This window comes from Mastacembelus armatus, chromosome 5, assembly GCF_900324485.2.
Source record: "Mastacembelus armatus chromosome 5, fMasArm1.2, whole genome shotgun sequence".
Lineage (NCBI taxonomy): Eukaryota > Metazoa > Chordata > Actinopteri > Synbranchiformes > Mastacembelidae > Mastacembelus > Mastacembelus armatus.
In genome coordinates this window covers 11,138,876-11,708,019 of record NC_046637.1, presented here as the reverse complement: position 1 = coordinate 11,708,019, position 569,144 = coordinate 11,138,876, and the positions used below count along the sequence as shown (strand labels likewise).

General features: G+C 39.2%; 42 protein-coding genes across 82 annotated transcripts; 14 read left to right on the top strand and 28 right to left on the bottom strand.

The window, feature by feature from the left end:
• Positions 1-35,180: 35,180 nt before the first annotated feature.
• sema3fa (sema domain, immunoglobulin domain (Ig), short basic domain, secreted, (semaphorin) 3Fa) lies at positions 35,181-79,516 on the top strand. Of its 3 annotated transcripts, none has more exons than XM_026305977.1 (19): positions 35,181-35,269; positions 37,204-37,357; positions 60,363-60,523; positions 60,615-60,677; positions 63,049-63,168; positions 64,351-64,440; positions 65,617-65,710; positions 67,057-67,176; positions 68,816-68,955; positions 70,140-70,254; positions 74,359-74,428; positions 75,225-75,369; positions 75,554-75,776; positions 76,009-76,097; positions 76,234-76,275; positions 76,457-76,614; positions 76,748-76,815; positions 76,981-77,114; positions 77,215-79,516. In XM_026305977.1, exons 2-19 carry the CDS (start codon positions 37,246-37,248, stop codon positions 77,638-77,640), a joined length of 2,370 nt encoding a protein of 789 aa, XP_026161762.1. In that variant the 5' UTR covers positions 35,181-35,269; positions 37,204-37,245; the 3' UTR covers positions 77,641-79,516. The 3 variants fall into 3 exon arrangements, with proteins under 3 accessions (XP_026161762.1, XP_026161761.1, XP_026161764.1); XM_026305976.1 differs by lacking the exon at positions 35,181-35,269 and adding an exon at positions 35,364-35,671; XM_026305979.1 differs by lacking the exons at positions 35,181-35,269; positions 64,351-64,440 and adding an exon at positions 35,364-35,671.
• A 1,845-nt stretch (positions 79,517-81,361) lies between these two features.
• On the top strand, positions 81,362-83,862 carry gnat1 (guanine nucleotide binding protein (G protein), alpha transducing activity polypeptide 1). Its single transcript, XM_026305980.1, has 8 exons — positions 81,362-81,467; positions 82,297-82,339; positions 82,430-82,571; positions 82,709-82,866; positions 82,951-83,079; positions 83,197-83,326; positions 83,427-83,580; positions 83,672-83,862. Exons 1-8 carry the CDS (start codon positions 81,362-81,364, stop codon positions 83,860-83,862), a joined length of 1,053 nt encoding a protein of 350 aa, XP_026161765.1.
• A 1,294-nt stretch (positions 83,863-85,156) lies between these two features.
• edem1 (ER degradation enhancer, mannosidase alpha-like 1) lies at positions 85,157-95,160 on the bottom strand. The gene is made up of 12 exons (XM_026307592.1): positions 94,552-95,160; positions 92,808-92,880; positions 92,074-92,177; positions 91,616-91,787; positions 91,154-91,337; positions 90,801-90,975; positions 88,808-88,928; positions 88,554-88,724; positions 88,392-88,465; positions 88,199-88,295; positions 87,892-88,077; positions 85,157-87,777 (listed from the first exon to the last, which is right to left on the bottom strand). Exons 1-12 carry the CDS (start codon positions 95,019-95,021, stop codon positions 87,688-87,690), a joined length of 1,917 nt encoding a protein of 638 aa, XP_026163377.1. The 5' UTR covers positions 95,022-95,160; the 3' UTR covers positions 85,157-87,687.
• A 548-nt stretch (positions 95,161-95,708) lies between these two features.
• arl8ba (ADP-ribosylation factor-like 8Ba) lies at positions 95,709-101,756 on the bottom strand. The gene is made up of 7 exons (XM_026307864.2): positions 101,539-101,756; positions 98,449-98,529; positions 98,246-98,319; positions 98,031-98,124; positions 97,846-97,913; positions 97,307-97,377; positions 95,709-96,627 (listed from the first exon to the last, which is right to left on the bottom strand). Exons 1-7 carry the CDS (start codon positions 101,659-101,661, stop codon positions 96,578-96,580), a joined length of 561 nt encoding a protein of 186 aa, XP_026163649.1. The 5' UTR covers positions 101,662-101,756; the 3' UTR covers positions 95,709-96,577.
• A 959-nt stretch (positions 101,757-102,715) lies between these two features.
• On the bottom strand, positions 102,716-105,802 carry tnfrsf18 (tumor necrosis factor receptor superfamily, member 18). 2 transcript variants are annotated; one of them, XM_026307189.2, is made up of 7 exons: positions 105,673-105,802; positions 105,401-105,526; positions 105,099-105,230; positions 104,429-104,537; positions 104,275-104,345; positions 103,991-104,113; positions 102,716-103,108 (listed from the first exon to the last, which is right to left on the bottom strand). In XM_026307189.2, the coding sequence occupies exons 1-7, from the start codon at positions 105,797-105,799 to the stop codon at positions 102,960-102,962; spliced, it is 837 nt and encodes a 278-aa protein (XP_026162974.1). In that variant the 5' UTR covers positions 105,800-105,802; the 3' UTR covers positions 102,716-102,959. The 2 variants fall into 2 exon arrangements, with proteins under 2 accessions (XP_026162974.1, XP_026162975.1); XM_026307190.2 differs by having other exon boundaries at positions 103,991-104,110.
• A 2,334-nt stretch (positions 105,803-108,136) lies between these two features.
• On the bottom strand, positions 108,137-113,103 carry LOC113131058 (tumor necrosis factor receptor superfamily member 4). Its single transcript, XM_026308110.1, has 7 exons — positions 112,854-113,103; positions 112,572-112,688; positions 112,166-112,300; positions 112,021-112,087; positions 111,666-111,898; positions 111,474-111,578; positions 108,137-110,119 (listed from the first exon to the last, which is right to left on the bottom strand). The coding sequence occupies exons 1-7, from the start codon at positions 112,939-112,941 to the stop codon at positions 110,034-110,036; spliced, it is 831 nt and encodes a 276-aa protein (XP_026163895.1). The 5' UTR covers positions 112,942-113,103; the 3' UTR covers positions 108,137-110,033.
• Positions 113,104-119,771: 6,668 nt separating this feature from the next.
• Positions 119,772-128,733, top strand: ddi2 (DNA-damage inducible protein 2). Of its 3 annotated transcripts, none has more exons than XM_026307206.1 (10): positions 119,772-120,167; positions 121,336-121,465; positions 121,834-122,232; positions 122,326-122,452; positions 122,549-122,676; positions 123,356-123,484; positions 123,833-123,936; positions 124,072-124,264; positions 125,805-125,853; positions 126,151-126,250. In XM_026307206.1, exons 1-9 carry the CDS (start codon positions 120,030-120,032, stop codon positions 125,813-125,815), a joined length of 1,359 nt encoding a protein of 452 aa, XP_026162991.1. In that variant the 5' UTR covers positions 119,772-120,029; the 3' UTR covers positions 125,816-125,853; positions 126,151-126,250. The 3 variants fall into 3 exon arrangements, with proteins under 3 accessions (XP_026162991.1, XP_026162989.1, XP_026162990.1); XM_026307205.2 differs by lacking the exon at positions 125,805-125,853 and having other exon boundaries at positions 119,773-119,856; positions 119,995-120,167; positions 126,151-128,733; XM_026307204.2 differs by lacking the exon at positions 125,805-125,853 and having other exon boundaries at positions 126,151-128,733.
• A 2,109-nt stretch (positions 128,734-130,842) lies between these two features.
• On the top strand, positions 130,843-132,110 carry LOC113130540 (rho guanine nucleotide exchange factor 16-like). Its single transcript, XM_033325230.1, has 6 exons — positions 130,843-130,959; positions 131,051-131,125; positions 131,205-131,297; positions 131,388-131,536; positions 131,758-131,922; positions 132,015-132,110. The coding sequence occupies exons 3-6, from the start codon at positions 131,238-131,240 to the stop codon at positions 132,058-132,060; spliced, it is 420 nt and encodes a 139-aa protein (XP_033181121.1). The 5' UTR covers positions 130,843-130,959; positions 131,051-131,125; positions 131,205-131,237; the 3' UTR covers positions 132,061-132,110.
• Positions 131,641-134,804, bottom strand: cplane2 (ciliogenesis and planar polarity effector 2). Of its 2 annotated transcripts, none has more exons than XM_026307259.2 (5): positions 134,462-134,804; positions 133,832-133,984; positions 133,579-133,703; positions 133,279-133,427; positions 131,641-133,090 (listed from the first exon to the last, which is right to left on the bottom strand). In XM_026307259.2, the coding sequence occupies exons 1-5, from the start codon at positions 134,571-134,573 to the stop codon at positions 132,877-132,879; spliced, it is 753 nt and encodes a 250-aa protein (XP_026163044.1). In that variant the 5' UTR covers positions 134,574-134,804; the 3' UTR covers positions 131,641-132,876. The 2 variants fall into 2 exon arrangements, with proteins under 2 accessions (XP_026163044.1, XP_026163045.1); XM_026307260.2 differs by having other exon boundaries at positions 133,288-133,427.
• A 1,858-nt stretch (positions 134,805-136,662) lies between these two features.
• Positions 136,663-137,721, bottom strand: LOC113130021 (heat shock protein beta-7-like). The gene is made up of 3 exons (XM_026306307.1): positions 137,566-137,721; positions 137,336-137,469; positions 136,663-136,797 (listed from the first exon to the last, which is right to left on the bottom strand). Exons 1-3 carry the CDS (start codon positions 137,642-137,644, stop codon positions 136,663-136,665), a joined length of 348 nt encoding a protein of 115 aa, XP_026162092.1. The 5' UTR covers positions 137,645-137,721.
• Positions 137,722-138,631: 910 nt separating this feature from the next.
• On the bottom strand, positions 138,632-151,909 carry epha2a (eph receptor A2 a). The gene is made up of 17 exons (XM_026306856.2): positions 151,741-151,909; positions 150,815-150,882; positions 148,723-149,359; positions 144,659-144,814; positions 144,219-144,551; positions 143,719-143,846; positions 143,418-143,595; positions 143,201-143,303; positions 142,878-142,930; positions 142,646-142,771; positions 142,370-142,555; positions 142,214-142,275; positions 141,556-141,765; positions 141,231-141,380; positions 140,735-140,928; positions 140,019-140,174; positions 138,632-139,482 (listed from the first exon to the last, which is right to left on the bottom strand). The coding sequence occupies exons 1-17, from the start codon at positions 151,814-151,816 to the stop codon at positions 139,374-139,376; spliced, it is 2,925 nt and encodes a 974-aa protein (XP_026162641.1). The 5' UTR covers positions 151,817-151,909; the 3' UTR covers positions 138,632-139,373.
• A 6,191-nt stretch (positions 151,910-158,100) lies between these two features.
• On the top strand, positions 158,101-166,157 carry h6pd (hexose-6-phosphate dehydrogenase (glucose 1-dehydrogenase)). 2 transcript variants are annotated; one of them, XM_026307816.1, is made up of 5 exons: positions 158,101-158,154; positions 162,312-162,976; positions 163,057-163,174; positions 163,281-163,550; positions 163,670-166,157. In XM_026307816.1, the coding sequence occupies exons 2-5, from the start codon at positions 162,320-162,322 to the stop codon at positions 165,013-165,015; spliced, it is 2,391 nt and encodes a 796-aa protein (XP_026163601.1). In that variant the 5' UTR covers positions 158,101-158,154; positions 162,312-162,319; the 3' UTR covers positions 165,016-166,157. The 2 variants fall into 2 exon arrangements, with proteins under 2 accessions (XP_026163601.1, XP_026163600.1); XM_026307815.1 differs by lacking the exon at positions 158,101-158,154 and adding an exon at positions 161,508-161,609.
• A 50-nt stretch (positions 166,158-166,207) lies between these two features.
• On the bottom strand, positions 166,208-167,699 carry LOC117152660 (probable intracellular septation protein A). The gene is made up of 6 exons (XM_033325234.1): positions 167,284-167,699; positions 167,085-167,147; positions 166,903-166,982; positions 166,652-166,782; positions 166,505-166,571; positions 166,208-166,394 (listed from the first exon to the last, which is right to left on the bottom strand). The coding sequence occupies exons 1-6, from the start codon at positions 167,355-167,357 to the stop codon at positions 166,315-166,317; spliced, it is 495 nt and encodes a 164-aa protein (XP_033181125.1). The 5' UTR covers positions 167,358-167,699; the 3' UTR covers positions 166,208-166,314.
• A 36-nt stretch (positions 167,700-167,735) lies between these two features.
• On the top strand, positions 167,736-169,048 carry rbp7b (retinol binding protein 7b, cellular). Its single transcript, XM_026307819.2, has 4 exons — positions 167,736-167,877; positions 168,127-168,305; positions 168,525-168,626; positions 168,881-169,048. Exons 1-4 carry the CDS (start codon positions 167,805-167,807, stop codon positions 168,932-168,934), a joined length of 408 nt encoding a protein of 135 aa, XP_026163604.1. The 5' UTR covers positions 167,736-167,804; the 3' UTR covers positions 168,935-169,048.
• A 1,147-nt stretch (positions 169,049-170,195) lies between these two features.
• On the top strand, positions 170,196-172,732 carry cenps (centromere protein S). Its single transcript, XM_026307820.2, has 5 exons — positions 170,196-170,450; positions 171,110-171,233; positions 172,052-172,085; positions 172,250-172,316; positions 172,546-172,732. Exons 1-5 carry the CDS (start codon positions 170,421-170,423, stop codon positions 172,657-172,659), a joined length of 369 nt encoding a protein of 122 aa, XP_026163605.1. The 5' UTR covers positions 170,196-170,420; the 3' UTR covers positions 172,660-172,732.
• Positions 172,514-177,642, bottom strand: tardbpb (TAR DNA binding protein b). 3 transcript variants are annotated; one of them, XR_003295737.2, is made up of 6 exons: positions 176,845-177,642; positions 175,755-175,918; positions 175,509-175,658; positions 175,219-175,389; positions 174,073-175,134; positions 172,514-173,407 (listed from the first exon to the last, which is right to left on the bottom strand). XR_003295737.2 is itself a non-coding variant. In XM_026307818.2 (5 exons), the coding sequence occupies exons 1-5, from the start codon at positions 177,083-177,085 to the stop codon at positions 174,643-174,645; spliced, it is 1,218 nt and encodes a 405-aa protein (XP_026163603.1). In that variant the 5' UTR covers positions 177,086-177,642; the 3' UTR covers positions 173,472-174,642. The 3 variants fall into 3 exon arrangements, 1 of the variants encoding a protein (XP_026163603.1); XR_003295738.2 differs by having other exon boundaries at positions 175,518-175,658; XM_026307818.2 differs by lacking the exon at positions 172,514-173,407 and having other exon boundaries at positions 173,472-175,134.
• Positions 177,643-178,403: 761 nt separating this feature from the next.
• gnb1b (guanine nucleotide binding protein (G protein), beta polypeptide 1b) lies at positions 178,404-189,128 on the bottom strand. Of its 3 annotated transcripts, none has more exons than XM_026306223.1 (11): positions 188,979-189,128; positions 184,278-184,386; positions 184,124-184,162; positions 183,915-184,021; positions 183,535-183,598; positions 182,398-182,560; positions 181,993-182,059; positions 181,676-181,877; positions 180,994-181,210; positions 180,715-180,830; positions 178,404-180,106 (listed from the first exon to the last, which is right to left on the bottom strand). In XM_026306223.1, the coding sequence occupies exons 2-10, from the start codon at positions 184,332-184,334 to the stop codon at positions 180,724-180,726; spliced, it is 1,023 nt and encodes a 340-aa protein (XP_026162008.1). In that variant the 5' UTR covers positions 184,335-184,386; positions 188,979-189,128; the 3' UTR covers positions 178,404-180,106; positions 180,715-180,723. The 3 variants fall into 3 exon arrangements, with proteins under 3 accessions (XP_026162008.1, XP_026162006.1, XP_026162009.1); XM_026306221.2 differs by lacking the exon at positions 188,979-189,128 and adding an exon at positions 188,717-188,931; XM_026306224.1 differs by lacking the exon at positions 188,979-189,128 and adding an exon at positions 185,451-186,003.
• A 1,973-nt stretch (positions 189,129-191,101) lies between these two features.
• Positions 191,102-193,529, top strand: LOC113130829 (calmodulin-like protein 6). Its single transcript, XM_026307754.1, has 5 exons — positions 191,102-191,209; positions 191,351-191,525; positions 192,684-192,828; positions 192,981-193,081; positions 193,486-193,529. Exons 1-5 carry the CDS (start codon positions 191,207-191,209, stop codon positions 193,527-193,529), a joined length of 468 nt encoding a protein of 155 aa, XP_026163539.1. The 5' UTR covers positions 191,102-191,206.
• A 458-nt stretch (positions 193,530-193,987) lies between these two features.
• On the top strand, positions 193,988-200,216 carry c5h3orf18 (chromosome 5 C3orf18 homolog). 3 transcript variants are annotated; one of them, XM_026306800.1, is made up of 6 exons: positions 193,988-194,353; positions 195,300-195,736; positions 195,884-195,909; positions 198,408-198,537; positions 198,983-199,017; positions 199,935-200,216. In XM_026306800.1, the coding sequence occupies exons 2-5, from the start codon at positions 195,476-195,478 to the stop codon at positions 198,986-198,988; spliced, it is 423 nt and encodes a 140-aa protein (XP_026162585.1). In that variant the 5' UTR covers positions 193,988-194,353; positions 195,300-195,475; the 3' UTR covers positions 198,989-199,017; positions 199,935-200,216. The 3 variants fall into 3 exon arrangements, with proteins under 3 accessions (XP_026162585.1, XP_026162583.1, XP_026162584.1); XM_026306798.1 differs by lacking the exon at positions 198,983-199,017; XM_026306799.1 differs by having other exon boundaries at positions 198,983-200,216.
• Positions 200,217-202,028: 1,812 nt separating this feature from the next.
• si:ch211-161c3.6 (high mobility group protein HMGI-C) lies at positions 202,029-211,273 on the bottom strand. Of its 4 annotated transcripts, none has more exons than XM_026306803.1 (7): positions 211,018-211,273; positions 208,947-209,092; positions 208,604-208,804; positions 208,330-208,413; positions 206,837-206,887; positions 206,643-206,681; positions 202,029-204,301 (listed from the first exon to the last, which is right to left on the bottom strand). In XM_026306803.1, the coding sequence occupies exons 3-7, from the start codon at positions 208,706-208,708 to the stop codon at positions 204,218-204,220; spliced, it is 363 nt and encodes a 120-aa protein (XP_026162588.1). In that variant the 5' UTR covers positions 208,709-208,804; positions 208,947-209,092; positions 211,018-211,273; the 3' UTR covers positions 202,029-204,217. The 4 variants fall into 4 exon arrangements, 3 of the variants coding, with proteins under 3 accessions (XP_026162588.1, XP_026162587.1, XP_026162586.1); XM_026306802.1 differs by having other exon boundaries at positions 208,992-209,092; XR_003295688.1 differs by lacking the exon at positions 208,947-209,092 and having other exon boundaries at positions 206,837-207,518.
• Positions 211,274-213,251: 1,978 nt separating this feature from the next.
• On the bottom strand, positions 213,252-225,737 carry mst1 (macrophage stimulating 1). Of its 2 annotated transcripts, XM_026307477.1 has the most exons (18): positions 225,499-225,737; positions 224,798-224,942; positions 223,645-223,760; positions 223,434-223,548; positions 222,265-222,401; positions 221,530-221,650; positions 220,885-221,003; positions 218,699-218,873; positions 218,050-218,180; positions 217,142-217,244; positions 216,697-216,833; positions 216,532-216,564; positions 216,304-216,424; positions 216,139-216,216; positions 215,686-215,832; positions 215,484-215,590; positions 215,039-215,178; positions 213,252-213,802 (listed from the first exon to the last, which is right to left on the bottom strand). In XM_026307477.1, the coding sequence occupies exons 1-18, from the start codon at positions 225,545-225,547 to the stop codon at positions 213,641-213,643; spliced, it is 2,136 nt and encodes a 711-aa protein (XP_026163262.1). In that variant the 5' UTR covers positions 225,548-225,737; the 3' UTR covers positions 213,252-213,640. The 2 variants fall into 2 exon arrangements, with proteins under 2 accessions (XP_026163262.1, XP_026163263.1); XM_026307478.1 differs by lacking the exon at positions 216,532-216,564.
• Positions 225,151-229,695, top strand: abhd14b (abhydrolase domain containing 14B). 3 transcript variants are annotated; one of them, XM_026307481.1, is made up of 4 exons: positions 225,151-225,232; positions 226,841-227,055; positions 227,881-228,122; positions 228,797-229,695. In XM_026307481.1, exons 2-4 carry the CDS (start codon positions 226,842-226,844, stop codon positions 228,974-228,976), a joined length of 636 nt encoding a protein of 211 aa, XP_026163266.1. In that variant the 5' UTR covers positions 225,151-225,232; position 226,841; the 3' UTR covers positions 228,977-229,695. The 3 variants fall into 3 exon arrangements, with proteins under 3 accessions (XP_026163266.1, XP_026163265.1, XP_026163264.1); XM_026307480.1 differs by lacking the exon at positions 225,151-225,232 and adding an exon at positions 226,087-226,182; XM_026307479.1 differs by lacking the exon at positions 225,151-225,232 and adding an exon at positions 226,098-226,159.
• Positions 229,634-376,645, bottom strand: cacna2d2a (calcium channel, voltage-dependent, alpha 2/delta subunit 2a). Of its 2 annotated transcripts, XM_026307475.2 has the most exons (38): positions 376,202-376,645; positions 371,689-371,770; positions 329,712-329,828; positions 301,164-301,223; positions 282,812-282,856; positions 278,361-278,499; positions 267,084-267,215; positions 266,808-266,865; positions 256,934-256,984; positions 256,456-256,555; positions 254,886-255,047; positions 252,775-252,885; positions 251,895-251,973; positions 248,354-248,403; positions 245,862-245,951; positions 245,389-245,457; positions 244,767-244,841; positions 244,602-244,676; positions 244,392-244,463; positions 244,146-244,217; positions 243,904-243,965; positions 242,742-242,818; positions 239,673-239,733; positions 238,761-238,858; positions 238,551-238,641; positions 238,394-238,456; positions 238,095-238,198; positions 237,888-237,986; positions 237,577-237,668; positions 237,447-237,494; positions 237,275-237,346; positions 237,021-237,173; positions 236,810-236,862; positions 236,019-236,074; positions 235,545-235,668; positions 235,140-235,249; positions 234,782-234,864; positions 229,634-233,617 (listed from the first exon to the last, which is right to left on the bottom strand). In XM_026307475.2, the coding sequence occupies exons 1-38, from the start codon at positions 376,315-376,317 to the stop codon at positions 233,495-233,497; spliced, it is 3,324 nt and encodes a 1,107-aa protein (XP_026163260.1). In that variant the 5' UTR covers positions 376,318-376,645; the 3' UTR covers positions 229,634-233,494. The 2 variants fall into 2 exon arrangements, with proteins under 2 accessions (XP_026163260.1, XP_026163261.1); XM_026307476.2 differs by lacking the exon at positions 282,812-282,856.
• Positions 376,646-418,720: 42,075 nt separating this feature from the next.
• hyal1 (hyaluronidase 1) lies at positions 418,721-422,253 on the bottom strand. Its single transcript, XM_026308047.2, has 4 exons — positions 422,063-422,253; positions 420,883-421,793; positions 420,706-420,795; positions 418,721-419,578 (listed from the first exon to the last, which is right to left on the bottom strand). The coding sequence occupies exons 1-4, from the start codon at positions 422,139-422,141 to the stop codon at positions 419,252-419,254; spliced, it is 1,407 nt and encodes a 468-aa protein (XP_026163832.1). The 5' UTR covers positions 422,142-422,253; the 3' UTR covers positions 418,721-419,251.
• Positions 422,254-422,966: 713 nt separating this feature from the next.
• LOC113130224 (hyaluronidase-4-like) lies at positions 422,967-429,400 on the bottom strand. Its single transcript, XM_026306665.2, has 4 exons — positions 428,438-429,400; positions 425,589-426,499; positions 425,421-425,510; positions 422,967-423,899 (listed from the first exon to the last, which is right to left on the bottom strand). Exons 2-4 carry the CDS (start codon positions 426,495-426,497, stop codon positions 423,519-423,521), a joined length of 1,380 nt encoding a protein of 459 aa, XP_026162450.1. The 5' UTR covers positions 426,498-426,499; positions 428,438-429,400; the 3' UTR covers positions 422,967-423,518.
• Positions 429,401-429,549: 149 nt separating this feature from the next.
• hyal2a (hyaluronidase 2a) lies at positions 429,550-435,142 on the bottom strand. 7 transcript variants are annotated; one of them, XM_026306661.2, is made up of 5 exons: positions 434,832-435,142; positions 434,589-434,656; positions 432,601-433,573; positions 431,913-432,002; positions 429,550-430,708 (listed from the first exon to the last, which is right to left on the bottom strand). In XM_026306661.2, exons 3-5 carry the CDS (start codon positions 433,528-433,530, stop codon positions 430,307-430,309), a joined length of 1,422 nt encoding a protein of 473 aa, XP_026162446.1. In that variant the 5' UTR covers positions 433,531-433,573; positions 434,589-434,656; positions 434,832-435,142; the 3' UTR covers positions 429,550-430,306. The 7 variants fall into 7 exon arrangements, with proteins under 7 accessions (XP_026162446.1, XP_026162449.1, XP_026162447.1 ...); XM_026306664.2 differs by having other exon boundaries at positions 434,589-434,659; positions 434,861-435,142; XM_026306662.2 differs by having other exon boundaries at positions 434,861-435,142.
• A 3,348-nt stretch (positions 435,143-438,490) lies between these two features.
• tusc2a (tumor suppressor 2, mitochondrial calcium regulator a) lies at positions 438,491-440,875 on the bottom strand. The gene is made up of 4 exons (XM_026306220.1): positions 440,698-440,875; positions 439,827-440,064; positions 439,264-439,384; positions 438,491-439,172 (listed from the first exon to the last, which is right to left on the bottom strand). The coding sequence occupies exons 2-4, from the start codon at positions 439,973-439,975 to the stop codon at positions 439,107-439,109; spliced, it is 336 nt and encodes a 111-aa protein (XP_026162005.1). The 5' UTR covers positions 439,976-440,064; positions 440,698-440,875; the 3' UTR covers positions 438,491-439,106.
• Positions 440,876-441,095: 220 nt separating this feature from the next.
• Positions 441,096-451,809, bottom strand: LOC113129956 (ras association domain-containing protein 1). Of its 3 annotated transcripts, XM_026306216.2 has the most exons (7): positions 451,550-451,809; positions 450,039-450,391; positions 449,071-449,195; positions 443,041-443,145; positions 442,648-442,933; positions 442,419-442,534; positions 441,096-442,301 (listed from the first exon to the last, which is right to left on the bottom strand). In XM_026306216.2, exons 2-7 carry the CDS (start codon positions 450,355-450,357, stop codon positions 442,155-442,157), a joined length of 1,098 nt encoding a protein of 365 aa, XP_026162001.1. In that variant the 5' UTR covers positions 450,358-450,391; positions 451,550-451,809; the 3' UTR covers positions 441,096-442,154. The 3 variants fall into 3 exon arrangements, with proteins under 3 accessions (XP_026162001.1, XP_026162004.1, XP_026162003.1); XM_026306219.1 differs by lacking the exon at positions 451,550-451,809 and having other exon boundaries at positions 450,047-450,185; XM_026306218.2 differs by lacking the exons at positions 449,071-449,195; positions 450,039-450,391; positions 451,550-451,809 and adding an exon at positions 445,364-445,851.
• Positions 451,810-451,815: 6 nt separating this feature from the next.
• zmynd10 (zinc finger, MYND-type containing 10) lies at positions 451,816-457,430 on the bottom strand. 2 transcript variants are annotated; one of them, XM_026306215.1, is made up of 13 exons: positions 457,117-457,430; positions 455,354-455,462; positions 455,123-455,239; positions 454,984-455,037; positions 454,695-454,847; positions 454,504-454,592; positions 454,244-454,338; positions 453,974-454,146; positions 453,456-453,581; positions 453,245-453,366; positions 453,008-453,133; positions 452,597-452,719; positions 451,816-451,949 (listed from the first exon to the last, which is right to left on the bottom strand). In XM_026306215.1, exons 1-12 carry the CDS (start codon positions 457,203-457,205, stop codon positions 452,620-452,622), a joined length of 1,353 nt encoding a protein of 450 aa, XP_026162000.1. In that variant the 5' UTR covers positions 457,206-457,430; the 3' UTR covers positions 451,816-451,949; positions 452,597-452,619. The 2 variants fall into 2 exon arrangements, with proteins under 2 accessions (XP_026162000.1, XP_026161999.1); XM_026306214.1 differs by lacking the exon at positions 451,816-451,949 and having other exon boundaries at positions 452,081-452,719; positions 457,117-457,353.
• Positions 457,431-459,584: 2,154 nt separating this feature from the next.
• On the bottom strand, positions 459,585-463,735 carry nprl2 (NPR2 like, GATOR1 complex subunit). Of its 2 annotated transcripts, none has more exons than XM_026306430.2 (11): positions 463,127-463,735; positions 462,503-462,594; positions 462,181-462,349; positions 462,050-462,080; positions 461,321-461,457; positions 460,954-461,051; positions 460,793-460,829; positions 460,475-460,568; positions 460,243-460,360; positions 460,019-460,161; positions 459,585-459,936 (listed from the first exon to the last, which is right to left on the bottom strand). In XM_026306430.2, the coding sequence occupies exons 1-11, from the start codon at positions 463,214-463,216 to the stop codon at positions 459,869-459,871; spliced, it is 1,077 nt and encodes a 358-aa protein (XP_026162215.1). In that variant the 5' UTR covers positions 463,217-463,735; the 3' UTR covers positions 459,585-459,868. The 2 variants fall into 2 exon arrangements, with proteins under 2 accessions (XP_026162215.1, XP_026162214.1); XM_026306429.2 differs by having other exon boundaries at positions 461,972-462,080; positions 463,127-463,732.
• An 88-nt stretch (positions 463,736-463,823) lies between these two features.
• hemk1 (HemK methyltransferase family member 1) lies at positions 463,824-468,738 on the top strand. 2 transcript variants are annotated; one of them, XM_026306434.2, is made up of 11 exons: positions 463,824-464,124; positions 465,161-465,334; positions 465,437-465,528; positions 465,619-465,712; positions 465,826-465,963; positions 467,097-467,161; positions 467,294-467,343; positions 467,426-467,531; positions 467,743-467,838; positions 468,132-468,242; positions 468,487-468,738. In XM_026306434.2, the coding sequence occupies exons 1-11, from the start codon at positions 464,077-464,079 to the stop codon at positions 468,557-468,559; spliced, it is 1,047 nt and encodes a 348-aa protein (XP_026162219.1). In that variant the 5' UTR covers positions 463,824-464,076; the 3' UTR covers positions 468,560-468,738. The 2 variants fall into 2 exon arrangements, with proteins under 2 accessions (XP_026162219.1, XP_026162220.1); XM_026306435.2 differs by lacking the exon at positions 465,826-465,963.
• Positions 468,739-469,184: 446 nt separating this feature from the next.
• Positions 469,185-475,760, bottom strand: cisha (cytokine inducible SH2-containing protein a). 2 transcript variants are annotated; one of them, XM_026306438.1, is made up of 4 exons: positions 474,370-475,760; positions 471,118-471,182; positions 470,371-470,534; positions 469,185-470,152 (listed from the first exon to the last, which is right to left on the bottom strand). In XM_026306438.1, the coding sequence occupies exons 2-4, from the start codon at positions 471,135-471,137 to the stop codon at positions 469,647-469,649; spliced, it is 690 nt and encodes a 229-aa protein (XP_026162223.1). In that variant the 5' UTR covers positions 471,138-471,182; positions 474,370-475,760; the 3' UTR covers positions 469,185-469,646. The 2 variants fall into 2 exon arrangements, with proteins under 2 accessions (XP_026162223.1, XP_026162222.1); XM_026306437.2 differs by lacking the exon at positions 474,370-475,760 and adding an exon at positions 471,499-474,302.
• A 157-nt stretch (positions 475,761-475,917) lies between these two features.
• twf2 (twinfilin actin binding protein 2) lies at positions 475,918-483,706 on the bottom strand. 3 transcript variants are annotated; one of them, XM_026306432.1, is made up of 10 exons: positions 483,667-483,706; positions 482,497-482,577; positions 479,995-480,173; positions 479,353-479,448; positions 479,164-479,268; positions 478,950-478,964; positions 478,636-478,761; positions 478,029-478,179; positions 477,423-477,544; positions 475,918-476,640 (listed from the first exon to the last, which is right to left on the bottom strand). In XM_026306432.1, coding segments are annotated over exons 1-10 (1,044 nt in total). In that variant the 5' UTR covers positions 483,668-483,706; the 3' UTR covers positions 475,918-476,472. The 3 variants fall into 3 exon arrangements, with proteins under 3 accessions (XP_026162217.1, XP_026162216.1, XP_026162218.1); XM_026306431.2 differs by lacking the exon at positions 483,667-483,706 and having other exon boundaries at positions 482,497-483,203; XM_026306433.2 differs by lacking the exon at positions 483,667-483,706 and having other exon boundaries at positions 479,995-480,168; positions 482,497-483,203.
• Positions 483,707-483,830: 124 nt separating this feature from the next.
• Positions 483,831-487,986, bottom strand: wdr82 (WD repeat domain 82). Its single transcript, XM_026306436.2, has 9 exons — positions 487,628-487,986; positions 486,939-487,036; positions 485,948-486,014; positions 485,735-485,834; positions 485,513-485,629; positions 485,245-485,400; positions 484,897-484,966; positions 484,530-484,672; positions 483,831-484,053 (listed from the first exon to the last, which is right to left on the bottom strand). Exons 1-9 carry the CDS (start codon positions 487,786-487,788, stop codon positions 484,024-484,026), a joined length of 942 nt encoding a protein of 313 aa, XP_026162221.1. The 5' UTR covers positions 487,789-487,986; the 3' UTR covers positions 483,831-484,023.
• Positions 487,987-488,067: 81 nt separating this feature from the next.
• On the top strand, positions 488,068-491,764 carry glyctk (glycerate kinase). Of its 5 annotated transcripts, none has more exons than XM_026306423.2 (5): positions 488,068-488,238; positions 489,422-489,744; positions 489,833-489,984; positions 490,068-490,243; positions 490,352-491,764. In XM_026306423.2, the coding sequence occupies exons 1-5, from the start codon at positions 488,197-488,199 to the stop codon at positions 491,240-491,242; spliced, it is 1,584 nt and encodes a 527-aa protein (XP_026162208.1). In that variant the 5' UTR covers positions 488,068-488,196; the 3' UTR covers positions 491,243-491,764. The 5 variants fall into 5 exon arrangements, with proteins under 5 accessions (XP_026162208.1, XP_026162209.1, XP_026162213.1 ...); XM_026306424.2 differs by having other exon boundaries at positions 488,090-488,238; positions 489,358-489,744; XM_026306428.1 differs by lacking the exon at positions 488,068-488,238 and adding an exon at positions 488,245-488,836.
• Positions 491,765-493,507: 1,743 nt separating this feature from the next.
• tcta (T cell leukemia translocation altered) lies at positions 493,508-495,275 on the bottom strand. The gene is made up of 3 exons (XM_026306439.2): positions 495,033-495,275; positions 494,704-494,755; positions 493,508-493,811 (listed from the first exon to the last, which is right to left on the bottom strand). The coding sequence occupies exons 1-3, from the start codon at positions 495,241-495,243 to the stop codon at positions 493,769-493,771; spliced, it is 306 nt and encodes a 101-aa protein (XP_026162224.1). The 5' UTR covers positions 495,244-495,275; the 3' UTR covers positions 493,508-493,768.
• A 467-nt stretch (positions 495,276-495,742) lies between these two features.
• mon1bb (MON1 secretory trafficking family member Bb) lies at positions 495,743-500,795 on the top strand. 2 transcript variants are annotated; one of them, XM_026306422.1, is made up of 6 exons: positions 495,743-495,864; positions 496,504-496,598; positions 496,695-497,288; positions 497,634-498,426; positions 498,603-498,750; positions 499,491-500,795. In XM_026306422.1, the coding sequence occupies exons 2-6, from the start codon at positions 496,520-496,522 to the stop codon at positions 499,716-499,718; spliced, it is 1,842 nt and encodes a 613-aa protein (XP_026162207.1). In that variant the 5' UTR covers positions 495,743-495,864; positions 496,504-496,519; the 3' UTR covers positions 499,719-500,795. The 2 variants fall into 2 exon arrangements, with proteins under 2 accessions (XP_026162207.1, XP_026162206.1); XM_026306421.1 differs by having other exon boundaries at positions 495,852-495,983.
• Positions 500,796-501,798: 1,003 nt separating this feature from the next.
• Positions 501,799-512,918, bottom strand: brpf3a (bromodomain and PHD finger containing, 3a). Of its 2 annotated transcripts, none has more exons than XM_026307098.1 (13): positions 512,564-512,918; positions 509,765-511,290; positions 509,358-509,514; positions 508,570-508,701; positions 508,005-508,133; positions 507,579-507,891; positions 507,176-507,496; positions 506,327-506,878; positions 504,829-504,883; positions 504,252-504,340; positions 503,951-504,048; positions 503,655-503,809; positions 501,799-503,565 (listed from the first exon to the last, which is right to left on the bottom strand). In XM_026307098.1, the coding sequence occupies exons 2-13, from the start codon at positions 511,270-511,272 to the stop codon at positions 503,382-503,384; spliced, it is 3,693 nt and encodes a 1,230-aa protein (XP_026162883.1). In that variant the 5' UTR covers positions 511,273-511,290; positions 512,564-512,918; the 3' UTR covers positions 501,799-503,381. The 2 variants fall into 2 exon arrangements, with proteins under 2 accessions (XP_026162883.1, XP_026162884.1); XM_026307099.1 differs by having other exon boundaries at positions 503,951-504,024; positions 512,564-512,917.
• Positions 512,919-515,183: 2,265 nt separating this feature from the next.
• grik6 (glutamate receptor, ionotropic, kainate 6) lies at positions 515,184-519,107 on the top strand. Its single transcript, XM_026306306.1, has 9 exons — positions 515,184-515,268; positions 516,770-516,807; positions 516,888-517,067; positions 517,257-517,480; positions 517,591-517,688; positions 517,825-518,042; positions 518,149-518,368; positions 518,479-518,723; positions 519,003-519,107. Exons 1-9 carry the CDS (start codon positions 515,184-515,186, stop codon positions 519,105-519,107), a joined length of 1,413 nt encoding a protein of 470 aa, XP_026162091.1.
• A 741-nt stretch (positions 519,108-519,848) lies between these two features.
• Positions 519,849-528,978, bottom strand: plch2b (phospholipase C, eta 2b). The gene is made up of 21 exons (XM_026306305.1): positions 528,960-528,978; positions 527,379-527,720; positions 526,220-526,366; positions 525,756-525,999; positions 525,510-525,639; positions 524,564-524,734; positions 524,156-524,249; positions 523,826-524,029; positions 523,588-523,708; positions 523,301-523,472; positions 523,066-523,173; positions 522,895-522,978; positions 522,665-522,762; positions 522,485-522,573; positions 522,171-522,356; positions 521,979-522,086; positions 521,769-521,893; positions 521,590-521,674; positions 521,352-521,498; positions 521,066-521,145; positions 519,849-520,982 (listed from the first exon to the last, which is right to left on the bottom strand). Exons 1-21 carry the CDS (start codon positions 528,976-528,978, stop codon positions 519,849-519,851), a joined length of 3,888 nt encoding a protein of 1,295 aa, XP_026162090.1.
• A 159-nt stretch (positions 528,979-529,137) lies between these two features.
• On the bottom strand, positions 529,138-557,865 carry skib (v-ski avian sarcoma viral oncogene homolog b). The gene is made up of 7 exons (XM_026308071.2): positions 556,972-557,865; positions 533,241-533,354; positions 532,888-532,991; positions 532,553-532,797; positions 531,628-531,899; positions 531,293-531,523; positions 529,138-531,192 (listed from the first exon to the last, which is right to left on the bottom strand). Exons 1-7 carry the CDS (start codon positions 557,863-557,865, stop codon positions 530,971-530,973), a joined length of 2,082 nt encoding a protein of 693 aa, XP_026163856.1. The 3' UTR covers positions 529,138-530,970.
• A 1,684-nt stretch (positions 557,866-559,549) lies between these two features.
• On the bottom strand, positions 559,550-566,990 carry tmem51b (transmembrane protein 51b). Its single transcript, XM_026307221.1, has 3 exons — positions 566,759-566,990; positions 561,882-562,317; positions 559,550-561,086 (listed from the first exon to the last, which is right to left on the bottom strand). The coding sequence occupies exons 2-3, from the start codon at positions 562,301-562,303 to the stop codon at positions 560,636-560,638; spliced, it is 873 nt and encodes a 290-aa protein (XP_026163006.1). The 5' UTR covers positions 562,304-562,317; positions 566,759-566,990; the 3' UTR covers positions 559,550-560,635.
• Between the last annotated feature and the right edge of the window lie 2,154 nt (positions 566,991-569,144).

Here is a 569,144-nt window from a genome sequence, read left to right as displayed (position 1 = left end):
TCGGGATGTTCAATCACAATGCAAGCTTTGATTTTGGAGACAGTGCTGATAAAGTGAACTACATTGTACTGTAGGTACTGATATGATTTCAGAGGCTCTTATTGAGAAGAGAAAAAGGCAGTTACCTGATCTTGGGTATTAAGCTATGTGGTTGATATAGTGTAGCTGTAGCTGTATGGTTAAACTAACTGAGCCATTGCAAGCTGTTAATACAATAGTTTCATTTTTGCCCTGAAGGAAACAGGCTTTTTCTTTTTTCTTAGGTCAAGTTAAAAAGCAATACTAAACTTTTGTGTGTGTGTGTGTGTGTGTGTGTGTCTCTGTGTCCCGGTTGCCTACACTGTAAGACTAAAGCAACTACATGTACATGCATGCAGCTCCAACATAGACTGTATGTCATGGAAGCAGGAAAAATATATCCATGCCATTAACCAAAGCCTCACCACATTATAATATGTTAACATATTCTACTACTCTGCTTAAATGTAATGACTATAAATTGCATCAAAGTTGGTTTTGGCGAAACAACCCCTCTCATTTAATGTTTGAATTTGAAGAATCTGACATTTATGCAAAATCTAAATGAGGGTGCCAGTTTTCGTTGTGTGGTAGGCCAGCAAGAACGCTCCTACCATCACTCACTGGCCACAATCCCTCTTCAACAAACAACTGACTAAAAGGGATACTAAAAGCACTGTGTTCAGTGCAAGCTTATGATATTTTGTTTATATATTTGTTTGCACATCAGCATTTGACCAGCTCTAAAGTATACATGAAATCAATATTACATTAAGAGGCTAATGCAAAACTAGACAAACTAGACAGAATAAAAAAGGAACCACAGCAGTGCAAATAAGTTTCACTGTAGAAAGTAGTTCCAACAAAAACTGTTCATAGTGTGGTTTGTGGTCTGTGCTGTATAACTAGTGTATTGTCTCTGGAGAGACACATTGATGTTAAGTCTTTAAAATGTAATTTTTCAGTGCTTTAAGAACCTTAAATGAAATTCATTTTATAGTAATTGTGTAGAAATGTCACATTATATATATACCACCCCTAAGACAGCTCTTTACAATATGGCAAAGGTTCTTGCATCTAAACCTTTCTCAGCCATGTCTAAATGCATATCATTCACAACTCAAGTTTACAAGTTAGGAGACTTTTGCTTATCAACCAAAATCTCTGCAGCCCAAGGAACTTCGTCTCATCAAAATGTCTATTGCATGGAACGTAAAAACCCATTCCTAGAAACTACTGAGTGATCCCAAGAGGGATTCTTGTCCTAAACAATGTATCCATCTGCTCCACATATAATAATTAGTTCACAGGAATTATGAGCAATTTGACATATCTCTAATCTTGTTTAATAGGCTATCTATGGACTTTCCCAAGGATGCTAAGTCCTAAGTCTGCAAGGATTCACTGGCCTGTAAATGAACTTGGTGCATGTCTGACACATATCAACCTCTGACCTGTGCCGAACCAAAAGAAAGAAAAAACATACATAACTGCTTCCTGTAAAGTTTTACAGACTGATTACAAGCATAACATACATTTCAGTATCTTAATTGGGCAAACCCAACCATTGAATTCCAGATAAATAAGTCATGTATTATCTCAAAATCTCAATGGGAATTCTATTTATGTGTTTTCACTAAACCTGTGCTTTTTCTTGTTTTTTAATTAGTTTATCCTACCTCACTTACCACTCCTGGCTCTGCCATAGACTACAGGCTTGAACCCCTGCATATTTCAAATCACCACATCTGTACAGTCTCTGCTCAACATCTGACATCATGCAGCTGTTGGCATAGGGAGTGCTAGGAATGAGCTTTGTCTGTGCTGTACCAAAGTCACAGTTTACACATACTTACATTGTTACAGGTTTTTCTCCATGTATGTATATGTGCACAGACACCCACACACAACACAAGCATGCAAGTGTCAGTGGACAACTATAAGACACCAAGTAAAAATATACTTGTACTTGATCTATTGCATTAATTTAAACATTTAACTTGATTTATTGAGGATATAAACAAACTGTGGTCTGTATTTTAGTGACTTTAAATTAGCATTGCTAGCATATAAACATACAACCAAGCTGGATTCAATTTTTACCTTTTAAGGAAATTATTGTAGTTGATATCCAAAATAATTATACTAATTAATTGCAAAGAAAAAACCTAGAGATTTGCTGAATCAGAGAGAACCTCTGAGAAGAACCTCCACTTAGAGACTCTCAAATAAGTACAATCACATTTGTCATTTGCAGTCATAATTGTTTATTTTGGTAATGAGGCAACAAACAAATGAGGTTTGAGCACAAACCTTTGCATGATAAATATTTAATAGATTAAAAAATAAATATCTAGTTCTAAAACAATCATAAATTGTTACATCCAATTACAAAATATCTTCCAAAAAGAATCAAATCATCTAATCAAAAAACTCATGCTTAGTAAACATACATCTCATCCAAGCACTCTTATTATTACAATTAAAGCACTGAGTCCATCATAGAGCACGCACCTTGGTGTCAGAAAACAATTTGAGCAAAACCTATTGCAATTTGACGGAGCCCCTGGAGTCTCCTGGCTCCTCTCATGTCCCTCTGTCAGAAATGAGGCTCATCTGGACCACATCTGGACCTCATCAAGCCTATGGCCAGCAGAGGGGGAAGCATGAAACAACCTCACACAGAGCATAAAGGTCTTCTGCAGAGGAAATTAAGGAAACAAAGGTGTGACACCTGGGTGAGCCAACTTCACTCTAGGTCTCATTTTATTTTCTGTCCAGATGAGTGCAGACCCATGTAAATATTATCAGGATTTGAAATATACGAGTTTAAACTAGACGCTGTGTGAATCAATAATTAGAAGAATCAGCGTGTAAGTTACAGTACTGGAAGGTAGGATTGTGTTTTCTTTGGTGCTGGTCTTCCTTATATTTAATGAACTGAGACTCCAAAAGACTGATTCAGACCAGCCCCTATCATTTGGCATCTATTTCTAACGATGTTGACAAATTCCACAGCTTCTTTGAGTTAGTTTCAGGTCATATAATACTTCCCGTGTTTCAGAGTGAGAGTCAGGTCTTCAGGGAAAGTTAAACCAGTGCAAGATGGAGAGGAGGCATCATGAATACCAAGTGTATTTATTACATATAGGACAGCTATTTTTTTCTTTCATGTAGTGATATCATCCATGCCACATTGCAAATGGCTTCTGGATCCAGTGACCACTAATCCAAAAATTGCATCATGAAACCGTGATCAAAGAATCTTGAAGAAGAATCTTAAACATTACTTTACAGAGAAGTCCTGTAAACACTACCATTCACACAGTAGTGGATGTGTTACTTTCACAGCTAGGTTCTTATACTGGTGTTATTTGGTCCTCATTTAGTTAGCTTCCTGAAGACATGTTATGAAGTACAAGTTTTAGCTTCATTTCTGAGATATTTTCTGACAGAAAGGCACATAACTTCCTGTAGTACTTTCTCTGCCCAGCGGGACTCATGTCCTTTACTTGGCTGTGTACAAGCTGTTCCTGTTTAGCGCATTGACAGTATATTTGACACATGTCTTGCTCCAACTTCCTCTCAGCCATAACAGACCTGAGGGCAGAGCGAAAGGCAACAGTACATTTTGAAGGTTAACTCTGCTAATGAAGCCAGGCTGGCCAGAAGGACCCCTTGGGTTTTTGTGGCGATGTCAGCCACATGCCACACTGCAGGAGAGCTGGACTAAGAGGGTCCTCATGCTTGTTACCCATGTCCCTGCAGGCTGCAACATGGACAAGCCCAGAGCAAAACCACTGTTAATGAGAAATGAGCCCCCTCAGTTATGACTTCCCTGAGACTGATGGTGATTAAAATAGAACAGAGTTAGTTTCTACTTTCATGCTAAAAGACAATAGTTTTTCCTTTTGCTTCATTTTAAGTAACTTAAACCTAAGAATCCATTTTTTTTTCTTTATATATATTTCCCCAAAATTCAGCCTTGCACATTTGATATCTTTGGAACCTATTAATATATACTGGAATTTAAACTGTAGTGGATTTGAATAATGTTTAGCTGTATGTGGCCAATATAACAAAGATCATTTATTTCAATATCGTTATAAAGGATAGAAACAATTACATTTGATGTGAGAAACACATGTTCAAGCTATCTTGAGTTTAACTGGTTTAAATCTCTTACTGCTTCATTAGGACACACTGCAAAAAGTGATAGAATTTGAAGGATGCATGAGAGTCAAAGGGTCAGAGCAGAAGTGGTTTTACTCCCAAAACTGGCCTCATTCAGGTATGGCTAATGTAGTGTGACTGGAAGTTTATTGTTATGAGGTGTTACAGGACAAGTTTCAATACTGATTCAACAATAGTAAAAAGCACTAATTGATAACAGAATATGATTGTGAGAAGCTGATGTAAGATTTGTAACCAGTACTCGCATGTATTTCAGCAGTTTTCAATACACAGCTTAATCTTGGGCGAGTATTCCTATCGAAGCCAAGAAATATCATTAGCACTGACGTGGTCAGAAGATTGGTCGAGAGCAATGAATCTCTGTCATTTACATATGCTAGGAAGACAGATGTTAATGAGGTGTCTGTCCAGAGTCTGAGATGTGTGCTGGAATGTTCCTTTGGCTGGGATAATGCACCCATTTCTTATTTTCAGTATCCCCAAACACCCTTTTTTTTTTCTAGTGCGTGCAGCTCTGAGTGGCTGATTCGTGTTCACATCTGGAAGTACATTAGTTGATGAGGCGCTCATGGCTTATACACGTGTGTTGTCTATTTAAAAAACTCCTCTTATGAGAAACATTCTGTATACTATAAGATTGTCTTCAAAATTAAGCAGGTGTGTGCTGGTGTGTGTATGTTCTCCAACATGTATATGCTTATTTACATCTCTATATAGCCCACAGTGTGAGTGAAAAAAAGTGTATTGATGAGAGGAATGTACTGCAATGTATGATGGTGGGCTTATGAGCATTGTTACCAGTTTACATGCGGCTATGAAGGTTTAGCTGGGAATTGCATCATCTGCTGGTTTATTCAACAGTTTAAGCATAATACGCAGTGATTTACAATCCCATTTTCAGAATCATTACAAACAATAGGATTAGAGACCACTTTTGGCCTATCCCAACATAATTTATTCACCAAAAGCAAACTTCTGTCACTTTGCTCTTAGACCCATGACAAAAGATGAAAAAGACTTTCTGAGGCTTTAACCTTAGTTCATGTCTCCAATATAGAAGTTGGGGGTTGGGTTGGGGCTTCAAATGGAAACTAATCCAGTGTGAAATGGGCCTTGAGGCCAGTCCATCGGACCTGTCCAAAAGGAAAACATATCACACACAGAGCAGGATCTGATGTCATCAGGATCTGGGGTAGAGAAACCTGACATGTTGTTCACTCAAGTAGCTGTTGACAGCACTTAAATTTATTGTCCCCTCATTATTTTTGTTCTATGATGAGGTATCAACAATCTCAACAATGGAGTCAGAATAACAGCCGCAGCACTCATAAATAATGCAACTGCTTGACTCAATACAGGCTGAATGGAGACTCAACAGGCTACAAACACAAAGTGAGCTCCCAAAGAGACCCCACAGAATGAGCTTAGGGGGGTTAAAAGGCCTGTCAGCAACATAAACAACACCCTGAGTAGAAAAATAGGGGCCCTCTGGTGTTTCAATCTCCTCGTTTTATCCTCTTTCTCTGCTTCTTTGCAGCTTTTGCAGAAATATTTGGTCATTTTCCATTTCCTTGCTCACTGACACAAAAGACCTGTCTCCTGTTGCTGAATTCTTCTTCTACACTCAGTCCTAATCCTCATCTGAAGTGACTCTCCAAAGAGCTTAAGGCATCTTAAAGGTCACAGGCAGGATTATTCAAGTTGACACTGACACAACAACCAGGGGCCGATGCAGCCCCTGGAGTGGTTAAGAACTAAAGTTGCAAATGCACAATTGGAAGAGAACCACTAGATATATAATATTTTGCATCAGACCAGTTCATCAAAACTTTAAAACCTTGGTTTTTGCACACCTGGTGTGTTTCGCATCTGAATTTAGTCCAGGATGAACTCATTTATTACTCCTCTGTTTCCACTTCAGGCAATCCCTTGTGCCTAGCCCATCTCTTGGTACTACAGTAACAATGCTCAGTAAACCATGTGCATTAGCTTGGTCTTCAGAGAAGTGTGTGTTAGTGATTTCTTTGTTATGATAAATTCGTGGCAGGTTGTGGATCTCTCTCAAAGATCAGGTTTCTGATTTAAGAGGAGTAGAAAACTCATATCCTGCTCAATAAAGTTTAATAATTGATGTTAGTAGCACTCATTATTCCATTCAGGGCTTATCGAACCGTCAACTCAACTTTTAGTTGTTATTTTCTATAATAGCGGTGAAAATGTTTAATGGCTTTGGTTAATTTTGCTGTTTCTTTTCACTAGACTAATTTTTAATATATATTTGAAAGGTAATAAAGATTTCCTTCATTGTTCTTCCTTTTAATGAATTCTACTGAGAAATGTGTATCTTTTCAAGCAGTTGCAAGGAGAATCTTAATATTCATTTTAGTTATTGTAAATCTATCTGTTTAGTTTTATTGTATGAGATAAATCAATAATATCAGTATATCCAACAAAGAGGTAATCCTTTGTTTGTTGTTAGGGGCTTAATTCAAAGTATTTCTCATTCAGTTTAGATTTGGTCTGTTTTGGCAGTGCAGATGGACATCTGTCACACATCATCACACATTACACTCGATGAGGGTGGTTTCCTCTTCACAGTAGCTAAAGGTCCCACTGTGTCCCTTTAGCTGTGTCCCATGAGACCCTCATTAGCAGGGCAGTGATGACTGAGACTGAGTGAGAGCTCTGTGGTGAAGGTCTGCAGGGGGCCTTGTGGAGGGTGACCATGCCACTGAGTTGGTTTGGCAAGAAGACGGGGCAGTGGACTTGAAAGAGCAGAGGACATGGTGGGTGAGGAGAATATTTCCAGCGGCACTTTTAGTCCAGATCAGATGTCAACACCGCATGCCAGAGTTTATATAGCATCGGGCAACAAGTTGTGAAGAAATTTGATCCTCTTAGAGGCGGCGGGTTGGCTTTCCTCACACTCAGTCTGCCCTGTGGCTAGCCACCAAGCCACGGTTTCCCCACTACTTTGGATATGCATTACCTCTTCAACACTGCTAAACCATCCTTCCCTCACCTCTTGTCCTCCAGTGTGAAACCTGTCCAGCAGATCTCAGGTTTCACAGACACCGCTGGTAAAGCCTTCTGACGACAGCCCTGTCGGCAGTGTAAGAAGCAGAAAGAGGATCGCCTGATGTGGGCCGATCCCTGGCTATGATGTGTGTGGAATGCTCTGCAGAAAGAGAAGAGGACATCAGCATTTCTAAGAGGAGGACACTGCTGCTTCTGACACTCCCCTTGTCTCTGCATGTAACGCAATCTGTCCTTGTGTATTAGGCTCCTTTCCTCAGAATGAACCTAACTCCTCTCTTTACCACCCATCTGGCTCCCTCATATCAGTGTCTCCCAGGTCAGAGCAGGCTTAGTTTACATCTTCAGATGAATTGGGATGATAAAACTTATCTGCATGTGTGGTTGGATGAAAATGGCTGACGAATATAATAGTCAACACTTGACTTCTGATGGTAATGACAATTATCTATCTTTTCCTTGAACGATACTCTTACTCCCACTTATTATCAACCTCTAACCCGCACTGTGGGAGAGACAAGAGGCGCCATCTGGCACTGGCACAAGAGGTGTCCTGAAGAGTCATATCTCCATGGGCAACTTGGTAAAAACAAACAGAAACACTAACTGTGTTTACAGATAAATGCAAGTTAAAACAGAAGGAGCGTTCATGTCATGGCACTGAGCTAGAGAATATAGGCAGTATGATTTAAATTCTGAAGAAGCGATTTATGGAAACAATCCTAATGGAGATAAATCAGATTTATTGATGGTGCTGTGTTGAGTGTGATGACTTCTCCATGTAGCTCACTTATGACCCAAAGAGGGAAAATCTCTGGCAAGACACTGCCTGATCCACACTCTCAGGATCTCGTTTTGTTATGAAGTATTCCCATGATACTTTGCTGTATATGAGCTCATTGTGGATTGCTATTAGCTGTTACGCTTTTGCTCCTCAGTGAGGCATGTCCTGATAGTGGGAGATGGATGAGCTCTTTTTTTTTTTTTTTGTTAATTCTTCTTATTGGGATATATCATGTTATCTGTTGTACCAATCAGCCAAAGGAAGGACTTACTTAATAAACAAGATGATATAGAAGATTTGTTAATAAGGGCTGATAACAACCTCCCCAAAAAAGATGACCAAAACATTTGTTTCTGCTTCCTTTAAATCTCTCTGTTCGTGTTGCTTATTTTAGACTGTGACACCTCAATGACAATACAATGAAAATAACTCATTATTATATTTAAAAACCTGCCTGCAGTTTATCAAAGCTTTCCCAAACGTGTGTTAGTTCAACGGTCTCCTTTAACTGAAAAACACAAGAAAGTCAAATTGTTTTTCTTTTTTTTGTTTTTAATTTTCAATTGTCAATCAATGTCTTTCATGAATGATTAAAGAAATAGTTTGCTGTTTGGGAAAATGTAATTAACTGGCTGCTGGCTATAGTGTAATATTTATTGTACAAACATGAAAGTGACATGGATTTTCTAATTAATTCTCAGCAACAAAGTGACAAGTTTCAACTGTTCATTTAAATGATCAGCTGAAACTTGTGTGTTTCAAAGGAATTAAGAGAAAATGGAAACTTAGAATTCAAACGATCAAAGTAAACAAAGTAAAATAGTGGATGCGAACAGTTTAAACAGGTATCTATAGGACAGCTGTAAGAGTTGGTGCCAGGGTGGGTTACGCGTGACTGAGCAGCATGTTGTCTCCTTTCTGGATATTACGTCTGAGGCTGGATTCCACCCAACTCACTCACAGATTAGAAGTCTGAGGAAATCAAAACAAAACCCAAATCAGATCCCCCCCTTCAGTCTGTCAGCTTTGCCAGAATGGCCATAGATAAGACCAGTCCATCAAATCATAAAAACCAACAAACCCACCGAACTGTCTTCTGGAGTCTGCTTTCTGATTTCCCAATTTCTCAGCCTCAGCCAAAAGATCAGAAGAGAAAAAAACAACTATGTTTTCTTTTTGTTATCATATTTAAAATATTTCTTATCCTTAACAGCAAAACACTGAAGTTTGTGACTTTGACGTTTTCCGCTTAAACTTTCTCAAAAATAATAACCTTACCAGCATCACAGTATGACTGTATGACTCCGTCAGCATGAAAGAGCATTGCGTGAAATGAAATCTGGGTGCTCCGAATGTTATCCGGAAGATCTAACTCAAATACCCTCATCCCCTCCATGCAACAACAAAGGGATGCTCTGCTGATAATCTGTATTCCGTGCATTGACAGTGAAAGGGAGGGGGTGAAGCTACAAGTGAGTCGAAAGCAGCAGGAGCATCTTTAACAGCTGTTGGACAATGTTTTGGGGGTAGAGTGACTTTTGTTTGAAGTGGGAGATAAGAAAGGCAGATCAGAAACAAAAAGGATGAGAGTCCCACAAAGCCCATGAGGCAAATAGCGTGCAAGGCAATGGCAAAACAGCAAATGGCATAGTCATACATTGAAGTTGAAGCCATTATCATAATCTCAGTACTTAAGAACATCTAGAATATGGCATCAAAGGCATATAGACAACCACGTTTACTACTCTTTTAGTTGAACAAAGTTCATCGAAGATGATGCAGTTTTGGAAAGTTAAATACAATGACCCTGCAGTACATTATTGGTGTAGTCAGTTATAAAATTTTGGCATTTGGGGACAAGCTGGAAGGTTACAGCTTCCAATTCTAAATGTCACTTCTAAATAAAATATGATTCAGTTATTGGTGGCATGTTTGAATTAGAAAATTGATTCCAATTTGATTTAATAATCTATGCATGATTGGTGTGCTCATGACTTTTTCTGCAGTCAAGAAATGTAAGCAAATCACAAGTCCAACACTTGTGCTTCTTGCTACCAGCAGCTAAGTGGTATGATGTTGTTTATGCCTCCAATACTAAAGTCATGGTTGTCAGTATTGATTTCTCAATTCAGAGAGATGTAGGAGGTGAGGCTATAAAGTCTGTGCAGTTTTCTTATCATGTTTTTACTTTTTATATGCAATGTCTCAAGCCAAGTGGATGTGCTCCAAGTGACATTATAGGTTTCCACAATGTTATCCAGCTCTTGAGATTCCCATTATAGCCAAACAACTGTTGCCAGAGACAAGAGAGAGCTCAGTGCCAAGATTAAAAAAAGTCCTCTTTTTTAATGCTCTAAAATGAAGGAAAGATCTAGAAGAGTGGAAAAGGAAGAGAATACTTGAAAAATGGATACAGGGTCGTGGGAAATATCTGTCATCGCTGAGTAGATACTTAAGAACTTGACAGTTGTCATGAGATGTAGCTGTGACACTGTGCAGATGCAGACACATAAATGTTCAGAGAATCTTCTCAGACTTTCCCTATTTCTCTATTTTGACAAGAAGTACTCTGGCTTCAGTTGAAAGAACAGTGTCCCAGCATTTTGGAATCCATATTTTTCTCATTATGGTAGAAGCACATTCTGTCATTTTTGGCATGTTTCTTTCTTCTTTCTTAAGATATTTGGAAGGTTATTTATTTGACTCCGTCATAGCATGCTTTGTCAAAACAATAAAATCCACCCATTATCCTTGAAATTACAGTATGTCCATATTGGACTAGTCCGCGCCTCCAAATTTCCATCCAATACCAACGTCCATTGCCAATGCAGGAAGTTGTATATCTTTTGTTTAGTGAGGCGTAAAGTAAGGCTATGTTCAGACTGACTTTAGTTCTGCAGGGAGAAAAGCAGTGAGGGTTGTAACACAAGGGGCAACGCAGGGATGACCTTTGCCAGATCGCAACACAACATCATCTGGCAGGCACTTTCAAATAATATATATTCAAGCATCCATTCTTGGCAGATTACTTTGAAATGCATTCCTGCTGTTTACCATGTGACTGTTAAAAAAATAAAATAAAATTATTGTTGTTAACTTTTTCTCTAGAAAAAAAGTGTTGCAAAATCCTGTCATGGCATAATGAACTGATATGCAGTGTTGTAAATTTACATAGTCAATCAAGACTTTCTGCACTGCATTTTATTGTATAACCAAGGGGAAGATATAATAATGTAGAGGTGATGGTCATTGATGGTTGTCTGACTTTCATGCAGGAGTTTCACAAATCTGCAATTATTTTGTGTATCTTCCCTAATCTTAACAAACTTTCCTAACCTTAAAAGCATATTAACAAAATTTTTATATAACCTATCTACCCTCAGCTTTGCCATACCACAGTTGTCATTCACAGATATTGTAGATGATGACAACCTGTAAGTGTTGGCAGTGGATATAAGAAAAATTCTGTCATTAAATGTAATTTGTGGTTTAGCAGAATACAGCATTTAAACTCTTGCCACGTTTCATACAGGTTCCAATTGGAATCTCTGTTTTTGCTGTTCACCACATTGTTCCAATTTCAGCAGAACATCTGAAATTTTACTACTGTGCAAGCAAGTCTCAAAGAGACCACTGAAACAGCAAACAGACAAGCATATTCTCATATGACTTTATAGTTGCATATTTTAAAAATAACTACATTTTATTCAGTGGTTGTGAAGTATTGAAATTGTATTTTAATTTTCCTTTTTCACTTTTACATGCAGAAGATAGGGAAAGTGAAGACTGATAGTAGTACTCCTTACACAGTGGTATAAGTGGACTGTGAAAGTCGATGCTGGATATGGTTCATTAACTTTAAGCCACCCAAATCCAGATCTAAAGTAATAAAAGTGGGTGTCCATTGCTACTATTGTGACTCCACAGTTTTTAGAGCCTGAAAAACACAAACTTCATTTTTAAAAGCAATGTTAAATGCCACTGAATGCAAACTTCAATTAGTGCCAGATCTTTTACCTCTAAATAATTATTACATGCACTTTTTGTTTGGAAACCTCAATTTACTTAATGCTGGACTGCCTGACACTGAACTAGGAACAACTCAACACACATATAGTAACTCAACATTGTGGCTGTCTTTAAAAATAGATTTCAAAATGAAATGTGGGTAATTTGAATATATAGTAATTTTATGCATTTTAAATAAATAACAGTGCCCAATGGAAATTTTTAGTTAGCCATAATGTTTTCTCTGCAGTCACTGTGCTGTTGTTGTTTTGGGTTGTGGCTGTCCATTCAGTTGGACAAATGGAGACTCAGACAATTGTGGCACATGTTCAATCTTAGCCTAGTTTTGTGGCTGGACAGACTATATATAATACCGCATGATATGATGTTAAAACACCCTGCCATAAAATGGTTCGACCAGCAGTTTTGTCAGTATTTGTTATATATAAACACCAGCCTTCATATAAAAGCTTGGTGAAATATGTAAAAAAAACAGACCAAGGCTGACAAGATGTTGGAGCCAAAATCACAGCCAAATTTTAATTAAATTGTTAAATTAGAGTTGTTTGCTTTCACAAGAAAATTGTCATCTTTCATTGTGAACCGGCATTTGTTCATAGTGACACAAAAAGAACCATGCATGTGTGTACTTGTGTGTGTGCATGTGTGTGTTCTGTGGATCATTCTCTCACTCTGTCTTTGCCTTGCATGCCTGGCACTCCAACTATCTGTCTGCTTTGGCTTTGGCCCGACTGTTGTTTCTCTCCAGGCTCACGCTCTAGAGATAAGGACAGGAGAGGAATCGAGATAACACAGAAGCCCAGACATAGCCCCCCCCTAATCCCCAGAGAGCCAACACTGTGATAGCCTCATTCCAACCCTGATTTAGTGACTCTGACACTACATAATTACCCCTAAGCACAGATAATCACAATCTGTATCAATGAGCAATTAGTGTAGACATGGGCTGAAGGCTCCCTTGGGGATGCCAAGTCAGAAGCTTTGAGGATGGCAAAGGAGGACTGGTGCTGTTACTCAAGCTCTGAAAAACCTTACTACTGATCAACTCTGTTGGCCATAAAACATTGATTTTAGTCATTGATGGGCAATGCTCAGTTTCATCTTTCCTTACAGGCATCAGGTCTTGGATAACAATAAATGTTACATTATTTAGCCCTCACATTAGCAGCTACATCACCTTGCTCTTCTTCTGTCTTCTGTCTTTGGATATCTGGAAGCACGGTGTGATGCAATCCTTTCTTTTGAGGATCAGATTAGGCCAGGTGTATACTCCAAACAAAAGTGAAATGGGGTGGTTCAACAAATAGCGCTGTGGCATGGGGGTCTGTTTGCTTTAGTGCAATCATATCATCTGGAAGAGTCAGTGAATTCAATGGGAATACACCCCACTTTCAAGCTTCCCAAAAAGTCCATACTCACATTTATGCAATATGTCAACAATCAATCGCATGAAATTCTTGAGTTTATTCACAGTGAACAAAGTAATATGAACATTTTGGCAAATCTGACTGGCATGAGGATACTGCAATGGTGAAAGTACTCATTTTTTGTTGGAAATGTGTTTTTTAGAAGGTGTAAAATGTCACATTACAGAAAACTGTCCTCATCTCCACAACAGTATCATTTAGTAATTTGCGATCTTCAGAGAGACCTTTGGTTTTCTCACCTCAGACGGATGCATTTTTCTTAAATCCCATGTCAGTCAAAAACCCTCTTCTGCTGTTAGTTCCTCCCACTGTTTTGTGCCCTAATTCCTGACCTATTACCTTTTTTGTGAAATCCTAATGATCTAAGACCACCTTACTTGTTGGAGGAACAGATCTAAGCCAATAAATCTGTTTACTGCAGTGGTCAAAGGTCAGGCATTCTAAAAGACAAGTACACAGACATGATTGGCTTCTGCTAGTGGAGATGAGACTGGGCAGGTCAGTGATAGTAGGTAGTTAGTAGATAGGTAGAGTATCCTGTGCTATTGTCTTGTAAGAGTTAAAAAAAATAGTTTCTTATGATCAGGACAACCCTGAAACTATATTTTAAAGTCACAGGTTGCTAAAGATTTTGAAGTTTAAAAAGCCATCACACCTATTTTTGTAAACCAATGTTTTCTCCCTGAATATTTTTTATTTTAATAAGATGGGGGTGTCATGCTCATCAATTGTCAATGTAAAATTCTTCGTTTTACTGCGCTCAGTTTCTATTTAATGCATGGAGTTCCAAAAACAATAAAGAATGTTTTTTTATGGTGAAAAGATTTTAAAAATAATAAAGTCCTTCATGATCTCAAATACCTGGTATATGCTCTCCTGACCTCAACTTCTGTCTTAACTTGCTAAAAATGTTTGAACATGTATTTAATTGAGGCAACACCCAGACATTTCTATTAAGCTGACATATCATGTGGATTGCCCCAAGGCAGGATTTGATCCTTGCAGCCTCTTAAGACAGCATAATTGAATAGCGAAAAGGCTGTGCCATGATAAACATTGGCTTTATTGTTCTAGTCTAATTGCTTTAATTTTGTGTCAGTATTCCACAGGCATTTTCCTTTTACTTCAGCATTTAGGATAAAATGCCATCTGATTACAAAAACTGAGGCAGCAGATACAGTGTGTTATTATGAACACAGTGTTTTGGTGTCATGTCTTTACTGACCTAAATTCGATAGTTAGAAAGAAGCTGCAAAAGTGAGTTTTTTTTTAACTTGCTTCATCTCCTCTTTCCCAGTGGTGTGTGAAAATAAAATACAGACCTGTTAAAATCAAAAGCCTTATGCAATCATACTCCAACCTGGGCAAAACAATCAAAACTCAATGCAGAAGAGTCAAAATTCAAGAGAGACATGTTGTTTATTTTGAGAATATACTTCAGGGTCTTCAGAGCAGTTTTGTTGATTATGAATACTCTTTCTGTCAAAAAAAAAAAAACAGGAATGCATGACCCAACATTGCTGATCCTCTGGTGTGTTGGAGTGGTCATATTTTTCCTCCTGACTTCCCCAGGGAGAGGTTATCTCTCTACCCAACCAATCACTTGGACTGTGAGTGACAACAAAGTGATTCAGTGTATTTTTCTTTACATTCCAAATGCAACATAAAAATTCACAACCCCCCCTACAGTCAATGTTTTTTTTTAAATTCTTCTTATTTTGAAGATATTGGGGTTATACACTACATGACCAAATGTTTGTGGACACAGAAACAAAGCATGTTGATGCCTGATTATACACATATGTGAATGTTGAATGCTTATCCCAAAGTCATAGGCATTAACGTGCTACTGGAAACTTTTTCAGAACCTGGCTGCATAGAATTTGCTCCCATTGATGGCAGGAGGATTAATGCGGTCGGGTACTGATTTTAGCTGATATGGTTTTGCTCACAATTGGCTTTTCAGTTCATCCTAGAGATACTGGATAGAGCTGAAGTTGAGGCTCTGTGTTGGAATAGTCACCAGAAGTGCTTCTTTAAGGACTTTAACTAGTGCACAGCGATGTGGAGATGTTAAAACAAAAATGGCCTTCTGCAAACTGTTGCCACGAAGATGGAAGCAAACCTTCTAAAATATGGTTGAATGCTGCATGTTGCATAAAAATCTATTTTTATTTGAACTAAAATCCTAACTAGGATAAACTGACAACAGTGCCAAACAAAATAGCTACCAACCAGATAAAGTGTGTGCTAAAGTGATAGTGGTCTTTCAAAATCCTCTTCAGTTCAATGAGGAACTGTGTCCAAACTCTTGAATGGCAGTGTAGTTTGATACTGAAGGATGATATCTAGCATGTTCAGGTAAATATGAACTTAGCTGCATTTAAACTTTGACCTCATGCTGCTGGATGAGCCTCTGATGACACTGCAACAGCTGTGGCTGGTATTCTTTCAGCTCACGGACACTGTGTGAATTGAGCATCATGTTTGAAGCGTGAGGAGTAAGCACGGACAGTATGCGAAGGACTCTGTAATTGGATACACTCAGTGCACAGGGGGAGTGAAGTCAGTGAAGCAGTAAACATTTCTGAAGAATATTCTTCTCCTTTAAACTCCTGCCAGTGCTTTAAAGGTGCGACAGTAAACACAACTACTCCTCTGGTAGAGATGTATTTCTTTTCTTTTCTGTTTTAAAGATGCTTCCAACAAACTTTTACATTTCAGTACATACAAGCTGTGTGTTTCTGTCTAGGCAGTTCTCTCGTTTAGAATTCCAGTTTCGTACATTACACAATAATAGGTACGCAAAGTTCTCATCAGCTCTGAGTGAAAAGGTATTTGTTTGAATTTCATGCATGTGCAGATTTATGTGCGTGGGTGCCCGGGCCTGTGTCACTAAGGTTGATTAATTCTGACACAGGTTGACAGTTCTCTTGGAGCAATGATATATTTTGCCACACATGTATAGGAGACTGGAGAGCATTTAAACTGGTCACCTTTCCCCTGTGAAAGTATCATTTTAGCTTTATGCCTGTGAAGCTGGTCTGTCTCTCCTAATATGTCAGTACAGCACTGAAATGGCTTGTGTGATTCTAAACCAGTCAAAATCTTGGTTAATAAACTCATAACAGCCGAGGTGGTTTTTCTATATCATAACATTATAACTCACTGTGACTTTGGTGCAATAGTGAAGAGCTTAATCGGAAGTCAGTGTAAAAACTAATTCATGTAATAAGCAATAATTTATCTAAAATAATGTCGATTTTAAATCTGTCTCATTTAAATATGGTAAAAAAACATAACTTGTCATTTTTGAATGTACAATATGAAAATAATAGGAGGTGTTCCCTTTACAACAGGTGGGGAACAAGCCAGGAAGTAAAAATCTAAACCTGTGGCAGTGTGATCATTTTTAGTGTTTTTCTTTTTTTATTGAAAAACAGTTTCTAGTACCACCCTTATCATAAACTAAAATCAAAGCTAGCCTCCTCTGTGGTCATTTACAGTAACTCAACACCTCAGTTAGGGCCTTGCTAAAATATCTAATGTTATATTTTGAAACCCCCCCACCTCTCTGCATCAGGCAATTTTTGAAACCTTTCAAAACAATCTGCCAGTCATGCCCAGTTTACATAGCAATTGGTCAGGCATGCAGAGGTGAGAAGGTATACAGGATTTCAGTGTTTCTCTCCAGCTCTTTTTATATCTCTTCTCAAAAGCACTTCTGTCACTTTTTGTGTATACGCGTAAGCACAACAGTATGAGTAGATCACCTTTAATGAAAAACTGTCCAAAGCTGTGCACCATTCCACAGTTTTATGATCATCCAGTTAAGACTGGACAAGCTTGTTATCAATCCACATATGATGCTGTGAAATTATAGGGCAGAAGCACAATGTAGAGGTCAAAACTATACAGTGAGATCACTAAAATAATATGGGAAGAGGATCAAGACACACCAGTATTATTTTAAACTACTCTACTGGTTCATACATTACCTGTAAGCAATAGTGAAACAGGCTTCAACAGCATGTTACCCACCCTCTCCCACCTGATTACAAAGTTCAGACCTCCAGTTAATGTGAACAGGCCATTTTACTCTGCAAGACATACTGGGATACAGACCCTAGGTAATCCCATTTATCTTTTGTTCTGTAACATCCAGGCCAAAGACAGTAGATAGTGAAACAATGCCATTGGTGATCTCCTTAAATGCATGAGGCAGCTCATCAGGCATTGATTTATGGTGTTGCTCTCTTTGCGACAGAGGAAGAAAAGAGTAACAGATCTACAGTGACAGCAGTTTAAATTAGTCACTATACTGGTACAATGGCTTGAATCACAAGACCCTAAATGTGCTAGAGAAAAAACCCTAGCTACTAAAGTTTAATTTTACAGTATGGTTATAAGGAAGGTAAAAATGTATTTTGTACTACATATATTTTGTTGAATTATAACATTTATGCTCATTTAAAGTGATACAGTCTGATAATAATAATGTTGTACTGTCCCTTGCTAATAATTATGGTGGAAATGTCCCATTTATATGTATTCAGTGTCTTAAACAGCAAAATTTAGTATTATATTCAATACGGTGGTTAACATTATGTCTGTTGTGTCTCTTAGATGAGGATTCTGTGGTCATTTAAAGTATAATATTGAAGCACAAATGTAATTTAAGTACATCAAGAGCTAGTCAATCTAACACAGGCATGGAAAGGCAAAGTACTTTTATTTGGGCAATGGTTTTCATGTTAATCCACAAATGCTTTGCATTTATTTACAAAATATTTAACATTTTTGCCCACTGGCTAATGTGATTTTATTTAAAAGACATCAATAGACACCATGAACAGAACACTTTTCATTTATAAAAGGGCTTCATCAAAGAGACATGTCAAACCTCCAAATTGAATTTGTGATACAATTTGCTCAAAGCTAATGGTTCTGAAGTAAGTGAAACAGGACCAATTTTTAGTAACAAATGAAAAACACTGACAAGCTACACGATGACAACACCATCTCCCCTGATACTCGTCCACTTACCAGACTGTGTGTTGAAGAATCCAAGGGGGATTATGGGGTGCTGGGAACACCAATAATATGCCATCATGTTGACAGACATGTTAAGCTGTGTACAGCTCCTGTGTAGCTGTAGCTGGGCATAAGTATCACGTGTGAAGCTGTAATTGCTCACACTTGTTTCCTGCAGGCTGGTGTGCAGTAAACAACAGGTTTATCTACAAGTATAAGCTGGTATGAAAGAAAATCAGAAACTGTAATGGCCCATACAGTAAGATAGTTAAGGCTGCTGTTAAACATGACAGAAACTGTGAACTGGAGTAAAGAAAACATTTAGAATATATGAACATTTCAAACAATATAAGAATTATGTGATTTTTTAGTATTATTTTTAAAGAGAAATTGATCTAAAGTAGTCTAACAGATGTGGATGAGGTCAGTTCTTTTCCTCATCTGTTACTTATTCCCTCATGAGGTGTTACGACCTTTACCTGAAGCTTTGTGTAGCACCACCTCAGACATTAATTACAGGCAATGCTAAACATGTCACAGAGCGTGAGTAGTTATGGAAGGAAAGAACGTGCCGCTTAGGAAGTGGAAAGCTCTGCACAGTTGTCAGTGGTGAACCATACAGTGTGCACGCATCTCACAGGCTGCCTGGAGGCTGCTCAACACTCTCCAGAGCAGATGGACTTCCTTTAAGGTTCAAAGGGCAGGGAGTTTATTGAGCACAAATCCTATGGGTGTCTGACTGACTGAAAAAGGGGAAGCTCATTCTCCACACACACACAGAGATCCACACATACACATTATATTGAACTGAAAAGACAGAGGTTTTCTTTCAAACGGAAGAGATATGGTTTTCAGTGGTGTGGCCATTGCACCTGGGGTCTGTCATCTAGGTCTGGAAGAGGGCCTCCGTTTCACAGATGGCAGAGCTGATGTGGGCCATAGGCTTTCTGCACAGGGTTTTTTGATTACAAGACTTGGTTTCAGTGCTTGAGAAAAAGAGTGGAATGTGGAAAACCATCTCACTGACAGTGTCCAGCTGGTTTGAAAAACAAAGAAATCAATTTTTTCTCCACAGCTTGTTAAAAAACCATGCTCAGCAATGATAAGGGTTTTTTTTCCCATCATTTAAAAGAATTTGGAAGTCGTGACTCGGTGACGATAAAACTGGTCTTTGTAAGCATTTCATATTTGAGTTTACAGCAGCATTATCTAAGTGGAAACCATCTTAATTGTTTTTTTAAATAAAATAAGATGCCTTAGTACTCCCTCAAGCAACACTCAGAAAGGGCACCAACAATTCTTTTGTATGAACAATGTTAATGAGATAATCAGACTAAATGAAAGACGCTTCCTCATAGTCACTGTTCTCTTCATGCTCTCCAGGGTCTATTAGATGTGTGTAACATGTGTAGCTTTATGCCATTGATCCTAATCCATTCCCACACGTCACTGTCAACAGCATAAGTGACAAAGCATGACCCTATCAAAGCAGGGGTATACACAACACTGTGAGATTTGAATTATCAAGTGACTAATTTGTTGTCTGTTACTGAACCATTACTGTTTATTACTATTTTTACATACTTTTATATGGCTAATAAACAAAACTTCTGGCTGCTTCCAGCATCATTTTATGACACATTTTGCACTGTTATTTATAGATGTCTCTTGTAACCAGTCAAAAGTTTGATGTATTTTGCTCAATGATAATGCAGCATGTCCTCAAGGTTATGGGAGTCAGTGAAAATCCTATTTTAGCAGCCAAACGAGCCATCTGCCTTATCTCCACTGTTAATTGGCTGCAGGTTCACATGTTTGCACAGATTTTGCTTCCTTTTTCCCACCTCTCTGGACATGCAGCTTTATGATTCATCGGGTCTGTTGAAGCAAATGTTTATGAAGAAATATCTTAAAGTCAACCTTTTAGCAAACTAATACCAAATAAATATTTCAGTGTCGTATGTATTTTTTTAAATTAAATGTAAAGGGTTTAAGCTTTCATCCTTTCTGCTGCAGATGAAGCCACTGTTCCAGTGAGCCCAGATTCATTTGGAAGCTGCATCCCATCATCTGCCCCTACCTAATGACACCTGCCCCACTACCCATGTAAACACAGACACACACAGACACACACATACACAAAGATACACAACCTACCTCGTTAGTGAGCTTGGTCTCCATGGAAACATTAAACAGGTGACAGTATTCCAAAGGGGGAAGGTTTGGGGAACTGACAGGCTACCATCCTGCATGTGTATCTTGGAACATGCATGTGTGTGTGCGTGTGTGTGCGTGTGTGTGTGTGTGCGCTTGTGCGTGGTTAGCTGAGATGTGCTGGCTGTGAAGCGTAGGACTTTGGCTGTGACTGCACCCAGGCTTAGCTGTGTCTGCAAAGAGAAAAGGGTGCCAGGTCACAGTGACAGGACATGTCAGCTGCCTCTGTCCAGTGACGTCCTCATGCTTCAGACTCATGCTGTCGGTAGCGTAGTCTTTCACAGTGTTATATCAACACACACAAAAGGACACATAAGAGCGAGGCTGCATTATCTATCGTGTTGCACAGCTGTTCCCTAGGGAATTATATCTCCGGAGATGCCAGAGGAGAAAGAGATTATCTGTGTTTGAGCTGGTACACAAATAATGAGTTTCTAATAAAGTATGACTTCTGTCATTGTATGATTATTATTGTAAAATAGTCACTTTATTAGTTGTCTAAAAACAATAAATGTTAAGCCAAGTGGTTTACAGACAATACAGTTATAATCAAATAAAGCCAAGCATACAAACAATGATAAAAATAGCAAATAAATTTATAAAAATTGTGCTTCTGTCCTATTTTAATCAATTTGGAAACAGTTGGAAAGGCAAAACAAGCATATAGCACAGATAACTAACCATGATGCCTATCAAAGGCTGAGGAGTGAATCCTGTATGTGGGTCAAGCTACGACAGGATTATCAGAATATCATCATAAGTATACATACATGTACATATGAGGTAAGCTGGTTACTAGCTAATGCCAGCTAAATTAAAGGAAGTGGTTGACAACAGTTAGTTTCAGTATAAAAGGTACTCAGATAAATAATAAGTATAGATAGATAATAGATAAATAAATGCTTGGTTGTGATGGTATCACCAGAAAGTCAAATGTGTCCTCAGGTATTTCCTTTTATGCCATCACAGCAGGAATGAATCCACAGTGGATAAGCGAGTCTCTTTGTAAATAGCCTTGTTACCACAACAGATAGAATTGTTTGTGCACAAAGGGAGAAATAACCAGTTGCCTGGTGGAGTGGGTGCAGGGATAACCCCATTTCAGAGCATGACCACTTTAATATGTAGGGCAGCCTTAATGTCATGTCCATGGACTGGAGGTAAAAAGACACGGTAAGCTGACAGATTTCTTCTGCGGGTGCAGGTTCAGAGTTTGTCATGGTTATTAGTTTAGGAAAAACCTGCATTTGTTGCAGAACTGCGACAAAGGTTAGAACAGTCCTCCCAGGAAAAACAACAGGTTCAGTTGTTTCAGCAAACACCCCAAAACATGTTTATATTCAGTGAGAAAACCTTATAACAGCCATAGGAGATATTATTGTAGTCTGTCAGGAGTAAAGAAGGAAGTCAGGTGGCACTATTATAGTGAGTAAGGGGATTAGGAGACTAGTGTTTGTTTCACTTTTTTTTTTATCATGACTGCCGTCCATTCCTAACCTTAACTACATGTTTATAACCCTGGTGATGGCGGTCCTTCAGTCTTAACAGAGGAGTCATTTTAGCTCAAATCACCACTTGAACTAGGTATATATTTTAAATTAAATAATGATCTTTCCCTAAAGCTAACCAAAGCCTAACCTAAATTTAACCATAGCATTGTCAAATCAAATAAAGGACACATTTTGAAAACCATAGGCAAATTATGCCACTTTATAGTGCAGTTACCATGTATTCTGTAGTTTAATATAAAAGGCTTGTTATCTACCTTATAGGCCTCATTCACAGTGAACATTTTCACAGGCCAAAGCAGGGGTGTTATTAATAAAATAAATGATGGTTGCATTCTATTCACGCATCCCATTGCTCAATGAGGAAGTGCACCAGCATGTACTATCAGCTGAGGCAACAAATTGGAATTAGGCATCATTCATTTTATTTTTTACACCTGTGTTTCCTACCATTACATGTCAAAAAGCTGTGTGCAGTAGAAAGCAGTTTCTGCAGCAAACAGTAATGACAATTTGAATTTATTTTGGATGGATGCTCCCTCAGTGTGCCCCTAATGCCCATGCATCTGTGTGATCCTGCTGTGCCTACAGAGTCGTTGCAAGAGAGGCATCCCAGAGAATGATGTACTGTTTACGTTGCCATGGTAACCAAACTCACTTGGGACTGGAGAAAGTGATCAGGCATGTACAGTAGATTCAAATGTTAAGTGAACACACATCACTCCACATGGGCTCCGGTGCTCTGGCATGCAGGGTTCTCAGCTGACGTACATGTGGGGATGATGAGGTGACAGAGGCTGAAAACATCAGTGTGTCAGCAGCCCTCTCTCCCTGGTGGGCTGTCACCATGAACGAGGTCTCCTTCCCTTCCTCTCATTTGTACAGTATGCTGCACTGTAGGTGAGTGTCAGGCTTGAATTTGCCTCATTAAAATTAAAAATTGAACCAGCTTGCAGGCATTGAGCACAGCTGCGCTTGAGCGACCATTGTGGTTGAGGCAGAAAGCTCGCCCAGCTGTGTGAATGTCAAGAAAAATCTGCAAAAGACTGTGAGAGCTGTAAAGACAGAAAATGATCGGTGAGGGTGTGGGAACTATATTTGTGTGGCATTATGAAGTGACAAGAAAATCATCCAATTACAGAACAGCCAAAGGCACTGTCACATTCAGGACATCCCTTAAGGCTGTTTAAATATGCCATACCACTGGAAGTACCCATAGATTTTAACTGCAATTTTTTTTAAAGAAATTCACTCAGAGGTTTACCCAGGTCCCTGTGGATGTACAGTAAATTAGTCTCCTCTCTTACCTGACTTTCTATGTTAATGAGAAGTGACACTAAAGATGTGGCTGATTGCCCACATGACCCCGGCAGTTGCTTTGCATTAGCAGGGATGACAGATGATTAAAGGGGGAGGTAGAAAGTGGTATCTTGCTGAGTGACAGTCAAATGAGGGAAACGCGAGTAAGGCAACAACCTGTGAGAGGCAGGAGCTTGATTACTTGATCGCTCTCTCTCTGCAGAGGCTGTTAATACATGCAGCCTCCCCAGCAAATTTTAATGAGAAAAAGATGCAGATGTAGATAGTGTAGCTCAGTATCTATTAGCAGCAGAAAAAAATTTACACATTGAATGAATTTGGCATTATTATGCCTAAAATGTGTTATTATCTATGCAGTGAAAAAAATAAGACTTGACACCTAAGAGGTTTCAAAAGACTGTACCATTTATAGACTTGTAGCTTTTGTGCTGCTGGCATTTCAGTTTCTGACATTTATTACCATATATCCAAAGACTGCACAATGCCATGGTGTGTCATTGTCTACATTGTAGGTCCCTGATGGCTTTTCTTACTTGTATCATGATTATGGTTCTGGACACACAATTTTTGCCAGTCTTCTCCTCTTGGATTGCTTTAAAAGATGTATTAAACAGTTGCCTTTCACAAGGCCTACATTCCTAAATACACTCTAAGCAAACCTACAGACAAGATTAACTTAATACACAGTCCAAAAATTAATGCAGAGTGAGGTCAGAGAATTTGTTGATTTTCTGAAAAGCATCCCACCTTTCCTTCAGTGTTTCTGGCAAATATTCTTTTCTTGAGAGTGAAGACTTAATTGGTATTGTTCAGATGAAAAGTGTTTTCCTCTAACCCGCCCAAACCTCACTGATAGCAAAGCAAGTCAGTTCAAAAGGCTCTAAAGAAATGTGTCTGACAAGAGACTCTGTGCCTCAGGGAGAGCAGCATGTGGGCTTTCCCCTACTGTTCAGGAAGGGATTAGTAAATTTAGTGTGATTACTCCTGCATTGTGTTCATCCCCCACACTCAGTTTTTTCATCATCTCTTGCACAGAAAACACTGTAGTCTACTGCTCATCAGGCATCTCCACCCTTGAAGCCTTGCATTTGACTTTAATCCATATCATTCTAATGACCTTAACTAATTAATCATCATGTTTTACAAAAATTAACATGGTTCACCCAGCCTTCAAAACATTTCAAAGAAAAACAACAAAGCATACATGCCACTTAACATTTCCCATACATATCAGTTTACATAACACTGGTTAGCCAAGTAAGCACTGGAGAGGTGAGGGGTCATGTCAGACCCCAGTGACCCAGGTCCTTATTGTCTCAAGAGAGAGGTTTCAACATGGCATTGCAGGGTAGCTCATATTGCAAACATGTCTAAAAGTCATAATCCTTCAGGAAAAGAAGGTGAATATCACATCTACTGATATCCACATCCACAGACCCCCTGACCACTCAGCCAATATGACAAAGACTTCAAGGCCTTTATGTTCCCCCAGTGACCTCTTAATGCATTGCAACAGATTTTCAGTTTGTCCTATCCAAAACACATTCTCATTTAACAAAACAACGTCAATAACTAACATCACAGATTCATTGACATGTATTAGCTACTACCACAAAGTGTGTTATGTTGCTTCAGTATTCGGTCTGGGACCTCTGGGTGTTTGAGTTTGATTAGGCATTATACACCTTTCAGGCAACAAGAGTACTGGGCAAAAAGTAAGCAATTTATGACTTATTGTCCTGTAAGGGTTGAACTAAGTCTAGTACAGCTGTAAGACTTTGCCACACATTTAATAACTATTTAATATTGCGGAGCTTCCATTCTGATCACTGGCAATCAGCTTGGCAATATATAAAAGAGGAAGAGAAGGTGATTTTGTCAGTGTAAGACTGAGAGTTAGAAGATGTGGTTGTTTCCTGAAAGCATTCCATAGAGACGCAGACTCATTCTGAATCTGAAAAAGACTCAGTAGAAAATGTTAGTCTGCATTAGTTCATGCTTAAGAGTGGTGAGCTCTCTACAGAAGCTACTCAGTGGAGACAACATCACCGCATATCAGTCTTAACTACCTTTGGCCTTTATCACCACAGATGCATGAAGCATGACACACTGGATGCTGGTCAGACTCCAGCATGGATTAAATGTGGGCTGCATCATATATCTGCAACGGCTGTCACAAATCCAAATGCTGACAAAGTTTCTCACTCATCCTTAACTATGGAAATAACTTAAATTATTTCCGCCTTTTGCCAAAACACCTAATTTTACCAGATTAATATTTTGATGTAATTCAAATGGACTTTGCATTACGTCAGCCAAGATGACAGAGATGGCTGGGAATCCTGATCTGCTTTGAGGGAAGCTAGCACAGCCTTGACTAGCATGCTTGTCAAAGTGAGCCATCCATGGCTCCTGTCCTGGGCACCATGCCACAGGTCTATTGCTGGGCATATGAACTCCTGGAAATCTTGGGATAAACAGTAGATCACTGTATGAATACAGTGCATATAATTTTTTTCTGTAAGATAACAAAACCAAATAGAGGAAAAAATCTAATTTACAAAAGAAAAATATTTAATGTTAAAAGCATACAAATCATATGTATGTATCTATGTATGTATTGCAATCAATTAATGTTTTCCTGAAATCAATTATTTTTTCACAAACTCAAAATAAAACAAAATATAGTGGTATATAGAGAAAATATGGCAACTAGGCTGTTTTCCCAAGTTTCCATTAATTTCAGCAGTGATTTTTCACAGCTATGTTACTACACATCCAATTATGTACTGATGTCACAGGTACACATGAAAAATTCCAGACCTGTTTAAAGGGATTATTGGACATTGTGAGAAACAGTCCTGTTCCCTTTTTGCTGAGTTGGATGAGAAACTCAACATCATGTCTGGTGAATATGAAGCAAGTCAGTTGCCTTTGCATAAAGACTGAATATAGATGGAAACAGCTTGGATTGGACGTAACAAAATCAAAAGTCTAAAACCCACCAAGTGTCATATTATATTGGCTTTTTTAAGGCATAAAGTCTAAAAATATAAAAACAATATGTGGTTTTGGGGGTAGGAGTGGAAGTTATGTTATGTTTCTTGGCTGGTCACAGTGACTCTATGGAGTCTTATTGTCCATCAGAGATGCCAGGAAGTCATTGCTCCCAACCATAAAACGGTCCTGCAAACAACTGCAATAAAACAACTGTGTGCAGAGGAAACAGGAAGAACTTCACTAAACTTTAATAAACTACACTTATGGGTTATATTGTACTTCAATGTTAGAGGATATCAACATGAAAAACTTTTCTACACACACAAAAACATGTTGTATTAAGTTCTTTTTTCCGGTGGGAAGGTGAACTTTGCAATTCAGTAGTACATTATGCCGCTTATGATAAGAGGTTGCCTCAGCATGTTCAGCTCTCAGCAAGGTGTTTGCATTATACAGGTTCTTTTAAATACAAATGTGCAGGACAAGGCATAGGGCACTTGACCTTTTAGGCTCATTCACCAGGGAAAAGGTGGAAAAGAAGAGGTCTGCTACCACCTGCCTTTTGGCACATCAGGTGGGATTTTTTTGTTTGGATTTAAAGTTGATGTGCTCGTTTGTTTCTGTGATTGGCAAGCCAGAGGTGAGAGGTTTTGACAGAGACTGTGGGGCACACATAAGCATACCACTTGGTATGCTGTGGTCTCTCAAGGGGCAGAGAGAAAGGACGGGGGCTTCAGTCTCTGCTAATCTAGTTGGCAGATGACTGACGTTTCCCTGTCCATCAAAGTGTGACCTGGGGCATACTTTTAATGAGATCCATTCCACATGACAGGCGCCACCTCTCCCTGGGCTGTCTGTCTGATCGCCTGCTCCGTTCCAATGAGATTGCTGAGTACATGTGTTGCTACTTTACATAAGGTGTGTGAGTCTGTGTGTCTGTGTGAGTACATGCATGTGTTTTTAAGGGTATGCAGCTCAGTGTGTGCCTTTAAATGTCTCTGAAAAGGAAATGATGTTGAGACCTCCAACAAAAACTGAATGAACATGTCAAACTCAACACCAGCCTGTTTCTGTCAGGCACCGGCTTTCCAGTGCAATTTTGTTTTCAGTAACAGCTCATTTGAGCTGGAAAATGAGCTTGTCAGCTTTGTGTAACAGCACAAAAGTATCAGAGATGCTGAACAGTTTACATTGTCTAACAGCAGAAAATGTGCACTATGTTTGTAAAGGCAGGAGTATTTACTGAACAGTTGAATCTGTCAACTTCACTTTAAAGTTGGTGCGCTAATGTGGAATTTATGTGTGCAGGCCAACATCCATCAGAGGCCCAGAGGTAAGCTGCTGGAGCATCTAAGCCTTCGCTGAACTGACATGGCCTGTTGGCTTGTGTCAGAAACACATCCCATCCTGCTGGAAGGTTGTGCAACCTCCGCCACACATCTTTTAAAAATCCTGAGATTTAAAGAGACTGAGAAGGTAACAATGAGGTAATACATATCTGTATAAGCCAACAGTGGAGAACCACATGGGGCCTGGGATTCTGGCTCCTCTGGTTCTGGAATTGTTTTTTTTTTTTAGTAATTATTATGCAACAACAAAGTTGTAATCCATCTCTTCTAGGACAATGAACTGTTTGGCATGTGTGAGTTGGAAGCAGCAAAGTACCGCCAATCCGCACATGACTAATAGTTTTAGTCTGCTGCATTACAATGAACAACAGCAGCAGATCTGAGCATACAAAGGGAAATGATCTGTCTGACAACTTTACACGGCGAGGACAATGAGATTACCTTCATTTGACTGCCAACCGCTAGCACAACAGGTTTAACTGAGGGCTGTGCATCTTACTACAAAATTAGGAGCCAAATGTGTCAGTTTTTGGCAGTGGTTAAGGCTGAACACTGTCCCCAGTGACACAACTCACCACTGTATCAATTATTTGTGGCAAATTTTGGGCCACAGAGTGCTTTGACAACATTTTTCCTGCCAAATTGAAATGAACCACAGCTGACAGGAAAACAAAGCCATAATTTGAACATGAATGACTAACAGTGCTGTGAAAAGAGCTTTCTGTGAAATGTGTGAGACCGAATGTTAACTCGAGTGATGGGAAAAGGGAACATTGATGGGAAAGCAGACGGTGATAAGACTGGAAGACTTTCTTCTTGGGATTGACTGGGGAGCCACCAACAGTTGTGACATCCTTCCAACAACATTTCCACAGCTAATTAAATTGCAAACTAAGCCACAGAGAAACACAGAATATGTGCTTGATGTGCAGTACTGTCTCCAGACAACTTACTACAGGATCTTTTACAACACAACTGCTGTTAGAAAATTGTTGGGAACAGATGTCCAGGCAGATTTGCTCTATTTCTGCAGAGCTGAATGTTGGTCATTGTTAGATGTGTTTATATAGTTTCTTCATGTTACACAGAAATATGTTACTTCTTATCATTGCAAGTCAGTATATTTGTTTCAACTGTATGAGGCAAAGCCACAGTTGTGAATGCTTTTGTTTTGTATAAACCATTCAATCTGTCACTGCTTCCAGCTCTTCATCTGCGATACTTTAAAGCCCAGAGTTTGTATCAAGATGGGTTTCATTGAGTTTAACTTCATTTAGGTGTATTCTGGCAAGAAGATGATAGTCTAGGCAGAAAGAGGAATCTTATGAAATAACTGAAACAGAACCAGCACATAAAAGAATGTAGTACTGGGTTCTGTAGAAAGCAAAAACACCAATTAAGCAAGTTAGTATTTTGTTTATTATTGTTGTTTTTGGCTGGCCTTTCACTTTCTTCCTCTGTGTTTAAAGAACACATACTAAATAGTTCTCTGTTCTTCCCTCACACACACACAACTGTTTGGTCTTCATCTCTCTTGTCATTTTGAATTGTTGAACCACCTGTTTCACGGTCTCATCAAAGGGAGTGATGACAAGGGGATGAGATGGGGAGAGAGGAGGGGAAGAGGAGCAAGGGGAAGGGTGAAGGACAAGGCACTGTAAATATATTTTTTGAACACTGTATACTGAAACTTTCAATCCCACATGAGCACAGACAATCCTGCCCTTGTTGGCTGCAAATTGAAAACAAGAGTCCACAGCCACCCTTGGGGCTCCGTGAGGCTATAATTAGGCACAGGGGTTCCTTGAGCTAAATGCTAAAGTCAACATGCTAACATGTGCACAGTGACGACGTTAACATGCTGATTCTTGGGTTAGTGTGTGCTTATTTTTGCTTATTAGCAATAAACACAAAATTGAGCTGAATTTTGACCGAGTAGTAGTTTAGCTATATGAAAAGTCAGAGCTCACCAAGGTCTTTACAGTTCATCCTGTGCCAAACATGAATGTGTTTACTTTCTTCTATGGCATTTCATCTAATAGTGTATAAATAGATGTTTCCCTCAAACCACCCACAACAGTTAGGAGTCACCCAACATATTGGGATTTGTCCTATGAGAACATGACTGTCTGTATAAAACAGTTCACTGAAGTGGTGGCTTGACCAACACCACTAGAGTCACTCTGTTATCAAGGTTAATAATGAGTAACCTAGAAGAGGCGGTTACAGAATGTAAATCTGAACTAGACTACAGCGAACACAGAAATCCATCTACAAGACAACAGAGTACATTAGAGTTACGCTGATCGCTTTTTAGTGTAGTGTCGAACAAAAATCATAGACATTTCCTCTCACTGAGACCTGTAATTGAATGCTGATGAAGAATGGCAGAGACAGACCGAGCCCTCAGTAACCCTACACCAACAATGCAATGTGGGAAAACTACCAGACAACATCCCCTTCCAACCACAGGTAGCATGTCTGGAGCACCTTTAGCCACAAAGGTATTTTAAATCTAAAATCATTGTCATTGTTTTCAGTGCATTTGCTGTGAAGAAACAAAAGACAAGGGGGAAAAAGAGCTGATGTAATGTAATACATGCTCTCCATGGGCAGATACTGATGGAGAAAATCCACCAGAGAAGCAGGGGACAGGATCAGACCTTATGGAGCCTGCTAGGCAACAGCTTTAATTTATACCACATCATCCCACCACAGCTGCCCTCCTCCCTCTGTTCCCAGGCAGGAGACATGTGAGCCAGCTACAATGAGACAAACTTGTGTCATTTAAAAAAGACAGCTGTCCCATTTTTAGATCTGCAAAGCTCCAGCTGAGTCAGAGTCAGCTTCTGTGACAAAAGAATGAGGAACAAATACAAGCAGTAAAAATGACAATCAGCCAAACACAGTGTGAACTGGGTGGGAAAAATATTCTTGAATAAAAAAGTACCATTAATCTTTAAGTACAGCTCAAAGGGCATGTCATGTGTGAGTAATTAAAGAAAGAAAAATTCACACTAAACACAACTTACATCACAGCGTAAGTGTTTGGGAAATTAGGCTGCTGTTTTACCTTTACAGCGTCTTGACTCTTAAATTGTTAAATTCAGTATTGCTAGAATCATGCGAGGCCAATAAAAATAGCAAAAGTATTTGTCCAGTTCGGGTTCACTCATAAACTAACAGTATGTGGTCTGAATGGGAATCTCCAAAACAGAGTGAATGTCTCTCCTGCAGGCATGAATGCACTTGAAGAATAATAGACAAATATTGGTGTATTTGTTAAGAGAAAACACAGAAATGTGGTTCTTATATTACAGTTACATGGAAGAATACCTGGAACTGCTCCAAAAACAAGAGACTGACCTCAGAGTCAGCATTTTCATTTGAATCTTTACATTCAGTTAAGTTTTTTATTGTTTTGCTACCAAGCATGAACAGGAAAATATTCTCTATTTCCCCATAAATTACTGTTGCCCACTGTCATGGGAAATAGGACTTTCATAACTTCCTCCCAGTGATGATGTTTATGTTACTGGGATTCCCTTTAAAAATACAAATGTACATGATTGAGTTTTTTCACCATCACATATTGCAGAATCTCATATTGTAAGATATTAAATGTCTAACAGTTATGAAGAATAAAGTTTTAAAGCAGAATAAAACAGTCAATGATACAACATAATATGATGTATCTATTTCTGCTTTCAGGTGTCTAAAAACAACCAAAGTTTTCAGGGCCTGATTCAAGTTTTCCTGTCTGTCTGCCAGCCTTGTGATGGAGCTATGACTCTGCGAAGTGCGGTGTTATCTTTTTCCCATTTAAATGCTAATGAGTATGCTGCCATACTAGTCAAAGCACTGCAGAAACAGTGTGAATTTTTAATATCTTATCACACCAAAAGGTATCAGCTCTCCCGGTGAGGCAGTGGGCTGAGTACATGTTCTCTCATTAAATTCTACACAAACGATGTGTCCCTCAGGGAGGACCGAGGGCCATTCTCTGTCGCGGCATCCTCAGGCTATGTGTGTGTGTGTGTGTGTGTGTGTGTGTGTGTGTGCGCACGCGCGTGTGTGTGTGTGTGTGTGTGTGTATGTACTGCTTGGGTAGTGAGCATGGTCAATTGTGTGAGGATGTGTGTGCACTCACATCTGCCTGTGTCGTTTAAATGTGTCTACATGCAGATGTGCACAGCAATGCACAGGTGCACTTGTTTCTTCACCTCATCAGAAACGAGCAGCTGCTAATTGCCTTCCATCATGTGGTGAAGCCAGCAGACACAGGTTAAGGTTGTCGCAGCCTGTTAATAATTACTTTCCATAGCTGGTGGAGTCATTGATAGCAGGAGGTTAGAAGAAATTCATTGAATGTAATGAAACTCATATGAGAGAATGACCCTTGCTCTCATGCCGCCTGGATTTGTATTCCCCACTGGCACCTGTTTCCATGAAAACCACACTGTGTCTCTTCAGTAAATGTTAATGTAGTTGTGAATGAGTTCCTTGTTGTACTGTTCCTTTGAATAAATAAATGTGAACTAGCTCTTATGAACAATCCTCCGAGAACTCAGTAAGAGTGAGAGAAATAATCTATGCAGCATTTCCTTCATGTCATCCAGAAAAATCAGTAATTCATGTTCATCTTGCAGTCAAAATCAAAATTTTGAAAACTGGCAAGTTTGTTCTGTGTGACAGAAGAGAAACATTTAAAGTGAAGTGATATAACATCTGTAACAAAGCATCTCAGGAGAAAAAAGAAAGAAGTCTCCTCCCAGCAATAATCAAAACTCAGATTCATAAACCTGACATCTCTGCAATACAAAAGTCAGTTTTTCAGTATTCCTCTTAATGTTTTGCTTCTGTGGTCTGGCACCTCAATGACTATCTCTGGTTTCAAAATTATCATTCACATCTTAGTCCTGAGATAGTTGGTAGAGAAAGAAATGCTAGGAGAAAGTGGAAAACATGAGGGACTTTTATGAAGGCAGGCACTCCTCAAAGCCGGAATTCAATAATTGCTTTCCTCTTGTCTCACGCAAGTGACAGATGGTGAGGCCACCAGAGGCCTGAAGATGGGAATAATATTGTTGATTAAAAAGAAATATAGGAAACAACATGCAGATGTTGGCTACAAGACAGGAAGGGGGAAGAAAGAAAGAAAGAGGAAAGGGAGAGAATAAAAATATAGAGTTTGGAAATACAAAGAATATCAGTAATGACACAATTAAACTTGGCTGGTCCACACACACACTTTGATTGGAGGTTGATGTATGAAGTTTGTGGAAAGAGTTTGTATTGTTTCATGGTGTTATTCATGGTGAGTCCTGCGGGGATTGGAGTTGTGCTCCAGATATTTATGAAAGTTGCTATTTATTTGGATCTGTACAGTCTGGTACACAGACCACCCTTCAAACATAACCGCCTACCTGCATATGTTGTGCTGTGCTCCTCTTTGTGTGTGAGAAAGAGAGTCTCAGGATTTTTCAAGATTACTCAATATTGAGATGGACTGAAACATATCAATATCTTCCACCTTGTTTGCATCAGCTTGTAAGTGTGGGGGTAATTGTGTCCCAGAGCTCTTTGCTGGTATCAAGGGAAATATAACACTTTTAATGGCAAATGCTGATGCTGAGCTCTCCTCCTTTCTCTGCTCTAAATATCAGCGCCTGGAGTCAAACTGTGGAGCCTCTTTTGCATGAACTAATGTAATAATGTCTTTCCAAGACATCATTCAAAGGACAGAAAACTCAAAGTCACAGCTAGATATCCACTGTCTTTATGTTCACTGCAAACAGCATGAAGTTGCTTCACATGTTCTTGTAATGAATACAACTTGTTACCCCCAATAAAGTTCTCAAAAAGACACACAGTGTGGAAAAAAATAACAATGACACATAAATATTGCGTGACATATGTCAGCTACTTTGGCATTTTATATGTAAATTTCAATAAAATTATCACCCTGTCGGTTTTTTTTGTACTATAGGATTTATGGTTTGTCACTATAACAGCATCTTACCAGTTAGTTAACAAACTCAATCAACTCAGTCACCCATGATTAGGTGAAATAAAGTCTTTGTATCCTTGAAATTCTGATCTGATTTTATAGATTCTTACAATTGTAATGTCCCTAAGACTGCATGAAACCTAAGCTGCTGTATTTATAATTTACAGAATAATGAGCATGCACATTGGGCATCAGCTGTGTTGTGCACTGACTGGATAAGAAGCGAAATAAGCCAGTGTGATCAGGCAAGGGATCGAGTGAGATTAAAAGATTTAAGGCTCCATTTGCCCATGAATATCTGATGCCTATCTGAGGCGAGAGCCAGTGATCCTCTGTCAGGTCGTTGAGGTGTTGGAGGAAATCTACCTTATCTGCATCTGGCCACTTTTCAACTGTTTCTTATGTGTCTCTGCAGATGAAATCCTGTTGTGCTGAGGAATTATGCAGCAGCTGTTTGCATCAAATAAATAAAAAAAATCTTTCTTCTCATCTGAAACCATTGTGGACTTGTTTTTCTTTCTTCTTTGCCTGAGTCAAAATATAGTAAGTGATTCATTCTTCATTCAGAAAGCAAACACTGCTCCAAAGTGTGAGACTGCCAATACCAGCAGATACTGAACAATTGCTTGGCTCATACCGGGCATTTGAAAGTTTCTCGGCAAAACTCGGTGCTGGCTCAAGTCAGCAAATAAAATTCAGTAGCTGGCAGTCGCAGGCTAATTGAGTTGTGAAATGAACTTAGTCCTACTTTTTAGCTGAAGCAGCCCCAAGAAAGGCTTCTTCTGGACAGCCTAAAGAACAGTTCTCCCTTTTACATCACCTATAGATCTGTAACGTCAATGTTTAATACGCTTACTGCAGCTTCAGAGCAGGTTTTGAATTTGTCTTAGTAAAATATTGTTTCCCTCAGACACACTAAACACTAACACCCTGCCATGTGTCCTGTGTTACAGCGTACTTTGCTGTTTGTTTCTTCTGCCACGATGTCATCGTGGTGGTATTTGAGAGTGGAACCTTACAGTGTTTGATAGCTCCAATTAACGTCTGGGCGACAATAATAGACACAGAGATCGCATGCACAAATATCTGCTGCAACTTTTAAATCTTGTAAAAACAATATTTTTATAATATTCATTCTGGTTTGCTTTGATTGTGGCAGGACATTTTGGACAACTCTTTCTCCTTACTGGTCCTCTCTCCATCTCATGTTGCTGACATTTACACGACCTGTACAGTTTGTTCTCCCCCTTTTTAAACGAGTTTACCTGCCCTGGAGTGAGAGTGGGTGCAACGCAGACTCGTTTCATGTTGGATTTTGAGGCGGGACGGAGCGCAGAGATGCTAAGGTGGGTTCCCTCCCCCATGGGTGTGTCCACTGCCGGAAGACCGCGGTCTATCCACCTGCAGAAGCCGCTTCCCTGCACTACACACTTAAGCGCCGCCGCGCACGGTTGAATCTCCTCTCCGCCACTCATCTCCAGGATAAAAAAGAAAAACACTTTGTTTTTAACCTCCTTCAGGGGAAAATACGGAATTTGTTGATGCGATTTAGAGATCATTTGAAGTTAAAGCGGCTGCGTCAAGTTAATTTAAATCCAAGCTTTTGTTTGGCTCTGGGATAATCGCGCAGAATCTGCGGCGGATACACTGATACTTGTGCATGCGGACTGGGGAGCTTAAAGGATCCGGGTGGATGGTTTTAAACGTTGACCAGCTTTATCACAGTACTCACTGGACCTAACTAGAAGGTAGGGCATAATACAAGTGCTGTTCTTCTTTATGCATGACAAGTCAAATGAATTATTTCTATTGTGTAAATCAGTAGCAAGGCACGTTTGGTGGAGTCGACAAAAATCAATCCGGTCAAATTATTTGGTTCTGAATATTTGGAAGAGTTTAATTCAACCAGGAGACTCCGGTTCGTTTGCGTTATCGGGCGCGCGTGGGAGGTATAAATGAATTAGTATATATATCAAATACTGTTTTCAAATAGTGTGTGTATGCGTGCGTGTGTGTTTAGTGGGTTTAGTTTAGAGGCACTGAAAGTTTTTATTGCATGTGATGCTGTATCTTCTAATTCTGCCCTTCACAGTGATTGAATGTTTTATCCGTAGTGCCCAGTCAGTGCTTCTTTAGACCGTTTAAAATACTAAATACCCTTATAAAGCACACGTGGTTTATGTTCATGTCCTCATAACTCAAAGTCCATCCACGCTTTATTTTGGTTAACGGGACCGCTTTGGACTCCTGCCTCAGGGCTCAATGTGGAACTTGATCTTAAACCCCGACTGCCAGTTTGACCTCGGACTCAGATCCACGTTTACAAGGAGATCAGTGGCGTGCATGGATAATTACAGCAAAACACCGCGGTGAAGTTGTTTTCTACTGGTTTCTGTAGTCCTTCTACAATTTCTTTTTCTTTTTTTTGTGCTGGTATTTCGTACAGTTGTGTCCCTTCGTCCGCATGCTGATAACTTGGAGAGTCCTCAGGTCGTTGTGTGGGGATATTAATATCTTTCTTTTGTGCGCTCTGTCGTTTAATCTTTGCACTGCCAGTGCGCCCAGACTGAACAAGCTAAGTCCATATAATAGGCCTGTTGATAAAATTCAACTCTTGCAGTAAACTAATAATAAAATGTGCTCAACTCTTGGAGAGGTTAATTGCCTTTTTCACAAATATGTTTTGCTTCATTATTGTGAAAAGTTAAGGTCAGCAGAAATGCTGGCAGCATCAGTGGTGGATCTCCCAGCTGGAGGGAGACTCAGCACATTCACGGTTACCCTCATAATACACAGAGGCAAACCCCCTGCAAGTATAACTATGGGTAGTTAGGAAGGGCATGTTAGAGATTCATCAAATTCAGTGGCGTTGATGAAAACTGATTTCTGAACCGTTTCTTTCCACACCATCAGGTTATGGTTCAGATTAAGTTACTTGGCCAAACTAGGGCCTATTTTGTACAGTCAACTAAAACTGACTGGCCAAGAATTTTAAACAGTATGATTTCCCACACAGATATGCACAAAAGACTGCATAAACAACAGACTTTTAGCTTTGTGTCTCAGTCACTGCTTGATTTTTTTTTTTTTTTTTTGTATTATCAGTGTAGGCTATTTATGACTACAGCACCAAAAAGCTATTATAAGACTGCGCTATGGAGCACTGTCTATAAAGAAGCAAAACTGATCTGTTACTGCAGCTCAGAGATGGAGCGTTGGTTGCTTTGTAAGGTGGAAGTGCTTGCTTATTGTTTGACGTTCATCCCTCTTTGTCCTTCAGCTCCTGGACTCTCCATCTCCCCTGTTAACAAACAGAGGGACAATGTTGTGGGACAAAGTGTGCTGGCTGCTCGCCCTGCTGGCCTTATCGTCCGGGGGGCTACCCCCCTCCAACGAGGCCCTCTCCGCTCCACGGATCTTTCTGTCCTTCAAAGGTAAGAAACTCAAAACACTGCTGTATCTGCAATCTATCGTTCTCTGACTCTGTAGACCTTTAGATATGATTACTGGTTTAACACCTCCATCCTCTATATTTGGTTTCTTGGTCTCTTGCGATAACTGAAATGGGTCAACTATTGACACCAGCTGAATTTAGGGATTGACAAGCCTGACATTTGTTCCATCTTTGCCTAACAGAGAATTTTATTGTGTGATAGCGTGAGAGAGGCGTGATGAAAGGGAGATGCGCTGCCAATTGTCCTGACTATTTGCGACCAGAGAAAATATCATCATTTAATCGCATGGCTGACATTAGTTCCCCAAACAGGCCTTTGTGTGACCTCAGCTCCCTTTTGAAATCAAGTCAGTTTTAACACTTGGCTGGGCACAAACTCAGGGCGCAGATCCAGCATGTTATGAATGTTTGCCAGTGCCACATGAGACCCTGTGTGTATTGAACTGTTCTGTTAAAATAGGTCCTAGTGGTTTAGTCTCCAGCGCTCTGTCATTCCAGTGCCGGTGTAGTCATCGTGTCAATGTAAGACTCTCGAGGTTTATGGTATCACCCTCTTAAAAAGATTTTAATACGCTTCTGATGTGTTCAGGTCCCTGTCTTCTATGAGATCACCACACTTTCAATCTTAGGTCTGTGTGAAAAGTTTTGGTGTGGATTTTCAGAAACGGCAATAGGAACAAGGAGTTTCTCTGCAAATAATGTTGAAATTAATACTTATTTAATACTTATTTTTATATGTGATCTGTCAAGTAATTTACTGCAGTTTTGTCAAAAACAGGCATAGCCTTTTTTTTCTTTTGCCAAGCTGATGGACATAGATATTAAAACTGAAAGGCTATGTCAGTGAAGTTTTACCCTCTTCAGATATTTTTGCTTAGCCTACTTGTTTTCTCTCTTTGTTTTTCAATCCCATCTCTTTCTCTCTGTCTCTAATCGAGTTGGATTTCACACTTGACTGGTCTCATATTTACTTGGTAGAAAAGAGTTTGTTTATTTTCTGTTTCTTCTAATTGAGTTTCTTTTTGTTTTTAATTAGTTTTGGAGGTTACTTTGTGCCTCACAAAGCAACTTCAGATAGACTAGAAATGCACCTACATTGTCTAACTGTATTGGTTTTACACCATCCTCCTGGGAGCTCTGCAATGTGCTTTTATTAATTTTTTATGTGCCAGTGTACTTAACCAAATAGCAGGCTTTAGGTTTCATAATATCTGTTGAGTGCTGACATAAAAATTGTAAAAACCACCTCCTGATAATATAATCCAGATAATAAGCTTTTCAATTTTAATGTGAAACAAAGGAGACAAGCTATATATATAAACTGCCAAGAGTACCAGTATTTTCTTTTATTGCAGTGTTGAATGTGCTTCTGTCTATGACCCCTCCTATGTTTATCCATAAAGGTTACACAGTATCACTTTCTGCTGATTATTTGCATTTTATGAAGCTGGTAGAGAATATTTTGCTGCTTTTGGCTGAAATTCAAAATGCCGACAAAAGAGAACCCACACTTCGTTTTTGTTTTTTGAATCTTTGCCCTGTATCAATGCAACACACACACACACACACACACACTTTTTTTTTAAAGAATACATTTGTTATAAATACTGTTCTTGCAGTATCATTCTACATACAGTGCCACAGGTTACCTTTTAGCAGTTTATAATTTTGTGATGAGATATGTATAATTTATGCCATACTTTTCTGAAACTCTGCATAACTAAACAAACTGTTTTCATGCTAAAAGCCAAATAAGATCCCTTGCATAAAATGGCAGTGACACAGTGTCAGATTAAGTTTAATTTCTGGCACAACTAGCCGAACTCTGATATTTGTTCAAAACTAAGCAGTTTTTGAGTGATTTTATATACATTATCTATATCTATTTCTATGTCTATCTACACTATATATTATATATACTATATACACATGGATCTTTATTTTTAACGTTTAAGTTCCATGTCTGAAGAAACCTTGTCTCTGGGGGAAAAAATAACAATCCTGTAATAAATAAAATTAAGATTTATGGTATAGACAGACATAAAGTCTAAGATAATAATTTTGCCTTCTGAGCTTTCTAAAGTTGCTACTGAATGTGTCAGTGCAGGCTGAGTTATTAACTGTTATTAAGACCAAGAGAGCAAATGAATGCTAAGACCAAAGGAATGTCTTTCCAAAGCTTGTAGGTAGATATATACATAGATCATCAACCCAAGCTTCAAAAGAGTTGGAAAATAGTGCACAGTACTTACCTCTAAGTTACAGTGCATTGCTCAAACTAAATACGGTGTTTTCTGAAAGAAAAATTGAATTAAACACGCCCTCAGCAGGCCATATTCTGAAATATAACCCATATTTCATTAGCACAATAAATCAGAAGTGTAGTTGAGGTTATGAAAATAAAATTTCAAATAAGACTGTCAGTTATTAGCTGCAGTAAAGGTAGAAGAAAATAAAAGGTCATGTTTGTGCAGTTAGGTAGTTGTATTATTTCTCATAAAAACTGAACAAGGCTGGCTTCGATCAACTGCTAAGAACTCCTATGTTTACTTTTAAACAAAGTCTATAATCACATGCTATTTTAGTGCACAGGGCTCTGCAAGGTTGTGACCCCTCAAACAGGAGCCAGTCACACCCGAGGTTATCTGCCCTCAAACTGTGAGAGAGTGCCACCATATTAACAAGTAATAGCTTGTTAGTCTAATCCTCAGGCACATTTGAAAGTGTTTAACTTTGTTTTTCTTCAGCGTCTTTAGTGCTTGGTGGAAACACCTGGGTACAAGGTTAGCTCTGGGAAGAAAGCCCGGAGATAAAAGTCATGCAGGCACTCCTGTAATTGGACTAATTCTCAGGGACAATCTTAAAGTAACTTCAGCCTTTGCAGTCTAATTGTCTTTTTGTCCCAAACAATGGGTAAGTGATTGTCACGCATGAACAAAGACTTTGCTATCAGTTCACCTCTCCTGAGAGTTTTCACCATTAAAATTAGAAATGGCTAGTTTATTCTTTATAATAAGTAGTATCTCCTCAGTTTGAACTTTTAGCACTGCTTATTTTATTGCTCATTCCACAACAATAGACCTCACCTTCCACAGATTATGTTCTATAGGTGGATTTACTCTATGTACTTATAGTATATGAAAGGAGTCCTATGTTTTGTTTTTTGTTTGTTTGTTTGTTTGTTTGTTTTTTTATATCACTGTGATATCCCTCTAAGCAGGTGGTCCCACAGGCCTACTGTTAGTGTCCTTTTGACTTCTCTGGTGAAGTATTGTAGTCATAATCATCTATCTCTTGCCATGAGAAATTATAGCTTTCCCAAGATTGTCCTGATACCAAAATTTAGCGATACCAAGCAAAATTTACATCCTTTCTCTTCACTCAGTCTGCTCACTTCTCATATTATAGCTTATACAATTGTGACACTGGAGACGGACCTCTCTGCCTCAGTCATATTGAGCTGCAGTCAAGCCTTAGCAATCAATTAGCTGCTGAGAGATTTTCCACAGCTAACCTGTCTGCGAGCGGATGACCTCTGCCTACTCAGGATTAAGCTTTACTCCGGCTAGTGAAAACCAGGTACTTTTCTTATGTAAAAAACAGAAAAAAACATACATAATCAGTTCCCCACAACTAGTCTTTTAAAGGCACATCTGCTAACTGCTTCGGTCATTTTGATCTGCCTTTTTAAAATAAAGGTGAAAACAGCTATTCTGGCTAATCATCAGGGAGATAGGAAATGCCTTCAGTCTGCAAGTACACTGAAACCCTCCTCCTGTTCACCTACAGAACTGTCATTAATGTCATTAATTAACCATATTACAATCCATTACCTTGTTAAACATAATGGCATTTTTTTTTTTTTTTTCACAAAAGCAAATAAGATTTTTGCTCTGGCTAAAATCTACCTGTTGTAAAAAACAATAAAATAGTTCCAAACTGCTCCTCTTCACTATTATATCCATTGAAAAATGCCAGGGCACTGAAAAGTGATTCCAGACTGTAATGTGAGGTGGCTGTGACACGCAAGCCCGCAGCAATTATTACAATACTTAGCTACTTTTCCTCTAGAGATGCTGCTGATGGAGGAGGGGTGGGGGTAGTGCATCCCAGCAACCTCTGCTCTGCAGGATACATGCTGTCAAACTATGAGTATTCAGAAGAGAAAAACAGAAGGCGACAGCCCCTGTGCTAAATATAGTGTCCTTCCTGTCTGTTTCTTTCTCTTTTCATCTTCCTCTCCTCCTCTGCCTCACTGTCCTCCTCTGCCTCCTCTTTACTCTACATTCACACACTCCTTTATTGGTGTGTTCATACGAGGTTGGCACTGAGAGCTGAGGGAGGGAAGCACCATGCGTGCCACCCACAGCAGGGACCCACTGCTTTAGCACATACAGAGGCAAAAGGGGAGAGAGGGGTGTCCGAAGGTACCCAGCGTTTCCTTGAGAAAATGGCACAATGGGTAGGGAGCAGGGGAATGTGTAAAGGAAGAGTGGGTGGACATATGCGTCTTATGTCAGATAAAGGTTTTACATACCAGCTCAGTTAACATGTAACAAGTGCAGTAGTAAGTTAGATCTCATATGTGAAAGGCAATAATTTGTCTCCACTGTGTAGCCCATTTTAGTCATTTTTACCCCATAAATTGCTGGCTCCCCACTATTTAATGATTTCATTTAGAACATATAAATCATTGCTCCAAATGAAAGGCATTAGATTTAAAACAGTTCTCCCTGATTTGAATATTTATTTTGAGCTGGCATGCAGAGCCATGCTAAAGCACTTATTGATGCAGGAATCTCCCCCTGTGATTTTAAAAATGCACATCATCCAAATGAAACTACAGTAGCTCTATTTACTATTCCAGTCTTTAGCTATTAGACATTTTAACCATAGATTTTTTTTTTTTTTTTTTTTTTTTTTTTTGTACCAGGGTGGAACAGATCTACTACTCTGTTCTTCTTCATAATACGCTTGATGGTAAGGTGCAGAAAAGCTCCAGATTTGTGCAGTAGAAGCCGACCTGTTTACTATAGAGTTGAGTAATGAATAAATGCTGTAGTTTGACAACAGTGTAAAGGTTTCGTTCAGGACCAGAAGTTGAACTTCGAGTCACAAGAATGTGCTACTACCATACAGTAAAGTAATTCAATCTGTCTCATCTTATGGAGTTTGTACACTTTTCCTCCACAATAACATGAAATACAGTGATGTGCTTTGCTAAATTTATTTGTTCTTGTCTGGCTGTTTCCTGGGAGGTTTAAGTTCCTCACTTCTCAGATAACCAGCAGAATGCATGTTACTATGAGGTGGTAGAACCGTCTTTGCTTTGACCTTTTTAGACTTGTTAGCCTTCTCTACAATCCAAAATCTAAAACTAAACTGCTGCATGTTTCTACAAAGCATAATGAGTAGCTTCTGCTTGCTGCTAGCCTTGCAGAAAACCAAATTCTAAACATGGTGATTGTATCTTTCTAACTATAAATGTTCCTTGGAAATCATATTTACCTTACACACTTTTCTCCTTACCTCTAATATACACAAGGGTTGTATTTTAGAAGTTACCAAAGAACTTGGACTTTTCCAGATAACTTGTTCATTGGAGCCTTGGGAGTGTTTCTTATGTCAATATTGTCTATGTAAAAATGAGGAGGAGTTGACATAGCTCATCCTATTTCTAAGTCTCCAACATTTTTAGGTTTCTAGTAGTGGAGTTTCATAAACAATTTTTTCAGTGATCTTCAGTATGTAAATGACAGTTTAATCCACATAGGGGATGCTTTGGCAGGCTCAATAAATAGCCCCTCCAGTTCCCTGTCTGCTCTGTAAAACGGGCCAACACTCAGCAGGGAGTGAAAAACAGTCACACTATGATGGATGTGTGTGTGTAGGTGAGTGTTAGTGTGTGCATGTGTACATCCTGGTGTGCATTTGTTTCCTGGTCCCTACTGCATCCAATTTTTTAGATCAAAATGTGGCAGACAGGATAAAAATAGGAACAAGCCACAATGGTACATCAGACTGATATAATGTTTTGTTTTTGTTTTTTTTTATTTATCTTTTTTAATTTTTGAGGAACTTGATTGGATTGGCTTGTATAGTTAAAGTGGTTATTGTAGCGTTTGTAATTGTTTTCTGTCAGGCCACTGAGCTCTTGATAGAGCCCATAATTCTCAAGGTGTGATTTTAATCATTATTAGAGGCAGATTATTATGCAGGCTATGATCAACCTCACCACCTGCAGAAGAGAAACAGGGAGGGGGAATTGAAGAGGATGACAGTTATCATGGTTAGTGAGAGTTAGAGAAGGACATAATAGCTTTTACAAGAAGTGGTTTTCTTAAGATCAAAAGTGACAGAGGAATGGGAGAGTCTTTTAATATTCGTGTCAAGTTCATGTGGTTATGTCTGTGTTGTTAACGTGTGTATGCTCACATGTTTGCTGAGCTTCTGTAAAGAAGCTATATATGACACTACTCTGGTTTGGTTGCCATAGCAGCGTCACCTGTCACTCCTCACAAACCGAATCAGGTTCAAATGATTTTCTCCACAGAGGAGAGGTGGGATGTAATCACAGCATTGTGCTTATTTCCCTTGATGTCTGCTGTCTCTTCTGCTCACTGGAAATCCTGAAGTAAAGCAGCTTTGAGGCTTCAAGTTTTAGTTATGACAAATACAAAATACATTTGCTAAAACAATGCACTTTGATGAGGCTGTGGTCTGATCTTGTGAGGTAGTTGCAGACAGATGGGGACTTTAGTGAGCAAGAAAGTGAAGGAGGATTGTTTTTTTTGTTTTTTTTTTGTAGAGGCTCCACCCACCTGGACGTGCTCTCCAGATGTGGTCGAGGTGTGGGAGTCCTCAGGGGGTGTTTGCAGTCTGTGCTGAAATTAAGGAGACAGCGGGTCAAGGGCACCTCTCCACTTGTTTACTTAGACAGATATCATTCATTATCATTTGTCTGTCAGTGTTGGGATTCTGTTACCGCAGTGCCATTGACCTATTTCATATGGTGGCCATTTTGAAGAATTAGGGTGGGAAACTACTTTGGATACACATACTCTGTCACATATCGGTGCATATACTGGATTTATGTGTTTCTGTGTTACTTTGAAATATATGAGAATCTCAGAACAACCTGCATTGAGAATAGCAACTTTGTGTCTAGCAATGCTATTTACCTCTGTTTTATATTATGGTAAAATTAAAACTTGTGTTGTATTGGTTTTGAACTGTTGGTCAGATGGTTCAAGCTGTTGAAGATTGCACTCTGAAAGTGCGATGGAAATTATTCACCTTTTATTTGACATTTTAGAGGCCAAAAAATAATTAAATTCCTTGAAATATTTGGGCCATCCTATCTGTAATAACAGGTGTGTCTATAATGGGAGCATTAGGGAATACAGCCTGCAGCAGGTATCTATGGAACTATTGTTGGTATTATGTATGGTATTAAGGAGATTTTCTGCAGCCTTAGCAATAATATTATCTGAACTTCACGAGTGACTACAGACTTGTACTGCAGTCGGCCCTACGGACTGACATGTTGAACTGGAGAAACTTGTCTTGTTCTAGCTCAGACATCGTCCAAGAGCAGAGGAGGAAGGAGGGAGACAGAAAGACAGAAAGGGTCTGATAAGGGGTGATAGAGTAGACGTGAGGACTGTCAGGCACATATGCTGAGTGGAGGAAAATGTGAAGAGAGCAACAGAGCAGACTCAGATGGGGTTCTGAGAGTGCTAATGGACTACAGGGCATCAGTGTCAGGTTTGCTATCTCAGCCAGAGCGTAGATAGATGGAGGTATTTGAGAATGAGATGAAGGAGAGGAGTGTGGGTGCATAAAGGCATACACAGGACAAATTGTGTGTCTGTTTCCCATTACTTGTGTATGAGTGTCGGTTGAGATGGTTTACCTCAGCTGGTGACTGCTTGGCTGCCTCCACAGTTCAGCTCTGTGCCAATGCCCCAGCAGTAACCTCGCACTGCAAGGTTCGATGTTAGTCAATGAAAACTGCTGACTTTATTCACACTTACATATTGTCATACAAATTACCATAGAAGGAGTGTTTGGTACAAGGGAACATTTGACTAAAGTCCAAAGTGCGTTCTGAACCATACATCCATTCACCGACAAAACAAAGTGATGTGAAGCCAACGAACAAACTTGTACAAATATTTCTTTTGGCTGAGTGTTTATGCGATCAAAGTCTCTTGGAGTTTGCCAGTTTGGCAAAGCTTTATGGGAAGTGCTTAATTAAAGGTCAGAGTTGTTTTAGGCAGAAGTTGAGCAATCTCAAACACTCGCTATCCTATAAAATTTTTTCAGGTGTGAGATATTCAGACTAGTACTGTGTCAATCCTCTCTGTGTGTATGCACTGGATGAGGCCCAAGTAGCTGTCTGTATGATTATGGGAGAAATGAGGCCTGTGGTTGAGCCTGACCATGATCCTGTGGGACACTGCAATAGTGGTGTCTCACTATTGGATTAAAAAAGCCAAAACATTTTTCCTTGTCCTGCTGTTCTTGTCAGAGCTGTATTTCATCCTTAAGCTACAACCCTTTTCTAAATGTATGTGCTACATACATTCTTTCTGCAGGATATATAATTGGTGAAAACTGAGCACCAGTTAGATGCTAACATCATTATAAAACCCACCTTCACGGTTTGAGATGCAAATGCTTGGTAAATAGCAAAGTCTTCCTTGTTAGATTGATCTCGCTTCAATCAGATTTGTATGCCCCATGTTCCATTAGCTGCTGCACCTTCAGGCAAGTCATGTCTGTGTTTAAAGGTCAGACCTCTGAGTGAGCTCACCCATGGGTGGGCAAGAAACCCCTGAACCCATATTGTCCTGGAACAATAGAGAAACACCAAGTGGAGGAGGAAATGTAGAATATGGTGGAACATGAGTTCCAGGCCTTGTTTTCTGAGCCCATGTGCTGATGAGTTTCCTGATAATGTGCCGATTGTGAAAGGGAGGAGATGGCCTCTCATCCCTGAATATTGTGGTGGTTGCATTGACATGATGCCAAGTTTTTCTCCATGCCTGCTTCATTCACGCTCCTTTGCCTCTGAGCTTTGTTAGTCAGCCCTGTTCTCAGGAACCCTCTAGGTGTCTCTTATGGTATGTTGGCAGTGCTGTCCATGGTATGTGTGCCATATTTGTGTGTCTTTGTGACTGCATACATATGTATGAATGAGAAATAGGAGTAAGGGCCTCCTATGTTGCTGTTGTTGTTGTTGGTGTCGACGCCTCACTCATCCCCATGAATGGACTGCTTGGTCTCAATAGGAGAGGGGCGTTTGTGTGGGCTGGGTCCATCATTCATTTACTTCATTCATGTCCCCGGGAAGCAGAGGGGAAGTGCAATACAACATTGGCACAGCATTAACGCTCAGAGCATCTGTGTCTGTCCTTTACCTCCCTCTACTTGCTCTCTCTCTCTCTCTCTCTCATCATTCTCATCTCTCACTTTTCCTCCTCTTGGCACAAATACTGAAACAGTCATCACTCAAAGCTTGGCTATGATTCTTGGCTTTCATGTTGTAAAAGATTTCATGTTAGCTGAATTGATGTGCTCCTCTGAACCATGTGCTGTGCCGTACCACAGTGATGGAAGTCCACAGACAGCGCCTCAGAGAGCTTATAGGAAGCAGCAGCTCCTGGCACATACACAGAGGCACAAAGTTTTGTTTCATGGCTGACAAATCTAGTTTTAATGTGGTCGACTCAGCTGAGAATAAAGCAGAGGAAACAAAAAATGGGCATTGACATTGGGAAGACCTCCAACCTATGATGCTTTGTTAAAGTGTAATTGCATTTGGAAATTGTAAAAAGCTTAGAATTCATTACTCCATGGCTTTTGATTATGCTAGTGTCATTCACATATGGGATTGGTGCACAGCATAAAATTTATTTTTCACTACCGTGGCTGGATTACACTGTCCTATTAAACCATCTATGCATGATTAATTAATCACAAAGCACCCAATGCATTATGAGCAAATTAGACCATAAAACAGGAAGTTCAGATTCCTTTTAGCGCCCACACTGCTACGCATGCCATAGTGTTTAACTGGATTGTTTTATTAGTTGAAAAGGTATTGTCAAATGCAACAAGTGAACAGCGAGGCATGTTCAGGATCCACAGATTGTCTTCACAATTATTCACAGTGTGCCAGTTAAATCTTGGTAAACTACCAAAATATTTATGGACCCAGCATCACTGCATAGCATTTCCACTGTGGAGGTTTTGATGAAGTTAACGTTAAAATTTGTAGTTGTTATACACTACAATAAATGTAGTTAATACAGTGTGGAGTTGTTGGATTTTTTTTTTCCTTTTTATGTATATGGTAGCTACTTTATCCATCCAATCTTACAATGGGGTAACAAGGCTCACACTGGCCCAATTCCAAGCCTCGGCAAGACAGAAAATAATTTTCTCCAGAGTGGATAATTCATTTAAAACAATTAAACTATTGGCTTGTGAAGGTTATCTCAATGGTAAATATAATAAATTTGCAATAAACACAAAAATTATTTTCAATAATGAAAAAAAAAGAAAAATTATTAAGATAAGCAGTTGCAGAGGTAACTCCTGGATTATCATCATTCAACCACTTCTGTATCATGAGATGGAAAGAGTACAGTGGCATCTGCTTTGCAAATTCAGTTCCAGTACAAGCTTTGTTTTTTATTGCATGACCTGATTGCATGGCAATCAAAAGATTTCTTCTCAGCACTCTGAATTTGTTCTTGCGTGAATGTTACGGATGATTCTTTAGATGATCATAACCAGACTACAGCTATAAAAGAAAATATACATGCTACAAAACAAACAAGCCCCGAGCAGAAAACAAATAACTTGTCTACTGTTCAGATCTGATGAATGAAAAACAGATAAAGATAGGAGAAGGGAGTGTGTAAGAGAGGCCACTCATAAAAGAAAGTCTCTTTCCGTTTGTGGTGTGGGTCAGTCTGTGTTTGGTTGCCTTATCAGTGCAGTGCCGATGGTTAAGCACTGATTTATGACAAGGTATGACAGTGTAAGATAAGAGTTTTTAGCCTCCATGTGTCTGTGCAATCAGTGGCCTCCCTTAACACCCCATGTGAGGATAGATGAAGGGACTGAGACCAAAATTTCCTACTGTCACGCATGTTGCCTTCCTCCCAACTGATAAGACTCTTGCCTTCCTCTTCGTTTTTTTCTCTTTTCTTTATATCTTGCTATCTCTCTATCATTCCCCAATCAAAACAGGTACTTCTAACTAATGCTTTCTTTTGTCAAACCTGTCTGAGCATCTCTCAAGTGGATTCTTAAAGACATATTGCTTTCAGTATAAGTATGAGCCTAAGTCAAATTGATATGAACTGGTGAATCCTGGTGGACAAAATACTTGCCAGGTTAACTGTAGCAGAACTGGCAACAGTTACATGCCTGAAAAATCACAGCCATTCCTCACTATGTATTTAGGTGAACAAAGTTTTGTTCCACTTGATACATGTAATTGCTAAAGCCAAAAATTTGAACACAGGGCAATCTTAATAGGTCCTATCATGTCTGGAGGCCAGAATTCATGTAAGATTAACCATGGAGGATTTATGTGAAGCAGAGGTCTTGTCTCTTGTTTTTTTTTATAATTTTATTCATCTGTGTCTGAACAAGCTTAGACTTGCTAATAGTGACTCCTTTTTTGCAATGATTCAGCCTCCGAGTTCCATTTTGGAAACTTGTCCTTAATGATATGAATTTATCACTAACTCGAGCCATTCAGTATCCTCACAACACTTCTTGCACACAGACATACTCTGCATATTGACCCTTATGGTCACGGGTGCGAAAAGGGCCACGGGGTCACGGGGTAGGATGTCCCATCTGTCCGTCAAACATAAAAGCAGCCAAATCAACAGGCGCTGGTGTTTTAAATAGGAGGGGGTGAGTGTGTCAGTCAGTGAACGGAGTAAAAAGGCCATGGATTACACAGACAGACAGTAATCTATAGGTCTGTCAGCCTGACCTTGGGTAGCTTTGCTTTAATTGCAGGCTGGGATGAGAGAGTGGGGCCTGCTTTAAGCAGACAATTCACATTATCCATTAAAGATGTAATGGCTGCCAACATGTTTCGTCTTGAATGACATTTTTTGTGCTTTCAAAGCACATATTTAACCTTTTGGAATGTAAATCTTTTTTTTAAAGCCTGTAATTATTTTCTGTGAAGCCCCATTTTTAAGTAATGCAGGCCATTCATATTAGAAATGATCATCACATTCCTCTGGTCACATTTTGGAGTTAGTGCTGTCTTTTTGGAAGAAACCTAAACAATCATAAGTCCAAAGCTGACTACCAATATTGTGATCGACACTTTAATAGACCACTTGCTTGGAACTATGTGATATACATCTGTCTTCACAGCTCTGATAAACTCAGCTAACACCTTGTCAAATTATCTTCTTCAGAGGCCATTTTGCACAGAAATGTGACAGATGGTGATGACAGAGTGGCAAAAACAAAATAAAAAAATGCAGAACCTATGATATATTTGGGCATCTTCTGAAAGTTAAAAGATTAGTGCATCATTGTAACAAGAATGTCACTTCATATTCTCTTTTTGTTGCAGACACTATAGGTTAAATATGTTCCCAAACCACGCAATTAACATAACAATTGTCTATATCATTCTCATTTTCTTCATTCTTCCTGCTCCCTCTTCCCCCTCTGCAGCCCCTTCACTTCAATACTCTCCATTCCCACTGCCATCATATCTATCATACAGGCACTCCTTCACTAAAAAAGGATGAATGCCCCTGACTAATGGTCATCACCCCCCACTTTGTTTTCTCCACTCATCTTCTCCCATTTATGCCAGTCAGACAGGCAAAGAGCAAATGGGCAAGTTAACATGGATGCTCTGTCACTCACAACCACTGGTTAGCTTATTCTCACCAGTTGGTCTCCTCAGTTTCCTTTCTTCTCACAGCTCACGGCAAACTTTTCTGCTGTGCTTGGGTCAACTTTTTCTCTCTGCGTGCATGTCGTTTTTTTTTGTTTTTTTTTTGTGTGAATATTTATGAGGCTGTATTTAAAACCATTTCATTCATGCAAACTTACCAAAATATAAAGCTGATGGGGAAAGCGAGACAAACAGAAAGAAAATAGGTAGTGTGATGCTCAAGTTGCACACTTGAAAATAAAACTCATGTCATCAAGGTGCCAAAGAAGACCAGATATATTGGATTGCAGATAAGCAGAAAAACACATTCAAAGACCCAAAGATAAAACCATTCCTTTATTTTGACATGTACTGGAGAGGATCAGTGATAAAAACCAATGCTGGGCTTGAAAGTCCAATAAATTAAACCCTAGCAAATAACATCTCACATTCTGGGAGCTCAAGATGCTCTCACTCAGGCCATAAAAAGAAAACATAATATTGTTCCTGTGCTGCTCCCAAGTCATACTAGATCTGTTGCTTTCTTGAGGTTGCAGAGATTAAAACACTGGTAAGGGAGCAAGTATGGTCCTTTTGTGATTACCGTCCGAATCATCTAGTGAGGTCAAGGCCATATTGATTGATTGGTTTACTAACACAGTTGATGGAATAGATTACCAGAGGAATGTTATGTCTGATGTTAATGTCAGTTTTGCAGGATTTGCAGGAAACCAAAGTAAAGAACATTTTGACCTGATGGTTAAGGGATCATCAAAGTAAGTAGGGCTCATTCTCTGGGATCATAAATATCAGTACCACTCTTAACATGATGTGATGTGACATCGTCTTCTGAGCATGCTGCGTGCATGTACCAGACAAGTAAACTGGACGCTCACATTGTGCACCATATGTATATACTGTTTATTTCCCATTTAGCTTACACCATTGCCTTCCATAGTTCCAAAAAAGAAAAAAAATGTATCAAATGTCCGTTATCTCAAGAACAAAGAATGTAAGAGTACAGCGGACACTGTAAGACAAAAGTTAGAGGATATTCTGTGGAGATAGTTTCAGATGGTTTGCATGGGACTTGCTGTATTAAACTTATGCATGCCTGTCTCAGTCATTGTGCCAAAGCTTCCACTCACTGTTAACTAAGCACAAAGGCTGTCAGACAAATTAGTAGGTCGTGGGCCCTTACTCCACCACCCCTTCTGAGGTCCACACCAAGCTGCTGAGCAACCAGCCGGCTGATTGTTATGCATTATCTGGTTGTCCCCTGCCTGTCATATGGCATTAGTGCACGAGGCTCGACCCGGGATCTTTGCTGACACGTACCTGGTCAGGGGTGACCCCTCTTTTTGTCTGGCAGCGACGTGGGGTCAAGTGGGTGTATACAACAGTGAAGCATCTTGTTTTATGTAGACTATAGGGTTTCTGATTTAGCTGTTTGTAGTATGATAACTCCACAGACACTGGTGACCCGGCACCTTAAATAGCTGCCCTGACTGGGCATTTGGGAGTGAGTTCAGGGTTATATTCACTTCTTAAACCTCTAATTGACTCTCTCATTTCACACCTAATGCAGAATAAAGCACATAAAATTCATGTTCTGAGCAATGCAGTGCATTTAACAAAGGCTACCAGTTTTATCTCGAAGCATCTAGTTTAGTTTTTTTTTTATTCAAGTGCATTTCTACCTACCTGTTAAAAATTAGTGGGAAGGCTTTAAATCTACCCTTTTAAAAAGCCATAAAAGTTTTGTTTCTTGGGTAAGGGATAAAAATTTGGCCCATCTCTCCAGGTGGCCTGGTATTTGAAGACCCAGACTTCAAAACGTTACCAGTTCAGCTCCAGCCAGTGACCTTTTATTGCTTGTCATCCTGTCTCTGTATCTAGGGGAGACGTCCATCTCCTTTATGCACTCATGGTGTGTGTGTGTGTGTACATAGAGGAGACAGACGTTCATTAAAAGAGAATAAATGTGAAGCAACAATGAAATGCCATGATATGCCGGAGTTAATGGTCCATGTTTGAATCTGTCATCATAGCACATCCTCTTAAGTAGTTTTGCACAACACTCACTGGAGCAACGCAAAAACTTTGTCAGCTTTTGAGAAATTTGCTTAACAGTTTGCACAGCATTTTAAGGGAAGCATAGTGGCTGAGTCTCGTTACACGACTCTTAACTCTTTCTTCATGCAAGAGTTAAATACCTTTAATGTGTGAAGTATGAGCCTGACACTTATGGCAAAATACATCATCACTGTACACATCATGCACACATTTCCCCCATCACGCGGTTTCTTCTACCTGTGGCATGCTGGGTGCTAAAGAAAGGACTGAAGGAACCAACAGAAAAAGGCATGTGTTATCTCAACAGACTGGTATGCAGACAGGGTCTAGTGAATACTGGCAGGATCAGACAAGCCAAGGAAAAGGAAAGGTGTCAGAGGAAACTGTGTGATAAATCAAAATGGCATTATCCAGGCATAGAGAAGAAGATTAAAGATAAATGGGCTATGTGATGCTATAAGTCTTTGGTAGAGCTGCCATGACATCTTTAAAGAATACGTAAAATGATCTGGATGGAGTGCAAAGCTGGTGGAAATGCTCAAACAATCTGAGGAGGTTGATACAGGTCTGGAAAAATGATAAATGATTCTGAAATATTTGTTTCCTCATCATTCATCGCTGAGAGATAATTCAGATTTATTTTAGAAAACAGAGGAAGCAGTTATCAGACTTTGGCCATCACCTACTGAAGATCTAGGAATGGTCCAAAATAATGGTTGATTGAAATAACAAAAAGGGAAATAAATGTTCAGCCCTGAATACTATAACAGAGCTAACACCTTAACTGCAGCCACCTCTCAGTATCAGATGATGATGAAACTGCTTTCTTCTTTGACACTTCCATAGTTAAGGTTTCATTATTTTTAGGCACAAAAAATAACTGGATTAAAATAACTACTTGGTTATGGTTAAAAGAAACTGACCAGGATGATCTGAACTGCATCTACCAGCACTTTCTGGCACATGCCATCTATTAGATAAATTATTTGCTCAAAATCTTCAAATACACTTCATTCTAATATGGTAGTTTATGCAGCAAAGGAAGTACATATATAGTAAGCCAACAGAAACTATCTCCATTTTACATTTCAGAATGTGCTTATTTGTTCATTAAGCCTATGCATGTAATGAAAGCATTATAGATGGCTTGTTAGGTTAAGCTATGTGTTGTATGTTTAACTTGTTAATATGGTGTCTGTATATATGTAAGCCCTTGACTGCCAAACTGTGCTTGGTCATTAATTACTTCTTCCTCTCTTTTCCTGCTGAGATAAACATGACTTTTCAGAAATTCTCCCTCCTCTCTTTCTACTCCCACTCATTACCTAAGCTGACAGCTGAGATCTCAATCAGTGTTTTTGTGTATTTGGGCACACAATCAGGGTGTTTTGTCCTCCATCCAGCTCATGATTAGAATACACATTGGAGAGCCTCAGTGTGCCATTGTGAGTTGTGCTTCTCCAGCAGCAGCAGCGGCAGAAGGGATCTCAGCCTCTCTGTGTCGGCTGTAGAGGTGCCCCCTCAGAGCTCGAGTCAGTTTCCATGGCTCTCTCCTGCCGGTTTTGATAAATTAAAGTTCTTAGATTTGCTGTCAGGCCCCTTTACCCTCAGGACTCCTCCCTCCTTTTTCACTCCACCACACTATTTGCTGTTCTGGGTGAAAAATGACCACAGGGAATATAGTGAGTTCTTAGTGCTAAACCAGAGAATGGAACACCCAAAGAGGGTAGAGGTGGCTTTTGTCCCCAGTGGACCCTGAGTCAACACTTGCTGCTAATGGTCTCTCTAAATTTACCTCCTAATTACCCCCTCTTATTGCCCCCAGCTAGCAGCACACTGGCCGTGACCTTGATATATGAAGAAACATGAGGGCACTCTTAAAATTACGCTTTGTTCGGTTCTGCTTAAAATCAAGGACAAGAGAACTGAATTATTGACAACTTCGGTCAGGAATGATGAAATTATATAGCCCCAATCATGCAGACAATTAGTAGAAATCTAAAACTGACAATGAAGAGATTCCTCTGAGAAAATATTGTGCATCTGTGTGTTTGTTTGCGCAGCTGACAGAGAGGGAGAGTATTTGTTCCTAGAGCCAGGTCAGAGGTCAGCAAGAGAGAGGGGGATTTTTCACTCATTCACACAAACTATGTCTCATTATTCAGTCCTTTCAGTAATCCTTCTAACCTTTGTTGTCAGCACTGACCACCGCCACCACCTTGACCAGAGTACTGCATGCAACAGCACAGCTACAACAACAAACACAGCTTCATCATCATTACAGCGGCTTGCAGCATCTACACAAGCCAATCCCACACATACACACAACACGTGTGCATACAATGACCAGCTATGAGCCCAGACAGTGCCTTGGAGGTTTTTGTAAACAAAGTAGAGAACCAAGTAGTGTTTTTCATGTCTTTCAAAATCCAGAGATTAGTATAGTAGAAGAGTGGCAGGGTTTTTTTTTCTTCTGTCAAATGTTTTAGATCTCTTGAATGTATCCCATTGTACGTATTTACATATGTAGCTGAGTAGAAAACCTGATTTATAAGAAGTAGGTGAAAAGGGTTTTTTGCCACTTTCTGAAGAAACAGCAATAATGATAACATTTTATCTCAGTTGCACTTAAAACAACTGTGCAGCTGCATCAGTGTCCTCTCTCCTTAAAGACACTTTTGTAGAATGTGTCCTTTCCCAACTATCCTTTCCCTGCACTCTCTTTAAACATCTCAACCCAATGTCATCATGACCACCCTGCTCTCTCCTGATCCAGTTTGGTGCAACCACTCTGCCTGAACCCCCCCCCCCACCACCACTACCACCACAAAGATAATCCAGATTATGCTGAAGTGTGTAAGGGGGTTTAGGATGAGCTTTTCACCTTAGACCCTTTGTGCCCTTTAACCTTTCACCTACGGCCCTGCAGGGTTATTGAGGGCAGCTATCCATAGCAGTGTGTGTTTAGGGAAAAGCACTGGTAGTATTCATATGAGACACATCATAATAGTCACACTTTGTATTTTTGAACATATATTGAAATAATAACCATGCTCCAAATATACTTTTTTTTTTCTTTGATTCTTGACAAATAAAAAATTGTGAATACTTTATATATCGATCATCATTTCTGTAAAAGGTGGAAGAGTCAAAATTACTTTGAAAAGTCCAGCATGTTTTGTACTTCTGCCTATATGTAATCCTAGAGTATCTTCCCCTGATTCCTATATGTGCAGTATATCATAAAATTAATAAACGTTGGGTTTGCAAACCAGATAAACTAAATGACCTTTCCTGACAATTGGACCAGAGATCCTTTTTTACTCCCTCATGCTTTAATTAACCTTTCCTGTCATCCAAGACGGCAGAAATAGATTTGTTACAATCTTTCCTTTCCACTCAGGATGTGAACTCACTGCTGAAATCAATCTATTCTGCTCTTGATTTGTGCAGTAGGAGATAGGTGTCTCTGATTTGATGTGAGGATCGGAGAGCTCTACTTCTGTTTCTATGTGCGTGCACATCTATACACACACACACACACACACACACATACACATAGTGTATCGGTGGCAGAAGAGCGTGAAGAGCATCTGAGTGACAGCATCCGGAAGCTCAGAGATAAGACCTAATCTGGTGCCAATTATTTCTTCATGACAGGCACAGGTAAGCAGTAGTCAGATTCAATTGATGTGTTCTGAGTCAATATTCCGGGCCCCAGTGAGTGGTGAAATGCTGATTATTAGGTGCTGGACGGAGGCAAACACAAAGCCGCGACAGGTTGGGCTGAGAGGCTTCCCACTGTTGGTTCTGCACCCATTCTGATATCTATAATGACCTGTGCAATCCTGTGCAATAGCCTTTACAAAGATGAACTGGTCACAGGTTTTCAGTGTGCACTTGGGATATTTTTAGTCTTTGATTTTATGGGTTTACGAAAGACTGATGAAACGAAAAGTTGCCATGCCTAAAAAGTTCAATACTGTTTTTCATTGACTTCCAAAACAATCTGTATGATTGATCAAAAGATAAATTGGTGTTGTGTGATCTGCAACCAATATTGCTGTTTGCTTAGATTGCGGTTATAGTTAAAATATACTTTGACTCTGGGAAACATTCATGATCTTACTGAGAGCAAATAGTAAACAGGTACCCTGGCTGAGTCTAAAGTTTCAAAATGTGCCTCTCAGGAGATCTGAGTTAACAAGTTGTTTCTCATTTGTAAAATCTTGACATAAACAGAAATGTTTTACATGGAGTTGCATGCTGTAACTTGAAGAAATGGTGAAGTTGTGACTTTCTCCCTATTAAACCACAATTTATCAGAGTTTAATGAGTTGGTCAAACTTGGCAGTGTTGGTAGCTATTTCACATTGTTTCCTGCTATACTAAGCTTAGATAATACTATACCTTCTAGACTCTAGCTATATATTTAAAGAGGCCATGACAGTGGTAACAACCTTCTCATCTGACTCACTGTAAAACAGTGAATATATATTTCCCTGAAGTGCCAAATGAAAGCATTTCTTCAAGGTTTGTAAAACATCCTTATCATTGATAAAATAATCAAAGTGAAAGTCTGTTTCAGACCAATCAGACATTTCAAAATCAATGGCCTTCTGTCATAATACTGTATCAGTAACTGCAACATAGCACTTCATTTACTACTGAGAAATTACACTGTCAGTGTATATTTTAGTAAATTACTGATGATGTCCATTTCTGGTGAAGACAATATATATGATATATACAAAAACAAAAATCTAAAAACAAAAATCTATTGCGGAGCACATTCATGCATGCATGAGTGCAGACAAGCTGCAGCAAGGTGGGACCACGCCTCTATTTTACGAGAAAGTGAACACAAAAATTCCGACAACATGCCAGGGATGCCTCGACAGGTATGTGAGATTTTATGCCTGCTTCCTCAACCTCCCACAACCATCACCACCACCACCACCACCACCACTACACACACACACACAATGATTGGATGAAAGGTTAGATTTTCACTGATAGTGGCATGAAAATAAGCCATAGTGGTGTCTTGGAGTTATGTTTTCATTATCTCCTTACAGATACTAAACTAGGGTCAATGAGGGTGGTCCCTCAAAGGGAACTGTACTCTGATAGAAAGCCTGGCAAAAGGTCTGCAGACTTTGGCTACAGAACAGAACAGCAGAGAGTGACCACTGTGCAGATGGATTGCATCAACAGGTGGACGGACTACAGGCTCAGTTTACCAACAGATGTCATTCGCATATAATGGGAGAGTAGTGGGAACAAATTGGGATGTAGCCACTAAAAATTATCTTCAACAAACTGGAGAGAATTCCACAACCTCACACAAGAAAAACACAATTTGGCTTTGTTTGCATGCATGTCTGATAGTGATTACAAAGACCTTGCTGGGAAATTCACTGATAGACACCAGATCCTGCAGTCTTTAAAAGACACCCTGTCATTGCTAAATTTGCCACTTGGTTGTAAATTCACCCATTTAACACAGTGTCAAGGCTGTTTCTACTTGTGAAACATTTTTGTTGGCTTCAGAGGCATGGGCAATTTAGTCCAAGCTGCAACACACAGACATGCGTCTGAATAGATGAATTTCCAACGTTAGAACGTATGAGTTCTTTGAGGTGGACTGTTATCATACTTTACACTTGTTCTTGCCACTACAGGCATTATTTCAAAGAATGTGTGTTTTTGCATGTGTCGTCTCGCAAAAATATGTTATATTTGTCCTCAGTGCTTGCCATTTCATTTTAACAGATTAAAATGGTTAGATGAACAGCTTTGATAAAATTGTATAGGATTTACAAGTGCTGTGGAATGAGTTCCATGCACCGTTGTTGTTAGGGACAATTCCCCCCATTATGCCCCGTATATAATGATCTCCTACATAGCAGTTTTATGTGACATAAGTACAAAAGAATGAGAGATTTTACAGTTTGCCCAGGTCTCTCTACTTATATGACCTGTACAAAAGATTATTTACACAGTTATCAGAACTGTGCAGACCTCCATGAAATTTTCTTTTTTGCTTATCTTATAGGTTTAATTTTAATTTTTTTTTCATTATCCCTCAGGGGGGTTGCAATGACAGTTAGCTCAGAAAAATTACGTACAGTGTGCATTTAAAGATGCTTCCATAATTGTAGTTCGCATTCCTTTGATCCTCATGTCTTGCTGGTTTTCAATTTTATAATCCACATGACCTCAGTGAAATTAGGTCTGCTACATAACTAGTAGATATCAATCCAATGTTAATGAATGGAAGAGTGAGGCTAGAAGAGAGAGAAAGATGATAGGCTGTCAGACATCTGAAGTCAGTTGCTGTTAAGTGCGAGCTGTGGGATGTAGTAGGTTATCTAGTTGCTTGCATTGACCTAATGTGGGATGTTTTGTACCTTTTGTACAGAAAATGGTTGTATCATCACTTAATGTTTATAAACATCTAGGACTGCTATAAATTTATTTCTATTAGAGTGGGAAGAAATATTAAAACATATGTGTTTGGAGGCAGCTTATATGTATTACACAGGTGACAGCTATATCTATTCCTCTTTACTACCTTATCAGCCCCACTGCCTGCATGCTGTAAAAGGCGCACGGTAACAGCAGCATTTCACAGTTCCTGAAGGAGCTCAGCACACAAGCAGCTCAGAGGCTTTCTGGCAGAGGATTCGTGTCAGTATTTCAAAATTTCCTGTACATGTGGAGAATATACTGTCTTTTATTCCAAATAAAATAACACATTCTACTTCCTTCTGCTCAAGGAATGCTGCCTTTTTTTTTTTTTTTTTTTTTTTTTTTAAATCATTTTAGACTTGGTTCTAGCAAACAGTAGTGTTTGTCACCATAAAGTGAAACATGAACAGGACCTCTATCTGGTCCTCTACTCTGCAAATACAATAGCACAAGTGTCGGCTCAACTTCCTCAAGCTCGACTTTCCCAAGTGTAGCTTAAAGAGAGCAGGTGAAAGACAGAGAGCTCCTATCAGATTCTCTAACAGCCAGGGAGGTAATGGGAGGACCGAGAGAAAAAGCTGCTTTCCGTTCACCAGATCTCCACTCATCTTCCCTCACACCCTGAGTGTAACTTAAACTCACACTCACACACCACTGATGTGCCCTGAGCGGCATGTGAGCCATTTGAGAGCAGTTTTATTTCAAAATAGTTTCAACTGATACACAGGAGAAGATGTGCAACATTATGTATGATATGGTGTGAGACTAAGCCTGGAAGCTGTCAGCATCATCTCTGTTGCTGTTGAAATGGAGATTATAGCGAAGGCCATCATCTTCTTTACAGCTCAACAGAAGTGGGGGAAAAGGTGAATTAGATCTGTTGGGTCTTGAACTGCTAGCTAATCATTTGTAATTGAAGCCATGTAATGTGACTGCAGCTCATGATATTAGTAGCAGTTCAATGTAGATGGCTCCACAGGGAAACCTTATTTTCCTGTGTTTTATTTAATTTATGGTAATTTTGTTAGCTTGAATTCTTGCCATTGCCATACAATAGTGACATGACTAATCTGTTGCTTGTCTGTTGCTATTTGGTTCAGACCTTTGTGAGATTTACTGTTCTCCTTCTTGCTTTTGTCAAGCTTGACATAACCAGATTTAGGCTGTCCATGACCCCATGATGGCAGGATGTAATTGTAACACTGATGTGGGGGGGGAAAGTAAAATCTGTAAAATCAGCTTAGGAACATGATCTAGGTTTGGCACGTCCTAACATTAGAATTTTAAAGTACTGTAAATGGAGAAAATGTCACCTCTAGCACAGAAAGAATGAAAGAAGAAAACAAAACAAAGGGCACCTCTGTGCCAAAAACGAGCAGCCTACACACATCTACTGTGACCATATCTCTGTTTCTTAAATGTTTTTGTACTTTTCTCTACTAGTCTTTAGTTAAATCTTTTTTTTTTTTTTTGCACCCTTTTTTCCTTATTTTTTTAGAGTTAAGGTCTACTGGTACTGCTCACCACTTCTCCTTTTTGCTGAACTCGACTGACTATCGGATCCTTCGCATGGACGAAGACCATGACCGCATGTATGTGGGCAGCAAAGATTATATCCTCTCTCTGGATCTCCACGACATCAACAAGGAGCCACTCATTGTAAGAAAGGTTACACACAATTATTATTAAACTAGATGTGCTAAATGGGAAACTTACAGCTGACAAGCTTGTTCTTTTTTTTCCCTGTCAGATCCACTGGCCTGTTGCCCCCCAGAGGAAGACCGAATGTGTCTTGTCAGGGAAGGATACTAATGTAAGTATCCATGCAGGAGAAGAAATATTCAATCAATTAAATTATTTAAGGTATTGAATCAGTCACTTTTTTTAAATTAAGAAAAGGGCTGAAATAATCAGTCTGTTAATGTTCTCTTTTAATATAGATTGATTATATATGGGTTTTGGACTCTTTATCAGATAAAAGCATTTGAATTTTATAGAAATGCCTAGTGTTCTAACATTTTATGGACTTCACAATTAATTGATTAACAATTTAAAAAAATAAATTAACCATTAGCTAAATAATAATGGACACATTAATGGCAATAAATGTAATTATCTTTGAATCTTCATGAGCTCGTGACCTCCTAAACAATTTGTAAATTTATATACAAGCCTGCTTCATATCATTTAAATATAAATATATGTGGTGATGTCCTTGTGTAAAATCAAAAGTGTGTTTTTAGTGTGTGTTTTTTGGTGACACTTAAGATTTGAATGCAGCACTGGGGTCAATGGAGGTCATTTTAAAGCGCCTTCCAGTGTGTGACAAGCTGTGAAGCTCTTATCTACTGTCTGTGCATCCCTGATTGCTGATTGCATACAGCTGCCACCAATTAAGCTCTAGTGGGAACTTGGAGTGTGTGACATTCAGTCTTCTTCATTGAGAGCTGAAAACATATTCCATCCACTAACCCACATATCTCATACATATTTCAGATATTTCTATTTATTTTTTCTCTTTGGACAATCATTATTTTACTCTTTGTTGTCCAGACAAGCAGACAAAATGAATCGGCCCGTGGAAGCTCCAGGCATGTCTGAAGTGTTAATACAGCCGAGACCTTCAAACACAGCCACCACCAGTGCAGGCCCCGCAAGCATGAGATCAAAACTCGTCATTGAAATTCATATAAAGACCTGATCCTTCTCTTTTGATTTTGTTCACACAATCTGACCATTTACAATCCCCCTCAATCCCACCCTCCTCTTCCACACACACACTCCTGCAACCCATGTTAGGGGTGAGCGCCTGCAGAAGTGGGGAGCAGCAGTAGTAGTAATGACGAAGCTCTGACTAATAACCCTGTTCTCCCCTCACTGCTAGAGAGCACAGGCAGCTGTTTATCCAACTGGAATGTTCATTTATGCGTGATTGGTGACCCGTACCTCATACAGCCTCTGGCTACATTGTATTGGCCTCAGTCTGTTCGTGTGTGCATGCATAAGCCCCTGTGTGTGTATGTGTTGGTGTGCTGGAGGTGGGTTTGAAATTTCATCACTAAAGTAAGAAATAAAATTGGCTACTGTGAGAGATCTTGGCAATCCTGGCCGCTCTGTAGGGAATGAGAGATGATGACAATTCAGAAGCAATTCAGAGGGGATGTCAGTTCAGGCAGGAGGTCAAAGGCAATCATCCCCACTGTGCTCTCTGTGGGGGAGCACAACTGTGCACTGAATTATACACGCAGGCCCACATGCGTAAACACACACACACACACACACACACCCTCACACACACACACACACACCCACACACACACACACCCCAAACACATCCTCTGAAACCTCTGACTTGTGCATCTGTCGTGTTGCTAAGAGCTGCCAAAATAGCTCATCCCCCATCCTGAATACAATCATTTTTTATGCTTGTTACATCCTTTCTTTTTCACCAGCTGTCTGCATGACAGACAAATCTGAACAGATATCATCAGCTTGTACATTTCTGTAGTTTAAGTTTTGATTTGGGTGGATTGAGAGCAGGAAGGTAGACAGCTGGTCAGGCAAAAAGAGATTAGAGAGATGCAGACCTCGAAAGCACAGAGCTGCTTTTAGCAGCAGCAGCTCCTCCTTGTCTGCACTTCAAAACAAAAGCGTTCTCATCTAAATTCTTACCACTTATATAATTCAATTTTACATATACATAATTGAAATCTTAAAGAATCCACACTGTGATTGTATTCAAATCTCCTGTTTTCCAAAAAAACAACATTTTCATCCAGCAGTTAGGGTCTAATGAAATGCTTTTCAGTTGTGAAGTCTGACAAAACATCGAACTGAGTTTATCTTCAATCCATTAGAAAAACGCTTCTCGACTCAAATGCACTGCTTTTCTTGATTTCTGTCACACAGTTATATGGTGTTTGGAAACATTTTTCTTCTGACAGTGTGGTCTGATCTGAAGCTTGGGCCAAGCAGACACAGAGCCAGCAACAGAGCTGCCAAAGACAAGCCAGCCAACAGTGGAAATGATAGATGCGATGATTTTAATCCGGGCAGCGAGTTTATTAACCATCAGTCAGGCATTATGTCTTATGTAACCATTTTTTTCCATTGCATTTTCATGATAATAAAAGATTTTGTAACCTAAGCTCCTAATCCATTTGGGTTGTGTTGCTCTTCCTTAGGGGGAATGCGGAAACTTCATCCGTCTGATTGAACCTTGGAACCGGACCCACCTGTATGTGTGTGGAACAGGCGCGTACAACCCCATCTGCACCTATGTAGACCGAGGACGCAGGTCACAGGTAACCAAAGACACAACCAGGCAGCCATGGAGGCTTTTTGACCTTTACTCTCCGTTTCTTAAAGAACCATGTCTATCAATCAATCTCGGGTCAGAGACTGTTCTTGCTCCTCAGCTTCAGGGCTTTGCTTGTCTTCCATCATTTTCTGTCTCTTAGTTTTTATCGATTTGCACGGTTTCACGGTCTGTGGCTTTCAAAGAAAAAAGCTTGGCCAGTCCTGTCATGATCTCAATTATTATTGCAAAATTGCTGTTGGTGAGGTACCTAACTGCGACCGCTTAGAGATTGTTACAGCACCAATCTTCTCTTTCTGCTGGGAATAGCAAATGGACACAATATCTATAAGCCTGTGTTCTCTCCTCATCGTCCTCCCTCCCCTGCTCACCTGTTTATACACAGCAAAGTCTGTGGCCTGTCTTTCTGTCTGGCTCAGAGCCTCTGAAAGGCCATCATTACTGATGGAGCCTCTCATCCATCATCAGCCTTGTAGCTCAACCCTCCCACCTTCCCTTCCTCCATCCCTCCCTTGCTCCAGCACGACGGCTATGTGGAGCTGCAGCAGCTGCGGGCCCAGCTCTAGTCCACACACTTGCATTCACTACTCTGCCTGTTTAGTCTCACTGTTCAAATGGAGGGTTCAGATTTCAGTGTAAAGGTCAGTTTGCTTCTTCTCATTCAACTTCTCCCATAAGGCCCCAAAACTGTTACTTTCACACTGTAAAGATTTTCCTCGGTAAGACTACACGTAAACAGAGGCCAATTGTTCATAAATTCTTCAACTTGGAAGACAGAGGGGTTTCACATGTTTTTAGAAACTTCACAAATATACACATTCTGGAAAAAAATGAAAACATTATCCTGACACTGCATGGTTTATGCATGGACTTTGCAGCAGTGTTTGCATGACGCTGGATCTAATCTAGTAGGGTCACTAATTGATGGATGTCACCCACCAGGCTCTCCTCACCCTACTTTGACCTCCACTTTCTTAGTTTTCTCATCTTTCTTTTTTCTTAGAATTTTTCATCTTCTTTGAATCTACTTTTTGTTTACAATCCTTCATTGGGATTTTCCAGTTTTCCCTTTTCTGCTCATGTCATGGTCATCAGGTTAATTTCACTTTGATCTGGGCTGTCAGATGCCGGTAATGAAATGGCCCACTGTGCAATGTCTCTGTTTTAGGGTTCCCCCTACCTACAAGCAGCCCAATCTGGAGGGAGAACAAGTCGGGCAGCAGACTACAGCGCTACATCAGAGCCTTTGGAGGCGAAGGTGGGCTGAAGGGAGTTTTGTAAAGGATCTGAAGTTTAATGCCCACCCGGATTATTTTTCCAGACACAGAATAGTAGTCATACTGTGGAAAAAAGAAACTAATGTTGGGATTTTTCTATACCTTGAGTTATTAAGGTGACTTGCTGCACTGTTAAATAATTCTACCGTCAAAATATTCACTATGGATTTATTTTTTGTGTGGAAAACGTCCCTCCAGTAGCACTAACAATTAAAGGGTGTTTTTCTCCTGCCAGCCAAGTCTTCAGTGGCTGCTAAGCATGATATAATATACAGAGACACAAACTGTGAAAGAACTCAAAAAACCATGTGCACTCAGTGTTCATCACTTGTACTCACTTTATTATTGACATCAGGTAAGTCATCATGTAAAATTCAGCACTAAGAAGTGTTATGAAGACAAAAATTTGCAGCAAACTGAATTTCAATACTATATAAAAAAAATTCAATCAAATGTGTGCAGGGTTGATAAAAGTACTGTAGCCCTTTTTAAGGTTGGTATTTAGGCTGCTTCAAATAGAAATACACCTCTTTTTTTATTTTTACTCTCTCTTGTCTAAAAAAAATATTAAACAAAGTGTTGCAAACATAACTTTGATATTATTATGTTTTCCCTTACATATTTCCTACCTGTCAGGTTTCATCAGCAGCTGTGCCCAACAAATCTCCATGTAGACACATACCCAGTGTTGACACAGATGTTCATGATGTGCTCTTGAACTGTGGAATAATGAATTCTTGTTTGAGCCACTAACATCAGAAGCATGGTGGATGAGTTTGGATTGCTCTCAGCATTTTTCTCCATCTCTCCATCTCACTGAAAACTGGCCTTGTATGCTTTTTGTTCCCCTCAGTAGATCCAACAGTGCTGTGAGAGTGTGGTGTTCAGTGCTTGTAGGGTTACAACTCACACCTCCTCACTGCTTTGTCCCAAATAATCACATTGTTAGCTTGAAGGTACTGTTGCCATTTAATACTGGCAATCTAAGGAAACTCAAAATGCCTTGTATGTAGCATTAAAAAAAATAACAGCACACAAACACACACGCACACACACACGCACACACACACACACAAAATATTCCCTAAAACAATAAATCTGTTACCAAGTGAGAGAGAGAAAATAAGGAAATTAATGATGTTTCTTTGCAATTACAGGAATACATTTTCCGACTTGAACCTGGAAAAGTGGATTCTGGGAAAGGAAAATGCCCTTATGACCCCAAACTAAACAGCGTCTCCGCTTTGATCAGTAAGTACCTGCTTTTTTTCCATTTATGTGTATGGGCAGATTTAAATAGCTGTATCTGGTAAACTAATACATTCTGCCATGTATCTTTAGTTTTAGTCCCTTTCGTTCCCATGCATGCCTCATTTAATGTTTGTAACTGCATTAACTCTGTCAAACTCTACATGATTCAATCAATTAAATGTTTTATTTCAGTTTATGTTCAGTTACAGAAACAAAATCTAATTCACTGGTAACAGTACCTTCCCCAAAGTACAGTATTAAATTCCTCTGACTGATTGATGATTTTAAAAGTCATGCACTACATTGCACCAGTGTAGGGCAGCAAATAATATTTATTTTCATTACAAATGATTCACCCTTTATTTTCTTGATTAATAAAAATAATTGTCTTACCTCTACGGTTTTAGTACAGTTAAAGTTTTATAAATGTATGCATGTCTGGTCAGACAGATGTACATGCTGTCGTGTCAGTGGGTGGTCTTTTGTTTCTCATCAGCTTACAGGTGGACAGACATGGCCGGTGATCAGTGACCCCCTGCCCTGAATGTGTGTATGTGTGTGTCTGTGTGTGTGACAGAGAGTGCTTCTCTTTTGCTAAACCATGTCAGCTCAATTCCAGCTAACCCAAGCAAAATTCTAACACCAAGAAAATCAGCTACAGGTCATTTTACAGAACTGGCAGGGCAGAGACATATAACACTGGCACAACAGAGGAAGCTGGAATTTCCTGGTTCAGGCATTAAGTGTTTTTTTTTTGTTGTTTTTTTTAACATACTAGCCCGCTTGCCATCAGTCATCATGCATGGAAAACAGGGATCAGGAAGCATCTGTCTATGCAGATGTCCGATATATTGGGGTGTAATTGTATTGAAATTTGTAATTAAGATGCCCTAAAAACTTTGCACTAGCACCATGATGAAGGGCTAAAATATCAAGCTTTCACTTATGCCTGTCCTACATGCCATGAGACCAGCTGACTTCAAATTGTCTGTGTAAGCTGTCCTTTCAAATTACACTGACTGCTCTAATGACCATGATATGTTGTTAGTATGATTACAATATAATTATGAGGTCACCATTTTTAACCTGACATGACATTTCTGACACCAGTGAACCAGGTTTGATGAGATCGTGAAGTATGACATAGTTTTTCCCTGTCCTGTCATGTAGTTAACATTTTTGTCATTGCATGCCAGTGGTCACTGTATGTGCTATCAGACTGATTTTGATGAAACCTTAGAGGAATGATGCAATATTCAGCCAAGACCTGATGGGCAACATGTTCTCTATTTTAAACAGAAAATGTCATGACTTCACACCATTCGCTCTTTCTCTGTGATTGACAGATGGAGAGTTGTATGCAGGAGTCTACATTGATTTCATGGGAACAGACTCGGCTATCTTCCGTACACTGGGGAAGCAGACAGCCATGAGGACTGATCAGTACAACTCCAGATGGTTAAACGGTAATGTTTAATTTACAGCTTGTCCTGTGGCTAGCATTATTGCCTTCACTCATTCCTCTCCAGACCAATTTTAAATTATTACTCAGCTCCTTGCTTTAGTGTATCACACAACGTCCACATGTAGCCTCAACATTATCCAGAAAATTGTCCATTACTAGTCTTCAAGGACTAAGATTGATGATCTTTCCGGCCTGCTCCACATAACTCCCTGATCATTTGACTTGCAGCATAAAAGGCACTATACTAATTGTTTACTGTATGCCTGGAGAGCTTGACAGCAAGGTCATAAGTGTAGTAGCAAGGGGAAATTACTGATCATCAATACTGGCTCAGTGTAACCTCCTTTCTCTAATAAACTATGTTTATCACAGGACGGTAAATGCTCACTGGGTGCTTTCGGTTAATGTTGCCAAATCGATCATGGCCTCCCCCAGTGTTGCTGGCTCCTAGATTTTCTTCTGACCTCGTTGCCCTGACAACAGTCCCCTGATAGTGGTAAACTGAATCGGGACACCTGAGTCCTGCTAATCAGCCTTGTGAAATCTCTCAGATATTCCCCTTCCCCCATTACATGGTTCCTGTCTACGTCCCCATCCCCCTAGTTTTGGTTTGTCCCCATTTGGGACCCTGGCCTGTCACAGCAGGACGTTGCAGCCTGTTTTGTGTGTTCAGTGGTGTCCAGTGGTGTCCCAGTAAGCCAAGGCAATGGTAGTGCACCGTGAAGCCATATTGAGCACTGTCACTGGGAAGAAATAAATGGGTGGATTTACAGTAGGACAGTTAAAGTACTGTTCTGGGCTACAGGATGTTATTTACGTTACAGTAGTAATTATTCTCTATTTCAGACCTTCATTCAGTTTCTCTGTTAGAGTTTAAACATGTCTTTGGCGGAATTTAAATGCCTGCCCTTCAGGGTGTAGACTGAGCACTCAGACCCAAACTTCAGTCATACATACTGTGATATGTTTACTGTCATCATGTCAAGTTTGTGATTGTGGCCTGAGAGACAAAGATATCCTATAAAATAGAACTTAAGAAGTTTCTTGTTTATGCTAATATCCCTTCACTGCAGCACCGCAAAGCAATACTGTCTAGGAAAACACAATTTTAAAATTAAAAGATTCATTTTGGAAGATGTCAACTTGTTTTGTCTAACTTCGACTACTGAAACCATATATTATCTTAAGTTAAACAGCATGAACTTATGTAAATATGGACAAGGGAATATTGAAAAATTGTGTGAACCTATCCTTTGAATTTTGAATAAAATAAGATAAAAGTTGCTACAGTGAAACCAGACTTATTTAATATTTACACCTCTTATATTATATTCACATCAAAGAATCATATCAGAGCTGATCTGATTTTTAATTAGATGGATATGAATATTACTTTTTTTAGTGAAGCTGTATTGCTGTAATTTATGGTTTAATATTTTGGTCAAAGTCTGGTAAAGTTAGCATCCCAAAGAGACTCTTTGGAAATCTGCTGAACCTCAGCAGCAGGATCCTTCATCTTGATGAATTGTGGATTTGAACAGACTTCAGCATTCATAGGCTTCCCTGTGGATGAGTCTGTGTACAACAATGTGCTGCAAGACTAGTAATGCTCTCTGTCTTTCTTTCTTTCCTTTCTACAGATCCAACATTTGTCCATGCACACCTCATCCCAGACAGTGCTGAGAAAAATGATGACAAGCTCTACTTTTTCTTCCGCGAGAAAGCATCTGAAATGGGCCAGAGTCCCATGACCCAGTCCAGGATAGGACGGATTTGCCTGGTGAGTTATCACACCATTCAGAAAACCTCATGTTGGTCAATACCAGAAAAAAAAGTGGATGTCTCCATAATGGTTAATTATAGTCTGTTGTGTCTGTTGACTGTTTCATAGTCTCTTAAAAGCCTAGAAAGGAGTCTCCTCAGTAATTGCTGAGCATGAAAGAGTAATGCACATCAATTAACCAGTCAAAAAACTAAATCTTTGCTGTTTGCCTTAACAGCTAAGTTTGAGAAGAACATTCTGTTCTTTTGATTCCTCTGGACGAAATGTTTGAGTGACAGAGTTTACTTTAGTCTACATCTGTATACATGCAACAACATGCATACAAAGCCAGAGTGCTGTATTCCAGTGCATTGTTTTTTTTACCATAAATGGACAAATAAGTGTCTAAAATGATTCATCTCTACAGAAAAATGTCTCTTAAGACACTCTTGTGTTTGCAAGATGCATCCTTTAAGATATGTAATTTACCAGAAATATACTAAACAAGACTAAGAGCCATCCCAGTGGTTCTGTGAGGCTGTATTTAGGCACTAAATAGAAAGTAGGCTAAGGCTAATCATTAATCATTAACAGTCCATCAGATGCCAAGATTTTAAACTCTAAACCATAAATGTCAACATGCAGGTGCAGCAAGACAAAAATTTTGAGGATCATTAACATCAGATGACTTTATCCCCGAGAGACCATAAATGTCTGCACACATGTCAATCTGTCCAAAAAATATTAAGATATTTCAGTTTGGACCAAAGTGGTGGACCAACCAATTGACATTGCCATTTTTAGAGCTTGTCACTAGCATAATCAAAGCAAAATATAACATTTCTAACTGTATCTGAATCGATAAACGTGACAACAAATTTTAAAAACAAAATTCATCCCTGCTTGATATTACACTAAATAGAGATAGAACCAACATGTTTCTTCCACCAATGCTGATCCTTTGGACTGTGTTAAGATTCAGTCCATAAATCATTTTCCCAAGATTTGAATCTCTACCTCAGTAGTAAATGTTGGCTGACCTCTCATACAGATGGCCCAAGCTGAAACACAGAGCTGGACTTTATTCATACAGGCCAAATAACATACCCATTGGCGTTAGTTTGGATAGTTGCTAGTCAGACATTGGACGGGATCTTCCTGCTGAGGTCAGTGATTGACTACTGTGTGTCTCGGCCTTACAGAATGATGACGGTGGACACTGCTGTCTGGTAAACAAGTGGAGCACGTTTCTGAAGGCTCGACTCATCTGTTCAGTCCCTGGAGCTGACGGCATTGAGACACACTTTGATGAACTAAGTGAGTTTGAATTATTATTTCCTTCTATAAGATTCTCCCTCTCTCCCTGATCCTTTAAAGATCATCTCTGGTGATTGCTTTCATCTCCATTTATCATTTATCACCTAAAAGGTGGAACAGTTTAAAACTGTGAGAAAAAGAAGTGCAATTTTCCCCATCTATCTAAAATACTTAATGTTATGACCACAACTAGGGCAAAGTATATGCATCTGCTTAGAGTTAGTACATAATGAATACATCTGTGACCCGACAGAAAATCTGGCACAAAGAAAGTGCGAATTCTTACATGACCGTGTAACCACGACAATGCAAAACAAGGGTCTCCAGATGGACGTCTTGTTGACAGATTCAGTATCAACAACTTTCTCATTTGTAGGTTCATTCTTCACATTTGCTTTGCATTCTTTCACCATGATGTTAATCCACATCTATTCAGATTTTGCTGCAATGTGTGGCCAAAAAGCTTACCATACTGTAGAGACACACACACCAGCATTTAGCATGTCTCTGCTTAGAGCAAGTACAGGAATACTTGGAAAAATCCCAGAGGAGCTGCAGCTTTAGATTAAGGTATCATTGACTCATACATGTTAATCTTGACATGTATATTCCTTTGAACATTAACATGGATCTTTCACAGTAGGTGTCATCCTGAAAAAGTTACTGCACCTAAATGTAAGACAGTGATTTTTCTACTTTCAAGCACCATCAACACATGGATCATCTCAGCCAGTCTATCATTCACATGACCGACAGGATTAAGGAGAGATTTGTAGCATCCTTAAAATTGTAATATCTGGTGGTGTGAGCAGCAACTCTTTGACTACTTTACACTTCTTTTTTAGTAAAATTTCAGTAGTAAAATAAGGAATAAAACTCAAATTTCACACTTTTCATTTTGAGCTGCAAGCTAATATTTACTTTAAGCTTTGTCACCTTTCCTGAATCCAGCTGACAAGACTCAAAACTGAATTTTCAGGTTGTCTGGAAAGTATTTTACAAAGAATTATGCATACAATAAATTCACATAATTAAGTACTGTGTGAGGTGGTGTAAAGATGAAAGAAGCTGCACTGAATGACCCAATGACAGACATCAGTACACTAAAAACTTTTCAATAAATGGACCCAAAACAGACAGTTTACAAATGCACCTTTAGTGCCACAGAATAAATTTCACGCCACAGAGTGAAAAAGCTTTTTTAACCAATGTGTATGTACAATTCATAGCTGTGGTGTAATGCACATTTCTGACAGCTGTTGAACATTTTGTGCCGTTAAAGATATTCTTTGTGCAAAACATAATTTTGTAATTTGTGACGGTATTAAATGATTCACTCTATTGTGCATCAAAACAGATGTTTGAGATAAATGTATAGTACAAACCCATTTCTACTGTGCCAGGGCTATGCGAACTGAATGTTATGCATTAAGAGCACTCAGTGTCAGTGACAGAGGAGCACTCTTCTGTCAGTGTTGCTGTCTTTGTGCAGCACAGCAGGTCAGCTGTTGTCTCAATGCAGATGAGCACTTGCGGTGAGGTCATTGTGAGTCCTGCGGTGCAGTGTAACATCCCACAGCTCTGCGGTCGGCCATACAACCACAGACAGTCTGGTGGAAATGTATTCTGTCTCCAGTCCTGCTGGTCCTAATGGAGCCCAGCAGAGGCATCAGAGTGGTTGTATGAGGACTCAGGGGAGAGAGTGGAGTAGATTCAGATGCTGAACTGAGGCTAACAGAGGAAAAAGCATTTCACCCAGGGAGAGGAGGAATTTAAAGACAGAGGGAAACATGCAAGAGAGATGAAAATGTCTGCCAGACAAAAATGAGAATAAATGTGTGGGTGATAAAGTTATATTGCCTCTTCTGAAATTTAATTATGAAGTGAAATGTTTTTTCTCATCGAGTTATTTTTTATGTCACTGTATTTCACAAATCCCTACATTCTTTATTTTTTCTTATTGCTTTTTGTTTATATTTTCCTTTCTCTGTAATTATTCTAAGTGGACATTTGAACAACATATCTTTTGACAGTCATTCCTCTATCCAGTAATTATCCCATCATTTGCTTTTTTCTTTTGTTTGACTTTTCACAGCACCTAATTTTGCCCATTCTTTGTGTTCTTACAGCAATCAGGGATGTTTCTTTTAATGTGGTGCTAAGAGCAGCACAAAGACTGTCTCATCTGACACATCAGAAACAAAAGTTGCAACTTGCTCCAGTTCTCTGCAGATTTATTTCTTTTCTCTTTTACTGCATTGCTCTGTAGCCAGGAGGTCTGTCAAACTGGCGTCAGATGGGTTATGAATTTCTACTTTGTTTGCCAGAAGTTAATTTTTGCTTTAGTGTGCAGCCATTACCTGTCATTTTCATACCTTGGCGTGTGAGAACATTTTTTTTCTGAAAAAAAAAAAAAAAAAAATCCTGACAAAAACAGTTTTGTTGATTTTTCAATCTTGCAGAGTCAGAAATGATGTTTTTTATACAAACCATGGCAATTTAAGCTTCCTCATGTTTAAATGCTACATAAAACTAAAGATACAAGGATCAGATCAATGCATATGCATATGCATATTTGTGGGTTAGCAATCTGTTGTTTTACATGCTACTTCTTAACTTCTTTCAGGTGATACAGATGATAAATCTCTGGTGAGGGCGGCTTTACATTCTTACTGTGGTGTGTCAGATTAATGTCTGGCTTCAGAAATAACCATGAAAATGGCCTCAGCTTACAAGGGAGTGAATAGGACTCCCTCTCATAGTCAAAACTGACTATAAATAACTGTTGTCATAACTGTTCAAGGCCATTTGAAACATGTTCTCTAACCTTTTTTCATTAGTTTCCCATTGAAACAAAGCAACAAATGGACTTATCAAACTGAGCATGAAGTGTTATTCTACCCAAACTACCTGCTTTGAATTTATTTCATTTTCTTCCTTATTGTTTTTCCTGCACTTTTCTTTCATTAAGCCATCAGAGGATGTGCAGGGTTTACAATTGCCTCAACCCCTACAGTCATCAGATGCATATGGCTCCTATTATAGCTGTGTTTCACCAGAGATCTCTGTTTCACTTTTATTCCCTGGAGAGACTAAGAAACTGTATTTTCAGCTTTGGGAAACTTTGGATCCAGGATCTTACTGAGAATCTGGTAACCACAATTCATAAGGAATTCTCCTTATCCCCCGTTGTTGGAAGCAAAAAGTCTCCTCATGTCACAATTACAATTACTATGGGTTGGAACCAGGTGGGATCTGGGAACTAATTAAGTCCAGGGATGATATGAAACACAGATACACTTAATATACAGTGTTTTCTTTGTCTGACCCTTGATCATGCGAGAAGTATTGTGCTTCTGTGGAAAGGTTGTCTTGTTAGTATATATTTACTCAGGTACTTTACAGTATAAATTTAAGATATTTACATTTTCATCTCCTATGCTTCAATTCCACTGCATTTCTGAGGCAAATATTGTACTTTGTACTATATTGTACTTTTTACTCCACTACACTTATCAGAAAAATATAATTAGTTTGAAGATTAAGATTTTACATACAAAAATACAAGCGTTGTTGAGAATTGAACTAGTGGACCCCTAGATGGGGCCTCTTGCATATTTCAGGAAGGGATTTTGCCTCTTAACCTCAGTAAAATCAACGATTAGAGAAGAGTCCCAAAAATAAACGCATTTTTATAGGAGAGCATTTATTATTTCCTTCCCATGAATGATCTCATGAACCCTCAGCTTTATCTTGTGACCCTTTGGAGGGGTCTAACAGCACTAAACTACCTAACTGCTAATACAGCAGTTTAACATGTGCATTGCTGTATCAGTAATCTAGCAATGATATATAACTATATACTATATAACTATTACTATGATGTATAAGTCATATGGGCCCTTTTTCTGTTAAATTCATATTTTCATTTTAGATACTTAGTGTATACATTTTCTTCATTAATATGCTCTATTTGTGTTTTTGCAGATCTTTCAGTGGAATATGTTTAACTGTGTACCAGTGTAACTTCACTTAAGTAGCTATTTCCACCACCACTGCTTTTCATAGATTTTAACTATTATAAATTCTCTTTTCATCTATTAGGGGATGTGTATATCCAGCCAACTCAAGACACTAAGAATCCTGTCATCTATGGAGTCTTCTCAGTTTCAGGGTAAGTGACAGCTTTCTCAAACTTTCAAGCAGGCTGGAGGGGAGGTGTATTTTGGGCTCCTCCTGTAGTTTTTATTCATTTTCACTCAGCTTGAAAGTGTTCACTCTCTGATATTCAAATTCTGTGTTGCATATGGCCATGGATTCAGGCTACAAAGACATCATACATGGTGAATCTGGAGCCTAGAGGGAGTCTCAATTTTCTGAGAGACTGACTGAGTCTGTAGTTCTTCATAGGTCAGGTTTGATAGCAAGTTGTCATTCAACACAAGCATTAAAATTCAAGCCAAGCAAACAGACCTGTAAACTGAGATTCTGGCTGCGCACAGGCCGGGACGGATAAGCACCAAGTTATAACAAACATGTTTTGATTAATGTGTTTGAGAAACAAATACGGGCATTGTTTCCATTCTAACCCTAGGCATCAAGTGCATTTTAAACCCAGCTGATAAAAACACATGCGGCCCTAATGATAGAGACCCATGACAGGACTTACAAACATAGTACACCCACCACACAGCAGCCGATGCCGGAGCTCTGGCGATTCTCTGCAGTGCGTGGGTGTTTGTATGTCAGTGTGTCAGACAACTTGACTCTAGTTAATTCCGTTAGAGAGTGTGTTTGTGCGTCATAATGTTTCAGTGCATTACTGTAGAGCCTGCTTGAGTACGTGGGAAGGAAGTAGATTCTGCCAGCCGCAGAGACGGCCTACAGTAATTATTTCAGGGAGTGAGTTAATCTATATCCACTTGCTGCTGTCTCTGTGTGTTTACTCTTTTTCTCCTGTACTCCTCCAGCTCTGTCTTTAAAGGCTCGGCAGTGTGTGTCTACTCCATGGCTGACATCCGTATGGTCTTCAATGGGCCTTTTGCCCACAAGGAAGGGCCTAACTACCAATGGGTGGCGTACACTGGGAAGATCCCCTATCCACGACCTGGCACTGTGAGTTATAAACAATAAAAAAAATTATGAATATATCCCTCCTCCCAACATAAACAAAATGATCTGTCAACCTTTTTACAAGAACAATATGTATGTATGTATGTTTTTTTTTTTTTTTTTTTTTCCTGCAGAAGGAATTCACTAAATTCCAGGTTTGACAGTTAGATCTCTTTTTTGTAAATAGTGTCCTGGAGGAACATTCACCCCCAACATGAAATCCACAAAGGATTACCCAGATGAGGTTATCAACTTCATGAGAAACCACCCCACCATGTACAATGCTGTATACCCAGTGCACAAGCGCCCTCTGGTGGTCAGAACTAATGTAGACTATGAGTTCACCACAATTGCCGTGGACCAAGTGGCAGCTGCTGATGGGAGTTACGAGGTGCTCTTCCTGGGCACAGGTTGGTGATCTATGGCCTTAACTAATGTTATGTGATGATTCTCCAGTAATAATAGTAAAATTACTGTGTAGCTTGATGTTCATACAAATTTTTTTGGGCTTTGGCTCTGTCTGAGATGTTCACACACAAATAAAGGATCAGCCTTAAACATTAGATATAAGATATTAAAAAATGATGATGAATTCAGTCGACAGGGCTGAAGATAAACTTGCTTCTCTCTTGTGTTTGACAGATCGGGGAACAGTCCAAAAAGTGATTGTCCTGCCCAGAGATGACTTACAGACAGAGGAGCTGGTCTTAGAGGAAGTGGAGGTCTTCAAGGTCAGTCTCTCCATCTTATTCTATACCCGTGTCTCTTCCATTTTGCATGTATGTGTATTATATCTGAGTTAATAAAATGGTAATGTAAATATAAGTTGCCTGTTTATTTAAAGTTGTTTTAATTATATTGCTGCAGGTTCCCACACCAATTACCACTATGAAGATTTCATCCAAACGGGTAAGTTACCCTGAAACTACTTAGATTAATAGGTCCACTAAATAGTTCAAATAATATATTAAAAAAACAGTCACTTCTTAGATGAAATTATGGATTATAAAACATCTTGTTAAATTAGCTGTAGCTCAAGACTCCTGATATCTGTTTTTATATTCTGATCTCTGCCTGTGTTGCGTTATAGCAACAACTGTATGTAGGGTCAGTCTTGGGTGTGACCCACCTGGCTCTCCATCGTTGTGATGTGTACGGGGAGGCGTGCGCTGACTGTTGTCTGGCCAGAGACCCATACTGTGCCTGGGATGGCAAATCCTGCTCCAGATACTCTGCCTCACAGAAGAGGTGAGGATCAGGTTATTGTAGACAGGCATGCATGGGTACATTATTTGTTTTAGAACTATCTTTTCCATGTGCTGTTTTTACAGTATGCTGAAGTTAAGCTTTTAAATGTTGTATGTTGATCTGACCCTTCTAGACGTAGTCGCCGGCAGGATGTAAAATATGGTAATCCAATCCGGCAGTGCAGAGGTTATAACTCCAATGGTGAGTGCCAACTTAGTATTAAGACCATACTTCATCTACACAATTCAGGAACCACATATTCAGCCATTAAAATGGAAATAAGAATATTGTGTCTGTCTCTCGAACTCACATATTGTATATATTTTCTTAACAATTAAATATATATTTTTACATAATGTTTTATAGCCAACAAGAACACCCTGGAGACAGTTCAGTATGGCGTGGAGGGAAGCACTACATTTCTGGAGTGCCAGGCCAGGTCTCCTCATATGTCTCTCAAGTGGCACCTGCAAAAGGAAAACAGTGACAGGAGGAAAGAGGTGAGAAAAGCCTTTACTGTATAGTTACGTCTTTGAAACTGAAACATGTTCAATGTTTCAGTTTTTTAAATTGTCCTCTTCACTTTTCTGTTCATTTCAGATTCGCTCAGAAGGCCGCATCCTGAAAACAGACCAGGGTCTTCTGATCCGCTCATTGCAGTCCTCTGATGGCGGGATTTACCAGTGCACATCTACGGAGAAGAACTTCAAACACACACTTGTTAAACTGCAGCTTGTGGTCCTCTCTAGCCGCACAGTCAACAACGTGTTGGTGGAGACAGGCAGTCCAGCCCTCCCTCCACTCCAGACCAGTGCCTGGACTCCTAGTGCTGGCCAGTATAAGGACCTGTTGAACATCCTGAGCCAGCCGGAGATGGGTCTGATCAACCAGTACTGCCAGGATTACTGGCAGCTTGGAGAGGGCAGCCTTGGGGACAAAACTAAAAGCCTGAAGGAACTGAAAGAACAGAAGAAACCTCGCAATCGTCGGCATCATGATGAGCAAACGACTCCAGCTGAGACATGAGGAGCTGGATGCATGTACACCCCATTAAACCACCCCTCTCTCCTGTTTCACACAACCTCCTAAACCCTGCAACCCTTCGTTTAGGGAAATGACTCCAGTCAAACTATTAAAAAAAAGTCTAATCACCATAATGGACAACACAGACACTGCAACCAAAAGCAACAGCATCAAACTGTTTTTATGTAACTGTTGGAAAAAAAAAAACATACACAATATTTATTGTAGGTTGTAAAAAGTAATTCTTTGTACCTATGTAGAAGACATGTTTTTTTGTGAATAGGTAAATCTGTGCAAATGTTGTTGTTATAATATTATTGTTAGTGTTATTTGTTTATTATAATGTTATTATGTTGATAATATCTTCGTTTGATGTTGTTGAGAAACAGCAACAGTAACCCAAGACATTGGGAGTATCCACACATGGACAAGGACTGATGAACATGTATTCAAAAACTGTCAACCATGTTGGATCATTTGACTGCTGGCAGTATTTAGTTTCTAAGCTGGAAGTCAGGAAGTCACTGACCTTCTTGAACCTCCCTAAACGTCTTCACCAGAACTCTCTATGTATATTAAAACCCTTTTTTTTACTGCAAGATACAAGCTGATAACATAGAGATGATAGCATTTAAGGGGACATTCAAGGGTAACAGAAATGCCCAAAGACTGCAGCTGTGACAGCATGTCACAGTCATACAGTCATGTGTGTACGATGTGGTCCAGCCTGGCCTCTAATAATGACATTACATCACTCACCGAAATTCTTCCAAAAAATGTGTGCTTTGTTTATATGTGAATATCACATCTCAATGTTGTATCTTTAACAAACGTGATCTTTGTGATAAGCTGTTTTTGGGGTAAAGGGTCTTTTGATGACACAAAAGCTGAAAATATAACATTGCCTTCTCTTTTCTCTCTTTGGAGATAAGAAATTCCAGCAGGCAGCTATATGTTAGTTTGTGACAGTTGGTGATTAAAAAAAATATTTGAAAGGACCTTCTGTTGCCAAATTGGTGATATTGATAAACAGTAAATACTTCACATGTACCTGTGGCATATTATGCAGTAAATCCAAAATTTGCATTCCTGCCAGTTTCATGGGAAATTATTGGTTGAAAATTGTGTTTGGCCAGTCTAACCAGTCTACACAGCAATTACATTACAGTGACAGTTCATTAGTGCCATGTTAACTGTATCAGCTGGTGAACAACAGAGCTTTCACAGCTACTTTTTTGTCAGTCTAGTGCAGTGCCATCCTGCTATCAACTGTGCCACAGACTTCATATAAAACTGTTTGTACTGAAAAAAGTTTAACCACTAACATGCTGATTACCACTAATCCTGAAGAGAAACATGCACCAAGATCTTCAGAAGGTGGCTTTTTTATTGTGCATGGCATGTACAGTATATGTATATGGTATTTGTCTAAAATGCTATGTTGCTGTGGATGTCAGTGAATGTCTTTCTCGTTGTGGGAATTTGGAAGTATGTCAGGGCAAGAAAGATGTGGGTGGGAAATACTGAAAGTACAGAAAGGTCAGATTGAGATTTTAAACACCACCCAAATACCACCCCCAGTTTCCCCCTCTCTCTCTCTCTCTCTCTCTCTCTCTCTCTCTCTCTCTCTCTCTCTCTCTCTCTGTGCAGGTGTATGTCTGTCTCTTTCCCTCTTGTTCTCACAAATTTCTGTATATTTCAAACATGTGCATCTATTTTGTTTTCTTTTATTTGGCAGACTGCTCTGGGTCATTGAGATAAAGTAATGTATGAAATAATGCACAGATAATGTTATTGTAATGACTTGTAAAAAAATCGATCAATCTTTTCTTCCTCATCAATGTTGCTGACTAATAAATTAAAGCTCTATATTTTATAATAACACATTTGCTCTTCTGTTTGACATTGCTGGGCATAATCATCAGCTCCCTGTGGCTCCCACACCTGTCCCTTCACACCTTAAAGATCTGAAAATACCATATTATCCCAATAGAGCACTTTTCTCTCAGAGAGCAGGTCTACTTGTGGTTCCCAGAGTTTCGAAAAGAAGATTGGGAGGCAGAGCCTTTAGCTATCAAGCTCCTCTCCTGTGGAACCAGCTCCCAGACTGGGGTCAGGAGGGAGACACTCTCTGTACTTTTGAAGGCTAGACTTAAAACCTTCCTCTTTGACAAAGTTTATAGTTAGGGCTGGCTCAGGTGATTGTGAGTCATCCCTTAGTTATGCTGCTAAGGGACTCCCCATCATGCACTGAGCTCATTTCTCTCTTCTCTACCTCCCTCTCTGCTCCCCTTTCTATCCTTCTCTCCTCTGCTCCCCTCTTCTCCTTTTCTCTCATCTTCTTTCTTCCCTTCTTCTCCCTTCTCCTCTAACTTCCCCTCTCCTCTCCTTTTCTCTCCTCCCTTCTCCTTTCCTCTCCTCTCCTCCTCCCTATATGCCACCACTGAATGACACTAACTTTGTGCCTTCTCTTTCCCGTATTTTCTGCTCTCTCTCTCTCTCTCTCTGTACCTTCTGCAAGTATCCCTGTTCCTGGGGCTCTATCTTACTAATATGCTGTTTTTTGTTGTTTTCTCTCTCCTCTATCCACTCACCTCAAACAGTGGAGGCAGATGGTCACCCAAACTGAAAATAAATGCACTGGAATGAAATGGGCAGTACAGGTTGGTTATGTTCCTCTTCTGCTGATCTGCAGCAGATTTCATTCACAGTAGTGCCTGGCTGTCCAGTCCTTAAAAGAGAGTTTTAAAGTAATAAACTTTATGTTGTAAAGCACTTTTGTTTAGAAAGGTTCTCTGTACAGTAGGACAGATATATTCAATAAGTATATTGTATGGCAAATGTCCTGCAATTCTCTCTCTCTCTCTCTCTTTCTCTCACACACACACACACTTTCTCTCACACACAAGACTACCAGCCACACACACACACACATTGTGTATACGTGTACACACATAATTGAAAGTGAGGAGATTAGGATCCTTAACCAGCTTCAGATTGAGGTCACTGAGATCTGTCAGGTGAAACTGCAAAGCTCTTTAAGCACTCTCACCCTTTAGTCGGCAGACTCCTATAAGAAATGTCTTCATGTTTGGACTGGGAGGTGAGGGTCTGGCTGTGTATTTCATTTATTCCATTAGATGTGTTTGCTGTATCATGTGCAGGAGGGGGGAAAGATATTGACCCTCCCCTTGCAAACACCAAAGGACACGAAACACCAAAAACAAGGCTACATTCATTCTTTCCACGTAGTGTTCATTTGGGATGAATCTGTGCCCAATTAAGCAAAAAAAAATGGGGCACAAACACCAAACTGCACTTGACATGCTTCTTATTTAAAGGCACCTAGGACAGCATAGAGGGATAAGCACTTGAGCCGATGTTCATCTTCCGCTGACCACAGCAAAGTCCCCCTGAGGGTTAGTTCACTTCTTCAGTGATGTATGTCTGCTCCTCCTCACACCTTTCACTCTGCCCTAAAACACTCCTGTCCTTGTCCTCCATTGGCCATCCTCAGTCAGGTGGGCAGAAGATGCCCAAAATCCTTTCCTAAGAACAGAAAATACCCAAACATTCTCTCAATGTTTGCTGCAGGCAGTTGATGCTTCAGCTGCACAGCTGACAGCACCAGTCACATAGTAGGTGATCACTTCTGGTAGGACCTGCTTCCATTTCTCCTGACACTTGGTTTTTAAGCAGAGAGGTCCAAGGCAGCAAAAGTAAGATGGGGGCTGGAGCAAGCGCTGAGGAGAAACGCTCCAGAGAGCTGGAGAAGAAGTTGAAGGAGGATGCCGACAAGGATGCAAGAACTGTCAAGCTGCTGCTTTTAGGTAAAGACAGTCGAGACTGCTCAGTGGAGACTCAAATGCATTAACAGCAAACTTCATCATGTGGTTAAATGTATTTAAGGGCCACATGAGGCCATGTAGACTATAGAGAGTAACTGTTGTTTCAACATATAGAACATAGTTAACCTAGTTGTCCTGCTGTAAGTGCTGCTTTCTCTTGTTAAACGCTTGGGTATAAAAGTGCATACAATACTTATTACTTGTAGTGATATAATCAGTTTGATTAACCATCCTTCTAAACCCAAACCAATTTTAGTTGCAGACTAAAATATGAGTGATATGAAATTGTTATGGTTATACCTTATCAGGTGCTGGTGCATTTACATAAAAAGTGATCTAGGCTTAATAATCTGTGTCACTGAATTGCTAAGACACTTTCAATCCCTTGGTTAATCCTTAAACAACACAAAGGGCTTAAACACTGAAGGACACACATACTCTACTAACAATGACCTGTAGAAAGCAGAGGTTGCTGTTTCAGATTAGTTTTAGGGACACATAAATTGTCTTCACTAAAATGCTTTTGCAGTACATATTGTATCACTCTGCTTTACCTGACAACTCTGAACAAGATTAAACCTGAACTAAGAATTATTATGACCTGTTAGGATCCTCTGTACAAAATGCCTTTAGGTTACCTGCAGTTAATATCATTCTCATGCCATACTTACTAAAATCTAAAACATAAATAACAACCCTAAAGCAGGTTATGAGGAAGAACTTATCCAAAATAACAGAAAATTAACACATAGTTTAATTATTTTATATGAATAACTACATTTGATATGTTTTTTTCTTTCTTTTTATGCAGGTGCTGGAGAATCAGGCAAAAGCACAATTGTCAAACAGATGAAGTAAGATGTTTGACCTTCCACCTAAGCAATTGCTCATTTCTTCTCCGACTGAATGTAAATCACAATACTAATACAATATTTTCTCAACAGAATTATCCACAAAGATGGTTACTCACTTGAAGAGTGCCTGGAGTTCATTACCATCATCTACAGCAACACATTGCAGTCCATCATGGCCATTGTGAAGGCCATGACCACACTCAGTATTAACTATGGTCACTCTGATCAGCAGGTAACTACAGCTAAGATAACACTTCCATATGTTTTTTGTAAATTGATTCCAGGTTCCTCGCACACTACTGTGCTATACATACAGTAACGTCTTTTTTTTTTTTTTTTTTACCTGGTCCTTCTACATTTACTCCACAGGATGATGCCAGGAAACTCATGCATCTTGCAGACACAATTGAGGAAGGCACAATGCCTAAAGAGCTGTCAGACATAATTTTGCGTCTGTGGAAAGACTCTGGTATTCAGGCGTGCTTTGATAGGGCCTCAGAGTACCAGCTCAACGACTCTGCTGGATAGTAAGAAGTTATCCAAGCTAAGATAAAAAATGTTTACAGTGTCATATTAGTGTTAGCTCTCAAATTAATTGTGTTTTCCCTCAGCTACCTGAATGACTTGGAGAGACTGATCCAACCAGGCTACGTGCCCACTGAGCAGGATGTGCTGCGATCGAGAGTGAAGACCACTGGTATCATTGAGACCCAGTTTTCCTTCAAAGATCTCAATTTCAGGTCAATCAGTGCTGTTTCTCAGATGAAAAGGACCAAAAATTCATTAGCAGGGCTACAGCTTAGTTCATTTATCATAAAGACAAATCAGGAAGATAGTATGCTACTGTTTTTTTGCAGAATGTTTGATGTGGGTGGTCAGAGGTCAGAGAGGAAGAAATGGATTCATTGTTTCGAAGGTGTGACCTGTATCATCTTCATTGCTGCTTTGAGCGCCTACGACATGGTGCTTGTGGAGGATGATGAAGTGGTATGCTAAAAGTTACGAACACAATTGATATGCTATACTATGTGTATAAAAGCTCTTCATTGGGACTTAAGGGAATAAATAAATAAAGTTTTTCTTTTAGAATCGCATGCACGAAAGTCTGCACTTGTTCAACAGTATCTGCAACCACCGTTACTTCGCCACCACCTCCATTGTACTCTTCCTCAACAAGAAAGATGTGTTCGTCGAGAAGATCAAGAAAGCTCATCTCAGCATGTGCTTCCCTGAATACGATGGTAAGCTCGCCACCTACATAAACTGTATAGTGTCTTAAGGCCATGACAATCAATCAAATATGTAATTTTGTTTTGGTGTCTTTTCATTAAGGACCCAATACTTATGAGGATGCTGGTAACTACATCAAATTACAGTTCCTGGACCTGAACTTGCGCAGAGATGTCAAGGAAATCTACTCTCACATGACCTGCGCCACAGACACAGAAAATGTCAAGTTTGTGTTTGATGCCGTAACTGATATCATCATCAAAGAAAACCTGAAAGATTGTGGTCTCTTCTAAGAGTCATGCTGAGGTAAGCAATGAAGGTAAGTAAAGTTTACACAGTATTGAAATGATAATTCAGACTAACTCCTGGACCCATTAACCAGTGTAAATATATTTTATTTTGCAGGGTGCTGTTGTTGCTCTGTCTCTTCAATTCAAACTGAGGACCCAAGATGAGAAACTGTCCCCTAAAATTGCCACTGTGAAATAGGTGAATGTAAATTTTGTTGTGTTGTAACTTTGATCAAAAACTTTGGGTCCAATGAGGCCAGAAGTCAACTCTTAAAGGTTCAATGTGTAATATTTAGAGGGGTCTATTAGCATAAATGGAAAGCATTCATAAATATGTTGTCATTATTGTGTAATCACCAGAGACTACTATTTCATCTTAGAATGAGCCTTTTAAATCTTCTTAGGGAGCGGGTCCCCTTCATGGAGGTAGCCATGTTTTACACAGTAGCCCTGAAGGAACAAACCAAACACTGGCTCTAGATTTCACATTTAGTTTCAAATTGATGGTTACTGCATCCTCTCTCGTACCTGGAAGTGTGTGTGTGTGTGTGTGGGGCAGGTGGGGAAGGGATGTTTGTGGGGATTATAAGGTGTGCTGAGAATACCACTAGATGTCACTAAATCCTTCACATTTTGCACATTGCACCTTTAAGTCAGGTATCCCTGTGCAGATTTCAGAAGAGATTATTTTTAATCAAGCTAACGTTTCTCTTGATTCTGTTGAACTTGTCTTTGGAGGGCTATGCAATCTGTAGTTAAGACATCAAAAGCTTCTGACAGCATCAAGTGATTTTTCTTCACCTGTCCTAAAGTGATTAAATGTCAGGCTAATACTTTGTCTGTATGCTCCAGTGACTGGTCTGTATGCAGCCAAAAAACAAACACACTAGCCTCACCACTTGCAAATGCACTGAGATTTCAAAAGAACTAGAAAGGGCTTTTATGTACAGAAACTCTACAGAGCAATTTGAGACAAAATTCAAGCAACAAACTGAATTTTTGAGGGAAATGTTAGAAATGTAATTTTTTTTGCAATAGTTAAAAAGGGCATTGTATATAGTAGATTTGTACTGGACAATTCATGAAATGTGGTGATGTTGATCTATAACACTATTGAGAAGTAGATGTGTTATACTTGAACTAAAAAAATCCTCCTAAAATATTATCTGAAGCTAGGGAATAGAGCCAACTCTGCTGTACAGCAATTGTACACTAAATTGTAAACCTTGACAAAACCTGTTGAAGCTTCTGTAGAATACTTTTTCATTTTTCACAAATAAAAAGCAACACAGCAATGTCTTGTTCATCATCTGTTCTTTATTAATTTCTTTAGTTTATACAGATTAAAAGAAAAGTTTGACATTTTGGGAAATACTGAGAGATGCATGGAAAGACTGATACTACTTCCATGTCTCTACATTACATACAAAGCCACTCTATTGCCAGCAGTTTTCTTATCTAGGCTTAGAACAAAGACTGGAAATGAGTGACAGCACTTCTTAAGCTCACAAATTAACATGATGTATGTCATTTAATTGTTGCCTGAACAAGAAATAGTCCAGTATACAGAATCCCCCTGTAAAACTACCATTCATTTTTATATTTATTGTTTTTGTACAGAATAAACAACCAAGTTAGGTTAATAAGTGAGATTACTGTAAGGTGTGCTGCAGTTTTTGTTGCTTTAGAATTAAGCCAGATTAGCCATTTCTCCCATTTTTAGTCATGCTAAGATAACTGATTACTGCTGGCAGTAGCTTGCAGGGACCCAATTCATCAATTCAACATCTAATCTGTGATCTGCAATACGAAATAATATCTTCTTCAATAAATTTTGATATTTTACAAATCGAAACTATCACCACAGTTCAGACTGTAAGTATGTGAATAAGTATGTGAGAACCCTGCAGGACTTTGAAACTCATCAATTTTTCAGCAACACACATTTGTGAAGCATGACGTTGCTGCCATGTGCAATCTATGAGCAAGAAGTGCTCATCAAACCGCTTTTCTGGAACAGCTTCCAGATTGATATCAAGTGATATCGGTCTTGGAAAAAGCATCTTCTCAAAATGTTTGCAAAATGTTCCCACAAAGTGGTTGGGGTGATATCAGTCTATCTGAAAATGTGTATCTGTTTAAACAGCTGTCTCCCACTGCTAAAGAAAATACCAATGTAGTGATGCAATTGAGCCATAGAGCGTGAAGTTCATTAAAATATGCCTCAGCTCAGCTGTAAATGAATCAAACATCATAGTTAAGGAGACAACATTTACTTTTCTGGGTTTCTAGACCATGAATGAATTTTCACAGTACAACTGTACTTTAGTTCAGTGCAGTTATTTTTCAACATCAGACAAACAAATTGTAACATTTGAAATATAAATACTTAAGGCTATCCTAAGACATTGTAGGCAACAATAATTCAAAAAAGTTTTATTTATTTTTTTATAAAAGCATTCATTGATTTTTGTTTGTACTTTAAACCCTGAGTTCTCACCATATGACAATTGATAGGTACGATGTGCAATTACGTGAAAGAGACACAGAAAAAGAAACATACCATCTTCTCTTAACCAGTTAAATGAGAAACTGTTCAGGAGAGTCTGTGTACTCAATATGTTTGACAGAAAAATTATGAAAAATAAACATTTCCACAAAAAAATACAATTTATGGCTTGTTTTGTCACGTCTGTGTCCTGGTCAGTGTAAAACTGTACACACATGGAATGACACCTGTTGTGCAATATCAACAGTGGCCTCAAAAAAATACTTGACAGTGTTATCCACAACTAATATGCACTGTACAGCATCCAGAAACACCAAGAAGAATTGAAGGCACTTTAAAACAGCAAGAGTCATCGTGAGTCTCTCTCACATACTCTCACGGCATATCTGTTCACCCTCTGTAAAACACTGAGTAACTAAAAGCCTGAGAGATGAACGCTTCAGTTTTCTTCAGCATTATCACAAATGTGTTGACAGTTAACTGGCATTAAGCAGTCTGGGTTTATTTTGTCTGTTATTCCCTGGATTAAAAAAAAATTAGATTTGGCTTGGTATTACTTGACAAATGTGCAAAACAAAACAGAAGCCTTTCTAAAATTGTTGCAATATGGCTAACCCTGTTAATGGAGAAAAGGCAAATTGTGTAGTGAGAGAGATGTGATAACTCCTTCAACATTCCTTCTCAGACCTACCAAAGAAGATAAAACAAAGTTCCTACAAGCACAATCTAAAAGATGTTACAACCTTACAAGAAGCAGAAGCAAAGGTTTTACAGAATGTGCATAAGTAATCACCTGCCATTATCTATAAATGTTCAGCCCTTAGGTGAAAGCACTGATTAAGTCAAGTGAATCAACTGCAAAGAGGCACTAATCGTCCTGTTTTAGAGGTGAGTTTTTATAGGCTATACATTTTATATGTGTGGCTAGATGGCACTGTTCCCTTAAACACAATGTTATGATTCACAGCTCAGCTGTAATTTTAAGATGCACATACACATACACACACACAAACACCTAGACATTTTTATGCTCACAAAAGCACCCATGTTATTCTAAAACCACTTACAAAAAGTCAATTCTTTACCAGCCAAAATGTAATCATGCATTGCTCCTCATTTTTCCAGGGAAAAAAAAAGTTTGTTGTTCACTGCATGCTCACTCACCAGAGAGCAAAAACACACTGTAGTTAATACAGCAAGTAATCAAACTGCTTTCTCAGGTCTCCTTTACTTTATCTCTTCTAACCTCACTGCATCCTCACCTGAGCAGGTGTACTGAAGTTCTGCTAATGTCAATGTCACCACATTCATCCTCTTATTCAGAAAAGTCCCACCATGTGATCAATCTGCCTCATGTAGACACTCTTTAATGGCAGAGTGTACCGTCGCTCCTCTGGTATCTTGTTACACTGTAGAAGGTGAGGTAAGGAAGAAAACAGACATTTTTATCCAATTATGATTAGTTACATCTGACAGAAAATTGTGAGCAGTGAGATGGTGTTGGGCAAGGATGATGGCCTTACATTGCTGATATTTCTAGGTGGTGGCTGGTTGTTCATCTGTCTTTCTACCAGTGCTCCATTCTCACATGGAAACAAGTCATTCCATTGTTTTTCCCTGAAGCGTTTGTCTATAGGCACAACATGGCCCTCTGTAGTGAAGATGTACTTGTTATCAGATTTGTGAAGTGGGTTATCCTCATCAAACAGCTGCAATGCAAGAACATTTTTTTTCATTTTCATAGCTGTATGGAGAGAAATTATTCAATAGTGAGTCAGAATTTTATTGTGACAACACATTAGAGACGTAAAGAAAATTGAAATAACAAACCAGGTAAAGGTATTTGCAGGTCTCACTGAGGAAGAAACTTTCCATGCGATCCTCTTTGGACTTGTCCACGACATGGTGGAGAGTGGCATAACCACATCTGCAAATAACACAGTTCAGCTCAGCTCAAAGTAGACACGTCAAAGCACTGTGAATCTCCAAAAAGTTATATACGGTATTATAATCAGATCCACACCGGACTTTGGCATGTTTCTCAAGGCTCTGAAGGATATCCATTCCAACATGCAAGTAGAAAGGATTTTTGGTCGCCTGTGGAAAGTGAAGAAAGCATTTACCTCTTGAGTAAATGGTGTACACAACAACCACCAACCACCAGCAATGCTGTCAGTATTGTTACCTGGTACAGTAGATAGGTTGATTCCACAAGCTCTGGTCTTAAGGGATAGAACAGCACATCAGGAGCCTGCAGCTGCCAGTTGTATCTCTCTGGCAAAGCCCCAAACCGCTTCCAGATGGCATAGTAGAAGGCATGCAGGCAAATTGCATTATCTACATCACCATTCAGCACCTAGAACACACAGTGGTAACATCTACTTTTAGTTGAGCACCACACACATACGAGCTCTAACAGCTGAAAGTGCATAATCTAACCTGCAGCCCAGGAAAGAAGGCCTGAAGGGAGTCAATCCAGGTGTTCATTATCTCACCACTGAACATGTTCACATTAACATAGAGAGGTGGGTCACCCTCTCCTTCATTACAAGACTCTCGCCTGAAAAAGAGAAACAGAGAAAGTTGAGGATGCTTGCCTTTTAACATCTTTCATCTTTCAAAAGTATTGGAACAGTGAGGCCAATTCCATTATTTTACTGTAGACTGAAAACATTTGGGTTTGACATCAAAAGATTAATATCAGCCAAGAGATCGACATTTTAGCTTTTATTTCCAGGTATTTACATCTGGATCTGATACACAATTTAGAAGATTGCCTTATTTGTAACATAACACCAAATTTTTAGGTGAGAAAAGGTATTGGAACAGATAGTCTTAAAACAGATTAAAGTGAATAAGACATATATTATATGTATATATATTCATATAATATGATATTTAGTTGCAAATCCTTTGCTTGCAATAACTTCATGAAGCCTGTGACCCACTGACATCAACAAACTTTTGCATTCTTCTTTTGTGATGTTTTCCAAGCTTTCTCTTTCAGTTGTTTGTTTTGGGTGGTTATTACCTAAGTCTCCTCTTTGTCAGGGAAAATTCATGCTCTATAAGGTTTAAATCTGGAGATTAACTTGGCCAATCTAAAACCTTCCACTTCTTGCCCCCGATGAACTCCTTTGTTGTTTTGACACTGTGTTTTGGATCATTACCTTGCTGCATGACGAAGGATCTCCCAATCACCCATTCGAAGTCTGTTACTTTTACAGTAGTTTCTTTTGTCTGCAGGACATTCTAAATGGTTGTACTGGCTATGGCCAATGTTTGTGCAATGACTCTGATTGATTTTCCATCTTCTTTCAGCTTCACAATTGCTTGTTTTTCCACCCATAGACAGCTCTGTGGTTTTCATGTCGTTCACACCTCTAACTATAAATGCAGTGTGCACAGGCACAATCCAAATCTAAAACTGAGTGCAGACATTCAGATCTATTTATTATTTGCATAGTCAATGTAATAGGACACATCTGTCAGTCACATGTTCCAGTACTTTTGGTCACATGAAAAATTAGTGGGTTCATAAAAAAGGTGAAATCTTCTAAGTTGTGTGTCAGATCAAAATGTAAATACCTGGAAATAAAAGATGAATTGTTGATCTCTTAAGTCTTATGTCTTCTTTTGATGTCAAACCCAAATGTTTTCAAACAACAGCAAAAATAAAAAAAAATTAGCCTCACCTGTTCCAGTACTTTTGGATGGAAATGTATTCACATACAGAAGAACCACATTTTTCTGCTGTTGATCAGCCACAGCTAAACCTGAATAAATGGTATGATATGTGGTTGTCTAAAGATGTTAGAATTCTGTGGCACTGCAGGCATGGGAACATACGCGTCTCTCATTTGGGGAAGGTTGCATAGCTATTGGATTTATGTTGGTGTGAATGTCAACGTTATGGCTAGAAGGTGCTCAAACAACAAACTACAGAAAACACAGAAGAAGGCTGGAAATGGAAATTGGCAAAGAAGACAATTTCCCTGCCAAGCAGTGAAACAAGAAGAATACTGGGCGAGTAATAAATGCTTATATTTCTTCACTTCATCCACATGTCTCTCCTCTAGCTATTCCATTTTGTAATGTGAATGCTTCGTCTGCCTTCTCCAAGCTCTCAACAGGAATCTGCACCCATCAGCAACCCAAGCTTATCCATAAAGCCCCTTGCAGCCTAGGTGTGCATCAACTACGCGTAGTCTAAATTGGCCTTAGAGGAAAAACACAACAGGTATGGCACATTTAGCTTTCCATATCCTTCAAAAAACAATAATATTAGAAAACTGTTAGCAGTTTTTATTCCTCTTTCTTTGGCCAGTCTTAAACCGAGAGTCATTTACACACAGTAAACCACAACTTCATGTAAAGCTCCCTAATGCTGCCAACACACATCCAGTTACTCTTGCTCAAATGTGGGACTCACCCTCTCCTCAGGTGGTTCTGTATGCTCTCATAAGCAGCTTGGAACATCCTGTAGTCCTCTTTTTCACCAAAAAGGATGTATGATTTGAGCAAATACTCATAGAAGGAGTCCATACCAGCTCCAAGACCACTCTGCTTGCCAACCCACTGCCCTGTTTGGATATTAATTACATTCCCTAAGGAGAGAAATCACAGAAAGTTGGCAGATAATATGTATTTACATTTTAGTATTTTGCACAATGAAAGAAAATCATCTCAAATAAAGAAAAGGAGAACAGAGAAAACAAGAAAGTTAAAAAAAGAATTCCAGGAAGAAAGTTGTTTCTAAGAACCATGGTACACAATGGCACATACCTAACAAACCAGTTTCGTTGCTCCTCAGGTTCCACAGAGCTCTGACTGCTCGTCTGGCAACCCACTCAAATGTGGAATCACCAATCAAGCGACTTAAAATCCCAAACTCCACCAGTAGTGACCCAGCTCCTGCAGTACAAGTCTCATTGATGCTATCAGGAGGAACCCCACTCTTCAGGTTCACCTAAATTTAAGATACAAATCAGTAGCGCTGCTGGTTATTATATATATTCAGAATTTATATAAGTAAAAATCTAAATAGAATAGCAGCTCTATAAATATACTATAAATATTTCTGACATCTGCATAATCTAGATTTCAGTTATCAGTCTGTAAGAGGACATCTGGTTTCACTCACACTAAAACTACAGAAGGTAGCACTATAACTGAACAGCTTGTATGTATATTAACAGGTACTTTATAAAATGTCCCTCTAATTGTCTCCACAACAGTGTCACTCACCCTGGGATAAGGAATCCCTGTACTGGTGTTCTCAAAGGCCGGCAGTAAGCGGACAGCCAAGTCATGAGCCAAGTGAAGCAGCTCATCATCGTAACCTTCAAAGACCACGTTGCCAAATGGATGTTTGGGGTCAGTCAGCAGTATGTGAGCTGAGATAAGGCTTCCCAAGATCCTTCAAAGAAAGACGACATGTTACACTGAGGTAATAGATCGGATTTTTTCTGATCTATTAATATCATGTATATAATATCGTCTCAATATCGTGATATATTGAAAATCACATGTCAAATTAATTGACTCCTTTTTGAGTTTTACAAAAGTGTGGGATATTAAATATTCCACTCATCTGAACTATTGTTGATACGCTTCAGAATTTAGTCTGAAGAGTTTCTGTATCAACAGCCAGCTGGTTAGTTTCCACTCATGCATTATAATGTAAACAGCAGCCACATTTGTACCTGATGTTTGCCTCAAAAACTTGCACAGTTGAGTCCTTGTCAAAAGATACAGTATCTATAACCAGCTTGACGGCCCTCTGGAACTCTGTTACATTGCCGATCACCTGTAGAGAAAAAACACATTTTACAACCACAGTACATCAACAAGCTTCTTTGGTTGCAAAATTATAGCTTCAAGTTATTTTAGTTAAATTACATTTGATTATTATGCATGGCAACTCTTTTAAAGAAGATCCTTCTAGTAATATGACCCATCCAGTTACATTTTCATACAAGATGTTTCATGTGTAGAAAAACAAATGTCATTTGCTTATGTTGTTGAAGAATATTGTCAATGCTGGAGACAAGCATGAGGAAATGAGACATTGGACTATCCTTTTTAGACTCATACCTACAAGCAGTTTAGAAACACTGCTCCACCTGACTCCATTTCAGTTAAATGTTAACCATTGTGGCTTCTGTGCTACTGAATTTAGTGCAAACCACTGCTTTTTGTAGAACAGGTGATGTCAAGATCATAGAAAAACCTTTTCCTGCTATACAAAAATTAAGCTCATTCCTATTCTCATGTTTGAAGTTATAACAATATGTGTAAGGTGCCAGTACCTATCAGTAAGTAAGCTACTATAATCAATCATGCACAGAACCAATATCCATGCCATCCAACTTTGTCTCTTTAACAGCCACAAGAAAGGAAAACTGACATTGTAACTGTAACTGACTGTGTAACTTACCAATAACGTGTCTAAGGTGTCAATCAATGTAAGGGAGTAGTTCCCCAAGACGTCATTTATGTTGATGTTCGACCTGTAATGAAAATAGTAAAACAGACCAAACAAATTGGTGTATTTAGATGTGAATGTAAAATCTTATCTTAGCAATTGGAATTGACAGAATGACATAAATGCCAGATTAAAAAGCATGTGAAATTTATTTTTTATTCATTTTTTTCTTCCTAACTGGATGATTCCTTCTTGAATCATCTTGTAATTAAAAAAAAAAAAAAAAAAAAAAAAAAAAAAAACAGCATTCATCAACTTCTGGTGTCACTGTCAGGCATAGAAAATATTTCCAGTATTATTTTTTAATGATCTCAGCACCACAAACAAAATATAGTCACATCCCATTGTATTTTGGTGACAGCAGAGATCACAAAGACAGACATCCTAAAACTTCAGTACGGGCTAGATATAACTTAGGCTGAGTAGAAAACATGTTTATCTGTAATTAGTGTAAAAAGATTTGTTAAAATAAAAAGATTCTCTTTTCTATGATAGGTAAAATTCTGTTTTTTGTTTTGTGTCTTTTCTACACCCAATGGCTGCCTTTAATACTAGTATTACTTTGTGAACAAAGGTGAGAACACTAGACAAGAACCTGAAAGAGTGACATTAGTAAGAAGAGTAAAACTTATTAAATGGCCTATTGTAGAGGAGGTTTTCACACATAAATCAGTGATAATGTTGAAGCATACCTGACACACTTTTGCAGCACAAAGAAAACATGACCAAATGTCTGTGTATTTTACTTCCATATGGTAAACACAGAAACTGAAAGACTGGTTTCAGTAGAGCATTCAAATTGAATTGGGTGAAGTGACACTTGTACTTGCTGTACTTTGACAGTAATTATGGACAACCTTTTCTCTCTTTTGAGACATTTTTAAGAAACTGATTACTAATTGGGACAGCACCATTGCCTCATAGCACAAAGGTTCCTGGTTAGAAACCCAGCAGGGGCCTTTCTGTGTGGACTTTGCATGTTCTCCCCGTGCTTGTGTGGGTTTTCTCTGGGTCAATCCAAAAACATGTATGTCAGCTTGATTGGTGATTCTAAATAGCCCATAGGAGTGAGTGTGAGTGTTTGTGGTTGTCTGTCTCTATATGTGGCCCTGTGATGGACTGGTGACCTGTCCAGGGGTGTACCCCTGCCTTTCACCCAAAGAGAGCTGGGATAGGCTCCAGCAGATCCCTGTGACCCTAAATAGGAATAGGGGGGTGTATATAATGGATGGATGGATGGATGATTACTAATTAGTTGATTAGCCAGGAAATCAGTTTACACCTGCAGCTAATGAATATTTTCATTATGTATCACTCTTTTTTCTTTTGAACTGACATGTAGTTGTAGCCCTAATGTTTCCTTCTACTGTCATTAGGTTACATATCCTCACTATCCTGATTTCAAAGACATAAAGGAATGCTGAAATTAAACAGTTGATTAATGTGACAGAAATCCTCTGAAACCCCATCACGCCCCTGTTATTGGCACCTGGATCCTGGGATTGGATGTGCTGCACAATGCAAACCATGCCTGAGTTCTAAACCTGCTCAGTAATGAGCAGCAGGGTTACATGACATGCTAATTTGATTACAAACTACATGCAAATAGCACAGTCTGCAGGAGACAGTTAGGCTGTGCCTGATGACTGTCCAGCAGTGTAACAGCTGTCTATCATAGCAGCTTTAAATGACTCACGGGTTTAGCACGTCTGGTCCCCTCCCTTCACAGTCAATGGGGTTCAGCTCGTCCTCCGGAAAGGCATATTTCATATAATTGTCGTATCCGAAATAAAACATTTCTTTGGCCATGTCCTTCATTTTCGCTTTCAGCGTGTCTGGGAAGGAGCTGTATCTCCGGACGTACTCGTCCTTGTTGCCATCGAAGAAGCTCAGGTAGGACCTCTTGGGTGACTCCTCTCCCACTCTTGAACAGGTGCTCGCTGTCTTCTCGTGGCTGTGACCGGGTATTCTCTGAGACCATGAGTTACTCTTCTGTTCGGTCACCTTTTCCTCTCTGAACAACAAGTCCAGTTTGTGCAAATTGAAACCGAGAGGGAAATTGAACCCCCAGCTAACGTTAGGTCCCAGTCCGAAGGCTAGCCACAGCACACAGCTGAGGGACAGTCTCAATACGACCAGACCAACTACTATCGACCTCCATTGCATCTTTGCCCCGGAACGATCGTAAAACGCATAATTTAAGTCCACACACCTACGAAGGGGTGAACGAAGGTGAATTCTTCTGTTTGTAAGAAACTACAAACACCGAGAGGTTGTAGTGATCCAGTCTCACACACTTCCTGTCAACAAACCAGCCCCTCCCAGGTCCCGAGGTGTGATTGGCTCTTCTCTTTACTCGTCATTTAAAAATAGGCGGAATCGTCCAGTGATTGGCTGGAGAGCTGTCAATCTCCTGGTTGCGTTTCGTGGCATTCTTGATACGTCTTCATTTAACTGCTGTGCCAATAGAAAACAGCCACAAAACCGAAACACTCACAGGTCCTCATTTGGTTAAATATCAAGGGGAAGCGAGTATGGAGATATTTTATTATATTACTTATTTATGCTTAATAAATAATTTACCTAAGATAGAATAATCAGGTGTAATCCATTAATGACAATTGTGTTTGGGGTGACAGCTTCACAGTGCACTTTAATAGTCTGCACTTTTTTTCCTTAAAGGCAGAGCATAAGAAATTATACATTGCCACATTTTTTTTGCAGTTTGATCACGTGGCATTTGTGCCACCTGCATGAAAATGGTGCTTGTTGTAGCAAGATGCATTTCAAAAGGTACTTCACAAATAACAGGACAATGTTTAAATTAAAAAGCATGCCTTTTTTATTTCTTGGATATATCGAAGTGTTGGTTTTTTTTTTGTATTACTCTTCGTATGTAGGCACACCTTGCACACTGCTTTGCTTCCGAGGTGAGAGACATTGCACAAGGCACTTTGAATGCTGCCACTCTCTCAGCATCAAGGCAGCACAAAGGATATCATTCCACTGAGGCCGCAAACGGAGACCAGCATGAACCACGCAACCCCTTACAGCTTTACTTTTAGTACATTCAGTCTTTAAATAGAATCATATATTCATACACGCACATCTCACATCAGTAAAAATCAAACTATCTTGATATTTGTACAGACCTGCTCAAATTGACTTGCCTGAATGCACAATTTTCTAAAATAATAGACGTGTCTTTGAAAGAAGAAAAGCAAAGGGTGACATCAAAGACAATCACAGCGTAAAGCTAGACAGAAATAGGAAAACCTGCATGTTCACATCAGCTGTCTCCTGCTGTCAAATCTGAGTGAAAAACATTTCTCATAATGCGAGGCTCTTTGACGGAATAAACCCCCGTTCATATGGGTGTTACTGTATACCCAAGATTAGTGTTATAAACCACTGGGTATGATCAACCAGATAATGCCTTAAGGGTAAAAGGTAGATCAAATTTAGGTTCTTACTCCAAGTACAGCTTCACAGGATCTATAATGCCAATAATTTTCCTTCAATTTGGTACCGAGTAACATTTTTAGTAGTGCATTGCCAGGATTTGTTAAAGAACCACAAGACAAAAAGAGGGTAAAAAATTGTGTGACACAAGCAGAATAGAGCAGCATGTGCGTTGAAGATACGAATGTACATCATTGCAGAGTGATGAGGGTGTGGCATGACAGTAACATGGCAAACACAGCTGGAGAACAACTGCATGTTCAGCTCCTCCGGGATTTTGAGTGCTGGATGAGCCACTGAAGTGTGATATCTGGAATCAAAAAACATACTGGATCAGGCTAAGAACTGGTTCATGAATCTGTTATTGTGCTTTGTGTAACAAATAATAATTATGATAAATGTATTAAAAAATAATTATTATTTTTTAAACTGCTGAATTATTAATGCAGTACCCAACTTGCTATCAAAAGCATTTCAAGTTTCCTGTGGAGTTTCAGATCTCTGGTTGTACTATTGGGATTTTTATCTATCTGATGCACAAAGGAAATGCAGATGTGTGCATGTAGGTGACACCATGTATACAGTCCTACCAATGGTGTCACTGTTCCACCAATTAAGTTAGTGGCGTGACTCCAAGATATGCTGTGATACACCAACAAAGTCAGGAAAGAATTAGTATTTATGTAAACATTTATAGATTAAAAATGGCCTACTGTTTGAAAAACAGTTTACAAGAAAACTCCTCAGGATTGCGTAATAGGGAACTGGTAGTTTTGCATTTGCAGCTATCTAACAATACAACAGTACTGCCCTGATCTTTGACTGATGTTTAATTCTAGACTTTTCCTAGGAGTATAAAAATTTTGATTAAGCCCATTGCTCACTTCTGCTTGTTAATCTTACTGTTTTGAGGACATGGTAATAAATCAAGGCAATGCAGATGAAGGTAAAACATTTTTTGTCATCTCTTCTCTTGCTGGGCAACTAACCAATGTTGTCTTTCTCTTTGCAGGAAATAGAGTAGCAGCAAATCTCTCTGTCCTGAATAGCTGCCAGATTCCTAAGAAGAGAAACAAGTAAAAATGGTAAGTTTGTATCCAGAGTGATCATCATCCTGATTCATCTGCAACTTGCTGGGTAGATTTTAAGGTTAGGTGATATAAAAATGCACTTAATTTCAACTTGACAGCAGGGGGAGCAAGTTCCTTACATAAACTTCACATTCAACACAGCTCCAGTTTTACAAAAAAACTAAAGTGATGGTCCTGATTTCATTTACCTGTCTTTAGCATAAAGGTTGTTTAATTGATATGGAATTAAAAAAACAAAACAACAAAATATAAGTAGCAAGTTTTATTATGTATAGACCAGATAGATTTTAAAATTATTTTCTAATATTTAATAAAGAGGGCAGTTTCCCATCCAATTTTTAGGGCAATTTTCAGAACAGAAAAAAAAATCAAGTGTATTGTTGTGCATAAAACATTCTGTTGTATATTTTGGACTTTGCACCATTAATGATACTTACATTTTCTCAATGAGCTGCTTTTCATCTAAAGCAGTGGGGAGATCCCTTTTGTTCCCAAGTACCAGCACCTAAAAACAGATTATAAATGAAATCAGCAACTACAGCAAGTTATTACAGACAGAACCCACACATAGTTTTGCATGACTGGTGCAAAAATCACAGAGTGGTTTCAGGAGAACACTTACAGGAATTCCTTGCAACTGAGGTTTGTCTAATAAGTTATGAAGCTCATTTCTAGATGCCTCCACTTTTTCTCGATCTGCCGCATCAACCATATACCTAAAAATGAGCAACACTTTAAGAATTAGTAAAATTTGCTTTGTATAACAGCAAAGTATGTACAATTCAACATCAACTGAATGTTTCAACAAATCTGAAAAGCCAGACCTTTGATACTCACACGATGGCATTCACTCCCCGACAGTATCGCTCCCACATGCTCCTGAACCTTGGCTGCCCTCCTATATCCCAGATCTACAGAATAAAAGGCACATCATCACAATATTCCGTTTTTAAAATGTCACTGACAATGCAATTACCAGCATTTCGTAAAACCTGTCTGCAGGTGTCTTATAAATAACTGTACTGAAACTACAACTGAACCTTGATGGTGACGTTTCCTTTGGTGACCTTTCTCATGTTGAATCCAACCGTAGGGATCATGTCTTCACTGAAATGCCCCGACTGAAAGGAAAGACATAAGCATAAGTTCATTCATATAAAACTTTATCTTTTATTTACTGAAAATATCACAATTTGAATGGGACAGCTTGAACTATGTGAATGTGATGGTAAAATGTGCGCAATTAATCTACTAGGCATAAGTAGCAAACAGCAATTTCAAACACAGGCTGGCAAGTTTTAATTTTTTGGTTATTCTCCACAAATCCCATAAAGAGGTTAAAGCCAACAATTCATTTTTGTTCACTCACCATAATGTCTATGAATTCAGGACTTGGTTTAGCTTATGTTTCTTCCTCAGAAAATTCATTATTGGTTTTAGTCTCTGTATAGGAATTTTGGAAAAAAGCCACAAAAAAAAAACAAAAAATCACCAGACTGTACATTAATTACGTATGTTCCAGTTCTGTACCACAGAGAACCAAATGTAACTGGTCATTCAACTTTACATACTCATACATGTTACAGACATTACATGATGTTTCTGAAAATGATGGGGGTCATATAAACAGCTGTAACTACTAGAAAAATAATAATTCTGCCTCTCTTACAGGTTTTACAGTTTTTTATGTAGTTTTAATAACAAATGGCATGAATGTACACTGTATGTTTCACTGCATGGTTAATTCCAAGTATGTACTTGGAATTAAATCGAGAAATACATAATTTAATATTAAAATGTTCACCAAAGTAAGTTAATAAAGAAAAAATAGTAATAATATTAAAACAGTGGTCATTTCTTAAAAAAAAATTAATTGAAAACAATGACTGTCCAAACAGGGACCGTTTGTGAAAAACAGCAAATACAAAATAAAATCATTTTACACCACTGTGACAAAGTCAAATGATAAAAAGTTCCATGTGCTCTGGCTTTTGTGAATTCTCATTATTGCAAACTGAAGTGGGGAGAAAAGAAAACACTTCAGCATGCATAATCAGTGGCATTCCCCTTTACCGTCAAGACTCACAAGTTGTTTGTTTCCTATCTCCCTGCATGGCTTTTCGTAAACCCAGGAACACGCATGCACTGTCTGCTGTACACATATTTCACAGCACATGACTTGCTAGAGTCACCTGATGAAGCTAAGTGGAAATGAGTGCAGTAGTCTTATGACTAAAGGAGGAGGAACCACCCCGACTAAAACCATTCAAACACTCCACTCAACAGCATTTCTCTCATTTCTTCACTATAGCGGAAGAAGTGGATTTAGGTTTCAACCCCAAACACTTCCTCCTTAGACACCCTCTCTTGTCTGACGCCCTCTGCAAACCTGTGAAACTTATACAATACAAATAATTACTTCCAATATCAACATCCAGCACTCATGTTTCTTTTGTCACTAATTGATTATTTTATATTAAAGATATCTAGTTTCCAATTCTATGAAAACTGCTAAACTCTCACATATTAGAAATTAGAAACACTAACATTTTTGACAAAAGACGTTTTGCACAATTAGCTGATTAGCAAAAAAAAAATAGTAATACTAATTATATTTCTTTTAATTGATTAGTCAATCAATTCATTGTATTAGCTCTAGCAGAGATTTTTTGCCAATTATATAAAACCTAAAAGTAAAGTCCTAAAATGTTTTTTTAAATATCCATGAAGGAGAAAAAACACAAAAGGTATAAAGATCATAAATAGCACTGATTAAGGCAACAGGTCACCATAGTGCTGAGAGTTCAGCAAAGGAAAAGCCTAAAAATGTTCTAGCACTCATCAGCTTTGATACGTATCTCATGTGTAAAGAATTTCTTGGCATCCTTCCTCATTGTTCTCTCCAAACTGGTAATACTGAGCTCAAATGTCAATTACCTATGAATTATTATTCATCAAACACAGTTGTACAGTGAAATTTAAGTTCCCACCCACTGGTCTTAAACATCTTAACCAAATATTTTAAAGAACATTTTTACAACATTCTGCATAAACAAAACAGTTGTACGCAGCCTAGAACCAGCAAAACATGTCACCAGAGAGAGCTGACAGGGGGAAAAAAAAAAAATCTTGTGACACCCGTCACCACCACTAACTGATAACCAAGAAAAGCTTTTCACAATATGCTGCTTGAACTCCCAGCTGCTGTGCATCTGTTAGCCAATAAAAATTGCTCCACCTCAAACACCGGTTTTGAGAAATCGCTGCAGAGTTGCATAAGGAAAATGGCTTGCCCAAAAAAAATACAGTGCTCTCAAGTCTCAGTCACATCACAGCAACAGATACTATCTGCCCTTGTGCATTTATCTGAGTGTGCATCTGAAGCAGCTGCAGTAAGACATGTTTCGATTGGTGACAGTAAAAAGTATCATCTGCTGCTCCTGTTACACACTGTAACAATGGTTAGAAGCTGGTCACTTTTAGCTGGTGTGTTTTTGGAATCTGTCCCAGTTTAAGCAACCAGCAATCAGATATCAACACTAACAACAGCTGGCAGATACTTTTCCCCCCCTAATATGTCTAAAATAAATGTTTAAAAGTAACTCCTCCATTTATTGTCGCTGAGTCAGCTCTGGAACAGGCTTCCTACTGCTTGAATCATAAGAGCAAACTGAAATCTTTGTTTTGGAGTTGAAGTCTATTTCAAGACCAGCAGCAAAGTGGGTAGAAATGTTAATCTGATTGTGTGTGATCAGTCCTGTGTGGCTCTACCTCAGACAGTTGTTGTAATGTTGAGCTCCATGGTGGCTGGAAAACGCTAATAGCCTTGAACTTGAGCCCTCAGGTTGGAGGTTAAAGTGCCAACAAAACAAACAGATGCACGCTGCCGAGTGTGGGGTTGTCATGCTAAACAATAGCCAGCAGCAGCTCAGGTAGCACAGACTCTGCTTCAGGTGTGTTTTTGGTTTTGTGGTCCCAACAGACGAAGGTTAAACTGGTACAATGACCCAAAAACCAGACCGTGCAATTCAGACATAATAGCTAATTAACTTATTAGCTGTTATCCTATTATTAGTGCTAATGGCATTAGCTCCACACTAGCAAGGTGGCTAGCTGCAAATCAGACTTACAGCGATCACGTTTACAAATGTAGTTTTTCCCGAGTACTGGAGGCCGACCAGCGTCAGCTCCATCTCCTCCTTCCAAAACAGGGACTTGATCCAGTCCAAAAGCCGGTTTAATAATGCCAGCATCTCGAGGTCGTTTATTCACACTCCCCTGTGGTCGTGCCTGCGTTTCCCTCCCTGTCAGATGTGGCGTTGTCCAGCGGGTAAGGGAAGTGAGTCGCAGGCAGCTGTCATATGACCAGTAAGCCACAACATGTCCCCACAGCGCCCCTACAGTCATCTGGAGGAATTGCAACCGGGTGTTTTTTCACGTGGCACCTGAAGGCTGGATTCGTTGTTGTTACTGAGGAAAGTGGTTGAGCAAATCAAAGCTGGTGCGATTGAAGTCACATGAATTCACACATTTTGTGGCATAGATTGGAGTGGGCTAATGTGCTGTGAAGTTAAGTCAAATCCGTAGGGTATAAATTATAAATTAATCCGTAGGGTATAAATTATAAATTAAGCAGCGATGTTGTGTGTTGACAGAAGTATTTAATAATATGTTAAAACATGTTTTGAGTCCGTTTTCTTTGTCCTATTTTTAAAACTCATGGTTTATGACATTTTCTGAATAAAATTATTAATCTATAAAAGGCACATGACACACTGGCAGCAGATTGGTGCATTGTAGAAAATAATAATAGTATAAGCCTTCAAGCTTATATAGTGAAAGTAATAAATCAAAATATTTATAAATATTAGTATGAGTACATTGATGCATATAACACATAAAAACAGCAAAACAGTTCATTCTACAGCCTCCTTGGACAAGAAGCCCAAGGAGGTATGTTTTACATGATTTTATTTATTTATTGTTAGTAAAGTTACTCTGAAAAAATATACAATACAATTATACCATTACACCATTATACGCCAAAACTGAGTATATTTCAGTATGTATCATGATGTACATTTAAAAACAGCAGTTTACACAAAGTTCTGTTATAGGGGCATCTTACCCTAGCTTTTTTTTTTCATTTTGTTAGCTTCTTTGCTTGTTTGATATTTAAAACATACACAAAGTTGTTTTTTGGTTGCAGCAGAATGAACCAACCAAACAAACCCATGCCTGTTGTAAAGTCCCAGTGGCCCACTCTGCCACCCATGATCAGATGATCAAAAAAAGTTATGTTCCTGAGAAAAGTAAAATCATCTCATTGTTCAGATTCTTTTGCAAGATTCATAAACATTCACACATTGACATCTGGGTGCAGCAACAATCATAGTGCCTTGGCCACAGGAACCTAAGCAGCAGTAGTCATGTTCCACCTTCAGGGACCATCACAAGCCTGCACCCCTGACCTTCACAGATTTCTCTGCATATTTAAATATGTGCTGATACTGCTTTTGCACTCTTCATGTGATCTTAGTTTTTTTTTTTTTTAGTGTGTGGTCTCTTTTCCCAGATACAGTTCACCAGAAGTATTGCAGTCCTTGGATTCATCCTGAATGACAAGCTGGATTCCACTCTCCTCTTTTGACAGGTGAAAGTCACTAATGTTGGTAGAGACTGGTAAGATAGGATTTTTGTCTGAAGCAGGAATAACAAATACAAAAAAATGTTTAGAATTTAGCAGCAGAATATCACTATTTAAGTGTCAATTGTAGCCATATCTTATTCTTACACCTACACACTATCTACTCTGTTTTGGTCAGTGAATGTCCATTTTCATCTATAGACTGTTTATCTAAGCAAACATTTATCTTTATTGTTAGAAAGCAAAACAAATTTGACCACCATAGGTAAAATTGCAGTGCCTGGATGTGCATGTAATGTTTTATGTGTGTGTGTGTTTTTAGCACAGAAAAGTAAGTAGTACTTTGTATTTGCAGTTAATTTAGATTATTTTGATCACAAAAAAGTTTTACTTTGACATTCATTCTTCTTGTAGATCAAAAGTTGCATTACATATTTCACATTTTGCTGCATTTCTCAGATTAGAATTGCTGTGTGCCCAGCAGTAAATGCATTTGTCAAAACAAGATGCATAAGCCACAAAACAACATGAATGACCTGCAGAAATGCATCACTTCAAAAAATCAAGTTTTTATGATCAAGTCAGTGCCCCTGGAAGGTAAAGTCTTTGTCTCATCAACTACGAAAACAACAAGCAAACGATTAGTAATGTCGAACAGCCCATTCAAAGTATTTTCAGAAGAAAACTTTGAGGGTGAGGTTTTGTAATGACACTGTTTGAAAATGCCCAAGCCTGCACTTTTTCTGTGCAGCACAGATCATGTCCACCAACATAAAGCTTCAAATTACTGTTTGTGTGAGATTCATAACAAAAGATTGGATATGATTCACATTTACACTTTCACTGTTTGTGTGGTTAACAAATGTGTTTTACATTAGGCTAATAATTGTCATCATATGTTTTGATGTCATGCTTTTCCTTTAAGGTTTACTTACTTGCTTTGTGCTTCCTTAGGTTCTTTGTACAGGCATGAAATACAAACACAAGGAGAGAGAAACAGAGTAAAACAAAGCCGATGCCAAAAATCACTTGAAGGGAGTCACTGTCCTGCATACCTGCTGAAACATCAAACCATTTTCAAGGTTAGTTCAATTAAATTCTACTCACTGTTGTTCAGCTTAACAAAAATGTTTAAGTTTGGTAACAGTTTCATACATTTACTACTGCCTACAGACAATTATAGTTTCGTACAATAAAACACATGCTTTTATATACATACCATATACACTGCAAACTGAGTTGTGGGTTTTGTTTCCTGGAAATCTTTCCTGAAGTCTAAATGCACTGCACCTGTTGACCAGATGTTGGTTATGTTTCTGTAATTTGGCACTTTATGGGGAATATGTTGCTGAATGTTATTAAATGAGTCTTACTGTGTAAATGCTTTGCACTTATCTTCTTTCACGTCAAAATATGTATTATCAGCACAGGCAGGCTCACACTGATATGAATACTTGACCAATCCCCCACCTGTGGGAATGGCTGCACAGACAGACAGACAGGACAGAGGTCTGATTTGTTTCCTTTGGTGATTTTTGCCAGTGCCACCATGAGTTTAACATTTGTTCAAGTCTGTATTCTCACTTATATCACAACACAATCACAACAGTCTCACAAACTTCAATTCATTATGACAAGCTCATATTCTTTAAAAAATACATGAATTTGAATACATGGCATTAATCACGGCAAACCTGATTGTGTGTGAGACACACACAAAGTTGATTCAAATTTAAGCATGCACTGTCAAACTTCAAAAAACGGTTGTAAATGTGTTAGTTATAAATGATGCGCTCTTGAACTATCAAATGATAAGTGGGGTTGGCAGCATTAATCCAGCCTACGCATCTGACCTACATTATTATTCAATTTGTTCATCTTGGCATCTCATAACAGGACACCCACAGTCATACGCAAATATAACAGTAATTAATAAATTCAAATAATAAACTAGATTGGTACCAGAAGCATGTGAATTTGAAACTACCAACTAATTTCTTATTTATTTATTTAGTGTTCAAAATACAGCATGGACACTCTTACCTGTCTTATTCACTTTCTCCCCTGTGACACATTTATTTTCCTCACAAGTTGAACAGATGTTGTCGGAACACAGGAAACCAGAGCGACATGAACACTTTGCATTCATCGTAGGCGTACATTTCTCAGCATATTCTGTAGAAAGACAAAAATACAAACCGCAAGGTTTTTTTCTTTGATGCTTTGTGTCAAAAGCGTTTTTAGTGCCACTGGCAAGTGTTTGACTAGAAACACTCAGAGCAGGCATCTTTGTTTGCTTTTTTTTTTTTTTTGATCAAACATTGTTTTTTTTTTTTCAGACTTACCCTGTTGACATATCTGGCATTCCTGACATCTGTCAAAGATGATGAATTTGTCTGAGAAGTATCCCTCATTACAGGGACTACACACAGTTGGGTTGTTGACTGTGCAGAAATCCTTCATGTACGTACCTTCAAAACAAGAAACAAATACAATCAGTCGCACATGAACATGAAAAAATAGTTAGAGATGATCCCTTGACTCCGAATATAATAAACATACATGATTCATTAAATGAAACAATTCAGCAGATTAAACACATTTTTTTGTGTTTTACCTGGTGGGCATAAGTCACAACAAAGTCCATTGATATCAGTCTGATTAGCCCCACAGCTTGTAGCATATCCACTAGTCCAAATATTCAGTAAGAATATAACCGCCAAGGAAAACGTAAGAGGAATCATTATGACCACCGTCTGTTTATGCCTCCAGCGTTTTATATTGGCTGATTGCTGACGTCAGTGAAGTGTGGTTAACTGAGAGACGTGGTTGAGAGACAACAGTTCAGGAAGTGAAAGACCACCACAATAGTGACAGGTCTTTTTTTTTTCACTGTGATTACTAGATCAGTTGTGATTCATTTTCTTTTTAAAATATATATGTAAAGCAGAGCTTGTCTTTAGGAAAGGATCCTGGTGTTTGTTCAAAAAAGAGGGTAAAAACAGGGGGTATCAACTGGTCTTAACTATTTGGTCTGTCTGTCTGGGGTTTTCCAGTAAAAAGTGCTGGTGAAATGTGTTTTTTCAAGTTACTTTTAATTACAGACTGGAAATAAAGCAGCAAATGTTTATCGAGAGTTTTCACAGTAACTTTACCATACACTGATCACTGACAGGTTAAATAATCATACATATAATTTATCTACAGCCCTTGTGTATATGTATGTGAATGCATGTGTGTTCATCCAGCCATCCTGTTAGTCCACTGAGCTCCACTGAATTGAGTTTTTACCAGATGTTCAGCAGGTAAAGGTTAACTATATATTCTCCAATAAAAAAAAGAGTCGTATGCCCTGAGTATTTTAACCACAGATTTCAGTGTGACTTTTTAAACCAGGCTCATTGGAAGTCCTGGTTTATAATGTCATTTTACAAAGTGAGTAGTGCTTTTGATGTTGGAGTATATTGTGCAGTTAGAAATGCACGATGATGTATAGAAAAGTACTGTTGTCAACTTATTACAGGTGTCTGTGACTGGATTTGTTGACATTCGGTGTGAGGTGGGAGGTGGGGGTTTCCTGGTAAATGCAACACACTTATGTTCAGTGCTGAAAGAATTATTAAAATTATCAGTTCAGTGAAATTACTGTACAAAAAATGAACCACCAGAATTCTGGTAATACATAAAACATTTACTAAGCAACAACTTTATTTTAATTTGTACAGTTCATTACACAAAAAAGGAAAAAGCAATTTGAAGATTTTACTTTGTGGTCATAAAACTTGTCATGGAATCTAATATTTAATGGAAAACACAATTTATTTGTTAATCATAAGGTATTAATTAAAACTAAAATAAAAACTCTTGTTTCTTATCAAGGTGTCATTGGCTCCAGGGAAATAGAGATGAATCATCTGTATTCCTTGAGCTAGCCAGAGGTTAAATAGGCTGTTGAATGAGTACTACTAGACAACTAAAGCTGAACCAGGCACTTCAACAGAATAGTCATCAAAAGTGTGATTCCATTCTGGCATCTTTATTTGTATGGACTTGGTGTACTATTTAATTTGGTAGAAGCATGTGACTGTCAATCTCAGATTATAACACAATACATAATTACATCATGTGGTTTAGTAGCATCCCAGAGACATTTAGACTTTGCTTTCTGCCAGTCACACGATATCACAACCGCATGGTCGTCTGATTGAAACCTCCATCAGGTTGTGACATAAGGGCAAAAGTACTTCTACGTAGCTCGTTGAGATAGTCAGGGGGTTGTCAGTGTGAGTTGTCACTGTATTGCCACAAAAGGCAACATAGACACTTGGATTTCCCTTTAAAGCTGTACTGCAGAGAAGCGCCACCCACTCAGTGGTGGTTGATCATAAATGAAAAACGCATGTGCTGTAGCTGAGTCTTCATTGTGGTAATGTAAAAGTTTGTTGAAGGTTGTGACATTTAATGACATTAAATATAAAACATCTATAGCACTCGAGACATTCTTCTTCTCTAAAATCTAACAATCAGAACTAGCATGGAGAACACAATGCCAATAAAAGAGTATTCACCTCTTTCAAAGTTTTTGTGTTTTATCATTGTGTTAAAGGTGCACACGGAGCTGTGTGAACTGAGCTGGGTGCCCCTAATTATTGTCACTTGAGACAGCAATGATTGGGCTCTGAAAATGAAAACATTCTGGATGTGTGGAATTAGAAAGAAGTGAGCTTAGCAGATTTTTTATTTTTCAAAATAAATTACAAAAACAAATTGTCATTTTCATGATAGCAATATAACCCTCTGAAAAAAATGTTAAGTGCTGTAAGAAACAAAGCATAATAATCACAATAACATATCAATGTGACATTTTCACTTCGCTGTGAAAGGTTGATTGGTAATAATGTCTGGAGCACAACTGGGCAAAAGGTTGCCTGAATTTCTACAACAAAGAATGTAATCAAGACATAAGATATTATCACCTTCACAGAATCACATTATATCATTAACAGATAGAGTAATATGTAAAAAAATATATAAAACAATGGTTAAAATATGTATATGTGTTTTATTTTTTGTTGGTGACATTTATTTTTGTTACTCAATCAGTAAAGCTGCTTTTCTTTACAAGCTGTTTCTGCGTAACCCATGGGTTTGGTTCATGTACTGTGTATTTCTTTGAAACCACACACCAACTTCCTGAATCACTGACATTTACTGAAAGCATTTGCAAAACCTGTTTCCAATGTATAGTATGTACATACACTCTGCAACAACTGCATACTCAGTTAGTTTAGTTGTACAGACATCCAAGTTTAATTAGGTGATGTGTATTCAAATAGTAACAAACATAGAACATCTGCTCTGTAGAGTTACAGTTCTGAGTTACTTGTGCTTTATTTAGGTGCTTGTATTTTATGATATTTTACTCCACAGCAAGTATTGTACTTTATTGTACTTTACACACTTTTTGCATTTTTAATTGCTCTCACACATTAAGTCTTTGCATAAATACATTAGTACATGGATGATAGTAGAAAAAATAAAAATAAAAAAACAACAATACAACAAAATACAACAGATGATAGTTAAACTGGTGACATCACTGATTACGGGTGGTGGTAACCCCTAGGTTGCTAACCACAGGAGTAAACTATCTGATGGTATATAACTGCAATACTACTACTACTTCTGATACTATTACTAATAATGATAATAATAATGTTTTTTCGTCTGCAGAATGTGTAATTTTACTTTTGATATCCACCTATATTTTACTGCAAATACCTCTGTTTTTTGTTGTTTGTTTGTTTGTTTTCTTTTTACTTTTACTAAAGTGGGAATTTTAATGCAAGACTTTTAATTGTAAGGTCTTTTTTAACATTGTTTCTTTTATATTTTCACTTAAGTAAAGATTCTTTATATTGCATTATGTCTACCACTTTTAAATACAATAAGAAATGTTAGCTCATTTCTTTTCCAAGTAGGTCCTACTGCTACTATTATAGTTTGAGTCAGTGAGGAACATGTCAAGCTACCTCCTTGTTTATGTAATTTGTTAGTGAAACATAAATGAATGAAAATAACAAGGGCATGCTTTCATAACTCCTCTCTCTGCACTAGGGAAAGTCTCCAGTGAGGTATATACAACATGAAAGTGTTCACATTTACTACCTAAATCTTTCCAATGGCTGAAATGACAAGATGAAAGGAAGTGTCTTTCAGTGGGAGAAGGAAGCACATTTAAGTCCACAAGGGGAACTCCCCTAGCCCCAACTGCAAAAAGCATGTTACCACCATTGTTTTCAGCTTAAGAAACCTGTTACTGTTGGAACAAAGCCGAAACATAAATCATGACAAAAATAGATACAGGAAGACTGAGTTTCAGTATTTTCAGTATTTCATTTTAAGATGAATGTGTGGTATCGATTGTTACTAGTTTTACTATAATACCATTCATACTACATAGTTCTCAGAGGTTTGTCGTCATATCATAAGGACTAAAAAAGCAGCAAAAACATTTATATGGCAGTTGTATGTGCATGTTAGCAAAAATAAGGATCTTTTGTAAATAGTTGGCTATGAAACATTTAGTTGCATGATCTCTGAGGTCATTATACAAAAATCTTCATATTTTCACACATAGACAATTGAGTACAATTCTTCTACTAAACAAGGCATAACCACTTAAGTAAAAAACATTATATTTAATTACTTAAGTTTAAAATGGTTTACACTTGAATGAAAATGTGAGGTATGATACATACAAATGTTTAAAATACTTCACCCAATAATATATATTGTATATTCTACCAGAACAAACAAAAGTCAAATATTGACCACACTGCAGTTTGCGAATACATGTATTTGTAATGTAAAATCAAAGATAAAAGTACAATATGTATGCCTGAAATTATATATATAATGACTATCTGATCTATTCACAGTATTATTTGACAGATTCATGTCATGGAAAGTTTCACCTTAGGGCTCCAGTGCATTTAGTTTAAGAGAGGACAGACTGCCATCACCACTTTCCTCGACTGGCCTTCGACAGAGTGAGTCCCTTGCTGTAAGCAAACATCAAAGTATAATTCATTAAAAAGTTTGTATTAAAACACACTGTATATTCACAAATAATATCCAATGATCTATGTCTTTTTGTCATTTTAAAAGAGTTGGGCACATTTAGTAAAAAGCAAAGTGCAAAGAGGAAGGTGGGCAAACATATAAGCTGAGAAGTAATGCCTTTCACCTTTCAGCCTGCTTAACATTTAAAAAAGCATATTGATGGGAATTTGCTTGTTCGCTTTCTTACCAGGAGGTAGATGAGATGACCTTCTAAGTCTGTACAGTATTAATGAAATTAGAGCCAGCAGCTGGTTACCTTAACTTACCATTTACGCTTAGATGTGCTTTCAAAAAAGTTATATTAATAAACCTTCGACACAAAAATGTGCATAAGTGCATCGAAGGGTTAAGACTGAAAACATGAAGAAACAACTCGCCTGTCTTTTTCTAAAGGTAACAAACCTAAGTCTAAAGTTCCCTATTTAACATGTTTTATTGTTTGTTCAATCTACAAGAACTGTGGCAATATAAAAAGTGTGGGGTGGCGTCACACCCAGACGCTGGGCAGTTATTGTACTTTTAAAAAAAATAGTCTGACATCTAACCTCTCACAACAATATAACGTCGTTATTTCCCCTTTGGCTTTTAATTATCCATTTATTCATCCATCCATTCAGCTGATACTGGGTGACAGGATAGGTGCACCCTGAACAGATCGCCAGTGTATCGCAGGGTTGACACATAGAGCCAGACAAACTCACATCAATACCTATTTAGGCAATTTAGACTCACCAATCAATCTAACCTACATGTGTCTGGAATAGGGTATTCTCATATATTGATTCTTTGTCGGGTATCTTTTGCATTAGATATACAAATAAACAGGTGACTGGCCAAACCTTAACCCTAACCTGGAGGGCTTTCTGGAGAAAACACTGTTCATCTGTGTCTAAATTAACCCTAACCCTAACCTAATCACATTTTTTGTCTTTAAACCTAACCAGGTAGTTTGTATTCTTAAACATAAGCACAAAGCTGTTGTTTATGAGTTACATATAGATTTAGCAACTAAACTAAGCCCATAACTCTGAAACTTAGTCACTTTGTTTCCGCACAGTGCCCTTTTGCATCTCATGGCTTTTTCTGATGCTGTGTCTGTTTTTTTCACTATGTAACGCAGTGAGATGAGAACAAGTTGGTTTAGACTGTGGGAGGAAGCTGGATTATTGTGAGAAAATCCACCCAGACATGGGGAGCATGGTATCGATCTTCTTATCTAACTCTACGCAAGAAACCATATACTGAGCTATACGTTCCAAAATGTCAGATTTGGTTTATAATCCTACTGCATACTTTGTATTGTTGGTTTTCTCTTCACACAAGGTGTAATGTGCAGCTTGCAGGTCACCACAGTCAGTATAAGTAGTCCAATAATACCAAATAGAAGGAGGGCCACATCTGAACAACAAAAGCAAGCTACAAGTTACTTATCATTACTTTTTAATTTGAGGTTGTGTCTTAAAAAGATAGCAGGAAATGTTTTACCAGTGTGGTTGCCATCAGAGGGGATAGTATCCGCATCCTTTTTTGTGATGATATTCACTCTTGTAGAAACAGTGGTGGTTGTTGTGCGAGTAGTCTGAGTTGGGGTCTTCCTTTGTGGGCGGAAGGATGTTGATCGTGTAATGTAGGGTGTAGTAATATCAAGGTTACTTTTTACCTCATTACAAATGACATCTGAGGTGCTAGTTCCAGAAATATTCACTCCTGATTTACATCTGTAGGAAAATAGATAAAAGATTTTAAAAAGCTACAAACAGATATCTATGGACACTGTTGAGCTCATATTTGTTGTATATAGGTAGAGTGTTTCAAAAACAATCAAATACAGTGAACATACTCTCTCCATTTTTGACAAGGGATGTTGATTTGATTGGTAAAATATCCATCCTCACATTTTGCACATACTGGAGAGGAAATAAAATGAATCATTAAAATGGCGATTTCTTTGACATCTTGCATCTGGTAGTGTATGTTCTATCCACCTCCATCTTTTAGTCCAAATCCAATGTCACATTTGCAAGTGGAAGAAATGCCGAGCCAGGGAACAAATTGTCCACGGCACTCACACTGGGTGTCTGTCTCTTTTGTGCACTGCTTCCTAACAACACTTCCACGGTCTGTAAAAAAAATAAATTAAATTGTTTACTAAATAAAGGTTGAAACTTGAAAACCAGTCACTTCATCTGCAAACTACCCAAGGGGGAACACAGGGTAGACAAAAAATAGCAAGCAAAGTTCTGGTTCAATGAACAGAGTCATTGGAAATTCTGTAAAATAACATATTGTAGATTATTGAGCTGCTATTTATAGTAATGTTTGTTATTTTGTGTGTTTGTTTGTTTGACTCGTTTCTTGTAAAATATATCATACCAAAGTTTCAACACTTACTTTCTTCACACCGTGTACATGGTTTGCACATCTGGGAGTAATTTTCTTCAGGCTGGTAAAATTCATCAGGACACATTTGACAAACTTGTCTGCCTTGTGTTATATATAATCTTTGACCTTGACAACGTTAAAAGAAACAACATACTTCAGTCAGAGTGACAAACTACACTTAAGCACATGACAAAAAAAACCCCAAAACTGACAAAGACAAAAAAATATATTCTTTGGGATTTTACATAATGAGGATTATATATGGCATTCTATAAGAAAGTCATACTTTACCTTTTGGGCATTTCTTAGCATCTGAATCAACAAAGAGTTCAACAAAAAAAAAAGCAAATATAAGCAATTTGGGCAGAACCATATTCATTACTTCAGAGCTGTCAGGAGCGTGTTTCCTCTGTGAGATGCCACAAAGAGTGAGAGCGACAGAAACAAACCGGAAAAGGAATCACCACGGCTGACATGCATAACACCTGTAAATCAGGCTACACCTCAGCCTGCAATGACAATGGAAAAGCATGAGATAAATAATAAGGCTAATAACAATTTACAAGTTATATACATTATGTTTCATTCTGTCCATGTGTTATCTATTTTTAAATCAGCAGAAAATTTCAGTTTAACAGATCTTTGAATATTGTAGTGAAATAATTGACAGGTTTTTTCCAATGCATATTCTGAAACCCACAGAATATGATACAGCAGGGACAGTTTACAGAAAGGTGACTGATTTCTTTTATGTCAACAAAAAGGTGGTTTAATTGTTGATTAATAAAATACAATGTTAATGCAAGGTTCACTTACTATAGCTACTATATTTTAAAAAAAAAAACTCTTCCTGGGTGGAGATAATGATGTATATGCGTTTGAAACTCTTGAAAAATCTAACATCTGGATACCGAGTTACTACTCTTTCTAGGGTCAAGAGCAAACTTAACTTTCAACAATTTGTATCTATTTACCATGTTATTATTTTCTTAAAATTGAGCTTTATTACAAAAAATGTTAGACAATATGTGTTAGTGTAATAGAATTTTTTATTCTTTTACCCCTGACTTCGGGTCATGAAACACAAAAATAATAATTAATGACATTCACTGTAATTTAAACAACAGAGGCACCTACTATATGGATCTCTGCATAGATGTGATGTGTGTAAACAAAGATGCAGCTATGATGGACTCTCTCAGATGAATGTATATGGATGAATGTGGATAAATGTATGATTGTAAATGCAGAATTTTGGCTCAGGTAAGCTCTCTTTGTGGATCTTTTATTAAATTAAAAAAAGAATAGGCTTCCTGTCAAAATTTTGGACACATCCTCTTAACTGTGAATTCATTGTTTATTTTTTACGTTGTAGATTAATACAGGTCATCAAAAATATTAAATAACATATATAGAATCATGTAGCAACCAAAGCTTTGCACACTATTTTGCACTTTATTTTTCCATTGTGCAATATCATACTCCACTGTAAATGTTTTTAGGAAAAATAAAATGTTATCAGTCATTAAAGATAGCTTTTAGATGTATTTTGGTGTGCTTGATAACCTTTATCTGTGCTTTTTTTTGTCTTAATAGGCAAGACCTTTGTGGTTTAAGTATTGGAAAACATGCAGTACTTTTGCACTTTGCCAGTAATAGCATGACATAGTAGTTTTGCATATCAACTCAAAGAACAGGTGGAAATAACCACATAATCTTGATTAAACTGCAAGCTGCAACCACACATACGCCTACATGGTTAAGTAAAACTACAAAAAAAAAAACACTATACATTATAATTAATTTGCATATTTATTTTGTTCATGTTTAAGTAACTGCTTGTAGTATTGATGCAATATTATCACTCCATGTATCAAGGTGAAAAAAAACTACATATATATTCCAAGAATGGTGTGATGTGTCAGACTTATTGTCCAAATAACTTTCTACATGTGCGAAGATGTTTACCAGTACAGAATACCATTGTTTCCCTTTCCTGACATCACAGAAAGTTTTAATCACGCTATCATTTCTCTGGTTTTAGTTTGTTTTAATGAAAACAGTGGAGTCCTTCTTTCTAAAGGGAATTTGCTATAGAGACAAAGTTTGAAATGCAAATTAATTCCCAGACAAGTTTCATAGCATGTCAGGGACGTAGAACTGCAGTGTCACACATAGCACATTTCCTTTCTTTGCTCCACATAAAGTTTGGCAAATTTCTATTACAGCAGTAGTTCATATAACATATATCTCACATCAGTTTTGCCTTGGATAATCCATCCAATAGTACAAAAATTAAGATGTGAAATGAATCTTGATGCTTTCTTTGAGAAAGGTGGCACCATTTTGGTTATTTTTTCTTTAAGAGTAGATGTATAACAAGAAATTGAATGCTACAGAAATTCACCTTATCCATTATACATATAAGCTACTTTATACTTTCATATTGGGATAATTTATTTTGCCAGGTTTTCTTTACTCAATGAGACTGAGAAAATTCCATATATAAGACAGACTTCTACATTTTTCACACCCTCACCTTTGTTGCAAAGCACAGAAAGCCATGTGCTGTAGAAAATGGACCCAGGTTCAGGAAACCCAGAAACGAAAACTAATTTTTCTGTTTCAGCACTGTGAGTAAAATCTAGATATACACCAAAAAGGAAACACCTCACTTATATTAACTGGTATCAAGTTTATTGTTCAGGTGTGTTTAAAAATGTTCAGATAAATTACTGTATGTGGAAGAAAGGCATCTAATTCTGAATTTAAAAAACAGTTTACGTTCAGCAACAGCAATTGAGATGACAGAAGTCCTTATTGTTACTGTTTTTTACATCTCAGATTGTTCAGATGCTTTGGACGTATTATGTTCATCATAGAAATTCAGATTTTTATAACAAACCATTTACCCCTGTGATGGACTGGTGTACCCCTTCATTTCACTCAAAGAGAGCTGGGATAGGCTCCAGGTCTCAGCAAGCAGGTATAGATAATGGATGGATGGATGGATGAATGAATAACAACCATTTATACATTTGTTGAATAAACACAGTAACCTCAATATTTAAACTGCTGTTTAGTGAAACATATTTGTTGTTGATGTGACTTATAGACCTGACTGATATATGTTGGCGATGGAGTTTTTCATTGCTTTTTAGACTTTAAATGCATTAGTCTTTGAAAGATTAGTGTTGAAAGTTGGGTGTATGGAGCAAAAACTTCATGCTTATTAGAAGAGGAAGTATTTCCACCTTCTGCTGTGAAGTCGCAATAGGATTTTTAATAGATCTTTTTGAATTGCTTGTTATTGAAATCCACATGAAGGCTACTATTACCAGAAAAAAACGTTGGCATGTAACATCACATTTAAGCCAAAACACTCCCGAGCACTTACATTAATGTGCCAGTGGATACAAACATTAACAGAATGGATAAAGTGATTCTCCTCTATCCAGGTTATAAAGGTTTTTGCATTTTCAACATTTTTACACTAGATCTCAAGTAGATCAAGCGTCTACACTGAGGCTGCACTGATTTATGCTTGCAGCAGCAGCAGTAAACCTCCTCAGAATAAACTATATTATTAGCATGATGCTTTATAGTTATTGTGGCAATCCAAAACTCAAAAACGAAATCTAATAAAACAGGCGCTATAAAGGCAACAGAGTGTGACTAAAGGATAATTACACAAGTACAGATTATTTAATTAGATGTTACTCTCTATACTGTTCTCTCTGCGTGTTTATACAGCTATTGTGGTAACGCAGTTAAACAGCAAGCCAAACTCGGGTTTCCCCAGCCAGGAAGCGAGCTCCTTGATCCTTTATTGACAACTGAGGTTGACAGGTGAATCCGCGAGTGAAAACTGAAACACTAACAGTAAAGAATTCTTCAGTTAATATAAAGGGTTACTACATGACGTTCACACATAAATAATAATAAACATGCTACAGCTAACATGCTGATCATCCTCCATGAGTATGCTAACAAGCCAGCATCGCTGGTTAGCATAAACGGTCTTTAACTTTAAATAAAACAGTAAATATCACTAGAACATTTATGTAAGCGTTTCTAATTGTAACACATTAACAACTTGCAGTCATTGCTTTCGAAAGCGTGGAGAAAGCTTTAGACACACTAAGAGACATACAACTCGGCGCTTTACTGTGGTTCTTCCTCTGTCAAGCTACCGTCAGTAACACAAGAACTTCCTGTCGTTGCAGATTTTCACAATAAAGCTTAAGAACTGTTTCCTATGTATAAATAACGAGTAAAGGTATTTCACTATAAGATAAAATGAATTCCCTTCCACTTGTAAAACACAATTGAACTGAGGGCAGAACACTCTCTTAACTGAAGTATGATACAAATTAGTAGCAGAATGAAGAAAATAATGAAATGAAATATATATCACATTTTTATATTTATCTCTTAAAAGCTTAACAGTCATATTCCATGTGATCTCTCCCTCTCTCTCTGTCCTCTCTCTCTGTACCTTCTGCAGGTGTCCCTGGTCCTGGAGCTGTATATTGCTGATGTGCAGTTACTGGCCCCAGCAACCGGTAGTGTATTTGTTTGTTGCTTTTCTTTTCTCTCTCCTCTATCCATTCACCTCAACCGGTCGAGGCAAATGGCCGCCCAAATTGAGCTCGGTTCTGCTGGAGGTTTTTTCTTCCGTTAAAGGGAGTTTTTCCTCTCCACTGTCACCAAGTGCTTGCTCATAAGGGATTTGTTGGGGGGGTTTGTTTTTTTTTTTGTTTTTTTGTAAAGTGCCTTGAGATGATTTGTATTGTGATTTGCCACTATACAATCAAATTGAATTGAACTGAATTGAATGTGCCACTCCTAGCCTGTTTTGTATTAAAGTACATTACAGCACCTACATAATTGGTTTTGCCATTAAAGCAAAAGAAGAAAAACTTCTGCAGTCTCTTTATAAACCTTGATTTTACCTACAGGCAAAAACTGTTTATGTTCACTACTGCCTCTGATGGAGCATATCAGTGCTTATTATATATCATGACCTAGCTTGTATTTATGCCTTGTTTTTTTTATATTTTTAAATTGTTTCGTGTAGATTTACATTATATTTTAAGATTAATGCTGTTCTGTGCTGTATTACTTAATTTTCTAAATCAAATGTGCTGTACAAACAAACCTGCCTTAGATACTCGTCTGAACTGTATTGGTTTCATTGTTCATTTTGCATACAGTGGGGCAAAAAAAGTATTTAGTCAGCCACCAATTGTACAATTCTCCAACTTAAAAAGATGAGAGGCCTGTAATTTTCATCATAGATATACCTCAACTATGAGAGACAAAATGAGAAAAAAAAAACCACGTCTGATTTTTAAAGAATTTATTTGCAAATTATGGTGGAAAATAAGTATTTGGTCAATAACAAAAGTTCATCTCAATACTTTGTTATATACCCTTTGTTGGCAATGACAGAGATCAAACGTTTTCTGTAAGTCTTCACAAGGTTTTCACACAGTGTTGCTGGTATTTTGGCCCATTCCTCCATGCAGATCTCCTCTAGAGCAGTGATGTTTTGGGGCTGTCGCTGGGCAACACGGACTTTCAACTCCCTCCAAAGATTTTCTATGGGGTTGAGATCTGGAGACTGCTTGGGCCACTCCAGGACCTTGAAATGCTTCTTACGAAGCCACTCCTTCGTTACCTGGGCGGTGTGTTTGGGATCATTGTCATACTGAAAGACCCAGCCATGTTTCATCTTCAACGCCCTTACTGATGGAAGGAGGTTTTCACTCAAAATCTGACGATACATGGCCCCATTCATTCTTTCCTTTACATGGATCAGTCGTCCTGGTCCCTTTGCAGAAAAACAGCCCCAAAGCATGATGGTTCCACCCCCATGCTTCACAGTAGGTATAGTGTTCTTTGGATGCAACTCAGCATTCTTTCTCCTCCAAACACGACAAGTAGAGTTTTTTTCCAAAAAGTTCTATTTTGGTTTCATCAGACCATATGACATTCTCCCAATCCTCTTCTGGATCATCAAAATGCTCTCTAGCAAACTTCAGACAGGCCTGGACATGTACTGGCTTAAGCAGGGGAACACATCTGGCACTGCAGGATTTGAATCCCTGGCAGCATAGTGTGTTACTGATGGTAGCCTTTGTTACTTTGGTCCCAGCTCTCTGCAGGTCATTCACTAGGTCCCCCCGTGTGGTTCTGGGATTTTTGCTCACCATTCTTGTGATCATTTTGACCCCACATGGTGAGATCTTGCGTGGAGCCCCAGATTGAGGGAGATTCCTCTCCACCGTCGCCAAGTGCTTGCTCATAAGGGAATTGTTGGGTTTTTAGTTTTAGTTTTTGTAAAGCGCCTTGAGATGATTTGTATTGTGATTTGGTGCTATACAAATAAAATTGAATTGATTATCAGTGGTCTTGTATGTCTTCCATTTTCTAATAATTGCTCCCACAGTTGATTTCTTCACACTGAGCTACTTACCTATTGCAGATTCAGTCTTCCCAGCCTGGTGCATGTCTACAAGTTTGTTTCTGGTGTCCTTTGACAGCTCTCTGGTTTTGGCCATAGTGAAGTTTAGCATGTGACTGTTTGAGGTTGTGGACAGGTATATTTTATACTGATAACGAGTTCAAACAGGTGCCATTAATACAGGTAATGAGTGGAAGACAGAGGAGCCTCTTACAGAAGAAGTTACAGGTCTGTGAGAGCCAGAAATCTTGCTTGTTTGTAGGTGACCAAATACTTATTTTCCACCATAATTTGCAAATAAATTCTTAAAAAAATAAAACAATGTGATTTTCTGGATTTTTTTTTTTTCTCATTTTGTCTCTCATAGTTGAGGTATGTCTATGATGAAAATTACAGGCCTCTCTCATCTTTTTTGGGAGAACTTGCACAATTGGTGGCTGACTAAATACTTTTTTGCCCCACTGTATGCATATTTTAATTCAGTAGCCTCTACCAAACAATACTTATAATGTAACTACAACTAGTTTCATTTACAGTGTGTCACCTACATACTGTGGATGATCAAGTGAAGACCGTGGCCTAAACCATAATAATTTCTGTAAGTTTTGTTATGCTCTGTCCAGCAATGTGTGTAAGTTCTAAAGGGTCCAGTAGATGGTGGTAGGAAGACACTGCTTTGATATGATTGTCAAGTTAGAAGAAAAAACTTCTCACGACAGCACATTCTGTAATGCGGCATGTCGAAAAACAAGCTGAAATGCGGCACTACTGAGCAATACTTGTTTAGTTGTTAAAAGAGAAACTGTTACATCAGGCGTCCACCCAGTAAGTGCAAAGCAGGAATTGTCTTTCGGTATTTTACTGCTTTTCCATCTGACTCTATTTCCTACTGAAATACGTCCTTAAATTGGGACAAACCCCAGGAATAATTGCATTTCTGAGACACGGAGCACTGTGTTACAGCGGGTTTGTCCAGGGATCCTCACCCAACAAAAGCGATGCTGGTCACCGTTTTCTGCGCGCCGAGGGATCGTCCAGAAACCACCTTCGCCCTCGATGTGTCCCCGGAGCTGGAGCTGAGGGACTTCGTAGCACTTTGTGAAATGGAGTCAGGGATCCCGGCAGGTGAAATCCAGGTAGGAGCCACGCTAGTCTTAGCCAAAGAGCTAACATAGCTAATACACAGCTAGCTGAGCTGCTAGCGTGAATCGGGACTTTTTGACTGATAGGATGTTGAGAAAGTTGAGGTATCAACAAGACATGAAATCACCGACCAAAGCTTATTTACTGATAAAGTGTTGACGTTATCTGTGAGTGGACTTAAAATAACTGACGGTCAGCCGAGTGCTAAACCCGCTAGGTTAGCTGCTGTGTAGCTAGTTACCAGGTAGAGAACAGTAGTTTTGGTTAATTCGTTAAAATAAAACTTTATTCTAACCCAGCACATTGTTGGGTTATGGGTCCTTTAAGTCGGGATAATAAAACGTTTTTAAATATTCTGGAGAAAGAGCCACATCCAAAATCCAGTGATCTTGCATAATAACATATTTCCATGCATTTCCATTGATTTGCTAGTAATGTACACCAACCATAAGAGGCTCATGTAGGTTCATCATCTGCCTACTACAAACTACATCTCCCACAATCATTCAGCTAATTCAGAACATATATAGCACAGTCCCAACAAACAGGCATTATCGCACAAATAAAGGTGAGATTTACTGCAATGATATTTTAGTTTTAGCTAAATGAACTGTACCTAATAAACTCACAGCGGATTGGCCAAAAGTGGCCCAGGAACAGATATTTGCGCCATGCCCACTGAGGAGGTAGATCTGGCGGTGGCTATGCAACAATCCTGTCTGTGAACAGACTTGGGATCAGATCAGTGTACATGCAATTGGCCAGTGACTTGGACAGTGGTTTATGTAGGAGCTGTTGTTAGTCAAATAAGTAGAAATTGGGATGTGTGGTTATATGTTTTATTGATTGTTTACTGTTTTTATTAGTAATTGATTAATACTTGGTCACTTTTCATGCAAAAATGCTGATCAGTTTAATTTCATATTCTAAGTTATTAGGATTTTTATGTTTCCTTTTATGTGATAGTAAATTGAAAAAATCTTAGGGTTTGGTAAAATAAAAACAAGTAATGTGATGGTGACATATATTTTTTTGTTTTTTAGAAGTTATTAAAAGAGATAGTACACTATTTTCAGATATTTTACAGTTAATTGAGGACAACTTGGAAATATTCTGCATATTTATCATTTAGTTAAATATTCTGTATTTTTCTCTATCCAGATTACGTATGTAGAACAGCCACTAAAAGACCCCACTCGTGCCTTGGGGACCTATGGTGTTAAGGACGGAGATGTGGTGGTTCTAAGGCAAGCTGACACAAGGCCACCACCAACTCAGCCAGCCTTCCCTGGTAACTCATTAATTTTTTTTAAATTACCTGTTGAGGTCGCCGAAGTGGGAGGTAGAAAGACCTGCTGCTTGTATTCATTAAGTTGTTTCACACTCAAATATAAACATCTAGCTTGTTTTACTGTTGCTAGTTGTAGTAGCAGATCTGCAAGTTTTTTTTTTTATCATGGCAGGGGATGGTTTCAAATATGTCATCGAAAGTATGAGGAAAGTGAAGTTTACAAGAAGAAAAACCTGCATAAATATCAGTCATCTATCTAGAGCGACAAAGCAATGAAAGACAAAAGAGTAATGCATTATCTATCTAGTAAGCAGAGATTTTGTTTTCAGTATGCTAACCTCTCACTCTTTATCCTCTCTACCCTGCAGGTCTGCCCCATATTGACTTTCGTTCCATCACGGTCCCAGGCACCTCTTCTTCAACCAGTCAACATGGTACCATAAGGCCACAACAACAGGCTTCACAGCAGATGCAGCAGCAGCAACAGCAACAGCAGCCGCAGCAGCAAAAGCAGCAGCCACAGCAGCAACAACAGCAACAGCAACAGCAGCAACAGCAACAGCAACAGAAGCAGCAGCAGCAGCAGCAGCAGCCGCCGCCACCACGTGCTGCACAACCTTCCACGCCAATGGGCTCTCGTGGTTCTCCTCAGGGGCTTGATGACCCTGCTTTACTTCAGCAGATGCTATTATCCAATCCACATGAGCTTTCACTCCTGAAGGAGCGAAATCCACCACTGGCTGAGGCCCTCCTAAGCGGAGACTTAGGTAAACAAAAAAATATCCACTATATGTCGTGATTTGGAGTGTGCGGCCTTTTATCTAGAAAGGAATTATTAGTGTAACTGTCTGTTTTCCCAGAACGTTTCACCAAAGTGCTAGTAGAGCAACAGCAGGATCGAGCAAGGAGGGAGCAAGAGAGGATCAGACTTCTAACTGCTGATCCTTTCGATTTGGAAGCCCAGGCAAAAATCGAGGAGGATATCAGGTATGGTCTGAGTGTGTCAGCCATTTCTGTTAATTAGTGTGATACTGTTTGTGATTGTGAATTGAAAATCATATGTTGGATGTTTGCATATTCCAGGCAGCACAATGTGGAAGAAAACATGACCATTGCAATGGAGGAGGCCCCAGAAAGCTTTGGACAGGTGGTTATGCTCTACATTAACTGCAAAGTCAATGGCCACCCTGTGAAAGCTTTTGTTGACTCAGGTAATGATAATTAAATCCTGATCCCCTATGTAGCTGCAGTTTTTCTCCAGTGATGAACCAGAATATTATTAAAATGTCTGTGTGCGCCACTGTGGTTTAGCTTCAGTGGCTGAACAGATATTAGTTTTGTGTCTGTGTCATTAGTCATGCAGCCCTCTATGTAGTCTCCTGCGTCAGCTGCCGTGGCAGTTGGAAAATAATGAAATCACTTACCTGTTTTAAACATAATGGAGTGGTTTCCCTAATTTCTTCTTCTTTATGCAAACTTAAGTCATGTACAAATTGTCATAGAAAAAAAAATGAACTCCTCCTTAATTAGAAGGTAGCCATCCTAAAACGATGCTGGATCCACCTCAACCAGCTCCTTAAAAAACAGACCAGTGGTTATATTCCCCGCTTTTTCTTTAAATCCATCCAAAGTCCTCACCCCACCAGTAAGGACATAGACAAACTCCCAGAGAAATCGATTTCAGCTGCATGCATTTGTGATTTCTTTCCCCTTGTGAGCTTTACAACACCAGTAAATCAACTAAGATCTGGAAAAGTTTTGATATACTTCCTGCAGCATTTACACCACACACATGGTTTTCCTGTCTTCATTGCAAGTCCTTTTCCATTTTTGGTCAAGATCAAACATATCATAGAGCATGATGTTTTGTTTTTTTTTTTTTTTTGTTAGGAGCGCAAATGACTATCATGAGCCAAGCCTGTGCCGAGCGCTGCAACATCATGCGGCTGGTGGACCGACGCTGGGCTGGGATCGCCAAGGGAGTGGGCACCCAGAAGATAATTGGCAGAGTTCATTTGGGTTAGTGTCAGGTTCTTTAAGCAACCTTGTACTTGAACTACAACACAAATTAGTTAGGACATGACCAGTTTTTATATAACTTTGCCTGTACTTTGCTTTGTGAGAAACACTATCAATGCTAGTTTAACAAAGCATTAACAGATATCCACAAACAAGTAAAGTGGGGCTAAGCTTGCCATTCAAAATAATTTTAAAACTACGTGAAGTATAAAATGTTGTCAGAGATGGTCTGACTCTGGGTAGATAGAATAATTTGCCACTTTTAATCTGTCCTCTCACTTGCATCTATATTCATGTCTCTACGTGGTGTTCTAGTGTAGATGAACTTGTCTTGTTGCACTCATCTAGCTCAGGTCCAGATAGAGGGGGACTTCCTTCCTTGTTCTTTCTCCATTTTGGAGGACCAGCCAATGGACATGCTGCTTGGCCTGGATATGCTGAAGAGACACCAGGTGTGAGCCCCTTTTATCTGATCAGTGTGTAGTCCAATATTGGGATGAGTTACATAGGGTTCCATTTTATGTTAACCCTATACTACAGCAAAGAAAATGATTCAGGTTCATTTTTTTTATCCATTTCTCTTGTAGTGTTCGATTGACCTGAAGAAGAGCGTGCTTCTCATTGGCACCACAGGCACTGAAACTCGTTTCCTGTCTGAGGCGGAACTGCCAGAGTGTGCCCGGCTTGCATACGGAGCAGAGGGGCGTGAAGATGTACGTCCAGATGAGATAGCTGACAGAGAACTCGCAGAGGCACTTCAGAGGTCCATACAAGAAAGTGGTAAGAAACCGCCTCCCACCTCGGCACTTCAGCCTGCTATTGAGCTTTTTCCAGTTAGAACTTCATTTGCATGTGCCACTTGAAGCTTCTTACTCTCAATGCCATTTATGCAGTCATCTGACTTTTGAGTCACATGATCATCTCATGTCATCACCTCAGCAAATGAAATGTGTTTTTAGAATGAGAAACTGAAAGCTGTGAGACAAATACAAGCAAAGTAGAGATTAATTGAGATCCGGTTTTCAGGCTTGAAGGGAAACATCATGATTTAAAACTGTATTTCTACATCATATTTATTGAGAAAACACTACATTAGCATTTTCTGTGTCTACACAACCATAAATTGTGCCAATACATTATTAGCGGGCATACTACAGAGCAGTTTTCGATATGACTTTGAAACCCTGCAGAGGATCTCTGTCCCAGTTTACTTTACTGCTGGATAGTGATGTTTTTATAAACACCTGTATTGACTTGCGAGAAAACATTTACTTGGGCTGAAAGGAACTGTCAGTGATGAGTCATGAGTTCAGTGTGGACTGTTAAATTTAGTCAGATTATCCGTTGGACCACAGGGCAGATGGATTTCTGAAAGAGTGTGAGAACAGCACTTGAAGCCACCTACAGAGGCAAACTAAAAAGAACATCTAGTACTAACAAAAACGTAGGTGGTTGTTTGTACAAAGCCAGTATATTGAAATGAAATGTAAGAATAAGTAGAATGTCACAGTAGCACAGTAGAAGCATTGCATATTTCAAAGATAAAATATTTTCTTTTCTTCATTATATCTATATACAACCCTAATTGTCTTAACATTTTCTAAACATGAGAAAATGATGTTATGATTTTAAGATCTGAATCTTATTATCATTAAAATATCCATCAATTGTGAGCAAAGGTATGGAGAAAACGATGCATTAAAATCACATTGCAAGAAAACTGCTTCAGTCTAGTTTTACTGCCATGTTTGAACAATGACTGAAAATGGCTTGCAGAGTGTTGACATAAGAGTGATAAGATCATCAACATCACAAAGCAACTTTAATAACTGTGTTTGAAAAAGAAGACTTGCTCCATGCATGTTAAAGCAGATAGTATAATATAGCAATGATGGTCAAATGGTGAGAATTTTGCTTCTATAAGTAACATTCAGTATAATAATGTGCTCCCCTTTAATGCTCTTTAAGGCCTACAATAACATTTATGCATCTGTCATTGATATAATCAGTCATTAGTGCTATTGTTTCTATTGACCAGTCATGAAACACAAAGCAGCATTAGAACTGCCCCTGATTTTGTTATGATTTTAATCATTGCTACTTAGGTGATATCATTTGAGCAATCTGTGGTTTAGTGACAGACAAGTGATCACACTGTGACTTCTCTGTCAGGACATAGGCTTATGTTGTTTTTGGATGACACTTTTCACATGTCGGCGTGTGAAAAGGCTGATAGGTTGGTGCATGCCCTGTGTGTGACTGCTAACTTTCTCCGTCCCTTTGCATGATGTGTGTGGTGTGTGCCCTAACCCCTGAGCAGGACAGCACTGATGCATTTGGAGACAGCTGGAGAGGGTCCAACCAATCAGGTACTGCAAATTCACAAGTCCATTGCCAGTGCTAAGTCCATTGCTGTTTATTTCTTTTATGTTGCTCTTGTTTTGCTGCTGAGTACTTTTCTTTTTATTTGTGTGTTTATGAATACCTTTAACTGTTAAAAAGAGGAAATGTAGCACATATCCAATTCTATCTGAAGTGCCTTTTCAAGAAAATTACTGTTTTGGATTGTTTCCTAAGATATTATGACATTTCATAAGTAATTTCCCAGATGGTGTTTAAACAGATTCCAGCTGCTTAAATCCCATTAATATTTTCTCTTACAATAGACACTGCAGATGGACAAACTACCTCACCACAGCCCCCACCATTTACATTACCCAGAACCTTAGACCAAATGTCCTCTTCCACTGCTCCTTCTGGCCAGCCCCATGCTCTGGATCGCTCTCAGTCTGCCCCAGCCGCCATGGAGCAGGCCCCAGCAGCAGGGCAGTGCCAGGATCAACCTGGCTTTCAGGAGCTTTCCCGGGCTTCGTCCCCAGTAGAGGACGCAGATTCTACACCATATGAAGTCCACCCTCACCCTATGCCTGTCCATAGCAACTCCAAAATGTCCCCTGAATCCAGTCCCTCCTTAGATGTCCTCCCAACATGTAACTCTCCTACAGACCTGACTACACTATCCCAGTATCCGGAGGGCAAAATACTTTCTAAACCCACAGAGGATGATGCTGAACCATTGGAGGTAACGAACAGCTCCTTGCTTCACCATCCAGAGGAACTCCCTGCAGTTCAACCCATGGAGCAGGAAACTGCAGAGTCTGATAAAACAGATACCACAGGAGCCTGCCCGAGTGCTCCTAGTGAGCCTGACTCAGTTGAAATGGAGTTCCCTACTGCCTCTGACAGTGTGGTGACCTCTCACAGGGACCAGCCTGAAGGTGAGCGCTGCTCCAGCTCTGACAGCATCCCCTCGCTGGCCGCCGCTCTGATGGAGCTCCACGAGCTGCTGGTATCTAACAACCATGCTCAGCCCCAGAACTGCAGCGCCTCCTGCTCCCCATCACATCCGTTCGGGCAGGACACAGAGGAAGTGGCTCTTGAGCCATGTATCCCAACACCTGATAACACCCAACTGGCCCCATCTACTGTCATTACAGCTGGTGCAGAACCAAGCAATGCCAAAGCTAACCATGCTGCTGTTGTGTTTGATGAGGGACCATCAAAGTGTCTTGTGCCTGACCTCTCCAGACACGATGAGCATCTGGATGTAGATGCAGCATGGACTGTGGAGGGAGAAGGCCAACCACAGCATCCAGATAGCTCTGGGGAGAGGAGGGAAGATAGATGTGGACAAGATGAAGCCAGTAACATCAGCATTTCTCAGCCTGAGCCAGAGGTTCCTCTTGATCCTGCAGGGGACCTAGAGTTCAGGGAACCTCCTGAGGGGCAGCAGGGGAGAGGTGTTGCAGATGGACAAGACTCTGGTAGCAACACCCCAGACACTCTTGGGCTCCAGACTGAACACACTTTTCTCAGGCCTTTGTCATTGGCAGTAGGCTCACCTGAGGAGGTCTCTAACACCACATCCCCTATTGTCCCTCCTGTTGCTCAGGCTCCCCGGCCTACATCTCCAGTCCTTCTTCTCCCTTCTCCAAATCCCTTTATTGAACAATTTCCAGCTGAACACATCCAGAGAATCCAGGCAGCAGGCTTTTCTGCTAGGGAGGCTGTAGAGGCACTGGAACAAGCCCATGGGGTTGTGGAGCTAGCCCTGCTGGCACTACTAGCTCGCAGTATCACTGTGCCCACCTAGACTCATAATCAGTCATGCGAGTCCTCAGCCTCCAAACTCAGCATCTGTCTTATTTATATCTTGTTACTGATCCAGATGTCTCAGTCCCTTTTTAGCAGGGAGCACATATAAACACAGGGAAATGCTGTCTCATGGTTTGTCATACAGAATATCCAAGAACAAACATGACAACTGGTAATACTTTTCTGGCTATAACAGTACGTGAGGTGTGTTTGCATGCAGATGTTTTGGGTGCCCACCCATTTCATTGGTTTTTAGAGATTTGGTATGATAGGTTGATTTTCTTGTTTTCGTTGTCCAACATTGACATATTATTAAATGCCAAATGTATGATTGATACATGAAACCACTGAACATTGTTATAATTTCCCCATTTAATATCTTATAAAATTATTGTCGTGTAAGTGTTTAATTTGTCCAGCATAAATAAAGCAATCTCAAATTGGAGTAGTGTTACTCCTATTCCCCAGGCCCAGATAATTGTCTGGTGAGCTTTAGATCATTTGCCTCAAATATGGATATTTAAACCAGAAAAGAAATAAAGCACCATGTTGGGTTTCTGTTTGTAGCCCCTTTAATTTACAAATCAGAACCCAATAATGGGAAAAGTTGCTGTATTGAAGGGCTTGAGCATTTTTGATCAAGTTTACAAATCATTTCTACAGATAAGGGGAAACCTCTAAGGTCACAGCGATCATCACGCGTAAATATCAAATGAGCAACTTGTGTGTTAAAGTATGATCATAGATGGCAGCGTGTGTATTACAGAAGGTATCTGTACTGTATTCTTCTCCACAGTCTGAAAGCTTTGCCATGTGTAGATTACAAAACTGTTTGTAGCTCCTGTTCAGCAAGTCATTTTTGTGTCAAATCATCAGGGTGTGTGTTCATACCTGTCCAAACATCCTTTTTCATTTTGCGATCTGTTAGAATACAGCCATTGACAGTCAAATGTTTTTGTCTGTACATCATCTATCAAGGGTTTTAACGGCTTTATTTCAGTCATATACCGATAATGTTCAGGCAGATTGAAGTATTTACTTTTATCTTGTATGAAATTTTAAATTGCAAATAAAATTGAACTAATATTTGTATACCATGAGTCATAAGTCATTTTTCTATCAAGTGTTTGATGATCCCAGCTTCTCAAATAAAGAGGATTTGTTGCTTTTCAAGACAACTTTGGGCTCCAGAAAATTATAATGGGCATTTTTCAACATTTTCAGACAACTAATTGATCACTTACAAAGTAATGGCCCTAATGATGCAATTATCTGAGGTCTGTGAGTGCATACCAGAACAATCACACCTGGTTGTAGTTCCTGTGATTGCTGCTTAAATCTCACTCCCTGACACTAAGACCGTTTGCTCAGAGTGAATGGGAGACAGATAAAGGCTGCTGCAGTAGATTAATGCATTTGGAATTTGGTAAAACTTTGAGAAGTCTGAGTGGCTGCTTTGTATGACAGAACTGTTCCAGGTTAAAGCATTATGGCTCAATTTCTTTTCAACGAAGTGAGCAACCAGAGTGTGATCAGCAACATCATCACTAACCTACACTTTGCAAGAAGTAGTCCTGCTGATAATTTGATATCACAAACACCAACCACGAAGACAACAGAGCAGCTTTCATCAGAGTTTTCTCCTCCGCAAAATCACAATGCACAATATGATGGATTCTTTGAGTGCAGCAACTCCCTGAGCCAGCTTATGGATTGCAGGTATGGACTAAATCACGTCACTGAAATGTTTTTCAGGATGAAAAAGCAGAGGTGTGAGAAAAACTAAAAATCGTTCTGCTTCAGTGCAAGATTTACATGGCTTGTTTTTTCAACCCAGGCCAGCAGATACAGTTGAAGAGGATTTGCTGACTGTGTCATTCCAGTCCAAGTACATTCATATTTGTAAGCTTCTTTTAAACTTTGACTATTTTCTGTCACTGAAAAGTGTAACACATATTTTAATGTAAGCTATCTTATTTTCCTTTCTCCCTTTGCAGTCCCACTGTATCAAGACTATTGTCTGCAGACACAGAACAATGATCTGCACAAACACAAGAGTTTTGTGTCTGAACAGATAACACCCCAGTATGTGCAAAATCTGCAGTCCAGTCGTGGTGCTCATTGCCATTCTGTAGCTACATCCCCTCCTGTGGCAACTCCAACCTTACCTTCACCTCACTCTATTAGGATAACTCCATGTACCCTATGGCAGGATCTAGATGAGGTGAAGGTGTCTGGCCTGCTCAACAGCTTAACCCCCAAAAAGATTCGTCTTCAGGAGGTGTGAATAGTTGTATTTCATGTGACTCATGGTTATGAACACATTGCTTTTAGTAGAGCAGCCTTAACTCATTAGGAATCAAGTGGCATTGAATTAAATTTTCTTATTGTCTGCAAGTCCAATGAAAAACTAAGTATCTCCTCATGTTCCCATTAAAATTTCCCTTTGGGGATTAAGATCATCTAATTTTATCAGGTACCAAAATGATAGCAGCAGGTTAAGAGTGAATTCATTTGGAGTTATTTACAGCTGTGGATTAATGCACAGAGTAATTTGTAAAATCATGCTTTAACAGCAGTTTGTTTTGGTTTTTCATGGCTGTACTGACAATAAGATGAATATAATGTTGCAGGAAAGTGTGACAGTTAAAGAAAACTATGTAAAAATCATGAGTTCTTTTTCTCCTTTTGTTTCTCTAAAGTCTATGTTTGAGTTGATCGGCTCTGAAGCATCTTACTTGAGGAGTCTTGGAGTTGCGGTCTGTCATTTCTATGCCTCAAAGGCACTGAAACAGACCTTGTCTCAAAGGGAACATCACACTTTGTTTTCCAACATCTGCTGTGTGATGGCAGCCAGTGAGAAGTGAGGGCTTCACATACAATATCTCTTATATTTTTGAACAGTTTGCCACCTATGTTGAGCTGCTGTCCTGTTATTTTTAGGTTCTTCATGGATCTGGAAATGCGACTAGGAGAAAATGTAGTAATATCTCAAGTTGGAGACATTGTGCTTCAGCATTGCCCAGAGTTTCAGGCACTCTATGTGCCATATGTGACCAACATGATGTACCAGGAGGCCCTTATCAAACAACTGCTGTAAGTCTCCATTTTGTAGTTGGTAACTAATGCTGATAATACCCACCAATTTTTTGTAAGCCTTATTGAGTCACATATCTCTCTTTTTTTCAAGGCAGCACAACAGAGAGTTTCTGTATTCACTCAAGAAGCTTGAAAGAGACCCAGTGTGTCAAAGACAGAGCCTCAAGTCATTCCTTGTCCTACCCTTCCAGAGGATTACTCGTATTAAACTTTTACTGGAGGTAGGCATCTATGAAGTTATTTTATTTTAGAAATAAAATTTGCTTGGAGGTCAGCTAAGGATTCTTTTTTTTTTTTTTTTTTCCATTTTAGAGCATCCTGAAACTAACTGAACCAAACTCTGACTCCATTTCAAATCTTGAAAAAGCAATAGAAGCCATTCATGAGGTAATACTGTTTTACTTTCAAGTTTTCAGATCTTTAAGTTCATGTAAAGGCATACACCACTGTTTTGCTCTTACCCCAGATAGTATCTGAGTGTGACAAGGGGGTCCGAAAAATGAAACAGATTGAGGAGCTGGTCAACCTGAAAATGCTGCTGGATTTTGGCAAAATTAAGGTGACTAATATCTGAGATTTCTATTAGACTTCATAACAGATTTGATTCTGTTACGTAACCTGCACATTCTGTCTTCCTCCATCCATCCAGTCAGTCCCTCTGGTGGTGAGCAAGCGTTTTCTGGTGCACCAGGGACCCATGAGACAGCTGACTATGGAGACCACTTCCAACTGCAAAATGTCATTCATCAGCATTTACCTCCACCTCTTCAATGACCTTCTGATCATCTCCTTGAAAAAGTATACTCATTACTGCAAAATGGCCCAAAAACTAGCACTTTTTAAAAACATTAACAATGGAACTGTTTATAAGTAAATATTTATTTCTGCAGTCCCACAAGCTGTTTTAACTTAATAGTAGACAGAACTACCCAGCAAATGCAGCAATATTAAAAATATGATCCAATGATTTTTAGTTACATCTGTGAATACACTGCATTGTTTATCTACAACCTGTTCAGGGATCAGCGGTTTAAAGTTGTGGATCATGCCGAGTTCCCCACACATGTGCACATTGAGCATCTGAAGACTGAGGCCCTGGATCTGCCCCCAGATTCCTTCCTGCTACGTCTCTCTCAAAGTCAAACGGGACATCGAACTGCTATGATACTTGTTACACACACAAGGTAAGATCTCACATCTTTTAATATTAATGGTTACTGAAAAATACCTATTTAGCAGCCAGTCATGCATCTATGACTTTTCTTTTCTTTTACAGGTCAGATAAAGAGACATGGATAAAAGTACTGTCATGTAAACAGTGAGGGGTGCATGACGATATTGATTTTATACATCACTCTATTTTAACTTGCACATTAATAACATTAGTGATGTTAACTGGAAAGCTTTATGGTTAACTTTTTCACTCTTTAGACATCTAATTTGACCTCACTTAATGTTCTTAAATGTTCCAGAGCCTCATACAACACATGAAGCATGAGAACATGCACGGCACTTAGCACAAATAGCAGACATATAGCATGTAGGCTAATTAACAGGAGTCATTTTTAAAGTTGTATTAAATACTGGCCTTTTTTTAATAAATTATTTTCTGACCTTATCACATTAGTCTAATGCAACATAAATGCCTTAACCAATAAAATTGGTAGTAAAAATAACACGTGTGAAACGGTGGTGTTTAACATGGTAACAAACTTTTTTTTTTAAAATGGGAACTGGTGCTTTCTGGTGAGCAAATATTTAAAACAATCACACAGTGACATAATGACTGAAATCACAGCACAAAACAAACGTGTTCATTTCGCTGAAGTAAATCATTAAAAAATGCAAAACACCACCTGGTGAGATTAAACGGTAGTGGCATTTGTTTTTTCACACATCCGAGACAATATCAGTATTTATGCCATAATATTGATAATCTTACTAACACAAGATGGGTAAATTTAAGGAACCCTGTGTTTTATAGCAATTTTAAAAGAATAGTCATCTCAACAGCAGCCACCTTAAGGTAATCCTGATAGATCCCAGACCAGCTACTAAGTGCAGACACCTGTGGTTGGCCTTACCTGGAGTCCATTTCTCCAAACTGGTATAACTGAAATCATGTTGAATAATTGTAGTCACACTGTCTCCTGCACCAGATGGTAGTTGGCTGATCCAGCTGTTACACAGTCCTGATGCCACAGCTGCTCTGTCAGGCAGTTGAGGAGGGGGGCTACATCACCAAAGCCATCACTGACCTCTCCACCTATATGCAACACTGGCAGGCTCCATGTCTTCTGGAAGACTTTGACATCTCTCTCTGCCACATCACAGTGCATGAAGAGATCAAATCTGAACAAGACATTAAGGAGTAGTAGACGTTAGTCATATTCTCATGTATGTTGAATTAAATGGTGACAAAACTGTTTGATAAAGCTGAGCTTTCTCACAAAGTGGAGTGCATATTGGCTGTGTCTTTGCTTAAAATGACTGTTAGCTTTGAGAGCTGACTTGAAAAGGCTTTTAAAAAATTGACATACAAAGGATACTTGGTGCCGACTACTAGTTTCACAACTCGATCCTCAGTAGTATCAGTCCACTTAGCAATTTGATTTGACAGATCATCAAAGGATGTCCTGTCAGTGAAGGAGAAAAGGAAGAGGACGGCATCCACCTGCTCCTTACAAGACTGGGAGACACAGGGAACAGTGATTTGACAAGTAAGTCAGAGAAGATACTTTCCATTTTAAATGTGTGTGTGGTCTTTTTTTCCTGCATCACATGGGTCTATAACTCAGCATAATGTGTTGAACTCTAAATGCTGTAAATTTTTTGCATACTGGAAGCAAATGGTCAAATCTACGAAGGGCATTCTCTCCACAATCCCACAACTGCAGACGGAAGAAAAGCACTCTGCCACTTTCTCGCAGCTTCACTGGCCAATACACCACTGTTGTCTCAATACCTTCAAAAATAAAAGAAAAATGAAATGAATATTTGTATGACTCCAGTTTAAAAAAAAAGTGTTTTCAGTTCTATAATTTACATTAAAAAGCCTTCAGTTGAGTCACACTGATTATTCTGGCGAGCTACCTGTAGTTTCATAGTGGACATTAGGAATATTCAGGCCTGCAAGACGAGCAGCAAGGGCAGTTTTTCCAACCCCACTCTTGCCTGAGATGAAAACTTTATAATGAATAGTGTCCACAGGTACATGTGGGGGCATCACTGGAAACTCCAGGAGGCCTGTAAAACAAAGGATCACCAGTGTTCCTGCAATACTGCAATATTTGGTTGTAGATGAGCAACTGTATTCCCATACATTCCTTGACTTAATTCACTTTTAGAGTCTGCAAATTAGGTTTTTACTACTAAGATAATGAAAAGAGATGAGCGCTTTTCTTGGTTTCAGAAGAAAAGCTCCACTCTAGGTTGATAAAAGCTGTTGTAAACAACAAGCTGGTAACGTAATTTGCGTACATTTTCCTTTTTACATAACCGCAAACATGCATTGTGCCACAATACTTCCATAGTACTTTTTAAAAATGTAATAAATATACAAAATTTACTACTATATACATATAAATATACAAAATACTCACTTCCTGTGTACTCAAGTATAGTTCATGAGTAAACTGACACATTTTATAGAGAGAGATTTTATTCTCATTTTGAAAACAGAAAAGCCCTTGCAATCAACCAAGAAGACAACAATTATCGTACCGAAGTGTCTGCGTCGTTTTCTGTGTAGGATCTTGCTGAAGTATTGCTTGCTCTCGTTACATCGGTGCCAGTCAGCTACGACGATCGATCCCGGGGCAAGAACCTGTGCCATGTTGTTGGTTTTGAAGCTAGCGTTAAGTAATGTGGCATGCACAGACGATAGTTCATACTATCGCGTTCTTGTCGCAGCAGTGGACTGATTTTGTAAGTGATGTTGGGATCAATATGTCACATCCACTTGTATTAACCATAAAGAACGTGAAAAACAACAGCTATGGTCGGCAAATCGCATTGTTTAGTTTAAAACTGCAGCCATCTGACTGAACTTCCGTAAACTAAAACGTCCCTTGACAACCGCTGTCGTCACTTCCGTCTGTGTATCGTGTTTCCTTCGGGTGCTGCTATCCAGGTAGGAGCACCTGTCACAATCAGGTTAAAACTAGTTCCTTGTAAAATAGTAATTATTTAAACTAGGTTAACATAAAGCGACTATTGATATTAAGTGGATTCAAATGCATTGTGTGTTTTCAGAAAGATAGACGTTATCAGTAACTGGCTGTACATGATTTCTATCGGGTGTCACTGAGAGTTCTGCTGTTAAGTAGTCCTACAGTGTTTTAAATAGGCCTAGCTAGGTTAGTTTAGTGGCGCTAGCAGGGGTTGTTTGTGTTGCTGTCAAAAAGAAATTCATACTGTAGTTAATGTTATAGTCCTTGTTGGCAGTCAACCATCTTCTAGATGTTTTCACTTTATCATCAGTGTCATCTATTTATGTAGGTTCTCCCTCTTAACACGGTGGACAGGATTTTAGTCCAAATGCAAATTAATAACTTTGACAGGTCACGCGCTCCTGTAACTATGATAACTGTACGCGACAAAGTTGGCGACAATTGTGGCCTTATACTGTTAGGAAAAATAAACTAAAATGTCACCAAAGTAAACTAACGCTACACTAAAATATCTTTAAATTGGACTAATGCCAGACGAAAATGAAAAATGATTAAATTTTAACTAAACTAAATAAATAAATAAAATCTAAAAATAAATCAAAGTCAGGTGCCAGTTGTGGAAATAATGTTATTAAAATGCATAACCTGTCAGCAATGTGTTGGATATTTAGTATTTGTTGTAGTTAATTATGCATTTTTTATTATGTTTTTATTTCCAAAATTATATATAGCCTAAATAAGTCTAACTTAATGTTAAATATTTTAGAAATATTGGCGGGTATTGCTGTTATGATCTAAAAGCGGTAAGGGGTTTTGGAATAAAACTGCACATTTTTAATGTCACCAAAAATCCTATACTGTAAATATAGTTCTGACATTTATAATAAATCAGACTACTGGAAAAACAGAACCCCTGCCCTCAAACTGAGAGGTGCGACACTGCCTGTCAAACACCGTGATCTACTGCTGTAAAGGACAGAAGTGGCTCATGTGGCATCCAAATGACCAAATGATCTATGACCTCTGTGCCCCAGACATACAAGAAGTGAGACACAAAATGGTGCTAGAAGCAGAGATGTTATTGATATTTCTGTTAATCTTGTGTCATTGAACTGTAATAAACCCCAGTGTATTGAAGCAGTCTGCAACCACCATCACAGTCAGAAAGTGGACACCAGAGGCAATTGAGTCTGTAAGGTGCTACTTTGAATGCACAGATTGGAACTTATTGCTATGAGCAGAAGAGAACAGCATGGCTGTTGACAGACAGGTTGACTGTTACAAGGATTACAATAACATCTGTAGAGACAATATATATCCCACTGGCATCAGACTATATAGCCAAATGTAACCAACAAGAACTAGACTGTTACTGACTACTTTTACTATTTAGTACTTATTATTTTCATCCCAAGACTACCAAGAGTTCCCCCTTCAGGATTAATGAAATGTATCTCATCTCATCTCAACTGCATTTTCTCTTAGGTAACAATGGTAGGCTTTCATAGAAAATCACACAATAGTATTTACAGTTTTTTGGGGTTTAACTGAACTCCTGTAGTATATCAATGACCAACCACTAGAGGGGACCAAACTCCAGTTTTTGGGGTTTTTTTGTTTTGTTTTTTTACAATAGTCACTGGCTAGTGTAACACATAACAGAATATGTAATAGTAGAGACAAGAGAAACAATTATGTTTATGTTTTATTTGAAATGTCACATGCACAGTGGAAATAAGGACAGTTTATGCACTAAAATGCTCTGTGAAATCTGACGGTTAGGACCCCACTGCTGTCCAGGGACATGGTCATGGATATGGGGTCCACATCTGAAGGCAGTTTGCATTGATGGAAAATTTTATTTGTGACTTTGCCATCTTCTTCCAGCTGCATAGGGAAAATAAAGACTGTGAAAACTTAAATTAGGCCAGCAAAGAACAGTGTGCTTTCACCTTTTACAGTTTATGTTCATCACTTTATAATCAGGCTTTAACAGAGGTCATATATCAAGATCTCTCAAGCAGCCTATATTGGAGAAAATATCTGTTTAACCTTCCTCAACCCCATTGCACTAAAGTTAAAGTCTACAGATTTTCTGAAACACTTTGATTAGAATTTCTGTGACCATACAAAAAATATTTGACACTTGGAGAAATTCATTTAACCCAGCCCAGATCTATAAGATTTTGTCCATTTCATTTCATTAAGTTTATCTTAAATAGGTTGTTTTTTACCAACTGCTACCATGCAAGTTGTGAAAACTAATCTGTTGTCCCATAATCGGAATCTTAGTTTTTTAGGTAAACAAGTACAGTATGTTTTCTCAGATACAATCAGTAGTCTAATGCCTCAGTCCTGTAAAATCAGCATCTGCGCTGTTTTAACTACTATAGACTTTACTACTACAGACTGGCTGCATGCTCACCTTCTCAGCATGGACCTCTATCAGGTTGTTTGAGGATGTAATGATAACATCCTCTGGAGAAAATTCGCTCACATCGACTCTGAACTGGAATATGTCTCCAATGACCTGGATCTTCCCCGTAGGATATGAATGGCCTAAAACGAATGGAAAGGTACATACAGATTTGATCAGGTCAGTTTTTTAATGCAATAAAATTAACATATTACTGCCCCTTTCCCTGCATGCCTGACCTGCAAATTTGTGTTCTCTACTTGTCTGCTGAAGTAGTGGTCCTGAATCTTCAGAGAAAATACTTTGACTTTCCTCCATACAGGCTGAGAAAATGGATTGTCTCTTGCCAACTAAATCACTGACTATAATCCAAGAGAGGTAGGTCTGAACTAATGAGTTCTCCTTTCTCTGATAAAAATGTCTCAAGATGTGAGTCTTTTATAAGCTAGTGGGAGGTTGGTGGTGCCAGTGGATATGGTTGTGGTTGGGTCCCTGGACAATTTAGCTGGAATGGAACATGACACACATTGTAGATATTCAAGATCTGTTTCAAGCCGCACCCTTGACTGGGAGCAGATAAGTCTTTGTGCTTGTGTGTGAGAATGGGTGTGGAGATGTTCCTGTGTGAAGGAATAACTTATAATTATCAGGCGTGATACTGAATGAACTGTCATTCTTAACTTTAAACAATGACTTGACACAAAGAAGCATCTTTTAAATAGGTTTTATATTGTTGCTGGTTTTGTTAATGCCGTATAAGGTGGATTTGTCACAAAAATTACATTTGGCCAAGTGACAGTGTTGTAATGGAGAAGAGTTGTGTGTAGGTGTGAAATTTAGCTCTACCTTGGCAAAGTTGCAGAGGTTGATCAACTCCATCTGGAAGATAGACGTCACCACAATAAGCTTTTGTGATTCTGAAATGCTAATTTTAAGGAATAAAGATCATTGTTTAGGTCTAAAGTTTTTGATTTTAAGCAGAAAGTGGTGTCAGAGTAAAGGTCGTTGTCAGATAGTGTCAGGCCACAAAGGCTCAGCTTGTTTTTATCATGAAAGTATTAAGGGTTTTTGAGATAGCGTAAGCAGAAAGGTTACTGTTTAGTTACTTGGGAAAATAAAGAATGTCAAAAATGAGGGATGTAAGATATGTCTACAGTTTGCCATTTAAAAAATGTATTTATAATATTTACTGGTTACCATTTCTTTAGGGATTAAGCATAGTCAGTGTTTGCCACAGCTGTCACCTTAGCTGGGCTTGTTAGATTTTTAATGACTAGAAAATAAAATAAGGAGAAAATGATCCAGTCACAGGCAAGACTGATTTTATTTAAAAACAAAAATACACTGTCTGCGAAACATGCACCCGATCAGAGGTATACCTCATGTATCAAATGACATAAATAGAAAATAAAATAAATATTAAATAAAAATGGCCAGTTATATTAAGACATGATGTAAACAAACAAATGAGTTGAGAAGAATGCAAAACATAAGAATGTGTGATTTTTGCCCTGAGTGGAATAATCATTCCAAATTTAAAATTACATCTCACTGATCACAAAACGTGTAGCAAATGAACTGACTTAAGGATCCAGAAACACTGCCAAGACAAAGTGAGCGCCTGAAAGAAAACGCCCATAATCATACAGAGCCTTAAACATTTCAGTCATTCAGTAAACACAAAGCCAAGCACTCTCCCATTGTCTCACAGTCTCACATTTTGCACTTCCTTTTATAATTGTTTTTACAACAGATACAATTGTATTTACATCACATGACTTATGTTCAACATATAAAATATTTGTACATAAAGATACATTTTTTTCTTCTGTTATAAAGTTTATAAGTGTTTTCAATCTCAGTCCTTTCTGAGTGGTGTGGAGGGTCTTCTTCAGTCATGCCACACTGTGCCAAAAAGAAAAAAAACTGCACTGTAGCTTAATTTCTTAATTTCCACCTTCAGCTCCCCTCCCCCATTTCAGTCCTCCTTGTCTATGAGTGAAATGACATGGTTGTCAGTGCACTTTGATTTGGAGGAATGCTTAGATTACACTGCAAAAACGCTGAGGGAGCTGGTCTCGTCTTTCAAGCCCAGGATGCTGTAAGCTATCCTCTTCATATGGCCGGGCAACCGCACTCCAATATTCCTGATATCTCTGAAAGGAAAAGATAAATTATACTGTTTTGAGTGTGTCAAAAACAATATGGCCTGATTTGCATAAAGAAACCACAGTGTTACTGTAGACCAGTACCAACCAGGGTTACAAGTACCCCTAGAAAGATTGTGAAGTATCTTATAAAGCAATTAGCTGCACACATGGGTAAATAGTTGATTAAAAGCAATGAATAAACAGTTGAAGAACTATAGAAAATAGATAAAGGAATGGGATTGTTAAAATAGTCAATAATGGCAATGCAGTTCAAATTAACAAAAAAGATAAACTGTTTAAATTGCTAAAAGTAATAGATAAATAGTATGGAATGATAAAGTTCATCTGAAATCTGGGGGTACAACAGGCAATAAGAGTAAGCAGTGCTGCAGAAGTCATGGCAGCAGACAACGAGAGTGGTCCTTCATTGTGAACTAGCTAGCAAATGTTCTAGCTGAGAGCTCAGTATTTTCTCTATGTAGCTACAAAATATGGGCTAGTACAGTGTGGCAGAGCTGCACCTGTGCCATGTGTGCACTTACTCATGCCTCAAGGCGAGCACCTGCTCCATGGTTACGATCCCAGCGCGAGCAAAGCTTTCGTTGTACTGGCTCATTTTGATGGACTCCAGCCACTCAGGCACCGACCTAAACATGGTGCCATCAGAGCCACTGGTGCTGGGCAGACGGATGGACACTCTGCGAGGAACAATGTATGATTACTCACTGTCATATGCTGCTACTTTATGTATATTAAGTGCATGTGATGATGTTTAAACAAGACAGAACCAGTTTTACTGTCAACATACTGCAGATCATAGAGTCACAAAATATGCTTCAAGAGCTAATGTTCTGATGGCAATTCCCATCTACTTAAATAAATATTTGGAACATCAGCTCCTAGCAGAGGATCAGATCAGATAGGTTATGTAATTTCCAAAATCTTCCAAAAATTTTGGGATGAGTAATCTCTATAATAGTAATGCTTCCCTATGTGTTAGTAAAAGTATAGGAATAGTTTGGCATTTTGAGAAGCATGAAAACAACAATTTGTTATTTCATAAATGGTTATGTGCAGGACTTTTTCTTGGCAAGCAACTAGCAGGAAATCCCTATTCCCAGCCAAGAAATAGTCATCTTTATAATCCCCCCTTAAAATGCCAACCTGTCAAGTTTATACCTCATTTTTTGTAGCAAGATATTTAGCATGCTAATATATGTATTTACTACACATAAGCATACACAAATAATGTTCATACCGTGGGTCAAAGTCAGCTATTGTTTTTAAAGACTCTGGGCTCCGGAGCAATTTGTCCAAAATGTTGACAATGTCTGAGAAGCGAGGACGTGTGGCACGGTCGTGCTGCCAACACTGGAGCATGAGCTGGTAGATAGCAGACGGGCAGTCCATGGGGGCAGGAAGCCTGAAGGCCTCATTAATAGCCTTCATAACCTGAGGAAGAGACCAGGACAGAGTTTAAGACAGTGCTTACATTCAACATATATATTGTTGTACTGACAGACAAAAAGTTTAAACAGGCAGCATTCCAAAAATTGCTAAGTTCATATGTCGACATTAACAGTAAATTTAAAGCAGACGGTAGAAACTACACTATGTCAGGCAACTTTGTTACACCATCTACCCAGTACAAACTCTCAGTAATAATATACGCTACATTTGAAGCTACACGTGGCAGAACAATCCCTCTACTTAACCATAAGAATTGGAAAAAGAATGTGACAGATGAAGCTTACTTCATGGTTGCTCATGTCCCAGTAGGGTCGTTCTCCAAAGGCCATGACTTCCCACATGACGATGCCGAAACTCCACACATCGCTGGCTGAAGTGAATTTCCTGTATGCTATTGCCTCTGGGGCAGTCCAGCGGATAGGGATTTTACCTCCCTGACAGAAGTGAAACATTACCAATCATATTTAAGGAGTGAAGGGAGTAGTAATACAAGGCGCCACAAGACTAGCACTTTATATTGGTCACGAGTGCAAAAAAAATTAACAGTCTGAAATGAGTTACTAGAAAGAAATTTGTATTGTTGCTATGTTTTTAGCTGTTTGGTCTTACTCTGGTTGTGTAAGTGCCCTCAGCATCATCCTCCAGCACACGAGACAGGCCAAAATCAGACACTTTGCACTCCAGGTTGCTGTTCACTAGAACATTTCTTGCTGCCAGGTCACGGTGGACGTAGCTCATGTCTGAGAGGTATTTCATGCCAGCAGCTATTCCACGCAGCATTACCACCATCTGATATGAAGGAATCTCTCCGTCACGGCCCTAAAGAGGACAAAAATGCATGTAGTTGAAAAATATTTTCTTATACTCTATCTTTGTTATTTAATTTGTTTCATTTGTGTTCAGTTTCAGTCTTTGTCCTTTGTTGCATTCAAACATATTTACTGGTTATGCATAAAAGTCATAATTACTTGCTTACTTTGTTTTCTTGCCAATATTTAAATGAATAGATCTATACTGCTCTCATATTAGCCAATTTAAAATAAAGTTGGAGCTAGAAGATGTTAGCTCAACTTAGCATGCCCATTCCTTTATATATAATACACTATAAGGAAATATACCAAAACATAATTTCCATAAATCCATGCATTCTAATGAGAATAGAAAATGCTACAAAAAAGTGGCTGTTTTAGTTTACATCCTTAACTGACTTTTCAAGGAATATAGATATTAAAGAGTAACAATGAAGTCTGAAGCACTGCGCACTTACCTTTAGATATGTGTCAAGAGCACCGTTCTCCATGTATTCAGTCACTATCATGGCGTGTTTAACTGAAATTTTTTTTAAAAGTTATGTTTAGTGAAAGAACAATATAGCAGTACATAGCAATAAGCTGTTTCACTTCTGTGCAAGGTTACAACTCACATTTGGTCACAACTCCCTCTAGGCGGATGATATTTGGGTGGGAGAACTGGCCCATGATGCTGGCCTCGCTCAAGAAGTCTTGCCTCTGTTTCTCTGAATAGCCCAGCTTCAGGGTCTTGATTGCTACAGCTACCTCTCCTCGCCCAGGGCTCTTCATAACACCCCGAAACACTTCCCCAAACTCCCCTGATTGGTAGACAGACAGCAGGAGGAATTCTTAGAAAGCGTGTTCTGAGATTTTGTTAAATACAGAGTAGGTGAGTTAAAACCTCTTACCTACACCGATGACTTTTTGTTTACTAATAGCGTTCGGGTCGATTTCTGTAACAAACTTTTGGATGGCAATGTTAGGATCCTCATACATGTGTGGATCAATGTAAGTCTTCAGAGGCTTCAGTTGATCTAAGGGCGTAAATGATGATCGGAATATTAAAATAAATCATTTAATAAAATGTTTCATCAATAAATCAAACTAATTGTTACTTAATGTACGGTGTGGTTTTCGAACCTGTTGAAAAGTATGGATCTTCTGGTCCTCCTCTGCCACGAGACCTGAGTCTCCTGAGAAGAAAACAGGACTAATCACTATAGGACTAAACAGAACACAGACTGGATTTTCAGTAATTGCAGGTCAGTCTCAGCTAAAAATGTCCAAGGCTGTATTTGATAACAGACCTGGCTATTACTCATAAACCCTCATTCAACTGTCATACAAGACTATCCTTCATTTGCTTGAGCCTGTGGCACATAATCACAGAGTCTGCAGGTCTGTAGACAACATTTATCTGAATGATACAGGCATTAAATGTGGACATCAAGAGTGTTACCAACCGTCTACGCAGCAGCAGGACAGCCACCACAACAAGCAGAATAACTGCTACTCCAACTACAGCTCCCATCACCATGGTGGAGTTGTTCTGGACCTGAGACTCAGCTATGGAGAAGCATTAAACAAGATGCATTAAACACAAATATGTGAACTAAAAATTTATACAGAGATATTTTATGACACTCTTTAATCTTCTGTAGTTTTTATGGTTGCTGTTACCTAATGGCGAAGTATGAAATTCATGCTCCAGGCTGTAACTGCCAGGGTTGCCTTCAGGACCCAGTGCCTGGACCCTGAACATATACATAGTGTCTGGGGTGAGGTCATTAATGTGAACTGAGCTTTTATCCAAAATAAGGACTGTGTAGGTTGTCACATCTCGCTCATCATCATGATCCTGCAAGAGAAAATTAACCCAAACTTACTTAAATTACTTTTTGAATTTCTTACCACAGTTTCAAATTTGAAAGAGGAAAGAGAAAACAAAAGAGCTAAGTTAAGAGAATGACCTCCGTCTTACCTTTCTGCGGTACATAAGCTCATAGCGGTGATTGATGTGGGCTGGGGGTCTGCGAGACAGAGTCCAGGACAGAGACAGACTGGTGGGGCCACGATCATCCAGATGGATCATCGTCACTTTGGGGGGATCTAACGGTCGGTGAGAGGCAGAAAGCAAAATAATGGTTAGTGACTAATCATAGTCTTTGAAACAGACATTTGGAAATGAAAGCCTTTGGGATTCAGCGGGTCAGACTGAATTCCTCTTTGTGTAGTAAGCCATTCCTTTTGTATTGAGTTTTTACTGACAAATACAACATTACATATGCCAGACCTCCTTTAATGGATGAAACATAATAAAAGGTGTGGCATTCCTGAAAAGTGCTTATAAACATAATTTTTGTAAATACACTCCTACCAAATAGACAGTAGATTAGATTTTTACTGTTGTGATCCAAAGTATACTATAAATGAAGTCACTATAACAAACAAAATGCCTGACTTTATGGCAACTGAGCTCACCTGTATAGTCCAAAGTAGTGGTGATGGTCACGGTCGGCCTTTCCATGCTGAACTGGGACACACCGTTGTAAGCCTCCACAGTGAATGTGTAGTTCAGATGAGAATCCAGGCCACTAACAATAACCGTGGTAGCCTGCAGGTCTGTAGCACCTGGCTCAAAACGTATCTTGTCACCACAGGGGATGCACAACGCTCCATCACAGTGCTCACACACCACGCTGTAGGTGAGGTCACTGCGACCCCCGGTCACTAGTGGTGGCGTCCAGGACAGCTGCAGCCTACCCTCTGCTGACAGGGTGGTGGAGGTCAGGTCACGAGGGGCACTAGGTGGAGCTTGGAGAGGAAACAGAAGAGTTAGCTTGGTTCTCCAAAGCACTTCCAACAAATTTTTAAGTTAACTTCTTCAATAATATGATAGGAGAATGGAATGGAGTTTTTACCAGAGCAAGCAGATGTAGGTGGATCTGAACTGGAGCGGAAGAAACCTTCCTCACATTGACATTCAGTGGCGCCAGCTGTGGAGGGTTTGGTGTTATCAGGACAAACCTGACATAAGTCGCTTGATACAGATGGCTTGAAGTAACCTGGTTTGCATGCTGTGTGACAGAAAGAAAGTGTATTAGTTTAAGCATGACATAAAGGAATAACTGCAAATCAGACAAACAAAGGAAGGAATGAATGATCAAAATGCAAACAATGAGACAGGCTCTGTAATATCAACCTTTTCCGGCCAACAGGAAGCATTTGTTATAGTAACCTATGATCACAGTCTTTGTATCCACAAGAATGAAAAGGGATTTCCCTGACAATCTGCCTCTACTTGCCTTTTTTGCCTGGAGGACTAATCTCAGGTCACACCGCCACTGTCAACCGGATGACAACAGAGCATTAAATCCTTGAGGTGATCTGATCTACCTTTCACCTGTGAACTTCCAGTTCATATTTTCTGGCAGATAATATTTGTGTTGTTGCCAAAGGAAATGGCACCATGCACTCTGGTGGGGTGTTGTGATATACTTTCAGTGCGCAGATAAACTGCCTTCCAGGGCATGGGAGGTTAATGGACATGCAAACTGAACAGACAGAGACACAAGAGAAGCAAGACAGTCTAAGCCCAACGTTTCCACCCTTTGTCCCTTCCTTCTGCTAACTCTTGACACCAGTCATAAATTACAGCATACAAGGATGAATAGTTAGTGGACAAGAGAGGCAGGAAAGAGGAAAAGCTGCTAGAGTATGATTTTCTATGTGTTTATGGAAACAGATGCACATAATTTCTGGGATAATAAAAGTCACAGAGCACAGTAAAAAACTTTGAAAGAATAGATCTTATGAAAGATCTTCTCTCTCTGCTTTCATTCTGCTGTCTCGTCAGGGGGCAGCCTTTCATGTGGCCCCTGTGCTGGTGGCTGAGATAAGAGGTTGAGTGAGTCCTGGGTTGAAAACGTAGCTGTGTTACTTCACCACCAAGGCAGAAGGACCCTGGCACTTGAGTATTGCCATGGTGGAGGAGAAGGAGCAGGTTGAGTTTGAGTAGGAGGGATAAAGATGAATAGATGGATGGATGGGGGATGGGGTAAAGGTCTGGAGTACCAACAGAAGTTCTCTCAGGGGAGTTACTTGGTGGCAATGGGGGTGTAGTTTTAAGTCTTTTCACATAAGAAAAGGGGGCCAGCCCATTTCATCTTGAGCTGGAGCAGCAGGACCTCTGTCACGGCCTAAAGAAACTCCAGCTCCATTCATCTATTGTCTCTGAGATTGGACAGAGTGGTGCCATAAATATGTTGTATTACTCATTATACAGCTTGCACATGGCAGCATGTGTGCAATGCATGAATACAAACATTGTTAATTCAAACTACGGCAGTACTGGAATTTAATTTTTATTTTTGTCATCAAACATAAAAGTTATATTAATCTACAAAAAATTTAAATATCTTTTACAATCTAATCCAAAACTTTCAGTCATTCAACAAGCTTTTATTTATCCACTTGTGTGTGAGCTTCTAGTTGTGCCGCGCTCTCTTTGTCTACACACACGTCACACGTAAAAAGGACTAATGTTTCGCACCAGTGCATCTGTTAATTGAATCTGTTTTAGCTTTTTGTGTCAGCCCATTGTTCTAATGAGTGGGAACATGGATTAGGGAGCTTGTTGTGTGTGTTAACAACCGGATGAGAGAGCAAAAGGAGGCAAAGCGAGGCATGTCATTGGCTAACAGGTGTCCTGGTGCTCTACTAATCCTCTTGACTAAATTACACTCTACACCTAACTAAGCACCCATGAAACCAACCACCCTCATGCACCAACTGTCGAGTCACTCCCCACCCGCTGACTCCGACTAAGAACAATCTGCTTATTTGTGTCAGTCAGCATTCCTCCTCATCTCACTTTACTTCCTTTTCCTACAGCAGTTGGGCTCTTCAGTGGAATCCACAGACAGGCCCTGAGCCTTGGGTGGAAGAAGCTTCAACACTGTGCTTTACTTAGACAGTAAAACACATTTCCTGCATCCTAACAATCAGGTCATCCTCCAAACTTTGGAATCACAGTTTCCAGTCAAATATTTCCTGTCTTGCTCTCAACAGCTGCTTACTGACTTCCGTTTCAGATGTTCAGTTCATAGTCCACCAGCAGTCAGGAACTTTAAAAATGAAAACATTCTTCTACTTTCACTTCCTGACTTATTCTGCTTTTGTATTTGCAAGTTTAGTGGTAAGATTCATTCTTAGATCTGTCTAAAGGTACGATAGGACGGCAAATACCAATAACACAAAATTATTGAATAATCTAGAAAATATGTTGTTCATTTGGTCAATAAAATGTTAGAAAACTGCAAAAAAAATCTTGTCACAATTTACTAATCCCAAGTACAGGTTTAGAGTGATACACAATACAAAAAAGAAGAAAATCATAACATTTGCAAAGCTACAACAAATAATTTTTTGCATCTATGCTAGAAAAAAGGACTTGGTAGCCAGTTAATTTGGTGTTGATCAGCTAATTGATTAACCATTTACTTTTTTCAGCTGGTAAGAATGATCTGCTCATTTAGAGGAACAGACTCCAAGAAAAGACCAAATTCTGCCAGTCAAGGTTACTCGGACCATCGGGAGTCATACCACAGCCTGACTCAGTCTAACCTCTGATAGGCGTGTCAGCCCTATCCCTGTAATCTGTGGTTCCCATTGCCTTGGCAACTTACACAAAACAAATGCTTGTGAGAAGAAGACACACCAATCAGGTAGTCATTCTGACACATTTCACACGGCCCTTCCTTTTATTCAATCAGTGCTGTAGGTGACGCGAGGGTGAAAGAATTCCTTTCAGAAATCCCCGCAGCATACTTTGCCCTTCCTCCCTCCTTCCTCTTCTCTCTGTACCCTCTCTCCTCCCACGTTTCCTCCGCAAAGTTCAACACACCACACCCCAGAATGCCAAAAGACAGACCAACTTCTTCACAATAAGTAGAACCACATACAGTATGAACACCACAGTTATGTTCTTTTGCTATTCACATCTACAGCAACCGGTTTCACTGATTTTGTATATGTGCTCTGCTCTTTCTTCTGGGCAGAACATACTGCAAGGTTTTTGCATTCTTTAACTTATTTTAGGTGTCACTCATTTTAAGAAACACAAGCACAAAAATGTAATGTTTAAAATTCCTCATAATTTCCTAATAAACTGTATGCATCTTTGTTTTGTTTATTTGATGTTAAAAAACTACCTGCTCATGAATATCTAAATAGCTAAAAGAACTGGTGATCTGTTTCCTTTTTCAAATTGGATACTAATGGTGATAATAAATAGTAAGCTACTATTAATGATAAAATAAATAGTAATTTTGAGAAGGTACAGTAAGTTTCTAAGCTTATTTTTGTTTAACAGTTTTTCAGCTTTAATAAGCTCCTCTCGTTCTACTAAACACTGAATTGTGTGGTAGTAGTGTAGTACTGTAACCCAGCATTCAAAGTTCAATCGTACTTAGAGAATATGCAAACATCTGAGTATATTTTTCTCAATTTTTCAGTTGAACATCTTTTTGTACAGTTGTATTGTCACCACCAGCCATCAACCTATCCATAAAAGCAGTGTCCCAGCGCGGCACCATTCCTGAGTCTTCACAGAAATACAGTAGAAAGAACTTGCTATTGGCCAACAGGTAAAGAAATGAGGCACTGATGTGTGACTGTTGAAATTTACTTTGTGATATTTATCTGTATTATATGGAGCAATCTGTGGTCACCAAACATGTTTAGACACCCTCCCTGTTTCTTCTCTTTTCCCATGCCTGGTCCTGGCTCTACCTGACCTATTTAAAGACAAATATGTCTTGTATTTTTGCTGCAGATGTCCAAACATACAATGCACAATTAACATTCCTGTGCTCATTGCTCTCACCTTGCCAAAGCAGAGGTTGAGGTGTTTCATTTACTACAACTCGCACAGCAACAAAACATGTGTCAGTTGAGTATGTGGTATATTTCTGGCAGTGCTTACCTTGGCAGGATTCCCCGGTGGTTTCATAGCCGGCGAAACACTGGCACTGACCCACAGGAACCACCCATTCACCATCAGCTGTACAGTAGATTCGTGGGGTGGCCTGGCTGATGGCATTTTCCACACAAGCTCCCTCCACTTCTTTCAGAGCATCTGCCACTGTCTCCGGGAAGGCTGCCAAGCTCTGCACCGTGGATGGGCATGTCTTGTAGTAAACTCTGACGGAGAGTAGCGCCACACAAGCACCCATATCTTGAAAAGCCAGGTAAAAGCCCTTTCTGGACAAAGGCCCTACTGTCCTCGTTTCTGTGTTGACTTTCAGCACGCGGCCCCGTGTGACCTCATCAGGAGCAATGGTGGCCACTTTGCGGAACTGCCCTTTACGGAAGTTGGTTCCCACATCAGCATCGGCCTCTGAGATGAAAAGGTTGAAGGTTTCTTTGCAAGCAACAGAAGCACCATCAAAAGTGTTGCAGTCTCGCACCACAAAACGGAGCTCCACAGAGACACGTGTTGTGCCTGGGCGCCGCTGAATGAAAGTTGTACGTAACCAGTTGTCCTGTTCAGAAGAGTCTATGCTACAAACACTGTAGGTATAGAAAAGTGAACCGTTCACCACTGTCTGGACTATCTCCCACTGTAGAACAGAAAACAATGGAGATAGGAGAAGGATCAATTTAAGGGGAAAAATTCAATACCAAGCTACAATAATAGAAACATTTTTGGCTGGGAATGAGTACAGAAGTTGAGAGACCTCTTTCATGCTGAGTGAGAAACTCATAAAATGCAGGAGTGAGCTGAGTCTTTTCCCACTCTTTAAGATTTTTGGCCTGGACATGTGCTGCACTGACGATGTGTGAGGTTTTCCACTGCATGTGTTTAGAAGACACATAAATCCAGCAAATACTACTGTGGAATACCAATTACCATTTATGGCAGTTAGATGAGTTTTATAAGTGCAGTGCAAAGGCATGGCAGCAAAATACGCAGCAATTAAAGAGTTTTTAAGAGAGGGAAGAAATGAGTAGAAACATTAAAAGCCTGTATTTAGCATTAAAATGTAACACATCCGGTGTTAGCACTACTGTTGTGTTTCAGGCCCTAAATCAATGCTTCAATTTATATTTTCATTATTGTTGGGAGAAAAAACATGAGGTAAATTTTAAAATGACATCTTCAGTTTCAGAAAAGCTAAATTGACAGTGGATTAGAGGACTGCTCTATGAAGAATAGTAAATCATTTAAGTGTGTTATTTTAACAGTTGCACATATTACATCCTCTAAATTCTGGCCAAATTACATACTGAACTTAAGCCAGTTACTTGTAATTACTATTCACTTGCTATTGTCTAGTCACTAGACGGGTTATACCGCATTTAGAAAATAAACAGCTCAATTAGGTTTGCAAAGCGAGAGCGCATGTTGCAAAGAATCCCATCTAGTACAAAGTTAAATACATCTGACAAGTGTGAAAAAGTTTGATCAGAACAAACACAGTTTGAAAGACAAGGGGGACTCCTAGCCAATTCAACAAGAGTCTATGAGAACAATCAGACAAGAAACGTAGCCCACAGAGTGGAAGTGGCCATGTCCTGTTGCTTTTTTTAGATGGAAAGCTACTGAACTGTAGATAGAGAAATAGTTCTCCACACACAGACATCATCTTGCTACAATAATGTCTAAAATCAGAGAGGAATCACGACTTTAAACAATTTTATGGTTAAATGTTGGAATGAAAACAATCTACTGTGATTGTGTAAAATGCACTTTGGTACAGTAAATTTAAATGTAGGTTGAACCATGACATTTTAATGGCATTCACTTCTTTATGAAAGGGTAGTGTTAACACAAGACTAGCTGATCTCTGCCAAAACTCATCTAGCTGCCATTCATTCCATTGTGCCAGACAGCTTTTTTAGTGGACTGACCAAGCAGAAAGATGCCTCTGTTATTAATACTAAACAGAATTCAAATGTTTACCAGAAATCATTTCCAACTGCTGTTTATTTATTTGTTGTCTTGTAGAAAGGAAAACAGTTTCAAGTCTTGAACCTGAAGTCTTAAAAATGCCTGTTGAGGTATAAATACTCACTCCGTTCTCATATGGCAACGTTAACCACCCCAGCTCTGATCCTGAAGCTTTCATGTCCAGCAATACTTCTGCAGGGACAAACAGAAAAACATGTGACATAGATATAACAAGCATGTTATAATATTAGTTACAGCCCAACAAGTGACTAATAACACCTGAGACATCAAATACATTTTCACATGATAACTAGATCAAACATTTAGCTTGTAGAGGTGATTGTACACACATGGCTTAGCAATATCTCAAAACTATTATACCTGAAACACACAAAAAAGTGTCTAAATATTTTAGGTTTTTAGATTATAAATCTATAGAAATAACTAAGATTTCATTGCACAATAAAATCCTCTGCCTTGATCTCTGGGACCAACAGCTTTATAGGGGGCACATGCCCATGCTTTGACAGTTTAATCAGGCATGTCCGGTGGGATTCAGGACTTCATTGACCGTGTCCTCCAGGTCCAGCATACAGGACTAATACGTCTGAGAAAGGCGTGGGCAGTTAAATACCCGTGACAAGAGAAATACATGAATTTGCACCACAAGCGCAAGAAGAATTCGTACGTGTTTGGGTATCTCACAGGTGCGCCCTTAGCCGAGACCGGCTGAAATTACAGATATAGATGAAAGATAAAGGGGAAAGGACAGTCGAGGCTTCCTGATCATTTTAATAGACCCTAATTCAACTTGGCCATTTAGACAAATACAAGACATTTTCAAAGGTAATATTCCCACATGGCATTGTTTTCTCTGGGCCTACTAATTTCAACACAAAACAGAACAAAAAGATTTCTGACAGTGACAACTATTTTAAAGCAGAGGTCAAACTTAAAGTAGGCTATGAAATTCCAGCTTCCTGACTCACGAGAAGCAGAGCGGTAGAGCTTTTATTTCTTTCTACACAGCGTGTTTAAAAAAGTACTTACGTTCTTTCGACTGGAAGCTGATAAATACCCGGTTAATAAATAAAAAAAGGAAAAAGTTGATCCGTGGAAGCCCCATGTTTCCAGACAACTTTTAAAAAAGTGGTGTTTTAGTATCATAAAGTCTGAGTCCGCTCCGCCGACGCCTCCACCGACTCCACTTCTCCGAACACTTAACTCTACCGGCTCAGTGAGCACGAGCCCCGCAGCCCATTCAGAAACAGGTGGCGTCACCACCCCGCCCCGCGCCCTTTGGAATGTGGACGATCTCCAAATATGGCAATAAAGGGGCGGGGCCACAAGTGTCTGACCGCACCTGTTTCATTGACAAGGATGTAGGTCTTATAACGTGTCATTTATTGATTTTTAGATAAAACGATATAAAATTTTCCTAAGTAAAATTGTAAGAATCACAATGTACACATGCAAGAAACGTTTAACAATAACCTAAATTATCCCACACTTCAAAATCTAGTCTTTTTTTGTCACACTTAATGTGCAGCTTAAAATCATAATACTGCTTTTTGATATTTACAGATACCTAATGGCATTTTATGATCTTTATTTATTGTCTGTTTCTCTTATAGTCCACTTTTATTCTTTTATTTTTAATGCATGTTTGGGTATTCCATGTTATATTTTTTGTTACTTTTATATTGTAAAATAATAAAAGTTACCATATAGAAATATTATGAGCAAAATGTACTTAAAGTATCAAATGTAAAACTACTATTCATGTAGAATTATCACTTCCAGAGTATGCCTATAGTAATATATATTATGTTATAGTATTCTTATTACTGATTCTTTAATTGGGGTAATACAGTTGAACTTAAGTGAATTGCATTGTTAAATGCTGAAATTTAAGCAATAAAGATTTTTTTTATGTGAATTTCTTTACTTTTCATTTAATTTCTTTGTATCTGTTTTGCTGTAGCTCTGGTGCCCTGTCTCGCACGTGGCATTGGAATTTAATTAAAGATGGCGCACCAAGTCATACCATAGCGTGCATTTAACAATCACTTGCCCTTGCACTTGTTCAAATACACATTTTCAAACCTTTTTGGATGGTTAATATGTGCTGGAATTTTAAGTCGTGGTTGTAAATGCTTCAAACAAGAAGTGTCAATAATACAGTACACGTGTGTTTGAGCATTTCAAAATGAAAGAGTGTTTAAACTGACAATCTTTTCTGACCTTCTTCCAAGTAATTGCTTGAATCCTCCGCATCTCGTCCAGGACTTGTCTTTCCCACGACTGGTAAAGGAAGGGTCAAGTAGGGGGGTGGTCTGGTATGAATATATGACTACTAATGAGATGGTGCTCATAAAGAACCTTACAATTTGGGTATGAATATGTGGCTGCAAAGAAGATCTGACAATAGCATCACCTAGCAACTCTTATCTCCAGGAATTCCAGAGTCAAGTTTTTTCTGTGAAGCAGCATGTACTTGGAAACAAGAGCCTCTCAGACTGAGAGCCAAACACAGCCAGCCATCCTGACAAAGACCCCCAAAAAATCAACTGAAGAGACGGACATTGTCTTATCCAAAGTTACCATGCATGGACATTAATCATACAACAGACAGAGTGAGAGATGTTGGCGAAAAAAATACATTAACAAGTTAAGTGTGGGCTAAACTGTGACTTTCTGACCTTCATATGACAATCACTTCAATTACTTATAACTGCAAATTGTAGTTTGACATCAAAAGTATTGTTCAAACAGCACATTTTGATCCTGCAGAAGGAAATGGTCTTCTTTGCTTTTTTAAATTAAATTAAATTTATTAAATTCTGCACTCCCATTATAATTTGCTCCCTGCATGCGTGGTATTAAATATTAACTGTTGGCAGTTTTCTCTAAATAGTGAAACATTTTGTATTTTTACAGTAGCAATGAGTAGAAAGTGAGTTCTCTTTGTCACTATTTGTTACCTTCAGCTTTTACAGATTTTTGTTCACTTGTCAAGCCATCAGCTTTTTAACCATGTTTTAATCTTATGCTTTCCCTAACTGAAAAAAGAAGACCTGACACCATGCTTCACGCTATCACTCACTTTCAAATTATCCAACACACTTTGTTTTGAGTGTGAACTGCCACTTGAAGGAGACTTCCATCGTAAGTATTCAAGCGGTCCTCCTTTTCCTTTCTTTTTAGGTTTTTATACACACTGAGGTATACGCTTAGGTGTTATTTTCGAGTGTGTTAATGTGTAGACTGTGAGAAGTGGTTTCTGTTGTTATCCAGTTGTCAAAGGTGTCAAAGGTCAACACCCTCTCTTAACACACAAGTATGCAAATGCTTTCTATACAATGCAGGTTTCTTTTTATTCACCTAACAGAGCATGCGTCATGCTGGAAAGTGTACTGCAGCATCACAGGGCTTAGCCGTCCGAATGCTCAAAAACCACCCCTTCCCTTTGGGTATTGGGCTTCTGAGGGTGATGACAACACAAAAGTACTTCACACTGGGGGCTGGGTCTGCATTTTGTGGGTCAGTGAACAGCGCTCACAGCAGCAATGTCATGTCATTCAGACCCTGCCCCCCTACACACCCTCTTTCCTTACATTTCTTGTGGTATCAGCAAACAGAGAGGTGGAACACTTTTGAAAGCACCAGGGAGTGTTTTTGTCCTGCCAAAATAAAATGCACCTACTGTTTTCCACCACTCACAGTGAGGTCCCCCAAAACCCTAGTTAGGAAGTGATGGCTTCATGCCTTTGTTTATACATTTTGATGATTATAATTGAACAATCAGTGGTAAACAAATGCTCAGAATGTAGTCTATAATACATTTAATACATATTTAAAAATTCAAAATTGTACCTAAGTAAAGTGCCTTGAGTAAACTAAGAATATAATAATAGTTACTTTCCACCAGTGCTAACCCATCCTTTATGCTTAATTTTGCTTACTTGTTGACACCATTTTGTTTTTACTAGGTTTTAAAGGTTCCAATTTGATTCAATAAATAATGTGTGTATAAGAATGTGATGTATATTCAATCAGGCAGACTAAGGCAATCTAACCAAAATGTTAATTCTATAAAAATTACAAGGTTTAAAAGTCTACATACAATCTAACAAGTGAGTGTTTTCTCTAAGTGTTAAGAAAAGCAGTTTTGGTGACTTGGCTTGGAGACTTTAGTCGGATATTAGAGAGGATTGGAATCACTGCAAAACATGTGGGTCCTGATTCAGAGAGCTGAATCCACACTGTGGGAGGTAATCCTGTGGGATTTAAAAGAGTTTTATGAGCCTACAAGGTAGGAATGTTTAACCCACAAGGGAGTGTGCAATCCTTCAACTGATAACATAGCAATCACACAAGGCCAAAGTGCTTTACAGTATAAGAAAAACAATCACATGTGATGACAAAAACACGAGATATCTCTGCTCAGCAATCACAGCACTGTTCCAGATGCTGAATGCTCGACTTCAATCCCGTACCTGCATTGAATGAGACAATATGATATCATGTGCTGATATGGTACACAGAAACTTTAAATTTAACTTCAACTTCAAACTTCAAATGTAAATTTCTGTGTACCATACACAGAAATTTAAATTTAAATCTAATCTGTCCATACCTAGGTCAGTACAAGTACATAAAGTCACTCATCAAAAAGGAATAAAAACCATAAGTCTGCATATTTTAATGTACCAACAAAAGTGTGGTCTTATAACAATACCAGAAAACAGCTCCAAACAACCATTCTTTTATCTACCTCACAAAAAGGGAATGAATGTTGTAGAAGCTTCTTTTTTCTACACTAAGTCATAATGTAGCCTGTTGTCTGGACTTTGTTGAAAAGCCTGTGCATTGTTTTTGCTCCATATCCTCAGTCATCTCCTTTCAAAAGCTCCACATGCCACCTCTGGAAACACTACATATTCTACCAGGAATGTGGGGTGGGTGACTGTTGTCTGTGTGGGATGTGTTGTGTGCAGCGTAGCGTTCAGAAACTAAAGAAAGAACACGCTCCAACAGGTTTCCATTTCATGAAGAGAAGAAATGCGAGAATGTGGTTAAAACACAGTGCATTACTCATACATACATGGGTTGAGTCTATTTGTGTCTTCACCCTGATCAGTCATCTTTGCCTGCATTGGCACCGACCTCATGCATCAAAGAACAGTTGTAGAAAAAAAAAAGAAAACTGCGGGTATAGACAGGAAGATTTTAGAGAGAAGCCAAAGAAATTATATTTGGCAGGATTATCTCACCTTTGAAATACAAAACCACCGATTAAATTTGCCATTAAAGTTTCATGTCAAAATCCCCTCCATAAACAACCATTAAATTACTTAAAAGAGTAAAGAGTCATTTAAAAATTTGCCTTTGTTCATTGCTCCATATTATGTTCTGTCATTAGTATGTAACAGGTTGTGTATTCAAATTTATTCCAGACTGAGGTCACCGTAATCCTCCTCGTCTGGCCAGAAAAAGTCTGAACTGACTGAAAAGTGACTGAAAGTGAATTCTCCTTCAGTAAAGACCTATGTTAAATGTAACGAGCGCTGGAAAAGGGGCCTAATAAAGATGACAGCACATTCATATGCATTTGTTTGTGTGCTCAGCTTGACAAAGTCTGTCACACAGGTTTAACAAAGGGGAGGAAGGAAGCCAGGGGCTGTGGAGAATGCCTGGGGGTGCGGGGTGACAACACACACACACACAGTGGCCTTACAGCTTGCCTCCTGTGGTCTCTCAAGTCTGAGGTTATAGCAGTGACAGCTGGGCAGCACGGGCTCATTCCCCCCCCCCCAGCACTCAAACAGAAGCGCACACACAGAGGATGTGCCATCCTGTTTACTGTTTACATTTCACAGTGGCTACCCAACTTGGGAGGGCTCTACAGTGTGATCACAGGCATTACAGCTGTTTGTGAGGTGTGTGTGTGTGTGTGTGTGTCTATCATATGTTAGAATTTAGGTTTAAACTAAAATTATTCTTGAGATTAGAAGTCCATTCTTGAAGTCCATTTATGGCCACTCTGGGGTATTTGGTCATGTCACATTATGTTCCTCAGCAGATGGAGTCTGTTGTTGTCATAATTAAAAGTTGGTTTTTCTGATTACATTTCAGATCCATGTATAGATTACATTGTGTTAACATTTATCACGAATGTTAAAACGCTAAATGAAAGATTATTACTGACCTTGGAAAAAATAGCTATGAAAGATTGTGTGATATGATTGAATGCTCCAAATCAGCTATTAGAGGACCCTGTGGTGAAATTGTTTTAAAACCAGCTGTGCTGCTAAATGCTTATATTTCCCCAAGAAATGTTCGCGTCCAAAAAATACAAAAACCTCTGTGTGGGATAAATAAAATCAGAGGAAGACTATTTGTTGTTGACAGTTAAGTGTATTTATGAAAACACTGTGAACTTCAGTTGCTGATGTGCTCAGTTTGGACATTATGTATTTGGAATGGACCATGAAGCTGCTGAGTCAAGGTCTGAACTGTATTTATCACCACTGTTCAGAGAAGGAAAAGGAAGGACCAGAAAGGTCAACTGGCAGTGTGGTCCACAACAATCAAGCTTTGGCTTTGTTTGAGTTAGGCCTGAATTCAGAGGATGATGTGAGACAGCTGAGCTCATCAAACAGGAACAAACAGCTAATATTTTTTCACTGAAAGTCAAATTTTTCTTTCCAGTGTTTACAACGGTGAAAAGAATCAGCAGGCTATGGCTGCTTGTTGTTGTATTTTTCTTTTTTTTTTTTTTGCGGTTGTTTGTTTAATTCAATTCAATTTTATTTTAGAGGGAGCAATTGGAGCTCATGGCATTTCTTAATGATGGAGCGAAGCGCTTCAGACTAAATAAAAAAATATGACACAAGTACAAAGCAGTTATACTACATAGAGACCAATAGGGGTCCCTCGTGTTATGACAATACTACGCAGTCTGCAGCTGCCCCCAAGTGTTGGGAAAGTCACTGACACAAAACCTCAGACCTCCCTAAATTAAAAATAGGGAGTTATTTATTTATCGGCTTTACAGAGCAATGATTTCATCTTTGGTGGTAAAACAGATTATTAGTGTACTTAAAGCTGATGGTTTTATCATGATATTCATTAATGTGATCATTTCAACATTATGTCAGTGTGATGTTGGGGAGATGTCAACTGTGAAAAGGGACTTTTTAAACAAGTGGTAGCAAAGTGTAATATTCGTGATATTGAATAATAAGTAGTTTTACAGCCTCTTAGAGTTTTAGACCAGAAATACAAAAAAAAACAAAAAAACAAAGTTAAACAATAATCAATATGGTATGGCAGATCTGAACAGTAGGTTCATCTATACCCCCCCCCACCCGAGTCTGCAGCCTGTCGTATGAGCAGGAATGCGTCACGTGACCGGTGCAGGAAGCTTCTGTGGACTGTGCAGCAGCCTGGACAGGACAGGTTCGTACAGGATTAAATGTTCACCTGTGTCAAAAGCGTCTTTTGTTGTCTGACCTGTTTTGGCAACATCACAACTGCAGGTTTAACAAATTGATCGCAGAGCGAGTTTTATAGTTTGTGTGTCCGTGTCCTTGCGTTAGTAGCAGAAGTGCAGTTGGCAGGTGTGGCGGATAAACGTTAACCTGTTACTTGCCAATGTGTTTGCACAGCAATGAGGAATAAACACGTGGCTAAAATTCAGTTTAGCTAAAAAAAAATAAAGTTGAGGCTTTGTGTAGTCATGAGCTAAAAATGTTTACTTTCACTATGAGCAGCAGTTGTAATTTCCGTTCTGCAGCTCAGAAATAATCCCTCCCCCAGATTTATTTTTGCCAGTCTTTGTATCCTGGCCAGTTTTGAAAATGAGCAGCAGGAAGACGCACGTTTTGCAGGGATGTGCGGAATTTACTGCTACACCTGTGCAGCATGATCTGTAAAACAAACCAGGATGCTTTTCTTAAACCTAGAAATGAGTCGGCATTTCCTAATTGAACTAGTGCGGTTCAGATTAACTGGTTATACGGTGGGAGACAGGTGTGTCGTGGGCGTGGCTTTTCAGTGAACATGCTGACCACGTTCTCTCTTTATCAGTTTGATTTTCATTCATTTTATTTTTAAATAAAACAAAAAAAAGAACAATGATCTGCAGGGGCATTCATTTTGGCCTTGACAAAAAATCATGAAAATATTATTAATATCCAACTCATTATGAAAACCACTTGTCTGACCAGGAGAAAAAAAAATAAAACCTGTGTGCTGGAGTCAAACCACTTCGATAAAGTTAAAACGGGAAGGGGCAGGAGAGAAGGAGAGGAGAGGAGAGGAAAGGAAAGGAAAGGAGAGAGGAGAGGAGAGGAGAGGAGAGGAGAGGAGAGGAGAGGAGCTCAGCTCAGCTCAGCTCAGCTCAGCTCAGCTCAGCTCAGTGCATGATGGGAACTCCTTTCGCCAGTCTAGGCAGCAGAATTCCATGTATTTGTATGGCTGGCACCTGATTCCCTGTAGCTCTGCATCTGACTACTTAATACCACTGATCACAGTAAGTAATAGCATGGACACAGTTCTGCTTGAGGTTTCTTCTGTTAAAGGGCCTTGAGATCATTTTTTTGTGATTTGGAGCTGTACAAATACTATTAAATCCAATCGAATATAACTGTATGGATGTTTAGATACCTCAGTGAATGCTGCTTTATTTGTTCCATGATAGTTTTGTAGTTAGTGTTCATGTGTCCGCTCAACCAGAATATTACACCACCTTCCACAGAAAGAGTGACAGATGGCGTTCTTGTTGAACCTGTTGTCAAATAGTTCATATAGGCTAATTAAAATTCAAGAGAACTTTTTATCGAGGTGCCCTGAGGTTTTAACGGTGCTTTGATAAGACATCATCATGCTATCTACAAACTTACCAGTTAAAATGTTACCGATTTAAACCGGAACAATGTACAGAAAGCCAAAGTCAGAGTGGAAATGTTAAGCAAAAAAAAAAAAAAAGTAAAGAGAAAAAAGTCAGCTAGTCCAGTTTGTCAAATGTTAACATTTACACACTGTTTTCAACCTTGTATGGCAGCAAACACCTGAATTGTCAATAGCTGATTGGACAAGTATGCCCAAAGAAATTTCATTCATTCATCATCTATACCTGCTTATTCCTATTTAGAGTCACAGAGATCTGCTGGAGCCTATCCCAGCTCTCTTTGGGTGAAAGGGCAGGAAATTTTACCAATCATTAATTAATTTATTGACAAAATAATGAGCAAATATATGAAAAAAGGAAGGACTTGACCTTATGAAGCAGGTTTTACATAAATTGAGATGAACTTTAGATAAAATGAAATGTTCCTTGCCTTATATAGTTGTTACTGGTCTCTTGCTACTGAACCAAGAAGTGACTGAGTGACAGTTGAATTCGATTTGCATGGAAGTAAATGGGGTGCTGGTATCAGTCGTGCATGCACACTCCAAATTACTTTACACTGATGCCGAATGAATAACCTCCCTGTAGTTCTGTCAAAAGACTCATTTACTGCAGATCACTGGGCTGTGACAAATTTGCCCACAAAGACACAAATAGGGATACAGCCATGTTTTTAGAGTGCTCTCTACAGTCATGAACAAAACTACACAGTCCTTACTGTACATTTGGGCAATGTGCTTGGGTCATGTGGTCTTGTTTGGCACCTGGAGTCACATGTTGATGCTAAAAAATAGCAGGAGGAATAATATCAAAACCTGAATGAAGATAGTGTCTTTTAAGAGATTGTGCCACCTTATTTATTTATGTGGGGATATAAAATATTAAATTGCCTAGATGTCTATAGAAAAAAGATGAGTGGAGTACAAGTAGTAGGCAGTTTTGAGGTGTAATCAGTGGGTTTTTCAAATATTCTGCATATGTTTGACAATGTTAATCCAAAAGATTGCAATTTTAACTGCAGTATTCTTGAAAAAGGTAAATAGTCAGCTGTTGCTTAACCAGTCAGCGTTCAGGAGGTGGCCTTTGCTGTTTGCATTGCGACTGTATAAACATGACTGTGTAATTGGGGGATTTCAGATGTTCAGCTGTAAAATCATCCCTGTACTGTGGGTATTATTTCATTTCATTTCAATTTTATTTGTATAGCGCCAAATCACAATACAAATCATCTCAAGGCACTTTACAAAAACTAAAACTAAAAACCCAACAATTCCCTTATGAGCAAGCACTTGGCGACAGTGGAGAGGAAAAACTCCCTTTAACGGAAGAAAAAAACCTCCAGCAGAACCGGGCTCAGTTTGGGCGGCCATCTGCCTCGACCGGTTGGGGTGAGTGGATAGAGCAGAGATATTATGTTTACTGTGTACAATTTTCAGTCTCCCAATAATCAGGTTTGTAACATCGAGGCCCAAGCTAGATAGCTTTAAAATCCTAGACTTTGATTACTCATGGATGTTGATTTGAATTTTGACTGACCATCAATTCTTTTCATTGTGCATAACTTTTATTTCATCACAATGCAGTAAAAAAATTTTTTTTAGATGTTTTACCCCTTTAAGGTCTTCAGACCAATGACTCTTTACCTTTCTATTGTTCCACATTAGAAACCAAATGTTATGTTGAACAAAGGAAGATCTGTTTTCTGGCACTACAATAAGAATATTGAACCTACAGGCAAGAAACATTTTGGTTTCCATTGCAGCCTTTGCTATTTTGATAAATAAATGACTTTTGGTCCTTGCAAAATCGTCAAAATGTTGGGCGGATCTTTCCTGCACTTTATCAACAAAAATTTTGTACTGGAGCACACCTCAACTAAGTGCAAAGTCTACACCCCCTCTCCACCAGTTTCCAGTGATTAACATTCTCATGGTAGTGTCACTGCGCCAGATAAACTTTCTCCAGAGGACCTTTAGAAACTGCTGGGAAGAGACTTTGCTAAGTAATTTATTACTCTTTCATTTCATCTTTGGTGATTTATGTCGGTTCCAGTGTATTTGTAGTTTTTATTGACTGTCCTTAGTCAAATTCTATATCCGTCTTGGCTATTAGATGTTTAAATTTAAACTTTTACATTTAGTTATTTTGTTAACTAATGTGTTTTGGTTTGTCAAATGATAATTGGGATTGCTGACATTGTCAAAGAAAAACATCAGTATCTATATGTATTTTCAAACTGAATATCATGAATGGACCAACTTTAATTTCTCACTTGTCTATTCAGCTGTGTGCCATGAATAAGGCAAAGTACCAATAGTCTTCATATGTAATTTGTTTTTATCACAAACAGTTTGAGCTTAAAATAGTCACTGATTATTGAGTTTGATTATGCTATTAACAGTAATTATCAATTATTAAGGCCACATTTTCAGTTGTCTTTTTTTTTTTCAAGCATAATGCCAAACATGTCATGGTCCTAGCCTCTTAAGGACTAACTGCTTTTCTTTTCTTATTTTTTTCTTTACATTTTTGGACAAGACAGACAAAAACAATAATCATAGAAATAACTAGGACATTCACTGGTTGCCATATTTTTATTTTTTTATGTTTAGTGTTAGCCATGTATTACTGCTTTAGCTTCATTCCATGTTTAATGATGACAGATTACCTGTATGTAATGTTACTCATTGCTGTTTTCATACAGGAGTTTGGATGTGTTGGACCAGCATGTTGGTGATTGTGTTCCTGCTTCTGGTCACTCTTTGTGCCCAGGGAGGAAATGGTGAGGAGAGGGAGGGAGCACAGAGACAAGGCCATGTTTCAGTCATGATAGTGGGAGGCACAGGTGACTTGGCAAAGAAGTACCTGTGGCAGGGCTTCTTCCGGCTGTACATTAACCAGGTCGGTCAAGGAAACACTTTTTCCTTCTACGCCGGAGGACTGTCACCTTCTGATGAGACCACACCAATTTTCTTTGAGATCCTGAAGGCAGTGTCTTGCTCGAAGGATGTTTCGCCAGAACGCTGTGCTATACTGAAAGATCAGTTCCTTCGTCTCTCTCAGTATCGACAGTTGAAATCCCTCGAGGACTACCAGGATCTGGCCAAGCACATCGAGAAACAGCTTCAGGAGGAGGGTATGACAGAGGCAGGGAGGCTTTTCTACCTCTCAGTACCAGCTTTTGCATATGCAGATATTGCTGATAAAATCAACAGCAGTTGCAGGCCGACCAGTGGTGCATGGCTGCGAGTGGTGCTTGAGAAACCTTTTGGACATGACTTTAGGAGTGCTCAGGTACTAGCATCTCAGCTTAGAGGCTCATTACAGGATGAAGAAATGTACAGAATTGATCATTACTTGGGGAAGCAGGTAATCACATCCTCCAAAGTATTTACTGCCTTTCACAGTTATAAAGATTAAATTTCATGTTTTTCTACTTTTGTGAACAGGTGGTTGCAAAGATACTTCCATTCAGAATAGAGAACAAGAAGTTTCTGGATCCCATCTGGAACAAGCACCACATAGAGAGAGTGGAGATTGTAATAAAAGAGGCCCTAAATGTTAAAGGTAATTAAAATGGAACCAAAACTGTTAATTATTTCTTTATGAGATATACAAAAGAATTCTTAAGATGCAACCATGTGGTCTTCTCTGTCCTTGTTTTGTTGTCAAGGTCGTATTTCCTTCTACGACCAATATGGTGTGATCAGAGATATGCTCCAGAACCACCTGACTGAGATTATGACTTTGTTGACTATGAGGCCTCCCAAGAATCTGAGCAGCAGTGAGGAGGTCCTCCAAAATAAACTGCACATCCTCAGTTCTGTGCTGCCTTTAGGGAAGAATCAAGCTGTGATCGGCCAGTACCAGGCATACAACTCAGAGGTTCAGCAGGAGCTGAATAAGACAAAAGATCATGTCAGTCTTACACCAACATTTGCAGGTGCGTATAGACGTGATTTAAGTATCAGGAATTTCTGAATTTCTTACTTTATATTTGTTAAAAATTCTTGCATATAAAACAAATATAGTTCTGCTAATAAATAATTCTGTGTATTTCAGCTGTGTTGGCACACATTGATGAGGCCCAGTATGAAGGTGTGCCAGTTCTTTTGATCTCAGGAAAGATGTTAGATGAACGGGTGGGATATGCGCGCATACTTTTCAAGAATGACATATTTTGTCTTGAAAACCACAACAGCATTCACTGCAAGCCCAAACAGATCGTTTTCTACTTTGGGCATGGCAGACTTCAGTATCCAGCAATCCTTGTAAGTAAAAATTTATTCAAACCTCTTTCATTAAACAACGAGTGGAAGGAAGTGACAGAGCACACAGATATCAGTGTGTTAGGTTCACCCATCTCAGACTACTATGTGCAGACTCCAGCAGAGCAGAGGGAAGCTTATGTAGAACTTATATCTCACATTTATGCTGGGCGTAAAAATAGTTTCATTAGCACTGAAAACCTGCTGGCTTCCTGGGACTTATGGACACCACTGCTCAGTAGCCTAGCCAGCTCTTTTCCGCGTATCTACCCTGGTGGTGTGGACAATGGAAACCTGCTGGACATCCATCTGAAAGGGACAGCTATTACTTACATCAGTGAGGAGGTGATAATAAGCCCTGATCAAATGGGAGGCACATCATCAAACAGTTTCCAAGTGATCCATGGCAAATTTCGTAGTGCCGACATGGTGTCTGCCTGGGCTGAGGAGCTGATGGAAAGGCTAGCTGCAGACATACAGGAAGCGGCCGAGGCAGCAGTGCATGATGGTGGTGTTTTCCACCTCGCACTCTCTGGTGGGTCCAGTCCTCTTGCGTTGTTCCACAGGTTGGCCCTGCACCACTTCTCCTTCCCCTGGAGGAACACCCATGTGTGGATGGTGGATGAGCGCTGTGTCCCACAGACTGAGCTGGAGTCTAATTTCCACACTTTACATGACCACCTACTACAACATGTAAGGATACCCTATTACAACATTCACCCAATGCCAGTACAACTTAACCAGCGTTTATGTGTCGAGGAGGACAGAGGAGCACAGCTGTACGAGAAGGAGATCAGCAAGTTGGTTAATGGCTCCAGCTTCCACTTTGTACTGTTGGGGGTTGGCTATGATGGCCACACAGCATCACTGTTCCCTGGTAGTAAAATAGATGCACTAGAGGAGAATCTGGTGGCCCTCACCGAAAGCCCTGTCAAGCCTCACCAGCGTATGAGTCTCACTTTTAGTGCTATTAATCGAGCCCACAAGGTTGCACTTTTAGTGATGGGGAAAGGCAAGCATGAGATGGTCACCCAGCTGAGCCGAGTGAAGGACAACCTCGAAAAGTGGCCCGTAACTTGGGTGAAACCTGCTAATGGCAGACTTGTTTGGTACATAGACTATGATGCACTTTTAGGATAGGGATTATAACTTTCAATTGTAAAAGTTGTAAAAGGAAAATAATGTTTGAGGACCAGTGGTTTTATGTTTTTTTTTTTAGGCTGCATTTTTCAGGTATGATACCATGTTTCTTATTGATTTTGTATCTTCCAACTAGCATTTTGGTTAGAGCTTATAACAGTTCTTGCAAAGACCAAAATAGGAAATCTATTATAGCTATTAGTGTGTAGTATAAGGTTGAAAAAGAGTTTTAAAACTCTTGTTGGTGGATTCATGCACTTGTGCAAAGGGCTGTGGTTTCCCACATTTAAAAGTGCTGGTGTTCAGCAAATGCACTAATGATTGATGTGGAGTTTTCCAGCACATATATCTCCAAGAAGAGATGAAGCTGCATTTTAATGTGGTGATAAAATAAATTTTCTTGGCAGGAATGTCAAGTTACGTTAATAACGATGGGAAGAGCAGTATGATCATTCCATTGAAATTATTATTTTATTTGATTATTTTTTCTGTGTGAAAGGCATATTATTTTTCATTGAAGCCTAATTAAGTGTGAGATGAGTGAAAAGCTAGACAGCACACATCTGCAGTTTACAAAGTACAGAGATTACACGGTATGTAGAACTATTTGAGTATCTCATATTGTAAACATGTGCCTAAAGCCAATTCCAACACAAAGATGTGTGTACTTACTATAATCCACAGTGTTTGAATTGTATCAGATCTCAGGGATAATATGTTTGTTGAGTGGCAGTGATCTTTTGAATAAAAAAATAAAAATGTAACTGGGTTCATAAATAACTGTAACTATCTGTTTGTATAATAAAGAAACATAGATCATTTGCAGTAAATGGGTACTTGTAGTTAGGTACACCGTTTATTTGTATATTTGTTATTGTGATCAAAACTGTATTGCCAGTTTACCTTCATGAAGACAATTTAGATACAGCATCTGGATTTTTCTAAAGTTACAACCAGACCATCATTGTCCAATGAAAAACAAAGCTTTCAGTACTGTATAGAGATTTCATGTTATTTTTGTATCTATAAATATACACTCAATCTACCGTGTAATGGACATATTCATTGGGTCTGTTACGTGACATAAATGTAAACTATTCAACAACAAACAAATAAAATTGAAAGTGTTCTAATAACAAACATCTGCTTTGTGGCACCTTTCTGAATTGAATCTTCAAACTCCTTTTTTTGTTTTTGTTCCCATGGTTTAAAGTTACTAGCCTCTGGTGGCAAGGAAACCACATGAAATCTTAATATCTGAAATATCAGATGTCAGCACAGGACAGCTGGCCTGTTTTATCACTCATTGTTTCTGCTCAGGTCCCTCTGCATAGGCCATCTTTTAGTCAGCCAGAGTCCTCCTTTCACTGCAAAAAATCCTGAACAGACAGAAGCAGATGTTATTCTTTAGAATGTAATATTCTGTTCTTAACTGGTTCCATATTTTATGGGTGTATTTGTAAAAAAATAAAAATAAAAATTACTTCACCTGTACTGGAAATAGAGGTGATTGTCAGAATAAGGGACAGGTAGTAGAGCTCAGGGGTGGTTTTGACCTGTGAATGCACACGTTTAAGTCATCTTGATACAGCTTTTTGGGTGGAAGTCAGCAATATCATTATAGCAAATTTCTTACACATGCTGCTGCTGTCAGAGTCAGGATGGCAGTACATAGTCCCTGTCCAAATGACAGCAACCCAAACACATGATAAGAAGCCCACATGCTCTGAGGAACTGGGTCTACCAAGGTGAAAATCACAGACAAACCTGTTAAAAGAAATTAACAGAAATTAACAGGTTATATTCATATTAACAGGTTATATTCATATTAATGGGAATTGATGAGATCTCAGTGTTTTCAGAACTGCCTGAGCTAATAGGATTTACCTGAAGCAATGAAGGATAAGGCAATAGAGGCTGACAGGTTGTTCAAAAGAGGCTGCCTGCAGTATCTTGAGGATTTGGGCCTTTTAAAAAAAAGGACACCATTGTTAATGCAATGTTCACTCTTGTACGAATGACCCATGATCTCGAAGGCTTGATGCCATAGTGGCCTCTGTCCTAATTACCTTCCCATGACGTAGAACTGAGGAACCAGAACAATTGCAATGAAGACTGCATTCACAATTTGACTGAAAATAGAACATTAATAAAACATCACTGGAAAAACACCTTGTGATGAGAACACTTGAATCAACAGAAAAATATTTGCACCAATTTAAAATAGAAGTAAAAATAACAAATACCTCTAACAATGACAGCACTTACAATTTTAATCTCTGATTCCTTGGTAACCATCTGCTGCTATGATATGCCATGAAAATTAGCATGTAGAGAAACATGGTTGTTTCTCATGTCCTGCAACACTATTCCAGAACGGTCTCCATTTGTGAGCAGGAGGAAGGATTGTATTTCACACTGCACAGGCACCAAGACTGCTGCTGCATATTTTACTCACCAACAGACAAAATTCCTTATATACATTTTTGCTTATGTAGGCTAGGTTATGTTTTCACCAGAACACTGCTAAAGATGCAGTATGTTCAAGAGTAACATCCTGTAAAGAGGCCTTTGTCTTGACAAGGAGATAATAGTTTTCCCATATGTGTACAAAGGTCCTGTTCCACCCTCCAGCCTTCCTCCCTTCTGTGTGTCCAAAATAACGGCAACATATCACCCCTGCCCCACATTAACACCCAAAAGAGTCATCCTAACCAAGAGTTTAAAATCCGCTCACTCCTGATGCTCCTAGCTGTTGAATTTTCCAAAGAGTCAAATTAACATCCAAGATGCCTGTAGACTACAGTGGGACATGGGACATTGTCAGCAATGTCAATTTTGAGGGATACATGGTTGCTCTTGGTAAGTGCTATTGTTTTTTTTTAACATTTATTTAGAGTACATAGAGATTCAATTTGATAGTTTGTTTTTTGGGATAGTTTTAAATGTTTACTTTTAAAAGAGAGAATTCTTTGTGTAGTTTATCTTATGTGGCATGATGCCTCATGGAGAATGCCAAATAGCTTATTAAGTAAAAATGAGAGTAAAGTTAAAATGAGCTGTCATACTTGAAAACTTGTTTTAACATATTCTTTTCATTTTAACATGCAGGGGTTGATTTTGCGACACGCAAGATTGCCTCAATGTTGAAGCCCCAGAAAGTGATTGAGCAAGATGGAGACTGTTTCACAATCAAGACATTCACTTCTTTTAGAAATTATGAGCTTTCATTCAGAATTGGAGAAGAATTCAAAGAGGTGACAAAAGGAATGGACAACCGGACATGCCAGGTAAAAACCTTAGTAATATCAGAGGCACAAAATTTTTTGTAAATGTTTTTATGATCACTAAGACACAATATGAGCAAATAAAAATAAGCCAATGATAATCACTGTGAGATTTTTTTTCTACACAAATGCATACAAACATTTTTCTGTGGCTGTGCAGTTATCAAACACCATCTTTAAATGTGGTTTGCTGTAGTTGATTTCGTTGTTTTTCTTCATCAGACTATGGTCAACTGGGAGAATGATAAGCTGGTGTGTGTTCAGAAAGGAGCAAAGAAGAACAGAGGGTGGACTCACTGGCTTGAGGAAGATCAGCTTCATCTGGTATGACCACTCCAATTTTTAGTCTCATGGCAGCTTCCAGTCAGTGTTAGTGATCAATGCTTTGTGAAGTTCAGGAATCACTAACCTAGTCTCTCTATTTTTCATATTGTGGCACATAAACTGTCTTCTAATTTTTACATCCACAGAAAAACTAGTATTATTTTCTTTGAAAACTGATATGACCCAAATCATTTTAATATATAATGTTAATGTATAATGGAAAGTTTCATAGCTTCATATGGTTTCTCTTTCAGGAGCTCACCTGTGAAGACCAAGTCTGCAAGCAAATTTTTAAAAGGACTCTGTGATTTCAGACTTTAGAAATCTTTTTACAGAATTTACAATAAATGTAGCTTATAACTGTGAATGGGTGGAAAAGGCATTTGAATCATTTATTTTAATAAAAGATGCAGTAAGCAACATAAAGAATGACTCCACTCAAGACATTTAGTCTTGCATTTAAAACATTTTTGAAAACTACAAAAGTATTAATGTGAATATATAATGTGTATACTTTGGCTGCTATAATTGGTCAAGTCAGCTAGTTTGAACAATATTAAATGTTTGTTTTAAGATTTATTAGGTATGATTTAACACATCTTAATTTGAAAAGTATCAAAGTATTATAACAACTGCTGTAAAATAAACCCGCAGGAGCCCCCTAACCCCCATGTATACTTCAGGCCCACAGTTATATCAAATCTTTGTTAGAATTTTTTAATTTCAAATTTTAGAAAAGTATTTCATCAATGATTACCAATCCTCCATTGAATGACCCAGAAGCAAACCATTTTAGTTTGTATTGAGCTCACAGAAAAATGAGGTGGTCGTAGTAGTAATTGACATAGTAGTAATAGTACTAATATTGGAGAACTTTCACCCAGAAAGAGCTGGGATAGGCTTCAGCAGATCCTCATGACCCTAAATAGGAATAAGCAGGTATAGATAATGGATGAATGAACTGTAAGGCTGCAACCAACCATTATTTTTATTACCAAAAGGTTCATTATTTTCTTATGAATTTATTTATAGTTCAGTGTATAAATGTCAGGATAGTAAGGAATAAGGAGAAAAATCATTAACATTTCATTATTATTAATCATTATTACCTGAAGTCCAAATTAATGTCAGTCTATTCTTTCACCTAATGGTGTTGAATTGACTGTTATAGACAACAAGCAAATATTTAGATTTAATAAACCAGTACAAGGGAGTTTTTGCTGTAAAAATACTTATTTAATTGTAAAGGTTGTTTTCAATTAGTTTTCTATGTGAGTAATCTAGATTACTGCTTGGAGTCTGGGTACTATAAAGGGAGTTAATAATAGGAATTGCCTAAGAGGTTAACCTGTCCATTGTGTAATAAAGTAAAAGGTAGAATATTTTCCTCTGAATTGTAGTGGATAATGTACTGTAAAAGGTTGCATTAATTGTAAGTAGTAAAACAATAAAACTGAGTAAATGTAGGAAATGTTTGATCTAATGATGTAGTACCTCCTCCCGACCGCAGGATGGCGCTGTAAATCTCCCACATTAAAAACAAAAGAAAAACTCAGGAGTTGTTGGTTTGCTGAGGAGTATGTGCCGCGAGTTTTTTTGTTTTTCCTTTTCCATCAGCCTGCTTATAAACAATTTGAACAATGTAGCCTAGCTTTACGTGCGAAATGCGTTGGCTTTTTTCTGTCATATCCTGATTTTGTGCGTAAGCTATTTTTTTTTCAGCTACATTAACCGAATTTAATTGTTGTGCTGAAAGTTTTGTTCCGGAGACCGCTCAAGTTTGTCCATAACAAAATGTCAGTCGACCAAGAGGAAACCCACCAGGCAAGTTTATGATATTAAGGCGCTCATGTGGTTAACTAACTGTCACTTAGCTTTAGCGTTGGGTGAACCAGCAGGTATGCGAGTCTTAAAACTCGTCGAGTAAACAGCTTTGATAGAAGTCTTGAATTTCCTTTACAAATGTCTGAAATATTTAACTGCAACCTTTGTGTGTCGGGATACGGTTGTTGGAAAAACGTTTACTGACTTTTAACAGATAGATTATTTAATTGTCAAATCCATCCATCATTTTCTATGAGACAATGAAATCTGGGTATAGATCAATAACGTCAAAAGACCTCCATCACTCCAGTTTAAGGCCCCTGACAGAAACACATGCAAGCCTCCTGCCTTGCATCTTTTTTGGGCTGGTTTGCTGAGTTTTAACAAGAAATATTACCTTCACTTTGGCTAAGAGCCCCTGAATCTCTCAGGTTTCTGTCTTTGGTAGTCCATACATGGGCCCAGCTCACAACTGAATAACTATATTATTAACATTGATTGGTATAGCTAAATGTTGGTAAATTCCTGTATTTACTGATATTTTTCTGTTGTTGTCTGACCAATGTAGATATTAGATTGTGTTTTATGGTCTTTCATTTGTTTGAACACTGTAGTAACTCAAAGAACAGAATATCTGATTTTAGTATTTTAAATTTTAGAGGTTAAAGGCTGCAGTACACTATACCATCGGTCAACTGTGCCAGAAACTGGGAGAGGACCACAGGAGAAAGTTCAGTCGACAAGTTGTAGCAGCAATAGCTGAGACAACATTCAGACAATGTGGTGAGTGTCCACTCCAGGTTACACCTTCAGAGATGTACTGTGGATGACATTATGACAAATGGCATTAAAATTCAGACATGCAGTTGTCAGATGCATCTCTTCATCTTTATGAATCAGGTATACTTTAATCCCACACATGTATATGTATATATATGTATGTGTGTGTGTGTGTGTGTGTGCGCACATTTAACTTTGTCCAGTAAAACATACTTTAATATTTATACAAACAACCATCAGATCCACTTACTCTAGTCACCAGTTAGTTTATATTTGTACTTTCTACAAACTAAAAATAGTTCTATATTCATACTTAAAGTTGAATTAAAGTATGTATTTTCAATATATACTGTACTGTGCAAAAGTTTTAGACACTGAAGATTAGTGAAAATGCTTTCAAAATAAGACCATGAATACTTTTGCCATTTAGATTAATATAGAAGTGGCAGTGGTTTCATAAAATAAAGCTTTCCAAATATTACATTTGAACAGATCTTTTATATGAATATGAAATTGAAAAAAAACAAATTACCTGCAAGGTCTTCAGCAAAAATGGAGAAAATTTTGTATAAAGACTAATACCAGCTTATAGAAGACTACACAAACCAGATATTTCAGAAACCACTGAATATTTTTCCCTTTCGGTTAGCTTAGCAAACATTGCAGCTTTGTATGTAACTGAGAAACTGTAATACTCTTTTTGTATGTAAATAGAGCCAGACATAATTTACCTAACCAAAATTATTCAATGTAATGCAATGTTTAAATTGCCTTTAATCAGTCTTTCTTCAATTTAACACCAGCTGTTATCTTTTCTTCAGATATATTTGCTAAAGACCTAGAGGCCTTTGCAAGGTAAGAATCTATTACTATAAACATTAATAGAGTAATTAACCATGTGCAATCTCTTGATTTTGGCAAAATATATGAGGCCTTTGTTCCTTTGTCGTAATCCAACATATTAAAACGAGTATGTTTTTCCAGAAGGTCTAATTTATAATATCACATTTGATTTTGAGGCATGCTAAAAGAAGTACAGTGTCTACAGAAGATGTAAAGCTCATAGCCCGCCGCAGTACTGCACTGGTGAGTTATTTCCATAGAATTGCCAGAAAAAGATTACTCAGTACAAGTCATATATGCTATTTGGAATAACTTAAGAGCTACCAAGTCAGAATGAATGCATGCAGTTAGCCTATTACTCAAATACTGTAATTTCACTACAATAATGCAGCGGTACACTGTACCTGTGTGGCAGCAGATATTCTACAGCAGACAGCAACTTTAATTTTTAATTTGCCTTTATTTATTTCAGTCCATCCACATTCAGAATAAAATTGAAGAACTGAGCCAGGAGCAGAAGGATTCAAAAAAGAAAAGTGCTGGGAAGAGGAAGAGCAGAGACACTGAGGAGGACAGTAGAGAGTAAGGACAAGGCACAGGCAGGCCTGCAAGTGTCTTACCTGTGCCCACATTCAAATAAACATGACGGCTGACCAACACATGACAGAGTTAAGTGTCATCAGAAGTACCAATCACTCTTTTGCATTATTAAAGGAGTTGACAGCATTATATCTTGGTGTCTTGCACTAGTTCACTGACTTTCTATAAATTTAGACCTTATGATTTATTTGTCCTGGGATTCCCTACTGTGAGGCAAAGATTCTAGTGCATTGGGCACTGCTTTGACATGCACGTGATCCAATAAGAACTGGTAATTCTTTTCTAAAAAGCAAACCAAAATCAAACTTATTACCAAACACTTTCATAATTGAGTGGTTAAGCTGCTAAATAATCTACCTGCCATGACTCTTTATAAGATGTATTTTGTGGAAACCTTCAGAATGTTTAGACTGTCAAGCAAACTACCCACATTATCTAAAAATCCCCATCACTCAGCAATGTACCAGCAGGTATTACTACAGCCAAATTTTATTGCTCCAACATGACATTACTGAGTTTAAAATAAAAACAATCAACTTCCCTCTAACCTTAGATGTAGTTTGTGAATAATCAATGGGATAATTCACATTGAAAGCAGCAAAAAGACAGGTACTACCCCATGTCATGTCTGAGAAGGCCACACACTGAAAGTGTTGGAACTTCCGTCTTCGTCCTTCAGAATAGACTTCAGTCAGGGTTCAAACGGAGACCTCGACGAGCAGAGCCCAAGGTCCCTAGATATGTGAATCGAATTAGATTTTTTTTATTTGACAAACTGACTCAAGTAATATCAACTAATCATCTATTCAAATGAACTTTATTAGAGAACTCCCTTCATTTGACATTTTTTTTTAAACATCTCACAAACGACAAGAGCTACTGGGAACCATTGGACACACCACTCCACGTTCTCACACTATCACTCACGTTCCCCAGAGCCTTCAGCATGTGTCATCCACGTCAATTACACACTTACAGATCAGTTCAATAACATGAAAGCACACACCATACAGCATTCAAATCTGGTCAATATAAGCAATACAAATATTCATCACAACATTCCACTACATTTTCGATATTTCTGCACTTGATCAACATACTTAGAGTAAGGAAAAACTTGCAATTAAAAAAAAAAAAAAAAAATCTTGAAGTACTAATTAAAGAATGTCCATGTTAGGGGAGGCGCTCGTAGCATCTGCAGCTTCCACTCACACACTCAAAAAGCAGTCAAAATTGGGCTCTTTCACTGCACAACCAGTCCGTTTCACGCGTCTCTCCGTTCGCTCACTCATCGCTTCACTCTTCGCCACAAGCCATCCTCAACCGCACTCATCAGTTCTTAAAATGTCAGTTGCGCAGTTCTTTCCATTTAAAAGTGGATAAAAGTGAAAACACCCACCGTCTCTTAGAACATGCGGAGTGAAGCCGTTCTTTGATGGCATAGCATTTACAGGTGGGAAGAGGGAGAATGAACGATATCACCCCAAGAATGCTGCCAAAGAGGAGATTCCTCGCAGGAAAATGGAAGAGAGGTTAACTGCAGAAGAGATGTCAATGAAGGCTTTTCCACAGAACTTGACTGCAAATAAAGTTGCACTTAAAACATTTAGTTTTCAACCAGATTCTTCCCAATGCAAGATTGCTTTTTAAGTCGAGGACAGAGCCGGATAATGGTGAACCACAAACATTCATGCATTTTCAAAATGGTTATATCACATTTCACAATACATGCATTAGAGAATCCAGTTGAAATGGATACAAACAAATGAGACATCAAAAATAGCACTTTAGTCATACATCCTCGTAAACAATTCACTTCAACACTTCCTAAATTAAATCTTTAGCATTTTTTCCAAATGTACAAAACATCTTCCACAAAAGTGTTAAGTTTTCAGATACACATTAACACCAGAAATAAATTTTGAAAAGACTCATCTTTCTCACAATACTTACCATACAAACACTTAACTTACATACCCCACCCAGATGACTTTGACTCCATACTGGACCCAAAACCTGAGCTAAACCCACTACCACTGGTTGTAGAGTTAGACCCTGTTCCCCAGCCAAGACTGGCTGAGCTGGTGCCGTAGTTGCTGTTGCCTGTACTGAAAGACTGACTCTGGTCCCTGCTAGAGCTTGTTCCACTTGAGGTGCTGCCTGAGGTGGATGTCTGTTGCTGGCTAGCCAGCATACCCATCATCCCCCAACTACTCTGCAGAGCAGCCTGAGCGGCAGCCATCATAGCGGGGTTCAGACTGAAGGAACCAAAATTAGCCAGGCTACTGTTAGTGCTGCTCCCTAACCCGCTACGGCTGCTACCAAATGCTTGAGCTCCGAAACCATTCCCAAACCGTGCTGTACGATCAAACTGCCTATTGCCGTGTTTAGGCTCAGCATTTGAGATGTGAACGCTGACACCTTTGATAATTAAATCCTCTCCACAAAGAGACTGGGCAACCTGTGAGGAAAAAGACAAATAAGGTAAGCTAGACATGGATAGCACTGAAGTAGGTAGTCACTTTCTATACATGCAGTACAGTACCTGATCATCTGCAAATGTAACAAAGGCAAAAGCACGGAATGGCTTGGGGATGAAGACATCTGTAACTTCTCCATACTGCATAAAGAACTGCCGAAGGTCATCTGTGGTCATGTCTTCTGTGCAACGGCCCACAAACACTTTACGGCTCCTCAGTGGCTCATCTGGACCTTGCTGTAAAGAAAAAGGGGGTAAAAAGAAAAAAAAAAAAAAACTGCAGGTTATACAGTGTTAACAACAATGTTAAAACAATTTTCATTACCATATTGTGTGGATATATGCATTGACATTACCATATTCACCTTCGAGTTAGGTAGCTTGCAGTCACACCATCTCCCGTCAATCATATGGCGCTGGGATATCACTTTTTCTTGAGCCTCATACTCTGTGAACCTCACAAAGCCAAATCCTTTAGAGTTTCCTGTCTTGGCATCTCGTTTTACCTAAGAGATAAGCCAACATCCAAGAGTTAAGATTAACTGTCACTGCCATAAAATAAAAAGCAAATGTATCATTTCTTAATTTTGCTAATATTATACCTGAACCATAATGACTTCTCCAAATGTGCTAAAGTAATCTTTTAGGTCTTGCTCAGTTGTCTTCCAAGGTAGCCCCAAAACAATCAAATCAGATGTCTTCATATCTCCTCTCTTCATTTTCACAGCAGAGGAGGCATCAATTTCATCCATTTTCCTTTTGTTGTCTAGAATGTGACCAACAAAGAAATGTATCTTATTTTAATCTGACAACCATGCAATGTGACCTTAGGCATAAGTTTCATTGTTGCCCTTGGTAAGGTATCGTGAAAATGAAATCAATGGCAAACTGGCATTAACAGTGTTTCCAATATCATTCAATTTGAATGTGTTTCTTGTAGTTTATTAGGTACACCAAATGCATGAACTGTCAAACTATAGGGTCATGTAATTTTAGATGCTGTAGCTGGATGTGCTGATTAATTATAATGCAGTATACTGTACTGGCTCTTTCTCCAATATTTTGACATCTAATTCTCCATGATGATACAGTACTGTTTACAACATCTCAGTATATTTTAATGTAATCAATTTAACTGGAAAATCTCTCTAATACCACATAAAATGTAATACTTGCATCACAGTCCTACTGGCCAAAGGAAAAAAAAAAGATAAGGCCCTACTTAAATGCATAAACCTATATTTATGACATTTAGGTTGGTACTACGAACAAGTCGCAGAAAGAAATGCATGCTGTAACTAATTATATATTCATTATATATAATGAATATAATGTGGACGTTCAATCTACTTTTGCTACAGTCAAAATACAAAAAAAGTAGAAATACCAATTAAATAAATATATTTAGGTACTTAAGTATTTAAATACTTTTAATACCGCTAAGAAACTTATTCAAGGAAACTAGAATCAGTGCCTTAAAATTACTTCACTCCTTTTATGAATGGACTTTTAGCGCCAGAAAGTGCTCCTATGTGGGCGTGGGGAAACTACATGTCCCGTCATACTCATCTATTTTCAGGGAGCAGAAGCTATCGTTACATCATTAATTATAAATAACGTTGCATCTGGCCACCTGCTCCTGTAAAATGCGCAGTTAAGAGTTAAGTATGTGTAAAACACATATCTGTTTACCTTTCGGATAGTTGACCACATACACTATATTCCCCCATCCGTTTTCTGGTGCATGTAGGACTCCTTCCACAAGACGCACTCCCCGCATGCACTGAGACACGGGGCTCCTGAACCGCAGGCCGCACGCCCCTGGAAATTGAGCTGCTACGGTGGAAAGCAGAACAGTGCCATCATCCTCGGATGGGATCTCCATGGGTTCCTCGTTTTCCTCCTCTGCCACTCGGATGTATACTTCAGCCATTTTTCACCAAAAACAAAAACTCCACGCTTGAATCAAAACAGCGCTAAAGCTAGCAGTTAGCAAGTTAGCTCACAAGTTGTCCTAGCAAACGTTGCTGTTGAAGCTGAATGAGTCAGGCTAATTGGGTATAACTGAGCCAAAGACGTCTCGGGTCAATATATATATATATATATTTAAAACGGCGTAGGGGTGGGTTTAATCTTAAACTATTTCACAGACAGCGTTTCCCTCGGACCGAGCCAACACCGTGAACTGGCCTTACTGTTCCTTTGTTCGCTTGGTCGGGGCTTCGTGTCAACACCGGACGACGACCGTCCTAATGAGACTCTGTGGAAACTGCGTACCCCGCTAATTAATCCAATGAAACGGCTGGCTGATAAGGACTTGTCACGCCGAAGAAGTTAGACGACTTCACCAAAGCGCCTGTGTCGCCCTCGCTGTAAAGTTAGAAGTGTATCTCAGGAGAATGTGATCGTACACGAGGCGAAAAATGAGCGCTCCATGTACGGCCTACCAAAATGGCTCCATCGACGCCAAGAAGGAGCTACGTCACCACATTGGACGGTCTCATTTTATGGCGGTTAGTTTGTCTGGAGTTTATTCTAAATATGAGCTTTAGCTAAATCGCTCATCAAGTGCCAATGAGTATATTACAACTGTAATACCTGACCGCTATTGAATGTAATGTAGTTCAGTAAATGAAGCTGTAGATAGGTATTGTTAGTTTGCTCCCCCCTCCTCTAAAGCACGGTGGAATAGGCTTAGTGCTTCCACGATAACAGCTTCCGTTTGTTGGCTGGGAGGTGGGAAGATGGCGGTTCGCATGTGCTGGGAGGACTGAAATACAGAACCGCTGAACTTAAAAGTTACAGCCGATAATAACTACATACAATAGCTGCGCAACTGTCAGTAAACGTTGTTACTAAGTAGGAAAGTGAATGAAGTGTTAGAAGTCCTAAATAGTAACCTTGTTCCTGTTCCATCCAAGATCTCACATTATTCCTATCTTTTTTACATTAAAAATACATGCAAATATATCAAAACAAAACTCCAATATTAAAAGTGAGAAAGCACCATCATAAATTAAGAGGTTTATGTAAACTGCCTAATTAAACCCTTTTTTACTTTAAATCCAGTCTTGTTTCTTGCTTCACTTTAATTCCTGCCTGCATCTAACTACTACTAGCTACCAGTCAGACATGTTCTGTTGAAATCTCTAAGACTTGTCAATATTGTAATCTATATACCCTGATTAAAAAACACAAAATACCCAAATTACCAAATGCACCTTGTTGGAGTCAACTAAAAAACAAAGAGGTCTCAAACAGCTGTTTATTACATTTTTCCAATCAATAACAGTACAATTTAGTACAGTATCTATCTTGCATCCAGCTCACCGTGGAACACCAACAGACTGAAATGAAATACAAAAAGTGAAAAGGTACATAAGGGTGCAGAGCTCTATAATATTAATGGAAAGAGAAAAGGGAATCCATCTCAATTGAATTGCATTTTCACTTGTGGCCACACACAAATACATCACATTTATTGTACATCATTGCAGAAAAAAAGAAAAGTGAAAATATGTCACAACTTTAACAAAAGTGCTTCTGTATACAGTGAAATGTCACTCAGATGCTCTGATTTTCAATTTAAGACCAAGAAAAAAAAATATACAAAAGTTATAGTATGGACAGTTTGTGAGGATGTTTTTGTTCCATTGAATGTGAAGATTTGAAGGAGAGAAAAGGACTTGTCAAGGATAGAATTCTCACAATGATTGTTATAATTATTACAAAAATTGGCATCAATAGAACTGGTAAGCATAAATTACACTAAGTATGAAGTCAATATTAAGTCTTTTTCCATTCTTGCTCACTCTGGTGCATAGCATTACCAGTATTAGTACATGATGTATGCAGAGTTTTAGCCAAAAAAAATTGGCTTCTAGTAAGTTCAATCAATAGGTTACTCTCCTTTTCAGAAACCAAAGAAAATCTAGGATTGTTGCACCATTGAAAGCAAGTCTACAGCATGCACATCTAAATTAACTCGTGGCAGACAAAATTAAATGTCTTAACTTAAAACAGACCATTATTTTCAGACATTGATTTGTACATTTCATTCACAGAGTTGCAATTGCAGTCCCAAGCAAAGGAAGTGTCTATTTAGTCGGGTGAGGTGTTTCAAAGTGGATACTAAACACAGCCCTCCATCCATATAATAAAACCCAGCCATACCCTAAGTATCTCATCACCTACTTTGCTACCCCACCCCTTCCCACCCAAAGTCAAAGGCATGTACAAGTATTAGGGGGTTAACTGGATAAGTTACTCGTAATAACTCCTTTTTTTTACTGGAATGAGCATTCATATTTTATGGCATGTGCTTGGTTAGTTAACATAGTATTAGTTGAGAGGCAAAGCTTCTTCATGTGCAAAAGGCTGTGATGAAACAAAAACAGCTAGTATATAAATACATCATGGACATTTTGAAAGCTGCTTGTGTAATATGATCCAAGCTTTTACTTTTGCATGTTTTCTCTCATCTGTCTTATATGATTTAAACTGAATTAGAAAGACAAGCTGTAATTCAAACATGTCTAAAACCACTAAAGAAATATGACAAAAAGAAAACCATCAAGAATAACAAACCATCAGAATAGAATTCTTTAAAAAAAAAAAAAAAAAAAAAAGGAAAAAAAAAGTTAAATAATTTGTACAATTACACTCCAACATTTGCTTTCAAGACGCACACATTTGCATGGGATGATAGTGTTGTTTTCTCTTTCAAGGTAACATAAAATGGTCCAAGAAGGAATGCACAAGTTTCTGATTTGATACCACAGGAGATCCTTTCTTAACTAGGTGATAAACAATTGTGCTCTTCTTTGTGTAGGAAAGGCATTGGTTTCCCTTCGTTTTTTTGTGGTGTCCAAGTCAGTTTAAACAGTGTTGAAGATGCTGTGAACATTCTGAAGTTGTAATGGTCTTCCAGTCAACTTTGGAGTTAAAAGAACATCTGGTAAACAAAGACAAAAGTAATTTAGAAATTAAATAAATTGAACCAGATCTACAGTTTTACTAATTAAACTTTGAAGTGTAACATTAAAATGTAACATGCAAAAGCAGTGTGTTAAAATCTTAGATCATATTTAAAACCATTAGCTTTAGTTTTTACAGTGGGGTATTGTTTTCTAAAGTTTTTAATCGCAGCAGAATTACACAACAAATTTAAAACTTGTTAAAAAAAACTGCTACCCACAATAAATTTCATATGACTAAATGGTAAAAAAAAAAAAAAATACCTGAGGTGTCACTGCAGCTCAGATTCACTACAGTCTACTGTAAATGTATGGACAATATTTTGTTGATCATACAAGTCAAAAGATAATGTGATTCATCCATTCAAATATGCAATCCAACAAGAGGCAAACATATTTTATTAACCCACAGTCTGTTAACTGTTAAGACAAAAGTAGTGCAATCAGCACATCTCCTACTTGAGAATAAGACACAGCAAACTTCTAAGTTTTACTAGGGAACAGCTTTATGTATAAATGCCGAAAATGTGATTTAACATTAAAAAAACAAAACAAAACAAAACAAAACAAAACAAAAAAAAAAAACCTTCAGGCTTCAATTCCAGATCTTCAGAAAACTGTCCCAGGATCCCGTTGCAACTGCCATGCCATCATCAGTAACTCCCAGACAGCTAACACGGTTGTCATGTCCAGCCAACACGCCTAGAAAAGTACCACATATGTAATTTTGTTATTTCACACGGTAAAAAAACTATCATGCAAACAAATAAGTAATCTTTTATCAAAGAGTATTTTTCATTATAAAAGAGTATTATTATAACATTACCAAAAGGCTGTTATTTGAAATCATGCTGCAGTTACTAACCAGCACGATCAGCTTTTAGTGTGTCCCACACGTTACAGTTGAAGTCATCATATCCTGCCAGAAGGAGACGGCCACTCTTCGAGAAAGCAACAGAGGTGATGCCACATATGATATTGTCATGAGAGTAGACCATTAGTTCCTGGTCAGCACGCAGATCAAACAGCCTGCAGGTAGCATCATCAGAGCCTGTGGCAAAGGCATTGCCATTGGGGAAGAACTGAAATTTACAAGAGAGAAATTGTTAATGCATAATAGAGGAGTACACTATAACAAAAAGTACATTTATACTCAGTTGGCCATTACTTAGACCAACCTAAGTAAAACTAACACATTCTATTACAACAGTAAAGTCTTTTGTCAAAAATGATCATAAAACTGACTAAACATCTCTTTAAAACAATTTCAACAAAAACTGAACATTATCACCTTCATGAAAATAATGTTTCTTGCAGGAAGAATGTATTTGACTGCATTAACTACATCTGCCAAATAAACTGCACCTTGTGCATACATTTGTTAAAAAACGGCATTTTCAGTTGTGTTACACTAGGAGTTTAGATTTTAGTCTGAACATAAATGTTTTTACTTTTTCAGCACTAGTGTTTTATTTATTTAAGTCAAGAGTGGCAATAGTGTAATGAGATGAAATCAGTAAATCTTTGCAATTTTGTGAAAAACTTACACAGATGGCATTGATGTCAGACTCATGGCCAGTAAATGTCTGTCTGCACATGCCCTCTCGAACATCCCAGAGTTTAGCAGAGGCATCACAAGCACCAGAGACGAATAACCGCGAGTCAGGGGCCAATGACAGGCTCATGACATCACCTGTGTGCCCAGCAAATGTGGTTGTCTGCTGGCCAGTCTCAATGTCCCAAAGTGCACTATGAAACAAAATGCAAGATTAAGTTGGCTAGTTTGACATTTTTTCAGCTTTAACTTTTGCAAACAAATGCTAACCCAGTAATATAACAAAATGTAGGCAATGGTTTTACTTACCAAGTAGTATCTCCAGAGCTTGTAACAATCTGGTTGTCATCAAGAAAGCGACAACAGGACAGGTATCCTAATAGTCAAAAAAAAAAAAAAATAGAAGATGATGACTTAAATGACATGATATAGACTTCATTAATAGAGGAATGCTTGTCAAATATATAACTAAGGGTCAAATAACTAGCAGTGCATATTTTAAAAACTTATGTATCAGTTATTAACAGTAAATAAGTCAGCTCTAAGAATTTAGACCTTACTAAATTTGGGAATTACAAATTCTGTATTTGTAGATTATGTGAAAGAAGTGGGGATTTAAGTCAGTCAATCCAATCAGCAAGCCACTAACTCCATTTAAAATGTTTAAAGGACAATACGTCAGAATGCTGAACACACCTTGACGAGATTACATACCTGTATGTCCAGCAAGCTCACGGCTCACACGTACATTCCCCTCACGTGTTTTCAGGTTATAAATGGAGCAAATGTTGTCTAAGCCACCACAGGCCACATAATTTCCTGAAGGTGCATATGCACAAGTCATGACCCAGGAAGATCGAAGTGGAATGGCATGAACCTATAACAAAGGTGACACACACAGACATTTACTTCTTTATTTGTAAAAGAAAAAAGTGGAATTTATTGTACACATCATTACTAGTCAAATAACTTCCAGTCTGACAATGTATAATATGGATGACCAGTGTCATTACCTGTGGGTACTAGTCTGACATAAATTTCCAAGGTCTGACTGATTCTAATGCTAGACTTTGTTTTGAGACCCCCGTGGCAGGATGCTGTCCAGTGTTTAGGCACAAGAGTATACATCAATTAATCAGCTGCTATTTAATCACACAGACGGCATGATGCATCCGTTTAATTTAACAAAGTACAAAGCTAGCAGTGTTTCTATTTATAAGCCCTTATATACATTATACTATCTTGTATACTGGTCTGACCTCAATCTGGCCTGCAATCTTCTCAATAGGTCCAGATACGCATTTGAAGAGTGATCCTTTAATCATTTAATTCCCTGTTGGATTTTCTACCTGCTGTATCAAGCTCAGTGTAAATGTTTGTCAGCATCAGCACAAACGCTTTTTCAATACAGTAGAAACTTGACAGAGGATTTCTCCATTTTAAATTTCCTGTTTGGAGAAGAGAGCCAAATTATCTATTGGGCACAGAAACGGCACTACCTGCATACCAGACACATCAGCACCAAAGGCAAAGGCCACAATGCCTCTATCTGAGCTGATGTGACACCTTTGTGAATACATTCCAAATGAATACAGCAGTTAAGTAAGCCTCCTTTTGCCTAATTCTAGTATTACCTCTTTGACGAGAGGACGTACTTGCCACAAAATATAAAACAGGAACAACATAAAATCAAATCATGCACTTAATCTACTTTGCCAGCAAGTGCCTCATGTTTCAAAAATGCAGCAGCTATTCGCATGTAGATGACAAAACTGACATTCCTGTTGCTCTTATTCAATTTTTCAGATTCAACCATTACTATATTAACCACTGTCAAAAAGCATGAATTACCTTATTTGTGGTATAGCTGTCCCAAATAATGAGTTTGCCATCTTGAGAGGCACTGACCAAGAGCCTATAAAAATGAGAGGAGCAGTATAAACACCATCATAGCAACAATTAGGATTGTCACACAAAATCAATTTTTATCTGGCATCATAAGCCAACAACTAAGAAAAAAAAGGGACTGCAGGAAAAAGATGCCTGCCAACCTCTGAAAAACATAATGTAATGGCATAATATATAGCTGCATTAGTGTAAGAACTGAAGTTTCTGTGTAGTCCAAGTTTTGCACTTCATTAGACACTTGACATTAAAGGAGAATAGAATTCAGTAACACAAACAACCTCCCTTTACACCACACCACACATCTGTTCTTGCATTTCATTTACCTGGAATCTGTTCCCCAATGCATGGCATAGATTTTAGCCAAATGACCCCGCAGCGTTCGTCTTGTACGCATCTGGATTCGGCCAACTGGGTCAATATTAGCTGTGATCTGGGGAGGGAAAAAATTAAATAAATATTATAAATCAAGTGGTGGCTAATTTCAGACCAAATGCTGTCTAACCAAAGAGGAGGACATTAAAGTAAACATTACCTGTGAAAGTGTGGCATCTGCACATGCTTTCCTGGCATCCTGAAAATAAAGTGTCAAAGCTTTAGGCCACATCAGTCTTTCTTGTATTAACATAAGTTTTAAATAGCGTTTTAATAATCGTTAATGGCACTGCATATAGAAAAGCTTTACTTACTCTGATCTGATTTTTCAGTTGCTCTGCCTCCTGGCGTAACTGGTCCAGTTCACTCATTTTATTCTTCTTTTTCAATTACCTTACTCCAGCTACTGGGGCACTTGTTGATCTGAAGGAGTAATTAAAGAGAGAAATTTAATGATTCACATACATCTCTGTTGTAACTTCAAGATCATACTTCCAACCATAAGCAAACTGGATCTGAACCCAGGTTACACAACCAAATCTCTTTAACAGCAGATAATGGTAGAGGAGCATTTTTATCCAGCTCACCATCACAGTCTTTTCAATCAACTAAATTGTTTACCTACAATATATGCAACATAATAGTGAAGGGGTCAAACTTACTTTTCTACCTCAATGTCACAAACATAATCCTGACACACAACGTTGACTACCAGACAAATCCTGTTAAGGCATGACTTTGCAATGATTCGAAAAGCAGTCATTATCCTGTTGACCTCAATACCTGGGATAGTCAGAATTTTAGACCAGTGATCAATAAGCCACTTATATTAATACAGAACACTGAGGCATCTAATAAATAGATTTTTAAAGTTCTGAGTCATGCCCAAATATAATACATAATAAACTTGAATAATGTACCATTCATTAAAGAAAATTAATACACTATTTCATGGCATTTTATAAAGTTAAAAAAAAATAAAAAATACAGCAAATACTTGAGCTATATCTTCATTTTCTAATTACCTTATAAAAATCAAAAGATAAAATTTTGATTAAAACAAATGGATCCAATACTGTAAATTTGGTTACATAACTGTCAATTTCTGCAGCATATTGTAAAAGAATATATGAAATCCCAACTATATGGCAAATTGTTAAGTCCCTATGTACTTGAAACAAAAGCTGTTGACATGACTTCAAGCAACAGTTGTGAACATTTGAACCAATACACTTTTGTATTCTGAATAAAATCTAAATTATTAGTTTGAAAATAGTCACTTTGCTGTGTTCAGAAACCACATCCTTACAGTAGTCTCTGCATTACTTATAAAAACTATGATATACACCAGCTGTCTGACACTATTTAGCCTCTTGTAGCTACCTCGCAAACCGTGTCCTTAAAGAAAAGTACGATCAAATTCAAACAGATTGCAAACAGTAAAGCACCATTCAGTTTGACCAACCTTGCTTTACCAGTTAACTTACCTGGTGTGTTTGAGTCAATAGCCCTATGTCATTGGAGACTTCGGGACAAGACTGGAAAGGACAAAATCTTCTCTACCTGACTACATTGTCCTTTAGGTCCTCTGACTGGCTGACCTTTTTAACACTGGTTATCCTCTTACACTTATTAATCTTATAATACATATGTCATGGAACATAATCATTATCATCAAGTGACAGCAGAATGCCATTCACACCTTGAAAATGTCAGAAGAGTTTATTCTCAACTTTTCCATAATGCTAAATATTTTATTTTTATTTGTGTAAATTGTATTTTGAGATGCTACCATTTAGCAGTGCACACAGCAATGATGATAAATATGTTTTTACTATCAGTTCTACAAGCTTACAAAATGACCATTTGATACAGTTGAATCAATAGCTCTGTAAAATAACTAACAAAAACTGTTCACTATTAACTCAATGAAAGGAGGCTTTATTGCAAGACTGTTTTTATATACTGCATATAGACTGCAGTTTTAGACTGGTGTATCTAATGAATTTCCAATGTAGAGTATGTTTCAGTAAGTACTTACTAATTCTTAAAATTATACTCTGGAGTCCTTGATGAGTTTTCAAAATCATCCAGTTGAGACATTTAAGTTAATCCTGAGAAGTTTGTCACAAATAAATGGTGACCTTCTTGAACTGTTAATTTGAAAAATGGTCTTCAGTGGTATTAAATTCATAAACATGGTTTACAATCAAATGATTACAATAGTCATAATTTTCAGTCTAAATTAGTTTTATACCAAACCTTAAATATGCAATTGTAAATTCAAAAGTGTGATTTACAGTTTACAGACTGGAGGTTTGAATATTCCACATTCAGAATTATCGTTTATCATCGACCTCTGTGGATGCTTATAGTTAAGTAGTTCCTCTCCCTCATCACTTCTCCTTTCCAAGCGCCTGATCAGGGTCAGCTGACTGCATGATAATGAGCAGTGGCAAACAGCCTGGAGTTGTAGATCACTAGCTGTTCTCAGGTCTCTTAGGGGCAGCCTGTGTCTGCTGCTTTGAAAAGGTGTCTCCTACATTTTGAGTTGCAAAAAGACAAACAAAAAAAAAAAAAAAGGTTGCTCTGCAGTAGAGAAGCATATATATGTTCTACTGTTAAATGGTGATAATGCAATGTTTCACAAGTCTAAAGCTGGATCATGGAAAAAGCCATAACTAGTAATATAACTGAGCAAGTCCCTAATCCTAAAAGCTAAAATCCTCAGTCAATGAGTCTCTAATCCTATCCATGGCCACTAACATAAACAGCTGGCAAGGCCAGCCCAGGCATTACAAATGTTTTCCCAATCATAAAAGGATGAGTTTAATCTTATTACTTTTATACACAACGTGCTTAAAGCAAGTGCCTTGATTTTCACACTGGTAGTTAAATCACAAGTCCCTCTCTTCCTGTTGTCCAGTGTGACCAGATACTGTACAATCTGTACTAGTCTTAGTTAAATATAATAGAATGAAGTTACATACAAACCAAATCTGCAAGTTACATGCAGAATTGGTACACTTGGTAAACTGAAATTATTCTTGTGTAACAGATATTTTCTCAATGATTTTTGTACACGGATTTACGCAGATCTGTAGATGGTGTGCTGACAGTTGACTTAGTGGCTGTGTACAGTTCTGTGATTTGGCTTTCACAGACTAGTTTGCATTGCATTTGAATGACTGCCAGATAGCTGTTTTAGTCAGTGTTACACTCATTTGTTTAACATAGACACTCTACATATTTTATTCCAATCCAGTCCCATAATGTGCAAAATACTGAGGATCAGACTATTACCATCTGACTATATCAGACAGAATCTCTACCTTTATTGATCGCACAATGTATCGATAATATGACTTGCACTGATGGAAATCTGAGAAGATGCAGCTAAACGCCATCTTGCAGACCGCCGTCTGCTAGTTAGCTTGTAGCAGACTCGATAGTGTAGGCCTGCAGGCAGAGCAGCGCCAGTATTTCAAGAAAGCTATATAATCTCAACACATCACTAATAACAATTTCACTTGTGATTTCACAACGTCCCGTACTCAAGATGGGCCGGTAAAACGTTAAGACTAGCTGATTTCCAATGTAACGCTACCACAGCCACTTCGGGGTAGACTCCACTACTCTTCCGCAATTGCATGGAGTGCTATGTAGTTAGCTAGCATTTAAGCCCGCAGTGGCTAAGGTCCCTAGCTGCTTGGTCTGCAGAAATCCACTTAGTTACACACTAACAGTCCCGTTAAACCCGCCGGTGTCACGTTGATTTGATTACGACGTGTCGGTGTATTTATTTGATTCTCCTAATCCTTTATTGGACCTGAGACAGTAGAAGGTGCAAGGTCGGGCGGCGATGGCCTGTTTGGTCTCAGTGAGCAACAAATTCAGTTGAAGACGCTGGTGATTTTTCATTACGACCAATGGCGATCCATAATACATCACTGCTAATTAGCTAACTGTTGATAAATAGCTAGTTAACGTTACTGACCGACGTTAAAGCAGCAATATGCTAGTTTATTAATTCGGCTTGTAAAGGAAAAAAAAAAAAAATCAAGACTGGGTGTTAACGCAAGTTACTGTATCCATGTTAACGTGTGTGTGTGTGTGTGTTACATGTATTATATGCTATTTAAAAGTGAACTAATGATGCTGGCTGCTGTGCCATCACCAAAATCCCATATTAGCTGTTAATTTGTTTATGGGACGTTTATTGTTCCAGCCCAACCCAGTGTGTCATCAACTGACAGAAACATCGTTAAATCTAACATTTCTCCTACAAAAATAACATTCTGTGCTAAAATCATACCAACACATTAGGCTGGTAACCACCCAGCTCTTAAAGCTCAGTATTTTTAGGCCGCTGGGCCATCGCTGACATCCAGTCACACTGACCAACATTAACCTCTTGCTAACATTCACATTAACGCCAGTTAACGTGTCTAAACCGCCTAGATGCACAAGTCATTTACATTGAGATGTGTTTTCTAACAGTCTCTGCTGCAAATCCTGACTTCCAGGACCTACCGCTGCAGAAACTGTGCTAACTCAGCCACTTGTATTTGCTTATGATAAAACAGCCAATACTTAACGTTAGCTGACCGTAGCTAACTAAACGACTAGGAAGCTAGCTATCGCTACCCCACCCCCGGGCACTTCAATTCCGCCACAATTCATCAGCTAATGGCATCATCAGTGACTGTGAAAGATGCAAAAGCAGCGTGGTCGTCGCTTTATTACACCTTACCTGGTTCAATTTGCGTTTGTTTTTGCGTTTTGGCATTGACTGGAAAACAAGACGGTGTGTACCTCCGATCCACGCATCAACGGACAGCACAACGCTAGCTTACTAACTAGCTAGCCACAGCTAGCGTTAGTTTTCCGAGCAGCAGCCCTTCCCGTACGCAGGCTTCAATCAGGGAGGGGGGCGGGGGGGAATCACACCCACTAGCCCTGTACCGGAGACGCTGCCCAAGCAGACAAAAGACTAATCTTTAAAGTCACTATACCTCATCCAACAAGACAGCCTACTGTCTCCCTTTTGCCAAGTTCAACATCTGCCCTTTGCGTAGTAACACTCTCCTCCGGCCATCGAGCGACGAGATGGGCGCGGTAACCCTGCAGTCAGCGCTGGGAAACCCCACGCTGCAGCAACTTTCGATTGGTGTTTATCTCCAATTGGAGATGCCTTATCAATCATCCGATCAATCTGTACTGCTTCTTTTATAGTATATGTGTATTTCATTAGACTGGCATGAGACACCGGAGAGTGGAGTGTTTTTCAACCTCTGCAAAGCCTGAGTTAGTCAGTGCCAAACAGGGCTTCTAAAGTAGGAAGTGTTATTGATTTCAGCAGGGCCCTCTATAGCTAATAATAACTTTGTCAACAAGCTGTCACACAGCAAATTAATGACCATTACGTTCTGATTCTAATACATTTATTTTTCACATATATTAAGTGTGTTCCAATCTTATAACCATTAGCCTTCATGGCTAGTAGGCCTACTTAAATAGTTACAAGTCTTTTTGTGAGGTTGTGTAGGTTTTCTCCAGGTTTCCTCCCGCAGTCCAAAAACATCTATGTCAGGTTGATTGGTGACTCTAAATTGCCCATAGGAGTGAGTGTGAGTGTGTGTGGTTGTTTGTCTCTATGTGGCCCTGTGATGGACTGGTGACCTGTCCAGGGTGTACCCCTGCCTTTCACCCAAACAGAGCTGGGATAGGCTCCAGCAGATCCCCAGGACCCTAAATAGGAATAAGTGGGTCTAGATAATAGATTGAGGGATGTCCTTTTGTGGAGCAGTCACAGATAAATGTACATCCATTTTCCCTATCAGCAAGACAGTAACTTTTGTTAAGTAGTTTGTTAGATATATACATGATGTAGTTGTCCTTTAGGGTAGAATTTGTTGTCACAATACATCAACAAAGTAGTTATTGAAGCTTTATTTATTCAGGAAGTCTCATTACGATCATCATTTCAGAGGAACATATATATATATATAGAATGTTCATACAACTAGAAACCAGTAAAAAAGCAAAACATACCATACACAGGGTTGTAAATAATTGCTTTGAAATACTGTCACTGTCCTCCTGTTTATCTGTCCCAGAGCAATTTGCCCCCTTTCATGCCTTCTCCAGCCATTTTAAACATCTGAGATAAATTATACTACTGTTGTGGTATGATGATAAAAGGTTCACTCCAGACTGGAAACTTTGGAAAAATAATCCCACCAGAAGCAGCAATATATAAAGAAGTTGTAAGATGTATTGTAATTTTGCTTATGCTTAAATTTTGATGTGACTGAAATTTGACCATGGCATCTAAATTAATTTGTTTGCAAAGATGCAGAAGCAGGAAGAAAACAGTGTTTCCGCATCGCTTTGCCTAATCATAAACAATATTCCCTTATATGCAAATTCTAATGACTGTCTATGGAAATTGCTAATGAATGTAGCACCATTGGTAGGCCAAACATACAGTCACTCTTTTTCTTACTAAAACTTGTCATATATTAAGTACTCCACTCAGTTGTGCTCCTAAAATGAGACCAGTCAATGTAATCTGTATCTGATTTAGGCAACTGACCAGCATAAGCATTCATCCACAAGTTTTATATTGTTTCTTATGACTAGCTCTGACTTGATGAGGCTGATCTAATATGTTGTTAAGGCTATGACTATTGAAGATCGCTGGAAGCGTATGGTGTATAGAAAATTCCTGATCTCCCCATTGCTATCTTGGCAAAAACATCTTGTAGTTAAGTGCCTCCTTATTTGGTTGTCTGCTTTCATGAGAGTCACTAGGGGCTGCAGAAACACCTGCTAATGGCTCACAGCAAACTAATTGCAGTTCCCATAAGTGGAACATGTGATGTTGAGGTCACAGAAAAATGCATCAGATTTCTTACATATTTACATATTTTGTTATCTTAAGCCTTTCCTGCTTTGGTTACTTTGATAATAACAGCATATTTGAATTGATTACAAGTATACCACTTATATATATAACTGTGCCATTTACCATTTATTGGTTGAGATCAGTATCCAAATATTCCTCATCCATGATTAGAAAGTCCATCCTCTAAATGCCATAAAAGGTCATGAAGCAGGCTTTTCCAAACCCTGGGGACAGGCATTAGAAACATAGAAGTGATGAGGCTAAGTCATCTTCTCGGTTGCAGTAACTGTTGTCACAGTGCACGTTCTCTGCCGTGATTGTACTACCAGAGAAATGGTGAGTATAACCAAAATTTTATGGGCTATGTAATTATCAATCTTAAATTCAACATAAAGTAATTCCAGAGGTTTTGATACATTTTGCTAACATCTAATGTGACACACTGAAACTCTCTAAATTACCTTTTTATTGTTTCAGACCAGCAAATTGACACAACAGCAGATCACAGAATATAAAGGAGTTTTTGAGATGTTCGATGAGGAGGGAAATGGAGAGGTCAAGACGCAGGAGCTCGAGAGACTGATGAGTTTAATGGGAATCAATCCTACAAAGAGAGAGCTTAGTCAGATGGCCAAAGACGTGGACAAAAATGGTGAATATAAACTTGTAGTGGCTTGATTGGGTATGTCTACAAAATAAAATATAATTCGGTACATCGGTCATAATCATACATCTGCCATAATTCCCCACCTTTTGAATTTTAATGTTTTTTGGTTATGTTACATCAAAAATCTGTTCACTCAACCCTTATGCTAGATTAGTAAGTAGAGTTATTTAGATACACAAATAACTACTTTAAAATGCCTTTAATTAGGATTAGTAATGAAAACATGACCATTCACATTACCTGTAGTTTTCAATTAACATTTGCTAGTGCTAGAAAGTGGATAAAATTGATATTTACTACTTGTTATAATGAGTTTAATAAGGCTAAGGTTGCAGTCAATTGGATACAGAATTTAACTGTAAATCCACACATATATGAATAATAACTTCTAAAATGCCTCACAAGTGGGCGTTCCACCCTCTAATACCATTCTGTTTACTGAAGGTGTCCACATTAATCACAAGGGGGCAGTATTTCACTATATGTAATTTGTGTATGGTAAATAAATACATACATTAACGGCCATTGACTGTCCTATAGTTGAATGTGCACATAGACACAATATACACTACAATCAGACATTATTGAGAGTGACAAATATATTGAAGTTGAATCTTCTGAATGTTGACTGTTGTAATAGCTTTTCATGACCAGTTTAATGTTTATTGGGTATTTGATTAATTGAGATGTTATTGATCTGCTCATATCCGATTTCAATATACCATTGTTTTCTACATTTTCCAACCTAATCCAAACATATAGTCCATTAGTGATATCAAAAGAATTTCCATCTATCATTGTGACACAGAGAAGTAATTAAGAAAATGGATTTTTTTAAAATTTCTGACTTGGAAGGACAAATTAAGAAATGCAAGCAGAGAATTATTTGAACACTAATTTGAAATTTCTTATCTATGCTATCCAAACTCAGGAATCTAGATGCTTTGAAAAATGAAGCTGTTCCTATAAATATTTGCAAAGTACATTTTCTTAGTCAGCGATTTGGAATTTAGATATTTTTCATTAGATGGCAAAGTTCACTGCATGTAAAATGAATATGCTCTTTTTTTCCTGTAGGGCATTTATGTATCTGCTGTCTGTCAAACCAACAAATTAAAGTGTATTAATTTTATGACATTGTAGGTAAAGGGATGTTTAACTGTGACAGCTTTCTGGGTCTGATGGCACTGTACCATGAAAGGACCAAGAACCAAGATGCTGAACTCAGAGCTGCGTTTAAAGTGTTTGATAAAGAGGCAAAGGGATATATTGACTGGAACACACTCAAGTAGGAATAACATTGATGATGAAAAGACAATATACAGATTTTCTTCTTCAGTAAAAACATGAATTGTTTGTAAATTTTGAATAAACATGATCATGCTCAGCAGTGTTCACTTAATTTGTCATCATATTTTTATGTTTGATATTCATTTTCAGATACGTACTAATGAATGCAGGAGAACCACTCAATGAGATCGAGGCAGAGCAGATGATGAAGGAGGCAGATAAAGATGGAGATGGAACTATTGATTATGAAGGTATTTGTTCACAGTATGCAAAATTATATATATCAAAAACTATCTTTGTCATAAGCTAGTTGTCTTGTCTTTGATATTACTGTATATATAACTGTTTTCACATGGTCTGTTAAAAATTTTGAAAATGGTTAATTTTTTTTCTGTCAGAAACAGAAATGTTTATAACAAAAAGGGAGATGTTAGGGAGATAAATCCATTAATTTTCAACCACTTTCATTTTATGCGTAAACATGTTACTGAAGAATAAAAATGAAATGTTATGAACACTGCATCACATGTATTATAAATGGGATATATCTATAAATAATAATGTAGCTATTTAAAAGAATCAGTGCTTAGATTGAAATACTAAGAATTACAAGGTGTTAAGTAAATGATAATTATTTTTATCTGAACTCTTTCAGAATTTGTGGCAATGATGACAGGGAATTTGTTTAAAATGAGCTGAAGAAACAAAGAAAGAAACTCCTATCAGTTTAAACCTTGTGGATACTCATCAGCAGCTGTGAACATACAGCATATTTTCAGCGCTGAACACTGAACTGATTCACCAAGACCATTCTTGATTCCAGAGAGAAACTGCTTTGTTATGTTTTGCGAATAATTGCACAAATCTTTCACATAAAAATAAAAACTATCTAAAAGTGACTGGTCAGTGATTTTTTTTTTACTGTTTGTGTGTTTCTTTCAGGTCATTGAGGGTTAGAGAAGAGGTATCATAGGGTTAATTTCCTCGGCTCTGCCACCCGGATGTAGTCATTCACATGGGTCTGACAGCATCTGGTGTGCAGAGCCATTAAATCCCATTCTCATCCCTGCAAAGCCAAATAGGCAACTCAAGCAGCCAACCATATTTATCATCTTGAAGCCATTAGACCAATTGCAGTGGGAAGTGGGAGGGAGCTTGGCGCACTGATCTCTGTTTGCAGAATCCCTAGAGCAGCCTCTGTTGTGTGAAATTCAAGAAAGGGCAAGACGGAGGGAGTAGATCCTTGGAGGCAAGCAGAGTATAGCAAAGATATCTTTTAGGGGCTGCCGGTGTAGGGTTACTTGGGTGTATGGAGTTCATCTTCTAAGAAAATGGCTGTTTTGTCAATGTAAACAGCCTGTGCAGTACCTGCATTGCTAAAGGGGGAAGCAGAAGAGGAGGAGTAGCAGGAGGAGGAGCAGACACTGGAGGAAATGTTCCTTCTTCCAATGAAATTTTCCCCTCTGTAGCTAGCCCCAGCCTGCTGCAGGTCACCTCTGAACTCATGCATGTTAAGTGTTAAGGTATGTATGCATCTCTAATCTGAAAGGATACATGAAATAGGACGTAGTTACATTGGCAGTATTAGTAGCTCAGCTGTTTGTGTATGACAGCTAACATACAGTGCATCTTGATTAAATATAACACACTATAACACATAGTAATAAAATACAGAAACAGATTTATACAAAGATGGCCATGCAGATTCTTTCATACTCTGTTTTTGTACAGTGCAGGGACTGTAGGACAACAGCAATGACTGAATCCAGCCTTTGGTTTTCACTGGTTGATTCAGCTGCACATGTTTTTCATTAAGAGCACAAGCAGGACAGGATGCTCTAAGTAGAGAGGAATGGATTATATGTCTATTTTTACTGATTTAAAATAGAAATTATAGTCACATTATAAAAGTCCTTATATATGTAAATCTTCAGGATAAATTGTTATTCATGCTGATGTGTGATGTGTACAATAGTGTGTGTGGGTGGGAGGTACACGTATACCGTCTTGGATGCAGTGGATATTTATGGAGCCAGTGGTGTGTGAAAGTGTGTGTGTGTGTGTGTGGGTTTAAGACACATTTTGACGTTAGAACATCACTGCAAACACATTTCCTTGCTGTGCATGTTACAGTTTGAGTGGTTAGTATTCCTCTGTATTTTATCAAGTTTGCTATGCCACTTTCCTCCTGTGCCTTTGCTAACCACATCCTGCCCAAAACACCTACCACAACCCCGCTGGCACAATCAGCCATGGTTTGAATGAAATTGAGAATGGTGTGTGCCAAAACTGAAATGTAGAAAGCAGATCATTGCCACACTGAAACAAAATAGAAATTACATTTTTAGCATTTTTCCAGGAAGGATCATCTCACCCCATGTTACTTCAATGCATTCCTTCACATATAACACATAAGGAAAATGGCAAAATAGTCTGTTAGTAATCATATTTTCTCCCATTTTGGGTTAGCTTTAGGTTTTATTCTCCAGACCATAGGACCAAAGCATCATCAGTGCTTCACTGGATCCCAGACCAGAGGGAAGACACCTGTGTCAGCCATGAGACACACTAGAGACTGAGTGACATAACGACATCAACACAGAGATTCAAAATACATCCTTCAGTTAAAACAGTTACACCTGACCATGGCTGTAACTGCAGCTAAAACAACTTCAAGTGTTCTCTCCACAACTGCCACGTCCGCCACAGTCCCCTTCCTCTCAACGAGCACGAGTGCCAGAGACAATATCACCTCCAAAACAACCTTAATGACTGTTACTATAACGACAAATGAGACTAGCTTCAATTCCACCACATTTCCAGAAACAGTGGTTGAAGGATCGGGAATGGGAATGGTGCTTTTACCCTTTGGCATCATCACTGTCATTGGCTTAGTAGTGGCAATAGTAAGAAATCATTTAAATAATGTCTCTAAAATAGCATTTTTTTGATTGAGTAGTTGTAATAATAGTAAGCTCCTTTTTTTGTCTTAACTTAGCATTGATATGAAATTTCTTGTTTATCTCTCTCACATCTCTTTTTCTCCACTCTAGATGCTGTATATTCGAAAACGGAAGCGGTAGGTTTATAAAAAAAACATTTGCTAATGTGATGCTATTTGCTCCAAAAACTAGGCAAGGCTGAATTGCAGTTGTCAGTTAATTTTATTAATTTAACTATTTTTAATTTGTTAAGAAATGTGCACTACAAAAATGTTGCATCAACTAAAATGGAGGAGTTCCTGCATTAAGTAATTTGTGTTAATGTGAATCCTGTTTCAAAATGTAGTTTAAAAAAGCTTTTATTTTAGCTTTACTGTGTTCACATGGTACATATTCCTAAACAAATACAACCTACATATCATACCCATGTAGGAGAGCTGATAACACATAAATTCAATTCAATTCAATTCAATTTTATTTGTATAGCGCCAAATCACAATACAAATCATCTCAAGGCACTTTACAAAAACTAAAACTAAAAACCCAACAATTCCCTTATGAGCAAGCACTTGGCGACAGTGGAGAGGAAAAAACTCCCTTTAACGGAAGAAAAAAACCTCCAGCAGAACCGGGCTCAGTTTGGGCGGCCATCTGCCTCGACCGGTTGGGGTGAGTGGATAGAGCAGAGAGAAAAGAACAGCAACAATAAACAACAAATAGACACTGCAAGTTGGTGGGGCCAGTAACTGCACATCAGCGATAAACAGCTCCAGGACCAGGGACACCTGCAGAAGGTACAGAGAGAGAGAGAGAGAGAGGGAGGGAGAGCACAAGGTTAGTAACATTCAATGGTGGAATATACATGAGGTGGGAGAGGGGGGGGGGGGGGTAGGGTAGGGTAGGGGAGCTCAGTGCACCAATGGTCCTCGGGCAGTCTAGGCCTATAGCAGCATAACTAACTAAGGGATGGTTCAGGGTTGCCTGAAGCCAGCCCTAACTATATGCTTTGTCAAAGAGGAAGGTTTTAAGTCTAGCCTTAAAAGTACAGAGAGTGTCTGCCTCCTGAACCCAGGCTGAGAGCTGGTTCCACAGGAGAGGAGCTTGATAGCTAAAGGCTCTGCCTCCCATTCTGCTTTTGAGAACTCTGGGAACCACAAGTAGGCCTGCACTCTGAGAGCGAAGTGGTCTATTGGGATAATATGGTACTATGAGGTCTTTAAGGTATGAAGGAGCTTGATTATGAAGGGATTTGTATGTGAGAAGAAGGATTTTAAATTCTATTCTATATTTTACAGGGAGCCAATGAAGAGAAGCCAATATAGGAGAAATATGATCTCTCTTGCTAGTTCCTGTCAGGACTCTGGCTGCGGCATTCTGGATTAATTGGAGGCTTTTTATTAAGATATTAGGACATCCAGATAGTAATGAGTTACAGTAATCTAGCCTTGAGGAAACAAACGCATGGACTAGTTTTTCTGCATCATTTTGAGACAGGATGTTCCTAATTTTGGAAATGTTGCGCAGGTGAAAGAATGCAGTTCTAGAAATTTGTTTTATGTGTGAGTTAAAGGACATGTCCTGGTCAAAAATAACTCCAAGGTTTTTTACAGTAGTGCTGGAGGCCAGGGCTATGCCATCTAGAGTAGCTATAATTTTAGAAAAGTTATTTCTGAGATTTTTAGGCCCAAATATAATGACTTCTGTTTTCTCCGAGTTTAAAAGTAAAAAGTTACTGGTCATCCAAGCCTTTATGTCAGTTAGACAGGCTTGAAGTCTGGTTAACTGGTTTGTGTTAACAGGTTTAATAGATAGATATAACTGAGTGTCATCCGCATAGCAGTGGTAATTAATAGAGTGCTTCCTAATGATATATCCTAAAGGAAGCATGTACAGGGTGAACAGAATCGGTCCTAGCACAGAACCTTGTGGAACTCCATAACTAATTTTTGTTCGTGTGGAAGGTTCATCATGGACATGAACAAACTGGAATCTGTCCGATAAATAGGATTGGAACCACTTTAACGCTGTTCCTCTGATACCAATCACATGCTCCAGTCTCTGTAATAAGATGTTGTGGTCAATGGTGTCGAATGCTGCACTAAGGTCTAGGAGGACAAGTATCGAAACAAGTCCATTATCTGAGGCTAAGAGAAGATCGTTGGTAACTTTCAACAGTGCTGTTTCTGTACTATGATGTGCTCTAAATCCTGATTGGAAATCTTCAAATAGTTCATTCCTGTGTAAGTGGTCTGATAGCTGCTTAGCAACAGCTTTTTCTAGGATTTTAGAAATAAATGGCAGGTTGGATATTGGTCTGTAATTAGCCAAGACACCTGGATCAAGACTAGGCTTTTTGAGTAAAGGTTTGATTACTGCAGTCTTAAAGGCCTGTGGTACGTAGCCTGATACTAGAGATAAATTTACCAAGTCCAATAAAGATGAGTTCATTAATGGCAGGGTGCCTTTAAGCAGTCTAGTCGGGATGGGGTCCAAGAGACACGTTGATGATTTCGATGAAGCAACTACTGATGTAAATGTTGTGCAAGGGACAGTATATAGGGGATTAGTAGGGGCCCAACATCATTTTTTAAAAATTTGGCCTTTTGGCCCTCACCGCTAATATCTTGCCATGCAGGTTGGAGAAGCTGAGGCATCAGCTCATGCCCATGTACAACTTTGACCCAGCTGAAGAACAAGACGACCTGCTGGAACAGGAACTACTGGACCATGGCCGGGAAGGCAGCCTAACAGGTCCCAATGCCAAGGTAAGTGAAAGTGATATGACATTTTTTATTTTTATCGTTACATGAACAGTTTACCTCTCTGACAACGGCTTTATCTGTTTTTAAATAGATAGGACATTTTGAGCAGTGGACTAGTCTGCTTTCACCAATAACAGAACACACTTTTGCCAAAGATTTAAAGTGTGATATCACTTCTCATATCATGCCTGATACCTGAATTGGGTGCATGACAGCAGTTCTTAAGGCTTGTGGTTGTGGTTTATATTTTGATGCGGAAACTATAGCTTTAATTTGGTCTTTCTGTATATTTTGTATGTTGTTATTTTGATTAGCTGCCACACAGCATTATATTTGTTTTTTAACTATTGATTAAGTAATCTGCACTGTCAAATTTTGTCTATGTCCTTGTCAGTTTCTTTTACTTAATTTATATCATCCTTTTTTTTTTATCTTATTTTCTTTTAAGTTTTGAAAATGGCATAACAGCAAAAAGCAAACATGGTAAAGTATTGTGTGTGTCTTTTGAACCCTCTCTCTAAACCTTTTTTCCCCTTTTTAGTCTTTTTCACACTATCATTATTTCAGTGTTTCAAATAAAAACAAACTAGACTAGATTTTTCTAACGTACACTGGGAAAAAACCCCCAATTATTTTACTAACCTGTATCAAAACTCATAGAGGATGCACACCAGCACACTTAAGTCTTTACCTTTACCTTTAAACCTACATTTATCTGTTACATCCTTCCCTTCATGCTCCCTCAACCTAATATCCACACATCAAAAATTCCAGATGGCAGTTGTTTAAAATGTAACTTTTACTGTTTATACAGGAAGCTGATGTTTTTAATGTTCAAAATTTCTTTTGAGTGTTTCTTCTTGACATTGAGAACTTAAGATTCACTCCCTAGCTACAAAGCTTTAAATTACATCTATAATGTGATGTCAACTTAACCATTACACCAAAACCATTACAACAGACTAAATTCAATTTCTTGATTAAGATTATGGGATGTGATCAAATTTTCCATAAAAAGCTAGCAAGCAGACCTTAAAAGTTCTGATTATTTTATCAGACCACTCCTGCATTATGGAATAATGTGTCCATCAACACAAGATTCACTATTAAACCACGTTTAGCATCATAGTTAGTATTTTTAATATACTTTGTTGATTTAACAATGTAAACCTATAACCTGTATGCTGAACTTTGCATATTTGCTGTTTTATACATTTGACCTCTGGTCATAACCATTTTTCATTAGTTAGTCACATTTTAAATCTTGAAAAATCTATTTGATTATCATGAAATTAACAAAATGTCATTTTACACTGGCAGAACAACCCATTATCATATTTCTTCCTCAGATCTTTAATAATTTTATTTTTGATCTGTCCTGTTGAATATATCCTCCGCAGACACTCACAACCTCCCAAGGGACTACGCAGAGGCCCAGTCGTCTTGTCTTTACAGACGTAGCCAAAGCTCTCAACGCTTAACAGCTCTCTTCCATTAGTTGATCTCAGTTTGCAGGGGCCACTGGCCGCATTGAGATACAGACTGTCACTCAGGAAGGAAAGCAAAGGGAAACTGACTGTTTTTGAGAACAACTAAAGCTTTGATGAACCTTTTAGCACTACACAGTATGTGAAACAGCAGTGGTTTTCAAATTATGAAAAAAAAAAAAAAACTAGGATGCATGCATGATAAAGGAGTGTAACGGAAAGCATCGCATAGGATTTTGCACTGTTATCATTTGCCACACAAATGCAGTGTGAAGCACTTTTCTTAAACTCATATTGTGTCATTGCTGTTCAAATGTTTGGTAGCTTGTCTGTGAAGTTCTCCAGAGCTTCAGCTTCAGAAGGAAGGAGTGTAATTTTGTGTTATACTGATTTTGTGGTCTTACGTCTCTAAAAAGCCTGAATGCATTACCACCCTTATGTGAACTGTCCCTTGTCCTTTTGTTTCTTCTTTATTGAGCGATGAAGAATTTTTCCTGTCTGTATACATTAAAACTATTTAAAGCTGAATGAAGAAAACTCAAAAGTTTTGTTGTGCAAAATCTATAACAAAAGCGATTTGGTAGGCGTGATATTTTATTGATAAGTGATAAAGTAGCAGAATAACACAAATCACATGGTAAAGAATCATAACAAAATATATATCACAGGTTTGTGAGTTCTATTAATGAAGTGGATGTGGACACATCAATAACATAACTACAAAATGGTGTTAAAAGTAAGGCATAATAGAAGATTTCTCAAGTTATACTTCAACTTTTCGATCGTTGAAAATGAATCAAGTACTGTATGTTACTATATAACTATCAGTAAGATCACAAAACAACATTATCTCCATATAGAGAGTAAATATCCAAACACAGCTCATGTAAAATAAACATTGACTCAGGCTGTAGTTAAATTAAAATGCACCCTTTAGGCTGACTTCCATTCACTTATGGCAATATGAATGTAGTGAGATGAGATGAGTGGACTACGACAGTACTAGTTTGACAGTTATTTCAAGATATCATGATCACCTGCGTTTCTGACGGAAAAGGTCAGGTACAGCTAACCAAATATTTCCTCAGAGACAACCCAGGCTTGTTTGTTTTCAGAGGTAGTCCAGAGGGCAAAAAGTAAAGTCAATGCAGTTGAACAAGAAAACATACATGCCTATAGATGAATCAAGGTCTGAGCTGGCAGCAATTTAGTAAACAATGCTGAAATACATAAAATTATTGGGATACAACATATCAGTGATAAGATAAGCACAATTTAGTGATATATACAGTAAATGATGGGTGATATTCAAGTCATGTAATAACTAGTAAGTGATATGTAGTTCATGTTGGATAAATGTCCACCACACACAAGGACACAATCTTTAAAAGCATTTGCAACAATAACTTGAGACTGTTTGTCAGATTATGTGCTGAAATCCTGACCAACAAAGTGTTAAAAACATTTCTGCAAAAATACATGGAATAGACTGGAAATCCCTATTTTTGATTTTTAAAACATTTTGGTAAACTACAGAGCAATACCTCCACAAATACCAGAATTATTCTGTGACTACTTGTTATGCTAAATGAATATCACTTCATCACAGAAAACATGCATTTCTTTTTTTTAAACGAGGTAATCTCAAAGTATGCGCTCTCTTAAAACTTCAAACTAATCATGTAGATTACCGTTTTCAACACTATGAGCACAAAAGTTTGACCACAAACAAAATTCCTTTAATTTCTATTATACTGAAGCGCCACCAGACTTCACCAGAAATCTTAAAACCTGGTCAAAACTATCTGCATGGCTGGTTACCACTAGTTGCATTTATTTTTAATTTGGGTGAACTGAATATGTAATATTTGAAATAAAAAGCACAAATGAAAAGGTGAATTAATAATAAAACACACAATACAGTACACTTTCGGTTTCCCTGCTACAGCTAGATTTATGTTACTGAAAAAGCAATGTTACTGAGGCAGTTTGCTCATTTTTGACTCCTTTCTACTTGTGCTACTGTTATACTAAACTTTAGTATTTTTAACAAGCCATTATGGTCACACTGCGGCCAACGTAGTCTCACACTTAAAGCCAAACAGAAAAGGAAGATACAACCTGGGTCCTTCCTTCTCTCAAAAACCCCTCAACCAAAGACAGGGTTACTGACGCAGTGTAGAATTAATTGATTACTCACAATTTACTTGACAATTATCACACAAGGTTGCTGTGGTGATGTCTTGTTGTTTTCCATAACTGTCATGTATTTCAGCACTGCGTGGTTATTTGTTGCTCTTCCTTTCTAATTACACATGAATTAAGAGTGTCACACATACAATTTACAGTGTAAGAATCAGAAAATACATGATGTAGTAAAAATGAGAAAGGAGTAACAGACCCAAAAACAAGTATTTCATAAGGAAACTACACCCTAAAAAGCAAGTATTTTATCAGGTTGTTGTAAACCATTGGCTGCATTTTATTTCCCAGGAGAAAAAAAAAAAAAAAAACAAGTCTCATTTCAGCTTTTAGCAATAAGAAACGACATTGTTGCTTTTATTTGTACACCGATAGAAAAATCCTCTACTGGAGTGTAACGTCTGTGTGTTTGTACATTTGTTTGTGTGTAGGGCTGAAAACCTTTTGCCTGTCTGTGAATATCCGGACATGAACCTGTGTGTGTGTATGTGTGTGTATTTACAGTAAGTGTGTATGTCACTTCTGAGGGAGTGGATTATTACTATGTTAGAGATCTTCTGTCTTTTGTGTTACTGAGGTAGAATGAGAGATTAAGAAACTGAGGGTAACTGAGGTTTAAATGAGGTCTTTGTGTCAAGGCATACTGGTAATGTCAAATACAGATCAGAAATGCACAACAAACACAGCACAATCAAATTATTACTGAGTAGACTGACAACATGTTCCTGAATAGTTCTGTACCTGAGGTTTCAATATGGTGTAAAAGCACTGTAATAGTAACATCCTGAGGTGGTAAAATGACATGTCAACATTGTTGTTGACTACAGTATAAATGAAAGGTTTCTTTCCAAAATGAGATATCCATTAAAACCTTTGGGCTTTGTTTTTTTCTTAAATGCCCTGCTGGTGGGAAAGATAAAAATGCTAATTTCACTGAGGTTATTAACAATCTCAACATATTTGCTTACCCTGACATTTAAGTTAATGCAATTATATGGATTTTTTTTTTTTCAACCAAAGAACATAAAGACATTTTTCCCCATCAAAATTGGATATTGCATTTTGGAATAAAACCTTTCACATCTACTTTCACAATAATGACTTCAGCGCACCATGTTTATATGTAACATAGCTAAAAATGTCACCGTCTTGCTCCCGAATCATATGAGGATTCATGACAGTTGAGTTAGAAACATGTTTCAATAAAATGGTTCAGTTTGGTTCATTTGTTTTTCTTAACCCACCCCCCACCCCCCTCCCATTTTAGCCTGCAACCCTGTCCACTCTTCACACAACCATCACAAACACACTTATGCACACATACATACTCACGCTGAGGGGTTCAGGAAAGCAGGCACTCTAAAAAAAGAGTAGTCTGACATTTTGGGAAATATGCCTATAAGTTCTCTTGCTAAGACTGATACCAAAGATTAGCATAAAGACTGAAAACAGGGGGTGGGAAACTAGCCCAAAATCCACCTGTCAGCAATCCTAAGACTCAGTTATGTAATTTTCTATCGCAAACAAAACCATGAATTGTAATTTTTTTTGCACTTCAGTTTTCAACGTAATGAAGATTTGTGATATAAATTGTTAAAAAATACGAGTTTTCTACTAAGCAGATTCTTTATGATTTTGATGCTAACCAGTTACTGACAGTATATTGGCCGTACAGGTATGATAGTGGTATAGATTTTTGCAAATAACCATATTTCCTAAAATGGGAAACTATTTCCTTAAAGAAAACCTTATGCAAAGATCAAATTCTTCAATGTTAAAACAGAGTTTGTTCACCAAACTCTTAAGCGTGAACCATCAAACACAGGGCACAGTTTCAGATTGGAAGAAGTATCCCATTGAAGAAGAAACCACTGTCTGCAAGGAGTTTTTTTTTTTTTTTTTTTAAATTTCTGTGTTCCTGAATCCTCATCACAGATAGGAGTCAGACTGTACCCCTGTTTGCTTGAGGCCAAACCTTGAGGTAGGTGTCCTATCTACTCCCCTTTCTCCTGTGCTGGAACCTGAGATGACGAGGGCTCAAGCTGTGAGGGACCCTCTCCAGCCTCCTCTGAAGGGCCCTGGAACAGAAGGGGACCAAAACCAGTTTGTCTATTATTGTCTGATCTCTTTCAGTTTAGTGACTCATTGTGTGCAAAGTAATGAATCAATACTAGAAAGAGCACATAAAAGAATGAGCGTTAAAATTTTGTTGAGTGATTGCGTGCGGGGAAGTAGGTCCAGCTGTCAGAAGCAGAAAATGTGAGGAAGACGACGGTTATGTCAGGAAACCAAGAAGACAGAGGAAGAGAACAGTTAGATCAGGTTTCCCCTCTTTACATTGACTCATTCTTCCCCTTCATGTGCGTGCGTCTGAGAAAGGGAGTCTGTCTCAACGGTTTCAGTTCTTGTAGCATCTTAACCTCTTTGAGTAACTGCTCAGTGGAGGGGATGCGATAAGGCAGAAGAGAGCCATCAAGGGAATTGGCCTGCTTTGGTGGCAACTGTTGTGCAACGTTTTCATTTGAAAAATTAACAAAATGCCTAAAACGATGAAACAGAGATTCTGAGAAACTCTGTGCATGTATATTCACCAAAACTGGATGGCACCAAAGGATGTTTGGAGGTGTATCTGGGGAATTCAGCACCGCCAACTGTGCATTTCCAAGAACTCATGTCCTCATAAAGATAGTTTATGTAAAGCACAAAGAACATGCTGTGTACATAGAATGTACCACAGCAGTGGCTGATTTTTAGCAGTTTTACCAATACATTGTTACCAATATATACTGTACTAGAAATTGAGAGGGTTTATTTGTGGCAACTATGTATGCACAAGTAATATGTTTAATAAAATGTAATTTGGCTTAATGTGAAATATAAGGGTTAGGAAAAAATAAATAAAATGAATAAAAATGCAAAAACAAAATACAAGTTAAAAGTGCAAAAATGTTAGGAAGGATGTTGTGGATGACAGATGCACAGAGGTCAAGTATTCATCCTGATGGCCTGAGGAAAGAAGACTTTTCGGAGTCTGTCTGTATTAGATTTGTGACTATGGAATTTTTTAAGTTTGTTGAAGCAGAAATATTTTAGCCTAGCATGGTTTTGCTTTACACCACACTACTAGATTATAAAAGACACACAGAACTGATGAAAATTTGCTCCCAGATAGGTAGAGGGCCATCCTATCTAATGCCCCTCCTTCCAGAAAAGAGAAGAGGGTGATGTACAGTCAGTATGATGATACCATATATAATGAACATGTTTGTTTGTGTAGGCATAGTGGTTATCTGTCACCTCACAGCAAGAAGGTTCCGGGTTTAAGTTCTGTTTGATCCTGGGGTTTCTCTGTTTAGTTTGCATGTTCACCCCATGTCTGAGAGGGCTTTCTCTGGGTACTCTGGCTTCCTCCCACAGTCCAAAGACTTGCAGGTTGGGGTTAGGTTAATTCGTGACTCTAAATTGCCAGTAGGTGTGAATGTGACTATGAGCATTTGTTGAGTGTTTGTTGATCTGTCCAGGTTGTACCCCAACTCTTACCCAGTTTTAGTTGGGACTGGCTCCAATTGGATTAAGCAGTACAGAAGATGGTTGGATGATTATCTGTTTGGATCTAGAGCTAATGAAGTAGTGAGTATCAAATGCTTATGCATCAATGGTAATATATGTCCTTTTTAAATACTGGATAGTATATCTGTATATGTAATAGGTGCATTCTAATACAATGACTTGGTAGGTTAGCAGGTAAGACAAGGACTTCTGTTGTATCACCCTCTCTTCTCCTGTTTCATGTCTGCCTTTCTCTAATTTCGATTAAAAGACTAAATGCCAATGCTGAACAGAAGCTCTGAGATCAAACAAGATCAACTGTTCACAGAGTGCATGACATAAATATAACTGATGTTAGTCAAAGGGTAAAAAAGTGTGACACAAAATGAGATTTCTCTTCAACTGAAGCAGAGCTTGCATTCCTCCACAGTCTCACATTCTCAAAGTGACTTCAGTTGGATGTAATACTAGCGAATTCGCATAATAAAGAAAAAACAAAAGGATAAAAATGGTTAGGCAAATCTGCAGCCTATGAATATTTGAATGTTGAAAGGAGCACACGTTTCGTAACTTTTAGATTTCACGCTTTGAGATTCAACAACCGCTCAGTTGGTTAGACTATGACCTATTTGTTATAAATTTTTCTTTAATAGGGAAATTGTCTTTGAAAGTTTAATATTGTGATATATTTAATGGAACTAAACATAAAAAAGGCTTATCTTAAACACAGACTTTTATTCAATAATTTAAAATATCAATTTAAAATCAAAACACCGTTATTTTTCTGTTAAGGAAACCTGTGGCTTGAAGTGTTATATCAAAACAAAACTGAACCACCCTTCTGCCTTTTAAAGATTTCATTTTCCGTACCTGCTGCTCTTCAGTTACTTCTTGAACCACTTTCTGGGGCTGTGGAAAAAGAAGTAACAAAATTAATGCAATATGAAGGCAGAGGTGCCCTTAAGGACTGTACAGCTCCATCATGTGCAGACACCTTGGAGGCTTTGGACATACATTCACAATTAAGTCCATCATGACTGTAAGTGTCAGTGATTGGTCCATACCCATTTTCTCGGTCGCCCACGTGGCCGTCTCTCCCCAACGGGCTCTACTTTCTGAAAAAGAGCAGATGAATGGTTTATAGAGTTCATACTGTAACAGTCATGTCATACCAATCACACTTTTCAGTTGAGGACTGTAGTTTTTGAGACGTTGGTAGCAGACATTTTTAAATTGCTAAAGCTTCTGCTTGTCAATGTGGAACATTTTTCTTTCTGGACCTACAGCATTGTAAAGACATTATGTTCTATATACTGTAGGCAATATAGCAAAAAAGTTATTTGGGAACACTTTTACAAAGATGACACGGCTAATGTGAGATTCATTGATGAAATATGTTGCTTTGCCATAACAAGTGTAGCAGGTTCAGGTACTGGACAATTATTGTTTTCCAGGTAGTCCAGCTTCCTCCTGCGGTTCAAAGACATGCAGATTGGGATTACTAACTGGTAATTGCTCATACGTGTGCATGTGGGTCTGTGTGTTTGTCTGTTGTTACATGTTAACCCTGTGAGACTGGTGATCTGTTCAGCCCATTTCCAGCCTCTTGCCCAATGCCAGCTGGGATTGGCTCCAGTTCCCTCACTACCCCGGATGTACTTGGATAAGCGTAGATGATGGATGGATGGATGTTTCCCAAGGGTTATTAATGTTGAAAAAAATATCTTGTGAGCCTCCTGTATGTGTCTTCCCACAAATGAAATAATGACAGAATGTAATTTTTCACATCTTTATAAAAAAACAGTAAATTTATAAATCCTCAGCACCTTACAAGTGCAAGTTACTGGAAATATTCTGATTTGAATGGGAAACTACCAGCAAGGTCACTACAATTTTTCCTCCTGATGCAAATTGCAAATTACAGATGCAAACAGGGATGCTGCTAAAAATGATGCATCTGAGTGTACAGTAATCGACTTCAAATAATTATCAAGCAAAACAATGGCCCACAAAAAGCTAGTTAATAGTTCTTAGCAAAGTTTAGCTTATAGAAAAAAAAATCACAACCAAACAAAACCAACCATGAACTGCAATTAGCATTACCACTGCAGTAGCAAAACCACAATACACAAGTCTTGTACATTGTGGTTTTGGATAATTTCATACTTTCCACCACTGTGCAGCACACACTAGACATTTGTGTCAGTACTCACAGATTTTGTTTTTCTGTGTAATACAATCTTTCATTCCTCTGAATCATAACAGCCACCTCTGCACTGACCAGCCCATTTCTGAGCACTGACCCACAGGCTGCTGCAGAAATACCGACTTAATAACATCTTGACTTGTCTCTGTTTTCATCTGACATTTGCCCTCATAAAGACAACTGCCTGATCTTTAAATTCCAGGACAAATTAACTCAGGATTGTATAACCTATATAACCCTAAAAAGTTGTAGGCCTACTTGGCAATGTAGCATCTAGTAATACAGGTATATATTACTGTTACAACTCCAAAATGAAAGTTCAAGTAAACATTTAGTATAATCAGTTTCAACCTTCAGTGCAGTTCTAGGGCCTTTATTTTTGCTGCCTTTTGGTCGTCCTCTCGGTCGTTTTGGAGTTGGTGGTCCAACAGGCTCCTGCAGAGACAGATTAGATGTGGAGCCATAGCTAACCAGGGAATGAGCATGAAATGTGTTCTACAGCCAGGAGATCCAGACCCCTTTTGCTTGTCAAAATTACTTTTTATTATTTCAATTATATTCTTAATGATTAAAGGCCAAGGACAGAGCTGTTTAAATTTATCATATATAAAGAACGCAGTCCTACCTGCTGCTGTTTCCGTGGCCGCCCCCTGCCCCTGCGCTGAGGCTCAGGAGGTGACTGGGCAGTGCTCGGTTGGGGAGACGGCTCTTTGGTCCCACTGTTACTCATGCCTGTGTCTGTCCACCTGTTTCAGAAAGTGTGGGCATCAAAGCTTGGAGGAGCGGCCTCAAAGGCTTAAAGAAGAGAAGACCTGAGTATCAGGAGCTGGAGATGTGAGCAAAGAAAAGTGAAAAAAAAAAATTACTAATCTGGAATGGATTTCTGCAGAAATAATTTCACAATAATCAGCTACATTGGACCAATTTTTCCATTTTCCACATTTACTACAGTAAATTTCAGTCAGTACCATTAAATTGATAATTCAGAATTATACGGGACTCATTTCCAATACCAAGCGTGAGAACTGCTTATACATAGGCCCTGGCACCAGGGTCATCGGAAACAGGCAGGGGTCTGGCAAATGCAGAGAAACTTGAGAGTGGTGTGCAGCGCCTAAAAGTAGCACAGATATTCACAACTCAAAGTGCCATCCAAAATGTGAATCTCTTTTACTGTACACTGTCTTTCCATCTGCCTTCTCTTAGGTATTTCTCAATGGGTTCATGCGTGTGGTAGGTGTGGTGATGCTTCCACAACTTTTACTGTAATACTTCTGCAACTGAGACTGAGAATTTAGCACATTGACACACACGCGCACACGCACACATACGCACACACACACAAACTCCTACATGCAAAATTGGTCCGGAAAGAATCACTTAATCTGACACCACAAAGCAGTGTAAAAGGAAGTTAGAAGGTGCAACAATTTGTTTAATCAATCAATCAAACATTTTTTGACAATCAATTAGTAATATAGGTAGGCCTAATAAAACAGGAAAATGCAAAAAATAAATTAAAAAATCTGGTATCAACTTTCTGTTTTTATTAGTGTTTTGGGATAGTAAACAGTCTGGGTCTTGGACTGCTGGGCACAAAAAAAAACCAAACTTAAATTGTGACAAACAGATTTCAGCAACCAGATGACGTTTATTTAATTAATTTAATAAAATATATCAATCTGGCATTATAATTCCTTATCTGTTCATTTTCCAGTTAATAAAATGTCAGAAGTTCCAGGTCTCCTTCACATATTGAAATGAATTGTTTTGTCATGCCACATGGTCAGAACCAAAACAAATTCAGTTTACTATCAGATATTAGACAACGTTAGGCAAAAAAAGCCTCGTTGGAGAATATGAGTCTAGGAAATAGTTTACATTTTTACTACTAAAGTACTGAAATGACTAATAGAATCAAAAAGCTTGATCATATTCAGTCAAACGACTAATCAGTTAATCAACTAATCTGTTTGAACGTCAGTTGCAACACCAGTGAAGTTATCACAGGCCTGAGTAGTAGCACCCATGCTGTAAACAACCTTTTGGTCCACAGTATTATTTTATTGGTAACTTCTTTAGAAAGCAATATATTATTACCTGCTACTTACTTTTTTTAAAAAAAAAAACCTACATAACTTTTTCTTTTCTTAAGAGAGTGAACAGCAGATCCAGGTCTTGTTTAAAATGGTTGTCGGTTATATCCCAAGGTGGTCGTAAGCTCTGCAAAAAAAAAAAAAAAAAAAAAAAAAAGTGCCAAACACTAATTGCCAACACAGCCTATCAAAACGGCCGCACCGAAGCAGGAAGTCAGAGTAATGTGAGAAATCTACGTCCTCGTTGAAACGATTTAAAGCCAAACGAGACGCACGACGTCGTTTGGTCGTTTATAAACTCTTTTCGGGAGCAAGGCAGCAAGCGTCCTGGACTACTCCTAGGGCAGCAGACAATCCGCTCAACTAGTCTGTGTTTGGCAGTCAAGTACGGGACTGAATGTACTTTTTGCATATGGGCGTCAGTTGCAACCGTAAAAACACATTCTTTTACAGCCTTTAAAGACGGTGCGTAAAAAGCACTCCTGAAGCGAACCCGTGGATTCAAGCCTTTACCACTTTTGGCTCAAATAACTTGCACATGTTTACTGCAACAGAAAAGTCGAGGCCGTCAGTGTTTAAAAGTGTAAAGTCGGCGCTCACTGCACAACATCCCCCTGCTTCCATCACTTGCGCAATCGATCTCAAAATGTGTTGGATTTTGGAGAGATAACAGGTCCGCCGAAACGGATGAAGCGATTATTAGCAAGAGCTGCAAAAAAAAAAAGTTTACCAAGAAGGACAAAGGCAAGCAACACAGGTGCAAAAGCTCTGCTTTCAAATCAGCCAACACACACACACACTTACACACACACACACACACACACACACACACACACAGGCTGCATACATTGAAGCTATAGGCTCCATGTTCAGGCTGAGTAATCCTGTCCATGCAGGCAGCGCCTAATGCAACACAATGAGATCAGAGGCTTGTTGAACTTACCTAGAGTCGGTTTGTAGTTTCACCTGGAAGTTCACAGAGTCCGCTCACTTTGTGCTACTGCACAACTATGAAAATCTTAGTGTATCGACCGTCTCATTGGCTGAAATGAAAGGGTAATCTCCCTCTCCCTCTCTCTTTCCCTCCTCCTCTAATCGGAAATGTGTGTGATCCCCCCAGACGTCCAGTCACGAATACCCCAGTTGCAGTATAATGGGGGGTTGTAGCAGAGCAGTATGCATTGCATACTTTCTCTATTAAAGCATGTTTCAAGAAAGAACGGGTAGAGTAGGAGGGTTTAAACAGAGGACCCCGCCCCGAAAGGCTCACCGGACCACCCACTTGAGAGAGGAAAAGAGAGGGAGAAAGGGAGACGGGCATCAGACAGGAGGGCAGAGTCTGGTTCCGGGGTTCCCAAAGTGGGGTCCGGGGGCTGGGAAGTTCCCCATAGAAGGCAGGAAAATCTTCGGTTTGCTTCAGTAGAAATGATAGTGAGATCGGAGTGTCCGGACTGTTTTCGAGCAGAGGTTTCACTCCCTCTCCCTGCTGTTATCTCCCCACCTACAGTGTTAGAGGTATACTTTGTAAGTCACAACAAAGGACAGAAATATCACATGGAGTTTCTGAGAACAGAGTCTGCGGGGCACCGGTCTGATTACGCGTTTGAAAAATTGCTCCCAGTTTGGTTCATTTAATCATAAGCAAACATACATTGGAAGTGAGCAGCAGGGAAAGAGCAGACATATATGTGCCCCATGTGTGAGCAGAAGCACATGTTTTTTTGTTTGAATTTGTCTTTTATAAAACACATAAAACAGATTTAGACAGTATCTAGACAGTTTTTTTTTCTTAATAGAAAAAAATTGAAAATCACATCCTCCTAATGGGATATATATATATATATATATATTTAAAAATGAGATGCTTTCCTTGTAGCTTTTGTTGCAGATTTAGGTCTATGCTTTTGGCTGACATTTATACCAGCTAAATCTTATATTTGGTCTGTAGGATTTTCAAGCAGTAAAACCTTGTAACTTTGCACAAACTGATAAATACAGATGGAAATGTTTAAACCATGGTTAATACACACTTCAGCTAATGCTCATAGAGTCATGTCAGGTGACACTACAATATAAAGTTACAAAAATAAAGCCACAGTTTCATAATGTAATTCAGAAATTCATACTGAATATCCTGTGGAACCAGAACTTGACATTTAGACAAAGCATGACCAAAATGGTAAATTTGAAAATAGAAAATTCAACCTACACATGACTTCTCAGGTAATTAACATAAAATGCATAAAGCAAAATAAAAAAAAAAAAAAAAAAAAGTTGCATTTAGTGAATATTTCCCAGAAGCTTTTGGTAACAGTTGCTGAGAATGCCTAGTCATACATGAGTTTGATTAGTCACCCACTATTAATATGAATAAATGAAAGTGAACAGAATGACTCTAAAATCATAAACATCACCTCGCAATTTCCAAACACTGTATAGCAGGAGGTTAACTGGGCATCATCAGTCCTATTGGTTCTTATTCTTGCAAAAGGAAATAAGAGATAAATAAAAAATAAAAATGAGAAAAGGTGTAAGTGGAGTGTTTATAAGAGAGAAATTATGTGTATGTGTGCGTTACAGAGTGAGTTCACTGGCCTTCTGCAGATTCGTGTGTCGGCGATTCAGTTGGACTCTGATCTTGAGGTTTATTTAAGCTGAATTCCGTGGGCTCATCAGGACCGGGTTATAAAAATCCTCCTATAGAACTAGAAAGAATGTGCAGCGCATACAGTTCTGCATAAGGCACAAAGGCATGTCTTTAGAGGTGGGGGCAGGCATCAAAAGACAGGCAGAGGAGGGATTTCTTTAGAGGCTGGGGGGCAAAGAAGGTATTTCGGAGCTGCATTCAATGCCAGGGAGAGGAGGGGAGGCATACAGTTTTGTGGTAAAAGGTGCATTTCGAGGGGATGTTGGGAACTAAACTATGCTCTGAACCTCCCACATCTCATCTGTTATTGGAAACTAATTAGCTCAAGCTATTACTCTTTGAACCTGAGTTACAACAATTAAGTTTTGATCCCTGCATCTTTTTAGTGTTTGGTGGATAAATAATATAAACTGGCAACACTATAGGCAATGCATTAACACTGAATAAATTGTTTACTACACATTATGATGTAATTATGTGCAGATATAAGAGTTTATTCATGTATTTCTCAACAACCTTAACTCCACCTGTGGGCACCAATAAGTGGAGACTGAGTTATAAACAGATATAACAATTTAGTTTAATACAGTTGTAATAAAAGAAACTGAGAAGTTATAATTTCTTACAAACGCTGTACACGCTTAAACGTATTCTTGTAACTGCTTGCAACTATAATATACTGTGTTAAGAAAATGATGCATTAAATGTACAATTGAAATTTACTATTTATATATTAAATTTAAAGCAAACATTTATATGTTTATGCAACAGCACAGTACATGATTATATTTCAAGAACTTATGCTGCTTATGGATTTTTGACTTAATTTAAAAAAAGCAAAAACAAATTCATGAGCTATATCTTTTTACGAATATCTCATTGGTTTGATCAGTCCCTTCTTGGATGGCAGCACATGTCTCTAAGCCATCTCCATGACTTTCTTTATCCAGTCCACATACACAGAGACACGGATGAAAATGTTGGGCTGTCCTGGGTGTCCACAGCGCCTCATAGGGATGATCACACCCTCAAGTACCCAGCAGTCCCTGTTCTGACAAGCCAAAGGGCCGCCATAGTCTCTCTGCAGACACACAGGAACAGCACTCTGGAGTCATTATTTGTCTCTGTTATGACTGACTGTCACTGCTGAGGTTGGAAACATCTTGCAGTCACATCTTGTCCAGTCCACCTCCATTATCCAAATGGTGAATGTGTTTGATTTATAGGAACATATAAATAGTTGTACAGTCTTTGCTTAAAGAGATTTTCATCATCAAAAGATTTGCTTCACCATCAGTATTTGAAGTATTAATTATCAAAACTTTGCAGCATTATTCTTGGTCATTATAGGAACAGTTTGACATTTTGGGAAATACACTTATTTGCTTTCTTGCCAAGAGTTAGATTAGAAAATCAATAACACTCTTCTATCTGAATGGTAAACATGAAGCTACAGCCAGCAGCTGGTGAGCGTAGCTTAACATAAAGACTGGAAACAGCTAGCTTGGATCTGACTAAAGGTAACAAAAAAAGTGTACACAACTCCAGATTTATACCAGAAATTGTCTGTTATACACTTCTGTTTTTTTATGGTTTAAATGTAGGCTGGAGCCAATGTGCCCACACTGTCCTGCAAGTGCCCGATCCCGTCAGATCTTGGAAGCTAAGCAGGGCCTGGTTGGATGGGAGACCACCTTGAAAGACCAGGGGCTGTTAGACTCAGCCACTGAGGTTGCACAAGCCAGTGCAGTCTTAGTGTCGGTCCAAAGCCCAAATAAATGAGAAGGGTTGCATTATTTTTTGTACACATTAAAGAAATAAGAAATTTGGCTAGCTGTTTCCCCGTGCTTGCAGTCTTAATGCTAAACTAAGGCTGTAGCTTAATATTTACAAGTTAGATATGGGAGGGGCATTGATCTTCTCGTCTAACTCTAGAAGAAAGCAGTGTCACATTTTCCTTTAATGTAGCACACTGCAGTAAATGTTAAAGAAAATGGTCATTTTTGAGGCAATATTGGTGACCTAAGGTAATTATACCATATTAACAATGTCTCTGGTTTGATTTGAGTTGGGGCTGCTTGCCTCCCCTTCTGTTTCCTGTCTGTATCTATACTGTAACACATCTTATAAAGGCAAAATGCCAAAATATAAGCTTGTCAAAATGCCAAAATCAGAATCAGAAATACTTTATGAATCCCTTGAGGGAAATTGTTTCATAATAAGCTGTGTTTGAAGAAGATTTAAAAACTACAAAATGTTTCATTCAAAATTGACAGTAAAGCCTTGATATTGTGGAGAATTTTGCATGGACACCTACCTCACAGGCACCTACTCCACCCTGGAAGGAGCTTGTGCACATCTCATTCTCACGAACGCGACCTCTGAAGTATTTGTTGCATTCCTTGTTATTAATAACTGGTACGTGGGCCACGTTAAGGACAGTCTCATCTCCAGTCCCTTGAAAAATCGTGAGAAATAGGAATAAGTGAGAAGCTAATATGTTTTTAGAGAGATGGGGGGGGAAAGAAGGTGGACAGGTGTTGAATGATTCTGGAAATAGCAACGCCATCTGTTGCTCAATGGTCTGAATAGCGGTCTCATTTAGGTGGGATATTACTTCAAGGGCAGAAACAAGATGCTAGTTCCAGGGAAGTCATCTATTATTAATTATCACAATAGAAGCATATTGTAGTTGCATGCAGCGCAGTGTGTAGTCAATTCCGTGTCAAGTTATAATTTCCAAAGGATTATAGCCTACTTGCCTCTTGTCTCACCCCATCCTGCGATCTCACAGGTCGTCTCTTCCGCTACAATGTAGCGCTCAGGAGGGAGGCAGATCTGAGAGACACGCTCATTAAACTGGGCAGGGCTACAGAAAGAAGAGGGGGTCAGAGGGAAATTATTGGTATGTCTGAGTGTGTCTGACTGTGTGTGTGTATGATGGGGACACTTAACAGTACACACTATTCCAATTGTAGCATGACCAGCTGAGACTCAGAGGGTCCACAGACGATCTTGGTGAGAGGGATGGTTTGCACACCGGGCTCTCCTTCCTGTGGATCACGAAACAGTGTTCCCATCATGGCTGAATACCCAGGCAGGTCCACATAGCTGTGCACACATGGAAATAATGTTTTCTATCATATTATGCAATTTGGCATAGAGTACAGCTAAAGCTGATATGAATATCATCAGTGGTGCACAACTTTAAATTGTGATGATTAAGCCAGAGATAATCTTTAGGCTTCATTGCAGTGATTACACTCTGTACTCAACCACCAACAGCAGAAACTTACTTCTTTGTTTTGCACATCAGGAATATATGTAAATGGTTTCTGCTTATTCTGTCTGCTTATTATGTCTCCAGGCAGTTCATGAATTTACATGACTCTACTGGTGGAATAAAAAAAAGGTTACCAGGAGGAGAAACACTGCTTGGTACTGATAACCCATCTAGGGTTAACCAGGGATCCTCCGCAGAAATGGTTTCCTTTTCTGCACACAAGAGGTCAGAGGTCAGACACAGCATAGCAGAGTGCATTTTTACTTGTTTGTGACCATCTCAAACACCATCATATTCACCTGTCTCTGAGGCTTACTGTCCACGGTGAGTTCCCAGGAATGCCATTCACAATACGCAACCTCGGACTCTGAGAGGCCTGGCGGTCGTCTCTCTTTCCACACTCACTGAACTCAACTTTCTCTGTGTTCACAGAAGAGCATGAAGAAGAAAATTGTAAACTGTAAAAACACACAAAAAGGCTTGTTGGTAACTTGGAAATCTTGCTGCATATTCATCCAGAGACTGACCTACTGATTCAGTCAGGGACACTTTCTCTCCAGCTGTTTGAAAACATTAAGAAATAGATAAAACTGCCTGTCAGAAAACAGAAGCTCTGGATGAATTTTCGCCACACAATAATCTACTATAAGGTCCTTAAAATGCACAAAGAAAGCAAATATCTGTATCTATACCACATTGTTTGATGGCACAGTAGTCAAATTCAGTTTTGGGATCAGTGGTGTAACACCAGGGTCCATGCTGGTCCCCATCTGGGTTACGACAATAGTTCTCTGTCAAATTGGCCTCAGGATGTGTCCTTGGGTTTATCCTGGAAAATCAGATTATTTTAAAGCTTTACACAACTCAGATATGCCAACTATCAAGCTTGTTGTATACAAACAGAATGTTTTCAGTATACTTTTTGTCATTTTTGCAGTGTGATTGCATAGCACACTCAAAAAGCCTGTTTACAATCACTGTGTAGTATGGCTAATGGACACTACTTTAAAATAAAGGAGCAGGGCCCATTCCATTCTTTGTTTTGCCTGTGTCATAAATTTCCCCAAAGGCCTATAGACTGTAATTTTATTAGATAAACAAGCATCTGTCTTTGTAAGACATAAATGGTCATCGTACTTGGTCTGGTGAGGTGTATTAACGTTCCATTTTTGGCAGGTAATACCCTTGCGGGTTTTGCGGACCATTCCTTTGTAGTTTTTTCCATTTTCTTGGTAGCAGTCTGAAAAAAAGATATTATTATCATGCCAGTGGCCCTGATGAATTATGGGACACAGGGAAACCAATAAAAAGTTGCAGTTCACTGTGCTGCTCTATTCTGCGTTATGCGTTATGAGAAGAGTGATACCAATTGCATATCTGTCAGTTAAATATACGGCGACAGCCAGCAGCTGGTTGGCTTAGCTTAACATAAATACTAGAAACACGGGGTGGCCTGGCTCTATCCAAACAGTATAAACATCCACCTACCAGCCACACTAAGCCAACTAGCTGCTGGATTCAGCCAGGCATTGAATGGACAGCAGTGAGAATGGCTCTGATCTTCTCACCTAATACCCAAAATGTTAAACAAACCTATTAAAGTAATAGAAAATTATATACTGTATATTAAGTAATAGACCTGTCCAGGGTGTACCCCTGCCTTCCACCCGAGAGAGAGCTGGGATAGGCTCCAGCAGATCCCCGTGACCCTGAGCCAGGAAAAGCGGGTATAGAAAATGGATGGATGGATGGATATTAAGTAATAGAAAATAGATAGATAAAACTGCCTGTCAGTTCACAGAATAAACAACCAAATTTGAGACTGGTTAAAATGTTTTAGGGTTGGAGGCTTGCATTGAATAGATTTATATTCACAAGCTCTGTATTTCTTGGTTAGTGAACTGCATGTCCTCATATGAATATTTATAGTTTTAGTGCCATTACAACATACCCTCAAAACCTCTTCTTTATCCAGTTCATTGATTTTTAGCCTATGATTTAATGAATTCATCTTATTTGATCAAATCAGAAACAAAGAGCTGTACCTTCAGCTTCTATGTCGTCAGCACAGCGTTTGATCTGTAAGCAAAGAGCAGTCCTCATCTCTGGCACAGATGTGAAGCACCAGGGTGCCTCCGACCCATCTGGGTTACGACAGTAGTTCTCCTCCAAACCTCTGGATGAGGTGCAACACACAGTGATGCATTAAATGACCTGTTACACAGGCATGCTGTATTTGCCCCTTTAATTTGGATATATACGCAAGGCATGACAAAGCAGCTTTATATAAACTGCCCATTTTAAACAATATAACATATACTAACACTTCTTGTAACGTGTACTAAAAATGAATGACGGAAAAGCCCTTAATCGATTTTGGCATGATGAACGATCACTGCATCATAAATTAATTTAATATTCATTTCACATCCACACTTCCACTTGCAGAGCCTTCTGCTTTTTAATGTGGACTTGCTGACCATCTATCATCTGTTGTCAACTGTCAGTGGAGAAATGAGATCGCAAGAAATTTCACTGCAATGACATCTTGACATTAATATTCATGTGTGAAGAAAAAAAGAGCATGTTCACACTAACTGAATGACCACAGGAATAACTCCAAAATACTTTCACCTTTCAAACATACTCAACCACTTTTTCCTCTTCTATCCTACAGCATTTTTCTATACTTACTTGCATTCATATGTGTTTGGATAGAAGGGATGTTCATGAGGATACTGGGCATCCCACCGCTGGCAGGGGATACCTGATGTGGTCTCATTGACTTTACCGCGGTAATCCTCCCCGCGCCCGCGGAAACAGTTGGTGGTGAAGCTGGAGCGCTGCCGTTTCTCAACATGAACCTCAGCTGGGCAGAAAGAGTCAGTGAAAAGAGAAACAAATTAGTGGTACAGGATGAAACAGAGGTTGATGGTTAGTTTTTGCAGGCCTACTGAACAGGCCAATGAAGGAGAAGATCTACAGTCAGACAGAATATATGATATAAGTTAAATTATTTAATGACTTTTTATAAGCCTAAAATTGTGGTGCGCCTGTGGATCTGAAATATAATCACATTTCTTCCCTGGTTAAGTTTATACTTTTGTGAAAAAAGTTACTATAGATCAGGAGGCTTTGTTAACCCCCTTGCAGCCCATATTTTTTAAAATGAACCTTCTTTCTATTCTTGTATACATAAAAAATCAATGTATGTAATACTGTTGAGATTTCTTTTTTTTTTTTTTTAGTGGCTAAACCACAAGATGGCGCTCTCTTACAGACATTCAGCCTGTAATGATCTCTCCTCTCAGTGAAGAGTGCCATTGTTGATGTTGAAATGTTGGAGAAAACACTGAAGGTTCAGGTTATTTACCTGTTTATCTTCTAAAGCTAAATGTTGAATTTGTTTGGTATCTAATTTATTCCATTTTACATGTAGTAGCGCTACAAACAAAATAGCCAGTATCAGAAAAAAGTATTCATTTTTAATTTATAGATCATTTTACAAACCTTTTTTTTTTTTTTAAACATGTAACTACTGTGATGCAATTAAAACTCCTGTTATGTGACAGTTTGAACTATTTAGACTTTTGCATTGTGTGAAAACTGGTGAGGTTACATTCTGTTTTTTTCTTTCCTGAAATCTTTTGGTTCTTCCTCATTTAGGGTAATGACCTTAGTTGTAAAATGTGGACATGAAAATGAAAATGTGTCTTTAATGTTATAATTTATTATAGTCTCTAAGAGTTATGCAAAAGACATTCAAAATGAGCTGAAAGCTATTTCTGCTCATGGGCAAACTTGTGAACAGATGATGAATTTTATAGTGACTTTACCTGCACTATGAGGGTTAAATTTGTGGTTTTGAGAGAACTGTCAACCCACTAAACTAAGGTAGCAAACATGGTAAACCTTATGCTTGTTTACCACTGGCATATTAGCCATATTATGCTGGAACTGGCTTTGCTTTTTTCTGTTGCTGAGATTTGGGAGGTGGGAGCATATACAGCAACACATTGATGACTCACCATTAGAAAATATAAGACAAGATGATTTATGTATTGGAAAATCCCTACGTTACATAATGACTTTACATACATAATGACAAAATGACTTTCAAAATAATAGAAGGGTTAAATTTTGTTTTAATAAATATTTGTGAAATACTAGTGCTACTACTCTTAATGAAAGCTAAGACAGTAAAAACTAAAAAAAAAACTAAAAGGAAAATGAAACAAATTGTACAAAAATAAATAAAATAATGCAGGGCACTTTAATTAACCTTTAATTAACCTAAAAGCCTGAGAGACAATACAGCACTTGAATTACTGACAAGTATCTGAACACTAAAACACATTTACTTTTAAATCAAAGAGAATCACTGGGGCAATTGTGAAATATCCCACAATTTGGGACGCAATTTGTACAAATAACAAAAAGGTGATTTTTCTAAATTTAATTACAGCAACCTTATGAGAATCCCTAATTCCACTGTGACTCCTAATGCCACAGGAACTGACTTAATTTAACTGACATATCCACTATTATGCCAGAGGAAATGAACAAAAACACAACAGAGAACTAAAGCAAGGCTAATCCAACAAACCTATGCTGTGATATAAAACAATTTATCTCTTGTTTTGGTCTACATCTAACAATTATTTTCAATTAACATTCCAGTGTTTAAAATTGTTTGGTGTACATATGATGACAAAATGTTGAAAATAAATCTTACAGCTTCCCATTGTCGAAGGTGACATTTTCATGTCTCCTGTTCAACCAAATATCCAAAAACTCCAAAATATTCAGTTTATGACCAAAGAAGATTAAGAAAAACATAAAAACCTCACATTTGAGAAGATGGAAACAGAAGAACTTACTGCACTTGCGGATGTCGCAGTTCTCTCGCTCCATCTCAGGGTCAGTGGTGTAACACCAAGGCACCGGAGACGCATCAGGATTACGGCAATAGTTATCATCTAAACTCTTATCTGGATACCTGAAACATACATGAAAACATACATGAGCTATTTGTTTTTATGTCCAGTAGCTAATAAAAGCATTTCAGCAATATGGATGCTATATCGAATTCTGTCGCACACTGATTCACATGCTAAGTGTAGCTTATATATTTATAAGTCCATCATCTAGACCCACTTATTCCTAACCAGGGTCAAGGGGATCTGCTGGAACCTATCCCAGCTCTCTTTAGGTGAAAAGCTGGGGTACATCCTGGACAGGTCACCAGTCCTTTGCAGGACCACACAAAGACAAACAACCACACACACTTACACTCACTCCTATGGACAATTTAGAATCACCAACCAGTACCCGGAGTAAACCCATACAAGCACGGGGAGAACATGCAAACTCCACGCAGAAAGGTTCCTGACGGGTTGCAAACCCAGGGCCTTCTTGCTGTGAGGCAACAGTGCTAACCACTCAACCACCATGCTGTCCTATGTTTAACCAATTAAGGTTAATTAGGCCCATGAAATTTTATGTAGTAATAAATGCATGAGTACTTTTCAGGCTGGTAGATGTGTTGGTGAGGGTACTGCTGGTCCCATCGCTGACACTCTCTGCCACTCACAGTGTGGTCAACCTGGCCTCTGTATTCCTCTCCATTACATGTGATACACACCTCTGCAAACACAAACACAAGGTGTTTCTTGAAAGGGACTGATATTATTATAATTTTTAAAGAAGGTGCCTGGAAAACACAGTGTTATGTATTGCTAATTACAGGGACAAAGAGACTGTTTAATTGGCACACTTGTTAATTACCACTTACTTTTACCAACATAAACATCTTCTTTTCATTTGCCCATTAGGTCAGCTGGACATATGAAAACATAAAAAAAATGCCCTACTGTGTTTATGTCTTCCTCATGAGTACCATCCAAAAAATAAACACATGTTTACTTTGGTTTAAAATGTTATTTCTTCATTCATATGTAACATGTTCTTTTCAACAAATTTCTCTGAAAAGCTACACCTTTTTACAAACCTGTACCTGGGTGTAAGTACTATTTTATATTCCTGCTGTGTGTTCCTGTTATGTTGGCTTAAAAGCAAGAGTAATGAGTGGGTAATTATCACTACTGCTATTACTATGAACAGTGCCAATATTTTTTACTATGAGCAACAGATTATGTACGTAATTCTTTCAAAGAAATCTCCTAGGAAATTTCTGAGAAATTTGAAGACCCTTATATAACACATTACAAATCACATTAGTATAAAACATGGCTATGCACCATCTTTGCACTGAGGGATGTTGCAGCTTTCGTAGCGGCGCTCAGGATCGGTGGTGTAGCACCACGGACCAATGCGATCCCCATCTGGATTCCTGCAGTAGTTCAACTCCAGTCCATTAGTAGCTGTGGGAGTCCACCTGAGACAGAGTTTATAGTGAGGAACAGACTGACACTGTTCTCATATAATTCACTTCAACAGGTTTATGTGTTGGCTCTGTACTCCAGCAGACCTGAGATTATAATGTTAACATTTTTACTCTAAAATTTAATTTGCGAATGTTTACATCCACATTTACATGTGCACTACATGTGTTTTCTTATTATGCACTGCACATATAAAGAAGAAAGGATAATAATAATTGCATTAGTGGGATATGAATAATCAAGTTTCTCATGTTGCATGTAAACATAATATAAAGGACATAAAGAGTCAAATCTGTGAAGCTAATGTGCATGCAAATACACTCAGTGTACAACCAGTTTTAAGGGACAGAAAATACGTGACTATTGTTTCCATACAAGTTTTTTTTTTTTTTCAAATAACCAGTTATGCACAACTTTGTTTTCCTACTTTCCTACTAGATTTACTACTATTCTAACTTTTTGGATAATTACTGTGATTAGCTCTAGGCCCCAGCAGGCAAATAACAGGACAAAATGAGAGATCCATAGTCATAATCACTGACTTCTATCTACAGGGACTTCACTGCTACCCACTTGGCCATAACCATGACAGCAGAGCTCAGAGGTGCTTCACTCTAGTTTTTTTTGGAATCCTTGCAATCAATAACAGCTTAAAGTCTACAACCTAGACATCAGCAGACACTATTTTCCTTGGTGCAGTTCTGGGCTGAAGCCATATTCATTTGATGCATGTTTTGAAGCTTTTTCTCGTCAACAAGTTAAACTTATGCTCATCGAACTGAGGTGATTGATGGAAACATTAAACTGTTTGGTCTGAAACAACTTTAGTTGTTTTGTCCCTATGTTTAGGATCTATTACCTACTGAATGTTTTTTGGATGATTATGTACGAAAAGGTAAGAGTCAGTCAGCTGTTCAGCCATGATCGACATTTAAAAACAGCAATCTAAAAGTGCTCAAACAATGTCTGAAAACTTTCTGACTGCACTGCATCAAAGGCTAAAACACAGTTCAGAGGTTTCTCACCTGTGATCATGAGGAAACTTGGACCACCACTGTTGGCAGGTGAGAGCACTTTTTGTGGTGAAAACTTTCCCTCGGTAGTCTTCCCCTTTACCCACGATGCACTTTCTGACATAAACTTCATAAATAAAAACAACCAATCACACAGCTGCAGTAGTGACAAACCAAATTGCTCTATGTACCTTCACACAGTGAGAGAGCTTATAAATCTTACCCTTCTTCTCATAAAGGTCACAGTTTACATTTCGCTTTACTTCTGCATTGCTGCCATCACCCACCCAGGGCAGATGTTTACAGGTGACAGTCGGACGAGTCTCATAGTTGAATGCTCTGGTGGTGATGGATATTATCATGCACAGGTTGATTCATTAAAAGGTGCAGATTCACAAAAAAGGTTTGGAAAGGCGTACAAAGTTATTACTAACAAACAACTTTTGAAACATAAGAATAAACAGAACTTGGTTGGACAACTTTTTCCTGCTTTTTCCAGCTGAGATTTGAGAATGTGACAGCATTGCTAAGAGAAATCATGTGGGCCAGAAACATAAGCAGTGAGGTTTTAGACAAAGGTTGGTCATTGGTTGGTTGTGTCATAGTTAATACTACTGTATATAAACACAGGGTCACAGCTTTTGCAATGAGGGATTATTAATACAGTTGCTCACTGTTTTACCCCTAGAGAAAGTGGTGATAAACTTCAATCTGTCAGACTGCTCATTCTTCTTGCTTCACTGTAGCAATTTATCATGAGCCCATATCTCAGCAATTACTGTAGTGAATGTTAAAATAACTGACTGAAATAATGGTTTAACCATGAAAAATAAGTGATGATAAACCTGAGATACTCTGCGAAACGAAAGACTCCTTTGTGTGCTTTTGTAGCTGTCCTTACTTAAAGCTTAAAACTACATCAGTAACTCAGTTAACTTAGTTTCCTTTTCAGATGCAAAAACAGTTGATTAGTAGTTGTTTTGACCAAATCACGTGACCCTCCCCCTGCAGATGAAGTTTGCCCAGTTGTCATGGATTAGTGGATGTATCCAAAGCTTCATGACAGTGAACGTTGAAACGCAACTTTTAATTTAATCCAACACATATGAGTAGTCCTTAAAATGCTCAGATACATAGAAATCTGACTTAAAGCATTTGCATGAAAGGAAAGTAAACACAGTGAACTAAAGCTCCTGAGCAGCTACAGAGCTGAGCTGGGACTGTTTTAAAACTAATTTTTCAAGGTCAAGAATAAACTTTCAGTCTCTTCAGTGAATGAGCCAGTGAATTATGGACATCGTTATAGATCTGTACTTAAATAATGTCATAGGTAATTAATAATAATGTCACATTCTGCATTAGCTTTAGATGGATACCTGCAGTCCAGTGACTGTGAGCAGCGAGTAGCACAATCCTCCAGGTTCAGACCCGGTAACAACAACACTCTTGCCGAGTTCCAGGAGGTAGGAACCAGCTCTCTGCCCTCAGAGCGCTGGAAGTCATTCAGAGGACTGCGGTACCCTGTTTATGCATAACAGAACCAGAACCACAGTTTCTACAGGGTGACTTTTTGGACGGTGTCTACTCCATAAACCTATCTGTTCAATCCTGGTTTGAACTGGAGTGCAAGTACTCACTGGTACCAAATGCAACATTTGGGCAAGAGCCTGCCCATATGTAACCTTTGGACCAAGGTACAGCTGCTGGTTTGTGAGACCAGAAACCAGAAAAATCTTTTAAGAGCAACAGAGCACATCTGGTTACTGAAAAAAACACCACCACCACCACTACTACTATTACTACAATTACTGGTACGTATTTACATAGAACAGAAATGAATTAGGTAATTCTAGTACTCACAAAATACATCAAATTAAAAATAACTTATGTATTGGGTGTATTCTTCATTTTTGTGGATTACACATGCTTTTTAATAATAGAGACAGCAACTCTCTAAACAGGCTTTTACTCCAAATCTGCCAAAAATACATGAAAAAATAAATCTTTATAGTATTTTTAGTTAAATCATAAGAAAAAAAAATTTAATTTAAATACAAAATCTATAAAATGTTCTTACCAGTGACTAGTCCGACTGTCAGGAGAACACAGGAGAGAAACTGTTCCATTGTTCGTAGTCTGTGGCTCTTTTATAATACTAGATGGAAATGTAAGCACACACGCGTTCAGCTTTTTAGGAGTAAAAGATTAAACGCCCTGTTATCACTGCGCCTTAGTAAAATAAAATAAAAAAAACTTGAAGTAAAAAAAAATTTAATAAAAGAATCAACGCTAAAAACCATAAAATCCGCACTTAAGCTCAACCACCCACACGCGTAGACGAGCTCTTAATGAAACAGAGGCCACAATCCCCAAAACACAGCCAATCAATACATGTATTAATCATTAATGAACACTGGCACTTCGGTCCTTCTTGTACTTCTTTTCCATGACAAATATACTCTCTGCTGACAGCAGTGTATCTGGCGATTAAACCAAATATTTTGCAAAAAAAAAAAAAACAAACAAACAAAAACAGAACACCCCCCCAAAAAAAACATGTTTGGATTGATTTTCAAAATTGCAGTCAGAAAATCAATTCTCCTAACAAACGCTAGACGTCAGTAAAAAATTATCTCCGCTGGTGTTTTTTTTTTTTTTTTTTCCGGGACATAGGGAAATAAAATGAAACTACAGCTGGTTCAAGACAACTTTCCTGCTTTCTGCACTTCGATCCCCAGGTAGTTTCTGCACAAACAGTGAGGTGAGGTGGATTATTTTCGTATCGCGTTTGCGATGAAGAGCAAAAACACTGAGACGAGCTCGCTATTACAAATAAAATGATCTAAAGTGGACTTTGATCAGACTTTCTGACTGCGGCGTTAAATCCGACTCATGCCAAGTGTTTTTTACGTGTGGTTAATTCGAAAACTTTTATTTAAACGCGTAAATACATGTGGACAAAGAAACATGCAAAACCAATAGTCTACCATACATGTCTTTATTTGTGAAACAACCTCAGTGTTTTACCCTCTGCAGTGTGGATTGGCTGTTGGATTGTGTATGTGTTTGTTGACCAAAAGTCCTAAACACAAATGTGTCTACTAAACAAATTCTCAGTGGAGCTAGAATTCAGAGACAAAGTGGCTGAAATGATGAAAATCAAAATAGTTGGTAATCAGTTTTCTGTAGATTCACTAAACTGATGGATTGTTTGAGCAGCTACTGCCACTGCTGCTGAAATACCTTCTCTTTTTTTTCCATTAAAGGCTTCTCTGTGGCCTAAAGAGCATGTCATATATTGTTCCGACGGTAAAGCCCTGTAAGAGAAATTTGTGACTACATGTTGTAAAGCACTGACGTGCAGCATGATTTTTGAAAAGTGCAATGGGTGCTTTTTTTGTTTTGTTTTTTCTGTTTAGGATGTCAGGTGTTAAGATGACTGAGGGGAGCGTGCAGGTGGAGGGCTGTAAAGCACCTCTGTTCTACAGACAGAGTGAACCTGCCACAGGGGAAGTGAAGATGTCAGTTTTGCTCCTTCACGGCATTCGTTTCTCGTCAGAAAACTGGCTCAACATAGGCACTTTGGAGACTCTGGCCAAAGCAGGCTGCCGTGCAGTTGCCATCGACCTGCCAGGTGAGTCTGATGGGAAGAAACTCTGCCTCTTCCACTACGTCACTCAAGTCTGGATTATCAACCCAGGCGCAGTGGGAAACATCAGACAAAATTTGGACAGATGCACTTATTTAATTTTTTTTAATCACCTATATTTATTTACATTCTGGAAAATTGGCACCATTAAATTATGTCAAATTAGCTACTGACAGTTTGTTTTGCTATCAATGCACAGACAACTATCACTGCATTACTGTGATACTGAAGAATCTTAAAAATGGAAGGATTCACAGGCAAGTTTTCTAAGCAGCTGTTTGTTTGTACAATTACATCCATGGAAGAAACATGTCACGCTGAGCCTAAAAATACGTGTGACTGAGTTAACTACTGAGAAGTAGTACTATTTCTGATGCTAATTGCAGCAATTGTAGTACCTTAATTGCCTCCATGGGCTGTGTTTCACAATCACTGTTGCTGTTGGAGCTGTTGACTGTTTTGAAAAACAGCTTAAAACTATAACAACCACTAATTTTGGGCTGTTTTCACAACACAGGCATGCACCTGCCCCTTTCACCTCACACACTAACATTACCTTGTATTGCTTCCTCCACATTCTCTTTAATACACCTGCACTTTGCAGTTTTAAAGCATCTGTGCTAAAAGTTTTGGTACCCAACAATCATGAAAATTGTTCTTAATCATAAGATGATTGTTTAACGTGGATCCAGTTAGCCTTCCAGTCCAGGAGTGCTGGTGGGTAACCAGGTCTCATTTGGCCATGCTTAAACCGAAAGTTTCCTTCTCTTCTTCATTAGTCTGCTGTGCCTTCTCTTTTTCTGTGCATAGGGCTTGGACGGTCTAAGTCAGCCGAGGCACCAGCACCTGTGGGAGAACTGGCCCCCGCTGGTTTCCTGAAAGAGGTGTGCGAGCAGCTGAGCTTGAGCCCCGTGGTGGTGATCAGCCCGTCCCTCAGCGGGATGTACTCCCTGCCCTTCCTCTTCCAGCACCAGGCTCTGATACGAGCCTACGTCCCTGTAGCTCCCATCTGCACTGACAAATTCACAGCAGAGCAGTACCAGAGTGTGAAGGTACAGTCTGTGTATGAGGATATGCCTCTACTTTATATCCCTTTGTAGTTTTGATCCCTGTAAAACTTTATATTACAAGGATAACTTTTTAAAGGAAAACTTGAGCAACTGTGAATTCCTATTGAGAGGAGCAGATATCATGTGACTTTTTACTCTCACCGATGCCATGGGTTTGTGATAGAAAGATAATTAAATACATATCAGAAATAAAACAGGATTATATTACAGCCAGTGCTGCAATGTAATAAAGTCTTATTCAAGTACTGTATTCAGGTCTAATTTTATGGCACCTGTACTTGAAAAGGTTAGATTGTCAGACACAGCCTCTGTCCTCCCCGGTGCTGAAGTAATTTAAAAGAAAAATGTTTTAAAATTCAGGTACTGTGAATTTCAAGTAAAGGACCTGGATATTTCTTCCAAAGCGGATTAAAAACTAATATTAGGCTCTGCCTGAGCTCAGTCTGTGCTAACACCTAATAAACATGAAACACTTACAGTGTTTTCTTTTAACTTGAGGTAGAAATTAGGACATCTGTAAAATCCCTTTATGAACGGCTATGGTTAGAATTTAAAAAAAAAAAAAAAACAGAAAATGAGAAATTACTGTGGAAATGATCTATCTAATGGATCTCTTTGTCATCACATGTGCGTTCTTGGTGTCATGTCTCCTTCAGGTCCCGTCGCTGATTGTTTATGGTGATCAGGACACTCAGCTTGGAGAGGTGTCACTCAGCAACCTGAGCAACCTGGCCAATCACAGCGTGGTGGTAATGAAAGGAGCGGGTCACCCCTGTTACCTGGACGACCCGGACACTTGGCACAAAGCTCTCATGGACTTTCTTAATACACTTTGAATCCCTTCACTAAGCATCAGGAGTCACATTTAAATGATTGAAGAGTCACACTAATATCGTCAGTTATTAAACTGGAAATCAGGTCTTTTCTAATGATTAGAGGAATGAAAGACGAGGCTTAGTTAAACAAAATATTTTAGATATGCTCATTCACTTTCCTGCCAATACCACTGTCACATCTCTATTGATATGAAGCTACTGACAGATGTCAGCTAACATATCATAAAGACTGGAAACAGTTAGCTTGGCTCTGTCCAAAGGTAACAAATTATACATTATCTCATAAAACAGTAATTAGATTAGATGTACACATAGGTGGATTTTGTTAGTTTGGATTTTATAGAGCCATCTGTTTCCCATTTTTTCAGTCTTAGTGCTAAAGCTAAGTTAGCTGGCTGCTAATAGTAGCTTCATATTTCTTTCTTTATTATAGGGGTATTGCTCTTCTCATCTAACAACTCTCAAGGAAAAATAAGTGTATTTCCTAAAAGTGTTGACCTTTTCTTTCCTATATACCATGAAACTTATATTGTAACTATATGACACCTGAGCTAGAGTCTTGATTTCTTTTATAGGTTCTATATTTTCAACTAAACTGAGCGAATAAATAACTCTCCAGCTATGTTGCACCAAAAAACCAACCACCACATGCTGAAATGAAGTGAAAAATATGAACATTATTTAATAACTGATTCTCTGTAATAAACAATTTGAAAATATTTTACAAGGAGTCACAGACACAATATTTTACAAATTTTGCCCTCTTCTTTTTTTTTTTTTTAGCTTCATCTGTACAAAAGAATGGAGCGACATGGACTAGTGCCCAGAAAAGAAGGAGCGAAACTTCCCACACACGCACAAACATTCACACCCACACACATACAAGGAATAAAACAAAACCAAACAAGAAATAAATAAATTAAAAAAAAAAAAACATTTTGACTTCAGGTCTCAAACATATCAACAGTGCTGTATTCCTATATTTTTTAACTTCACTTAAGATTTGACTGATTTTACTTTTTTTTTTTTCTCTAAATGTTATTTTTTCACACACTTGTCAAACATGGTCACATAGCACCAGACTACAGACTACAGAATCACATACACACGTCTTTCCCACAGAGACGCACCAACACAGATGCAGCGAGGGTTGGGAGGGGGCTTCAATCGAAACCGTCCCTTACTTATTTTTAGGGTTATGTCAGCAGGCTGACCCCTCCCTCTCATCCCCAAGCTGGTCCAAATTTCTATTTTTTCTTTGTTTTTTTGGCAAAGTAAATTTGTCAAACCACAGAAATCATAGGCGTCCCTATAGAAGACATTATCCGTCGGGATGCACACACAGATGTCACTACATGATTCCTCCATGACCTTCAGTCTGACAGGTCCATACTGCTCTGTGGAGACCCACTCCCTGAGCTTGCCTCTGACATCCCACCCGCTCAAACAAATTTAAAAAAAAAAACGAAAAAAAAAAAAAAAACACCTGGGAAGCAACGTCCTTGGCTTACTTCTGCCTAGTGCTTGACATCTCCCAGCTGGGCATGAATAAGCGTCATTACATGTTTGCTTATAATAGTGTGCATTGTGCATAATGTCTCGGTGCAGATGCAGAAACTGTAGGCCTACACATTTATGTATATGTGTGAGACTGTTTACATACAGAGTCAGGAAAAGAGGAAGGTGCAGGGGGTAAATTTCCACAGGCACGTGTAGCGTTCCTTTACTGTACAGACAGTGGAAATAGGGAATTACAGACAGAATTAATGGCACAGGAAAGACAAACAAATGCCAGAAAAGTAAAACTGCATCCGGCATCAGACGACCCGGCCCGTCCATACCCAACATTTAAATGAGTCAAATTTGAAATATTGGAAATGCTCACCCTAAAGTTTAAGTAAGCCTTCTAATTTCTGAGTCCAATTAGTGTGAAGCCGCCCTGCAGCTACTGTGCCAGCATGTTTGTCACAGCTAATAGTACCAACAACTGTACAGAATGTGTAGTTAAGGTTCAAATTGTGTGACTTTTCCCATCCGAGCAACACAGTGAAGTTTAGGTGGGTGTAACTATCGAAGGTCAGAGGTTTTTAAAATTTAAAAACTCCCACCTGCTTCCAAGCATTTACTCAAACAGGCATCAATAAATAACAAATCATTCCAAGATTGAAAACAAATGCAAAATTAGAGCTCACTATACTTACTGCAGAACACCAAGAACAGCCATGGGAGTGAATACTTTGGAGGATCTATTTTTGTGTGTGTGAGAAAAAGTGTACATGAAGGGGAAACATATCAGAGCTCTGTACTGTGTAACACTAAGGCATTTAGAGAGGCTTCGTTAACTATGCTGCATTTAAAACACTGATGAACTACACATTCTTTTGGACACCTCTGCTCCATTAGGTTAATATTTAAGCAGACTGATGGTTAAAATGGAATCTTAATTTCAGTAAAATCCCTTTTTGTCTCCATAACACTGGATTTTGTCCGTTGCAACATAGAAACAAGAAAAAACAGCTATGCTACCACAACTGTCATTCCTCATACACTCCATTTAAAAGACATTCCCTTTGAGGGATTTTAACGCAAACTCACACGCACATCCGCATACAAACATATGATTCAGGCACACCTGTAGCACTCAGGTGACCCTAAAAACACTCTATGGCCAGTTAAGTTGCTGTATACTGATAATGTACTGTAGCTCTATAGATGGCTTTGTAAAGGAACAGTATAGTAACTCCATATGACGGCAGTCAGGTGCATCAGGGTAGAGCCGGTCAGCGTGATGGCTCTGTGTAAAGCTATTTCTATAGCCAACAGATTAAGTCTCACATGCCCCTATGTGGTCCAAAACCTCACAGATGGCTGCTTTATAAAGGTACTATACAGTAGCTCTACTCTTACACAGCCAGTGCGTTCCAAACCAAAGTGCATCAAGGCACTATGAAATAGAGCGGCTCCAAAACATGGGAGTCTAAATAACTTTTCACACACTGTAATGATCAAATGACAAACTGATGGATTACAGCCAGACTACTACTCTACTTGATCACCATATTTAATGGCCTCTTCTGCACTTTTGTTGGAAATGTTGATAAGCCCCTGTCCCCCAGCAGCGAATGGTTTTGAAGTTTGAACAGCATTAGTCAAAGTTAATACAAGCCCAAAAAAGAAGAGTAATTAGTCAATGAAGAAAAGGAAAAAAAAAAAAAGAAACACCTGTAACTACTATGAGAGAGTCATGAGGCAGAGATCTTTGTGTGTCTGTTTTGTGAACAGAAGTAAAGCACATATACAAATTGTGATTAGGAGCATTTGTAGAGGTTATTAGAGAAGCCTCATGAGGATTGGCAGAGGTGAATCTTCACACCAGAGCCTGCAGGGATTTCTTTTTTTTTTTTTTTTTTTGTTAACATCAGTCTAAACCAGAGGTCAGAATGGTTGATTGATCATCAAGGAGAATACTACACGACATCAACAATGCAGTAACTGAACACTAATTCATATTTTACAGCTGTCAGTAGTGCATAAGCCAGATAGCACTAGCATTAGTATTTAACACTAATATAAGGAAAAATAGTTCAAGAAATGTGATTAGCATCTTGTAATTACAATAATCCCCAGTGGACGTCTTTTAAAAGCATCAATCTGTAATTAGGAGCCGCACAAAATGAATCAGCATTCAGTTTCTCAGCATTTCCTATTCCTCTCATGGTTTATCCTAAATCTAAATCAGAAGCCATTTCCTCTTCATGTTTTGGCTAAAAAAATAAGACCACATGAAAGTCTATCTCATTTTGGCAATAATATAGTGCATAAATGAATTCATGTCTTTTTTAAGGTAATACCTAACAACTTCCTTTTCAAATTAAAACCTAAATATACTTTATGTTTGGAGTACTCATCACTTCAGTTTATACTGTACTTGACATTTTGTATACTTGACAGTTCTTTTTTCTGTTATTTTTACTATGGTGGTTATTAATGACTGAATGGTCCTCAGCCTCTTACGAGAGGCAAATGACAGAGTGGTGAGACTCTGAGATGGTGGAGAGAAGAAGAAGCAGAAGTCCCACTGTCTGACCGACAGAGGTGAAGGTGGACAGACAACCTCAACTCTCCAGTCCGTGTGAAGCGGGAGGTCTGTGACGAGGACATCGATGTATCCTTTTCCTCACTCCCTTCCCTGGACGGTAAAGGTGGTGAGGAGGTTGTGGGACGGGAGAGGGGGTTCTGACATTGCCTCTGATGATGCAGGTGGCCTGGCACCACCCACTCCTATGAAGGCTAACTGGCTGAGGACACACACCTCCGGCAGTTGTAAAGCGATACGGACTGAAGCGTGCTGGGTAGCGCGGCACTCAGGGCTTCCAACTTGCTGTGATAGGAAGTCCCATTATTACCTATGACTATATCAGGAGGAGGGCATAGGGGCATAGAGGTGGGAGGGTGTGGGTGGAGGTTGTTAGAAGCTTGGGTGAGCTAAAAGGTGGAGGAAAGTGGAGGAAAATGGAATTAATGTAGTAGAGAGTGAAAGCAGGGGTTGACGACAGGATAAAGCAGAAGCAGCTGAAAGAGCAGTAAAGTGTAGAGAGACGGACGGAAAGAGTGGCCTCGCCCGCAGTCTGACGTGTTCTCCTGCAAAAACAGACAAAATCGCATTCACATATCTAGTACATATGACGTGTGTTTTAATAATTCAAGATAATGGTCATCTGGCTAATCTGCGGGGTGTTGGGGAGCACTCATTCTCTTACTGTACATTCAGCATTTTAGTTTCATTCAGTTTACCCCTCCATATGTTTTTTGTTTATGGCAAGAGGAAGATGAACACACACCGCCAACTTTTAGTTTACATGCAAGTTTTGGATTATGAAGCTTCAACCTGCAGTTGGTAAACTTAACGAAGCATGAAGATGGAGAGAGGGAGAAACAGCTGCCTTCTCTGTGGCCCAAGGAAACCAAATAAGAGTGCAGTAAAACTGGCAAGCTGCAATTTTTTAAGACCATTCCTTGTCTAAGAACAGTGACTTTCTGGACTCTCTGCTGGTTGCCCGACAGCCTCACAAAGATGACAATGCTGCAGAGGAGTACCAGTCTACTTAAATATTCAGTGAGAATTGGAATAAACATATTTACCAAAATGTTGGACTAGTTCAAAAAAATTTGTTGGACAAAGAATTACAACTACCCTAAACTTGAATGCAAACTGTGTCCCAGTGTGCTTCCTCGTCTATGTTTCTGTATGTAGCCCGAAACAATTAACATTATACTTAAACAGTATTAGCAAGGTTATTTTCTAATATCTATATATAGAATACAATATAAATAATGTTTGCATTAGCCTAAAATAAAAAATAAAAATATAAAAATAAAACCGTTGGTTTGATACATACATGATATCAAACTGTTTTAAGTTACATCTTGATTAATTGGATTTTTAGTTTTTAGTCATAACTTCAGGTCATAACAGAATTTTTTATTGGATGGGAGAAATGAATTTATATAAGATCGAATCTTCACCAATTTTGTTGAAAAACAGTAATTATTAACTAGACCCACCCGTAGGCATTTATGGCATTTGCGTGCATGAACCTTTTTCTGACTTGAAAAAAAGTGAACCTGTCCTTGACCGATTCGGATAATAATTTCCTGTTTGTGGTTTTTACTGCACTGGCTTGTGAATTTTATCACTGTTACTGTAATTACTTTGCCTAGCCAGACAATGAGTAAATTATCAGTTATTAAAGTTATATTTATTTTAATCACTGTGCTTATTGATATTGTGTCTGGAAATCTTACGGCGATGTTATTGTCGAAGCAGGTGGACGGTCCTTTTCGATAGCGTGCCACAGTTATTTCTTCACATGGATTATCATCCTTGACTGGAAATTGACCCAGTTAAGGAAAATTCAATTCCTTTGAATTTCTACTTTTCTCTTTTCTGCAACGTTTCATCATCTGCCCACACACTTATTCATCATGCAGTCTCAACAGGTGTAAATGACTGGTCATAATTCATACCATCATGATAAAAATAACCTTGGAATGAATGTAAAAACGTCTGTTTCTGCAGGTATGGTGATAAGAAGATGGAATCTAGTGATTAGACAGTGTGTCGTCTTCTCTGCCAGCTGGTGTATAATGTGAAAAAGGATACACTCCTCCTCCTCCTGGGACAGCTTCTCTATCTCGCAGGTGTTGCATGGCATCTTCTCTGCCACCACAAACAGCAAGTTGGTGCTGTTTATCCTCTTCGCATGAATCAGCCTGCAGAGAGACAACTCTGTCAACAAACACCCTCTGCTTGCTTACATCACAGACTCATTTGCTAATGGATAAGTAAGATTCATGAGACAGTCTTATAAGGCTCATTTAGCCAGTGATATGACCGTTTCATTAAAGCGGATATAGTTTAATCATCGGCAGAGTTTATTAGCTCCAGCAGAAAGATGAATCTGTCCTCCTAGCTGGGTCTCTTTCACAGCATAATACTTTGTGGTGTTTATGTGCAAGCTGATGCATGTGTATTTAAATGTGCGTGCATTTTTTCATGTGTACAGACCTGGAGCAGTTTCCACAGTCTTGCAGTATGTTGTAAGAGCTGCTGAGATTACTTAAGTAGAACTGGGTCTGGATCATTACACAGCTCCTCTCTTTGGAGTCAGTTCCTTCTGCCGCCACTTCATCTGCAGCACCACCAGAGCACAGAGACATATGAGTAGCACTTGTCATTTCAGTTGATTTATAAGATCTGACTCTGAAAATGATGTATGCCTGTGCTTAGCCTGGAAGAAGCTGTAAAAACCCTTCTAAAAACTCACTGTTTCCTCACAGGATAAGTATTTGCAGATTGTGTGCTGTTGCTAAATTGCATTCATATTATATAACATCTACTATTTGTAGATGTGATGTGACCCAAAATCCATTCGACCAAAATCCCATTTTAGCATATCCAGGTTTTTGTCTAATGATTACAAAGTTTGATGATACAAACTGTAACTGATAACAAAACATGCAAAATGTGGTTTGCACCTACCTCTGACAAACCAACTGTGATAAGCCAGTCCATATATAAACTGTTGAAACAAGGACCTGTGAAGACAGGAAGTGTGAAAAAGACACAGTAAATGCAAAAAATGGCCTAGTAATGGGGACTTTAAACATTTCTAGGTCCCATTTTTGTATATACGCTTCTCCCAGGGTCTGTCATTAACAAAACGGACATCTCCTTCCAGTACTTTGCTACTACACACAAATTTACCTGCCATGAAGAAAGATTGAATTAAGAAATGCACAAAGTCCTTATTGGGCTCTCTGGAGGACATTAATGCTTTGATGTCAGAGAAATTTCCTAATTTGAATGAATGAAAAACTGAAATTGTGGCCTTAGGACCTGCTGATCCTTTGTTCCCCTGATGGTTAATCTCACCTAATTAGCACCCCCATTGTAAACCATATGTAAGGAACCTGGGTGTGACATCTGGTAGTGATTTTAAATTTGCCCAAAAAAAAATAAAAAAATCAGGTTTGAGCTTCCTTTAGCTGATAATTCTTGCTAAAATTAAGCTCTCTCCCTTTTACAGACTTTAAGAAGGGCAAATCATGCCTTTATTTCACCCCGGATTCATTACATAATATATATTTTCATAAATGTAAGTAAGATCTAAGAAAAACAACCCAGAAATAGTGTTTTAGATAAATAAAGTATTTATAAATACATATTACATTTGAATACTGATAAGAGAATGTTTTAAATAATTTTCATCATGTACAGTATGTGTGGATGTTACATTGAGTTTTTTTTCATCATAGTTAAACAAATCTTACCATGCAGCTGCTGATGTCCACCAAGCCAGGTTTACAAAATCTGCAATTGTGGGCTGCAGGCAAGGCAGATGTGAAAAAAATGTGAGCAACATATACATATTTCAAGCAAACATCAATGAAATAGTCTCTCCATACTGTCTCTCTTCCGTCCATTAATTCAGCTCATTTTCTTTTAGCTTGCAATCTCTCAGTGCTAACATTATGTTCCTACCACAAACACTCCTCTGGGTGCAGCTCCAGCTTCACTGTTGGGCATTCGTTCACACACAGACTGGTAGTCAAATGACTGCTTGCGGTTGTAGAAGGAATTGTTATAGAGCGCAAACATCAAGTAGGGGTCGACATCACTGAAGAACATTCCCACCTGTAGAGGGTAAGAAACATATCCAAACTCAGAATAACAGTTTGAAGGAGACACCCAGGTCGGTGGAAAAATTCTTTTTTTGTGTCTATCAATACAATCACCTTGTTCCAGTCGTCCTTCTGATTGGACATGATTAGGAATCCACCGTCATCTATTAAATAACACAGAAGATCCTGCACAGACAGGCAAAAAGGAGTGTGAAGTGAAATCACTGGGGAAAACATATAGTGCTGTGCTGAGCACAGGAAGCATATTAAGATTTTACACACTTACGTCACTGTTGGCTTCACAGTCCATTTCACAGTCCCTGTTTGGTCCACACTGCCACATGGAAAAACAAGTCATCATTTCCACATCTTAATGTTGACAGTGTGCACTTTTTATGTGTATTTTATTATGTTACCGTATTTGAGACATGACGGCCGTCTGTGTGGTTGCTGGCAAGAATCTTGAACTTATCTGTCCATGCTTCAAGATCTAGTTTGACTCCAACCACTGAGAGAAAAATAAATCAGTAAAAGAGATTCACTGACAAATATTAAACACGGCAAAACTAAGGAGGCATAATAAATATATGCGGGACACAAACATGTCAACAGAGAGTGACAAGAAATACAAATGCAGACGTGTAATTATCTTTGCCTTGCTCTGAAACATTTGGTTTAACATTTGTCATTATAAGAATGTCATCTGCTTTTTCAGAGGTGAGTCCACCTGCAGGTTTGACAGTCTTCCCTCCTATTGTGATCTCCACAGCCGTGCTGACCAGGATCCCTATGGTGTCGTTTTCTGGGTTCAGCAGCTCGTCCCTGGCTAAAAGAAGGAAAAACAGAGAAACAACTCAGCAGGGGGGTTGGAAGCGAAGAGCTGCAACCTTATGAGGCTCTGTGTGAGATAAATAACCCTAAGAGCATCATTTACCTGCTCGATAAGGCGCTCGGAAGATGTAGCCCTTGTTGTCGAGACTGCGGCGGTAATAGCTGGCATTAAACGGCTCAGGATCTTCCTCCCAGGTTTCTGCAGCCCTGAGATTTAAGACCACAGACACCAGGGCTATAAATCTATGATACAGTATAGAAGCTTCCTACCATCCTATGTCTATATGACACATTTAAATTCCTCACATTTAATTATGTTAAAAAAGAACAAAGTGCGAAATGTGACAAAACCACAGAGCAGCTGCAGTCTGGACACACAGCTTTGATGGGGAGTGCACTTACTTGTTCGGAAACACTCTTGTTATACCTCCATCTGTTGCAGCAAACACAGCCAGAAAGCCATAGCTAAATGTCAGGATGGAGAGAACAAGAGAGAAAAGGTTTTTATCCACAGTTAAAATCTAAAAATGCAGTTCACTCAGTGCTGCCTGATACTCACGTATTCAAGTCTTTATTCTTCCATACTTTCTCAACCAGCTGCCTGATGATGCCAGTGTCCAGAATCAGGTTATGAAGGAGCAAATTGTCACCTAAATATAAACAGAATATTATAAATTTCCACAGTATATAATGCATGTCTGCATTTAGATGTAAATACTTCATCCACAAAGACAGAAAGACTTTAAGAGTGAAAAGAAAGGAAACTCACATTGTTTGGAATCTGGTGTCACCTTCTCCATGAGAGCAATAAAATTGAGCAGGAACTCAGTGTTGTTGTTGGACAGTTCCAGATCACTGCAGTACTCCCTGAGGACCAGATAAAGCATTTAAACTCAGATTTAAAATAAAAGGAGTAAACACATATTTTTTAGACTTTCTGTGGCTCATTTGTCCTTTATAGAGGGAATCGCAACACAAACAGGGGAAGCATGAAGCCAAACACATTACTTGATGCTATCATGTGCAGCATGCATGTCTTAAACCTTAAAATCAAACATATTTATAGTTTATCAAACATCTGTCAATCCAAACATAATACAGATTGGACCACAAAGGAGAGCCTAGGCATCACAATGAAGCATGGATTTTATCAGTGTGTTTCAGGATTCAGGTTGCTGGTGTAGGATATTGAGAGGTAACAAAACAGGACATGCAAAGAGGATTTCCTTCACATTTTCTAGTTACACATTTTGTAGTCTAATCAGTTTTATTCTTAAAATCATGTTGTACAATGAAATCAACATCAGTCAACATGCAGCATCACAGTTGCAGCATGCAAAAGCCGATCTGATGTGTTTGTAGTATTTTATTGTAATGAGGGTAACTCAGGAAGGAGGATAGGTAAATGCAAAAGTGATAAGGTCATAATGAATTTTACATTTTCCCTTAATAAAACATCCTATTTATTTTTTAAGAATTTGTCACTATAAAAAAATGAAATTAATCTTAACAACTTAAGATGAGACAACTCAACATCACAAAACATGCAATTCAAGACAGCAGATGATAGATGTAAAATGAGTGTGCAGTGGGAACAAAATAAATAAATATATCAAGATATGAAGACAAGACCAAAAACTGATGACCATCAACGACAGCAAGCATTCACACAAAGGGCTACCTGGGAGCAATGAATACATGTCCTTCAGACTCAAAACTGTTTGGCAGCAGTGATTCAAAATCTGCAACAGAAAGGGGAAGATTATCTGGGAAGAGCAGTGGGCAGAGCATTGGGGAGCTGTGGGTAAACAGCAGCTGTTCTTCAGAGGTGCAGGGACGCAGAAGGGAGTTTACCATAGCAACACTGAGGTATCATGGGAACACTAGCGTTAGCCAATATGGTGCCTAAAATGAAACCTGACTCTCAATAGAGGACTGCTTTTTTGTTTTTCACAAGCACTCATATCTTTTTCTTTTCTCTTTATCACTTTGTCAACAAACATGTTCTGATTCATTGTGTTTCTGTCTAATATATTTTGGATGTCTGAGAAATGACTTGGCCAGACTCGGTGTGTCAGGAAGCAAGTTCTCAGACAGAATACCCACGATGAGTGCTTTAAGATCAGGCAGGCATCAACATGGCCAACTATTGCAGGGGAGGTGGGTGAAGGTCCTGATGGCAGTGGTCACCCCTCAGATTGGCAGGGGAGAGGGCTCAGACAGACACATAATCAGAGGAAATGCATTGCATTGTGAAAGGCATGTCAAAGGGCAACTTCATTTCATCTATCATAGACAAAACACACAAAATATCAACCACTTAATGTCTCAACAGGCGAATCTGCGACGAGTCCAACATGTTATTTTCTCATTATGTCATGACCTGTAAATCTGTACAGCAGAGGAGTGAAATGTTGACTTTTAGAGCTAAAATAGAGTGCCCAGGTAGTTTTCCGCCCACAATGCCGTGCACATCCAGGGTCAGGTTTACTGAGTTAGTGTTGGGCCATGCCCCTGGCACTCTAAGGGGTGAGAAGGGAGGGAAACAAGCTGATGGAGACAGGGAGTACAGAGGGAAGACACAGGAGTCAGGTGCTGCACCGAGCAGCACCCTGACACCTGAGAACATGGTAGAACCTGGGTGGGCAGGACACAGCTCAACCCTGTAAGGTCAGTAGCAGGCTGCAACGCTTCCAGCTATAGATGAGGTACTATGGCAGCTATCCATCATTAAAGTGTTTTATTTATATAGATACCAATAAATCTCTACACTTAAAAGTTATTACCACAACAAATCCTGATTTACTTTACTATAAATAAATATCAGATATTTTTGGTTGCCCTGATATATTATTAGCCTAAGGTGTAGCATTAGAAGCTTAACATTTATATTAGTGTGTGTGCCTTCCTATATTAAAAAAATGTTACAGCAAACAAATAAGAATCTTTTTATTGTACATAACACTCGATATGCCTAAAGGCTATTGCACTAACAAGTGGGAATTTTTCTATCAGTACCTGAGCTCTACTGTGAAAATTGGTTTGGACATTTAAGATCTAATGACATTGTAAGAAAAAGACAGAAAGAAACAGACGAGTGAAAAAGAATCAAGAATATAGTAAGAGAAAAGGAGTTAAGAAAAAGAGAGAAATATGGTCAAAGAAAATGAGAAGAAAGTGAAAGAAAGAAAGGGGGATAAAGAAGGCAGACACAACCCATTTGAACTATCCATAGAAGAAGGATTAGGAAGGGTGGACAAAAGACAAGCTTTAACAAAGAACATGAATATCTGTCTTCTTTGGGTACAGTAGGCTGTTTTTTTTTTTTGTTTTTTTTGGAGCAGCAGATATGTGGGGTGGAGGGTGAGGTTGGGCGACTGGGGGAGCCATCGTGAGAGATGTGGGATCTGAGCTGCAGCAAGAAGGTGAAGAGAAATAAAAAGAAGAGGGATAAAAGAAAGAAGAGAAGTAGTAAAAGAAAAAAAAAGAAAGGGAGGAAGAGGAGAGTCCTGAAGGCAAGACGGGCAGGAACAGAGGCAAGCAGGCTGGGACAGGTAGGAGGGAGGTCAGCAGGAGGGGAGGGGTTGGGGAGGAGGAGGCAGTGGTAAGGAATAGGAAGTAAAAGTAGGGAATGTGGACCAATATTGAGTATACTTGCCCTTGGTGTATGGCCCTGTGTGGATCCATCAGAGAAGGAGTGAGCAAGAAAAGAAACAGGGGATCGGGTGGGAAGGAGGGGATCACAGACAATATTTTATTCAATTACTGTTTGAATAAAAATATTGTTTTCTTGAAAGAAAGAAACTGATTTAAGTCAAACAAGACAAGAGAGAAAAAGAAATGAAGAGCAAACATCTTATTTGCAAGAGCAAACGAGAAAATGGCAAACTAATGGACGAAACAAAGAAACCAGCCTGGAAAGGAAAACAACAAAGATGAAACTAGCGATTGTGAGAGATAACTATGGTGGAAGAAAAAAAAAATTAAGTGAACCAGGAAAAGAGGGGAGTAATAGGGTCTGGACAAATAAAGAATGAGACAACATATGTCCCCATTCAGACTCACAAAAACCCAAACTCCCACATCTGATGAGCCCCTATCCTGGGCTGTGTGGGAGTTTATCTACTGAATGATTCCAAAGCTGAGAAACATCGCAAAAATTAAAGAAATAAAAATCACAAGTATAACAGAAGAAAACTTCCCCAAACAAAAAAACTCATAAGAAGTGAAAAGCATGCATATTTTCACAGTTTTTCAGAACATCAAATACTTTGAACACAGATGCTTCAGAATCATTACTTGGTGGAGAAGAGGCGAGAGCATTTGGCAAAAAAAAATAATAGCACAACGGTCACCATTATTTTCACCTGAATAAGACAGTAAAACCACAGCTTTCACCTTTCTGTCAGTTGAGTTATTTTTTTCTTCATCCAGTGTGAAGAAAAAATATCACCATTTTACAGCACAGCATGAAGACAGGAGGGAATAGGGGGCAGCAGAGAAGTCAAGGGGACTCAGGAATGATCCTGCCTATCAGAGAGCGTAGAAAGAGGGGAGAAAAGGGGAGAGGGGGCACGGGGCAGGCGACTCCGCTCGGACAGTCCCTATGATCATGTTGTAGACCGATACAAAGGGCTGAATAAGGCCTTAAGGTCATATTTTGGAGAGAAAGGAGAAAAGAGTGGAAAGAGAGAAAGAAAAGAGGAGAGTGACAGAGCACGAAAGATGCTGGGTAGTCCCGGGTACTTACACTGCACCTGCAGGATCTGGTCACTCAGGTTGGCCTTGATGTGGTTCTCACTATATGTGGGCAGTACCAACCCTAGACTGATGTAATGAGTCAGATGCAGAAAATCAGGAATACATTTTCAATGCACATGTAAACTCTCGAATACACAAAAACACATAGAAGGTCTACTTCAGGCACCCATGCCCACATTCACCCCTTCAAACCTACTCATCTGATTTACTGTCTATTCAAAAATATTTGAGCAGTTTTTTTCCTGTTGAAATAAAATGCACAAAATAAAAGGTTTCTGATTAAGGATGTTGTAAAAAGAAAATTCAGATTTGTTTGTAATATGTCATCACTAGGGTGTAAGACAATTTGATGCACATGTTTTACGTTGTAAAAATTCCCTCTTCTACCAGAGTTGAAAATGGAGAGGGGACATGTCCCATTTAATGATCTGTGGTGCTATACAAAGGTAAAATATAGCTGAAAACCTATGAGGTTCATTTAGATTAAAAATAAAACATTCAGTGTCACCAATTTCACGAGCAAAGTGTTATGTACTGCCTTAAGTTCTAAAGTGTAGGATACACAAAATAGTACAGAGCTTTGAATGTCTGTCTAGAGTTAAATTTGACTACTGCAGGCCAGACACTGGAATTTCCCTTTGAGTTAAATATTAATAGAATTGTTCAGAGAAAACCTCATATGGACTCAGCTGGGACCAGGCATGCTGCCAAAAGATGTCATAAAAACACACATCAGGCAATTGTAGGACTATTGAATATCAACCCTGCCAAGTGTTGCCTGGAAGACATATCATTATGATGCAACCTCAAATGTTCAACCAACTTTTGAGATGAATAAACTATGCAAATATGTTGTGCTTAGAAGCCTGTCGAGGATTTTTACAAGGGAAGAAAAACAGTTCTTTAATTTGGGTGATTCAGATGAATTATTTAATGCAAATGCAGTGAGCAAGTTAGTCCCAATGCATGATAGGGATAGCTGCATTTAACAAACAAAGCTGGTTGATGAGTAACAGCTTTCAACTGTATATCCGAGACCCGTGGCTCTGACTGGATGAATGAAAAGTATCAATGCTGGACTTGACTCACAGGTTCAAGTTGTGCAATCTGCTGGTCTGAGATCAGGTGATGATGTTTGACTTGAAACCTACCTGTAATCTGTACCCTCCACAGGCGTCCATGTGTATGTCCGTATGGCCTCATCAATGTACCTCTGTTGACAACCACAGAAAGACTGTGATAAGAAACACCACCACATCCTTGCCACATTTCTTCCCATAACTGCAGGAAAACAACAGATCCTAAACATATTGAGTGACTCAGATTCATTACAACACCATTCACGAAGGTGCTACTTTGGCTCATGATTGGGTCTCATATATTGATGACTTGCCTCATCAACTGATTTAATGAGTGTCTTGAATTTTCTTTGCCCTGATTTGCCATCAATCATCTGTCTACGGATCTGAAGAGTGAGAGTGAGAGAGACAGAGACAGAGACAGAGAAATGCTGGGTCATGAGAAGGGATATAAATACAGGTAAAGGGAAAAACAAGTGACTAATATAAAGATTAAATGACGTATACATGAATTAAACTAGTTTATACTAATGATGATGTTCCACAGAGGCTGTTTTTACCTCTTCCTTGTTGCTATCCTCCAACTCAGCATCCAGAAAATCTAGAGTGACAGGCTCCCTGAAGTTAATGATCTGAACAGAGACAGAAAACAGTGGATGATGGAGGAGGAGGGTCAGCATCAGTCAGGAGGGATAACGTCCAAATTTAGCTTCAGTATCAGAAGCAGCAGACTGGGTTAGGAGAAGGGCTGGTTTAACAGGCAGGCTTACCTTAGGTCGTAGGTTGGGATGCAGCAGGACATAGCCATTTGGGTCGATGGCAAAGGTGTAACCATTGGCTCCAAGCTGCACAGAAAAAGAGTGACTCAAAATGAGATTCATTAATCATTAACATGTGAGTGATATAAGAAAGATACTGAGTGTCCATCAGCTCACTCTGTATGTAGGAGTCTTCTTTTTGATTTCATTGATTGCAATGTCTACTCCCATCACTCCCAGGATGAGCTGGTTCTGTAAGAAAAAAAAACACAAACCAATTATTAGGATTCCATCCACACAACCTCTGCTGCCAACAGACGATCACACTGAACTGCTAGCGATGCTGTAAGAGTGCTAACAACATCTCCGTGGCATCTTTAACTTATCACTTTGAGTGAGATCTGATTAGTCCATCTTTTTACAGTCTATCTTAAACTGAGTCAGTTTGTGGCAACATCACTGCTTCATGCCGGTGTGATAAGCTCAGAGTAAATACTTGTGGATATTGAAAGCTGGGCGTATCTGTGCTCTCTGGCTGATAATAGATACTACAGCTGGGTGGTTGTGATGTCTGTTGTGACCTCAGGGGGGAGTTGTTGCATAAAAGAGCAGCAGCTGGGTGGATGCCATTACAAATAACAGATGATGGTCAACACCACCAGAGAGATGCAAAATAAAACATTCTGGCTACTTCAACACCTGTCTCTGTTTGAATAAGTTTATAACTTTATGTGGTCATATCAAGCTCCGCATTTTGTTCTTCTTCTGTTTTTTTTTGTTTTTTTGTTTTTTTTTTTACCTGAGAGCTACCACTGTCAGCAGTGAGGTTGAAGACTGGCATTGTCCCAGTGATGACAAGGCCCAAACCCTATGAAAATACAGAAACTCAATTATGTTTTATGTTTTTAAACATTTTTATACATTACACAATCATATATCCAAATCAATAAACCCCCAAAGCTGCAAATAACTTAACTGAACATTAAAGTTAAAGTAAATAGATTCAAGTAAATAGTAGTTTGACACTAAGGCTCATTGTAGAATTTTGTCTTAAACAAGTAAGTAATATATACTATATACTAAGTTTAACATTTATTTAGACAATTATAAGAGTTGATGACTACAAATTACTGATGATTTACAATATCTAAGTAAAATAAAGATGTGGAATTAGTTACATTAGTAACTAATTTCTATATTTGGAGGATCTTACGTAGGTTGTAAAAGCACTGATCAATAAAATATTCTTTCTTTGTAAGTATTCTCCCTCACCAGAGCATCCTGGTAGACGTTCGTCCACTGCACCTGCTTGGCTTTGGGCCCGGCCAGCACCATGGGGCGGCCCAGGACATCCAGGTACTCCTGCAACAGTCAAACCACACGCAAGTATGAGCACACACAATAAACATACATAATCAAAGAGACGTTTATAGCACTCGTCATGTACTGGTGATAAAAGCAGAGAGCTGGAAGAGCTTCATCAGTCATAAAACTATAAGATCCTGGGCAGCCTCCTCGCTGTCACCACATAAACCAGTGGGCCACCAACAGCAGTATCCTGGTGCTGCCGGGTCATAAAGCCTCCAGTCCTGAGCTGTTCAAGGCCATTTTTCATCATTATGAAAGAGCTATTAAAAACACATTAAGGGTGTCAATGGCACGATGTGCAAACAGGCCATTCTCCCAGATGCTGGCATTGTCAGAATATCCCACAGCGATTGTGAATACTGGTGAGGGGTTAAGTCTACTAGTTGTACATCATATTCACTATATTATTTTACACCTACAAGCGAAATGTCTTTTTTAGTAAACAGTCTATTGATCCATGTCTTTTTTGCTGTGTTGTGTAATTGGTAAAATTGTTTAGTGTGTAACCTCATGACATACAAATCAACTTCACAGTATAAAGGATGGAATTACTGCACTGCAATTTTCAGTTGTATTGACCACAGAGAACAATCATTCTTTAATTATACTGACTGTATATGTCTGCAAGCAATTACAAAAACCCCAAATTCCTCCGCAGTATCCCATTTAGCAGTTATAGCACCTAATGTCTATCTTTATGTATCAACACAATATATTTAAAATTAAAAGCTGGATAAGGAGAAGCTGGAGCTGTTCATTTTAAAAACATTAGTGGCTCTTACATGATGACAAATTTCCATCCATTTTGCAGTGAAAAGGGAAATTTGTGACCCTTGTCACCAGCCTTTGTGTATCTATCCTCGATACACAAAAGGGGCACCGTGTATAAGCGCACAGCAATTTCAGTATTATGCTTTTGACCGTTTGTTTTTCATCGCCTGAACAGTGAGGTGCTGACAGGCGTAACCTATTCTATTATTAGCTCAATAAAAGTCTGGTTTAACGTGCCACAGGGAGATATTCCATCAGGACAATGACAGCCAGACCTTTTCACGGGATACAGGGGGAATTTTCTGCCTGGCTAGAACAATCTAGCCAACATAAGAAGTCAGCAACCAGAGATGTGTGGTCCAAAGAAACCAGAGCCATATAGACAACAGCAGCACCACTAAGTGTTGATTGAATGCTACTGTGTGCCTTGCTACCATAACAACCATGATCGCACAGAATAAACTCATCAGTATATTTCCCCCCAAAGACAAAACACCCTAACTGATTCCTGGCCTGTTCCACTGAGTAAAGAAGCCAGAATGGCTGAAATAAGTAATAAAAAATAACATTTCAGTCACAGATAAAACAGAAACACAAACTGTAGTGCCATTAATTCTCAAAACTATTCCACTCTTGCCTCATAATTGCCTGACTCAGAATGGTATATATAATAATATTTTTGCCATCTGTAGTCCATCTGTTCCTTGAATGTTGTCATCTTAGTCAAGTGACACTATGCGATGAGTGTGTGATGTTGAAGGGCAGAGTACGGTTAAATAACATACGGCCCCAGTGTGTCTTCCAGGCCTATACAGAGTGCTGTAGTCACCCACCTTCAGAAAACCTATTAGAGTAAGTGTCACTTCTCACAATATAAATATGCCAGAGTTAATGGAACAGCTGACAGTCTATTCTGGGGCCTGATCGCTCACCGGGAGGTGGGGGGATTAGAGGAGGGAATTAGGGGGAAGGAGGGCTGTGCAGCAGCTCCTCCACCTCCCAGCAACTGAGCCACTTTCTGCAGCTGGGAGGAGGTTATCCCAAGGGCCACTAGAAAGTCTTTTTTCTTTCAGCTGCTCTTATGAGGGGTCGCCACAGTGAATCAATTGATCTGCATGATTGATCTGGCACAAGTTTTACGCTGGATGCTCTTCCTGACCGCACTGGTTTGTGCTACCTCACTGGCTGAGGCTAATGGCCCTTGGTCATCTACAATGAACTCCCGTCCAAGTAACCAGGCCTGGTCCTGCTTAGCTTCAAATATCTGACAGAATCGGGCCTCTAGACACTCATAGTACCGCAAGCAAATGAGGATGATGGCTGGAGGTGTGTGTGTATGTTTGTTAGACACACCACTCAGAAAGAAAGAGAAAGAGAGACAGCAAGAGAGAAACAGATCTGAAAGATTTTACATCCCAGCTTCCAAAAAAACATTCTGATCTCCACCTGTCACTTTCTTTAGTTATCCAACTGTGCCATCTTCTGTACTTTTGTTATGGTACATTATTCTTAAAGGTATCTATTATCTGTATAATTATCAACAAAGTGAAGATAAAGGATGAATAGACTAGCTTTTTGTTTGAAATTGTGGTTTTTGTGAATTCATGAATGTCCATGCAGCTTACCTGGGTGTTGATTCTGATGGCTCCAATAGATGGGATTTCAAAGTAGTAACCTGAAGATTATGGGAGAGAATCAGTACACTATTTTAACAGATAGCTTGCATGCAGCTTTTTCCTTGTGCATGTCTGTGTCTGAGAGATTTAGGTTTTCAAGAGTCAAACAGTGGCAGTGTGTACAAAGTGATTCATTTGTAGATTGGAGTCTAATCTCCTTCCATGTTATTAGATACATCATCTCCAACCACACAGTCACGGTAAAGCTTGTGGCCACTGACCTCTCCACACTCACGGTTGTGCTGTAGGATGTAAATGTGGAGGCTCATTGGGAATGCTAAGCCCCAGGCACTGCTGCTGCTGATTAGGAATGGAGGAGAGTGACCGACTGGGTCAATAACCATGCTGCTCCCCAAGTTATTAAGGCCATGAGTGTTTATACAAAGAGCCGTGAAATGGAGACAGCATCCCCAGAATGTTAAAAGGCAGAGATGACTCTCATTATATTGATACATTATGCACTTTGTCACAGTGGTTTGTGTCAAGATTTGCCTTCTCTGTCCCATTGGTTTGCACGTTTGATGTGCACACGCATTCGCATCTCTGGTCATGCTAAGCGTGTAGCTATTTGTTATAGTTTTGTTCAGAGCAGTAGTCCGTTCCAATGTTTTTGGCTGTCTGCCAGCGAGGTGACATCTGTGGTTGTAGTGTAAAGCTCAGCGAGAGGTGAAGAGAGGAAATACAGGCAGTAACTAAAGAGTAAGGATATGGTTCTCATCTGTGCTGAGTAGGTTAACAGTAGAGATCTGCTGAGTGAAGGGCAACTATGATTTTAATCAATAACCAATTTTCTGTGATGCTTGTTTTCATAAGGCCTCAGCACTAATTAAAGTCAATTTCTAAAATCATCCAGGTTTGTTTTGAGACAAATACATAATATATAAAAATTTAAATAAATGAAATTGAATTTTTGGTGTAGTTCAAATAGCTGGTGTATAAAATATATTGTATCATAGTGGAACAATATTGATTAGGCTTTTTAGTTCGAGGGTTTACTCAACAAACCAGTATTGAGTAAACTAATTCCATGGTGTAGTTGGAAGGCTATCTTGAATTTATTGGATGTTTTTTTCCCCCCTAATTTTTAATAAAGTACCACTTTGTAGAAGTCTTAGGATCACCAAAGCTGTATCATATTAGTTTTTTTGAATAACTACTTTCTGAAGTCCTTTCTGAAGATAATTCTCCTTTGTATTTAGTATTTTTCTAAACTGTGTGAGAGAAAACGCTTCATTGTCCTGAGAGTCACAGGGAGGTTACCTTCTTCTTAAGAAGGGATTGCAAGCACAAGTGGGTACAGCAGCTAGCATGACCAAGTAGCCTTTGTGTGTTTGTACTTGTGTGTGTGTGTGTTACTGCAGTTTGTCAAAAGTGTACTGTGTCACGGGTGAAGGGTTAGGGCCTGTGGATGTGTCAAGGAGCTGGCTCTGCTGGACTAAGATACCAAAGAGTAATAACTACTGAAGATATGAGAGGACAGCTCCGTTGAGGCTGGTATGTCAACTCTATTGTTTTATGCTGGCACAGCCTTTAGTAGCATGGTAATCACAACAGTCACAAACAGCAGAGAACATGTTGGCACAGAGGCGTAATCCTGGACTTTCCCCAGCCTGACAGGGAGATGGTACGGTAATCATCCTGCTACCCGACTCCTCCTGCTAATTAATAACAACTTCTGGGGAGATACTTCTAAAGCACTTGGCTCCACTTGCAATAAGCTAATCAGCAGCAGCAGCAGTTGCCCGAGGCTTCATACAAACAGCTAAAGGCCTCATAAAGGAATAGCTTCAGAAAAACTGCAACACTCAGAAACAATATTAAATCAACCCACAAAAGAGAGGAACAGATGTAGGTTATGGATTAAAAAAGAACAGAGTTCAAAACCAGGCAACAATAGTCTGGGTTGGGCTAAAATGAGCTGAGTAAAGATGAGATTCATGGAGACAATGCAGCTAACAGGAAGAGCAGCTGAGTCATATGGGTTGTCAGACTGTCGGTCAGTGGCAGGGCTGCCGTTTTTCTGGGTTATTATAGGCACTGTGGCAGCTTTAGATTAATAAAATATTGATTTGATCACGCACTGTGAGGCAGACACCTGAAGAAATCCTAGTGATAATGGGCTTGTAATTACACAGGCAGGTTTAAATATTTTATTATAATTTTATTATTTTATTTTCTGGTTGAATTGTTCATGCCTGTTGACCTAAATGTGATTTTCTATCTTTTTTTTTTTTTTTTTTTTTTCAACTGTAATCACATCTAAACAGTAATGTCACAGTGTCCTGGAGTGCACCTATCCATGACTGCAGAAAGATGGGACATTAAACCCCTGGAGCTCTGCAAAACAAGATTATTGCAGGGTGTCAAGTTACTCTTTAAGTTATGGGTTATACACAAATACACATATTTGGCGGATCCCAGCTGAAATTGAGTAAGATTCAAAGTACACCCTAGACAGTTCACCAGTCTATCACCAGGCTGACACATAGAGACAAACACATTGATTTGGCTCAGAACTCAGAACCATTCTGCCGTGAGGCAACAGTGCTTCACCAAGTACAGTTATTTACTGATTTCATATCAGCATCTGAACTTCTCTATCTTTGAAATGGCAGAAAATATAAGACTCTTTCACCTTGCACCATTTAAACCATCGGTTTATCTCTGGAAAGGGAACTGTGGGTTCTACATTATAAACCAGTTAGAAGATCACACCTGCATTGTTGTGTACTCCTGGTCTTCACACTGTGTGCTAATAGAAATCAAATGTGACAGTGATTTAAAGCAATATTTAAATTTTTCATTAGGGGGTATATTAAGATTTTGGACATAATTCTGCACATAGGTCTGAAAGGTACAGTGTTGCTCAATTGTAATTGTAGTTCTTAGATGTATTTTTTTGGCATTTTTGCAACAGTGTATTGTGGAGACCCAGACAGGGAATATGGAGAAAGAGTAAAAAACTATGACATGCAACAAAGGTTCCCAGCTGGACTTGAACCATGTATATCGTGGTTATGTGGCATGCATTACAACTATTCAGCTATCAGGGCACTCCTAGTTTCTCCATCTACAGTATAAAATGTGACATATTGCATTGTGGGGTTGTTAACAGAGTGCTCTACATGTCATGGACAAATTTTATTCCATTGTGGGAATTTCTGAAGGGAATATATTGGGCATAAATTTCACACTCAGAATTCAGACAGCCAAATAAAACAGGTGGAGTGTAAATATGATGCACTGTATGGTAAATCAGGAGTGATTTGGGACACAGCCTGGACCATGTCAGTCACCAAAATCCTCCACAATGCATATTTGCTTTTGTTTTCTTTATTATCACCATGCAATATATTGTTCAAGATCATCCAACTCACATTAAGTATGATGAAAAATATATCCATGTATGAAATTACTTTTCTGTCTTATTTACTTTTTATATTTTACAGGCAAACAAATGCTTCAGTAGAAACATTGTGTGTTGGCTTACCTTTATTTGCACAAGCTATCCACTGCAAAGGGGTGACATCATAATTATGCTGGCCAACAGAGAAGGTGAACACACGAACCTGGATGAACAAAAAGACAAATGGATAGAAATAGAGATGACAAAAGAGATGGAATTGCTAGAGTAATGCACATAGAAGTAAAATAGCCAGAAACCAAAGTTTCTGCAGCTACTACAGCATCAGTAAACCCCCTTCTGGATGGGAAAAGTTCCCTATCAGAGCACACATCTTGACTATGATTAGATTTGCTTCCCAGTCAACTCACACAACTGTCTCCAACACAAAGTGCAATGAGAGAGTTGTCTCACTGCAGATTAGGCCTAAATGACAGCAGCTGTCAGAAGGCTACTGTTGTAATAATGGATATCAGAATAAATATCGGTGGGGCTGTGAAATGGGGGAGACTGGAAGGGTGGAAGTGACAACAAGATCAGAACAAAGAAACAAACTGAGGATCTATTGGCTGTAATTTTATAGGCTCTGATGATAAAGTGGCTAATTAGTCAGAAGGTCATAGTTGTTAACACCCACAAAACAACAAAAAAGAGGAAAGAGAAACAGACCAAGATGTAGTGAAAACTAAAAAGATGAATCACAAAAGGAAAAAGCCAGAATCAAAACAGCCAAAACAGAAGTGAAAAAAGCTTGGAGAGGATGTTACATGCACAGATTGGAGTGCTTGGCATGTCTGACAGCTTAACTAACACAACTGCCTGTGCTATAATGAGACATTGTCAGCAGAAAATGCTGGGAGACAGAAAGAGAAAAGGCCTGCTATGACAGTTTTTATGGACATGCATGATCTCTTGGACCGACAGAGCGAGTAGATGAATAGATAATGGCTTTATGGGACAGACTCACTGTTTTGTTGGGCCAGTTGTACTTCTCAAAGATTTCCTGTGCACGATCTTCACCGCCATCTGTAAACATCATTATCATCTTATTGCAGTTGGCCCTTGGGGCGCTGCTCTCCTGCAGCAGATGAAGAGAGAAGAGAGAGGAAAAAAAAAAATAAAGAAAGAAAGAAAAAAAAAAGCAATGGAAGGGAAAAAAGGGGGACAGGTTAGGGAAATGCAATGCAATAATAGAAGGCAATCAGGCTCAAGCCTCATTTAAACCAGTGTGGTACTTTGGGAAATATGTCAATGTCAATGAAGTAGAAGGAAGTTTACACATTATGCAAATATTACATAGAAATGATGGTAATCACCATTATTTAGCATTTATAAGCAGCATCAAAACATAATTCATGGTTTCTAACGTACTGCAGCATAATGTAGCTGTAAACAGGTATGTCAGTGTATTTGTCAGTAACTATACTTCCTCCTGCGCATGCCTGTAAATGGAGGCTGATGTATAAACAGATAAAGAACAACATAATAATAAAACTAAATGTAAATATCAATTTAACATATGTCTATGAGAGTTTAGAATTGTTGAAAAATATTGTACATTTATAAACATTCAAAATGCAAATCTAAAACTGATAAAGGAAAAATAATGCTTGGAATACTGTATGCAGGAATACACATTGATTGGACCCTTCTTGATCATTCAGCCACTTCTTTGACTCAAGATTTAAAATTACTATAGAAGAAGTATATTGAACTAGGTATTTCCATTTATTGTGATGGTTACAATTATGGTTTCTAGAGTTATTGTAGGGCATTAGAAAATAACTAAAAATGATTTCAAAGACAGGGTAATTGCAATGATAGAAACACTAGCTTAGTATAGTCATTTCATGCAGGTTATCTCAATTCACATTAAAAGGTAGTTTCTAAGATGGGATCTCATCATGGGAGCTTTTTTTTGGGGGCCACCTTACTGTAACTGTTTAGATTTCATTAACTGCTAAGAATCTCTTGTGCATAAAATTATTTTCTTTTTAATGTTATTTCATTGTAGACTGTTTTTCAAGTTTATTTGAGCTTTTTAAATGTATTTTTTATGTTTATTATCTATGATAGAGATTCTATTTCCCCCTCTGCTGTTTTTTAGTCATGTGTAATCCTGTAACTGGAATGAATAAAGCTGAGCGAGAGAGTTTGTCTCTCTAAAATGATTTATTTAATTTGATTTAATTCCGTGAATGTAGTTTACTCAAACATTATATAATCAGATAAGATAGATGGAAGGGATTCATACTGGAAATTTAATTTGAAATGTACATATTGTATGAAAAGTATATTTTTCCAGAGTTTAGAAGTTTTGCAGGCATTTCAGCACTACACACTCATAGCTATGCACCGGTTTTTAACATTCAGTTTTGATATCACTCCCCTCTCTGCTGCTGCTATTGATATGCAGGACAGCAGCATGTGAATCTGACAAGATTCTAATAAAGATAAATAATATTGCTACAATTACATATTTTTATTGTGCTTCTGCTACCAATCATGGGATTGAGTCTGCCACAGAAAGCGATTAAAGGGGCCGTTTTATTTCTCATTCTGCTGGCAAAGGAAAGAGGGGATGGGGTGGGGGGTAGGTGCAGACAGCACTTGGCTCTATGCCTCCAAGCCCACCAGAGGAATATAAAGTGTCTGTGGCTGATCTCCTCTGGGCTGTGCTCATCAATCATCCCATCAGAGCCCATTAGGGTGGCAGCCTCCTAAAATACACAGCAGCATACGGAGCTGAGGCAGCACCTGTGTCGAGAGCACATGGGTGCCTGCTGCTGACGCACCTCACCACTGTGCTGGTTGCTCCACTCCACCCACACAGCAGGCCTACCTTTGACAATGACAGAACTCTGAAAATGTCTTATTACTGTACAAACCCGATCCTCTCACTGTCAGCACTGTTTTATCACTACAAGTTCAGTTTTATTAATTGGATTAGACAGTAAGTCTGACAGGGTAACATGCTGAAACTACAGTATATAATTACAGCAGGAAGTGTACAATTCATCAGCCACAGACAAACATTCATCCTAACATTGTCATGTCCTGAAATGCTTGTTGGCTTACATTAAGAAGCTGTTCAAAGGCAAATGTGAAGCCAGACTTGTAGTCTGTGGTTCCTTTTGCCTGCATGTGCATGACAGCTTCCTTGAAGATCTTCTTGTTACGAACGTTTGCTTGGACCAAAGTCCTGAAGCAAGGAACCACAGCATCGGCCTTCTCATTGAACTAGAAGGAAAAATACAAAGACATGCATGACAAAACATATATGTACACTAGCTTCTCTAGGCAAAAATCCCCAGAAATTTAAAAAGAAGTAGTTTCCAACTGGTGTAAGACTGTGTGTTTCTGTGTTCTCTCTATTACATTGTATGTGTGTGTTGCTCATGGCAGCAGATTTGGCTGTGTGCAGATGTAAGCTGCCCTGCTACTTTCAGGCTGGCAGTAAACACTGGTAATTACAACTTTCCACACAAAGAACAGGTGCACTGGAAACACCAGAGCAAACCACTGAACAGAAACCTAGCCAAGGTAATATCATCTGTCTCATCTCATCCACCAAATTAGCCTAAAAGTGTGTGTGCATGTTTTTGCGTGTGTGGCGTATATATTCTACTTGTGTGCAGTGTCCAAGCATAATTACAATATTAGTCTGTAATAGCAGGTTTCAAATGTCATTTCTTCTTGAAGGTCAAGAAGAAAATCCGCTAACATTTAACATCAAGGCAGACTGATGTAAAACATTACATGTGCGTGAAGCTGACATCTCATGGGCTTGTGTTGTTTCACATATAAATAAGCTGACAAAAAAAAAAAAATCAAAGACAAAAGCATTCAGAGCCACATATTCAATAACCATCACAGTGGTCCTTCAATATCAAATCATTTGTGTCATAAAAGGTTGTGATATATAGGAGCTGTGGAATCAGAATTGAGAAAAAAACAAGCTTGGTTATCTACTATAACAATTAAAAATTTGCTATAAAAAATTCTGCATTATTTTAACTAATTATACTACCATAATGAAAGTGAGGCCATAGTTTATCAAAAAAGAATGTTTGATCATTATTTTCAGTTAATTTCCAGTCATTTATGTCTTTTGTGTTTGCAAATAACTCATTGCAAGCTTGTGTAAGCACTCAGTTTTTCTATAAGGGTGAAAATCAGATGCGTTCCCACCCAGATTACCATGCTCATTTTTTGCTCTTAGGCAAAGAGCAATGGATTATGAAGGATTATTGAAGGAAGCCTCCAAATAGCGCCACCACACTGAGGCTGTGGATGTGTTCCGTGTGTGTGTTTGCTATCTGTCCTACAATAGAGAATAACATTAATATTCCACTAAACATTAGTCCAGTAGCTTGGTAATCAGCAGAGAGTAAAAGAAACACACAGAACTGACACAATCCCACATGGACAACGGTGATGCGGAGAGAGCAAATACACTGTAATGAGGGAAGTGCAATGTTTTCGAATGCAAGCAAACAACTGGGAGCACTATGAGCACACTGTGCTGTTTATTGACTCCCTGCATGATTACCACCTGCTTCATGAATGCAACATATGTGTTATTGTTGTTTTCAAGAATTATTTGTTTTATTAACTGCAAAACACGATCTGCAAGATTTCTACCCACCCTGGCCACATTCACATAGTCGTCATCTGATAGAGTGTCCAACATCTCCACAACTGAGGTTTTCATGAGCTTCAGAGTGAGTCCGCTGACACTTCCACTCCTGCAGAAAAGAAGCAACAAAGCCCTTAGAGTCTCAGGTATAGGAAGATAGGTCTGAACCTTGGGAGCTTCATACATGTTTTTCATGTTTTCCTGTTTATGTCAATTATTTGAAATTTTTGGGAATTTAACAGTATCATTCTCTGACAAAATTACACCATATGCAGGCATGATTTCAAAGTCACATCTGCATGTTTTAGACAGTAATGCAATTGCAAGTGGACATTAAATAAGGTGAGAAGTAGAGATGCAATCATCTTCCTCTACCTTTAGGCTTTCCCCACACCAACAGGTGGCACTAGTGCCCTTTGAACAACAAACACTCTAGCTCGGGGGGGGGGGTGGGGGGTGTTGAAAGAGAAGGCAGTGAGATACTCACACATCCACAATGATGACCATGTCCTTTGGAGACGATGCACCTTGGATATACCTGTACAAAAGACATAAAGAACTGGCTTTAATTTGGTCCCATAATCTTTAGCTTCTTCCTTTAGTGCAATTCACAAAGTCACATTGAGCTGAGCTATGATAATATGGCTCGACCAGGGCTGAGCCCACTTAAGCTACAGAATACAGAAAAGGCTTATGTGCTTAGAAGAGTTAATAAGTTGTACTATATACATCACACAGTTTTGGCAACAGCTACTGCAGTCTGACTTCAACTGAGATACTCTTCTATACAAAGTAATAATGCCAACTCCAAATAATTACTGTACAAGCCAAATTAATTGCAAGTTTACAGTCTAATACTAATATTCAAAATACTACTTCTGCTAATACAGCCCAATAATACTCGGCTGTACAACCTCTGAACCACACAATATCAAACATTTTTGATATTAACATATTATCATTTTGTTTGATATTAAATGATGGTTAAATTAGCAAGGTACCTGTTTGCGTTTTTTGTTTGTATATCATTTGTTATATCAGTTACAGGCCACCAAAAACGTGAACACTTGTTGATGTTTACTTTAGGTAGAATTTAATTTAAGTCACAAATTGCATTCCCAATATGAATCAAGATGATCAGATAGGTGTTACCAAATCATATGTCAGTTTGTTGTAGTAAAATAATCTGCCTTACTCTGCCTGAATTGATTGCTTAGGAGACTGATAGGTGTTTCAAAAAATAAAATCACCTACTCTTGTAAGGATGTAATGGAAAAGCAAATGATTTTAAAATAAACATAAATGTATTTTTTTTTTTTTGTAGTCACGCTTTGGTGACTCATACACTCCAATATGCTTCATATTTAGTCATTTGAAATTTATGAAAACTTGCCAACGAGCAACCTGAGTGGTGGTGACCTGTACTGTGGAGAGTCTGTGCTGAGCTAAGTGCTGTCAGTAAAATGAGATAGCTGATGTTCTGCTCCTTTGATGACTCGGCAGTGGGGTGTCAAACACATTATTTACTCTGGCGGTCCCTTTGTCGGAGGAGGCACAAGCTGCTTAAGACCATTATGCTTCTGCTGCAAAGAAACTCCTAAAATTGGGCTATGCTGGGTGCATGTCAGCTATGGCACAGCATAGGCCCACAAGGCAGAGATGGCACTAAACTAGTGAGGCCAGACAACTTGTGTCTTGGAAGTGATGCACACATATTGTAATATCTGTCCACAGTTGATAGAGGATGACATACTGAGGGAAATTAAAAATTCCCTCATTCTGTTCCAGTGGCAATTAAATTCACATTTAGTCCTGATACAAAGAGAGCTGAGATTTATGGACATTATAAGCATTTCTATGGCACACTGGGAAGGGGTGCAGAGTTTTAAATGTGAGTACTAGTTTGACATTCTGAGGAGTGAGCAGGCAAGCAGTTAGCAGTCGCCTAGGCAGAGGCAGAGCAATCATCAGGGGTCTCTTTCTGCTGATTATCAGCCGTTCCGCTGAGTGTGGAGAGAAGCCAGCTGCCTGTGGGCCAGAGAGGCTCTTTTCTTATGCCCGGCCAAGCTGATATGGCGGTAGAGCAACGGAGCCCCGGTAGGCTTTGCCACTTCTCCCACAAGTCTCAGCGTTCCCGCTCACTGGCAGAAGCCACTCCAACCTGCAGAATGACCCCTAACCTGTTTTGAATTGACCTCCCTCAGCACACTGTCTGCACACGCCTCAAAGCAGCCACAACCTGGTCCCCCCCTGTTGAAATTCTGCCTGAAAGACACCAGACAGAGCAGGGACTCGGCACCAACGCTGCCTCACAAGAGGTCGATTAACTGAGCATGCCCAGAGTGAACACGGGTAAAAAGTATGTGTGTGTGTTAGGGGAGGAGGGGTGGGGGGGGAATCCAATTATTTTCAATAATAAAGAATGCCACATCAAAGGTAGAACTTCAGCAGCTCTCCACTACTGTGTGGCGTATGAAATCAGGTCTGGAACCATGAGGCATATTGGCATGCATGACTTTTATCAATTTAATTACTGAAATCTTAATTTGAGGGGGTGAGAAGGAGAGGCAGGGAGAGCTAAGACTCCATACAGTGGGAACTTCTCTCTTTTGAGCGGATGGGGCTTGTAAAAGCGACCATCGATGCAGGACGAAAACTTGGTCAGAATGACGCCCACGTCTTCACTCCCTCAGGCTCATGGACGTAGACACCCAGTCTAGAGATTGAAGGAGGGTCATTTAGTGATGGCTAATGCCTGCAGACCAACTGCAGGATTTCATTAACTTCTCTGGTCAGTCCATTTCTCATGAAGGAGAATGGTCCTTTAATGGGACTTGAAGTTATTTTAAAGGGGCTAAATGTTAATTATAAGGCCATGCAAACTTCTATTACTCAGTTATTATAAGTCAGCTCCAATGTAAAATCCCACAATAGTAGACTTTGCAAGCTTTACCTCTAAAATCTGATGAGAAAATATCACTTTCAAGCAGAAACTGTCCGTCTAACTGTGAAAACAGCAACAATGATCAACAGTAATAGGTTTAAGAGGAATGTATAAGCAGTGATGGCGACGACTAACACACGAGCCAGGATAGCGTCACTCAGTACTGAAGCTATAGTGCTGCCATGGCTAATCTTTCCCACAGATTGTCTAGGCAGATCAGCACTGCCTTCTTTCTCTCCCTTTCCATTGCCTGAAGTACAATTGAATTTTCTTTGCGCCTCTGAGCAGAGAGCATCGGGATTAGAAGAAGCAAGATGGAGTCAAGGATTTTTAGCTTCCAGGTTGATATGTGGTCTCTAGCAGATTAAAATCATGAATTGAGGCTGGTATCGGTGTATAATTCTCCATGTTTTGACTCATGGATCCAGATGTGTTGTTTCTGCATGGATTCCAGTCAGTAATTACCTCTCAGCTTCTGCCCACTGATGCCATTCTTTCCCTGTCATTACCCAGTCTCCTGCATGCCAAGGCCAGGTGACAAGCAGATGGGCCTGGCTGGTGCTGAACTGAGCCCTGTTGCCCATTCTGCCCCAGAGCAACGCAATCATCAGCCATCAGCCGATCGACACAACATATCAACCTATGGCCTCTGTGTCCATTCAGAGAAAGTCATGGTCAGCATCTGACCATTTGTACTGAACCATCATAACTAGTTAGCACATTTTATTTTAGATTCCTCTGTTGCATTTGTGCATTGTAGGAGTCCAAGTTGAACCTCTAACCTCAACTTGTTCAACTTGTTTATACCTGCCCATCATCTACAGGTTTTTATGTAAAATCTCAGGAATTTGTAATGACAAACTAGTAATAACTATTTGTCACAGTGAAACAAGGTCCAGCTAAAGGCAATGTAAAAAAAAAAAAGGCAAAGTATAGAGATTTGCAATTCATATCACAGACTGTACCAGATGTCATTTGAGCTAATAGCTAATTGCAAATGACATGTCATTGTTGAAGTTTAAGTAGCCATTGTTTTTTTTTTCATATTGCGATATATTACTAGTTAACTAAACTGAACAAGCATGTTCATACGATCACAAATATGTATGTGACAATATGTGCAATCAAGATAAATCCTGGTTCGTCTGTGCAGTGGACGTGATCTTTATGCAGAGGTGAATGGGTTATTGCTCAAAATGAGAGGAGATTAAAGCAGTACCATTCACAACCACTCCACACTTACAACCTACCACCAGTACCCCCTTCCCCCATATAAAGCTGAAACAAATGCATAAATAAGAAATGAACACAATGACATATTCAACAATGTGGTAAAAGAGTCTCATTGAAATTCATGAAATAGTTTTATCACAGTGCAGTGCTGTAAAATCAATACATTAACTGTGGCTCCGGAGGGTGGGGTGGGGTGGGGGGGTGGGGGGTGGTGGTGGTGGTGTTTGAAACATGAGATTGTGTTTATGCACCCTGACCCATTCCACTAAGTGTTGTGCATTGCATTTAAATTGGTGGAATTATCTACTACATAGATTTCTAAAACATGCAATAGATACACGTGGCATGATACATGGAGTGGTTAGGAGTCATTTTATTGTGTTTAAGTGCGCAGGAAAAGTCCATTGTGAGTTTGTAGTTGTGTGTGATGGTAGTCATCCGGGAGTGTGCTCATATTTCTCTGTTTTCTGTTATAAACAGTTTATTGGCTGCACTGTACAGTACAAATACATGATGAGTGTGATATATAGAGAGCACTTTCGGTACTGTGTTGGCTCTTACCAGTATGAGTTCTGATATGCATGTGTCATGTTCAGAGTAACCACACCATAATAGGAGAACTGTATATTACAAAGAGAAACTGCTAGTGTATGTGTGTGTGTGTGTGCGTGTGCATTCTCCCAAGTGTGTATGGATTTGTGTTGTGCTGATGGGCTTATTATTTTATGGACTGCTGCTCTCTTAGTGTGGCAGGCGAATAAAGATTGAATTAAGATAAAAATATAGGAGGACGGTGCCCAGAGAGCCTGCAGGAGAAAGAGATGTTGTCTGCCGTTTGTTTATTCCACTTTCTGTTGATTATTGGTAGTGTTGGTACCAACATTTGCATTTCTATATTTTCAACTATGTCTAAGAAGAACAGATACAATTTTACATTTAATTTTTCCTTTACTTTCCCTTCTGAACAGAAAATACAGAATACTGAATTTGTCATGCATATTATACTGGAATACTTATTAGTCATACTAAAATACATTAGTAAAATTATTAGTAGCCAATACTGATCTGTTATTGCTGCTCTTACAGATGAAACAAAAAGTCTCCTATGGTTTGATTCAAACTAAAATGTCAATTTCTTTGACTGGAGCACTCTTAGTAAAAATTGCTAGTCTTGTGTCATGTCCAGTTTCACCAATAGCACGCCAGTCTTTCTTTGATTCGCCAGGAAGAGAGTGAAAAGAAGCAAAGATAGAGGAGGCAAAGCTCAGGGATCTTGATATGGGGAATGGTATTTTGGGGAGCCTCAACTTTTAAGGATTGACCAGCAGTCATAATATTTACAAAGAGGTTAGATTGACTTTTTGAAGAAATCAATATGTGATATAGCCTACATGCTGTTGTGAACCTGAGAGGTAATGGGATCTTTGCAACGCTTGGCTAACAGGACTCCATGCCTGTCTGTGGTTATTTCTCTCTTCACCCTTCAATTTTCTCTCTCACCCTACAGTAGCTCACTCCATCGTCTGCTTCGGTTCTCTTGATAACATGAACAGACAATATAATGGACAAATGTTAATAATTAATGTCAATGCAATTGGAGACAATTAAGTGTGCTGACTGGACCATTAATTTTCCTGGGGCTGATGGTCAGGGAGAGAGCCCATTTGTAGCCACAAATTCTGACTGCTGCTTTCACTCTCCATGCAAGATCACATTCTTGACTTGGAGACTCTTCCCAAATATGGTGTGGGTGTGAATGCTACTGAAGCGTGTTTGCGCGATTGCATCTGTGTGTTGCAGATTCTATAGAAGTGTTTGTGAAGGTAAAGTATCAGCCTGTCATATGAGCCAATATTATCTGATGTGTCAGTGAGTTTGTGAGAAGAAAAGAACTCAGGTCTGAGGGAGGATGTGCAAGATTGTGCTTTTACATTATTTACATGCATAGTATCAATATCAAAGCGGCTACTAAATCTGATTTCTAATATCTCTGCACTAGATCATTATTAACTACACCTGACAATGAGGTTATAATTCATGCATTCATATCTTCACAGATGGCCTGCTGCAGTGCTCGCTTTTCCAGTCTGCCATGTACACGCCTGCGAAGTGTTCAGATGATCCAGAATACTGCTGCTAGAATTTTAACCAACTTCCATTAATTTGACCAGGTCATGTGTGTTTTAGCTTTATTGCACTGGCTGCATATACATCTTAAGGCTGATTTTTAAAATACTTCTTCTAACCTACAAAGCTATTCATGGACTAGCTCCACCATATCTTTCTGAATTGTTGTTCCTCTATCCCCATTTACTGTATGTTCATCTCAGGGAGTTACAGTGTGTAGCCGTACTCTGCAGGTGGTGAGAATTTGCATTCAGATGATTACTTTATGTTCATTTGTCCATCTTTCATATTATTGTTTTTACTTGTTAAGAAAAAATGTAAAACATTTCATCATAGTTCTCGTTAGCAAACGTGCAATGAAAAACTGCCGAAGTTAACAGTTTTGTTTTAGTTGAAAATAACACTGCTTTCAAAGAGCTCATGAGGCATTTTGGGGGTGGTGGGGATGCTTTGCAAAAATAATGCAAAAGCTGAATGAGGAAACCTAATATTGCAAGTTGTTATTTTTATTGGGGAGAAATAAGAAATGTGAAATGTTTGACAAGTAACTACCCCAACTCTACTCAAACTTTTATTCATCTGTGCTGAAATAACATGAACAAACAGTTACAGTTTAGTTGATATCAGTGCTAATGTTAGCTAGCAAATTGTAACTTGACACTTTCTGAGTAGAGACTAGTTAGCCTAGTTAGCTACAGTAGTTTCCACTTTGAGTGGAATAAAATAGCACACAATGGGTTAACATTGAAAAGAACAGGTTAAAGTTAAAGCAAGACTATGTAACATTTCAAAATAAGAACACATTTTTTCCCTATACCAATCACATGTTTTTTTTACCAATAAATTTAGCAATAAATCAATAAGCAATAAAACTTCAGTGTGCTTCTACAGCCTTTCTTGGTTGGGTGTGACTAGCAGCTCATGATAACTAAGATTACTGAAGTTTAGATATATTAGCTATTTCTGATGATATTGCTTGGGTCTATTGTACTAAAACACAGTGTGGTACTGTCATGCTGTGCTTTAGTAGGATCCTGTAATTGACTTATGGCCACAACCGTCAGTTTAACAAATGTTACTTAGTCTGTTGACAGGCAACAATATGCAGACTTGTTCAAAACAGGGGAAATTGTTGTCTTGTTCATGGGCTACACAATATGATATGCTTCAGTTGTGCACCACAGAAGCTGACACTTCTGGCAACGCCACCACTCAGATGTCACTTAACTGCTTCCATGTGAAATGCCTGAAGCTTAGACACAGTTTAAACAAACACATTAAAGTTACAGTTTCTGTTTAAACATACTGTTTTATTCTCTTCAGAAAATAAAAAAATACATACAATAGTTATTTACAGAAAAAGCAAGGAGAATTCAAATTCCTTGCATGAGGTGCGCTGATCTTAACGTGTACGAGCATCTGTGTATTAACACTCATGGTGTTTGATAATGATACTGATTGTGAAGGATGCTGCTGTTACTGTCACATAAGTGCACATGATGTGCTTAGCTCACTCCTGTGGACTGTTTTTGTAATGTGCATGATTGGCCAAACTCTCCAGAAAATGTCACTCTGGGAGACAGCATGTTAGACTATAATCACAGACGTCTGACCTGACATATCATGACACTCCCTGCCACAGCCCCGCCACTCAACATGGCTGGGCAAAAGTTGCTAGGCAACTGGCCACAGGAACGTTGAAGGTACCGACACGAGGAAAGGCTTGACAAAAATGACAGTGACAAACACGGAGGACCAGGGGGGTGACAAGGTGTTCCTCTGTGCAAAAATACACCCCTTCTTCTGTCTAACCTTGTCGCACATGTTGCCGCCCAGCAGTTCCCCTCCTCTTTCTCTTTCCTTGTCTCCTGTAAGAGTCCCCCAATCAAAACGTGTAAGAGAATTTAACTCGGATCTACTTCAGTTATTGCACTGACAGGCAGAATCCATGTTTCTAACTATTCTGCTATGCGGTGCCTTGTTTTCCAACATTTTTCATGTTTATAGTGTTGCCCAACATGACAGTGGAACACTAGTGAGAATTCCTTCAGTGGTTACCTTAAACTGTCAGGGACAGCTCATCAGTCTGGTTATTGCACTGTGGGAGCAGTTTCACCCCAACAAGAACCTCCAGTTAATAAGTCTCTTTACTTATACAGTATATCTGAATATATTTGCAATTTGTAAAACATTGTTAAATTGATGATGGCTGCTGATTGACTGATTATTCTCTCTGTGTTTTCTTGAAGGTGACATAACTATAACTATAATACTATAAGAAGGATGGGAGCTGTATATGGTTTTTAGGTTGTTATGTGAATTAATCTTTATAACAGTTCAAACTGTTTTGTTCCTGTGTTTATTGGGCATTTGTTTCTTGTTTTGGTCATCAGTGCTTCAGAGCACTTGATTCTCTTTCAGACTGTGCAACAGTTTACGATCTCAAAATTGCGTATTTAGGATTTCAAGTTTCATTCAGAATTCACCAGAAATGCAAAGATTTCTTTTTGTCTTTTGTTTGTTTGGTGTGAGCTCGTTGACTTCGTCTGACAGCTTGGCTTGACCTCAAACAGCCACTCAGGTTGAGCTGGACCAAGACAGAGATGGAAAATGGGGTCAGATCTAATCAACACCGTTGTCATGATTATGTCCAGTTCACTCCAACCTGTAACCAGGCAACAGGCAGAGCTGCCACAAAGCTGATGTGACAGTGGCAGGTAGCTTGAATGTGGAAGGGGGGTGGGTGGTGTGGGGGCAGGAGTCTTGGGCGTGTAGGTGAAGAGACTGTTTGGCCTGACGCAGCCTAGTTCTGTCCAGCCTGTCACACTCACCTGTGCCGGCACTCTATACATGAATCAGATGTTGAACTGAGAGCTGCAATTGAAGGCGGCCACTTTAAACAAAAACATTAGCCCCTATCTTGTTTTGCCCTTGTACCAATAGACAACACTTTCTACAGTATCACTTGCTGAGATAAATAAAGGTCAGGAAAATGTTTTGATCTCATTCCATTAAAAAATATTCTTTGTTTAGCTGCAGGCTGGAGAGAACACAAAAGGAGCTAGAGACAAAACACTGTACAGGAATTCTAATATAAAACTGGATTGAAAAATTATATATATAAATTATTTTTCATATGTGTTTCATTTCCCAAAGCTATTATAATGTGCAGAAAGGCAGTCAGTAAACAACAGGTTTAGGAAAGGAATTTCAGTAATACCTGCCCTGATGGACACAGTGTGTTACTTTTAGTGGAGAGTATTTTAGAGAAGTGCAGTGAAGAAAGTGCACATCAGTATAACAACAAAAGGCAAATGCAGTGGCAAAGTGTGTGACCACAAGTTTATATTTTTGATGTCAGACACTAAATAAATCAATAGATCAATAAAAATCAAGTGCGTTTAACAGTTTTGTAGCAGCTTTGAGACATTATGACAGTGCTGCTACTGACAGCGCAGGTGTTGCAATGACAACTTAAATTTCAGCAATTTTCTGCACTTTTACTCTTCTGCTGTTTATATTGGTTATAGAGGCTGTCTGTTCTGAGCTGTACAAACCCCTTGTGCACTCAACGCTCAGCTGCCCAACAGTCACTCAGTCCAAAACTCATCTGGACTGAGACTTTGCACTTTGAAAGTCTATATACTGCGTGCATTATAATGTATATCTGCTGTGGTTACAATATTAAAGTTGAAACTGAAGTCTGAAGCAAATCAGTGAATAAATTCCTCAGCACCATAACCAACTCTTCCTTCATATACGTAAAGTAATTCTAACCAACATCATTCAGAAGTACAGTAAGCTACATCAGTGGTTACAGGACAACCCCAGTGTAAGACTTTTTCACCATTTAATCTCCCTAGAGTCCAAACAAATCAAATCACAAATGATTTCAGTGTTTACAATTATGAGAATAATAACCTCCTTTTTTTCAAATTATTCATAATATGATCAGTAGACATTAATAGGCAAATAGAATAAATAGAATTGCACTAATATGACGCTTTTGAGTCTCAACACCTCGTTAATAACGGGTCTCTATAAAGATGGCACTTACCATGGTCTTCTGCGGACGTCGTACAGATCAATCTTGTTGGGTGCCCTCCATGGAGTAGCTGGAGAGAAGAAGAAAATAAGTTATAGGCAACACAGGGCACTGTAGGATATTTCAGATCAGATTAGATCAAAGTAATCATAATTTCATTCTATCGAGTTACCAGTACGGTTATCTGATAAGAGATTGCCAATGTTCTGCAGCTAAGGAGCCACAGGGTCAATTTTAGACTTTATCGTGGTGTGAGTTAGACTGTTCCCTGAGTATCCCCTGACCTACCTGGGTAGTATCGTGTCACTCCTGTCGCACTGCCAAACACCTGCCAGCGGAGAGAGCTGTCCTCCCGACGGTTTTCAATAAAGACCCTTTCCAGAGCCTGTGTCCAGTTTAACTCATTTAGGATGACTGGAGCTACACACAGAAAGAACCATAATAATGCACTGATAATACAGTTAGAGTGTTTGTTTTCGAAGTTAACCACAGATTTTTTTTTTTTTCAAAACCAGAAGCTAAACTTTAAGCTTCACATTGATTTTAATGTTCCCATAGATCCAAAGTTTTGAGATTTCTGCTGCAAGGGGAAACTATTCACCCAGTGTTTGGTAAACAAGGTCCTACTGCAATGAACACAGAATTCAAAAGAATATGCTTCTGGTTATATAAAGCAGAAAAAAAAATTGAGGGAATTGCAAATGAGCTGCTGATTACGTGCCACAGTCCCTCAAAGTATACATAAAAAAAGCAATAAATGCTTTAACTACAGGCACTGGAAATACTTTTTTATAATCCGATTTACATCCAGATTTATATTACTGATTTTTGTGCACCTGTTTTATTCAAAATAAACAATTGTCCCTTTTTTTAAAAAAAAAAAATTAAAACATCATGTAATGAGCTCTAAATATAGTTTAACCACTGTGCAAAACTTAAGTTTTAATTGTTAGCAACCCAAAGGTCAGCTCTCTGAATGACCTTGTCTGTGCCAGCTGCAGTAAGATGAGTACATAAGAATGGATATATGCAGGCAGCTTGGCTGACGGTAGTGTCTGAGCAGGGCATTAGGCCTGTGAGAAGTGCAGAGGAGGATTCTCAGATGACCTTGGAGGAGGTCATATGTCACTTGCAGCATGTGGAAGTGGAAGACATCTGAATTTTTGAAAGCAGAGAAATTCTAAATATTCCTCTGTTCCAGGATTCACTGGTGCTTGGGAGAGTAAAGAGGTAAAGAGTGGGAAAAAAACGGGTGCATGAGGAAGAAAAAAAGAACTGGTCTGCTTGTGTATGTGTGGCTAAACACATCACTGTATGAGTTAAAAACTATGGTCACATATATCTCATAGATAAGCGGTACTCTGTAAAATGGATATGTGGTTGTGGAGAAAAGTATTCATCATCTAGTCACCAAGAAGTGGAATAACACCCTGATGGTGATGGTGGAATAAGATTACCACAGCATCAACATTTCTGCCTCAATCTCATGTAACTCAGATTGTATTTACACCAACCTATTTCTTTCCATTTTGATCCAGATTGTTTTTTTTTTCCTATCCTTACAAAACAAGACAATATGCATCCATGCACACACAAGCACACAAACTAAAAAGGCTTTCAGTCTGTTTAATAATTAAGCTGAAGTCAAAAGATGGGGAGCGCAATCAGAGGTTTAATAGCCACCTGATTAAAGAGGAAACAAGACGAGGTGCTGAGCTGAGGAGAACTTCACTCACTTCTTTGATTTAATTACTCAGCCAACCGAAGCTAGATAAGCTTCTGAACCGACAAGTCCAGCTTTTCTCAACCCCTCGTTTGAATTTCACACAAATAAATGATCTTTATCCACTTTTCCCATGCTTTTCAATTACTGCTCAGTCTTTGACGAGCTGTCAGTTTAGAGTTAGGAAATATGCCACCAACCTTCTCCCATCTGCTGCTCACTGTCTTTGCTGTAAGCTGAAGCTTCAGAACAAACGCAATCACATTGACGTTACTAAAGACATAATGTTGTTTTCGTCTTTTCAGCTTAAAGCGCTGTTGCACCTTGCCAAATTCTCTCCAAAGTTGTAGCTCAAAACAAACGCTAAGTTTCATTACTCTCTAGCATCCTGTAAAACAAATGCACACAAACACACGTGCACACACACACATGCACTCGCTACAGAGGCACTAAGTGGTGTCTGGAGGATAAGAATATGTGAAAGCCAAATTGCTGCCATCACCAAGGGGAGCTCCTCAACATGTTTTTCTCAAAATTCATAGACATAAACACAAAGGAAGAATGGAGGAGGATAGAGGGAGCCCTACAGATGGGGATAAACATAAAAACCCTGAGAGAGGGGGAGGACGATTGATGGAAAGCAACACAGAAATTAACACGAATGAGTGGCTGCTTTCACAGCTCGAAAAAAGGAAATTTCTCACCCATGAGGGAAAGAAAGAAAGAAAGAAAGCAAAAAAAAAAAAGCAACACAAAACAAACTTCACTTCACTGCTAAATTGAAAATGGCAAAATCATAGACATGACTGAGGTCAAAGATTTTATTATTTAAAGTGTTTTCATATTATATAACAAACAGATCACCTTTGTCCTTTGTTTGTGGGTCAACAACTGCAATAACTGGTAAAAAAACTTCATGGTATTTAATGCTCTATATTTGGAACTAAATATAACATTTGATTTATTGGAAAACAATATTTTCTATCTAATTAATTTAATGGCTCCTCAGTATTTTGTTATGTGGGTATGTGATGCCTCTTTCCTGAAGGAAGTGCCAATGCCATTTCTGATACACAGAAATTGCATTGTACCAGAATTAGAAATTAAAGCTTTATGTTCTATCTCTCTATCTCACAGTGACTGCAGTTTGCCAAGAGTCCAGATGGTCTGAAGAACTAGCAAAAGTGAACCAGAGTAAGGCATTAGTGTGACTTTCTGTGTGTTTACCATTCTGAACATGAATTTTCAAACTCGCCACAGGACCGATGGCTATATTTTCCTGATGTTGGTGCAGAGATTATCAAGGAACCATGCATTTCACTTTAATCTGGGCCATGCGATACGTCATGGTCAAAGAGCCATCTGATTAATCTGTAAAACGTATTATCCTTTAAGCATGAGCTATCACAGTAGGTTGCTGTGACAGCAGCCTGTGTAATCTGAAGTCCTGGGAGCTCTTATCCAGAGAGGCACTGGGTCTGTAATGATAGCTGTCCCAAAAAGGCCAACGGCAAAGAGACATCCTGTGACCTCGGTTTAAAAGCGAGCACCATCTCAGCTACCTTGACTAACATCAACCAAACTCTGCATATGCAAGATGGATTATCATCTGAATTGCTGCCCAGGGCTGTGGGCACGCACGCACGCACGCACACATATGCACACACACAAATTCAAACAGCTGTAATATGCTTGCGACGTTTCTGAATATCTGTGCACTCTTGATGTATCTACTGATCTATGTGTATGGATATTTCTGCCCCGTCTCCTAGAAATTACATTTACATATAATTGTTTTGTCAGTTGTTTTGTGGCGACAAATGTAATTTCTGTCTGAATTATGTTCACAGGCAGTGTTTTTTGTGTAAATGAAGATTCCTAGATTTATTTATTGCACCAGAGTCACTGGTTGGTTAGGCTGGACTAAGAGTAAATTTACACAATAAAAGCATTTTCGTTTAGGCTACAGAAACATTGTAATTTTGAATAAATGTTTCAAACTTCTGAAAACTTTTACTGCATTAAAGCTGATCATGATCATTCCAGTATTCCAGTGCCTACTTAGGTTGAAAAAAGTGAAAGTGAAATTGTGTTGTATTTACAGTTTTGAAAGATCAAATGCAGAAAACCAATGAATTACATCACAATGAATATTGGCACTGATTTGATCAATGTCAATATTTTAGTGACTTGCCTCATATAGAAAACATAATACATTTCTTTTATAACATGCTTTGGTGAATTAGCTGTATATAAATGTAATTTCTAAGAGGCAAGGTTGCTTTATTAACACCCAAGTGTATGTCAGTCTGAGACTTTCAATAAAGGCCAATAAAACTGACCAAATTCTATGTTTCTGCTGCCAGCAACTGCTCCCTCCACACAAACACAGACACACACACACACACGCACACACAGACACACGCACACAGTCACAGATCTGCAGGTGATCTCAGCAGAAGAACGGGGACATCAGAGATAAGAAAACACAGCAAACTAATTCTCTTTGATTTATACACTTAGGATATGTCGTGACTTCTCTGGACAGTTGAGAAAAAGACAAATTTCCCCTGGGGAGAAAAAATGCTCACACAGGCAGACAGGGCCTCAGTACGCTGTGTTGGGCTCATCTTTCATGTGAAATGCGTTTCTCTCCGATATCTTTAAAAGGTAATTCATCAGCGTGCTGCTCCTCTGACATATAGAGCACCCTTGGCTTTGCACCTTTATGGAGCAAGACTGCACACCAAGTAGGGAAACAATTATGAGTGGGCTTTATGGAGCATCTCTGCTTGAGATCATTCCTCAACACCGCCCACCACCACCCCTGGACAATGACCTCACCCACCCACAACCCCTCGTACACATATTATTCACATTGAAACACTCATGATAAGGAGCCATCCAGACCGATCTGCGCCTTATGCCCTAAAGTAATCCAACATTACATAAATGAACACATGCTTTTACAGTACACTGGGAGCAGGGGGAAAAAAAGACACACTGTTCTATAATATATAGCAGAACACAAGTGGCTCCTTTAAGAAATCCATAATGGTAATGGAGCTAAAGCTATTAGCTGAGTCCCTTTGAAGAGTGATAACAATTTGTGCTGTCAATGCCATAAAGCATTTACATATTCTACTTTTTAAACAGAGTCACTAAGTGGTGCTGGTGCAGTTCTGTTCTACTTACTTTCACATACAGGTGACATTACTCAAGCAGATAGGCAGAATAGCACCTAGACAACGTAACACATTAGCATAATATATAATTCACTTAACAGATTTTCACACAACTTTTCACTGGTAAATAAAGAGATTTGATTTATTTATAGTCATTTCATTTAAATGATCAGTTCACTCTGATTATCCAAAAAAAAAAAAAAAAAAAAAAGAGTACTATCTCTTTTGCCCTGGTGCTATTCAGGCGTGCAGATTGTTTGAATAGTTGTATTTTCATTTTTACAGATTGAAATATCTGCCACTGAAATGTTTTGCCTCCAGCTCAATAAAGAGTGAATAGGACTCAATAAAAGTTTGTCTATAGTACAAACAGTGCTGAAAAGTGACATTTTTTCTAATAGAACAACATGTATTTTCTCCCAAAGTCCCAAATGTGCTGGATAATTTGAAGACCTCACCTGAGCAGTTTTCAAACAACACTAAAAGGTAAGTGAAAAAAATGTTTTGTTTTTGAACACACACCGAAAACAAGCAGTTTGATAAGCAGACACTTTCCTGTACAGTTCAAAGTGAGTACAGACCAGCGCTTGGGCATCTACACGTACCACCTCCTCCTCTGTCTCTCTGCATTGTCAACGCATCTCTTCCCCCTCCTGTTTCCGCTCTGTCTCGCCTGCTTTCCTTTTCCTTCAGGGATGCTTTGTGGCCTGACTGAGTGTTAAAGAGCCTGAACCTTAAAGCTTTCATCCTGCAGAGAAAACAGCAGCAACAGGAACTGGCAGCAGCTCACACATCCCCAAAGACAAGCTGAAACAATGTCTAAGCCTTCACAGAGAAAAAGAAATGTGTCTTTTTGTAGTTTTGGTTGAGAAAAATAACATTCAGAAGATACTGTATAACCTAATTTGCATTCTTTGCAGTTTGCTTTACAAAGCATCCTCCAAGAATTTATATGCAGTTGCATTCACTAATTATGATTACAATTCATGCGAGGGATTCAAACAGTTTCACTCAGGAACACCATTTAGTATGTGAGTATTTGTCACTGAGGACCTCAGTTTTGCTAAACGGTAATCTCAGACTGTGAAGGGGGGAAGGGGTTATTATTCAATATACAAAATACGACAGAAGGGAGAGATTTCAATAAACCTCCAGTGTGCTCCTCCAAATAATTTTTCTAATTAAAGAAGAGCAGTAAATAAACACACTGAATGTAATTTCTGAGCCTGGTGGTGAGTGAAGTAGAGTTTTCTGTGCTGACTGTTCTAATTAGTGTGTGGGTACATGATAGTGCCCCTTCACTGGGCACACACTACAGAGGCTGGATGGGTGAGGTGCAGAGAGAGAAAGAGGGAGTCTGTAAAGTTGAGAACGATGGAAATACAGCCTGCAGTGTTTATACTGTCTTTCTTCTCTTTTGGTTTAACTTTAAATCCCATTTCCCTTATCCCCCTCTCTCTATCACTTTGGTTTTTTTTTTCTTTTTTGTCCTTTCACAAATCACTTCTGTCCCCCCCCCCCCAATTTTAAATCTGGTTTGATGTTGAGAGGGGCTGAGTTGATCTCCAGCGTGGCGTGAGTCGGTTGACAGGGAAGCTTCCTCCACTGGAAGGAACCTGGGGCGTGTGAAATGAATACAGGCTGCATGTACTGTATGTGCACAAGCATACATATATGCACTCACAAATACATTAACATCCACAAGGATGGTATTTTACATTTATCTGAAGCAAATTTGAAGATTTGCAGCTAATAAATTTAACATGACAAATGTTATGTTATAGATATCTATTGCAACGGGAGATACTAAAGTGAGAACATTCACTTAAAGGAATAACTGCTAAGTAACAACGAGTAACTCCCATTCTTCTTATTATCTCTTCCTTTTGTGAACAGACCTGAGTCTGTCTATCAAAAGTCACCTTTGTCCCCGAAGTACCAGACTAGCTGACGTCTCTCCAGATCCATTTTAAAGAAGAGAAGAGACATCAGACACAGTTTTACTCAAATGAAACCCTGCAGATGCAAATCTTTCTCTTCTTACTCTTTTCATGCAAAACAGCGTTGACTCGCTATCTGCCGTATCTGTTGCACTCAATTTTCTATTGCCCATTACATACAACCCATGCAATTTGCTCTATCCAAAGGTGAATTGGATGATTTTTTTTGCCAGGAGCTTCCCATAGGGGATGTAGCCACAGAGCAGACTGGTGCAGTTAAATGGAAGCCAACACTCAAAGGGCTGGGAGTACAAGCTTATTGCTTAAGCTTAAGCTTATTCAAGACATTCATTGTATTACTGTCATATCACAATGCAGGTGCAAGAACGTGTCAAAAACTTCCATGTTGTTGCCTTCAAGGACTCGACATCTTCCAAAGTTCAAAGGTTAGTTCAACGAATGAATGGAAAAAGTCATCAAAATCTGACCCAAAAAGCTACAACTGAGGTGGCTGTATTTTTACAATGACAATGTAAAAATACTGTGACAATGTGCAAAGTGTCATTGGTAGTGACAAACCTTCAGAGAGTGATCACCAGAATCTGCAACTGCCTTCTGAGTTTTATGGGGAGTCTTAGCTCATCATTCAGCAGTCTGGCCCACAGCTTTAATGTTTTGTTCACTCCATTTTCTGTCATAGCCAAAAAAAACGGGCAGCGTTTTTCAGCAAAAAAAAAGAAAACCTCTAAACCCATGGTATATGCAGTTCAGCACAAAATGGCAGTTAGATGGTGAACATAATGGAGCATTTAACAGATAGAGACATTTCTCAGGGGTTGGTGGAGACCAACAAGACAGTGAATATCAGGAATATATATTACATCAACAGAAACCCAACACAAGAAGAATGTTAATACCGTACATACCTGTTCAATATGATAATAAGCCACAGCTTGTCAATTGCCATATTAACTTAATGGGTAACAGTGTTTTTCAGTGCTAACATCTCTCTCTTCCACCACCCCCAAGTGGTCATAAAAATCCATCACTGCATGCTCAAAGCTTGGAGGTCTTTGTTTAGCTTTGAATTAATTAAGAGTCGTGAAAAAAATTTCAGCATAAATAGTAAAAAAAAAAAAAAAATCAGTTATTTTTGAAAAATATGCAAAATAGTAGGGTACACCAGTTGAACAATCAGACAGGAAAGTACAGGGAAGAGTGGTAAGGATGGTTGTGGTGTGTGTGAGCGTGGACAGTGCAGTGGGTGGGTTAATCACTCCACGCACAACATTTCAGTTCTGCTCTTTCATCTGCACACACTGCTAGCCTGTCTTTGCCATTCATTTTTCACAGTCTCTGACTACAATAGTAAACTGACAACATGACGTTAGGCTGCTGAAAAAGGCACTGCATGTAGCGGATTTATACTTCAAATTTAATGAAAGGACTTCTCAGATCCACTGATGTTTGCTTTATTCCTTGCTGGGAACAGTCTGCTTATTCTCATGCAAACACTAATGCAGTCACGCACTATGCTCACATAATTACTACCTTTTTAAAAAGGCTGATTTACTACCTTCAATACTTTCAACATGTTATAATGTACATGCAATGGAAGAGTGACCCCAATGTGGATTTTTATTATCAATTACTAAGATTCTGAATCTACAAAATAGTGGCCAAAGAATAATTTGTGTATTATTGATCTGTTTTTATCCTTATTTTTTTTTTTTTTGAAATATTATGAACCCAGATGCCTTTCCCTTCAATTATTCAGCAAATCCATGCCACTTCCTCACATTTTTTGTAACATTCACTAGGAGAAGAAACCTGTGTCTCATTGAATGACACCACCTACATCAATTTATTCCTCTGTGGCTGTGTTGCAATGTCCATTCTGTAATAAGCAATGATAATTAGAAGAAAACTGTATGAATGTTTGACCTAAGCTAATTAGAAAGTTTGCAGACTTGGCAGCAGGAATCAGCAGTGGGATAATGAATCATAAAATGGTTCATTACTGCGCTCAGGGAACACTCTCAATCTCAATAAACGGACATGGGGCCTAGCAGACAAATCAAACCAGGACGCATACATCGCCTCATTTAGTTGCTGAAAGGATCACAATAAAAAAAAAAGAAAAGAAAAAGGAAAATGCGTTTTTTTTTGCACTAAATGGTTTCTATTATTAAAGTGTCGCTTCTCCTTCGCTTTCCTCTCAACCCTTTTCTTTCTGTCTTTCCCTCTGTATGTACCACTTTCAGTCCATCTTCAAGGACATCCATTTTGACTGGCAATTCAAACTGCCATTTTCTGAGAAACAGTGGCATTATTCAGTGCATTAACAATGTGCACAAATCAAAGGAAGCTACTCCAACTATAAAGCCTGGATACTAATAAAGTGCACTTGAGAATTTCAGTGTGTTATGTTGTACTTTGGACTGTGCTCCATTCTTCCTACAGTTTTCTCTCCTCTGCTTTTCCTCTGGCCTCCCCTTAAGGAACGAGCACTGAATCTACCCACTCACACTGCTTCTCTTCTGCTAATCCGAAACCCACAGATACACTGTAGATCCAGACCTCTCCTGGCCCAAAGGACAATAATCCACCCACATTTGTTTCCTCAGACATCCTCACCAAGGCACCTGGCAGGCTCCCACTGGTTGAACCAGAGCAGAACACCACATACAGACTGCAATCCACTTTCAGCATCTCTCTGCTACATATGCAGCTCTCATGACATAAGTTTGATGTAAATTAAAAGTTATTTAAGTGTACAAAACTACTTCGGAATTGCACTATAACACTGTCAAAAAATTAAAAAAAAAAAAAAAAAACAATGGAGAAAAACAATTCATGCAACAAAACCAGTGACACCATCTTTATTCCACACTTTCCTTATCAAATCCTTGTGCCTACATTATCCACAATGCAACTTGACCTCTGACAGGTGTGTTAGCCTCATAGTAGCTGACATAGCCTCAAACCTGTAGCTATAGGCTGATCATTTGACAATCTAAGACTTTTTATTTTTAAGAACCTTCAGCCCCAACTGACAATCACATGAGGCAATTTATCAGATTTCACTTATAAACAGACATGGATGTTTAAAATAGAAAGAACTCCCCTTTAGGTTTCTCTAAATTGCATCGCACCGACATTTGTAATATGCATGGAGCGTCTTTTAGAATTACTGTACATTTGGGCAACAACATGTTTTTCAATTTATTTATCACAAATGACTAAAACACAACACACATGTTCATAATGGAGTTGGCACAAAATTGGCAGTTAGCAATCTCAGCACAGCAGACCGCGCAATGGGAGCTAACTAAACAACATCAACAGTAAACATTTTCCGCAGAACAGAAGTGAAAAAAAATAATTCCATGCACTGTGCCACTCTACTCCTCTAGTCTCCACCAGGCACAATCAAGAGGCCTTTATTCTATGACTCCTATCTTCACACAGGGGAACCAGAGCTGGCACAAAATGGCTCTGGGAACAATATGCAGGCCTGATTGCTCTTTTGTGAGTTAGCTGTGGCCTTTGACATCTCCTCCTGAACCAAGAGTGTCTAATTCTGACAAGATTTGTCTGGAGACACAGCTGGAAGGCATTGTTACAGACAGGTGCCATACACTGCCTGTCCAACAAAGAAGGTGAAGAGCTACAAAAAAAAAATCACTACTGTGAAAATGGCTGTCTGTCTGCACATGCTCTGGTTTTTGAGTCTTTAAAGAAGCAGACAGAGGGAACATGCCAAGTAAAATCAGAGTCCCGGGAAGGTGCATGTGCTCCATTTTGTCCATTTGGCAGCTGCAAAGTAAGGAGGGTGTTACTGTATGTCCGCAGGGGAGCGTGGTGCCAGGCAGACAGGCATGATCCACAAGTGGTGGAGACCATGCCCATGGAGAAACAAGTGAAAATACAGTAGAAATCTGGTGTGAGACAGTGTCTGTCATCTAAACTCTTGTTAGTGTGCTAAGAAAGTGACTGATATAAAAATAGGAAAAGTAAGCGTACTAAAAAAAAAGGAGAAATGTCAGGGCAGACAGAAGACTTATCTATCCCTGACCCAGGGACACGCATGAAAACCAGAAGGAAACATCTTGGTACAAAACTAACAATGCTAACAAAACTGGCCGTAGTACCAAAAGTCTCTTTGCACATATTCATTATACTATATTTTTACCATCTGCTGACAGGGGAGACAACCAATAGCACTGAATTCAATGATATAAACATGGTACAGTATATGTCAAATATCCATGTTAATTTCTAATAGAGCATGACTGAGGGCTACTGGATTCATTTCTTCCTTCTCATTTATCATATGATCTAACAGCATAGGTGTAGGCAGGTGAAGGAGGTACAGTTGGAGATCTACTAGTAATCTAGTCAAATCCCAATTCAGCTCCTAATAGTTTCTGTTTCACTTGGAGACATGTCACTTACTGTCATTTACTATACAAATACTCCTTGCACATTCCAGGCCACCTAAAGAAACAGCTCAGTTAAATTCAATAAAATAATCTCTATAGCAAACATCATTAGGCAGCTCAGCAGAAGTGATGCCATCTTTAAGATGGAATGAACTACTTAATGGTGTAAATTCTTTAACATGATCTACCTATGTAGTTCCATTGACTCAATCACCAGATCATTAATAAAAGTATTCAAGCAGTAAGTATATTAAGTAATCTTGTATACTTACAGCCTTTGTATATGTCTGTGGGAATCTGGACTGCACTGGAGGAATAGTTGACCTTATTTTTAAAATTGGGATCGTCCACAAACTCCAGCTCCAAAGAGGCTGAGCTCTCCAGTGGGTTCTCCTCTTCTCCATCCTCTGTCTGCAAACACACACACGACACACACATACACAAATCTGTGTGAGCGTATGAATAAAATCAAGTGGAAATGTAAATATAGCATCGCCTCCTGTCACCTCCCATATTGTGGCTTTACAGCACCCATCTGTGGCTCAAGTACATACAGTATATTTTCTCTTTCTGACTCAACCATGAAGTCGCACAGCACTTGAACAGTGTTAAGTACAAAATAGCAATTATTCTTCCTTTTGTCGGCCTTCAAACTTAGTCGCCTCTATTTTCTCCTTCTCATCAGAGAACACCAGCAGGTATCAGAACAGACACCAAGCAGAGAGACTCATTAGTAACTATGATGACTATCACAGGAATGAGGTGCCATACAAATTAACCCCAACAATAACTAGCAACAATCGTCACTTAATCACTGTTTAGTCTCCCGACCATTCAGAATATTTATTAACAGACTGCCTCTTCTCTCATGTGACCCTTTCTTTTCTTTTTTTTTTTCTTGAGTCTGGCCATGGTACATGATAAGAATGCCTGACAAACACATTAAGGTGTTAGCTATCAAAGAACGACAGGAGATAAAAAAAAGCAAAACTGACATTTAAGCTTTTTATCTTGATATGTTATCAATAGAGTAACAACTTGTGCCTCTTCCCATAGAAAGAAGTGATTGTGGGAGGTGAAAAAAATGGCAGCAAGCTATAACCCCGTTCACTGGCTCAGTTTATTAGCATGTTCATGATCAGAGTCCCTATGCTTAGTGTTCACTGTTAGATACATTCTTAGAAACCAGCACATAACTAAAGTGAATAGGTCACATTTACAGATTATATTCAAAAGTTAAAATACACAATAATTGAGTTATAGATGTTAAATACACATGATAAATGTGAGCTCATGCACCAAGCTTTCTGATACACTGCCATATAAAAACAGCCCTCAGCAAAGTCTGCCATCATGCTTCTGTCATTCTTACTTTATTAGTAATCCTTCATTAGCTTGTATTTATTGAATATTTGTAAATCAAAAATCATGTTTCTGATCATTCCTTATGTGTTCTCACTGCTAAAAAGAAACATTTTACTTCAAAATAAATTTTATGACTACAGCAAATGCGCAACAGCAATATGTGAATTTCATTTTAATAAAGCAGCATGGGTTAATTGAATCTGACATGATAAAAACTGTTTGTTTTTGCAGAAATTAAATCAAAACCCCATGTCCATGGCAGAAATTGATTGATGGGCCAAGTTTAATTGACTATTAAAATGCAATTACAAGCTGTCGGTGGGACGAGCCAGGAGATAGTTTTGCTGAAGTCCAATTGAAAGTCAACACAGGAAACAATCCACTGTTACAAGAGAGATAAGCTTTTTCAAAATCTCTAATTTTCTTGTTTTAATTTCACTTATTATTTCTTATTTACTTATTTGTACAGCACTTAAAGAATCACATGACATGGCCAGAAAGAAATCATCAGGAAATCAGGAAAGATAAATATTTACTGGGCTGATACACATTCAACTCATAAATTATTTCTTACACACCAATTACCAGACAGATGATTACAAATTATTACACTTGTTTAAAGCTAATTAAACTAAATGTTTGGCAAAATGGTAAATATCTCTTAACTCTTAGATCTTAACTCTTAAACCTCTTAGAGCATTATAGAAATGATAAAAGTTATGGAGAGACAAATATCTCTACGCAATTTTTTGAAAAAAGAAAAGAAACAGGCTATATACAGTTAAAAAAAACAAAAAAGGCTGAGGAAGGATACAGGGCTGTCTTTGCTGTCTGTTATGGTGCTGTTACACATTCATATTTCTTTTCAATGTCACAAGCTGGAAGTGCTTTACTGTCTCACAAAGTTTCCATTATCAGACAGCCAATTCAATGACAGGTTTTGAGGCAAGAGCTTGTCTCACTAAAATCTTCAGTTTTACTTCTACAAGCAAGTTTATAGAAAAGATTATTTTTAGTCATGGACCATTAAAGAAAAAGTATAGCGACCTCTTTTTTATAATGTTCACTTTTTGGACCTGACCTGAGGCTGCAATAAGACACACAAATTGCTAAAATGCGCAAGAGTTCACTCCTTCAATACTCATTTATTAAAAAAATAATAATAATAAAATTCTGTTACCATCATTTAGCTTAAAATGATGGAAATATGTTTTTTAACATATTTATGTGAGAGACAAACAGATTAAAATTAAAATACTTGCATTAATGCTGGTTTAGTACAGATTTATTGACACCATAAATGGTTTGTAAGAGCTCAAAGACTGACTACCCATTAACCATAAAACCTGATTAGTTTGGGGATGGTGGCTTTTCAACAGCACTAACTATGAGGGTGAGGTGTTTGTTTATCACTCAGTCTGACACTAATTCTAGCAATGTCAGGAAGAGAGTTTTTTTCTTTTAGAAGAGCCCAATCATAATTAACCAAGGCAGTGTCTAATTAGGAGCTGAATAAATCCACACAAGACTGATTGGTTCAGTTTCTTCAACCATCCACCACCTGTTTTGCTCAATTCATTATCCAATTTGTTAATTTTATCTCCCTGTTCCAAGGTTTAATTAAAGGCTGAAGAGGCGACATTTTGAAGATTATTTCATTCCCTTCATTCTCTAACCTGAAACCTAGCACTTATGACCCGGTGTGTTGTTTTTGTGTGTTTAGAGCGCAGGAAAGAGCAAGATACAGAAGACTGACTCTTTTAAGATTCCTTCAGAAAAATAATGTTATGACTAGGTAATAATTGTTTTTATATAAAGGTAACATTGCACAAAATTAAAACAGAAGAGAAAATATTTTCAAATTTGACCTAGCATTAGAATAATCAGAATTATAATATTGTTTTATATTTCTGATGGTTGTCTTCATCCATCCATCCATCATCTATTCCCGCTTATTCCTAATTAGGGTCACGGGGATCTGTTGGAGCCTATCCCTTTGTGTCATTCTCTTCTCCTCTTAGCTGTAACATTGTCCTACTTGCAGACAACAGCACAGGTAAGACAGGTAGAAATATAATATAATATAATGTGAAAATCTCTGTCAATAACTAATAAAAATTAGAAAACTGAATTTAGAATAAACCTAAAAGTGGCAAACAAAATACTGGTATGGTTTGCAATTTGATAGTAGTGTATGTCAAGGGTAAAGTGACAAGAGGAGAACCAACAGGGTATAGAGTACAGGGGTGGGAACAGAGGAGACAAGTCTTGAATAAAATATCATTTTAATCACTCACCTTTGTTAAAACTGAATTCTTATCACATTTTGTTAATAGTACAAGGTTTTCACTCTATCAGAGGAGCCTTAATTGAAAAGGGTCATCATGGGAGGGATTGAGTTTCAGATAGGGGAGTGCTGGTGGGCTACTTTGGGGGTTGCAAGAATGAGGGATGACCCCTGCTGTCTTTGGATGGTTGTGGGGTTGGTGAAGAGGGGGTCATGGGTGTGTCACTGGCTCGGCCTCAGTGTGCCACGTTAATGATGACCGATGTTCTCCAATTAGATGTGCTGACAGGCCTTAAAGCGCTGTGTCATTAATCACAGGAGTGGTGTGCAAAAAGAGAAAATCACACCATGATTTATTGCTCCTCTGCCTCCCTTTCTCACTCTCTTGGCATCTCTCTCACTCTCTTCCCATCTTTTTGTGCTTTGGTGATCTAGCGGGGAGTTCTTGCACTCCTCCTGGAAACTTTATGAGTCTGTGGGTAGGGGCACAGACTGTGAACTAACCTGAGAAGGAACTGGGGTCTGTAGCCAGTGTTGTGAATGGTGAAACCAGTGACTTGCAAGGTTTTGCTCGAGTAAACTGCACTACCCAGACTGCACGTCTCGCTAGGAAACCCACTCATATTCTTCTGTATGAATAACATGTATGATAGAAGTTGTGTCCTGGTGTATTAAAGTGTGATGTGGCTTGTGTAAGGGCTCTTGATGGTCACAGAGCCCTGACAATCCCACAGTTCAGGTCTGCAGTTGAGAAAACTCTGGAAATCGGGCTGGGGGAGGACAGCTGAAGTCACTGTCACATGCACGTCAGCCTGCGCCTGCTGTGTCACACCAACTCACCATAAAGCAGCATCACCTCACTAATATACACAGACAGCCCAGGAGCCTGTGACCAGAGACGGAAGGGGCATCAACACCGAAGAGGTTGGATTGGGAGTGGGGGGGGGGTGCAGAGGGGAGGCATAGGGTAGGGTTGCAGGAATGGTTGGCAGGGGTGGGAAGGGGGGTGGGTAGGATTTTTTGTTTACGGCAGGCAGACGGCGGGGCGGGAGCAGTCCATACTGTACTCACATAGTCTGAATCCGCTTTGGAATCGTAGTATGAAATGGCATTCTCCTGTGCAGAAAAGAAAAGTGGAAAGACAGGTAATGAGAGAAGATATAGCATTGTCTATATCAGCCCAGACTCCTCGTGATGGTAAGCTAGAGAGAGTCAAGGTTATATTCAATCACACTGTTCAGCATGAGAATATAATCAGCATCACAGAACACAGGAGGAGTAGTGTGATGTAGAAATGACAGTCATGAGGAGGCGAGCAGATAGCTGTAGAGATATTGCAGGATGTATTGCATCGGGGCAATGCTGGTGTTAGTATGTATGTGGCACATGTTCAAACTTGTGTTAAAACCACTGTAGGAACATTTTCAGGTGTTTGGAAAACAGTTTAAAAATGTCAGTTTGTGTGGCGCTGTGGTATGAGTTCAGATGTAACATGAAATACAGTGGTTTGCAGTGAGAGTCGAATAAACTCAAAATATTACTCTCTCAGGGAGTGTTATCAGCCTCAGCTGCTTATGTTTTCAGTGAAGGCAAACAGCTCTCACAGGAGAAAAGAAAGAAAAAAGGGAAAAAGGAAAAGAATGTAAATTTATTCCATTGTGTTACCGTATTTTTCTCTAATTACCAAGTAAAGTTTCCAGTCATCAGCTGAAGCAACAGATTCAGCCCCTTGCCGCCAAGCCTCCAGCTTTTACCCTGAGCAAACATACCCAGGCTGTTAGCCTTCTCGCCAACCTCATCTCCACTGAGCTGCTTTCCTTATCTCCCACAGAGGCATGTGAGAGGGCGGACAGGGGCTGCATGGAGCAGGCAGCGTCTGTGGGGCCTGCCTCATTATCATGAGGAGGCTGGCTGAAGATGCACTCTCAAGGGCACCACAGTGACTGATTCGCCCTCACTGGAAGAGCCATGGTCATGGTCTGATGAGGGAGAATGGCTGACAGAGAAAGAGAGGCTTTTCTGTACAGGTACAGGTTTTCCACACTGATGTGCACAGCCTGACTTATTTTTCTCAATAGCTGTTTGTCTCTTCCTCACTTTCACCATTTTGTTTTTTACTGTTTTGATCTCTCTCCTGCTGTCTCAGACATGCTGTCTGCATTTGTTTAACTTGTACAGAAACACACAGGCACACCTACAGGGGCAAGTATTTTCTTTCTCTGTCAGGCCGCATCTTCCTCTCAATTCCCTTCAGCCTGAAAGCCTCTCTACATACCACTGCCAGGATCTTGGCTGGCCTCCAGTGCTAATCAGAGTCAGTCATCAGCTCAGCTCAGTCCCTAACAACTCACCAAAGAAACACAGTATGATCAAAACTCACACTGACACCAAACATGGTACAGACCAGCCTTGATGCAGCTTGTGTCTTTGGGAAATGATAGCCGACACAATGAAGTATGAGCGCAATCCGCCCCCCTGACACTTCTCCTCAACTTACCAGTAACCCCTCTGCCTCCCCAGCTCTGTGTGAGATCATGAGTGAGGATGGAAGGAGCTCTGTGGAGGGATCACAGCGGATCGTTCAGGGAATACATTGGGTTAAGTTGAAGGGTTAGGATGGAGGCTGAGGTTGGGGCGATATGACGGGATGAAATGAGAGGAGAAAGTTGGGTGTTGGTGGTGGTGGGTGCAGTGGGGAAAGAGAGCCAAGGCTAAAAATAGCCTGTGCCTCTGCAGAGAAAGAAAAGAAATAGAGGAAGAGAGACAGAGTGGCAGAGCAACAGTGTTGTTGTGTCTGCCAGCAGGATTGATCTGGAGCCCAGCCCTGCTTAGACTAGTCCCTTGCTTCTAAAGAGTTTACTCTCACTACTGCAGAATTACAACTCATTATTCAGGACTGCTTCCTGTAAATAAATGCTTGGTTCCTCACACCTGGGGGACACTATCCAGTAACTTTGCTCAAATAAATAATAGATAAAGAGAAACTTTACTATGGGACCCAATGCTGTAAACTACCTATTTACACTTCATCATTGCACAGTAATTTTTTACATACCCTTTATTTTTGCTCTATATTCAAAATAATATTTTGACAGGTGAGAATTAAAATAATAATTCTGGATAAATGAGCGATGAAACATAACCAGTGCTAATGCCTGCATACAGTACATCCATCACTATAGGAGATTTTCACCAGACAGATGTTAGATAGCGCCCTCCATCACCATTACCATCAAGCACCAAATTAGGTAATATGTTCTAGAAGAAAAGTGTTTCTCTCTCCAGTAGTCAGACAGTCTGTGCCAGAGAGGATTGCAGTTGTGCTGGTGGCTACAGGTACCCAACACCTTTAAAAGACATTTTACATTGGCTTTCATTTGTCACCCATCTGTACTAGCAATGTCATGGGGACCATGGCTATTTGCACAGCTGGATAGCTGTGTTTACCTTACTGTACAATAACCTTGTGCATATCACTCCTTCTGAACTGACACCATGGACATACAGCAATCAACACTTACAGTAAAAATCTTATTAGTAGCATAAGTATCAATTGTACATAACTGCCTCCTTATGTTCTATTGTTTACTACTTCATTCCCATTACCTTTCTTTATACTAAAGTCCAGCTACTTAGGATTTATAAGCAGTATACTTAATGTAGCTGTATGCAGAAAAGGACATTTGAAGTGTATTAATGCTCAGCATTTGTCAGAAATTATAACTTCTCCTATATTTTATTGACATTTTGTATGTTAGTGTACCAGTCTCCTCTTATGGGTGCCATCATGAGCAAATATAATTGTTGACACAATAATAAACATACATGCCTGTATACAACCACATTATACTGTGTTATAAAACAATTATAAAATATTTAAATACTGCTTGAACCCACTACAGCGGAGGCTAGGCTGAGGTCAGAAGTGAGCATTTGTGAGCAGCAGTATGGTTTCATGCCAAGAAAGAGTACCACAAATGCAATATTTGCTTTGAGAATGCTGATGGAGAAGGACAGAGAAGGCCAGAAGGAACTGCATTGTGTCTTTGTAGATTTGGAAAAATCGTATGACAGGGTGCCAAGAGAGGAGCTGTGGTTTTGTATGAGGAAGTCTGGAGTGGTAGAGAAGTATGTTCGAGTGGTGCAGGACATGTATGAGAGCTGTAAGACAGTGGTGAGGTGTGCTGTAGGGGAGACAGAGGAGTTCAAGTTGGAGGTGGGACTGCACCAAGGATCGGCTTTGAGCCCCTTGTTGTTTGCTGTGGTGATGGACAGGCTGACAGATGAGGTTAGACAGGAATCTCCGTGGACCATGATGGTTGCAGATGACATTGTCATCTATAGTGAGAGCAGGGAGCAGGTGGAGGAAAATCTAGAGAGGTGGAGGTTTGCTCTGGAAAGGAGAGGAATGAAAGTTAGCTGCAGTAAAATAGAGTACATGTGTGTAAATGAGAGGGACTCAAGTAGAATGGTGAGGTTACAGGGAGTAGAGGTGAAGAAGGTGGAGGATTTTAAGTACCTAGGGTCAACAGTCCAGAGCAACGGAGAGTGTGGCAAGGAAGTGAGGAGACGTGTGCAAGCAGGTTGGAACGGGTGGAGGAAAGTGTCAGGTGTGATTTGTGACAAAAGAGTGTCAGCAAGAATGAAAGGAAAGGTGTACAAGACAGTGGTGAGACCAGCAATGTTGTATGGTTTAGAGACAGTGGGACTGAGAAAAAGACAGGAGGCAGAGCTGGAGGTAGCAGAGCTGAAGATGTTGAGGTTCTCTCTGGGAGTGACGAGGATGGATAGGATCAGGAATGAGTACATCAGAGGCACAGCTCATGTTAGATGTTTTGGAGAAAAAGCCAGGGAAGCCAGATTGAGATGGTTTGGACATGTTCAGAGGAGGGACAGTGAATACATTTGTTAAAAGGATGCTGAGGTTAGAGCTGCCAGGAAGGAGGCCTAGAGGAAGACCAAAGAGGAGGTTCTTGGATGTAGTGAAGGAGGACATGAGGATAGTTGGTGTGGGTGAGGAGGATACAGAGGATAGGGCTGAATGGAGGCAGATGATTCGCTGTGGTGACCCCTGAAAGGAGCAGCCGAAAGGAAAAGAAGAAGAACATAGCAGTTGACTGAGAGCAGCAATGATACTTACAGTTTTGAAAATTGTAATTCATTGCAACACCTAAAATCTTACTGAGTAATCTCTGAAACTATTTCAACTTAGTCAACTTATCTGTATAAAAATGTTGCCTTTTGCTAATGTTGAAAATAAAAGCATACTGTAATTACATGACCACCTACCATTACGTCTGTTCTACTCATGAATGCAGTCTTTAACTACAGATTCTGATGCACAGAAATGCACAGAAGAGGTGGCTCCACGTGGACGAGTCCTAGGCCACCATGACACTCTGAGCAGCCCCCAGGTTTGTGTGGCCATCTGCTGCAGCTGGTCACAAGTCTCTGTGGGCTCGGGGTCTGGGTTAAACACATATCTGATACAACACCAAGCCAACAATTACCCCATACTCATCTCTCTTTGGGCCTGTGCACCCTGCTAGTGCACATAAATGAGACATTATCCCATGCTTGCAGACACTTAATTACAGTACAGTATGTGCACACTTGTGAACGATAAAAGTATGTGGACTCTTTACAATTACCTGATCTTTGTACTAAGTGGTCATAAAATGCAATCCAAGCTTTATTTAAGTCACAGGTCATCTAAGCCACATAATGTACTTAAGATAATAACAAATATAATCTTTCATGTCTTCATTTAACACATCTATGTTGGTGCTAGTGGAAAAGTAAGTGAATCCTTAGATTTAATAACTGTTCTAAACTCCTTTGGCAGCAATATTGTCAAACAAGCATTTCCAGTAGTTGTATATCACAGCCTTCAGATTGAATTTAGGATGATTCTTCCTTATAGGACTGTTTCAGTTCAGCCATATTTTTAGGATGTCTGGTGTGAGCGGCTCTCTTGTAGCACCCTTGTAGCACCCTGCATCTTTCCTGGGTTAATATTATTGCTGGGCATCCACTTCTTGGGAGAGTAGCCACAGTACAAAATCTTAGTTGGGATTATGTATGTTGAATCACTCAGATGAACACGGAAGAGCTGATCATATGTTATGACAAATGTAAACATAAGAACAGGTATTTCCAAACTGTTCACTTATTCTTGTTACTGTGCGGAGAGTGTGTGCATATAAGACTGAACGTACACACACAAAACAGATGCACACACAGAAACACACAAAGTCTTGAGAAATTCCCACTAACACAAAGTGCTATCAGTAAATTAAATCTATCACACTGAGTGGACCAACAAATTCCAAACAGGAGACAAACACTGAGGTCAGGTGATGATCTCCAGCCTTTCCCTTACATCAATCTGAGAAGGCAGAAGGCTCATCTCCTACTCTCCTTTCTCTCCTCACCGCTTATCTTGATCTGCTTCGTCTCTCCTCCCTTTGCCCCATCTCTCCTTCTCTTCCTCCCTGCCCTGCCTTATCTTCATCTTTTCCAATCGCTCTATCCTCAATACCAGTCTCCTCTCACCAATTTCAGATTTCAGCAAAAGCAGCAGCGCGTAGGTTAGATGCCTACTGTTGCTATAGAAACCGCCCCTCTGCTCCAGATTACAATGTGACTTTGTCTCTTTGCCAGAGCTACAAAGCCTGCTTATTTTTATGTCTGACCAGATACATGCCTGCCTATCTTTTGTTTGTCTGTTTGCCTGTCAGTCTGTCTGAATATAAGGTGGTTGTCAGGGTGTTTTCATGTCACTGGAACATAATGTATATTATTTTAATGTCAATCTTTGACTTATAGTTAAACTTCACATTTTCCTCACAAGCAAAGGTCGTGACCTTTAAATCTCAAAATTTGATCATATATAAGAGGACTTGACAGATGATTTAACCTGTAAAGTGCAGGGTAACAATACACGATTTAAAAATAGCTGGTACATACCAAAGGCTGTCATATGTAGAGGTATATGTAATGACTGAATGTGGTCGTTGGGGCTAAATCTTTTGAATTTGGATCTGTGAGCTCTCTCTCAATGGGCTGGCTGAGACAGGTTGACATTTAAGAGTGAGACAAGCGTTCCATCATGGGTGGGGACAGATTACAGTCATATTCATATCTCCTCTGGACACCTGCTAATGATTTTATAATTACAGAACACACTCAGTACCTCTGCCATGCCCTAGGGTGTGCACGCAAGATTGCAGAAACACACTCACAATCGCACACACATGCACACGCACACACACACACACATTCCTTCACGGATACAATCACACACTGCACCTCTCTCCTGGCCCCAAACGTCTAGCAATCATTCCTAGCACCAGTTTCCCTAATGGAAGCTGACATTATATCAAACACAATAAAGGATTTCATTTACTGCTCTTCATTAACCTAAACACAACAGCTCATAAGGTGCAAACCAACACGCACACACACACACACGCACAGACAGAACTCAGTTGGTGTGAAATGCAACCACAACAAAGAGGAAAAAATTAAACAATGTGATTTGACTGCTAAAGAGAACTGCTTATGTAAAGTTTAAAGCAAACCTGTTATTAAGCTATACTTATAACTTTTGTTATCTTTCCTACTCCAATAACTCCTCTTGTCTACACTTCTCTCTCTCTAGGTCTCTATTTCCACAACATCATTGTGTCATGTCTAGATGTCAAACAATAACCCAAGACATTAGAACTATATAAACATTAGATAAATGCCATATTAGCTTGTGAGACTTATCGAGTAAATGGTGGAATGCAATCTTCCAGCGAAGGACATTCTTCTTTGGTTGCACACATAACACATACAGTAGTTGTATTACAATGTACATGTTAGTAAGAAATGACTGACATCCAATTACTTCTGGAGAATGAAATGTAAAGCAAAAAATATACACATGGATATTCATACTAAAAGAGGCATCAAAATAAAAATTACAGTGCACCATCAGCAACTAATTTGTTTAGCTGCTTTAATTTATATGGCCCACAGGTTTGCACGAGAGTGAAAAGGTGAGCTCATGAAAAATGATTTTCAAACAGAGGTAAATTAATCCTAGATGTAAAAATTTGTCAGAGATCTAAAAGCCCTCTAGCCACTTTGATCTTGAATTTCAGCGGTTGCCTGTGAATAAAATATGAAAACTTGTTCTTTGGAGCTGCACTTTTCATTTAGGCAATGTTAAATTCTATCCTTTACTGAGTGCAAGCATATGCTTATTCACAGAAATGAGGGAAAAAAAGTATTTCATGTACTACAGTAGCATATCCAAAGAAATCCAACTGTTTGTGTTGCTCTCTGGACAACCAAGTACACCTAGTTTCTGTAGTCTAACAGTCCTGCAATTTATCCTCCCTTCATCAATGTGTTAATGAGCTAATGCTAACTGTTTTAGCAAGGCATTTACTCAACTTTATGGTTGAGTAAGCATCTGATTTCAGTAACAGGATCCATCAGTAAATGCAGAGCTTAGAAAGGCAGCTTTCAAATGGTTTATTACATTCCCCTGGACTAATTCACAGATTCACAGATCCTAAAGCTCTATACTTCAGTGTCTCTGAGCACTTTCAGTTGCATTAGTCCTTACACAATGCATTTAATGCGCTATTCATATTAACTATGACTATAATTTTGCTGTGTATATTTTACCTTTTACCTGATGTAAAACTGCACACTTTAAAAAGAAAGCTCCCATACCTCACTTTCTTGTTGTTTTTATTGAAATGTATTGTGTGTTACTTTTGTCCCTGCCATTTACATCAATGCCTTAAATATTTGAATGCAATACTTAATTGAAAAATAAACACAAACATCTCAAGCTAAGTGTACCTAATAAACTGGCAATTGTATGTATAGCAGACACTTGATTAACTAAAAACCATTAAAACTACTACTACTATGTCTACTATTTATATAGGTGATATCATCATGTCCTAGGTACACAAACATTTCTGACTTTAATGATGAACTAAAACAAGAGTACGTGCAATAACAGGCTGAAAAACATACAAGTTATTCTTAGAATGAAAAACTAAACACACAAATGATCAAGTGCAAACTATTTCCAAAATGATATTAAAACATTTTAGTAATGCAAGTGGTTAGTGGCTGACAGGTTGTTGCAATTGAATAGGAGTTGGTTTATCCACAAGCATCTCTACCCAGAAAGAAGCTATTTGGTGCGCTGTCACGTCACTTTACAAATAGATGCAGACGTGTTGTTTAAGGATTCTAGTCTGAAAAATATGGCTGTTGTCTTCACCACTGAAGGTTACCAATATACCGCTTTATAATGTCAAGTCAATAACGAGTCAACCTGCAAACTGGAAATAAACTGTTGGCCTCGAAGTAAGAGTGCGAGAGAGAAAGGAAAAGAGCTACTGAGTTGTAGTGAAAGTCAGATAAAGGAGTGCATGACTGAGGCCTTGGGCACAGCTGCCTCCCTCTCTCTTGCGCTCTCATTGGCATGCTCTGCATCTCCAGGCTTTTAAGCGATTAGGGAGCTGCTGAGACCATAGCGTCCAAGCATAGCTCCATGCAGATGTTCATTTGTATGCCAATAAACAAATGTGCCCCCAGATTAAAGCTCCAATACGTGGTGCAAATTCAGCAAAGTGAATGACATTCTCCATGCACAGCTCATCAATGTCTTGCTCCTCTTCAGATAGAGTACCATGCCTCCTCCAACTGCACACACACTTCAAAGACTCACAACAATGGGCAGCAAACCAAGAGATAGAAGAGCGACTGATGGAGAAGAGAGAGCAATTAAGGAGTAGCGAAGTCTTGATTATTGTAAAATTTAAAAATACACAATTTAAAAAAATTAAGGTGACATATTCAATGGTTATATTTCATGCCCCCAATATTTCCCATAAATCTTGAATTTCTACTTGTTAAGTCTCTTTTTGTAAATATCCTGCAGGTGAGAGAATCCTATTTCTCTCTCTCTCTCTTTGCTCTTTCTCTCTCTCCCATCTCTGTTGTGTTTCTATTTCTTTTCAGGTCTGACGCTTCCCCTTGGTAAAAGCAGTTGAATCAGTCTGTGAATATTCCAACACTGCGATAAGGGAAGAAGGCTGTGTCCTGCTGTACTGTGGGTAATGCTGCTCTCTATTGTTGGCTGACAGGGCCCCATTGAGGAGCAAGTTTTAATGCTGATAGCATCACCACACTGCATGGACACAGTGCCAGATAAAAAGCCTATCCAACATGACACATGCATGCCAACACCTCCCAAACAAGCCCCCAATCTGATCATCGGAGGAGAAGCGGGGAAGAGGTGCTGTAACACCAAATAAAGACAAATAAGATAAACAGGCCATGCCAATATTAACACTATCAATGAATTCCAGGGGGATTTGATAAAGCAAACGTAATTATCCACATCTAGCATTTTTACAGCATCTGTAGCTGCAGTGACCAGTCACAATTCAGTACCCAGTATAGACATTGTGCTCTAATCACATTGCAGCCTGGTATGATGCTGAGGTTATACTTATCTGACTGAAATGTTTCCAGGTTCCATTTTTCTATGAGGTTTCAATACAGCTTTTCAATTTTGCTGTTGCTTTTTAGCCATTTTACCACTGCTAGTCCATACAGTCCTGAAAAGTCACTACCTTCTCCTTACATGCTGACTGAGTGGCCAATCAACAATCAGCACCGGCCATAGGAAACCTGTTATTTTCGACCCTGTAATCATTTCCATCAGATGCATTGCTGTCTCTCACAATGATTTGAACATTTAAATGACAAAGGAAAGCCTGTTTCAAGATATCTGCAGACAGGCACCAAGGACAGCAGGGACGGAATACAGTGAGCAAACACTAAAACCCAAACAGGCATCTCTCCTCAGCTACAGCCTGTCACAACGTCACCACTCACAAAAATGACAACCTGGCTGCTCACTTTCCTGGATCACCTTGGTAGACTGCATCAATCCAGAGAAAAGCCGTAGACAGAAAATGTACAGTTTTCCTGCAGACATACCTTTTAAGTGCGAAAAGATAAGACATTATAGGGCTATGACTGTCAATTATGTTTACAATAAATTGATATGAAAAATGCAGAGAGGATGGAGGATATGCTCACATCTGTTATATTCACAAAATCATATTCACTTAAATACTTATTCAGCTATTAAAAATGATGTCAGGGTTCCCTGGTGGCTTAGGCATTTAAGGCACCCACTACCTCCAACATCCCAATTTCAAATCCAGTTGGGGACAATAATTACTGCTAATAATTACCATGTTATTTCGCATCTCTCTAGCCCATAATTTCCTGTAACAAAAGGCATAAAATGTTAAAAAATGGTGTAAAATAGATTTTCATCAATAAATAAATCAAATTATCTTTTAATTATTTAAAGTCTAAAACCTAAAAAAATATTTCAGAAAACTTTGAGTATGTGTCTATTTTTACTTGTCCTTTCATGACCCTGTACTGACCAGCATGGCCAAGAGACAGTACGTTTACTCTTTAAAATAACATTTCATGGGTGTTGGCCATGTGTTGAAATGGGAAAATCAAGGTCTGCGGCGTGGTCTTGGTGGATTTCTCTGACTATTGATTCTCATCTCCTGTGAGGCAGAGGGATCGATCAGTGGGATTTAGACATGGGGGCCACTTTCTCAACCCTCCCTCCTGAGTAGCACACTGCATCACAGATGGCCAAACTCCTGCTGACTGAAGCTTACCGACACACCCCCTGAACTTTTCTTTCTCTGTTCTTTTTATCTTAGTGTTTCTCATAACCAGTTCCCTCTTCTTCCATTTTGAGTCATCTTAGACTTCACTATTGTCACCTTACTTGAGTGCAAAACAGCCTGAGTTTTCAAGAGGTCTCTCTTAAAGTAGCAGAGAAACATTAGGATTGAGAAGTGGAAGAACAGCCACCGAAGGGGAGGTAGACAAGAGAGTCAGCACAGCAAAGAAAAAAAAAAGGAGAAAAGGACATTTCTACCTTTGAGAGCACCACTTAAACAAATTACAGCGGTCTGCAATCAAGGAGCTGAAATTACCAAACTGCTGGGTCACCACAGCAACCAAAAGCCTGAGCTGTGAGCAGGCCAGTGGTTGACAGAAAGAGAGGGGAGACACTAGAACAGAAGACAATTGATCATTTGATCAAGTATGACTTGATCCACACAGATATTCCCAGCATGAATTGCCTGCTTTCCTTTTGTTGGTATATGTGTTGGTATCCATTATAGATGCATCTCATAGTAAGCCCGGTCCAAGTTTTACTGACTTGCCGCCATCATCAGATACATTTGATGGAGAGGAGGCTCTGCTAAATTGTGCGTTGTATAGGAATTTCTCTACACATAGCCCCTCCTCATTTCTTTTTCTTTCAGTTGCAAGCAGATGGAAGTCCATTCCACAGCTCAGGATTCAGTGATAACAGTGTTTATGAGTTCTATTACGTGCTCCGCAGGCTGCAAGCACTCCGTCTCAGCACAGCCGTAAGAAAGTAAAAAATTATATATATATATATAAAACTGCTCACAATGAAAGTAGATGCAGTTTATTTGAGATTATACAATGTGGCCATGCTTATCAGTGTTTGAAATAAGCACTGCACATTTCAAAAGGGCTCACGTAGCTATTTTCCAACTTCCTCCTCTTGGGCTGCTGCTATGGAGACCCTTTTGAGTTTTTATTGTAGTGGTACTGATGGTTGGCAAATTCTACTGTTTTTCTACTTTTGTTTTAGAAGATCTGTGTCTAACTCAAAAATGAGGCACAGATATACAGTTCAGACTCATACTTGCAGAAAAATACCTAGCTTGATAATTATTGGTCCCCTATATTCAGTTCGGCTTAACTAATAACAATAGTGGGAAGGAAAACACACATCAGCAGGGAAAGATTCATTAATAAATACTAAAATGCATGTGCTTGGACAAATGGTCCATTGCTCCCTGGTTAGATGAAAATGGGTGTTTGGCAACATTTCCAACACACAGAAAAAGATTAAAAAAAAAACAAAAAAACATAAAATGAACATGTTGAGAGTAGAGAGTGATGAAACAAAGCCAAAGTGAGGCACCCCTTCATTTTACCAGAATCTGAATTTGAATCTGTCCAAGGCAGCCCTCATAAGACTAATGTATTCTGTGGCTAATGGAGCTGGTAGCTTTGAGGGCTGGGCTGAGAGTTGCCACAATGATTCTCATTCATTTCCTCTGAAGGGCCAATTATCTCAAACAGGGGCATTATGAAAGGAGCTAAACTTGCGCAAGTGAACAAACGCTCGCAACTCTCGCCACTAGAACTTAAGGTCATGTTGCACCTCTGAGTAGACCAACTGCAACATTAGGGCAGTAAATATAGCCAATGATAATAGATGAATGTAGTTACCATTGATCCTCACCAAAATATGGGGGAAATTTAAAGAGTCCATTTTCAAATAAATGAGGTTGAACTGCTAAGGCTATGAGAACTGGTGGGTGAACACTGTTGGCTATGTACAGTATGAATATCGCAGGTATTACAAAAATACAGATGAACACAGATGTGTGGAAAACGTCACAAGAACACTATTGTTTTAGTCATGAGAGTGGGTGGCTGAGATGAGAGAAAAAAGCAAAAGGGAGACAAAGAGAAAGAGAAGGAGAGACTGTGTTGTTGTATGATGAAAGGCTTGATTGATTAGAGAGTGATGATTGCAGTAAATGGCCTGGAAGATGGCTCCATCTCTGCTTCCCGTTTCCTCTGTCTCTTATACCGTCTTCCCTCACTCACTTGCTTCCTCACTTACACCACTCTCTCCCCCTGTTCCTCCCATTGTCACCCCCTCTCCCTGGTTTCATCATGGCAACCCATCAACAGAGTGCCCCTCTCTCTCCCCTAATGGCACCGCTATTAGCACTAATGCATTTCAAACGTACAGCAGCTGCCACATCACAATCTGATGGAAAGTACATGTCTTCCTCCAATCTCCACAACCTTTGTCCTGTCTTTCATCCAGTCTTGTGTCTATGTTCCTATGTGCTGCACTCTGTGTCAACCCCTCATCAGCTAAGTGACAGCGGTCATTATTGGCAGCCTCTATATTATGGTTAAACAACTAAATTATGATAATGTATTAATATATTGCTGCACACATAAGTTTGAAAATGATGCCGACCTTTTCTGCATTGTATATTTAGTGCCATAGTTTGGTTTCAGGGTAATAAAAAAAGACAACTTATTGACAGACACACACAAAAAGTTCATGAGACTTTTATGTCTTTCTGTGCAGTTAGTGAGCACTATACATTATACTGGTGAGTGAGATTATTTAGCTTTAGAATAATGAGTGGATATTTATAGTATCAATAGCAGCTACTGATACAGAAAAAAAACTAGCATGATGTTGGAAAATATCTGTACACCACAGAGTAATACAGCATACAGTAAGTTGATAAGGCAAACCTTTCAGCAGATTAACAGCTGTCCAGAGCAACAGTAGTATTTATGTGTAGTCATGATTCTGGTCACCTGGCAAATTAAATCCAACAATCACTCCCCTTTTATCTCCAGTTTCAGTCCTCACAAGCTGCTGAGGGAAATAACTAGCTGTGTAGCAGCTATGAACAAGGCTCATCATGTTAACCAGCTAGTTTTGAGAATGAAGACTACTTAATCCGTAAGTAAAAGCTGTGACAGTGGAGAAAAGCTGTGAATCTGCAGGATAGAAAACAGAACCATGAGCCGAAGGTAGATATAAATTGATCAATGATTGTGGTGTTTGTACCTTTTAGTATTACACATAGCTTGATTGTCGATATCAATTGCACACTCTTTAGAGATTTCAAAAAAGTAATGGTGGTTCAAAGTAAGCTATGTATTATAAACACATATTACTCAAATTGCTAATTTCACTAATTTAGTAACTTGTATAGTATAACAGATTTCTTGACTTGTCCACATGTGATCATGGCAGTGTGGTTCTGTTGATTATGTAACTGTTTATTAATACCTGTCAACTGTAAATGTACTGCTAATGTGAAAAGCTTAGTTCAACATAGACTAGCTATTACTAGCTAAACCCTCACCATTAGTTATCATCACTGAAACCTAGTGACCTAGGCTAAATTAGGCCAAGCTCACCATTTAAGAAACATTCAAACTGCATGTTGAGACATAAAACAATTATCTGTATTTATTTTTTCTAAGCTAGAACAGAAAATTGCAAAGCTCCTCCATTTTAAAAAAACATATGATAATATATGACAACCTACTTTACATAAAGAATCCAGAAGCAATCTAATCATAATTGTGATCATTGTGATTACTTTATAATGCAATGACATTACAGATGTCAACAAGTGGGTTTGGTATAACACCTCATGTGGATTCATATTAAAGATATTCACACTTCATACATGGTCATTGAAAGTAATAATGTCAAAAGAGCTTGGCATACAAAGGAAGCCGGGTCCAGCAGGCAATATCACTAGTGGCATATGGCGCATCAGCCTAATCTGATGCAGTTTTGTCCAAACTGTCTCTGCCACAAAACTATTTTCTGAAGACACAGCCTCATTTAGCAAGCTGCACTCTTCATAAAATAGAAAAATAATGAAACACACAAAGAATCAAAAGTGATATCTGAAGAATAAATAACAGGTGCAAGTGACTTAGTGTCATATGACTTATCAGAGAATTTATTTTTCTGTGCCAGAATAACATTTATATCATATTTTAGCATTTAACCAGTCTCTGTGTAGTCAAGTAGTGTAGGTTTTGTTCATCATATAAGGGAATTTAATTAATTATAACTAACATTAGCATTTTATTAAAACCCAAATTCACTAACAAGCTCAACTTTTTTTTAACTCCGTAGTTTTATTTAGTGGATTTTAAAATAGAAATACTAGAAGTTTATGCTGATGGAATCCAGAGAGATCTGTGCACTGTTCTTTTGCTGCCAAATCTCAAAACAAAACAAAAAGAGTTTTTATATTTGGCTCTGAAGTTGCTGGTTCTCCCCTCATTCCTATGAGAATTGCAAAGCAGCACTGAAATGACTATGTCGCCTTGGGATGACTCTGTTGCCAACTCAGTAGTCTAGTGTCACAAAGGGATGGGTACCTGACCTTGAGAAACCAGTGGAAATCCAACACTTTAATGTCTATTTCACACACCATTTCATGCCAATGGATTTAAAACCCTGAACGACCATCACAACAGTTGTTACGATCAACATTTTGACATCCATAATGTCCAGAAGCCAGGGTGGTCAGAAGACTAACTATGCAGCCAGAGCAAAAACGTGTGCGCATGTGAGGAAGAATGGGGTCTTCCCATTGCTACGGTAACAGCTGCGATGGCAGCCGCTATGAGGAACAGGCGTGTCATTGAGTTTCTATGATGTCACCAGTTTGCAAGGCGAGCAGATGGGCTGGGCCAGGTATACAACCTGCCGTTAATAAACACATACAAATAAATACTCACCAGCCACAAACAGAAACAGCCACACTATGCTTTTCCATCTCACACCAGAGCGCACACAGTCACAAATTCTATCAAAACGCACCGTCTCTCATGCGTAAACACCTTTTCTCTTCATTTGACAGACTGCTCCACCCGCTAGTTTAAGATGCAACACATTCCTCCTAATATGCCCAAAGAGCATGCAGCCCTAATCTAATTAGAGTGTCAGTCAGCAGAGTGTTCACCCAAAGAGAAATTAGGAAAGCACAAAATCTACAAACAGGAAAAATCTTCTTGCAATGATGTGCCATATCTGCCTCTCTCCCTCCCCCTTTCCTACCCCCTCCACCTCTTTGTGTGTTTTTTTATGGTTTCATGGTCTCCCCTGCTGAGATTCATTACCTGGCCTAATTATAAAGGCAAATGAAATCAGCTCCAATACATTATTAATAGAGAAGCACCATTAAGATTCATTTGCAGTATATGCAACAATATGATCTATTCCAACTGTTTTCATGCCTGATTTAAGACATATACAGATAAGAAAAAATGTATATGAAATGGGATGGAGGATAGGGTAGGGGTCGGAATGGGGCTGGTGACTGGACAGAAAGAGGTGAACAGAAAGAGAAAAAGAGAAAGTAAAAACAGAGAGTGGAGTTTGGAGGGCACAGGTGGATTAAAGAGACTGCTGGCTTTTCCACTTGAGGAGGTATTGATGCCATATTGGATGCAGCTTCTTATGAACAGGTGTGCTGTGTGTGGTCACTGTGACCCAGTCTCCGCTTCCTGCATGGCTACACATCCGATTGGGGGGCATCAGAGCCAAGCAGAGAGAGGCAGACATCAATCCCCCTCAGGCCTAAGATGAAGGGGCAGCCACACTGCAGCTCCTTCCCTCAGACCAGCAGGGAGGGAGGGGTGAGGCCCAGTCACCCCCAAGACTACAGCTTGAGAGTGTAAGCAGCCGTGAATAAAAATGGACTTTGCAGTGAAGTAAGGCTCATAATTATTCGTTTTAAATCAGTTAAAACCTTTTGTCAAATATCCCCCAGGAGGCGCGGGGTTAAAAATCCATTTGTGGGAAGTGTACCATGACAGCGAGCTCGTCTCCCTGGAGACAGAGGATATGACAGTAGGGAATGTGCATGTGTATCTGTTGGATGAGGCTATATACACAGTATACAACAAACTGAGTCTGACCCCTCGTCAATATCACTAAAATGGCAAGAAAATATAAATCTTGGTTGTGAAATACAACTTGATTTTTAGCCAGAGCCCAAGAACAAGGTTTAAAGTAGTTTAAATAATCGAAATAACTTATTAAATATGGACAATGCAAAATCAGTGCTTCCCATTCTTTTCAGTGAGACTACAGTCTTCATCTCCTTTTGATTTTTTTTATTATTTTACATGCTAGCCTTTTTCTGATGGCCAATTCAGTATCATTTTGTCTGAAATCTTTGGAGAGATTATGAGCCATTCTTCACAGACATGGGACTTTGTTGCTTTGCCTTCTTAAGACTGGAAGTCATCCTTTCATTCAGTATTCAGATAAACTATAAACTTATATTCATAGTGCCATCTGCAAATGTCATCTTTGCTATACCTTTTGCACTGATGCAGTACCGTATCAGTACAGTCTAATCCCCAGGTCTGGTTTGAGCTGGGCAGTCACAGTGGTACTAAGTAGATGTATGCCAAACATGCTGGATGCCATGTGATTTAAACAATTTTGATTTCGTCTGACCCAAGAATGTGCTGCCCATATTAACCAGGTTTCTTTATATACCCATAAGGTTTAATCTCACAGTTTCTGCCATTTTGTGAGCAATAGTTTCCTCCTGGATGCTGCCCATAGAAAGTGACTTCATACAGGTCCTTCAAACTTCGTCTGATCAGTCAATGAAACACCAGTTTCGACAGATAATCCTTGTGCCATGTGAAAAGCACTTTTCAATGCGAGGTTGCATGAACTGTAAACTGTGCACAGTATTATCTCTCAAGGTCGGCCACTACAACGTCTGTTACTGATAGTATTGTTTTTCCTATACATCGTAACCACTGCTGTTATGTGTTATGTACAGTAAAGTAGTGAAGCTATTGCACGCTGTCCCATCTTTATGAACCCTCATTCTCTGCCGTCTTTCTTGTTCAGGATATTCCTTACCACTTGGAGCCACAACACATTAGACACAACCTAAGCCAAAACTGACAATTTGTTGTGGTATTCAGAGATTATTTTGTAACCTTGTTCATGCACTTAGACTCAGTTGGAAATCACAGATGCAATTAATTTCGTTTTAGTGGTCAGGTGCACTCACTTTTGTTGCACTAAGGTGGGATCCATAGTCTATCTAACCTGTTTTAATTTCAACTTAAAAATAAACATTTATTTTGTAAGATACTACATTTTAGAATAACTTACCATTATATATTGATTATTGCACAAGGGTGTACTCAGTTTTGCTGTATATTTTATATGTTTATGCATGTGTCGGAAATTTCAGTGCATGCAAGTTTGAGAGTAAGTGGAGCACACTGGCTCACAAACACAGACAAAAGCACAAAGCAGAGTAATACCATTTCTCCCTTTTTTTATATTTCAAGAGTGAAACTCTAGTGTTTTAAAGGTCAGCTGTACGAAAATGCAATCTTCAACCTGTGAAACAAAACGGATGGAAATCTCTTAGATAATACTGAAGACCACAGAAATAACAAACCACCACAGTAAGCAATTATAGTGTGTGCATACATGTTTGTGTGTCTTCTTCTTTTTCCACATTGTCTCTGTGATGCTGATCACATTGTCAATAAAGGGTTAAACCAGCTAAATTGAGGGGAATTTGAAAACAGATGGGAATGTGCAGATGACAGAAAAATTAACCAGTTTCCCTGTGAAAGGAAAGGGAAAAAGATAGAAGACGTTTTGGAGAAGGAAAGTGCTGGTGTCCTACATTACCGTCACACTATCTTGCCATACGTGCTCCTTCTGAAGTTGCTCCGCCTCCCTGGCCAGTTTCTAAAAGGAAACACAGAAACATCAGTGTGAGTGTCAAAAGTCAATAGGACATTGATTTTTGTGTCTGTGACAAGCAGATGGAGATGGTGACCTTGTTCCCTACAAAAGCCAAAAGACAGCTATAAATGAACAGCTTAATTCAGAAGATTAGAGAGCACCAAACCCAACAAGATAGTCCTCCAAAAAGTGCTTATGAACCAGCTAAACAAAGTATTCTCAAATATTGTTGAGGTGATAAAATATGTATTTGATGACAGTTTGAGCTTGCAGGAATATGACACACAATGTAAACAAATTTGTGCTAGTAACAAGCCAAGGCACATACTATTATCATCAGAGGTAGTGACCAAACACTGAGTGCTCATGACATTTACACATTTGTTTTTTAAGCTGTGTACACTTTTCCCTGGTGGGTCGGTGTTTGTCCTTGCTTGAAGTACACAGGACCTTGAAAGGCAATGTTTGCTGTTCAACGTTTATGAATTTAGCTGCTATCAAGTTGTTAGTACTGAAAGTTGATTTATGCAATTACAGTTCAACACACATTGTTTCAATGAGTCATCAGCTTTTAAGAAGTAGTGCCTATGCAACACACACCATTTTGTGCACGATATGTAGACACACGTTTTCATTTGACAATATACAGGAAAGTAAAGTTCTCCATCTTCACAGAGGCAAATACCACAGTGAATGGCGTATGCACAGACAAGGGACACACGATAAGACCAACAAATCTAAAATGCAAATTTCCTTGTGCTGGGTGCTTTTTTCCACAACACAGAAAAGACATTACATTTATGGAGCAGATGAAGTCACCAAAATATTTTTCCGTTGTAGTAAAATGTCATGTGTAATAATAATGTATGTTTTTATGCTGTTCTGAAGTATATGTAACACAATTGAGTAGTCTCAAACTAGTTTCTAATGTCACTACTCACTGATGCTCATAAAAATGTTGTCATTTTAGTAGTTCAACATGATACAGCTAAGGCTTATCTCTAGCAGAAAGCTCAACATGACTTCTCAAGTCCAGCACGTGGGAAATATATTGAAGCCTTGGAGTTTCTAACTCTTCAGCACAATCCCTGCCTGCCTCTGTCCCACCTCAGTATCTAGGTTTCCGCTGGCCTCCAGGGGCGCTCTCGTTCTTGCCTTAGCAAAGCATGATTAGCCGTAAAGACCCAGGACTTTACATTTATTAACCATATTTAGACCATAGCTAAAGTAAGAGCTCATTCATTTGTGGTGCCACACTGAAGGAACCCATTCTCTTACTATGGGAGGCTTTTTATCTACCTAAAACACACAAGACATAAACTCTCATTACGGTAAAAGCTGTCCTATTTCTATTAAGCACCCCGCCCACTTCATCTCAGCAGGTCCTCCCACTCAAAGCCACATAGACACAGTTCTGCTCCACCTCCATTCAACACACACACAGAGGCGGAGAATATTAGTCCAGGCTCTTGCGAGTATGGGAACATTAGAGCATACTGGTTTAAAGTAGGGACATACTGTCATAAAATTTGTGGCACATAAGAGAAGAAGCCAAAAATCTAGATCATTTTTAGTCCTCTGTGTCTTTAAGCATTTGCATTGTGCTTTTAATCACTTGGACATGTTTTAAATAATAATAACATTTCCTAATGAGATAATAGGGATCAGAAAGAATGAAATGCAGGTCTAATTAGCCCAGTGAAATTATTTCTAAAAACACCATTAAAAAACTGATTATGTGACTTTTCATTAAAGAGGGTCAGTCTTGCTAAAAGACAATGCCATGGTGTTATCTCTTTATGTATGTATCAATACATTTATTCAATTAGGAATAAACACAGAGCAGATGAACAATAATCTTACTGCATTGCCAGTTCTGAAATTCGCCTGAAAATTAAACCCATGTGATATGACTGTCTTTTACTGCAGCTGTTTTTCCGTGCATGTTATTTTCAAGGACAGAACAGTTTCCATCTCTCTTCTTTTTTATCAACTCTTTGTCATGATCTGTGATCTAGCTACCCTTTCATTCCCTTGGCCTAGTCTTTTTCTCAGCATTTAATCTGTCAGTAAGAATCTCTACTTTGTCCCTTTAGAAAATCCATTTCCCTGCTGCCCGAGTAGCCCACATATTTTTTTTTTCCGTTGTGTTTTTCCAGCTGCCTCTCTCCTGGTATTTTTCCTTCCTCTCCCCCTGCTACTAGGCCAACATTTCTCTGAGACCTATCTCTTCCATAGCAGCTTAATGCAGTCCCAGTGCTCCAAAACAGCCATGTGTCTTTATATGTCTTTCCTTCTTCTGTGTTGGCCAAGATGGATGAGCAACACAAACAGCCAATGAATCAGTGTGAGAGATGTGGGAAAGAGAGGGGCAGGGATATATCAACTATGCTGGTGGCTGGAGCCCAAGCAGCTTAGAGCACTGGATGAGTATAGTGAGATCAGCACAGTACAGCACAGATAAGCTCAGTACAGGCCCACACAACACAGCAAATAACACTATTGCATACACGCACAAAGACAACATGAGCACAGCCCTTTAATGTTATTGCCATTGTAACCTTAACAGAAAATACATCACATTGGCCCATTTGTCACAGAGCCTTCAGGCAAGGTCAAGAACCATAAACACCACTCTGTAATGGATAGTGGCATGTGAAGTGCCACCACAAGGTCTGCACCCTTAAACAGTACACAATGGACTCTGTCATGTACGCAAAACACCATAAGGAATGGTCCAGGAGACGGTGTAGTATAACTGTACAAACAACCAAAAACAGGCTATGAAGCTTGGTGATGTCTCTGCGCTAAAAGAACCTTGCTCATGAAAAGCCATGCCCCCTCACTGTGCAGGGCAGAAAAATATATATAACAGAAACCTCAGCATGAGGTGATTAGGATCTTTAATATTCATAACTGTTCAGTTTGCTCTTTTCCAGAGGGGAGCAGTTTAATCACTCAAAGTCATGTTATTTCAGGGGAATAGAAGCACGCCAGGGACAGACAGCGTCATGCTGTGGTGAGCGCCAACTCGACACCCGACCGCCTGTGTGATTGCTGCAGCCTGTTAGGCCCTTCCATTGAGCATTAACTTAAAGGGCACTCAACACACTACAGTGCCGTCTGTGTGATCTGGAGGGACACTCCAAAACAGCCCTAAAATGTGTGTGTTTGAGCGAAAGGGCACTTGAGAAAACACAACATGGTGTGTACATGTGATTGCAGCCCTAAATCAAGGTACTCAACATGTTCCAAATGACCCCCTCAGCTTGATGTCTGGGAACACTTAAGTCACCTTGGGGACCAAAACACCGTGAAATGACTCTACAGAGGTCACTTAACCTTCTTAGAGTGACAAGCATGGTAAGGGAAGACCCTTTGTGAATTTTACAATAACTAGTTGCACTGAACAGTGACAATCATAAGTGTATACCTTTAAGCTCTTTGAAAAGAAAATACATCTAAATATAGAACAGGTTTCTGAAGTGCCTTTCCCACACTGTTGAAAAAACAAATGCAGTATCAATAGAAATATTCACTTTATCTACTGATATTCACAGACTCAGGACAATCGATGCCTGTAAAAACCTCCCTGGGCAGTATTTCTTCTTTTGTCTGGTGATATATGAAGCCATAGTCATCACAGATAACACAGGGGGTATTAAAGGTTGAGTGAAAAATGCTATGTATCTGACAATATTAGTTTATATCAGAATGTTATTACTATGTCAGTGTTAAAAACTGCTCCATGAGGTATACAGTAGTTGTGTAGAGAGGTGTCATGCAGAAGTTAGTCCATCAGGGGGCAGTAGACTGAGCATCCAAGCAAGTCCCAGCATCATCATCATCAGCAGCAGCAGCAGCACCAGCAGCGGAGCCTGTCAGAGTGAGAGCAGTCTGCTTTAAGCTCTTCATTCTGTCTTCTGCACTCGGCCAGGATTAAGGCCAATCATAGAAATCACTGAGTCAGAACCGTCCCACAATAACAGATGGAGGGACTTTCCACTACAGAATTTTAAAACACCACAAACTCACTTTCACTTCGCCTCGCACCCTCGCTGCCATCCCCCACCACCACCTTCCATTCTTGTGCCATCCTTTTATCTCTCCTCTTCACTTGGCTGTTTTATCCTTCCATCACAGGCTGTATTCCATTTCTCTCCATCTGTCTCAGTTTACTGCCCTCCAACTTTTTCCCTTCTAACGCCATATTAATTCAAACAACACAGTCACAAACCAACTTCAAAACAGTTTAATTGACTTCACAGAGCGCAGAACTCGTCAGTAACGCAGGGTGAAATGGGAAGAAGCTTGAAAACTTATGACATGTTTTTATTGCTTTCATTATTACGCTTGCCTCTCTGTGAAGTGACTGAAATGACAGAACATCCTTTTTCAAGTTCTAGGCACAAACTATTGGGAGAAGGGCAGTGAAAAGAATAAAATCTCCTTTTGAGGTTCTGTTATTGTTTTCTCCAAACAATGTAAAAGTCCATAATGAGGAGAAATAATGACCGTTAATTCCAGGTCCCTGGTTGGTTTTCTACTGGCAACTGGTTATTGTAGCCCATATGAGCTAACTCTGACAGAGGATCGGCATGGATGGGTGGGAGACCCTGGCTTTATTCTGTGATCCAAAGCACCCTGTGGCAGGCCGTTAGCAGAGGCGATGTGTGTAGTGCTATTGTAGCAGTGTAGCAGATAATCCCTGTGTTTGTGCCCCCCCCCCTGCCCATAATCTTCCCCCTCCACAACTGAAATGTTAACGCTTTCTTTTGCATTTTCAACTCCACTCTGCTGTTTCCACGGAGACTGGATCCAAAAGACGCGAGCTGTCACCTACCCACAGTAGAACAACTCACCAGCTTTTCAAAATCAAACATCAGCTTTTTTACACTCCACGCAGACACACAGAAACACCACATTTCCGCAGTAGATTGCCAGCATTGTGATGAAACTTCTGTCTAGTTCAATGAGACAAAAAAAGGCAGCTGTCTTTAGTCTGGAACAATACAGGATTTCTCTGCAGCAGATAAACTCCATCATGGTTCTTGAGAGCAACCTTGATCATAAGCACTGTTCCACTAATCAGTCTACCTCCAAGTTTATAATATGGCTACAATCAAGATATGAATAATTGGAAGCAATGTCACAGGGGAAAATGAGCTAATCGAATATATTACTGACTGTTGAAGTATCTCCATAAAAACAATATCAATTCTCTTTTAATTGGGGCACTTTTGTTTCATTTGAGATATCCCATTCAAAATAATATGCATTCCACTCATTAAACCACAGAGCCTTTGAAGCTAAGTGGCAGACTCATCATAGCACACAACAGAGCCAAAGACCATTGTATTGCACATTATCATGCACTGGAGCAACTATCACTGTAAATTCAATTAAACCTCCTATGGGATGAATGCTATAAACAGATCTATCACATCATTTACTCAAAGGGACATAGTGTATGAATACAAAGCTTCATATATATAGAGGTCACAATGGGCATATCTAACACATATTAAATACATGTCAAGGTCAAACAAGGTCGCTGCAGGAGTCTTCACAGTAAGTCAACACCAAACATCTGCTCACAGGTATGGCCCCTATATGGTTTCTTCCATACAGGAGCCAGCAGGGGGCTCAGGGTGAGCGTGCAGGCAGAGCTGCGTGTCGATGGGGACTGGATCAGCTTAGTGACATGTGAGTGTTTGGCTGGTTGCACTCACTGTCCATTGTTTGACAGATAGTCACAGACGTGCCCAAACTGCTGCCCAGCCTTTCCTGCTGTTACTGGCATCAACCAGACTACAGAGACAGAGTGAGAGAGGAAGGGAAGCCTAAAGGTGCCATTTACAAAAAATAAGATTCAGACAAGGAGAAAGAAAGGAGAAGGAGAAAATTGCATACCCGTTGTCCGGGACAAGTAATAGCTAAAAATAAATAAGTCAAATAAAAGAAGCTCAGTGACATTCCACTAGAAAGAAACAGAGCATGTGACTGCACCTTTAGTCGCTACATCTGTTAACAGGTGCGTGCCATTCCCTGGATGACCTGCTTGATTCTTCCGCCTCCTCAGCAGGCTGAGTGAGGAGGAGCAGAGCCAAACAGCATCAAGATGCAGGGCAAGTGTCTCCTTGATCAGAGGTGAGAGTGATATATACGTTCTTGCTGCGGCACAAACAAAACATGACTGAAAACTGATGTGTATACTCCACTGCTGGTATATTTCAACTTTTTGACATTTTGACATTTGACAAAAACTCCAGCAATACCAAAGGGTGCAGATTATGTGAAAACACATACAAGCACATGGAACAAGCAGAAAAATAATGGCAGCAGCTAAAACTCCTCACCATCTCCACTGGAGGTCAAACATGATTGTGCATATACACATTCATGTAGACACACACTAAGCTGCACTTTCAATTACCACTGGTCACATATGAAATTCACCCAAACTCTGCTCAGGCATTAAAATATACTGTACACTTGCCATCAGACCAAACAAGCCTTCACTAATCAACATGCAATCAATTATACACACATTGGTATTCTCTGGGCCCTTTCCTTTGGCAGGCTCACACTGGCTGCTGAGATTGGATGCAGTTATACTTGGAAAGGGTCAGATGTGATTTGTTGAAACAAATGAGATAATCGAAGATTCTGGTGGAGCAGAAGGAAATCCTTTAGTGGAATGTCATTAAAAAATGGATTGAAAATACAAAAATATGCCTTAATATAATGTGATTAGTGATTTTCTAGGAGAGGTTTATACTAAGTTTATATAAAAATATTTACTTCAATTGGTTATACTGTATGTAGGCATTTACAGTGGTGAGAAGAGACAACCACTGACTCAGAGATGGCCAGGACACAAAAGATGCAGTGAGAAACAGGACAACTGTTTTTCTTCTTTTTTTTGTCCTTTTTTTCAAGAGCTATACTAATATTATCTCAGTCCGTCAGCTCAGCAACCTTCCTTTTGCCTTGCCTCACCATAGCACTGGCTGCAGTTTTTTTTGTTGTTTGTTTTTGTTGTCCATTTTTTTGCCCTTTACTTCAATCATGCTCCCTCTTACTTTAGATTGCTGATAGAATAATGAAAGAAATAACACATTCAGGGTGGGATTATTATTCAACTAAAAGGTCACAACGTTTTTCCAAACTGATATTTCCTGATGTCTTACAGACTTACCTCATTCCTTAACCTCTGTCTTTTTTTCTATAAAGAGAAAGTGTATGGTGTCTGACAAAAGCATTATCAAAGTGCCAGAGAGGCCAGTGACAGCAGCTGGTGTTTGACAAAGTGTATCTTTGACAGTGTGTGGCCAGGCAATTGTTTACATACGTGCACATGAGTACACACCTTCAGCTATAGTCACCCACCCAGAGACACACACCCCCCCGCGCACACACACACACACACACACACACACACACACACACACACACACACACACACACTCCAATATTCCAGCAGACATAAGAGAGGAAAAACATGCAGACACGGACGTCTCTCAAAGCAATTACAGCAGATTGAAACCAAATTAAATTTGAAGCCTAGAGCAACACCAGCGACTGAACGTCTATGACAGATATGACAGGGGAGGAAGGGGAGTGCTGTGGGACCAAAGGGTGGAAAGGATGATGGAGAGAACGCCAGGTGTGGGTCACAGGAAGAGCGAGCTACTTGGATAGAAGAGCAAACACAGGCAGAAGTAGGGCAGAGAATACAGAGAAGTACCAGTCACATACAGAGATATTCAAAGCTCTACCAAGATTCAGAGGACCATACAGATGGTTTTGCATGTTTTAGCCTATTAAGTACAAACTGTGGAGGCTATATGTTACTGCCCACTGGTTTTAAAAGTGAGCCATATGTTTTTAGACTAATTTACTTTCTTGAGGCCAGCTACTGTTTTAAATTCACTTCAGCACTGAATGAACTTGGAGAGATTTTAAACATCCTAGAGACCGATAATCCATGGCAGTAAATATTTTTTCACCTTTATCCTAAAACCCTGATATCTATAACAAAATGCAGACAAACATATGCAACAAATGACCAAACACACATTTGTCCTGACAGCATTATTTGTTTATTTTGCAGTAGCATACTGTAGTTACCCTAAATGCTAGACTTTCTTACAGCATTGTGCGATATCATCCTTTAATCTACAGTACAATCCACGTAAACAGATTTTACATACTGCAATGAAATTTACTAAAATGGTTGCTGAGAGGTAGAAAATCAATCTGAAACCATCTGGTATGCTTTAGGAAACTATCAGGAGTAGTAGTAGTAAAAAAGCATAATTTGATGATTTGCTGTTAATGAACTAAAACATGCACTATGTGTTCCTTTCTGGAAGCACAAAATGTGGTGCACATGGTGAAAATACAATACTATCTAATTACACTGCCAAAAATATAAGATATTTGTGTGTCTTATACAAATATAATGAGTCTGAGATACAGAAAAAAAAAAAAAAAAGTCCAACGAACGCATATTTTTTAACTATCAGACACTGAAAAATGTCACATGACTAGAAATATACCATAATCTGTAGACCGTTTAGGAATCACAAACATGTGCTCGTTACAGGCATACAGATTAGCTCGCTTTCCAGTTCTCCAAGAGATATCATTTCTCCATTTTCATTATTCTAGTCCAAGAAATGACAGGATTAGTTGTGGCAGCTTTTAAACATCTGATGTTATCTCTCTCTCTCCTGGGTGAACAATTAATCCCTCTCACTTCCTTACTTCTTCTCATCACCCGCTCTCTCCATATCCAGGCTTCCATCGCTTCCATTTCTCTTTTCCTCTCTTCTCCCCACCGCCCCTCTCACACCCTACTGTCTATCTCTCCCAGAGGAGATCTCTTTTTCACTGGAGAGAAATGGAGCTAAGTGCCCTGGCATTTAAATACCTACTGAATACTATGGAGCTATATGAAAGCACACAAGGATGAACTTGCTATAATCACTAGAGCTGATTTTGCATGTGCACACTCACAATTCACCACTTTACACACCAACAGCATTTTATTGCAATAAATTCTTGCTTAATAAATTTTAATAACTTGCTGTCTTCAAAAACTGTATCAAAATAAAATCAAAATGAAATTATCCAGTTGTATTTTTTGTGTGTTTTCCCCTAAATAGATGATATACCTCAATAATTTATCCATTATTGAGAAAGTTTTAAATTTTTGCTCTGGAGTCTTTGCAAACCTTTGCAAATCTTAATGGAGAGTAAGTGGCTCAATACCCGGTTTTTTGTGTTAATGCAAACAACATCTGGCTAACAATGTAAATGTCTGCTATAAAATGTAGGAGACTGTTTCATCATGGAGACAGTAATTAGCTTGGTACAAGTTTTCATATATTAATGTAAACAATATCTGACTAACAATGTAAATAATTTTTTACTCTGCTGTGTCTTGTCCTCATAGGGTCTACATATGTATTTGCCCTGGTTTTATAAAACTGTACCTGAAAGCCCAACTTGAACTTAATGTATGCCAAATTATAACTCAGTCCCTCTTTTTCATTTTAAACTCTCCTAATGCTGATTTGCTCCATCCCCAACCTGTCTAAAGAAATAATCCCACAGCTTTCTTCTAATAGCTGTCTGATGTGAACAGTACGTGTCTGTATATTCTAAGGGAATGGAATTATGTCATAATTTGTAAAATTTCATCTTGAGTTCAAAGCTCCATAATATAAACCACTTGATTTTGCCTTAAAAAAAGAGAAAACCAATTTAGCCTCACTAAGTAAACTGCAGTCGAAGCAGTCATGCTGTCTATATGGATTTTTGTTTAATTAGCACACAAAATAAATCTGCAACAGCAGGGTGCAGTGACTGTATACAGCATGTCAATGTTCTGCCATTGTTTTTAGAAACAAAACCGCATTGACTTAGGTTTGTATTGGTGTAAAATGTACCAAACATTGATAAAAACAAATTATTCAAATGCACAATCACTGTGTAGTAGTGACTTTTAAAGTCTAGCAACCCCCAGGAATGAAAAAAAGAGACATCCAATGGCTACATGGGTCTAAGGAACAATCATGAAACTGCAAGGACACTTTTGATTAATATCCACGCTGATGCGTAAGGTCAGAAGAAAAAAAACCCATGAATGTCAATACACTGACATTCAAACCGTATTAAGTGAGAAACAAAAATGAAATGCTATCCTGTGCTTATTTAATTACTGCATGAAACCTTCACACATCCACTTCAGAATATTCTCATATTTTGTTTCTTGAAATTAGACTTAACACATCCCAGACACTTCCAAAACAACAAATGGTCAGATTCCTGTGTTCATGTGTTTGCATTCCTTTAATAGGAACTACAAAGAAGGTAATTTTATGTTAGTTGTTAATTTTACAGAACAGTGATGCAGTCACCCACATCAACACAGAATAATACACTGGCACAATAAAGACATCTTTTAGACATAAAAAAAATCTATAATTTTATATGAAGAATACAACATCAGATACTTCAGAGAGAAAAAAAAAGACTTGGGCTAATATTTGTTGTCCATAAGATAAAAAATAGCGCTCATGATAGATGAAGGAGATGACAATAGGCAGAGCCCAGGGTGTACAAGAACATTAATCAGCCTAACAAGGGTGAAAACACACATTCAATACATCTCAGACTTATCAACTTTAAACACATGCACACATGTACAGGCCTATTCACTGTGAAGCGCACACTCACCCAGTACAAATATGCACAAAAACCATCCACATAAATTTATTTTTAAAAAGCACAGGGACTCTGTGTTGTTAAAGGGCAGAGAAGGAAAAACATTTATTGATATCATTCCAGAAAGAACAAACTCCTTTTCAAGAAAGCTTCAAACCACAACAGCCTGCTGGTACTGTATGTTCCGTATCAGTATGTGTATGTGCATGAAGTCAATTTACTGAATGACATTATTAGCTCCTCATTACTTGAATGATATATATAAAAATAAAATAAAACATCAATGTGGCATTCAGTATGTGAAATTACAGAAAAACCTTTATGAAAAAGAAAAAAATGTGAACGATAAAAGGAAGATGAATAGATGAATTTAAGAACATGAAGAAGGCAAAATGTGTCAGAGAGAGAGGGCAGGAAAGAGCTAGGCAGCACTGAAGCAGTACAACCTTGACAGAGAGCATCTTCTGACAAGCATCTGCCTTCTGTAATAATTTAGAAATAATCTCCATCCACAAAGGCACAGCAGTCTGGCAGAGTAAATGCTCTGTGCCTGATCGATTACTCCGATTCAGCCAGCTGCTGGTCTCTGTGTGCGCACACCCAACATCGATCTCAGGCCTCCTCTCTTCCTCTCTCTCTCTCTCTGCCATATATCGGAGAATGATAAAGTGATGAATAGGATGAAAGAGTGAAAGAGAATGGAGATGGGTTTAGTGATGTCAAACTGAGAAAAACAAAATGGTAAACAGGTGTGAGATTCAAAAGCTGATCTCAGAAATAACTGTGCAATGTAAAGGAAAACAGAGTGAATGCCTCTTTATGCACTCAGCATTGGCGTGCTACTGCTGAAACTTCACATGGTTCATTATTATTCATGGCAAAAAGCAACTTGCTCATTTTGACCAAGTGACAGTCTAGTGTGAAATGAAGGGAACCCTATAAGACACCCACAAACAAGTACACACACACACACACACACACACCCACACACACACACACACACACACACACACACACACACAGTCACATTTAGCTGTCCAACATTTGTGACTGCATGTGCAACTGGCCACTTCATTTGGGAGGCACAACATACAAAGTAGACCTAACAACGTTTCTGAGGCACTAAATCCATGTGAGCAGCACATTTGAATTGCATGCACACAAATTAAAGAAAAAGATTAAATTCATTAGTGAGAAAAAAAGAGTTAAAAGTTCAAGCATAAACCTTTCATGCCAGCAACGTTTTAATGCTCCAAATAACTCCAAAACGGTTTAATCTATACATTTATCAATTGTGCACAGTTGTGCAAGCACACAAAACATCTGCACTTCATTATTTCTCCAGTTTTCACTATTTAATTATCTAATATGTAATACTCATAAGTTGAGAATTAATTAAGCAAAACTATTTGTTTCGCTTCAACAAACATGCACAAATGACGGGCAAACGAGGGACTCAGTTTGTGGAGTTTCTAGGATGTCACTAGGAGGTTGTAGTGTGTAATTTCAGAAAAATTGTACATGTGCACATTTTTGTTTACAAAAATTGATGTTTAGTTGAGATATTAATGTGTAAATGCTTAGCAGCTACAAAAAGGAGTCCAGCATTGTGCGCTAGTGTTCTTGTGCATTGCAGAATCGCTGCTGGAAAAAATCCTGTGGGAAACAATGCATGCCATTAAATTTGCTGCCCAATGATGCTTTGCTTTATGACAAATACCATTTACTGGAGAACAGACTGTCTATTTCCAGACAGTTTCTATAGGTATAGTACAGTAGGTGGCCACCCAGTTTCAGAAAAGAAGAACACATACTAGAACACACAGGCACATCCCATCAACACATCCAATTACTACTCAGCTTTGTGACAGCATTAACTGCCACTGTGCATTTGGCCCTTAGCAATTAATTGACTTTTAAATAGTCTGCCATTAGCACCAATTTAAATGAATAGATGTACTCCTCCGCCTTCACTCAACATACTTTGCCGTGGCTGCCTTTATGAACAGCACCACTAAGTCATATGAAATATGTAGCACAGAAAGCCAGAGTGCCAAAATAAACCATGCCTCCACAAATATTATCAAGCGCAGAGACTATGATTACAGTATCAGTTTGCAATATAATACACTGAGATACATAAGATATAACCTAAACTTTACAGGTTTTGTCTTACAGCACTGTGGCAGCAAGGAAGAGTTTGTAACCTGTATACAAGACCCAATTTCCAGATGGGGGGCACCAGGCCCCACACTTTTACAAATTGGATTTTTGTCCCCTGACTTCTACAATTTCAATTAAATTTACTCAGTAAGTAAATCTCACAAAAGAGTCTTCTTACTGTCTGTAGTTGAGAGAAGATAATGTTGATATGTTAATCTACTGTTGCTTTCAGTTTTTCTCACTAGTCTATCCCATGGCCACAAAAAGCCTGCTACTACACAGTGATTGGTTGGTGTTCGTATCTGCAGTGTGAGAGAAGAACTATTGGAACTATGAGGTATTAACAAATCTGATATTATTGGATTTTTTTACACATAAAAATAGTTTTCATTTGGAAAACCCTATGAACCCATTTCATAATGTATGTTGTGTTCCCTTTCAGTTTATGTTAGTGTAATGTGAGAGTCAGTCTTCTAAACTATACATTGTGGGGAAAAGAGAGGGGTCAAATGGTAGAAGCTTACTGAGATAAGCTGAACCTGAGCTTGTAAATTTGTAATCAATGATAGGGATTAATGTATATCAATGAGAAGAAAAAGAGTTATTTTGCTTTTATCTAAGGTTGCTAAGATTACCGGAGCAAAGGACACATGCACAAACCGAAAGGGAAAGAAACAGAGTAAAACAGGCAAAACAGAGGAAAAGATAGGGGGAGAAAAAAAAATGAGACAGGGACAGAGTGAGATAATTATTATCATATAGGTGGTTTTCCAAGGTCAGTATTTGAGATTCTCCTTAACTGTCTCTCTGAAGCATAGTCCTACAACTCCCTTTCAACACCTCCTTTCACCACTGCCTACAGGCAAGCTCCTGCCTTGCCTTTCCGACCTTTTCCATTCCTACACCTTCCTCCTGTCACTTATCGAGCAGAGGAAGGCAGTGTCCCATCCCCCTGGTCACTGGCTTGACTGAGACAAAGTTATAGCCAGCAGCTGCCATATAGCTTTTCAAACACAGAACAAATTAAATGGGTGATAAACAAACAGGCCTCTGTGCAGTTCTTTGTGTGTAGTTTGGGGAGCCACCTGTCAGTCAGTGAAAAAACAAGGTAACTGGGCATCAAAACACATCTCCCAGCTCCTACTTCATTGGCCTGTAAGGAAAAACACCTGTCAATCATTAAAGTGTTAGGTCATTATGTTATGACAGGCTATAACAGGCTGACAGAGTTATGACAGGCTGTCAGAGCTCAAGACAGTGGGGCAGAAATCACGGATGAGGAAGAGGAGGAGGGTGAGGAGGACCAGTGGGCAGAGAAGAGGTAGGTGAAACTGAATTTGACAGAATGAACTCAAAACTCCGGCTGACGACTCTACAGTACATCAGGGAACTAATTTAGCAGGGGAGACTGTGAATCATCTCAACATGATACAGACATACTGCATGAGAGTTCATCAGGTTTTTATATTGTTTTTAGAAATTTGGAATTAAAATCTCATAAATGAGGATTTGGCTTAAATCCTTTAAATTTGATTGGCTTATTTAAAAGGAGGAGTGGTAATATGCTGTAGATATAAAATAATTTAAAAATAATTTAATTTATATGTAAAAATAATCAAGAGAATAATTTAAAATGTAATTAATCATCAGCATCAAGCCTCATATATTACACAAAGATGCAGAGTGATTTAAAAGCTGATAAACATCACCAAAAAAGACTTTGAAAGTCACAGAAAAGTCCCTGAATCTAATCTATGGAAACCCTGTGAGGACGCTGACGTGCATGCAGACAAACACAAATGCATGCGCGCACAGAGCATGTGTAAAACAGTGCAGGCAGGGAGGCTCTGGGAATTTGCCTCTGCAAATGTACTCTAACACCAATAAAAGCCTGTATCTTTTTTGCATAACCACTATTGCAGGCAAATGCCACAACTCATATGAGACGATGCAATAAGCAGAGACAGACTCTGAATGGCTTCCACTTAAGAAACAAACACAACAGAAGAGAAGTGACAGCGCAGTCCAAATGAATGCAAACTTGGGAGAAATGGAATGGAGAGAATAATTCAATCTGCAGCCACCTCCTCTAGTCAGCCAAGGAGAACTGAGCTGAGGGGTAGGAGGAGGAGGTGAAGGAAGAGAGAGGGCTGAGGCGTGTGATGCCTTTCTCTCGGGGCAGGGCTGGGGTGGCAGGCGCCCAGATAAGCTGGGGCCGAGCAAAGATTAACTGCTTGCTCTGATGGAAGAGCAAAATAAAGGCAAGCCGACCTTTGATTCCCTTGGCCTCTCTGCATGAGTGTCCTCACTCTGTAGGGACAAGTGGAAGGGATTGTATACATTAAGCACGATGAGAATTTTTAAACAGAGTCAACACCAGCCCGGGCAGAAAGAATCTAATGTCATTCCTCCTGTGAGCAACAGGAGCTGTATGACCTCTCATATACTTTTAAACTCATCCCTTTTTGTCTTTCACACGAAGTCAAACCTTTTTTTTCTTCTCTGCAATCCTACACTGCAGAATTATACAGTACTATCGGTGTTCACCTACAGATCCAGTAAACTGTGTCTAAAAAAAATTGTAATTTTCTGAGCTCATCCAGCTGCTGAAGCATAGGCATTACAAAAAGACACAGATTTCCCGGTGAAACTGAGCTGCTCTGCAAGGAATTGTAGTGGTCCAGTGAAGTTGATCTTGTGCATCGTGTTAGTGAGGTTGAGGTCTGGTGTCAGCTCGACAAAGAATAGATCTTTTCCATGACCCAATTTTTTTATTCACTGTGACTGTTTTGCAGAACAGTCCGTGATTAGAAGGAAATCTACACTGACTGATCAAGTACGATTTTACTGTTTTCTCTCTCTGATTTGTCAATTTAAACAGAGAAATATTTTTACTTTGAATCATTTAGATAAGGCCCATAATTCAATAATTCCAAGACAATTCATTGCTCTACAGTATATCACTGAAACAGTGATTTGCACAATAATCAAATTGTAAGGCTTTTGAAATAATGGATTTCAAACAGCGGTCTTTAGCAAATCAGGTTATGCAATATCTATAGCAGTCATATTCCTTTTCAATTAAAACTTCAGTGGGTTTAGATGCACTTAACCAAACTACTGTGTTTTTGCAGCATTTGTTTTTAAACAAGAAAACCTGTTTCTGTAATCAGGGTATGGGATCACAGAATGCAAATTAACATATCAAGATTTTTGCTAGTGAAGCTTGATTATTACAACAATGTACATGCAAATGTAAATGAATTTCTAGGCGAGCCTATGCTGATCACGGAGAGGTAGTATATATGAAAATTCATTCAAATTCAAACCAGCTGCACATAAGCAGCGGTTACTAGATTGTGCAAGTTACAGGTTACTAGATTATGTGGAAAACTGTAAAAGCATTTCTTCTAATCCGACTTCCAGTAACGTGGCTTCTTATGTGCGTGTTAACACAATCTATGACATTTCTTCATTCAGGATGTAGACTATTCTGTTGTGGGCTTGACAGTCTCAAAAGCCTCAAACCTTAATTAAATACAAATGATTTGTCAGTCTCTATGTTCTGCAGTACACAAAAATGTCAATGATATGATTTGTGCCCAAAAAACAAAATACTGTTTAGAAGACATTTGTTGTTAGATTTACATAGATTTGGTGTTATTGCAAGTGTGTACTCATGTGTGTATTTTGGTTATGTAAGAGCACCATACTGTGAAAACCGCCCATGTTCTACTGATCAATGGCCTGTCAGGAACTAACAGCTCCTTTTCATGACACAAGCCTATTATTTGCCTTGTCCAATCCACAAGAAATAAAAAAGGGACTCGTTCAAGCAGAACCCGATTCTGCTTCACACTGGAATTAAAGCACAGTTTCCTGGGTCAGAAGCAGGTTATGGATGACATGAGACCAGTATTCAGAAATAGGGATAATTTACCTCACCACAATCAAATACATGACCCACAAGCAACATCCACTGTGCCACTATTAAAAGTTATTTTCAAAACTAAAAATACTTTCTCATCAACAACAGGTAATATATAATGTGTAGTTTTACTACAACATAGATTTACATACAAAGAACCACTCATAATAAAGCAATGTTTAATACTGGATTAATTAAAAATGAGACATAAAAGAGCCTTATTTTTCCATCTGTGTGGTTCGGATCCACAAAACTGTGCACATCAACCTCCTCCCACGGGAATCATTTTACTATATGGCCTCTCAGCTGATGATGCTGACAGAGGAGAGCTGGTGGATAAACGCCAGGATGAAGAGGAGATAGTAGAGGTGGAGGGATATGATAATGTGGAGGGCTGGAGGATTGGAGATGGGGTGGATTCTGAGCCACTTAGAACAGCAAACCATAATGATATATTTAGATAAAAACAAAAATGTTGCCATTTTCCAACAAGGTCTCACTAGGAAAAGCAGATGACCATGCTGTGCCGTGTTGTTTTTTTTAAATATAATTTTCTGTTTGAATGAGGTACTATTTTTGTGCAGTGTTTATTTTATTTTTTTTAACCACACAGGAGTATAACATATATTTTCTATTTGATTGCTGAGGCATTTTTCAAAAGACTCTTTTATAAAAATGATCTTTTTCAATTGTGCCCTCTAGGAAAGAAAACAACGAACAGACAAAAGTGCCTTGCAATTGCAAAGAAAAAAAATGTCTGCGTTTTAGCATTGCAATTCCTGATTCAAGTGTCTCTGTCTCTCCTTTCTCTCCACTTCCACTTCTGCAGATACAAAATCGCACATGGGAGACTAGAAATGTATGTTTTATGCTGCTTGCAGAGATGTCTGCATAGATGCACAAAGCAGTCATTTCTATTCATTTGTCTCTCGCTGACGGGGAAATGAAGGAGTGAAGCAGATGCTATTGCTACGTGAACAACTTGCTTAAACACAGAAAGCATTTTTTCCTTTCAAGACGAAGTTGGATAATTAGATGCTGAATCAAACACACACACACACACACACACACACACACACTTCCTGCCTGGAACCCATATTGTCACTCGAATGAATGATTCTGTATGAGGCAGGAACACGGTAAAAAAATATAAATCTTCTGCTGTACACTGACATTTGTTTTGGAGAAAGAAAGGGGAGAGCAGAGCATTCAAATGGAGCTGAAAATGGTACATTCAGAGCTAAAATAAAGGTGTGCGTTGAAGATGTGAAGAAAAATGCTAGAGGCAGCGTACTGCCATGAAGCAGATCAGGTTCTGACATTTTGTCTAATGTAAAATGCTGCAAGGGAACAGTGGGTGTGGTGTTGTGACCTTTATCAGTAGGAATGATAGAATGACCCAATACTATAGATAGAATAGTCTAGAGAAACAACAATCTGTTTTCCCAACACAATGCTGTGACCGATCCCTGTGTGTGACCTGCATCCTGTGTGTCAGTGTGTGTATGTGTGTGAGCAGGAGGGTTGCTGACCTTCTGATGCATCTGTGGTGGGCAGCAACATAGTGACGCTATCACAGGTGTTTGCAAGGGTATGGGTGACTTCTCTTTTGAAGGTTAAACAGCCGATGCCTCAGCAAATTCTTTTGGGGCTTAGAAGATGTTAGTCGGCCATACGTTGAGTGAGGTAAGTGTGTCCATTCAAATGTGTGTGTGTGAAGTGTAATAGCTTTGCTGCAGGTTGTAACAGATGGTTGCTAATGGAAGTTCATAGATCTGAATGACAGGAACCAGGGGACTGGGGAGGAGATTATGGGGTAGGATATGTGGTTCAGTGTTTGCACATTTGTGTTTGTGTGAGCGTGCATCCATGTGCCAGAGTATGTCTACTTCATAGTGCATATGCACAATTATCACCAAGAAGCAGACCAAACAGTTCTTCTATTGCTTGGGTAAATCAAGATAAACATTAAACAGAAGTATTTAGCTGTTCCAGTGGTGCAGTTTTAGGGAAGGCAATGGCTGCTTATTTCTATCTGTCCACCACTTTAGTGAAGACTGACACATCTCGAACAGATCGAATGTCGTATAAATATTCAGAGTGCCCACAAATGCACTGACCTTAATTATACTTTTGTTGTACATTGTCTAACGTACTGTCTACACAGCATGCACTTGTCCACTTAAGGTATTTTTTAAAATTGTTTTTATTTTTAGGGCTCATAATTAGAGGACTAATTATCAAAGGCTCTTAGTTAACTAACAGTCAGTAGTATTAATAAGTATTGTTTCGTCTTTATGTAGCATCATGATTTCTGGAGGAGAATTTTGCTTTACTACAGTATGTACTGTGTTTATTGTACTGTACATGGCTTAAATGACAGATAAAATCTATTTGACTCAACTTGATTTGTAAAAACATGTACGATTCCATAAAATTTCAGGTCATTCAGGTCTTCATTTATCCAGTACTTGGTTTAATGAGCCTATAAATGCCAAACTAATACCATCTCTGAGCTGTACTTTGTTTTCTAGAACCAATTACAAATTTTACAAGCAATTGTTAGCATGCTGACATGCTAAACTAAGATGGTGAACACAGTAAACGTTATACCTCCTTAAACAGTAGTATGTCAGGTGTTATAAGGCTGATTTAGCTCATAGCACCACTCACATTGCCTCACATTGATAGTATACTCCATCTATGCTGTCTGTTTTAAAAGACTCTATTCTAGACTATTCAAAATTTCTTTCTGTTTCTTGATTCATGGTTTGATAGTTGATTGTTTTTCGCATTGACTTCTGATTCTGGTCATTTCAAACTCTGCCATTTGTCCTGATATTTTTGTACTAATTTTGCGAGAAATCTGATTATTTTTGTTTTATTTCCCTCATTATGTGTGCTAAGAGGGCAGCACAGTAGCTTAGTGGTTAGCACTGTTGCCTCACAGCAAGAAGATCCTGGATTGCATGTTCTCCCTGTGCTTGTGTGGGTTTAGTCCGGGTACTCCAGTTTCCCTCCACAGTCCAAAAACATCTATGTCAGGTTGATTGGTGACTCTAAATTGCCCATAGGAGTGAGTGCGAGTGTGTGAGGTTGTTTGTCTCTATGTGGCCCTGTGATGGACTGGTGACCTGTCCAGGGTGTACCCCTGCCTTTCACCCAAAGAGAGCTGGGATAGGCTCCAGCAGATCCCTGTGACCCTAGATAGGAAAAAGCGGGTATAGATAATGGATGGATGGATGTGTGCTAAGAACACTGCTGACTTTTTCAAACTTCATGCAGTTAAATCTAAACACCTCAAATCATCTTTTTACTGATGTTCAATTTTTTGTAGTTGTCCAAGAAATACCAAAACCTTTTTTTAATTAATTGGTTGATGGGAACAGTCCAAGATGTGAAAAAGAATAAGAAAGAAACACCACCTATGTCCTCACTAATCTTTGGGGACTAAATTGACAGAAACTTTATATATGTTTTTGCTAATCACTGCACACTACAAGTTGTGAAGTTTTCTCTTCTATTTTTACCCAAGTAGAGCTCGGCCTAGTTCCCCCACTCTTCCCTGATGGGACCTGAGAGTTATAACTGCCTCTCCAAAGGCCAAAAGGAAATCGAAAACTAAATTACTTTGTTAGAGTCTCCTCTTTAATTTAGTTTTTTTTTTTTTTAACTTTCTTGCAGTGGTGGAGGAGGTGGTGGGAGGGCTTGTAATATGTAACTATGTCTTCTACAACAGCATATACAAAATGTATTATGCATGTTAAAGTTCTGACTGGTGATTGAGCTCATTTAGTTATTCAAACCATCTGACCTCCCCACAGAACTGCCCAGACACACTCATTATGAAGCCCTTGTAATTCATTAAGCTCCCGAAATGAACACAAGCCATACTGAGGGGTGCTCTCTATTGCTGTGTGGCACACTGTACCTAAGGGAGATTGATAGTAAGTATGTGGATCAAGTTTTAATGCTATGATTAGGGCAGCGTTGCATGTTAACAATTGACATTAGAAAATGTATGGGTTAGAGGACAACACCAAACTGTGAGGGTGGAAAGAACTAAAGATATGTTGTGTCAGTGCAGACTTCACTGAACATTAAGTGCTTAACGTGAAATAAAATAACCAAATCAAAATATGAAAAATTACAGAGACATATACCTGAAATTAAATGAACTTCCATGCTAGAACGCAATTCATGTAAATATCGCCCCAGAATGAGGTGCGAGGGAGTAAGCCTGCAGGAAACTCTCACTCCCTCTGAAAGTGAGAGACAACTCCTTCATTTGTCATCGCTTCACGGCAACAGTAGGGACATAATCACTTGCTGGCGGTGGTGTAATTTATTGTGGGCAGACCAGCTGCTGTCGTACTGCTCCTATTGGGAATGACAGAAACTTAGAATTCAAGTCTATCGAGTGATTTAGGAAGGTGGTAAACAGTATTTATCTATTTACTGCAAAGTAGGGAACATAAAACACAGCAGTGGCTAACTGATTGAAAGTCACCAGTGGGCATACTGAAATCAAAACCAGACCCACATCAGACAAACGAGAGCTTCACTTTACTAATCCTCCAGCTCTAGTACACTCTACTGCCGAGGGCCAATCCAGATCCGAATAACAGCTCTCACTTCTCATAACAGCTTCATAGTGGTGTGGTAGCAGAAGCCTCATTTTTAGAGCTGGTGGCCCTTTAAAAGACTGAGGGCTAAATTTAGCTATTATAAATTGGTTATTTGTGCCGGATGCCTGTTCAATTAAAGCCAGTCACTGAGGCGTCTGAGATCTCGCTGGGATGACGACTCAAATCATCAACTACACACTCCAAGGAGGTGGTTATAATCCCAGTGTTAAAGCAGTAACAATAATTAAACTGTTGATTTCTTGCTGATGTTGTTTTTGGCCCACCATTAACAAGTAAGTGCATGAGTATGATTTATTATGAAAATGAACAAGTACACAGCTATTGCCTTTTCATTTGTCATGAAACTGCTTAATGATCAAAGCTTAATTTCTTGTGGGTCAGACGGTTGACTAAGCCAGCTCTGTTGATACAGTACATTGTTCTTTATCCGATTAAATTTGCATTGGAGTAAAGCAAGTGAGCTGTTTCATTTGCTCAGTGTCATGCCAGTGTCCGTTTGCTCCTCATTTCTTCAAAGCTGCATTTGCCAGTGAAAACTGCCAGAATAACTGACCTGAATACAGACCAAAGAAATACCTGAGTGACAACTTTTTGCTACTATTTTACCATCTGATAACTGTTCAATGTCAGCTCTAATCTGCTGTTTTTTTTGTTTTTTTTAAGTGGAAATGCTGAAGTGCCAAAATGTAAGCGCTGTAAGTGCTGTTGCATTGTTAGCAATGCAAAAATGTTAATACACTGCAGGTGAGCTCCCTGTCAACAGGCCACCAAGGTCAGAAAGATCAACCAAGATCCCACTCTCTTCAGCATGTATGTTGGCTGTGCGTGCCACGCATGAGAGTCAGTGTCTCAGTGAATTATTAACAGATGTAATGTGATGACAGATGACTCGGAGCGGGCCCATCCCTCCTGATTCCTGACCCGACTGTGTCGTCTTGGTTTCCATGGTCAGGAGAAGTCAGAGGCCCACGCAGTCTGATTGATTAATTCTGTCAAGCACACTTTTGCTGTCCCTGCACAGTGTCCGGTCGGAGTTCTCCTGCAATCTCTCACAATCACTATCAGCATGACTGAAAAGTCACAGAACATCTCCGTCATTTTTAGGAGTCGAGTCTGCCCACCATCTTCTTCAGTTTATTATATTTTCCTCCAATCAAACAAGCCTACATGTCATTTACCAGTTTTAACATAATATTATCAACACAGGTTCAATTATTGAAATTGCAGAGTTCAATGAATCTTGAAAAAAAAACGGACTTTTTTTACTTAATATTTTTGACACATACGGTATAACGCAGCATACTACTTATACTGTACATTCTTTTTACAATCTTTTAATTACATCTAACAAATCTTTACGCAATGTCCATTTATTCGTGTCTTCCAGAGCTTACATTAACTTTTAATGGTCTTCTACAATAGGCAGAGCTTTCTCAGTTGTCACGGAGTTAGCTCTGTCAGGACACCATCATGTGAACTACAACTTAACTATCTCCAGGAAAACTGGGCAAACTCAGTCTGCTGAGGAAGAATGTGAGAGCTACAGAAAAAGTACAAGAAATTGACCTTGAATTAAAGGAACAGATCTACAATATTTTTGGGGAAATAATGTTCACTTTCTCACCAAGACTTGGATGGTAAAGATCAAAACCATTCTCATATGTGTGCACTCAATATGAACTGCTAGCAAGTTTAGCAAAAAGACTGCAAACAGCAGTAAATTGCTCTCCTGGATCAGTCTAAAGTATAAAGAAGTATGCCAAACTGCACTCCTTAATTTTACTCATTTCTAAGTGCTCCAAGGTCAGGAGTGAATTTTGACACTCAGTTGTGGGTAATAAGTTATAAGAAAAAAATACACTGAGCTCTATTACCAGTGAAGTAGTCAAGAGAAACCAATTTTTTTAAAATGTGACCACAGACTTCTTTCCAACATGTTTTATCATCAGGACACCAGGGATGCTGTTGTCACTTTAGCAGTGAAAACTCCCCAGTCTGACTAAACTCCCTGCAAGTTCACTTCACAAGAGACTTGTTGCTCACCAACATCAGAGTGAATTGTATCTATTTATATGGATCAATCTTCTTTTCTTGAATAGTGAAGTGAGATGCAGATCTGAGCATGCACCCCTGTTTACACTACAGTCCTAACCATGTTTTCCCTGTATTTTAACTATACACCTGTTGCTACCTCACCAGCTTGTGTTGCTTGTTAGGACATTGTCTTAGCTCTACAACTTGAAAGGCTATTTAGCCTTGTCCTTTCATTTCTCTGCCTCATTTCCATAGTCTGAGCTCGCAACCATCTCAGTAATCAATCCAGTGGAGTGCTGGGTGTGTATCCATCAAGCAGGGAGAAGCCCAGAGGCAGCCATCCTTCAGCTTGTAAGTGGTATTGGAATAGTATTGAGATCTGTGTAATTGGATTAGACCAACCTTAGTCCCCTCTCTATTCCACCAGTCCCCTGTGTGAAATCATAACTTAAGAGCTTTAACAATGGTAGTTTTGCTGCACAGGAGCTGATGGGAATGTAACATGATCTCTGTCTGTAGTTTGAGGCCTCATCATCCCTCCTCAAGGTTTGAAAATCCCAGCAGCAGCCTGACTGACAGCTCAAGTCTGACTTGAGCTGACTGGCTTTGACTGACAGCATACAGGATTCTGTGTAGTCTCTGCTGGTTTAGAGGTGTCCAACTGATCTCAGGCCTCTAGCGCGACCATATGGAGCATCACAAAGGGGAGTACAGGAAGGGATGAGGGCTCAGATCAGTCTGGGAGGTCTATCACACCTGTTTTGTTTTATACACATGACAGATTACATGGAGGACAGTGCTCTCCCTGGCTGCTCTGGGTTGAAAGGCCTGTTGTACACAAACTCATGTAGTGGTGCTCAAGTGTGGGCATGTTGCTCAGTTTAAAACACACATGCACACGCAGTCACACATAAAACAAAAGAAGCACATCAACATGCAGTGCTCATACGCAAAAGAACATATAGATGCTGCTTGCACATCAATGCCGATTTTAACTTTTGAACTAAGGTAATCAAGCCATAGAACTAGCAAGTGTCACAGTGAGTAATATTATTTCACATTGTAGCTTCTCTGTGATACTGTGCCTATTTATATTTAAAAGGATGATTGCAGATAGATTGATTAACAGTTACTGGTTTATAAGCTAATTGGACTAAAAGTTAGAACTAGTAGTGGCAGAAGTATTTTCTAAATTTGACAACATTTAAAAAAATATGAAAATTTTCAAATTAACCCTAAAAATGACATCTTAATATGTGGACTGATTAAAAGACTAAGTTAAATTAACAGGATGGAAGCCTACCAAACAAACATTGTTTCGATTTTGAAAATATTTTTGGAAATAAGTTAACATTTAAGACTATTAAAACGTTATTGAAACATTTTCTAAAATACTTAATTTACACCAATTTAGTGTAGCTGTTCAAGTAAGTTACTGAACTCATATCTGAGTGGCTGCACAGTCATCTAATCTACACAGGGAGCCCTCATGTAAAAAAAAAAACAAAAAAAAAAACAAAGATTTTCAGTTGTCAGCTTCAATTCACACTGAAATCATCAGAAATTTTACATCACCTGCTTCGAAAATACACCCACCTTAGAATCAGATCATTGTTTGAGAAGATGGCTAAAGCCAGAAGCAAGAAAGGCAGAAAGGGACATGAAGGAGATTAAGACAAGATTAGGGATAAAAACACAGGAAAGGCTTTTAGCTAAAAATAATTCAACTTGTGCCTCTTCTTTGTGGGTGCACTGCACTTTGAATTTTATTTTATATCTTTTTAGATTTTGATTGCGGCTGTGTGAAAGCAATTATATATTGGTGTATAGATTACAGAAAATGTGGATATTATAGTTGAAATTCATGATACAAAAAGACTGTGTGTTAAGTAAGCTGGCTTTTCTGTTGCATGCCACAAGCTGCATCCTATTTAAAGCAATAATAATCTCAGCTATAGTGATGGCCTAAGTCTGAAATAAATTCTCACCAACCAGTTAGTTTTTTTACCCTCTATACAAACACAGCTTTTAAATGATTAAAATGTGCTGCTAATTTACAAATTAAGGTAAAAGCAACTAAAGCCAGAGCACTAAAAATGTGCGTCGCCCGCCTCCCCCCGCCGAATGTATCAGTAACTGAGCATTTAGAGTCAATGTGTATTTTCTCATTAGTAATATAAACATGAATTACGAATCCCCCGAAGCAGTATTTAAATAGGTTGGAAAAGAATAATTTCTTCCTGTATGAGTACACACACTGGTGTGCGCGTATATACACACACACACACACAAACACACACTTCCTCTCTTTTAAATGTGGCAGGGAATATTTGGGACTAAATAACCATTACAGGGGGTAGAAACAGGCTGGAATATAAAACACTGTCAATACTGTGCTGAGCGGAGTTTGAGACCTTCTTATCTACAGACTGCATTAACACATGGCTTTCACTTTCTCCCTGTATGAATAATAAGTCTGCATGAATTTATTTGCCTACAGTATTGAATTTTTAGTTTTAGTGAAAAAAAAATTAAAACCTGCCTAAATAAAACATATTAACTTGCTGCATACATTTTATGGTTTGTATTCTATACTGACATAATGACTCTCTGTTTTTTTACATTGCTTGTTGCTTTTTGCACTTTTATCATCTGTCTTTCCCTGTCCTTCCTGTTCTCTTCTTTTGATTTTATTTCCCCAAACTATTTCTATACCCCTTCCTCCTCACTCTGCGCACTCTCGCCTTCCCTCCTGCTTGCTGCTCATTTTAAAATCTATGAATTTCTGAACATCATTTTCTTGATTTTTCCACACCCCAGGGAGACATTCTCATTCCAGCCCTTCTCTTTTTTCACCTCATTTCCTCCCTCCAGAGTGAATCTCCCAGACAGGATGTGAGGTGACAGTGTGGCCCATGGAGTTTAGGGTGGAGGCGTGTAGCACAATGTTTGAGTTGAGTAAAGTCAAAAAAAAAAAAAAGAAAAGAAAAGAAAAAAAAGGGGTGGGTGGGGGGTGGGGGGCATGGGGAGTGTCAATGCCATACCAAATCCTATCTTACACATGACCACAGGACACGTACTGTAAAATAATGCCTTCTTCCCTTTCAGGATCCAAGGTGTAAAATTAACTGTGCCTTTGAGACATTTCTGCTCCCATGCATGGACATGCCACATCCCGCAAGACCTTATGCTCTTAAGAGATATACACTTCTGCCTCTTTTAAAAAATCTTCAGTGTTAAAAAATGTCTGTGCTTTTGCCTTGAGTGACCATATCTGGACAGAAAAAAAGGCAAGGAAAGTGGACAGTTCCTCAAACTGCCACATCCTTAAATGAAGTGTCACATGGATGAAACCCGAATTATACCTTTCACATACACTCACCGATGAAACCCACGCATACATAAAAATGGGAAGCTCAGTGTCAGTTTGAGAAAGTGTGTATGTGTTGCATGTGCCACAGATGTCTGAACAACATGTTAGAAGCACAATGTACGTGAGTGAATGTTTGAGTGTGTGTAGTTTCTACGCAATATGCTGTATGTATGAGTGTGGGTGGAGGTGATGAATCACCAAACTGATTAAAAAGGGCTCACAGCTCTTGTGGAGAAAAAAAAGAGACAAATTTAGCTTTAAAAAGAAATAAATACAATTTCTAATTAGGTAATTTGGAATTTATAAGCTCTCAGCATGTCCTGTAATTTTAAGTGTGAAGATTATTTGAACAAAATGTACTTATGCTCAGATAGACTATGTAACAGGGCACAGCAATGCATTTGAAAATCCAACTTTTCACAATTGCTCTTATCTATGGCTTTTAAAAATTAAAAATTGATGGTGTATACTTCTCTAATTTCCCTTCCTTGTCTCTAATCATGACATGCCTCTAATCATGTCTGACCCCCCCATGCCCCTCCAACCAAACCCACATTCTTCTTTACAAAGGGGTTAGCAGTTTCCCACTGTGACAGTGAAACAAATTCTCAAATAATCAATTGTCTGAGCATAACAGTGCTAATGTAGTAATTATATCCCAAAATGCAGGACAATGAAATGATAAACTCTTCATCTAACAGATTACACAAACTGTAAGTACGCTAAAATTTTAACAGAGAAAACAATCAAAAGTTTATCTTCATGTTTTGACATTAAAAAAAATCTAAGCATCTTTGCTTTCAAGAGTTCCAAGTGAAGAGACAAAGTCGATCATCTTCTATCATCAAATTGTGTCAACTTTGCAAGGAAATCCACTACAATCCCATGCAAAATATATACAGAATTAAGCCAACAGTCTTGATTATCTCATAACAATGACACGTCATGATATACATTTATGGTAAGTGAACCTACCAGTTTTTGTAGTTAATGTGGTAGATATGGGAAAATGGGTAGGTGCACAAAGCTGAACAATTTTACCAACGACCAAATCATTATAGCCAAATAAATAGGCCGCAGCATCACTGAAATGACAAACTTTTGTGATGGGTCCAGTCAGACCAGTTAATACCTACTTATAGCAGCCTGAGGAAGGACCAGAGTGCAAGGAATGACAAACCATAAACTTTGAGGATGGCCACCTTGTAGAGTGCAAAATCTTCATACAACATCAAGTTAAAATTATAGATGATGTCATTTGATATGTGATTTAATATTATTATGATTATTTACAGTCTCACCTAAAAAAGAAAAATGCCCTCTCAGGTAATGTTGGCTAACTAGACCAGAGTCAGAAGATACAGTACTTCTTGGTACTCTTGCAAACAAAGTACACCAAATCAAAGCGTTGCCACTGACAGATATGGTAAAACAAATTCGGATGGATGCATAGTTTTTTGTGCTTAAATTCTATGTGTGAAAACAAAGCATTGGCATGAACAGACAATTGACTTTCCAGAAAAGTCAAAGGATCTGCCTTCTGTGCAAAAGGATGTAGTACATGTTTGTACACAAGCGTTATAATACATGGCGCGTCATCCTCTTACCTCTAGGGCTTTTCTCTTACTGTTGAGCAGCTTGGAGATGTCCCGTGCCACTCTTTCTACCAAGTCCTTGGGGTTGTTTCTCTTGATTTCAAACTGGCTCTTCTTCTCATTATAAATCTGCAGATGGAGAACACAGAAAATCAGATGTCAGGTTACAGAAGCCATTAGTTCAATTAAGAAGATCACAGAGGAGCTGTTTGCTTATTCTCAAGGTAGCACACAAGATGGTAAATATTTACTATTAGGGTAGCGAGTATGCAGTCTGCCATTATACCCAAAAGCCTCAGCACTGTAGCAGAATTAAACACAGAACAGAGCCTTAATGGCAAAGCACTTAGCTAGCCAGCTGCAGCTTGGCAGTTGGATCAAATTAAATAAATGCAAACTCCAGCAGATCTTCACTGCTGCGCAAACACCTTGTATCTCTACAATGTTAAGTCCTTTGGAAGTCAGACAAACAGACTTATTTACAGCTTGGTGAAAACCTATTTAAGACTTTAAGACTATTCTGTTAATAAAAGGCTATCCTAGACCCAACAAGCCATAAAATTTATGCAGCCTATAAAGAATCATAATACCTCAGTTACATTGAAAAAAGGAATTTCCCCTCAGTGCAACATATAATATATACAGTATACATATTGAGAATAAAACCAGGTCAGAGCCATTAAACAAACCTCATAAACAACTAAGAGAAATGGATGTGGGATGCCAGAAGGGACTGGGATATTTAGAAAGGAGGAAAATCTAGAAGCAGAACAACAGATGCTTGAATCACTGACAGAGAAGTACATGGGAGATGAGTTTGCTCTCCCTGGATGAATTGTGAAGACTGACTCAGCAGCCAGTTTCTCTATAGGATCTGTAGTCTACAACAGAGCACGCCCTTAGGGATTACCACTTATCCTGCTGCCCCGAGACACTGCAAGACCCACTTTCACACCATAAAACCATTTTGCATAGTTCTTCAGAGGAAAACCCAGGAAAAGCATGCTACTGAGTGCTTTAAAGCAATTAGAGCCTTCTTAAGTCTTAAATGTGAGACTATAATGCTGCATTTATTCAGGTTGTTTAATGGGCCTTACTTTGACACTGAAAATCAATCATTTACTCAAGTAATTACACACTTTATATAGAAGTCTTCATACATGAGGATAAAATGCAGAAGAAATGTAGAAGAAAAACAGCAATTAAAAATAAATAAAATCAATAAATAATGATTTATTTATGCAACAATAAAGTTGCATGTTAAACTTTAATTAACGTCTACAGATCAAAAAGCAGCCTGACCAAAGGCAACAGTTGTTTGGTGTGATGATTACATTTGGTTGATCTTGAGACTTGGGAGGATTGAGGTCTTCTCATAATAAATCATTGTAGAATTGATCATCAGGATATTTCTTCTAAAACTGGTTTGAAATGAGCTGCTTTTTGGGTGCCTAAGAATTTTTAACAGATTGATTTCTTGTTCCTGTTGTGTTCTCAGCAAGGGCTGAGATGTGTACTTACATAGTACACATACATAGCAGTATGTTAATAAAGGCATGTTGACTTTTCAGTGTACAGTTGACAAACATACTGACCTTAAAAGGTTTGTCATGTGGCCAAATTCTATTTGTTACAATCCTTACACATGTGGTATATACTAAGAGCTGTTTTTTGTTATGTAAAGATTCAATGTGTTGTATTTCTATTAGCAGAAATGGAATAAAGGAATTATAAATATGTTGTGTGTACCAACCGTTGCATTTTCTTAATCCTAAAATGAGCCTAGGGACTGGGTCTCTTTTCACCAAGGCAGCCATGTTGCATTGCCATATTTCCATAATAACCCAGAATAAAAAAACCAAACACAATGTTTTGTGTGACAATCAACGTAACCTCCCTCGTGCCTGGAAATGGGTGGGGCACAAGGGAGCGCTAAGATGGTTGCATCCTGCAATCTTACCACTAGTTGCCACTAAATCTTTCACATTTTACCTACTGCACCTTTAATGAAATCAAAGCTCTTTTCAGTTCTGAGCAATATTCCAACCATATTGTCAATTAATGACACACATGGTTAAAAGGAAGGAGTCCAGTCCAACATAATGTGGCATAACAGATATAAAACTGTGTGTCATTTGCACATCAATGAAAACTAATATCATGCTTACTGAGCCAGAGATGGAATCACAGTTTCTGAGCAAGGCTTTAACATGTCCCTGGGGAAAAAAGTATTCTGGTCAACCATATTAAAGAAAAAAAAACTATTCACCATTGAATATTTATCAAACTTAAGCCTTTTATTTGTGAGCATGACATGTTAACTAGACTAGATTGTGTTGCTTTTAAAACAAAAGACAAAATATAACATTTTCTTGTGTCATTAAATAAGTAAAGCTGGGGACACGCTATATTTTTATGTTTTGATTTTATCCATTGTCTCTTTCAATAACTGAATAAAATACAAACTACACATTTTGACAAATAAAGCATCAGCACTACACACCACCATTACAGGCTGACTTAAAAACCTGTGATGACACAGAGGTAAATTATCCTACAATAATGTAAACATACCTGGTCAGTAGGCCTAAGAAATAAATCTGAAGACTTGAAATTTGAAGTTCAAAGTTACACACTGCAAAAAGAAAATGATACAAAACAAAAACAATCAAAAACAGAAGGTGTGGCTCTAACTAACTTGAAGTGAGTATTTGCAACACTACCACCTGTTAAAGTCCTGCAGGTCCCCTGCAAATTGTGGGGTCATCAGCTGGCACAGTTCACAGTGATCAAGCCATTGTTTGTATTGATCATGTGATTAAGGTTAGTAAGCTATTGTGTCACTGACATTTGTAGGGTGTTTTGTAATTGTTGATCCCCACATGCCACAGCAAACAGGTCAATTAGATAAAACATAATTGAAATCAGTACATGGCTTGATCCTTAGGTCCACAGATTAAATAGTTACCAACTAAACACTGTCACATTTCTTTTAAATTGTCAAAGTAATGCTCTCCTGCTCTGTCATGAAATATTGTGTGGGATTGATGTGCAGCAATTGGGAAAGGAAAACACTGGTGTCCATATGCTCCATTTCTGTCAAGCTGAAAGCTGGGCACACAGCCAGAAGCAGTTTCCTTCCACTGGCCCAATGAGCAGGCAAACCTGGCCCCAAAAGCTCAGACCATGCCAAACAAGCACTCTGGAAAGATTGCCTAGTGTCTTATTTTGGCTGGCCTCTGAGGGATCAGGGTGCTGCTTAGTTTCAAATACTTTAAACTAGTTCTCAAAGTGAAATGTGAAGGTGAAATCTACATACGCCATTCTAATGGAACAAAAAAATTTTTTTGATGATTGAAACAGGTGGTTCAATCATTTTGTAATTCGGTTACAGAACCTGCAAAAGTCATTAGTCTACAATTCAAGTCTCTGCACACACATACAAACAGTTATTACCCCTCAGTAGTAAAGAAGGTAGTCCTCAGCACTGAGACCAATAATCACAGTATTTACATACATTAAAATACTCACATATTGGCATATACTGTTCGTACGTACGTACATACATAGACATAGAGACGTACACACACACACACACAGGATTTTTTCTCAAGGTGGAAGAAGCCATTAATGGAATCTTATTAAACCATAAAACAAGAGCGAAGTTTTCTCCGCTCCATTGACAGACTACGAAGCCCTGACTTTTAACCGATGCATTTTTCAAGTCGATTTAAAAACCATGTCAAATTTGTTTTTAAATCAATATTCATTCCCTTAATGTGTGGTAGTGCACTCTGGGTTTGCCTCTCTCTGGAAGATTCATGGCAGTCTCGGAGACATTACAGACGAAGCCTTCTCTACTCTGAGCTTGGAAACAAAACACAAAAGACAGGGAGACCGATCAATAAGACTTGGACTGCTTTACATAAGGATTCCAAAATATTTTTTTGTTATAACATAAAGCAAGGTCCATTTTTATTTTTTTGAAACAGCTTTTTTAAACAGCTCAGGTAGTAATATATAATGTGTGTGTGTGTGTGTGTGTGTGTGTGTTGGTATATGTAAATATATACATAGTGATTAGAAATTATTCCAATTTACTGCACAACTGTAGTCACAAAATTATCAAGCTACCTCAGCGAATGTGAAGTGAAGTGACTTGTGGTGACCCATACTCGGAATTTGTGCTCTGCATTTAACCCATCCAAAGTGCACATACAGCAATGAACACACACGCACACTGTGAGCACACACCCGCCAATGCTGCAGCCCGGGAGAGTAGTTGGGTGTTCACCCAAGGATCTCACCTCAGTCGTGGTATTGAGGGTAGCGAGAGCGCTGGCTATTCACTCCCCACACCAACAATTCCTGCCGGTCCTGACTCAAACTCACAACTTTTGGGTTACAAGTCCAACTCTCTATCCACCTGTCATGGATGCTCTTTTTAATTCTGAATTTGGTGGAGTGGCGATAGGGATGTCTTCCTACAGCTCACTGACATTTATTCTAGGATCCAGGCTTTTCCTGAATTTTGTCCTTCTCATAAGCCAAAGCCAGAAACTCCTTGTTTTCCTTTCTCTGCTATGTCTTTAAATGCCTTTCATAATGCCATTAATACCAAAGGAGTTTAGGAAGCATGTTTAGGATGTGCCAAGAAAAGCCAATAGATAGCTAGATTAAAAAGATAGATACTTTATTCATCACTCATTGGGGAAGTTCAGATTGTCCAGCAGCTCTTATATTTACTTTAACATAGAAATTTCACTATAAAATACAATAAACAGATAAAGGCATCCAGTCAGTAGCATATAACATAAGTAACATATCAACGGTTACTATTAAAATGTCTAATGGCAAGAATCTGAGTTATACCTAAAGTCCGATGTGTACACCATGAACAGAAAAGGAGCAAGAACAGTCCCCTGTGGAGCCTCAGTGCTGCATTCCAGTGTCCCAGAAACACATCTCCCAAGCCTGACATACCGTGGTCTGAATGTCAAATAATCCATGACATCAATGGGGTTGGGGGGGAGCTTGTCTCTCAGTATGGTAGGCCATAGTGTTGAAAGCACTGGAGCAGTCGAAGACATGCTCTCTGTTAATGCCGTGTGCAAAGAAGGTTTTTTGGATCTAATGAAGGAAGTGGATAGGAGATACCAGGTGCCTTCGCAAAATAATTTCTTCCAAGTCATCATTCCACAGATGTACTGGCTAGATTACTGTAACTCATTACTATCTGGATGTCCTAATATCTTAATAAAAAGCCTCCAATTAATCCAGAATGCCGCAGCCAGAGTCCTGACAGGAACTAGCAAGAGAGATCATATTTCTCCTATATTGGCTTCTCTTCATTGGCTCCCTGTAAAATATAGAATAGAATTTAAAATCCTTCTTCTCACATACAAATCCCTTCATAATCAAGCTCCTTCATACCTTAAAGACCTCATAGTACCATATTATCCCAATAGACCACTTCGCTCTCAGAGTGCAGGCCTACTTGTGGTTCCCAGAGTTCTCAAAAGCAGAATGGGAGGCAGAGCCTTTAGCTATCAAGCTCCTCTCCTGTGGAACCAGCTCTCAGACTGGGTTCAGGAGGCAGACACTCTCTGTACTTTTAAGGCTAGACTTAAAACCTTCCTCTTTGACAAAGCATATAGTTAGGGCTGGCTTCAGGCAACCCTGAACCATCCCTTAGTTAGTTATGCTGCTATAGGCCTAGACTGCCCGAGGACCATCGGTGCACTGAGCTCCCCTACCCTAACCCCCCCCTTCTCTCCCACCTCATGTATATTCCACCATTGAATGTTACTAACCTTGTGCTCTCTCTCTACCCTAGTTTGTGCTCTCTCCCTCCCTCTCTCTCTCTCTCTCTCTCTCTCTGTACCTTCTGCAGGTGTCCCTGGTCCTGGAGCTGTTTATCGCTGATGTGCAGTTACTGGCCCCACCAACTTGCAGTGTCTATTTGTTGTTTATTGTTGCTGTTCTTTTCTCTCTGCTCTATCCACTCACCCCAACCGGTCGAGGCAGATGGCCGCCCAAACTGAGCCCGGTTCTGTTGGAGGTTTTTTTTTCTTCCGTTAAAGGGAGTTTTTTCCTCTCCACTGTCGCCAAGTGCTTGCTCATAAGGGAATTGTTGGGTTTTTAGTTTTAGTTTTTGTAAAGTGCCTTGAGATGATTTGTATTGTGATTTGGCACTATACAAATAAAATTGAATTGAATTGAATTGAATTGAAATGTACGATGCATGTGTGGGGACAGTAAAGGCCAAACTGCGTCAGGTGGATATTTATGCTAGCACCACGGACTTATGGTCCAATCGCACCACTGAGCCCTACCGTTCACTCTCTCACAAAAGACCTTGAACTAAAAACACGCTGTATGGAATTGCCTTCTTCTTTCCTTTCGGCTGCTCCCTTCAGGGATCGCCACAGTGCCTCCATTTAACCCTATCCTCTGTATCCTCCTCACTCACACCAACTATCCTCATGTCCTCCTTCACTACATCCAAGAACCTCCTCTTTGGTCTTCCTCTAGGCCTCCTTCCTGGCAGCTCTAACGTCAGCATCCTTTTGTCAATGTATTCACTGTCGCTCCTCTGAACATGTCCAAACCATCTCAATCTGGCTTCCCTGGCTTTTTCTCCAAAACATCTAACATGAGCTGTCCCTCTGATATACTCATTCCTGATCCTATCCATCCTCGTCACTCCCAGAGAGAACCTCAACATCTTCAGCTCTGCTACCTCCAGCTCTGCCTCCTGTCTTTTTCTCAGTCCCACTGTCTCTATAAACCATACAACATTGCTGGTCTCACCACTGCCTTGTACACCTTCCCTTTCATTCTTGCTGACACTCTTTTGTCACACATCACACCTGACACTTTCCTCCACCCGTTCCAACCTGCTTGCACACATCACTTCTTTTCCACACCCTCCGTTGCTCTGGACTGTTGACCCTAGGTACTTAAAATCCTCCACCTTCTTCACCTCTACTCTCTTTAACCTCACCGTTCTACTTGTGTCCCTCTCATTTACACACGTACTCTGTTTTACTGCGGCTAACTTTCATTCCTATCCTTTCCAGAGCAAACCTCCACCTCTCTAGATTTTCTTCCACCTGCTCTCTGCTCTCACTGAAGATGACAATGTCATCTGCAAACAGCATGGTCTATAGAGATTCTTGTCTAACCTCATCTGTCAGCCTGTCCATCACCACAGCAAACAAGAAGGAGCTCAAAGCCGATCCTTGGTGCAGTCCCACCTCCAACTTGACCTCCCCTGTCACCCCTACAGCACACCTCACCACTGTCTTACAGCTCTCATACATGTCCTGCACCACTCGAACATACTTCTCTGCCACTCCAGACTTCCTCATACAAAACCACAGCTCCTCTCTCGGCACCCTGTCATACGCTTTTTCCAAATCTACAAAGACACAATGCAGCTCCTTCTGGCCTTCTCTGTACTCCTCCATCAGCATTCTCATAGCAAATATTGCATCTGTGGTACTCTTTCTTGACATGAAACCATACTGCTGCTCACAAATGCTCACTTCTGACCTCAGCCTAGCCTCCACTACTCTTTCCCATAACTTCATTGTGTGACTCATCAGCTTTATTCCTCTATAGTTTCCACAACTCTGCACGTCTCCCTTGTTCTTAAAGATGGGCACCAGTACACTTCTCCTCCATTCCTCAGGCATCCTCTCACCCTCCAAGGTCTTGTTAAGTAGCCCAGTCAAAAACTCTACTGCCACCTCTCCTAAACACTTCCATACCTCCACAGGTATGTCGTCAGGACCAACTGCCTTTCCACTCTTCTTCCTCTTCAACGCCTTCCTCACTTCATCCTTACTGATCTTTGCTACTTCCTGCTCCACAACTGTCACCTCTTTTACTCTGTGCTCTCTAACATTTCCTCATTCATCAACTCTTCAAAGCATTCCTTCCTTCTTTCCATCACACTTGTGGCACCTGTCAACACATTTCCATCCCTGTCCTTAATCACCCTAACCTGCTGCACATCCTTCCCATCTCTGTCTCTCTGCCTCGCCAACCTGTACAAATATACCTTTCCCTCCTTAGTGTCCAACCTATCATACAAATCCTCATACGCCCTTTGTTTGGCCTTTGCCACCTCTTTCTTCACTTTACGCTGCATCTCCCTGTATTCCTGTCTGTTCTTTTCTGTCCTCTCAGTGTCCCACTTCTTCTTAGCTAACCTTTTCCTCTTAACACACTCCTGAACTTCCTCATTCCACCACCAAGTCTCCTTATCTGCTTTCCTCTTTCCAGATGACACACCAAGTACCCTCCTATCTGTCTCCCTGATCACTTTAGCTGTAGCTGTCCAGTCATCTGGAAAAACCTCATGACCTCCCAGAGTCTGTTTCAGCTCCTCCCTGAAAGCCACACAACACTCTTCCTTTTCCAACTTCCTTATCCTGCCCTTATCCTGTTCATCTTCCTCACCACCAGAGTCATCCTACACACTACCATCCTATGCTGTCTGGCTACACTCTCCCCAGGCACTACTTTGCAGTCACTGATCTCTTTCAGATTGAAAAGTCTGCACAAGATGTAATCAACTTGTGTGCTCCTGTCTCCACTCTCATATGTCACCCTATGCGCCTCCCTTTTCTGGAAAAATGTGTTAACTACAGCCATTTCCATCCTTTTTGCGAAGTCTACCCTTCTGCATTCCTGTCCTGCATACCAAACTTACCCATCACTTCCTCGTCACCTCCGTTTCCCTCACCAACATGTCCGTTGAAGTCTGCCCCAATGACCACTCTCTCACCACTAGGGACACCCTGGATCACCTCATCCATCTCCCTCCAGAATTTCTCTTCTAACTCTCATTCTACCTGTGGGGCGTAACCACTGACAACATTCAACATCACACCTTCAACTTCCAGCTTCAGACTCATCACCCTATCTGACACTCTCTTCACCTTCAGAACATTCCTAGCAAAATCCTCCTTCAGGATAACTCCTACTCCATTCCTCTTTCCAACCACACCATGATAAAACAGCTTGAACCCTGCTCAGAATCTATAGGCCTTGCTACCTTTCCACCTGGTCTCCTGAACACACAAGCTATCCACCTTTCTTCTCTCCATCATATCAGCCAACTCTCTAGTTTTCCCTGACAAAGTCCCTACATTCAAAATCCCTACTCTAAGTCCAACACTCCTGCCCTTCCTCTTCTCTCTTTGCCTACAAACACGCCTTCCTCCTCTCCTTCTTCGACCAACATTAGTCCAATTTCCACTGGCACCCTGTAAGTCAACAGCACCAGTGGCGGTTGTTGTTAACCCGGGCCGCGACTGATCCAGTAAAGAAGTCATATTTGTGATTCGCATGTTTGATTTGGCTTAAATTTTACGTCGGATGCCCTTCCTGACGCAACCCTCTGCATTTACCTGGTCTTGGGACCGGCACATGAAGACATTGGATTGTTTGTGGAATTGCCTATTTTCCCAAATCCCAACACAAGTGAAAATATAGCTACAGCTAACTGGAGCTTGCTGGAAGAGAAGCAAGTGTCTATTACAACAGACAACGGTGCTAATGTGGTAAAGGCTACCAAACTCAACAACTGGGTCAGACTACGGTGCTTTGGCCACTGCTTGCATCTGGTGAGTGTTTATGGTTTATATTTTGTTAAAATATATATATCTTTTTAACATTTTACAACAGAGCAACAACATCCATCCATCCATCCATCTTCTTCCGCTTATCCGGGGCCGGGTCGCGGGGCAGTAGCCGAATCAGGGATACCCAGACTTCCTTCTCCCTGGACACTTCCTCCAGCTCTTCAATTCAATTCAATTCAATTCAATTTTATTTGTATAGCGCCAAATCACAATACAAATCATCTCAAGGCACTTTACAAAAACTAAAACTAAAAACCCAACAATTCCCTTATGAGCAAGCACTTGGCGACAGTGGAGAGGAGGGAGAGAGGGAGGGAGAGAGCACAAACTAGGGTAGAGAGAGAGCACAAGGTTAGTAACATTCAATGGTGGAATATACATGAGGTGGGAGAGAAGGGGGGGGGGGGGGGGGGGGGGTTAGGGTAGGGGAGCTCAGTGCACCGATGGTCCTCGGGCAGTCTAGGCCTATAGCAGCATAACTAACTAAGGGATGGTTCAGGGTTGCCTGAAGCCAGCCCTAACTATATGCTTTGTCAAAGAGGAAGGTTTTAAGTCTAGCCTTAAAAGTACAGAGAGTGTCTGCCTCCTGAACCCAGTCTGAGAGCTGGTTCCACAGGAGAGGAGCTTGATAGCTAAAGGCTCTGCCTCCCATTCTGCTTTTGAGAACTCTGGGAACCACAAGTAGGCCTGCACTCTGAGAGCGAAGTGGTCTATTGGGATAATATGGTACTATGAGGTCTTTAAGGTATGAAGGAGCTTGATTATGAAGGGATTTGTATGTGAGAAGAAGGATTTTAAATTCTATTCTATATTTTACAGGGAGCCAATGAAGAGAAGCCAATATAGGAGAAATATGATCTCTCTTGCTAGTTCCTGTCAGGACTCTGGCTGCGGCATTCTGGATTAATTGGAGGCTTTTTATTAAGATATTAGGACATCCAGATAGTAATGAGTTACAGTAATCTAGCCTTGAGGAAACAAATGCATGGACTAGTTTTTCTGCATCATTTTGAGACAGGATGTTCCTAATTTTGGAAATGTTGCGCAGGTGAAAGAATGCAGTTCTAGAAATTTGTTTTATGTGTGAGTTAAAGGACATGTCCTGGTCAAAAATAACTCCAAGGTTTTTTACAGTAGTGCTGGAGGCCAGGGCTATGCCATCTAGAGTAGCTATAATTTTAGAAAAGTTATTTCTGAGATTTTTAGGCCCAAATATAATGACTTCTGTTTTCTCCGAGTTTAAAAGTAAAACGTTACTGGTCATCCAAGCCTTTATGTCAATTAGACAGGCTTGAAGTCTGGTTAACTGGTTTGTGTTAACAGGTTTAATAGATAGATATAACTGAGTGTCATCCGCATAGCAGTGGTAATTAATAGAGTGCTTCCTAATGATATATCCTAAAGGAAGCATGTACAGGGTGAACAGAATCGGTCCTAGCACAGAACCTTGTGGAACTCCATAACTAACTTTTGTTCGTGTGGAAGGTTCATCATGGACATGAACAAACTGGAATCTGTCCGATAAATAGGATTGGAACCACTTTAACGCTGTTCCTCTGATACCAATCACATGCTCCAGTCTCTGTAATAAGATGTTGTGGTCAATGGTGTCGAATGCTGCACTAAGGTCTAGGAGGACAAGTATCGAAACAAGTCCATTATCTGAGGCTAAGAGAAGATCGTTGGTAACTTTCAACAGTGCTGTTTCTGTACTATGATGTGCTCTAAATCCTGATTGGAAATCTTCAAATAGTTCATTCCTGTGTAAGTGGTCTGATAGCTGCTTAGCAACAGCTTTTTCTAGGATTTTAGAAATAAATGGCAGGTTGGATATTGGTCTATAATTAGCCAAGACACCTGGATCAAGACTAGGCTTTTTGAGTAAAGGTTTGATTACTGCAGTCTTAAAGGCCTGTGGTACGTAGCCTGATACTAGAGATAAATTTACCAAGTCCAATAAAGATGAGTTCATTAATGGCAGGGTGCCTTTAAGCAGTCTAGTCGGGATGGGGTCCAAGAGACACGTTGATGATTTCGATGAAGCAACTACTGATGTAAATTCAGAGAGATCTATAGGAGAGAAGCAGTCTAAACATAACTGAGGTCCTACAGATGATTCAAGAGCTACTGTAGTAAAAGATTCATTTATTGCAGGTATAGGAAGCATCTGCTGAATTTTATCTCTAATAGTTGTGATTTTATTTGTAAAGAAACTCATAAATTCATCACTGCTGAGAGCTAAGGGAACACTGGGCTCAACGGAGCTGTGACTTTTTGTCAGCCTGGCTACAGTGCTGAAAAGAAACCTGGGATTGTTCTTATTTTCCTCTATTAGTGATGAATAGTATGCAGTTCTGGCTTTACGGAGAGCTTTTTTATATGTTAGTAGACTGTTTTTCCAGGCTAGAAAAATTTCCTCTAAGTTTGTGGAACGCCACTTCCTTTCCAGCCTTCGTGATGCCTGCTTTAAGGTACGAACATGTAAATTATACCATGGGGCTAGTCTTCTCTGAATCACTAACTTCTTTTTCAGAGGGGCTACAGAATCAAGCGTTTCACGCAGTGAGGTTACAGCGCTGTCAACAACATGATCAATTTGGTAGGGAGTAGGATTAAGGCAGCTGCCCTCCACTATGTTTATACTTGGCATAGATGCAAATAAAGATGGAATCATTTTCTTAAATTTATTAACAGCGTTGTCGGATAAACATCTGCTGTAGTGGAATTTTCTTCCAGACGCTGCATGATCCATCATTTTAAATTCGAAAGTTATTATTATTATTATTATTATTATTATTCCGGGGGCACACTGAGGCGTTCCCAGGCCAGCCAGGAGACATAGTCCCTCCAGTGTATCCTGGGTCTTCCCCGGGGCCTCCTCCCAGTGGGACATGCCTGGAACACCTCCCAGGAAGGCGCCTAGGAGGCATCCGAAACAGATGCCCAAGCCATCTCAACTGAAATGTTGTTGCTCTGTCTTTTATGGACAGAGCAACAACATTTCATATAAAATTCAACGTGTGTTTCAATAATTTGGTGACCATATTAAAACTGTATTATACAATTTGACTGTAAATTAGAATTGTGACATTTAATATTGAAATGTTGATTCAAAGTTGGCTACATCAGCAGTGACAAGATGCTTGATCAAAGCCAGAGTGATGTCTGAAACTAAAGCAACTGTACCAAAGGCAAATGTTAATAATGATGTTGTGATAAAGTGACGATACCGTGAAATGCACTAATTTAATAACATTTTCTCAATTTCTGAATTCGAGGGGCAAAACCAAGTCAATCAAGGTGACGACATGGATCCATCAGAAGCCATCCAAAAGAAGGCCAAAAAATCCCTGGGCTGTTTTTTCAAGACAATCTCAGCTTCAACATCTACAGTACCATCACACATTGTGGAGGCCGAACTCAACAACTATCTGGTGTCTCCCACCATAGACAGTGAGGAGGACCCTCTCACTTGGTGGCAACTCCATCAGGTCAACTTCCCACAACTGAGTAAATAAGCTAGGAAATACCTCTGTGTACCTGCAAGTAGCTCACCTTCAGAGAGACTTTTTAGTACATCAGGAAATGTTGTTACATGCCAACACACTTGTTTAAAACCTACCAAACTCAACATGCTAGTTTTCCTGGCAAAAAAAACTGTAGTAGTATTGCTTTCACTGTTAAGGTTGATTCCAAGTTTACATGTTACTTTTTACTGTTTACATATTTTTACATGAATGTTGAAAATGCAAGTATTTGCACAAAACAGTAATTCAGTTAAGGCTTGGTCACTTTATGTTCAAAGATTTTATTATTGTTTTATTTATTAAATACAAAAAAAACAGGTAAGCAAGTGAATGTTTTGTTTGCAAGAGTGTTTTGTTGTTTAAGCTCTTGTTTCAGGATGCTTGGCAATTACATGGCTACTATATACACATATATACATGAACACATATGTGTTATGTGTGAATAAAATGACAAAATATTTTATAGAAATGCCTTTTTATTTTTATCTATCTGTCTGCAGGTTTTTGGTAACAGCAACCCCAGGCACTAAGACAGAATGTCTGCAAAGGATTACAATAAATGTAAAGTCGGAATATTTGCACATTCACATATTTTTGTAGTTTAAATTATAATTAATTGGATCAAAATACATACAGCCTGTACAGTTTAACATTATACATTTACATTTAGAAATGCATTTTTCTTTAAGCAGATAATGTAAATTGCATTTCTTTAGGTGAAAGTAAAATATCGCAGTAATATCGTTATCACAATACTTTATACCCATATCTCATATTGCATGTTTTTCCAATATCGAGCCCTAGTTTTAAACTCTCCTTAGATTTTCAAATCTCACTTTGGCCTGGTTCCAAGGGATTTTTAGCTGCCCTTCTCCGATTTCTTTCTCCATTAATTCCAATTCTGCTTGTGGATGATCTTCTGGGACATTTCGCTGGAGGAAATCTTTCCTCATAGATGATGTACAGTCTGTTCACACATTTTAGGCTGGATTTTGTTCCTGTTGCTTACTCTCAGTTTATTGTGACAATCATCCAGTGGGGTTGAACTGTTAGTGCTTGACCTGGCTATAATTTCTCCTCATCTGACCTCCTGGTGCAGTGCAGGCTTTTATATGCTCCTCCCACAAAATTTTGACTTCCCTTAAAGGTTTTTGCAGGGCCAATTGGATTGAGTCTATCTGAACCATCTGCAGTGCAGGCAGTTTTCCCAGACAGCCATCCAGTCATTCCTGGATGTCACATGCCGTGTGTTGTACACAAGTTAGTGGTGTATAATATCATAATTTTGTTTTCATTGCCCATCACATTAACATTAATCTAATAGATGATAAATCAGTATCATACACCTGAGGTGGTGTGTGCTACCTCAGTTTAAATGGGCATGACACCAGTGTACTGTATCCACCTACAGTCTGTTCCCTTCTCTGGTGACCTGCGCCTACTGTGCATCATGTGCTGCCTCATAAATAGCTCTGGTATTTGTTTCTTTGCCACTGTGTATGTGAACCAATATGGTTGTTTGCCTGGGGAAAGCCTGTTTTATCACTTTACATGGACTATTTTACATTGAAAAAAGAGAAAAAAAGGATAAATAGTACTGTTGTGTGCTCATCTCTCTGACAGGTTGGCTAATATACGCTCCTATAATGGACAGATGAGGTCCCTGTGCATTCTGGTAGAGCACTGGGTTGTGCTGTCAACCAGACAGAGCTCCGACCCAGGAAAGAGCAACCAGCCAATGAGCATTAGCCTGGAGGAGCACTGGGTGAAAATAGACAGCACATTGTAATGCTGGCCATGATAGACCAGAGGAGCTTTAAATCCCCTTTAGCTAGAGGTTGAAAATGAGTGACCATCATTGCTGTAGGCCCATAAACACATCTGTTTGCCTGAAATTATATTTGAGGGCCTTAGAGCTTCACTCACTCACTGGTAATGGGACAGCTACAGTAGTACCAAGCACTGTGGCAGGCAACTTGACTGATAATCATATGCAGTGTTTGAGCTAAGGCAAACCTCTAAAAAATAATGACTTCTCTCAGCACATATATAATAGTAGACCAAACCTACAAGCATAACAGATAATTAAAAGTTTTAATTCAATTTTTATTTAATTCTTTTTTTAAACTGAAACTGCCTTCTGCAGTCTACTGAAATGTACACAAAATCCAATGGGAATACTATGAAGGTAGTGTTAGACGTTATACCATTCGTTATAGTAAATGCATTCAAAATGTAATTCAAGTAAAGTTAAAATTGATAAACACTTTTACTTGAAGTATTAAAAGTATTAAAATGTGAAATCCTAATCTAAAGAGTAACAATTTACAACATCTGTAAAATACATTGTGGTGAAGTAAAATCATACTTATATTAGAGACATGTCACTAAGCAGTATTTTAAAATAAAAAAAGGAATAATAACAAACTATAAGTGGCAAAAAAAACATAACATCAATATGTATTGTAGCACCCATGCTTTTTGTAAAGAGGAAAGATAATTCATGAATTGGAAAGGCTGTGTATCAAATTTGCAGTGTTAATCAGTTATGCTGTTGGCTCGAGGCTATGATGCCTGGAACGAGCTTTCTGTGTAGAACTGTCATTCACACAGGAAAAGACGAGACGTGACTCTGTAAAGTGCTACTGACGGCCAATCGAACCTTCTGATGCCAACGCTCACACAGGATATGACAGAAGCAACTATGCCAATCGCCACCAATATGCTTTCGCTGGCACACAGGACACTCAAGTACACACAGACCATTGCACACACATTGAGACATGTACATCAAACTGAGCACAAACTCACATTCGGGCCCCCCGTTAAGCTCATACACGTCACACACTCTCATTCTTATCATTAGCCATGATGACTGGTTCCAGTAAGCCAAGCTCCAAGTGTCACTGTAAACACACAGATGGGAAGACGGAGGGTGGGGAGACTACAGAAAATTACTGTTAAAAAGAGGTATGTAGATTCAGCTTCCTCCCAACCTTCATCAAAGAAGTCCACTGTTTTGCAAGTCAATTCTCCTACTCCCCTTCTGTTACATCAAAAAAAAAAACCTTAATGCTGCATAAAATTTCAATACCAATTTGTGTTATCCCACAACATGGGATTTTTCAAAAAGTTCCTGCCATCAAGACAGCAGAAGAAAGTCAAAACAATAAAACTGATAACAAGTGAAAAAGATTCCTGTCTGCCTTTGCCACTTTGTATAAATATTTATTTGTTGAATTTTACACTGGTAGCACTGATGTTCCTTGGTAGTGTTGATGTTATTGTCCCTTCATCTGAGTCTAGGAGAGAGGACTGCTTATCTCTCTGTGAGGTCAGCCACAATAGGCCATGTCTGGCTGCAGCAGCGCAGAAGTTGACAAAGACAGATGCCACATCATTAAGGAATATTAGTGGGCTCTGCTGAGAAGACCCAGCTTCCACGGGCCCCAGGAGGAGTTCAATAAGGGAGAACACATAGTGAGCAACAGCCCCTCAGAGGCGCTCAATAACACACAATACACCAGAAGCCTCCAGAGGAGTCCAGTCGGACTCTTAAAAAACAAAAAAAAAACCGACTGCAACTGTGAAGTTAGGGACAGTTACAGATACAGATGAGTGTCAATGTCATTGTCAGTTGTAGACGATGTTTATGAAGCTAATCTACCACCTGCTTTGATGCCTATCAGGGTGAGTATGAAATGAGTTCATATTTTAAAAATTTAAATTAATACTTTAATACAAACAGCAATTGTTTTAAAAAAAAGCCCCATTCTTGACAAGAATATCTACTGGGTGGTATTTCCTTGGTGTGTGTGGTAGCACAATGCTGATCCTATTCGTTAACTGAGTTTAGAGTAACATCAGCAGTTTTGCCATGCTTTTAATTGGGCTTGGGAAAGTTTGAATACATTGTCTTTTAAATGGACACTGACAGGTGAGGATGTTGACTTTTTTCTAGTACATGCAGCTTTGGCCTCAGTCCCAGTCCCATGCGGCCTATCTAAGTATCAAGTGCATATTCAACACCTATTTTAAGAGATTTGTTTTTATCCAACTCATTACACTAATTTTGCCTTAATTAGCTACCTAGGTGCAGCTGCAAGATCTGCCAGTGACAGTTGCAATTTCAGGTAGCAAAACTGATGGTCGCCAGCTAGAAATAAGAAACTGCTTTTGTTTACCTCAGTCTGAAATCAAAGACTAGTTTTGAAAGCTGCTACAAATTTTGAGAGACAAATCTGCCACCATTACCAATGTAATCTGCATAAATTATGTACTGTACCACAATAGAAATGTTTTATGGTGGGTGGGAAGGCATGTCAATTTGGCTAACCAGTGACACGCTGTTAATTGTGAATGACAACTGTTTACATGCTGAGACATTCAAGACCAAGCAGTTTCATTTTGCACATAACTGCTGTAATAAAATAAATGCAAATAACAAAATAACCAAATTAAATATAACAACAAAATCCTTCACTACAAAAGCCAGTGTTGTATCAAACAACACAAGGTGCCAGTGGCAACACAAAGTAACTCAGAGCAGGCTGCATCTGGGTGCTCATCGTAGGAAACAAAGCTGGGATAAATATTTACATGCAGCCCTTGGGGAGAATTTGAGATTAGAGAGAAAAAAACAAAAAAACAAAAAACCGAGAGATCACATGAATGAGGGTAGTGTAGATTAGCTTCTATAACATTATCAGAGGAATTGTCAACTAGTGATTCAAACAGGTCTGAACAAAGAAAAACATTATTTATATGCACACAGTCAGAGCTACACACATGAACAAACACCCCACAGAAAGAGGTCTTTGCATACACTCAGACTTGTCTCATCTACATGCTGAAATAGGGTATTCACTTGCAGGTACTGTACAGTCTCATTCAAATGCCTGTGTATTTCAACTTGCTGTCTTCATTGCTTCACTGCATCTTATCAACGTCCTGAGTGATGCCATTAAAATCTTCATCCACAGTGCACTTTTGCCACATTTTACAAGATCCAGAGTTAAACTTTGTAATTCTAATTGTAGTGACTGCCACAGCTATGGGATTTGCAATTCAGTGCCATAACGGATTCGTCATAGTAGTTCAGCTTAACTAATCAACAAACAATCGTAATCCTTAGAAAAACTGACCACGAACACAGTGTTTTACATTATAATTGAGCAATTTCGGCTCCCAAATTAGCAGGAAAAAAAAGAGTCATATTCTCCAAACGGATAAAGCATGCCAATATGAGAGAGTGTGTGAGAGGGAATATTCACTTTGCCAAGCCACAGACGTTGCAAACCAGCAGGCAAACTAGACCAGCTGGACAGATGGCACCCACAGCGATCTTTTAACTGCCCGGTTTTGCATCTATTCATTAATTAGCCCTGTCAGCAAAACCAAAGGGTCATGGTGTATGATCGCAAAATTCAGTAGGGCTTGCTCATTCCAAACCAGCCAGCCAATTGGAAACCATCAAACAGAGGATTCATAGTAAGTGACTTGTTGGAGCAGGGAAGGACGAAGGGAAATGTGGGGCAGCCTCCCCTCCTGCTCCTCTCCTCCCTTCCATCCTCAGTCAGGGTATTTGTCTTTTAGACAGAGATAAACTGCAGCCTTTTTATTAACTTGCTGATGTTGGGGAATTGTTTTTCCCATCCACTAGGTTTTCTCAGATAGACAGCCACAAAAATATCCTCCCTATAATTCTTCCCTTCAGTATTGCTCTTATTTTCTTGACTTCCTCTTCCCCCTCCCAATCTATTCAATACTTCATGTATCTCTAAAACTGCCTGCATATTGTCTAGAGCAGCGACTGCTGCATATCAAACATACAATCATTCAAAATTTCATCTCCCATCCCATTGCATTAATTCACAACAGTAGCAAAATATGAGTGTGTGACCATCTGCGCATGTATGTTACTCCTGGAGGCATGTGTGATCCTTGTTTCTGTATATAAAAGACTTCTAATGTGTGAAACGGGGCACGTTAGGTTTTGTGTGTGCATGAATTGGTGTTTAAAGTTGTGTTTTTTCTGTGTGCACGCACGTGTATATTTGAGTGGGCCGTGGAAGTCCCCCTGCTGAGGAGACAGAGCCCCAGGGGTTTTTTCTCTCCGCGGCGTCTTTTCCACTTCCTCCTCATTTGACTAATTACTGCACCACTTCCACGCCACTGATGAAGCCTGGCACCTGTCCATCAGTCTAACTGTGAGCTTGGCTCGTTTCAGTCTATTGATACAAATGGCTAGCTAAACACTGTCTTATTCTGTTGTTTTTGTTTATTTTATTTTTAAATAAATTTAAACGCCAACTCAATGTATTCTGAGGAGAACCTACTCTTTTAAAAGCATTTTGCACAGTGCATCTTCTTATATTAAAGCAAAGACAAGGTTTTCAGTTCATTATGCTTTTAAATAATCAATGTCCAATTGCATTATTTTTGGTTTGCAGCTCACTGATCATGATAATGTTGATCCTTGGTCATCCATGCCAGAAAGTATAGGCACCGCTGCTTCTTCATGCCATCTGTCTGTTGTCCTCTGCAGTTCATATCCTCTCAACATCTTTTATACAGATGCTAAATCTGTCCCATGCTGCTTAAACTGATGCGCCACGTATCTTGCATTTCTGCCAGGCTTTAGCAAATACATTTTAACGCTAAACTGGTCTGTCCATTTCCACTGTGCCACACTACACGTATTAAAAAAATTAGAGCATTCGTGGCATCCTTACTGCTCTTGTAAACTCGGTAAATAAGACAAGTCAACTTAAATTTCCTCAGCTAAGTTCCCTCTAGTAAAACATCAGTAAATATGAAAGAGATAATGAGCCGAGAGTGGACAGTCGAGCATGAATCAGCTATAATTTGGACAAGAGACTTCATAAAGGTATTAGAGGGGTCAATGAGGTGTTATTATATAATTCAAATGGGTGAAAATAGCGTGCTTAGGAGGCACAGCAGTGGAATACAGTGCTCATTATGCAGATACACAGACCAACACAGCTCAATGCTAAAAAGAAATCCATATCCCAGAATTAATTTCACTTAATTTTGAGTCCTACAAATGGCATTTACTTAAATCCAGCAAAAATATTCTGACGAGGGTTGATCATTTCAGCCTGTTTTAAGAACCAGTGCAATGTTCTTGATTCTAAATTACATTCAAAAGATGCTTTTGTCCAAAGCAACTTACACAGTAAGTACAATTGTGGGTTCCATGTCTTACCAAGAGGAGCTTGGAAACTGAACTACAAACCTTGTTCTGAATTCAAGCAATAACCTGAGACATTAAATCAGGTTACACTTTTATAGAAAATTATAGAAAGAAGAAAACTTTGACAGAAACACAGGGAATGATCTCATCTATCTGAAGTAATTTCATGTTTTTAAGGGTATCGATGGGTAACTCAGTGTAGTTACCATGTCTCTAGATTTCAACTTTGAAGTATTTCCCAAATCAGTGTTAAAAAGGATTTAAGTTTAACAAATTAGTTGGAAAGTTGACTTTCACACTTTCACATCTGACTGTACAGGCCCAGCACATACCTGAGTGACAGTTGCTATGACAGCCATTTTGTTCAAGCCCACTTATCTCCGTTCAACCACAGGCAGAACAGAGCAGAGAGGGAGGAATTCAAAGACAATTTAAACTCACAGTGCAGATTACATTTCAAACCTTGCAGACTGAATATTTAACCCTCTTGCCTCTTGATAAGCGATAGGGGGATTTCCACTGACTCAATTTAACCTCCCCTCAGAGATGAGGCTACTGAAATGTCCTATAGCCTTGCCCTCAGTGATGGCAGGACCCCTTCCTCCCTCCTCCTCACAGTCTAATGCTAACAGTGGCTGTCTGTTGGTCCTGATAGAGACTGGCCCCATGCTAAGTCATTACACACAGAGCAGAGCCTAATTACACACAGACAGCACCCCATGTAACCTGCCAACAGGGTCACTGCTCTTAGAAGTGACAGCATTAAAGGAACAGCTACACAAACTCTGGTTGAGAGATAAGAGACAGTAGAGACGTCTTCAGCGTGCTATGTGTAAGCCTTTGTATAGGTGGGAGCGTGCCCTCAACAGCCTTCCTGATCTAGTCCTGCTGAGAGACGTCAGAGGGTGATCCACATCCTTGTTCCATCCCTTCAAACCTCCAGGCTGTGCAGATCTCACAGGTTTGAAGTAACACACTAAACTAGACAAGCTTTCAGTGGAAGAAAGGTAGTTTTCCATATTGAACATCACAGGGCTGCCATTAAAGCATGCCAATTCCTGCCAAACTGGCTGTTTCCATGGAAACATAGCACTTAATGACCGATAACAGAACAACCTGGGAGGGAAAAAAAAAAAAAGAGAGTTGAGAGCGAGAGAGAAAGAAAAAGAAACTGACAGAGAAAGATGGACAGAGAAAGACCAAGATCTTGTGGAACAAAAGAAGCAATTTAGTATCGAAGGACAGCGTGAAGGCTGATTATGTCGTCAGTGTAAATGATCATTAATTTCCCTCTGTCCAGCTGGGCCAGATTAATGCCTCCCCATTCTGCACTGTAGAAAAAGAGCATGAGCATTAGGATTTCACTGGGCACCCACAGCAGTAACCATGGCCTTAATAAACACTTATCTTGGACAACACCAATCCCAATAAATGCGTAGAAAAACCTGCTTTCAACAGCTTATTATATATTATAAGTCGGTCTATTTAACTCAATCAACAAAAAAAAAAAATAGTCAACAGCCTGAACTGCCCGTGGTCATTTATTGTGCACACACCACTTAAAATGAGTCCTCAACATATACAATATATACTTTGGCATCTACTGTACAAGCTAGCCTTACATTACAATCAACCAAAAATGACATAGTTCCTGTTTTTCCATTCGTTGGAATTTGCTAGTTCTCCCTCCACTGGACAAAACACGCAAAATGTCATCAAGCTACTGACAATAAAACGCAATTCAACACATCAGCACCAAAAACTACAAACTTAATGAGAAAATAAAAACAATTTAAGAATGATTTCCAGCTCAGGCGTGAGCTTAAATGGAGGCTTTTATACTGTCATTGCTGTTTATACTGTTAGTTTGTATAATAACAATTATTTATAGTTTATTGCCCATGTTATTTAATTTCTAACCTGTTCAGGAACAAGGGTGCTAGCACAAAACCCCCAGAGCATTAAACATCCAGTTTAGGGCCATTCTGCTTTCAACAAATTTCAACTCAGCATAGTGACAATCTCTGATCAAAATCTTAGGGCCATGAAGAAGATTAATCTTCATATACTGTACAAGCAATATTATACAGTACTTCACACACAATGTGGTAATTTACTCAGTAGAGCTAGAACTTTGATTCAATATCCTTTGTATGTGCTATAATATACACTTTCATTTTGCTCCCTTTTTCTTTCATAACTTTCTAATAAGACAATATCAACTGATGGTAACTAATTTATGAAGTTTATAATTGAGCTATGTCCTAATGTTAATGCCCACCCTCTACCACAGTACATAATACTGGAGTAGTAGTAGTAGTAGTATCATAATCTTGTATTTTATGATTCATTAGGCACACATAGGGCATATATACTTCAGATATATACATTTTTACTATTGTAATCTGCATATGGAGAATGCTCACTGACATCAATAAAAAAGCATGGGATAAACAAATGAAAAACAAATGAGACCATGTAAATGACCAAAATAAAGGTTTTTTAGGAAAGATTGTCTAAAAACAGTTATGAGACTGATGAAATGATCATTTATAACAATGCTCTACGTTATCCAACGAACTGGGGAAAACACTATATCCAGTGGTTATCAAACAGGTGTTAGCAAACAGGGTCTATAAGTCTTTGTATTGAGAACAGACATTAGAGGTAACATCTCAAGCTTTTAGTATCCTTTTGTGAGCCTGACAATTCTGCTACACCAAAGACCTGTCATTTTATGAGCTAACATTCGTTCTCTTTTCAACAGAAACACAATTCTGATGAGACGGTTAAGAACATCAGATTCAGAGAGGCAAAGAGACAGCTACAATCCCCCAAAGTTGTGCGGTATAAATGAAGACAACATTCAAGAAAGAGCTGTCAATCAGCATTTGTACAAAGTGTGTGACTAACAATCAATGCCTTGAACACACAGGCTGCTCTTTGAAAAGCTCTACAAACACACTATTAAAATAGAGATCAATGCAGGGACTTGCTTACTATGTTATCATACAACACAGACACATGCAGGGTCCTAACACCTGCTTTTTACTTGTAAAACCGATACAAAGGAAGATTTTAACACAACCTCTCAGAATCAAGGCTAAGGTCTTAGGTAATGAGTGTGTGGTTTTATAACTGTACCCTGGAGAAAAATAAAAAAATAAAACAACAGCATAAAATTAATTTATTTTAATTTATCAAAGAATCACTATTATGAAAATAGTTCTACAAAATCACTTTGTCAAAATAATCCACAGGTTCTTAAAGCTTCCCTTAGTCCCTTGTGGAGAGTTATTTTTAAGAAAACTGCACCAAAAAAAAACTTGCAGTGTAACCTATAAAATTTGTTTTAGATCACACAAAAAGCTGGTTCTGAAAAATGTGAGTCACTTCAAAATTACAGCAAGTATCCCAGTAATAGGAATAAATAAAATAATTGTAAAGGTATTATTTAAAAAATATATATGTATTTTAACAGATACTACAATTTACTTTGGATTTTTTCAATTGAAAGCTGGATGCTACACCCAGTCCTCTTGCATGGCACAGAGCTGTTGAGCTATACTGATGAAAAATGCCACAGTTTCATCATTCACGTGTCACATATGTGCTTGAGTATTTGAGTGTGTCAAAAATATTTGAGACAGAGGGACTGTGAACCAGCCTGAGTGACAGCTGAAAAGAACAATCCTCTTTGGAGCCAGAAAGTTTACACTTCAATGCACAAATTTGCAAAGCTGCAATACAAATGAAAATGTTTCAGTAAATGCTCATTCTTAAGTTTCAACTTTATTGTGTGTCATAGTCATTTCTTTGTGTCTGTGACAAAAATAAAAAGACAGACACAAGAGCCTGACCACAATTCGTATACCCAAGTTGGATATTTTTAAGAATCTATCATTAGTGTCAGCATCTATCATGGATCATTTCTATCCATATTGTAGGACAATGAGAGGACGACTGTCACCATTTAAACATAATGGGCACCAAGATATTATGAACCAGCTAGCTACATGTTTCAATTGGTCTCCAGTTCCAGGCTAATTTGCACTTTAAAAGATTGTAATTGCATCTCAACGATTTCACTCTAACTATCAAGAACAAATAAAGAAAAGTACCTTTATGTTTTTTAATTGGTTGAAGATATCTGGAGCTAAATGGGCTTATTTACCTCTGCTCCAGTGCTGCATTTAATGCAATTATGCATAAATTCCCTTGTTTTTACTTTGCAAAAAGATTATTAAAACTGCATGATATACAAAAGAACAGTTCATCTGGCATACAACATTACTGCTATCTAATTAATATTTAATTTTATGTAACAGTTTTCCTTTCAGTAAAGGGGCTAGTGAGACCCCGATAACATAAACCACTCCTTATCGCTCTTCCCCTCTCTGCTCTGTTTCCTAAAGCTACAGATGCCTGTACAAACTGTACAAAAAACATCCTCCAGGCCAAAGCTAACAATAGCTAAAAATATATTTAGCTATGTTTACTGCTAATGTGACACAAAGCATTAACTCTACACAAAGCTCAAATTACTCCCAAATTAAGGCCATATTAATTTAATACAAACCAAAATAAACACTTTAGCATTAAATATGCATTCACCAAGAGGATTACCACATCTGAGTTAAATTAGATTCTTTTGGCTGCTTTTAACGCTTTCCTTATCAAAAACACCAAACTCATGTAGACACTTTTTTTTTATTCATTCTTTGTCTAGCATCACTGCAGGTGTGATACTATTCAAGAACAAAAACTATAGTAAGTCCAGGTCGTGCCCATGTACAAAACAACTCTGACGTAAACTGCCATTATTTACTGCTAAACCTATCTCCCTGAATTCAATTTAATTGTATTTATTTTATTGAAGCTAATATTTGTACAAAGACAAAAGGCCCTTTAAATTTCACAGCTAAAGTTAAATTGTTTTTCTGTTATAAGAGATATGTTTTTATGCCACTTCTTCGACTTCATGGTTTCATGGTATATGGGCACTATTTGTCTCTCTCTGTTGTAGTTCTGTTTTATTGCAAATTATTATGTTGCTGGCTGTTGTTGTGACAACATTTCTCCTCGAGTTGGAGTTTCCCAGTTCTAAATCAGCTGTAGAAAGCCTGATGCTGAGCTAAATGCTTTTTTTAGGGCTTAATCATTCTCATTTACTGTAACAGTGGCCAAACTCATTTATTTGGGGTTGGTACCCTCCCAGTCATCTGGATAGCAGGCACTGGAAGAAAACCCAATAGTGCAATTTGTTTCCATATTTTAATAGTCTAGTATTAGAGCATTTACCTGTCTATAAAGTAAAGACATGCATTTGAAAGCTTTTTTTGCCCCGCTAGTATCTTCTGTGCTTATAATGTTGAAAATATAAATTTCAGCAGATCTCATTTCGTGAGACATTGTGTATTGTACATCGTGTTTTGCAGTAGTCACATACTGTATGAATTCCACCTACATCCAAGAGACAGTGGTAGTGTTATACTATGACTGACATGCTGGCAATTAAGTAGTACTTAAGTAGACCTTACTTACTGTGTTTAAACTGTGAAAAAAACGGTGAAAGAAAAAAAAACAATTCCCCACATCATTCTAATCATCAAGTTAAAACTGCTGCCAAACCGATGCTGTCGTCTGGCAGCTCTGAAGTGAGCTATATTGAAGCATGTGGTAGACAGGGAAAGAAGAGCGCAGTTGACCCCAGCCTTGGTTATCAACTCACAAAGAGGCTGAAGAATTGAGTCACACAGAGAGCTGTGACTAAAAGCTGCTAATTTGAGTGCAGTGTTCCACTAGATACAGAAAGTCTCTGTATTAGACACCTGCGTTTTGAGACAATAGTCGACTGTCTTAACAGAATAAGAGCCATAGAAATGAAAATGACTAAGAGCCAGTCTGAAAATACACATGGTAGCAAAGAAGTGCAGCTGAAGTAAGCGTGGGTAAACCTTGGAGTGAGTCTGGCTCAGAGTGTAGTTTGCATGTCTGTGAGTCATTAGCTCATGTTAACTGGTCTTGTTGGTGCAGCTGATGTCCAGAATGCTTCACAACTCCACACATTCAAAATTACATACCTGGGAGCACTGTTCATAACAAACACACACACAGTGGCTCTAGAGCCACTTCCAAAATCTATTTATAAAAAGGGATTTCACTGTCAGTGTATATACTGTATGCCTTCTTCCTTATGATAAGGCTGTAAGTGAATCTTTTACTCATGTACACAAACATACACCTAAGGTCCACACAGGCACACACACGGTGTACAAATGCACCTATAGTAGAGCAGTTCAGCTGAACACAATTGAATAATTCATTTGTGAAAAATGTACAAGTATTCATTATGGGCAGGACAAATGTTCAGTTCAAGAACTACAGAACAGGACTCAACTAAAATGCCACCCTATAAGCAATGACCCATTACCACTTTATTGGCATAGAGAAATAAATTATACAGGAAATCACTCTGCCAAGCTATAATTGCTTTCTGCTTTCTAAAGAACAGCACAACATACGAGCCCCTGTAACTTATGATTGCCATTTGCATTATACAGTAAAGGTCCCCACACAAGTGCCAAACTTTGCAATGAGAAGGCAAACCAGAGTAAATAGTCACTACACAATGTATTGCAACTGCCTGCAAATATCAAAATTATATTTAAATATTTAAGTATTGCTGGTTCATTAATTAAATAGAGGTTATTTATTTGCACAAAGTGACTTTAACTTGTCTTCAACTTGGGGGTATCATGTATCATGAACTTTGAAGAATTGCAAAGGCTGTGGTTACACTTTGGTCATATGACAGTACTAACCCGTATTAGCACTTTACAAAAAAACAATACGGTAGTTATGTGGCTAAAATGCCAACCACCAGTGTGTCTAATAAGCCAAATACCACCTGACAGGGATCACTCACCGAAGTGTTTGAAAGTATAACTCCATATGAACGGAATTCAAAATGGCATGTGGAAATTTCTCAGGCAATAACAGAATTCATAGTGAAGGATGCGATGTCCCTGAGTACGGTAACCAAGCCAGGGTTTATGGCTTTGATAAACACACTGGATAAGCACTACAGCATACCCTCCTGTACATATTTTAGCCAGGTTGCCATACCAGAGCTACGTAAGAAATGCAGACAGAGAGTCGCAGCTGAGTTTTTCGCTACTACAACTGTCATGGGGTCAAGCCGTACAACAGCAGAGCCCTATCAGAGTCTCAAAGTGCATTTCATTAATGAAGACTTCGACCTTACGCCAGGCTTATTTTTCAGTGCCTTATGCTGTCATAATAATTATTACAAAGCTGGAAGTTACACAAATCAGGCAATATACTACTGTGACTGCAGTACTTAAATAAAAATGTCATTTGTATTAATACATACATACATCACCTAATTTCATCATAACATATAGGCCTAGTCTAGAGGAAAGAACTGTTTATGATTAATCTATCTAATATTGTATTGGTCATATTTATTGCTTGTGTTTGTTGAATAATACTAAAGATAAACTTCTAAAATAATTGCTTAATAAATCACAATCACAATATTGGTAAAAGAAATTAGAAATTTGATTATTTTTTAAAATTATTCACCCCTATTTTTTATCCCATTAAAGCAAACTGTGGATCATTTATAAATACTGCCACTTAGTGTCAAATATGTGTCTCTCTAAGGCATAAAGGATGAAGTCTGGTCATTTGACTTTTTTTTTTTTTTGAGACATGAAGTCAACCAAGCCTGAATCAAGATCTCTGATTGTGCTGTCACCTTACAATGTCTCCTCATCATTGGTGTCTCATTAATTCTACATGGGCTACAGCTCTATTCTCTAGATGTTCAAAACTTTCTATTATTGGCCTTTTATCATCAAAGACATTTAACATTATCCCGCAATTATAAATAATAAAACTAATTATGGATGAATTCCTGGACTGCTCAGTGTCACGCTGTTACTAGAGCACTTAAACACAACAGAGGCCTTGATGATTATTTGAAAAACTGTGCTTTACCTATGACAAGTCAAAATGTCTGCTGAGAGAAAGCAATTTCTCTGTCATCCATGCTGTGTCAAGAGGAAAGTAAGTGACCTTGAATTGAGGTTATTTTGTCAAGGGAATTAGTGAAGTTTAAAGGTCAGAACTGCTCAATGAAAATCCAGTAAATAGATCACATAATCATTCATTGCTTTTAATCTTGTATCGCTCTGTCTTGAATAGCAATGATGAAAGAATATGTGAGTTAGCATATCATATCATATCAAATAGTAAGCACACATATGGCAAACACAAACTCTCTCTACATATAGTACATACCAGTAAGCAATTATCATGGGTGAGATTTTGTTTAAAGATCATTAAGTTTTCTATTTGTTTTAAAATTTAAAAAAATGTTGTGCTGTGCATGTGACACTGGCTTAAAGCATGGTATGAGTGCAAAGGTGATTGTACACACTATGTAGGTGTACTAACAGTGGTCCTATATACCATTAAATTTGGCCATCATAGACACAGCAAGTGTGTGCCAAATAACCGAAAGGAAAAGATTTCCAACTCTAGTACTTAGAGCAGAGTACATATGTATGTGGGTGCAGGTAACAAAGTGGGATGAGGTAAGGTCTCAGTGGATTAGTGAACAACCTCTAGAGGACACAATGAGAGGCCATCAAGAGGAGGAAAGTGGAGAGGACAGATTAATGAAATATGAATGTGTTTACTGACTAGCTGTCATTGCAGCCTACTGATGGTTGAGGCATATTAAAAATACACACTGTGGCTGATGGCTTCACCTACACATCACCAATCCCAGCCATCTTCAGACGCACACTCTAATCAGCATACAACTCATTGCAATCACAATCACCCACAGAAATTATCATCATCATCACACTCTTCATCACCATCATCGCCTGTTCATCTACATCATCGCTTTCATCATGCAACAGAATCACGCCGCTGGAGGAAATTGAAGTTGGCCAGATCAATAAATACAATATAAAATTAAATTGGCTTCCAAGATGAGGTGAAAATGTGAAAATGAGTGTTTGGAGGCAAAGGGAGAGGTAATGCTCTCCAGTCAAAACAATCAAAAAACACATTTTGGACACAGAAGCAAACAATGTGGTGAGACCGCTGCTTCATGATGGATTTAAAAGCGAGTTAAAAGAGGTGAGGCTTTGATGTGTCTCCTGCATCTGTGTGTATGGCCATGACATCATTTCTGCAGTTTCTAATCATGGAGAAAGGCAGACAGCTTTTGCAAGAGCACTGTAATGGAAACACAATTCACCTGCTTTAATAAGAAAAACATGACACCTGCACTTTGGCCACACAGAATGCCTCCACTTCCCCTGTGACGACACAACCTAACCACCTGCAAACAGATCAGAATGTATCTCTGCTCTTTTGAAGTTTTATCTTTACTCAGTGAAGGTGATTCGGTGCATGGCAAAACTCCATCTGTTCATTTCAATATGAATGGACATGTAAGTTTGGTGCTGCTGGAGCGGCAGAGATGTGAAATTGCGGATGGCATGCATAGCAGCCTTGACACGCAGGGTTAATTCAAACCGCCTTTGATGTCTGTCTGTGTATGAAATGGGCTGGTGGTCCAGAGTTCACACAAATACACACCAGCACATACATACATGGTTGAGGATGCATATACACATGTTGTAATAATCGCAACAAAAACTCAAGAATTGACTCGTGCATCCAAATGAATGCAAGCAACACAGGAGGCACCTTAGCTAAGAGCACAAACTGTATAGCATCAAAACACCAATGAAAGTTCAACTGTACTGTGTCAGTGAGTCATAAAGCTAATGCACTCTTTAGGATTTAACTCCTCAGCATCCCAAAACATTTACTCACATGCCATCCACATCCACGCAACAATGGGAGCTAAGCTGCCTGTAGGTAAAAACAGAGTGCCAGCTTACGCTCACAATGCCTATGTAAAGCAGATGCTGCAGCTATACGGCAATGATAGAATGAAATGGTAACTCAGATAACTTCCGAGTAGTCAGTGATCAAATATTTATTTACATTCTGCAAAGTTCAACAGCTTTTAATCATATATATGATTTCAAAATTTCAGTTCAATTGCATTAAGCAAACATTTGGCTTGAATTCAATTAAACCAGCTATCAAGGGGCAGTACAGTGATGAATAGCAATGGGCTCATGAAAGCATTGATTTGGATTTATGGTATCATATTTTTAAACATTTAAAAATGCTGGTATTACATGGCACAAATCATAGTGCTATTAACAACATGCTGTGTTGGTTAACAACCTAACGCATACAGAAGTGATAAACAGTAACAAAAAGTGTACAGTAATTTTGGTTTGGAATTTTCTTATTTATCTCTAATGTCATTCCATTTTACTGTGAAATCACAGATCCATGGAGGTAATGATGTTCTGTTTGTTTCTCTTCAGTCAAATGTGTGATGGTTAGTCTTAGGCATTTTACTATCTCCTGATTTGAGCTGTATCGTTATTTTATTTTTTAGCAATAACAGTAGCCCTTACACAAATATTGATGGTCAAAAATGGCATGACCCATGTGTCAAGTATGTGTATTAGTAGGCATGGGCTGGTATGAGATTCTGACGGTATAATAACCTTAAGCAAAAATATCACGGCATCGCAGTATTGCGAATACAGTTCTTAAATGTGTTATTTTTAAATGTCTGGGAAGACAATATATTTTATTTTTAAGAAACATATAGAACATTTTGGAACAGCAAACATGTCAGGTTAAATAGTTCAAATAAATAAATTACAGCTACATTTAATTATTGTACTAAATCGCAGAAACGTAGTACTTTAGTCTGCTCTGTTAGCTAGTTAATTAGCCATCTTTTCTGCCTCGGTAGCAAGCCAAATAGTATTCATTTAAACAATGCTAAACACTCACAGCTTTACTTTGAATTTAGCGAAGAGTGATGGGTGGTGCTCCCGTAGATGGGATATCATATTTGCCTCCTCAAGCAGCCACTCTTTTTAAACATGTCTTACAAGTTGGATATCCTTCCTCCTCCATTTGGTTAAATGTTGATGGAAACATGTCCTGTCTCATAATTCCATGCAGCTTTGACAACATTCAACCAAGACTGCAATCTTTCCCTGGATATTGTGAAAACAAATGAAACATGTTTTCATGAAATATTGTATAGACATGTTATATATGAATATTTTTAAATGAGCAACAATGGCATTCCTTCATTACAAAACCAGAAAATTCTTTTCATCTTTCTCTCAAAAAATATCTCCTGTTGCAAAAGAGTAGTACAGTATGTACTGTAAAGGATTTGAATCCTGCATCTGTTTACTGGTGTAGTATACATGCACATACGAGCACATGCGTGAGGATATGCGTAACACAGCAATTGTAGCAGTGGAGCACAAATCCCATCAAACAACGGAGTCCTGGGAAAAGGGCCAGAAGCAGAGCTAAGAGCAAGTCTAACTTAAAGCCAAAGAAGGGGGTGGGGTTGAGTGGAGAGGACAAGCTTCTCTTCAAAAATATATAGAAGGAATAAAGCAGAAGAAACAAATTTAGCTTTGAAATAAAAAGATGAGAGTGGCACTTCTGAAGACTTCTCTTAGATGGCAGTAGAGAGTCATTACTGCCTACATGATCAAAAATTCAAATGCCTTTCTAGGACTACCACAGCAGTTGAATGTTTGAGGACCACCCACCGCTGTGGCAGACCGATTAAACTTATTCAGAACTGTGACCAATCAATTAGACTAGTGCAGGTGGAGGAGGAAGAGGAAGAGAAGGACAAAACCTCAGACTCCAGAACAGTGAAAATCTTTCACATGCCAACACAAACACCCATAAAAAAAACAAAAAAGAAACAAATACATTTTGTTCACAATGGAAATAAAGGTCACACCTACCACTTCACACACAGAGTAGCCCTCCCTCTGCAGTGGAATGAATAACACACTTCACACCTGGAATTTTCTAGGGCATCATGCCACTCTACATTACCACTGCAACCCACTCAGGGAACTGTACCCAGTTTTTTCTCTCTGTCAAGCACAGATAGCACAGAAAACATGTCAGGTGCTCTCTAAAACATCAAACAGACAACGGCAGAAAATTACACAAGCATGCACACACACACTGCAAATAACATTGTACAGAAATGAAGACAAGGAGAAAAGATTTGCAGCGTAGACAAAATAAAGCATCTTCCTCTGACAGGGCTGGTGCTTTAGCGGACCTCTAATCCTATTTTGATACCTCATGTTATAATGTCTTCCTTTAAATAACAGCAAGGCTTTCTTTTCTCCTGCAAAAAAAGCCAGTAGTAGCATGAATGCATCCGCCTTTTGTTTTCTTGGAATTCATAAAATGACAATTAGTTACACAAATCCAGTCCCCAAATGGACTACAGTGAATGTCAATGACATTCAGAGACTCTGACCGTCTCAGTTTGTTCTGCGCTGGCAATAAAGAGGCTATTTCCCCCCAGTGGGCCTGTTACAGCTCCATCCTAGTATCCCACTGCAATGGAATCAACAAGCATACACACAGTGATATACTATAAGATCTTTTATAATGTGACCAGAGAAGCTATAAAACCTTGTGCAAGCAGCATGCACCATGTAGCACTGCCTCTTTAAGCCCTGCATTATCGATTTCGATCAGCAGGTTTTACTCTAAGACTGAACAGTCGAAACCTGAAGAAGGTTAAAATATGTACATGTATATATACAAGGCTGAGACAGGAACCGAAATATCCAAAACAAAATATTTCTGAGCCAAGATGCCGTATAAAATAGTAAACAGAATTGTACTAAAATAATTTCCTCAGGGTTTTTAAAAAATATATGATTAGCGGTTCATTTTCAGTTCAAACTCAAAAATACTATTCTGTAGGTTTTGAGATGGTTTAACACAAAAATATAGCATATTGGCAGTAAATTACAATAAAGAAAAAAAATAACATGAAACTGGAGACACTGACACTATACATAATCTGGTTCTATATTTTCTAAATTGTCACATTTTTAGTGCTAAGCTTTTTCCAAGTAATTCCTTCAAGCCAGGATATCTGCATGCAAGGCTGCACTGTGCAGATATATGAATTTTCAATTATGTAAAGACCAACCAATGCCAGGCCATCAAGTCAGGGAGCTGAGGAATCCTTGTAACTTTCCCCAGTGTCAGGAAACCAATAAAAAGGCAGAAAAATAAATACCATGTGTTTGTCTGCCTTTCTGTTCTCCTGTCAGAACCAGTCTGAGTAATGGTGCTGACCAAATCCTACACTGCTTAATGTTCAGCTTGTTAACAGTTTAATGTGATTCTAAAGCCCACTGTTATTTTATTGCGTGTTTTATTTTGGTTTGGTTTGGGGTAAATGCACAGTTAATGCTGAAAAAAGGTTCCGATAACATGGGTTCCAAACAGAATAAAAAGTGAATTGCTTACAGACCGTGTCTAAGCTTTCATGACCCTGTTGTATAACCCTGACGAACCTCACTCTTGGGACCTGCTAATGGGATATTTGAACAGAAATGCAGTCAGGTTTGAAAATTTGGCCCTACATCCACCTGGACATTCAAATGAATATATAACTACTGGATAAAAAGACTGTATCATTTAACTTTGATTCTTATGAATCAGCTCAGCACTATTACCAAAGCATGCCCTTTTGACTTTAGCAGTACATGAAAATGCAAAGCTTGCTAGACCACATAAACAGGGGGCATGCCAATACAAAAACAGAGCTCTGTTTAATGAAAAACAAAAAAATCGTTCCTTAAGTTTTGTGAACTTTTTTGGAAGACAGTGCAATATGGGCATTTCTAAGATTTGATCCTTAGGGGGCTTAGCCCTCACTATTGTTGCTGATAACAATACCTAGTGTTGTGGCTGTGTATTGCAGAATGTTGATAGTACAAATATACTGTAAATACAAACAATCACATATGTGATGAACCAACATAATCTCTGCTCATTACATGCTACAGTTACAATATGAATGCAGTCAGTCATTAATGAAGTATTTTAAAAAGTAAAAATTATACTTTCAATAAATTTTGATAGTTTGATAGTTGATTGTTTTAGGGAAGCTGAAATGACAGACAGGGAGGCTAAAGCCCCCCTAAAAAGGGTCTAGAACCACCCCTTCAGTGCAAGGGAAGCCACTCCGTTGTAGAAGCACAGCCCCATTGACTCATAATTCCCATAATTCTCCTCTAATAAACCTCCATAGACTTATCTTACAGTCTCACATTGGAATTTAGTTCTTGCTTTAATGATGGCATCACTATTCCATTGGTGTTTTAAATCTGGTTGTAATATAACAATAAGTACATTTATAAAACTAATAATTTTGCCAGATTTTCTTATTTCCCATTAATTGAAATTCTAAAATAGTAGCTATTTATGAGACTGCTATTTTATTAGACAAAATACCTAGAGTTCCACATTTACTTTGGTACTACAAACAAGGCTTGGTGTTGTATCTGTAAATGTGCATTGTTCTATGTTTCCCAAAGTGGGGAATCTAAAAGTATCTATTTGGCACCAAGATGATATATGAACCTTTTTGCTATTTTTTGCTCGTTGTCTTGTCTTTTGTTTTTGATATAACACCTAGCCCTAATGACCATTTTAAATATCTGTTTAGCGTCAACTCACTTCAGTAGTGGCAAATCAATTATGTAAGTGCACATAATCATTTACAAACTATAAAGGTGGTGACACGAATGGGTTCTGATGTAAAAAGAGAGACATACATTTGTTATTCCTAGGAAAACAAAATTTTGGTATGAGTAAAGTAAAGAAAAAAGGTGTACCTCATTTTTGGGGTTCTGAAATGTTCTCTTTGCTTTGAAAATGAAAATAATTAATTTCCTTAAAGGCAGAGAAACTTTTGTTATTACACCTCATGACAAGATTACACATTTTGCTGCTGTTGCAGATGTTAATATAAAAGTAATTAATAAATCCTCAATTTTATTATATGTAAAGACCTCAGCAGACCTAAGCCATGGTGTATAGGGATGTGTGTGACACAATGACAGAGGGATACTTAACATAAGCCATCAGGAGAGAAATCCAGAGCCAGAGAGTAAACTATCTATCCGGCAGAAAGAGCCTGTGCTGTTTCACACAGTCAGATAACAAGCTGCTGTTGTGTAAGGTCCAGGCCAGAAGATGGAGGGGGAGGGAGGAAGGAGAGCTGAGATGAGGTCTGAGTGCAGTTTCCCTATCTCTCTCCTTTAAAGGTAACTGCTCATGGTAGTAGGAGGGACTTTCAAGTTTTCCTGTAAACTGTCAACAGGCATAAGGAGCTTTAAAATCAAAAAACAAATGCCACTGATCAGCCTTCACATTATTGTCCTCTGATGGATAAGTAAGGAGAGAGAGGTGAGGCTGAGCTCAGCTCAACAAAATGAGAAGAGGGGTTGGGAAGTGAGAGCAGGGGTGATGTCAACTATGGCAGTGGGCATATGAGCCAGATCATCACAAATTTCTGCAGTCAGCGATAGTGAGTAAATCCATCAGAGCACTTTATAAAGATACGTTTGTTGAGGCCGGGTGTCTTCGCTGTGAGTAACATATTTTTTCCAAGAAGAGGAGGGGGGGTTTGGAGAAGCATGAGACATTTGGAAATGTATTCTGCCTACATACAACACCTCCCTCAAGTCTGGAAACATACCTGTGCTGATCAAATAGAACCAGAGGTTCCAGCAATGTCAACAATTAAAAGAAAAAACTTGCAGCACACACATACGCACGATCGTGAGTATGCACATGCGCACTGTAAGGACTAGAGGCAGGAAGGTATGTGTGGAACTGAGATAAACCTGGAGACAGCATGTGGTCAGCAGACTGACTGATGTAGCGTTGACCGCACAGCACAAAAAGACACACCAGGCGAAGGGCAACAGTGACAGAAGGAGAGTAAAAAGCAGAAGCTTTTGAAGCTCATATACAAACTGTTCCTGAATTGTTCCACTTTGCTTTCATATGTGGATATATAGATGTGCACCATTCTCAGTTTTTTTAGTAATGAAGAGCAGCAAACAAGAGGAAAACGCAGTAGCAGTCATGTACACTAGTCTAAATTATTCATGCTGATTAGACTCTTCTTATTGAAATGAATTTGAGTGTTAAACATATGTTGCATGGCATTGCTGTTTAAGAGGCTTGCAAAATTAAAGCTAAGGAAATTGCCCTGATTCTGTGTGCATGTGTGTATAAGATAGCAGTATAACCAAGTACTCTGACTCAACTGCTCCATTTAAGTACAGTTTTGAGGTGCCTTACGTGAAATTTTCCATTTTCTGATACTTTATGCTTCTACTCCACCACATTTCAGAGGGAAATATTGTAATTCTTCCTCCACTACATTTATTTAACAGCTGTATTTACTTTTTAGTTGTGTAACAGTTTTTGGCTTGTGACCCTTTAAAAAAAAGCTGTGTCTAGTTAGGACTCCATGTCACATTTCAGATGTCTCTGAGTTGCAAGCTGTTTCACCAGAGAGGGATTTCCCTTTTAATGTTTTAAAAGGTTTAAAAAAAAAAAAAAGGAAAGATTATAGAAAAGCTAAATGCTGAAAAAGCTGCAGTCAATCTTTAATCCTTCATATTCATCTTGTGACCCTTTGGAAGGGGCATGGGACTAAGCTACTTGCCAATCACTAAATGTCTATATAATAATAACAATAATCTTCATCACGGGAGTCAGGGAGCGTTCTGACATTTGTACTTCAAGTACAGTTCATTTTTTCCAATCATATATTAATCATATTTTTACTTTTACTCAGGAAATTAAAGCTTTAAGCATTTAATTTACTTATGTAAAGTATTAGAGAACCACTAGTTTGAAAACCCCTATGTGTATATATACTATAGTTATCTTACAGCTACAAAAGGTACACAGCAAACATGTGTACAACTTATGTTTAAATATGTCCATAATAATATTATCTGTCTGTACCTCTGATAAACCATCAAATCACTGGCATGACAGTACGTGGGTGTGTGCTCATGTGTGCCTATTAAAACTGTTCTGAGTAAGCCCGAGGACATGGAAACAACGCCAGTGTCCACTGCCGCCTCTCATCACCACATACTGTACCGTCTACATCAAACACAGCAGCACGCAGGATAATGAGTAGGATAAGGACTATAAACAGCATCCGTCTGCTCACATTTAAATTTACCAGTTCTCATCCTTCCTCTCTATCATTTCATCCATCTTAAGTAGTCTGACTCTATAAATACACACACAAAACCGCCCGAACATCCATCTCAATTGTCAAGCCATTCTTCATCCTTTCACTCTAAAAAACCCTCCTCCTCCGCTCGAAAAGCCGCCCACTGCCCTTGTCTATCCACGCTCCACACACTTCCATTTCAAACTTCCAACTCCTCCGATACATCACTCACTCTCTAGCTTCCATTCCCTCCCTGAGGAAGAATAGCATCTTGATCAAACTTCAATTAGAATGTATTACAATATGGTTTTAAGCATTTAAATACTGTCATCCTTCTTGATCTGCAATACAGTATACACAAACAAATAGTTAAAATAGTCCACATCTCTGTTGTTTTTTTTGTTTTTTGTTTTTTTTTTTTAAAACGACTGATTCAATATGTATTCAATTATTTTCTGTGCCGCCCTGACCTGGCCTCTCTCTTTCACCCAATACCTTGCTTGTCAAAAAATAAATAAATAAAACCTCAGCCAAGGGAAACTGAACAGACTACATTATATTGAACTTACTTCCTTGTCTCTTTTCCTGTAAGACAAACTCAAAAATAATCTGCACACACTTTACATTTTTTTGTCTGGGAGAATAAACTGCGCATGAAGAGGAAGGGGGCACAGAGGGAGGCAATCTTGTTACCAGCCGGCATAGCCCTGGGAAGATTTCTATCAGACACACGTATAGCGAAGGCATCCATTTAGAAAATGGCTTTTCTAGACATGCTGGGCCATTTAGCACACCCTGTGACGACTCCTATTTGGGGCCATGATAAATGTTCTTTCCCACCCACTTTGCGCACACATTCAGGCCAGCACATACACATGGATGTGCAGCCATATGGGCACCTTACGCAAGACATCACTGGTATGAACATAATATTAAGAGAGACTAGCCTACTGAGAAAACGTCAGCAATCTGTAGTGTAAATTAAATCCCCAGAACTTTAAGCCAACTGAGCACTTAAGGCTGTGTCAATGTCACATCTTAGCTTTTAGTTTCCTTAAGCTAAGGATCACTCCTCTATGAATATCCCAGTTTATACCAAGAAATCTAGACACCACAACATATGAACACTAAACATACAATACATTCCTCTAAATATCAGATAAGATATAGCTGAAAGACTCAACAAAACAATAACTCAATACATTGATTAGGTGACAGACAACCAGTCGTAGCTGCTAATTTATGAGTTTGTTCATTTTGTTACACGAATGCAAACTTACTATCATGGCATCAGTTTTTCCTTTTCGGAATTATACCTGCCATTTATTTCTAAAATCCTAGAAAAAGCTGTTGCTAAGCAGCTATCAGACCACTTACACAGGAATGAACTATTTGAAGATTTCCAATCAGGATTTAGAGCACATCATAGTACAGAAACAGCACTGTTGAAAGTTACCAACGATCTTCTCTTAGCCTCAGATAATGGACTTGTTTCGATACTTGTCCTCCTAGACCTTAGTGCAGCATTCGACACCATTGACCACAACATCTTATTACAGAGACTGGAGCATGTGATTGGTATCAGAGGAACAGCGTTAAAGTGGTTCCAATCCTATTTATCGGACAGATTCCAGTTTGTTCATGTCCATGATGAACCTTCCACACGAACAAAAGTTAGTTATGGAGTTCCACAAGGTTCTGTGCTAGGACCGATTCTGTTCACCCTGTACATGCTTCCTTTAGGATATATCATTAGGAAGCACTCTATTAATTACCACTGCTATGCGGATGACACTCAGTTATATCTATCTATTAAACCTGTTAACACAAACCAGTTAACCAGACTTCAAGCCTGTCTAATTGACATAAAGGCTTGGATGACCAGTAACGTTTTACTTTTAAACTCGGAGAAAACAGAAGTCATTATATTTGGGCCTAAAAATCTCAGAAATAACTTTTCTAAAATTATAGCTACTCTAGATGGCATAGCCCTGGCCTCCAGCACTACTGTAAAAAACCTTGGAGTTATTTTTGACCAGGACATGTCCTTTAACTCACACATAAAACAAATTTCTAGAACTGCATTCTTTCACCTGCGCAACATTTCCAAAATTAGGAACATCCTGTCTCAAAATGATGCAGAAAAACTAGTCCATGCATTTGTTTCCTCAAGGCTAGATTACTGTAACTCATTACTATCTGGATGTCCTAATATCTTAATAAAAAGCCTCCAATTAATCCAGAATGCCGCAGCCAGAGTCCTGACAGGAACTAGCAAGAGAGATCATATTTCTCCTATATTGGCTTCTCTTCATTGGCTCCCTGTAAAATATAGAATAGAATTTAAAATCCTTCTTCTCACATACAAATCCCTTCATAATCAAGCTCCTTCATACCTTAAAGACCTCATAGTACCATATTATCCCAATAGACCACTTCGCTCTCAGAGTGCAGGCCTACTTGTGGTTCCCAGAGTTCTCAAAAGCAGAATGGGAGGCAGAGCCTTTAGCTATCAAGCTCCTCTCCTGTGGAACCAGCTCTCAGCCTGGGTTCAGGAGGCAGACACTCTCTGTACTTTTAAGGCTAGACTTAAAACCTTCCTCTTTGACAAAGCATATAGTTAGGGCTGGCTTCAGGCAACCCTGAACCATCCCTTAGTTAGTTATGCTGCTATAGGCCTAGACTGCCCGACCATTGGTGCACTGAGCTCCCCTACCCTAACCCCCTTCTCTCCCACCTCATGTATATTCCACCATTGAATGTTACTAACCTTGTGCTCTCTCTCTCCCCTAGTTTGTGCTCTCTCCCTCCCTCTCTCTCTCTCTCTCTCTGTACCTTCTGCAGGTGTCCCTGGTCCTGGAGCTGTTTATCGCTGATGTGCAGTTACTGGCCCCACCAACTTGCAGTGTCTATTTGTTGTTTATTGTTGCTGTTCTTTTCTCTCTGCTCTATCCACTCACCCCAAACGGTCGAGGCAGATGGCCGCCCAAACTGAGCCCGGTTCTGCTGGAGGTTTTTTTCTTCCGTTAAAGGGAGTTTTTTCCTCTCCACTGTCGCCAAGTGCTTGCTCATAAGGGAATTGTTGGGTTTTTAGTTTTAGTTTTTGTAAAGTGCCTTGAGATGATTTGTATTGTGATTTGGCGCTATACAAATAAAATTGAATTGAAATTGAATTGAATTAATAGGAAATGCTGCCTATTTGTTTTGACATTTTACAGGTTACAGGTGAAACAACAAATGCAATTATCAAGAAAATAATAATAATTTGCAGGAGAATAAAAATGTAAAAATGAAAATAATCCTACTTTTCTGCATATGTAATGGGTTGTATCATTAAGCCTGTTTATTAAAATGTCTTCTATAGAAAGTAGTGAAAAAAAACATTTACCGGGAAGCAAGTTATTACTGTGGTAAAAACAATGCATGTCGAAGCTTAGTGACCTTACTAAATTATCAGGATTTTTCAATTTTCAAGATTGTTTTTGCAATGGCAATACACGTTTTATTATCAGATGGCAACAATATGCTTTCACCTTGAAACCATGCGTAATGTTATTCTCAAAGTCTACTGATGTTTAGATATCCATACTGCTCAGTGGGAATTTGAAAAAATAAAGCTTTTTGATGGGTAAATATCCTCTGTAATGTTTTGTTTACATTGAAGGAGTGCTACAAATCAACCTCTCTCTATCATGCTTTCTGAGTGCCTGATATCTATTAATGGTCATTAACTTTTACACCAGCACAAGTCATCTCACTTCCTTCTCTCTGGGATCCATCAATGTCGCCACCATGCTAACAGCCATCACACTCACCACTCTTACTGCTAGCATTAAAGCCGCCACAGGCACCGCACCGGCTGGATGAATCACACTCACCCATACAGCCATAATGAAGCATTTATCTCAGGGTGCATTACAAACCCTGGAAGCGCGGTGAACATGCGTACACAGCAGAAATACGATGAAATAGTGTCAATCACACTCTGCTCAACCATCTGCTCTACCACAAGACAGACACTTGTTACACACGGCATTCATACCAGGACACAGACACAACCAACCATATTCTTTGAAATGTGCCCAACTTATTTTTTGGTCTTTTAATCTAATCTAACCTAAATCTAATGTTTTGTAAAGTGAGTGAAAAGTTAGTAAAATTATTGCACTTATTGCACCTTAAATTCAGTGTTTTTATTGGATTTTAGAATATCTTTTTAAAGATCAACATTTTTGGCAGTGCTTGTACAAACACAGTGGCTCACAGACAAACATACAAACACTTGAGAGGTTGTTATACAACCTCACCCAGTTAAATCTTGCTGATTAATAATGCAGGAAAATGCAGTGCGTCACAAGTGAGCATGACATTATCTTACCAATCTCATTTGCTGAGCTCCAGTGACGTGCTGCAGAACCTTTTCCAGCTCCTTCTCAATGCGTCCAGCCCAGTGAATCATTCTGGAATTAAAAAAAAAAAAAAAGATCTTTTCAATCTGCATCCCTCATCATTATCACCTGAGCATGTCATTACCTGAGCATTCATTTCTCTGTCAAGGCCTGTGAGTGTGTATATAAGAGTGACAGAAAAAGTGAGTCTTTCCACATATTGCATTGCTCGTTCTCTGTTGGCAAACTGCCTCACTCTCCCCCTTTTCCGGATCCTTATCTGGATCTCTCCCCTCTCTCCTAATGTCTGGTTTAGTCATCAGTACCTTCTCCCCCCATTACATCTTGCATATATCTGGTTGGCCTTGGCAGAACTGGCTGCGAACGTGCCTGTCTTGGCTTGGCTGAGATTCAGTGGCTCTGCAATAAAACTGCACAGGTCTGACAGAAGTGCACTCTAAGCAGGAGCTGATCTCCATTAGACTGAGCCAAGTTTAGAATTAGGAGATCAAACGGCTGGAGCTCATCACTGTACATCTAGCAGCAAGCAACAAATGACTTAATGGATCAAGATTTTCACTAGATCATTTTAAAGGAACAACAGTGGGGCAACCTGGATATATTCTGAACAATCTTAAGGGCCAATATGAAATGTACAGTGGAAAAAAAAGAAGCCTTATCGTTCAGAAATCAGATGAATAAATTCTGTCATGTGTTTACGAGTCAACCACTGACGCCGTGCCAACCTTTTCCTTTCAGCAGCCTGCAGATAGCTAATCACTAGCATCAACAGCACAACACGACAGTCATTTGTCTTTTAATGTGATGAGACAAATGTCATCTTTAAATGTCAGATTTGCTCAGAAGACAAGAGGAAAGACAGACTTATTAAATTGCACAAGTCTGCCAAGCAGTGACAGCACTCGCCATAATCACCAAGCCAGAGCGGGTCTCATCAGGAGAGTAACAGCATGCCAGCGAGAATGAGCATTGGCTGCGTTTATAGAGACAAGATTAAGAGAAAGCAAGAGGGCCTCCAAAAGGACTGTGCAGAGCCGGATCGCTGGGGAGAGTCTGACTATGAAAAGGTCACCTCAAAATGAAAACAGGCTTACAGTGAGAGAGCCGAGCAGGATGCAGTGATACTAACAGAGAGGGACACTACCTCTGTCCTCGAGCCAGACAGACTTCTTATGCAACTTCATTAGTGTACACACTTCACACACGACCCCGCACATACATATATACACCAATCCTTGACATGATGTGCAGAAGGAGGGCCTAGATTGTGTCTTATATTTTAAGTTTATGAGTGAATCACAACATTGACCCAGTCAATCAAGATATCTTTGATTAATAAAGATAATTTGTGTATGAGTACAGGTGGTTCCATGCAGACTGCATGTACTAATGAATGCTACTGTATATTAAAAATTGCAACAGCCTGAAGTCCTTTTTTTTTTTTTAAATTAATATAAAAGTTAAATAACAGGTATATTTTTATCATGCAATTTTAAATGTGAATTTTTTAATAGTAAATATTTCAAATATTTTTATCAAGATAATAAAAAAGGGATTGTTTCTACAACATTTGCCCACACTAATCAAATGTGGTTAAGAAAATTAATGAGCTTGGATGCAGCAACTTTGGATGACCTGTGTGTCAGTTGCACATCTCCACTGTGTTCAGTCTGTTGTGCTCAGTGTTTTTAATTTAAAATACTGAAATTTTGGTATCAATGGTAAAGGTGAACTATTGATTTGCAATATTTAAACTATAATACACTATCCTGTAACAAACCTCTGGCAATATTTTATCTCATATTTTAGTAGTATTACAGCAATGACTATGTGTACAGAAACCGGTGCACATATTAGCCACATCACCCGTCCTTCCTGTTGTTTTTATGCTTCTTAAATCTATTTCATAAGATTAAGGGCAAAAAGTATAATCAATACTACACACTCTATCTATATATACACAAACAGATAATCCATGACTTGCTGTTAGGTAGCAAATAGTAGACCAGGCAGCCTTAATACAACTGACCTGCATCAGGCCAGATAGCACAAAGCTGGCCAGACAACATTTAAAAGGCACAGTGCACTTTCGCAAAATAGTCCATGAGGACTTGAGATTCATATTGGAACAAGGGAGAAAAACATGTCACAGTCCCAAATATGCAGAACTCCCTTTCAGATACAGAAAATGCTGGTTTGGTAAATTATAAGGTCTAATGTTCAGTGAATGCTTTGAGACTTCTGTGTTGAAAAACCTATGACCTCTGTTAAAAACAGAGAAGCTGGGATCATGAAAGCAGGCTGACACTTTCTGGGTCTTTGTAGTTTGATGTAGTATTAAAACTTTAAAAACTAGTCTCTAGTGGTTATGATTTATCTCAGACAAATATTATGGAAAGCAGAAAATGTAACAAAATGAGTTTGGATGGACGACCTGTGTGTCAGCTACACACTGTCACAACATTCATTCTGCTGCCACAGATCTCGTCATTCCAAGTGCAAAGCTGAAATATTTTTTAGGGCAAAAAGTGGACCATTGTCAAATGTGTTAAAATAACAAAATTTATGGGAAATTGCTCTGAGTTTTACACAGACTGGTAAGTAATTTTACCTTCCTAGAGCAGACGGTACATCCGTCTATTTAGATACCACTTACTAGAACAGGTTTTCCACACATAATTTAGTAATGTGGAAATAATTTCCATCCTCCCAATCTCCCCACCCCACCCTCAACAACTCACACACATAACCGCCCCACACACACTACTATACGCATTATCCATGTCAACACATTAAATACATAAAAACCTGGTCAGCCTGCTAAGCAGTAAAATGTAGAAAGATGCACATTCTTGGCACTGCTGTCAAATGAACTAGGACCTTCAGCCGTTTCTCATGGACAAACTTTATCAGCTGCAGGCTCTTACACCTTCAAGCCAGCAGCCCCCATACACTTTTTACAATTAGGTAACTGGCAAATAGTACAATGATGAGGATGACACAAAATCTAGCTTCGGGTGAGTAGAAATAATATAAACTACATATAGACCTGGACTATTTATCATATTTTTATCTGCTCAAACACTGTCGAGTTTAAAAATAATGACAAGTAATGACATTAACTTATCAACAATAACTGTAACTAACTGCAAAAATAAATACTTTAGAGGGAAAAATTCACATCCATGCCAATTTTTTGTAAAATAATCCAAATGTAAGAACCATTATCTGCATCACATCTCTACATATTGCTCCAGATATCAAATCAATGAAGCAGCTACAGTAATTGTCGTTTTTAAGCAATCAACAGTCATATATTCTTTGAATGTCACCTTGGCCATCCTAACTATTACCATAAACACGGTAACACTTGAAGACATGCTTCACAGATTTGACTGAGGAACTATTACCCTCGTGAAACTCGAGCACAAGTCCTGAAACAACATCCACATTCAAAGACCATTTATGGCAAATGTCCATTTTATAGAGAATGATTCAACGACGCACAGGTGGTAAATTGTTGCAGCAGGGACATTATGTTTCAGGCGCTTCTGTGTGTCGTTCAAGGTGAAACTAATTGTTTCGCCCGCTTTAAAAGTCAAATATTACAAACAATTTCCCCGCAGGTGCAAGCTGGAAACGCCTGACGATAGTTGTCTTGGTCTGCACTAAGAGGGACGCTCAACTACTACTTTTAGTTACTTCACTAAAGCAACACGATGATGTGCTCGAGTGCCTCTGAATTTCACTCATTATCAAAAATAAATGTTTATTTAAAATTTAATTAGCAATCTTATCTGGAAGCCATGTCGTTGCATTTATACCATAAAAGAGCCTAATCAAGTAGTTTTGTAGTTTGTGTGGGGAACGAGCTGAGATGCAGGGACTTTTTATGAAGGTTTAAAGACCTGGTGCTTCTGCTTAAGTGGTTTAATCTCTGAATCAAAATTATCCTCTTATAACACCAGTGTATCCTGCTGTGGGATAGACGCGATTATTTTCACGGTGCCTGTGCAATATCCAGTGGAGCACTTTTTCGACTAGCCTCGTTATGGCTCAGTCTTTCCATCATGCGTAAATGAGATATTCTCCCCCATGCGTTGACAGCAAAACACAACGACTCATTATTAGTTGGGCTATTTTAGTTTATCCCTGTGGATGTTCTAATATAGTATTGCTTGGTTGGGTTATTCGCCTGTGGCACCTGTGCGTGCTCCACCATCCTGCTCCATGTTGAATGTGACAAATTAAACGGGGGCTTGGGTAATAAATGTCACTGCCCACGAAAACAAAAACAACACTGGTTTTGTAAAAACGAAATTCATAACGCGGCATCAGAGGAAGCTGCGTCTGTTTGAACACCAGGGACAGCAGCTCCTCTTATACCAAGGTAAACGGCGCTGTGCAGGCTTGTCGGGGCCACCTGTCCTTGTTCCGCGCTTCGCACCCCGGTTTATCCCCCAAACGGTGCAGGGTACTTACGTGTAGTGCTGGGGGAAGAGGTGGGTCCCGTCTGTCGGCGTGGAGACGCATATGATAAGTACAGTTTGAATTGTGAAGAGGCAGAAAATACCGTACGACTGCGCGCAGATCGCCATTTTCCATTAAATATTCAAGAAACTGGGATAAATAAGAGAAGGACCGGAAGGACAGTCTCTCGCAGCTGAGCTAAGAATAACCGAGCTCCAGAGAAAGTGTGCGGGGCGAGCTGATGCCTGGCGGAGGCTTCTGGACACTTCAGCCAGCAGTGAAATCTCAATCAGGGACGTACACGGAGGATTGGCAGCTGAAGACACGGGAGATCAGGATCAGCAAGATGCTCTGCTGCTGCTGCTGATGTGCCTGGCTGCCTATTTGCGCACTCGTTGTCCACCCTCCCTCTTCGACATCGCGCACATTTGCTCCTTTTCACTCCCACTCTCTCCAATGTAAAATCCATACAGAGTAAAGCTGGCCACAAGAATAGTATATTCCCATCACGGTTTTCAAAATAAATACTTATAAATAGCACTAAACTGAGAATGGTGCAGTGTAGTGGTTAAAAAAATCAGACAATTGTCTTCTCTATAATACACGCTGGAAGCACAGTGCTGCTATATAGCAATTGTCTTAAGTGACTCTACGTAGTGGACTTTACAACAGATAATACATGTGGAAGTAGGAGATTAATTGCTGTTATAAAATAGCTCTGTTTTGGCGCACAGACTTGGCACAAAATTCAGAAATTAGTTAATACATTGTTGTTACGAGAATCATTTTATTTTGAAGGTCCGATCGACACATTTCCTGCATATTTTTAGTGTGGGGCAATTGACTCAGCTGTGAGAGTAAGCGGTTCTTCCTCCATTCAAACAGCGCATTCCTGTGCGACAGACGGGGACGCGCATCAGGCCACCTCCTCTTCCTCATGTCCACTCTCATTGTCCCCTCCCCAAACTCAGGATTATGAGTAGAAATCAAGGCTTTATTTTGGTAATTAGAGGCATGACTCTAGAGGGGCGGAATGTATTAACTGGAGTGTAAACACTCAGCAATCACCTTGGGGCTGCTCTCCAACTACATTTGTTCTACTTATTAGGACAGCTGGTGCAATGGATGAACATTTAAATAAATACAAGAAGAATTAATCTCATTTTGGAGACACCTTGCTATTGTTCCATGCTGTCATCAGCTATTTAGAAGATAGTGCTCAGTATTTGGCCTTAACAAGATGTACAGTAATTTGAAATGTACTTTCACAAAGAGGGAGGGTGTTTGTGTTTCTCATAATTGGAAGCCTCCAAATAAGTACAAGCATGTTAATAAGGTGGATTTGGGGAGAGCAAGTTTTCCTCTGGATATGTCAGATACTATTCATGTTAATGGTAAACAAGGTGGAAAGATGCACTGAAACCTCAGAGTAAACCTAATTCAGCATGAAGTTACCCCCTGGAGAATGGAGTATCTCTTTCCATCAGCTGCGTGTGTGTGTGTGTGTGTGTGTGTGTGTGTGTGTGTGTGTGTGTGTGTGTGTGTGTGTGTGTGTGTGTGTGTGGGTGTGTGTGTGTGTGTGTGTGTGTCTGTACCTGTCGTATTAACGTTTCCTGCACTGCTGTTTATTCTCTGATCTTCTCATTTCAACTGGAGGGCACAGTAGGTGTGACACATTTGCACCTAAACAAAACATATTTTTCAGATTCGTCCATAACAGAAAGGTTTTCATATAATTTCATTCAGGTGTAACCTGTCCTCAATATTAGAAACAGGCAATACAAATAAGATATTAGTAAAAGGTGCTTAAGGCTTTCAGGTCTCTACATCTCATAGGTGTCTGGAGAGAGATCTGGTCTTGTGGCTATGTTGTCCTTGGCTCAGTCAGTCAGCAGGAGACACACAGGTGCTCTGCTACAGAAAGCCGCACAGCAGTCGGCAGGGTTACAGCACAGCATTTCTGTCTCTACATTGATAGGGAAGACAGGGCTGTTTTGGTAGAAAGGACACACTGCAGGGCATAGACCTCAGCAGGGGAGGAAAAACCCACTTGATGGCAGGGATGAGGAGCTAAAGCAGCAGTACCTCTGCTTAAGTACGCACAGTAGATGTCACGGATCATTCAGTCAGAACAAACATCTAGGCTTATTTCTCTTAGTCCTAAAAAAATACTTTTTCTCAGACCTACTAATTTTTGAGACATATAAAACAAACGACTACCTCTAATCCACCCCTCTGAACAAATCATGGAAGAGAAGCATCAGACACTCATGTTGTGATATAGTATTTCTATTATTCTACTATCCTGAAAAAAATAACCCTAACTGATGGCTACTCTGGCACAATTATTTACAGTACCATAGTTCCCATCATTATATTAATAACAACAAACAGACACCAAATGTAATTAAGGGATGTAGGCTGGCTGACTCACACTAAATGTATCTGCTGACTCAAAGCCACTCCTTTTCTCCTTGAATTTTAACATACCATAGACAAACTGATCTTAATTTTCCAAGCATACTGTATGTGGCCTAGAAAAATGAGTGCGGATTAATTCTGAATTAATGCACAAATATGTGTTTTTCTCAAACAGGAAGAACTGTCCAGAGCAGAGAGTTTTTATCTGTGCAAACAAAGCAGCAGGGGGTTAGAGTCTGCTTCTCTGGATGGACAGGACTTCTGTGGGTGTTGTGCAACTGCTGAGACCAAGAGACGATTGGCAACCAATTTGAGCAATAATTTCTGATGGATGGCCTTTTCACACGCAACACCCCAGTACCTTAAATTCTAATTACGTTTCAGCTGCCTGTATGTGAGTGTGGTGATGGTTGCCAGTGGAAGAGTGGCAGACAAGAGCGGATTGCCTTGGACCTCACTGGAAAGTTTGAAGAGAATCCACTTGTCATTAGAGGTGATTGATCAAGACAGCTAAGGGATCTGCTCAGTAAAACACACTGATCAATAACTTCAAGCTTTGCTGATCCTCCAAATTGTGAGAAAAGCAGACAAGAGGTGGGTCTGCTCAGGATCACTTTCTGTTATTGATCCAGGGAGCAGAGCAGGAGACGGGCATCAGCTGTTCTATACTGAAATCCAGCTTTCTTTCTGGGGACTACTCCACCAGACAGAGGCCAAAGCAGGCTGGAGTAGAATTTATCACTCCTTGTTTTTCCTGTCTCCAGGCCTCAGGGAAGTCACCAGTAAAGACACACCACACATACACACACACTGGGAGCTTATCTTCTTTTCCCTCCATCTTACCCATCTTTCCCTCCCTCCATCATCCTCCATCTCTTTCTGCAGCCTATATACTGATATTCTGCTGTGCTGGACAAAAAAGCAAGCCTTCACATTCTGTAAAACCTAGTCTAGTCAGCACGCTGAATGCTAGAGTAAGATTTTATATTTCTGATTAGAGAAGGCCTGCGCGTTACATTTACCGAAGATGATGAAACAAGCTGCCCTTGAGAGAGAGTCCCGATGCTCTCAGCAACTTCAATGATCCTCTCAAGTGCTCTCTGTAAAAACAGGAGCATGATATTCTGTCACTCATTTACCACACACTTTCTACGAGGGCCTTTTTAAAACCACAGCAGAGAGAAGTTGGTGTGCCCTTGTCCTCTACAGGGATATATTGAAGAGATGAGCAGAGTGATTCCAGCAATCAAGGTTATCTTCCTTCTGTGTCCCTTTCAGCTTACTCTGTACTCACCTCACAGCTTATCATCCTATTTAGTTTCATCCACTCACCAGAACAGAGAGATCCCATCTAAATAACACACAGACCTCCTTGTTTACATAAATATTTGTCATGATTTGCTAAGCTGTGTAATGTGGCTGTTATCTATATGACTTTAACTCTTTGCTAATATCAACAAAAAATCTCCTTCAGACCACAGTCCTCTATATTGCTCCTTCGCTGTAAAACAAACATACTCAGTGAGGGCCGCAAGGCTCTCGGGGACTCTCATGCTCAAATGTCAGAGCGTTTCATCCTGATGATGATGACTCTCTCCCTGCACTCTTAGTCTGCATGAAAGAACAACAGAACCAATTAATGACCCAAGCTCCTCACGTGCAACTTTAGGAAAGTAACCACTATATCAAATTTACAGAAAGGCATACAAACAGCAATATGCTACTAAAACACAAACATTTATGTTAGAAATATCCAACTAAGGCTACATTTAATCACCCCCAGAGAATCCCCACCCCACTTCACCCACATAGAGAAGTGGCTGCATGTAAAAACAGAGCAAGATTCAGCACTCATCGACATGCTCTACTAGAGGTCTAATGGCCCCTGGGTAATGGCCTTTTTGGTCTTCAGGAAATCCTCCCTCATGCATGCATCAAAGCTGGGATTGAGAAGGATAGAGAGTGGAAAGCACAAGCGAAGAAATAGACATCAGTACCACACAGTGCGAAAACAGGCGATAACATGCTGAAAGAAACTGTAAAAGAAGTCCATTGGTGTTTATGACTCAAGATGCACATCAGTATGATACACCAATGCAATATTAGTACTCTTCAGACAGGTCTGAGTATCACACCAGTTTGCGTTTTGGTCAGATTCTGTAATAAATCAGAATTTATACAGACTACTGTACTCACACCCATTTTTAGACAACATTTAAGGTTTGAGAACTTCGGCTTCTTTTGTTTTGTAGCTGAATTATATTCAGATTTTCTATTATTTCCACAAGCAAAGTGGTTTTTCTGCTTTTCTTTGTCCTGTAACAATAAACTCAATATCCTTGTGTTTTAGACTGCCTCCCAGACAAAACAAGTTTTACCCTTGTCTTAGAAATGATCATGGATATTATACACAATTTTGACATTATACTGACAAAACAATTAATTCATTAATTGAGCAAATAACCACTAGATCACTTGATAATGAAAATAATTAGATGCAGTCCTACTCATGAATATAAAGTTCCTCCTTGTCAAATCATTCACCTATTTCTTTGCCTGCCTCTTTCCTTTTATCACTCTGTCCATCACGCTTGTTTTCTCTTCGCTGACACACAGCTTCCCAGAATTGTCAGCCTGCTGGTATAACACAAGACCTGTAGCCCATCAGCTCACAACACCCCCACCCCTTCTCACTGTCCATGAGCCATCTGCTTAGTGTGCATATTGCAGATCTGTCAATGTTGTCTAATTATAATGCACACAAACGTGTCCACTGTGACCCTGACTGTACGTACAAAACTTTTGTCTTGCACCATATGGTAGATACAGAAAAGTCAACTCTCTGTATGTAGCTTTTGTATGTGCTCTATACATCTGCCTACTGTGAGTAAATACCCACCCGCATTCAGAGAGAGCTATGACCTCTACATGTCCTACGCCATGCAGCAGAGCATGTGAATTCAGTCCCCATGCAATTATCTCTCAGTTCAAACAGGATTCAGGAAGCCTCTTTTTTAAATGCTTTTGTAGCAATGATAATGTTTCAAAAATCTGATGAAATCAGGTGATTTATAGTGGATTGAATTTCTGTGAAAATGAAGTGGGAAGTTACTTTAAGCTGCTCCACAGTGGCATGCCAACATCAAATTGGCCTTCAGTACATTTAAAGTGAGCAGTAGTAGTAGGTGTCGTCGTATAGACACCACATTAAACAGTTTCAGTGTTAAAGAGGCAAAACTAACAGGCCTGTGGCGCCTTTAGTGGTTTGATAAGGCAAGCGGGTGGTCCTGTCTGAACGTGGTCTACTCCTCTTCTCGTCACTCTGGAGTGAGAAGTGCACAGTTGCTTGCCCGCCCTGCCTTCACATTAAAGTGCATCTTAATTGGCATTAAAACTGGTGATAAGGGTTTAATGAAGGAATTAATAGATAGCACACATTCTGGAGCTTGTTCTCCACAGTCACACTCTGACAGACACAAACACACAGCAGAACTCAAACTGGCAGATTTTACCACTACAGAACGTGAGTGAGAATTCATGGGGAAATAGGTGGCCTGCAGCGAGAGGCAGGACCAAGACTGAAAGCCTCTAATACATCACCCTGCATGACAACAGCTGACCTTCTCAAGCCATGCAGTTAAAGCTTTGGACTTGAATGGGATGGTATACACTGGAATTCCTCGGAGCTGTTTAATGTTTTGTTTAATTACTTTTTAAGGTAAACACTAAAAAGGAGTACCTTTTATGTATAGACCATAATGTCAGTCACATCCTGGATTGATTTATTTCTTAATCATGCATAAATCAGTGCTACATCTATATAATAAGCTCGCTGGCAGCAGTTGTCCCTAGATGGCCTTGACATAAATACACACAACTCCATCCATCCTTCCATCCATCATCTATACCCGCTTATTCCTATTTAGGATCTGATGGAGTCTATCCCAGCTCTCTTTAGGTGAGAGGCAGGGGTACACCCTGGACAGGTTACCAGTCTATCACAGGGCTATATATTGACAAACAACCACACACTCTCATACTCACTCCTATGGGCAATTACGAATCACCAGTCAATCTGACATACATGTTTTTGCACTGTGGAAAAAAACCAGAGTACCTGGAGAATACCCATGCAAGCACGAGGAGAATATGCAAACTCCACACAGACCTGTAATGATTTATTGACTGCACTGCAGAAGATTACTTAGCACCTATTTTGCAAGCAATTAATAAGTGAGCTAAATAGTCTAATTTTTAAGAATTGCCTAATTTAAGCTTCTCAGCAGGATTTGCTGCTTCTTTTATATGATAGTAAACTGAAAATCTTTAAATTGGTTGGAAACTATTTGGAGTCATCATCCCTGAAAAAAAAAACTGTGGTTGTTTTCCTTCCTACCATTTCAATAAGAAAAAGCTAAACAATAGCAATAATAAAATCGACAACTTAATTGGTTGTGGTGTTTTGGATAATTCTAGCATATTAAGCTTGAGCAGAAACAATTTTCTTAACAACTGGAGGCAAAAGGGTGTCAAAACAAGTACAAAAAACATACAAACACGACGTGTTATTGTCTGGCTAATGTGTTTAAAAACAATGAACTAGCTAGCTACTTACATATTAAGCAGACACAGGCGAGACGTTTCTGGCCACCTGTCTCAAACAACTCTGCTTAACTGAGCAATATTTTTCTGTTACTCCTTCACTACAAGAAGCCAGTCAACCCTATCACCTAATTCAATGTTGATAGCAAAACATTTATTATGCTTATTTAACACTAACTACATGTTTGAACTGTGTTAGCTAGCTTGTAGCTAGGTGAGGAAAACCGTCTGACGCTGCGCCGTGGTACTTTAAAGTGATTGGTTAAGGGCAAAGCAGCGCTCGTCCAATCAGGTTCCCCGTACGATACTGTTTACGCACCACCACTTTCCGTTCTGTGTTTCTGCTCACCGTCTGAATCTGCGACCCTTTGCAGTTTATGGTTGCACTCTCCACAAATGTACAGGCAAGTATATAAAAATAAAATAAAACAAAATGAAAATGATAAAAAAAAAATGATAGGCTTAAAATTCAGTTCAATTGTTGTGTTTTCGTCCTTCCCTCACTCGTGAACAAGACCCCGAGATACTTAAACTCCTCCACCTGAGGCAGGATCTCTCCCCTAGCCTGGACATGGCAAGCCACCTTATTCCGGTTGAGTACCATGGCCTCAGACTTGGAGGTGCTGATTCTCATCCCAGCTGCTTCACACTCGGTTGCAAACCGTCCCAGCGCACGCTGGAGATCCTGGCTCGATGGAGCCAACAGGACAACATCATCTGCAAAAAGCAGAGATGAGATCGGTCTGTTGTGGTGAAGAAGGAGCTAAACCGGAAGGTGAAGCTCTCGATTTACCGGTTAATCTACGTTCCTACTCCCACCTATGGTCATGAGCTTTGGGTCATGACCGAAGGGACAAGATCTCAGATACAAGCGGCTGAAATGAGTTTCCTCCACATGGTGGCCGGGAGCTCCCTTAGAGATAGGGTGAGGAGCTCGGTCACCCGGGAGGAGCTCGGAGTAGAGCTGCTGCTCCTCCACATCAAGAGGAATCAGTTGAGGTGGCTCGGGCATCTGTTTCGGATGCCTCCTGGGAGCCTCCCTGGGGAAGTGTTCCGGGCATGTCCCACCGGGAGGAGGCCCCGGGGAAAACCCAGGACACGCTGGAGGGACTATGTCTCCCGGCTGGCCTGGGAACGCCTCGGTGTCCCCCCAGAAGAGCTGGAGGAAGTGTCCAGGGAGAAGGAAGTCTGGGTATCCCTGATTAGGCTACTGCCCCCGCGACCCGGTCCCAGATCAGCGGAAGAAGATGGATGGATGGATGGATTGATGTTGTGTTTTCTTCCCAAATAGCTTTATTGCCTTTGGAGGGCAGATTGACATAACTAGTTAAGAAAAACAAATATTAAAGTGTTTACAAACAGAGCTATAGTTACTATATTGTCTACCATTTGTATGTTGGCTAGAGGGGCAACAAAAGGATGATTTTTATTATCAAATAGTCTATTTCAATTGTTTAGTCTCTAAAATGCCAGAAAATTGTGAAAAATATCAATCACAATTTCTCTACTTCTTAGATGACATCTTCTTATTGCTTAAGTCACTCAATCAACACTACAAAATACAAGTAGTTAGTTTATTGTTAAAAAGACAAGGCAGCAGCAGTTCTCATATTTGAGACATTTTCAATGTAAGTAAATGTCGATTAACTTAGATTGATACAATTAACATTTAGAAATCAGATGAAAAAAGAATTCAGCTTCTTGAGTAAGTGCATAATTGTTTCATCACTAAGGTTGATGCCACAAAACTGTTGGAGCACAGTTCAAAGTTGAACAAGATGTCATTTATTCATGAATTATTGACCAACCTTCTACATAGAAATAAGGTCTAACAATCTTTAGATGATGTATTTAAAGTCTTTGCAATTTTACATTGAGGAACATTATTCTGAAAATGTTGGACAATGAATTTCTGCCCATCTTTACTTCTGAGAGACTCTGACACTCTAAGATGCTCTTTTTATATCCTGGTTCCAGTTTGTATATACATTTTACCATAGTGCCTCTCTAAAAGCACACATTGTATTAACTTTATGCAGGGCTTACCATGGTCCATTGGGCACATATTCCCCACAGCACACCCACATTGAAAAACAGCACTAAAAACAAAAAAACTAACCAACCAGGTGAAACAGAGAGCCAGGCTCTTATTAAGGATGCTCCTTCTGAGCACCTAATGAAGCCAGCAGTGTAAGTCTTTCTTATTACAGCTAATGGTTTGTTTGTATGATTATTTTATCCCAGGCTTAGAAAAGTGTTGCATAAATTGTTATTGTTATTAGTATTATTACATCACTTCCAGCACGTAGGGATAAGCAGCATTATATCCAAGTACTTCAATCTAACAAAGTAAATGAGGACACAATCATATATTTGCACAAATTAATGTTTTTGTTTAAACATGTAGGTGTATATCCATTTATGTGTGCGCGCTGTGTGCGCCGCAGGTTTGGGCTATTTTCCCAGAAATGTGTTAGACAGACAGAGGGAGGCAGATGCTTTTCTGTCCTCCCAGAGGAGACAGTAACACATGTGGAGAGTGGCTAGGCTGGTCATATTAAACACACCATGTGCACCCTGCATGTGACTGTGTGTGTGAGACTCTGTGTGTGTGTGCAAGTGTATGAGAGTGTGGCCTAAAAACAAGCATGGAGTGAGACATCTAGTGGCAAATGCACAGCACTTCAATAACAAAGATAGAAATCAGTCTTGCAAACTGTGACTTATTGTATTTTTGAACTATGAAAACAAAACTTTATTTTATCTGTGATCTACCAGATACAATTTTTATGGGCAAAAAAGTGAATTTATCATTTGTTCTCATGCTTGTGTTTATTTGCTGTATGCTGGTGTATGTGTTCATCTGTGTTTGTCTGTGTAGTTGTCAGATTGGGGATATTAGTGCAGTATGATACCATCTTTCCTGCTGTCATAACAATAGATCTTGCAGTTGATGGTAATGTATCATCTGTCAAATTATCAGTGCCAGGACATGGTCTGCTGGTCCTATGAGGCTGCAGACCTGATTCACCACAGTTTTTATGGCAAGTGTCTTTTTTCACCTCTGGAGTTGCCTCTGGAACTCTGGGCTGTCTGCTTATGCCAGACTGTGCAGAATGTTGTATTAACCTTTCACTGCTAAGCCTTGATTATTTGTGCAGGAGATATTCAGGATCTGCGAGCATCATGGTAAAGCTTATCTCAATTAATCTAATGGCACGGTAATCAAGACCTCTGTACATATGTAAACAGGCCTCTGCAAGCCCTCCATGGTTATTAGAAGCAGGTTTTAATTTAATTCAAAATCAGTTTCACTCCCTCACCACTGCAAAGTCCACCAAGCAATAAGTTAGTTCTGACCTCATTTGTTATATACTATCACTTAAAAAAAGAAGTACATTTTTGGTTTAGTATCTGATAGAAAAAAATGAAGAGAAACTGTGATCTCCAAAAGCACAAACATTCAACAGCTGTCTTAACAAATAGATTCAATATGTTGATTTGTCATTTACCAACAAATCTGACACCAAAAACATTTTAAACACCTACAGTATCCCTCTTCACATGTATATGGGCACCACAGTCGCAACAGAGATAAACAGGTTTTATGATGCATGCTGCCTGATTGAGCCCCTTCACAAATTTCCAACCTCTTTGTTGATACTAAGCTGGGAGGTGGGACCTGCCAATGGAGTTGCAGACAGGAGATTAAGACCTGAATCAAAAAGCAGATTAATGGACCCCTGTGTGCGCATCTGTGTGTGCGTGTGTGTGTGTGTGTGTGTGTGTGTGTGTGTGCGTGCGTGCGCATATGTGTGTGGGCGGGTGGGTGTTTGTTTACAGGTTGGTGTAAATGTTGTTGTATGTGTATGAATGTATGTTTTTAACCTCTACAAATCATCTAATTTAGCATATATGTTTACAATATATCATATGCACTTTAGAAGTTGCATTTCCTTGCACAGAACGTCTATCAGTAATTAAATACAAACACAAGCAGCCACTTCAGGCATCACAGACTCCACCAAAATGTCACTTTAAAGCTTTATAAGACATTGTAGACTAATCCAGAGGTCCTGAAAAGGCTGGAATTCAACAGATAGTTTCAAAGATTGCAATGAAAGGTAGGGAACTAACATGGACGCTTGAATTTGTGTGCCGACACCATCACACCACAACCCAGCCTCTGCAATCATCAAGTGATCAAGCAGATCAAGCAATGATCAGCAGAGATAACATTGAGGAAAGCTCACTCTGTTGAATGGCACTAACAACAAGCTGGCCTCTGAAATTGGGTGGTAGAAACAAAGGCACATCTTGAATTCAAAAACTCTCCTCAGGATGTTGTGATAATTCAGGTCAGTTCCATTGTAGAAGAGTAATGATTATGTCAGAGTGCCTATCAAAAAAAACTTTTGTGTCTGGGCCACCTGAAGCATGTCCTGGGCTACAATGAATGCAGAAACTCCAACATTATAAGAATGCCCTGCCCAATGACTGTGAATGTAATTATAATGATAAAGTAACACTGGTTTTAAAGGTTGTCCTTAAGACAAATTTATAAATTAAAGGTGCATTTTTGTAGATTTGACCATTATTTATCTCAGTAACATTATACATAGAAAAGTATTAGAACATTTTCACAGCAGGCATTTTGATGTATCACAGCAGGAAAAGCACAAGTGTAATCAATGACATTAATAACAACTGCATCCCTTTTAGATGTTGCTTTTGTAAATGCAGGTTCACTGGAATTGTTTACTGGGGCAGTTAATGGAACTTAGCGATCATTAATGTTATTAGCTCCATCTGTACTTTTCCTGCTATGTCAAATGAAAATGTCTGCTGTGAAAATTTTCTGGGATCCAGGAGCGTGGTTACAGGTGGTTAAACATGGCAGAAAAAGAATTGCATAAAGGAAAACTGTGCATGCACCACATGGATAGTGTAGGTTAAAATAAACCCATAAAATTATTCTGAAAATTTTGACAGATATTTACACAGGGACTTGTTTAAAATCTGTCAAACACCATGTCGCTGCCCTGTCTGACTTTTAGTATATATCTTAAGTACAGGGCCATAATGATCATGAGGAATGATGGCCAAACAAGAATTCGTTAAAATAGCATCTTTTATCATCAGGGTTATTTTCAGTCCAGAGCCACAAATGACAATTGACAACAGTTTTCACAGGCTGATTGTACTCAGATGATTAAACACAACAGAATGCATACAACAAAGATAATATTTAACCCCATGTTCAGCATGTGAAAATGGGAAGTCATTCCTCTTTTAAATCAAATAAACACTGGCCCTGAAATCGAAGGTTAGGACTCATTAATCTATAAGGTCTAAAGCTCTCTGTGGTGTTGTCAGACCTGATGTTGTTCTTCAGTGTGACGCTTCCCAACTGTGTTTCTGAGTTTGTGCTTAAGTATGTCTGATTTTATTCATCGACTGTAGATCACTATGAATAACAGAAATATCTGTCCTACTGTCAGATGACTGGAATGTGGAGACAGACTGTTGCTGACTGAGCTCAAGATAAAGCTGGATTTATTAAACCATGGGAGCTTAGAAATTAACCAGCTGTTTTGAAATAGAACATAATTTTAAAGATGGTGCATCCATTTCATCTTGGAAAAGAAAGAAGAGGGAGTGAACCAATCACGCTAAAATATATAGTCACTAACTGAAGCTTGCAAATATTATGTTAAATATATCAAAACAGAAATGTCTACATCTACATACACGGATGTTTACAAGCATATTCCTGTCCCAAAAAATAAGTTAAAGTGAAGAGACACTCATACATTTTCCATCTGCTTTGTCCTTGACTTGTCCCAGGAAGAGGGAAGAGATTTTCCCCTATTTGTTACTCTAGAGACAGCAACTGGCTGTTACTATAGCAGAATTTAAAACAGTAAATAAGGAGGTAATGGGCATTGAGTCTACTGTCATCTTCAGTCTAGCTCTGGCTATCACCCAGAATATTAGCAGATAAATCTGAATGGCTTCCATCTGAAGCAGTGCACAATGGTTATTGATCAGATAACCCCGTGCAGAGCGGGGGGAGAGAAGCAGAGTTTATTAATTAGGGATTGACAGCCAATTCCCTCTTCTTATTCACAGACAGACAGCTAGGGAATCCTGATGAGCTGTGCCCTCTGTGCATTTGTCAACGCTGAGCTCCGCACTGACTGCAAACACAAATACACTACACCGCTACAAGAATACACAGGGGGGAATTGGACTGATGACCCTGCTCAGTGCTCATACAGCGTAAACCTGGGCACGATGAGAGATCAGCTGGTTATTCAGGTGTAAAATGGCCGACAACCCCCCTGCTCAGATGTTCATTTTCTTAACCTTTAGTGCTGGATGACCCCTTGAATGTAGGCATGACGTTATCAGGTTCACTACCTGCATAAGATTCAACATATCAAGACTCTGAATTAACTTGTAGATAAGTCACTTGGGTAAAGTTGTTTCTTTAAAATATATATTTTTAATTTTATGCCATTTTTCTCTCCATTTTCAGGGCCTTTCCTTCTCTCTGTCTTGATGGCTGTACAAACATCTTAATGGCTGTTCTCCAGCAGCTCTGCTTCTTCTCCCTAACTTGACTCTAATAGGATACAGGGCTTTTCCACTGATTGGCTTGCTAGAGAATAAAATTGGCTCTTAACTGTACCTCAGTGTTGAGCGGCACTCTAATCCAGCCACCCCGGGCTGCCAGGCTCCGTTGTTCTCCCTCAGCTCTCCCGTATGCTCCGATACGGATCTGATCCTCTGCACAATTTCATGCCTGCTTTGCCCTCTTCTCCTGCAGCAAAGCATCAATTACCCTCATAAAACAAATTCTGCCCCCTTCTGAAGCTCCAGCCGAACACCCCCACACCCAACCCATATCTCCAGAACAGCCACATAGCCACAACTCGGTTTAAACTTTGAGCTTGTTGTGTAACTCTTCAGTGTAGTTTTTTTGTACTCTTATTAACATCACAAAATAAATATCAAGAATCAAAAAGTAGCAATTGCAAGTCATAGCTACTGAAGTGCATTTCTGATGCTTGAATGGATGGTAGATGATGGACATTTACACACAAACTTGCACAAATACCTTTGAGGTAAGGTGATTTTTTTTTTTCAAACATATAAGAGGGAAACATCAACTTTCAATTTAGGGCTTGGAAATCACACTGTGTAGCAGAGCAGCTCACTTACTCACTGACCCTTGACTTCCATCTCTGCCAGGCTAATCCCAGGTTAATGACTGGGCCAAAGACTGTCAGGCAGGGACATAACGGTCATCTTAAACACATTGCCACACACACATTCATGTACTGGAGCAAAACTGCTGTACTTGAAAACATTGTCTATTAAAATAATATAAAACAGTACCTTTAGAGTCTAGTCCTTCCTTACAGTAGTGGAAGAAATAATATTTGACTCATGTGCCAACACAATAATGTCCATGTCAGGAAACAAAGTAAAAACTTCTGCTACAAATCTTTATACTATTTTTTTCAAAAATTATAATTTTTGTTAATGTATTTTAACAATCAAACCAGCTTATAAATTTAGAAAGGCACATTTATCTTTTATAAGTTTAGTATACATATATATGTATATGTAAAATGTTAACCAGTAACATGAAGCAGCAAAACAAATGTTTTGGAGTAAAAACATATGATTTTTACTCTGAAACTTACAATAGTGGAGAAGCAGAGGCAAGTAACATAAGATGGGAATACTTTTGAAAAATGTTATTAGTTTACCTCAAAATCATACTAAAATCCAGTACTGGAGTAATTGTACTTGTATGCAATTTTGACACCTTTCGTCTCTCTCTCTCTTTCTTTCTGTTACACACACCGACATGCACAAACCAAACAGCAACAGTTTATCTTGCTGTTGTACCTTCAATGTGCCCTTGCTTACCTCTCAACAGTTCAACCAGGCCCTTGCCATGAATTTTCAGAATTACTCTCACAGTAAGATATTCAAATGATATTCAAGGTTTTCTGTTTTTTTTAAGTGAAGCATATTATTTATGTAAGAGAGTGACTGTGCACAGAACACACAGCATTCTTATCGCAGGGCTGCAAAAAGAGGAAAGCCTGACATGGGAAGTTTTTCAGTGACTGAGAGCTTTGCAGTAGAGCAAAAGATTGAGGGGCAGGGGAGCAATGCTGTTGAAATGTGAAATTAGCAGTCTGAATAATATGCTCTTGTTACATTAAGAGGAGCTTTAGGGGTCCAAACTTTTCTACATGTATGAATCACAAGCTAGATATGTTTAAAATACATTATGCTGTCTCATTTTTGGTTCTGATTTTTTTCACTGGAAACTATATTTAATGCTATTCTAACCTAAATTTAATTTACAACTATTGCTACAGCAAATAATCAACAGGGTAAGATATGAATAATTATACTAAAATCCCTGCATATTAAGGTCAGTAGCAATTCATGACCTCTTCTCATTTAAACTTCATCTATCTGCAGGTAGTGCTTAAACATGAATAAAGAAATAATTTGGTCAACATTTTCTTTCAGGTTTAGGTTAATGACTTATTGAACATTTTCTTTCATCCCTTAATTAGCATTTGAATACAAAAGTACTTAATTTCAAAGCAATTATTGCGTGATTGGCTGGCCCACATTAAAAAGTTGCCTGTTGTTCGTTCTGGTAAGCCCTTGTGGATATCTGCATGAATTGATTTACCTATGTGTGTGTGACTAGATGTGTGTGCGTGGTTGGTGTTCGTTCGGTACATGCATATACGCGTGTACAAAAATACCCTATACCCTTGACTGCATACAAGTAGGTCCTTGACTGTTTTATATTCTCTCAGTCAAGCAGGCCGATGCCAAGTAGCAGGTGGACAACATCTGCTGTGCAAAGTGAGGCTCTAAATGGAAAGAAACATTGCAACCACAAGGTATTCCATCAATATAATTACTTTCACAAAAAGTGCACATGGGCACACACACACATACACACTCATGATGTGGATGTATAATATTAGGCATTCAGGGGGCCCTGGGATCATACTCTTTCTTGTAGTGGGGAAGAGATAATCAGGAAATGCTTTCTGTACCAGTCAGCTACTCCTTCCTATCAGCCTCTGCTTGCCATTTATCTGCAAAGGAGCCCATGTACAGATGCTGGAAATGCCTTGAGATTTTCAAAGTTAATTATGGCATCAAAATAAGTGCCTGTCAAGTGGCAACAGAAGGCCAGTGGAAGGGTCTTTAATCCCCTTTGCTCCATGGACTGTACTCCACAGACCTCAAGTGCCGCATCCGCCACTGTTTACTAAAAAAAAAAAAAAAAAAAAACAAATTCCCACTGTAATCAACAAGTGCATGGATTTCCGCAACTCCATCCCCTCACTTGTTTGTTTGTTACTGAAAGGAAAGTGATGCATGATTGAATTGAATGCGGTCCCTTTTTGCAGTCAGTTTACAGAGTAAATTTGATTGCAGTTTTAATTAACCAGCATAGTTCACCCCTTTCATCAGTCCAAGGGATTACAATTATGAATACAATGGAGCTACAGTCATGTGGTGATTTGGTTATTTGTACTCAAGTGAGGGCGGTTCAGCTGCTCCTTCAAAGATGCCTGAGCCATTCATGGGCAGAGTAGAGGTGCCTACAGTTGGGATTTATAGGGATTTTAATTCAGACTATGAAGTCGTACAGTCCAATATGTAATCAGAGCTTCAAGTTGGAAAAATAATTTACCAGTGTTTTTAGGAAGATATTTTTGAGATTGGAGTAATTTTGCAGTAAAATTTACTTTGGTCTGCTGTTTAGTTATTTATACAGACATGTTATTTCAGTTTAATTTAAGTCTCCATTTAATTTGTGTTGTTTTTCATTTCTGTGAGTCATCTGAATGAATGAAGTCTGTGGTAGATCCTAGAAAAACACGGTATCATCCTAAAATAGATCATGACTGAAATGAATTTCTGAAAATGAGAGTTCTATGGTGCACCAGTTTTCTGTTTCTTTTGCCAGTTCTTTATTTTTGATATTTTCATCACTGGTTTTGGGTGGTTTTAATTACTTAAATGTACCCTAAGGAGCTTTTGATCAATATTATTTTGATTCTACCACTGATTTCCCAGTGTTCCACTGATATACATCAAGTCATAAAATGCAGCAATGCACCAACAGAGGTAGAGAGAAAAAAGACTGGTAGAAAGCAGCCATGGGTGTAAATAATGCAGGCATTAAATTAAGATATAAAATGAGCAAAACATGTCTGTTAAACCTCAAGCATACAAAGAATATATGATAATACATAATAGCAACAACATTAATAATAATAATAATAATAATACATTTTGTGAATAACACTGATAGATTGATTTGAACAATTTTTAGTTCAGGTGCATTGTTTCCTATTAGTAAGTGTGCCATTCAAACATTGTTTGTGTTTTGACAGTACCTAATGCCAAATTACATTACTACAAATTATAAAATTATTAGGAATTCACACACTTGTAAACTAAAGCATTACAATATCACTCTGCCTTCTATATCACATATCTTTTCATACACACCTAAAATACTAAAAATTACAGAAAAAAATGAAGCCAGGTATTGACTGCTGACTACAGAAGTAACACCCTGTTCAAAGTCCTTAGTGATGTAATTTCATCACCAGGCTTTTATCTCACCAGTGCTAATAGAAAGCTTCCTTCCTCTCTGAGCTGTGAGCAGCCAACACTCTTTGTTTCCCTCCTCCATTTCTCTACATCTCCATCTTTATCTTGTTCTTTTAACAGCGAAGGGGAATAAGGAGCAAGAGATGGTGGTGGAACAAGTCCAGGGCCAGTGAGCTTAATTCCCAAGTGATATTACCTCATTAAGATTGCAGTTTGCTTGGGTGTTTAGCATGACTCATTAAACAAATAAACACAGACAGGTCACCATGCCAGTGATAATAATCATTGCTACTTATAAGATGAATAACAGTTTTGGCAATATGTAAGAAAAACACGGCATCATCAAGTTGAGTGTTACGTTATTGAACCAAACATTTCTTTTATATATTAGTTAGTTTCTGATTAGTTTATAGATTTAAGTCACAACACAAATTCAGAAAATGTTGTATGATTAAATAAAAACATCAGGTATATTCTATACACTACACATGTCTGTCAACATATCAATAAAAATAAAATTACCCAACATTTACCCACCATCAGTGTACAATAACCTAATAACACCTTATAAATTCAGTATTAGGAAAATATTTCATTATAATACCTTACAATAAAACAACACTACAAATTACTACCATATAAATAACATGGTTAAAACAATTTCCTGACACTGTGATGACAAAAACTGAATAAGCTCAAGTTAAATTCAACTTTATAGCATGCTTTCATTTAACACAATTCCATATGTTTTTACATAAACGTAGATAACCCCTTGATTTATCTTTGATTTGTACCATACCATGTATTAAATTAAAATTTCCCTCTCAGCTCTCTCAATTTTGGATGTGAAATTGTTCAGTAATCATTTCTTGAGTAATCAATCTTAATATAATCCTAATAATAATTAAGTGTGGAAAGGTTCTGCTATCTATAGTTGTGTTACATGGTCTGCTCTGCAGCACCTTCCAGAGAAAAGAACTGATTATATACAAGGCGTGAGAGGTCTGAAATAGTTTACCCTATTTGATTTGAAAGGGGGGAAGTCATAGAGGGTGGGCCAAAGGGTCATATTGTGGTTATCCACCAGTATGTGTCATTATTAAAAGACTTAGATATACAAGAACCTTTTCATGTACTTACTCTGTATTTAATGGTCAACAAATGACGCTCAAGTAGCAACCGCTTTCTCTTTTTACCAATGCTGTTCACATCGAGCCAAGGACAAGAGGGCAAGGCAGACACAGATAGGCCTCTCCACTCTCCACCCCCTCCCTCCATCCTTCTCACCCCTCCCAGTCTGTAAACGAGCAGCGCTGGTGTAGATCAGCTCGTCCTGGCCAAATGGGTTGTGTCAGCTCACAGAGAGCATCATCATCACGCTTCTTAGTTTAGACTGGCACTCCGCTGGGAGGAGCAAGCTAATGCATTACAATCCGCAGACACACATGCAGAATGCACGCATAAGCAGCCACCCCACACAAACACACAAACACACACACACACACACACACACACACACACAGACACATATTTCACTCCTCATGGGGTCTTTACATTAACATGCAATCATTTCCCCAACCACATTCCCTTAACCACAACCACTACTTGTCTAATCCAAACCTTCACCTAACCTTAAACCAAGTTGTCACCCTAAATTTTAATGATTTACATGTTGACCTGACAAGTTCAGTGTATGAACAGGTTTTACACTCCAGAATGTGAGTAACACCAGGCACACACACACACACACACACACACACACACACACACACACACACACACACACACACACACACACACACAATACTGAGATTTAACAAATCAGGGACACAGAGGAACAAAATTTAGATACAGTGAAGAATAAAGTCAAGCGAAGGCTGAATTACCTTAAGACCTTGCTCAACTAATTTGCCATCCTACTGCCATGTCCACACACTCACATAAATGTACACTCATAACAAGGCACAAATGCAATAAGACGTGTTTTGGCACAAATTTAACTTCACACCACACCGTCTCTTTCTCTCTATTCAGTTTTGTGATATGGCACAGGGCCCTGGTGACCATGTGAGTTTTATGGCATACTGATGAGGTCAAAGAGAGAGAGGGCATCAGGTTAATTGGGAGCTGCTCAGCAAATCTCAGGTTGAATGATGATTACAAATCCTCCAAATGTTAACGGGGGGAAAATAGAATAAATATAGCTTCCAGTTCAGCTGAACAGGAATGTGGAGCAGTGTGACGACAAAAAGAGTCTTCCCAGGAGATGGGATCTCTCAGAATTAGGCTATGATGCCGTACTAGACAGAGGAAGGGACAATTATCACATCTCCTCCCATCCAACCACACTCAGTGAATGATAGGATGCCCTGTGGGCTCTGAGTGGCACCAAGTCAATGGAGAAAGTACTGAAATACTTTACACTAAGAATTTCCTTTTTTGAGAGAATTTATATTTCTAAAATTGACTGTGTATGTTTCGCTGATTGTTCCCTGATGTTGTTTTATATTAATATTTAAAACAGTGCAATATATCACCAAGGCTAGTTTTCTTAACAAAAAGATGGATTTTTAACTAAATTGGACTATTATTCTGTAATGTTAATTGTATTTACCTTAAACCTGCTTCAATACATTTTTTTGCCACTTTGGAGTTCTGCCTCCATGTGGCTGAACAATCACATACTCGTTTAACATATCCTTTATGTCCTTATGAAGTTAATATTGCTAATGTGGTAGTAAACAGCTGCCGGACAGATAAAAATAGATGCCTGCTGCAGCTGGCAATGAGGTCGATGTCAGCGGTGAGAGTGGGCTGAACAGTTGCAGGCTGTAAATCAAAACGATGAGCTCAGATATGCTAAAACAGCTATGTAGAGCTGCAGGTAACAGAGTCAGGTGAAAAAATGAACTCTTTTCATCACTATGAGTGAACCTTTTCACAATATAGCCAGTTGACCTGTTCACATAAAACATTTACTGTAGCTTTACCTTAGCAATTATATTTTCACATAAGTAGCTGTTTAATTTAATTGTGTGGGGGGTTTTTTTGTACTCAGTTGTTTTCATTTTCAACCATGTCCTGGTCTTAATATCACCAGAAAGATCATTTCTAAAATGGGTCATTTCATTTTTAATCTGAGCAACTTTTTGCTTCAAGTATTTTGTCTAGATACTATATTTGGTCATTTATTAATGCAAAATGTTTTCAGAAAAAGCAAACTCACGTGGACACCTGCACTATACAGTTACTTAGACAGAGATGCATAAAGACATTTCAATGAATAATATGCAAATAGCTCCTTTTCTCCTTAGATCAGCTGAAACCAGAGTGCTGCTGTTGCTGCATTTCACAGAATCATCCATATGAATTTTTGCTCTCTGCCTCAGAGGCTCCCGTGTCCTCGTAATGCCTGAGAAACATCAAGAAACTCTATCTGCACCATTCACCAGTGGAGACCTTATCTGTGAGAGGTGTTGGCGTAATGGTGTTTTGCAGCCTGGTCCTGCAGGTCACACTGTCTGGAGCAAACAACTCAGAATGTGATGGAGCGAGAGAACAAGGAAGCAGAATTCTGACTACTAGGTTATTGGTCATATCATGCCTTAAATGCTGTACACTGCCTTTCAGCAGGGTTGTGTTACTGAAGCGTAGACCTAACTGAAGGCATGAATACAGAAAAATATTTGTTAAAAAATGGGAGCCACATCACGCTGTTGTTTGATTTTTGTTGTTTTACTGTCTTGTCTTGTGAATCAATTCAGATCTCAGCAGCATCATTTTTTTTCTTTTCTCACTCACTGCACATCCCACACACATACACCCACAAACACCCACATCCACACAGACAAAATGTACAGTTTTTCAAATACTTCCCACATTTCTCCACCCACATTCCCTTTCCACACAGAGATAGCAGCACATGTATAATTGCACTGTGCAACAGTGCGCACCTTAGAGGAAATGATTACCACCATAAAAAGAACAATTACTAACCTGGCACAGAGTTGCAGGGGATTTTAATGCTTCTGCCAGTAACGTCTGCTCACATACAGCTCTTTGTTTGTTTGACTAATGGTTTCTTTTGAAGGATAAACAAGCCACATTTACCAATGCTATAATGCTGTTTTGCACACAGCACACATTTTGATGTAAAACACAGCTTCCAGGTTCTGTGATAATCAGAGGTAGCAGAGAATGCTGGGAAAAGAAACAGGGTTGAAGGTTAATATGAGTTTGAATCATGTAACCAAACATTAAAGTGCTTTAGAGGTACGTGGCCTGCTTCAGTTCAATAGTTAATATCCAGTTTTGATTACCTCATGTGTCATTTCAGTTCCTTTCATCTGTTACGAATAAATGCTTGCCAAACTGGCTGTCAGCATAGGACAGTTATTAGTTTTCTGCTTAAATATCATTATGCGAGGATCACTAAAATGATAAGAGGACCAGAGAGAGTGAGCGTCCTTGTGATATGCATTAGAACTGCACAGCATTGTGTGCAGACAATTAAAAGATGCATTAAGGCACGCAGTCGTATACACACATCATTAACAAAAAGAGAAGGGGAAATAACAGCAGAATTTTTTTTTTACTTCTGGCAAATCACTCTGTTAAAGAATTAATCACAATCTGTCCCCTGCCTGCTTCACCAAATACAGCCATCTATCAATGCCTTCGCGCATCCTGACTAGACCACAGTATTCACTAGTCATCACACAACTATTGTCTCTGGGCTTCAATGGTCTGATTGATTTTACAAGACAGCTACTGTGGATTATCATTTGGCATCATATCCTGTGTGAAATTGCACAGTATTGAATAATGCTAACCCATAGTCTTGTAAGTATTGAAGGAATGACTAACAGGTCTTTGAGTCATCAACACTAATTTATTAAAGTTCGAGAGTAGAAGATCAATATGCTCACCACAAGCACAAACCAGTAGATTTCACTAGAGTAACCACCTTTCTAGTAAGTTTCTTGTATTTAAAAATGCAACCTTTGGGTAAGTGTTTTTTATATACCCTCGTGTATATATAGTATCAACAAAAGCTTTATACTAAAAACACTGGCTGTACCACAGATCAAAAGAGGAACCAACTGTTTTTAATAGTTACTTCAATAACTCAGAAATATGGTTCAAAATGTGACAAACAATTTTATAAGATTATATGATCATTGAAGAAGATCAAAAAGGGGATATGATATGCAGATTACATAATAACCAGTCCAACTTTCATATCCATACTGTAAATATTTCATAACCGCAAGAAAACAAACTGTAAAAAAGTCTATGTTTCAGAAACTCAAAGACTATAAATGATATAAGAGGATAATTTGTGAAATAATGTTTTGGTTGGTGCTTCGATTTGTCCAGCTGTAAACTTGCTTTGTCTTTTTTAACTCTTTAGTTGATTATGGTCAGACCCCTAGACTGGACAATTTGGCCTCTGGCCTTCTGGGAAAGGGCTGCAGGGCATCTGGGTGACAATCCATCCATCCATCCATTATCTATACCCACTTATTCCTAACCAGGGTCACAGGGATCTCCTGAAGCCTAGCTCTCTTTGGGTGAAAGGCAGGGGTACACCCTGGGCAGGTTGCCAGTCCATCACAGGGCCACATAGAGACAAACAACCTCACACACTCACACTCACTCCTATGGGCAATTTAGAGTCACCAATCCACCTGACGTACATGTTTTTGGACTGGGAGGAAACCAGAGTACCTGGAGAAAACCCACACAAGCATGGGGAGAAGATGCAAACTCTGCACAGAAAGGTCCCTGCCAAGTTACAAACCCGGAACCTTCTTACTTTGAGGCAACAGTGCTAACCACTCATCCACCATACTGCCAGGAGGGGGCACTATCCATTATCAACAATTTATTAACATTTACAACTACAGCCTTGATGAATTAAAGGATGACAGACAGCTTCTCCTCTCTGGGTGGACCAAGGGCCCGGTCTGACAGGGTGAGAAATTATTTTATCTCTCATGCCATCAAACCATGGAATGCTCATGATGAGTCTGTCTTATAAAAATTGGTGGGTGACAACGGTGATGCTGCTTTAACCACTGATGATTAGGTCGGATGATGATGGCTGTATCACTTGATATACATGGTTAATGTGGGTTTGTGTGGTGTTCAACATAGGTCACAACAGCAGCATAACTGACAGGTCAGCTGGCTGCCCAGCCCACACCTTTAGTTCAGACGAAATAGCTCAACAGCTATTGAAGGGATGGAGATGAAATTTTGGACAGATGTCTTGTACCACCAGTCGGTTAAAGCGTTTCCTTATTCTTACTGTGTCTCAACATCTTCTACATTTATTGATATCAATTTTTGTACAGACAACCACTGCTCGCAAAAAAAATTATTCCCAACAACTTTCTCTGTAATGTGTATTTAGTGCTAATTATTAAATACCAGAATACTAACAAATGGTAAGCATCATACCTGTAGCACACTGACATGGTAGCAATATAAGCAGAGCATGTTAGCGTTCAGTGCAGCCTCATACTGCTGTTAGTGTGACTAATCCAGCTCATTAATAGACAAATGAAGCAAAGAAGCACCAGTAAAAAGTAAAGCTGACTATGAGCATATGACAGTTGTCAGTGGTAGTCACAATTTCCTTCTGTAAGGTGTTGATAAAGTTTCAGTTTATGTATTTAGTGTCTTTATTGCATTCAATGTAGGGTTGCCATATGTATGTTTTAAATGTGAGTCTCATTTTAGGAGACGAGGCTTTTAACACTACACCTATGTGCACACCCATGATCACATTCCCACGATTCAGCACGCTAACAGATTGCTGGGTTAGTGAACGATCAGCATTACTCCTGCTAGTGGTTTAAGTAACACAATCTGGTGTCTAATTTCAAACAGCTGTGTGCTCCACCACAGGACAGTAGCAGGGGCGGAGGGCCAGAAACACCTTGATGATTCACGGCCTGTGAAATGAAGATGAATATTTTATATGAACTGGCATTAAGAGGTTTCAACACAGTCATCCAGATCAAACACAACAGCCTGGCAACGTAGTTCTCCAGTGTCTGTGTGCGAGGCTACCGGCTGTAACACGGTCAACTTTATGATAGTCTGGCATAGAATGGAGCTTTAATATGCATAAGGAGTATTTGTTCTAACTGAAAATTAATGAGACAAATTAATAGACACCTATATTTAAGTGATGGCCTTGTTCATTTGAAGATGATGTTTTTTTTTATGTTTTACTTTGAACACATTCATGGCTACTCTTCCGTGTAGCAAAATATTTCGTGTCATTGCCTGAAATATGGTATCATTTCAATTGCACAAATGAGAAATTGGATTAAATTTTTGTCTTGAATTAATGTCCTTAATCCTGTTAACTAATGTGGAGTGCGTGTGTTTAAGGATGCATGCGTGTCAGCGTACATACATGCCACCCCACAGCATGTGTACGCCTCCATGTCTGCTCTCTCACTAACTAGGTTTGCAGGGGTAAATTGAGTGTGTGACTGCGTATAATTCACTCTCAGAACAGCCCCATTTCCCTCTGCCTGCCTGCTTGGTCACACTGATTCAATACACCAGTAGCAGCATAAAATCCATACCAATAAATTTCACCTTCAAGGGGTTGCATGTCCCATCAGTCGGGGATGCCCCTGCCAGAAACCAAACCATAGCTGGTTAGCCACAAGAATCAGACTGCATTTGCCCCTTAATGTTGATCTCAGGGTGCTTTTACCTTTTTTCATCACAATTTAATGTTAGGATTATTTAATCCAGGACAGCACCTCCAGAACACATCCACACTGGTCCACCACTCTCATTAGTGTGTTTATATGTTGTTAAATCAAGGCAAACCCACAGGGCTGACTGCGTTGGTCATCTCATTTGGTCTGTAATAGCGTAATGCTGTCTCCATGATATATTCTGCTTATTTGACATGCATCTCGACAAGGGTCACAGGCCAGGTTCAGATCAGCCACAGCAGTCAGGCTTCAGTACTCTGATATGATGCATGCACCACTTCTACAAGTAACAATCTGGATTTTATACATAACAGTCCCTTCACACACCATTAACCTGCCCAGGGTCTTCATGTCATTATCGATTCTCAAAGGCTACATGGGCGGTAAACGTTCCTGTTGCCCTTCAGCGATATCACTCCCAATCATCCAGGAACACTAAAACCGGCAAGAAGAAAAGGCTTCACTATGCAGAGAAGTAGAGTCTCCAATCTTATGTCATCTTGTTGTGTGCATTCATGTGGGTGTTGCATGCAAAATGGTGGTTTGTTGACAAAACTCTTCTGTTACTGAAACACAGCCACATACTGTTTTCACACTGAAGAGCCACTGAGGAAAACAAAGACAGCTAAAGTGTGAGCTGAATGGTTTAACAATCTGTCTCGACAGTTTGGCCATTTTTCAGATAGGAACCATGAGCACTCCCTCATCACTTGGCTGAGATCCCTCAGAGCCCTTATTAATATTCACAGACGAGATGATAGTTTAGCAAAACATTATCACTGCTGATTAACTGGGGATTGCAATAAGGGCCAGATTTTCCCTGGCATTTCTCTTCATGTTTTGATTTTGCAAGCATGTTAAACTTTGGATACGGTGCCTCACTAAGGCCCTAATTAATGGTAATGAGTCTAATTGTGAAGTGTGAGATAACAGCAGTGTCCCTTTCTTTATCAGTCCAGTATGTTTGTCCAGACCAGTGTATGTCACCTCTTCTAATAGGCAGGCTTAGTATGGAACTATACTGAGCAATAGTCTCACCAAAAAGACCCAGTATAGCTCTGCCAAGAAATTACCAGTTTGACATAGCAAATTCAATCTGGTTTCCTTTACTTGCTCCATTTTTTTATCCTGTTCCTTGTCGAATCCAATCGACCATCATCCCTAGTTGCCATTATCCTAGGGAGTTCATGTTGCTTATGACTTTCTCCATTTAGCTCAGGTTTTGGTCTCCACCAACTCCTAAGGTAACTATATCCATGTTTGCCCAATGGTTATTTGCTGTACAGTAAGAGTACAGTCATTGTTTTTAGAGCCTTTATACTTAAAAAGGCCGCTGTTGCAGTCAGAAACATTCCCATTACAGTGAGATTAAACCAAAACAGTAAAGTTGTTATCCAGAAAAACTAAAGCAAAAAGCTGAAAAGTATAAAGCACAATTGAACTGAAAGCAACTGCAGACGTGATATTTATCTGAAATACCTTACTTTGGCTGACCCTTTACATACAAATAGTCATGTGATCCATTACTAATATTAAAGTATTGATTACTAGTAATGTTAGTCAATCCCCAGATGAAGGGAGAAACAAATTGCTATGACCTGCAAGGTGGGGGTCAGGTGCCAAGCTAGCACTACTTCCTGCAAGCTAAGCTGTTGGAATGTTCATTCCCTGCTGACCACTATGGCCAGCAAAAATATATCTGTTGCACTGGCTGTAAACCTGATAATGTTGTTTTAGGAGATTTAAAAAGAAATTGAAAGCAGAAAAGCCAGCAAGGCCACCAAACAGTAGAGCCCTTCCCACTCCAAGGTCTCCAAAAATGATGCTCATAGACATCCAGAAAAAAGTATCCCTCACAGCAAACAGCATCAACATCATCAAAATTCATTTGGAGCTGATGTAAACAGGAAGCATGGATGAAAAATTGCTAAATATTACATTTTTGTTTCTTTTGGTCTTTGTCTGTTTTGTATATTTATTTCATAAATAAATATATGTATTTTGACTATATAAATAGCTGGGATAGGCTCCAGCAGATCCCTGTGACCCTGATTCAGGAATAAGCGGGTATAGAAAATGGATGGATGGATGGATGACTAGATAAATACCCGGGTAGATCCGTTTTACCATATAATACTGATATAAAAACACTGTAAGTCATAAAAAAAGAAAATATGGTAGGATGCCGTCCAGCTCAGGAAGTGATATAGTTGATGGATAGCCTAGCCATGCATTTCATGCTGTCACTTGGTCACTAATGGATCAATAAACAGGATGATGGGAAGAGATGGAAGATGATCAAGTAAATGTCTCATTCTCTCTCTTTTCTGTGAGCACAGTCAACTGTGTTATCATGCATCGTTTCAAATCCATATTCCTGTTATATCTCCCATTAGGGTTTGTTGAGCAATGACCCACCTAGTAGTTAATGTACATCCTAAGCTATAGCTAATATCTCCACATAACATTAGCGATAGTCTTATTAGATAAAACAATTAAAGTCGAAAAGTGTATGAGAATGGATGATAGCCTTAGCATTAAAATTAGTCCACTTGTCACATATTGATTCATGGTGGAAAAGGCAGAGTGAAAACTATCCTCTATTCAATGAGGTTTGACCACGCTAAGGTGTGTGCCTTTATGCTTGTGTATTGTTATGCGAGTGTGTGAGTGATGCAGCAAATTGTCCATTTGCAGTATATCCGATGGGCTCGGGGATGTCATTAGTCACAGCGTGCTCGTTCTCATTAAATGGCCCAGTCGCCATAGCAGCCTCACAAAGGCCAGGCCCTCCCCCCACAGTGCATGGAGAGTGACAGGCCAATTAAAGCAGGCCACTGTGACATGCAGTCTGCTGTGATTACAGTTCTGAGAAGAGAGGAGGCAGACAGGGGGCATCATACACACACACACACACACACACACACATGCACACACACACACACACACACTACCACATACAGCAAGATCCCAACAAGATCCATCTCCAAATAAACACGTTGAAATAGGACCCCTGGAGGTCATGTCGACTGTATGAGAGCAACATCCCAATCCCTTAGTTACATGCGGTACCTGCCATCAAGAGCAGTTCACCATGACACCATTTGAAAACCACAATACAAACTACACTACCCAGAAGGCTTTGTGCACACATAAGACACCAACAGGTTGATTGTCCCGTGTTATTATGTGCTGGAGAGCTTCATCACTTGTCACACACGACACACACTACTTGCTTTAATCCTCTCAAGTTTGCATCTTTTGGGTAAAGCATGTGACAATTCTGTTAAATACAAGTCATGAAGACGCACCAGGAGAGTGAAATAAATATTCTAATCTTGGCAACGATGAGATGATATCAGAGAAAAGAAAGTGTGACAGTGTGGCATCGAATCTGCCAGCTTTTCTATAACACATTTAAAATATAACAAACATGTATTATATGAGCAAGAGGCACACAAGACAAGGCATGAACACACAACAAAACTGCAATGTGATACTGAAAAAATAGTTTAGGCATTTTAAGAAAAGAAATACTGAACAGATACTCAACATGGCATTACCAAACAGGCTGCATTACAAATTAATCTCACAACAAAATCCACTTAGTAGCTTTTCTGGAGCTTATGAGTACATCAGAAACCAGGTCCAGTCTCATTTCAGTTGTGATTTATAAGCCAAAATGGCCTAGAAGACCTAAAGTGCTCAAATTATCTACTGAGGAAGGTCAGAAGCTGCATCCCACAACTTTCATCAAATCATCAAACTAAACTGATTATAATGAATCATCTGTGTTAGGAAATACTGTGGTTATGGCAAATGAACTCTGATTAAGGTGTGATGGTTAATTAAAAAGTCAGTCTTAGATGCCCATTCGCCACCTCAGCCTCCACACTTCCTACCTTGCCAAATATAGCTAACCTCAGCAGCATCAGTCATTTCAGAAAATGCTAAACAATAATATATTTACATTCAAGTGACAGCAACTGAACTAACAGAAACTGTTGTCTTTCAACAGGAAGGAAATGAAAAAGTTGGAGCCAGTCCCAGCTGACACTGAGGCAAGCTACACCCTGGACAGATCACCAGTCATAGGGCTGACACATGGAGACACACTCACATTCACACCTATGGGCAATTTAGAGTCATCACTCAGCCTAAGTTAAACCTGCATGTCTTTGGATTGTGGGAGGAAACTGGAGTACCCAGAGAAAACCCACATAGACATGGGGAGAACATGCAAACCCAACACACAAAGACCCCTGGTTTGAATGGGATTCAAACCCAGAACCTTCTTGTTGTATTAAGCACCACCCCATATTTGTAATAAAGCACCAAAATAGAAATCCAATGTTTAAACTGGCACATTTCATATCTAGGATACAGGTATGTCACATATACATGGAGGGAAAATGGTAGCGTTTAACTGCTGCAGGCAATGTCTACAGCGAGAAGAAGAGCTAAATGCCACTTAGAGCTTTTTCTGTGAGCTACAATGGAGAAAATGGAAGAAAGGGAAAAGAAAAGAAAACTGTCTGAGCAGATCGAGCCATTGGCCTCTCTCACTGCACATCTTTTGTGTTTCTGAGGGAATGGTTCACTGCTTTTTGACAATAAAAACTATGGGGGAAAAAAATACATAATTTTCTTCAGGCAATGATGTCTTCTATTGCTAGATGCTACATGAACAGCCTCACAAAAAGGTGGAGATTCACATTTAGGTCACAGTTTTGTATGAATTGCATTTCTCCTTGTACATAAACGTACAGATTTTTTTCTTTTATCCCAAGGAGGCGGGGATGACACAGTAGAACAGAAAGGCTGTGACACAGTAATGGTTTAATTGCTGGCAAGGAAGGAAATAAAGTAAAGGCGGTGATTTTGTTACACGATATTTATCTTGTTGTCAAATAGGATTACACCCAAACACAAGGCTGTAACTACCACTGAAGACACAGAAAATATCATGAATTCAGTTTTTCTTTTTAAATCTCTACTTCCATTTTTCACACAACTGAGGGAAATGAATACTTTCTCACATTTGGGTATAATAGGAATACATTTGTGTTGTATTTGCACACATACATAAGTCTCAAAGACTTTCTTTAAAGGGAGAAAACCAACATTAAACTCCAGCACGAGCATAAATATCATCTTTACTCTTTCTTTTTCCACTTTTACTGTAGAAGAAGCTAACAAATGAAAATCTTAAACCTCACCATTGCCAAAAGTAACGGAAAGTAACATTTTACACCCATTAGTGACTTTGACCCGTAGGAATTAATATGCGGCTATGACAGCCCACATTTTTCTGAGAAGACACATAAATCACTGTATTGCTCTTATCTATACTGAATACATCATTCAAACATTAAAATTGTTGATAGGAAAAAATATATGAATCCATAATCTAATGGCATGGGCTCCAAGCACTGAGACAAGTCCAGAAAGTTAGGTTTAACACACTTTTTAGGTAGTTCACAAGAAGCATCCCTGCCTCACAGAAAACATCTCAAGGCTTACAAGAGACAAGAATTGCCGACTTGCATAAAGCTGGAAAGGGTTAAAGAGTCATCTTAAAGAGTTTAGATATTCATCAGTCCACACTGAGACCATGGAGACCATTTATTATGGCTCGCTTCCTAGAAATGGACATCCAGCTAAACACAAAGGCACAATACAGAATGTGCAGTGAGGTTAAAGAAAAAGCACAATAACATCATAAGGCTGTAGGAAAACATGGGACCTGGTTAACATCTACGTTCATGGTGCAAATCATGGTTCATGCCTGCATTAATCATGGTGTCTAACACAGGACACCACAAAGGAGACCATACATCATAAATCCCGAGTAGGTGGCTCTGCTATTTCCTGAATACAAACCCCCTGCATGCAGACTCTTACTGTATGAAGTTTTCAGTTATCCAATATTATTCAAAACATCATCCATAATGTTTGACAGCTTATTTTATGATGGGTAGAAAGAAAATATCTTTTTTCTCTCTGTTTCTCACTGCTCTTTTTCCCCAATGACTGAAAAGTGACTGAAATTTAAAGTCATTAAAGATAACAGAAGAGAAGGTGAGTGAGAAGAGGAGAGGCTCTAAGTGACTTAAAAGTTAGAACTCCCAGAAAAAAGAGAAAAGAGGGAGTAACACAGGCCTTGAGTGGAAGTTGTAAAAAAAAAAATGTCTTTGAGAGGCAATAGAGAGAGGGGGTATGGTGCTTTGAAAATGAAAGTGTAAAGAGAGAGTGTGAAAGAGACAAAAAAGAGAGAAGGGACAGTGGTTGAAGGGTTAAGGGCAAAGTTGGAGTCGATGTGACAGTATCAAAGCCACAGGAGCAGCAGCGAAAAGCTGTTAACGGGAGCTCACCGTGCCTTAATCGATTGTGAACAGTGCTGCAAAGCCCAGCCAATCACAGGAGCTCCTGGAGACTTCTCTGGGTTAGAGCACTTACACGCTGTCTGCTGCCCGATCAGGGAGACAACGAGGGGAAAGGAGAGTGAAAGAGACAGAAAGAGAAAAAGCTAAAAAAAAAACAAAAAAAAAAAAACAAAGGCTGCTGTTAGTCAGGGAGAGGGAAAAGTAGGACAGGATTTTTGGCTTTGCTTTTTCATCTTGGTGACCTTGAAAGGGGATGTATGTTGGAGTGAATATGCATCAAGTGTCCTTCCTTTGCTCCATCTATATGCCTGATTATCTTCCAGTTGTCCTTCCTTAACTCCACATCGGCCTTTTTCTGGATGACAATATACTGTACTTCTAAAGGCATGTCACATGGCATCAAAAGCAGATTTGAACACAGATAACAACACGTGACACTTTGTAAGGAGCTTCTTGAATGGACAAATCCCTCCGACATGAAGCTTCAGGAAGATCTTGCTCTTAGAATGCAAACTAAAAGCCCCTAGATACATCTCGGATAAAACGATCACCACATGGAAAATACCCGGGATAAGACAATCTTTTTCTGACACAAAACCAATAAAAATGTAAATAGATGCAGTAAAGCAGCTTATATTCTGTCATCTTCATGTATTTGTTTGAGCTTGCTATTCTGGGTTTTGACATTGTAACTGCCTCATTAGTTGCAACAACTCACAAAGCATCCACTAAACTCAACAATTCACAGACTGATGTGAGATGAGGCAGAATTAACTGGCTAAACCGATGACGTCTGTTTGTGACGACTCTGAGACTTATTTTCACGCAGCTTTATGTCTTCAGTCTAATTAACATTTGCTTGTTGTAATTAGAAATCTGTAAATGACTCTTGTAATAGTAAAGAAATGACTCAGTAAATTGGCACTGTCTGTTTATTTTGGGGATGTTACAGTGAGATCTGTACCGCATTGTTCTGTCTGATGCCTTGAACATGACCCAAAACAGGATATGAGTCTGTAGGGAAAGCTGTTTTGTAAAATCCTGAGTTTGCACAAATATTTAGAGCTGTAATCCTTCATTCAGGATCTTGTCAATACAATGTACTGGCAAAAATCTATTCTTATAGATAGATTTTACTAGTAAAGAGTGACAGAATAATATGCAAGATTAATGAAGTTACAGAAAGCAAATATAACTGAATCATCAGATCAAAGCTTGAATTAATGCTGAGTTTTGAAGCCCTAAAAATAGCTTTACCTGCAGACATTTCACAGCAAGTTAAAAGTTCAGAAAATAAATTGAGTCCAACCTACTGCAGAAATTGAAAATAGTCTCTTTGTTCTTATTGCGAGTTTAACTGCTATATTTGATGTGCTTGATGAAAAAGAAGAGAATAATTTAAATACTTAAAAATTGTATCTGACAATCCAGTTAAGAAAAGTGAATTGATCATTGACAGATTGGCTTTTTTTGCTCTAAAATCATGCTTTACAGGCAAATATAGCTGCTTAGAAGAATATATTGGGTTATATTGTCAGCGGTAAGACTTTTTGTAAATGTCTGCACAAACCTAACCATGTATTATTTGTTCTTAAACATATAGTTTGCGTGCCAAAACTTAAACTACAGTAATCATGTAGTTTTGGTGTTAAATCAAACCACATCTTATTTTTGAGTGTGTGTGTGTGTGTATGTGTGAGTTGCACTGTGCAACTGACATATTTGTCATATTGACAATTCTTTTTTAAATCTGTGAAAAACAACACTGAATTGATGAACTACCTCTTCACCAGGAAGGGAAGGTTGAACATGAAGATGTGGTGTGTTTTTGGAGAATCTGCACCTTGACCCATAGGGCTGCGGTCACACTATGTCTATAAATATTTGCTTCATTGGCTCTCAATTAATTCGTCTGAAGAAATTAATCTACCTTATCTCGTGGTCAACTTTGACTATACTATACATTATTAAGCTAACAGTATCACAGGAAGCTGCAATTGGATTAGCTTATGAGCAAAAAAAAGCATGAAGTACACACACCCAGCAGCTGAGGCAGAACAAGGCGGCTGGCAGATGCAGGTGCTCCCGGGAGAGGTGGGGTACACTCCTGAAGAGCATGGGAGTCCGAGGTCAGGCCATGAAACAAGCCATCAAATCACTTTCAGATGCTGCAGAGAGAAGGAGCCAATGGATTTGGATAAAAAGGAAGGACTGCACATAGGCTGCAAGACGTCCATCATGTGTCGTGTCGTGGGCCTGTCAACAAAACACTGAGGAAGGAGGGTGCCCACCTGAAGACTTTGATGAAGTAATTTACCCCACCACCGCCTGTTTTAAAGTACTGCATAAAGAAAATGCTGATTTCTTAGGGATTGTAACAACTCCTATGAGCTCAACTACCATCACACTGCTTCTACTCTACAACACAGTTTATGGTTTTTATGATTGTTTTGCTCAGTATTTATTTATTGCCCACACTGGAAACAGTGGTTTTGGGTTTTAAATGCAAGGCAATTTGATGTGACTGTACCTAGAAGAGAGACCAAAGATTTATAGGGTTTATAGCTCTTTAATGGGTTATGGTATAGCTAGCTGACACAGCTGATTGTTTCTCCTGAAGACCACAAGAACTGTGATTCATCAGCTTTGGCTGCTTGTGTCTCTCGGTCAAGTTTTAGAGGTCTGTGAAGGTTGCTGTGAATGAAAACAACATTTAGCAAGTTGAAGAAAGATGCAATTATCTTTTCTTTTCAGTAACAAATATCCGGCAAAGTCATTTCCACTGCGAGCGTTCTTCTCACCATGAACACTGCTTTAACAGAGAATGAAACAATGCAGAGACTGTATGGCAGTAGTATCCTAATCTGTAATAAGACAAGGCATTTTATGGTCTGAGCATGTTCAATAAAGATCTCAGTCAGGGGTCAGAAAAATCAGGACATCTTGGCCTATGAAGGTTGGATTTTGATGACTCAGTACTGGATCACTGTAGAAACACTTTAGGGCCATAGAATTACATATATTCAAATCTCTTTCCTAAAGTGTGTGGTTTCCCCATGTAAAATATCCACTACATGAAGTGGACTATTGGACTTGATTTTTGTTTGGCATAAGAGCATCCTTTCTTTCTTAGCTCTGCCTTTCATGTGCCATTCTCAGGTTTCACAGGAAAAACCTTTGCTGCTGTTTTGAGGTGAGAAATCCTATTATTTTGTTATGACTGGTTTAACCTGTTGGTGAATAATTTCACCATATTTGTCAGTAGGAAACATGATAGACTGAGACATCAGCCTCTGTGTTGATAACACAAACGAGGATTCAGGGAGGATTCCACCAGAGAAGGGGTGAAAACTGTTCACTGCATTCGTTTTATATGGTTTAATTTTAATTTTGTGGTGTGGTTTTTACACTGAAAGGTGCCAGTGTCTACATAAACCTGTTATTCAGTTAGTCATCTGAGTCTACAACTACACCCACAAGTGCTGTGCTGCCAATTGGTATTAGTTTGCTCATTTCTGCCACATTCCTTTTTTACTCTGATTTCCAACATGAAGCATAAAATATGACTCAAATTCAGCCTCGCTGGAATTTTTTTTTTGTTTGTTTGTTTAAGTGCATCAGTCAACAACAAAAGAAGCATCTTCTGTTTAAAATGTTCACCCTGTTGCTCAACACAACAGGAAAAGTTCATATGTAGTTTGGAGCCAATGCTGCTTTCTTTTCTGGTACCAGCTGTTATGAAGAGACTCTGACTTTTTTTGAGTGGGGGCAGGGGAATGAAACAGTCACAGGTTGAACCAAACAGTTTTCAAGTGCAAACAGAGTGCTAGTGAAGGGCAAACAGTCAATATCCAGAGATGTCTCTTAAAATGTCAGTTGTCTTGGAAACAGGTGCAGAAATGGAAGATTTGGATGGGGGCTGTGCAACATCGGAGCTACTGCTTAGCACATGGAGTGAATGTCACCCTGTGGAGCCAGGCTGCTCCACTGAAGCACTGAAGGCTGGACTTGAAGCAACCCGGGGGATAGAAGACCTCAAAAATCAGCAGATACCCAAACCTAACAGTTAAATCTTAATTTTTTGTGTAACTCATGAAATAAAAGTGTAATGCAAAAGTAAATGGTTCAAAAAGAATAAATGTTGTTTTTGTAGTAAAACCTTCCTGCAGTTATTTGTTTATCCACATCCTGGAACTGAAGAACAGTTCATTAGTTCATTGCTAACCTGGACCCTGACATACTGTGATTTTTTTCAAATGATGAAAAAATTTTAAAAACATAACCACACTCTTTATACTTTAATTTTATCTTTATAGAAGACAATCAGCATTTATGACCTCGTCCAGAATAACTGAAAGAAAAACAGGAATCTTGGGGCGGACTTGTGTCTCTCAGGAGAAACATTATTCACTACTGCCCCCTGCTGTGAATGTAAATGCTAACCTGGACGCTGACATACTGTGAACTCTTTACCAGAGGCAGAGAACAAGAATATCCTACAATAGCAGAAGTAATATTACATGTCCAAATAATAAAAGTCAGATTACTCGTGTGGAATGTGACAAAAGTTGCTCACTGGAACAGATCTTGGCACTGTGAAAGGATTCTGACTGAGTTTGCTCCCCTTATATTTGGTTATGTTATCCAGAACCAAAGACCATCTTTTCTTAACAAAACTGTCTGAGAGTATGACTGGCAATGAGAAAGTTCACTGCAGGACACCCAGTATTTCTTAACTAGGTGAGTAGAAACTAAATCACCCATCATGCATTTCACATTTTACAGATGTAGCTATTCATTCAGTGAAAGCCTCAAAGTTTCTCTAGCTAGGCTCTAAGAAATAACTGGAAGCATACTAACTGATCAGTGTCTATTTTACCAGTAATTTGTACCAAATTATATTGTTCTGTCCAGGAAACATCTTGGGACACTATTTAGAAATGAATTCACATTTATGGATCCATAAAATACAGTGTTACCTTTGATTTTTAGAAAATAACCGTTTTATAACTTTTTCTGGCTCATATTTTCAGCAATTTCAAAGTGATTTCAGAGAATCTTCTCTATTCTCTATATAAAAACTTTAAGGTTCTCACCTCTCAACAGAACTTTAAATTACCAAACGCCAGGTCTAACAGTGCAAGGAATCAGAAAACCAAGGATTATAGATATTTGTGTCTAAGACAATGAATCCTACTGACTTTGGTGATCCCCTGACTTTTCCTCAAGCATCATCATGAGGTTGACATTTATGGATTACAGTTAAAGGTCTTAACAAATATTGTATTGATTCCAATGAAGTTTGATACACATGTTTCTGTTAGCCACAGGATAAACTGCAGTAACTCGATCCCTTAATTTTTTGTAATATAGTGTCACCATTGCACCAAATGTTCCGTTTGTCTAATAGTTTAATTTATGCAAAAATATTCCTATCAGCCACAAGTGTAGTTTGCTTTTCATTCTAATTAGGAAATGTTAGCACACCAGAACACTAAACCAAGGTGGTGAACATTGTATAAGCTAAAATATAGCATGTTAGCATTTAAATCAAAGTGCCACAGTTTCTGAGTACACCTTTACAGAGTCACATGTTTTCAATCCTGAGCAAACCATTTCTTTCTTTACCAAGCTGTTATTATTAATGTGGCCAAGAAAATATCCAGCCTTTGTTTTTAAATGTAAAATTGTTTATGTGATGTCGATCTTCATTTGTCTATCCGAGCTGGCATCAAGGACATCGTCTGATATCTATAGTTTAAGTAAGGTGCTGGTATTGTCAGCTTCATAACTCATGACACAGTGACAGATACACATGCCAGCAAATTTACGAACAGATTTGCTTCTAATACTGTTTACCACATCCACGTTTTCTCTCATATTCTACTCTCTTACCATTGATGCTGTAAAAAGAGCAGCTGAGACATGTCAAAAGGATTTTTTCATTACAATCCAATTCCATGTCATCTTTCCTCATATCTTACATCCTCTCCTCTCAAACACAAAATGATTTAGCTCCTATTTTCAAGCCATAGCTGATTAATTGAAGGCAGGGAGATGCAGATACAGTGGGACAGATCAAATCCTTGAAACTTTGCAGTGTGCCACAGTGCTGGTGTTGCTGAACTGTGGAGGCAAGATAGCCAGTGGGCATGACTTGGATGGGGACCTTTCAAATCCAATTGTATCACGTTGGTCCCCGTCCCAGCCCGGCCACACTATCAGAGCAGATAACGTGCTCCAGTAAAGGTTACGACTCACCATGACATTTCTGTTGAGACCCAGTAATCTCTGATTCCTGTGCACTAATCTTGAATTCATATAAGAGCGTGTCTGTGTGTGTTTCTCTGCTGTGTGACTGTCTGCATGGGCTCTGTGCGTTGTTTATACTAAAAGGTTATGGAGTAAAGAGAAACAAAAAGTAAATCAAAATAGAAGGAACAACAATAAGAGAACAGTCAATTTGGATAGTAAAGGAAGAGTCATGAATTCCATTAAATCACCCTGCCTTTATGCATTGTAGGGTCATCAAGACCATTTTCTATATGTAGTAAATGCTGTATTACTTTGCTGTATAAAGAAGTGAAGTCATATGAAACTAACATTTTTACTTCTTTTTTCTCTGGAAAAAACATTACTGTACCTATAGAAGCAAGTTTGATGCGTTATTTTTTTTTTTTTACATTCATCTGAGCTTTTTCAACTTTTGTTTCACTCATACATCAAAACATCAATTCCCACTCCTGTGTTTACATGCGTGTGTTATTGTGTGTGTGCTGTACTTGCATGTATAATAAACCAGAACACAGAAATCAGAATTTTCAAGATTTTATATTGTAAAAGTTGCTAGAAAGATTCAGGGCCCATTCAAAAAAAAGTGAAGAAAATGACAAAAGTATGAGGACAGTCAAAGAAAAAAATTACACTAGTATATGATAGTTGACCATTTCATTTCAAAACCATTAACAATGTGCTGCTGTAACAGTCTTTACTCTTCTAAAAAAGGTTTTCATGATATTGTGGAACCTGGCTGTAGTGATTTCTTCCCATTCTGCCACAAGTTCACCAGGGAGGTCCAACAGGTGTTGTTCCAGTTTATACTGAAAATGTTGGGTGGGGTCATGGGCCAGGCACTGTGCAACTTGCTTCAACTTGACTTTGACTGATGCTTATTTAGTCATTAACTGTCAATGTCAAAGAGAAATACAGGAACATTTGGAAACAGGAACTATTGAAATCATGAAATTACTTCAAAGTATGTGGAGGTTGGGTCATCGTTCAGTTTATATTTCAAAACGAGTTAAATTACATCACTAAACAGTCAAACATCAACGGCCACAACATTATCGTTGATAAAATCTAAGACTATTAGTGTTGAGAAAAGACTTCTACTCTACAAGCCAACATGGAGGCTGGGCTCTACGGTGCTTTGTGTATAACACATGACACCCTGTGTCTAAAACACCACACACATCAGTGTTTTCGTTCAACTTTCGGCAAAACAAAAGAACAACTCACTATTTGTACTCTGCATTCGATGAAATCTGGTATCCGATCAGCAATTTCTCTGCTGAGGTGACCAGTATGGCACTCCTCTGTGCCACAGCAGTCTCCACTTTCATAACAAAAGCATTTCTTTTCTGGGATCCACTTCATTACCCAGACTAATATGGAGCAAAATGTTTATTCAAATGAGCCAAGATCAAATCCTACAAAATGAATGAGAAAAATGCTAAAATGGATTATATGCTTGCAGAAAAATCATCACATTTGAATTAATTACCGATGGAAAGGGTAACAGGGTTGAAAAAGTGCTTATTCTCTTTCCATTTCCTTAGTTATTTTATTATTAGCCTGCATTTATTTATTTTCATCATCTGTAGCAGCCCAATGTTATCAATACGTGTCCATGAAAACAGAGAATAATTACATTTTATCAGGATCAACATGACAACAAGAAGCACTGTGAGCAACTGATTGGCTGTTGTTTTGAGGTGAAGGCACACTGTGAGCTTTTGACTGGTTGCTTCTAGGAGAAAGACTTTCTATTAGCAATTGATTGGGCAGTGTAATTTTCCACCTGAATGGCTTCCGGGGACACACGTTTATTGTGTGACTTTGGCAGGAGCCACCTTTGTATAGCAAGTGTGTGGATGTGAGTTTCTTTTTGCTCTTAAATGGTATTCTCTGAGCCCTGATGGGGTCTTGCAGGGCGGGGGCTTGCGGTTGTGCACAGTGCAGCCCAGGATAAGTCACATGTGACAGTCTGTCAGGTCACCTCTCATCAGGAGGCATACAGCAGAGAAAACAAATCCTTAATGGCAATAACACAAGGACACACAGATTACACTTCAAACACACAGGCACAAAAGAAACATCATGATGATTTTTTGCTGTACTACCCGACGATCTATACATTAATTTATGTGCAAATACGTTGATCTTCACCAGCACGTCTGCATCCAGCCATGTGACACAATAGTGCAGTACATGGTCCTGGTAGTGGTTTTCCCAGTCAACCACCAGCGAATAAGTGGAGAGATATCAGAGCTCCATCTCTGAAGAAATAGGACGCTGTGACCTGTTCTACACTATCTTTTTGCCTTTTCATTTCATGTCTCTGATTCTCTGCTCTGATTTCATTTACTTACATGGAGATGAGATGAAAAAATTATATGATTCAAGAATCAATTTCCATTAGTTTCTACAGCCTTGTTCACTCAGTGAGTTCCTTTTAGTGTGAAATAGTGCCTATAATACCAATTTCTACAATAGGTGGTATTTACTACCTTCCAAATGCTCATATAGAGTCAATTTTGTACATGTTATAATGAAAACTGAATGCTCCATTAGTTTTCATTTAAGGAATTAATTAAAATTATTGAAGAAAGGTCATGGTTTGCTTTAAAATAACCACTTTGTCAAGGCAAGGGAACCTTCAGCATAAAGATAATAATAATAATTATTATTTGATTACAGAAAGGAAATGATGTAGTCACTATGAAAAAACACAGTGTTCTCCAGTGACAAAGTAGCATTTTGTTGACCCAGCTATCTAACCCTACTTCCTCCCTCTGCCGACCTTGTCGCTCTTTAACACCGCACTCCTGTTTTGCAACTCTGGACAAAGCCAGGATAGCAGTTTCCACTGTGTCCTGTCTAGGCTGACTTATTTGAATCTTCATATCTTCTGGCATACAGATTTGAAAGTGGTATCAATCTTATCTAACTTCCAGCAAGAAAGCAAATAGGCGTATTTCCTAAAATGTCAAACTATTCCTATAAGTCACAATTTAAAAAAAAACAAAAAAAAAACAACCCTGCATTTAATATCCTGCTTGGTGCATACCACTGTGTCATTTGGTGACATCCTCACGCATTAATCACAAACAAACAAGTGTGCATCAAATCTTTAAGAAGCCCGATTGGGGAGTCAACTCCTCTGAAGGACATAGACACAGAGCGTGACAAAACAGTTATTAAACCAAGAGCGAGCGAGACGATCTCTAGACCGAGCAGCAGGGAAAGGGGAGACGTGACCATGGAGGGGTGACAGAGCGAGACACCAAAATGAAGAAATGCAGAGATGAGAGGATAGAGAAATAGAGGGCCTGCCAGACCTGACAGAGGATGGAGGAAAAAGAGCGGACCACTCAAAATGAGATAAACATATCAGAATGGCTTCTGCTGATGTATAGCCAGTTATGACATTGAAAGGCAATTTGTGATATCACTTAGAAAGACCGCTCTTAATGTATGAAATTCACTGCTATATCAAGTAATTGTATTTGAGCTTTAAAACTGTAAAACGTTTTTTCTTTTTTTTTTCAAATGTTCACAGCCTGCAGATACATGTGGATTAATTCACCTACTAACAATGTGTTTTGAAAATGTTTTTATATTGTTTTCAAAAGAACGCATACATACGTACACACCCTATTAAAAGCAAAAATCATGAATATTTTTCCTTCTTAGTTTTAACATAGCCAGTGACGTTTAGGCTGTCAGGGTGAAACAAACAATAATAATAAGCAGACTGACAAGTGGCGTTGAATGTCAGTCCCTGTTGTGTTTTTTTTCCTGTAATTATCAAGTAACTACAGATAAATGTGTTTTTTTTAGGTTGGGCATTCAGTTTTGTCCTTGGTCTGTGAAAAACAATTGAGCAGTTTGTCTAAAACATAAACCAGACTAAAACATATATATTTTTAAAAGCATGAGCTGTAGATATCGAAAAAGTATCTCCTCATTTCCTCACAATCCAGACAGTAATGATAAAGCTGGAAATAGAAAAACTGTCGGTACTTGTGGGAGTCTGTTCTTCCAGCCTGCTGAGCCTGAGAGAATTGAGTGGCAGTTTGGAGCAGCGGTGGCTACCAGATAAGACAACATTGTCCATGGCACTCGTACATCTATCAAGGTCACCCGATCCTCTAGTTGGTTCTGTGTTAAGGTGAGTTTACTCATTATGAACACTTCAGCTGCTGCCGAGTTGGGATATAAAGTTATAATCTGACCCACTGAGTCAAACAGGTTTTTTTCTCTAATGTTATTTTACTCTTTCTGTGATTACAACCGCCCAAGGATCTGACCTTGACTTTGCTTGCCTTTGTTCTACTTAGCTGTCCTACACCACCACCTGCTGGTCTTACTGATAATATTTTCTTTCTAGAAAAGTCTCAACATTAAAATGATGGATCAGTGGTGTTTATTAGAAAGGTAAAATCCTTACATATCAATACAATGATCAAAATGTCCCTTTACAAGAGGTCTTCACATAGTAAAAGCAGCAATATAAAACCAGGCCAATACTACAAGTGTCCTGTATTCAAAATCTTACTTAGGTATAAGTTGATATAAGTTTTACCAACAATGCTCAAAAAAGTATTTCAGTTGATAAGTCAACGCATGACATTCCTCTTATTAACGTCCTATAATTCATGCAATCTTAATACAATTAACTGTTAAAGGCCCCTTATAGATATGTTTTATGACCTATTGAAATACTTTAATACTAATGCTGTATAATAATTCTGACTGATCTGTTTTATCTACAAAAACATTTGGTTAACTAGATATAAATGTTGATTTCAAACCCTTCTCCCCCACCGTAATCTGTGAATATACCAATATTCTTAACTGGAAAGGAAATTAAAATTACTGCATGCACTCTTACACTACACTACACTGACACTGGCCTTAGATGACCTTCTTTAAGGCTGTTACCCACTTAGTGATTTTGAGCAGTTCTTACCATCCCACCCCGAGTAACATCTGCACCGAAACTCAGACTTCAGGAATGTTACCTCATTTGCCTTCATCTGTCCTAATACTTTGTAATTCCTCCAACCATTTGGCATCTTTTCAAACACCACCTTCCAGATAGCAGGGTTCAGGTGGAGGTAGGCCCTCGAGTTTGGGTTCCTCCTCTGACATCTTCCGTGAGAGGAACACAGGGTCCGGCTGCAGAGAGCAGCTGCTGATGTTATATTCACCAGGTATGGACCCAGGATGTTGTCAATGTAGGATCTGACAGCATTACAAGCAGTCTGAAAGTAGAAGAGAAACAGGATATGACAAACTAGAGATGATTGAAAAAAAAAAAAAACAAAAAACAAAAACACCAATAAAAGTTTTTTTGCAGCTTTACATAATGCCTGAAGTCATCATTTTAAAAGATTAAAGATGTCGGCAACATTATGGATTCAAGTTATGAAAACGGCTGATGTGTAATACTGGGGTATGGGCTGAAGTGTAATACCGGTCATTACTCAGACTGATGACAACAGCTGATACCAGCTGAAAAAATACTCACTTCCCAGCTGGTGAGATGGGACGTGACTTTGATCCCAGCAAGTGAATGAGACACACTGAGACCAAACTAATCATCAAAATTATACTGTAAGTCTCACTCACATTGTACACATCTGGTGTTATTGCATGTTTTTCTTACCATCCTTATGAATGACCAAAAACAACAGTTAATTGATTGAGTCAAATATAAATGATTCCTCTACAGGAATCTACAGATTGACCAAAACTGAAATGTTCCTTCACGACAATGAACATGTAGCTACACTGGGTACAGATCAGCATGACTTTCAATTAAAAGCCATCAAACTTTCCCCACATGGCACGTTTTTCAGCTTCTTTCTTTAATTAGGCTAGAATCTGAATTAACTTATTTTTTTGTTACATAGTAGCTTATAAATCACCTTAGATACTAAGTAAACAAAACCATCAACTTTACAAAATACTCACTTCCCAGCTGGTGAGATGGGATGTGAACATCTTGATGGATGAATTAATTTTAATGACTATAAACATAAAACACTCAACATTAACCCACTAAAGGTCAGATCTCCATTTCTTAAAACCAAATAGCAAATTCTGTACTAAACATCAACACATATTCAAATATTATATTATATTATATATTGTATTATATTTTCCATCTCTTGCTAGGCATTTATGGCATTATCTTAGGAATCATAATTTATAATAAAGTATTACAGATAACACCAACTCATTTGTAAGTGAATCTGCAGGTGACATCCTATGTTTAAGTAAAGTAAAAAGTGGAATTCAGAAGTCCTTGTCAGTCAACTGTTCAATGTGAGCATGGTACAGTTATACAAAGGATGGATAAGCAGTTGAACAAGTCAGGTGACTGTACCCGAGATTTGGAGAAAGTGCTGTCACCCCACAGCACCACCCCTGCAGATCCTAAGGCAGCACTTTCGCCAATGGTGTAGACCAGATGCTCCTGCAGAAGGGTAAGAAAAATGGGGTAAGCAGAGGATACAATAAAAAAAAGTTAAGATCTCAGAAAGTTCAAATAGTTGCTACTTGCCTGGGAAAGGAACTCTAATGTGTAGGTGTAGACAATGCGAGCGTAGGGGTACACAGGCCGTACTGGTGGGGCCACCAGAGCCCCTACTCTCATGGCCTCCAGGATGCGGTGGCGAGTGTACTGCAACACTTCACTGCTGAGGCTTCGCAGGTCAAGGCTAAGGTAGATGTTTGGATACAGAGCAGATGAGATCTTCCACAGCCAGAACAGCTTGTTGTTCCTCTTTATCTCAACACCTGGACAATCCCCTGTGTAGTTTATTGTTTTAGAATTGTAGTAATTGTAGCAGCTGGGGAAACCGTAGTAGCCCCACAACCCATTTGGTCTTTCCTGCTCTCCCAGTCTCAGAGTTTCCTCCATGAATTTTCTCCCTGCTTCTTCAAACTGCACCTGGGCTTCAACGTCTACCTGTGCAGGGGTCCAGTGCGGATGCTTTGCCCTCACCAGTGCTCTTGACCCCTCCCAGTACATGTGCTTAGTATCCCAGTTTCTATCCCACAGAGGTCTCCAACTCTCCCAGTCCACCACAGCCAGTCCATGGAAATTTCTATCAGGAATATAAGTCTTGATATTTGCAGAGGCGACTCTTAGGTGATCATTAAGACTGGAGTTCTGTGGAACTCCACCATTAATAGCTACTCCTTGATTGGAATATCTAGGATACAGACCAAGCTTGTCTTCATAAAAGATGGTTATGTTTTCACCCGTAAAGGTTTGGTTTTGGTTCTGGACAATGTTGAACACCCCCAAGTCGAGGTCCACACCATATTGGGTAAGGCAGTTGGCAGTGGGGGCATTCCATACAGTGAGGAAAGGCACCTGGGAAAAAGATGACGTTTCCACCTGTAGCCCTGAAATAAGGGTGATCAGACTAAAAAGTAGAAGAACCTCAGAATGAAAGGAAGTCATCCCTGCAAAGAAAAGGAAACTATTATTGTGAAAACTATTATGTAAATTTAAGCAGATAGTTTACTAATTAACTTAAAACAGCACATTTTTAAGTAGTCTACAAGATTCTCAAAAATCAAAATTCCTTTTTTTTTTTTTTTTTTTAAGAGTTGGGTTACTTTCTTTGTTCATTCTACATGATTTTTTACATCATGAGACATAATGTAATAATACATTTTAGAATATGGAAGGAGCAGAACGTTTTTAGATAAAACCGCAAACACATACTTACCTACAAAGATACATGGATTTTGGTTTGTACTTTCTGTCCCGGGCATGAAGTCAACAGTCTCATGATCAAAGACACACATGCGCAAAACAAAGGGTAAGAACAAACACAGATGTGTGCTCGGGCGTTCCAACAACCAATCAGAAGTGCGCACTGGGAACGCTTACAACCAATCGGTGACTCAAAAATCACTTCATGCAGAAAACGGATTTAAAGTCACAGGCGAGTTAAAAGCAGTTTTCGGCTTTCCGGCCATCCTCAATGAAGTCTTCATCATGTCGCAGTAAAAAAAATCCAAAAAATAACGAAGATTAATTTTCTAAACAGTTAAGTGAAGAGATATGACATGGAAATGTCATACAGCTTAACTCTGGCTAACTAATGGCTGTCAGAAAAAGGCAATAATGATATATCTCTCTCTGTCTCTTAAAAGTAGTAAAAATAACTATTGGCTTAACAAAACCCTACAATTACATGGGGAAGGGGCATGAGGCTACAGTCTGCTAAATGTGTCCATTCCTGAGAACAAGCTGGCTTTCCTTTCCTTTCCTGCCAGTGCTGACAGGTTTTTGCCCTGAAGCTTAATTTTGGTGTAGACTAGAAACAGCAAATCCATACCTGTATTACCACAAAACCTATTTCAAAACTTCAGCTTTAATTCTAAAAATATGATTTCCTCAACAAAGAAGTTTATTTACTTTAAAGAAAGTTCAAACTAAAAAAAAAAAAAAATACAGCATAAAGACACAGGCAATAATGTCAGTAAAACTGTAAAAGAGTGTTAGAATATCTGCTTTTTATTTTGTTTGTGCGAAGTTTGTGCTTTCAAAATTAAATAGGTGTTGAATGATGACACTTTTCTCAGAATCAGGATCAGAAAATAAAAAACTGAAAAAAAGAAAGACAGGAGGTTAAAATGTAAACAAAAACTAGTAAACATGTTTTGGACATAAAAATAAGACAAACACCTAAAAATAAATAAAAATAAATACTCTAGTTTCTTATAACATCATCAAATACTAGAGAGAGGTCATGCTGAAAAATGATCAGGGACTTGTGCTAATACCAGATATAAGTGCATCAAATCCACCACACAGCAACTGACATACAGTACAGTGACTCATTCCCCACATTTCCCACAAAAATAAAGAAAATAAACACATCCTCTCTATGAAATGATGGAATTTGACAACTTGAGAAACAGTGACTGAGGAAACTGACAGCCAAATGTAACCAAGTTCATTTCCCACAAGCCCTTCATTGCTTAAAAGAAAGATTAAAGGTTATAAACAAATATAACTCTGCAATTTCCACAGTTTCTTATAACATTTCATAATATTTCATCCATAGTATACAGCAATTAAAGAAGTAAATATCACTTCTCATTCCCCAAAGAAAATTTCTGCTCATATTATTATCACTATATTCTGACTATAAAATGTAGCTATGTCAAATGCATTTATGCTGCCCTAACAAGGAGCAGAGAGATAATCAGGAAGGTCACACACTGCAGTGCTGACGGTGTGATTTGGGTTGCTATTCCATTTCTGCAATCCTCTCCCTCATAGCCACTGAAGCACTGGCATTTAAAGTCTGTTTGAAAACTTCTCTTCTCTGCTTCCCCAAGCTCACCAGTGACTGTCAGCTTGCCGCCCTGACTGATGATAGAGTGGGTGAGGGGGTTTAGGTGCAAGTAAACACCACTGTCTGGATTTTTGCGTAGACAGCGGCCGTGAGATCCGCACAAGGTCTGGCTGCATAACTCTGCTGCTGTGGAAACGTTGAGGAGGTATGCACTCAGCGGACCCCGCAGATACTGATTAATGTCAGAGCAGGATTCCTGGAGGAAAAAAAAAAAGTATATACATATATATATATATATATGTATATTCATATTCATTCACAGGTGTGGAGTTCATAAACCAGACCAACTTTCTGTATAATATTAAGCTCTCATTTAAAGAAACTTCCATTTATTTTGATTATGTCAGAAGAAACTGTAAAAACTGCTAGCAAACACTCTATTGATAAAAGAACTAATTTTAGACATGAACGCGTTGATATTTAGTGTATGATGTGCTGGTTAATCCAAACAATTATATCATACTACTTTTGCAGAATGTAGTCTTCATGAATGTGGAATGACGACATGTATAAGCATTGAATGTCATTTTCCATTGCATGTTTGGCGAGTTCCTGTACGTCAGGGTTGGGTAAATTTCGTAGTTCGAGGGCCACTGCCCTGCTTGATTTTCAGCCATCCCTGCCCTACCTACGGATCAAGTATGTTCACGTCAATCAAAAACTGAAAGATACCATATTAGATGAGGGTGGAGTGGGGGAAGACAAAGTGAATTGATATTTTCCAGTTTCTGATCAGAAGAACACATGAAATCTGCATATTTTTCTTATTATCCAATTAAATGACTAAAGGTGACAATTGATTGAGTCAAATATAAATAATTCCTCTGTGCTACAGACTGACCACAACTTAAATGTTCCTTCATTACAATTAACATGTACTGTACTTTTTTATGTTCAGGTCTGCTACTGAAATTAAGTCCACAACAAACTAATTTTTACCTGTGGTTTTACCAGTTTGCTAAAAACTCCAGTACCCTGCTGTTTTAGAAAACTAAAACTGTTTTAAAAAAATAAAACAATATGGAATATTTGTGATCAGTGTTTAATGGTGCTGAATGAAATACTCTTTATAATTTCTAGTTTTGAGAACACACACAGCTATCTTTCTTTCACTACTGTAGCATCTAAATTGATTTTTATTTTGTTATGAAATTTCAATCAGTAAGATAGCTTATATATGATACTAAGTAAACAAAATCTTTTTTTTTTTACAATTTTTACAAAATACTCTTGATGAATTCCTTTTAATGACATAAACACAAAACGCTCAACATGAATCCACCAAAGGTCAGATCTCCATTTTTTTAAAACCAAATAGTAAATTCTCTACTCAACCTCAAAACATTTTAAACACACAGTATATTCAAATATTTTCCATCTCTTGGTAGGCACTTATTGTATTATCTTAGGATTTATTATTTATTATGAAGTATTGCAGATAACACCAACTCATTTCTAAGTCCATATGCAGGTGACCTCAGGTGACATCCTATGTTTAAGTAAAGATCATGTTGTTTACAAACATAACATATATTTTTTTTTCATTCCTTTAACAGCAATCTCACAGTAGGGTTCAGTAGCAAAATATATGGTGTGCATGACAGTATTACAACCAAAAAGTGGAATTCAGAAGACCTTGTCAGTCAACTGTTCAATGTGAGCATGGTACAGTCATACAAAGGATGGAGAAGCAGTTGAACAAGTCAAGTGACTGTACCTGAGATTTGGAGAAAGTGCTGTCGCCCCACAGCACCACCCCTGCGGAACCTAAAGCAGCACTTTCGCCAATGGTGTAGACCAGATGCTCCTGCAGGAGAAAAACTGGGTAAACAGAGGATACAAAAAAAAAAGAAGATCTCAGAAAGTTCAAATAGTTGCTACTTGCCTGGGAAAGGAACTCTAATGTGTAGGTGTAGGCAATGCGAGCGTAGGGGTACACAGGCCGTACTGGTGGGGCCACCAGAGCCCTTACTCTCATGGCCTCCAGGATGCGGTGGCGAGTGTACTGCGGCACTTCATTGCCGAGGTCTTGCAGGTCAGGGCTAAGGTAGATGTTTGGATACAGAGCAGATGAGATGTTCCACAGCCAGAATAGCTCATTGTTCCTCTGTATCTCAACAGCAGGACACTCCCCTGTGTAGTTTTCGCTTTCGGAACTGTAGTAATTGTAGCAGCTGGGGTAATCGTAGTAGCCCCACAACCCATTTGGTCTTTCCTTCTTCCCCAGTTTCAGAGTTTCCTCCATGAATTTTGTCCCTGCTTCTTCAAACTGCACCTGGGCTTCAACGTCTACCTGTGCAGGGCTCCAGTCCGGATGCTTTGCACTCACCAGTGCTCTTGACGCTTCCGAGTACACTTGCTTAGTATCCCAGTTTCTATCCCACAGAGGTCTCCAACTCTCCCAGTCCACCACAGCCAGTCCATGGAAATTACTGCTAGGAATATAAGTCCTGATATTTGCAGAGGCGACTCTTAGGTGATCATTAAGACTGGAGTTCTGTGGAACTCCACCATTAATAGCTACTCCTTGATTGGAATATCTAGGATACAGACCAAGCTTGTCTTCATAAAAGATGGTTATGTTTTCACCTGTAAAGGTTTGGTTTTGATTGTGAACAATGTTGAACATTTTCAAGTCGAGGTCCACACCATATTGGGTAAGGCAGTTGGCAGTAGGGGCATTCCATACAATAATGAAAGGCATCTGGGAAAAAGATGACGTTTCCACATGCAGCCCTGAAGTAAGGCTGATCAGACTAAGAAGCAGAAGAACCTCAGAATGAAAGGAAGTCATCCCTGCAAAAAGGACAGCACTTTTAATACCACAGAACTTTTTAAGTAGTCTACATGAGTCTTAAAGATCAAAATTCAAATCCTAGGTTTGTTTTCACTTTTATTTATATTCAAGAACCAACAATTTCAGCTTTTGATGAGTTGGGTTACTTTCTTTGTTAATCCCTTAGTCCCTTAATCACTTAGTGTCAGTGACCTCAACATCTGTAAAAACTTGCATACATACAATATAAAAGAGTGCAATATTTCCAGATTTTATGTTTTAAATATGTGAATTTCCTCGCTGTGGCACAAATAAAGGTTCTTCTCATCTTATCTTATGATTTTTCACTCATTCTCTACCTTGGTTGCATTGGTTTGTTGAATGGCAGTTTATAACAAATTTAAACATGGCATTAATTAAGTATAACCTTACGTTATATTATTTATACATTTGTTTCTATTAGAATGATGTTTAAGGTACCCAAAAAAAGGGTTAAAACATGCTCACTTGAATATCTGCAGTTTAAAACACAAACTCAGTGAGTTAAGTGCTATCTTAATTGAAACAAATACATATAATGTTTGTTACAGAGACTCACTTGGATGAAAATTGTTCCTTTGTCTAAAAATTGTAAAGAAACACTAATTGGGCAAAATAGCAGACCCATAAGCATCTTACCAAGCTTGAGTAAACTGTTGGAAGCGGTTGTATTTAAACAGATTCAACATTATTTTGCTGTGAACTGTATTCACTCGAATATCCAGCATGCATATAAAGAAGGCAACTCTACAAGTACAGCACTAGCAAGTCTTATTGATGACTGGTGTAGCCAAATTGATAGGAAATTAATTGGTGGGTGTTGTGCTTCTAGACTTTAGTGCAGCCTTTGATATTGTTGATCATAAGTTTCTACTTATGAAACTAGTAGTTACTTTACTAACAACACTTTACTGTGTTATGTTTAGTGGTACCCTTTCAAACACTGTAACAGTTCCATGCAGAATTCCACAAGGCAGCTGCCTGGGACCTCTGCTTTACAGTATTTTTGTAAATGTTAGGCCCTATGTATTAAATACAGCATACGCAGATAATACAATTATATACATTTCAGCAGCTAGCTTGGATCACGATAAGTTAATAGAGCAGAAACTAATGTCTGTTTCTGAATGGGTGATGGAGAACAGGTTAAAACTAAAAGTTTCAAACACGAAATTATATGGTGCTAGGTCTAAACATTCTGTTAGAGAAAACTCAAAAGTTACATATCTTTTTACATAGCCAACCAGTAAAACTAATTAAACTGTTGGCTGTCACTATAGATGAAACAACGTCATGGACCACACATATAAATAAGGTTGTGACTAAAATGAGTAGAGGCATCAATAATTAGATATAATGTCCCATTCATTTCTGCAGAAACATGGAAATTTATACTACAGTCTTAATACAGTCTTTAGTCTTATGTCACCTCGACTCTTGTCCAGTTGTTTGGTCTGGTGCTTTCAAAAGTAAGCTTGATGAAGTTCAGACAGCTCAAAACAAGACATAATTTTAATACAAGATGAGCCTCTAATCTTGTCTTTATGCTACCTCTGCCCAGAACTAATCCACTTAGAAAAACAGGTATGTACAGAGCCACCTCATACTGGAACATGATGCCTCCAACGATGACTCTAATCAGAAAACATGTCAGTTTCAAAAACAATCTTAAGCAGTCAAAAGTCCATAATGGAATTATATTTAATAATTGATTTAGCTGATTCTAGGAAAAATAAGCAGACTGTTAGACTGTTTCTGTTTTGTTTTTTTAAATGGACTCCAGCAAGAATAGTCTTTACTGTGGTAAAGACTAATGTGAATCCTTAAATAAACAAATAAACAAATGTGGCATATTGGAATAATACATTGTAAAACGGAGAAGGAGCTAAATGTTTTTAGATAAAATTACACTTACTTACCTACAAAGGTACTTAGGTCTTGTTTTGTACTTTATGTCCTGGGCATGCAGCTAGCTGTCTCACACTCAAAGACACACATGCATGTAAACAAGGAAAGAACAAAATAGAAGTGTGCTCAGGGGCGTTCCAACAACCAGTGAGAAGCATGGACAAGATTTCCAGAAACCAATCAGAAGTGTGCACTGAGAATTCTTACATCCACGCATAAAAATCACTTCATGCAGCAAACAGATTTAAAGTCACAAGCAAGTTAAAAGTACTTTCCAGCTTCCTGTCAATTCTCAATGCAGTTTTCATTGTCACAGTAAAAAATCCTTAAAATAATGATTAATTTACTGAGAATTGACATAGAAATGCCATACATTTTACTTCTAAATGGCTGTGTCCTCATGCCATATGCCAAAATGACCTCTGATAACTCCAAATTCAAATGCATACTTTCTCCAACTCTTAAAAGTAGTAAAGAATAACCCTTGGCTTAACAAAATCCTACAATTACATGGGGAAGGGGCATGAGGGTGCAGTCTGCTAAATGTGTCCCTCTCTGAGAACTAGCTGGTTTACTATGGCGTTATTAGTGAAACAGTATTTCATGAGCACACCCTCAAATTGTCATAACCACCCCTCATGTTATGTTGTGCACAAAAATGTCAATTGAGCACAGAGAGCGGTCGAGAGAAATCCACTTTGACAACTTTCAAAGGGAGACAGAAAAACACATCTGAAAAGGAAAATAACTCAGTTTGAGCGTGTTCTTATGATAAACATGCACACAGCTCTTCTTTCTAGGTGCACAAATTTCTCATTGGCGCTCGCGAACTGTTAAAAATGTGCAGGTCCATATTTTCCGCCCTGTGTTTTTGCACTCTCTAGTTTTGACATAGCTGTAACACCATAGATTTCCTTTCCTTTCCTTTCCTTTCATTTCCTATCAGTGCTGACAAGTTTTTGCCCTGAAGCTTCATTTTTTTGTTGACTACAAACAGCAAATCCATACCTGTATTATTACAAAACCTATTTCAAAACTTCAGCTTTAATGCTAAAAATATGATATACTCGGCTGTCTCCTTCAAATTACTGTGTTCCATACAAAATCAAAATTACACAAAACACTCAATGTTAAAGTTTATTTACTTTAACGAAAAGGTCAAATTTTTAAAAAAAAATACAGCATAAAGACACAGGCAATAATGTCAGTAAAATTGTAATAGTGTCAGAAAATGTGCTATTTATTTTGTTTGTGCAATGTCTGTGCTTTTCAAAGTGAAATAACTGTTGAATGATGACACTTTAAAAAAAAAAAAGAAGTAATGTAGTTTTGAAAAGAGGAAACTAGTAGTCATGTTTTGGACATAAAAACAAGAAAATCATGTAAAACACCTAAAAATGCACTCAAATAAATAGTAATACTGTAATTTATAACATCATCAAATGCTAGAGAGAGGTCATGTTGAAAAATGATCAGGGACTTTGAATACCAGATATAAGTGCATCAAATCCACCACAGCAACTGACATACAGTACAGTGACTCATTCACAACATTTCCCACAAAAATAAAGAAAATAAACACATCCTCTCTATGAAATGATGGAATCTGACAACTTGAAAAACAGTGACTGAGGAAACTTATAGCAAAATGTAAACAAGGTCATTTCCCAAAAGCCCTCCATTGTTTAAAGATAGATTAAAAGTTATAAACAAATATAACTCTGCAATTTCCACAGTGTTTCTTTTAACATTTCATAATAATATTTCATCCATAATTTACAGCAATTAAAGAAGAAAATGACACTTCTCACTCCCCAAAGAAAATTTCTGCTCATATTCTCCTATATTCTGACTATAAAATGTAGCTATGTCAATTGTATTTATGCTGCCCTAACAAGGAGCAGAGAGATAATCATTAAAGTCACACACCGCAGTGCTGACGGTGTGATTTGGGTTGCCAGTCCTTTTCGGAATTGAGGGTCCATCTGATCACAACCCTCTCCCTCATAGCCACTGAAGCACTGGCACTGAAACGCAGTTTGAAAACTCACCTTCTCTGCTTCCCCAAGCTCACCAGTGACTGTTTGCTTACCGTCCTGACTGATGATAGAGTGGGTGAGGGGGTTTAGGTGCAAGTAAACATTACTGTCTGGATTTCTGCGCAGACAGCGGCCGTGAGATCCGCATAAGGTCTGGCTGCATAACTCTGCTGCTGTGGAAACATTGAGGAGGTATGCACTCAGCGGACCCCGCAGATACTGATCAAGGTCAGAGCAGGTTTTCTGGAGGGAAAAAAAAAACCCCATTAACTCACTGTGTTATATTTAGACATTCACAGGTGTGGAGTTCATAAAAACCACAACAACTTTCTGTGAAATATTAAGCTCTCATTTAAAGAAACTTCCATTTCTTCCTACTATGTCAGAAGAAACTATAAAAATATAGAGGCTATGTCTGCTAGCAAACACTCTATTACACTTAAACTTAATTCCCTTATTAGTCCCACAATGGGGAAATTCCATTACCACCCAAGTGCACACACACGGTAGTGAACACACAAACACACCGTGCACACACACCCAGAGCAGCATTCATAAATTAATTCATTTTTGACACAAGAAACTTGCTGACATTTAGTGTATGATCCAAACAACTATATTATGAGGATAATAATAATAATCTTTTTACTTTTGCAAAATGTAGTCTTGATGAAAGTGGAATAAAGAGATGTATAAAGTAATTGGAAAATAATTTTCCATTACATGTTTGGTTATTCACAGTAGGTCAGGGTTGGGTAACTTATGTTCTTCAAAAGGCACAGCCCTGCTTGTTTTTCAACCAACCCTGCCCTACCTTCATATCCAGTATTTTCAGTCAATAAGAAACTGGAAGATACCATCTTTGACAGGGGTGGAGTGGAGGAAGACAAAGCGAATTGGTATTTTCCAGCTTTAGATCACCTGAACATACCAATTTCAGGTAATCAGCAGTGGGTAGGGCAGGGATAGTTGCCCAATCCTGCTGTAGATGATATTCCAGTTAATGTTCTTCTTATTGGCTTCAAAATAACACACATTTTAACATATAGCACAGACGATGCTAATTCAGACAAAGGCAAATAAAGTCTTGCAAAATATGCATTGAAAACACCATGCTGGTACTTTACAACTGGGAATAGACACTGTTTGTGGCTGACTTTAAGCTTTCGGATTAACTGCCAGGGATGCATAATGACCTACCAGCCTAGATGTGACTTTAAAAAAAAAAACAAAAAAAAACACACACACACTTAAAACAAATATCCCCTGTGTATCTAAAAAATGTTTATGTGAATGTGAACTAAAGCCCTCAGGGATAACTGTTTACTATCTCTACTGACAAGAGCAGTGTGTCAGTACTTACCAGATGAAATGGTTTATGGTAAAATGTGTCACCTGTATCTGAGTGATTATTGGTTTCTTTCATAATTAGTGTATGGATGCTTACTTTGGTGCTTGCATAAGCTGCGTCTCCCCACAGGATGATTCCTGCTGCTCCCAAAGCCACGCTCTCCCCGATGGTGTAGACGAGGTCAGTCTGTAAAACATGATACAGCATATACAGCATATTAACACCATCACATTTAATTTTCACATTTTAATTTTTACATTTCTAACAGTACAGGTCAAACAAAAGAAAATATAATGTTAAGTATCAGGATAGCAAGGTCAAATTTTCAGTGGGTCATAAGTTATTGTATATAAAGTACAATATCAGCTCTTATCTGTTCACTCACCCATAAGGAAATAGTCTATAGGGTGTTAGTGAGATTTTCAACTTAACCAACACCCATCCTGCCCCATCCACACAAACGAGAGGTACGGGGGAGTCTGTCTGCTACCAGAACAGGAAAGGACTGTGAATGCCGATAAGCAGGGAGCTAGAGCACTGCGCAGCATACACAGATCAGAGAGGAAGACAGAGAGGAAGACTGAGTGGTAGTGTTGAATGTTAAAGCACAGTTTTAATTCTGGAATGAAAAAAAGCTCAAGATTTTTAGTATCATACATGACAGACAGCATAAGGGGACATGTTAGTCATTTTAAAGTTCATAAGAATCTTAAAAACACAAAAGAAGGTGAAAAGGAAGAGAAGACAGTTTCACCACTGGCATTGTTTCTAGTTAGAGCTTCACCTCTGTCAGCTGTTCCAGAGATTTGGAATAGGTTGGCTGGGTGTACACAAACACAGGACGTGCCAACCCATCACCTGATGAAGCCAAACGCATCCCCTCCTTCACCCGGTTCCGGACAAACTGACGTCCAGAGGCTGAAGAGCGCAACACAGTGGCCATGTAAATAGAAGGAAATAGGGCTGTGCTCTCAGTCCACAACCAGTTGAGGTCTTCGTTGCGGGCCATCTCCACATCAGGACAGCGACCTGTGTAGTTCTCAAGAGTGCGTCTGTAGTCATGGTTGTAGCAGTCAGGGAACAGGTAGAATCCCCACAGCTGGTTGGGCCTCAGGTTCTTGGCTTGCCTCAATGTCTCCAGCATGAATTTCCTGGCAGACATCTCAAAATCCTTCTGGGCCACTTTTGAAATGTGCTCTGGAGACCATCCATTGTTCTTCTGGCGCACCGATTCATAAGAATATCTGCGATAAACATCTTTGGTGTGCCAATTCCGTATCCAAAGTGGGCGCCACTCCTCCCAGTCAATAACTGCTAAACCCTTGGCCCCTGGTTCACGTATATACTTCTGCACATCATTTGGCATCTTCGCCAGGTGCGCTACGAAACTGGCACACTGGGGCAGCCCCCCATTCACTGGCGTTTCATCTTGGTCATAGTAAGGGTACAAACCCAAGCGATCCTTATAGAAGATGGTGAGGTTCTGTCTAACAAAGGCCTCATTGGGTGAGGCCACAATCTGGAACTGGTCCAGCTGGAAGCGAATGCCATGCCGTGGGCCACAGTCCTCGGTGGGGGCATTCCAAGCAAGGAGCAAAGGCTTTTTGGAATACAGCGGCCATATCGTGGGTTTAAGTTCCAGTGCATCAAAGCGGTCCCACAGCAGAATGGTCAGCAGCAGTACTTTCCAGTCACACAAAGTCCAGTACAACATGTCTTCAGATGTGGATTGACAGAAAGGACCGTCACTCTCTGTTCTACACATCAAAGGAAATAGAAATTTAGCCTTTTACCCCTTGTATAACAAGCTACAATTACCATATTATTATTTCATAAAGTTATTTTGTTGGTAAATTTTCAGTTTTTAGAACTTACGGTAATGTAAGTTACTGTAAATTCGAGTATGTTGCAATCACAAACCAGGAGGCTGCATAGATTAATGGTGATGAAGAAAATTCTAGTTTCAGATGTCTAATACATCTGTCAAAGCCTATTTTATCTGTCTTCAGATGTGAACAGACAGAAAGAACTGTTCTACCATTCCCAGTACTTTAATTCACATCATTATCAGGAGAGGTGGAAGAAATTCTTACATAAAAGTGGCAAAACCACAGTGCAGAAATACAATACAAATAAAAGTCCTGCATGCAAAACTTAAGTAAAGATACAGAAGTGTTACGATCAAATACACCCAAAGTACCAAACAAAGAAGTACTTATTATGCAGAATGACCTATTTCTGCAAGATATTTATTAAATTACTGGAATATAATGAACTGTGTATATCACTTCAAAGTTGTAGCTTGTGAAAGTACTGCAGCTTTATCCATGATAACACATCATAATTTAGTAGATTGTAATGTTTTGTATTAATAACCTGAAACTGCAAAGTAACTGAAAAGTAGTGGTGTAAAAAGTACAATCTTTCTCTGAAATCTTGTTGAGCAGAGGGAAAGGCTTTACACTGGTGGTTATCAGTAACGTCAGAGCTGAAATGACATTTAGAGTTTGTTGTATTGTTGAGTTTGTAGACAAACAATGCTACAAACACAGTTTATATTAATGGCAAAACAAATCTAGTTAGTTTCTCTCTTGATTTACAAAAAGCAACTTCTCATGTAGTTTTATGTGGAGACTTTAATGCTTTAGACTTCAATACTCCAACCCGACAATTAAACTAACTTTTTGACTGTTTTTTTAGCAATGATTGAGGGAAAACGTCATGTAAAAACAGTACATTCACCTTAGTCTCACTGCAGCAGGGCGAACTTACCTTTATTGGCAGGCCAAGTAAACATTCCCAAATTCCTGAAGCATGCTACTTCATGTCGCGTTTCTGTGCTGCTTCAAAACAAAGTGGAAAAACTTCAAATGAGCATTGTTGCTGGAGTGAGAAAATGACGAAACGCAGATTTTACAATGACATGCACAGTTCTACGTACATATACAGTATAAATTGATTATAAACTTCTGCTCTCAGGACTTCGTGCGGTAAAGTTAAGAAAAATGAACTGACCCCCTGCGATGTTGTCAGTTGCTACTCACCCACCCCGCGTGCCAAACCACTTTCAGGATGTTCCATTCAGATCGGGAAAAGGGGGGAGGAGTGCAGAAAGCAACCGGACATCCCAAAACCTCCATCTGCGTTGCTAATCTGTTACGGCGACGTGTTTCTTTACTATAAATATACCCAGAACTCCAGGTCTCAATTAAGTGACCCTTGGCTATGATTTTGTTAGTTAAAAAAAATAAAAACTCCCTTTGTCTCGGCACAGTGGTGAATGAATCATTCCAACAAGTTTGCCACCACCGCTGTGAAACAGATACACTGTAACCAGCAATACCCAGATTCGCAGAAGGTCAGAGAGCCATTGTGGCACCTCCCTGAAACAAGATCATACCCACAAATGAGCACTGATGACTGATGACCTTTCCACATTAAAATCACATACGATTTAAAAATAATCTGGCATGTTAAGAACTATATTTTGCTGTGACAGCATGTTTCCAGAGAGGTAGTTTGTTCATTAAAACTCCTGCTTCTTTACAACATTAAATTGATATGAAGTATATTCTGTGTAATATAGAGTTGAAACGTCCTCATTTGTAAATTAGACTAATTGACCCTATAAATTGCAGACGAAAACACACACAAATACATTTTAACATGAAATAACCCAGAGTTGTAACTCCCGTGTTTTGTTTTTTTTTTCATGTAATGTTATTTGTACACAAACGAGCTGATTCAAATAAAAAGAATATTTAAAATGTAGGTGAGAGATCTTTAAACTTGTTTCCCAAAGGAGCAGGAACTTAAGTATGTCTATTTTGTAAAAGTTTATTCCACAAAATGTCATTAGGGATACTGCACTTGTACTGCATTCACTGTGTAGTACTGTAATTTATCATGTATTGTTAGAATTGTTACAGCAAAAAGGACTGCAAAACTGTACAAAAATACAGAACTCGACTACTACAACATTAAAATTATACTTGTAACTTGACCACAGAAGTTGGAGAGAATGTATTTTTCATAATGACTACATGTCTCTGATAATTCTTACTGAATGTAGGCCTCATTGAACTATTTTTAAATTGCGGTGCGGCTACTTAAGAGAAGGATTTTAATGTGGTTCCACTAATGCTCTAAGCACACTTGTGACGGTGGGTGCAAGGCATCTGGCATGCAGATGTCACTGCTGCCTGAGGCATGTGATGACAGCCACTGGCTCGGTGAAGTAACCTAGTACCACATGCTGTCATTTTGCCAAGTACAGCGGATAGGACAGTGAAGAGCCAGGGATAGGCATGAGAAATAACAGTAAAGGTGGGTGGGAACCACAATAACCAAATATAACAATCTGCGTCATACTGACACAAGTATGCGATCTGAGTGTGAACAGTTGTTAAAGGTGTTTTAGTGATTTCCAGTAAAGTTGCTTCTACCTCTAGCAACCCAGGGGTTTGAAAAAAGCAGTCTCTCTGAAAGTTAGACTTTTCCTTTACAGATACATGTGAGCTCAAGCACGCCTGAGCACATGACTAGGCGTGCACTGGAAACCTGGAAGTGAGATGTTTTCCGGTGTCAATGTTTGTTCATGTGTGTTTTTTCTGAGCTTCGTTGACTCACCTCACCATGTCATCAGTTTCCCTCTCTCACTCTGTCTCTGCTGAACAAAATACAGAAAATGAATGACGATGAAGAAGGAGGGAAAAGAACAAAAGGACTGACTTTGTTTCCCTCTAGTCTCAGCTTCCCTTTGACCCCTGCCTCCTGAACATTATATCAACAGAAGTCAGGAACCATCAGGAAGCAAAAACAATGACAGGGAAACTGGAAAAATGACCCTGCCACTTTCAATTTGCTTCTCAAACACTTAAAGAATTGCAAAAGTTTTAGGTAATTGTGTAAATGGGTAAACTGGGATGGAGGGAATTTCACTGGAACAATAACCTTTGGGCTTGATTTCGCAGCTGGATTCTACAGACCAAAACACCCATTTTATGTAAGAATAAAGTACAATGTGGCTGAGACAGCCCAAGAAAATGCAATCTTAAACTGACTGGCATACAAATGTCACTACTGTTGGTTGTAACCAAATCTACTTCTGCATGGAAATATATATTGATTACATAGAATTATATGAATTGTTTAGGACTCCAAAACTTCCCTTTGTATAGTGTGTATGATCACAGTACATTAAAAAGTAATAATCCAACTAAAGTGGTACAGTAGGTACTGCGATTGTATTTCAAACTGCTGCAGTTTGTTAAACTACTTCTCAAAAGACTATGCATATATAGTATATATACAGTATCTATATGTATACTGTTTCGCTGTTTATAATTCAAAGCATGTTTCAGTTCTTTTTCAAGGCTGCTGATCATGTCTAATCACTTCTCTCACAACCAGTGCCACATGGACAACTTTTCCCTGTATAAACACATATTATACACACCAGGGACATACATCAAAACAGTGTTAAACAGAATCACATTCATAAAGTTCATACATTTGTATGGCTTTGCAAAAAAGATTTCATCCTTTTAATGGTGGAGTCATAGGAAAACATCAAAGACCAGTGGAGAGGAAATACATCAAAGTGACTGACCTCTGGCTCAAAAACACACCCAACCACATTCCACACAATTACAGACACCCAGAGAATGCCTGCAAAGGAAGCCCTACCCATTTATTGTGGTCATTTGTAAACTGTACACATTGACATATTTATGTTGCCATTAAAGTTTGATACTGTGCCAACTTGACAACACCAGCTTCAACTGGTCATGATTTGGGTCTTTGAGTTTTTACCTCAAATACCCAATTTAATTATATCTTCAATCTTTTGGAAAGTCTAGCTGTGCAGGATTAACATTAGAGATAATCTATATGATAGTACAAACATAATCCAAAATCACACATCAACTCATTATAGTTAGTATATGTATAGATTTCTGCCGCCATCTAGAGGTTGTATATTTGACGTTTATAGGAGGGGACCCCTGGCTCAAGCAACCTTTCAGCTCAGCTAGGCGGGCTGACATTCAACAAGGCAATGAGAAAAAGCTAAAAATAAGACAGCATCTGGAGATGTCAGGGTTATACTTACAGCTGTCATGGAAGTACAAGAGTGGCTAACTACATTTTCTAAAAGTCACGTCAACTGAATGAACTGAAATTACTGCATCATGTACAAAACTGAGGTTCTTTCTGAATAGTTGGCAACCATTACTTAAGGGAATAGCTTAGCATTTGTGGAAATAAAAGTATTCGCTTTTTTTTTTTTTCCTGAGTTAGATGAGAGGTTAGACACATTTTTGAATGTCTGTACATTCCATATGAAACTGAAGCCAGCAGGCAATTAGTTTAGCAAAAATAAAAAAAGATACATTTTCACCTACCAGCAGCTCCAAAGCTCACCAATTACTACATTGTTTAATCAACCCAAAAAAGGTGAGAATGATACCAATCTTCTCATCTCTTAGCAAGAAAATAAATGTTTATATTTCCCAAAAGGTTGAACTATTCTTTTAAATGTTAACCTCGTCACTGGTTTGCCTCAAGAAAAGTGAAAGTATGTTACGTGTACACAGATATTGCTTGGACCAAAACCCACTGACAAAAGGAAGCCATAAGCAACATAAAAAGACTTCTTTGAGCGAGCCACAATATTCACCTCAGTAAATGATTTATTCAAGTTTTTTCCAACTAAGAAACTGGAAATTATATACAGTACATTATGTTCACTAGTGCAGGTCTGACCTCCAGTAACTGAGACAGACGTGACAATACAGAACATGACCATATGTACAATACATTTCACAATCCTTCATTTTCCTACCCTGTAACATCTTGCATCCCTCTTATACACATTCACGCAAACAAACCTAAGTGCATACATTTACACAGACACATACAGAGCCTACACGCCACATCTTACAAAAGGCATAAACCATTAAAGCCTTTTGACATCAGGGATGCTTTCCCTGCAAAAAATTCACAAGAGAAATACAACTTGGTGTGATGTATCCTCTAAAACTGCTTACATATCAGCTGGGTACTGGAAACAACCAACCATCACTATTGTCAATATCAAAATATGGGTTTTAGCAAACAGGGCACTCTGACCATAGCTGAATTAAAATTCATTCAATATATGAATTTATTATGACAGTGTGAATTTTTTTTTTTCTCCAGACTGTAGCTTCAGTCTTGACCGTAATACTTGGAGATTGGAGGCTCAGACAAGAGAGCCTGTGGGTGCATAGACCAGTCCTGGGCAACTTTTCACACCTCACACAGGACGATGGGGAAATCTACATGAATACAGGGGTGTTCCAGCTTCACAATTCCCTGCAAAGTAAAATAAACAATAATTAAATCAACAAGTCATTCAAAGCATCCTTCAACCAGATTGTCACTGCCAAATTTGTCCCAAACTCACCTGTGGAATTAGATTTTTCTGGATTCTCTTCAACTTGGACTTTTTTCTGCCATTTTTTGTCACCACTGTCTCTTCATAGAATTCATGGGCAAGGTCCCCGTCCTCGTCGTAGTATAAAGAACTACCAGCACAGCCGGTAAGATGTGAAAAGAAGTTTGGAGGTACATGTCATAGGAGGACACACATTAAACAGGAAGTCTGAATCTTAAAGGGTCAGTTCACCCAAAATCTAAGCCTTCTCATTTCACTCCCACTTCCATTTCACTGGTAATATCTTTTATTAGCTCACTGGGATAAATGAAGTCACTAAACTGATCTACCTATAAATGCAGGACAATCTGTTTTTATTAGTTTTTCAATAGAGACCAAGTCCAAAGAAAACTGGGTTATCTATTCAAAATTACAAATGATGTCCCATTTGGGGAACCTTGAGACTATGAAGCCCAATGCTCTTGGCTTGTGTCTGATCAGGGAGAAGGACACCTTGAAACCTCAGAAAATAAAACCAAGGCTGTTTGCATGACTGGCTTAACCCTTTATCATTGATATATGACATTATTTACCTCCTTCTGGTGAAAACAAATGGTGTTGCATTTTTGGAACCTTTGAGACGAGCCAAAGACTGCTCATTCCCATCAGTGACTGAATCCCCTCCAGCTCCACTGCCTGAGAAAGGCCAGACACCTTTGGCTTTGGATCCACTTCCTCCCATTCTCAGAGATAAGGCATAGTTATTCTCCAGATAAAGCTTTCAATCTGGTGGGTGGCCAGATGCTCTCAATTCCTCACTAAAGCTGAGATCTGAAAAGTCAAAGTGCACAAAGGACACATTCCCAGTCAGACTTGACTTTTACCTGCCAGGTGATGTTTAGCTGTACAACTACTTGTTCAGTTCTGATTATTCAAAGCACCTTTGGTGTGGCGGATCTAAAACATTTTTTTTAAAGAATGTCTACATAAGACATTAGATAAAGGCTTAAATTAGACTATGAAAACCTTATCCCGCTAAACCTGGTATTTTCTACCAAATTGGTCTGGTTTTAATTAACGTTATATTGCTATCTTTACAGGAAGCTAACCAACTGAGCCACTAGGAACCGGGCTCTTAACGCTAACTGAAGCAACGAGACCCGTAACGTTTGTTAGATTTCTCTATTACCGTAAAAACACTGTTACTGTTTTAAACCCCATGTTCATTAAAAGCGACTGTTTGATATTCGGTCACTGCGGCTGATGCCGACACGTTTACGGCAAAGCTACACGAGTTAGCCTTTTAGCTTCTCTTACTGACGCAGGTTATCCACAGCAGCTAAACGATAACTAGGCAGAGAAGGCAGATCTACGTCTCCCCTATATAACGTTCACACATTGTTGTTGTTGTCCTACCCAACCAAAATAATTACGGCTTAAACGGGCTTCTGGTCATTATCATACCTTATCACACACTGTTAGATGGCCATGTCGTGTCATCGCTTTTATCACCGGCTAACTTCGTTAAGCTAGCATTAGCTGTTTTGGTCCACGCGATGGGACGATCAGCTGACCTGACCGGCAGATAAATGATTAAATCACATTATATACGTCTGAATGCATCTGACTCTAATTGTGTTTAAGAGGCATGATTATATGGAAGTAAATGAAAATAATTTAACTTTTAGCCTCAAAAGATGTAATTATTAATGATTGGCATCAGAATAAAATACAATAGGTTCACTGGAAAATCCTTTAATGGACAGGGTGCATATTTATCACGACAGTGTGAAGGTTACTACAGCGTGTAAATTTGTGCAGACAAATAAAATGAAAGTGATTCTGAAAAAGAAAGGACATACAAGGACAGAAAAAAGGCAGATATGAGCGATCACAGACAGCTTCCAGTGACACATGTATACCAATCTCCATTCATGATTCCAGTCAACCAGTGTGACTTTGGCAGGCTCTCTGACATTCATAATACTAATGTCCATACATCAGCCATTCTCACAAAGTGACAAGTTCAAAAAACAAAAAAAAAAGTTGCACCCATCAGGGTGTAGAGAGGACATGGCAGACTTTTGAGCCAGGGTCAACTTAAAATCCAAGCACCTTTCAGCAACTAATATGTGTTTTAGAGGATAGCAGTTCATAAAATGCCAGTATGAGGTTACTGTTTTAATGGTAGGTTGGAACTACAGTTAAGCTCATAAATTTACAAAACACTGGCACAATTTGAGAAATATTGGCTCTTTTTTTTGAAAATTAAACTGAACAGAACATGTCTGCCTTTTAAGTCATACAAGTGCAATTAATAATGATACTATCTGACCACTTTCCTAATAAAAATGCAGGACTATCTATACCTTTAAAAAAATGGCCAGTATTTCTAAAATTGTGCCAAGAGTATATAAATGTATGGGTGCAACTGTATCTTATTCACCAGTCTTGTAATCTGAAGAAATAAGAGCAACTAACATGATTTTCTAAGTGTTACTAAGAGTTTAGCACTCATTCTACAAATACATAACTGACAGGGATTTTTATACCTTAAGTTAGCACAACCATCACTGACATTTTCTTTAAAGCTAAAGTGACATTGCTGAGGTACAAGATGCTCAGATGTACCCAATAAGGGTTACGACCACTGTCTCATCTGCCAGTCTTCAATTATCTCAACTCATTCTCTCAGGCACATCAGGCTCTCCAGGTGTAAGGCACTTCTCATCTCTCGCATCATTTCACACGCACATTCGCGCTAGCTCTCTCATTGTCTTGCGCCCTGTCTCACTCTCTCGTTCACCGAAGAGGCGTTTTGAGTTGTGTTCTCTGGGATCTTTGGATGCAGCAATGACTGGTCATCTTCATGTGACTGTCCAGCCAAGAGGTGCACGTTTAACCCCAAGCGCAGCAATGTTTCAGCCAGGGGTGGAGCCACTCAAAGCCTCCTGCAATTTAGTGCGGGCCAGAGCGTAACGCTGCACTATCTGCTTGACGTGTTCCTCTTCTTCACGCTGCAGAATCCGCAGGAAATTCTTTAACTCAGGCATAGAGAAGGCATGCCACTGTAAATGAAGAGGGGAGAAAAACTGTTTCAGTGCATGTAAGGGGCACAAACTAACAATGTTTGTGGTCCAGTTCGTAGTTTGGATCTTTATTTCTCATGTTCATTTTGCACTCACATTAACTTCTCCAGTTTCGTTCTCTTTGAGCACAAAACTCAGGACTTTCTCATTGGGTCCAGCACACAAACGCAAGCGGAGGGGACGCTCATCATCAGACAGCTTGCGAATATAAACTGAAAAAGATACAAAAAGACTTCATTTGAGTGCATAGTAAAAAAAATTAAACAATGAAGTAAATAGCATGTCTGCAGTTCAACATGTCAACATTGTCAAAAGCAAGTTATACCCTGGTCATGACGCTCGCTGCGCTCAAACAGAGCAAACTTGCCAGGATTGTCCACAACAGTAAACTTCTTCAATAAAGCCTCGATGACCTCTCGAGCAGATGTGCGTGAGCTTATATGCAGGTGCTTGGATGCGTCTTTTGGCAGGTAGAAAGATGTGCGACGCTTCACTCCGCTACCCCTCCTCCCTCCAGCATCATGACCTCCTTTTTTTGGAGCTGGAACTGACACAGGTCTCACCAGCTTGAACTGCACTCTGATGAAGCCAGTGTAAGAGCCATCCTTGTTCTGTTGAGAAAAATAAAAATCATTACACTAAAGGCAAAAAAAAACAAAACAAAAAAAACACCCTTATATTAAAATCCATGAAAGTAGGGTAATTGATCGGTACTCACCATGTTCATGAATAGATTGCTGTTGATCTGAGCATTGTATTCCTTCACCTTCTGCTGAATTTCTGCAGTTGTCAACTCCTGCTTGCTAGTTTCTATTTGTTCATCCTAGAGGAGAGAGTAACATTGTTAACCACTAGGTGCCAGTGCTCACTTCCAAACCACAACGAAATAACTGAGAAGACCACAGAGTAACACAGAAGAATCAACAATTAACACAGCATCAGTTAATAACAGTAGTTCCTTAAAAATATCAAGTTTTGTTAAAATTACAGGCTAATCCATTCACAAAAAACATGACCAAGGTGCAGATGACCCTCTTGAATAGGTGCAGTTTACAAGGGTACATCTTCTCCATTGGGAAACACACACACACTATTATATGCTGTGGTTTTAGGAAAACATATTGTCTCAAATTTTCATTTTTCAAGAATGGCGAAGGGATGTTTTTATTCTGTGTACATAAGGTCACAAAATCTAGTCACATGGAAATATAACCATAAACTCAAACAATGACTTATTCCAGCAAAATGACTTGAACTTGTTTACAAGAGAATTACAAACACAGACACTTTAGTATGGATGTTGTTAATGAACTTTCTGTTAGGGCCCTTTTCTTTCTAACACTGAGCAGCAGTTGCATCAGACAACTTCCTGACAACGAAGCAAAGGCATAAAGGATGATGTCAGCTCTGGCCAATCCTGCTCACATGCTCTGATGCCCTGGTGTAGGAGGGGTAAACGCAGAAAAGCAGGGGGGCAGTATGTGCAATTTGCAGCTGTTTGCAATGACTGCAACCAACCATACTGCACTGCATTCCAAGACTGGGTATTTATGTAAAAATAGCCTCCTGACTCAGGCTTTCACGAGTGGGATAGACAATGCCCTCCCTTGTTTTACAGACACATCCTGTGAAGACAGCTGCCTCACCAACCACACACTCCCAGTCATGTTTTAGTCATGCACATTTGGCCTCTAGCACTGACAAGACCGTTAGCTTAATTAGGCCTTTTCCTGTGTCTACTGACCAATTGGTATTTCCTGTAGAGAAGTAATACTCAAGAGATCTTTGAGGCTTCACAAATTTATTTTCCATTCTGTACTCTAGGTAATTTCTCACAGTAGTAATTGGGACATTCCCGTGGAGTAAAATCCAACCAACATTCATAGAGTAATATAAATACTGCTATCATTGGCACTGATGGAGAAGTGCCTTTCTCAGTAATTATAAACAAACATTTCAGAATAAATGTGGAAAGAAATACCAACTCAATTATTACCAGTGCCTTGGCCCATTTCAAAATGAAATGAATTGTTGAGCCATGTCCAATAAAAAAAAGGGCAAATGTGGATGCATCAAAAGGGCTGGGTAGCATATTTCAATCAATATCAAGCAGACCATAATCAATAGTAGCAATCCTCAGGCAAATTGAAAGACCACAGACTTAATGTGCTGCTGTCAACAACTCAATAAATCAATATGAGGCCAAGTTGAGCTTTCCAATATGGTAATGGTAGCAGGAAAACATATACTTGTACAGCTGTTTCTCTACATACTCACAAAAGGAGTGTCATCTAGATACTGTAAGAAGTGCCAGCAACATAAAACAAAAATTTCTACACAGAAGCTGGACGCTGAAGTTTTACAGTAAACAGCATGTGTGTCACCAAAAAGAAACCTGATAGCAAAGTGGGTGTGGGTGACAAAAGAAAAAGAACAAATCCAAAACATTCCATGACTCATCTGCAATTGAGAAATGAGTGTGATAAACCCAAGGGAACAAGCTGTAGGTGTTCAGCTGGAAACTTGAGAAGTGGTTGTGCATCAACATTGCATGACATTTATGTAGTTCTCAGGGTGAGTTCAGCTATGGGTCTGGGTTACAAAAAAAAAAAATAAAAGAAGTTGCACTGATGCGTGTTATAAACCAAAACTTCTGCCCATTTCCCAGCGGTGATATGCACTTGATAAATGTGTGTTTACTCAAAACCAGAGGAACCAGAACTCCACCTCTCAGCCCTGGGAGTTCACACTTGGCAAGCATCTCCTGAGCTGGGGTGCCCTTTGGCAAAACACTCCACAGCAGCAACAGCATGTCCAGACCGTGGCTGCTACTGAGTAACTCATGGTGTTTAATGTAACATTAATCACATAACTTACATTTAAAAAAAATAGCAGAATTATGAAATCACGCGAGACCTTCACGAATGACCCATCACCCATCTTTCCCCGGTCTGACTTCCCTTTTACACTTAAGTTCCGATTTTTAATAAATGTCGATGTTTTTTTTTTTTTCATTTTAAATCGCTATTTCTCATTCTCACCTGCTTAACATCTACGTTAGGCCTGCGGGTTTTGGGGAAGAAAGACGTCCGGGCGGTGAAGTACTGCTCAAACTCGGAGTCGGAGTCCTCCTCGCTGCAGTAGCCGCTGCTGGTGGAGCTGCCCCAGGTCATCTCGAAGGACGGAGTTTTCTCCGCGTCGCTAGCCACGTTTGTCATGCTGTCTACCGCTAAAGTCAACTTCACACTAACTGAAACACGTTTAGATAAGCCACTAAAAGTGTCAGAATAAATCACTTTAAAACGAGCTGATACAGATTTACCGATACCAAACCCTAACGTTATCAATGCGTTTGCTAAAATTAAGAAATTTTCTTTGCTAAACTCTGAGAGACGAGGAAATATCTCTGTAAGTTAGCGCCCTGATAACAACACAATAATCGATATATCCGACTAACTTTTTTTCCGCTGACTGAGCCTGTCGGCCACGTTTCCAACTGTACAAACTGTGTGAAACAGGATGTGTTCAAGCCCCCGCCCAGCCGCCCCGCTTCCTTCCCCCTACCGAGGCACCACCCAGGTCCGTTGACTTGAGTTTGGAAAATACACAAAACCGACGCAGCTTGTCGCGATTGGACGCCGGGGGGAATACCAAAGACTTCAGCCCACCCTCCAGGCTTCCTCTATCAGTTGCAGCCGCCTCCCAGCTCCGCCCCCTACTCCCATGGGTCCTGCTCAGCGTTCCTTCCTCCCCCAGCTGGATAAGTCACGTGATGACGGAGCGCATGGGTTTTATTATTCCTCTGCAGATTTTATCCCAGCACCGTGCCAAACTACATATTTTATCTAGTTTGGATAGTTTCATAGTGGTGAAAACTGTGCTCCTCTCTAGGCAAGATACCCCAAGACTCTGGATCCTTTAGCATGTAATTAGATGCTACCACTGGTGGAGTGAGGATTCGGATCATGTACCTAAGTAAACCTATTAATCCCACATGTCAAAGTACTCTGTTAAAAGTAAAAGCCCTGCACTGAAAATGTTGAAAATGTTCCTGAAGTATGTAACTGTGTAAGCAGGATAATGCAAGTAATGAGCTATAGCTTTACCTTATTTCTATTATTATGCATTAGTATGCACATTGAAGCTGGTTGAGGTGGAGATTATTATTTTCTCATGAGTAATCCATATCATAGTTACCCATGGTGGCATTTTCAAATGTCGCCTAGTAGGTTTGTAATTATAATTAGTAAAATAATTACAAAGGACAGTGGAAAATCCTCACGATGAGAAGCTCAGACCTGAAAATTGTTTAGCAGTTTTACCAGAAAAATAATCATTGCATCTGTACTAGTATATATTGTTAGATGCAATATTTGAATGTATAATAAAGCATTGTAAATAGTTATAGATGTGATATTCATGTTGCTGCACTGCTAAAGATTTTAGAGGAGCTGCAGTTTTTTGTTATGCTAGAAAAATAAAGCATATGTCATTGCTATAGCTCCTGCCATTGCCATAGCTCCTGCCATTGCCAGTGCCATTCATTGCCACTGCTATGCCATTGCAGTATGGTGGAGCAGTGGCTAGCGTTAGCGTCACCTCACAGCAGTTCAAATCCTGCTTGACCCTGAAGGGCTTTCTGTGTGGAGTCTGCATGATCTCTCTGTGTCTGTGTGGGTTTTCTCTAGGTACTTCAGCTTTCTCCCACTGTCCAAGGACATGCAGGTTGTGGTTAGGTTAACTGGCAATGCTAAATTGCCTGTAGGTGTGAATATGAGTGTGTGTTTGTTTCTGTATGTCGGCCTTGTGATCTCTCCCTCTCTGTGACCTCAAGACTTCAGCTGACTTTCTCTGAAATCCCCACTTTCTCAACAGCCAGCAGCCCTAGTTTGGAACACAGACTTTTTGTTAAAGATCCCCTCCACAAAAGTTTCTTTGTTCTCACCTTAAATCCTAGTTTACAATATGATCATGAGATATCACAACCTTCAGGGAAGCCTGGTTGTTCAATACTCATCTACCTCAAATGTGCTTTGCAAATACCACAGAAACAGAACAGTATATTGAGAATCAAATTTTTTTTGTCCAGCAGTGAAACTTTTGAAATGAACAGTATTTATAGATTTTGGATTTTTTTTTAATGAGTGAGAAGGAGTAATCATTGCTTTTAAAAATTCTTCACTATTTGATTCAACTTTTTGTGGAAACACACATGAGACACAAATTATTATTCAAAGGAATGGGTTTGTATGGGGGATCTTTAAGAATTAAAGTTTCATGCACAAGCTGACAAAATTGAGGCATCATCAGGGTTATTTTCTCAAACTTTGGGAAGTCACTTCAGAGTCACAGATGACAATACACAACTGTTAGAGACTGAGTACTCCTCAAATAAACTATAAAAATTTGGTAAGCAAATTGTCAATTATTTCTTGTCATTAACATTATAAATATAAGTATTTTCTTATTTTTCTCTCTTGACCCTGAATATAAATAAAATACTTATTTGGAAAGTTGGCCAAGGCAAGCTACATAAATGTGATAGTCTGTAATTATGCAAGGAAAGTTTCATAAATTTCTGACATAATTACATCACTTCACTTCCAAAAACATTTTGCAGATTGAATTATCAACAAACGTAATAACAATACTCAAATGTGATATGCCACATTGGTGTCTGCCTCTGACTTCATTGCATGTCAGTCATCACTTCACTGAGCCACAATAAATACAGTTTCCAGATCAATTATGACTTGCTGTAAATACATTGATTATAGCTGCACTCTAGTCAGGTGAGCCAGTTTGAAGGCTCTGGTGTTTTGCATGCTGACTCACAGGCATGGTTTTGCACTGCAATATAACAAAACCATCACTGACGTTATTAGTTCCACCTGTGCTTTTGCTGCAACGCCAACTCAGAATGGCTGTTGAGATCAGACCTGTGCACCAACAACATTTCTGGCCTTGTCGTCATACTCAACCAAAGATTTTGCTTGAGTTTTTAGATTCCAGTCATCCTTTGGTAAGCAACAGCTACGTGACAGTGAGGGAATAATAAGTGTTATCAAGAAACCAAACCCTGTTGCCTTGAACAAGTACTGGTCTGTAGCCTTGACTTCCTTCTTTACAGACAATGGTATTGGGCCAGAAAAACATAGTGAGGACTCTCTTGTAACTCTAGCAAAGACAGGGCTTAAATGCATTAAACTCCTGGCAATACACAAACAGGATGTACAGACCCACATTTGTATTGTCTTCAATACACAACCTTGTTACAACATCATAAATGGATATAACAACATGCTGAAGGAAACTACTAACAGATTTATTGCTGTAGTGACTAAACATATCTTGCACAAGGCTTTGCCTGTTATGTTGTATTTTTCTAAACAACAAAGGAGTTCTTCAAAAATCCATTTACTTCCCCAAAGATTTGATGTTACTAGCCTACCCACCTGGTGCTACCTGCATTATTAATAGCATGTTGTAAATTATGACACTTGGGTGTGTATTTCTTTCTGGGTAAATTGGTTCCTGTTTCTGGCCATAAAATTGTTGATTTGTTCTGTAAAGCATTTTAGCAGAATAAACATCAAATCCAGTCAAGTGTCACACAATGTACTGTAACATAAGCCTATAGAAGCTACTGCCTTCCTCGCTAATTGTCATTTTAATGGAAAATGCAAAATTAATTTTGTGTTGCTATAGATAATATAAAAGTCAAACAGCCAAATGCAAAGGTCCTTACCACATTTGTGTCTGTTTCTATGGTGTGTTCCACAACACATGTTTGGTCAGATACAGAGCCTCGGTCCCAGCTGCAGTCCAGCTGGATCAGGGCACGGCAACGGTAGTGGCATGTGAATCTACAATCTGTAAATGTAGAAAGTCACAATTTAGACAGATGCCACCAAACACATAAATATGACAAAATGGTTTATTGTAAAGATACATGTCATGATAGAGTGCAATAGTAAATTGATCCACTGGCAATCAAAGGTCACTCCAGACACTTTAAGTTAGCTTTTCCCTAAAATGGTGCATATATGCAGATAAGAATCCTCATTGTGTTGACTACAGCAGTGAAATAAAACAAAACCTATGGTGAATAATATAATATATAAAAAATAATAATAAATATACAAGTATTTATTTTTGGTGTTTTGGTGTTTGATTATCTTAATTTTTGCTTTTATTAAGTTTAAAGTCTGTGTTTGTTCAATGTTCCCTTATGATTTAGTTGAAGTTTCATATTCAGGTCACATCTCGGAGGCCTTGTTTTCTGAACACTGAATGATTTAAATAAACCACAGCTACATTTCTGTGGGTTTCAGTTTTTGAAAAGGAAGTTTAAAAATATTGTAACACCAAGGTGAGTGTTGAACAAGAATGCATCCAGCCCAGAATGCTAACTCTAAGCCTAGACAATGACCAAACCACCAAAATTACCTAAACATTATATCTTTCAGAAAAACAGTATTGAGTATGAAAAACAGCATGGACAACATTCAGAGCATGGCAAATAAACCAGTCAAAATTAATGTTTTCTGAATATGTTATTTGCGCATTCTTTGACACAGATGACTAGCTCTTTCTCTGCTTAACCAAATTTCCTTTTCTCACAGTGTTGCGCCTATGTCTGATCATACCTATGCATAGAACAAGTCAACTTTGCACACACCCAGACACACAAATGGCCTACATAAACCAACTCACTGACACACCGCAGGCTCTGCTTGTAAAGGCCCCAGATGAAGTCTCCACACAGGTCACACCATGTGGGCTGAGCGTGGCTGCATGGTTGGAAGTTGTGTCCTTCTCCCTTTTCCTCTATGAACTGTGGGTCCTGGGAGCTGCTTAAGACTCTGATAATGCCCACCCGGCTCAACAGGTCTGGGACCTTTCCCGGGCTGATCCTCAGGGCGTTGGTTCGTTCCAGGCGTGGAGGTGAGCAGGGCAAATGTGTGCCGGTTAGTTCTATCTGCTCCCTGCTCGTCCGCATGTCACGTAGCTCTATGAACTCTCTCCAAGACATTGTGTCACTCAGAGCATGGCTTCTTTCATTATCACTGAAAGGCAGAAAAACAGACTATAATGCAGTGCAACCTGCGAAAGACAATGCTTGGCCCCTGTTGTTGTTAACATTCAAAATGTGATCTTAAAGTCACAAGTTTTTGTTTTTTTATTCAAGTTTAAGAATTAGTCAGAAATCTGTAGAATGTCTAGTTTGGATTCTGAAAAAAAAACGTTTATTATTATATATACAGTTGGAGTTGGAGTGCAAAAAGTATTTTGATTTTAAAATAGGCGCTCAAACAGCTGTGATGGACTGGTGATCTGTCCAGAGTGTACCCCTGCCTCCCCTGCCAGCTGGGAGAGGCTCCAGCAGATCCCAGTGACCCTAATTAGGAATAAGCAGGTATAGATAATGGATGGATGGATGGACTGATGTTTAGACAGTAGAATGAAACTGAGTAGAAGACCAGTATTTCAGATTTTACTTAAGATGAAGTGTGATTACTACGAGTATTATTAGTGAAATGTAGTTATAGCATCAAAAGGGAAAGTAACAATAACAGAAAGCTGTCTTTATGTACAGTATTATTTTGTTATTGTATTATTACTTCTAATTCAACCTGTAAACAGTATTTTAATGTTATGTAGTTTCAATTTGAAGCTAATTTTACATTTCATATGCTGTTGTGGGGTCTATATTATAACAATGTCAATTTTATCAACTGATCATGTTTTGTATGCAAAATGTTATTCTGTGGAGTAACATATCTGCCAGCTTTACAATATTTCCCTTTGAAATGTAGTAAAGCATATTTAAATTAATACAAATTGTTAAAGTTGTTTGTTTGTTTTGTTAATGCACAGTAGTACAGTTAGACATTTATTTGCATAGCTACTATGCCTTATGGTGGTGTAGTAACCATGTTTTGTGTATCACATATACAATGTACTGCATCTAAACTAAGAAAAACAAAGTATAACCTATAAAACCTGTAAAACAAATGACTCTCACGTTATGTTTTAGACCCATACAATGCATCGTGGGTTTTACAACACGGACTTTACAACAGTTACCGGGCTTACTGGGATTTACTTGAGTTTAGGGGATAAATACTCAAATCTTTAGTCCAAAACAGCAATCTTGGTAAAGTTAACTATCCACGTTTGAAAATGTAAGGTAAAAAAAAAAAACTGTTTTCAGGCTAACTTACCTAAACAGCGGTGAAAACAGCCCCGTGGCAACTGCTCTTCTTCCATCCGAAGTGAAAAACTTTCCGCAGAAATTTCTGACACTTTCCAAGTAACGGAGGTGAGCAGCCTCGGTTACATCTCTGGAAATACTCTATCATCGCTGGCTGGTCACAGTGAGGGAAAAAGTCCTGGTTTTCACGGAAAAAACGGCCGGTAACATCAGAGTAACCTAAGCTGATCTGAAACAATAACCATCTTCTGTGCTGTTGCCACACTCTGCTATGGGAGGAAGCGGCGTATCATGAAAAAGAGTGAGATGAGTCTGAGCTGTACTGACATCCGGAATGTTTTCACATAGGGGGTGCTTCTGAGTCCGGAGAATTGCTTCAGTGGGCACAAAGTCCTCCACCACTGTTACCGCTGTGAGAAGTGAGAAGGATCTGAGAAGCAGTGATGACCCAACATGTCTATATAAACTCTCCAATCTTGAAACTACAAATACTTAGAATACTTCTTCCTAAAGCTAACCCATTGCTTTTTACCTGCCTATGAACGCAACTAGCAGGATTATTAGGCAAGAAGAGGAACCACAAGTTCCCAGATACTTTAACTGTCTGAGTATAAATAAACTACTCTGTCTGGATCTGGAGAGATTAGCTGTCTGGCTGATGTGGTTATTTGATAATACCTAGATGTTTTTGTTCTTAATAGCAATGTGCAAGAAGCCAAAGTAAAAGGAGTTATTAAAGCAATTTTATTTGCAGCTGGTGTAATGAAGCATAATGCACATACTCCAGGATCAAAGAAATATCAAATCCTTTGATGTAGAAGAAAAGTAGAAAAACTTCCTTAGACTCTATCATTAACCAGGTACTTGGTGAAAATAGAAAGACTAACATTACAGTATTTTAAAACAATTAAGAGCAACAAAATTCTATAATCGGACATGGATGTTTTGTTGTTCACTTTTTAAAAAATGTGCAGTAACGCAATTTTGCACTGCCCACATGCAATTCTGCTCTCTTCCATTCTTGCTCAGTGTCCCCATCACCCATCTACCACCACACCCAGTGCTTTGATGTTTTCTGTCTTAGCTGTTGATGTTCAGGTCTCTCTGAAACTTCTCTGTGGCCTCAGTCATGAGCTGACAGGCTTTCTTGTGTTTAGGCCAGCGCTTCACCTGACACTCTCTACAAAAAAAAAAAATAAAAAAACAGAGGCTTTACACAGGCAGGAAAATATCACACATTTACAATATGCTATCACAGTAAAAAAAACCATATTTTTAAGATTTTTAGTATTACAGAAAAGGATGCCTGATGGTCATGATTTTATGTCAACCATTGAAACACAGACTTATATCGATCTTTAGATTAATCTATCCATCTATCCACCTTTATTCTTAGAATCGGCTTCTCCACTACAACAGTTCAGTCTGCCAGGGTCTGATCTTAAAGTTGGACCTATAGAAGTACTACCTGTGGCAGTACCATTCTCCCTGACATCGGGAGCATCTCTTTGCAGCCTCTTTCCCACAGTATCCACACTTGGGTTTCTCAGGGATTAAACTTTCCATCACATCCAAATTGTATGTCTGCGCCAACCTGGTTAGAAACAAATATAAAAAAATGAAATAAGCAAAAATAAATATTTTAATAATAATTGCAGTGCAGGTAGATTGAGTAATTTCTCTGTAACATCAGTGCATGTATTACCTCTGTGCCTGCAGTCTCAGGTCATCTTCAGATGGGTTGAAGGTTTCTTTGACTTGATACTTTGCTATTGCCTTCCATTTGCCAGAATTCTCACTGACAATGTGATTCCACATTTCTGGGATCTATACATGAAGAAAAAGTGAGAGTAAATTCACAGGGACATAGTTTGTTATAAAGATGTGTGCATATAGGTCCATGTGTATTTATGTACTTGTTCCAAAATTAGCTCTTTTTTTGGAGGGGCTGGGTCTGTGACAGCAAGATGAGCCAGGAAACGCTGAAGTTCCACCAGGTTTGGCAGCTGATCAATCAACACTTCTGTCAAAAAACCTCGGAGCTGTGGGAGATTAACAATAAACCTAAAAATATTACAGCAAGTATTACATTGTTAACCTCATCAGAATAATCCTACATAAATTAGAAAGACTCCATAAGAAAAAAAAAAGATTCCAGGAGGACGCACAGGGATGTCTGGTTGTATAATCACTGTAACAGGAAAAGGATGAGAAAGCGCATAATAGGAGGAAACATCTTAGTCAAAACAACCATTGGAAATTGAATCTGTTCTAACAAGTGAAGAAATCGGATATGATATTCAAGGACAATGATCTGACAAAGACCCTGACTGGTCCAATTTAAAATCCGGCTACACATTAATGAATTAAGCTCCCAAGCTGCACAGCATGAGACCCCAAAAATAAAGCAGTCATTTCAACTTTGAAATCTTACCTTTAAAAGCTGATTCTTGTTGAAACTGTGAAAGTCATACTTCCTCTGGCAATCTTCCTTTAGTAGCAGATTGTAAAGAGAAATCCAAACCTGGCCATCTAGTTTTGTCATCTTTAAATGGTCCTCTACAGGAATCTTCTGCCACTTGCCATTTATGTACTTTTCTATTTCACCTATAATGGGGGGCAGACACAAAAAGGCAAAAACACATTTCTCATAACAGATTATAAACTTTAAAGATAGATTTGATAGGAAAGATGTTTAATATACCTTTTCTGCAGCGACTCCAAGGGCAGCAGTCAATCAGCTGAACCAGTACACAAGGCATGTTGTGTGTGCACAGCATGCGATTGATAACACTGATACTGCAAATAAAAAAGATTTTTGTCAGCCATAGTTGTGATTGGTCAGTTAATCACCAGACTGTTAATTATTCTGCAACATTGTTAGTAACTGACAGAATGCTATACAAGCAATTTCGCATTTAAAATTCAATCTCTAACCTTCCTGCAGCTCAGACACAACCATACCTGTCTGTGTGATCTGTGATGTAGCGCAGCACAGACACAGCCTTCAGGGAGATCTCAAACTCTAGGGCTGTACTCTGAATCTGCAACTCCTTCACCAAGTTAAAAGAAAGATGTCATTCATGCATTTAGGTGAAAGACAGACTTTTCTGCAATAGACTGAACCAAAACACGAGTCATAATTCTTATCTTACCTCTATGGAGGATACACCAGGATTCATTGTAACGTTGTCTTGATTGTGCATTGTGGCTCCGTCCCTGGTCATTTTACTGGCCAGCAGGGTGAGTTTGCGGTGGCAATAATCCACTAAATCAAGAACAGAGTCATCTGCAGCTTCACACGAATCCTACACAATAGACAAAATATATGCAAATAATGTCATAGAAAGAACCAACAGTCGTATTGTAATCACATGAAAGTTTTATCATGTTTAAAATCGCTGCACATTAATATAATCTGAGAGCATATGAGTACACACTGACCCGATGAAACATTATTGTTTCAAGGAGGTTTATGATTGTGGCTTCATGGTGAATCTAAAAAGGAGACACAAAAGAACACATGAATAGAGTCATAAGCACCATAAATTGATCATTATCTTACATCTAATTTTACACTCACCACCATGTAAAGATGAAATGTGTTCTTGGGATTAAAGTCCTGAAGCTGACATAAAATGGGGAACACTTTTTGCTTCCACACTTCAATAAGGATCATCTCATGGACCAGAACAGGTATCTAAAAAGGGGGAGGGAAAAAGTAATAAGCACTCACTTCAAGAAATCTTTAAACAGACTGTGCTGGGCTTTCTCTAACTGCAAATGACATTTTAAAATCATATGTGACGATTACCTTTCCATAAGACACCAGGAGCTCCTTGACAAACTCATCATGCATGGCAGAAGCATTCAGTATTGCCTGCATGTTAAGTTTCTCAATGTATTCATGTTGTCTGAACCACCTGTCAACACACAAATCCAGAAATAATGACACAGCATGGATCCATCTTGCATACCATGCGTATTCATATCCTGAAGACTTAAAACTATATTTGGAAAGATTAAATGTATTAATTGAAAATACAATACAATATATAATTTAAATGTATGCTGCTAATGTTAATGTATATAAGTAAATGTATGGTAATTCTTTATCATATAAAATTTTTATAGTCATAATTTGCACTTTATTGTGTTGGACTGCAAACAGCCCATACTGCACATTATCTTTGTAAGTCCCCCAGTCTAACACTCATGAGCATTATGTAAACATTTAATAAATTGTCTTTTTATATCAGGCAAAGCACTTTTATCAAATTACTAAAAATTAAAATTAAAAAAATCACTTTTATAGGAGGCATAGCAGCAGACAGAGCAGAGCACAAGTTGAGAAAGAATAATATCAAATAGGTGTGGAATGGGATGAAAATAATGACTGGCTATAAGTCACACACTGCTGTGGAAGGAGACTCAAAGTTTGCTAATGAACTTAACCTGTTCTTTAAAAGATTTGACACCACCTCTGCTTCTTACTCTGACCCAGTGTCCTCACACACCATCCCTCCTCCCTGCACCACCTTAGCTGATGCCTTGGGATCTCTTCACATCTCTCCACCCAACATCTCTGCCAGTGCTGTGTTCCCATTGCCCACTGACGCCATCCCCTCTATCAGCAGCCATACAACAATGAAGTATACCTCACCTCCAATACCTCTTCCCTTGCCCTCACCATCTGACTCATCAACACAATACACAGGCCCAGCCTTTGCCACAGAACAGGTAAGGAAGGAACTATCCAAACTAAAGACCAACAAAGCAAAATGACTAGATGACATCAATCTCAGAGTACAGCTGTTGGACAGCTTGCAGAGATTTTTCAGCAAATCTTCAACCTCTCTCTGAGGCTCAAAAAGATGCCTAAGTTATGGAAAACTTCCTGTATTGTCCCATTACAAAAAGAAGCCGTCCCAGTTCCCTTAGTGACTTCAGACCAGTAGTGCTGGTCTTTAAATTAGAATAACTGCTGTAACAATTGAGTTTCCCCTTGGGATTAATAAAGTACTTCTTTAACACACCATGTAATTTTAAACAGCTAGAAGGAGATTATGGTGTTATGTAGAGTACTCAAACTCTAACTTCTATCGTATTATATTGTCATTATCTGTGCACAGCAGCCTTCACTAATTGGTTTCTGCAGGATAAATAATATCTTACATTATAACTACATTATATTGTATTACACCGATTATTTAATGTGCATAGTCTCCTTACAAATGCTAAATAGGGGAGTGTTACCTTTAAATTTTATATCTAACATCCATAATGGCTAATTCTACAGTTCTTCGAATGAAGTGACTTTATAATTAACGCTATTAGCATTAATAACGCTAGATGTCGTTAGGTACTTTGGTGTTTTGTTAGATGAATAAATAAAAGTGGCTAAAAAGTGGTTCTTCTTAGTTTTTTCTGATTTACACATCCCTGGCAGGTTAACAAATTCCCGGATGTATGAAACAAACCTAGCATTAGCTACCTTCCAGTCTTGCTAACTAACTTAACATTCAGATTGACGCTAGCTAGCTAACTAGCTACCGTCAGCCTAGAGGGTCATCTTACCTGGTAGAGCCTACGTCCTTCAGACCTAAAGTTTCCAGACTTTGGACAAACCCTTCTGCTTCGACGGGCAAAATGACCGACGTGTCCATTTCGTTATAGAAAACTGTTCAACAAGCTAGTCGTTAAAAAAATTAAAAATACAGTAACGTTACTTCTACCACTTCAGTCAAGCAGCTTCTGAAATTTAGCTAGTGTTTAGTGTCGTCTCCTGTGGTTGCCACGGTTACTGTAAACCAATCACAGATTGTACAGTTGCTGTTTGCCGCCACAGAGGGGAGACAGATTTCAAAATTAAAGCAACGAGTTAAACCTGAGTATAAAATAGTATGTGCTGTAAATGGTATATAAATGCGCATATTATTAGGTAATTGTTCAGTACTTTAGAACAATGCATTATATTTAGGTGATCTTGTCTGGGATTTAATTTACAAAGAAACGTCTATAGCTTTCACATAAATGCAATACTGTAAATATAATATATTCTTTTGAAATGTAGACGCACAAAGAAGCATTAAATTGAAATGCTCTAGTAAAGGAGGCCTCCAAGTACAACCCCAAATCTGAAAAAGTTGGGATCATACATCAAAATTAAAACTATAAACTTATTTGACATTTATCATCTGTGACCTGCATGCATACATTGCAAACAGTATGAACACAATACATTTTTTGTTTTGTCTACTCACTTTCTAATCATTTTTAAATATACAATTATGAAAGACAGTCCTACAGCACATTCCAAAAAAAGTATGGATGGTTGCATTTTAGACCTAATAATAAGAAAAAGCAATGACATAACGATTTGATTTGAAACAGGTGATGTCAACAGGTATTTGCAGTCATCATTTGGTACATAAGTGGCATCCCTGAAAGACCTCGGGCTTTAGTAGCAAAGATGGACCAAGGACATCGAGTTTGCTAACATATTTGTGAAAAAAAAATATTGAAATGTTTAAAAAATAATGGACCTCAAAGAAAGATAGGACTGAATTTGGACATCACTGTCTATGGTGCATAACACAATAAAAACGATTCAAGGAATCTAGAGGGATTTTCTTCTGTGCTCTCTGATCCCCTAGACTGCACTGCATCAAGAGGTTTACTGTGTCAAAACACTACAAAGCATAGTTACATCCATAAATGTAACTTAAAACTATATTAGCCCAAAAGGAAGGCCTATGCTAACAGCAGTCAGATGCTCTGGGCTCACACAGTGGCAATGTGTACTGGGGTCAGATGAATCAGTATTTCAGGTCTTTTTTTGTAAGGAATGGACACTGTCTGCTCCAGACCAAAGAGAAAAACGACCATCCAGAGTGTTACCGGGGCAAATCCAAAAATCAGGGTCTGTCATGGTATGGGGTTGTGTCAGTGCCCTTGGCAAAGGTAATTACTTTTGTGAATGCACCATTATTGCTGAAAAGTACATAAAAACTTTGGACAACAGAACAGTGCAAAACCTCATACTGTACGCATTACCAAGGCATGGCTGTGGAGGAAAAGGGTGCGAGTGCTGGACTTGCCTAGCTGCAGTTCCGACCAGTTGCCCATAGAGAACGTGTGGTGCATTTCAAAATGCAAATAGATTCAACAAAGACCCATGCACCATAAGGCTCATTTGCTGAAACAGGAAAAAAATCACACCAGAAACACTTGTCCTCAGCCCCTAAATATTTTTTAAGTGTTATGAAAATGAACAGCAACATCACCTGTGGTAAAAACATTACTGTCCCAACGGTTTATAAAATGTGTTGTAGGAAACAATTTAAATTAATGCTGATTTTGAACAATAAATAAATCTGATGAGGCATAACATCAAATAATGTGGTGCTGTATTGTTTTCAGTGTAATACAGGACTCAGATTATTGACAAATTATAATTTTCAATTTTTATTTTATATACCATCCCAACTCTTTCTGAATTGGGGTTGTACTAAATTATATTTAACTCAAATACTTGAATAAATAAATTTTTTACCACTGCTTTTACTTGAGTAAATGTACCAATACAACATTGGCACAAAAAATTACCAATTACAAGTAAAGGTTTTGCACGGCAAATCATATTTCAGTAGTACATAAAGTACTATTTAAAATGTATATTTCTAGACATTAGCACTGTTCTCTGCAATTGAATCAGTCATATTTGGCGTCTGTGGATTAAACTGGACTTTGACGACAATTTAGAAAATATTTTTGTGGGTTTGACGGCAGGTTCTCCATGTGAACTGCAAATGGTTTGTTGACACTGTTCCACTAATCCGGGTTATGTGGTAGATGAGGATTCCCTTGCACCCAGATATATATTATGCAACAGTAATAACAAGTAGTTAATCCTGAATGCATACACAGGAATATGTACTGGTTAACTCATGAAACCTTGTTATGAGAAAACGTTTACTAATATTTCCATAACATAAATGAGGTGGATATTTAGTTTTTTTTTAGTTTTTAAGAAAAAGTGACAATGCGGTGTGATCTATTTATTATCACATTTTCTTTTGTTTGATATTATTATCATCAACTCCTTCCTTGCTAACATTGCATGATATCCCAATTTTTGACAAAAGGCAGATTATATTAAAGAACGCAAACCTAGTGTAAAAATTAGAAAACATTACTTCATTTTCACTGTTATTCCAAGACAACACTCATTGAAGGCATCTTTGGTTGAGGCATCTCTGTATCTTTCAGTCCAATGGCTGTTGAACCACAATGCTTTTTTGTTTGTTTGTTTTCAGTTCATTTCCCATCACTTCCAGCATATCACAATATTGGAATCATTTTCCAATCGCTCATCTAGCTCTTTGTAAGTGATCCCTGTAAAAACAAAACATCATCAGTCTAGTTCATAAAATGCTTTTCTACCTTATCTTATATCAGAGAGAGCTTTAAAACTTGCCTGTTTTACAGCATATCTCATCATAGCTATGGCAACCCGTGTAGAGTCGAGGTGGCCTGCTCCTCTCATCACGAATCACCTTTACAGGATATTTTTGCAACCGTCGAATGAGAGACTTCATCAGTCCAAACTGAATTAGTCTCCTGAACACATGACACAAAAGCAAATAAATGTCACTCTGACCTAACTTTTCAATCTTTCCAGACAAGGTGATTCATACTGACCTCTCATCAACATTTTGAAGCTGCAATGAGTAGCGAGAGCAAAGGTCTCGGACAGTGGTTCCTGGACTCAGACCACAGTACAGCTGGAACACATCTCTCAGACTGGCCCGCTTATGACCTGAGAGACAAAAACACAAAAACAAACAGTGCACTGAACATCTGGAAAAACAAAAAAACAAAAAAAAAAACAAGGCAAAACCACTTGAGGTCAATAATTAAAACTCTTATTTACCTTGTTTAGTGACATAGTTAAGGCATTCCTCTTGAATGGACTTGTCATCTATGAGGCTCTGGACTTTGGGCGTGGTACAGTACACATTGGAGTACTGGAAGGAAGAAAAAGACACAAGCCAGTCACTGGACTACCTCAAGCAGTGAGGACGGAGTACTGGATCCACTGATTATGACAAAAAAAATCATGTTGAAAGTGTGTTTGGAACAAAAAAAAAAGAAAAAAAGAATTGGAGAAACATGTCTTAGTCTTAATCTTAATACTCAATTTTGGTAATTTTTGTTTTGTGTATCGTAAAGTGTGGGTTTAATTTTGTACCTGAAATATTGACACCAAGGTCACAACACCATAATACCTGTGAAGGAAAAACAGGCTTCGAGTATTTCTCTTTGAGCTTATTGTAGATAAAAAAATAATGAATGACATGCATCAGACCCAAGGCGTGTGCTGCTGCCTTTAATCCGATGATATGTACTCACAGGAGATTCTGTACAGCAATACGAACAAGATTCAGCTCTACATCCGCTTCAGCTGAAATCTTCTGAATATGTCTGAATCCATCAATATAGGGTAGGATCTGGAGGTAGCAAATATAATACAAGATTGGTTGTAATGCTTACTACAGCAATGACACAATAATGTACCAATAAATGCAACATTCTCCTACACTCCTGCTTCTATTGCACATATTAAAGAATGTGACAGAGGTGTATATGTTATTTCATGTACAGATAATAACAGGATTTTAATTAGTATTCTCCCAGTGCCTGTCCCTCCAGTTTAGTGACACATCTTATCACAGTGTTTACTGATATTAGCCATATGCTGCCAAGAATGAGAGTTTACCTGTTGAGTAGTAAGATCCCATTGAGATTTGATAAAGTGATCTTTGCACTGGGTGAAAACAGGCACATCATATTCCTGGACAATGGGAGGATCCTTTCGCAGCTGGATCAGCTTTAAATGGATGGTGTTAGACTCATCTAAAACAAACAAAAACAGGCAAGATTTAAAAGATTCAGACACCTGAAGCTTTAGCATTCAGTACTTTTCAGTTAAAAGCTATTAGTGAGATTTCTTCCCCAAAGATTTTAGTATTGAAGTCAAAAATAAATACATTTATTGGGTGATAAATGTTTGCACTTTTGAAATGTTAGTATACTTTTTTTATTACTTCTAAACTTTAGTTTGCTAGATATTACACCTTTATTATTTCTCTATTCCTAATCCGGTACAAAGATATCGTTACTCTCTAAGATTTGGTCACGGCATATTGTCAGAAGAAAAATCTAGTCTGAACGTTGTGTTTATACAGCTACCTTAGAATGTTCCCTCTTTTAAGAGGTCTTCACACATCTGCCTGCATACTGGTGCTGCTGTGTATTGGTGCGTGTCTTACTTGTTGTATCACTAACCAGTTCTGGTTACTTACTTTGAATGCTCCTGCAATAATATCTTTAAAATTGTGTGCAACAAAATGTAAAAACAAAATAATACCTATCGGTAAAGTGCAGGCTCCTGTAGCATTGAGTTCTTCTAACAAAGTTGACATGATGGGTAAAAGTTTGTGCTTACTCTCCTCCTTGGAAATGAAGCCACTCTCCAGCTGCAACACAAAAAAAGCAGAAAAATGTAAGACTTCTGAGATGTCTAATACATTAACCAAAGCAATCACATATGACAAGAACAGATGCATTATTCATTACCTCCAGAGTAGTGAGGTACCCAGACAGCTTCTTGACAATTGGTTCAAGGGCACAAGTGTTGGTCTGGGCATCACACACAAGACCAAGATTAAACAGGAGAGCGTTTCGGCTATACTTTTTATGTTCGATGCACACAGGACACCCAATTAACTTTTTTCCCATGGCAGTGCTTCAAGAAATAATAAAAAGGAGAGAATGTGCTAAACTTGATATGGATGAGGAATACAGCAACATACCAAGTAATCACAACGAATATAGGATGTCAATTAAAAATATCAATGATTTATGATAAGGAGACACAAAATGGTCTTTGATTACATACACTGTTATTAATTTGTTTTGCAGTTCTGGCTTGGTGATAATATAAACTTGGACTGTATCGAAGAGCTCCCGTGAAATGTATTCCTCTGGGACCTGTCAGGAGAAGACACAGTAGACACTGTATGACAAAACACATCATTAAGATTGTCTGCTGTGCACTTTAAAGGTTGTATAGCTGTTTACCATTAATAAGGTCAATGATTCCAACTTCACTTCCTTTATACATGCACTCAAATACGCGAATGCATGGACCATGAGATCTAAGGTGATGCTCTAATGTATTAACCAACTTACATACTTACCAAAATAGTTGCCAATAATTTTTCTGTCCGCCAACTAATCTATTAATTGACTAATTGTTGCAGCTGTACTGAATTGTCAATATTGATATTTGCCTGAAAGTGAAGTGTGTGAGAAGTCTGAGATTCATATTTTCCCACACGAAAAACGCTTTTAACAGTTTGAAATAACAGATTTTCATCAAACTTTATAGTGACCTCTGACACTGATATATCAGATCTCACTCACACTCATGAGAGAAGTGCTGGTGACTATTAATATGTGACATGAGAGATTTTATCACTACTACCCTTGTTAAAAGTAAATATAATATCTGCACACGTACCTGATATGTGATCTTTGGGCCCAGGGTAGGATGAAACTCACTGAAAAATATGCACTCTATTCGACTGTTCATTCTAAACCTTATGGTCATGAATTCACAGAACAGCCAGATGTACAAGTTGTCTCCAAAACAATTTCAGTTTTAGAGGATATTCTCCTCTGGTTGCCTTCCCTGGTTTGATTCAGCAGTTGTTTAGCGGCTAAAGCTAACAGCAAGCTTCAGTTTTAGCCTATAATGACGAGCTAGCGACTTCTTGTGAAACACGTTTAGCATTTTTAACGCCTGAAGGACATCCTGTATCCTGTCCTATCCAAACGTGATACCGTCAATTTCAAAACAAACTATTCAACAACTGTTCAACTACTCCACAGATTCATGAGCACCAGGCTGGGAAACAACAACAATGATGCCTTAACGAGCTCCACGGAAGTTACTGGCGCAAATACCGAACTTCCTTCAGATTTCTTCTAAATACAAATTATACTTTTCATGGTAGGCTATGCAAAACCTTAAAATCTAAAATTACTGTAGCTGTTAAAGGAAAGTACCGTGTTATAAACCTGGTCGGTGACATTACTACACATCGTTTTCATGTTTCTATTTACGTGAGCGGTACTGCGAAGAACTCTTTTCGACAGTACTTAAAGGCAGCACTATTCATCAGCTTCAGTGCTGCGTATTATGCGCCGCATGAGGAAACGTTGGAGGGTTTATTACGCCATGAGTAGGAAATACTATCAATGGTGCCAAACAGCGTGTTATGCGACTAGAGAAAATATAGTTTGATGTTTCTTCAGGACATTACAAATTAACATAGAAAGTGTAAACAGTATATATAATCTGAGACCATCGTAAAGATGAAGCGAGCAGAGCTGACGGCTCCTCGAACTGTCCTGTTCTGTAAAACCGTAGGCGAACCGAGGTAGAGAGGGAGTGGGTTTAGATTTACCATGTGGAGAAGGTCTGTGAGCGCAGGCCACACATGCTTTGGACTTAAGGTAACTGAATGGTGAAATTGACTTTCTTAGAGAGATAGATGCTGTTGCTACAAGTACTATATATACAGCAAAGGATAATAAAAACTAAGATAGATCATAATAAACATATATAAGGAAAGAATGTCAAATTAAGGGCAGAGGAATACTAATTAATTAATAAATAATGACAAGGGGAATAAATGTCACTACTAAACTTTGGGCTATTTGCATTTAAAGGACCGAGCTTTATTAATTATCAATAAATGCACTGTGTATTGCAAGTTGTCTTATTAAATATGGACCTGGCGGTGGCTGTAGGGTTTCTTATTATTTCTAAGTAAAAGTTAAAATTGAGTTTAACTTTTATGTTAAATTTACACACTGGACCAAACAATCACACTAAGAAATCCAGCAGGAAATTGTAAAGGAGTGATAGTCATGCAGTTATTAGATAAAGTGGGTTAAACATTTATTAATATGAAATAATAACTAAAAAATAAACCAGATTTGAATATTTAACTTAGCAATTTGTGCTTTCAAACAACTGAAGAGTGTTTGAAATAAGTAAGGCAGAGATTCATTGCCCCCCATTTATTATACATATTTTATTATCTGATTACTTGTTTTTTTATTTTGGCAAAAATGTGTATCAATGACAATAGCAAATATGGAGCAGGCTTATTTAAAAAATATGCCTTCTTTCTTTCTTTTTTTTTTTGCTGTGAGTCGCATAAACCCATTGGCATGTATTACACAAGGAACAAACTTTTAGAAACACCTTGTTATCATACTTCCTTGTACTGCAGGGCATTGGATTGTGCAGGTCTGCCTAATAATCTGATTTTACAGATTACTTGATTTTCCATTGAGCAGAGATGTACATCCTGAGTGTCAGTGTTGTCAGCGGTTTGATCTGAAATGGACTTTTCCTGTGTTACACAATGTGGATTCCTCTGAGGCAAAGTGTCGCTTAGGGTGTTTTAAACCACAGATGGAATGAAGTGAGAGTTTTAACTTGGGTTTATTTACAAAGTCTCTTAAATCAAATGTTTCTTAGGGAATTTGGGGCTTCCGTGCAGTGCACACATGTGACGCTCCAGCCTTACCAGCAGGCCGGATTACGGCACTTCAGGCCATGGATTTATGGAAGAGACATTTTGAGGAGAGAGGTGTGACGGAGCCTGACCAATCTAGCCACTACATAATTGCTCATTTGCTTGGGGCTACAACTGTGAGTTGAAATTTGCTGAGCTCATTCTACATTGCCTGATTTAACATCTCAATAGCTGCAACAGCATGTCTTTGTGTTCTTACATTCCATTTCTGTACACAGGTAGAAAGTCTTGAGCAAAGGAAGTTAACAGAGCTTCTCAGCCTAGAAAAAATAGAGCAGGTGTGGAAGCTCTGCACTAGACGTCTCTCCAGGTATAAAGTTTCAACATGAGCCTATGTGTTTAGATTTTTTTGGTTGTTGTTTTCACTGAGAATACTCACAAATGCTTATGTGTGTTGCAGAATGCCTGTGCAGTATGTGATTGAGGAGTGGGACTTCAGAGATCTGACACTGAAGATGAGACCTCCTGTGTTCATACCAAGACCTGAAACAGAGGTTTGAGAGAACAACAGGACACACATACATAGTATAATATAATACAATATAATGAAATCCTGATGATAAGTCACACAAAAATAGGACAGTGTTGTCTCTGTACATTCATGCAGGAATTGGTTGAACTTGTGCTCACTGAATTGAAGATGAAGCCTGACACTCGTGTGGGTGCTGATGGTCAGCACACAATTTTAGAAGTGGGATGTGGCTCTGGTGCCATTTCTCTCAGTCTCCTGAAGAGTCTGCCTCAGGTGAGGGTTTTGTTTAGTAAATTGGCTCTGGGGGTGGCAGTGTCTGATGGTTGACCAACCACTTTGGTCCAGACTGAAATATATTTACAACTAATAGATAAAATAGCATTAAATATAGCACAGACAGTCATGTTCCTGTTAGGATGAAATGGTATGACTTTTGTCATCTGCTGATATTTCAACTAGTGTCATCCATCCATCCATTATCTATACCCACTTATTCCTATTTAGAGTCACAGGGATATGGCTGGAGCCTATCCCAGTTCTCTTTGGGTGAAAGGCAGGGGTACACCCTGGACAGGTCACCAGTCCATCATAGGGCCACATAGAGACAAACAACCACACACACTCACTCCTATGGGCAATTTAGAGTCACCAATCAACCTGACATACATGTTTTTGGACTGTGGGAGAAACTGGAAAAGGCCCAGGCCCACACAGAAAGGCCCCTGCCGGGTTTTGAAACAGGAACCTTCTTGCTATTAGGGAACAGTGCTAACCACCAAGCCACCGTGCTGCCCTTCATCTAGTGTTAAATACTTTAAAAACGAATGACATTCCCATGAGTCTCAGCTGTACTTCTGTGTGTTTGATGTTTAAATATAGTTCATCTAATCATCAGGTTCATCATCAATCAGTGCTGGCATTAATATTTCACAGTGGCTTATCACGATTTTAAAAAAATTGGAAAGTTTGTCAGTTTCCTATTTTCAGAAACTCATGTACATTGGATTAAGCTTGCCAGTGACACTAATTGAATCATTTTCAGACTTCTCTGTTTTTGCTAACTTGGGATATCCATGTGTCAATATTGAACTTTAACAGACTAAAGGCCGTTAATTGATAATAATAAAAAAACATTGTCTTCAGATCACAAAGCACAGTACAAATGCTTGGTACACTGCTGATCCAAAAATACTAATGTGCTGTCCTGTCGTAATGCTGTGCAGCTGTGTCTGCTTATTTTTCTGTCTCCCCTGTTAACACATTGTAAAGTTGTGGGAATGTCTTAACTTTCTCATGCAGACAAATATGGATATACTGACAAATAGATTTTTTTTTCGCTGCGGTAGTTGTATCCAAACAGTACACAGCAGTTTTAAATTGCTGTTTGTTTCTCTGTCTTTCACTAGCTCAAAGCCATTGCCTTGGATCAAAGCCAGGATGCGGTGAATTTAACAATAGAGAACATGCTAAGGTAATTGTTGCCATAGCACAAAAAACATTCTGTAAATGTCCTTAGTGATTTATTTCTATTGTGGTTAAAGGATTACAATTCATATGTGTATGCAGTAATACACTAAGTCTGATGAGGGATCTTTCTGTGCAGGTTGGGGCTTCAGGACAGATTACAGATTTATCATCTAGATGTAATAAAAGGTAATTGGAAGCAGACAATGTATTAACTGAAAACCACACTCAACAGACTGCTGACAAACAGGTTTAATTTGTGTTTTGCCAGATGCACAAACTCTGTTGAGCCTCTGTAGTCCTGTTTCAGTCTTGGTGAGTAACCCTCCCTACCTGTTCTCAGAGGACATGGCATCATTGGAACCAGAGGTTTTTAGGTGAATAAAACACATTCAGCACACACTGAATAAAGCCTTCTTCTTCCTGGGTTTCTGTGACAGTGTATGCATTGCATTTGCCTCCAACCATAAAACTGAATCCTGACAGCAGATCTATTATAGTTGATGTTTTGGTTTGTAGCTGTTATTTGTAGTGCATGCAAATTTAACATATTGATTTTTAAAAAAAATTATGAAAATGTGTTGCAAGGTTTGAAGACCACTCTGCCTTAGATGGAGGTAAAGATGGCCTAAAGGTGATCAAACAGATTTTGAATCTGGCTCCACAGCTTCTGTTAAATTATGGGTAACGAATCTCTCTTCACACAAATATACACCCACATACACAGAGACACACACACACACACAAAGCCACCTGTGTTTAATTCACTGGCAGTGACTTGTTACGAGAACAGCGTGTTCTGAAAAGCATATGTATCGGGTTGCCTCTTTAATGAGTTAAGCTTTTTAAAAGACTTCCAGTGAATACACTTCCAGACATGTGCCACTGCTCTCATCTCAAGGTTACGTCTGATAATTTCTGTCCTGTTGATAATTAAATTTGAATCCACTTTGTGTTCTTTTTCTGGTGAATAACAGTCGTGTTTACTTAGAAGTGGATCCCAGACACCCCCAGCTCATTCGACCATGGCTAAAGGCGAACGTGGAAGAGCTGCATTATGTTGAGACACGGCACGACATCACGGGCAGGTCTGTCTAGAGAACTTCTCAGCCTACACATCTGTTACGTGGGCATCAAAAACATTTTGTCATCATTATACTGTGCTGTAACTTCATGCTAAAATCATATGCATGTTGATCTTTTAGGTCCATTATTGTCTATTTCATTTTAAAATTTTAAAAAATTAAGCTTGACACACGATTGCTTTATGGTTCTGTCAGAACACATGTCCAAACTCATTGTCTGTGACACTAATTTGTTTTTGTTTCTTAGGCCACGGTTCTGCATCCTACAGAAAGAGAAGTCAAACAAGGACCGTGAGCTGAATCTTGGATTGAGAAACTGAGATCCTATTACGCTGGCTTTAGCCCAGGTTGCCACAGCCTCAGCTCCACTACCCCCCTGAGCCGTCAAACATGCGCTTGAACTGTTTTGATCACTCAAAATTCACAATTTGCACAAGATTGAATCATTCTCATGTCACTGTTTCACTTTTAATCTGGTCACCTTTGGGATCACATCCTGCACCACAATAAAAACGTGTGTGCGATGGCACAAAAGCAGGCTCAAAGCTGAAGGTAATTACCGAGGCTTTTCTTAGAACCCTCCCTCTCAGAATATCACCCTCCTCCCAGGAAGCATTCAGCAGTTCTGCGAATTCGCTGATGAACGGTCCTCCCCTTCGCTTGTCTATTCGCTGATTCAGATGCAGGCTGTACGCATTGTTGAGCAAAAGCACACACAATGTGGCCTTTACTTCCTCACACAATCTGCAGCTCTCACACATTTAAAGCTCAAAGGCCACAAAGTCTCTGTGTTTCAAAGGTGATTGAAAGCAAAAACATTTCCTAATAAGGGTCACAAGTGCAGTCATCATGTTGTGGATAACAGTGATGATGACGGTACCTCTCTACACTGAATAATACTGGCATTTTAAGCAACACAAGAGGAAAAGATATAAAGGACAAAACCTGCTCCAAATGCTTATTTTAATAGAAAAATGTACACTTGCAAAAGGTACAAAAAATGTTTTACTGAGAAAAGTAAAACTGCTTGAAAGATGTTTTAGTGGAATCAGTGTACTTCTTGAAAACAGTATGTACATACAGAGCTGATGAGGGTAAAATATATATCCACATCCATCGTAAAATAACTGTAGATTACAGTACTGGGATTTGCTTCACAATTTGTCTTTTTCTAGGGCACTTCAGCACCCAGTCCTTGACAAATGAAGTATGAAACCAGACATGTCAGTAATAACTGCATTTGTACATATTTCGTCAGTAAAAACATGACCCTGTGTCCAATTTTTTGACTGGCCTCCAACAGCTGGAGCAGCAATGTCACATACAAGCACAAAGGACCTGTTTTGACAGTTTATTCAACTTTATGTCAGCTGTGATTCAGCCATAATAATGAACTTGCCAGACCCCTCATACCTTGAAGGGATAGTCCTGTATGTAGCGCAGAAGAGGCCTCGGGAGTGGTAGCTGGTCTGGACAGTCAGAGTGTCTGTTAATTACGAGTCGTGTGAGGTGCTGCAAAGAGGGGAGGCCCTGGGGCTTGTACACAGCCCGCTTCAGTTTTAATACCACAGATGTCTCATGAATTGTCTGGTGAGAAGGTTTGGAAGGGGCCTCCTCCTCCTTCTCCTCCATCTTTCCCTCCTCTTTTTTCCTCTCCGGTCCCATATAGTGCTGCACCAGGCTGGGCACATTGGGAAAGGATGACAAGCTGGGCCTGGCTGGAGAACTAGAGTCAAGCAAAAACTGGGCTCCGCTGTATTGGATCCGTATACTGGTGGGGCCGCGTGCAGTCCTGACCGAGAGGGTCAGCATGTACAGAGGGTGACTGCTGTCCCGTACCAAAAAAGCTCCTTCGGACGACTCTTGAAGTGCAGCGTGGGCCTGAGCTGCAGTTATAGCTCCCCAATACCACCCTACACACAGATTCCTCAATGTTAGTCACTCTGAACATTCACCGCTGTCCTGGATGTTGCTTGATGTTTATTTAACACTAAACAATTAACAGCTATGCAATTTAACTCAACTCTTACAACAGACAAAAATAATCTTATGTTTGGATAGCTTGTGGATTTTAAGAACTGTTACATGTTTTGCTCCTTGGATATAAATATGAAACTTTTTTTTACTCTACCTGAATTTTCCAAATAGCAGAAGTTGCTGGCAATTGCCCGCAGGTCCTTGGTGGGGTCCCATAGTGGAGGGGTGCTTTGGAGGCAAGGGGTAGGAGGTACAGTTCCCGCCCGCATGCCCCGTGGGGCTTCGGTGGACAGAGCACTGGGCAAAAGAGCTCTAGGACTGGATATGAGATGGAAGATGTGTTTTAAATTTCATATAAACACGCATAACAAAATGGTAATGACATTTCCTCCTCCATATTAATGCAGCAGTCCATATCATTTATTAGCTGAAGTTCTGTGTTTATTGCTAGATAAGGACTACAATGAGAAGAAATTAGGACAATAGGATGACACTCAATCTGATCATGTCACTGTGCAATTTCATCTGGGCTGTCATAAAATGTGAATATTTAGTCTTATTTATGATGTTTAAACATATTTTTATTTAATTCTGAATTGACATTTGGTTTATTTCGTTGATAGATATTGAATTCCTGATTCTGCTGGTTACATTTTTTTAAGTATTGCCTAAGTACCACAACCAGTTTTATGCAGTTTCTCATGAAGCCCATTATTACTTCTTCTAATGGGTGTAACAGGACTTTCTTTATATTTTGCATTGGGAAGGTTTGACTCAAAAACAATTAGAAAATATTGTAATTTTCAGGCGCAAGGTACTTCAAATAAGATTTGTTTTAGTGATATGTTTTTAACACAGACACCCGAGGTTGAAAAAAGCACACAAAGAAAAGTCAACTCACCCTGGTACACAAAGAATCATGCTATTTGTTGAATCCTCGGGGCTAAAATCCGGTCAGCACTTTTTCTGAAAATAACGAAAACATATAGAGTCCAATCTAAAAGAACAGCTCGACAAAAAGAGTAAGGTTTAACATCAGGTTGATGTGAATAGCTTCCTTTTTTTAAGCGATATAAAAACACGAAGGGTTCCGCATACCCAAACCGGGTCTGGTCCTGTGTTTATATAAGACTACTGATAATACAACGCGTTAAAAAAAAATGAAGAGCTGCGTTAGTTTAAATAGAAAAATGTGTGTAGCAGCGGGCTGGAGTGTTTGTCACCAGACTGGGACTCAAATGTGTGAAGGACTGAGTGTAAAGGCTTGGCTTTTAAAATTTACCGTTTCCTAGAAGTCTATTCTGAGAACCGTGCACAGCACCGGCGGCTCTGACGTCACACCCGCCTCACCAATCCCGCACCAGGCGCCGCCGGTTGTTTCGCTTTGCGACGGCTAATTCACCGTACGGCTGTTAGCGGTGAATTCGACGGCACGTCGTGTATTTTTATGGTTAATTGTCAGTGTTAACCGTAACATGAGCCTTTTGGACGTTTTGTGGCCCATCTCTTCCCCCGTTTCACCCGACGGCTCCTGCCTTCGCTCAACCGGCGCTCGTTTCCAGGAACCGAGCGGCAGCTTCTCCCTATCCGCTTTCCAGGAATGATTGCACGGCCTGACTCCGCCCCGCCGGGCGGCCCTGACAAAGCCTTCATTCTGGGAATTCACCGCCTCAGCATTAAAGATAATAGGAATGCACACAGCCTATTTCCAGTAATATAGATTTCCCTCGATCCTGGTGGAAAAACACGGCGAGAGGGTTTCTCGGAGGCTTGTTGGAGTAATTACGCTTGAGAAAACAAGTTGTTATTGTGACAGTAAACTAAAATAAAAAATCATTAACTACTGCAAGCTCAGAGAAAATGTCATTTTGCTGGCGATTCCTTCCACTCTATGCCCGTATTTTATACTGGATTATCGTTTATTTGTTAAACCGTGTGTCTGTAATAGACCCATGCTTGTCTGAGAATGTAAGTGTGCCTAATAATCTATTTCTAGGGAATCTGTCCAGGAAAGTCCAGCTTGCACACCAGTTCCCCCTGTTGTATGTTGGTACTGATGTCTTATTAAAATTAGCTGAGTCGAACCAGGCCAAATAAGGGCTTGTTGAGTAGTTTACAGGCTGCAGATACTTTTCACCATAGGGTATTGTTGTAAACCCGAGGAACGTCCTGTTCAGGGTGAACGTTTTCAAAATATTTCTCCCAACAATAGCCTGAGCCATCTCTCACACTAACGTGGAAAAAAAGCAACATGTGAAACGATGCTGTATCAAAATCATGACCATATCCATGAGCCCCTGATCCCAAATAGCCGAATCTCAACTTTTTCCAAGAAATCTTCAAATGAGCTTTTTTTTTTTCTAAGAAGTCGTGTGGACTTTATCTATCCCTTCTGAAAGTGGTTGAACAAATGTTTTTTATAGTTCACTAAGGGAAAAGAACAACATAATTACTTTTGTGAACATTAATTTTGAAAAATATAGTAGCTATCTATCCTTTAACCAGAAAGCCTGAGATTACACTACCTTGTGTTAAACTTGGCCAAACTGGAAACTTACAGCACACTAAAAGTTTGGGCGACAGACACAGAAGAAACCACAGCCAAGTCAGTTCATAGAAATTATATTCTTCATAAAAAATGTTTTGAATTTGGTGTTTACATTTTTGAGGCTATGAAGCTGTCTTGTAATTCTGTGGGATCTAATATCTTGGCCAACCTCAGAAGAGACTGCAGGCACATTAAAGATTATCCATCTGGACAGCTATCATCTAGTTTAGTGCCTGGAGAACATTTTACAAGGTAGGCATGATGGTTTCTAAGAAGTGGAAGATAAAAAGTAGGCTACAGACTGTATGTACCACCTCAGGTCCACGTGCCCTCTGGTGTACTTTTTTTTTTTTTTAAGATTTCCTTTATTGCTGAGCAAAAACATCAAACATCTCAGCAGTTAATCTCTCGCTAATTTGCTTTATAGACTGATTTACTGTTTTTTCTACAGAAAGCAAATAGCATTATAGCACCACCAATTTCCAGAACCAAAAGTGAATGTCTTATTTTATCAAACTATTTTAAACCGAAGGATTTTCACTTTTGAAACAGCGAATAAAACAGCAAATATATTTACATGTGAAAAACTGGAGGCAGAGATGTTTTCATTTTCCCCCAAAAACTTAACTGGTTACTCAGCTAATCTCATATTTATTATCTGTTGAACAACTAGTAAATTAATTGACTAATTAATTCAGATCCAGTCTGAACTGCAATTGTGAGCTGCATGTTTATTCATATTAAGAAGCACAAGTGTGTTCCCTTTAATGACGTGTAAGATTTAGGGTTCCTTTTTATAAAACATTTTAGCTAATGATTGTATAGTGAGCAATACTTTTTAATATTATATATACTTGCATTTGACCTTCATGTGCATGTGCTGAGCCTTTCTTTATCATGTTTTCAAGTGACAAAACTGACTCCATGCTTTGATTTACATCACTTGATACTAAAATAGAGGCATACGCTGGTAGTCATGACTGCCAATATTCGTTTCATAATGACACAAGGACACGATTCATTAAATCCAATTCAAGGCTAGAGTTTACATTATTTTGTTGCTAATTTATTGTTAAATATTTTGAGCATTGCACTAAATGCTTCTGATTGGGCTTTTGTACAACTTAAACTATAAGATTTAAGAAGCTGCTGTTTGTTTTCTCCTGAAGTCTGGAGAGTTTGCAGGAAAAAGTAAGTGGACTATGCACAGAATTTATTTGGTTCAGTAAAGTCTCACATCCTCTGTGTTCAGGGACAACAACTATTCAGGCTTTGGACTGAATGAATTTCACGGCCACCTGTAACTTTCATAAATCTTATTTAGCTGAAAACATCCTCTGTCAAGTGGTAAAACAGATCTATTACAGGGAAAAGCATATTTTCCCCATAACAAGTTATTGTAGTAACTATAAAGAAAGAAACTATTAATTATCTAACAATTAAACATTTTTCACCACCTCTGGGCATACATATACGTCAGTCACTCAATCAATCAGCTGTGACCAGCTCCTTCATTTCCATTATGCACTGGATTGCAGGACAGTTATTTCTGTCAGCAAACACTGACATTACTGTATAAGGATTTCTTGAATATACTTAACTTGCCTGTGTGAACACTACATATCCATAGCTTACTAAGAATTAGTAAGCGGAATAATGTTTGGGACACAATGAAAAACCGTTGTTCTCTTCCTTCCTGTGTGGAGGAAAAAAAAAAGGGTGTTTCCAGAAGATTCTGAGAATTGCTTTTGCTCCCTGGAATCAGCCACATAAATTCATCTGTTGTACGTTAGCAGAGAAAACCGTATTCATCAGCAGAGCTTTGCTCGCAGGGAACAGGCCCGGAGAGAACTGCTGACTGATGAAACTTTTTATCGCTTTATTAGATTTCTGATTCAGATTAGTTGATAATCGACAAAAGCTGTGAAAAACGTCTCAGGTGTTGCTGTCCTCTAGCAGCTGAATGCAGTCAGTCATGCAGTTTAGTGTTATAACTAAAACAGATTTTGAAATACTATGATATAGGGCATATTTATTACAGTATGTGGCAAAACTTTTTAACCATACGTCTATGTCTTTTTTTCCTGTTCATCCAAATCTTTAGTAAAGACTGAAGTAACTCATCAAAAAATAAATGGATCATCATTGACATTTACCATTCCCAGAACCTGAATCCTACTGGCTATAGTGATTCCTGGACTTTTCCTATAGGCCCACTATGAGGTTGACATTTACGATTTTGATGAAATGTTTAAGCACAAGCACTGGAATGCCATGAAATTTTCTGCAGTCACTCATATCCCCCCACCGTATGAAGTGTAATAAAAGTAGTTTTCCCTGAACTTCCCTCGCACCATCAGTTAAAAAGTTTAATCTTTCCAACGAAATATCTTGACATCTACTTGAGATATAGTGACACTAAATTTTGGACATGGTTCTGGACCAATGTATCATAATGACTGTTCCTCAAGCACCAGCATTGGATCAAACTTTAATTTGTCCACTACTTTGATTGATGACCAAATACCTGCAAAACAAATAACATCCCCATTAGCCCCTAGCTGTATATTGTATTTGGTGCAACTTCACAAAATGTTAGCATATCACAGAGAGAGCAGAGCTTCTACTTTGTGTGAACATCATTCTTACTAGTTTAAAAAGTGACCTTGAGTTTGTAATCTAGTTCATCATGGGTTGTGTCCTTTGCAGAGGCCTGTGGAAGACACCACAGGGGAGGATTATGAAAGAGAAAGTTTACAGTAATTACACAGACTAATCCTTCTGCTGAGGTAACCGCAGGAGTTTGAAACCATTGCCAGTGGTTCTGCAGATGGCAGTTATGGAAATCAACCTTTTAACTAAGAAAGCTTAGCATAGTTTTCACACAGCTAAGCCGACACAAGGCAGTGTTTCAAACCTCATGGCATTTGACTACAGTGACATCCACCTGACTAGATGCCTAAACGTAGAGCAGCTATTTTAAAACCCTGTTAATTTGAGAAATAATTATGCTATGTTTATCTCAACCTAACAAACCCCCGTAGTTCATTCTAAACATGCTGAATATTTACATGTAACAGGAAGTATCTCCATGCTTTAAACACTGCATGCTGGTTTTAAAATAACACACATCCCTACTGTGAGGCTTTCATCTCATGTTATAAACAAGATTTTATTTAGAACTGTCTTTCAAAATAATTCCTTTTCTTACAAACACTGGTGATACAAAAGTTGTATTTGAAGCTAGACTGAAGGGTCTGACTGTGCATTTACAAATCAGTGCAGATCTATTATACTGTAGAGCTATTTGTTTTTTTATCAGTACGAAAGCTCCGGACAGATGAGATACACAATACCAAGTTTATCTGTGGGCATTTCTGCCTGAACTTTTTTCAAATAAAGGAAGTTATTAATAAACATAAATTCTTTTCTTGGTTGTTAGATTGTTTTCCTAGATATGTTATTGCAAACTTCATTCACTTAAAAACCTCTAGTGCATTTGCTCAATTTGTCAAACTGATTGAGACAAATATTTTATCAGCACATTTTCTATCAAAAACATTTTTGTTTTGTGTATAATATTTGTTTTGTATTTCTGTACACAAATGGCAGAAAAAAATCCATCACTGTGCTTCTGGGGTTGGCAAGTTGTTAGCGGTTTTGGGGAAACTGGGAGAACTGGAACTGCAGGCATGATTACAGCAGAATCTAGATGTTCTGTATGGTCTCTCCTGTCCCCTTAATGAGACGCTTGTGTCCCCTTTTACCTGCTGGACCACGGGGCTTAGCAAAAGCCTGTTTGTGGGCATGTTGCTTAGGATGGACCTCATCATACAGAAACTCTTCTGTCAGTTCATCTCCATTATCAATCTCCAACTGCACACAGAACAAATGAAAATAATCATGTGGGTGCTAAAAATTTAGTATGCAGAATTTAGGCTGCAAATTGATTAGGGATAAATAACTTTCATATTCATTAGTCAGCTTAAGGTTGTGTAAGTTTGGAGCTGTATACAACCAGAAATGTAACTGGGATTTTAGAAACAGTGAGCTGCAAATCCATGTAAAGCAACCCTAATATTTAAAAAAAAAAAAAATTTCATATTCTGTTAGGTGAACAATTCAGTTTTATTTTCTATGAATTCAAACTGAACATCTGAATCATTCCTGCAATATTAAGAATCTAATTCTACTAGAGAGATATTTTTCATTTGAAGTCTACATGCAGTCAAATTTAAATAATCCTATTTTTTTGTAAGAAAAGAAAAACCTTATAAAAATATTATTACTGTTTCATTTTGAAATAGATCCTTCTATAGGCAGCATGGTGGATTAGTGGTTAGCACTACTGTGTCACAGCGAGAAAGGCCTGGATTTGCAACCCGTCAGGGACCTTTCTGTGTGGAGTTTGCATGTTCTCCACCTCTGGTTTCCTCCCACAGTCCAAAAACATGTATGTCAGGTTGATTGGTGACTCTAAAGTGCTCATAGGAGTGAATGTGAGTGTATGTGGTTGTTTGTCTATATGTGGCCCTGTCCAGTGTGTACCCCTGCCTTTCACCCAAAGAAAGCTAGGATGGGCTCCAGCAGATACCCATGACCCTGGTTAGGAATAAGCGGGTATAATGGATGGATGGATCCCTCTATTGAGTCGTTACCTTTTTAGCAACTTCCAAATGGAAATCCTTCTCAACTTCCTCCAGCAATCGACTCTTGCAGCTGGAATATAGCATTCGTTCTTTGATGCTACAGCTGTACCCTGGCATGGAGTATATGAACACTGTACACAGAAATAGAAAAGACACTTTCTAAGAATTGCAAGTATATATTAAATTTTGGTGTAGATCAATGGTTTAAAACAAACACCCCAAGAACTTCTAAAGAAGAAAAATTAATTTTTTCTAACTCATCTGTAAATTGTTTTATAAAGTGTTAAATAGTTCCATGCCTTAACGCCCATGAGAGAAGGAACAATGAGAGGAAAATCAATATTTGCTTGAACTGCTCACACCTACTGTTTCACAATAAGGCTACTTTCTGTGAGGATATATCACACACATCACAAGTAAATATTGCTTAATTGTAACCGGTCACTAGCTAAACAGGTTGGGAAGCAGTGATCTGCATGACTTGGAAAAATTCTTTCTATCAATGCCTGTCAGTGTCTGCAGCCCAGGTACACCCAGCTGTACACCTCCCCATGCATGTTTGTTCACTGCATACAGGTGTAAAAAGAGGAGGGCCATTAGGGATTAGTGACATACCGACAGATTCCAGGTAGTCCCCTTCGTGGGAGTGTTTGTAAATGAAGAAATGGTATCTGGGAGTGTCTTTGGGAACCCTGCGGGGCAAATCTCGTGTTTCTGTCAGGTTGCAGTGGACCAGCTCGATTATCTCCTTCTCTACATCCAGTCTCTGAAACATAATTATAGCATACAGTATACTGAATCAGCATCGGTAAAAGTAAAATATTAGAAGTCTGATGTAGCAACAAGTGGCACAGTGGTGTGGATGGTTAGCACTGTTGCCTCACAGGAAAACAGCTACAGGTTTGAATCCCAGTCAAACTAGGGTCTTTCTGTGTGGATTGTGCATATTCTCCCTGTGTTTGTGTGGGTTTTCTCTGAATACTCCGGTTTCCTCCCACAGTCCATACAGACACAGTTTATCTGTAGGTCTTAATGTGAGTGTATATCTATCTCTATGTGATAGACTGGTGATCTGTCCAGGGTGTACCGTGCCTGATTGGCTCCAACCCCAGCGACCGAATATCAAACGACTCCTGAGGGCAATTTTTGTGTTGAGCCTAAAGTTTGAAACTGGACCGTTACCCCTGTGATTTGTACTTTTGTCCAAACTCCTTAGGCTCACCAGCTGCACGTAGTTGATGCGTTTTTGGGCAAGTTGCTGAAGAGCTCTTTTGGCTGGCTCCTGCAATGGAAATGCGAGGCCCTGAAGTGTTTGGTGCTTGCTCTCCACACTTATCTCTGTCGTCACCTACAGAGGGCAGTAAGCACAGTTTTCTTGACTGTCTTTTCACATCTTTAAAGGAAGATCCACAAAGAGTTAAATAGGATAACACTACACATGTCCACATTTATCACGTATAATTAATGGCTATATACTCTCCTCAGTTGAATTCATATTAAAAATACACACAAAGTGTAAATTGTAAAACTACATACCTGTTTAACCTGGCCCTGCAAAACAATCACAACAAAAAGTTAAATAAGATAAGATAAGAAAACAAAGGAATTCCCCATTGTGGGAAATGCAAGATTTCAAGATTTCATACAGAGAAAGCAGATACAAGCAAAACTCATGTTAGAGAAGAATTGGCTCATATAGAAAGTTATGTGCAATGATGACAGCACCACTGAAGGCATGTTGACCTCTCACCTCTGTGAATTTGATCCTCTGGAGCTCCTGCTCAGCTAACGTGAGCGGGGCGGGACCTGAGCAGGATGACACATAACACTGGTAGCCCAGCAAACAGATGTCCTCCTAGTGTTGCAAGCAAAACAGGAGACCCTTTAATGGCATCAAAGCAGAATGAATTTTAAACTAATACATTTTTAAAGCTCTGACCTCAGCTGTGCCAAACATTTCATACTTCACATGGCCACCACCAAATTCTTTCTTCACTGTTGCACGCGTGGCAGCATACAACATCTTTTGTTTCACCTTCAACCATCAGAGAAAAAAAAAAATCAGCATTATCTCAAACTGGAATGAGACAGGAAACAAACCAGAGCAGTGGACTCTGAAAGACATGGGCCTTTACAGGACTATGTTCTATATTCTTTGGTGGTTGCAGTTTTTTGAAAGCCTTGCATCTAAAATTAATGGATGGGACAAATGTAGTTTAACTTTTCATAATAAACCAATTCGTGCTTACAATTGGGGGAGCTCAGTATGGATTTGTTCAAAAGCAGAAGAGCTCATTGACCTTAATTTATATAGATCCTTAGAGGTACTGCTGGTGCCCTCAGAGTGGTGGTTTGTTTGCATACATATGGTACTGAACCGGCTCATTTCTATGAATTTCACCTACAAGTGATCAACAACAATCAGGGATCTTTGGTTCAAAAACACCAGATATTGTGTTCTCTGCTGTTCTGTGTTTTGACATCTGCAAGTCTCCAAACTTTATGAAAATACAATACTACAATGGCTCCTTAAAATGTATGTGTGTACTAATATGTGTGCTGCTATAATGGTATGTCTTACCGGAGACTGGTCAGGAGACCATGATATGAAGAGCCACTCGTAGCCAAGTGCATTCTGGGAGTCAAGGCGGTAAAGGATGTAACAGGGCTCTTGGTCGTCAAGGAGAGGAAGCAGGAAGTGATCATAATCCTGGTCCCAGCTCTTTTCTGGTTCTCTGTAGGCTCCTAGCACCAGCTGCTCTGAAAAGCACAGCACTTATCATCACATACCTTACCCTCTATGGACAATATACAACAAAGTAGAAATACTGTTAATGAAAAGAAAAAAAAACATCTGGCAGTCTGCCATCTTCTCCGCCATTACAACTTCTGTTACTGGGGGTATGGCTCGAATCCAATCTAACAGTCTGGTTACCTGCTGACACTACAGTCTAGTTTATTATTTGTTCAGGAAATTCCTTTTTTAATGTTGCATTAAACATAATCCAGGCTAGAACTGAGACAGCTGTGATGTTCACAAGTTATTTATAACATTTTTCTTTTGTTTTATGCCAAGATATTTTTATAAGGTGGTATATGTTTATGTTGTGGCACGCAAACATTAAATCCCAACCTGGTCCACATTACCAAAAAAGAAAAGTGTTTCAGCCCTTATGTCTTCTGAGTTTAGTTTTAGGGGTTTAGACCTGGAACCAGTGATTGTACAAGTAACACTCTAAACCTCCAAATTATTCAGTTTATAAAGCAACAAATCAAAGCTGGTCATTTTTATCTGATCATCAAAACAGTTGCCAAATGTTTCTCTGTTAATCAGCCAAGGGAATAAATGACTAATCTTTTCATCTTTATGTGCACTGCTGACAATCTCATTGCTCACTTCTTTCTGTATACAGTCACTCATAAGCTGGAGTTATATGAGAATCTCACTGCTTGTTCTCCCTCAGCCTCTGACTTAAAATGATTATTGATAGGAGCTGGTAAATACTTACAATAGAGCTGAGAGAACTAAATTATCCCCAAATGATCAAATAGCCTGGTTTTATTAAATACACAAAATATATACATAAACCAAAATGTTCTGATGTCCTTGTGGGGTGCAGGGAGATTTCCTGACCGTCTCTTGGGATGTGTTGCTATTCTGAGCCACAGCACATTCCAGCTCTGCACGCTCACATACTTTCCATCAGCCATTCTCTCTTAGTCTCTTCTTTATAGGTCTATGTTGTTGTGCAACTGTATGTAAATGACTCACTTTACGTGGTGTTTATTGTGTTTTTCCCAATCAGTATGAAAGTAAAGATGTAAAATCATGAGACATCAGCTTTCAGGGGACAGTTGGTTGAATGGAAATGAAGTGGAAATACTGATCCAGCATTGATGAAATCATCTAGAATGATCTTCTCTTTTGACACTGGAATGAACATGAGTGTCACTGGGCAGCATCACACAAAAGTGCCAAGTCACATGTGGCTCCAAATAGCCAATGGTGGCCGAGAGAGATCAAAGTGCTTTAGTAACCAAATAAAACAACCCCAAGAGCCTTTTGCTGTCATGATGCTGACATCGATACTTCAAGCATGACAACAAATATTTAATATGACAGGCACAGTCAACAAAGATAGCCTCTAAAATCCCAGAATCCACCTGTCATGAATCGTATTACAGCACAGCAATGGTCAGATACCTAAACAAGATGAAAACACCTCATGAAAATATCTGTCCACATTCATAATCAGCCTCCTAGAAACATGTTGCCTCAGTGACTGTTTTTGCATAGACTGCTCAGCTGACAAACTGAATGCCTCTTCCTTACACAGCTACAACTACCACAATCCCCTTTTCCTAGAAGATGGTCAAATCAATATTTTTCATTTATAAGCCCCCTTGTCTGCTTGTAACCCATACATGGAAGACTCCTTTAATGATGTGGATGAAAGATTTATGGCATGATTTTAAAAAAAAAGACACACTTTGTGTCCTTACTGTCAGTTTACATTCAATAACCCATAATGACAATGTGAAAACATGTTTTTATGTGGATTTCACAAGTGTAGAATGATGTGACAATTCATCAAATATCTTTAACGCTTATCTTATAGAGAGGATATTGCCCTATACTATTTCCAGCAGCAGTGTGACTGCTTTGGAAATGTTTTCAGCTAGACCAGTTTTTTTTTTTTTTGTGAAACTATATTTTTGTCTATTGAGGCTTCTAATAATCCTTCAAATCAAACAAGCCACTAACAGCAAATCAGTTTTTAACAAAATAATCAGCTGTAATTATAGTTTTTTGTATTAACTTTTTATAAACCAAAAATGTTGGGAAACAATGTGTAGTTTTTCTAGATGAGTAATTTGGTTTGTCTTATGTGACAGTCGTCCAACAGATGGTGTTAAAATGTTTTTGCTCATATTCAAAATGATCTACCTCCTGAGGTTTAGACTAAACAAATACTTTAAAAGCCACTGTGATACACAAATATAATGGATGATTTATACTTTCCATCCAGTGTTGCTCAGGGCCTGCTTCAAAAAACACCGTCTGGTGTCCTGTGCCACTCACCATCTTGGATGCGCACCTTGATAAGGCGCAGTGCTCCACCTCTTGCCCTGGCCAGGAAATCCCTCAGCTCTGGCGTCACCACTAGTGCGAGAAACATGGCAGCTCAGCGGTCTCTTCCGCCTGCTGTAGCAGGGGTATTGAGAGACAAAGAAGCAATAGACAGTACAGGAGAAGCTACACAGGACAAGGCCCAAATATTCAGTCCAGTCAAGAGACCTCAAAGTCCAGCCAAGAGCCTGCTGTAAAAACCAAGTCCTTTACTTCAAGTAAGGCGAATTAGTACTTCTCTGACTCCTGAAGAAGGGGACCGCGGAGTGTGTCTGGACTTGTTCAGAGTCTGTGACAGTGTGAGAAGGGACACTGCTCAAGTAACTAGGACAGTATCATGTGCACACAGAGAGGGAACCTGATCACCTTGCTCCCAAATTTAGCTTCCACTGACTGTGCAGCCCTGGCTACTGGACTGTGAAATCCTTAACACACATCAGGACCAAGAGTGGAGAAGACCATGACCTGCAAACCTAATTACCACCTTTTGAGCCAAAAAAAGATTAAGTCTGTATTGTGCCAAAACAAGACATACTGGTATGATAGTACTTATTAGATCTGTGGGGCATCCAGGTCAACATGCACCTCACTGTACTAAGGTTTTACTACTAAGACACAGAAATAGACTGGACTCATCTAATAATTCACATTTTACCATGTACTGACTGGCCACAAACACCATTTTTCTGCATTAACAAATCATCATCATTTGGGCTGAGAAGTTTCATTGTATTTAAAAAATGCTGCTAACTTAAAAGTAGTCTGTTGCTTACAAAATTTTTAAGTAACTGTGATCAACAGATAATTTAATGTTTTTGCTAACAACAGACATTATCATGCTGAGGCATTGTCCCACACACAGTCAGCTATTTCAAAACTGACTGCCAAAGGCCTTTTTTGAATAAGTCCTGCTTAGTTTATAAATTTGTTCTGAGAATGAAACCTGAAAATAAATATCACTGGCAACAAAAAAAAAAAAAAAAAAAACAGCAGAGTACAGAGTACATGCTTATCAAACACTGTGTATATGTTCTGAGTATTAAAATGTAACTTTTACTTTATAATTTCCTATCTGAGGTGCTATGATTCATGTAACGATGATGTTATATCAGTAAAACTCACTATGTCATTTTGTAGTGTGAGCTCATTAGAGATGGTCCTCTAAAATAAACAAAAAAATGTGTATGACTAAACACATTACATTTTCTATATACAGATATGTTGAATCATTAAATTAAGTATAGACACACACTTAATACAATAATAAAGTTGATAAAACCAACATCTTCCAAGGGAAAGGTTTAATGTTAAATAGAAATATAAAAAAAGAATAAACAATTGATCTATTTCTGCAAACTACTTATTTACAATCTGGAATCAATTTAACATGAGTCCTTGTGATATTCCTTAAGGAGCTGGCTGTGCTGCCCCCTGCTGGTCACTTTGATTTTCAACATAAGCCAAGACACTTTTCCGTCATCAGTCATCAATGGTGGGGAGCCAGAACGCCTGAAAGATGAGAAAGTGTTCACAATTTAAATAACATCTGAGCTATTATGTGCTGGTCTTTATGTTTGAATGTGTGTGTGACCTACAGCAGTAGATATACCTACTTGAATGTTTAATGTTTTTAAAAATTAAATGGTTTAAAACACGTTAGTGCTAAGTAATATTCATGACTATTGCCACTTCCCCTTTCAGTGAGAGCAAAATTAACTACACTAAATGTCACTTTCCCTATGTTTTTTGTTGTTTCCTCTGATCTGCTCTATGAAAAAAAAGTAACTGAGCACACACTTCATGTTATAGCTTTTACAGTCACACAGTATAGAGTTATGGCAGGTGTGTGTTGTTTTATGTTTAAGGATAAGATAAAATATGAACAAAACCATGTAATAATGCAGCTTAAAAAAGGGACAACTAAGCACTTGAAGATGCTCCCCTCTCTGAGAGTTTAGGAAGCAATTGATAAGGAATATACACACCATGTTAGAGCAGGCACTTGCAAACGTCATGAATTTGGGGTTGAACTGCAGGCAAGTAATTGGCCCTGTGTGCTTCCCGTCTAATAAAGCCACCTTCATACCGCTCTCAGCATTCCACACGTGGATCTTCCCGTCCTCAGAACCTGAAATACGTGGACAGGCACAAAATTCATTCACCTCCTGAGATTATAAATTTATGAATTATAATATTTGATGAAAACATGACATGTACTGTTATTCAACAGCAAGGTCTTGTAGAGGTCAAATTCAACATTCAGATCTTGTGACAAAATCTGTTCGCTGAAATCATGTAAAAAGCCATTTCCGTAAGAAAGGAAATAAGAAAGGAAAAGTGATCTTAAATTACCAATCATAACGAACTGAGAGTCAGGCGTGAATGATGCTTCTAGTGTTACACCTTTACTGTTGTTGTAACCCTGCAGGTAAACAAACAGCAGCACACACGAACAATTAATATGTTCCATCACCAAACACTAATATATAAAGTTTGCATATGACAAGCTCCTTTTTTGTCTAGAACATTTCAGAAGAAAAAAAACATAAATATATATATATATATAATATATATATATATATATATATGAATAAACACCATTGTTTTATTTTGTTGAATTATTGACTTAATCTACAGATGTGATTTAAATATGTGATGGTTTTACATTTATGTTGTCCATGAAGATGAACTGTCTCTTACCCCAAAGGAATGTAGCACGGCACCCTTAAAAGCATCTAATATGCGCAGAGCTCCACCATTAGTTGAAAGAAGAATTAGTTTTCCATCATTGCTAAACTTGAGTCCTGTCCACTCACATGTCCGATCATACTGCAGCTTGAAGGTTGCAAAGGGGCCCTGTAGATCAGAATGATGACTATTTTGCTCCTATTAAATCAGAGCTATTTAATTCAATTGCAGACAAACATACATCCTGCTTGGCCTCTCTCAGAAACACACACACACTCACCTTGTCAAATGAGCGCAAATCATATAGTTTAACCATCTCTGAATTTATTCCAGCAGCAAAAATGAGACCCTCTGGATCAAAAGAGCACACTGGCTTCCCCTGCAGGTGCATCAGACCCTAAAATTGCAAAAATGGTTGGTAGGAGCTATGTCCCTCTTTTCATTAGTTTAACATCAGTTATTTTAAAGAAACAAAAAAAAAAAAAAAAAAAAAGATACTCACTTGGCAGTTAGGTGACCGCAGATCCCACAGTCGGATAGTTTTATCTAATGAGCCAGAAATAAACGTGTCGTCCACAGGAGACATGGAGAGAGATGTCACTCTTCAGAAAAAAAAACAAAAAAACGAAAACATGAGAACACAGCAACATCCAACTCAATGCAGTAAATCAAGGTAGTACACAAAGAATAATAGCCCAATTAATCCAGTCCTCACCTTTTGTTATGTCCAGGAAAGTAGCGGATATATTTGTTGTCATGAAGGGACAGGTATCGAATAGTATCTTAAAGAAAAGGAGCAATGCCATTAAAGTAAATGTCTTGTCATAAATCAAACATCATCAGTAAGCAGTACCAAGAACCAAACAGGCCTTCAAATATAAAGTTGATTATGGACAGGTTTGATGAATAGGCTCAACCGTGGGCAAGGCAGTCACTTGTACAGTTAGCTCCTGTATGGGGCAGAATCACAGACCCTCAAACTGTACAAACAACTACCTCAGACCAAAGTGAGCAGTGTATCCTCATGATCCAGCAGCAGTCCACATGGCTATGGCATCCTGTACACATCAATTACTGATATAATCTCTATAGCTCACATAGTAAAACGTACGTTAATCGAACTGATATATCTAGACAAGATAATATTTTCAATTTTGATTAATCTGACATATAGCATGACTTTAGACATTTCCCCTGCAGCATTGGAATGAAGCAATCCAAATGCCTGAATGAATACAAAAATGCACAACAAATATCTGTATTTGTCTACCCCTTTATTGCCATTTAGGCTGTTATGTGGTGAAATGGCAAGAAATATTTTTATTAAGGCCTTTTATTAATGTGAATAAGGATGTCTTGTTTCCAAAAGCTCCCAAAGTTATCTATAACAACACCCGGAATACATTGTGCTGATGCGTCCTAATGTCATGTTCATTGCAATAACAGTTAATGCCAACTTCAGCTTGACAACAGACTAGATTAATCGATGATGAGCAGCAGAGTTTCTTTTTTATTAGTGCTAGTTATCACTAACAAATGGTCTGGTCATGTGGTGTCCAGGTTGTAGTTCCACTTGCCTGAATTATCCACTGAGTGATAAAAATTACTTCAGCAGAGATTTTTGGAAGCATTACCGAAAAGCTCTTAAAAGTTTCATGTTATTCATTTCTATAAACAGTATCTAAAGTATTTGTGCAGCAACATACCATCGATTTTGTTGGAACTGTAGACCACAGTGTTTGCAGCATGTGTATATCTGATCAGATCCACTCCATACTTTTTACTGTAGAGGGTCCTCTTGGGTCTACCATTAATCAGATTATGGGAGAGAGAAAAGGGAAAGAAAACAAACAATGGATTAAAAAAAATTATATTATTCAGCCCTGACAATTTGGTGTCTTTATAATGATAATTTATAAATACATAACAAAAAAGCAGCCTAACATCAACATGAGAAGCTGTAATCACCAAATAACAAAATCGATTACAAAAACACTTAAGTTAAATAACTGATTGCAGCTCTAACATCACTATATCTAATCTTAGCCTTTTATTAGAATGACTAATAGACTGCAATTGACTAAGTTATTAGCAGCAACCTATACAAGGATTTTAATCACCTCAAACACAAGTTTCCTACCTATTTAGCGAATCTTAAGATCAGCTATAACAATATAATGGCCACAAAGCACACCACTTGCTAAAACATGACTCTGAACACTACAGAATGGCAGAAATCCTGCTGCAAAAGTTTCAAACTGCGGAAATGTACGTGTCACACAACAAACCGCACTCGAGCTACCTTCGTTTCGCACTGCAGCAGGCCTCGCTAGCCAACACAGCCACTAGCTAACGTCAAAAACAACCCGGCAAAACGGACAAAAACCGCTCTTACTTTCCCTCTTGACAGTCGTACAAGACTAAGGAATCGTCATCACTGCTGGAAATAATTGTTTCTCCGTTGGAGCTGAAATCGAAGCAGTTGATTTTGTCAGAGTTTTCTCGAAACACTTTAGCAACCCTGAAGCTCCGCAGCACATTGTCCGTTAGCTTCATGATGGCCTCTGTATCCGAGGGGAAGCAGGCCCTCGTTTTACTCTACGAACCAGCTCACTAATGTCACTGATCGTATTTTGTGTAGATACATAAACTGCAGCGGTGCTAAATAAGTTTTCTTTTTTTGAGGATATAGTTCAAAAACGGCAAAGAAAGCCCGCCTGTGATACTTCTGAGACACAAGAGGGAGGGAAAAGCGCCGCCTCACATCGGTGACGCGCATATTCAATCACCTGACACGCGCATTGCTCGGAAACCACGCAAAAGGGTAGGTGGTTATCGCGAGAATTAAATCAGCATAAACAATACTATCGCTAGTTACAAAAATTGAACACAAACCTAACCGTATTATAAATTCCGGGCGTCATGAGATGATAAAGTAAACCCAGCAGCCAGTGTGTTGTAGCTATGGTCGAATCCCAGGACTCCACACATTTGACGATGACCATGGTAACGTACAAATTTGGCGACATTTTACTTATATCTTACACATTTAACTGAGCTATGTGCTATTTATTGTATGAAATAGTAAGTTATTTTACTTATTTCTATAAACAATCTACAAATGTAATGATAAATGATCTATTCTTAATGATGCCAGTTTTTATGTGCAAAAATATATCACAATCACAAACAACAAGTTTTCCAACAAGTTTGACTTGAATATCATTATGCACAACATAATTCTGTCTCAGTGGCTGACATAATTTGCTTGTAACGTTTACGTGACATTTTTACTAGTGATAGCAAATGTTTTCAGATAAGATAAGACTTGCGACCCGCGTGCAAATGTGTCTTGAGTGTAAACTAGCTTCTGGTTCAGTCTGTGGCAAAACAGTACAACTAAAGAGACAAATGCAGAGCTGAGTGGCCAAAGCTATGAAGTGTCCTGTGCTCCATTCAAGTAAATCATTAAACAGAGGGTACACAATTACAGTCCGTGTCTGGTCAGATTTTTTGCTACACTGCCTGACTTCTGAGCTGGAGCACACATAACAGGCTATAACAGGAATCCACAAGCTTTATATCCTATTTACAAAATTCACAGGTAGGAATTTGTATGAGTCTTCAGTAAACAGTTTTACAGGGAAGCGTGTTAACTTTTATCTGCAGTTATTAAAGCAGGGCTTCTGTTGATATAAACACAAAAAACTAAGTAAGCTGTGTACAGTTTCATTTTAAGCTTGATTGCCTTTATTGCATGTAGTATAGATGGGCTGATAATATGTCAAATTTTACTTCACAAGTTGTTTTTATTTTCATTTTTAAACTGCTTCCCTTACCAGGGTACCAGGACTAGCTGGTGAGATTATGCAAATACCAAATCTTAATATAATTTAACTTTTAAACAGTACTCACTACACCATGATGTACAGCACTGCCCTTGGATGTTAACATCACAAATAAAATATTTAAATTTCAGTTTGTTAGAATCGCACAAGGGTAAGAGTCCTTGGGAGAAGGTTAGTATTTTACTAATAGTTTAATGTACCGTTTATCTGCTGATTCTTCAGTATATACTTCAAAGGTAGAACTGGTCTATGACTTGATTTTTTTTTAATCTCTCAGGAAATTTTTCCTTAGAGCCACTGAACTGTCCATGGCTCGTGTTCTCTCTCTATTCTGGTCTCAGCCCTTTCTGCCACTTGCGGGCAGGACGAAAACTACGTTGTGCAAAATGTCAATGGACTCACGAGCACGCAAGGTGTTTGCAGCCGCTCTGAAAGCCGTGCAGCCACACACCGTGGTCCAGCAGAATGTCGAGCGCAAGGATGACGCAATCATTATCGATGGTCACAAATTCACTCTCCAACACAACCTCCATTTGGTGGGCTTTGGAAAAGCTGTACTTGGCATGGCTGCTGAGGTAGAAAGGATTATGGGCGATCACTTAGTTAAAGGAGTCATAAGCGTGCCACATGGGATTCAGGAGACATTACAGCAGCATGGGAAACAGTAAGCAAAAGCTTTAAGAGGTAAACAACTTAAAGCATCACACAGGAACAAAAATTTAGATATGAACAATTTCTCACTTCCTTTACAGCCATCTGTTGCTAAAAGAAAACAGTTGCATCAAAATAATTGAGGGAGCCAAACACAATTTGCCTGACACTGATGCCCAGAAAGCAGCTGAAGAGATCATGCACTTAGCCAGTGAACTGCAAGAAAAAGACATACTACTTGTACTTATTTCAGGTAAAAATATCACTTATTTTGTTGTTCACACGTTCATACCTTAAAATGCAAATCTTAACATAGGTTGGTTCAATTCTGTCTAGGTGGAGGCTCTGCATTATTACCTGCACCGATCCCACCAATCACACTGCAGGAGAAACTGGATGTTACCCGCAAACTTGCAGCTGCTGGTGCTACCATTCAAGAGCTGAACACTGTTCGTCGTGCCCTCTCTTTGTTAAAGGGTGGAGGGCTCGCACATTATGCTCACCCTGCACAGGTAGATTTTTTTTTTTTTTTTTTTTTTAAAAAACAGCTGTTTATTGTTGAAAAGAACTCATTCCAGTATTGTATTTTCAACATCACTCATCTGATCACATCTTCACAGGTTGTTGCACTGATACTGTCTGATGTGATTGGGGACCCACTGGACTTGATAGCCAGTGGCCCCACAGTGCAGAGTGAGGTGTGGCCTGAGGAAGTTTTGTCGGTCCTTGAACGGTACAATTTGTTACACACTGTACCAGTATCAGTAAAAGATGTCCTTGGGAGAACGAGTCCACGGTGGAAAGGCAATAAGGATCAAACAGACAAGGCAGAACATGTTCTCAACGTTGTGATTGGCTCAAACAGCGTTGCCCTCATGTCTGCAGGTCGCTGTGTCCGAGAGCTGGGTTTCCGTCCTGTTGTTCTGTCACCAGGAGTGTGTGGCAATGTCAGGTCAGTCTCTCGACTTTATGGGCTACTGGCCCACTTTGCCTGTTCACGAGAGGAACCTCCTCCCGAGATTGCTACAGAGGTACTTAGGTTAGGACCCGAGGTTGGTGTGGAGAGCTGGGACTTGTGCCGTACCATGCAGGTCCTGGGTGAAGGGCGTACAGAAGGATGGGGTGCCACGTGTATGTTGGCTGGAGGTGAGCCCACTGTCAAGTTGACAGGAAAAGGTCGAGGTGGTCGAAACCAGGAGCTGGCTCTACGAGTAGGACTGGAGCTGAGAGGCCTGGACCTCCCACCCAGTGGTCCTGTCTTCCTAAGTGGGGGGACTGATGGTCAGGATGGACCCACTGAAGCAGCTGGGGCCATTACTGATGGGAGGTTGTATGAAGAAGCACAAGCACAGGGGCTGGATATTGACAGCTTTCTTATCAACAATGATTCTTACACGTTTTTTTCATGTCTTTCTGCTGGTAAACGTTTAGTTGTATCTGGCCTGACTTGCACCAATGTGATGGATGTGCACATGTTACTTATTCCACCAATCCCCATAAACATAGGATAGGCTAATCATGAAGCACATAGTAGTGAAAATGCAAATTAATGTAGAGTAAGTTGGTGTAGGAACTGTCAGTTTTCCAGTTTTAACATAACACTATAGTACCCATGCAGACATTTTTGCCCATATTTGTATGTTTTCTACATCTACACCAAAGCAAGATGGGTGTTGCAGTAATAAATTGTATTGCATTTAAAACTGAATTTGATTTCAGTATTTTAGGGTACAATAAACAAATGACAATAGCAAAACACAATAAAGGTGCTTACAAGGGAATTAGAGTCATATTGGTAGTAATCTAACTTTGTTGCTTTACTCTTAGATACTTCAGGATGCCTAGAACATCCTTTAGTTTGATTGACAATGTATGTCATAATTAATTTCTAGTAAATACATACATCTTATACCACAGACTTGTCTTATTGCAGGTTATGAATTGTGTAAATGAGCCTGCATACTACAGTGGGTATGGAAAGTATTCAGACCCCTTTAAATTTTTCACTCTTTGTGTCATTGCAGCCATTTGCCAAAATCAAAAAAGGTCATTTTATTTCTCATTAATGTACACTCAGCACCCCATCTTGACAGAAAAACCCCCCCAGAAATTAATACATTTGCAAAAATTTCTACAAGAAAAACTGAAATATCACATGGTCATAAGTATTCAGACCCTGTGCTCAGTATTGAGTAGAAGCACCCTTTTGAGCTAGTACAGCCATGAGTCTTCTTGGGAATGATGCAACAAGTTTTTCACACCTGGATTTGGGGATCCTCTGCCATTCTTCCTTGCAGATCCTCTCCAGTTCTGTCAGGTTGGATGGTGAACGTTGGTGGACAGCCATTTTCAGGTCTCTCCAGAGATGCTCAATTGGGTTTAGGTCAGGGCTCTGGCTGGGCCAGTCAAGAACGGTCACAGAGTTGTTCCAAAGCCACTCCTTTGTTATTTTAGCTGTGTGCTTAGGGTCATTGTCCTGTTGAAAGGTGAACCTATGGCCCAGTCTGAGGTCCTGAGCACTCTGGAAGAGGTTTTCTTCCAGGATATCTCTGTACTTGGCCGCATTCATCTTTCCTTCAATTGCAACCAGTTGTCCTGTCCCTGCAGCTGAAAAACACCCCCACAACATGATGCTCCCACCACCATGTTTCACTGTAGGGATTGTATTGGGCAGGTGATGAGCAGTACCTGGTTTTCTCCACACATATCGCTTAAAATTAACACCAAAAAGTTCAATCTTGGTCTCATCAGACCAGAGAATCTTATTTCTCATAGTCTGGGAGTCCTTCATGTGTTTTTTGGCAAACTCTATGCGGGCTTGCATGTGTCTTGCACTGAGGAGAGGCATCTCTGGAGCTCAGCCACAGTGATCTTTGGGTTCTTCTTTACCTCTCTCACCAAGGCTCTTCTCCCACGATTGCTCAGTTTGGCTGGATGGCCAGGTCTAGGAAGAGTTCTGGTCGTCCCAAACTTTTTCCATTTGAGGATTATGGAGGCCACTGTGCTCTTAGGAACCTTGAGTGCTGCAGAAATTCTTTTGTAACCTTGGCCAGATCTGTGCCTTGCCACAATTCTGTCTCTGAGCTCCTTGGGCAGTTCCTTCGACCTCATGATTCTCATTTGCTCTGACATGCACTGTGAGCTGTAAGGTCTTATATAGACAGGTGTGTGCCTTTCCTAATCAAGTCCAATCAGTTTAATTAAACACAGATGGACTCCAATGAAGGAGCAGAACCATCTCAAGGAGGATCAGAAGAAATGGACAGCATGTGAGTTAAATATGAGTGTCACTGCAAAGGGTCTGAATACTTATGACCATGTGATATTTCAGTTTTTCTTTTAATACATTTGCAAAAATTTCTACATTTCTGTTTTTTTCTGTCAAGATGGGGTGCTGAGTGTACATTAATGAGAAATAAAATGAACTTTTTTGATTTTGGCAAATGGCTGCAATGACACAAAGTGAAAAATTTAAAAGGGGTCTGAATACTTTCTGTGCCCACTGTAAATATCTTGTACTGTTTGATCAGTCTGCAGAGATTTGTTTTGATGAATCCCTAAAGAGGGCAATTTGTCTCTCCTATTAATAAGTGCTTGCAATGCTCTCTACATGTTAACTCAAGTCAAATTATTTGTTCTTGCTTATGGTGTCAGAATGACATACTAATTGTCTGCTAACAAACCGTGTCCTCAAAGGATCTGCAACTGACCTACAAACCAACAAATATTTTTCACATTTGTTCTGAAGTCTCTTGAAAGAAATGTAAATAAATGACCATGATGCCAACAGATTTTATGCAGAATAAAATCCTTTCCAGTGAGCAAAGCAAACAGGCCAAAACTAATATCTTACAGCACAGTATGATTTACAGAGTTGATGTCACGGTGATGCTGCCAATATGCATTAAAAGCCATAACAGAGATTTTAGTCACTAAAACGTGCTTCCATCTTTAATTCATAGAAGATGATGCTTTCCAGAAAGCTTTGACGCAATGAGATGTACACACTACAGTTCCCACTTGGAAAAAAGTCCTTGTTAATCTCGGTGGCTTTTTGGAGTATCTCCTGCTTTGCTTTCCCTGCAAAAATAAAATTGTTATTACTAACAAAACAATAACATTATTGTAGTATGATTATCTATAACACTAATACACCTTTTATATAGTTATATATATATAGCGGTGATATATGTTGGAGCCTCTGAAGAGAGAACATATTTTAGATATCCATTAAAAATTAAGACTGATCAATCATCTGCCTTCCAGGGGAGTCGGCTCTAAATGAATGGGATACACTAAAAAAAAAAAAAAGAGTGCTGCTTGCACTAATGATGATGCAACTAAAATGAGGATACAGAGCACCAGTACTCAGGGGCAATTTTTGACCCCTTTTAAGGGTGCTCAAGCACAAAGCAAATACAGCTGCTGACTGTGAACATTGGGTCGTTATTACGCTTAACTTAGAAAGTGTGTGGTTACAGTTCCATAGTGTGAATATTGTCAAACAACCTTAGTGTACTTATCAGGTAACTGATGCACTTTATTAGTTTAGTGCTATGAAATAGCAACAGTGTGTGGTATTATAAAGCAGTGCAATTATAATTCTTCATTAACAAATGAGAGAAAACAATAAACATAAGGGTAACTTTGCTCGACATGGCAAAACCACAAAGTACTGCTAAGTTGCATACAGTTTTTATGATGTAATTACACATATTTCCTATACAGTTACACGAATAGTTTATTGATACATTTATGGACAGTGAATTCAGGCATTGGTCAAACCCTCCATAACTGAAAATCTGTTCTTTCATAGAAGGATATACGTTTTTTAGGACAAGGGGAAAGAGCAGGGTTTAGTCACCAGGTGTATAAATGCACATTGTCCTTGGGGGCTGAGCACCCCTAAGACTGATGCTACAATCGCACCTGCCAGACCTGCTTGAAACGACACGGATGCACGGACACTTACCATCCACTCAGGTGAGGAGCTGTGTCCGGTGTGCCTCCGTTCTGTCCAGTCCCTGAACGTAAACACAAACAGGCGGGGATTAGGTAGATCAAAGCCAGTGGTCTTCAACCTTGGTCCTCGAGAACTACTGTACTGCAGGTTTTCCAAGTATCCCTGCCCTTCCAGTTTCTGATTGGCTGAACACACCTGATCCAGGTAATCAGCAGTGGGTAGGGCAGGGATAGTTGGAAAACAAGCAAGACAATAGTATTCAAGGACCAGGGGTTGGAGACCACTGCTCTAAGCTAACGTAGCTAGAGCGAGTTACAATCTGATGTGAAGAAACTCACCTTGTCGATAATACATATCGTTCACCGTGCTCCCGTAGACCTTCCATGCAAAGTGAATTGCGATAAGACTAAAAATTAACCAGCTTAGTAAGATCTTAAAGATGGAGGCTCTCATGTCGTTGGCGAGCCAGTCGTCAACAAACTCGGAGAGAAACGACAAGCAGCCATCAGCGATACGGGACAGAAACTCAAAATCCCAAGGTTCTTCCATTGTGTCTGATTATCCAGCTGGTGTCAAATCAACACGGTTAACCTTGTATCCGTTGTATCTTTTAAAAAACATCGCCTGTGTTATGTAGCAGACATCCTGGTCGCCATCTCTGCCGTTTGGATGTTTACGAGTGGAGACAATGACGTAATATGACGCAACCCTGCTGGCTTGCAACTTGCGTATCCTTAAAGTAGTTTTACATTTCTCCTTCGCCTAAAGTGCACGCTTCATTGTTAGTGGACCGGGACATTACGATGATTGTTATTCCTCTTTACGTTTTTCATTTCTCGGATTTCTTCAGCGTTAAGAGTAAAAACGGGGCCACGTAGCTCGTTAGCTTAATATCAAAGTATTTGCGCCGAGAAGGCAGGTGACCGTCAATGTTTAAACTCTTATTGCAGAAACCGATACAACTCACACTTTTACTAGTTATAGCTTTTAGTAAACCCGAACATTAAATGACTCTAAAATACTTTGTGTATTTAGCTTACCTCGCTAACACTTACGTTGCTATCTCACGCAGTGTAACGTACACGGAGAGGGCGGGTCAACCCCCTCAGCTCAGCGAGCCGCTGATTGGTCAGCTGTACTTGTCATCAGAGATTCCGGATGTCTGCTGTGGTAAGAGGAAAATTTGTTTTCTGCTTCTCATTCTTGACAGCTCGTTTGCAACCGGGTTGCTGATGAAGTTATTGTAGCAAATTCGATTCGCAACCCAGCATTTCAACGGTACAAAACCTGTAAGTTTTATTGATTATCTTTATCTGTCTTATTCTAACTGACGGTTGCTTGTCTGCTCCTTGTTAAGCCAAGGCCATGGAATTGATCTGTGAATGTCGCTGGCTAGCGGATAGTGTTAGCTTTGCAAGAACTAGTCAGTATTTACCGGGTTGCATCGGAATTCACAGCCAAACATTTATCGAGATGGGAAATGAAGCATTGTCGGTAATCTGAGAGTTAGCAGGCGAGCTAACATTAGCATCATAAGCAACTTAAGCTATTAATAACCCAACGTTAACTCCGCAGCTTAACTAAAGTTACTTTGGTTTATCTGTAGTGTAACCTTCTTGCTGGAACATGCAATCACTCTTAAATCTTGCAGTTCTCATCTGTAACCAGTTTCCACAGTAATCATGTGACCTGACCACTAGTCCAGTATAAGTGATCCTTTCATAAGAGACTTGAGGTGCATGCTGTCCAACACTGATGTACAATACATTCGTTATAAAGCTGTATATTTCTGATGTTTTTAATCTGCAGTGACTGGGATGGTAACATGGAGAGAGACAGTCATCAAGACGGAGCAGTACAGAGTGTGGACACTTATGATCCACCCTCTGAAACCATTCTACCAGGTAAATAAATTATATCATTTTAAAATCAAGCTATAATTTAAGTCTTAGCTTCTTTTTAATCTTCTATTTCATCATTTAATTACGTTTTCATTTTAGCTGACACCTTGGCAACTTCTCTTTCCCTCTTGGGGAATCACACATTTCCTGATCTGCTGGAGGGAAACAGTGTGGCTGTTGAAAAAGAGAAGTCTGCAGATTTGCACCTGTCAGATGTTACACCAAAGGAGCAGGGTCTGAACGAAGAGATCAGTTCTAACCAGGTAAAAAAGCTGGAGACTGCAAAAACAGAAAACTCTGAGTGTCAGAGCAATGAATCCTCCCAGCCAGAAGACAGAGAGACAGAGGATGGTGATATGGACAATGACCGGAGCGACTCTGGGGAATTTGTTGTTACAATGCTGGCCAAGGCCAAGCTGGAGGAGCAAGGTATCGGTGTGAAGGGACGGTCATCTCCATTGTTGGAGGCAGGCACCCAGGAATCTCCTGCATTTATGTCCCATCGTGATGAGGATGTGACTGCTGATAGCTGGCGGAAGCACAGGAAGCATGTTTTTGTGCTAAGTGAAGCAGGCAAACCCATTTATTCCCGATATGGCAGTGAAGAGGCTCTGTCATCGACAATGGGAGTCATGATGGCACTGGTGTCCTTTGTCCAAAGTGGAGATAATATCATCCGCTCGGTCTACTCAGGTGAGAGCATTAATGTGATCACAGTAGCTATGATGTAATATAGAGGGAAAGTTGATTATTTACCAAAAGTGCTGCACCATAGAGAATCTGAAATACAATGAGCAAAGAGAAATTGAATGCATTTATAGTACTGATTTATATTCATGTTGTAATATTTTGAATTACAATGCTTATCTTGGAAATGCATGCTACATTTTTACTTTCTTGTGTTGATGTCAGTATTTATCAGTGTAGAGATGTCAAGCACTAGGGGCATTGTTTGTAGATACAGTATTTACTCTTATATTCAGTATTTTTCTTAATTGTTATAATTTACTGATGTCTTTCCTTCCTTCCTTCCATTAGAAGAGCACACTATGGTCTTCTTACAGAAAGGGCCTCTAGTTCTGGTGTGTGTTTCCAGCAGTCGTCAGTCTGAGCAGCAACTGCGTGGAGAGCTCCTCTATGTGTACTATCAGATCATCAGCATGCTCACCCAGGCCAGCATATCCCGCATCTTTGAACACAAGAAAAACTATGACCTGAGGAGGCTCTTGGCAGGTTCAGAGAAGATCCTAGATGGCCTCCTTAACCTGGTGGATTCTGACCCCAGCTTCCTGCTAGCAGCAGTACACTGCTTACCCCTAGCATCCTCTCTCAGGGACACTCTCAGCCAGATCCTGCAGAAAGCTATCACGCCCAATCTGGTTTTCTCCATCCTCATCGCCAAAAACCAGCTACTCACTATCGTCCAAGAAAAGACTGTCATTGAGGACACCAGGCTAGAGCCTGCTGATGTCCACCTCCTGCTCAACCTCATTGGAGCTTCCTCTGCCTTTCAGGCTGGGGAGATTTGGACTCCCATCTGCCTCCCTCTCTTTAATCCTGACTGTTACTTTTATGCGTACATTTCTTACCTGGACCCTCCAGAATGCACTGTTTGCTTGCTGCTGCTCTCAACAGACAAGGAGGCATTCTACGCTGTAGCTGAGTGCAAGAGGAAGATAGAGGAGGCCATGGTAGCTCAAAACTCCCTGAGCCTCATTGCCAAAGCCCAGTCATACAGCGTAAGCCAGGTGGGCGTCTCAGACCTCAGACACTTCATGTACAAGCCCTTCGATGTGCCAGACAACTACCGCCAGCTCACTCAGTTCACCAGGTGTGTGTGTGTGTGTGTGTGTGTGTGTGTACTTATCACTGTCCATGCAACCACAATAGGGCTTTATGTTTCAAAAACTGAAAAAGAGTGCACTGTATGTCACTGTATTTTTGTTATTGAGAGAACTTTGTGGCAGTTCTATCTGTAACTTTTACAAAACGATTTGCTTCTTGTAGCCCAGAGATGGAGGCACCGTACAGCAGTGATGAGGAAAAAATGAGATTGCTGGACCTTTATCGTTATATGCACAGCCGCATCCACAGCACATCACGACCCCTCAAGCTCATCTACCATGTGGCAGAGAGGGAAACTCTTCTAGCCTGGGTATGTAGCTGTAAGGACACATATTTAGTGATTACATACTTCTCTTCAACACCATCTTTTTTTCCCTATATTTGATTATCCTTGACATATGTACATGCAATTAAGTTAATTAAGATTTTTTTTTTTTTTTTTTTTTTACTCACACAGACAACAGACTACAATGTTAAGTTTAAACTCCTCACCCACCTCACTTTATTTTGAAAGCATTGCCAACTTGTTTTAAGTGTATAGTGAAACCGTTTGCGGCTTCCTGAGTATTTTTGGTTTTTTTTCTTCCAGTGTGAGAACTAATTTTTTCACAATACTGTGACTGCAACCAACGAATTCATTGTTTTGTCTGTAGAATGTAAGACATTGAAAATAACCTTAATATAATTTCTCACAGCCTTAATTTGTCTTTCAGTGTTATGTTTTGGCCATCCAACAGTCTAAAACCCAAAGATGTGAGATTGTTTCATATATTAGAATGAAAAACATCACATCTTTACATGTCAGAAGCTAAAACCAGTACAGTATTAATTTTTGCTCAGAAATTAATAAAATCATTATTTTAAACTGAAACTTTTTTTGTTAAACTGAATTTCTCATTAACATGATGTTTAAGAAATCTTAATCTTACTGGAGAAAAGTGACTGTAACTTGGTTACTTTAGTGCATGTAAACACATCATATGGCTGTTAGTTTGTTTTAGGATTAACTGATGTCCTCACCTGAAATGTCCATTTTCCTCTCCACTGCAGGTCACAAGTAAATTTGAGCTGTACACCTGCTTCAGCCCTCTGGTGACAAAGGCCTGTGCTATCACTGCTATCACTAAGCTTCTAAGGTGGATTAAAAAAGAAGAGGACCGTCTCTTCATCAGATACCCCCCAAAGTATTCGACCACCCCAAATCCCAGCAAGAGCTCTCGGGCTGGCAAATCTGACCAGCAAGACTCCTCAGATAATGGCTTCTTATCTCTTCTATAGGACTTTCTTAGTGCTACAAGAGTGGCTCTGCCTCATTCACCAATAGTTTGTACACTGGTTCCAAGATATTTTTGAACCCTCTTTTGACACTTGTTGGACTTGACCGACATTGACTACTGGAATCAAACACTACATTTTTCACTATTTAAGGACTGAGCTCTTTAAAAGTAGTATTATTTCTTTACCTTAAGAAGAAAGCATGTCATTGCATCAGTGCTTTCAACCAGAAACAGTCAGGGCAAAACAAATGCATTAGTGCATTTTAAACTGAACTATGGTAGAGTATAATTGCAATGATATTTAAATGTTTTTATATTGTTTTATTACTACAGCAAGAGAGACATTTTCCTCATGGACAGTGAATGTATCGCACAGATGACTCTTCATTCAACAAGCTATAACAAATCACTGTCTCTTTCTTGTGTGAGAGGAGAAAAATTAACTTAAACTACCTTTTTCAGACTAGTTACTGCATATAGATTTCTTTCATGACACAAAACATCCCAGTAACACAAAACAGGATATGCAGGACACACAAATGTATTGTGTTCTTGGGCTTAACATAAACTGGAATAACAACTGCAACTGCCAAGAAAAGGGATAGGCTACCATGCATCAAAGTGGGGCATAAACAGACAAGTTGGCCTCTATGAACTTGCTCCACATCCCATCATAAAACTGGAAAATATGGTGTGATTTCATATCCAAATGATGTTTCCACTCAAATGATCAGGTTTCATTAATTCATTACACTTTATGCAGAAACCAAGTAGAAAATCCCAGCCTGTTACACCCTTTACTGTCATTGTTATTGTTCTCATTGCTAGAAGTCAAACTTTGTCAGTCTAGAGATCATATCACTGAGCTCATGCAATGTTTTTCTGCAGATTAACCTCTAGTACAATTATCGGTTGACACCTAATGTAGTGAGTTCAGGTGACTTATCTTTTTGGACAATAGTTTTGTAAACATGGTCTATAAATGGTAGCCTCTTCCTTGTGTCTTCTGAGGAATTTCCTGTTAATTCAAGTCTTGTATGTCTACAGTATTATGAAATAAATCCTAGGTTGCACAGATCTTCAATGGTCCTAATTATGTAGATGTCGTGAATCAGCTTCATTTATTGTCTACCAGAGAATAATAAATTAATATTAAGTAATGCTTGGTTACAGGGGTGTATACTGGAATCAGTTTCTGAATTTCCTGGGAAGAACTATGCAATTAAATATGCATAGTATGTAATTAAATATGCATAGCTAAAACAGAGATGGTATAGTTCCATTTAATTGTCTAACATTAGAGTCAATGCATAGCAGGTGACGGGCATTCAGTTCAACAAATAAAAATGAAGTTTGGCAATGATAAATGAGTAATGGATGAATGTATTGAATTACATAACTCTCTTTCCAGGTAGCATTATAGGAATAAATCAGGAAATCACTGACCTGTAAAATCCTGCTTCCACTTAGCAGTGTCATTTGCTGTGTCTAACTTCAATCTAATCTCACCTAAATCAAAGCAAATGTTTTCAGGAAGACCAAAGCCTGAGCAACTATTCAGTGTGCTCAGTGTAAGCACCAGTAGTGAACTGGTACAAGTTTCAAACCAAAATGAAACTTACTTTAGACTTCAAGCTGTGATGTGTACCAAACACATTATGAGCACATGGCAAATACTGTACCAAGTTAATGGTAAATAATACGTATTAGTACAACTTGTTTTTCCTGTAATATTCTGTGACTCAAAACGAAGCCAGGCCGCTAACAGGAAGTCCTGTTTAAAGCATTGCAATAGCTTTTTCATTGGCCCAATTAATGTGATATAGTACAAGTTAGTTGATGACTGAAACACAAATACTTAACAGTATGGCCACTTGATATTTCCTTCTTCAGAGGTTTAATATGATCACCTTGATGATTTGCATTGAGATTGGATTAAAGGATAATATGGAAAGCTGCAAAGATCAAACCTATTGTCTTTTCCATTCTGCAAAAAAAAAAAAAAAGCAACAGTATGATTTATCTAGCAAATACTAACCGATTTGTCTGTAAAAAAATTGCATACATAAATACATATGCAGTAGTTTGAAACAGCATTTATTCTGCATGAGAAAATATTGTCCCAGGCAGATTGTAGATCTTGCAGTACAATTCAAATAACAAGATCAAAAATCTCCCGTGCCTCCAAGAAAAACAGAAAACCTCATGTAGGCGAACGCCGTCACTATTCTGTTCCGACATGTTGGTGAATACCATCACTAGTACAAAGATCTACTAAGCATCATACATAAATCTTTTCAATATTTTACTTTTTAAATACCACTCTTAATGCCACAAATTATAAATTAAAATCTAAATTTGATTTTTGCATTCCTTAAATTACCTCATGTAAGCCAATATAAACAAACATTTACATATGTACAAAACTATACACATGCACCTTTACTACACTGAGATTGTATACATATATTTATATACTGTACACACACACACGCACACATATCCACACTCACACACACACACAAGGTTTTTGCCACATATGGCTCCAGGAGTTACCTCTCCTATGTTTTTGTTTTTTGTTTTAAAACAGACCAATTGTGCTTTTCAAGTAATTTCAGCCAGATTTGCAAACAGTTGCAAGTTCTTCAGTGAGTCATTGCAGTAGACTTGCTTTATAACCACAAAATACTCAGCTTCATCTCTGTAGTGGCTTCACATCTTACTAACCAAATAGCTGCAACATTCTAGTTTCATAATAATACAGTTTCACAATATGGAAAAATAAGTAAAAACTTCTTAAGTCCCACCTACAACACGTCACAGCTGGACTAAAAGTTCAAGAGTGTTTGCACTGACAGCTATTTGACCAAAATGTTTCAGTATTTCTATTCCTTTCAAAATATCCATGGTGCATATTTTGCATTCACTGAGCAGCTTTCCAAATTGCTAAACAGTACGTACATACACAAAAGACATTCCAGGAGTCAAATATATAGCCAGTTATACTTCACTTCATCTTTACTGTGGCTTTAAATTTGATGTCAGTACCTACAGTTGTAGGTTTGACTCATTTCTTTTGATAATATTATGAATGAATTTCAGTGGAAGAAAATCTATATGCAGCAAAGGAAATGTCTTAATTTCAAGTTTATATATTACTTGCAGAGCATTTAGGATATCTCAGAGAACATTTGAAGGCAAAAACCCAAAACATTTTTGTCCATAGCTATCAAAGCCAAACCTGGATAAAGTCTGAATGTGGCGTAAGTGTTAAGTGGGACTTTCACACGCCATTAAACACAGTGACATTTCAATGGCAAATACAATCTACATATGTTGTGAATGAAGACAATCCCTTTGATGAATAAATATTTACATTTTTCTCACTTTGGCCTAAAATAAAAACTTTATATGAACACATAGCAACAGTGGTTGTGTAAAACCTTTTTAGAAAAATCACAATAAATGAACAAATTGATCTATGAAAATGTCTTTAAAGCACCTTTTCTCTCCATTTTAAAAACCAGTTTTAATGCAGAAAACCTTCAAATACCATTACCTGCTGGACATATAATACACTGTTTTACTTTCCCACATGTTTAAGATGAAGCTTGTATACATATTACCAGGCAGCCCGTTTAAAATGGTAACAGTTTTGAAGATTTTATATAAAATTGGAGGGAGTAAAGTTAAGATTTCCTCTCACGTGGTTTAAATGTGCCATGGCCCGGTCATAAGCAGTGTGTACAGACTTGCGAACACTGGGTTTCTTGCCTTCCATTAATCGCAGTTTGTCAACAGTGTCATCCATCCCCAGTGGCTGTAGTTTGTTACGAGGGAGCCATTGCCTGAAAACCAAAGTGACAAAAATGATGCAACATGACTACTTCCATTAGTTTTTAAATTCAGCAGGTGGTTTATCCTATCTGAATCTTACCAAGTTCTTTTGGTGTCAAAGAAGAGCACTAGGAAGAGCTTCTCGCCTTCTTCTGTTTGTCTCCACTCGCCCAGTTTGAGCACCTCCACAGGAGGCACTGGAATGGGGATGCCGTTATGAAGAAGCCCTTCCTGGGGCATGTTTGGATCAACAATCTGTAACAGCAAATGTTGTTACATAACATTTGATCCCTTCTATGGGATCTAACAAAGGCATTTTAAATTAGCGCTCCAGACAGAGATAGAAAGGAAAGCTTGATATGTACAATAAACTGAAAGACCCAAATACATTCTCACCATTGCTGGATATGATGGATATCCTCTGCATTTGGCCCACACTAGATCCAGTGGTGCAAGCTTGGTCTCACTATCTAAAGACAGAAGTGTAGACTTTCCTGTGAATAGGATATTCCAATACATCCAATTAATTTGTATTCATGCCAAATCTTGAACCCAAACCTAGAACTGAACTGAATCATACTGGTCATAAAAATCAAATATTTTTTGCGTGTAAAATCTCACATGATGCTTCCAACAAAAACACACACACAAAAAGAGGCATTTCACTATTTTATGACTGCCATCTCATGATACACACCAGGCCCAAAGATATCTCCATTCTCATTGCTAGGGACCTTCGCCAGAGCAGGTTTACCCCGACTACGTTTGGGTGGGGAGACACTGCAGCTGTAAACAAGAGAAAAGAAAGACAAAAGAGGTGGGAGATTTTTAACATGTAATAACTGACTGGCTTTTTGGCTGCCTGTGAGTAGCCAAAATAATCTGTGAATGCAACACTGACACAAGACACACAAACCTGTTAGGTAGTACAATATCAAGTCATGTATGTGCCCACCTGATGAATATAAGACCAATATTTATGCGGTTATACCTCTATTTTGGTATCCACCAAGTTGTGTAGGAAATATCTGGCTCTTTGGCTGCTAAATTCTCACATATTTTAACCAATTAGTCACTGATATATTAAGTGGGATTTAGTTCTTTTATGTCAAAAACAGTTGTCTGCTGTAGCTAAAACTGACTTAAGTGAAATTTTCTGTGAGACCCCATTCACATGAAAGTAGTCATAATCGACTGTTCATGTACCATTACAGCAGTTTTATGGTTTTATGGTACAATTTATTATGTGGGTACAGATACAATTCGATACTCACTTTAGTTTCTGGTCATCATCATGGTCTGCAGAGGTGTGCTTTCCATTTGCCAGTCCTACCAAAAAAAAAACAAAAAAACAAATAAAAAAAAAAAAAAATAAAAAAAAAAACACCACAGTGAATCATCTGCCTCCATTTAACCCTATCCTCCACACCCACACCAACTATCATTATATGCTCCTTCACCTCCACTTTGGTCTTCCTCTATCCTCTAGGCCTCCTTCCTGGCAGCTCTAACCTCGGCATCCTTTTACCAATGTATTCCAATGTGTTCACTCTGAACATGTCCAAACCATCTCAATCTGGCTTCCCTGGCTTTTTCTCCAAAGCATCTAAAATGAGCTGTCCCTCTGATGTACTCATTCCTGATCCTATCCATCCTCATCACTCCCAGAGAGAACCTCAACATCTTCAGCTCTGCTACCTCCAGCTCTGCCTCCTGTCTTTTTCTCAGTGCCACTGTCTCTATAAACCATACAACACTGCTGGTCTCACCACTGTCTTGTCCACCTTTCCTTTCATTCTTGCTGACACTCTTTTGTCACACATCACACCTGACACTTTCCTCCACCCATTCCAACCTGCTTGTACACGTCTCTTCACTTCTTTTCCACACTCTCCATTGCTCTGGACTGTTGACCCTAGGTCCTTAAAATCTTCCACCTTCTTCACCTCTACTCCCTGTAACCTCACCGTTCTACTTGAGTCCCTCTCATTTACACACATGTACTCTGTTTTACTGCGGCTAACCTTCATTCCTCTCCTTTCCAGAGCAAACCTCCACCTCTCTAGATTTTCTTCCATCTGCTCCCTGCTCTCACTACAGATGACAATGTCATCTGCAAACATGATGGTCCACAGAGATTCCTGTCTAACCTAATCTGTCAGTCTGTCCATCACCACAACAAACAAAACCACAGCTCCTCTCTCGGCACCATCATACACTTTTTCCAAATCTACAAAGACACAATGCAGCTCCTTCTGGCCTTCTCTGTACTTCTCCATCAGCATTCTCAAAGCAAATATTGCATCTCTGGTTCTCTTTCTTGGCATAAAGCCATACTGCTGCTCACAAATGCTCACTTCTGACCTCAGTCTAGCCTCCACTACTCTTTCCCATAACTTCTTTGTGACTCATCAGCTTTATTCCACTGTAGCTTCTACAACTCTGCACGTCTCCCTTGTTAAAAATGGGCACCAGTACACTTCTCCTCCATTCCATTTCTCCTCTCACTCTCCAAGATCTTGTTAAGTAGCCCAGTCAAAAACTGCCACCTCTCCTAAACACTTCCATACTTCTACAGGTATGTCGTCAGGACCAAATGCCTTTCCACTTTTCATCCTCTTCAACGCCTTCCTCACTTTGTCCTTACTGATATTTGCTACTTCCTGCTAACATTTTCCTCATTCATCAACTCTTCAAAGTATTCCTTCCATCTTTATGGGATATATATGTATGGGTTTATTCTTATAAAACATTGTCAGGATTTTTATATACCTGCTTCTCTGGGTGGCGGTGGGAGTTTGTCAATTTCACTTTCTGAGCTTAGGCCTCTGGACCTCAGTTGGTGCGAGGAAGGAGAGGGAGGTGTAGGGGAGGCGTTTGGAGTAGGCGGTAAGATGATGTTGGTTACACTCGGTGAATTTGGGCTGACAGGGGTGCCATCCAACCCGTTAGTTTTTCCCTCAGACATTTTTGCGTTCTGTTGTGGTGGGGCCTTGCTTTTTGCCATCCGTGCTCCATTTTTAGCTTTCTTAAACAGAACGGATGTACGGCGACCAACTCCAACCAAAGGCTGTGTTGGGGGAGTACCCAGTGGTGTAACCTCGTGAACAGCGTCCTGTTGTGACGATGGCGTTTCACCCACTTCAGCCTCATCTTCTCCCTGGCTTTTGCTCCCACTGCGGGATGACCTCTGACGCTTGTAAGAGCGCCCAGGCGATCTTCGCCCGCCACTTATGATGCCCAGGACAGGGGGCTCAAGAGGTGCATCTCCTGGCAGTGGTGACGACACTGGGCAAGTAAGTTCTAGCACAGGTGGTGCATCATCTGGATCAAAGAGAAATTTATTTAAGAATTATCTATATAAATACTGAAATTCTATAAATACTACTAGAATTATATTAAAAGTGCAATTCTGAAGATTGTACATATAAACACAAGTAAAAATGGGACAGGACGAGGTGTCTCTCAGCTACACTATCCCCCTCTATGACATTCTGCTACTTCCACAGCCCTTCTGTTGTTATTGAAGGTTCTCTACCCTGTATTTTACGTCTCACTAAACCTTTCTAGTGGCTACAAAGAATTTCTTTCACACAGTAAATAAACAGTGCAGAATATTACCTGTCCCAGAATTGGACACTGCAGTCAAAGGTCCATTATCTACAACACCTGTCTTCTCAGTTTTCTTTTCCTTATCTTCCTCATCCTCCTCCTCTTCATCGTCTTTGTCCTTGTCATTACCATTAACGGACTGAGTATTTTGTTGCTGCTGGTTCATTTTTTGTCTGAGCGTGTTGATTTCTCGACGCAGCAGCCTAATCCGTTTGGTTCTGCCACCACTTGTACGCATAGATGTAACCATGTCCAGTTTGTCCAGTAAGGCCTTTAGCTGCTCATCTGTGGTTAAGTGCAGTCTGTTCTCTGGATCCAGCAGAGAGTCGACTAGGGGGAAAACAGGCACAGCAATAGATAAGGTACATGGGTTACGTTCAAAAGAAATAGCAAGTTCCCCTTCTCAACTCACCGTCATCCCACGTACACTGGTAGAAGCCATGTTTGCTCGGAGCTTCTGGGAGATGCATGCCGGTGTTGGGGTCCAGGCCAATGCTCTGAGACTGCCTGTGGGCGTGGCGGAGAATGGCTCCACCCACCTCTCGCAGCTGTAAAGCTGCCTTGTGAAACATAGTGTCTTTGGAGTTGTATTTGAGGCAGTTGGAAATCATGAGGTCAAAGTCCTTTTCTATGTCAGCAACTGAGCAGTAGGCATGTCCTTCCATTTTGGTACGCATGGTGGAGAAGTCCATGGGTTGGGAAATAAACTCCAAGTAATCTGGGACCTTTGTGAATGATTACAATTAAAATATTCATGACTCATAATAAAAATTGATGACAAAAATGCTGCGGAATGAAGAGTGTGTTTTTAATAAAATTGTTTTCTAACTGTACCAACCTCTGACAGATTGACAGGCTGAGTGAAAATTTTGGCTGTGTCCTTCTCTTGCAGTTGGTCCAAGGTTGATCGCAAAAGCATCAACACAGGCGTCAACTTCAACTCAAGAGCAGCCTGCTGAATTTTCATCTGCAGTGTGATGACGCAAACCCACAAGGGAGAAGAGAGGAAATACAAGGTCACTTTACAGTGTTCAAGTGAATGACAAATGCTGAAGAGACCAACGATTAAAGGTGCTTTCCAATATCAACTCATGTTCTGAGTTTAAAGATGAATCATTTGAGTTATAAAATACCCATCACAGCTAGGTAGCCTTTTTATTTGCTTGTTTTGTCCACTCAATTCACATTTCAGAAGTTGGATTTGGAACAATTTAACTTAAAATATTTGAATAATGAATTATAAAAGTTGTTTAAAACTGATTAATTTTCTCAAATGACTAATTAATTGACTGTTTCATCTTTGTTCACATTACAAATCTTTTATAAATAACACTGACACAAGATATACAAATACCCCAATTAAATATAGTATGCCATAACCTCACACTTCCTCAGTAACACACCTGTTCTCTCTTTAGCCTCTCTCTCTTGCGGATGAGCTCCACCAAAAGTCTGGCTCTTTCAAGGTCTTGCCTCAGCTTTTGCCAGTATCGAAGCTCCTCTCTTGCAGCACACAACTTCTCATCAGGCTCTCTCTGAACACACAGCAACAAGCATACAAAGCGATCCCATTTCTGGTCCAACTTAAACATCCATTATAACTATCATTTCGTACAGTATTTTGACAGGAGGCAGGGGGAGGTATTTTGCCTCTGAGACTAAGGTTTGCTCCTGGGCTCAGGACAGGTTCCAGACTTTTAGCAGAAAGTCTGAGTTTTCCAGCCACAAAAAAATAAGTCCAATTTCAAAAATCAGCAGTTGTAAATTTAAAGCTATAACATTACTATTTTAATGAAAATTAACATATTAAAACTGGTAACTAAACATTTTTACATGTTGTTGCCCTTTACAGCAGTGAAAATGAAGGGTGAAGGGTTGTGTGAAAGCTTGTCATCTACGTGAATCATTGCAAAGTGTCTGCCTTAGGGCCACAGTCACATTTTGTCACAAATGGCAAAACCACCATGTGCTTAGCTTGCAGTCAGATCTGAAACTAAGGCTGAAAGTGCTGGTATATTTTCATTCAACACAGTTTCCTGTGACATAACATGTGATCACACAACAATGATTAAATACACCACATAGTGTACTCGTCATCACACTGCAGTTGCAGAAGTTGTTTTCATTCAAATATTGATTTTATTTTATGATTTTCATTTTTACATACACGGCCCATCATCTTTCTCTTTACCTGTTCCGCAGTCCTGTGGGCCTGTAGATGGGAATGAAGTCGACGTATTAAAGGCATCCCATTTCGTGACTGTCGTTTCAGCAGCCAGTAGTTATGAAGCCTCTGCATGAACTGATTCTTCCTTTGGACATCAACTCCTGTGCAAATCTTGTTCAGTCTGTGGAAATTAAACAGTTATTGGTGGTCAAAGCAAACTTAGCAAAGCTAACTTTTAACAGGGCCATTTAAAATATCAGAAAAATGTCTGAAGAAATTCTCAATTCCCTAGAATATATTAGCGATGGGAGCAGTGTTTCCAAAGAATTCCTGAAAGAATATTAACAGACTCTTTTAAGGCAAAGGAGACTTAAGTAAATTAACAGGGCTTGCTGACTTATGTAAATGTCGAAAGTATGTAGATGTCACACCTGTGAGAGGGGATCTGAGGCACCAGCAGAACCGGCATGTTCGAGCGACGTGTTGACCCAGTAGACCCTTTTGTATTCTTCTTTTTCTGGCCCTTAGAGGCCTTCTTGTTCTGTGGGGAGGGGGGACTTTGAGTATATGACCTCTGACCCCGGTTCCCTCTGCCACCCACCATTCTTCCTTCGACTGACTCATCTCCGGACCCGTCACGCCGAGATCCAACAGGAGAGTGATGCTCACAGAAAGCAGTCTTCTTTACAGAAAAGGTGGTACCATTTACACCTGTCTCTCGGACTGGGTCTATCTTCATAAAGAGGCCAGCCTTCTGGGCGCAGGTGACATGAAAGGCCCTGTAACAGTTGGCTTTGTGGCACTGAATGGATGCTCCCCTGCCTTTCTGCTTACACAGGTAGCAGGTGAGTTTCCATCGAGCAGGAGGGATGTTCTTGACACCCTCAACGGGCTCCAAAAACACTGTGTTGGCAAAGCATACCTCCGGGATCCATATGGCACAGACAACATGGGCCCAACGGCCATCACTTGTCTGTTTGAAGGCACCTCCTCTGTTCGGACAGAGCACACAGTCTACAGGACGGGAGGGGGACTGCAGGCAGCAGCGACATAGCCACTGGCCCTCAGGTACATAGGGCACACCGTAACACTCCTGGTGGACAGCCAGGTTGCAGATGTCACAGAACAGAATGACATTACTGTTTAGGCATTCGTCATCCAGACAAACACAGCAGAAGGCATCTTCATCAACAGCACTCTGGGACAGAGCCTGGCTCCGGGACTCCAGGATGGACTCCCTTTCCAGACGATCAATCAGCAGCTCAAAAGTGTCTGGAGGCACAGAAGCATGGCCATCAGACACCCTCTTCTGATTCACCATCTCCAGCCAGGCCAGGTCCTCCTCATCCATGTCGTACTCAGCCACACTGTCCTGTTCCTCTCCTGATTTTTCTATGTAACGATAGTAGGCTGCTGGGAGAGGAGGTGCCTCTGAAGGACAAACTGAACTCAACACACGAAAGGTAGGCTTAGGCAAAGAACCTTCATGTGGTAGGTGCTGGAAAGAATTAGTAGCTCCTGTGTGCTGCTGGGAGCCAGACCGTTGGTTCTGTTGAGATGTATTTTTACCACTCCTCCTGCTTTTACTGCTAGAGGGTTTCCTCCACGATCTGGTTTTACTTTGAGTTTGCTCACTGTTCTCCTTGTTGCTATTGCACTCAGCAATGTCCTGGGCCATCATCTCATCCTCAGTTATAACTGGCAGCAGATCTGTGATGTTAATCCGATGGAGCCTTCCATCTAGGTCCACTTCCACTATTTTCTGTGCTTGAGCATATGTCAAAGTCTCCCTGGATGGTGAGAGCTGCAGTCTGTAGGGTGAGGGGGGACGCAATTGGCCAGATGAGCCCCTGCCCCTTCCTCTCCCTCTGCCTCGACCCCTACCCATGTTGAGCCTGCTAACAACTGTCTCACATCCCCACCTCCTCACCTTCCGCATGGGAGTTTACACCAGCACCTTAACAGATGAGAAGGGAGAAAAAAATAATTAATTTACACTGTGATTTAACTTACGGCATCGGCACTAGCTGATGTATATTCACATTTGAAATTAGCAGAAAATATAAAGGCTTCCATATAAACCAGAAGGCCTGTAATCTTTCTGATGAGTATTACATTTTAACTGAACATAAGAACACAAGCAAATAAATGCAGTTTATTTTGGTATAAGTTGCCTTTATTATATTGTTTTACATTCTGTAAAAAGATTGTTGCACTTCAGTCCTGTTGGAAGCTACTGTTTTGTCAGTACTGTTTTGCATATGTCGCTTGTACTCCATACCATGTGATCATGGTCTTCAGTCTCTAAAATCCACAATCTGAATCTGATTTTACTGGGAAATAACCATATGGATACCAGATTGTTAACCTACCACTACAAAACTACTATTGCGCCATTTCAACTGCAAAGACTGACTGGACTGACCACTGTAGATCTGTGTCTCTATGAGTGTTTGTGTGCATATACTGAGACACCTTCCTCTACTATAATACTTTCATTTTACCTTGTTAGTGGTATTTTTTCTTAATAAAAAAAAATCATTTTGAGATAAGAAAAAAAGTCATAAACAATGTAATTGATTAGTAATTATAAAATACTGCTTTGATATATAAATAATTAAAAACAATTAATGAATTGGGGTCACGTCTGGTGCTCTTGTATTAAAAACACAGCATGTTTCCTCAAGTGCTCCTGCTGCACAAACACCTACAGTAGGTTGTACTGATTGCACGCATGCAGCTCGGCCGTCTCTCCATTGGCCCAAGCATACGCCTGTAATACCGCCTCATTTATTCCAGCCCAACCACACGGCAGCATCTCCTATTTTTTCCCTGTTGCTGTGCGTAGTTAGGTTGAAGAGCGCTAAATACCAACCCTAGTATCTAACATCTGTCAGCCATTTTAACGCACAACAGCGGAGATAACATTTGGTCTTGCAAGTTGATCAGCAGCCCAATTATACATGCCAAAAGCAACAAGAAAGCAGACGCACTGTATGCACCGTGGCCGAATGCATAAATTGACCGCATGTACACGTCAGATCACGACACCGCAAATGTGCAAGGTTTGCGGAGTATTGCTTTGTACTACAGACCCCTGCAAAAAGATTGTCTCTCACTCTCTGCTGTGATAACGTTACTCGGTCGGAGAGGACACACACACAGAAGTCGTGTCCTGTAGCGAGACAGGTTTTCTAAGCTGAAAACACTGAAATGTCACAGTCGCTTACCTTGTAAAACCGTGCTCCGCAGTGCGAGTGTCAGACGGAATAAGTGCAGCTAGCTAAATGTCAGCTAGTGACGGACTACAACCGAGGCGGACATGCTAGCCGTTAGCTTAGCTAGCCGGTGATTTCAGGAGCGACAGCGTCATCTTCAGCGCTTCACTTCCCCGCCGAGACTTCGGTCAAACACCCAAACTCGACCCGGTCTCATAGCGATAGCTCAAACCATCCAAATGATGGTAGCTATTAACTTGTGGTCACCAAAATCCCGAAGATATCAAATTAATGTACCTTGGATGGGGCTAAATATTCAGTCAAGATGGCTTGAAAAATACGCCCCTTTGGAAAAAACCACTTCAGCCAATGGGACGGCGCCGCTTCACCTCGCGTGCAACGCGCACCGACGTCTGATTGGTCAACGCGACAAATCGAATTCATCGATGTCGATCTGTAGCTCATCACAGAGACGAGCGTTGAGAAAAACAACGACGCATATATTGCGCGCCTTACAGCCTCAACTCCATTTCCCTCAGACACCATATTGTACCTGTTACACACCTGCTGGTTCTGGGGAAGCTTGTATTTTAAAAAATCTTACATGTAAGTGTACCAACCACATGAAAAAAGAAAACAATAAAGAAAACAAATGCAGAAATAATCAAAATCAAATCAAATCTCTTTATTGTCACACATCATGGACACAAATGTACCAATGGTGAAATTCTTAGGTACATCACTCTGTGCCATGGCAGTACAAGCAACAAGATATAAGAAATAAACAATATACATAAATAACTATACACATTTGCACAATACGCAATAGACATTTGTACACAATATGCAACATACACTTTCCATAATATACACATAATACACAGTTTACTCAAGAGACTTATAAATGTACGTATAGATTTTATTCATGCTTACGGTGATGAAGTATTTCTTAAATTAGTGTGTATTATGGGTTTGCAAAAGAGATGGCCTGGGATAGGGTCCAGCAGATCCCTGTGACCCTAAATAGGAATAAGTGGGTTTAGATAATAGAAAGATGGATTGATGGATTTATGTGCTATTTGGTTTTGTTTTATCTCAGATGACCATTAAAAAGCCCACAGCCCAAAATGATGTATTTAGACTGTTTCTCGATATTCATTTTTAATATCATGCATGACAAAGAAAGCAGCGAGTCATCACATTCAAGAAACTGAATTTGCTTGAAAAATGACTGAAACTATTAAGCAGTTGTCAGAAAAGTTTACTATACATTTTTTGTCACTCTAATCCACTGATTCACATTTCAGGATCATTTAGACACACTAAATGGTTGTCATCACATGTTTGGCATGGAAATGGAGATGTTGACATGCAAGCTCTAAAGCAGCTTTATAGAGGATTCTCAACTGTGTGATATGGTTGAAAATGTATGGGTATGTGTGTAGCCTAGGTTTACGTACATATGGCCTATATGACTTTCTTCTTTGAAATAGCAATGTGAAAAGCATAACAGTAGGGAGATAAACTTTATAGAAAATATAACCAGTTCACGGTTGAATAAATAAATGTGAACTCATGATCTCATATGTCTATCATCTTGGCTGTGGACATGCATTACATTTATCATTAGCAGAAATTATTCATGCTTTCATTAGCTGAATTGACAAAAATGATTCCATTAAAGTAATTGCAGCAAATATTGTGACCTAATGTTTCAGCTGGCACTAGATTTGAGAGTAGTATTTTGTTACCAAAGCCAACAATGATTTTTGAAAAATTAAGTTCATCCACTGGCAGAAGAAAATGCACTTATTTCAGATTGCAGAATAATCATACGAATGTTAATATGCAAAAAAGATTGGAACTAGAACCAGCTTTTTTGCAGGCATGTGCCATCATTTTTCATGCAATAAAATGATTAAACCATATTGTAAATATATAATATATTGATTATGTATGTAATCAGGTGAACAAGACATACAAAGAACTAAATATATCATGGAGGAGGCTTTTTGTATGTTTCTTCTAAATGTTTTTGTCAAATTTTATCTAATAAAGAATAAAGAGTATACTAATACTACAAAAGCTGATGTTTATATGTTAATTTGTCTGTGGTATTGAGCTTTTTGTGTCCTGCACAAGCATCAAAGATAACATATATATTTGTATTAGTCCCGTTAATCTATAGATATATCTCTTTTAATAATTTAGACTGTTAGGATACACTTCAGTCATTTTTATTATAAATCCACTAAGTTTAATCCACAGTGAAAGCTTTAAGTTTGTTTGTACTTCATGCTGTTTATCTCCACCCCTTTAAATTTTTTCGACATTCTCCACCCACAAAGTTTATTAATGGACCCAACACATTTGAATTTGAAAAACTTCAGAACACGCTGTATCTGCCTGAAGCCTGACGTGCCAATCCAGAAGTCTTGGACTCTTGTCAGGTAGTAAAGACCTCCATCATTTGTATACACTCCTCACTGATAATCAGGCTTAACAATTTATTGCAATAAGTTGATTGATCTTTTGTATCAAGCATGTATATTAAGGACTATCTTAATAGACATTTTAATTATGCATATGATCCCTTCGATGCACCACTAATGATATGTTTCTAAATTCTAGGATGCAAATCAAAAGAGGAAGGATGCTGTCTGCCTTCTCTGCATTGTCTTTTGGGTTTTTCATAAACATGAGAATGTGTACTGCAGGTGAGTGAGTTTGATTTGTCACAGACATATATACTTGTGTAGAAATAATACTAACACAACTGTTTAACACTGTGTTAAATAATAAATCAAAGTTACTGAGTGTGCACTGATGTACAAGTTAGTCTGAATGACAAATTTTAAAAAGAAGTCTTGTTTCTAGATACTGATATCTTAGACTTTGGTCCACTCACTGCATTTGTAATTCAGTAGAGATGGATTGCTTTTTTTCCTTTGGCAAAGTCCTCATGTTTTCACTGCTGGATTTGGTAGAAACTTCTCAGGCTTGACAAGATGTAAATACATAAACTGTCAGCTCGGATGAATATCAAAGTGTGGCACCACATCCTGTCCAACTGATGTAGAAAAATAGAAAAGGAAGCAAGCCAGCTGACACACTCACAAAAACCGGTAATAAATCAACTGTATGAAGCAAACAAAGACTCAGTGTTTCAGATTGGCCAGAAAGTGACAGGGGCTTGAACAGCTTGTATACGTGTCATCTTTTGAAAAGGAGGATCTGATGGTTGTCAGGATCACCCTGTGGTGATGCATCCCCAAGGCCTTGGCCTGAATTGAGCCTTTTTGATTCTCTTTGACTGCCCTCCCATCTCACAGTGCCGTGGCATTGAGACTCTTTGAATTAACATACTGCTCTGGGGTGCAAACCATTTTCAAATAGGCCAGATCTCTAGGATACAGGAAAGCAGTTGTGAGTACAAGGTCAATACGGGCATCCCAAAATTCACCTCAGACATCACTGCATGTCAGAATAAAAGAACAAAGATGGGCAGCACACAAAGAAGTTATTATTCTACTAAATTTAGGTTGGACACCAGCTATTTTTCAATGAGTAAAAAATAATCCTGAAGCACTCCAACTTTTTGTTGCCTTCTCAGACCTTCCTAGCTGTTCAGTTTTTATAGACAAGATGACTGGCATGGTACTGTAAGAATGGGCCAAAGGCACTGTATGACTCCACATTTTTTATAACACAATTCCAAACTTATAAAAAAAGAAGAAAAAGAAAAGAATTAAACATCAAAAACATAAGAATAACAGGTTATAAGACTAAGAGTCTACAGCTATGATATGTTATTTGCTTTGTGAGATTGTACTTAATGAACAGTAATATTTTGTGCTAATGTCAGAAAAGTCAAGGGATTGCCAAAGTTTATACATTTCATCCTCTGGAGGGCAAAAATGTCTATAAACAATTTTGTGGCAATCCATCTAGCAGTTGTTGAAAAATTTAGGTCTGGACCACACTGGCAGCGAGGGGCTCTGTTACTAATCAAGCTCAATTATTCCAGTAGTGTCCTACCTATTTGGTTTGTGAACAACTGTGTACTTATCACGTGTCATCACAAGCAAACACTGGGGGACTTTAAAACCTTGAATTAATTTTGCCCTCTTATCATCCCAACTTTGCAGTGTTCATTGGCATGATGAACCATATCTAAAAGTTCTCATGATGACATGTTTCTTTCTTTTCCCCCCTCAGTGTCAATGCAATCGGAGCTGAGAATCACAACAATAAAGGTAATTAATTTGTTTCTTCCAAACCAATAAATGCAAAATCAAAGCTAAAACACATTTAATGATTACACAATTTCTTTTAGCAAGAGCCATACACTGTGTCTAAAGGAACACAGTTGGAGGGCTTTTGCATGGACCTGCTGTCTGAAGTAGCCAAGAAACTGGGCTTCAAGTACAGAGTGCAGCTGGTGAAGGATGGCTCATATGGCAGACAGGATGAGAACGGGAACTGGAATGGGATGATTGGAGAGGTCATGAGAGGAGTGAGTATATGAAAACTTGCTACTACTTTTGGATGAGTCAAAGGGCAGAAACACTGCTCTTTCCAGGTGGAAAAAATATATGAATATGTGACGTAAACAATATTGTTATTGAAATCACAATCACAGTGATGTTAAATCTACACCCTTTAAGGGGTTTCTATGATTTATATATTTATGTAAACCTTACAGGAGGCAGACCTTGCGATAGCTCCACTGACTCTCACTGCAGCTCGGGAGAAAGTGGTGGGGATGACCAAACCCTTCATGCAGACTGGTATCAGCATCCTGCTGAGGAAGGACATCTCAGAGGAAACAGGCTTATTTGATTTTCTGACCCCCTTTACAGTCGAGACCTGGGTTGGCTTACTCATTGCCTACCTGGGGACTGCTGCTTGCATCTTTATAGCTGCAAGGTTTGTGATGCGAGTAGTTAAATTTGTTCATTTATTTGTTGTTTATTCATTCACACTTTCTCTGAGTATAGTCTTGTTTCACATTAATCAATATTTTTATGTGAATGTAGGCTCAGCCCATGTGAATGGAGTCAGCCTCAGAGTGAGCAGAACAGATTCAGCCTCCTCCACAGTTTGTGGTACACAGCTGGAGCTCTGACACTTCAAGGTTAAACAGCAAACCCAGACCCCTGAGTCATGTTTCTAAGCCATCACAGTACAACAAATAAAGAGAGGAATGTCGGTACACAATAAATTTACTCATGTGTTTCTTTTTTTCCTTTTTTTTAAATTCTTTTGGTCAGGAGCTGGTCCTCACCCCAGTGCTTTATCAGGACGTGTTATCTGCTGCAGCTGGTGGTTGTTTACAATTGTTCTCCTGGCTTGTTATTTCTGCAACCTTAGCTCTTCTAAAAGCTCTGAGTCCACTCATCTGACAGTGAAAGGGTTTGAGGACTTGGCCAATCAGGAAATGATTGAGTATGGCTGCCTCGCTGGCTCTTCCACACTGGCTTTTTTCAAGGCAAGTATGAGGGTCTAGATCTCTCAAATATCTATACTTCCTAGACAGCTTGTACATTTAATCACTGCAGCTTCAGCCACCTCTAATATTTATTTCCTTCAACCAGAATTCAAACAATCCTGTGTACCGCAGAATCTATGAACACATGGAGAGATCGAAGAGTTTTGTGTCATCTGTGGATGAAGGGGTTAGGCGTGCAAAAGAGGGTAACTTTGCTTTTATTGGAGAGTCTGTCTCTCTGGACCTGGCTGTAGCACGTCACTGTGAACTGGTCAGGGCTCATGAAGTTATTGGCATGAGGGGATACAGCATTGCTACTGCCCTTGGTGAGGCTGCTCATTTTAAAACTTCATTTAACAATGTGACAGGCAATAAAATAGGTCAAATATTCAAATGGATTAATTAACATCATGTCAAAACTGTCAATTTCTACAAGGCTCATCCCTCATAAAGAACTTTAGCGTGGCAATCCTACAACTGAGCGAGGCTGGAGAGCTGGCCTACCTGAGAAGCAAGTGGTGGGCCAGTAGCTGCATCGCAGACAAGGCCAAGTCTCCAACTGTGCAGACACACAGCATCAAGGGGATATTTCTGATTCTATCTCTTGGTTTGGGGCTGGGAACACTGCTGGCTGTCCTGGAGCTAACCTTCAAGAGTCGTAGACATGCTGTGGAGCAGAGGGTATGTCACAAAAAAACAAAACACTAACTCCAAAGTAATGTTACAGAAACTATGCCAGTCTTAATGTTCATTCAATTGGATAAAGGCTGCGGCATTTGCTTATTAATTTAAAGACAATGCAATTTGTTGTAGTTAGAAACAACATTTACCTGTAAGTATTCACATCGGACATAGGCTACCAAAATACAGAAGAGAAAACTTGAGAGATTCTCATCCACATAGATGTTTACATTCAATTCATAAACACTAATGAATAGATTTGTGTCACCTTTCCCTCAGAAATCTTGCTGCACTGTGCTGAATGAAGAACTGAGGCTGCGCTTGGGGACCAGCAATGCAAACAGACCCCAGGAAAATGTAGACAAAGATAAAGAAAAACCATAGAAACATCCAAGAAACATGTAGCTTAAATCCACAAATCTTTAAACTTAATTTTTGATAGTTTTTTTTACACTTTGTTCTAATATTTGATAGAAATATTGATTTAAATAGATTTTCTTATTTGTAAAAAAGGAAAAATAAAAAATTCATTTGATTGATCACATTTTATCAAAATAATCAATTTATTAAGTACAAATGCTAGAGTGTCAATGAAAAAGCATATATTAGTTTAGATATATTACAAAAATAATTGCTTAAGTGATCCACACTTGAATGTTTTACTAACAAATAGTGATCATGTACTTTCTACGTTTGCTGTTAGTTGATATGGCTGTGACTCTACATCACTGTTTTGTACAGTTGGCAATGGCATCCCATGTTTTCAGCAATTCAGTTTCTTTTTTAAAAACTAATTCATGCATAAAAACTGTGTTGATTGTAAAGATTCCAGTAGCATGAATACAACAGTGCGAGTTGTAAACATTACAGCAGACTTTAAATAATAAAAATTGTCTAATTGTGTATTTCTTCTTTGTGTATTTCTTCTTTCTTTCTTCTTCACATTTATCAAAAAGAAAATTAGAATTGCTTGGTGTCTTTTGTGTTTGTCCTCCCACAGGTCCTTTGTGTTTTAGCTGCTCTTCTTCTATGCCTTCCGAAAGAGACTGCTGTCTTTGGAGTCACAAATCTAAACTGTAGTCTAATCTACAGAAACACACACATAAAAAGCCAAGATTTAATATGCTACTTAACCTCTGTATTTATTTTTGGTTCACTTTGAAAATCACATTTCATCCATGACTCACCATCTAGAAAAAGCGGCGATTTGCAGCGGATCTCTCTCATCTTCTGGTCAAAAAGCACCTTCATCTCCCTCTGCAGGGTCCCCTCACATTGCTCTGCACCAGCTGGCAAACAGGAGGGCACAAACTCCAGGCTGTCAGTGCTGCTGTCACTGCTGCTGGATGTGCTGTCTGACAGGCAGAGACCATTGAGTATAGGTCTCACCTGGTTGCTGTAGCTGCCATAGTTTTGTGCTCCCTGTGTCTGCCAGTGGAAAGCAGGCTTGCAGTTCACCATTGGTGACTGAGGAGAGGTAGTCTGTTTTCTAGGGCAACTGCGTGAGCGGGTCTTGGTTCGCATGGGGGTGGAGGGTCGAGGGATGGCAGGAGCCAATAAAGTCCGTCTAACCCTGGCGGGGGATAATGGAGGGATAAGTGGATGAGATTTGGCTTCAGGCTGGAGCACAGGTGGTGAGTGAGGGAGTGGATCAGGCTGACTCTGAGCTTCTCCTGGTCGCTCAGGTTCAGTGAAAGTTTCTTTCTGTGGTTCTGGTGGTAATTCTTCAGATGGTTCAGGCTGCTCTGATTCAGCTGTCTCCTGCTCAACAGAGTTTGACTCTGGTTGTTCATTAAAATCATACTCCAGTTCTTCTTGAATTGCATTTTGATTCTCAGGAACAGGACCATCAGGACACAATGCCTGGGAGGACGTCTCAAGGTCAAAGCTGTCTGCTGTCACGTAGGGAGCCGCTCCCATGTGGTGGGAGTCAGTGGAGGACATTCGACTGAATATCCCTCTCCTTGTTTCTGGTGGTTCATGAATTTTAACTCTGTTAGCTCGCCTCAGTGGCTCACTCATGGCCCCTTTGTGGATTCCAGCCTTGGCAACCAGCCCTTGTATCAGAGGAGACATTTCCCCATTCCTGCTGTCCTGAGAGATGGTATCCAGGTCCTTGCGGAAATACGGGGCACGTCCTTCTTCTGAGGACTGGACAGAAAAGTCTAGAGAAGACTGCCTTTGATGACTCTTCATGTGCTTCTGAGCTGCTTTTTGAATGTGTTTTCTAGCTGCTTGCACCGCATTTGTGGGTTTGATCTGTTTTCACAAAACAAATCACACCAAAGGTTTTCAGATTGTATCTTTAGAAAAAGCTGAAATCAGTGTTTAAAGTAACTTACCTTTTCTGGTATATCATGGATTGCAACATGAACAAAGATGGAGGATTCCGCCATCCCCTCCAGGTACACATGCCGATAACCTACATATTTTTTGGGAAAAAAAATAAAAAATTATGTTAAACTAATTTTATTTAATTAAAGAATAAAACTGGTGATGTGTCCAGGGTGTACCCTTCAAGTCAATGTTAGCTGGGATAGACTACATGTCTCTCTCTGTGATCCTTATAAATAAGTGTATATATTTGATGGATAGATGGATGCATTTGCATCTTATTATGTCATCTACCTGGCATCATGCTGGTGAAAGCTACAGTCCTCTGTCCAATGAAATCCTGCCCAATATGATCATGATCCCACACCTGGAAACGTACCAGGGAGATCTGTGGCATTCGAATATTGAAGACGAGGGTCTCCTCCCACATTGGATTGAAACCTAAATGTCAGTTAAAGAGACGTTACACAGACTGAAGTTACACAACTTGATGTACATAATTTAAATTGCAGGATAGTGTTTGCACAAATACCATTGTCGTTCACCACCCTAGTTTGCTGCTTAGAGCAGTCAACAGGTAGACCGATAATCTCAACCTCAACAAAGGGATCAATAATCTGAAAAATGTAAAAACATGGTTAAAATTTTTTAGTGCTAAAACAGTGCCCTAATATTGCTATGGATTTTATGCCTGATGTATTTTGCCCTCACCTCTCCCCTGTCCCCAAACACAGAGTCTTTGGGTTTAGGAAGCTGCTGTCCACTGATAATCTTCAGCACTAATTGAGTCTTTCCATGTCCTGGAAGAGGATCCTCCATCATGGGATTAATGGCATCTGAAGAAAACCAAGAAATGTAACTAGCATCTTGTGCACTTAGCACTTTTTAAATACACTCTGCACAAACCGCTAAGACACAAACCTTTACACATGCACTTAGGTTTCAGAATATATCCACAGTTTCCATTGCTTGAGAACTTGGCTTGGTTCAGTTCAAGCATACGTCCCTCTGTTTGATAATTCATTGCAACTAGAATGAAACAAAAGTATATACAAATGAAAACATGCTACTCAGATTCAGACTCAATACTCAGACTGTATTGCAGTCTCTTACCCATGTGGCATCCTGCATTCCAGTATGCCTGTGGGTTAAAGTTGCTTGAGTCCACTCTGTAGTTGGATGGGTAGACTCTTATGAGTTGGCGCTGGTTGAAACGCACCAGTTCACGTGGCTGCAGCTGCAAGATCTGGTTCATAACAGTCTCATCGAGGGATGAGACCTGCCAACTGTTTGCAAATGCTGCCAGACAGAAAAAAGGAAAAGAAGGATTCATTCTCAAAACTTACAATGAACTGCAAGACATATTTGTGGTAAATATATGCAAATATTTAAAGCTGGATGTTCACTTTTATGCCTCTTGAATTTACCTTGCGTTTCTATGTCATGTACACGAACAGATTTTGTGTATTTCACCAGGTCAGACAGAGCACGAGACAGCCTCATTGTTTTCCTCCTCCTGAGCGACACAATATAACGTACAAGTGTAACTGATCTTTCTAAGAGCATTAAGAGATAAAACTTCTTAATTCATTAATTAATAGACTTACTTGGGATGGTAAACAATTTGTGTTCTTTCCCTGCTGCTGCTGAAGTCTGATTCTCCATCAGACATCGCCTTATTTCTTACTTGGATTCTCTTTTTCCTCTGAAAAAATGTACATTTTTTAAATCCAAACTGGTCTGAACAATAAGCTATCAAATGCACTATTTTTGTTCCTATCATAGGCAGGGGGGTGGAAAAGTGGAGGAAAGAAGTTTAAATACTTTGATGTCAGACCTTTCGTTTGAAGCTCCTTATGATTGATCTGCCAAATCGCTTCTTCTTTTTGGGCTGATTAGCAGAAGTAACACTATTTTCATCCTAAAACAGAAAAGCATCATTGACAATTAGAGGTATCTATGTATGTGCCTGTCTGTCTAAATATCTATGGTTTAAAGTTTTGTTTACCTGTGAGTTTTGATCATCGTCTTCATCCTCTCCCTCATCTCCAGAGTCTTCATCAGACACATCACCCTCCTCTACCTCAGGATCAAGGTTTGCAGGCAGCTTTTTCCCCTAAAAAAAAAAAAAAAAAAAAAAGTGCCCTGTGTGCTGTATATTATAACTGCTTTGGATGAATATCCATTTAGCATAATATTTAATAGTATTGGTTAATGCATATTGATATAAAAACAAACTTTACCTTGACTAAAATTTTCCCTTTCAGGATCTCAGGAGAGGGCAGCTTCTTGCATTCATGAGCATTGACACTGGACAGGTCCAGTTTATCCTGTAGCACCTCTTTCAGATACTCAGCCATCTTTTTCTGCTGAGGCACACTGCAGTGGTTCTCTATGGACAAAATCACTGGGTACCTAGGGGGTGAGGTGGATAATATCTGAGCTACAGGGCCAGCATGGTACAGACATCATGCTTCTTACTGTAATAGGTTGACAAACTATACCAATATCAGGACCCAGTTACACTTACTGTGATTTTGTGAAGGCATATTTGTTAATTGTTTCAATCACATCTTTAAAGAGAATTTTTGATGTCAAGGTGTAACCATGATGGATAATGGGTTCTCCGTCTGGCCCATCCCAGCAGTCCACTGAGACCGAAGAAAGAAAGAAGCACAAAAGAGTTTAGAGATGAGTGATTCAGCTTCTCTGAATTGTCATGAAATCACAGTGAAGTCAGCTGAAATTGTGGTTTTGGAGGCTCCTACCCTCAACACAGCGACAGCCAGCTTGGAGAACATACGCGTACATTTCCACTCTAGACTGAGACAGCAGCTGGTCTCCTGTCAGGTATGTGTTGTGTGATGTGGCAATGAAGTAATTACACAGAGGCTGTGTCATGTCCTGGTTCACCTGATTGTGCTCGGGGTTAAAGATATCGCCTGCAGGACTCCGCATGTAGTTGGTAAAACCTGAAAGAAGAAAGGTTCAGACCACATGTGGGTTGATGCCCGATCAAAGCGACACATGTGACATTAGTGATGCTTCTCACTGGTTGTATACTGTTATATATGTTAATATGAGCAAGTTCCCCATACCATCAATACCTATTACCATACGCTGCAGATTCTCTGGACATGGCTCAAACTTGGCCACTATGTCAACTAGATGCTCTCTGGATAGGCCTCGCATCTGTAAATAAAATAACATCAGGAAAGTCATCATCATTTGGAAATGGAGCAATGGAGCCAGTTTTTGACATACATGTTTCAGCAGTTGAGTGCTTACAGTAATAAGTTTTTTTAAGTTCTAAGGTATTTTAAATCACACCTTCAAAAACTGCCATTTAAATCACACCTTTAAAAACTGCCAGTAGACTTTTACAAACAGTAAAAACTACCACCAAGACATGCAATTTCAGTATGTAATGAAAGTGTGAAGCTATTGTTGTAAAAAGAGATGACCATCTAAAATCTGTATAATTTCTTCTACACAGTTTGTTGTACCTTCTGTTCATTTTCCAGAAAGCGTGCAAGGTCTTGAAGATCCAAGACTTCTTTCTGATTGCTGTAGGAGATCATTATCAGGTAGAGGTCTCTGCGAGTGGATATCATCTTATAGAACGAACAGAATTCTTCAAAGCCCAGAGAGCCCTGGATCTCGTCTGTGTCTGCTTCCTACAGAGAGCGGTAGGATTTTATGATAATTCTCAGTTTGTGTGATTTGAGATAACCACCATGGGAAAGAAAAATATGTAGCTCCATATATCTATCTGAAAGACACATGTCTATCACCATCAATGACTGAATCTCATTTACAGTTATTGGCATCATCGGGAAGCAAGGACTGTGCTACTGAACTAAAGCAATATTACAGTGCAACTAAAGCCATCTGTTCAGCAGCAGCCATTTGGTCTTCCAGTGACATTCGCCTGCACTATACTGCAAATGCTGTATATCTGTCCTTTTGTCTTTGTACTTCTGAGAAAAATCAAGTGAAAATCAAAAAGAAAAATAATCTCATCAAGGATTTCCCATCTTTAACCTCTTCATTTTTAAAGACTTAATCCTTCTTTCCTCCTGGTGTCTTTTTTCTGCCAGTCTGTACTTTGAGGAAGGGTGCCTGATCAAAGCACCAGCACATTAAGAAATCATTTGTGAAATCTCTGTGCATATACAAACATCTTTAGTTATTTTAAACCATGCTATTAGTTTGGCATTGTCTACTACTTTGGCAATCCATCTCAAACTATGGGATGGATTGGAATGAAATTTTGTCCAGTAATGCAGAAGATATGACATTAACAGGGCAGCACAGAAGTTAGGAGGTACTATAGTCTGTTAGTGGTGCTAGATTACTACATATACTAAAAACACAGAGGTACCATTGATGATGGGTCGTGCACTAAACTTGTGGAAGCTTTCTTTGCAGTTGTGTAGAAGTTAGTCTTACTTGAAACATCTGCCTGACTTTCTGCTTTGCTAAATTCACATTGAGTTTGTGGAGCAGCTGGTGAACCTCTCCAATGCTCAAGGTGCCATCCCCATTTTTGTCAGCCTCAGAAAAAGTCTGTTGTAACCATGTAAGCTACAGTTAAGGAGGACACTTCGGGGATCATGAGCTGAATATTCTCAATTTAGTGTGAGAACACTACAATTTTAGAGACTGAACATGTATGAGTGGCAGGACAAAGGATATTGATCACGGGTGCGTTGCCTCCGGGCTAAACTGTCTTCATCACTGATGCCAGCCATGAGGTATTTCAGTCCAGTTATCCAGGTGCGGGCCTCCTCTGCATTGGTGGAGACCAGGTCCAGAGACTTCACACGCTCCCCGTAGTAAATACTGAAGCAACAGTTCGGGTCGAAGCGGTTGTCTGCATAACGCCTGAAGATCTCTGACTTTTTCCCTTCACAGACTTCATGGATGGAATCAATAGTTACTGAAACAGGTAGGACAAGAAAAGTTGTGATGATAATTTAGAGCTTCCCATTATTTCTTCTGTTTTTAATCAATGTTTCTAGTGATTGGCTATTGAACCAGTTGTGTAATTCCAGTCTTTGTCAGATTGGCCATACGCAAACCCTTGCACTGAAAGAAGAGGAGGTTCAATTATTCCAAAACCACAAAAAGAAAAGCTGAAAAAAGTGGTTAAGGCTCACTTTTGGCCTTGTCATGTTTCTTGGAGGGTCGCCAGCGGATACAGGACTTGTGATCGTCTAGGTAAAAGAACCGGACGAGCCCATTCTTCTTCCCTTTCAGTTTGGTCATCTGAGTGCCATTCTGCATGGAGCACATACACCTCTCCACTATATGAGAGCACAGGGAGACACATTATTAAACAAGGGTGAAGTGGCTGACCCTGTTTCGTAGTCAAGCTTGTCAAAAATCCACTGAGATAATCACACCGTTATTTCCTGCCAACATTAGAGAAAGTCCATTCATCCCCTGCTTCTCTCGAGGAAGATGAAGAATGTTGGTACCAAAGCCTGTTTAGTTTTCCAACTCATTCAGTCAAAAGCGCTTTTCAAATATAAATAGTGTGTAATACGTGCGGTACGTGTTGTGATTTCATTATGACATTATGACAACTCCTAAGGATTCCCTGAAGCAGCTGAGAGAAGGAAAGGTTTACCATCAAGCACTTGTTCATGAGATTATAGTCTGCGTCACACAGGAATTTAAGCAGCTGTATATGTGTTAATCATAAGAGGCACAAGAAGGAAAGAAGCCCATAAATTACCTTTGTCTAGAAAATAAATCCACCAATTACTAATTGAATTCAAAACAAGGTGTTTAATTCATTTAATTTAACATTTATTGTATATGTACACACTGAAATAATATTTCAGAGCCAATTGATTTACTGTAACTTTCAGGTCATTGTTCTTCATGGTAAAGTGGCGCAATTGTTTTGTGTGCTCAGAGCAGGTAACCTTTGTTTGTAATCTGAAGCTCAGATACATGTGACACAACCTGGCAAATCATTCAGGCTAATCCTAAAGGATTGTCTACTGTCCATATGTCCATTATCTACTCACATGTCTCACTACTTCTCTGCTCTGTTATATGGGGAACTCCCACATTTTAAAGACCGCTTGCAAGAAAATATGTTTGTTGACATTTTAAATACACAAGTCATGTTTTAATATACAGCACTGTATATACAGCATGTGGTATGTGTCTAATATCAACAAATGATTCAATAATTTGCACTTCAGTTTTAGTAGATTGTAGGTAGGAACTTCTACTAAATATGCTGACATTATGCAGGGAGTGTTTCAAAGCAAATTTATTAAATGAGTCATCAGCAAGTCTTACCAAACTGTCCAAGCCTCCATTTAGGCTGTGCTACCACACTGCCACCAATCCAGAAAAACTCCTCTGCAAGCCTGGAGATGGATGCTTTCTGCCAGAGTTTTGGAGAGCTCATAATGGACGGTGCAGGTGAACTCAGTGTACTTGGGGCTTGTTTCCCCTGGTTTGAGAAGCCCTTATCCAATGAGGGGGAGAACATTCCTGATGACAAATATCCCAAAGACTGAAAGGTGGTCTTTTTAGGTGACAGAGAGGACACTGGTGGGCTGCCACTCAGCCCTGGAGACAGAGGTGCCATCGCTGGGGTGATGTTCATCCCTGAACTGTACATTTGGGTCCAACTTTCTGGTCCCGATCACACCACATGAAGCCACCGTCCCACTCTCTCTGCTGGACTCTTCAGTGACTTTGGAGCATAGCTTCGCTCATACAGCTTGAAAAATGTCAGCATATACGCCTTTTCCATTTAAAGTCTTCCCACATGAGATCAGGCAACGATTTTCCCATCCTGAAAGTTCATTCCTCATCATCCTAGTATATGTCCAGTGATTCAGTGTGGCAGGTTCTTATTTATTTTTTGCCCTTAGAGAAGACCTACAGAGAGGTGTGCAACATGTGTCAGTCACTAAATCTTCCCCAAGCTGTAATCCTGAAGTGAGGCTTCAGCCTTGCTTTCACGGAGGGATTTTCATGCAACCAGTAAGCCTCTGAAGAAAGACTGGGATTGAAAAGGTGCATATATTCATTTTACTGCACATATGACACACATGTCTTAATCATTATAGAGTATAGGAAATTACAGTTTTAGACTTTAAGACTCAATAAAAAGAAAGTATTAGAATTTAAGGTTGGTGCATCCACTTTTTAACTGTGTGTAATGATTTCCCCCTAGAGGCAACTATGTGACATACAGTACACATGTACATAGCTACATAATGCACCAGGAGATCTAGATGAATATCTACTATCTCAAACATTTTGCTATTTGCTTTACTTTAGAGGGTAGACATTCTCATGACAAACAATTACAAGCAACTTCATTTCTTTTACCTAATTAGACCAGACGCAGAAAAGACTTACTCCTCTGAATGGTTTGTTGCACCTGTTTGGGTGGGACAACTTAATATAGAATAAAAAGCACATATTTCCAGTTTGCTTCTTTTCATTTTAATCTGAAGAGCAGAACAGTTAACTCTGCTCATCCAATAGTTGTTAAGACTTCTTCTTAAAAATATGGTGGTGACACGAGAAAAAATCAGATCACCAAAGTTAGGATTCATTCTCTGTACAAAATCCATGGCTACCCATTCTTTTTTTTCCTTTTGGCTGCTTCCCTTAGGGGTTGCTACAGCAAATCTATTGATCTGTATGATTGATTTGGCACAAGATTTACACTGGATGCCCTTCCTGATGCAACCCTCCTCATTTATTTGAGCTTGGGAATGACACTAAGACCACACTGGTTTGTGCAACCTCAGTGGATGAGACTAATGGCCCCTGGTCTTCCAAGGTGAACCCCCCTCCAAGTACTAAGCAGGCCTGGCCCTGCTTAGCTTTCGAGATCCGACAGGATCAGGCACTTGCCGGACCTTGTGGCTGTCATGGCTACCTGTCCAGTAATTAAGATAATTTAGTCTTGATCCCACAATGCATCACTAAACCCAAGATATTAGCATGTATAAAGATAAGTCCACAAACTCACACAGAAGAAATATTGTTTACGTTGAGGTACAATTAAAAAACACCCTTTTAAAAACTGAAGGATGATTTAAATTTTAATGGGTATTATACAAGTTTTCTGAAGGAAAAGGAAACATTGAAACAAGAGGCGAGTGAAACCCCACTTCCAAACCAAAACTACAACAGCATTAGCCAACAATTGATATTGCTATTACACTGTACCCAATACTGAGCGAGGATATTATAATAAGACATAAAACTGTTTCTTGTCTAAATATACAAGAGCACCTAAGGTTGAAACCATGAGAGGGTGTCACTTCTACCCTATCTGATGAGGGAGTTGGAGGTGCAAAAAAAAAAAAATAAAATGCATTTTTCAGTTTTTGGTCTGTGGTGTAACATACACTTTGTAATTCATCAAATAATAAAACATCTTCTCAAATAAACTAAATAAAAAGACAATTTATTATATTTTGTTTGTGTGTCAAACCCTAAAAAACTACTGATAAATCAAGTTTACAACTATTGATGTAAATCATCAAGTTCATTGTTTCTGGTAAATGCCCTGTGATTGTAATTATACTGATGGGATGTAACAATGAAATTGTAGTTTTGCAGCTCCAAATATAGTTTCTTTTTGGTTTCAAGTAAGAGCAAAAATTATATTTATAATCAGTTTAAAGCAAGCAAACATACCAACAAATATCTTATTTACACTATCATTGTATTTACATCAAATGATACTGAGGGAACATTTGTTTCAATTCAAAGTTCATGTTAACTGGTGATTTGAAAAATGTGAGAAGGGGTACAATGCACAATGCAAAGTTCTTTTCTTTAAAAAGTGCAATTTTTTTTCTTAAAGTAAAAAAATATATATCCATATTTTGTATATATGTAAAAATGTTGTTCATATAAACAGCTTTTGTTAAGAGCCCTGAAACCAGTGACTAAAAATGAATGCTTTCTGTTGATAGGCAGCAAATTATTATAGAATATAAATTATTTTACAATACTCAATAGAAAATCAGAAGTACGGCATTTCAACAAAAACAGACAGCTGTTGAAGTATTTTTTTTAGGAGGGCATTTGTAGTCTTATCTGAACTAATGTGGGCAAGAACATTTACTGGAATTTCACTGGAAAAACAACGTTCAGACAATAAAGAAAGTTGAAAAGTAACACTTCCATAAAATATCTATGCATAAAACAATGGTGGACCTGAAGGCAGGCCGTGTAACCTCCAATACTTCAGATTTTTAAAATACAAAAGGTTGACAAGCAGGGATACATGCGTACATTTTTGTATATGGAGTTTTCTTGCCTGTGGTATAACAGTGCTGCGCAAGCAATATTTCTTATAAAGTACATCCTCTACACAGATATAAAAAGCAAGCTGATATTAAAAGTAAATAGTGGTAAACAGGTGTCTCTTGTTTCCAGTGGTCTGCAATGACACCTTTGAGTGTACCAAATTTTGTGGCACCAAGAGTTTCATCATCTGTTCATGTTTCACCAGGCGGAACATGTTTCTTCCCTTCATATTCAAGTAGTGTTTTGTGGCTATATTTGTACATCTTAGATAGCTTATACCAAAATAAAGTCCTTGGACTGCGTCAGGTGTCTAACCGAGGGCTCTGACAGCACTGGAGAGGTGTGTTCACTGAAGAGGTCTTTCTTAGTTTCACACTCAACAACATGCTCAGACATCATGCTACTTTCCAGTTCATGTCATAAAATACATACAGTATATTGTCATAATAATATTGATTAATATCATATCATATTATATATGACAGAGTTTTCTTCTACAAAACTGACTTTGCATTTTGCCGAGTCTCTTTTTCCTCATGAGGTGCAATAAAATCCTTAACCTGTTGTTTGAGTCTTTTTCTCCAGTTTTAAATGTGCAACTTTAGGATCCATTGGTGCTTTGCGTGGTCTGTCTGTTTGTGTGTGTGTTTGATTCCTTGGAGTCTCCAGGAGTGCTGCTGTCAGCCTGCTGCACCAGCTGGTTTTGCAGGTCTTTAACAACACTTTCCAGGCTCTGCCGAGCTTCTCTCTCCAGCTGCAGTTCATGTCTCAGCTGCTCACGATCAGCTTCTGCTTTATGTAGTTGCACATGCAACTCCTCAATCTGCAAAACACAACAAAGAACAGCAAACAGTCCGTAAAAATGAAAAACAAAACAGGGATAGGATCAACGATCTTCAATGGTTATGTAGGGGACATCTTACCTGAGTAGTGTACTTGACCCGGAGAAGCTCAGCCTCACAACCTTTATCACAAACCCGGAGCTGCCTCTCCCTCTCCAACTCTCTCTTCAGGCGCCCACAAGACTCCTCTGCATCCCTCATCTTTCTCTCCCAATCCACATGAAGGCGTTCGATCTCCTTTCGCAGGTTGCGCTTGGCTTCGATGGCCTCACGAAGGCGGCCTTTCTTAGCCACCCTCACGAACTCCAATTCCTGTAAAACATCAGAATCATATGTTGAATATCCTAATATTCCCCAAGACATTAGGGCCATTTTATTTTATCTCCACAGTATTACACAAAAACAAGATGTGACACCTGCTGAAGGCTGCGTTTAGCTTGCACAGCAGCTGCCAGTTTCTCCTCCTGCTTAACTCTCATCCTGACAATCTCCTGCAGGAGTTTTTCCCTAGCGTCTTTCGTGTCCATGCCCGCGTACAGCATCTGTCTGAGTGTGTCCATCTCTGGGCAAATGAGCCCTGACATCCAGGCAGGTCCCTCCTGAGTTCGAGCAACACTCTGAGGGGTCAAAGACTGAGAGACACTGGTGCGAACTGATGCAGAAGTCTGGGAGGAAGCTGGCAGTGGACCTGAGGAAGAGAGAGAAATTAAATTTTTATTTTATAAAATGTAAGATCCTGTGTATTCAAGTGGAACATTTTTACACAGTTGAATTTGTCCATTTATCTATTACTGTTAATTATCGATTTAAACTATTCATTTTTTTATGCTCATCTCTTACTTTAGCTATGCTACTATTTCTCTACTTTTAGCTAAGTCTACAAACTGTTTATGAATTATTTGAGCTGTTGCAACTATTTACTAATTACTATTAAAAACAAGCTATTTTTAATCTGCTATTTTAGCTAACTTTTACAATGGCTTATCCATAAGTTTCAATCAACTCTTTGAATTGCTTATTTAGTTTATTCAGCCATTATTTTTAGCCAATAGTCTCAATTGTTTATCCATTCCTCTTACAATTACATGGTATTCAGGTTTTATAGCTTATTCAATATGTGGATATATATCTTTATTTCTGTTGTACTTCTTTCATGTGACACCAGGTGGTGCAGTTGCACATAAATCATTCAGAACCAGATCTACTATGGCTCACTTCCAGCAGAACTTTCTGTCCAATAAAAGTTTCAACTGTAAAATCTGTGTCTTATGGAGACTGACTCTTGAATTTGTTTATTTTTTCTGTATTATTTCCCACCTCCAGATGATGACTGATACTCACGATCATCACAGTCATCCACATCGATCTCTCCATCTGTGTCCATGTTATCGGCTTGGTTGGTGGTACCGGAAGCTGTTGGCTTTGCTGCAGGTTGTACATCCCCATTAGGTACCTCCTGTGGTGGCCTGGAAGTGGCTGCATGACCCCTGCCTGGAGCGTGACTGTCTCTGGGATGGACCAGAGGGGCCAGGGGAGCTAGTGTCAGATTGGGAGCCACAGTAGTGTCCTGAATCTTTGCGTAGGACCTATACAGGCAGCATTTAAAGCATTTTATCAGTTATGAGTTCAGTTTAACACATAACATTAATTATAACTGCTTTGCTAAGATGACTCACCTTTCTACCTCATTCTGGGGAGCTGGTTTCTCTTTTTCTGCCACTTTAGGAGACCACGGGCGGAAAGCAGAGGGCCTCTGTTTCAGTTGGACCTGTTTCAGATCCTGGAACAACAAACAAAGCAACAAGCTTGGATAAACTCACAGTAAACTACCACCAGAACATTTAATCAGCCATGACGAACATATTCAAAGGCCCCTCTTTATTTAACAAGGCTGAATGATGAGAGGTCATAACTAGATGATAATGCGATGATTCAAAAGGACAACCCTTTTACGTCACATTTGACCTTTGAGCTTAACTGTAAATCCAGTTTCACGCTAAGAACATGGACACACACAGGACATACATACCTTGTGTGCAGACTTTGACAGTGATTGTAACCAGTCAGGTTTCTTGTCTTTGTCAGCAGATGGAGACTGTGATTTATCAAGTTTGGACCGTTTGACTGGGACTGGGCTGGGGGACTGTGGAGAGAGGAGAGAATAGATGGTTAATCATCATCATCCTTGCAGAGATAAAGTGCAGATATTTTCATCATGGAGTGCAGTGGATATTTCAAGAGCTCACTACAACAATAACGTTGTATGACTGTAATGGGTGTTATTCACAAGCAACACATGGATTTATCAGACGATGACAAAAATGTTTTTTTTTATAACTCAGTCTTACTTGAACTAAAAAGTGCAGAGAGTCACAGAAAGGTGGAAAATAGAAGAAAAAGAGAACCGCAGAGAAGTCACAGAGAGAGAAGGAGGATAGAAGATGCATCTGTATAAGCGTTCAGTCTGAGCTTGGCATGTCTGCATGTGTGTGTGTGTGTGTGTGTGTGTATGTGTGTGTGTGTGTGTGTGTGTGTGTGTGTATGTGTGTGTGTGTGTGTGCGTGCGTGCGAGTAAGTGAGCAGGGCTTTGAGCTAAGCAGACACTCAAGCTGGTCTGGCTGGCAGCCAGTCGGGCTACATTGCTCCCTGCCAGAGAGAAGAGGCGCCGTCAGGTGGAGCAGATCGACTCCAAGAACCACAGAAATATTGCAATAAAGAGACTGAAGGAGACAGAGAGGGAGACGAATTAAAGTAATTGCACTCAGATCTTACAGATGATTGAATTGAAGTGTTCAGAGAGAGTTCCATGTTAACTCAGGGCTGCAGAGTCATGTAGCATTTGAAGAGACTGTCCTTAGAAAACCATTGAATGGAAGCATGTGCCACAAAATACTGAATCCCAAGAGGCCCAGATTGGATATATTGCATATCTGTGTGTGTGTAAAACTTTAGGCCCATGTGTTGAGATGACTAACCTCCACAGCCCTCAGGTCTGCACTTGTCAGACAGAGGATATGTTTTCGTAGGCAGGCTCAGAGGCCAGCACAGACCTGCATGCCACTCTCTTACTCACTATTATGACATTTTGCCTCCAGGAATGGCAAACACTCCTATCTCCTTGTCTGCATGGATGATTCAAGAGAAATGATTACTCTCTGTCTACCATCAAAATCCTCAATGAGAAACACTTCTGCGGAGTTCTGTGTAGTTGCGAAACCATAATCGCTGTAATCACCTCAAGGTGGAAATTAATGGCAAACCTCATTTAGTATTAAGTGAGAAGCCTGGCTGGTAATGAATCATGTCTCACAGCTTTTCTACACAAAGCCAGACGCTGTGTGAGTGCATGTATGCGTGCACGCTGCTATGAGTGGGTTTCAGGATGCATGGGGAGGTGGGTGTGTGCGGGTGTAGACATGCATACATGTGGGAAGGTTTGTGTTTGTGTCTGGTGCAGGATCCTGAAGGGTGGAGGTGTTAGTCAGGTCTGGCGCTGCATACCTGATCTGCATACATGAAAATCAGCAGTAGCTTTGAAACAATATTAGTAAGCTTACAGAAAATACTTCAAATCTTCAGTTCTAATGATAACTTATCAAGCAAAGACAATTATTAATTTATTATTTCTTTGTTCAGAATGACTTGTGTCTTATTAGTTACCTTTATTTCTTGACCTTCATTCATTGATTTATTATCATGTATTTATTTGATTTGATTATTTGATTCTCTCTTTGAACCTGCTGCAGTAAGATTTGATAGGTAGAAACAAGTGGTGAGCACAACACTGACATTTCATAACATTTCAAATTCATATGTCAAACAGTTGCTTATTTTCACATCCAGCAGCAACACATGCTGCTTTTATGCAGCTGTATAGTTTTATGCCTAATGACTTTATATGTGATGATTGTCTAGACACTCCCCTTACATCTCCCTGACTCAAATATTTCTCCTCTACTTGTCTAACCAGTCACCACTTTATACACACACACACACGCACACACACACACACGCACACACACACCCACACCCATTCACACACAGTGTACTGTTTGGTTTTGCTACTGTAGGTTAATTCTTTTAACCCAGACCTCCTGCTGACTTCGTCTGGCTCAGTAAGGGTGACTCGACCCCTCACCTGCCTGACTCAAGGCTGGTGGTTTTCTAAGAACTGCTACCCTGGTGTAATCAGACCCTGTAATTATGGACATGACTTGTTTTCCCGATAAAGGATGTCTTAGCTGTCTGATACTATTTCTACCCTGAGGTTTACAGCTTCAGGAAGGCAATGAGCACTAGACATAATAGAGTCAGAAAACAGACACTCCCAGACACCACAAGGGACCTGTTGGCTAAATCTGACACTGACCTCACAGGAGAGCAGCCACACGGGCTTTACTCACCACCACATCATAGACATAGCATGGCCACAGAGTCATAACACCCTCCTCTCGCAGGCCTTACTGCCTGCCTGCCTAGCAGTCTCTCTCTCTCTCCTTCTCTCTCTTTCACTGGTAGAGAGGGAGACTTCCTCTGTGGAGTTTGCTTTGGCCGAGTCCCCTGTGGGAACTGAGTCTTGAGTGGGAGGGGGGTGGGCTAGGGGAGTGGGGACCACAGAGGAAGCACTGAACTAAAGGAATGTATACTTGAAGGCCAAGTACAACCTCCCCTTTAAGACTCCATTCAAGCATTGCCCTTTTCAACTTGCTATTGTATGATATTTCTTTGAGGCGCTGTAATGAGGGAGTGTTTCAAAGCAAACCTGTAGGCTAAACAGGGTCCAACAGCAGCTGGGCAAGAGAAGACATGCTTTATTTTTTAATTAGTGCCACATAATGGAATGGTAATACCTGGATAAACCTCAGCTATTTTCATTCTGGAATGATAGATACACACCATACTGCAAATATATCAGTATTTTTTTTTTCTTCTTTTTGAGAGCACAGCTTTTGACCTGCTTGAAGAAGAATTTGTCTATAATGTGCTAACTAGAGCACAATGGGGGCTGAACTAGCACATGGAGATAATGACCATGATATCTTGAGCAAGATTGCTTTAAAGCTTCACCAGCAAAGACCCGCACCACAGTGGGTGCTGATTTAAAGGATCAGTTCACCCAAAAAACAAAACAAACCTCTGACAGTACCTAATCATGCAGGTTACCAGTACAATGGCAGTAAATAGAGGTGAATTTGTGGTGCTCACAGCACTAACATTTAAACTGTAAACAGTTATCATAAGAATGATTTCCTTAGTAGAAAATACCTCTAATTGCTGCCAAGGTGGAGCCTGAGTAGAAGACACAGAAGAGGCAGACCCTTGGGAAAGAAGATGGATGCACAGGGAAGAGGTAGTTGATTGGATACGAGGAGGTGTGGTGACAGTGTCCGCTGCTCTTGGTGTAAGAATTATCTTAGTTTCATAGTTTTGACCATTCCTTGCTATTGGTTATCAAAACATATTCACTGCTACTGAGATCTGTAAATGTGGTGAATCATCAAAAAAAGGTCAGATGGGGCAGGAAATACAAGCCAGCTGTTTAGTCAGATTATCTAAAACATTTTATAAAGAGGTAAACCAGGTGTACATACAGTAACTACCTAAAGAAACAAGACAGAAACATGTCAATTAGTGAGCATTAGAGGTGCTGCTAGGTGGTTTTTCGTTGCTTTAGTTTCATATTTACTGTGCGAATCAAAACCTCCAGCATCAGCATCAAATGAAATTATCACAAAATAAAACAAAGGGCAGCACTTATCTGGTGAGGCAAAAATAGCTTCCCCAGCTAAACTTCCTTGGGCAACAGTCATATAATACCAATGCATGCTGCATGATAGCATGGCATTAAGAAAAGTGCACGGCAACAAGACACAACACAGTTTCAGATTACAACCTCCTTTCCCTTCCTAAACCCCTGAATGTAATCCCCAGATCGACATGTGCTTAGTGGGGCGCTGTCTCACTCAAGGGCACAACAACTGGCACGGCTCATTTGGGTAACGGCCTTAGTTGGAAATGAGAGAATACTTGTTTTAGTCATCTGATCCTTGTAGTTTGGTGTTGATGGTCGCGGGGATGCCTTGAGCTCTCTGTTCAACTCTCACTGCATAAATTGTAAGACAGTCCCTTGATTTATATAAAGCCCTGTGGTCACCTCAGAACAGCTGGGGGAAAATTATTGGTGTCTGCCCAGAATACTCCTGGCACTCAATCCTTATTTAACACTGATACAGCACAAACTTCCTTTTCCCCTCTCTATATCTTAACTCAATTTATCGATTAATTCTGTCTCCGCTGTGTCCAGTTTGAGGACGTACTGTTTATATAGCTGATATGAGCTATGACAGTACAGACACACAAAGAGAGCTGCGGGGCTTGGCATAAGGTCGGCATTACAGTAAAGCTTATTGGATTGTCCTAATTGTCTTTAGGATTGAGACTTGATGAGGTCTGTAGAAAACACAGGATGAGGTGCTGTTCTTAAAGTTGGACAATATCCCATCAGGTCCACACAGCCTGACATATATAGCTTCAAGGCATTAAGAACAGACTGTTAAAATTACAGTTTTATGTAAAACCACGATATGCAGAAACATGGCTCTCTCCTCTGCTGCTCTTTCTCAGGTTTCTCCTCTTTTTAAAAATTTCAGTATTTATTTTTGGTGCACTGTACGCCTATCTCAATTCAATTCACTCAAATGTGAATGAAAACTATCAAGACAAACTAACCTCTTCATAATCTTTTGCAGACAGGTTTCATTTCTAGAGTTGACATCATGAAAAAAACTGCTTCTGAATGCAATGAACTGCCAGCATGTGCATGAAAAGATCATCTTGCTGGAGAGAGCAAATAAAAAGAAAGATTACAGCACTACTACACAAGAAGTGAACTCCAATTCAGGTCCAAACATGGCAACCATAATAATAGGACATGCCCACTGTCTCTCTTTCTTACAGTATGTTGACAGTGGTGTCCAAATCAGTCTTTCCCTCAGAGAATGACCTCACAGTAAACAGGACTCATAAGTTATTTCAATAGACACGGAAACTCTAAACATAATGGCATGAAGCAGATATCACAGCAGATTATGGCTTATTAGTATGTGCATGTTTGGTACAGTTGTGGGTTAAAGTTGTCTTAGGAAATGAAACATGCTCTGCGACTGGTGTATTTATAGAAATACATAGTGCCAAATTCAGCAGATAGTTGTCTGAGCCCCCCTGCTGTACTGTTGCAATATGAGAATTTGACATCAGACTACACGATCTAAGGGAAGGCACAAGATTGTATCTGCAAACCAATAAAGGTGAAACACACTCACACACTCTGTCCTCCACACTCACTGGGACATGCCGCACAGTCAGCCACCCACACACCCACACACCCACAGACACACACACACACACACCCACACACAATCCTTTTATGCTTCTATTCATATTTAGCACACTTATAATGTAGGAGCAGCTGCAGTGCTAACCAGGAGGCTGGAGGGGATCAAGGTTAAGGAGAAACACAGAGAAAAAGAAAGAAATAGATAAATACAGGCTCTACATTTACAGAATTTAATTTAGTGCTCATAAAGGATAAAAAATCTCAAAATGTATTCATGCAACCTTCAGGAACATCATGAATAAAAGAAGAAAGAATATCTGAGAATGTGTGAGAACATTTGATTTTCATGCATATTTCCTGTTTGGTTTTGCTTAACTCCTGTGATTTGCTCAATGCTTAAAGCTGATCAAATTAAATATTTAGTCTAAATACTGGTTTTACTTATATTTCTCTCTGCCTTAGTTCAAACAGGTATTGACCTGGCAGTTCTAGATGCAGCACCGCTGGAATATACAGCAGTAATTCAGATTGTTGATGTGCTCTTAAATTCAATTAAGGGAAAGCTGTGAGAACGTCAGCAAGACTAAAAAGGTTACCACACAGGCATGTGCAAAAACAGTTCCCACATCTGTCACAGAGAAATTTTAAATGCATAGCTGTTTTTATATCGCAAACAAACATACAAACATTGGTCCCTTTATAATTTTATAATTTTATAAAATATCATGCAGTGGTGTTGCAGAAAATCTGACATGTATTTCTGTTGCTATATCCTGACTTACATGTGTGCGTGCCTTCACAGAACTTGATCTCCGTTCTGCAGCAGTGCCAACGCCATCTTTGCCATGCAAACTTAATCCCTCGGCATTACACTGACCCTCGTCTCATTCTCTGCCAGTGATGCATTTCTGTATATTTAAATGATCTGTAGCTATAATATTCACTTAATATGATAATTTGGGACATAATTATCATTCACATAGTTTAATATCTGTGAAATGTCATTCAAACATATTTTGAAAAAAAAAAAAGAGAAAGCCAAATCACTTCTCGATGATCCACAATAAGTAATGTCAACAATTACACGTCGACTACAATATAAACGACAGTCTTTGCTTCAGTGACTAATATCTTGGACAGCAGTGCCAACTTATTTGCTGTCATAAATGTACAAGGAAGTGATTTCTAAATATAAAATGAACACAGCTCAGTTTGCCTGGATGAGATTAAGTATCTGTCCTAACAATTTTGATTTCAGTACAGCAAAATGAAGAGATTTGGTATATTTCAACACAAAAAAGAAATATAAGATATTCTATGCTAAGTTTTTTTTTTCTTCAAAAATTCAGTATTGCACATTCATAATGTCGGGCAATTTCCTCAAGACAGATTAAAAGAAGAACGGCCAACATCAGAGCTGCAGAGTTTCAACTGTCTTGACTTTTAATCCCTAACCTTCAAAAACACTGGAGACTATATTTCCCATAATGTTGAAAATGTAGAAAATTTGTGGGTAATTGCAGAGTAATGAAAAAAACAAAAAACAAAACTCCTTTCTGAGTCAGTTGATTCAGTTAAACCATCCTCTGGTCTGATGTTCACAGTTGACAACCGTTTTTCAGTGACATGCACATTTCTGTCTGTATGCAGAGAGGTGTGCACCGCCATTCTCACTGTTAGCACGCTCCCTCTCTGCTCTACAGGGCAGCAAGTCCAGTGTCTGACTGGATGAGTTTTAATCCTACAGATTAATACTAATGCCATGGCAAAGAAGGGAGAAAGACGATTAAAATGTCACTGGATAACCTCTCCACAACCCAAACAGTAACAGCTCCAAATACACAGACCATTATATCACTTGCAGTACCTGGTACTGGACGACTCCCCTAGGCCTCCCTCACTGGGCAGATACGTTAAAAGAGGTCAGAACATGAGGAGGCCTGGCAGACCGTCAGAGGGGGGGGGGGAGCAACTGCCCAGGGACTGCTAGTTATAACAGGTGAAGCTCAGCCAGGATCTACACCACCTCGATGGGCCAAATGCAGAGTCAGAGCTCCATGTTAACAACTGAGTGCATGGGATAAAACATACCACTTTTGGCCCTAATGAGACTTTACCTAAAAACTCACATTGCATTTTAAATCTTCTTTTCTACTTTCCTGAAATAATTAAGTCATGTAGACATGAAATAAAAATTTCTGTTGGTTAAGAAAATGCATGGTTATTCATTAGGCTATTTAGGGTCACGGGGAGCCTGGAGCCTATCCTAGCCTAGCTCTCTTTTGGTGAAAGGACTGGGCCACATAGAGACAAACAAGCACACACAGTCACACTCACTCCTATGAGCAATTTAGAATCACTAATCAACCTGACATATATGCTTTTGGAGGAAACCGGAGTACCCATGAAAGCACAGAGAGAACATGCAAACCCTTCACAGAAAGCCCCCTGCCCAGCATCGAACCAGGAACCTTCTCATTGTGAGGCAACGGTGCTAACCACTCACCCACCATGCTGCATAGTCTGGTGATTATTTTTTTTATTAACTGTGTTTTCAGTTTATTAGGTTTTCTCTTTGCTATCAGTTAAGTCAGAAATTCAGTATAAAAGGGAGTAGAGTGTTTTGTTTGAAAAATTGCTTCACAGTAGCATTATCAAAATATTTTTTATATTGTTTGAGGATGTATATAGATTTCCTAGTTTATAAGCATATACTGAAAACTAATATTTAATAATAGTTTCAGGAGACCTAATGGAATTACTAATTTAATCTAACAAACAATCATCAACACAGTAACATATAGCTAATTTCAGCCATATCCAAATCAGTAGCAGCCATGTAACCAATGAGCCATAGAGCATTGCACAGTTTTTAAAATGGTAAAGCAGCTGAGCTGCGCCTTGTGCCACTGTGCCTTCACGGTAAACTGACCCACATGAAAACGTTCCCCCCGAGCAGTCACTGGAGCGGAGGGCAGGTGGCAGGTTTACTTGGAAAGATGAATATGGGATGAATACCAGAGGTTAAGAGGTGTGAGGGGACGGGACAGGGGCAGAGCGGAATTAAGGGGAGGGGGCCATAAAAGCTGTGAGAGGATAAGGTGAAGTTAGGGTCACTGCTCACTCAGGGTCCCATGTGATCACATCAACACAGTATGCGTTCTGAGAAACTGCTCAGGAGCTAATTGGTTGTGAGGTAATAAATCCTGCTGAAATTTATAGATACCATTCTAGCCATTCTGTTAAAATGGTGCCTTCCTGGTCACCAGGTTAAAAAACCTAATCTCTGCTCAAACACTCCTTTCTATAATCATTCAAACAATGAAATACTATTAAAGTTAATGCTACAGACTCCTGATATGGCCTTTAAATCAGTCAAAGACAGTCTTTAGTTTAATTAGCTTTGAACATGCTTGAAAACCATGGATCATAGCTTTTTATACTGCACCAGTACATATTAGGCACTTTTCTAATGCTGGAAAGCACAACCAGAGAGCTGCACTATTTACCTGCACTATTTGAACAATACTAATGGACCCATTGAGAGATACAGGAAACACTAAGAATAAAAGGGGCATATTAAAGAGCAATAAAAACCTTGACATAAACTGTCTACACATTTTCAAAACTACATCAAGAGTTATTCCTGAAAATGTTCTCTGTGCCTCTGTCACAGAACCACAAGCTGAGTCGAACGTTCGGTGGCTTCACAGCAAGATTATGTGTAGGCTATATGGTAATATTTGACAGAGATCAAACAGCGTTTCACTTGTTTCCACTTGTTTAAGGAATTGTCTGTAAGGGAAATAGGGGATAAAACACCCACAACATCCGCTCCTAAGATCACACATTCCATCCTTAAACACTGGTTTTCTTTCCCTCCTCTGTTCATTGGAAAACATATCTGCTTGCAGAAGTAATTCGGTGAGAGGACTCGAGCCTTGCAGCTTCCATAAAACGAATATGAGTGCTCTAAAATGGAGGGCAGTAAGGGGTGGGTGGCGGACCACAGCACCTCATGAATTCTGCAATTTGCCGTCTGTTTCTTGACTCTGAAAAATTCTTGGAAATGTATTTTCCTGGATAATTTTATTGCACAAGAGCCTGTGTTTTTCTCCATGGCAACGGCATAATAGTTGATCCCAACTAAGCTCTGACTCAACAAACAGAACTCCACAAAATACCCATTTCACCGCCAGGGTTTTCCCCCTCGCCCCGCTTTCCTGCAAACCCTGCCCGAGACGACTTTAAAACAGAGGTCGAATGATCGCATTGACCATGAATGAAGAGACATGCTGGAATTAATCAGGGAACATATGTGAGATGCACAGAGAAATGGCTTTACCGGCTCCCACTAGGCCCCAGGTGTTGCATGGGTTCAGGCTTCTTTGCGGGCCAGAGCCATGACAAGTCCAGTATAATAGGACAGGCAGCAGCTGGGTACTGTTAACCTGAGGGAGCCTTATTTAAAGCAACAGCAGGTTCAGAACAGATATGCTGGACAGATTATTACATAAAAGTCTGTCTCTCTCTTGGTCAGCTGAGGTGGAGGGCCCTAATGTAGCTGCTAAATGAGAAGACAGGCCAGGTATTAGTGTTGCATGCCTGAGAGGACAGCATGATGTATGCAACTATGTAATCTTCACAGCCTTTCCCTGGGACAGCAAATCTCTAAGACCTACACAATGGAAACTGACAGGATAACCTACTGCACAAGAGACTATTTCCATAAAGTGCTACAAAAATGCAAAGTATGTTGTGCTGCAAATGAGATTAAAAATCTGCAGAAGCTGTTAATCAGTTGTCGTTCCTACATTTGTGCTTTAAAAAGTCTTTTTTTTTTTAAAATCACTGCCATCATTTAATGTAAAGGCAAAGTTATGAGAAGGAAACTGAAGAAGTCGTAGTCTTCCCACCACCTGTCCTTGAATCACACTCATCACTTAGCACCCCAGGAGAGGATTTAGTTTGCTGCTTTCTCATTGGTGAACCATCAACCTTCTTGTCTTGACTAGTTAAGGCCATTCCTAAGAAAACAAGACGTGTCTGCTAAACTGTAACCTAAGACAACAGAGAGCTAGGCGGCAGTTTCAGCTGCTGTCAAGCAGCTGTAAAGCTGTTAGTGTGTGTGATTGCTTTCAGTCTTACAAGCCTTCAAAGGATTCACCCATGCAAAAAACACAAAATCAAACAAAAATTATCTTTTATTTGTTTCATATAAGGTCATTGCAAAGGGGCATAGTAGGCTGCCAGTGTTTCTCTTTGCCTGTCCTGCACACCCTGTCTACCTCGTAGTGAGCACAGAGGAGTATGCCACAGGGAGGGGAGGCCCTACACAGGAACTCAATAATAACTTTCAGCAGTCTAGCCAGGAGGCTGGAAGCCCAGACTGCGGCTGTTCCCTCCTGTCTACGTTCCTCCCTCTGCACAGCCCCACGCTCCTCCCTTCACCCCCCTCCTCCTGCTGGCCTATGTCTGCTCCACAGGACTGATGTATTCTGCAGACGGGCCAGCGCTCTTAAAGAGACACAGGCCACATTTTTATCCCCTGATTCACTGCAGTGGACGGAACTACTAAAGCAAGAGCAAAACCCCTCATTTCCAGTTTCTCAATCAAGGGCCAGTGCTTTATTTCACCCCTTTTCCTAATGCTTAAAACACTGACATGATGCAAAATGTGAGCGAATAAACAGGCCGAAGTATGTTGAGAGGCTCTCAGTGAAACTCTGGGTGGATAAATTCACTACGGCTGGCTTTGAAGGTGCCTTTGATGCTTTCTTTAAAGTGTCAAGTGCAATCAGTGTTCTTGGCAGCAGAAGTATATTTAATGCCATTGTCATGATAATTTGTGGAGACACTCAAATAACTTCATAATAAGGAGTTTAGAATGGCAGTGATACCAGTACGGGTGCTGCTGCTTTTGGTGTTGCACTACAATGTTTGCATAAAAACAAGGACTGCATCTAAAAATGATTTCTATCATTGATTAATGTGAAGATTACCATTTAGCTAATCAAGTCATAGTTTGGGCTATAGAACATCAGAAAACTGATCATTGACACGCCAAAAGTTGTCTATAATCTTAATAGCAAATTCTTACATTTTAGAACCTGGGATCATTAAGTATTTCGGCTCCGAAAATGAGCTAAACAATTAATCAATTATAAAAATAGTTGTAAGTATATTTTCGATTGAGCCGCTGATCTGCTGGTCAATTGATCGACTTTTGCACCCCTGGAGACACAACGGCATTTTTAATCCAGCATCCACTGCTACTGGTTTATTTGTATCATTCAAACTACAGTAAGAAGTCAAATGGTTGTACTTAATGTTAAAAATGTGCACTTGATGTGAGAAAACAGAATGCAACATAAATAAGAACCTGTGTTACAGGTTTCTTGGTATTACCCTTTTCATTCCGACTATTTTACGAGTTACATAGCAAGCATAAGCTGCCCAAACAGATCCATGTTGAGCTGTATACCACAGCAAGGAAATGATTAAAAATTTAATAGAGCTGAGTGACACAGAAACCAACAAGGGCATGCCTGCCAAACACGCTCTCGCTCTTTTACTGTCAGCACTTTTCTCCTTTTTTATATACAAACTGGGTGAAGTGGCAGAGGGGCAGAAAGCCTAATGTCAGACTGGTTAGAGAAAGAGGTCAGTGCAACTATTTTGTCAGTGCAACACGTTGAATTTTTTACTTTTCTAACGTAAGGAGCTCAGAAATATATACACAAAAAAAATATTGTTTTCCAAGATTACAGTGGGTACTTACAGAGTGCCACAACCTCCTATTAACTAAATATCGCAAAGGAACGTAAGGGTTAACACATCTCAGCTGCAGCATAACAAAAGATGAAATCTCTATGGGAGATATCAGTGCCAGAGTCAGCAAAGCAGCACAGTCCTCTGCAATGATAACCCCATTCTGGAAAACCTATAATGCTCAGCATCCAACTTCAGATGGACGAGACAGCTCATGCTCTTAAACCTGGGGAAGAAATCTTCCAGCAGAACATAACTGAGACTCTCAGGGGTGTCTTCATCTCTGAAATCTCCATGAGAATCTCCCGGGCCTCAAACTCCAGTATTTTCATATCTTAACAATGTTGTTATTCCCACTTAAGTTATTCCCACTACCTGACTCTAAGGCTGTTTCTGGACAAAAAGAGAGATCCTGGATCATACAAAACAACTTGCTGTTCATTACTCAGTGGTGCATGGGGTGCTTTGGGAGGTTGACACATACCCAAACAACACCAAGTCATTGAATCATCAGTGTTTACGCAGACACATCATTCTGCACCATCTGCAGGACCCAGGTCTGATCTTCTGCATAGCATAGCAAGCTGACAGTAATGCAGCAACAAGGGGGCACAGTCACTGAGCTTCAGTCTTCTGAAACACTTAAAAGAATCACATAGCAAGCTCATTAAATCAAAATAGAGATCCCTTGGTCAGAATATATCTTAATTCACATTAGCATCACCAGCTTCACAGTGATGTTAAATCCTTTGCCCTCGAACTCTGAAACTGTCACCTCCTTCACCTTAGAAGGCAGATGCAGGATGAAAACAAGGCAATGAACTTCTGACCTATCATTCAGACTGCAGAGGAAGCTTTGCAGCTTGAGGGCAACCAGAGTCCACCATCCACTCTGTCTATCCTCCCCTCAGTGTCTCACCCTGCCATCCCATAAACCCCCACTAAAAAACTCCTGCTCCCCCTTTTATGGCTGCCAGATGGCGGGGAGGCCTCCTTGCCTCTGGACTTGCCTCTCTAGTCTAGTAAAACTAGTTGACCTCAGCAACATAAAAACTGCTATTTATGAAAAGACTTGAAACAAAACACAAACACCCTGCCACTGAAACAATCTCCAAAGAACCTTTTTACAAGATGAGAGTAGGACAGCAGAGACATCAATGGAATTATACAACTGCACTAGGGTGGTGGAGAAGTCCAGATGTAGCAGCTACACCCAGGTACATTTTCTTTTCTCTGTGAACGGGTTTTATTTGCGTGCCTTGGGTGTGAGCGCAGGACTTTGGCAGGGTCTAAATTTCTCCCTGAGAAACGGAGAAGCAAAACAAACAGAGCCGTCTGCATTCAGGTCGAAGCTGAACCACAGAACCACAGTCTGGCCTGCGGTTCACAACATTCTGTTCCAGCATTGACTTCACCTAAAACAAACACTCGCAAGACCCGTCCACCTCAGCCAGAGGGAGAGGAACCAGAAAAAGTGCAGATTTGAACGCCATTAACACATCCCCTCACACACACAGCTACTTCTCAGACCAGTGTATTCACCAAGTGCTGGGCAAACTCAAGTCTTTTCACTCAGTTGTCACTTGTGTGGGAGTTGTGCCCTTTGACAGCATGCTCGGACCGAGTCCAAGGTTTGAGAGCGTGTAGAGTTGGGTGGGAAGAGGGTTAAAAGGCCACAGATCGCCTCGTTATAAAAGAGCAGTCCAATCAATGGCTTTCTTTTACTGCAAATCAATATAAGTGATTATCTACTCTTCCAATAACAACTTTCTTCCCCCCTCTGCTCACCTCAGATGTCCCTCTTTTTTCTCTTTCTTTTATTTGTTCAACCAGTTGGAATCTACCGTTTATGTCCTGCAATTCAACCTGACCTCCAGGCAACCTCTGGCATGGCTGCCTAAGCCATTAGGGCAGGGTTATTAGTGTGATAAAAGTTTACTGTCCCTCCAGTCACTCTGCACGGCTGCTGTTTAACGCCTCTGAGGAATTAGTCTGTGGGACCTTTCACACAACAGCTTGACCACGAGGGCATTTGGTCAGTAGGCCAACTGACAAATACACCTCAGAGTAAAATATTTAATCCAGATGAGTGACTAAAGCAGCAAATACAACAAACAGAATGCAAGGAGCACTGAGCGAACCATCCTACATCCAAGTCGGGATGATGAATCAAACTACAGCATCCCCTGTGTGTTGGCTTTGTGGAAATATGTAGATTTGAGGGGGGGGGCAGCAGTGGTTTCTCCTGTGCGGCAGAAGTTGTGGGCAGCCGAGCTAACTGCAACCTCAGCACTTCTCTCCATATTCTCCAGTTTCATGCCAAGTGAGAGAACAAAGGCAGAGCTAAGCTGCTGCAAAGGTAATGAGGACAGAGACATGCAGCATGGGAGTGTGTGCCCTCAATAATGAGTACTGCTGCAGTCTATGATGGAGTCCTGTTGGACTGCAGGAATAAAAATCCATGCAGCTGCTGCAAGAAGCCACTCAGCCTGTAGTCTACCCACAGACAGCAGTAACGGACTGACTGTAGCCCACCCCTTTTTACACTGCAGCTCTGTCTACCACAAAATGGAAACCACAGTGCGACTGGAATTTGCTTGGAGACACAGTGAAATCCATGTAGTGAGACAGTAAAACTCCATAGTTTAGCATCAAATTATTACAGCAGAAAAGACAGCAGGCTCTTGCATTTCAATGCAAAGTAAAACTGTTACCAGAAAAAAGCAGTCAAGGTGACAGATCAATTAATTCATATGAGGCTGATACTAATAATGCACTGTCAAGAAATCAATGTGCCGAATGAGTCAGATGGCGGAGCAGAGTTTTCACAAACGACACAAGCTCAGATTCCTGACAATGACAAACAGTGCGAGCTGTGGTGTGAGGCATTTGAAGAAGAATAGTGCAGCAATACATGGCACTGAGGAAATCCACATGATTGCTAAAGGAGAATCCCAATTAAACTTGAGGACACACCCTTTATCCACAGTCTGCCAAAGACTGAACAGAACGCTCCAGCTCACAAGTTGGAATCAATAATATAATTAAGAAGTAAAAAGTGTGTGAATGGAATTTTAGAGCAAAAATAAAACTCCTCCAAAAAGAGAACCATGTCTTCTGGATGTGGTATTCATTAAAGCCCTTCTGTAAGCCCAAACAATCCCTGGCCTTTTTTTCAGTTTTTAAGTGAATGAGCACCAGTTTGCTGTTCTTGCAGGATGAACTCCATTTTCTTACAAGGAAAAAAAACCTCTAGAACCATGCACTATAAAAAAATAACTTAACTACTAAAGTAACTAATTAGTAGTAACATTGAATGAGTATACATATATTCTAACATTATTTACCCTAAATGTCTTTCATTTTCAATTTGGGGGCATTCCACAGAAAGACTCTTTTGGCAGCTCTTGGCTGTAGAGCTGTGTCAGTGTTGGTCCATGCCAGCCCCACCCCATTAAGGCCGAACCCTGCACATCATGTGTTTCCACTTTACCGATAGGGTGGAAATGACCTCAACACAGTAAAAGATGACAGGGGTTCTAGTGCTGTTCACCAGATGTGAGTAGAAAGAGAGAGAAAGAAGAGGAGGAGGATGGGGAGTGAAAACCATTCGCCAGAAGAATTTACTGCAAACCCCTGAGGAGCCCTGTGATTGAGGGTTCAAATCAAGCTCCAGAGGTTCCTGGTGTATCTCAGCGGCACTCAGTGAGCACATACTCTCCTGGCCTGACCAGACACAGAACTGCAAGCACACATGTGGTCATGCACATACGCACACACACACATACAACCCAAAAACCCCACCGTCATTCCACTGCACCTGCTAGCAACACAAAAGCCACTTCCTCCCTCAGAGTCTGGCCAAGCCCCTTTATCCCATTTAGTACAGCCTGCACCACAACAAAGGCTGAGAAATTAGGGAGCTGTGTTGATGATAGAGTGACTAATCTCTTTGGAGGGACTCATTATATCAGCAGCCTATACAGTTCAGCAGCTGAAATGGGTGAATTAAATATGGACGTGCAGAAAAGGGTGTCTTTGTGAAGATGAATGCACCAACAATGCCCGGTTATTACCTTTGGAATAATTCATACATTCCATATGGGACAGGTGCCCTGGCTAAACCAGTGTTTTTTTTTTTGATTTAACACATTCAACTAACAAGGACACAAGTGAATTGATTAGCTCTAAAATATGTTTGTTTAGTGCAATAGCCTAGTTCAAAGCTTTCAGCTTGTGACACACACTTCCATAGTAGATTATAGGTGGCAAAAGGAGGGTTAGTTCTTATTTTTTAAATATAATCTAATGATCTGAAAAGTAGCTTGATGTTTTATTAGATGTTGTGCGTACCAGCTCTTGACACCAGCCATACACTTCTTAAAACACAAGACACAAGAATAGTTCCCATCATTACAGGATAAAGGGAAGGCTTGCTCTATTTCAGGCCAGGGCTGTCTGTGCCTGCGTTTGTCGACTGGCTGGAAATAAAACTAGACGCTTGCCAACGCCACAAGCGCAAGGAGGCAAATGACCGTGCTGGGCGGCGGACACAGTGAGCACAGTGTGGTGCAAGTCTGCAACTATTAGACACCTGCAAAACAGGGAACTTTTTGGGGGGTGGGGGTGGGGTAAGTGGTGTCCTCAGCATGTGAGCAACTGTGTCCCAGCCAATAAACGTGGACCCTGCTGTATTGATAATAAGAGCAGAAAAAGAAGGGTGGGGCAGGTGGCTAACTCTTCAGCGGGATGCATTTGCAGAGATACAGTGCATTTTGCTTTTTAATAAAACAAAACTAACAAGGCCAAAGAGGGGAAAGTTTCACCTCAACAGATGATGGTGTGGCAAAAAATGAGCATGATGGATCCTGGGGTGATAGTAATACTAAATAAATAACTTTCCCCCCTCACTGCAATAGAGTCTGCTAGGACAGCTGTGCTGAATTCATTTGATACGGGTGCCTGCTGACAATACTGCATTGCTCCATCTCTGCAAGAAAGCATGTCGAGCTGGTTTGAAGAGCACATGGGGGCTTGCAGCTTTTCACCAACACGAAATGATTGTTCTGCTATACAACCCAAAGCCCTACGAAAACTAAGCTAAGAGAAATAAACCATGTTGTGAGCTGGTCAGTTCAGAGCTCCACAGTATGTGCAGATTGTCAAAGAGAGGACATATTTCTCTTGGATCAGATTTTCAGATGTGTCCTGGCAGCACAGCAGCATTTGTTCATTTAGTGGGCCCTTGAAATGAGCCTGGAGAAGGAGAGAGAGGATGGTTACAAGGTCATCCTGACAAAGAAACACTACCTCTCCATTTATTTCTGTCTATCCATCTGTCTATCTACTTACCTACCTATCTATCTATGTATCTATCTATCTATCTATCTATCTATCTTCAAAATGAGACAAGCAGCCCTCACACCCCTGGAACAGCACAGTGATACATGTGTGGTGTATGTAGGCCACTGAATACAGACCGATACAGCATGCACTCACTACAGTGGAGGTGGAGATCTAAGTATAATACAGTGTGAGGGGGAGTGCAGTAGGAGATCTCTGTGGAGGAGAGGAAGACAGGCTGTGTCTGTATATGTCTGTGTGTGTCCTACAAGGTTGAGGAGGTGTCAAATGGAGGAGGTGAGCAATGGTGGTCAGGCAGAGAAGGTGTCAGACAAGGGGGTCTTGGTGATGGAGAGGGGAGGCTTTGTATGGTTCTGGCCTCTGGGAGAAGTGTGTGTGATGCAGAGTGGAGGAGGAGTTCAGAAAAGAAAGTAGTAGCAGCAGGCTCATCAAATCACAGCATGGAGGTCACAATGAAAGGGGATGGACAGTGAATGGAACAGGGTGAGGTCTCTGTACTGTAAGAGGTCCATGCACTGCGAGGTCTGTGAGTACATATGTGTGTGTATGTCTGTGTTCTGGCACGCTTCTTTGAGCCCACCAGCCAGAGAGCACGAAGTTCTTATTTAGCACAGGAAGAGCAGCTCTGCTTAGCAACCACAGCCTCCCTCCAATCACAAGCCTACGGAGCAGACTCCGACTGAGGACGAGTCCTTTCTGGGAGTGTGTGGAGTCTGACAGAGGCCTCAAAATGTTGAGGCACACACCTGCCCACACGCGCAAAAATATACAAAACAGGTCTGTGATGCAAACTATTTTTCTGTAATCGAGTTCTGAGCCTTTTGGTCACCAGCAGACAAAGACAAAAAGTACCTCCACACCAGTGTGTGTCTCCTGTATTTAACTGTCTTCTGAACTCAGCAGAGAATTCTAAGTTAATCTAAACCATCCTAATCCTAAAATAAAATATGCATATCCCAAAGAGCAAGGAAGCCATGTAAATCCCTAAAACATTAATTTTCCTTTTCCCGCAGCCGCACACAGCACTGCACAGCAACTTGGCACCACACCAGTTGCAAGTGAACTGATAACGGCCCCAATTGTGATCTGCTAGCCATCAAAACAGGAGGCATGAACAAGATTTGGACCAAATGCTGTCTGAACACTGAGCAGTCTGTTTGGTTTAGCTGCGTGAGCTAATCCTCCTGATAGCTTTGGAGGTGGTCGGTGGGCGGATTGTAGGCGAGAGCAGCATGGCGATTTGTCATATGGCACCAGCAGGGCCTACTTCTGCTCTGGCTGGAGCTCCATTAGCACATTTCCAATGTGGTCTAACAGTTTTGTAGCTGTAGGTCATTAAGGAGAGACAAAGAGAAATTTTAAGGGGATAAACACTGCATTCCTGCTTATGTCTCTGGTCACAAAAGCACTTCAGTTGGTATGTGCAATTGCACTGCTGGTATCTCCATGTAATAAATGCATTGCAGTATATCTAATTCATGCTCTAATTGCAAAATTCCAGAGGGACTAGTTATAAATTGTGAGGATGTTTTGAGTGGGCCAGAAAAGGAGGAGAGAATCCATGGCTGATATTCAGTGTGTCCATGATTCTGAAGACACTGTCCAGAGAAGAAGACGGTTTTGATGTGCACTGTGGTCTCTGCATTCCAGGAGTTATGTAGGATTATCAGAGTTTACAACCCCCCCTCCCCGACTGCAGCAGCTTAGTAGCTCAGCCAGCAGATGCAGACTCCAGGATTTCCTGTCTTTGCACCAGATGGGCCTAACTCTTAATCATGGGGCTGGAAATCAGGAGGTGATCGAGGAGGAATTGATGATGATTGTGGAATAACACTAACCCAATGCAGGCATCTGTTCTGCCACTAACGGACCAACTGACTGACTGACTGGCTTGTTGACTACAGTCACAGCCAGCACTCATCTCCTCCCTCATCTCATCATCACCGATCAACAATAATCATCCTCCTCCCGCAGTGTAAGGGTTATACAAGGCATCTTTCACATGCTGTGTCATCTGGGTTTAGAGGGGAATGGGGAAAAACACTGTCCACATAAACTGATCAAAAATATAAACAGAAAATACTAATATAATATCTCTACATGTAACCAGATAGTGTTAGTTTTGTTCTGTGAAGGTGAATTTGCTGAAAATATTCAATTTAATGATTGTATACAATAAAGTGGTGATGGCATTTCTCTAGCTCAGACTTCAGTATCAGAAATCAGTGTCATATTTGAAATGTTTTCTCTTTACATAAATATCTGTATGTGTCTATATAAAAGACATGCTATCAAACATTTTCCATTTTTTGTTTGAATTTTCAATGTGTCCCTGATTTTTATGTTTGGTATTATATTTCTCACAAATTTTGAGGCATCTGAAACATATCACCGCATTTATCTTTGTAGAGGACTTTGATCAAAAATATTATACCTAATCACTCTATAAATCTGAAATACGTCTGCATAAGGACAGTAATCAAACTGATATTCCAGGCATTAACTTTAGTCCACTGTATTATACCATATAATTATTTGTGTAAAGCAAACCTTCAAAAACTAATTCTATTTGATTATAATTAAGCTTACATGGAGAAATTTGGACAATGGATATTTGTAGAATAACTATATTATCATTATATGATTTCGCCTGAAGACAGTAAACAACCATACTGAATTACCATCCAGTCCTTTCTCTATCAGACATGCAGACACCACTACAGGCTCCAATCTGTCTTTGAGCACACAGCCAGGAAACCAGTGACATGGCAAACTCACAGACGTGGATTTCCCACCCTGTGTGAGGCTGGAGGTTACAGACCTATCCACATAGTGCCTAAAGGAACAAGACACAAACAAAGAGAAATGGCTGCACTTCACAGCCTGTGAATGCCCGGCCTTCACACAAAAGAGGCGGCAGGTCTTTAGCACACATCACTCATGACAGAACCCCAGCTGACACCCTTTTAACACGAGGGTCACCACTGCCCGAATGGAGGCCACAACCCTTGGGAGCTCGCAACACCCTTTTGCCTTGACACGCCATCCCTGCTTCGGCCAAATGCTCTGTCCAGCAGTTGAGGTGATGGTCTTTGCAAGGGGGTTGGTCAGTGGGGAGTTGCGCGCTGTGGAGGTGAGGGGGCTGGGACTCAGGCGACTGCTCTTAAAAGATTCATGTTTTTGAGAAGGATAAGTAAAAGAAAATGATTTAAAGCCAAGCAACAAAGGAACAAAAACATGAATTTGTTGCACTGGGAATAAGATTTAAAAATCTGCTAAATCAGAACCAAATGACACTGATTTAATTTTTTATTTGAGTAATGTAGGTTGGTTGGGTCTTAGCTGCCTGGGTCAATGCTGGGCAGACAGGCCCATCAAGCACCAACGATATGCACCATGTCAACTTTCAGAGCTTCCCAGAGGTCAGCAGACAGATGGGAATGGAAATGAGCCGGCAGAGAACTCATTTTAATCTGGCCCACGCAGCTGATCCAGTCATTACACTTGCCTGTTTACATGCAAACGAACTTGTACACTTGCTATACCTAGACCCCCACACACAAGTGCAGATATACACCTACCTGATGAAAAAAGTTGGCAAGATATGTTTTTTTGGTTTATTTACTTTTAAATATGGCTAATAACCAAAAGCAAACAAACCTTTACTCTTTGACATACATTTGATGGGTATGCACCAGGTTTTGTGGCTTATTTCACCAAGTGAGGAGAACAATGTGTTAAGAAATGGCATAAATTGGCCTCAGTTGACTGGCTTTAATATCCATTCCATTAAGGAGGGCCTACACAGTTCTCCAGAGCCCCATTTTATTCTCTGCTCAGTCAGATGATTGATCCTATTACCTTAACTTCTTAGTCATTTTTTACACTTAATTCTCAGAAATATTTGACTTTGACTTAAAAACATTTTATGCATTTCCAGTCCTATTTTTTTAAAAGACTTTCATGCTAATCATCCAGTTAACATTCAAATCATTATACGCAAGGTTAAACACAATGGCGCAAGTTATTTGAATTCAACATTCAGGTTTCAATAAAATTTACATTTTTTGGCAGTGTGCTCATTGCTATAATCATCTAGAATCTAGATCCAAAAAATCCAAAAAAAAAAAAAAAAAAACAGCACTAAAACTTATATGTTTGATTAGACATCAAGCTGCAGTTGAGAGTTATGTTTGTTACCTGTCCACTGAATATCTCTCTCGCCATTATCAGACAGCCATCTGGCCAATGGACCAAACACAAGGCCATGTGATTGGATGGTGTGAAAAGAATGGGGGAAGGCTGGGTCAGTGTCTTTGGGGAAAGGTCAGGGGTTACGGCCCTTTGACAACACATGTCAAGGCCTGGCTCACACACCCTGCATCTTCTGAATGAGAGAGTCTGCAGCCTCCTCTCAGCAATCTGCCCACATCTTCACATTAAGCAAAGAGCTACATGACCAAATGCTGGGTTTGATGCAAACCAGACACAATGGCTCAATGGTCCCATTCCTTCCTCTGCTCCAGCTTCTGTTTATGAGTGGAGGCTGCAGTTTCTCTAAAAGGACTTTTTTACTTTCAGGCCTTACAAATAAAAAGAGAAATCATTCTTAATCACACTTAAATCTCTCCGGACAATTCCAAAGTGCTTTGAAATAAAACATAATTTTCTCAAGAGCATCTTCAGGCCATGCCATATCTGCAGCAGCCACCAGGTGCATAAGATGAGGTGGGAGTCTAGACAGATGATACAGGCAGAGGAGGTAACCTTCGAGGCTCTCTCTTATTAATAAAACACTCTGACATAACAGGGGAGGCTGAGGCAGACAGATAACACTGAGTTTTTGTTTCATGGGTAAGCTGAGCCGAGCGTAGTCTGCAAGCCTCCGTCCGGTCTTTCAGCAGCTTGGCCTGTCAGGCTGATGTATGGGAGAGCGCTGGTGTGCAGCTCCCCGAGGACCAGGCCTGTCTGCTAACTGGGACACAACTGACACTGAACCACAGCAACCATGCACTGCCCCCTCCGGCACACTCCCTCCTTGATGCTCAGGCCCAGTGTATATCAAACACACTGAAGGACTGTCAGAGCTCACCATTTTGAGAAAATATATAACTCACAGGTGATACATCAAAACCTGCTGACTGCAGTTGGGAAGAAATTAGTCACAGGTGCAAGATATTTGTGGACTGTACAGACTATAAAGATTTTGTCAGGAGCCTGTGCCCAATTCTAAAGGAAACGTGATATAAATCAGCTGTGGACACCCATGTGCTGAATTCAAGATCTTAGCATAAATATTTTCAAAATTTAAAATGAAAACACAGAAGATGCAATCCCATCATATCATAACTCATCTTATCTACCACTGATAACCTTCCTCTTAGTGATAAATCAGACATGTTTCTATTAGATAGCATTTTTTTTTTTTCAGCATTCAGAGTGAAAGAGTACTGAGGTTTCCCTGTGAGACATCTCCTGGCTCCTGCTCAGAGACTGGAGCAGCACCATGGTGATGCACAGAGATGTCCACTCATTAGCAGAGCCCCACACAACAGCTGCTCTGTGACGAAAGACTGTCCACCTCATCTCCTGGTCCATTGTCCATCTTAAGCATCTCTGAACCACGCAAAGAGCCATGAAGGTGACACACACACACACACACACACACACACACACACACACACACACACACACACACACCTTATCCTATGCTGACCAACCACAACCCTTTATACACAGACACACACACACACACACATTTCCATATCCCAAACCTCATTAAACTCTTATCCCCTTTCTCACCTTGTGGCAGTATAATGGGCTCCCCTGCCCCCTCTTCTTCTCTCACTCTAATAAAATATATCATCGGGACTCAATCTATCATAATGCAGATGCCCTTGTTTGACCCCAGGGAGGTGGTGGTGGGGGTGTTTAGAAGGTGGGAGGGATGCTCAGCTGATAGTCGTAGGGTTCACTGTCACCTTTTTCAGACATTCATAAGGTGAGCGTGTGTTTATTTGAGCTGTGTCAGGAATATGGGGGATAGGCATAGAAATATGTCATGTAATATGTGCATTGCATTTTAACTCTATTCGGGGTTGCCTATTAAGACTGGCATCACTTGGAAAACATACAATCAATCAAAACAGACAGGCTGAGAAACAAAGTTAATGTTCATTAATGCAGATGCCTTATTAGGCCTGAAGCTGTAGAAATATCCAGATACAAACTAAACAAAACAATGTTTGCCTGGTCAAAGACAATAGTTAATAAAAGAAAACAGACTTACTCTACAGGATTTACTGGACAGCTTTCCCGTCAGATCATATTTTCCTTTTAGTTCTTTAAGCAGCTGCTCCAGACGACTCTTCTCCTCCTTTCCGGTGTAGTCCGGGTCTAAGAGCACATAGGCCCGCCAGTTGGCGGAGTCGAACCCCCAGTGAACCGTCCGGTTCTCGAGTCTCTTGTGACTGTGAACCACAAACTTATGAGGTGGGAACATGAGTCTGCAGTCCATGCACTGGATACAGGCGGCAGTCGGCCCGGTGTACATTTCCGGAACAAACAAGCCTTTACACCGACCGAAACATTCATGATACACTTTGAAACTCTTCTCCGTTCGCTCCAACTCCAGGGAGCCCAACTCCTTGTTGCAGTGAGGAGGGTAAGTGCCGCCGTAGACGAGAGCGTTGCAGAGGCGCTCAGCATCCGTCTGAGTGATCAGCCCGCAGGACGGAGCCGAGAAAGGCAGGATACCCACCACTTTGAGGATCTCCAGCTGGTCCGCTGTGCACCTGGAGCAGTAGATGTGCAGGTCGTCACACACGGAGTTGATCTGCTGGAGAGAGAAATCTCTCAAGACACTGTTGAGGACCTGCGGCAGGCACAGTCGCTTCTCGCCGCCGACCACAAAGCAGGAGATGGGCTCCCGCTCCAGGACCGTCTCGCACCTCTCCGTGGAGCGGTCGGACGGGATGAAGAGTGGACCGGACATTATCGGAGGTGTCTGGGTTGGCAGAGTGAGCACCATTTCTGCAGATTTTCCATCTTTACCGAATAGTGAGTCCTGGTGCCACCGAGCGGAAAACGCCGCCGGTCCACCCAGAGAGCGCATGGAACTCAGATGAAACTGCTTCAGAGTTTGTTGAAGTCCGGGATGGGGCTGAAAGCTCGTGCCCTCCATGTTGTAGCCGGTTAGAAAAAAGAGTTCAAAACTCAAAATGAAAGCTGAAATTGACTTGTCGGATCAGGCGTCCTCAGCATCCGGCCACACGCTCAATAACGCGCATTTCCATGTCACCGGAGAAGCTTCCCAGCGCATCCATTCAGAAAACTGAAGGTTGCTGAATTCATAGGGGCAGTTCCTGTGAACAGACGCAATTAAACTCAACAACTCCGAAACACAAAACTCGTATTATCCAACGCACAATCACCAGTAAAGATGTTTCTATGCGCTCCTGCGGTTTTACGCACTCCTAATGTGCGCCCGAAATATGCCTCGTCTGCTTAGTCTGGCGTATTCTCAGTCTGTCTCCCCTCTCACTCAGCATGTGAGTCTCTCTCTCTCTCTCGCTCTCCCCCTCTCTCTCCCTCTCTCTCTCTCGCCCTCTCTGTTTGTTTGTGTCTGGTTCAGTCATTGAATTCCAGCCAGGAATGTGACTGACTCCCCGGGCTGGCTCTTCCCTCAGCCAGCTGTTACTCCCTCTGCTACATGGCAGCTGCACGTTTAAAAAAAAAAAAAAAAAAAAAAAGACAAACCTCTTCTGAACCGAAGCAAGGGTGGAGCTGAGGAAAATATAGTTGATACTTGGAAAAATTAAGGAAAAAAAAAATCAAATGTTTGTATTTCTTTAAAATGACATACTATGGTATATATATGCTAAACTTGAAACAGTTGAAACACTTGGTACATACACTTATTCAAGTATTTTACTCTAAGTATAGATTTAAGGTAGGGTTTACTTGTCCTTACTTGAGTATTTCCATATTATGCAACTTTTTACTTTCAAACCAATACTTTTTACTGTACACTAATATACACGTATGCACTAAAATACACATATACACCAATGTATATGACAGCTCTGGTTACTTCACATCTTAAGGATTTAAAACTCGTACACTACCTAAAAGTGTATAAAATAGTTAAAACTAACTCCACATAATCAGCAGTAAGGGCTATTTTAAAAATGCTGCTTGCATTTAAAGAAATGAAACCTTCCTCTGACCTATGGAAGCAGGAAGAGATTGGGGTTAATGTTGCAATATGGATCATTTACTTATTTCACATTTAAAAAAAAAAAAACAACTGCATGCAAATGAAAATCTATCAGAACCATTCATGTTCATAACCCTCATTAAAATTCAAATAATTATAAAAATATCAAGTATTACATCATATACTGATAAAACCTATGTTATGGAAGGAGTATTAATTATGTATCATCTGGGCCATTGGTAAAAAAATTGAAATATAAAATCTCCAGCAATATTATAATTAAAAAGCAGGCAAAGTGGGAAGTCTGTGCATTCTATTCTTAACATTATTTCTTACTTTATTAACACCTTCCCTCTCTCATATATCAGCAAATAACTTTACACTTTGCATTAGCCTTATTTATTCTTAGCAAAGACCCAGTTCTGTTTAAATCTAGTAACACTGAAGCAATTAGTTTGGGCTTTAACCTTTTTTACCCACAGGAGGGCGCTAAACCTATTAAACAATGAGCGCTGTAACATGGAAACTGATGAAAAGCAGAAAGTAAAATAGAGTTTGACACATTAGAAAAGAACATAGCAAAGATCTACACATAGATTTTATTAACTGAAAGTACAAAAAAGTGCATCTGAGCGTTTGGGAGGCCCAGATGCTGCATTTAGTGTTTTTTTCCTGATCATTAGTGTGTATTAATATTTGCAGAATTAAAAGTTTAACTAAATTTCTGTGACATTTTGTATCCCAAAAATCATATCACATCCTATAGGAGTATTTTACTGTACCACAGAATATTTATCCATCCACTTCTTCCTGCTATCCGGGGTGGTGGCGTGGGGGTGGGGTGGAGCCAATCCCATCTGGCATTGGGTGACAGGCGGGGTAGACCCTGGACAGATTACCTATCACAGGCTGATACATAGAGAAACACTCACATTCACACCTACAGGCAATTCACCAATTAACCTAACCTGCCTGTTTTTAGACTGTGGGTGGAAACTGGAGTATCCCCATGCTGACACGGGGAGAACTTGCAAAGTCCACACAGACCCTTCTTGCAGTGAAGCGACAGTGCTAACAACGGCAACACTGTACCAGCCTTCTTCTCTTAATATCTATATCAAAAAGATAATTTCACCTGAAGATTAGCCATTTAAAACAACTTACAAAATGTACTGACAAAGATATTAAGTTTTTGGCCTCACTGCATTATTTTTTTAGTTACAAATCACTGTTCAGCATGAGATACTTTTTCTACTTTATTTAGTACTACTTAAAAATCTCTGAAGTAATTCGTTACCATTCCACCTCTGAATTTAAAGTTATGGTTTTTGAAATTTTCCACAATTCATAAAAGATAATCAAAATACAATCATTTCCAATAAAGCAAAAAAAAAAAAAAAAAAAAAATACAACAGGCTTTTAAATAAAACTGAAAGGCCATCCTAAGATGGTTATAGATCTTAAAATAAATTTCAACTGTGAAAGCTCATCCTTTCAAACAGAATAATGCATTATAACGGAATAAATATGCCAATCACAAGCTTCACTGATAAAGTTTCACTTGAAAGATTTCCATTTTAGGAGTGTCTGCACAGCCTCCATTGTGCTGCTTGCAGTCACATTTAACCTACTTAAGACTAACATGGAAATGGGTTTTCAGAAATTAGTTCATTAAACCAGAGATATTTTTATTCATGAGGAACAGGCAATAAGGGAGACATAAGAAGAGACTCTACTATAATTCAGGCATCTTATTTTCATACTGCGGCGGTGGAGTGATGGGTTCTATGGTCACTGGGTTCTGTGTGGGGGTGCGGATTTGGAGGCGGAAATCCTTCATGTGCAGTTTGTCCGATTTGATCCTCCTCACAAGGAGGGGCCGCAGTAAACGGCTGGCCCGGCTGCTGCTACGGCTGGGCAGGCTGGGGTTTGATGTCAGGCCAGGAGGTTCAGCCTGGGGCTCAGCAGCAGGCTGGGTCGAAGCTGGTGTGGGATCATTAGGAGGGCTGTCCTCAGTGGAGTTGTTAGTGGGCTCTGTTCCCTCATTTTCCACAGCTGCTATGATGTCCTCATAGGACGGCAGCTGAGAGGTGCTCTGTCGAAGGTTGCTTTGACGGACAGGGTAGTTACCACTGCCAATGACCTCCTCATAGCTTGGCACGTTGTACACAGTCGGGTCTGGAGCTCTGGTGAAAGGATAAAAGAGGTGACCCTCAGTGAGAAAGCTTTGTAAAAAAAAAAAAAAAAAAAAAAAAAGTGCTAGAGAAAGTGATCACACATATTTCATAAATAACATTTTTTTATCCACTTGGGGGCAGTGGAAAGAAGCTGTGAACACAACACTGACATGATCACCTTGAAGTTACTATGGGAAAACATGTTAGCAAATACTTCCCTCTGTACACATCCAGCAGACACAGAGTAATATTTGGACTCATTTAGAGTCATTTTATGTTCACTGATTAATCAAAGTCCAAGAGTCGCTCCCTTTCATCTGGTGCCAATTCTCTGTGGATTTGTCTCTATGACTGAACCGTTCCAAATGGTCATTTTAATAACAATAAAGCTTATACACTTTATCTGCTATGTTCCCTTTAGCCCATCCCATAATATCTCAGTACTTTAACTTTGGTTGCAATCACAACCAAAGTTGAAGCAATCACAAGATTCACAAGATTTCAGCAGGTTCTAGGATTTTCCCAGCAGAGTTTTCAAGACAGACCCTGGATTTACAGCTACATGTAAAATGTGTTAACGTATGAACTACTTTGTTCTTAACCTCAACATTATTTACTTTTTTGGGAATTGGAATCTCTTCCTGGGAATTTTTTCAGAGGGATACCACTATCAAACCTTAAACAAAGGAGCTATAAATATGTCAGTTTTAAGTGTATCAAAGCCTGGACATTGACACATTTGCGCACATACAGTTGCAAATAACACTGGAAGTATAAAACAAAAGCAAACTGTAAATGACTCACGGCTCTTCCTGCTCTCTGGCCACATGGCCCATGAGGGGGGCTGCCGTTGCCACTGGCTGGTTTCTTCTTCTGTGTGCTCTCCTCTTGCTCCTCACACCAAGGCAAATGGACAAGAACAGCATGGCTACTCCGACTCCAACCAATACCATAGCCACGGTTGAAGACTTCATGTTGTCTGATTCCTTCCCAAGGTCATCCCCACTACCAGGCCCTGCAGTAGAGTTTCCTGATGCAGTGGAAGTGCTACTTGAGGCCTCTCCATTGTGGGGTATCACAGTCCACACGATCATGACAATACCCAGAGCGATTAATCCGACTCCGAGGGCGCACAGGGCATAATGGGCCCCTGAGCTGCTACCCTCTGACCTGGAGGATCTGTTGGGGCGGTTGTTGCCACCACATACACCCCTACTGGAACACATCCCTGCAGGATAAACTGCAACAAAGACAACCACCAATATAGTCAGAAGAAACTACAGATAAAGAGTCACAGACAAATTCTAAGAAGAAATCTGCCAAAGAAAAAAAGCTTCACCTAAGGTGGCTTTGGTAAATACAATGAAAATGACAGACTTAAGGATAAGGAGTGAAAGGTGTTTTGGTTTTTTTTTTTCAAGATTAAACAGCATGGAGGGCAGTTACTTTAATATTTTAGGTTAAACAAAATAACTGAAAAATATTAGCAATAGATCATATAGTGGATTATAGTATCAAGTTTTTTTTGACTTGTCAATGTTTTCATCAATACACGTTCATGTTGCTAATGTTGCATATCTCCAGCTCTGCTTTGTGCTCTGGGAAAGTGTGTCAAGCCTGTTCAGATTTGCTTCAAAACATTGCATAAGCAGCGCTACATTGCCAAACTAAAACACATTTTATTGATGCAAGAAATGGTTCAAGACTACAGTACCAGTCTTCTGACCAGATCTGTGCAGCACATTTGTCATTGTTGCAGTAATGAATCTGGCTATATCTGTGAGTTCATCCATGGCTTGTATACTCTTATAACAGTGCAGCAGGACTAAGACAGGGGGAGAGCAGAACAGGTTGTGGGAAAACAGGTTGTGAGAAAACAAGTGCAGTGGTAAGCCCCCACATGTCTTAACATGTTATCTCATGAATTTGAGAGATGGAATGATTATGGGGAATGACTCAACCTCCTACAATGAAGTGAGACAAAAATTGTCATGTAATGGTGACTGTACAGGTCACAGACATAAAATGAACACCTGTACAGAAAGCAATTCAATACAACAACCCTACAGAACAACTACTTTTGTGATCTATATACTGTTACTTATTTGAACAAATATATTGAAAGTCTGTTATTCACTCTTTTCCGGCTCCGTTCATGGTCTTTACCAACACCCCTCACATTAATATGGCTCTTTAGCTGCTACACACTCCATGTTCACCAGCTACTCACCAACTGTGCCTGTCTGCTGTCAGCAGGTAGCACCATCATTATGCATATCAGAGCTTTTGCCTGCTGCGACTGAAAATTCAGGTGATAATTCTTTGTAGGTTCATAGCTACAAGCAACTCATTTCACACTGTCACATTCCTATTTTAAAAAATTTGATTCTAGCTGCTTTAAATGCAAACCCATTTTTTAGGTTCACTGAACTAGGGCAAGACACCTTTTTTCCAGAAGATCTTGAAATTAAACAGCATACTCACATTTAAAATATTATATAATTATAAATATAACAAGTGTTTATTATTCATTATGGTCAAAAGGCACCTTTATTTTTAAACAATATTACCAAATTCCTTGTTAGCAAATATATATCTCCATTAAATCACAATCTAAATGTCATATAATCATTTTAACAATAAAACGGCAAAGATCAGGAAATTTAATAGTCAGTTGCCACTGGATGTCATAATGATTGCAAAATTCATGACGGAATGACTTATGATGGTGATTATTTACCCTAAAAATTGTAAATAATGAAGGAAAAAAAAAAAGATATAATCTTTTTCTATCACTTTTTCCTATCACTGTTACTATGTTGTGGGATTTAAATGTCTTGATTAATCAAATACACACAAAAAAAAAAAAAAAAAAAAATCACACTACAAATAAACATTAAGTGAAATTGTTGAATCCTGCACACTGTCTACACCAGATTTATCAAAATTTGAACCTTATGCCACTGGCCAAAATGTTTATGACCAGTGATGGGGAATTCAACAATTTCTTTTGGATGATTTTGTTCTTCTATGCACCTATCTACCATTAAATAAGAGTGAATTTAAACTACTTAACAATTTTAGTTAAAAACATCTTACAACTTGTTACTATTCACTCCAAACTTACAGTTTGGACATTAACTAGACTATTTATCAATATGTGACTATACTCATTATTGTAAATATCTTTGGGGACGTGGATGATAAATGACCTGACCTTTGCCAAGCTGGAAATACAAGAAACATGCCATTAAAAATAAACCCAACCTTGTTAGTTGAGCCATTTTATACCTATGGCTTAAGACCTAAATTTATCATATCCATTGCAGCCCTCAAGCATTAGTACAACCAATTACAGGTCTTTATTACATTATGTCACTGTGCCAGGAGCTATTTAACAGCGTCATTGTGCTATATGAAAATGATCTGTTCAGGGGGATCAGAATATGTTTATTTGTTGAGAAATTCTATAATTTTGAGTCTTGGAGATGGATATGTATCTCACAATAATAGTTCATAATAAATTATAGGTTAATCCTGTACAATGTGGTTGATCTTTTATGTAGCTTATAATCAGTTAAAATTTCGAGGATCCGACTTTGGTTGCTCTATTCCAGGGACACACAAGTCTTCACATTTTTTTATAATCTAAAGAACAACAGTTTATACAAGTGCATCCTGCAATTGTTGTCTGTCTTGTTGTCCCGAAGTAGTGATTACGGGATAGGCAGGGAAGATAAAATGATGTTAATAAACGGGTCCTGAATGCTATGTATATGGCTATGTATGCTATGTGTATGTCTATGTATAAGGCTGGAAGAGCTGCTGAGAACTAAGGGCAGGAAAAATTGATCTGTGCTCCATTGGAAGATGTTACTGGTGGATTGGTATATTTCCTTATGATAATAAAACAGGTGTTTCCTTCTTTTCCTGCAGATATTTAACTCCAGTTTTTTGCCAATTCAGCTTTTTGCTGCTTATTTGACACTGACATGGCTGCAGACACTGCATCAGTGTTGAAAAAGGAAGTGACTCAGCAATCTGGTATACAAAGTTTTATCTCAGCTATCAGTAAAACCTGAAGTCACAGAATAAACACATTAGCGATAATTGCATATTATAGTCTACTGACTTTCAGCAAAGTGTGATAATATAAATCATACCATTAAATGCAAAAAAAAAACACATGTATAAACTAACCAAGCAAGTTATTAGGGGAAACAACAGTTGACAAAACAACCTCAACTCCACAGGTGCACAGAAGTGTGACAGGTTTCAACAAGAGACACAATCTGCCCATTAAGACTGTAAGATACTGTCTAAAGCTCCAGGACAAGCAGACACTCTGAGTAAAATCAAATGGATTTCATGGTTAATTTTGCATGCAGTTTTCATATAGTAATTCTAAAAAGTATTTACATGATTATAGCCATATTGATGTCAGCCATATTGATGAATTTGTATTGGTGGATTCCTCTAGCTGAAATGTTAGAATCACCCCTAATTAAAATGTTCAAAGTTTATCATTTAGAGCGATCTATTAGCTGAAATGGAGTATAGTATTTATAAATATACTGTCAGTGTGTAATCACTGGAAAATATCAACGGTTGTATTTTCTTAGTCTTCGAGGGGCCTCCTGTCACAGAAGCAGCTATGTTGTGCCACCATGTTTCTACTGTAGACCAGAACTGCATTTAGTTTTAAAGGTGATGGCCACTGTACCAGCTTGGAAACAGAGGATGGGGGTATTTAGGTTGCATTCTGCACTCTCACCACTAGATGCCACTAATTCATTCACATTTTACTTGTTGTAATTTTAAACCTGTACATGCAGTATAATCTCAAAATGCGAACAGAACCCTAATTATTACTTTAACCAGTGGTTGCTTTTCTCAACATTTTCTCAAGGAACAATATCAACTGGTGCATCCACGTTGACAATTGGATTTCAGGTGTTTGTAAATTAAACTATAGAAGTGAAGGTACTTATTCTACATCATTGATTTATCTGTTTTACAAAAGTGACTCCACCATTCAGGGGCCTGTCAAACTTCACTTTACATAGACATCATATGAAGTAGTGTACGTAGTGCAGATGGCTGGCATGTAGGGGTCTACTGGAATAATACCTCAGTCAGGGACAAAATGAGGTGACTGAATAATATCACAGCGTTGTGCTCAGTCTGAACATAACACTAGATGCTGCCCTGTGTCATTTCCATTTCTGGTGGCTCTTTTACTTATGCATTTAGACATCAACCTTGAGCCCTGTGAAGCCAGTGTTGCATGTCTCCTGGGCAGCATGTATGGGTGTGTCCTGTTTAACATCAGAACAAAAAAAAAAAAAAAAAACAGTAGATCCTGCACAGAACACAGACTTAATTGTGTTTTCCATTCGACTGCCGTATGATTAACATTAACAGCATTTACAATTACACACTTTAGTTTAGGATAAGGTTAGACGTGTGTGTCCGTCCTTCAGACTGACTAACTCAGCGCATTCATTGTTTGGAAAGTTGGAAAGCACGTCAGAGGAAGGACCTGTCCCTCCACTTTGAATCCAACGAACCCGGACACAGCTCGGGTTTTAACACATCACAAAGAAAGTGTAACACCACCGACCCGTGACCTGTGCTTAAACTGCACATTATCTCTGGTGGCGATCGCGAAGAGGCCTTACCTTTCCACCGCTCAGCCTTCCCTCCTCATCGGTGAGTTACCTGAATCACGCAGGTGTTTTCAGGAAGACACAGGGGAAGAGGAAGAAAACATAGACGCAACAACTCAGGTTCAACTCAAGGCGTTTCTTTTAAAATCACGAAGCTGACTTATTCTTACAATGCTTACCCCTACAGAAAACAATATAACTGACAAGAACCTAGTACAAATTCCAACCCGTAGTGAAACCTCGTCTCCCGTGGTTGTAAAGAGTGTCTGTGACCTGCTTCCCCTTGGTCCTAGCGCTGCTCAAGTAAACTTCCTCTTGGGACGATTTGTGGGCACAACCACAAACTGATTAAATGAAACAAACCGAAAAATAAAACAACACGATTAATGTCCTGGTTAAGCTTAGAATTGCTCTTGTTGTTGTTGTTGTTGTAGTTGTTGTTTTTGTTATTGTTGCTGTAACAAAATGTTATTTCAGGTCACATTTTAGATATTCTATTGGCTCTCACAAGGAAAACAGACAATCCTCAAAATAAGTTTTAATTGAATTTTAGAATAGTTGCCAATTCACTTAAATTAAACTGTATGTTTGAAGTGTTGTGTGGAAAAAGAAACAGACTTTTGTGAACATGTTTGAACACACGAAATGAAAAAAACAAAACAATGCATGAACCTGGGAATAAAAAATGTTCTTGGGCAATAGGAAGGACTCGAATGAAAATTTTAACATCAACATTTGAATGACTACTGGCCAAACCGCATCATCAGTTGAAAAAGATCGGAGAAACTTCAGTCTCAGTCATAAAGTGCACATGTGGTGAAGTGAGACAAAGAAGCTTCTCAACACTGCCAGTTATTTTTGCTTGTTACATGGATCAATGGAAATGTGCAGCATAATCAACTGCTGCACTTGTAGTCTATCTTTCTTTTTCTGATATCAAACAGCAGCTTTACTGAAGGAGCAGCATTCACTTCTTCAGTCCTCTGATTGAAAGGAGAAATTTACTCAAAATAAATTCACAAAAAACAGTGCTGTTCCCTCTTTACCAAAACTAAGGCTCTTATCTATCTATCTATCTATCTATCTATCTATCTATCTATCTATCTATCTATCTATCTATCTATCTATCTATCTATCTATCTATCTATCTATCTATCTATCTATCTATCTATCTGTCTGTCTGTCTGTCTGTGATGTGAATGTGTGTCAGGCTCATTTTGCACACACAGTTAATCTAAAATTGAAAAGAGAAAAAAAATGACTAAACCTAAGGGCAACAAAATGCAAACACAATATTGTTATGCATTATTCAATTTATATGCAAATTGGATTCAATAAACAAATGTGAAATCTGGTAAAATTTTGAGCATATATATTTTAAAAAGCACTCTACTCTGCATTAGAAATACACATATATCTCTTCAAAGGAAGGACAGCACTGTGGGTCTTAGTGGATAGAGTTTTTTCATTCTTAAACTGGGAATGAACATAGATAATTAATTTGTTCAGAACAATACAGTAGACAGTAAATTCACCTGTTACGCTGGCATACACGAGAAGCTCTGACAGTTGAATAAAGAGAGTGAGTAAATGTCATATTAATCATGTGTTAAAAGTGAACGCCCCTTCCCTGGTGTCTCTGTACAGGTTTGAACTGGCCTGATCTTCCCGCTTAAACAGTATTGCTTTTGGTGACTGAAGGACACGCCCAGAAAGAGGCAGACAAACCTGTTTTCTGCTCTTTGTATTAACCTCAGGCTTTCAGCTCTACACAGTGTTGCTCTAAGTCACATTTCATATGAGTTGTCATGCTCAGGAATGTAAATTTTATACATTAGTCTTTTATAAAACATGATCCAACTGTACAAAATATAGCATTACATTCTCTCCATTGATTTCATAATAGAAGTAACAGCATTGCCTTTTTACAGTTTGTCAGTTATGTTTGTCACTCTCAAGCCCCAACAACATTCAGCATTAATTTTTTATCTATATATCCCCTCGGATGATTTTTGTATGTACATTTTTTTTTAAATCTACGTTTACATTCAAATAAAAACCAAAATAATTTTTAACACTGAGAAGACAAATTGTACCAGTTTTCAAAAGCACGGTAGTTTCTTTGAAGATCGTCTTGTTCTTGCTAAAATATGTTGTTTGATAAAAAAAAAAAAAAAAGAAGAATAGTGACAAATTAATCCCCCCTACATGTCCAAAGTTTATATATTTTAACGTTGTTTTAGATTCAGTCAACTATCTCTAGCTAATTGTAATGACAAACAGCCTAGAGCATGGGTGCAGGACAGAAACCAGCCAACCGCAAACTCAGGCCAGCATGTCACATATTTGTAGAGCTGCTGCCATGACACAGTTCAGGTCTCTTTAGAAGATTAACATG

What these genes read in the sequence shown, in the direction of transcription:
- sema3fa (XM_026305977.1), top strand. Translation starts at nt 37,246, where the DNA reads ATGTTGTGGGACAAAGTGTGCTGGCTGCTCGCCCTGCTGGCCTTATCG. An exon ending in CAGCGTCTCCGCTTTGATCA is followed by an intron (nt 65,711 to 67,056) that starts GTAAGTACCTGC and finishes TGTGATTGACAG; the next exon opens with ATGGAGAGTTGTATGCAGGA. An exon ending in CAGAGGTTATAACTCCAATG is followed by an intron (nt 76,816 to 76,980) that starts GTGAGTGCCAAC and finishes AATGTTTTATAG; the next exon opens with CCAACAAGAACACCCTGGAG.
- gnat1 (XM_026305980.1), top strand. Translation starts at nt 81,362, where the DNA reads ATGGGGGCTGGAGCAAGCGCTGAGGAGAAACGCTCCAGAGAGCTGGAG. An exon ending in ACAATTGTCAAACAGATGAA is followed by an intron (nt 82,340 to 82,429) that starts GTAAGATGTTTG and finishes TTTTCTCAACAG; the next exon opens with AATTATCCACAAAGATGGTT. An exon ending in TTCAAAGATCTCAATTTCAG is followed by an intron (nt 83,080 to 83,196) that starts GTCAATCAGTGC and finishes GTTTTTTTGCAG; the next exon opens with AATGTTTGATGTGGGTGGTC.
- edem1 (XM_026307592.1), bottom strand. Translation starts at nt 95,021, where the DNA reads ATGCAATGGAGGTCGATAGTAGTTGGTCTGGTCGTATTGAGACTGTCC. An exon ending in CAACCTATCTACTGTACCAG is followed by an intron (nt 88,466 to 88,553) that starts GTAACAATACTG and finishes CACTTTCCACAG; the next exon opens with GCGACCAAAAATCCTTTCTA. An exon ending in CCTGCAAATACCTTTACCTG is followed by an intron (nt 88,078 to 88,198) that starts GTTTGTTATTTC and finishes CTTGCATTGCAG; the next exon opens with CTGTTTGATGAGGATAACCC.
- arl8ba (XM_026307864.2), bottom strand. Translation starts at nt 101,661, where the DNA reads ATGCTGGCATTATTAAACCGGCTTTTGGACTGGATCAAGTCCCTGTTT. An exon ending in AAGGAAACGTCACCATCAAG is followed by an intron (nt 98,320 to 98,448) that starts GTTCAGTTGTAG and finishes TTTATTCTGTAG; the next exon opens with ATCTGGGATATAGGAGGGCA. An exon ending in CGGGGAGTGAATGCCATCGT is followed by an intron (nt 98,125 to 98,245) that starts GTGAGTATCAAA and finishes GCTCATTTTTAG; the next exon opens with GTATATGGTTGATGCGGCAG.
- tnfrsf18 (XM_026307189.2), bottom strand. Translation starts at nt 105,799, where the DNA reads ATGATTCCTCTTACGTTTTCCTTGGCGGTTATATTCTTACTGAATATT. An exon ending in TTGTGACTTATGCCCACCAG is followed by an intron (nt 105,527 to 105,672) that starts GTAAAACACAAA and finishes CTTGTTTTGAAG; the next exon opens with GTACGTACATGAAGGATTTC. An exon ending in AAGTGCAAAGCATTTACACA is followed by an intron (nt 104,346 to 104,428) that starts GTAAGACTCATT and finishes TCTGGTCAACAG; the next exon opens with GTGCAGTGCATTTAGACTTC.
- LOC113131058 (XM_026308110.1), bottom strand. Translation starts at nt 112,941, where the DNA reads ATGAATATGGTTCTGCCCAAATTGCTTATATTTGCTTTTTTTTTTGTT. An exon ending in ATGTACACGGTGTGAAGAAA is followed by an intron (nt 112,301 to 112,571) that starts GTAAGTGTTGAA and finishes TTTTTTTTACAG; the next exon opens with ACCGTGGAAGTGTTGTTAGG. An exon ending in CTCTGATGGCAACCACACTG is followed by an intron (nt 111,579 to 111,665) that starts GTAAAACATTTC and finishes TTTGTTGTTCAG; the next exon opens with ATGTGGCCCTCCTTCTATTT.
- ddi2 (XM_026307204.2), top strand. Translation starts at nt 120,030, where the DNA reads ATGCTGGTCACCGTTTTCTGCGCGCCGAGGGATCGTCCAGAAACCACC. An exon ending in CCTCCTAAGCGGAGACTTAG is followed by an intron (nt 122,233 to 122,325) that starts GTAAACAAAAAA and finishes CTGTTTTCCCAG; the next exon opens with AACGTTTCACCAAAGTGCTA. An exon ending in ATATGCTGAAGAGACACCAG is followed by an intron (nt 123,937 to 124,071) that starts GTGTGAGCCCCT and finishes TTTCTCTTGTAG; the next exon opens with TGTTCGATTGACCTGAAGAA.
- LOC113130540 (XM_033325230.1), top strand. Translation starts at nt 131,238, where the DNA reads ATGAAACAGATTGAGGAGCTGGTCAACCTGAAAATGCTGCTGGATTTT. An exon ending in TGGATTTTGGCAAAATTAAG is followed by an intron (nt 131,298 to 131,387) that starts GTGACTAATATC and finishes CCATCCATCCAG; the next exon opens with TCAGTCCCTCTGGTGGTGAG. An exon ending in ATACTTGTTACACACACAAG is followed by an intron (nt 131,923 to 132,014) that starts GTAAGATCTCAC and finishes TTTCTTTTACAG; the next exon opens with GTCAGATAAAGAGACATGGA.
- cplane2 (XM_026307259.2), bottom strand. Translation starts at nt 134,573, where the DNA reads ATGGCACAGGTTCTTGCCCCGGGATCGATCGTCGTAGCTGACTGGCAC. An exon ending in TGTCCACTATGAAACTACAG is followed by an intron (nt 133,704 to 133,831) that starts GTAGCTCGCCAG and finishes TTATTTTTGAAG; the next exon opens with GTATTGAGACAACAGTGGTG. An exon ending in GATTTGACCATTTGCTTCCA is followed by an intron (nt 133,428 to 133,578) that starts GTATGCAAAAAA and finishes TGTGTCTCCCAG; the next exon opens with TCTTGTAAGGAGCAGGTGGA.
- LOC113130021 (XM_026306307.1), bottom strand. Translation starts at nt 137,644, where the DNA reads ATGGAGGAAAGTCAAAGTATTTTCTCTGAAGATTCAGGACCACTACTT. An exon ending in TAGAGAACACAAATTTGCAG is followed by an intron (nt 137,470 to 137,565) that starts GTCAGGCATGCA and finishes CATTCGTTTTAG; the next exon opens with GCCATTCATATCCTACGGGG. An exon ending in TAGAGGTCCATGCTGAGAAG is followed by an intron (nt 136,798 to 137,335) that starts GTGAGCATGCAG and finishes TTCCCTATGCAG; the next exon opens with CTGGAAGAAGATGGCAAAGT.
- epha2a (XM_026306856.2), bottom strand. Translation starts at nt 151,816, where the DNA reads ATGGGGCTTCCACGGATCAACTTTTTCCTTTTTTTATTTATTAACCGG. An exon ending in AGATCCATACTTTTCAACAG is followed by an intron (nt 142,772 to 142,877) that starts GTTCGAAAACCA and finishes TTACGCCCTTAG; the next exon opens with ATCAACTGAAGCCTCTGAAG. An exon ending in ACAAAAAGTCATCGGTGTAG is followed by an intron (nt 142,556 to 142,645) that starts GTAAGAGGTTTT and finishes TCTACCAATCAG; the next exon opens with GGGAGTTTGGGGAAGTGTTT.
- h6pd (XM_026307815.1), top strand. Translation starts at nt 161,537, where the DNA reads ATGGTAGTGTCACTGCGCCAGATAAACTTTCTCCAGAGGACCTTTAGA. An exon ending in CTGGGAAGAGACTTTGCTAA is followed by an intron (nt 161,610 to 162,311) that starts GTAATTTATTAC and finishes GTTTTCATACAG; the next exon opens with GAGTTTGGATGTGTTGGACC. An exon ending in AGAGGCCCTAAATGTTAAAG is followed by an intron (nt 163,175 to 163,280) that starts GTAATTAAAATG and finishes TTTGTTGTCAAG; the next exon opens with GTCGTATTTCCTTCTACGAC.
- LOC117152660 (XM_033325234.1), bottom strand. Translation starts at nt 167,357, where the DNA reads ATGTTTCTCTACATGCTAATTTTCATGGCATATCATAGCAGCAGATGG. An exon ending in AGGAATCAGAGATTAAAATT is followed by an intron (nt 167,148 to 167,283) that starts GTAAGTGCTGTC and finishes TTCTATTTTCAG; the next exon opens with TCAAATTGTGAATGCAGTCT. An exon ending in CTCTGACAGCAGCAGCATGT is followed by an intron (nt 166,572 to 166,651) that starts GTAAGAAATTTG and finishes GTGCATTCACAG; the next exon opens with GTCAAAACCACCCCTGAGCT.
- rbp7b (XM_026307819.2), top strand. Translation starts at nt 167,805, where the DNA reads ATGCCTGTAGACTACAGTGGGACATGGGACATTGTCAGCAATGTCAAT. An exon ending in TGGACAACCGGACATGCCAG is followed by an intron (nt 168,306 to 168,524) that starts GTAAAAACCTTA and finishes TTTCTTCATCAG; the next exon opens with ACTATGGTCAACTGGGAGAA. An exon ending in AGGAAGATCAGCTTCATCTG is followed by an intron (nt 168,627 to 168,880) that starts GTATGACCACTC and finishes TTTCTCTTTCAG; the next exon opens with GAGCTCACCTGTGAAGACCA.
- cenps (XM_026307820.2), top strand. Translation starts at nt 170,421, where the DNA reads ATGTCAGTCGACCAAGAGGAAACCCACCAG. An exon ending in GACCTAGAGGCCTTTGCAAG is followed by an intron (nt 172,086 to 172,249) that starts GTAAGAATCTAT and finishes TTTGATTTTGAG; the next exon opens with GCATGCTAAAAGAAGTACAG. An exon ending in CCCGCCGCAGTACTGCACTG is followed by an intron (nt 172,317 to 172,545) that starts GTGAGTTATTTC and finishes TATTTATTTCAG; the next exon opens with TCCATCCACATTCAGAATAA.
- tardbpb (XM_026307818.2), bottom strand. Translation starts at nt 177,085, where the DNA reads ATGGCTGAAGTATACATCCGAGTGGCAGAGGAGGAAAACGAGGAACCC. An exon ending in TGTGGTCAACTATCCGAAAG is followed by an intron (nt 175,919 to 176,844) that starts GTAAACAGATAT and finishes GTCACATTCTAG; the next exon opens with ACAACAAAAGGAAAATGGAT. An exon ending in CTAACTCGAAGGTGAATATG is followed by an intron (nt 175,390 to 175,508) that starts GTAATGTCAATG and finishes TTTTCTTTACAG; the next exon opens with CAAGGTCCAGATGAGCCACT.
- gnb1b (XM_026306223.1), bottom strand. Translation starts at nt 184,334, where the DNA reads ATGAGTGAACTGGACCAGTTACGCCAGGAGGCAGAGCAACTGAAAAAT. An exon ending in AGCTCTGGAGATACTACTTG is followed by an intron (nt 181,878 to 181,992) that starts GTAAGTAAAACC and finishes TTTGTTTCATAG; the next exon opens with TGCACTTTGGGACATTGAGA. An exon ending in ACTAAAAGCTGATCGTGCTG is followed by an intron (nt 180,831 to 180,993) that starts GTTAGTAACTGC and finishes GTACTTTTCTAG; the next exon opens with GCGTGTTGGCTGGACATGAC.
- LOC113130829 (XM_026307754.1), top strand. An exon ending in CAAAGACGTGGACAAAAATG is followed by an intron (nt 191,526 to 192,683) that starts GTGAATATAAAC and finishes ATGACATTGTAG; the next exon opens with GTAAAGGGATGTTTAACTGT. An exon ending in ATTGACTGGAACACACTCAA is followed by an intron (nt 192,829 to 192,980) that starts GTAGGAATAACA and finishes ATTCATTTTCAG; the next exon opens with ATACGTACTAATGAATGCAG.
- c5h3orf18 (XM_026306798.1), top strand. Translation starts at nt 195,476, where the DNA reads ATGGCTGTAACTGCAGCTAAAACAACTTCAAGTGTTCTCTCCACAACT. An exon ending in TTGGCTTAGTAGTGGCAATA is followed by an intron (nt 195,737 to 195,883) that starts GTAAGAAATCAT and finishes TCTCCACTCTAG; the next exon opens with ATGCTGTATATTCGAAAACG. An exon ending in TATATTCGAAAACGGAAGCG is followed by an intron (nt 195,910 to 198,407) that starts GTAGGTTTATAA and finishes CTTGCCATGCAG; the next exon opens with GTTGGAGAAGCTGAGGCATC.
- si:ch211-161c3.6 (XM_026306803.1), bottom strand. Translation starts at nt 208,708, where the DNA reads ATGAGTAACAGTGGGACCAAAGAGCCGTCTCCCCAACCGAGCACTGCC. An exon ending in GTGGGCGACCGAGAAAATGG is followed by an intron (nt 206,682 to 206,836) that starts GTATGGACCAAT and finishes CTTTTTCCACAG; the next exon opens with CCCCAGAAAGTGGTTCAAGA. An exon ending in AAGTAACTGAAGAGCAGCAG is followed by an intron (nt 204,302 to 206,642) that starts GTACGGAAAATG and finishes CTTCTGTTCCAG; the next exon opens with GGCCCTTCAGAGGAGGCTGG.
- mst1 (XM_026307477.1), bottom strand. Translation starts at nt 225,547, where the DNA reads ATGGAACAGTTTCTCTCCTGTGTTCTCCTGACAGTCGGACTAGTCACT. An exon ending in TGACGACATAGAAGCTGAAG is followed by an intron (nt 217,245 to 218,049) that starts GTACAGCTCTTT and finishes TCTTTTTTTCAG; the next exon opens with ACTGCTACCAAGAAAATGGA. An exon ending in ACAGTAAGCCTCAGAGACAG is followed by an intron (nt 216,217 to 216,303) that starts GTGAATATGATG and finishes TCTTGTGTGCAG; the next exon opens with AAAAGGAAACCATTTCTGCG.
- abhd14b (XM_026307479.1), top strand. Translation starts at nt 226,104, where the DNA reads ATGAAACTACAGCTGGTTCAAGACAACTTTCCTGCTTTCTGCACTTCG. An exon ending in AGTTGCCATCGACCTGCCAG is followed by an intron (nt 227,056 to 227,880) that starts GTGAGTCTGATG and finishes TTCTGTGCATAG; the next exon opens with GGCTTGGACGGTCTAAGTCA. An exon ending in AGCAGTACCAGAGTGTGAAG is followed by an intron (nt 228,123 to 228,796) that starts GTACAGTCTGTG and finishes TGTCTCCTTCAG; the next exon opens with GTCCCGTCGCTGATTGTTTA.
- cacna2d2a (XM_026307475.2), bottom strand. Translation starts at nt 376,317, where the DNA reads ATGGCGATCTGCGCGCAGTCGTACGGTATTTTCTGCCTCTTCACAATT. An exon ending in CTCTTCCCCCAGCACTACAC is followed by an intron (nt 371,771 to 376,201) that starts GTAAGTACCCTG and finishes TTTTAATTCCAG; the next exon opens with AATGATTCACTGGGCTGGAC. An exon ending in CACAGACATATACAAAGGCT is followed by an intron (nt 267,216 to 278,360) that starts GTAAGTATACAA and finishes TTCTGTGTGTAG; the next exon opens with CTCCAGTCATCCTAAATGAG.
- hyal1 (XM_026308047.2), bottom strand. Translation starts at nt 422,141, where the DNA reads ATGTGTGTCTTTGATCATGAGACTGTTGACTTCATGCCCGGGACAGAA. An exon ending in AAATCCATGTATCTTTGTAG is followed by an intron (nt 421,794 to 422,062) that starts GTAAGTATGTGT and finishes TTTTCTTTGCAG; the next exon opens with GGATGACTTCCTTTCATTCT. An exon ending in GCACTTTCTCCAAATCTCGG is followed by an intron (nt 419,579 to 420,705) that starts GTACAGTCACCT and finishes TTCTACTTTCAG; the next exon opens with ACTGCTTGTAATGCTGTCAG.
- LOC113130224 (XM_026306665.2), bottom strand. Translation starts at nt 426,497, where the DNA reads ATGACTTCCTTTCATTCTGAGGTTCTTCTGCTTCTTAGTCTGATCAGC. An exon ending in CATTAGAGTTCCTTTCCCAG is followed by an intron (nt 425,511 to 425,588) that starts GCAAGTAGCAAC and finishes TTTCTCCTGCAG; the next exon opens with GAGCATCTGGTCTACACCAT. An exon ending in GCACTTTCTCCAAATCTCAG is followed by an intron (nt 423,900 to 425,420) that starts GTACAGTCACTT and finishes TTTTTCCTCCAG; the next exon opens with GAATCCTGCTCTGACATTAA.
- hyal2a (XM_026306661.2), bottom strand. Translation starts at nt 433,530, where the DNA reads ATGTTGTACTGGACTTTGTGTGACTGGAAAGTACTGCTGCTGACCATT. An exon ending in CTCTGGAACAGCTGACAGAG is followed by an intron (nt 432,003 to 432,600) that starts GTGAAGCTCTAA and finishes CATGTTTTACAG; the next exon opens with ACTGACCTCGTCTACACCAT. An exon ending in CAGCTTATGCAAGCACCAAA is followed by an intron (nt 430,709 to 431,912) that starts GTAAGCATCCAT and finishes TTTTCCCTCCAG; the next exon opens with AAAACCTGCTCTGACCTTGA.
- tusc2a (XM_026306220.1), bottom strand. Translation starts at nt 439,975, where the DNA reads ATGGGAGGAAGTGGATCCAAAGCCAAAGGTGTCTGGCCTTTCTCAGGC. An exon ending in TTTGTTTTCACCAGAAGGAG is followed by an intron (nt 439,385 to 439,826) that starts GTAAATAATGTC and finishes CTGTGCTGGTAG; the next exon opens with TTCTTTATACTACGACGAGG. An exon ending in AGAAAAATCTAATTCCACAG is followed by an intron (nt 439,173 to 439,263) that starts GTGAGTTTGGGA and finishes TTTACTTTGCAG; the next exon opens with GGAATTGTGAAGCTGGAACA.
- LOC113129956 (XM_026306216.2), bottom strand. Translation starts at nt 450,357, where the DNA reads ATGTCTTGGAGAGAGTTCATAGAGCTACGTGACATGCGGACGAGCAGG. An exon ending in TAGAAACAGACACAAATGTG is followed by an intron (nt 443,146 to 449,070) that starts GTAAGGACCTTT and finishes TCTCTCCTCTAG; the next exon opens with GATGAACAAATAGAAACTAG. An exon ending in GCAATCTATTCATGAACATG is followed by an intron (nt 442,934 to 443,040) that starts GTGAGTACCGAT and finishes TTTTCTCAACAG; the next exon opens with AACAAGGATGGCTCTTACAC.
- zmynd10 (XM_026306215.1), bottom strand. Translation starts at nt 457,205, where the DNA reads ATGGACACGTCGGTCATTTTGCCCGTCGAAGCAGAAGGGTTTGTCCAA. An exon ending in AAGGACGTAGGCTCTACCAG is followed by an intron (nt 455,463 to 457,116) that starts GTAAGATGACCC and finishes GTGTGTTGACAG; the next exon opens with GTGGTTCAGACAACATGAAT. An exon ending in CTGAGACTGCAGGCACAGAG is followed by an intron (nt 453,134 to 453,244) that starts GTAATACATGCA and finishes GTTTCTAACCAG; the next exon opens with GTTGGCGCAGACATACAATT.
- nprl2 (XM_026306429.2), bottom strand. Translation starts at nt 463,216, where the DNA reads ATGACCATAAGGTTTAGAATGAACAGTCGAATAGAGTGCATATTTTTC. An exon ending in CAAAACAAATTAATAACAGT is followed by an intron (nt 462,350 to 462,502) that starts GTATGTAATCAA and finishes TATTTCTTGAAG; the next exon opens with CACTGCCATGGGAAAAAAGT. An exon ending in GGGATCTTACTACTCAACAG is followed by an intron (nt 461,052 to 461,320) that starts GTAAACTCTCAT and finishes TGCTACCTCCAG; the next exon opens with ATCCTACCCTATATTGATGG.
- hemk1 (XM_026306434.2), top strand. Translation starts at nt 464,077, where the DNA reads ATGTGGAGAAGGTCTGTGAGCGCAGGCCACACATGCTTTGGACTTAAG. An exon ending in TACCAAGACCTGAAACAGAG is followed by an intron (nt 465,713 to 465,825) that starts GTTTGAGAGAAC and finishes ACATTCATGCAG; the next exon opens with GAATTGGTTGAACTTGTGCT. An exon ending in TCCTGAAGAGTCTGCCTCAG is followed by an intron (nt 465,964 to 467,096) that starts GTGAGGGTTTTG and finishes GTCTTTCACTAG; the next exon opens with CTCAAAGCCATTGCCTTGGA.
- cisha (XM_026306438.1), bottom strand. Translation starts at nt 471,137, where the DNA reads ATGATTCTTTGTGTACCAGG. An exon ending in ATGATTCTTTGTGTACCAGG is followed by an intron (nt 470,535 to 471,117) that starts GTGAGTTGACTT and finishes TCTCATATCCAG; the next exon opens with TCCTAGAGCTCTTTTGCCCA. An exon ending in CTGCTATTTGGAAAATTCAG is followed by an intron (nt 470,153 to 470,370) that starts GTAGAGTAAAAA and finishes ATCTGTGTGTAG; the next exon opens with GGTGGTATTGGGGAGCTATA.
- twf2 (XM_026306431.2), bottom strand. Translation starts at nt 482,593, where the DNA reads ATGTTTCTCGCACTAGTGGTGACGCCAGAGCTGAGGGATTTCCTGGCC. An exon ending in CAAGGTGCGCATCCAAGATG is followed by an intron (nt 480,174 to 482,496) that starts GTGAGTGGCACA and finishes TGTGCTTTTCAG; the next exon opens with AGCAGCTGGTGCTAGGAGCC. An exon ending in AAATGTTTGGCACAGCTGAG is followed by an intron (nt 479,269 to 479,352) that starts GTCAGAGCTTTA and finishes TTGCAACACTAG; the next exon opens with GAGGACATCTGTTTGCTGGG.
- wdr82 (XM_026306436.2), bottom strand. Translation starts at nt 487,788, where the DNA reads ATGAAGCTAACGGACAATGTGCTGCGGAGCTTCAGGGTTGCTAAAGTG. An exon ending in CTCTCAGTTCGTTATGATTG is followed by an intron (nt 484,673 to 484,896) that starts GTAATTTAAGAT and finishes CACGTATTTCAG; the next exon opens with GTTCTGAGGACGGGAAGATC. An exon ending in CAAGTGCCTGCTCTAACATG is followed by an intron (nt 484,054 to 484,529) that starts GTGTGTATATTC and finishes CTCATCTTTCAG; the next exon opens with GCGTTCTGGCTCCCCACCAT.
- glyctk (XM_026306423.2), top strand. Translation starts at nt 488,197, where the DNA reads ATGGTCGAATCCCAGGACTCCACACATTTGACGATGACCATG. An exon ending in TTACAGCAGCATGGGAAACA is followed by an intron (nt 489,745 to 489,832) that starts GTAAGCAAAAGC and finishes CTTCCTTTACAG; the next exon opens with CCATCTGTTGCTAAAAGAAA. An exon ending in ATTATGCTCACCCTGCACAG is followed by an intron (nt 490,244 to 490,351) that starts GTAGATTTTTTT and finishes ACATCTTCACAG; the next exon opens with GTTGTTGCACTGATACTGTC.
- tcta (XM_026306439.2), bottom strand. Translation starts at nt 495,243, where the DNA reads ATGGAAGAACCTTGGGATTTTGAGTTTCTGTCCCGTATCGCTGATGGC. An exon ending in CGATATGTATTATCGACAAG is followed by an intron (nt 494,756 to 495,032) that starts GTGAGTTTCTTC and finishes GTTTACGTTCAG; the next exon opens with GGACTGGACAGAACGGAGGC. An exon ending in GCTCCTCACCTGAGTGGATG is followed by an intron (nt 493,812 to 494,703) that starts GTAAGTGTCCGT and finishes TTATTTTTGCAG; the next exon opens with GGAAAGCAAAGCAGGAGATA.
- mon1bb (XM_026306422.1), top strand. Translation starts at nt 496,520, where the DNA reads ATGGAGAGAGACAGTCATCAAGACGGAGCAGTACAGAGTGTGGACACT. An exon ending in CTCTGAAACCATTCTACCAG is followed by an intron (nt 496,599 to 496,694) that starts GTAAATAAATTA and finishes TTTTCATTTTAG; the next exon opens with CTGACACCTTGGCAACTTCT. An exon ending in CATCCGCTCGGTCTACTCAG is followed by an intron (nt 497,289 to 497,633) that starts GTGAGAGCATTA and finishes TCCTTCCATTAG; the next exon opens with AAGAGCACACTATGGTCTTC.
- brpf3a (XM_026307098.1), bottom strand. Translation starts at nt 511,272, where the DNA reads ATGCGGAAGGTGAGGAGGTGGGGATGTGAGACAGTTGTTAGCAGGCTC. An exon ending in CCCACAGGACTGCGGAACAG is followed by an intron (nt 508,702 to 509,357) that starts GTAAAGAGAAAG and finishes CTGTGTGTTCAG; the next exon opens with AGAGAGCCTGATGAGAAGTT. An exon ending in AGCCTGTCAATCTGTCAGAG is followed by an intron (nt 507,892 to 508,004) that starts GTTGGTACAGTT and finishes TCATTCACAAAG; the next exon opens with GTCCCAGATTACTTGGAGTT.
- grik6 (XM_026306306.1), top strand. Translation starts at nt 515,184, where the DNA reads ATGCAAATCAAAAGAGGAAGGATGCTGTCTGCCTTCTCTGCATTGTCT. An exon ending in TGAGAATCACAACAATAAAG is followed by an intron (nt 516,808 to 516,887) that starts GTAATTAATTTG and finishes AATTTCTTTTAG; the next exon opens with CAAGAGCCATACACTGTGTC. An exon ending in TGCATCTTTATAGCTGCAAG is followed by an intron (nt 517,481 to 517,590) that starts GTTTGTGATGCG and finishes ATGTGAATGTAG; the next exon opens with GCTCAGCCCATGTGAATGGA.
- plch2b (XM_026306305.1), bottom strand. An exon ending in TAAGGAGCTTCAAACGAAAG is followed by an intron (nt 522,763 to 522,894) that starts GTCTGACATCAA and finishes ACATTTTTTCAG; the next exon opens with AGGAAAAAGAGAATCCAAGT. An exon ending in ACCTAAGTGCATGTGTAAAG is followed by an intron (nt 521,894 to 521,978) that starts GTTTGTGTCTTA and finishes GGTTTTCTTCAG; the next exon opens with ATGCCATTAATCCCATGATG.
- skib (XM_026308071.2), bottom strand. Translation starts at nt 557,865, where the DNA reads ATGGAGGGCACGAGCTTTCAGCCCCATCCCGGACTTCAACAAACTCTG. An exon ending in CCCCAGAATGAGGTAGAAAG is followed by an intron (nt 532,798 to 532,887) that starts GTGAGTCATCTT and finishes CTGCCTGTATAG; the next exon opens with GTCCTACGCAAAGATTCAGG. An exon ending in GGGTCAAGTACACTACTCAG is followed by an intron (nt 531,193 to 531,292) that starts GTAAGATGTCCC and finishes TGTGTTTTGCAG; the next exon opens with ATTGAGGAGTTGCATGTGCA.
- tmem51b (XM_026307221.1), bottom strand. Translation starts at nt 562,303, where the DNA reads ATGTGTTCCAGTAGGGGTGTATGTGGTGGCAACAACCGCCCCAACAGA. An exon ending in GCCAGAGAGCAGGAAGAGCC is followed by an intron (nt 561,087 to 561,881) that starts GTGAGTCATTTA and finishes TCCTTTCACCAG; the next exon opens with AGCTCCAGACCCGACTGTGT.